A 506,070-nucleotide genomic window follows, 5' to 3' on the forward strand; every position below is an offset into this window, starting at 1 on the left:
AGAACTTTAGTGTCCAAATTTTATCACTGAACATTATTTGTGAGGTTTATCCTTCTTGTTCCATGTCTAGAAATTCATTATTTTCCCATGCCATATTGTATTCCACTGTATGAATACACCGCAGTTTAGTTATCAACTGTAATTTTGAAGGACATTGAGTCATTTCTAGTTCAGACCAGTTTAAATCATGCTGTCATGAATGTTTTTGAATGTTGGTGCAGATACGTATTCCTTTCTATTGAATATACATCTAGGAGTGGAAATGGTGAGTCATAGGATATATTTACCAGATGCTGCCAGACATTTTTTCACAAATGACTTTTAAAGCAGTGTATGAAATATCCAGATTCTCCACATTATTGCCAACACTTGGAATATATATATATATGTAAATTTTTACCATTCTGCTGGGCTTCTAGAGGTATCTCATAGGGTTTTTAAATTTTTCTTTTCTCTGATAAATAATGATGTTGAACCTCTTTTCACATATATATTTTATATATGGATTTTTGGGTGAGGTTTCTCTTCAGATTTTAGGCTCATTTACTTTATCTGTTATTTTGTTATTGATTTGTAGAATTGATATACATAAAGGAAATAAGTCTTGTTAAATATATTCACATATCTTCTCAACTCTATGACTTGCTGTTTTTTGCTCTCATTGGTGTCTTTTGATGAACTAAAGCAGTAATTTTGATGAAGTCCAATGGATTACTCTTTTCTTCATTGTTTAAACATACACTGTTTATGTACTATTTAAGAAGCCCCTGCCTACTCTTAAAGTTAGGATGATATTCTATATTAGCTACTAGAAGCTCTATTGTTTTACCTTTCATATTTTGATGTATGCTGTGAGGCATGTGATTGTTTTATTTTATGAATATACAATTAATTCAGTATCTTTTATTTTTTAAAAATCTTATCACTAAACAGTGCACTAGCACCTTAGTCATAAATCACGCTGTCATTCTGTCTGCTCCATTGCTCTTTATAATTATTATTGTCCCAATACCACACTGTCCTAATTGCCACAGCTTTAAAATGTCTTGATATCTAGTAATTCAAATTTTCAACTTTTATTCTTCATTTTCAAGATTGTCTTGACTATCATTGACTTTTTGCACTTCCACGTAAGTTTTAAAATCCCTTTTTTGAGAGACTTCCCTGGTGGTCCAGTGGTTAAGACTCCGTATTTCCACTGCAGAGGGTGCAGGTTCAATCCCTGGTCAGGAGCTGAGATCCCTCATGCCAAGTGGCATGGCCAAATGGAAAAAAAAATGACAGTAGAATCACCTTTTTGATTTCTCTCAAAACACCTTGCTGAAATTTTATTGAGATGGTACTGAATCTATTAATCTGTTTGGGGAAAATTGACATTTACACAATATTAACTCTTCCAATCTCCTCTGTATTGCTATGTACAAATCACCCCAAATCAGTGACTTAAAATAATAACAATCATTTCTTTTCCTTATGAATCTGGGAATAGACTGGGCTCAGCCAGAGTTCTCATGAAGTTACAGTCAAACAGTGACTGCAGCAAAGGTCAGTTCCTTGAAGGCTTCTTCACTCCATGTCTGGTGACTGAGCTGGAAGAACCCAAACAATTGAAGCCATGAACAGCTGGAGTCCCCCATGAATCCCTTTCCATCGCTCTGTATTTGTTTTCTATTTGAATTTCTGGCTTCATCCTTCTTGTTTTCTTTATTCTTCTTTCTTTGGCTTTAATTTGCTTTTCTTTTTCATACTGACATATAGGCTTATATAATTGATTTTTCAGTGTTTTTCTTTTCTAATATATACATTTAAGTCTATAAGTTCCACTGAATACTTTAGCTGCATTCCACAATTTTTGATATATCATATTCTCATTACTGTTTTTCCAATGTATTTTTTCTTGTTTTGTTTTATTTTATTTTTTTAAATTTTTATTAGAGTATAGTTGATTTACAATGTTGTATTACTTTCTGCTGTACAGCAAAGTGAATCAGTTATACATATACATATACCCAATCTTTTTTAGATTCTTTTCCCACATAGGTCATTACAGAGTATTGAACAGAGTTCCCTGTGCTATACAGTTGGTCTTTATTAGTTATCTATTTTATATATAATAGTGTGTATATGTCAATTCCAGTCTCCCAATTTATCTCTCTCCCTTTTCCCCCCTGGTAATGATAAGATTGTTTTCTACATCTGTGACTCTATTTCTGTTTTGTAAATAAGTTCATTTGTACCATTTTTTTTTAGATTCCACATATAAGTGATATTATATGATATTTGTCTTTCTCTGTCTGACTTACTTCACTCAGTCTGAAAATCTCTAGGTCCATTCATGTTGCTGCAAATGACATTATTTCATTCTTCTTTATGGCTGAGTAATATTCCATTATATATATGTACCACATCTTCTTTACCCATTCATCTGTCAGTGGACATTTAGGTTATTTCCATGTCTTGGCTACCGTGAATAGTGCTTCTATAAGCATATGGGAGCATGCATCTTTTTCAGTTATAGCTTTGTCTGAATATATGCCCTGGAGTGGGATTGCTGGATCATATGGTAACTCTATTTTTAGTTTTTTAAGGAACCTCCATACGGCTGCACCAATTTACATTCTTACCAACTGTGTTGGAGGGTTCCCTTTTCTCCATACTCTCTCCAGAACCTGTTATTTCCAGACTTTTTAATGATGGCCATTCTGACCAATTTGAGGTGGTACCTCATTGTAGTTTTGATTTGCATTTCTCTAATAATTAGCGATGTTGAGCATCTTTTCATGTGCCTATGGGCCATCTGTATATCTTCTTTGGAGAAATGTCTATTTAGGTCTTCTGCCCATTTTTTGATTGGTTTTTTTGTTTTTTTGTTATTCAGTTGTATGAGCTGTTTGTATGTTTTGGAAGTTAAGCCCTTGTGGGTCACATCATTTGCAAATATTTTCTTCCAGTCCCTAGGTCATCTTTTCGCTTTGTTTATGGTTTCCTTTGCTGTGCAAAAGCTTGTAAGTTTGATTAGGTGCCATTTGTTTATTTTTACTTTTACTTCTACTGCCTTGAGAGACTGACCTAAGAAAACATTGGTATGATTTATGTCAGAGAATGTTTTGCCAACGTTCTCTTCTAGGAGTTTTATGGTGTCATGTCTTATTTTTAAGCCTTTAAGCCATTTTTGAATTGATTTTTGTGTATGGTGTTAGGGTGTATTCTAACTTCATTGCTTTACATGTGGCTGTCCAACTTTCCCAACACCACTTGCTGAAGAGACTGTTTTTTCTCCATTGTATATTCTTGCCTCCTTTGTTGAAGATTAATCGACCATAGGTGGGTGGGTTTATTTCTGGGCTCTCTATTCTGTTCCATTGATCCATATGTCTGTTTTTGTGCCAATACCATGATGTTTTGATTACTGTAGCTTTGCAGTATTGTCTGAATATGAAATTGTTCTTTGCATATTGATCTTGTATCCTGCAACCTTGCTAAACTCACTTATTAACAAATGAACTGTTGATGCACACAAAATAGATGAGTGTCTCCAATCTGAGCTGAGTGAAAAAAGCAAGACAAAGGATTGTGCATGTTTCATGATTCCATTCATATCTACTTTGAAAGAATGCTAACTGCTCTTCAGTGATGGACATCAGATCAGTGATTGCCAGCAGATGGGAGTGGGGCACAAAGGAGCAGGAGGCAGGGAATGCAAAGGGGCACAAAGAAACTTTTCAGGACGACAGATATATTCATTATTGTGATTCCAGTGATGGTTTTATGAATTCATACAGTTGTGAAAATTTATCATGTGTATACTTTATATATGTACAATTTATTGTATGCCAACTGGACTTCAATAAAGCTGTTAAAAATATTTTTACATATAGACACTTTTTTTTACATGTTTATTGGAGTATAATTGCTTTACAACTGTGTGTTAGTTTCTGCTTTATAACAAAGTGGATCAGTTATACATATACATATATCCCCATATCTCTTCCCTCTTGCATCTCTCTTCCTCCCACCCTCCCTATCCCACCCCTCCAGGTGGTCACAAAGCACCGAGCTGATCTCCCTGTGCTATGTGGCTGCTTCCCACTAGCTATCTATTTTACATTTGGTAGTGTATATATGTCCATGCCACTCTCTCACTTTGTCACAGCTTACCCTTCCCCCTCCCCGTTTCCTCAAGTCCATTCTCTAGTAGGTCTGCGTCTTTATTCCCATCTTGCCCCTAGGTCCTGCATGACCGTTTTTTTTTTTTTTAGATTCCATATATATGTGTTAGTGTACGGTATTTGTTTTTCTCTTTCTGACTTACTTCACTCTGTATGACAGACTCTATGTCCATCTACCTCATTACAAATAACTCAATTTTGTTTCTTTTTATGGCTGAGTAATATTCCATTGTATATATGTGCCACATCTTCTTTATACTTTCATCTGTTGATGGACACTTAGGTTGCTTAGGTTCCTTGCTAGAACCAATAGCAAGGTTCTTGCTATTGTAAATAGAGCTGCAATGAACATTGCAGTACATGACTCTTGGAATTATGGTTTTCTCAGGGTATAGGCCCAGTAGTAGGACTTCTGGGTCGTATGGTAGTTCTATTTTTAGTTTTTTAAGGAACCTCCATACTGTTGTACATAGTGGCTGTATCAATTTACATTCCCACCAACAGTGCAAGAGGGTTCCCTTTTCTCCACACCATCTCCAGCATTTATTGTTTGTAGATTTGTTGATGATGGCCATTCTGACTGGTGTGAAATGATATCTCATTGTAGTTTTGATTTTCATTTCTCTAATGCTTAATGATGTTGAGCATTCTTTCACGTGTTTGTTGGCAATCTCTATATCTTCTTTGGAGAAATGTCTATTTAGGTCTTCTGCTCATTTTTTAATTGGGTTGTTTGTTTTTTTGATATTGAGCTGCATAAGCAGCTTGTAAATTTTGGAGATTAATCCTTTGTCAGTTGCTTCATTTGCAAATATTTCCTCCCATTCTGAGGGTTGTACAGACACTTTAAGCCATTTTTTCAGCTCTCTTCATTTTGACTGTCTTTCAAAACAGAACTCACATGAAGAAGGAAGCACCACTATTTACCAGCAGCAAGAATAAACAGAATGAGAGTGTATGGTGAGTATAAGATCAAACTATATGTAATATTTCAGTGTTCTGAACTTAAATACAGTCTCAAGTCTGGCAAGATAAAACCACAGTACTAACACAGACATCATAAAGCTTTTAAAACTTCTGGTATATAAAGTATTTCTCACAAAAGAATATTTTGATAAATCATTATATTTGTGTGTATACAAATACATATATACTAAAATATAAAGAATATATATGTATATGTATATATATAATATTATATATATATAAATATATATAATAAAGAAAATATAGAGGTTCTGTTTTCCTTAATATACACATGGGTTTTAAAAGAAGAGCATGAACTTTATTTCTTTTATGGAATGCTTCCTGGATACATAACACTGACAGACCCAAATACCAAGTTATACCAAAGGTGGCTCTCCACAACCAATTCAGCAAATGTAACATAATGGAAAGAAAATATTTACACTAACTCCTTTGAATAGAGAATGGGATATTGAAAAAGAAATAAAAGACAAAATTTCCAATTATAATTGTGCCAATTTTCAATCTTGGATTAAGTTATTCATGTGGCCTATATTAGTTTCATCTTCATTCAAATAAACTCTCAGACTTCAAATTTGCTTTGGTCCAGGAGAGGACAATGAACCACAACCTTCCCCTCATAGATCTCCCTAATACTTCTCAGTACCTCATGTATCACCATACTATCAGAAAATAAATACCCAATAAAATCTATATCTCAATACTAGCAGTGACCATGTCAAGAAAACTAGGTAATCTTTTTTTTTAAAGTATTTATGTTTACTGTTTTGTGATTGAGGTCAGTTCTGGTATGTAATTAGATCAGATAATTATCCATATATATCAGCTAGACAGCCCAAATGATTGATATCTCTCCACTAAGCTCCTAGTATATGTGACCATACAGTTATTAAAGAAGCCAAAGACAGTAGGAAGAAATTTAAACTTTGAGTCAGAGAATACAAAGTTGTTTTCTGATTCTTCTGGTTTTCTAATTTTGAGACGTTGAAAAAAAATCACAGTGTTTGTAAGTTTCAGTTTTTCTGCCCTAAGGAATGGGAGTGATATCATATCATAACTCATTGTGCATATTTAATGAGGAAATGTGCACGTAAAGTGGTTTTTAAACAACAAAGTACCATGCATACACATACACAAGGTATTGTTATCTGATTAGTAGGGGAAACAGAAGAGTGTGCATTCCTATTTTGGGTCTTTCTAATTTCCTTCCATTAGTAGGTTCATGAATTTTTATTTCTTACTGAGGATAACTCCTATATTCCTCTTAAAAAGTGGCTTCAGGGCCTGAGATGAATAGTTTTACTTCCCTATATAAATACAAATTTGAAGAGATAGTCAACATTTCCAGCCAACTTGAAAAATAAGTATTTACCATAAGATTATAGACTCAACAGTCTGTTACTTTATTGCCAGGATGACTTATGAAAGCATTTTGCATAACAGACATAAATGATGCTATGTTGACACGACTCCATGAAAGACAAGGTGAAGAAATTAAAGGTGCATGATGCAGTCACCTTGGCATCAGTTACACCATGAAATAAATCATGGATGGTTTAATTTGAACCATTAAACATCTGATGGCTTTTTTTCCCATTTGAAAATAATTAAGGAGCCATTTATTTTACTGTTTGATTAGTCTTTTATAATTTATTTCCCCAACAATTTGGTCATTAGGATAGCAATGACTTTCACACAAATGACAAGACATGTCAGCACAAATATAAAATTTCTGCAAATAGCATCCAGTAGTTAATCATATGCTGGATCCACAACTTCTATTCTGGATGTATGAAATAGAGTGAAGATGGTTTGTTAACAGGAATGAGCTCACTGGCAAAGATCACAGAAAATTCCAGGCAAAGACTGAAATAACGTATCATTACATAAAGCATCCTTTCCCAATCTTCAGTTGCATAGTGGAAAGGGAAAAGGGTGGGAGAGCAGAGGAAGGAGAGTGCTGTTTGGTCAGGGACAGAGCACTATGAAGTAATGTGAAAAGCAGTAACTAGAAACTGTTTTGAAATTATTCACCTTTTGACCCCATTTTATGTTTTTAAGATACTGTTCGAACCCAGCTTTAAATTTATGATAGACTTTATTTTAGGAGAACAGTTAGAAAAGAAATAAAGGAGTAAATCCTGTTGACTGGTGTTGCATCAATGTATGAGAAAAGGGAGACATGGTGACACAGACTTTAGGACACAATTTGGATACTGCAGCATGATTCCTATTCTGGCTTGCCATATCCGTATTCTAAAACCAGTGTCCATCAAGATCTTTGTGGTAGACTGCATGAGCTGACTATGATACATGTGGTCAACACGAATGGATCACTATGAATTGGGCATGGGAGTCACTTCTCTCTGTTTAACCCGTGCATTAGCCATTTTTAGATGGTATGAAATAAAATTTTTTCTCCTATAATAATTAGTGTTCTCTCTAATTGCATTAACCTCATAGGGAACAAAAATAATTCTTTAATGCTGTGACTTTACAGCAGTCATAGAAATTGAGAATGTTAAAATGTACATTTTAATTCTATATTTTGGGACCACTAAGCATAAAGATTCCATTTGCCTTTTCTCACTTCATTCAATTTTATCATCTTCTTTCAAGCTGCTTCATGCTCTCATCAAATAATCCCATTCTCAAACTGTATGAATTAAAAACCACATTTCTATAGGTAATCTATAGAATCCAATTATGATGGGAAAAGTTTAAAAATATTTTTTATTTATTTTTATTTTAAACTTGCTGTGCAAGTGCTGAAGATACAATTTCATTGTGATTTTTTGTAAATATTGATAAAACTATTACTGTTCAATGGACCAAAAAGTAAAATAATAGAAGGATGATAAACTATAACAATCATTTCAAATAATCAAAATGGGCAAAGCCAGAATAAATAAAGCAAAGGATTAATTCACTCACCCAACACGTATTTATCGATCAACTCACTATGCACCAGGGAAAGACAGAGTAAATTGATGAGCAGGAAGTCATTCTATGAAACTATCCTCCAAAGAAAATTGGACAAATTCCATTGTTTCTCTCAGTGAGGAGTTGTTCCTGTCCTTCAATAGAAGGCAGAAAGATGTGATCCTTGTACAAGTTTCTCAACCTCTCTAAGCCTTAGTTTTTCATCTAAAACATGGAGGTGGTAATAAGAGTACCTATCTCAAATTGTCCTGATAATTGCTTATGTAATACATGTAATACACTTAGAAAAGTGGCAAAAAGTATACAATAAATATATTAAAATAAATGCTAAAAAGTATATTGTATTCTCTAGGTTATAATTAAACATACTAATAAGTATGTTTAACTAGGTAAACATAGGTAAGCTTGGACCTTTAGTATCTTAGAAAAGAATCTATATCATTTTCCCCTTAAGTACTGGATATATAGCAACATCTTCATCTTGAGCTGCTCTCATTTTCTGTACTTTTGTCCTGATCTTTGTGATTTCTGTGCATGTTCTCGTTATGTTGATCCTGAGTACAAACCCTGTCTAAAAGAATGTGCTTCACCTGTTCTTGCTGAAATCTGCCAATAAAATGCTATTAGTGAATGTGGTTTCTAAGCAATGAGGGTGAAGGAAAATAAAATACATAGTCATCCTCCAGATGAGGGAGACCCTGCCTGAAATACAACTACTTGCAAGGATATTTTTCCTGTTAAAAATAACTTTTTAGATTAGACTCTTCCTTTGCTTCAGAAACAGTCTACACCCATAAGTGAAACCAGCAGAAATTCCATAACTGGACCTGTAAATCACTGGGAAAGGAAGGTATCTTTTCATGTACATATTGACAATTGCCAGTGATTGGCTGGAACTCGCAGGTACCAACTTGTGAGAAATGATTTTGTGCATCTCCTTCCCATTTTCACATTCAGTAACAGTAGTAGCTTAAAATCAGCCAGCTCACTGGTTCTTTAAGAACAGTGTCCTGGGGGTCTTACTTCAATCATCCAACTGTCCAACCATCCACCCATCTGCCCATCTTTCTTTCCATACATCATCCTTTCCACTCATCCATGCATTTGTGTACCCATCTGTACATCCATCTATTCACTTATGCATTTACTCACCCACCTACCATCCATCCATCAATTCAACTGCCCAGATGTACATCCATCTACATCTACATCCACCACCTACATCCTAAACTGCTAGCTTGAAATCACCCCATGGATATTGGCATACGCTAAAATTATGAACTTTGGGGTTTGTTTTTTTGGAGAACTATTTGTTAAACAGCTAGAGGTACTTAACACTAGCATAATATTGACAATAAACTAGTGACTAGTCCCTTCCTCTGAATTTTTTTTTCATATATTAAATGCCAGTTTATTTTTTTTTTTTTCAATTTTTAGTCAGTTTATTTGGTATAATATAGACAGTATTTTACTGTTTCTAAAAAAAAAAAAAAAAAAGGCATAATTCAGAACCACCGGCTCTCATACAGATATCTGTCCATTCACATGGAATAGGTCTTTCTTCAAACATATTTTTATTCAGCTCTGGGCAGTGGAGAATGAGTGGAAGCTCATGAAATGAAAATGACAAGACAGAGGAAGAAAAGAAGAATAGGAAAGAAGATACTGTCCCAAGGAAGAAAGACAGTGGAGCTAAAAGTGAGTTTTATCTCACGTGTACCATTACCATAACTACGTAATAGTAATGCAATGCCAGTTTATTTTAAACTGACCATAAGCATCATGGGATGGCTGAGCATCCTGCCATATCAGGCCAAGGGGTCTGTCTGAACTTTTCCTCCTATAGAGGAGCACACAGGGAGCCTGAGAAAATACTCAGCCAAGAGGACCTGCAGTGAGGAGAGGATATCAGGAGGCCAGGATGCCCAGTGTTCTAAGAGGTAGAATTTAGGGCGGGGGGGGCGGGCGGGTAGAGGAGGATGGGGAAATGGATACAAATTTCACTTCATAGATACTAGTGTGAAATAAATGAAGAAATTTACATTTTCCCCTATAACTGAATTTGTTTTTTCTTTTGAGACCTAGTCTACAAAATTCTGAAGACTTAATTTCAGTCTTCTCTCCCCTCCCCCTGGAGTTAGACCTAAATTTAAGTCCTTGGTATCACAGTGTGGATTGGAAGGGTTATATGGCTGGTCACTGGTGATATCAAATACTCATACTGACATCTCATCTGTTAAGGAATACACATTCCCATCTTTTTTCCCATACCTGATTTATTCAGGACACTGCTGGACATCTTTGCCACATGGGAACTATTCTACTGCCCCCATCAGCTCTGAGCCTTAGGAAACTGTGAGGCTAATTCAGAAAAATCTTCCCAGACACCCTCCAGAGGATTTACACTCTCCCAGGCTCTCCTTGAAATGCTTTGGGGAAGGTGATCACATAGGACTCTTCTGCTCTCAGGTACTTGAACTTATCTGAGGATTTGTGATACCTTTTTCCTCCTCCTGGAAATAGCAGAACCGTTTCTATGGGATCTGTCAGCAGAAAATGATTTATTCTCCCTAGTTCTCCCATCACTCCCCCTTGTCCTGGGAATGTTTCTCAGTGTAGATAAAAAAGAAGACTTTCTTTATAGCATCATGTATTTTATATTCTCTAAGGTTTTTTAGACCTAGTTTCACAATTCAAAGCTTAAGATTGGGAAGATTAAAAGGTCTTTTTTTCTTTCTGTTTTTCTGTTCCATGTTTCTCACCTTAAATGACCACTTCTGAGTACATGAAATGCTGAGAGGTGGAAGAAAAAATAAGTACAGAAAACTGCAAGTACATTTGATAAAACTTCAAATAATCATATCCCACCATACTTGCTTTAACATATTTTCTTATAAGACAAAGGGAGAAACGTCTCTTAAAATAATTACATGGCTTATATTTTATAGGTGGTTTTAGTGTCAAGTGAGGGGTTACAAGCAGAGTGTTTGGACAGGAAACGACCAAACTTTTAAGGATTAGGTCCAGGAAGAGCTAGTATAGAATGTGATTTGACACCTGTATTACAGGGGGGTAGTTAAGGAGACAAGTATAGCTGCATGCATTAGAAGGCAGAACACACACACACACACACACACACACACACACACACACACACACACACAGCCTTGTTTTACATATTCCACATGTAATCTTCTTACTTTTTTCTTCTAGATCTTTGAAAATCAGAGTGAGAGTTTAGGTCTCAGGGTACACATAAAAGTTGTTTTTTGACTTTCTACTTCAAACACTGGCATTGGAGGACTAGGTTAAAATCTAATGAGGAATGTGAGATATCATAAAAGTCCATTAAATGCTGAAATTCAGCAATGTTTTTGAGTGGTTAAAACATCTTAAATCATTTTACTCCCTAAAATCTCCTTTTTGTAAAGAATGTGAACTACTGATATCATATATTCACAATTTTTGGTGCCCTTTTCTAAGCTTTCTCAGTAATTCACCACTTCTAACTTCCATAACATTATAAGAGGATAATGAATCATTGTGAGTGTGAGCTCAATATAAGTTATTTCACTTCCCAAGGAGAGAAAGAAAATGTCACACAGAGCATTCTAAATGAAAGGGCTTATCCTGATCCTACACTATTCCAAAAGGAGGATTCATTCAAATACATCTGTTAATCTTTTTCACAAAGACAAATTTTGCAAGAGTTGGCCAAGGAAGGACAGATAATATAACATGGAAATCTTCTGCATGATTATAGTATTTCTCTAGAGCATGCTTATTATTAATTTATGACTTTGCACCTTCCACAAAGGCTACTGGGAATATATTCTTCTAGGCACTTTTATTCTTTTGAAGGTAAGTTCATAGGTAAGACAATTTATTGCAGGAAAAATTATAGGGCATTATGCGTTACTTAGATTAACCCTTGTGTTCTTACTGACTTCAGAAATGAAAAGCGTAAATGATGAGTAGAGCAAGAGTTGTTTAATCAGTTCTATACAACGCCCTGTTAAAATGCTACAGTGAAAAGACAGGAGACCCCAAATGACCAAACAGGAAGTCAAAGGAAGCTATATATACAAACGCTGAACAAGGGAATCCCTATGATGCTTAATATTCATTTCACTCAGTGCATATAACCTTTTACACATCAAAAGAGATATCTTTCACCCAGGATTAATCAGTATTAAAATAGCACGTAGTATAACATAAGGTGATTCCTCACCAGGGAAGAATACTAGAATTTTCTTTATTTTCTGCTTTGGAGATAACACCAAAACAACAACATCAAAAAATGACAAATAAGCCTACAGGTACTGCTGTTGTCATCTTGGAAAAAAAATACCTTTGTGGCAAATGCCAAGACAGTGTTGGCAAAGCTACACATTGAATCATAAATACACAGGTTTCGTGCATCAGTTATAGCAACCTGAGTTCATATTAGTTAAACTCTGTAACACTTAGCAAAAACTAACTCTTTTATAAAGACAGAGAGTAGCATTAAGTTCAAGCAGAGTGGCATCCAGAAGATAACCATGTTTGCCTTGTAAATTCTCCATAACTCGATAGATAAGATATATTATTTTGTCACATATTATTTATGCTTATAGACCATTTAAAATCATTTCTTGCACATCATATTCTATTACTAATTTAAACAGATTGACTGGTTAAAGAGAAGAACATGTGTTTTAGGAGGCAAATAAGTCACTTTCAATTCCAATGCTTTCACTTAATAGCTGTATGACGTAAACACATTGCATAAAACTTTTTGGGCATCAGTTTCCTCATTTGTAAAACAGGGATAAAAGTATCTAAGCTGTAAGACTGTTGTGAGTATATAAAATACATATATAAAACAACTAGCAGAGTAACTAACCCAGAGTCAGTACTGGCTAAACACTGGTTCTCTCTTGTCTTCCTTCTCTTCTCTGTTACTGAACACAAAAGACATGTTGAGAAAATAAGAAAAACACAAATCTTACTAATCTTTCAGCTCTAAAAATCTACTTTGGAGCATCCAGGTTGCCTAGAAAATAGAGCCTGAGGTACAGCTTGAGTACTGATGCTTTGTTGGGCAATGCCAGAGTAGCGAAAAGGAATAGAAGGCAAAGAAGAAAAAGAAATGAAGAGGTGTGAATTACCCAGAGGTCCTTGCTTCATGAAGAGATACAAACCTTCCCTCTGTTACTTACAACATCAACAATCAGGCTATAAAGAAACACCATGCCCCAAAATGGACAAAGAAGGGGAAATGGAGAGGGACTTTATCTGTCTGCTTCCACCATCTTCCATTGGTCAGTGTTTGCCAGTGGGGATTCCAGTTTGCATCTGACAGGTCAGATAGTGGAACTTCCCAGAGTGCATATGGAGGGTCTCCTCAGCAGCAGCCAGAGCAGAGTAAACGATCAAGGGCTCAGAGACAGGTAAACAGAATCTGAAGCAGCACCTAGGAGATGTCACCATGGTTCTCACCAACTTTTCTTCATTAGATTTGCTTGAGTGTCATGTGGCACAAGTTCCCTTTCTTGAATCCCTTAAGTTCTTACTGTTGGATTTTAAGCAGACATGAATGAGAGAGGTCTTTTGACGTGAGAAACATCTGTATAGAGGTATCACAGCACAATCTGAGGCATGAAGTGGCAGATAACTTTGAGCAATATCAAAATTAGATATTAGTCTTCCAGTCTTGTTGTTCACTCTTGAGACACGCCTCTGGATAATAGATTCCAGTGCTGCATACCAGGTAACACAGAGTTGTGGTATCATCCTGAATTTTTAAAAGAGGTTTATGGCTAGTAGAAATTGGAAATTTTAGCCCTAGAGGCATGCTGGAAGAATTCTTGACTCCCAGAAAAATAACAGATGTTTCAACCTCATTTTGTACCGAGTTCCAAGATGTTGCACTTGAGTGTCCAACAGTTGGGGTCTAAGTGCCTCTGGCATTGTATAGGTCAGCACAACTACAAAAATATGTACTCACTTGGACTCTGAAGTCAGTTACTATTTGACTTTTCTGCAAATATGTAATGTAGATAATTCTAATGCCTTAGAACAACTTCTACCAGTAAAGGATGGCAGAAGTTGGTAATAGTTACATTTTGAGAAAGGAAGAAAAAGAATAGGATGACTTGTGAAAAGTACTATTTTATTCTTGGTGCAGGTAGTTCAGTATTTTTAGGAACCTACTCTTCAGAGGTAAAGATAACATAAGCAGACTTTTAATAACATAAAGAAGTTATACTGTAAGTTTTAACTTCACATATTCAATGCATTCAACGTTATAAGAGTTCTATACATCTCTACATAAATTCACCTACTTCTTTTTGTAGAATAATTACTTAGTTGTTGTAGTAAAATATTATAAATGTTCATTTTAATGATATTTGGTCATCCTGGCTCTACTACTAACTAACTGTGGGACTCTAAGAAAATTACCTCACTTCTTTGTTCCTCAGTTTCCTCATTCATAAATAGAGATAATAACAGTTATTCTGATGACTGATAGAGTTAATTGTGTACTACTAAAAAAAGCACTGGGCATTTGTCAATTGCTCAAAAAAGTGGTTATTGTTTTTATTATTTAGTAGTATTAGTGGCAATATAGTCATATAATGCAGAAGAGTTCAAAAAAAGTCATAAATCACACCAAATCCACCTTACATAAATAATCATCCTTAATAATAACTGAACATTATTTTGGCATCTCTCTACACATGCATACAGATAGAAGACTACATGCATACAAAAAATACATAGACCACCAAAACAATCTTTGAAAATTAACACTTTATTTTCTATTCTAAAATTAAAATATCAAATTTAACTGTAAATGTAACAGAACTAAGAACTGAAGGGAAAATAAGGGGATTACTGAACATCAAATCTTCTCTAACCAATAGATAGTTATCGAAAGAGACGTCTGAGATAAGAAACAAAATTAAAAACCATTAAGAGACTGAAGTCATTAGGTTTTTTAAACTTTTTTTTTTTGCTTTGTGATATTATCAACAGCCTCCATATCTTAAAAGACAAAAAATAAATCCATAACTTGTTCCATCTTCCCTCTTCCATTCCTTTTTGAAATATATACCATTTATTTTATATTTTCAAGGTTTATAACTTATATTCTGATCTTAAACTATAATTCTCCATTTTCTAAACAAAAACGTGTTCTGTATTTAAAAGAGCTCAAGTCTTTCACCACTTTTGTGCTATTTTTTGTTTTGGTTTGTTATTTTTGTTGTTATTGTTAGTTGGTCTTTTGTTTTAAACCACTGCTTCTTTAAGTGTGGTTCTTTGTTTCAATTCACTTCATGATTGTCTGGATTTCATCAAGTGATTTTTTCAAGAAGAGCTCAAATGTGCTATCTTTGTGCCTGCCTGAGATGTTTGTCTCTTGTCTTTATCTTCAGAAGACAACTTGGCTTGGTAAAAAATTCTTGGGGCTGGTTCGCATTCTCCCATCACACCATTGTTTCACTGTCATCTAGCATTGAGTTTACACTAGTCAAACCATGACTTCTTCCATTCACCCTGGTTGCCTGGATTTTATCAGTATGTCTGTTTTCAAGAAGGTTTCTAAACACTCTGCTCCTTGAGCTTTTCCTGTTTAGGAATATCTGCCAATTACTTTTACACTTGCCTGACAACTTGGACCGTGTATATAATAGTCTTTAGAAATACTTTCCCATGTAACAATTGTAAATATATATGCACCCAACATAGGAGCACCTCAATATATAAGGCAAATGCTAACAGCCATAAAAGGAGAAATCAACAGTAACACAATGATAGTGGGGGACTTTAATAACCCACTTTCATCAATGGACAGATCATCCAGACAGAAAATCAATAAGGAAAGACAGGCCTTAAATGACACACTAGACCAGATGGACTTAATTGATATTTATAGAACATTCCATCCAAAAGCAGCCGAATACACTTTCTTCTCAAGTGCACATGGAACGTTCTCCAGGATAGATCACATCTTGGGCCAGAAATCAAGACATGGTAAATTTAAGAAAATTGAAATCATATCAAGAATCTTTTCTGACCACAATGCTATGGGATTAGAAATCAATTATAGGAAAAAAACTAAAAAACACAAACATGCAGGCTAAACAATGTTACTAAACAACCAGTGGATCACAGAAGAAATCAAAGAGGAAATAAAAAAATACCTAGAGACAAATGACAATCAAAACAAAATGGTCCAAAACCTTTGGGACACAGCAAAAGCAGTTCTAAGAGGGAACTATATAGCAATAAAATCTTACTTCAGGAAACAAGAAAAATATCAAATAAACAACCTAACCTTACACCTAAAGCAACTAGAGAAAGAAGAACAAACAAAACCCAACGTTAGTAGAAGGAATGAAATCATAAAGATCAGAGCAGAAATATATGAAAGGGAGATGAAGAAAAAATAGTAAAGATCAATGAAACTAAAAGTTGGCTCTTTAAGAGGATAAACAAAATAGATAAACCTTTAGGCGGCCTCATCAAGAAAAAAAGGGAGAGGGCTCAAATCAATAAAATTAGAAATGAAAAAGAAGTTACAATGGACACCACAGAAACACAAAGTACCATAAGAGATTACTATGAGCAACTATATGCCAATAAAATGGACAACTTAGAAGAAATGGACAAATTCTTAGAAAGGTACAATCTCTCATGACTGCAGTGGGAAGAAACAGAAAATACAAGTAGACCAATTATCAGTACTGAAATTGAAACAGTGATTTAAAACTTCCAACAAACAAAGGTCCAGGACCAGATGGCTTCACAGGAGAATTCTATCAAACATTTAGAGAAGAGTTAACACCTATCCTTCTGAAACTCTTCCAAAAAATTGCAGAAGGAACACTCCCAAGCTCATTCTATGAGGCCACCATCACTCTATACGAAAAACAAACAAAGATATCACACAAAAAAGAAAATTACAGGCCAATATCACTGATGAATATAGACGCAAAAATCCTCAACAAAATACTAGCAAACCGAATCCAACAATACATTAAAAGGATCATCCACCATGATCAAGTGGGATTTATCCCAGGGATGCAAGCATTCTTTAATACCTGAAAATCAATCAGTGTGATATATTGACCTGTACTCAGAAAAATATAAGACACTGATGAAAGAAATTGGAGATGACACAAACAAATGGAAGGATATACTATGTTCTTGGATTGGAAGAATCAATATTGTCAAAATGAATATACCACCCAAGGCAATCTACAGATTCATTGCAATCCCTATCAAATTACGAATGGCATTTTCCACAGAACTAGAACAAAAAATTCTAAAATTGATATGGAAACAGAAAAGACCCCAAATAACCAAAGAAATACTGAGAAAATAAAATGGAGCTGGAGGAATCAGACTCTGTGACTTCAAAGTTACGGTCATCAAAACAGTATGGTACTGGCACAAAAACAGTAATATAGATCAATGGAACAGGATAGAAAGCCCAGAAATAAATTCATGCACCTATGGTCAAATAATCTACAACAAAGGAGGTAAGAATATACAATGGAAAAAAAGATGGTCTCTTCAATAACTGGTTATGGGAAAACTGGGCAACTACATGTGAAAATATGAAATTAGAACAGTCTCTAACATCATACACAAAAATAAACTCAAAATGGATCAAAGACCTAAATGTAAGGCCAGACACTAGAAAACTCTTAGAGGAAAACATAGGCAGAACACTCTTTGACATAAATAGCAGCAATATCTTTTAGAATTCACCTCCTAGGGTAATGAAAAGAAAAACAAATATAAACAGATGAGCCCTAACTAAACTTAAAAGCTTCTGCACAGCAAAGGAAACCATAAACAAAATGAAAAGACAACCTACAAAATGGGAGAAAATATTTGCAAATGAAGCAACCAACAAGGGATTAATCTCCAAAATATACAAACAGCTCATGCAGCTCTATGTCAAAAAAACAAACAACCCAATCAAAAACTGGGCAGAAGATCTAAATAGACATTTCTCCAAAGAAGACATACAGTTGGCCAAAAAGCACATGAAAAGATGCTCAACATCACTAATTATTAGAGAAATGCAAATTAAAACTACAATGAGGTATTACCTCACCCCAGTCAGAATGGCCATCATCAAAAAGTCTACAAACAATAAATGCTGGAGAGGGTGTGGAGAAAAGGGAACCCTTCTACACTGTTGGTGGGAATGTAAATTGGTACAATTATGGAAAACAGCATGGAGGTTCTACAAATAGAACTACCATATGATCCAACAATCCCACTCCTGGGGATATATCCAGAGAAAACTCTAATTCAAAAAGATACATGGGGCTTCCCTGGTGGCGCAGTGGTTGAGAGTCCGCCTGCCGATGCAGGGGACACGGGTTCGTGCCCCGGTCTGGAAAGATCCCACATGCCGCGGAGCGGCTGGGCCCGTGAGCCATGGCTGCTGAGCCTGCGCGTCCGGAGCCTGTGCTCCGCAACGGGAGAGGCCACAACAGTGAGAGGCCCGTGTACCGCAAAAACAAAAACAAAAACAAACAAAAAAAGATACATGAACCCCAGTGTTCATAGCAGCACTATTTACAATAGCCAAGACAAGAAAGCAACCTAAACGTCCATTGACAGATGAATGGATAAAGAAGATGTGGTACATATATACAATGGAATATTAGCCATAAAAAAGAATGAAATAATGCCATTTGCAGTAACAGGGATGGTCCTAGAGATTATCATACTAAGTGAATTAAGTCAAACAGAGAAAGACAAATACCATATGATATTGCTTATATGTGGAATCTAAAAAAACGATACAAATGAACTTACTTACAAAACAGAAATATAGTCAGAGATGTAGAAAACAAATTTATGGTTACCGAGGGGAAAGGGGAGGGGAGGGATAAATTAGGAAATTAGGACTGACATTTACATACACTATACATAAAATAGATAACTAATAAGGACCTACTGTATAGCACAGGGAACTCTACTCAATACTCTGTAATGACCTATATGGGAAAAGAATTTTTAAAATAGTGGATATGTATGTACGTATAACTGATCCACTTTGCTGTACAGAAGAAACTGACAGAACATTGTAAATCAACTATACTCCAATAAAAATTAAAAAAAAGGAAATACCTTCCTGAAATACTTGATAGATAGGACTTTATTTTCTTTTGGTCTTTTTGTATTGACTATTGCTGTGGAGAAATTTAAACCCAGCCTTTAAATGTCACAATAACTAAGAAATCATTCCTTAGCCTTAGGACTCAATAATTTATATAAGATACATCAATAATTGTTCCCTGGAACATGATGTATCCTTACATCTGTAGATTTATTTTTTTCTTTGCTTTAGAGGAATTATCTTCAATTGTATCTTTATCTTTATTGTATCAATAAATATTCCATTTTATTGAATTACCTAATCAGGTACACCAATTTTCCTAACGTTGAACAGTTTTTGTCCTATTTCTCTTTTTTATCTTTTTCTAGTTGTTTTAATTTCTTTTTCATCTACATTTCCTTTGACTATATTGAAATTTTCTTCTATGTAACTATTTTAAGAGTCAGCTGTGTCATCTATTTCTGTGTTTCTTAATTATATACCAGTATTATTCTGAGTGCTAATTTTTCACCATCTTTTGACAATCTCCATTTTTATCCCAGTCTGTGTGTTTATCTTTAAGGTTTTGTTTTATCGAATCTGTGTTATTACATCCTTTGGTAAAAATGAAATACCTATAGGAAATGTTTTTCTATCTCATGTTTTTCAAACCTGGGTTCTTCTTTCCTTTTTTATGTTATACTTCTTTATTTCATTTCTGGTAATAGTGTGTTTTCACATCTGCCATTTCTTTTTATCTCACTGTGCTTAAGTCAGGCAGTTATAACCAAGCCTTCTATTTCCACTGAAAAAGCATTAATATTTACCCTTTGATTCTCTTTCCAGCTTATTTCAAGCCTGATTGTGCTCTATACAACAAAGTGGCAAGGAAACAGGAGAAGGAGAAGGGGGAAACTTTACTGAGGCTACTAACAAACTTTGTTGGATGATGTGGGCTCCACTGTCTCTTCAGAGATTTAGCTAAACACCATGTACCAGAATTCTTTACATTTGGTTGATGCATTCCATTCCTGTGGGGGAATATTCCCCCAATTCAATGAAGAGCCCATCAGAATTTCTGTATTGTAACTCCACCAATATCAATATCCTAGTTGTGATATTGGATTATAATTTCTCAAGATGCTACCACTTAAGAGACTGGATTACGGGTATATAGGATTTCTCTGTATAATTTCTTAGAACTGTTTGCAAATCTACAATTATATCAAAATTAAAAGTCTAATAAAATGTAAAGATATAATATTCCTCTCAAAATTATTAGTGACATTGAGCACTAAGATTAATCAATATAAATGTCTTAGAATAATATGGTTATGAAACTCAATGAAACATAAATTATTTATAAAAGCAGAGCAATAACATGAAACAATAATGTAATAATATTTCTATAAATATAAGATTCCAGAATTATTAACAGAGTATTAATTGTGGTAAGGATTGTGACAGAGGGATGACAGAATGCTCTGAATTCCTTATCTCACTTAGGTAAGACACAGTAGAAAACTCTCCCTCCCAAAATTTTGAGAATAAGATTTCAGAAACTAAATATAATATTGAAAATCTTAACAGTATTTGCTGGTTCAATGAAAAATAAGATATATGCATATTAAGAACAAAGTAATATAAAATCAGATAAAGCAAATCATATAGAAAAGTTGTAAACACTGTAAATAAGAATAAAAAAACAAAAATCATTAAAAAAATGCAGAGCCCATCAGAAAGAGTCAACCCCTATAATTCACATCCACTATTTCATTCATCCATTCATCCAGCAGCTCTTTCCATCTCCCCACCTCTCACCCTTTAGTAATACTTCACACCATGGGAAGGAAACTTTAGCTAGGATTCTCAATGAACCTTATCTGTCCAACTCCCACCCATCCTGACTGTGGTTTGTTTATTCTGCCTTCTTTCTCCTGACTTTCATTCAAATATGAACTTAATGTTAAACATAAAGCATTCTAAAGGCAACACTAATTCCAAACTGAATCTAGATTACCACTCTTTGGTAAATGACAACACATATATGCTCAGAGACGGAAGCTGGTTTATTCTGAGTCAGCCAGGACGAATAGGCAGAGAGGGCACAGATAATACTAATCAAACTCAACAGCAAAAGAAGTACTGGAGCCATTGACCATGTTTGTAGAGCTGGACTTGGCAATGCAGCTGGGCAAACAAGTAATAGTGTCTAAGGGTCCATCAGCCTCAGCTGAGGTTAAATTATTGATATTGAAAAGTCTAAGATATCAAAGATCTCACAAACTGAGCAGAAACAATGATAGTGAGATGTGAGCTAGGCACTGCATAGTAAAATAAGTAGATAAGTGTAATCTGTAGAAACTGGGAGAGGACCCAAATAATAAGTCAAGATTCAGGAACAGGATCCTAGGAAAGTAGAGTCAGAAAGAAAGCCAGAATTCATAAGGGTAACAGGGCAACTTGATTATGTGGTGAAAGAAGAACTCAGAAGACAGATCAAAGCCTACATCACTGAAATACTCACAGGCAGTGAGAAGTGGACCTGAGGAATGACAAGGATGCCAGTTAAGTACTAGGGTTCTGTATCTCAGGTTTAACTTTCTGTTAACTCCCATTCAATCCACCACTAGAACAACGTGATACTTCCTTTACTGCTCAGGATTGGCTCAGAAACCAAGCTGGGAAAGGGTCTTCAAGAACGAATATCATGACAGCTATGCATGTTTGAAACTGGAAATGGCAGAGGCAGAAGAAAGCCTCCTGGAAGCTAGTTGGTGGTAAGTTTGTACACAATCAGCTTCTACGAAGAAGTCTCCCCAGTTAGAAGGGCAAGGTTATTAGTCCACTAGTGGCCGTGGATATAGGTGCCATATAGGTTATTCCTAAAGTTTATCATTTTCACAAAGTCTCACCTTACTTTGAGGTTTTAGTTTAAGCACAATTGCAATAACCCAGTGACCTGTGCAATGTGTTTAAAGACATCTATTTGATTAAATATGATTAAGATACTCAGTTTCCCTTTAGGATTTCCCTGGCCACTGCTACCCCTGCCTCATCAGGAAAAGGTATATTCCCCAGGAATAGGTATATTTTCTCCAGGAAAAGGTATATTTTTAAATTGTTTATGTGAATTTTTACAATGGAATAGCATTCTTTTCTCTTGTAAACACTGAATTACTTGATAAATTGGCTAACCACTTCCTGAACCCAGGTCGTCTGATGGTGCCTAGTAAGGTAAAGCAGTCTTTTCCTAAGAAGTTTCAGAGCGGCCACTTACTCATGATGGCAGGTGGGAAGGCCTGTATTATATATTCCCAACACATTTTCCAAAAATAGCTTCTGTGTATTTATTGTAATCCAAAATCTTAAAAAAAAAAAACACTAATCTTTAGAAAACCCATGAAGTATTTTTTTGCATTTACCTTAATATACAATCCTAAATATTAACTATAAAATAGCAGTTAATTTAAGCTAAAAATGAAAAGAACTCTATGCCAGTAGCAAAGATGCACAGGTTATTTCCATTGCCTCCTACCCCCATCACTGTATAGCTTAGTTTACATAATTAAGAAGGTGATGAAAAAGTCATCATACTCACAATAATAAGGGATATGAATCCTCAGGTGGTGACACACAGGCACGGAGAAATTCAAGCAGAAATTCTGGGTGACCATCTATTAGGAATGCTGTGGAGCATGTTAAAATTTCTTTTAATTGAGAAAGGTTCTCACCAACTCTAACAGTCTATGATTATTTTCTATTCTAAACTTCATGAAGGTTGATTTAGAACAGGTAAGGGGAAAGGGAAAAAAATAGGATCTCACGGCTGTAGATTTTCAAAGAGAATATTGCTCAAAAAAGATGGGAGACTCCTAAAACTAATAATCTGTCTCTACATTCTCATATAATTACATTAAGGAATGGAGAGACAACATCTAAACCAGTGGTTCTCAAAGTGTGGTCCAGAACACTGAGGGGGTCCCTAAATTCCTTTCATGTAGCTGCAAAATCAAAACTACTTTTCCTAATAACCCTAAACATTATTTGTTTTATTTTTTACTTGCTCATAATGTATACAATGTCATTTTGAGAAACTAAACGTGTAATAATATCATCGCTGCGCTAGCTAATGAAATGAATGAAAAGAATGTGCATTCATTTTTTAAAAATTTTCTAAGACAGTGGCTTTCAAGTATAAACATGTGCATGTTCAGATATTAATTCAGTTGGCTCTCAGTACTTCTGTGCCCTTACTAGCTTGCATCACTTTATTTCTGCTATAATCTCTGTAACCTTATTATCATCCATAAGTCATTATTTTGAAATCTCAGAGTTTTCCTTTTGCCTACTGGTAAACACAAAAAGTTGGTGAATGTTATAGTCCTGTTTTGCAATAGTACTTTTAAATTTCTATTTTAATTTCTAATACACTAAAAGTCTTAGCCATCTTCAATAATGTTAAGAGTGTAAAGGGGTCCTGAGACGAAGAAGTTTGAGAAGCACTGATCTAAACAAACTTCTTTGCCTAAACATGGTGATCTCTTTTGTGTGATGAGCACACAAAATTATATAAAATCTATAAAAGGTGCCATTATGGCCAAAGATGAATCCAAAAAGCTACACAAAACTAGAGCTATTAGTTAGAAATTCTAAATTCAATATCAAATATTCTTAATCATTTCGGAAAAATAAAAATTATAAGTACTTTGCCTGGAGATGGTCTAAAGGTAAATGGGGACAAAGAAAAATGTTTCCGATATTATTTTTACAATTAAAAACAATGACTTCTGTGGTCAGTGGGCTTATTTTGGGCCACAGGAAAATATATTTATCTACTGCTCCCTTTCCATTGTTGCAGAAAGGTGCTGCTATGGAGTGTGTTATCCTCTTTCTTTGTTGGTGGGGCAGAGGAACAGAATCTTAAAAAGAAAGAAGGCAGACACAAGTTGTATATGCATAAATGTCTATTTTGTTTAATTGGTTCTACCACCTATAACATTTTTGGTAGCTCAGAATGCTGAAGAATATTACAGTAGCACTACTAAAAATCCACGTATTAATGTTAATTGCTTAGTAATCTCCCATGTTAGAAAAAGCTTATATGTTTTATAAATTTCTGTGTTAAGACTCTTTCAAAGTCAACACACCTTTATACCAAGAGTTCTTAACGCAGGTTTTATGGTTAGATTTCACAGGCTCTATGAACATTTCATTAAATTGCCTGAGAAGTGTTCATGTGAGAATATACGGGCATTTTTCTGGGAAGATGAACTGTAGCATTCATCAGATTCTCAAGGAAGTTTTAGTCCCAGAAAATATTCTTAAAATACTGCGTATGGCTAATGTTTAAAATAACATTTAACTGAAATGGCTAAGTAGTGCAGCAATTTTTTAAAAAATTCTTTGTCAGCAGGGTCATTTTAATGAGGTCCAAATTTAAGAAACGGTCCTTTTTTCTTATCTATAACTTACAAATGTATATCCATATAAGCCTATGGAAATATCATCAGAAATGCCCTACATAATTCATTTTAAAGAATGTTTGAATTTCTGAGAGCTGTCAAAGTTTTCAAAATAAACAAGGCAAATAAATGTATAGTATGTATTGTTTAATTGGGGATAATTCACATTCTTCTAATGTTTACCTTTAAGAAAATGTTTTAGGACAATATGGAAAGCAGCTGATTAAATGAATAAGATTTATGATAATGTGTATTTCATTAAGTCTTAGTATTCCTTTCTTAAACTTTGAATGTGTCCCCTAAGACCAAAATGGGGCACTTCCTGTCTATTTCAGCTTCAGACCTAGAATCAAACTTTCTTCTATTTTTTGTGCTAATGGAAAAAATAACTAAACTGAGAAGTTATTTCCCTCTCATATGAAAGAAAACCAGAGAGACAGTCAAACTAGGTCTAATGAAATGACTTAAAATAATTCAGCTCCTTCCAGCTTTCCCCTCCCATCCCTGGGGTGTGGTCCTTGCCTCAGGTTTCAAGGAGGCTGCTCCTGCCCCCTAGGCAGTAGGATGAGCATAGAATGAAAAAGTCATCTCTCCTCTCCTTTAAGGGAACTTCCATGAGTCCTATGCAACATCTCCAGTTCCATTCATTAGCCAGAACTCTGTCATCACCAACTGTGGTAGACGAAATGGCTCCCCAAAAGTGTCCGCCCCCAATCCCTGGAATTTGTGAATATGTTAAATTATATGGCAAATGGGACTTGGCCGACATAAATAAGGTTACAGACCTTAAAAGAGGGAGATTATTCAGGTGGGGCCAGTTTAATCCTATGAGCCCTTAAAAGCAGAGAACTTTCTCCAGCTGGAGGCAGAAGGAAGCCATGGCATAAGGGGAAATCAGAGACATTCCCAGCACGATTCAACTCACCACACCTCTGTTGGCCCTGAGATGTAGGAACCCACATGCAATGACCAGTGAGAGGCCTCGAGGTGCTAAGGGCAGCCTGAAGCTGACAGCTAGCAAGGAAACAGGGTTCTGATCCTACAAATTCAAGGAACTAGTTTCTGCCAACAACCTGAGTGAGTTTGGATGTGAATTCTTCCCTAGAGCCTTCCAATGAGAACACAGTCACTGACACCTTGATTTTTGCTTTGTAAAACCCAGAGTAGAGAAGCCAGCCAAGCTAACTCAGACTTCTGAACTGCAGAACCATGATATGACAAAATCTGTGTTATTCTAAGCTACTGAATTTGTGCTAATTTGTTACAGCAGCCATAGAAAACTAATATACCTGGCCACACCCAGCAGCAATAAAGGTTGGGAAATATGGTCTTTCTTCTAACTATGTGGTGGTATATGCAGCTGAAAACTTTGGGTCAGTTTGAAAAAGAACAGGGAGAATGTGTATTTGTTCAATAGCTAGTCTCCACCACAGAAGGAGAAGGGAGGTTTGAATTAATGAAAAAGAAAGGAATAAAGCGGGTGTAGTATTTTTAGCATTAAATGGAATAGAAGCAAAAGTAAATAATATAGCTCTCAAAGAGGTTCAAAATTTTTAGGTTCAAAATATCAAACTATTTACCTCTAATTTTGCCCCTGAACGTGCTATGCCTTTACAACTGAATACAAGGTGATACAATCAAAGCTCTCTCATCTCTCATGTATGAAACTGGCAACTGGTCAGTTAATAATTTTCTTAAAAGTCAGTTACATTGGGAATCATAATAAAAATTACATATCTTAAAGACTGGATTTTAGCTTAAAACATAAATGTACATTCAGAGGCTAATCTTTTTAGGTAGAGTCCGGGCCATTCTTTGAATGTATGGCAAATCATGGTTTTCTTGCACTATTTCTAACATTTCCAGTTTGAGTTTCTTTAAAATAAAGCAAAAACTTAAAGAAATTTTCAATTCCATCTGAGCACATAATCCTTCTAAAGTTTCTTTAGAAACCTATCTCTTCTACAATGAATTCATTATCATTCCTTTTATCTGCTTACCTGTATGCTTCTCAAACTACTATTCAACTTCAATGAACGTTTTCTAAAACTTTCATTTATTTTGCACACATTTCATGAGTGTATGTAATAGTCTATAAAAATACACAATCCTAATAATAAGTACTATTTGCGTGTACAGGTTTGGCTGCGGATGAATGAGAAAGAAGTGAGGGGGGGTGTACTGGATTCTACCTGGTGCTTGGACCTTTTTGGTGGAGTAGGTGTCAGGCAGTATTTGCAGAGGGAAGAGAGGGCAACTCTTAATTAGGTGGGTCAGTTAAAAAGAGGAGAATAAGAGGATTTGCAATTTTTCACCATCCCTACAGAAAAACAAATCAAAACAAAACAGAAAATTGTATTTCTACCTACACATTCAAATTCTAGCTTCACTGAGATCTTTGAACTCTATCTCCTTCAAACAAGTAGAACCATCAAGCAGTTCTCATACTCAAGAAACTGTTAAGCCTTGAAAAAAAATAAACTCACACCATTTCCCTCTTCCCTTGGAAAAAGCTCTTGTTCCTTTGTGAGCCTGAGAAGTCAAGTCGGGTTTCTCAGATAAAAGGTGTGGTGGAGGAGAACTCACCGAGAACGGAAGGTGCCTATTTGTCCAAATTCACCCTCATAAACTAAACTTTGTCTGCTAGAGACCTTCAATTATGTCCTGACCTCCCAAACTGATTTCATGTTTTAAAACAAGCTGTAATTTTCATTTGAGAATGATTCCTTTCCAGCACCAAGCTTTAAGTTTCTCTTATTGGATTAGTTTAATAGCTTTAACCTTTCTAATTTAATTTATAAAAATCCTAATGACAAAATTTCAACACTGTAAAAAATTTTTAAATAAAAAATTAACTATGACTCTTACCATTCCAAGAAAACTATTTTCCTTTTAAACTTCTCTACTAGGGTTTTGTCTTTATGCATACATAGTTTTGACATGACTGTAAATACCATGTATACTTTTATTATATTATTCTATTTACATTTGACATTATACGACAAAAATTCTTCCATGTTTGTTAAATAGTTTTCACAATTACCATTTGAGGAATTTCTTCCCAAACTAACGTATGCTTCGTGTGAGGAATACCATTCTCTGTAGCATAAACTTGACTGTCTTATTGCGATATGCAGATAATTGTTCATTAGCTATACGCTGACACTAACAGCATGGGTTAGAGTTTGGGCTTTGAAATCAGGCAGGTTTTTGCTTTAAGCCTGGACTCTGTCCTGGAGTAGCTAATGTGACTTTGGGTACTTGGAGTTGCCATTTGGGGGGAAAATAGTATTTAAGTCATAGAAAATTGCAAAGATTGAGTAAAATTATGCACATAAAGCACCTGACCACAATGCCTGACACATAGTATTTAACAAACGGTAGTTACTGTGAGATAATTAGTATCTGTTCTGCTTAAGCACTATATACACTTCAATTCTCACCTTTATAATATTTCCTAATTTAAAAATAAAAATTGAGAGAGGAAGACCTAAATTAAACTATACCCTCATAATCAGTTCCCAACCACATTAGCCCTTGATGTTGTACACCTGCTATCTACCCTGCTCACTGGCCCAGCACCTGCTACTTTGTATTCCCATTTATTTTCATCTGAACAGGGCATATCTCTTCAAACAAACTGTAAGCTACCCAAGGCCAGGATAATATTGTGCCTCTTTGTGGCTCAACAAGATGTCATCACTTTCCCTCTGTTACATCTCCAAAGCAGTGTCTTTGTCCAGTATTTCCACATCGCCCTGGGTACTGGCACTGCTTCCAATTTGGCTCATTTCTTTACAATTTCTAACTGGGTTTTATAGTTTTGTCTCATCTTCCTTGGCCTGGCTTTACACATCTTCTAAATTAATGTTAAGAACATTTGGATTTAAAAAGAAGAGATGGTGGTAGAAGAAAATGTAGCTTTGGGTGGAGACTAGAGTATTTCAAACACTAAAAGGATAAATAAATTTAAAACGTTTGTTTTAAACTAGTTTTCCTTTGTATTTATTTACTGTTACAAATCCTTTACTGAAGGAGTCTTAAACACAAGCATATTTGAAACGAGGTTATTTTAAACATATGTGTGGGCATTATCCAAATTTATGCAGTAAGCCCTACCCCAGAATCAGCCAATTTGGCAGGTTTGGCAGGTTTCAAAACTGATTTTTACAATAGGGCTCAGTGGAATCACAAACTTCGTTGTATTTGACACGTTTATCACTCAAGTCCCACACAGACCTACCTCCACTGACACAAAAATTGAAAGACACCCATTTTGACGACCATAGGAAAGTCAAATGAAATTCAGGCAGAATAGCTCCACTGTACATTCATATCTGTAACCTGAAAGTACCATCTGTCATATGTCAAACTTAATGTTGGCAATGGTTTCATTTTATTCTGCTGTTGCCAAATCAAAAGTTCTACTTTTTAACTTGCTGGGTCCTTAACATACCACAGCTTATAACAGGGAAATATCTAGCTGACCCACTATTCAGGAACTAGAGGCATAGAATATAAAATCACAAGTGTTGAGCAGGGATCGTATGAAATCTCAGCATCATTTAAACCTAATTACACTTATGAGTTATACATGGCTTCTAAAGTGGTGAAAGCTTTATTTGCGGTATTTAGAGTTTGCTTAGGACAAAAATAATATCTGATTAAAATTGAATTTGTAGAACTCAACCTCATAAACTTATGCTATGGTAAACCACAGACCGAAGAAATTCACTGAAATAAAGTCTCCTCATGTTTTTCAGGGCAGAGCAAAGGAGATACCCAACTGGGGCATTGTGAGGGAGGGACACGTCATGCTAGTTATACAATACCCATAACTTCCACCGTTAGTATTAATATTAGTAAAAAGTCTGACCAATGGATGAGAACAATTATAAACTAAGGAAAGGCTGATCACAAGGGAGAAATAAAAGAGATTATTTCAAAAAAGTGGAGGAACTTTCATGAGACTCTTCATGAGCCAGTGGAATTAAACTGTTTGGAGCAGTGTCCACTCAGAATTCCATTTTCACCATCTCTCCCTGTTGAACCCCCTACCTTTGCCTCCAACAAAAACTCTGGTCACCTTTTCTGCAAATCTTTTCCCGATACTCCTCATGGCAGTGGATCCCACCATCTCCTAGCTTTTCCATTAGGGCGAGACTTATCACAGCCTCCTAAGTGACGTCTCTGTCCCCTGTTAAATTCCCGGCTTCCTTAGGGTGGAGAACATAGTCTGCTATCTTTAGAGACCCCCAACCTAGCGCCTAGCATAATGCCTCCTAAGTGGGAGGGAGATAAGGAATTGTACTGACTCCGATAAGCATGGGGCTTTCCTACTCCCAGTCCAGCAGATGGCAGCAGTGCTGCCTTTAGCAGAGGCAGAGGATTTTTCTCAACATTTGGGCCTCCGCTCGTTAATAAAAGCACTGCTGCATTTCCATCTTTCTCCTGCATCCATGGCTGAGCCATCAACTCATGAACATTAATTCACAGCAGTGTGCATGCCAAAAACATATGAGTCCCTGATTTGCCAGTCTTTGTGTAATTACCTGAAAAATGGAGGTGGAAATTTTGAAATTTAATAATCCCCCTTCCTCTCTTCCCGCTAACACACATTTTGAAACACATGGGATAATTGCTTTTAACATAATAGATCACACATATGTGATGAGTAAAGTGTGCTGGGGTAGGGGCGGATATATCCTCCATTCCTCCTGTTCCCAGCTGGAGAGATTTTAGCTATAAACAAACCCTTCAGCCTTTCTTTCCACCCTGACCTATCCCTCCTTATGGTAGGAGAATCAGTTGGTCTAACGGGTGGATGTGGGAGAAGTCTCTGAGCAAGTTTACTCAGGCTTTTCCTCTTCTGGAGCCATCTATGCAAGAGCCCTGACTTCAGCTCTGCTCCATCTCATGTGGTAAACATCCTAATCCATGAGGGAGGTCTGCCGTTATCAAGTGTTGCTTATGCCAGATGAGTAAGTGTATCTAATAGTGGCAAAGTGTTAGGAAGGCTGTGGCGGCTGCATATCCAAGTGCTTTCTTCAGACCAGATTTTGATTAGTAATAAAGCTGGCATTTTTGATCTCCATCTATCTGATACCTTAGCCTACCCTTGTAAAGGAGAAGACAGTATTTTATTTGGGGTCCCCCAAACCCTAACAAATAGAATACAAACTGCCTTACTTTTTAAAGCTTAATAAAAAGAATAAGAAATTTCCCTCATTTTTTCATACCTAAATATCTCTCTTGTTTTACAGCCAACATTTAAACTAATATTCTTTTTTTAAAGCCAATATTCTTTAAGATTTCTTACTTTCAATCATTAGCTGCTTCATCAAATGCTGAAATTAAGTAACATCTTAAAAAATAAGCCCTCAAAGACTATTCTTTTTTACTACAAATAATTGGCAGCAAAATCAGTGGATATAAGCAACTACTCTTTGCAACAAAGTAATTTTATGTGGGCCTGACATCGGCTCAGTGCCACCCCACCCCCCACCCCCCATCCCCCACTCCCCGGGCCCCCAACTGGGGAAACTTTCATTCCTTCTGAAAGTAGTGTGCTATACTTGCAACATTTGGTTAACCAAATGGAACAAAGCATGCCCATTTACCTCACTGAATAAAATGCTCAAAAGCATTTTGCTTTCTTGACTAGCCAAGTCTTATAGCTTTGTATATGCTCTATTTCTTAATGAGGACTTGAGCAACTAATTATTTCAAGGCCCCTAGAGCAGTCTTCAATATTCTCAAAATAAATTTTGACATTTTTAGTTGCTAATCAGCTACAGCTGAAGGGAAATTTCAGCAGCATTAATGGGATGGGCTAATGATACATCATTTATATTTCAAAGCCAAAAATTCTCCCTTTTTATCCTAAAATTAGCATAACCCTTAACCACTCTGAAATCAAGATTCAAACAGCAACATTTGTAGCCTCTTCACTCCTCTCCCAAAATCTTTTAAAGAGTAGGAAATTTATAAACTAAAAACACTAAGTTTGCACTGTTTCCTTTTACCTCAATAGTCTTCCTTTTGGGGCTTCCCTGGTGGCGCAGTGGTTGAGAGTCCCCCTGCCGATGCAGGGGACACGGGTTTGTGCCCCGGTCCGGGAAGATCCCACATGCCGCGGAGCGGCTGGGCCCGTGAGCCATGGCCGCTGAGCCTGCGCGTCCGGAGCCTGCGCTCCACAACAGGAGAGGCCACAACAGTGAGACGCCCGCGTACAGCAAAAAAAAAAAAAAAAAAAAAAAAAATAGTCTTCCTTTCCACCCTGGTTCTTCTTTTTTACTTTTCTGAATCTCATATGCATAGAATTGGATTAACCGCAATCTTGTTTGTGACACATTCTCATCATTGGTGTATTCACAATTTGCTTTTATTATTCTATTTATAACTTTAATAATGGGATAATTACCCATAATTCTACCACTCACAACAAACAAAGATCCCCGTCCTCAAGGATATATTCAAGGATTATACTCTAGTGGGAGCAGAGAAACTAAACAAAAATTTATTTTTTAAGTAAATATGGTATGTTCAAAGATGATAAATACTATGAAACACATACACACACACAACACAAAGCAAAGTAGGATACCATAGATAGGAAATGCCAAAGGTGGGAGAGATAGGCTGTAGTAGTAAATAAGGTGGTCATGGTAGGCTTCATTTAGAAAACGAGATTTCGTCAAAGACTTGAAGGAGACAAAAGTGTTGTCCATGCAGATATCTTGGAGAAGAACATTCCAGGTAGAAGGAATATCCAAAGGAAAGATCTCAAGGTGGGAGAGCTCCTGGCATATGTGAGGAATAGCAAAGAGCCTGCTGTGATTGCAGGAGACTGAACAAGGGAGAGAGCAGTAGAAAAAATCAGAGAGGAAATGGAAGGTCCCAGCCTTGTAGCCATCACATAGATTATAGTTTTTACTTTGAGTACAACAGGGGGCTATTTCAGCATTTAAAGAAGAGAAGTACCACTGTATGATTCAAGTTTTAAAAAGCTCACTCTGGCTTATTTGTCGACAATAGACTCTGAGAAGACGAGAATAGTGGGAAACCTGATTAGGGATCCTAGTGACTCAGTGGAAGGGGTGAGAAATGAGCAGATTCTGAGTATATTTTGAAATCAGGGCTAAGATTTCCTGAAAGATTAGATGCGGGACGTGAAAGAACAAAAGTAGTCAAAGATGACTTTCTAGTTCTCATAAGCAACAATAGGGTTAGAGTTGCCAGAACTGAGATTAATGAAGCAGGATTGTGGACGGGTGAGGGAAGGCAGGAGTTCATTGCTGAACATGTTGAGTTTGAGTGGTACTGTCATTGAGTGGAAATATCACTGGATATATGAATGTTAAGTCTGGAAGACAGATGGCCCTAGAGGTGTGAATATGAGAGTAATTATCATATAGATGATTTTCCATTGCCATGACATTTTCAAGTTTCATGTCTGAGTATAATCCTATTGATGTGCAACTCAAAATTATAGTTTTAAAGTAGAACAAATAGATTTGGTGGAAATCTGAGATTTGGGGCATAACTAAAGGAGAAGAGAGTTCCAGTTATTAATTACAGTAAACAAATGTGTCTATCATGACAGAGTTTACAGTAAGGAAGCACATTTCTTCTTGTGAAAATAACTGATTGGCTGAAGACTTGCTGGTCCAATGAAATAGTATGTGGGCCTTAAGAGAGGTGTATCTGTATTACCTGAGGTGAAAACATTTCCAATATTTCCCTGGTGAAAAATGCTGGTTAAAATAACATGTCTGATATTATATCAACATAAAATTAGAGAAAAAGTCAGATGACATTCCTAAAGAATACTCAACAAAATATAAATGGCCCCCTTGTAGTGGTGAGAATTCAAGTGATTCTCTTATTCTATATACTTTTCTATATTGCTTAAATTATTACTATGATTTTTATAATTAGGAAAAAAGTATAATAAAGCCATTATTATTGTGAATAATAAAAGAGGCAACAATCAAGAATATAACAGATTCAGCACACAATTATGTAATGTTAATAAACAGTTCCAGCTATCATCACAGAACACAGAATGCTCAATTTTAACCTTAATTCTATCACTCTCTTATGTGTCTTCAAGCAAATGAAAAGGTCATCTGTATGAATACTGCCTCATTGCAAAAAATATAAAGAGTGATTACACCAGGGTGTGGTGGATTAACTAATCAGTGCCTGAAAGCAACTTCGGGAAAGTGATGTAAATCATTTTGAAGATTTCTTTTTTTTAATTAATAAAGTCTGGGCTTTCCCAAGAAAAAAAAAAAAATCAGAGCTCCAGAGATTTTCACCTCCAAAAGCCAAACCCTACCCTCAGTTATGTGTATGCAATTAGCTGCATGCACATAATTGAGGGCAGAATTTGGCACACAAAATTTGGAGTACTCTGGAAATTTTTAAATCTGGAAAAAATTAAAATCTGTTTGATAAAATAACTTATGATGTGACCCAAATTCAAATGGGCTTTGATGTGTTTAAGAAATGGTGTGTTCACTTACATGAGAAAATAAAAATTTCATTTAGCCCAATCTAGAACAGACAATTCTGGAGGATAGGAAGGAAGAAAATAACACCAGTGAAATTTTCCCCGGGTTACAAAGATCATGTATATCTATGATAAGAAGTGAGCTTGTGCCCCTTACTATTAATGGATGCCTCATACAACAAAAGAAAAAGAGGAGAGGTGAAGAAGGGAGGGGAGGGTCTGTGTGTGAATACTCTTGAACTCCCCATAGTATTCGTAACTGAGGCTTTCACATGCATCTGGTATACTTTTATTATTTACAAATCCCCCTGTTATGCACTCCTATTCACTATTAGAGTGAGCTCTTCTGCAAATAGATCCTTCCCCAAGACATCTATCAAGTATAATATCAGCCCAAGCAAAGCGAACTTTTTCTCAGCTTTTCTTCCCCCTTCAATTTTCTTTTCACATGTTATCTAAACGGGACTTACCAATGTTTTGCTTCTAATAGTTTCTGAAGCCACTTTCAGTTTTTCATTTTAAAATGGAAATTGAGAAAAATAAAGTTCTCTGCTTAGATCTTTATCATATTCTAAACTTTTTCATTCAGGGTCACATTTTAAATTCTGACATAGCCTTTTTAGCCCTGACATGTCACCGAGCGAGGGATCAGAACAGAGAAATAACAAAAACCACAGCTCCTCTCTCCCATTTCTGCCTTGAAAGAAAAAGAAAAGCTGTGCAATGTGCATAAAGTTCATTCTTCTGGCTGTGCGTGTTGAGTTATTTATCAACCCACAAAGTATGATCTGCTTCTCCTTTATGGTCCTTTCAACACACAAAAAAATATTGGCATTGCTTCTCCCTGCCCCTCAAGAGAGTCATCTGGATTATAACCACACTACCCATGGGATTAAACCACTTGTAAAGAAGTGGAGTCTTTTGCATTTGGATCTTGAAACTTTGAAAACAACCTTAAGCTATTCTCCTAAAATCATTCAAAGGAGCATTTTTGTGTGCTTTTCAGGCATCTTTACAAGTTCTTGTGAAAGGATAAATGTGGCTGGTTTGCATTTTATATGTTCATTATTTTTCAAAATAGCCTTGCCTATGGTTATAAAATCAGAAGAGAAAAGCCAAAGTCTTTCTAAATGGCCTTTTCTTCCTCTATGCACCAAAGGCAAGATATTTCATAATTAAATATTAATATGGGCTCTGACCACTGCTTCAATAATCAAAACTCATGTAATTGGTCAGAGACCTGGTACAGCCCATCTCCCCAACCCAATAAATCACAATAAATTTTAGCTCAACTTTTTCAAGAGGCTGATCTATTTTGTCAGAATCTAAATAATATTTGTTCACACTTTTAATCTAGAAATCCTCCCTCCTAACATGAGGATGAGTTTTACCCTCTTTGAACGCAAGTTCCTAGTCTCACAGTATATTAGTTTGCTAGGGACGCCATAACAAAATACCACAGATCAGGTGGCTTAAACAAAGAAATCAATTTTCTCACAGTTCTGGAGGCTGAAAGTCCAAGATGCCAGCAGTGTTGATTTCTCCCGAGGCCTTCTTAGCTTGTACTCATCCTGTGGTCGTCCCTCTGTGCATGAGTCCCTGGTTTCTCTTTTTCTTCTTACAAGGACACTAGTCATACTTGAATTTGGGTCTCACCCTTAGGGCCTCATTCCAACTTAACCACTTCTTTAAAGACCTTATCTCCAAATACAGTTAGCTTCTTAGGTACTGGGCTTTAGGGATTTTAACATATGAATTAGGGGTAGGGGCACAATTCAGCCCATAACCCATAATTTAACTTCTTTGTATTAAAATCACACAGACTCCATCCTAGGAATCGTGGCCAGGCAAACATTTGGGTAGGTATATCTTGAGGAAAATATTACATTTTAAAAATATGCAAGAGTTTTTATTAATAGCACTTTTGAAATATTACTTTTCATCAATATATACATTTCTTATCTTGAGCAGGGTATGAAATCAGTAAATAATTGATAAGTTAAAAAGTCATGAAGCAACCAATGAAATGGTAAATTAAATAAATGAATTTGTCACTGACGTGGCAATTTTCAAATTGGATCATCCCACCATGCCAGAAGTCATGATGTGATTTTATAAATAAATGTGCTTCTAATAATTCTACAGATGTAAAGGTTTCTTTACTATAAATTCATCTCTAATAATTTTAAATCCCAAGTAAATTTTTTCTGGGATTGAAAAAACCTTTTTTAAAATCCTCTACAGTATTCAGTGTAATTGATTCAGTGATTCGTAGACTAAATCACCAGAAATTCCCTAAGGAGTTGTGAATGTTCCACCTGGCCCTTCCATGTAGACACTCTCCAAGGTCCTCTCATCAGCTGTACTCTCAGCTCACTTTGCACACATTCTCTTGACTTCATCCATTCCCATCGTTTTATTCTCACCTTTCCACAGGTGGCTTCCAAATCTGTATCTCTTCCTAAGGACCCAAACCTACATTTCCAACTGTCTGCTGGTTTTCCTACAGTGTTGCAGGCACCTCACAGTGTGAACTGATGTCAGGCTCAGGGCTCCCTTCACCATCTCCTAATCTGAGGTAGATCTGTAAAGCCTCTGTTCTGTAACCATGAGACTGACCACTCGCTGGACTGATCTTTGAAAACTGATAAACATTGTTAGCATAGTGGTTATCTCCCCTCCCCTAAAATAGTTGATATTCCCTTTCCTGCTTTATATTTTCTTCATAGCACTTAGCAATAGCAAACTATGCATTTTTCTTATCTTATTTATAATCTGTCTCCCTTCCCTTAAATGTAAGCACAGTCAGAGCTGAAATTTTAACCACTTTTTTGCTTGTTAGTGTGAAGAAAACACCTAAAACTGTGCTGGACCCATGGTAGACAGCAAGTAAATATTTTTTGAATAATGAATAAGTGAATCTCAATTCATTTATATTGTCTCTTAGTTATTCGATGTGATGACTCTTGCATGTTCACTGCTTTAAGAATTTGGAATACTTCATTTTCCTTGAGTTTTACTATAGTTTTAGTGGAAAATTCAATATGTGAGGTAATTTAAAAACAACTCTGAAGTTTTTCAAGTTGGCTGTTTATAATTCCAGGTGTATTTTTCCCCTAATATATCAAAAAGGCGTTTAATGTGTGTTAAATTCAAAGTTCTCTTTCAAAACCATAGTTTGGATTCATCTGAGTATAACAAAAAACACAAATCTATTTTTAACGTAGAAAGCATGGTTTTAACTTACTAATATAAATCACAAATGATTGAGTGGAATCATTTCATATTTTCCAAAAAGAAAAAAATTTACCTTTGAACTGAAAAATGAGCATGAGAAGTTTCAGTCCAATGGAGATACGTATATGTACATGTGTGTTTATATATTGTCATATATTTTTAAAAATTTTTTAATGAGAAAATCTCAAGTACCTGTTTTCATATACTTAATTCAAATTCTTTCTTAACCACAATTATACCATGACACTGTAGTACTGTCAGCAATAAAACCAAATTTTCTAATCCCACATTTTAGTATGTTGGGAAAAGGCACAAAATCTTTTTCTTTATATCAATCAGTCTTTACTTTTCCTTTCAGGAAATTCAAACAGTGCAACTAAATAAAACACAAATCTGCCTTATGATGTTACCCACTACAGAGAAAAAGGAATTCAAATATATTTAAACATACATAAACTTTTGTATTTAAGTTTTTTGGCCATGTGTGCCTTAATAATTAAAAAAAAAGTTTCCATATGTTTTTTGTTCTTTCCTGTTTCCATATTGGCCAGTCAACTTTTTCGGGTTTTTTTCCTTCTATTTCCTGATTGTTTCATTGCAGCATTCATATACAGTTTTTATGTTTAGCTATAACTTCAACTTTTTCACAAAAGGACAATTTGGCTTTTTATGCCCTTTTTATTTCCCTCTTCCAGTGTTCTTGCCTGCACACACTTAAGAAGTAGAAACTTTGATCCTTCTGTAACTAATGAAAATCGAAGCTTGACCTTTTCTTCCATTGGCTTATCTCCCTCTCCTTCCCCCAAGAAGACTGACTTATTTGATAGGTGAAATTGAGAAGATGGTCAATGCACTTGCTTGGCTTAGGTACACCTCTCCCTCCCCTCTTTGAGATCTATCTGCTTTGAGGAGGTGTACTTTGCTTTGTTTTTTTTTCCCCCCAGGCTCCTTCACAGGGTAAGTGCCCCTGGTTTAGGGCCCGAGAGCCATATCTAAGATTTTGTTTCAATCCACACAAAGGCAATGAGGTTTATAATTTATAAACGTAAGATTAAATTTTAAAAATATATTTCACAAGGCTGATGAAAATTTATGAATACGGTTTTTGGCAGTTTAACACAGAAGGATAGGAATCATGGTTTGGTGTTTGCAGATAGAATATCACTTTCACTATATTGTAGTGGGTGTAGTGAATACACCCAATATAGTAAGATCGTTTGAAGGCAGTTTCGTATTCCTCATGATCCTTGCTCCTACAGACAGACTCAGGTCCCTACTCAAAAGAAATACATAGCCACCACGGGTAACACATTTGTTCTCAGATGCTGTGAGTCTAAAACTAGTGTCAATGAATGGCCACATGATCTAATAAAACCAATATTTTGACAATGACTTAATGTCTATTTGACTAAACATTTATCTGATCGCTGTATCTATTCTCAGTCAATTCAGCACATGGGGAGGAACACGGAGTTGCATGGAGTTGGGATGAATAATCATTGTCATATTAGAAAAGTGGGTAGAATTTTGGTTGGTGAATATAGGGAAGGAGATTCAGGGGGTGATGTGAGTAAAAGTATGCAGAGTGGTTGCCCACTTCTGCACTGTGGGTTTGTGAACGATAAATCTTTTATAGCTAGAGCATAGGATGCTTTTGGGAGCTTTCATGGAAAAGAATTTGGATAAAATAGGGTGGAAATAAATGTTAGTTGATATTCTATGGAATGAAGAGCCATGGAAAAGTTTTAACCGATATGGTCAGATACTAAGAGTATAAAAAAGGTATGAGCAGGGCTTCCCTGGTGGCGCAGTGGTTGAGAGTCCGCCTGCCGATGCAGGGGACGTGGGTTCGTGCCCCGGTCCGGGAGGATCCCACATGCCGCGGAGCAGCTGCGCCCGTGGGCCATGGCCACTAGGCCTGCGCGTCCGGAGCCTGTGCTCCGCAACGGGAGAGGCCGCGGCAGTGGGAGGCCCACGTACCGAAAAAAAAAAAAAAAAAAAGGTATGAGCAGTATGAAGGAAAGTTTAGGGGCAGTAATTGGAATAATGGGAGAAGGAGGGAAGGAAGAAAAATAAGAGAAAATTAGACAAGCTGTCTTATCCAGCTGAAGAGCAATAAAATTCAGAAGTGAAGCAGTCAGCATAGAAAAGAGTATATGTATTAGGGACACATTATAGAGGCAGATCAACGGATGTTAGCTATTGACTAGATGTGAAAGATGTGGAAATGAAACAAGCAGAATTTGACAGATTTTTAATCATATGAATTGGGAGAATGATATTTCATTAATCAAGTTAAAGAATAAATATATATACATATAATTTTTTTCAAGTTTTGGAGGATGTTTTAATAATATGGGAAAATGTGCAAAATATTTAAGTGAGGAATACAGGATACAAAACTATACATAATATGATTATGATACATTCACAAACACACATATACATATATATTTGTAGGACACAGATATTAGAAAATTACACCAGAATATGGAGAGAGGTTTCTTATGGGAATAAGATTATATGTACCTTTCCTTCTTCATATTTTCTAAGTTTTTTTACCATAAGAATGTATTACTTTATAATCAGAAAAATATAAGTATTACTTTAAAAAAGATAGGTACAAAATTGTACTTTTATGATACATCCCAAAATATCTTAGGAGTAGGGATTGGGAGAGAAAACTCTGACCAATTAGATATTAAGAAAGAAAAAAAAAAAGTGATATCCTGAAGATGGCAAGTACAGTCCAACAGGTATGATCGGTGTCTTTGTTCTCCTCTGTTTTTGGTCCAGCTTCCTGAACTGATGAATGGCCTACTTGTCTGGGGCATTGCTTTACAGAGATATTTGAGAGCCCTGTGAGTGTCAGGTTTCCCTTAAGCTTCTAATTAATGATTAACATTGAGTATAACATCAATTGCCTTAAAGCGTTTTTTTTACTCACTAGCATGCGGTTTGTTTTGGAGCTTGGTATTTCTGTAAACTAGCTACTGCACTGACAGAACATAAGAGTGCAGTATCTTCAGAACCCGGTTGAAACTCAGATCTGTGCTGTGAGCCAGTGAAGCACAGATTTTTATAGAAGGTGATACTTTAGCATCTTTTCTGGTTTGTAGCCCCTGCCCCTATGTCTGTTTAAAAGAAAAATTACTGTAGCCACCAGAAAATTTAATATTCTTATGTCCCTATGGAGTTTTATAAGTTAAAATATAAGTGATTTCCTTGTTCTATGAAATCTGATAGTATTATTTTGTCCACAGGAAATAGCACAAATATACATATAATATCTTAACCTTCCTTCTTACCTTTTCTTTCCTTTTAGTTCCCCTCTCTTCCTTCCTTTTTTCCTTCCCACTTTCCTTCCTCCCTCCCTTCCTTCCTTTTCTTAGTTCTGTAGTGCTCAAATATATTAAGCACCGGCTAAGTACATCCTTTTTTAATTTAAACTTTTCATTTAATCTTCATATTGATCCTACAAAGGAGTCAGAATTTAGTTAATTGGTTTATTGATTAATTAATTAACTCAAGGCTCAGGGAGCTTGAGTAACTTGTCCAAGGTCACCAGTTGGCATGTGTGGACACTTGGGTTGGAACCCAGATCAGTCCTGTTCTTTACCTTTAAAGGAAAACTGTCTCTCTACTCAGAACACTTCTGACACCAAACGTGTGTGTTTTCCACGAGAACTTCTCCAGTTCTCTGCGGACACCAACTGGGTGTCCTACAATTTAATTCATTCTAAAACTAACTACCCAGAGTTAGCATAGACCCCACAGGTTAAGGACTCAGTCCCACCAGACTGTCCCCCCACCTCAGATGCCGATCACAAGTAGTGGGTCTCCAGATTACTCATACTTCTCTCTGGCTTGGCTACAAATTTGGGGTTCCCATAACCCCTCCACCTTAGTTTCTACAATTTGCTATAATGGCTCACAGAACTTAGGGAAATACTTTACTTTCCATTACTGGTTTATTATAAAGAATATTATAAAGGATACAAATGAACAGTTTGTTGAAGAGGTACATATGGCAAGGTGTTGAAGGGTCCTGAGTGCAAGAGCTTCAGTTCCTGTGGTGTTTGGGATACACCACTCTCCTGGCACGTGGATGTATTCACCAACCTGGAAGCTCTTAAGAGTTTTTTATGGACATTCCATTACTCAGGCATGATTCATTAAATCATTGGCTATTGGTGATTAACCTAATCCCCAGCCTCATTCCCCTCTCTGGACATTTGGGATGGGCCTGAATGTAAGTTCCAATCCTCTAATAACATGGTTGGTTCCTTTGGCAGCCAGCAGCCCCCTACAAGAGTCACTTCATTAGCATAAACTCAGGTCTTCTTATGAATAATAAAGGACGCTCCTTTCACCCCTACCACTCAGGAAATTCCAAGGGTTTTAGAAGTTCTGTGCCATGAACCAGGGATGAAGACTCAATATATATTTCTTATTATGTCACAGTATTGCAACATTTATATGGTATTCATATTTTTAGGAGAAAAGAATCAATATGAGACAGTTTGGAAAGTCAAAAAACAAACTAGCTCTTCTTCACAGATAGTTTGAGAAGCATTGAACTAAAATACTGATCCAACTCAAAGTCATTCTAAAAACAACCACATATTAGGACGTATGCCTTTTATGTGCCAGGTACAGTGTTAGGGGCCACAGATTCAGAAACAGTCTATGCTTTCATGGAGCTTACAATAGAGTGAAACAATAAAAAAGCAAACAGACTCTGGGCATGAAGAGTTCAATGTGTTCCAGTAAATCTCATTGCCTCCAGTTTGTGTGGATTGAGACAAAATCTTAGATCATGTGGCCATTCATTGCCACTAGTTTTAGACTCACAGCATCTGAGAACACACGTGTTACCCGTGGTGGCTATGTATTTCTTTGGAGTAGGGACCTGAGTCTGTCTGTAGGAGCAAGGATCATGAGGAATACGAAACTGCCTTCAAACGATCTTACTATGTTTGGTGTATTCACTACACCCACTACAATATAGTGAAAGGGATATTCTATCTGCAAACACCAAACCATGATTCCTATCCTTCTGTGTTAGACTGCCAAAAACCGTACTCATAAATTTTCATCAGCCTTGTGAAATATATTTTTAAATTTTAATCTTGAGTTTATAATCTTTGAATTAAACACTACAATTAATAATTAGAATAAACAAATCCTTTAAGAGGTATACTTTAAAAAAAAGTTTGAGAGCCTACAAGTATTCTAGCCTTGAGTCTACCTTAGGTTTATGAAGAGGTTTAGCTTGAAGTGATGGTATTTATTTTGCTTTATTATTATAAATTTTATTCAGTGGTTTGTACACACAGCAATGATCAAAGGCTGAAATAAAAGAGATTGGGAGACATTTTGAGAGATTTTGAGAGATTTTGAAATGTCCATTCAGCGGTCTCTGTTTGGTAAAGAAGACTAAAATTCATCTAGCAATGAAAAATAAGTGCTAGTTGGTACCATCTAGAAAAATAGCAGAGCTGTTAAGGCAGTTTTAAGTTGATATTCGATAGTCAGGAAGGGGAAAAAGTAAAACTGTTCAACTGATTGAGGTGGGCAACAGATAGTGAAGGGTGTCCCAATATTTCTCAGGGCAAAATAGCATGAAAGACAGTCAGGAATAATACTTTTGGCTCAGCTTTCTATATCACTGTGAATAAAGGGACTAGACAAATTAATGAGCAGATCTAAAACATGTTACTGAGACCCTCTAGTCATCCGAGGGATGTTTCATTTCTTTAAAAGAAGAATGTTGATAAATGTGCAACTTGCATTGAAAATTTAATCTCTCAAAGAAAGAAAATTTAATCTCCAAAACAGTTGATGAAGCAATGAGAAAAAATTCCAACCCACAGGACTTGATTGTTTGTAAAGGGAAATCACAGCTATAAACATGTCAATTCCCAGCTCCGAAACCTTCAAAGACCACAAGTTGTTGGCTGAATGAAGTACTAATAGTAAGGCCCCTCTGCAGCTTGGCTCAAGTTTCCTTTCCAGACTGAACTCCCACTTCCAAAGTGACAGCAGGGCTAGGATTTTATGTGATTCACGAGTTCTTGTTCTTCCCACTATACCAACCTCTCTCCACCATGACACTTTATTCTTCAACTAAACTGGACTCTACTATTTCCCAAAATACATCACAAGTTTTTCCAACATTTTACCTTTGCACATGCTTTTGACCTCTCCTGTACCGTCCCTGCCTTCTGTCTTCTTCAAGTAGAGGATCAGGGGGAAATAACTGTTCATTTCACAGTCTCTCCGTTCCGTGCATTTGCCAACTGCCTGTACAATTTCCCTCAAGCACCAACACAACAAATGCAGTGACTAAAGTTAACCTGGCTTGTTTACTTTTTTTGCATTATGACCCTATTATTTCTGAATTTTTAACGCAAGGAAGACTCATATTTTCCCTTATTTTAAACTTATTTTAATCAATAATTATTGAATTCCTACCACATTCCAGACAATGGATATATATCAGAGTATAACATGTACAGGATGGAAAAAAGAGACATATACCCACAGGGCTTAATAAATACTAGATGACTAACTGTTCTATAAATATAGCTTTACAGAAGAGCAAGACGCGTCCCCAAAAATGTATAGAACAAACCTGTTTAGATTTGCGCTGCCATTAGCTCAGATGATAACTCAGTTATATTTCTAACATAATCCCCACATCCATCCTCATTTGGGACTGCCACATCCCTATACATCGCTGGACTGAATTTTTGTGTGCAACACTTGGGTCTTATTTTTACTTAGCCTTTAGACGTTCCCACACTCCACTCCCATAGTACCATTCCTTGGGGAAGAAATACAAAACCATCTCAATCTTGGAGGCTTGCAAAGTAACTTTTCTAGACTTGATAATAAGCTGCTCATACAAGGTCCATCAAACGTGTTTATCCCAGACAACACTGCTTCCTCAGAGACTAAGAGATTGAGCTGTTTATAAATTCCTGTTGGCATTCTGTCCTCACAAATGCTGATCATCCTTCCAATTCCTCAAAGTCAAGTGACATTTGATTAACTGGAAACTTGCATTGCTATTTCATTAATGTTCCTCCCTAGTTTGCATTACCTTGTGTTTTATAAGACCAAGGCTTTTTGACAGATAACTCATAGTTCATTTCTCTATCACACTGTGCCATTTGGACTTGCCTCCCTAACCAAAGACTATCTTCTTTGGGATGTTAAGTGTATTTGATCGCTTTCTGTGGCTCATTAAAGTGTCTCATTTTAAAAGGAAATTGTTTACCCATTTAATGAAAAGTGTTGAATGCCAATTGAGCCATTTGGGTTTATTTGGTGGGCTGTTTAAAAAAATTCTTTTTAAAAACTGGACATTTATTCCTAAGAGCATTCAAATAATTGGTTGAAACTTCCCTTAGAAAAATATGATCCCAGATTTTACAGTCACTCTGCCATAGTTCAAAGTTGTGATAAGAGTTTATTAAGGCCTGGGCTAGATTCTGGCAACCTGGCTCCTGTGAGTCAAGTGTGGGAATCTGCAGAGAGTGCTAGACTGGGACACGCAGCAGCTTTCCATAGGCTGTTGTGGCATCCCTTAAAAATGATGTTCTTCAATTATGCTACATTCAAACTCTCCACAGACTCCCTGTTGCCATGAGAATGAAATATAATCTCCCCACAACGCCTGAAGACATTGCACCTTCAGGCCCCTGGGAGCATCTCCAAACCCACCTCTCCTTTTCCCTCTACTCTCTAGTCACTTGTGCCTTCTTTCTGTTCTTAGCCTCTGCTCACTCCTATGTCAGCGTCACTGAACTTATCCTCCCTCGCCCTGGAATGTTCTTCCTTCAGATCCTCATGTGGCTCGCTCCTTCATATCCCTTAGGCCTTTGCTCTGATGAGGTATCTTCAGAGAAGCCCTTGCTAACGCTCTGTGGCTAAAGGCTCCACCCTGTTCCTGTCCGCCCCTCTCCTCTCTCCCAGTCTCTCTCTACCCCATCATCCAATTTTGTAGCACATCATCACTCTATTTCATAGCACATATCAATATCTTAAATATCATTTATTTTGTTTTACTTATAATCTGCCTCTCTCCACCAGAATATAAGCTCCACAAAAACAAGGACTTTTTCTCATCTGCAACTATATTCCCAGCACTCAGAATCTGCCAAGATAGGTGCTAAATAAATATTTGGTTAGTCAGTAGATACATATTTAATTATAAGAGAGACTGAGCATTGCATGTGATAAGATCAAAGAAAGAAGGCAGTTATGGCAGCTGTGGCCTCCACCCTGCTGTCTGAGTAATTAGGCAACGCCCTCCTCCGCAATCTGCAGCATTGTGGTTAACGCGGTCCCCCCTCCTTACAAGATGGTTTGGTGCTATTGAGCCACGGAGGGGTCTCCCTTTCTTCACCACCTCAGTGGCTTATCAACATTTTCATCTCACTCACTTACAGTACAATCTCTGAAAGGACTTATACGTAACATTCTCCATACTGATATATGTCCATTGATGTTTTAGCAGCTCATAAGTTTGTCCTGGTGACTGGACTTCCCCCCGGTTTGGAAGGCCTTCAGTATAGTACACAGAGACTTAATAATAACGCCATCCTCTTCCTATAGTTTGGAGGATGCACATTCATGAATTCATTCCACATGTACTTACGAAGCAGAGGATATTATGTTCCAGGCACCTTTCTAGATACTGGAGATAAAATAGTCAAAAAAAATGTTTTAAGAATTAAAAATCTCTGCTCTCCTGTAATTCACATTCTAGTAGAAGAATCAGACAATAAACAAAATAATTTGAAGTGAATTACATAATATGCTCAATGTATTAAATGCTACTGAGAAAAATGTAACAGGATGTGCGGACAGAAAATGAATCAAGTAAAGGATTATAATTTTAACAGGATGGTTACAGAAACTCTCACTAAGGCATGGAAATTTAAGGAAAGATTTGAAGGAAATAAGGAAGCAAATCATGTGAGTATCAGGAGCAAAGGTAAAGGAGTAGCAAAAAGGCTGACATGGCCAAGTGAGCAAGGCTGTAGTGGGGTTGGAGGTGGAGATAGGAGAGGCAGTCAGAGAGCTAAGAGGGGGCCAGGTCACAGGATGGTATGGACCATGATGGTAAAGACCATAGCTCTTACTCTGAGGCAGATGAGAGCCCCTCAGAAGGTTTTGAGCAAAGAAGTGACTTGATCGGCCATATGTTTAATAGGACCATGCTGGCTGCTGAGTAATAATAGACTGTAAGAGATGAAGGGCAGGAGAAGGACAGTGCAATAATCCAGGAAACAGATGATGGACCTTGGACGAGGGTGGTAATATATGCTGTTAGGAAATGTTTGGATTCCGGATAATCAATGTTTATTGACATACTGCTCAACTCTCATAAAAAAGAGAAGCAATGTAACACGGTGGATAAGAGCACAACCTCTAACATCAGATGATTTGGGTATAGCTCGTGACTCTGACATCTCCTTAATTGCTTGAATTTATACAAGTTACTTGTCCTCCCTAAATCTCAACATATTCTTCTGTTATAAGGGAGATAGGAGGAGGGCATTAGTTACTAATGCTAGATATTCTAACAGATCCAAAGCTGGGAAATTGCTCTAACAGGACAGTAATTTATTTCTAATTGATGTAAAGTCTCATGAAGGTATTTCTGATCAGTGGGGTCTCTCCCATAAAAAGTGATTCAGAGGCCCATGCTGCTTCCATCTTATGGCTCTGCCATTTTTCAACTTTTGCCTTCTGAGTTCCCCCTGGGCATGGATTTCCAACCAGCAGATGGGACAGAAACAGAAGTCTCATTTGTGGAAAAATTTTAATGGGCTGAGCCTGGAAGCAATACAATAGTTTCTGCTCCCATTTCGCTGACCAGTGAACTCAGCACTTGGTCTCACAGTCACTCCTAACTACAAGGACTCTGGGATACCTGTCCTCACTGTGTGCCCAGAAAAAAGAAATGGGTTTGGTGAGCAGCTGATCAGACTTCACCACCATCAGTCTCCATCAGGGAACTATTGAGGGCGTTGGATGAGACAACAGTTGGGAAGCACTTACCCGAAGCCCTGCTAAAACACCTGGTTGTTACTCAGGAATGCACAGGGGAAGGAGAAAGCCACACCCACAGGTGTTTCTCCTACCATCCAATTCAGAGTGCTTTCTGCCTGTTTGGTTAGAGGAGAGCTGGTCTTAGAAGAGTTCCCCAGTTATCTCCTTCTGTGAGTAGAAACCCAGACCCTTTCCACTCAGCTTCCTCAACATTTATTAAAACAGAATACTAACACTGATGTGAGAGCAGTAAATTTTAAAGAAGTATTTCCGTTCACATACAATCTTAGATGTCTTCCATGCTTAGTAATATAAAAAAGTAGGTATCAAAAATTCTCAAGCAGCCTTTAGTAGAACTATTCATTGAGCAGAGGAAATAGGGGCACCCACAATTCATCCCCCCTTTGCTAAAAATAAATTTCTAAACAACTTTATTGAGTTACAATTTATATACCATAAAATTTACTCATTTTAAGTGTATGATTCAATTATTTTTGGTAAAGTTACAGAGTTTTACAACCATCACCACAGTCCAATTTTAAAATATTTCCATCATCCTAAAAGGTTCCCTCATGCCCATTTGCGGTCAATTCCTTCCACTGTACCCAGTCCCAGGCAACCACTAATCCACCACTTTCTGCCTCAATAGATTTGCCTCTGGGGGCATTTTATATAAATGGAATCAAATAATGTGTGGCCTTTTGTGCCTGGCTTCTTTCCCTTATAACAATGTTTTAGAGGTTCATTCATGTTGCAGTATGTATCAGAAGTTCATTCATTTAAGTTGTTTAATGGTATTCTATTGTACTGATATGCCATATTTTGTTTATCCATTTATCAATGGATGATCATTTGAACTGTTTCCAGTACTTGGCTATTGTGAATAATTCTAGCAGGGCTCCCATCCTTGCAATGGTAGTCAGATGCTATCCTCTTAGAGGCTTTGTCCAGAGGTGGCGGTGACATCTACAGTAACAGAGTGGCATAGTGGAAAGACCATCAGATCTGACACCAAAATGACTTGGACTTAAACCTTACTTCTCTTTTTTCTGAGCTATCTGGCAGGGAATAACCTCAAACTTGCTGGTATTAAGAGCCTAGAATGGTTTCTGACACAGTAGATGCTCCACAAATGTAAACTCCCACTTTATTGCCCTCGCTCCATTGCGTCACATTCTCTGTAAGAAAACTCAGAGCCTCTTATCAGTGCCCGCACATGCTGAGCCAAAGTTTCTCATATTCACACACATTGTTTTACCAAGACAGTGAGTAAAATGAGAGTACTTTCCATGTGTGGTTTGGAGGAAGCCATTTTCTCTCCTCCACTCTTCCTAGAGGTCCATAAAATAAGAACTTCTGCTCTCTCAGATGTGTTGGCTAGAAGCATCCATCCTTCTTCTAGATCCCATTTATTCCTCTCTACAGGAGAACAGTGATTTATCTGTTTGACATGTTGAAGAGTCTGATATTCATTGATCCACATTTCTCCAGTGGTCAAGGTTAACATGGTAAGTCACTGCTCACACATAGGAGGCCTCCCTCTTGTGCCCCTGACCTGGGCTTCCTGGCTCAACATGATGAGGATAAGTTATTGCTCTGGAGGCCTTACTATTCAAGTAAATCCAAATATAACTCTGGAAAAGAATATTAGGAAGTCATATAGGCCACATTCCATTTTCATTTGCCAATCTAGATTTACCTTCAAAAAAGTTGACAAGGGCTTCCCTGGTGAGAGTCCGCCTGCCGATGCAGGGGACTCAGGTTCGTGCCCTGGTCCGGGAAGATTCCACGTGCCGCGGAGCGGCTGGGCCCGTGAGCCATGGCCGCTGAGCCTGCGTGTCCGGAGCCTGTGCTCCGCAACGGGACAGGTCACAACAGTGAGAGGCCCGCTTACCACACACACACAAAAAAAGTTGACAATATAATTTTCTGATTCCTCTGCCTAGTTCTCAATCAGCTGCCATTTTGAGGAGCAAAGGATCTGATTAATTCTCTCAAGCCCAACATATGGAGGCTGTTTGTCTCTTTCAGAAACACAGAGCTGGGAATATATTCAGGCAGACTAACAGTTGTAGTCTTATTTTCCTTCCATGTGTAGAAGACTGTTCTTAGGACTAACCACCCAGTAATGTAATATTAGTATCCTATCATTTAACACAAGTTTATCCAATCCCTCTTGGGTTTCCCAAAAGAATCTGTTAGCCTTCTTTCTCTGAAGTAACAAATTACAGTTTGAGTCTGCCTCATATACCACATCAATCACTCGTTCAGTTCCTGGGATTGCTAAATGGTTGACCCAGTTGTGTAATTTTAACTGTCCAATCATTTGGATTTGGGGTGTTAAAACAACTGAAGTGGTCTGACTACTTAGATTTAAAATGCCTGACAAACCATGATGAAGACTAAAACATCCAATTTAACTGGAAACCAAACAAAGTTGTGGAATCTTTTAGATGTGTTCGCATGTGTTCACAAGCACACAGTGTCTCTCAGGTTCTCATTCTCTCTTCCCTCCTTCCCTTCCCTTTTCCTTTTTTCTCCTTCTCTTCCTTCCACTTCTCTCTCCTTCTCATCTCTCATGTTTCTCTACTTCAATCTTTGTCTCTTTCTTTGTACACTTAACTCCCTTCTTGTCTGTATCTCTTTCTTAGAGGTAGCAAATATTCATAATGATAAAATAGGCATTTTTTATTAGTAGTGCTTCCTTCTCATTTCACCCAACATCAGAATCTAAGAAATACTAAAAAGAAATTGTTACACTTGTTTTCTGGAGGATTGAGATGAGTCAGTGAACTAGTTCATCCTGCACAAGAAGAAACAATGTGACATTGGCAGAAGGAGTTGAGATACAAGGAACACCCCACAGAACACAGCAGCTCACAGCATATTACTAAGATAGGGCAAGCCTCCCTGTAGCCCTTAGCACCATCTAAATATTTAGAATAACAACTTGAAGGTTGCCCTGTTTATTTACAATCCAATGTTATCCTCTTGGCGGCCATCCTTATCCTTTGCCTCTCTTCACCTTTTGGCCAGGGATGTTTGGCCAAGTCCCTCAGAGAACAGTAAATCACTAACTCTGTGAAGATTCAAGCCTCCAATCCCCAACAATGACCACTGAAGTAAGATAAAAGCTGAACAGTTAGGAAATAGCAGGAGACACATTAAATTTTTCGCAGAGGAAGGTCATCATCTCTGGGCTTCAAGTTAGCCTCCGATATCATAAGGTCATCCTTTAAGACTGGGAAATTAAAGGTGCAAGTGCCCCTCATGTGAATCAGCGCAGAATACACATCTGGGCACTCCCAAGAGGATCAATGCCCTGTCAGTGATGCGGCAACAATCAATTGCCCTTGTTAGGGAAATCCTATGAGCAGCTCTCCAAAGCTGATTGTTGGCCATCATTCAAGGTTAAAAATCCTCATTTTGAAGACAACTCTCAAGGACTCAGCTTTTGAGATTTTGACTCATCAAAGTATGTTACTCTCAGTCCTACAGAAAGTAACCGTATTCAAAACACAACAGAGCCCTGTCTAAGAGAGAATGAGAGGAATTAAAATTTTCTCTAATGTGTAAAGGAGAGAGCACAAAAAGCCTTAATTAAAAAAATGTGATATTTGGAAAGTACTTTCTATTATGCAACAGATTGCTCAGTACATCAAATGTTTGGGTTTGTTTCTCCCCCGCCTCGAAAAATGGGACAATTTAATCATAAGATACTTAATGCATTGCAAATTGATTTTTGTTTCAGTTCCTTCTGATGTCTTTTAAAATACACTGACAATTGTCCTGCTGTCAAGACTCACTCTAAGACACCATACGTTTTAAATATTTTATTCTGGATTTTACTTAGACCTGAAAAACTAAGTAGAGAGATGGGAAAACTTTTGTATTAATTTAATCGTATTGATTTATTAGATTTGGATGTCTAATGATTTTAGACATTTTAACGTCTAATGATACCAACCTATCAAGTATAGGAATCATGCATAATGTTAAGAGAATAACATAGTATAGAAAATTTAACATCTTTTTAAAAAAATATTTATTTATTTAGGCTGTGCCAGGTCTTAGTTGTGGCATGCGGGATCTTCATTGCTGCATGCAGGCTTTTTAGTTGCAGCATGTGGACTCCTTAGTTGCGGCATGCGGACTCCTTAGTTGCAGCATGCATGCAGGATCTAGTTCCCTGACCAAGGATTGAGCCTGGGCACCCTGCATCTTAAGGCACTCTATAAATATTCAGTAATGACAATTGGCCCCCATATTTATTCACGATCTTTAAGGATTCTGTATCTATAAATATCAAAATATTTGGGTTAATGTTTTCTTCCTTCATAATTCTATTGGAAACAAGTTTACTCATTACAATGAGGTCATATAATTATCTTCACAGTTTAACCCTGCCACAAAAATGCTCTTTTTGTTTAATAATTAAATGTGAAAAATCATATGGTGATGATGAGTTAAATAAACCACTACCCTGGGAACAGCATCTTCATTCTTGGTCCTAAACTGACTGACCACAGTAAGTAATTTTCTTCCTAAGAAAGATATCAGGGGAGGAAAACATTTGGCTGCCTACGATATAGTCTATAAAAATGTGCTGATAGTTCTCAGGCCAAGGAGAGCTCTCCACTCCACAGTTCACTTATAAATATAGGTTGATTCCTTATAATATATATTTTTTATTGCTCTTAAAATGGAAAACTACAGATAAAAAAATAACAAACACCCATGTATCTACCACATACAGTTAACAAATATTAACATTTGAATATGTTTACTTCAGCTCTGTTAACACAGGTCTTTTTGTTTATTGTTCATTTGTTTCTTACTGGGAAATAACCCATTATTGATAAAGTTGACATTGCCATTGTACACTTACCTTGTCATGTTTCCTTCTCTCTTTCCCCACAAGAAATCTCTATCTTATGTTTGGTTTACACCTTCCTGTTCATGTTTTTATTCCTTCTCTCTATGGAAATAGACATGATCAAAACAGAGATAACCAGGTCCAATATATAGGCTTTTTATTTATTTATTTATTTATTTTTGCGGTACGCGGGTCTCTCACTGCTGTGGCCTCTCCCGTTGCAGAGCACAGGCTCTGGACGCGCAGGCTCAGCGGCATGTGGGATCCTCCCGGACCGGGGCACGAACCCGTGTCCCCTGCATCGACAGGCGGACTCTCAACCACTGCGCCACAAGAGAAGCCCCTATAGGCTATTTTATCATAGTATATATGTTCTTACTGTTTGCTCATTGGTTTTGTTTTTTTGTTTTGTTTTGTTTTGTCAGTGTCAATACATGTAGATATAGCTCTTTTAATTACAATAATCTATTTCATTAGTTAAATATACTACAGTTTATTTACCCCTCTATTGATTGTATTTAGATTGTTTCCAGTCTTCACTATTAAAATTAATGTTCCTTGTAAATGTCTCTGTGTCTCCGTGTGCACATATGCCAAGAGTTTCTCTGGGATATATACCAAGAAGGGGAACGGCTAGATTTTCAGGTAAGTGCATTTTTAATAATAGTGTTGTCAAAATGCTTTCCAAAATTTACACTCCTACCATCACTGTATGAAAATACTATTTTCTGAAGTCCTTACTTGTTATTTTCAAACTTTAAAAATGTAGAATTTTCAGATTTTGAAATTGTTGCTAATCAATGGCTATGAAATTATATTTCATTATTATATTAAATGGCATCTTATTTACTACTAAACTTTTCAAAGTTGACTAGTCATTTGAGTTTCCTTTTTCCTGAACTGAATCTTCATATCCTTTGCCCATTGTTATGGGGTTGAGAAGTGAAGTATATGTGGAGAACAGGCTGGGACTATGGACCAAATGGCAGTGATTGGTTGTTATAAATAAGTTAATCATGCTCAGATGTACCTGTTAAATTCTAACATGCATGTTTTTAGGCTAAATGTGATAGAATGCTTCTTGTAACTTTGCTTAGCATCACCTGTGCTTCACACACCCAGAGAAGATCTAAAGGTTCCTGTACAGTCCAGAATAATGTCATTTAAGTTTCCTTCAAGGTGACTTTTCTGACTCTTCCAAAAACATAGATTTGTAGAATCCTGAGACTGGGATGAAAAAAGGCTATTTTAGATATGTAATATCCTTTCCACATCTTCTATTAATAGCTTCTATACCCATATTTTTAAGCAAGGTAAAACATTTACTTGTTCACAGTAATACATGAGCTTGATCAATTGCATTCAATCCAACAAAGTAAGCAGGTACCCATTCACAATTCTCTTTTTGTATTAGGTTGCCTTTTCTGTATTTATTTATAAAATGTCTATGTATATTCTAGATATTAATCCTTTGCTCTCTATGTCATAAACAACTTCTCTCATTCTTGCTTATTGCATCTTTTGTTGTTTGGAAATTTATAATTTCAATATAGTTAAATGTATCAATATATTCCTTTATGGTTTATTCTTTTTGTGTGACTTGTTTAAGATAGTTTCTTTGCCCCAATGCAATGAAGATATTCTTTATATTTTTCAGAAAGTTATACGGTCTTGAATCAAATGGAATTGAATATATGCATATCTTTTTTTCACATTTGGATATGCAGTTTGCATTTATCATAGTCTGACATATTGTAATGACACTTCTCTCATGAACTGATATCCCCTATATACAAGGTCTGAGTGATTTTTTTGTTTGTTTTTTCATTTCTGCTTTCTCTTTTGTCCTTTTGATGTAGTTGCCCTTTCCTGAGCCAACACCATAGTGGTTTACATCCTGTAAGTATATAAATAAGTCTTGGTAACTGGTATGAGAAGAGTGTCTTCCTCCTTCTTTCTCTTCAGAATTAACTCACTGTTTTTGGACTTATACCTTTTCATATTAATTTTGGAATAAATTTCTCAAATCCTGTGAAAAACACTGCTGAAATTTTAATTGAAGTCACATGGAATTTATAGATAAATTTGGATGAGTTGAAATCTTTATGATGCTGAATCTTCATAGCTATGAACATAGTACACATTTCCATTTAATCGAGTTCCCCTTTAAATGCTTCAAAACTATTTTATAATTTTATCCATGTAAAACTAGAATATCTGTTTGCAATTTATTTCTAGTTATCTTGTTGTTTTGTCATATTGTAAATGTTTTTAAAAGATACATTATTTTCAAAGAGTTTATTCCTATCATATATGAATACTATGGATTTCATATATAAATCTTATCCCCACCATCTAGCTGATGGATTCACTAGTTGTGTGATTATATGTGTGTATAATCTCTGTATATATATATATATATATCCTTGAGTATATATGAATATATATCATAGATACTCATATATATGTATCACCAAGCTTATTATTTGGGCTGCTCCATAATACTTGTAACTGTTCAGTTTTATGAAACATTTTAAGAATATAGTTATATCTTAAAACTCAGATTACTAAATACCAGAATTATTTAGTTTGCTAGAAAAAATGTCTTAAAAGCATGGTATTAATTACTAGGAAGAATATAGAAAACATCACATAAGTCCCTGCTATGACCAAATTTGTCTTCTCAGCAAGTCAAAATAACCTCAGGAAAAATAATATCAACAATAATGATAATGACTATGTTGTATTGAGCTCTTATTGAGCTTTCTGAGCTGAGAACAAGTACTGTTCTCAGCACTTTACTGCTCTAACTCATTTAATCCTCACAATAAGGTAAGAAAGCTAAGCAGAAGTTAGTTTGCTCAATCACGCTGCTGGCAAGTGGCAGCACTTTTGAGTTTCTCTGAACGGAAAAATGTGGGATATTAGTCTGTTGTTCTCAACTGCAGATGCTTAACCATAATTCTGAGACAACAGGACACCCCTTTGGGTTCCTGACACAACTCTGGTATGTATTTTGATTTACGTTGATCTTATCACAGTTGTGGTCTTCACTGGAAGTCATTGTAGCAAAAGATAAAAACTTTCTTTTGCCTTAAATCTGCACCATCTCCACATGCTCTGATATTAAAAAGCCGTCACAATTAAATTCACTTTTAAGCCTTTTTAAAACTTGATATGCTAGTTGATTCAAATTCATCTTAAATCATTGCTTTCTTTGAAAAACCCAAGAACTCTTAGTAGATTTTCTTGTAATTAATTTATTTATTTGGCTGTGCCAGGTCTTAGTTGCGGCACGTGGGATCTTTGTTGCTGCCTGCGAGATCTTCGTTGCAGCCTGCAATATAATTCCCTGACCAGGGATCGAACCCGGGCCCCCTGCATTGGGAGGGCAGAGTCTTAAACACTGGACCACCAGGGAAGTCTCCTTATTAACTTTTAAATGAACAGTATATATGATCGTATATGTTTATATTAGGAAACAAAGTCCTAGGAGACTGTATAAGTCCCACAGTTCAAAGTCTCATGGAGAGTCAGAGGCAGAATTGTACTTCACAGGATTCCTAGCTAAGCTCCTTGTTTGATCTTCCATAAAATGCAGATGGAGATCTGACACCTCAGTGATATTGAAAATTAGCTTAAATAAAGTTTATCAAGTGATATAGTAATATCATTGCTTCAAAGAGAAGTTAAAATAACACCCCTGCCCCCCACCCCAGAAATAGAGAGCTTCAATTTGGGAACTTGCAGAAATCCAGTGAAATAGAGCCTTAAATAAAGTAGGTTAAAATTTTATCTCCTTAAAATTTATAATCTTCTTAGTTGAAGTTTGATTTTGTTTCCATACATTTTCATGGGTTCTACTTTCAAACTGTGTTGTGGGGAGCCCTAGCCATGTAATGTAGGTACCCTTGGGGCTATCTGAGTGCACAGGTCAAAAGGAGACTCCACTCCTGGAGCTCTAGGCCCCCACCCCTTCCTTTCTTCCTCCAGAGCAGCTCTGCTTTTATCTGTGACATTGGGTGGAGGAATAAGATTGCATTAAAGTAATGGTTCTAAATCCACTGTTTCAGGGCATCTAATCAGCTAAAATGTCTACTTATCTAACTGCACACATTCTATTCTAAGCCTATATAGTACAAGTGAGTTGTAAAGCAGTAGACTACACTCTGAGGTCAAATGTAAAAGGCTGGCCTCCCTGAAAGAAAACCATTTCTCAGACAACACTGAATAAAGATTATGGAGTGCTACAGTTATTTATTTGATGCCTTATATAGAGTTTAGTGCCTTAAGAGCTGGATTGGAAACATCCTCTATAAATACCCCAGAGTGCCCTAAAGAACTGGTGTAATTCATTCTGAGCTTTTAGTTATTTCTGGCATCTTCAATTTACTTGGCTTTGGTCCTGATACTTAATACTTGATTCTATTTCTGGCCGACACAAACAATATATAAACAGCCATAAACACAAGAATTATTTTAAATCCACTTCAGACCTGTAATTCAGTTCAACAAAAGCAGGATTTTGTGGCATCCTGCCTTCAGATGTTTTTGTTGTGCTATGTGGTAAAAGTATTTAGCATTAATCTAAGATATGTGTTCAGAGTTGAACCTCTTTCTGGTAATGATGCTGAGGTCAGAATTAAACAAAAATCGTGGACATGAGCTCTGGAGTATGAACCTCTACTCCTCCACTTACTAGCTGTGAGACCCTGGGCAAATGATTTAACTTCCCTGTATCTTAGAGGCAATAATGATACCTATTCCATAGGCTGCTATAAGGATCAAATGCAAAAAATACATGTAAACCACATGGAAAAGCATCTATCATATACCTTGCATATAGTAAGTGCTCAATCAACAAGTTATAATACAAGACTAATGTTATAAACTGTGCTATATCATACTTCTAATTTTTAGTTTCTGTTTGCCAACAATGGAGCATGATTTGACCTGCCATACAACTGAATCTATGCTATAATGAGTTTTAGTTTACAGTCACAAATGGCCTAGATTATCCAATTAATATCAAAATTTGTAATTTAAGAAATATTAAGGAACGTCCATTAAAATTTCTATTTTTTGGAATTAACATTTTTGTTAATCTCTGGTTTTCAAAATCTCATAAAGTTATTTTTTCTCTACTATTTTCTGGGACTCAATCTCCCCATTAGGCATTTTCTCAATCTAACATTAGCAACATTTAAGCCTCTCCTTTGTCATCAGTTTTGTTTGTTTCTTCTTCTGTAGGTCATCTCTTATATTAGAAAGAAAATTTTAAAAAGAAGAAAATCTAGAAAAATAGGCATGCAGTTTGGCTCTGTTCAGCTAGACTTTACTTAGCAGAGAATGGCACGTTTTGGTTACGCATCCTTGATACATTTGCCAATTCTTCATTCAGTTCTGGGACTGTTGATTCCCTGCCTGTCTCATTATTATCTACCATCCTTGCTTCTGAGAGTGAACACATTTTGAGGAATTATGCCACCTAAGGAAAGGTTCTCTCCCTCTTCTGTCAAGTGCCAAGAAAGGGCCTGCAGTTAGATGAGACAGCTAGAGAGAAAGGAGAAATATTTGTTGTGACTGTGAAATAATTATCAGAATGAAGCATGCATAAATGACATCTGAGGTTGGACTACTCTGGAAGGAAACAATATTTATCAAGTGAAAGGTCAGATTGTTTGAGTCATCATTAGTACTTGATAGTTATAAAATAATTTGGGAGAAAGCATTACCATCCACGTAAAAGACAGCAAAGCCAAAATGCTTGGTAAATTGTTTGTCTCACACCTGCTTTGCTGTCATTAGTGGCTTTGATAACCGGCTGGTCCGTTAGAAATCTAATTTAACTAACTTCACCTTCAAATAAACTTCTCTAGGCCCTCATCCTCCATACATTGGAATATGTACCTATTTAAAGTGTGAAGAGATTTTCCTGTCCTCAATAAGCATTGTCTCTCAGATCTCAGATGAAGATTGACAATTCAATGTGTGCTCCTGTTGTTAGACCTGCGCGGTCTCCTAGGAGTTTCGACTCGCCCAGGAAACAACAAGAGTCGGAAGTCGATGCAAAACGCAAGAGGTTTATTGAAGGCCGGTGCACCGGGGTTCCTCGGTCCTCACGCAGGAGGTCGAAGAAGGAACCCTTTTGGGCGCGAATATGTCAGTTTTATAGGTTCCCACTTCCCCGTATGTAAATTATAGATTTGGTTGTGTTCTCCTGCTGATTGGTCCCGGCTTAGGCTCGGACCAGAGAGGGAACTTGTCCCCAGCTGCCTGATTGGTCTTTGACAGACACCTTTTTTACATTTTGTTATCTCCCTCCTTCTCCCCAGCTGCCTGATTGGTCTTTGACAGACACCTTTTTTACATTTTGTTATCTCCCTCCTTCTCGGAAGGGGGCCGGACATCCTGGAAATTCACCCATTGTCTAAGAAGCCCCTATTGTCTGGAGAGTTCTTAATCATTAGCTGGAACAATGTCCCTCGAGTCCCACACTGTGACCCAACTGAATGCATCTCTCTGCAGTCCTATCACACAAGGGTGTAATTTTATTTATTTTTAAATCATATTCTGAACTTTTATAAGGAAGCAAGTTTATATCAATGAATATGCCACCTGTAGAAGACCTGGTTTCTTGAAAACCTAAATTTGCTTTCAAGTAAAATTTAAAAATAATAATACCAAACACTTAGATTTATATTACACCTGTTGTCCTAGAATAATTATTTATAATTCCCCCTTTCATCTTCAAATGCATTCCACTTTGGGTGATCAATTAGATGGTCACTATATTTATATAACACTTACTAGGTGTTCTATGAAATTTATGTATATTAACTCATTTAATTTTCATAACATCTCAATAAGGTAGGTGCTGTTGTTATCCCATTTTATAGATGAGGAAATCACAGCATAGAGTCATTAAGAAAATTGCCCAAGGACAACAGAAATACTTCGAGAGGATGGAATTTGAACCCAAGCAGTCTGGTTCCATACATCTATGGTCCTACCCACCATGCTATTGTAGACTCCATAAAGTTTGATACTTGTTTTCCTTTTCCCCCTTTGTTACACTTTTAAATGACCCTGTGGTCATGAGGACAACCTTTGGGCCTTCCCTAGAAACAATTCACATATGAACTTAAGGCCCTCAAATGCTTTGATACCCTGGGGTGTTTTGATCCAAACTTTCTGGAATTGGTTGTCTGAATAAGGACTCTGGAGAATGGAAAAAAGGGAGAAGGAAGAAGGAAGGCCTAGGTACTATCACCAGCTACCTCTGTAGGAAACCAAGCATTTATTCTCCTGGGACCATGCTATAAAAAATGGAAATGAGAACAGAGGATGAGTTGACATTTGGAATTTAGAGATGACTGAATTGTAAAACAAAGAGAAAGATAATTTTTCATGTTTATGTAAAGATTGATATTTGAGCTAAGAGAGCATTCGCTGCAAGAAGATGCTTATAAAAGTCACTTTTAAAATAAAGGAGAAAATAAAAATGCAGAGAAAATATGAAAAATAAAATAAAGGAGAGAGAGCTCAGATCCCACTCCCAGCACTGGAAGCCAAGACTATATTTCTCAGCCACTGCCAAGATCCACCCAAATGTAGCAGGTCTGAGATCTTCAGTCACTTAAACCTGTGTAGAAAGACAGATTCACAACCAGGGACTTAATGTTAAGAGAACTCTTCGGTTTCTTTAAACTTGATCCAAAGACAGATGGCTGCTATCTGTTTCACTGAAATCCTTATCTTAGCCATTCCAACTCACATTTCCAGGCAGCTTTGGAAGTTTTTCTGAGAATACTCAAAAGTCCAAGAAGGGCATGGGGTCCTTTGTTTTTACCAGGTTATATCTTCCCTAATCCCAACATATAGTTGGGATTCAAAGTGTTCCTCAATTAATATCAGCAAAATCACAACAATTTTCTCTTAAACATTTTTAGACATAATTTATTCAGGAGTCCATAGCTTTTTAGTTTCATTTTAAACAATTTTATTTTTTATATTTTTTGAATAAATATTTTTCTGTCTGATTTTTTTTTTTTCTTCTTGACCAGATCCCTTACGATTACTAGCAATAATATGCAAGCATTTGGAAACTTATTTGGAATTCAAACTTATTTCTAAGCTTTTCACTTCATACTTCAATGTAATTATGAGGTCCCCAAGATCAACCCCAGGTTTGATGATTTACTAGAAGGGCTCACAGAACTCAGCATATAGTCTTACTCATCTTTATGATTTATTACAATAAAAGGATACAAAGAAGAATCAGCAAAAGGAAAGGGCATATGGGGTGAAGTCCAGTGGAAACCAGGCACAAGCTTCCAGAGTCATCTGCTGATATGCCTAGTTTCCCCAGATATGAGTTATGACAACAAATGAGTTATGACAACAAAATTTCGTCCACCAGGAAAGCTTGCTAGGCTCAGCACCAGGGTTTCTATTTGGGACTAGTCCTGTAGGCACCTTTTGCCTGGCATGTACACAAATTCCAGACTCCCAGAAAGAAAGCAGGTGTTCAGCATAAACCATATTGTACAAGCATTTTTGGTCCAGGGAGCCACTCTGATGAGGGAATGGAGGGAACTGTCCTGAAAACCAAGTTCCCAGATGCCTGTCCAAGGCCAAGCTTCTAAGCAGGCCTTACTAATGATAGCAGTCAAGCTTGCTCTTTTCTACACATATTTCATAGATTGATTTTCCACAAATAAAAATAACTTAAAGAAGTCAAATTATCTTCTCATAATCATGAGTCTCTAGTTGGGCCAAACCCCAATTATTCCAGTTCCCTATGCAATAGTCTTTCCAATAGACTACACAGCTGCTCAGAAAAGCATTTGATATCCAAGCAACTAAGACTGATTTAAACAAATTGAAGCTAATAATCAAGGATGCAGTTATAGCTTTTTGTCATTCATATATAAACTAGAAATAATAATAGTCTCTAGATTAGCACTGTCCATGATAACTTTCAGCTGTAATGAAGTCTATAATCTGTTCTGTCCAATTCAGTAGCCACTATTAACATGTGTCTATTGGGCTCTTGAAATGTGCCGAGTGTGACTAAGAAGTATTTAATTTTGTTTAATTTTAATTAATCTTATTTTAAATAGCCACATGTGGCTAGTTGCTACACACTGGAAGCACAGTTCCAGATAATTTAAGACTTACTTTGTTAAAGCAAATTACAGTAAATTCATAGATTAAATAGCCCCTGGAACACTAGAGTCTCCTTTTGATTTCCTGAGGGCCAAACCAATACCACCATATGGTCCCGAAATGTCTTGATTTCTTGTGGTCTTAATCCAAACTTAGGAGGTTTAACCAGAATAAAGAATACTCCAACACCACTGAATGGACTGTTTGTTTTTCTTGAGTCATTTAAAAAATAACCTACTGTCTGGAGATTGGTAGTAGCTCATCTGCACAAGTGGTGCTGACTGATAGCCCTCAAGAAAAGGAAGAACTGGCACAGACTGATACAAAATCAGTGAACCTCAGTGTTTAATATCGGTTCACAGGTTTTTAGAGTTTACTGGTAACTACGCTGGAAAAGAGAGAAGGGAAAAAGCAAGCACAATAGTTTTCCTTAAAAAGGTACTTAGGGGCTCCCCTGGTGGCGCAGTGGTTCAGAGTCCGCCTGCCGCTGCAGCGGATACGGGTTCGTGCCCCGGTCTGGGAGGATCCCATATGCCGCGGAGCGGCTGGGCCTGTGAGCCGCGGCCGCTGGGCCTGTGCGTCTGGAGCCTGTGCTCCGCAACAGGAGAGGCCAAAACAGTGAGAGGTCCTTGTACCGCAAAAAAAAAAAAAAAAAAAAAAAAAGTACCTAATGAAATAAATAATAAATTTTAACTTCAAGTACTATAATGTTTAGCATACATACTTTCATAATATTCTATCCCCAAAATCCAGTAGAACTTATTTTTGTGTACGTATAAAACATAATAAAAAATGATAGCATATAAAGTAAGCAAGGTCATTTTTGAAATACAGTGAAAGCTCTGTTTTTGTTTTCTATCCCAGTATAAAATCACAAATTTTTCATCATTAGAAACTAAAAACAAACGAGTGCCATCTTGTGGTGGCATCTACCATTCCTAGATGATAGTGAAAATTGCCCCCACCTTCCAAAAAAGGCTTCTTAGTCCCTGTTAGAAATGCTGTCACCTCAATCTCAGGCACTCTTTCTGACTTGGTCTCTGGTTCAGTTTCAGAATGTACAAAAGAAAAATAAAAACAAAATTGAAGAAGTGGATGTAGAGGAAAGGGCCCGAGGTTATTTACCTGAAGAGAAGTAAACACCAGAGTGAAAAAGATTTCTATGGAAAATAAAGAAATATTGGTAGTAGAAAAAGAACTTCAGAATTCATCAGGTGAAGCTGGCAGCCTAAGGAGAAAGTAAAAGTGTACATAATACAAGGTCTTTTTAAGGGAGAAGAAGGAAAAACTATATAAATTAATGTTTACCCTACTGATACTAGGGTTGCTGGTAAATGAAGAAGGGAGTAAGAATAAAAAGTGAAAATATGGCTAGATCTATTTTATTCTACCTATTTTTAAAATGCTACAAAACAATATTAGTAATATGAAAAGTGCTTTCTTACTAATAAATACAAAATATCTTTCAGCATAGAAAGTGGCATTCGAAACTAGGATGTTTGACTGCAGCGGGAGTCAAATGGGATTTGCCCACAGATGTATCACAGTGGTATATGGCACTAAAACACAGTGATCCATGACAAGTGTTAGGAAAGCTACGATAAAAACCAAAGATGTCTTTATGGCAGGATTATTTATAATCGTTAATATGTTCATATGTATCGTGAATACTCGAGACAGATTTGAGTTTCATCATTTTCTAAACTTTTATGAGTAAAGAACCATTTTTCCCCCTTTGGAGTATATCCAAACACTAGTGTTTTACAAGAACATTTTGTGAAATCTTGCTCTTATTCGATAGTTCCAAATCCTTGTCACTGAAGAAGCCTTTCAGCATCCTTTCTCATTTGCTCTACCTGGATATGTTGTCACAGAAGGAAAGTATACATATAACTAAGGAAACTGTTGTATCCCAAAATGAGAACTTGCCCTATTAGGTATGAGCTGGACATCACTTAATGCTGCCAACACAGCCAATGACTTCTTTTAAAACTTTTAGTTGTATCAGTAAACTAATAATCCCATTCATAGCCTTTAGGAGTGCTGACAAAGTCTTTCACCAAAACAACTTACAAAATCAAGGAATATGGAAATAATTGTTGATTAGATGACCACTGGTAATATAGGTGCACTATATAAAGAGGTACTGGTGGATAAATAATATGTAACACAGATTGGGTAGCTGTTCACCAAATTATTTCACTTTCCTCCTAGTCTACAAACTAAGGTACATTTTCTGGTCTCCTTTAGTTTTGAATGCTATCATCTGGCTAATATCTAACTAGTGAGATGTGGATGAAATAATGTACATAACTTCCAGGCTTGGCTCATAGACACCTTCTATGTGGTTATATACTCTCTCTCTCTTTCCCCCAATTCACCAACAGGAATTGATGCCTAGAAAGACTTGGAAGCCATAGATTGAAAATGAGTCTTGCTCAGTCTGGGTTCCTGAATAACTGCATGGAGCAGTGGCCATGCTCTACTACACACCTCTGACTGGACTTTACATGAACAAAAAAGAAATAACTGTTATAAGTTACCAAGATTTCAGGTTCCTTCTGCTTATAGCATCTAGCACTATTTTAATTATTGAAGGAGGACATAGAATTTCTGCAACCAAACAGAGGCTTTGCTAAATTTGGTTAAATTTATTTTAAATTTTGTGATAGTACTTTGGTTTTTTTTTTTTTTTTCTTTTTCATGAGGCTCCATATCTTGTTTATTTATTTTTCACATATTTGGAAAACTAGTGAGAAATAAACAATGCATGTAGAATCAGAAAGCCTGCCTTTTATTCTCAGCCACTTGCTAGTCATTGATTTTGAGTGTGTCACTTTCACTTAACTGTGTGGAACATCTTTGATTCTGTGATTCCCTTTTCTGAAACATGCTTAGCCTTCTCACCACCCCCACCCCAAGACACTCCCCCTAACGCTTCCCCTTTTGCCTTTTTGACCTAAGCTTATCTCTTCTTATTCAGCCTTTCTCTAGTGCAACTTTCTAGTTCTGAATTATAGCAACATAACTCTACTATGTAATTATGTTTTCTTACTCTAACTTACTGTTTCAAATCACTGGTTGATATGAAACTCCTCCATGGCGCTCCATCATCTACTCTCTCTGCTCCTTGTATGGTTCAGCCTCACCCAGGACAGGTCTCCTCAACCAGGTTGTGACCATGTACCTAGCACCCAGTTAGGATGCAACTTCAGGATATGACACCAGGACTCAAGTCCAGGCCATCTGTCACAAAGATAGACCATATCCTGGGCAATAAAACCAACCACAACAAATTTTAAAATAATTTAAATAACAGACAATCTGTTCCCTGACTGTTAAAGAATCAAACTAGAAATCAATAACTGAAGACCAACAGGAAAATCTCTAAACATGTGGAAATCAAGCAACACATCTAAATAATCCATGGGTCAAAGAGAAAGTGTCAAAGGAAAAAAAATTAAATTCATAGAACTGAATGAAAATAAAAATACAACATATAAAATTATTTGGGCTGTAGCTAAAGCTGCAGCACCAGGGAAGATATTTCTAGACTAAACACTTACATTAGAAATAAGCAAAGGTTGCATGTCAATAATCTACGTTCCTAACTCAAAATACTAGAAAAGAAAGAGCAAAATAAAGCTGAAACAAGCAGAAGGAAGAAAATATTAAAGAACAGAGATCAATGAAATTGAAAATAAGTTAAGCAATAGAAATCTTCAATAAAACAAAACACTGCCTTTTTTTAATCAAGAAAATTGCTAAACCTCTAGCAAGACTGACAAAATGAGAGAAGATATAAATTACCAATATCAAAAATCAAATGGGGAATATCACAACAAAGCCTGCAGTTATCAAAAGGATAATAAGGGACTACTATGAAATACTTTGTGCTCATAAATTTGACAACTTAGAAGAATTAGATCAATCCCTTGAAAACCCCATATGACCAAAACTCATCCAAGATGAAATATATAATCTGAATAGTTCTTCAATCAGTAGATAAATATACTTAATTTTTAATTTAAAACCTCTCAAGAAAGTAATCTCCAGCCCAGATGGTCTCACTGAAAAATTCTATCAAACATTTCAAAAACAATTACACAAATTTCACACAGTCTCTTCTAGAAAACAGGAGAAGAAAGAACACTTTCCAACTTGTTTTATGAGGACAGTATTACTATGATGCCAGAACCAAAACAAAACAAAACAAAATAAAAGTTATTGACCAATATATCATTATCTTATGAATTTAGACATAAACACTTTCAACAAAACATTAGAAAACTGCATCCAATAATGTACAGAAAGAATTATATACCATGGTATTTATTCCAGGCATTCAAGGCTGGTTCAACAATCAAAAATTAATCAATGAAATTCACCATTACAACTAGCTAAATTAAAAAGTCATATGATCATATCAATTGATAAACTGATGCTGAAAAAGCCTTTGACAAAACCTCAAATCCACTCATCACAACAACTCCCAGCAAATCAGTAATAAAGGAGAACTCCTTCAACTGACAAAGAGCATCTTAAAAACCTACAAAGTACTTAATGGTGAACGACTGAATGCTTTCCCCTAAAATCAGGAAGATAGTGAGGATGTCTATTTCACCACTTTTATTCAACATAACACTGCAAATTTTAGCCACTGAAGTTAGGCAATAAGATAAATAAAAGAAACATAGATTGAAAAGGAAGAGATGAAATATCCCTATCTGCACGTGGCATGATTGTCTACATAGGAAATTCCAAAAATGACACACACACACACACACACACACACACACACACACACACACACACACACAGAAAAAACTCATTAGCAAGGCTGCAGGTACAAGAACAACACACAAAAATCATTCACATTTTTTATACTAACAATGAGCATGAAGAAATAAAAATTAAAAACAGAACACCATTTACAATCATTCTAAAGAAAATGAAATATTAGGTATATACTTAACAAACACATACAGGAACTATATGCTGAAAATGATAAAATACTGATTAAAAGAAGTAAAGAAACTGAATAAATGGAGAGACATACCAAACTGAAAGACTCAACAGTAAAGATGTCAATTCTCCAGGGGAGGGATAGTTAGGGAGTTTGGGATTGACATGTACACACTGCTATATTTAAAATGGATAACCAACAAGGACCTACTGTATAGCACGGGGAACTCTGCTCTATATTATGTAACAACCTAAATGGGAAAAGAATTTGAAAAAAAATAGATACATGTATATATGTGTAACTGAATCACTTTGCTGTACACCTGAAACTAACACAATATTGTTAATCAACTGTACTTCAATATAAAATGTTTCCAAAAAATGTCAATTCTCCACAAATTTATCTACAGGTTTAATGCAATTCCCATCAAAATCTCAGAAAAGTTTTTCATAGATGTAGTCAAGCTTATTCTAAAATTTATATGAAAAGGCACAGGCCCTAGAACAGCTAAAACAATTTTGATGAAGAATGAAGTGGGATGAATCACTCTATCTTACATTAAGGCTTACTGTGTTGTAGTAATCATGACAGTGTGGTATTGGCGGAGGCATAAACACATGTAAACCAATGAAACAGAACAGATAACTCAGAAATAATCTCACACAAATATTTTCTACTCACTTGCAAACCACAATTTGAATGAATCCTCAGAGTTTATGCTGAGTGAAAAAAATTAATGCCCCCAAATTACTTACTGTATGATTCAAAACACACACACACACAAACACATATATGTATGCATATATATATTTTTTGAAATGATAAAATTTATGAAAATTTATTTCATAAAATTATATGTAAATCTACAAATTTTTCAGTAAAATTTCAATAAAAAAAAAAACCACAGTCTTGCTACCAATAGTTACTGTTCCTCCACCACCATCACCAGCAACACCTAGAGTGACCACCCATTCCAGTTTGCCCAGTACTGAGAAATTTCCCAGGATACAGTGCTTTCTGCATTAAAATTCAGACAGTCCCTATGTAGAAAACCCTAAAGATTCCAAAACAAAACAAGACAAACCCTAAAGAATTAATAAGCAAATTCAGCAAAGTTGCAGGATATAAAATCATTATATAAAAATCAGTTGCATTTCTATACACTAATAATGTACTATCCAAGAAAGAAATTAAGAAAACAATTCCATTTACAATAGCATCAAAGTAATAATATATTCAGGAATAAATCCTACCAAGAAAGTAAAAGACTTTTACACTAAAAACTACAAAATATTGCTGAAAGATATTAAATAAGACACAAGTAAGTGGAAAGAATTTGGTGTTAATGAATTGGAAGACAATACTATTAAGACACCCATTCTACTCAAAGTCATTTACAGATTTAACACAATCTCTTTCAAAATTCCAAAGGCAGTTTTTGCAGAAATAGAAAAAAAAATAAGGGAAAATCTTCATGACATTGGCCTTGGCAACTATTTCTTGGATATGGCAACAAAAGCAAAAATAGATAAATGGGACTACATCAAACTTTAAAACTTTTGTGCATCAAAGGACAAAATTAACAGAGTAAAAAGACAACCTATTTAATTAATAGAAAATATTTACAAATCATATATAGCTGATAAGGGGTTAATATCAAGAATATTGAAAGAACTACAACAATAAAAAATCAATAACCCAATTAAAAATTGGAAAAGAACTTGGCATTTCTTCAAAGATTATATATGAATGACCAATAAACATATGAAAAGATGTTTAACATCACAAAACATCAGAGAAGTGGAAACTACAATGAGATATCACTTTGTACCGACTGGGGTGACTACATTCAAAAAAGCAAACAATAACAAGATGAGGATGAGGAGAAATTAAAACACTTATACACTGTTGGTGGAATTATAAAACAGTGCAACTGCAATGGAAAGCAGTATGGAGGTCCTCAAAAATTAAAAATAGAACTACCATATGGGCCAGCAATCTCACTTTTGAGTATATATCCAAAAGAATTAAAAGCAAAATCATAAAGAAATATTTGCACATCCATGTTCATAGCACTATTCACAATAGTGAAGAGGTAGAACCAACCCAAATGTCCACTGAGGGATAAATGGATTAAATAAAATTTAGTATATATATATATATATATATATATATATATATATATATATATATACACACACAATGGAATATTATTTAGCCATAAATAGGAAAGAAATTCTGTCTCATGATGCAATGTGGGTGAACCTTGAGTATATTATGCTAAATGAAATAAACCAATTACAGTAAGACAAATACTGCATGATTCCACTTGTATGAGGTATCCAAACTAGTCAGATTCACAGAAACAGAAAGTAGAATGATGGCTACTAGGGGTTGAAGAGAGGGGGAGAAGGGGTGTTGTTTAATGGATATAGAGTTTCAGATTTGTGAGATGAAAAAGTTCTGGAGATCTATTTCACAACAATGTGAATATGCTAAATACTACTGAACTGTAAACTTAAGAATGGTTAAGATGGTAAATTTTATGTTATGTATTTTCTACCACAATTACAATAAAACTGAGACAGTCCCAGTCAAACTGGAGCAAGTTGGTCACCCTAGTACCTTCAGCAAAAGGAACATTGTGTTGTAACTCCGTATTAGTAATAATGAATCCTCCTGCTTCTTAGGCTCAGAGAAAACTGCTCTCCTACAAACTTGAACACAGCACACTTTCTTTAGTCCTCCAAGACAGGGGGACACAAGATTAAGAAATATTAAGGAAGACTTAATTGAAACTTAGAATCAAAAGAATGAGACTCTGCACATGCTCTCTCCCTGGAATACATAAGGATAGGACAGGCTGAGTGGTTTCCAAAGAGCGAGGTGTCTGATGAGACAGACTGTTTCATTTTTAATTGTTGGTTATGCCCTTATTTGAAAAGCCACTATCACTACATCTTTAGGAAAGCCTTAATTACTGCTGTCTGATGTCTGCAGGGATGTGAGGAATTAAGAGTTTGTTGGTGTGCCCACACTTGGGTCTGAGGGTTAAAAAGAGAAAAGTGTTCTCCTCAAGCCAGTGTTCAACAATTGCTCAATTTAAAGGTGAATCCTGGGGCCAAAACAGTGAGAGCCAGCCACCCCTTCCCATGTTGAGGTTCTCACTCCACAGCCACTCTTGGAGACTCAGTGATTAAGTTCTCTGCCTTATCTACTTGACAAATATTTGCTTGAATATTTAGCTGAGTGAAATTTTCTTCATTAAGTTTTCTTCACATCTACCTCTAGATGTAATGATTGTTATTAAATCCTCTCTTGCAGCTGCTATCACAGATAAGATTAGTTTCCGTGGACCTCAGGGCGCATTTTCCAATATGCATCGCATAGGACAGCCCATAGCTGGACACAGCAGAATAAACAAACTGGACTCTTCCCATCCCTCCCCTACAACATCCTGTGACAAAAACTGTAACGTTGTACCTTCTCTTTTGTCTACAGCTTCCTTCCACATATCTTAAAATAATTGGACCATGGTATGAATTAATCACTTTCCAAATTTCCTGTTCTTAAAAAAAACTTAAAATGTATGGTTTTAATTAGAAAGAATAAACAAAAAATTTTCTCATTCTTTTGGAGTTGAAAATGACTTAAGAATTCCTTATGATCAAATTCTACATGCAGAAAAATTATTCCTTCAGTGTTTGCATTCTATACCCTCTGAATCAGGTTAGGAATAATGGCTCATGTTTTTTCTTAACCCTATGGAATCATTCTTTTGAAAAAGAAATGCTATTAGAACCCTACTAGCAAGATCCCAGGTAGGGACTTTTGAAATTTCACGCTCTGGATTTATTTATCTACTATTATATTCCCACCATGTTGATCTCTTTAGCAGTTCCTAGAGCAAACCATACTTATTAAAATACTCCTTTGTCTTTGTACACATTATTCTCTTTGCTTAAAATATCCCTTCCTCCTTCCTTATCTTCCCACGTTTTCTGTTCTAGCAAAATTCTTCCGATCTTTCAAATAGCAGACTATGTGATATTTAATCCCAGCTTCCTTTTCTGACCATACCCTTTATGATGCCAAGACTGATTTGGATATCTATCTCAGGTGCTTTCATTGGACCAGGTGCATATATCTATTGTGGCACGATCCTTCTGGAACGTCAGTACCTGCTTACTATTGTTTTCAATTGTTGACAGACTCGAAGGCAGATATTGAGGCACAGTCTCCCTCGTGAGCTCAAGAGCTAGCATTCATTCAGTATTTGACATCATGGTCTTTAAGAGATCTTTACTGAGTGACATAAAAGAGTACCAACAGATTACAAAGAAAAAAATGAAGAAATTGCAGACAAATTGTAAAGAAAAAGTTCGAAAGAATTATTATGCTAGTTCAATAGCTTTTCCCTCCATAGAAGACTGATTGTGATTCTTGTATTGCATACAAATTGTATAATTATTTCCCACCTCTTTTGCTTGGAGAAAAATGTCTCCAAATTTAATTTAAAACACAATTTCCTGGAATTGAACCACATAAACGTGTTTTGAAAACCACGACCGCCTTTCATTTTATTTTGCCTCCATCATCAACTCTGTCCTGGGCACTTTTTTCTGACTTGAACTGCTTCTGTAACCTTTTAATATATAAAAAGTGACAGACACAATGAGACACTCTTAACCACGGAACTCTTACCTTCTCATAAGGAGACATATTCTAGTTCTCAGACTCAACTGCAAAGTCTTTAGAAAGAACAGGCTTCTAGGGTAAAATTAAGTATTGGAGTCATATGAGATCATCATCACAGGTGAATAATATGCCATCCTATCTTCTCTATGCCTCCAGAGAATAAATTAGCTCTCTACATGTTGAGGATTCATGTGGTAATACACCTTAAATAAAGGATAGCAGTGTATGTTATTGCTGTTGGTTCTTTTGGGGAAGGATTTATTTAAAATTCAGTTTTTCTGTGTGAGCCTGGAGAATTCTCTTTAGCCATTGTGAAAAAGGTTTTTATTAAGTGCCCCATTAGTTGAGATTAAATATAGCTACCAATATCACCCACTTACTGCATGCAAGAACTCTGACCCAAGGCATATATAGCCATTATGATGTCTCAAAAGATCTAGAAAAATTATTTCAGGAATGAGAATGGGAGTGTTGGTAGTAACGACGGTGGTGGTAGTGCTAGAAGTAGAAGCAGGGCTGATGGTGGTAGTAGTGGTGATGTTACTGGTGGTTGAGGTTACAGCAGTGATGGTGGTGATGGTAGTAGTGATGACAGTGTTACTGATTGTTGCTGGTGGCAGTGATAACGTGATAGTGGTAGTGGTTTCGGTGACAGTGGTAGTCATAGTAATAGTGATGGTGGTAGTGTTGGTAATGGTTTTAGTGGTTGTTTTAGATGATGATAGTAATAGTGATGCTGGTGGTATTTACAGTCAACGGTGGTGGTGGTGGTGGTGGTGATAGTAGCAATGGTATTTGTGGTTGTTTTAGTGGTGATTGTAATGGTAGTAGTAGTGATGGTAGTAGAACCCTTTCTGTTTAGTATTTTAGAGACTCAGCACAAGACTAAGAGGGGTGACTTTTTTTTGAAGTCGAAATTCAGTATTTTAATATATATTTAAATATCAGCTATGTGGTAGCTAAATGTGTTCATATATGAAGACATTTCTAGGATACATACTTTTATCTATTATTTATTTTTATTGAAGTATAGTTGCTATACAATATTATATGTTACAGGTGTACAATATAGTGATTCACAATTTCTAAAAGTTATACTCCATTTATAGTTATTATAAAATATTGGCTACATTCCCCATGTTGTACAATATATCCTGGTAACTTATTTTATACCTAATAATTTGTAACTCCCACTCCCCTACTCCTTTATTGCCCCTTCCCCCTTCCCTCTCCCCAGTGGTAACCACTAGTTTGTTCTCTATATCCGTGAGTCTGCTTAAGAGGGGGAACTTTGAACAAGCCTCTGACAACTCTTCTCTATGAATATACAAGAGAAAATGAATAATCATTTAATACTAGGAAAAAGTCTTCCATTTATATTTAAGTAATGTCATGCCCAGAAGTGTGTCTCAGGTCTTTTAAAGTCATTTCTTCCTGAATGCCATCTGGCATCTGCCCCTCCCTCCCAACCCTCAATCCACACATTCCACACTTTCCTTCACCCCTTTCATTATTTATGTAGAGAACTCAAACCAAATGTCATTTCCTCTGAAAAACCTCCCCTGACACCAACCCCACCACAGTTCCCGGGACTTTCCACTCACCAAGTATTTATTACAGTTTTAAACTATTTACTTATCTATCTCGCCAGTAAATAAAAAAGATCCTTGAAGACAGGCAAAAATGATTCCTTTTCATATCTGCAATCCCAACAACTAGCACAGGGTGTGAAATAAATGTTTGCTGAATACCTACATGAAAGAAAGAATGAATCTTTCCTATAAGCTGGTGGATTTCTTAGAAGGAATGGGTTTATATCTTTTTTATCTTAGAAGTTTTCTGCTGACTATTTCCCAATGTTTTCTACAGTTGGTTCTTTGCAATAGTGGAGGAAAATAAAATTTAAAAGATAGCTTTAATAACCATTTGATCCACAAAATAACACTGAAACAGGTAGAGATATTAGTACCCCAAGATCCCTTCCATTCCTAAGACTCAGTGGTGCTACGATACTAATGAGGTATAATTATATGTGAGAAGGAATACCGACAGCCAAAGATGTCTTATTTCAGTCAAACATGATTTCAAGAGCAAAGCCCAGACTGTGCCCAGGCCTTGTTATTCCCTTTCTAGTTCTCCTTCACAAAATCATGTTAACTTATTCCTCATTTCTTTCTCTTCTTATGGGTCTTTTTTATACGTTGTATTAAGTACTTACTAGAACAATCCTCCTCCAGTAAGCCACAGAATTAATAGTAGTAATACTATTTCTGTTTTTAGGACCCTACCTCCTCTCCAGTTAAAGCAAAGTCAGTCACCTCAGAAAATAACACCTGTGAAGATATAGACAGAAATGATTTGGTCCAGATGGTAATGTTTGGCAGTTGCCAAAAGACTCACATGACCAGAGCTTTAGGACAAATCAATTCCATCACACCTTTGCTTGGAGATGGGCTGAAAACAAAAACATGGTCAATTCCCAATGTCATTATAGTTCCTTTGATGTAGACTCTCACTCATTAGGGACATAGTTCTGGGACCAGAGATCAAAACAACTGGTCTTTATTACCCTTTGCTTGTTCCCTCTGACACTGCTTGCTGAAAGAAAATGAGGTGAATGATTTCCAACTTGGGTTCAGCTCTCCTGAGAAGTTTGCGGTTTCATGAGTTGGAAAACAGTACAGTCATTCCCAAGACTACTTTGTCCTATAGTGTTCATAGGATCCCCAGTTCCCAAAGCAGAGCTCTAAAAGCCATTCCTTCCAGTTCAACCAGCAGCCAAAAGTCAACCTTGATAAATACGATTTTAATAAGTGCTAGAAAATCAGGAAATTGCAGGCCCTTGGCTCTTGTGATTTTTATCATACCGAGTTCCCTACAGAGAGCTGAAGAAGAGCCAGTAATGTGTCATCCTTTCCATCAGAGTCCTGCAAAAAGTCTGTGTTGAAGAGACATTTTCCTGTCAGGTACTACTGTATATCAAATGTATCCACCTCCTGGAGAAAAAGATGAAATTAATTTGAAAACAAAGAGAAGAGTCTGTAGCAACACTGGCAGAGGACAAGGTTTATAAGCCGGCCCAAGAGTACTCCAAATCTACCATAAGGGAAACATCTGACAAAGAAAAATGTGTGCTGGCAACTCGTTTGATTGTAATTTCAATGAAAAATTGAAACCATACTTCCATGGGATTAAGCTTCCCTCATTCACCAGAAGGAGGTTCCTGTTAACAAATATGGACCATGTTAGCATCCTCCACACCTCTCCTCTCAGGCTGCTTGCCCATAAGTACACATCGTGAGCTGGAGATGGAAGAAATCTCCTCAATGTGCTCAGACATGGTAGAGTTGGATTTTAATACGCTGAGGACTAAAGTGGTTGCAATGGTGGGAAAAAGTAGACATATGCCTTGCAGATGCAATATTAATTAGGGCAATAAATAGGCCCAAAGTGGTTCCCTTCCACAGAGATAATAAGGCTCTCTTGATAGTACACAGAAGAGGCTCATAGTTTACCTATTACAGTGTAACGATGCTGAATGGAGGGAAGACTCTAATTTATTTTCCCCATGGGTATGTATCTTCATTGTTGTCATACTCAGGACAATGGTATAAGGAAAATGGTCATATTCATGGTTTGCAAAAGAACAAATTTTTGGTAAGGAAAAACAATGCACCAAAACCCAACGGATCCTTCACAGTATGTTTGCAAAGAATACCAGAACTGTTTACAATATGTAAATATCTCAAGGAGTTAGTCAAAGCAGTGATAATTAATATGTTTAAAGAGTGATGAACCTAAGACTGGTATATGGCAAATACAGCTGAGGGTTTAGCAAATGCAAGGGCTGGAAGAAGAAATTATTTTGCCTGCATTTTTATTTATTTATTTTAAGTAGGACAGCTGCTTGCCCTGCATTATGGTCCCTGCTTACCTCTTTCACCGTACTCTGACCATCTACAGAAACACACAGATATTGACCTCCTGTGACTAGGTGTTTCATAGAAAAAAAAATCAATCCTTGGGATGGAGAAAGGACTCTCTACTCCATTGCAGTTATTTCACTACATAAAGTATTGAATTATTTGGGAGTGTTTGTAAGAGAAATGCACATCTGGTGGGAGGAAGGAGAATGCATCTGAAGGTTAATCCCTTATGAAAGGGCCTCAGCCAAAGAATCTTCTATAGAGTGTGTGATGAAATACACTTTCCCTAGGTAGTTCTAATTATGCAGAAAAATGTCTAATGTTGCCCTGCCATGTCTACATTTTGTGTAAGTTCCCAAAGGCAGGAGTCGTGTCTTTTAAACATTGACTCTATTATCTGGCAGATGATTGATGCTGTTAGTAGAATCAAATAAAATACTCTTTATAGAAACTCTGCTTTTATACAATTCAAGAGAAAGCATGTTAAAATCAGAAGCCAGGGTCTTTTCAATACAAAAATCAGTAAGACTTGCTATAACCAAAGAAAAAACAGCTAGGTTTTTGGGCATTACTAACTCTAGTCCCACCAACATCAGTCCAAGCCTGATTTGTTTTACGCATTTCTTTCATTACTTTAATGGGCAGCCTAAGGCTTGAAATTATCCTAAGGCTAAATGACTATGAGTGTGCACACCAGGAGGAATCACTCCAATAATTTCAACACTTTTCTGCCTGCATAACACCTTGTCTGGCCATAGTGGAAACAAGAAGTGGTTTATCATGTATCTCAGGATGTACAAGGGTAAATGCCACGCAGGGCACCGAAGATCCTATACATTTCTGACTGTCTCACCAGATTTTGTTTAGAAACTGTTCTTTAAAGAAGGAAGAGCTGTTCTTCCATGTTTTTCTGGGTCCCAGAAGGCAGGGCACAAGTCTTGGTAAAAGGAAGTTTATATTATAAATGGCCCGAGGGAGAATCTCTTTCCTCTGTGAATAGCTATTACAGCTCTACTAGATCATGATGTTGCTTGGGGGCAAAAAGATGAAAGAAAACTCTGTTACCCTGGATAATTGAAAATGAGAGAAAAGAGTTGTTTTAGGAAGGTTCTGTCTTTCCAGTGTACCAAAAGGTAAACTGAAGAAATGTAAATCACCAGAAATACAGAATACATGATCACAAAATGTGGGCCCTGGATCTGCAGCATCAGCATTACCAGGGAACCAGCTCCAAATGCAAATTCTTGGGACTCTTCCAGACCTACTGAATTAGAAACTAGAGGTGGAGCCAAGCAACCTGGGTTTTATCAAGCCCTCTAGATGATTCTGAAACTTGCTAAAATTTGAGGACCACTGCCGTGGACTGAGGACAATTGCAGAGAAGGGGTAACTGGGAACCAAAATGCCTGTTAGATGGCAAAGATTTGAGAAAACGGCAATAGCCAAAAGTTGGCACAGTGTAGATGACAGCTGCAGACAGTGGACTGACTAACAAAATAATATTTTAAAATTGCAATCCTTAAGTATGTATCCAGCTTGATCTGTAAAACAATGCCCTTATTGCATTCAGTATTTTTTGAACTTCTACTTTAATATTGAATAAGGTCTAAAGTTTTGGAATTAAGGAGAAACATGACATTTTACTTTTTAAGAACTATATCTAAATAGATATCAAGTATTAGAAACAAAATAAAGATCAAGTAACCTGAAGGTCAGCATGAAGAAGATTCAATGAGGATTTTTGTTCTTAACAGATTCTGGTTTAGTAATCAATAATCATTCTTCACAGGTGAATAGTTCTAAATTATAACAAAGAATTTTAGTTGAGTAGAGTTGTTAAGCAATGGAATTGTTATGGTTGACACAAATAAGGTGCATAATCTATTTTTTTTTCTTTTTGGAGATCTTAAATCAATTCTTATCTTCTGGGATGGTTTACAAGCAATCCAATTGAATGGCAAAGATACGTTACTTTCAAGTTTATCTTTTGATCTCAGTCTTTGATTTCATAAATACAATTTTCATAAAAATATATATTTCCCAGCCCTATATAATTTGATAAACAGGTCTTTTTCTTCTGAAGGGAACCCCAAAAGCATTAGATGGTTGTTGAGGGATCAAGCATTTAAGAGAATATATGCTGGAATATATATTTTTAAATAGTTTTAATATCTTGAGTTCTTGCATGAGAACATTTGTCTTACCTTGTTTTTTCCTAGCTGTGTGTCTTGAGACAAGTCCCTTTATCTTTCTGAAATATATTCTTCATTTTTAATATGCATGTAATCATGCCTTTCTAGAAACAAAATGAGCTTTGATGGACTAATGCATGGTAAAGTTTATTTTATGTGGTATATGAACAAAAGATATGGCTTTTAAAATGTAGAATATTCATATGCTTTAAAATGTGTCCTTGTAGAAGCATTTAACATAAGAATCTTTGAAGTATATATTGCCAAGATATACAATATTCTCTGAGGAATCTTTAATTTTTTATCAGTAAATTAAAATTTTTACTCTCTAATACAGTGGCACTTAGATTCTTCTGAAACTTTATTTTTTACATATTAAGTTTATTGGATTGAAATTGGCATTCTTAAGACTAGTCAAAAATGACCCTGGTAAGCATTATTTTGGCTTGGGCTAATACAAGGAGCAATTGTAAAGGGAATCCTTGTCCTTCTATGTTCACTTAGCAATTTATTGCCCAAAGTAGAGATGCTCAAAGAGCTGTTTTGTAATATCTCTGTCCTTCCAATATGTCAAAAGGCCAGGATGATGTAGCCTCTGGGAAAAATAAGATGTTTTGGGAGCTATAAACAGAACAGCAGCCTAAATGCTCAGGTGACCTGGAACCACAGACAGATCATCACACAAGGATTTGCCAAACAAGAGTGAAGGTCTTAAGACACAAACACAGCTGAGAAATGAGTTGATCTGATGAACTTTTACATGATTCATGTTAAGAATACAATGAAATACAAGGAGACCTGAGAGATTCATTGAGATCCTATTAAACCTTTATCACTCTTTAGTCCCCAGAGAATCTAGTTATCTGAAAAATATGACATATAATCTGGTTCACTCAACCTTTCAATGCTATTTCAATTTCCAGGAGGAACACTGCCCCCTGTCCCATTTTGCTGGTGGCAATATTTGATGAAATATTCTATTTAAGAGTGATGTGTGGGAGTTGGGGGGCTAACTGTCTCCAAATCACCTACCACTTCTATGAAATCCTGGCTTTGTAGTCTATGCTGTTGAATTTTACAGGGAAGGATTTTTTTTTTTTTTTTTTTTTTTTTGCGGTACGCGGGCCTCTCACTGTTGCGGCCTCTCCTGTTACGGAGCACAGGCTCCGGACGCGCAGGCTCAGCGGCCACGGCTCACGGACCCAGCCGCTCCATAGCATGTGGGATCTTCCCGGACCGGGGCACGAACCCGTGTTCCCTGCATCGGCAGGCGGACTCTCAACCACTGCGCCACCAGGGAAGCCCGGATTTTTTTTTTTTTTACATTGGAAGAAAATCCAAAATAAAGAGACTTGGGAAATAGGACTCACTTCACTCTGCAGGGACAACAAAGGAGCTTTATACGTGCTGAGAGTGTACTTTCTTAAGTAGTTACATATTGTTTGCATCTGTTCATCTCTTGAGCACCTTCTATCTTTAGCATTTCTTTGGTTAGTGAAATTTCCATTAGCTTTAATTACATAAGAAAAACATGTTTCCAAAATTGTACCCATTTGAGTTGTCAGCCCTGTATACTTCACTAAGGTAAATTATTTTGTGGCTGTTTCATATAACAGGAACCTCCTGAGGAAAATGCTAATAATGTAATCCCATTCATTTCATTCAACAGATATTTATTGCACGCAGATTAGGCTAAATGCTGGATACTTCTTCTTAGTTCTCCTTCTGATTCTCACTGTTTATTACACATGCACTCTATGCACTGATGTCCCTTTGACTATTAATTGGAAATTTTCAAAAAGACCATCAATTTCTATTTAAAATAATACTATTTATTTATGTACCCTATGTGGAAATAAAACAGGATGAAGAGTATGAATCCTGGGTTCTAGTCACAGTTCTTTCACCAAATCTTGCATGATCTTAAAGCAGTCCCTTAACCTCTGTGGTCTTGTGCGTCCTCCTGAGTAAAGCAAGCAGTTGGACTAGAAAACCACTATGGTCTTTCTGGTTCTAGGACTTGTGGGTTCTCCATAGAATAGTGCACTGTCAAAATGTAATCTGAAATCTCTGTCTCCAAAGGCGGTTATGCTCCTGACAATTCCCACACAATATTTTGACCTCAGCATTCACTGACTGGGAGGAGGCACAGATCACTTGGGATGAACACTAGAGCCATAGACTCAGAAATTATTTTTATCATACCCTATGATAACTACTTCCTCCCCATTCGATGTCAACTCAATTTCTCACGTGAAAGTTAACTGTTCTATGGTCTAACTGTCAGCTGCACACAGTCTGGTCAAACCTCTGATGGCTGGCTCCGGCTGTCAGCTGAGAAGCCATTTAGAAAATATTTGGATCCTGGACATTGACTTTGGGGCTTTCTGATCCGGAGGGAGGTATCAAATATTATGTGGATCAGGGACTAAAGCCCTTCCCAGCATAGTCAGGTTTCTGCTGTAATTGCGATGCTATAAACTGGATAGTAGCTGCCTCAGTGCTATGTGCCTCAATCTAGAAGTCTAGAATGGTTTGAATGGTCCAGGGGGAGCAAACTTTTGAGGCCCTCCCAAACGTAGAGCTCACAGTGACCCCCACCCCCACCAAGGCTGCACACAGCTGCTTGCAGCCTGCCTAACCTGTGTTGAACATTTCCTGACATATACTTAAGTCAGCTGCTCTTATATTTGCGGGGCCAGAGGGAAATAGAGAAGGAGACAGAAAAGTGAGAGAGAAGGAAAGGGAGGTCTTCATGTCCTGTATCCTCAAGGGGTTATCATCTGGATAAGTCTGAAAGTTCCTTCATTGTACAGACTCACTGTATTTCTCAGGATTAGAGAAATGATCCTCAATATACTTAACAACAATATCTGAAGCATTTCTGAAATCAGGTCTGTTATGTGGTCTAGTCCCAAGAGAGGAGATTAATCAGTCTTCTCCCGGCCTTTCATAGCTCCTTCACAAGCCCTACGTCCCAGGGCCCTTTCCCATCCCTCAGCCTCCCCCCCAGAAGCCCCCAACTCTCATTTCCCTTCTGACTCATATAGTGTGTGTGTCTGTCTCTCTCTGATTCTGTATGTGCTTTTTTCTGTGTGCTTCTCTCTATGGCTCCATGTGTTTGTCTAAGTGTGTCACTTTTTGTCTATCTTTCTCTGTTTCTCTGTCTCTTTCAGACTTTCCTTCCACCTCTCTCGGTCTGTGACTATGTGTGTTTCTCTTTCTGTGTTTCTATTTCTCCCTCCCCGCTTCTTCCCCAAACCACTTCTGATCAAGTAGAAAATAAAACAAATTTAATGTTTCTAAAAGCATATCTGCCACTATTATTACTACCAATTATTCTCTTAAAAATTAGTGTCACCATTTTCCATTCCCCACGCACCTCACACTCACTGCACTTCAGACTGCTGTGCTTTTTTATTCTTTGTTCCCCAAATACCTTGAGCCCCTTGTCTTCAGGGAGGCAAATCTGAGACTGGGTCTCCTGTCACTTGGCTGCCTTATGAATAAGCCCTCTGTTTGCTGCAAACCTTGGAATCTCAGCATTCTTGTTGCTGCCCATCAGACAAAACCAAGTTGGTTCAGTAACACTAGGACGTCAGAGCTTCACAAATGAGCCTTGGTGCTCTGGCTGGGTGTCACAACTGAGACTCAGAGGTGGGAGAGCCGAGTTCAGAACATTGGACCACCAGAGACCTCCGGGTCCCATGTAATATCAATTGGTGACAGCTCTCCCAGAGAGCTCCATCTCAACGCTAAGACCCAGCTCCACTCAATGACCAGCAAGCTTCAGTGCTGGACACCCCATGCCAAACAACTAGCAAGACAGGAACACAACCCAACCCATTAGAAGAGAGGCTGCCTAAAATCATGACCAGTTCACAGACAACAAAAAGCATACCACCGGACGCGGTCCTGCCCACCAGAAAGACAGGATCCAGCTTCAACCACCAGAACACAGGCACCAGTCTCCTCCACCAGGAAGCCTACACAAGCTGCTGAACCAACCTTACCCACTGGGGGCAGACACCAAAAACAATGGGAACCATGAACATACAGCCTGCCAAAAGGAGACCCCAACACAGTAAGTTAAGCAAAATGAGAAGACAGAGAAATACGCAGCAGATGAAAAAGCAAGGTAAAAACCCACCAGACCAAGAAAATGAAGAAGAAATAGGCAGTCTACCTGAAAAAGAATTCAGAGTAATGATAGTAAAGATGACCCAAAACTTGGAAATAGAAATAGAGATTATACAGGAAACGTTTAACAAGGTCCTAGAAGAACTAAAGAGCAAACAAACAATGATGAACAACAAAATAAATGAAATTTAAAATTCTCTAGAAGGAATCAATAGTCAAATAACTGAGGCAGAAGAACGGATAAGTGACCTGGAAGATAAAATAGTGGAAATAACTATTGCAGAGCAGAATAAAGAAAAAAGAATGAAAAGAATTGAGGATATTCTCAGAGACCTCTGGGACAACACTATACACAACAATATTCGAATTATAGGGGTCCCAGAAGAAGAAGAGAAAACAAAAGAGACTGAGAAAATATTTGAAGAGATTATAGTTGAAAACTTCCCTAATATGGGAAAGGAAACAGCAAATCAAGTCTAGGAAGCACAGAGAGTCTCATACAGGATAAATCCAAGGAGAAACACGACAAGACACATATTAATCAAACTGTCAAAAATTAAATACAAAGAAAAAATATTAAAAGCAGCAAGGGAAAAGCAACAAATAACATACAAAGGAATCTCCATAAGGTTAACAGCTGATCTTTCAGCAGAAACTCTGCAAGCCAGAAGGGAGTGGCAGGACATATTTAAAGTGATGAAAAGGAAAAACCTACAACCATGATTACTCTGCCCAGCAAGGATCTCATTCAGATTTCATGGAGAAATTAAAACCTTTACAGACAAGCAAAAGCGAAGAGAATTCAGCACTACCAAACCAGCTCTACAACAAATGCTAAAGGAACTTCTCTAGGCAAGAAACACAAGAGAAGGAAAAGGCCGGCCATAACAAACCCAAAACAATTATGAAAATGGTAATAGGAACATACATATTGATCATTACGTTAAATGTAAATGAATTAAATGCTCCAACCAAAAGACACAGACTGGCTGAATGGATAGAAAAACAAGACCCATATATATGCTGTCTACAAGAGACCCACTTCAGACCTAGGGACACATACAGACTGAAAGTGAGGGGATGGAAAAAGATATTCCATGCAAATGGAAATCAAAAGAAAGCTGGAGTAGCAATTCTCACATCAGACAAAATAGACTGTAAAACAAAGACTATCACAAGAGACAAAGGACACTACATAATGACCAAGGGATCAATCCAAGAAGAAGATAAAACAATTGTAAATATTTATGCATTCAACATAGGAGCACCTCAATACATAAGGCAAATCCTAACAGCCATAAAAGGGAAAATTGACAGTAACACCATAATAGTAGGGGACTTTAACACCCCAATTTCACCAATGGACAGATCAACCAAAATGAAAATAAATAAGAAAACACAAGCTTTAAATGACACATTAAACAAGATGGACTTAACTGACATTTATAGGACATTCCATCCAAAAAAACAGAATACACTTTCTTCTCATGTGCTCATGGAAAATTCTCCAGGATAGATCATATCTTGGGTCGCAAATCAAGCCTTGGTAAATTTAAGAAAATTGAAATCATATCAAGTATCTTTTCTGACCACAACACTATAAGACTACATATTAATTACAGAAGAAATCTGTAAAAAATGCAAACACATGGAGGCTAAACAATACGCTACTAAATAACCAAGAGATCATGAGGAAATCAAAAAATACCTAGAAACAAATGACAATGAAAACATGACAGTCCAAAATATATGGGATGCAGCAAAAGCAGTTCTAAGAGGGAAGGTTATGGCAATACAATCCTACCTCAAGAAACAAGAAATCTCAAGTAAACAACCTAACGGTACACCTAAAGCAATTAGAGAAAGAAGAACAAAAAAACCCAAAGTTAGCAGAAGGAAAAAAATCATAAAGATCAGATCAGAAATAAATGAAAAAGAAATGAAGGAAACAATAGCAAAGATAAGTAAAACTAAAAGCTGTTTCTTTGAGAAGATAAACGAAATTGATAAACCACTAGGCAGACTCATTAAGAAAAGAAAGGAGAAGACTCAAATCAACAGAATTAGAAATGAAAAAGGAGAAGTAACAACTAACACTGCAGAAATACAAAGGATCATGAGAGATTATGACAAGCACTTATATGTCAAAAAAATGGACAACCTGGAAGAAATGGAGAAATTCTGAGAAAAGCACAACTTTCCAAGGCTGAATCAGGAAGAAATAGAAAATATAAACAGACCAATCACAAGCACTGAAATTGAAACTGTGATTAAAAATCTTCCAACAAAAAAAGCCCAGGACCAGATGGCTTCACCGGTGAATTCTATCAAACATTTAGAGAAGAGGTAATATCTATCCTTCTCAAACTCTTCCAAAATATAGCAGAGGGAGAAACACTCTCAAACTCATTCTACAAGGCCACCATCACCCTGATACCAAAACCAGACAAAGGTGTCACAAAAAAAGAAAACTATGGACCAATATCACTGATGAACATAGACAAAAATCCTCAACAAAATACTAGCACACAGAAACGGAAAGCACATTAAAAGGATCATATAGTATGATCAAATGGGGTTTATCCCAGGAATGCAAGGATTCTTCAATATACACAATTCAATCAATGTGATACATTATATTAACAAATTGAAGGATAAAAACCATATGATCATCTCAATAGATGCAGAAAAAGCTTTTGACCAAATTCAACACCATTTATGATAAAAACTCTACAGAAAGTAGGCATAGGGGGAACTTACTTCAACATAATAAAGGACATATATGACAAACCCACAGCCAACATCATTCTCAATGGTGAAAAACTGAAAGCATTTCCACTAAGATCAGGAACAAGACAAGGTTGCCCACTCTCACCACTATTATTCAACATAGCTTTGTAAGTTTTAGCCACAGCAATCAGAGATGAAAAGGAAATAAAGGGAATTTACATCAGAAAAGAAGAAAAACTGTCACTGTTTGCAGATGACATGATACTATACATAGAGAATCCTAAAGATGCTATGAGAAAATTACTAGAGCTAATCAATGAATTTGGTAAAGTTGCAGGATACAAAATTAATGCACAGAAATGTCTTGCATTCCTATACACTAATGATGAAAAATCTGAAAGAGCAATTAAGGAAACACTCCCATTTACCACTGCAACAAAAAGAATAAAATACCAAGGAATAAACCTATCTAAGGAGACAAAAGACCTGTATGCAGAAAATTATAAGACACTGATGAAAGAAATTAAAGATGATACAAACAGATAGAGAGATATACCATGTTCTTGGATTGGAAGAATCAACATTGTGAAAATGACTATACTAACAAAAGTAATCTACAGATTCAATGCAATCCCTATCAAACTACCAATGGCATTTTTCACAGAAGTAGAACAAAAAGTTTCACAATTTGTTTGGAAACACAAAAGACCCCGAATAGCCAAAGAAATCTTGAGAAAGAAATATGGAGCTGGAGGAATCAGGCTCCCTGACTTCAGACTATAGTACAAAGCTACAGTAATCAAGACAGTATGGTACTGGCACAAAAACAGAAATATAGCTCAATGGAATAGGATAGAAAGCCAAGAGATAAACCCATGTACATATGTTCACCTTATCTTTGATAAATGAGGCAAGAATATGCAATGGAGAAAAGACAGCCTCTTCAATAAGTGGTGCTGGGAAAACTGGACAGGTACATGTAAAAGAATGAAATTAGAACACTCTCTAACACCATACACAAAAATAAACTCAAAATGGATTAAAGACCTAAATGTAAGGCCAGACACTATAAAACTCTTAGAGGAAAACAAAGCAGAACACACTATAACATAAATCACAGCAAGATCCTTTTTGACCCACCTCCTAGAGAAATGGAAATTAAAACAAATGGGACGTAATGAAACTTAAAAGCTTTTGCACAGCAAAGGAAACCATAAACAAGATGAAAAGACAACCCTCAGAATGGGAGAAAATATTTGCAAACGAAGCAATAGATAAAGGATTAACCTCCGAAACATACAAGCTGCACATGCAGCTCAATTTCATAAAAACAAACAACCCAATCCAAAAATGGGCAGAAGACCTAAATAGACATTTCTCCAATGCAGATACAGATTGCCAACAAACACATGAAAGGATGCTCAACATCACTAATCATTAGAGAAATGCAAATCAAAACTGCAATGAGGTATCACCTCACATGATCAGAATGGCCATCACCAAAAAACCTACAAACAATAAATGCTGGAGAGGGTGTGGAGAAAAGGGAACCCTCTTGTAGTGTTGGTGGGAATGTAAATTGATACAGCCACTATGGAGAACAGTACACAGGAAGTTCCTTAAAAAACTAAAAACAGAACTACCATATGACCCAGCAATCCCACTCCTGGGCATATACCCTGAGAAAACCATAATTTAAAAAGAGTCATGTACCACAATGTTCATTGCAGCACTAGTTACAATAGCTAGGACATGGAAGCAGCCTAAGTGTCCATCGACAGTTAATGGATAAAGAAGATGTGGCACTTATATATGGTGGAATATTACTTGGCCATAAAAAGAAATGAAATTGAGTTATTTGTAGTGAGGTGGATGGACCTAGAGTTTGTCATAGAGAGTAAAGTAAGTCAGAAAGTGGAAAACAATTACGATATACTAGCACATATCTATGGAATCTAAAAAAAGAAAATGCTTCTGAAGAACCTAGGGGCACACAGGAATAAAGACGCAGATGTAGAGAATGGACTTGAGGACATGGGGAGGAGAAGGGTAAGCTGGGAAGAAGTGAGAGAGTGGCATGGACATATATATACTACCAAACGTAAAACAGATAGCTAGTGGGAAGCAGCCGCATAGCACAGGGAGATCAGCTCAGTGCTTTGTGACCACCTAGAGGGGTGGGATAGGGAGGGTGGGAGGGAGAAGCAAGAGGGAGGGGATATGGGGATATATGTGTAAGTATAGCTGATTCACTTTGTTGTACAGCAGAAACTAACACAACAATGTAAAGCAATTATACTCCAATAAAGATGTTAAAAAAAAAAGTGTGGGGCTTCCCTGGTGGCGCAGTGGTTGAGAGTCCTCCTGCCTATACAGGGGACACGGGTTCGTGCCCCGGTCCGGGAAGATCCCACATGCCGCAGAGCGGCTGGGCCCGTGAGCCATGGACGCTGAGCCTGCGCGTCCGGAGCCTGTGCTCCGCAACGGGAGAGGCCACTACAGTGAGAGGCCCGCGTACTGCAAAAAAATAAAAATAAAAATAAGTGTGAATACAAATGTTTATTGAAAAATTAAATAGAATTGCTTTCTTCTAGGTGTCTCCCATAAAAGAAGGGATTAGGGAAGACCTGGAAATTCTCTTCTCAGGCTTGGGAATGTGTTATTAGGAGGGCTCAGATGATGGCTACCGAGGATCCGCTGGACTCCCTAGCGGTGACACTTAGCCCTGGGGGTAATAGTGTGTGGCGTAGCTGCAGCCCACTCACCTCCTGGGGCCTTCGCTGTCTCCAGAGGCTGGTGCTCATTTCTACTCCGGAACCCTTCCAGTGGATGTTTTTCCTAAGGTAGCAAAATAGATTTGTGGAAACAGCACAAACTTTGGAATTAAAAGACCTAGATTCATTTTCTCACTCTGCTTCTTACTATATGGCATTAAAGTTACCACTTAAATTGTTCTCTTTCTTTTTCTTTATATATGAAATGGAGATGACAGTATCTGCTTTATGAGAATTTTAAGGTTCTTGGGACAATGAAATAATGTGTAGTGTAAGGGTAATTGCTTTTTGTTTTTGTTTTGTTTGATTTTTTTGTTTATTAATTCTGTTTTTGGGTTTTTTTTTTTTTTTTGCGGTACGCGGGCCTCCCACTGGTATGGCCTCTCCCGTTGCGGAGCAGAGGCTCCGGACGCGCAGGCTCAGCGACCATGGCTCACGGGCCCAGCCGCTCCGCGGCATGTGGGATCTTCCCGGACCGGGGCACGAACCCGTGTCCCCTGCATCGGCAGGCGGACTCTCAACCACTGCACCACCAGGGAAGCCCTGTTTATTAATTCTGAGGCACAGTGGTTCTCAACTGAGGCAGTTTTGATTCCCAAGGGACATTTGGCAATGTCTGGAGACAGTTCTGGTTGTAACAACTGCAGGGCATTACTGGAATTGACTGGGTAGAAGTCAAGGATGCTGCTAAATGTCCTACAATGCACAGGGCATTCTACCACAACAAAGAATTATCCTGTCCAAAGTAATGCCAATAATGTGGAGGTTGAGAAAACCTGGTTTAGAATGATAAACTTTTTAGAGTGGTCTTATTTATCTTATTATTGTATCATCATTTTATTTCCATTTTTTAAATTATTTTTAACATGGCTTTTCTATAAATGTTTTTTACACATTTTATCTCCTGGGCACATCTATGACGATACTTCATGCCTTAAGCAAGGGAAGTTGGCCACCTTCTGCTCTTTGGCCATCCAGTGTCTAATATCTGTTCCTTTGATGAACCCCTGGACAATAAATATAACATGCTATATTAAGTTATACAAAGATTCACAAGCCCAAATTCTACCTCCAGCTATAGTAATTACAAGTCCAGTAATAGCATAGATCAATTTATGCATTCAACCTTTGGAAAAAATGATAATTACCTTGGGCAAGGCACTGGGATAAGCTCTGGGAGACAGATTTAAAATAAATCCAGATATGATCTCTAACACCCATTTACAGTCAAAGTTTAAAAAAGGTAAACAAACAAAGATCACAATTAACTATGTAACTACAAACTACAATAAAGCAATAAATGGAAAGAAATAGATTCTAAGAATGAACACAACTGAAGGGATCCTAGCAAAAAGGTGGGAAAGGGTTGAGAAGGGACAAGGAAGTCTTCTCTGATTGACAGCTGAGCTGTGACCTGAGGGAATAGTAGGAGTAAGGCAGGCTAGGAAGCTTTCCAGGAAAGAAAATAGCATGTGGCAAGATTCTAAAGTCAGAAAAAGCTTAAGCCACTTAAACAGTTGAGATTTTCAAATATATTTGTCTCCTTGTCTTGAATCATCCAAATTATTTGGGAAAATAATTGGGCACAGGGCTACATTTCTAATTCTTTACAGTCTCATAAATTGATAAGGTTTTTTTTTTTTAGAAAATATATCATCAAGGGAAATGTATTAATGAGTGTGATATGATCATGAATAATAAACCCAAAATAAGGGAAGTTAAAGTCTATAAAAATTGTCTGTCTATAAGAGATGCCTAACTCCTTAATTTTACAGTTGAAAACAAATTAAGCGGCACATGAACATCATATGAGCATCACTCCTCAAGTTATCTGTAGGGCTAGGGCTAGAACCAAGGTCTCCTGACTCCTGACTCTTGTCTTTATTTGGGATGCAGCCCCCAAATATTGCAGTACCATCGTGAAATGCCACAATGTTTTTTTTACAAAACATCCCATGTTTCCAAAATCAGAGCCAGACATTGTTATGTACTGATTACCAGTCTGATGCACTGTGGAATTTTTGGGTCATTTTTATTCAGAGATTAATAAGTAAATTAAGCAGGAGATCCCCTTCAAATAAAATGGTCAAAATACGGCAGATTAATACAAATTGAATTTTACTTTTTAATAGACAAAATAATGTAGAGAATAAAAAATATTTTTAAAAATTTCTTATGTATGTTAGATATATTGCATTTGGACTTTCAGATCCACTCTTCACCCTTCTTAAACTTGCTTATGCACTGGCCTGATGGGGGTGGGAGGTAGAGCTAGTGGCAGAGGCTTGATCTATATACACTGTATCAACAGATTGCCCTCTGGCTTTTGGTCGAGTTTGACCAATTGGATAGCACTGGCAGGAAGGAGGGCGGGAAGATATCAGGATACTGATTAGCTCAGGCTGCCTCCATGCAGGGTATCGATGGGATGCCTGTATCCCCTGACCAGAGTCTCCTGTCAGGCTTCCAATTCAACGGTGTTTCTCTTTCTCTCTCCCCCTCTTCCTCTACTTCTCTCCCTCTCCCTTTCTCTCTCTCTGTTCCAATAACCACTTCCCCCATCAGGTCTACAGGTGATGGTAACAAAGCCCTATTTACTTACTAGTTCCAGACGACCATACCATCCTTTTGGTTTCCGTATACTCTTCCCACACCCTTTGGGATAGTCTTTTTTAAAACGTCTATTCAAATTATCTTAACTTAAATGTTCATCTGTTAGTCCTATGTATCCTCAATCTGCCATCCCCAGATGTGCGATCTGCCATCACACATACATGAAAGTCACCAAGTACAGAAGAGTTCTTTATTTCAGATTTGAGTTGTAGCTTTCAACCCCAAGAGATCCCACAATGAGATGAGGCTTCAGCATTGCCTTCTTTATTTATGACCCATTCCTCAATGGGCCTGGGTCTCTGACTAATGCTTTTGAAGGCTCCCCAGTGATTATTTGTCTTGGAACCATTTGAGAACAAACCTTTCCCCTTTGGACCCTGCTGTAAGCTGAAATGTGTCCCCTCAAAAGATGTTGAAGTCTTAACCCCCAGTACCTGCCAATGTGACCTTTTATGGAAATAGAATCTTTGCAGACACAATCAAGTTAAGATGAGGCCATATTCAATTAGAGTGGATTCTAATCCAATATGACTGTTACCCTTATAAGAAGAGGATGAGAGAGAGAGAGACAGACACAGGGGCAATACTGTGACAATGCAGGCAGAGAATGGGTGGTGTGTCAAGCCAAGGAGTGCCAAGGAGTGCCAGCAACACCAGAAGCTAAGAAACCGCATGGAACAGCTTCTCCCCTAGAGCCTTCAGAAAGGGCATGACCCGAACAACATCTTAATTTCAGACTTCTGGCCTCCTGAATTGAGACAATACATTTCTGTTGTTTTAAGCCATCCATCTTTGAAGCACTTTGTTACAGTAGCCCTAAGAAACTAATGTAGACCCTTTCCTCTTTTCTTTCCCTTTTGCAAGTCTCATCCATCTAGTGCATCTCATCCAGGGATGGGTGATTTTCTCCCACCCCAGCAGGGAGTGTGTGGAGGCATTTTGGTTGTCACAGTCATAGCAGGCTGCTGCTGGTGTCTAGTGGGTAGAAACCAGGGATGGTGCTAAACATCTACGTGGCACAGGACAGCCCCCTACAACAAAGGGTTATCTGGCCCAAAGTGTCCGCAGTGTCAAGGTTGAAAGCCCTGCTCTAGCACATGCCTTGAATATGTTCACTTCCATCTTGTCTATTGAAAGGGGGAAATGTGTTTGACTAAGCAGCAATGAGAAATAATTCACTAAGCAGCATGAAAATAGTTGTTTCATTACAGAGTGATGAAGTTCTTTAAGAATCACTACAAATATTTCAGAAAAAGAAAGATTATGTTTGCCTTTCAGTCAGTGGTACATTGTCCCTCTCATGCAAACTTCAATTTTCAGGTCAATACACATTTAGATTCTTTAATCTGGAACTAAACTCGCAAACTTTTGGTACAAAGCAGTGTCCTTTTTTGGTGTCCTGTCCTCGTTATGATATCTGCTAGCCTCTAAAGCTTACAGCTCAGACATGTGTTTCAGTTCTTCTACCCTCTCTCCTCTTTTTCCTGTCTCTACTCTCTTTACCCCTCCCAGTTACTGGTTTTACTAAATTTTGCAAACTCGTGGACTTTTAAAAAGATAAATCTGCCAAAATTCTGAAACATTTTAAGGAAACCATAACTAACATAAAACATGTAGGTGTTTTTTCTCCAGCCAAGACATAGGCTGAAACTGAGTCAAAATGAGTCCACTTTTACTAAATTTGAATAATTTGGGTTAATACTTCCTCTCTTCAATAAGTATTTTAAAGCATCCTCCCATGGTGTCATTTTCATCTTTTAAGTCAGAGACACTAGTTAAATGTCATCTCATCTGAGATTTCTTGATATATTTGAATTTTCACTTTTGTTCCTCTGTAACCATTTTGTTTGATCTTCCTAAAAGATTAGAGTTAATAGTGAGCATTGTAGGTGATCATATGAGTTCTACCTTAGATCTAAAAGAGACCCTGATTTGTAAGTTTGATTGATGAGCTGGGAGGAAGTAAAAAAAAATGATGGGTTACTGTTTTGTGCCTGGTTTGTTGTATAACTTTGGAAAATCTAATTCATCTTTCAATGAAATGATTTATCATCTCATGTTCAAAATAGAGATGATACAGGTGTCCAAAAAAGTATTTATCCCACCATTTATTATAACTGAACTGTGAATGTACCCTCAATACAGCTTGGTATGATTCATCTTCATCTTAGTTCTTAGTGCTGAAGAATGAAAGAGTTGGTCTGGGATAAAACATCTTTCCCCACACTTAGTCAAACCACATACGGACCCAGTAGTCATAATGGAATTCAGTTAGAATGTAGAAAAAGGGGAATATCCCACCCTGCTTTACCATAAAGTTTGAAATATTGGTTTTATTTATTTATTTAGGCTGCGTTGGGTCTTATTTGTGGCACGTGGGATCTTCACTGAGGCACGTGGGCTTCTCTTCACTTGTGGCATGCAGGTTTTCTCTCTCTAGTTGTGGTGCGGCTCCAGAGCACATGGGCTCTGTAGTTTGTGGCACTTGGGCTCTCTAGTTGAGGCGCCTGAGCTCAGTAGCTGTGGCGCGAGGGCTTAGTTGCCCCACAGCATGCGGGATCTTAGTTTCCTGACCAGGGATCGAACCCTCATCCCCTACATTGGAAAGCAGATTCTTTACCATTGGACCACCGGGAAAGTCCCTGAAATTTTGGTTTTAAATCTGTCTGAGTAATTTCAAATGTTTCAAACTCATTGAGAAGACTGCTATCCCTTTTTGTCACATCATCACATTGTCAAACACCAAAATAAGTTTTCTGGGAAACAACAGGCAATCTGTTTCTTTTTGGAGAAAAGAATTAAATGATCTGGTTGAGGACTTGAGTGAGATATTTTTTGAATAAATATGACAGATTTGGAAGCCAAAATGCCACCCTCCATACTAATGATACTATTTTAATAATCGCAGGAGTGGTTGCACTATTGTAGGAAAGACACTAGAACTTCAAATATGTAGAAGTCTGTTCCATGTTGAAACAACACATAATGTCAAAAATGTGGCTTGTACAAATTAGAAAAATTAAAAAATAGCTCAGCAAATTTTGTTCAATATGCAAATTTAAATGACAGGTTGTGGATCCACAAAATATGCAGTGATGACTATATTTCATCAAATCAAAGACATTGTCAATTGTAAGACAAACCATTATTTTAAGTACGACTAAGAAAGAAAACAACAAACTGTTAATTCATTGTAAGACCATTATTTTAAGTAAAAGTAAAAAAGATAAACTGGTGCCAAGTGAATTATGACGTAATGCTTTCTAACTATATTGAATATGTTAGGAGGCATCTCAGTTTCAGTTATGTTAAAATGTGAAAGACAGGCATCTTAGAATGAATGAAATACAGTAGGTTTTATCTCTTTCTTTTGGGTTCTATGGCATGAAAATGTCTTGAGAAACTTTTTTCTTCTCCTCTCCCATCCCTTCTTGTGAGGCTTGGAATATTTTGAAACTTGGAAAACAAAAGAGGGAATTTAACGATGTTCTTCAAAGTAGACGAAGAGACAGCAGAAACTCTCTTGATGTCGTCCTGAATGGAGTTTGTTTGTAAATGCTGGCTGGCGTCAGGGAGCCTTTGCTCCTGGTAGACTAGCAGGCCATCTGGGGAGATGATCTTTGCTAGAGCGCTTACTGCCAAGCAGATTGCTTGCTATTATACTATCTGGCCAACTGTTTGACTTTTTTTTTTTTTTGAAACCTTGTATACAAATATTTATAGAACAACACTATTCATTATAGTCAAAAGTAGAAACAACCCAACTGTTGTCACAAGTTTGGGGTGATGACAGAAACCTTAGAGAAAGGTGTTGGTAACAGTGGTAGTGAGGTCCCAATAATTAACTCTAAACCACAATGTTTTAAAGTTTATTTTTTAGGAGGTACTGGAAAACTGCATGGAGTCTATAGAAAGGATTTAATGTCAAATGGGTTAAGTTCTTGTACTTTGCTTTTACCATAGGAGAGATAAATATTAGGTGTGTATATCAGTCTCATATTTTTAAGGACTTCATATTGCACCAAAAATTTGGACTTTATTCTGAGACTAGGGAGCCAATATCTCAGGGGACAGACACAGTAACATTTTAACTTTTAAGATTTACCATTTAAACTAGTCAAGAGGAAGAGAAGATATGAGAAAGCAACTAGGTAGATTTAGTCTAGCTGATATCTGCTTAGACCACTCACAGAGATGCATTATCTCAAGCAACGGAAAAATTAAAGCATTCAAAATGGCTAACTATAAGTTGCCACAGACACCTGGTAAACAATCAGAACTGAGTCCAAAATTGCCTTTGGATGCTCTACACCTCTCTCTCTAATCTGACTTCAGAATCCACCACGCCTACCAGTTTACTACTGTAAAGATTATTGTATAGTTAATGTAGGTTCTGCGATACCCAACAGACCCAACATCCTAGCAGTTTAACACAATGGAAGTTGCTTGCTTATGCCACAACTCAGAGCAGGCATTACTGGCCAGAAGTCCTGAATCTCTCTCCTCCAGCGGCGCCCAAGGACCCAGGACCCTTCTATAGATCCTTAGAGCTCTCTTCACTCATTTGGAAGATGGGGAAGTAGAATCATATGTGGGAGAGTTCCACTGGACAGAACTTATTTACATGGCCATATATAACTGAAAGGGAAGCTGGGAAATGAAGTATACTTGTGTGTCTGGGAGGAAATAACAAAGCAGTTTCTGCCACAATTAGTAGTGCTTCCAGGTGGCCAAATATGTTTACATTACTTGAACTCTCAGCAGAATTCAAGGCAGTGACCAAACACATCTCATAGCACTCATTTCTTGGCTTCTGTAACACCGTACTTCACTAGCTCTCTTATCTCAGGGCTCACAACTGCTCAGTCTTCTTTGCTGACTCTTCTTCTGCACAATAACCACATACTGCTGTGACCCAGCACTCATTAGACACCTTCTTGTTGTCTTTTATACATCCTTCCTAGGTGATTTCTTTCAGTCTTATAGCTCCAAATTCACATACAAACGACTTCCAAAATTATATTTCTTGTCCTGAGTAACCACCTTGTGTGGATAAAATATTATATTCTTGGTTAAATAATTCAGGAATTCACGCGTGCGTGTGTGTGTGTATGAAAGAGAGAGACATTTACTTTTATCTGTAACTTATCAAAAAGACTCTATCACCCACCATGAATTAATAAATATAAAGACGATAGAATTTGTGGGAAGATTAAAACTACAAGAGCAACATTGGAAAATATCAGAAGAACACAGAGAAGGAGCTAAGAGTAGCCAAGTAAGTTAGAGATATGATATTAGTTAATGAGTATTATTAAAGACATATATTATTAAATACTTAACATGTTATTAAAATATATATTACACACAGCATAGATTACTTTAGGATATCACCCTAGTGAAGGCTGGATGGCCTGAGGGAGCAGCCTTGGCAGGCTAGGTAGAGCACCAGGCACTTTTCAATCTGCTGCCTCTGCAGAGGCAGAGTGACTGACTTAAACTGAAAGAACAGGAGATATCTATACTGAAGCACTAGAAAACAAAAGGATGGAAAATACAGAACACAAAGAGATATATGGAAAAATTTTAAGCCTAATGTATATATTTAATTGAAGTTTCAGGAAGGGAGATAAAGAATGGGATAGAATTAATATTTGAAAGATAATTGTCAGGAATTATCCAAAACTGATAAATGGATTATAAAATGTCGGTAAAACTGGTCATCTGAAGCAGAATAAACACACACATACAAAATCACAACTAGGTGCATTATAGAAAAAAAGGTCTAAAAACAAATACAAAGAGAAAAGAAATCTTTCAAAGAACCAGAAGAAAAAAGTGGATCCTGCCTTGTATATCTCCTTTTGGGTCTTCCAGTTCTCCAGGTATCAGTGTAAACTTGTGCCCTGTGTCAACAGCACTTTCCCCAGTAAAATGACCGTACATCCCTTTTGGGACAGACTTAGGAATGACTACCATACTCACTTGTCCCGATGTTATGTGATTCTTCCTAATGGAATGAATGTTCTCTTCAGTCAGTGGGTGAATTATGATACTTGGCTGAGGGCAAGAAACAAGCAAGGGATTGTGATTTTGAGTGGCTCTCCTAGCCTTATCCATACTCAACTTCATTTGACTGCATATATTGAGAAGTACCCTTGTTGGCTGCCCATCGATCTTGCCCCTAGATAGATGTTATTATTCTAGAAACCATCTTCACAGCTCTCTGTGGACCAGGTTCACTGGATGTGGCCACCTTTTATAATCATCCATACATTGCTTCTAGCAGTTAAATGCTGTCACATGGCCTCTCTTATTTTAGGACCCTATCACACCTTGGGTGTCTGGGAGCCCAGTTCTGTAACAGCATCTCCTACCATTAGCCGTGGCCTACAGAGGACAGCTACCACCTCACCAGCACAATCCTTGCCACTTCGCTATACGGAGTGTCTTCTGGGCTCTCTCACAGAACATAGACGGGGTGGTGGATTCGCCAGTCTTAAGTACTACATCCACTTCAAAATGTTCACTTTTCTAAGACTCTTAATCCTTTCTGTCGTCTACCATGGCATTCTATTTCTGCTTCGCTTAGGGTAGGCCATCATTTTTTCTAAGAACCATTCTCACTGCATGTTAACACAATCTCTTGGGACCCTAGCCAGGGTGATAAATATTTCATTGTGTGAGAGTACTCCCATATCAATAAACTCTCCCTTACTCAACTTTATGTTCCACACCCCTTGATCCAACATCTTCAAGATCTAGTACCATATATTTACTATAAAGTATATCTGTTGTCCTAAATCTAGTACCACTCTTCATTTCTCTTGCCAATACTTGTTGGCTTGGCCTGCATCTCATCCAGCATGTAACACTTTCATGGTAACTCCTCTTCCTGCTTTTTAATCTCTGAATATAAGGAATCCAATGTACCCTGGTGGGAGCCATAGCTTACAATTCAAAGAGACTCAAGCTGTGTTATATAAGAATGCAACCCCTTTGGGGACCAGGACTTTCTTCCTAGAGTTGCAGAGATGGAAAGCACAGAATACCCCAGTGGGTCGTGGGGAATGATAATTATGGGGTCACCCTGTTTCCACTGCTTTGGTTCTCAGATTCCTGTATTCTTATTGGTGAAAAAACATATAGAGCTCTCATGACTACTCCATATGTCCATCTGCCTTCCTCTTCATAATTCCAATCTCCCGTCATTTTCCTTCTAAGTTCTTGGCCAGCTGGCCAGGCCATTAGCCAAAGACCTCAGGACACTACCCCTTTCACACAAAGTGAATGACCCCACATACCACTCACAGTCTCACAAAATCAGGAAGATTTCTCCCCACTGTCTTTCAGGGCTACCTTCCCCGCACACTCTCTGCCCCCATGAATGTGGTTGTAATGCAGCCATTACTCATTTTCAGCTGGCCCCCATATATTGAGCTGACTCATTAACAAAGCTCAGGCTTTTTCCTCTTCTTTCAGTTGGTCTAAATGGACATGATCTGAAGGAGAAGCACTGGAGCAACTATTATAAGTTTATTGATATGAGTGTTTGGGATCTGGGCTTCCTGCTCATGCAGTGTGCTTGACCTCTGGTCCTACCTTGGCTTTATCCCAGATGTGCTATTTCCATCTTACAGTAGAATGCTGCTGGACACACTCAACTTTATGACTTTGTAGATCTAATACGACCCAGCTCATAATGGATAGCTCTGGACAAAAGGTCACTTTGCACTTCATAGTCAAGCATTCTATCTCTACCAGGGCCAAGAAACATGCCAGAAGCTATTTTTCAAAAGGCATTTGTGTGTGTGTGTGTGTGTGTGTGTGTGTGTGTGTGTGTGTGTGTGTGTCTATGACATGGCTTTGCTCCAGAATCCCAGCATTGTGATTCTCCAACTTAGGCTTGCCATAAACTCCACACTGCCTCTGTTTATAACACTAACACTTCCAACATCATAGAGTCCATCAGATCACATGTCCCAGGCAACAGGACTGACTGGATCATAGCTTAGGCTACTGCAGATTACTGTATTGTTCCTGGTCCCACTCAAAGCTGGCAACCTTCTATGTTACATGATAAACGGTCCAAACAATAGTTATATGTGTGAAATATGCTGCCTCCAGAATGCAAAGAGGTCCACTAGACATTTTTCTCCTTGTTGTAGGAGATGCAGGATGCAGCAATTTGTCTTTTACTTTGGAGAGGAAATTGATATGGTCTTGACCATTGGACACCTAAAATCTTCACTGAAGTGGCAGGTCCACTCACCCTTTGGAATATGTATATCTTTCCAAAACCTTTAACATACTATCTACCTCTTGCTTTTCCTATCAAACCAGCATGATATCATCAATGTAATAAATCAGTGTTCTGTGAGATATCAGGGCGATCCAGATCTCTTTGGAGTATTTTATGACTTTTTTTAAAAGGAAACTGTAAATAAATATTTTGTCAATTCCACATAAATTCAAACTTTTGATTCTGTATTCCAGTCAAAAAAGAAAACAATGCATGTGCCAAATCAATGGCCATATACCATGTACTTGAAGCCTTACTAATCTTTTCTAGCAACATATTATTCATTTCTGGTAAAACAGCTGCAATCGTGCTACTACTTGAATGAGTTTATAAAGTACACAGGGAGAAACGGGAAAGATCTTAGTGTTTTTATAAACTTATGGAAAGAGAAATAAATTAAAGATACAGATGGAGAGGGCCAAGTGTCTGAAATGTAGAAACTCATTCATTCTTTCATTCAGTGCATGGAGGTAACTGATGTGGGAAAAATAAAGAAGGTAAGTGGAATAGAGATTGACAAGGTAAAGAGGCTGCTATATTATATAAAGTTGTCAATAAAAAAACTCACAATTAAGATACCATTTAAGCAGAAACAAAAGGAATGGGGAAATAAATATTTGGATAGCTGTGAAAAAAAGCATAACTGATGAAATGATTGGCTTAGTATGTTTGAGGAAGAAGGCCTATGTGACTGAGCAGAATGAGCTAGCATAGAATGGAAAGAAATAAAGAAATAAGGTAGGGCTTCCCTGGTGGTGCAGTGGTTGAGAGTCCGCCTGCCGGTGCAGGGGACACGGGTTCGAGCCCTGGTCTCGGGGGATCCCACATGCCGCGGAGCGGCTGGGCCTGTGGGCCACAAGTACTGAGCCTGTGCGTCTGGAGCCTGTGCTCCGCAATGGGAGGCCGTGACGGTGAGAGGCCCGCGCACCGCGATGAAGAGTGGCCCCCGCTTGCCACAACTAGAGAAAGCCCTCGCACAGAAATGACCCAACACAGCAAAAATGAATGGATGAATAAATAAATTTAAAGTGGATAATAGAGTTAAAAAAAAAAAAAGAAAGATGATAAAGAGAGGACACATGGGGGACAGGGTAAGGAATTGTAAACCATTGTAAGGTCTAAGTTGTTTTGGTTTTGTTTTGGTTTTCTGGGTGAGGAGAAAGCCATTTAAAAATTTTGACCAGAGGGATGCTGTAATGCAGTTTATGTTTTAACTTAATCTCTGCTATGTTGAAAATGCACCATAGGAGAGCAATAGTGAAAGCAAGGAGACCAATTAGGTTTTGCTATTTAGCATAGCAATAATATGAGGTTACATAGTCTAAATCTCTAGTAGAATAACTTTTGCATAGGAGGAGATTCTCATGTTCTAATGACTTGGGAGGGGAAAAATTAAGCAAATGGAAACAAAACGTGGCTAGGGAGAAATATAAAGGAAATTTCACTTAATGTTCTTCCTTCTCTTAGGCACTGAAAATTTTACAGCCTACCATGTTTCCTTTTTGTCTTGACTATAAAGAAGTTCAGAGACAATTTTAGTGCTTAATGAAATCACTCATTAATGTAGTCATTCACTCATTTACTCATGCATTCAATCAATAACCATCTATTTCATGGCTAATATGTGCTAACACTGTTCAGCAAGACAGAGTCTCAGGTCTTGAAGATCTTGACAAAGACAATTGTGTAAAAAGAAATCACTGATTTTTTTTTTCAGAAGACAGATATAAGCTAGAAGAAATTTTTTATTTTGTTTTGTTTAAATTCTTAAAATTATATCACCAATGGACATTAAGCAACAAACTAAAATTTCAAAAGAATGCATGTATTATTTCAATACAAAGAATGGTTAACCTAACATAAATAACATAGAGCCAATTATTATTTCTCAGAATTGACTAATTGATGAACTCTAATTTTCTTTTGAATTAATGAATTTTAAATAAGATTTTATTTTGAACCATTTTTGAATAGTGGAAATAACTAAGCATTCCCAAAGTACATAAAATCACTGTTTTAGTAGAAACAACTATTATAATTTGTAGCAATGTTGCATAGAGAAAAACCATCTTGCTTACATAGTCTGACAAATTATATCATGAAATGAAACTGTAATGAGAGCTAGAACGTTTGAAGTGCTCTATTTTTACCACACCACATACCTTCAGTCTAGCTAATTTAGGAACTTTAATGGTAATCCATAAATACTCTTTTTATCTAGGATATGGTAAAATAATCAATGTTGTACCAATAAACCAAGCAACTCAACCAAGCATAATTAGATTGAAAGGACATAAGCAGAGTAATATCAATATTTAAGACCTTTTAAAGATATGAAAGTTGTTGTGGAAATTCCAGCTTTTGGAATGTAAAAAGTGAAATGGTATTAGGAAGAGAGTCACTCAATGAGAAGAATAACTTTGGGAGTTCAGATGTTACCAGACAGTGATTACACAGAGGGAACAAAAAAAGAGTGAAATTTCTCCACTTGTCACCTTGACAATTCTAGCAAAAAAGTTAATAGGAAACAAAATTAAATCTCCTCCATGCCACCAATGAAAATATTTAATTATCTATGAGTTTCACTTAGAGCCATTTCTCCAGTATTTGGGAATACATTGGTAGTTAATATCTTTATTTTCAAGCTTTTCTGGTAGAAGATGTATAAAAAGCTGCACTAAAACCCTAATTATTGGTACAGTAAAGCAACCAGAAAATATAACATTTGTTTTCTTAAAAACATTTTTGAATTATTTGACGATTTGTATTATGTATTTTTCAGTTATACTTGACTATAGAATTATCTTCTTGGTTTCTGATTAATCAATTTTTAAATAATGTTTCTGACTCCTCAACCTCTATGTGTTTTTACAAACCAAAATAAAAAGATAGTTTTTAAAATTATTTTTTCCTTTTGGCACGTTTTAATTTGTTTTGAGTGAGGATATCATATTCAAGGGGAAAAAAGTAGAAAATCCTTTTATTTAATATTTATCAAGCTAAATACTATTAGAAGACTTTGGGGTATAGTAGTGCATAATACTCCATAAAAACTCTCAATGCTATCAATTATCTCTGTGATGTTTAATTTAATTGTCAACTTGGCTAGGTTTGGTATTCAGTGGCTTGGTAAACAACAGTTTTTATGCAGATATTTACTGTGAAGATATTGCTGTGAAAATAATTTTAAAATGTGATTAAGTTTACATCAGTAGATTTTGAGTAAGGCAGATTACTCTCCATAATGTGGGTGGGCCTCACCCACCCAATCAATTGAAGGTCTTAAGAGAAAAGACTGAGTTCCCTTGAGGAAGGAATTCTGCCACTACACTGCTTGTGGACTCAACACTGCAACATCAACTCTTTCCTGGGTCTCTAGCTCGTTGGCCTACCCAGCAGATTTCAGACTTACAAGTTCCCACAACTGAGAAGGCCAATTTCCTAAAATAAATCTCTCAGTTAGATATAGTTAGATAGATAGATATAGAAAGATAGATAGATAGATAGATAGAGAGTTAGGGATACATCCTATTGGTTCTGTTCATCTGGAGAATCCTGACAACCTCCATGATTCTACATCCAATGGTCAGTGCTCATCCTCTTTTTTTTTCTCAGCAGCATTTAACTTAGTTGATTATACCTCTTCTTTAACATACTTTCTTCACTTCAATTCCAAAATACCATTCTCTTGATTTTCCTCCTACATTATTTATCTCTCCTATTCAACCCCCCTTGATGGTTGTTCTCTACTCTTAACTTCTAAATGTTGGAGTGGATTTGGGTTACTCTATGATCCCTTTCTCTTCTGTATCTATACCTCACCTTTGGTGATTTCACCTAGGTTCATAACTATAAAAGCCATCTATATGCCAATAACTCCCAAATTTAATTTTCCAATCCAAACTTTGCTCTGGAACTCTAGATTCATACACACAACTCAGTACTTAATGTTTCTACTTAGCTATCTAAAAGATATTCTCAAAATAACATGTTCATAACTGAACTCCAGCTATTTCCTCACCAACCCACTCCACCCCTAGCCTTACCATTTCATAATGAACAAACAATCTCTCAGGAGATGCTGTTGTTTCTGCCTTCAAAATATATTCAGAATCTGGTGATTTCTTATCACTTCTGCTACAACTCTGGTCTGAGTCACCATAATCTATCTCCTAGATTAGTTGATAACGTTTCAAATAATTTCCTTTTTTCCAGACTTGCTCACTGCTATGCCTTTTCTAAACACAATGATCATTTTTAAATGTAGGCCAAATCTTGTCACTTCTCAGCTCAAAATTGTTCAATGATTCCACATTTCCCTAAGCTATAAAAAACAGTGTGCTGGAAGTGGCCTAGATATAACATAAGACCATTTTATTCTATATGAATATGATGCAAAGGCCCTATAGCTCTAGGTAATCTTTCTTTCCCTCTCTATTAGCTCTCTGACCTTATCTCCTACTCTCCCCCTCTTTTATTCCACTGGTCTTCTTGCTATTTCTCCAACATTATAAACAAGCTCCTGACTTAGGGCCTTGGAAAGCAGTTCCCACAAATAACCAAATAAATCACTTTCTTCAAGTCTTTGCTCAAATGTCAACTTTTCAATGGGGCTCATCCTAATTACCCTACTTAAAATTGCAACCTGCTCCTCGAACCTTTAACATTATCCTCTTTACATATTTCTGTATTAAATGTCTTGTTTATTGACCTAAACTCCAGGATCATTTATCCCTGACTAGTGTGCAAGCTCTACTAGGGCAGAGGTTTTTGGCAATTTTGTGCACTATTAAATTCCCAAGTACCCAGAACAGTGCATAACAAATGATAAGTACTAATGCTTATATTTTAGTGATTTAAAATAAAATATTTTGGGCTTCCCTGGTGGCGCAGTGGTTGAGAGTCTGCCTCCGGATGCACGGGACACGGGTTCGTGCCCCAGTCCGGGAAGATTCCACATGCCACGGAGCGGCTGGGCCTGTGAGCCATGGCCGCTGACCCTGCGCATCCGGAGCCTGTGCTCCGCAATGGGAAAGGCCACAACAGTGAGAGGCCTGCGTACTGCAAAAAATAATAATAATAATAAAATAAAATAAAATATTTGAAATACATTTTTCTTTCGAAGATATGAAACTGAAGTTAACAATCTTATTTCAGAAAATCAATCCAGGGAATTCCCTGGTGGCGCAGTGGTTAAGAATCCACCTGCCAATGCAGGGGACAAGGGTTTGAGCCCTGGTCCGGAAAGATCCCACATGACACGGAGCAACTAAGCCTGTGTGCCACAACTACTGAGCCTGCGCTCTAGAGCCCACAAGCCACAACTACTGAAGCCTGCATGCCACAACTACTGAAGCCTGTGTGCCTACAGCCCGTGCTCTGCAACAGGAGAAGCCACCTCAATGAGAACGCACCACAACAAAGAGTAGCCCCTGCTCGCTGCAACTAGAGAAAGCCGGCATGTGGCAACGAAGACCCAATGCAGTCAAAAATAAATAAATTAATTAATTACTTTTAAAAAAAGAGAAAAGAAAATCAATCCAAACACCATTAAAGTCCAAACTCTTGCCAAATAAGCTTAACCTATATTCAGCGTCTCAGTTTGATGCCATTTTTTTGGAGAAAGTTTACTACAACTCTAAAATCCAAAAGGGCACCCAAGATGAACTAATTATAAGCACCCAAATAATCAAAGGCAGAGTGGATGGTAATGTTGCTCCCAATACTGGGAAAAGGTGAATGAGGAGAGATTGTACCTACTATTGCTCTCCTAACCACACCCAGTTCGTTACCCTAGGAATGTGTGTGTATAAATTGCAAAATGGAATAAGATCATGGAAACCAACCTACTTAGTTGTAGCTTCCATAATTGAATATGACAATCCATCATGGCCCTTTTAGAATAGAATTTGAATAAACCTATCTGTCCACATGCCTTGATTTGACTCAGGGCATAACTGTTTACTCTATATGATCATTGTAATGTATTCTAACTCATTGTCTTTGATATTTACTTCTGGATTGGAATACACTGTCATCTCATGAGCATTTGAGCAATCTAGGGCAAACTGCAGGTGAGAGTATGTTAAATAGAATGATAAAAGTATTCATTCTCTATTTGTTGTTGATTCATTTATCTAACATTTTAATTTTCAAAATGGTATCCTAGAAAGAATCAGTTATTAATACAAGTATATCATAGACACTCAGTGGTGCAACATATGTAGAATATAGTAATAGTGTTGTGAATTATATCACTACTCATATCCCAGAAAATATTCTTCAAAATATTAAAATCAATGGTGTATGTAGCTAGTTCAATTCTTAGGGTTCCTCATAATGATTAAATAATAGACACAAAAAACATTTAAAAATGAAAAACTTTTCTATATCAATATGGCAATTATACTAACCTTTACTTTTTCTAATAATAAAAGAAATATATGCTGGTGCAAAAACTCTTAAAAAAATTTGAGACGGATATCCAGGTTTCACAGTACACCAGAGTCACACATCAGCGTACATCAAGAGAAATTAGAAAAATAATAATAATAAAGACCAAAGAAAAAAAAGAAAAAGGGAAGGACCCAAGATAGCTCTTAACTTCAAATCAAGAAAATGCCAGTACCAATCCACTTTTAAGATCACGTTGATGAGTTGTCTAGATAATTTGCCACTAGTCCATACCTTTATTGTGTTTGTAATTAAGCTCAGAGCTGCATGTAGTAGGAAAGAGCATGTTAAACCTCTTAAAAAAACGACATATCTCCTTTCAGTTTGTCAGAGCAATCTTTAAGTCATATGGTCTGAAATAAATTCTCAGTATTTAGTTCATTTTGTAATTTAGCTTGAAGAAAAAAATAATTTTATAATCTCCTCTACTGCAGAAAAAACAACCCATGCTCCTTTTTGTAAAAGGGAGAGAAAAGACTATAATTGAGTTTTATGATTTCATGCACTGTCTACTTTAGTATGGTTACAGAACATTTGCAAAACCAGGTTTTATTTCTTTAATAAATTCTTTCTCTCAAAACACACAGTTAGGGCTTCCCTGGTGGCACAGTGGTTGAGAGTCTGCCTGCCGGTGCAGGGGACACGGGTTCGTGCCCCGGTCCGGGAGTGTCCCACATGCCGCGGAGCGGCTGGGCCCATGAGCCATGGCCGCTGAGCCTGCGCGTCCAGAGCCTGTGCTCCGCAATGGGAGAGGCCACAACAGTGAGAGGCCCACATACCGCAAAAAAAAAAAAAACAAAAAAAACCCCACACAGTTAAAATTAATAATAGAAACACAACATAACCTTAAATGAGAGCTTATATACTGCATTCCTTAGAACAGCTGCTTCTATTTCATTTTATTTATTTATTTGCTTGTTTATTTATTTACTTTTGGCTACTTTGGGTCTTCGTTGCTGCACATGGGCTTTCTCTAGTTGCGGCGAGGAAGGGCTACTCTTCGTTGTGGTGTGCGGGCTTCTCATTGTGGTGGCTTCTCTTGTTGTGGAGCATGGGCTCTAAGCGCACAGGCTGCAGTAGTTGTGGCACACAGGCTCAGTAGTTGTAGCTCGTAGGAGCACAGGCTCAGTAGTTGTGGTGCACGGGCTTAGTTGCTCCATGGCATGTGGGATCTTCCTGGACCAGGGCTCAAACCCGTGTCCCCTGCATTGGCAGGCGGATTCTTAACCACTGCACCACTAGGGAAGTCCCTTCTATTTCATTTTAAATTAACGAAGCTTTATGTAGTCTTTGGAGCTGACCTTATAGAACAGCAATACTATTAGCCCTAAAGCGCGTGTTTCTGATTTTGGGTATTTGAGATAACATTTCTTATAAAATTCAAGAAATAAAACTGTATTGTGCCTGAGAGGAAAAAAAAATCTATGTATTGTTTAAAATATCATTGATATCAATATGAAAGTTACCCACTGGGGGCACAGGGAACTATAGACCTTATTTCACTCTTACTTAATCCACTATTTCCACTTTCTAGAGAGCCCTAATCCAAAAAATAAAAACAGAGTCCACACTTTGACATCTAAAATTGACAGTGTAGGGAATTCCCTTACAGTCCAGAGGTTAGGACTCCAAGCTTCCACTGCAAGGGGCCCGGGTTTCATCCCTGGTAGGGGAACTAAGATCCCACAAGCCACGTGGCATGGCCAATAAATAAATAAATATTGAAAAAATAAAATTGACAGTGTAAGTATGGTAAAAAGAGACATTGAGACATTCTCTTCGTAATTTCTCTTCCTAGTGGAAATTTTATGTTTATGTGTAACAACTTTCTTCTGTGGAGCTTAAAGAATCTTATGTACACTAACTGATGAATCCTTTCAACATCCTTATGAAATAGGCAGGAAATTCCTGTTGCTCAAGACATGAATGAAAACAAAGTCATGCTCTATTATTTACCATGGAAAAGAACATCTAATCACTTGTTGCACAGGCACTGTTAATTAGCTATTCTCCTCTGTTGAGAACCAATCAAAAGGCAATTGGTTTAAAATGTCCTTAAATTACAATAGGAGTAATATAAGATAGCAATATGAGAGACTTTTTAAATGGAGAGTAAAAATGAGACTGGTTTAGGTTGATTAGCCTATAGCATGCCCATTAACAGTGGAACACAAGATGACAGGCAAGGGTTGGGATTATGAGGGGGTGCAAAACACACTATGACCTTCTGTTATATCTCCCCTCCCCATCTCATGACAGGGACTTGTATGTGAATTATTCTCCCAGCACAATCCCAGGTCTCAAAGAACTATTTCTCCTGTGTCAATGGGTTAACCTGGGCAGGCACTAGAGCTCCATGGTACAACAGCTTATTGTGACTCATCATTTCTCATTTTGGAAGAAGGTAAATACAGATTTCAGATGTTAATTTTACATGGTTTATACCAGGAGGAAGATAATTAATGTTTATTTCAAACTTTTCCAAGCTTACAAAGTTCTATATTAGTGAAAATTACATAGAAGCCGATTTTAAATCAGTGTAAGAAAAACAGAGCTATCAACACTCTTTTAAAGAATATTGTCAAAGTGATTACTGACCAAGTGGATAATCCAACTAGGCTTACTCTAAGGGGCTTTAGGAACCTATAAATCAAAATTTTTAACATTTTTATTGTCTCTCCTACACTCAGTGAGCACCTATGACTCTGAACCCCAGAAAATTTACTCATCCTTTTATGAATCTATCCATGGTCTCCCAAAATATGCTATAATTTGCATAAATTGTTCAGGATGCTATGCATTAGCATTCCCTCCACCAAAGCATAGCTTTACTGATTTAATACACTCCAGTAACATAACTTTTCACAACTGATTATTAAAATTTTTTCTTTAATTTAGAGACATTGGTCAAATAAATGAATTCAGAGCCTGGGGGAAAAGTGTCGATCTAATACCAATCTGCCTTTCAAAATTCCAAAAAGCATCAAAACAGCAGCCTGTGAACATTTTCAGTTTTAGGTTTCAGTCCTAAGAATAACAAATTTTGTGGAGATATATATATATTTATATATTCATAGATATCATCCCAAATGGCATAAATCATCAACATTACTAAACTGATTGCCTTAATTCAAAGAACTATTATCTTCAGAATTTCATGTATTATTCTCAAAAATATAACTTTGGATACAAACTTTAATTAGAAGTTCTTCCAGACATAATGTCTTGCTTTATTTTCTACACATTAGAGTTTGGCCTAATTTAAATTTTTTTTGGGTTTTTGTTTCTTTGTTTTGTTTTTTGGTTTTTTGGGGGGTATGTGGGCCTTTCACTGTTGTGGCCTCTCCCGTTGCAGAGCACAGACTCCGGACACGCAGGCTCAGCAGCCATGGCTCACGGGCCCAGCCACTCTGCGGCATGTGGTATCTTCCTGGACCGGGGCACGAACCAGTGTCCTCTGCTTCGGCAGGCGGACTCTCAACCACTGCGCCACCGGGGAAGCCCTTTAATTTAAATTTTATAAAATAAAATTTAGTAATGTACACTGAATTTTCATTTATATGTTCAGTTCATTGATTTATTCATTTCCTGTAAAGAATAAGAAATTTATACTTCTTGTTTGCAAAGTTATTCCCCAAAGATTCCACTACAAGCTCCAAGACAATAGAAACATTATTATTCTGATGTCTCAGTCATTGATGAGATGGCCTATTTCAAATTATTTGATGATTTTAAGTACTTCTATTAGTTCTATATTGTTTTGGCAAACCATATGTAAAAGTAAAGCCACTCATTAAATGCTCTTATGGAAAAATGAGGGTTCTTTTTTCTAAAACACCTTATAGTCACACTTGGATATTCTAGCTCTAACATGAAAAGGAAAGTATTTTTCTTTCTTTTTTTAAATATTTATTTCTTTATTTATATATTTGGCTGCGTCAGGTCTTAGTTGCAGCAAGAGGGATCTTCACTGTGGCATGTGAGATCTCTTGCTGCAGCGCGTGGACTCTTCACTGTGGAGTGGGGGCTTCTCTCTAGTTGCAGCATGTGGGCTCCAGAGCATGCGGGCTCAGTACTTGCAGTGTGTGGGCTTATTTGTCCCAAGGCATGTGGGATCTTAGTTCCCCGACCAGGGATTGAACCCTCATCTCCTGCACTGGAAGGTGTATTCTTAACCACTGGGTTACGAGGGAAGTCCCAGGAAAGTATTTTTCTCACAAAAGAATTTCTTAAAATAGTTTAAACAAACTTAGAGTACTTTTAGATACTTTAGTTTACAAAAGGTTAACTTGGTCTGTATTTAGTACATATAAAGAATATAAGCTATGCCATCTTTGAAAAGATATTGATTAGGAAATTAAGATTATATTTAATTGAAAAGGAAATACCAAAATTAGTCAATTCCTAATTTGTTTAGGTACATACCACGTGTAGTTTTCCAGATATATACATAAATCAGGATACCAAAAATCAGGTGCATTTACATGACAAAAATATTGCGATTTATGGGCAATGTGGTTCTAATATTAAATGTAGAGAATGCTGTCTTTTTTATTACATTCAATCTAATTTAATTTTCCATCTTTCTCAAGATCTCTCTCCTGGAAAGGAATACTAGAGGATAATATGAGAAAGTCAAGATAAATAGAGCCAGAAATGAGATCTACATGTTTGATTCACCCCGTTTGGGATAATAACACAGAATGACTCCATCTTTCATTTTGCTCAGGCTATCTTTTCTAGCACAAAAATGTCCTAATGTAACTACTTAATAATTTTGAGTGACCAAGACAAAGCCAAACTCCTTACCATGGTCTACAAGTCACATCATATTCTAGCTCCCACCTACCACTCCCATTGTTTCCATTCCTCTGCAACTTGAGTTTTAGTTTCCCAGTGGTTGCCTAATCCTATTGTTCTCCTTTATACATGTGTCCTGATCAAGCTTTGCTTGAACTGTAAAGTCCTTCCTAATTCCTTCTCACCAAGTGAATTCTTATGTTTAACATGTGTTGGACAAACTAGTAAAGTAGTCTTGTTCAGGCTTCAGAGGCAGAAGCAGGCCTCTGCCCGACCTCTGGCCCTGCCTGGACTGTGCACTTGCTTGCACACCTAACAACTGCTGCTGGACGATCGTCCATGCTTCAATGTCAAAATTATATTCTAGCTGATCAGGTCTCCACTTTCCAGTACATAGCCAAAAAAGCTGCTGTTAAAGTTGTCCAAGCCAAATATTGAAAGTGGTGGGGCAAAGTAAACAAAAAGAAAGTACATCTGGCTATAGCTAAAGCTGGGGTAGACTGGGACCCAGGATACCTGGGATGCAGATATCTGGGATGATAGCTCACAATCAGAATCTGACGAAAATGATGATTTGGGTTGGAAGTCAGCCCCACCTCAGTCGAAGGAAGAACTTAAACCACCTAACTTTAAGGCACAGCCTGCTTGGTGGCGAAAAATGGAAACTGACGCTCAGGGAAATGTAATAAGAAATCCTGGAGGATTATACTCAACATGAAATTAATGATATTTTAGGGCATTTAACTCAAAGATCAGGAGAACCTTTAGGTACTTGGGTAGTTCGTGTTTATGATGCCGGGGCCACCGGAATATTGACTGATGATGGAGATGCCCATAAATTCGGCACCAATAGTAATGACTCTTGTGCAACAGGCTTTCAAAGACAAAGCCAATCACCCAGGTGACTCCAATCTCCTGGAAATAGTCGCTGAACGGTGCCTTAAGAAATACCCTATAGAGTCTGCTTGGCCTGGAAGTGACCTTCCCTGGTACACTATTAAGGACTGTGTCCAGAGACTAAAGGAAGAGGCTATGAAACATGCTATTTTTATTGGACATCCAGATAACATGACTGACATTTCCCTGACTATTCAAATAAGAAATAAAGTTTTTAAGACTGCTCCTCTTTGTTACAGACATGTAATTTTGACCCTTCTGCTAAATAAGACAGGGAATCCGATCTCTGAAGTCCTTGATAAAGTACAACAATTAGGAGACTTGGAAGAATGGAACTTTGAAAAGAAAGAAGAGAAAGGGAAAGTGAGGCGAGCAGACAGAATGTCCCGGAAAGAAATGTTCTGAGCCCTCCTTAAGAGCGGAGTGACAAGAGAAAAGATTAATGGAATAACTACAAAGAAATTATGGGAAATATATTTTTTTAAAAAAAGGAAAGGGACCAAGAGACATTTTAAATCTCAAGCGGAAACTATGAGATCTCTGTCTGTCTGGGTATATGTGTATGTCTCAGTATGCTTTATCTTTGGATAACATTGCTAAGGTTAATTTATAAATGAGCTCTAATGCTTAAAGAAAAGTAAGTGTTTACAAATCAAACAATTCTAAATACAAGAGAAATTAAGCTAAATGAATTTCAGGCTCATGTGAACTGGGAAATATTCAATATTAAATTGATACCTGGTATTAATGTTTGTTAATCTAATTAATATAGACATGTCGTAGAAGTCATCATTAAGTGTAATACTTTTATTGTGCCTAGGCTCAATATAAGCTAAATAAGATCTTATTATATCTGTTGCAAATTTGTCAGCAAGGAAAGTAACTTAATGTGAAGAAACTTTTAAGGAAAGAAAATGCAAATGAGATAAGAGCTTTGGGTGATTTATGTTTACCAATCTACAGAGTGCTGATATAAAGGACCATTCATGGTTGCTTAAGAAAAGGAGGACATGTGTTTTTAGTAAAAAAAGGTATGAGGACTGGAATTACATTTTATTAAGGAAAAAGGAAGTAGGTCTGACTTACAGGTGGCTGTTTCTGAATGGGAAAATAAAATGATGAATACAGAAAGTGATTTAAAAAAAAAAAGTTTGTAGAAAGTGGACTCGGAGAAAAGAGTTTTATGCATGGTACAAGTTTTCTGGAGATGTTGAACTGCCTTTGATAACAGATTTTAAGTTTCTTTACCTCAAGTGCTCTGTTCTATATTTGCCTTTGAAATCTTGTATTGTTACTTTGGTAAAGTAAATATTATTTCACAATGATCTATGAAGATTAGGGCACACATAGATAAAGCTCATTCTGCTTCTACAAAACATTAACCCCTCATTGTCAGACTTTGCTATCCTGTTGTCCTCATAATATGGTAACAGTCTACTCCTAAGTCAGAACATTTTAAATGGGTAAACAATAGCTGTAAATCAAATGGTCAGGGCTATGGGAAATCCAAGACATCTGCTTGGATTTTCCCGGCTCCTTGACAAACCTCATTCTTTTTTCTTTTTTTTTCCCCTGGCTGCAGGGTTAATGCCCTCACAATGAAAAAAAAAGTTATGTTTCACTGAATATTCCATTCTAGTTTTGTTAATTGAGGCCTGTGTTTACCAAGATTCACTTCCCAGATAGTTCCTTGATGTTACATTTTATTGCTAAAAAGTTTAATTGAATTATTCTAAAGCTTATCTCAGTAGTCTATCTACCTTTGGATGGAGATCAGATGCCCCGTGACCAACCAACCAGGAGACATAGAATTACACGTGTCAATCAATGAACTGTATACTAATTCGAGCTTATGGCAGAAGCAACAGGGCAAAAGAGTACCTCTGGGCTTCTGGAGTAGAAAATTTCCAGATGCTGGGAAAAATTATACTACCTCTGAAAAACAGTTGTTGGCTTCTTATTGGGCTTTAATTGATACTGAACAAATAACCGTGGGTCATACTGTTACATTAAGGCCTCAAGCGCCAATTATGCAATGGATTTTAAGTTCACCAAAGACCAGTAGAATTGGGCATGCCTAGGAGTCTAGTATAATTAAATGGAAATGGTATATACAGGACTGGGCCAAAATGGGCCCACAGGGTGTCGCTGTTTTACATACTACCTAATGTAAAATAGATAGCTAATGTAAAATAGATAGCTACTATTTAATGAATGGATACCTAATAGATAGAAGCAGCCGCATAGCACAGGGACATCAGCTCAGTGCTTTGTGACCACCTAGAGGGGTGGGATAGGGAGGATGGGAGGGAGACACAAGAGGGAGGAGATATGGGGATATATGTAAATGTATAGCTGATTCACTATGTTATAAAGCAGAAACTAACACACCATTGTAAAGCAATTATACTCCAATAAAGTTGTTAAAAAAAAAAAGAAAAGATTTCTGAAATTTCAATTGAAAACCTTGCGCACGAAGTCATGATTAAACCCAAGATAACCAAGTTGCCTATAAAATGGGGAAAGCCCTTTGACTCTTTAACTGAGAAAGAAAAGAAACATGCCTGGTTTACAGATGGCTTGGCAAAATATATAGGATCTGTTCGTTACTGGAAAGCAGTAGCCTACAATCCAGTCACAACTAAACTGTTTACTACTGGAGAGGGAAAAAGCAGCCAATTTGATGAATTATATGCAGTATATCAAGTTTTGAAACAAGAAAACTTAACAGAATGTCATATTTACACTGATTCCTGATCTGTGGCCAATGGATTAGCAACCTGGCTTCCAATGTGAGTTAGAAAAATTCATTCAAAAGAGTTGTGGGGAAAAGAATTATGGGCAGATATTTGGGAAATTGTGCAGAAAACTAATGTTTCAGTTTTTCACGTAGATGCTCATAGTATTCCCAATTCCACGGAACGATGGTATCACTCAATTACAGACAAACAAACTCAGATCCAGATGGTGGAAGTCAATCCAAACTCCAATGAACTCAAAGGTTTGGCACTTTGGGCACACCAAAAATGTGGCCATCTGGGAGAAAAAGCCACATACAGATTGTTTTTGGAGTCTTGACAGTGATGTGGATCATCACCCATGCCTTAACCCCAGGATCTATGCTGCAGTCAAACAGAGAACCGAACTCCCATGCTCAACTCCAGGATATCTGCTATGGTTAAAAAAAAAGATGAAGGAAAACACTGGGGAATCTTCCACTGGAAAAATGTGAGCCAGACCCGAACCCAAGAAAACTTCACCTGCTCTGCAAACAAGGCCTTCCTTTTCTAATTATGACTTTCCATGGACAAAACCTATCTATCTGGTCCGGGGTAAACCCTGATAACCCGTGGGCTAGAAGTTTTATTCGATCTCCTAATTCCTCCTCTCTTACAATCGAATTAAGCCCAGGATATATTAATGTCTACTAATGAATATACATGGAGACAATTATTTAATGAATGGATACCTAAAAACCATTGAATACTTATTCCAGAGGGCATTACTAAATGCACAGACACCTGGTGCTCACGGACTTTATATCATTATAAGGTTGCTAACACAAGTTCTATGTGTCAATTTCATGTGTTGCCTATTGTTTTTGGAAATGAATATTGGTTGCCTCATTTTGCTGGAAATTACTTAGATTTTAAGAATCCCACCCACCTATTGACAAACCGTGAAAAGGCTACTCAAGAATTGCTTTGTCAGACTTCCCACATTTGGGAACCCTGCTTATTAGAAAATTCCATTAACTATTGTGAATGGAACATATTTCCTCGATCCTATAGCATGTTTTTTGAAGTTGCTCCCCAGTTTATATGTATTGTAACAGATGACATTAATACAACTTCTATTTATCAGCCAGGGAACCCTTTTTCAGGCTGTTTAGCACATGTAGACCATTTAGATTAGAAAGGGGCAATGTATTTCTTACCCCGTATACATACACAATTGTTACAAACATTACTTCCTACTTTACCTGCTCCTGATATTAGCCTGTCACTTGAACCTTTGAAATGGATATTACAAAAATCAAAGTTACTACAAAAATTTATAGATACACGTAATTGTACTTTGTTAGAACACTCTATTCTTACTACTATTACAGCTAACAAATTAATGGAGGTAGGAGTTAACGTACAGAAGCATACTGCTTATTCTTGGTGGGACTTTTTCTTTACTCAGTCACCCCCAAGCTAAACAATTGTTCTCTGCCTTGTTTAATCCATTGCCTATACTATTTTTAATTTTTTTGAATTTTATTTTATTTTTTTATACAGCAGGTTACTGTTAGTCATCCACTTTATACACATCAGTGTATACATGTCAATCCCGATCTCCCAATTCATCACACCACCACCACCACTACCTGCCGATGCTTTCCCACCTTGGTGTCCATACGTTTGTTCGCTACATCTGTGTCTCAGTTTCTGCCCTGCAAACCATTTCATCTGTACCATTTTTCTAGGTTCCACATATATGCATTAATAAATGATATTTGTTTTTCTTTTTCTGCCTTACTTCACTCTGTATGACAGTCTCAAGATCCACCCACGACTCTACAAATGAACCAATTTCGTTCCTTTTTAAGGCTGAGTAATATTCCATTCTATATATGTACCACACCTTCTTTATCCATTCATCTGTCGATGGGCATTAAGGATGCTTCCATGACCTGGCTATTGTAAACAGTGCTGCAATGAACATTGGGGTGCATGTGTCTTTTTGAATTATGGTTTTCCCTGGGTATATGCCCAGTATCAGGATTGCTGGGTCATATGGTAATTCTATTTTTAGTTTTTTAAGGAACCACCATACTGTTCCCCATAGTGGCTGTATCAATTTACATTCCCACCAACAGTGCAAGAGGGCTCCCTTTTCTCCACACCCTCTCCAGCATTTGTTGTTTGTAGACTTTCAGATAATGCCCATTATAATTGGTGTGAGGTGATACCTCATTGTAGTTTTGATTTGTATTTCTCTAATAATTAATGATGTTGAGCAGCTTTTCATGTGCTTCTTGGCCATCTGTATGTCTTCTTTGGAGAAATGTCTATTTAGGTCTTCTGCCTATTTTTGGATTGAGTTGTTTGTTTTTCTAATATTGAGCTGCATGAGCTGTTTATATATTTTGGAGATTAATCCTTTGTCTGTTGATTCATTTGCAAATATTTTCTCTCATTCTGAGGGTTGTCTATTCATTCTGTTTGTAATTTCCTTTGCTTTGTAAAAGCTTTTAAGTTTCATTAGGTCCCATTTGCTTATTTTTGTTTTTATTTCCACTACTCTAGGAGGTGGATCAAAAAAGATCTTGCTGTGATTTATGTCAAAGAGTTCTCTTCCTATGTTTTCCTCTGAGAATTTTATAATGTCTGGTATTACATTTAGGTCTCTAACCCATTTTGAGTTTATTTTTGTGTATGGTGTTAGGGAGTGTTCTAATTTCATTCTTTTATATGTTGTTGTCCAGTTTTCCCAGCACCACTTACTGAACAGACTGTCTTTTCTCCATTGTATACCCTTGCCTCTTTTGTCATAGATTAGTGGACCACAGGTGTGTGGGTTTATCTCTGGGCTTTCTATCCTTTTCCATTGATCTATATTTCTGTTTGTGTGCCACTGCCATATTGTCTTGATGATTGTAGCTTTGTAGTATAGTCTGAAGTCAGGGAGTCTGATTCCTCCAGCTCTGCTTTTTTCCCTTAAGACTGATTTGGCTATTAGGGGTATTTTGTGTCTCCATACAAATTTTAAGATTTTTTGTTCTAGTTCTGTAAAAAATGCCATTGGTAATTTGATAGGGATTGCATTGATTCTGTAGATTGCTTTGGGTAGTGTAGTCATTTTCACAATATTGATTCTTCCAATCCAAGAACATGGTATATCTCTCCATCTGTTGGTATCATCTTTAATTTCTTTCATCAGTGTCTTATAGTTTTCTGAATACAGGTCTTTTGTCTCCCCGAGTAGGTTTATTCCTAGGTACTTTATTCTTTTTGTTGCAATAGTAAATGGGAGTGTTTCCTTAATTTCTCATTCAGATGTTTCATCATTAGTGTATATGAATGCAAGGGATTTCTGTGCATTAACTTTGTATCCTGCAACTTTACCAAATTCATTGATTAGCTCTAGTAGTTTTCTGGTGGCATCTTTAGGATTCTCTATGTATAGTATCATGCCATCTGCAAACAGTGAAAGTTTTACTTCTTTTGCAGTTTGTATTCCTTTTATTTCTTTTTTTTTTCTCTGATTGCTGTGGCTAGGACTTCCAAGACTATGTTGAATAATAGTGGTGAGAGTGGACATCCTTGTCTTGTTCCTGATCTTAGAGGAAATGGTTTCAGTTTTTCACCATTGAGAATGATGTTTGCTGTGGGTTTGTCATATATGGCCTTTATTATGCAGAGGTAGGTTCCCTCTATGCCCACTTTCTGGAGAGTTTTTATTATAAATGGGTGTTGAATTTTGTCAAAAGCTTTTTCTGAATCTATTGAGATGATCATACGGTTTTTATTCTTCATTTTGTTAATATGGTGTATCACATTGATTGATTTACATATTATGAATAATCCTTGCATCCCTGGGATAAATCCCACTTGATCATGGTGTATGATCCTTTTAATGTGTTGCTGGATTCTGTTTGTTAGTATTTTGTTGAGGATTTTTGCATCTATATTCATCAGTGATATTGGTCTATAATTTTTGTTTGTGTAGTATCTTTTCTGGTTTCAGTATCAGGGTGATGGTGGCCTCACAGAATGAGTTTGGGAATGTTCCTTCCTCTGCAATTTTTGGAAGAGTTTGAGAAGGATGGGTGTTAGCTCTTCTCTAAATATTTGATAGAATTCACCTGTCAAGCCATCTGGTCCTGGACTTTTGTTTGTTGGAAGATTGTTTTTTTTGTTTGTTTGTTTTTTGTGTGTGTGTGGTACGCGGGCCTCTCACTGTTGTGGCCTCACCCGTTGCGGAGCACAGGCTACGGACGCGCAGGCTCAGTAGCCATGGCTTATGGGTCCAGCCGCTCCGCGGCATGTGGGATCCTCCCGGACCGGGGCACGAACCCGCATCCCCTGCATCAGCAGGCGGACTCTCAACCACTGCGCCACCAGGGAAGCCCTGTTGGAAGATTTTTAATCACAGTTTCAATTTCATTACTTGTGATTGGTCTGTTCATACTTCCTATTTCTTCCTGGTTCACACATTGAAAGTCATATCTTTCTAAGGATTTTTCCATTTCTTCCAGGCTGTCCATTTTATTGGCATAGAGTTCCTTGTAGTAGTCTTTTAGGATGCTTTGTATTTCTGCGGTGTCTGTTGTAACTTCTCCTTTTTCATTGCTAATTTTATTGATTTAAGTCCTCTCCCTCTTTTTCTTGATGAGTCTGGCTAATGGTTTATCAATTTTGTTTATCTTCTCAAAGAACCAGCTTTTAGTTTTATTGATCTTTGCTATTGTTTTCTTTATTTCTATTTCATTTATTTCTGCTCTCATCTTTATGATTTCTCTCCTTCTGCTAACTTTGGGTTTTGTTTGTTCTTCTTTATCTAGCTCCTTTAGGTGTAAGGTTAGATTGTTTATTTGAGATTCTTCTTGTTTTGTGAGGTAGGCTTGTATTGCTATAAACTTCTCTCTTAGAACTGATTTTGCTGCATCCCGTAGGTTTTGGATCATCATGTTTTCATTGTCATTTGTTTCTAGGTATTTTTTGATTTCCTCTTTGATTTCTTCAGTGATCTCTTGGTTATTTAGTAACGTATTTTTTGATTTCCTCTTTGATTTCTTCAGTGATCTCTTGGTTATTTAGTAACGTATTGTTTAGCCTCCATGTGTTTGTGTTTTTTTCCCTGTAACTGATTTCTAATCTCATAGTGTTGTGGTCAGAAAAGATGCTCAATATGATTTCAATTTTCTTAACTTTACTGAGGCTTGATTTGTGACCCAAGATGTGATCTACCCTGGAGAATGTTCCATGCACACTTGAGAAGAAAGTGTAATCTGCTGTTTTTGGATGGAATGTCCTATAAAAATCAAATAGATCTATCTGGTCTATTGTGTCATTTAAAGCTTGTGTTTCCTTATTAATTTTCTGTTTGGATGATCTGTCCATTGATGTAAGTGAGGTGTTAAATTCACGCACTATTACTGTGTTACTGTTGATTTCCTCTTTTATAGCTGTTAGCAGTTGCCTTATATATTGAGCTGCTCCTATGTTGGGTGCATAAATATATATAATTGTTATATCTTCTTCTTGGATTGATCCCTTGATCATTATGTAGTATACTTCCTTGCCTCTTGTAACATTCTTTATTTTAAAGTCTATTTTATCTGATATGAGTATTGCTACTCCAGCTTTCTTTTGATTTCCTTTTGCATGGAATATCTTATTCCATCCCCTCACTTTCAGTCTGTATGTGTCCCTAGTTCTGAAGTGGGTCTCTTGTAGACAGCATATAGATGGGTCTTGTTTTTGTATCCATTCAGTGAGCCTGTGTCTTTTGGTTGGAGCATTTAATCCATTCATGTTAAGGTAATTTTTCATATGTATGTTCCTATTACCATTTTCTTAATTGTTCTGGGTTTGTTTTTCTAGGTCCTTTTCTTCTCTTGTGTTTTCCACTTAGATAAATTCCTTTAGTATTTGTTGTAGAGCTGGTTTGGTGGTGCTGAATTCTCTTACCTTTTGCTTGTCTGTAAAGCTTTTGATTTCTCCATCAAATCTGAATGAGATCCTTGCCGGGTAGAGTAATCTTTGTTGTAGGTTCTTCCCTTTCATCACTTTAAGTATCATGCCACTCCCTTCTGGCTTGTAGAGTTTCTGCTGAGAAATCAGCTGTTAACCTTATGGGAGTTCCCTTGTATGTTATTTGTCATTTTTCCCTTGCTGCTTTCAATAATTTTTCTTTGGCTTTAATTTTTGCCAATTTGATTACTATGTGTCTCGTTGTGTTTCTCCTTGGGTTTATCTTGTATGGGACTCTCTGCATTTCCTGGACTTGGGTGGCTATTTCCTTTCCCATGTTAGAGAAGTTTTCGACTATAATCTCTTCAAATATTTTCTCAGGTCCTTTGTCTCTCTCTTCTCCTTCTGGGACCCCTATAATGCCAATGTTGTTGTGTTTAATGTTGTCCCAGAGGTCTCTTAGGCTGTCTTCATTTCTTTTCATTCTTTTTTCTTTATTCTGTTCCGCAGCAGTGAATTCCACCATTCTGCCTTCCAGGTCACTCATCCGCTCTTCTGCCTCAGTTATTCTGCTATTGATTCCTTCTAGTGTAGTTTTCATTTCAGTTATTGTATTGTTCATCTCTGTTTGTTTGTTCTTTAATTCTTCTAGGTCTTTGTTAAACATATGTTGCATCTTCTCGATCTTTGCCTCCATTCTTTTTCTGAGGTCCTGGATCATCTTCACTATGATTATTCTGAATTCTTTTTCTGGAAGGTTGCCTATCTCCACTTCATTTATTTGTTTTTCTGGGGTTTTATCTTGTTCCTTCATTTGGTACATACCCCTCTGCCATTCATCTTGTCTATCTTTCTGTGAAGATGGTTTTTGTTCCACGGGCTGTAGGACTGTAGTTCTTCTTGCTTCTGCTATCTGCCCTCTGGTGGATGAGGCTATCTAAGAGGCTTGTGTAAGTTTCCTGATGGGAGGGACTGGTGGTGGGTAGAGCTGGCTGTTGCTCTGGTGAGCAGAGCTCAGTAAAACTTTAATCCACTTGTCTGCTGATGGATGGGGCTGGGTTCCCTCCAGGTTGGTTGTTTGGCCTCAGGTGACCGAACACTGGAGCCTACCCAGGCTCTTCGGTGGGGCTAATGGCTGACTCTGGGAGGGCTCATGCCAAGGAGTACTTTCAGAACTTCCGATGCCAGTGTCCTTGTCCTCACGGTGAGCCACACCCACCTCCTGCCTCTGCAAGAGACCCTATAACACTAGCAGGTAGGTCTGGTTCAGTCTGCTATGGGGTCACTGCTCCTTCCTCTGGGTCCTGATGTGCACACTACTTTGCGTGTGCCCTCCAAGATTGGAGTCTCTGTTTCCCCCAGTCCTGTCAAAGTCCTGCAATCAAATCCCGCTAGCCTTCAAAGTCTGATTCCCTAGGAATTCCTACTCCCGTTGCCAGACCCTCAGGTTGGGAAGCCTTACGTGGGGCTCAGAACTTTCACTCCAGTGGTGGACTTTTGTGGTATATAAGTGTTCTCCAGTCTGTGAGTCACCCACCCAGCAGTTATGGGATTTGATTTTACTGTGATTGCGCCTCTCTTACTGTCTCACTGTGGTTTCTCCTTTGTCTTTGGATGTGGGGTATCTTTTTTGGTGATTTCCAGTGTCTTCCTGTCGATGATTGCTCTGCAGTTAGTTGTGATTCTGGTGCTCTCGCAAGTGGGACTGAGAGCACGTCCTTCTACTCCACCATCTTGAACCAATCTCCAATCTTTTTCCATTGCCTGTACTATTGATTGTACTCTTTTTCCTGACTGTTTGGAATTGTTACCTGTCTTACCGTATTCGAAAAACTTCTCATGTTATATTGCCTTATTCTTATGCTCTTCAGCCTAAACAATCTTAGAGGCTGAATTTTGGAAAAACTAGTAAAGTAGTCTTTTTCAGGCTTCAGAGGCAGAAGGAGGCCTCTGCCCAACCTGTGACCCTGCCTGGACTGTGCACTTGATCGCACACCTAACAACTGCTGCTAGCAAGTCAAGCGGCACCTACGATAACAAAGGGAGTGGGTTTTGGAATTTCTTGAGCCCTGGGGACCTGCCAGTCCCTCAGGGTCTGGAAAATCTTGTGACTCACATGTTGAAATCAGCAGCACTGTTAAAGTGAGTCCAGAGCTGCATTTTTGCACACAAACTGATGATATCAATTTGCAGCCTGGAATTATAAATGGAAGCCCCCAGAACTCCAATCTGAAGACTTACCTGTGGGGTGGATGCACTGCTGGGCCCCTTCCCAATTGTGGCTCCAGATTGCTGTCACTCGGGACTTCCCAGCTGCTGCTTGGATCTGGAAGTAGGTGTCGGCCCAACTCGGTGATGTATACCCTGTTATTTTCCTCTGATATTCTTATTCCTTTCCTTCTAATGACTGTATATTAAAATTAAGTTAAATCACCTTTCATTAAAGAGTTGATTAGAGCTGTTTATTTGTGTGAAATGAGTGGTTATTTTGTCAGCGAATCCAACAAACCATAAAACCGAAAGCAGGCTTTCGTCAAAACAAAATGTCTCTTGAACCCCAAAGCTTTCTCTCACACCACTTATCTTCTTCACAGGTAGAATTAGTTGCTCCCTCTTCTGTGATTTTCACAGATCTTTGTCAGTATTTCTACTACATCATGTCATTTCAAATATGTATAGAGTATGATATATTTTTAATAATATATTATATCATGAACTTTCTTCTCTATGTTTATGAGCCCCTTAACAAAAGATAGTTACTTATTGTTCATTTTCCCATAGGTCCATTGTTTATCACTCCTTTTTTTTAAAAAGAAAATATTATTTCCTAACTAACTTCTTTCAAATATATCCTTTATTAATGAACAGTGCCTGGCACAATGCCTAGTACTCAGAAGCACTCAGTAAATGTTTGCTAACTAAATTTTAAATTTCCGACTTATGGTTTGATGGGGCTGTAGGTGCTCCCTGTTCATGGCCTATAATTTATATAAAGTGAATTTTGGTGATACATATTGAGCTTCAGTAGAATAGCTGGATTAAGGCAAGAAAGCAGCACACAATGTATCTATAAGTCGGAAATTTTTCTATGACTTATTTTCCCCCATTTCAGGAGTACTAGCCAACCCAGTATTAGTTTGGGGCATAAGTAAACCTTGGAGTTAGGTAAGATAGAAATCAGCATTGAGGTATGAAAAATATTTAATTATAACTGAAAAATAACAATTTTATTCATATTGTTATTTGTGAGAAAACTATTTTTTAAGTTTTATTTGCTATGCAATGATTAAAAATATAAAAAGAATTTTCTTCACTGTTATATTCCAGGCTGATCTTATTAAATTACTGTTTTGATTTCCTTCTATCAAAAGACTGAAGAGCTAAAAAAAATGATGAAGACATGTAAAAATACACATGAACTACCAATAGCCAAAGCTGGAACAATTGGAGCAACAGAGCAAATACTGATAGTATTAGATTATAATGCATATTAATATGAATAATTAAATAAATTTTTAAAAGAGCTAAAGAAATAGCTATTCCTTACTATTCACTATAAAGTAAACACCACATGAATAATTGTTGCAGGTAGCCAGCTGTGTAGGGACCTGGCCCATCAGCAGGCTGGCAGTAGTTCCACATGCCCTGGGCTATGCAGTCAGCCTCAGGGGAACACGGCCCTGCATACCAGCAGTAGGCACTCCCATACTCCTCTCGGCCACACAGCCAACTGCTCAGGAAAATACCCCACCCTCCAGTGGGCCTACAGTCACCCCATTAGACAGGACCTTGTAGCCAGCCAGGCCAGAAACCAGTCACACCTACCAGCATACCCACAGCATGCCCAGCCATAATAGAAGGTGTGGATAGTGGATAGTGGGTATCCCTAGAGCACATAGCTCTGATGACAAGAGGGGAGCATGCTGCTGGACCCTATATGACATCTCCTACATAAGGCCACTTCTCTAAGACTGGGAAACATAGCTGACCTACCTAATACACTGAAATAAACACAGAGCATTGGAAAAAGTGGGAAGACAGAGGAATATATTACAAATGAAGGAACAAGACAAAATCTTAGAAAAAGAACTAAACAAAGAGGAGATAGGCAATCTATCCAATAAAGAGTTAAGGTAACGATCATACAGATGCTCAATGAACTTGGGAGAAGAATGGATGAACACAGTGAGAATCTCCACCACAAGTTAGAAAATATAAAGAAGAACTAAACAGAGCTGATGAATACAATAACTGAAATAAAAATTTTACTAGAAGAAATCAACAGTAGATTAGATGAGACAGAGGAATGAATTAGTGATCTGGAAGATAAAGTAGTGGAAATAATTCAAACTGAACAGAAAAAAGAATGAAAAGAAATCAGGATAGTTTAAGAGGCATCAGAGACAACATTAAGCATACTAATACCTGCATTATAGGGGTTCCAGAAGGAGAAAAGAGAAAGAAGCAGAGAACTTATTTGAAGAAATAATAGCAAAAATCTTCTCTTAACCTGGGGAAGGAAACAGACATCAAGATCCAGATAGCACAGACAATCCCAAACAAAATGAACCCAAAGAGGTCTACACCAAGACACATTACAATTTAAATGGCAAAAATTAAAGATAAAGAGAGACCCTTAAAAGCAGCAAGAGAAAAACCAGTAGTTACATACAAGGGAATTGCCATAAGACTTTCAGCAAACTTTCGAGAGAAATTTTGCAGGCCAGAATGGAGTGGCACAATATATTCAAAGTGATGAAAGGAAAAAAGTTACAACCAAGAATACTCTACCCAGCAAGGTTATCATTCAGATTTTAAGGAGAGATAAAGAGTTTTACAGACAAGCAAAAGCTTAAGAAGTTCAGCATCACTAAACTAGCCTTACAAGAAATAAAGGGACTTATCTAAGTGAAAAAGAAAAGGCCACAACTAGAAATATGAAAATTATGAAAGGAAAAAGGTCACTGACAACCACAGACAACCATACAGTAAAGGTGGTAGAATAATCACTCATAAAACTAGTAAGAAGGTAAAAAGACAAAGTAGTAAAATCATCTATATGCACAGTAAGTAGTTAAGAAATACAATAAACAAAAACATGCAAATTATGACATCAAAAACATTAAATGTATCTGTGGGGTAAAAAGATTGGGATGTTGGAATGCATTTGAACTTAAGAGTGTATAGGTTTTTATATATAAAACCTCATTGTAACTACAAACTGCAAGCTTAAAATAGATACACAGACAAAAAGAAAAAGGAATCCAAACATAACATTGAGAAAGTCATCAAATCACAAAAAAAAGAGAAAAAAGAAAGAAAGAAAAAAAAACTACAAAAACAATCAGAAAACATACTTATCAATAATTATTTTAAATGTAAATGGACTAAATCCTCCTATCAAAAGACATACAGCGGCTGAATAGATTAAAAAAAAAAAGACCCATATATATGCTGCTTACACAAGACTCTTCAGATCTAAAGACAAACAGACTGAAATTGAGGGTATGAAAAAAAGGTATCCCATGCAGATGGAAATGAAAATAAAGATGGGGGTAGGAATACTCACATCAGAAAAAATAGACTTTAAAACAAAGAGTGTAACAAGAGACAAAGGAGGACATTACATAATGACAAAGCAATAAATCCAACAAAAAGATATAGCAATTGTTAATATATATGAACCCACCATAAGAACACCTAAATGCATAAAGCAAATATTAACAAGGATAAAGGGAAAAATTGATGATAACACAATAAAAATAGGGAAGTTTAATACCACACTTCCATCAATTAACAGATCATCCAGACAAAAAATCAATAAGAAAACACTGACTTTAAATGGCACTTTAGATTAGATAAGATTAATAGATATTTACAGAATATTTTATTCAAAAACAGCAGAAAATCATTCTTTCAAGTGCACATGGAACATTCTCCAGGATAGATCACATGCTAGGCCACAAAACACATCTCAATAAATTTAAGAAAACTGAAATCATATCAGGCAACTTTTCTGACCACAACAGTATGACACTCGAAATCAATTTCATGAAAAAAACTGCAAAAAACACAAACAAATGGAGTCTAAACAACATGCTACTAAACAACCAACAGGTCAACAAAGAAATTTAAAAATACCTGGGGACAATTCAGAATGGAAACAAAATTATCCAAAATCTATGAGACAAAACAGAAGCATTTCTAAGAGGAAAATTTATAGTGATACAAGCCTACCTTAGGAAACAAGAAAAATCTCAAATAAACAATCTAAACTTACACTTAAAGGAACCAGGAAAAGAACAAACAAAACCCAAAGTTAGCAGAAGAAAATAAATAATAAAGATCAGAGCAGAAATAAATAAAATAGAGACAAAAAAAGAAAAAAATCAATAAAACTGAGTTGATTCATTGAAAAAAATGTTGATAAACATTTAGACAGTTCGATCAAGAAAAAAAGAGAGAGTGCTCAAATCAATAAAATCATAAATGAAAAAGAAGTTACAAGTGATACCTCAGAAATACAAAGAATCATAAGAGATTACTATAAACAACTATAGCCAATAAAGTGAACAACCTAGAAATGGATAAATTATTAGAAATGTACAATCTCCCAAGACTAAATCAGGAAGAAAAAGAATATACAAACAGACTGATTACTAGTAATTAAATTGAATCAGTAACTTAAAAACTCTCAGTAAACAGAAGTCCAAGACCAGATGGCTTCACAGGTGAATTCTACCAAACATTTAAAGAAGAGTTAACACCTACTCTTCTCAAACTATTCCAAAAAATTGCAGAGGAAGAAATGCTTCCAAACTCATTCTATGATTCCAAGATCACCCTGATACCAAAACCATAAAAAGACACACCACACACACAAAATTACATGCCAACATCCATGATGAACATAGATCCAAAATTCCTCAGCAAAATGTTGGCAAACTGAACTCAACAATACATTAAAAGGATCATACACCATGATCAAGTGGGATTTATCCCAGAGGTGCAAGGATGTTTCAATATCTGCAAATCAATCAATATGATACATCATATTAACAAAATCATATGACCATCTGAATAGATGTAGAAGAAGCATTTGATGAAAATCCATTTATGATCAAAAAAAATCAGTAAGACCATATATAACAAACCAACAGTCAACAACATATTTAACAGTGAAAATCTGAAAAGATTTCATCTAAGATCAGGAATAAGACAAGGATGTCCACTCTTTTTTTTTTTTTTTTTTTTTTTTGCGATACGTGGGCCTCTCACTGCTGTGGCCTCTCCCATTGCGGAGCATAGGCTCCGGACACACAGGCTCAGCGGCCATGGCTCACGGGTCCAGCGGCTCCACGGCATGTGGGATCCTCCCGGACCAGGGCACGAACCCGTGTCCCCTGCATCAGCAGGCGGACTCTCAACGACTGCGCCACCAGGGAAGCCCAGGAAGTCCACTCTTGCCACTTTTATTCAACATAGTATTTGAAGCCCTAGCCACACAATCAACAAGAAAATAAATAAATAAAAGGAATCCAAATTGGAAAGGAAGAAGTAAAACTGTCAGTTTCAGGTGACATAATACTATACATAGAAAATCCGAAGCATGCCACCAAAAACACTATCACAACTAATGACTCAGTAAGTTTGCAAGGTACAAAATTAATGGCTATAATCTGTTGTAAATTTATCCATTAATAATGAACTGTCAGAGAGAAATCAAGAAAACAATCCCATTACAATTGAATCAAAAAGAATAAAATATCTAGAAACTTAGCCAAGGAAAACATTGAAAACTATAAGACACTGAAGAAAGAAATTGCAGATGATACAAGCAAATGGAAAGATATACCATTCGTGTGGATTAGAAGAATTAATACTGCTAAAATGACCATACTACCCAAGGCAATTTACAGATTCAAAGCAATCCTTATCAAAATATCCTTGGCATTTTCACAACACTAGAACAAATAATTCTAAAATCTGTATGGAAACACAGAAGATCCCAAAAAGAAAAAACAAAACAAAAAAAGAACAAAGCTGAAGGTATCATGCTCCCTGATTTCAAACTATACTACAAAGCTACAGTAATCAAGATAGTGTGACACACTGAGAGTACAGCCATGTCTGTCCTCGTATCCTCAGTGCCTGGATGAGGGTGGATGCTCAATAAGTGTCTATGAATGAAAGGGGTTAATGAATGACTGAATATTAAGTTGTATAGGCTTTTGAGGTTGGTTACAACTTTCACAATTTCAACTTTTTGAGACAGAAGAATGGGAAGTAAAGCTAAGTTGTGAATCAAAATGCCTCTGATTTTGCTGGATTCAATTAATACCAAAAAGTATGCAGCACTGAGTTTGTTATCAGTGCTATTAAAGCTATTAAATACACAAAAATCAAATCAATATATTTCTATATATAGTTCCTATATTCCTGTAATCTCTCCTATACTTATACCCGAAGCTTATTTTAATCATTCCAGTTCAGAATTTATTAAGCATATTTTATGTGTCAAACACTACACTAGATACTGGGTACATAAGAAATAAAAAATGGGAAAAATAGAAACTGACATATAGGCCAATGAAACAGAATAGAGAGCCCAGAAATGAACCCACACTTGTGAGTCAAGTGATTTATGACAAAGGAGGCAAGAATATACAATGGGTGGGGAAAACACAGTGCCTTCAATAGATGGAGTTGGGAAAACTGGACAGTACATGCAAAAGTATCAAACTGGACTCTTTTCTCATACCATATACAAAAATCAACTCCAAATGGATTAAAGACTTAAATGTAAGACCTGAAACAATAAAGCTTCTAGAAGAACACATAGGCAGTACACTCTGTGATGCTGGTCTTAGCAATAATTTTTTTGACCTGTCCCTTCAGGCAAGGGAAACAAAAGCAACTATCAGCAACAAAACTATATCAAACTAAAAGGTTTTGCACAGTGATTGAAGCCATCAACAAAATGAAAAGGCAACCAATTGAATGAGAAAAGCTATTTGCAAATAATATATCTGATAAGGGTTAATATCCAAAATATACAAAGAACTCATACAACGCAACATCAATCTAATTTTAAAAAGTGCAGAGGACTTAAATAGACAATTTTTCCAAAGGAGACATACAGATGGTTAACAGACACAGAAAAAGATGCTCAATATTAGAGATCAAAGCAAAGAAATGCAAAGCAAAACCAAAATGAGATACCACCTCACACCTCTCAGAGTGGCTAAAAGACAAAAATAACAAGAGTTGGCAAGGATGTCGAGAAGTGGGAACTCTTGTGCATTGTTAGTGGGACTGTAGGTTGGTGAAGCCACTATGGAAAAGACTATGGAGGTTCCTCAGAAATTAAAAATAGAACTGCCATGTGATTCAGCAATTTCACTTCTAGATATTTACCCGAAGAAAACAATAACACTAATTATAAAAGATATATGCACATCAATGTTCATTGTAGCTATTTACAATAGCTAAGATATGGAAACAACCTAAGTGGCCAATGATAGAGGAATGGAAAAAGAAGATGTGGTATATATATGCAATTGAATATTATTCAGTCATAAAAAATAAGTGAAATCTTGTCACTTGCAGCAGCAGCAGGGATGGATCTAGAAAGATTTGTGCTAAGTGAAATAAGTCAGACAGAGAAAGATAAATATCATATGATCTCACTTTTATGTGGAATCTTAAAAACAAGAAACAAACAAAACAAAATGAAAACAGCCTCATAGGCACAGAGAAAAAATGAGTGGTTGCCAGAGGGCAGGGAGTTGGGGGACAGGTGAAGTAGGTGTAAGGGATTAAGAAGTACAAACCTCCAGTTACTAGTTAAATAAGCCATGGGGATGTACTACACAGCATAAGGAATATAGTCAGTAATATCGTAATAACTTTGTATGGGGACAAATTGTTACTAGACTTATTGTGGTGATCACATTCATAATATATGCAAATGTCAAATCACTAGGTAGTACACCTGAAACTAACATAATCTTTCATATCACCTATTGATATATTCAATAAACAAATAAACAAACAAATAAAATAATGGTTGCAGGCAGACAATAAATGAATGCCAAAATTAGTAAGCAAAATTATAGTGAATACCAGGATACTTGCAGTCTCAAAGTGTGTCTCCATTAGAAAGTATCTTTTGAGAGGGAAAAAAAAGAAATTTCACATTGAAAAAAACTGGTAAACACTATCTTTAACAAGTGCTCAAGATTGACATCAATCATTAAGAAGATATAGAACATTCTCTAACACCACATGAAAAAATAAACTCAAAATGGATTCAAGATCTAAATGTAAATCTGGAGTCAAAGTTGTTTGAGAAACAGTTACATCCCTAGATCATCTGCCTACCTTCAGGCTACTAGACAACTATATGATTTTAAGGTATACAGGGTCTCAAAAAATTTACCACCCTACCTGAGAAAGAACTTTCTGGAGAAACTGCTCATTGAGAGACCAGTAAAGACAAAGGGTGAGATACAAAATGCAGGAAATGGAACCAGGAGAGAGATGAAGCAAAAATAAACAAATGGGACCTAATTAAACATAAAAGCTTTTGTACAGCAAAAGAAATCATCAACAAAATGAAAAAACCTACTGAATGGGAGAAAATATTTGCAAATGATAGGACCGATAAAGGAGTAATATCCAAAATATATAAACAGCTCATACAACTCAACATCAAAAACAAAAACAAACAACTCGATTAAAAAATGGGCAGAAGAACTGAATGGATCTTTTTCCAAAGAGGAAACACAGATGGCCAATAGGCACATAAAAAGATGCTCAACATCACTAATCATCAGGGAAACACAAATCAAAACCACAATGAGACATCACCTCATACCTTTAAGAATGGTTATCATTGGCACAGTGGTTAAGAATCCACCTGCCAGTGCAGGGTACATGGGTTCAATACCTGGTCTGGGAAGATCCCACCTGCTGTGGAGCAAATAAGCCCATGCACAACAACTACTGAGCCTGTGCTCTAGAGCCTGTGAGCCACAACTACTGAGTCCACATGTCACAACTACTGAAGCCCACGCACCTAGAACCAATGCTCCACAACAAGAGAAGCCACCACAATGAGAAGCCCACGCACTGCAATGAAGAGTAGCCCCCGCTTGCCACAACTAGAGAAAGCCCGCGTGCAGCAACAAACACCCAACACAGCCAAAACTAAATAAAATTTAAAAAAAAAGACTTGATGGTGAACTCTGTCTCATTCTAATAAAAAAATATTCATCAAAATTTTTTTAAAAAAATGAATGGTTATCATCAAAAAGATCACAAATAACAAGTATCAGTGAGGATGTGGAGAAAATATACTCTTGTGGGGATGAAAACTGGTGCAGCCACTGCGGAAAACAGTATGGTCTTTCTCAAAAAACTAAAACCAGAACTACCATATGATCCAGCAATTCTACTCCTGGGTATATATCTGAAAAATGTTCATAGCAACATTATTTACAATTGCCAAGATATGGAAACAACCTAAGTCTCCATCAACAGACAAATGTGTAAAGAAGTTGTGGTACATATATACAATGGAATACTACTCGGCCATAAAAAAGAATGAAATTTTGCCCTTTGCAGTAGCATGGATGGACTTAGAAGGCATTATGCTAAGTGAAATAAATCAGAGAGAGAGACAAATACTGTATGACATCACTTATATGTGGAATCTAAAAATACAACAAACTACTGAATATAACATAAAAGAAGCATACTCACAAATATAGGGAACAAACTAATGGTTACCAGGTGGGAGGTGGGGAGAGACAATATAGGGGTGGGGGAGTGGGAGGTACAAACTCTTTGGTGTAAGATAGGCTCAAGGATATATTGTACAACATAGGAAATATAGCCAGTGTTTTGTAATAATTGTAAATGGAAAGTAACCTTTAAAAATTGTATAAATTTTTAAAAAAATTTAAAAAGAACTAATACTGAGAAAACATCAGGCAAACCTAAATTGAAAAACATTCTACAAAATAACTAACCTAAATTACTCATAAAAAGTGCCAAGGTCACAAAAGACAAAGACAGAGGAACTTTCACAGTTTGGAAGAGACTAAATAAATATTACAATTAAATGCAGAGTAGGAGCCTGGATTGGATTCTGGACCAGAAAATGATGTTATTGGGACAATTCATAAAATTTAAGTCAGGGCTCTGTCTGTAAAATAAATAAATAAATAAATAAATAAATAAATAAATAAATAAATAAATATATATGCAATAGTTAGTAGTATTGTACCAATGTTCATTTCCTTGCTTTGGTAAATGTGCTATGGTTATAGAAAATGTTAACATTAGTAGAAACTGAATGAAGGGTATAGAGGAATTCTCTGTACATTTTTGCAACTTTTCTGTTAGTCATAAAATTATTTCAAAATAAAAAAATTTAAATTTTTAAGTGAAATCTGTTTTTATTTCCTTGTTTAGACTCATCCAATTTTATGAAGTTCTCTCTGGTCATCCTGGCTGAAAATGAGTTGCGCTAGATTGCATGATTTTGAATCCCAAACCCACAATATCCTAGCTATACAACTTTGGACAAGTTACTTTACCTCTGTGTTCTTTAATTTTCTCACATGTAAAATGGGAGTAGTAATAGCACCTGCCTCATACGATTGTTTTAAGGACATAATAGTTTAAGATGGATAAGTGCTTAAAGGGTATCTGCCACATGGTAAACATTATATAAGTGTTAGCTGTTACTATTATCATTACTGAACCTACATTGCCCTATTCACACATTTTTTGCACTTCAATTCTTAGAATATAAATTCGTTCTCATATATAGATGATAAACAATGACAATGGTTGTAAGACTGTTTTAGAGTCAGTCCCCTACTTTCATATGTATTCATACATGTAAATACAAGAACTTAAATGTGAGAATGTTGAATACTGATTTGCATGTTTTGTAGGATTAGTTTATCAGTTTATACATCCAAATCCAAATTTGTTTTGAAATGTCTTGGGAATAGAACAAGTTAGAAAAGTGTAAGTTTTTCAAAAGTTTAATTTGGGAAAGAAAGGTTCACTTGTACTCAGTTTTATCTCGCACCACACACTCACTTACAGTGCCTTGTATAATACCTATCAGATAATAAGCATAAAATCACTTTGCTAAATGTAAGGATAAATGAATAAAAAAATAAATTGGTATTAAGCAATGCTTTGTCTTAATAAATGTGGGTACAACCATGATTTGATGCCTCTGCTTAAAATGCTATTGGCTAGGGTTAAAATTATTATTAAATTTTTTAATTTCAGAAATGCTTCATGTTTTATTTAATTCTGTAACATTGTAAGAGACAAGAAAGAGTCTGAGAAAATATTTGAAGAGATTATAGTAGAAAACTTCCCTAACATGGGACAGGAAATAGTAACCCAAGTCCAGGAAGCACAGAGAGACACATACAGGATAAACCCTAGGCAAAACACACCAAGACACATATTAATCAAACTAACAAAAATTAAATTCAAAGAAAAAAATATTAAAAGTAGCAAGGGAGAAGCAAAAAATGACATACAAAGGAATCCCCATAAGGTTATCAGCTGATTTTTCAGCAGAAACTCTGCAGGCCAGAAGGGAGTGGCAGGATATACTCCACTATGGAGAACAGTATGGAGGTTCCTTAAAAAAACTACAAATAGAACTAACATATGACCCAGAAATCCCACTACTGGGCATATACCCTGAGAAAACCATAATTCAAAAGAGTCATGTACCAAAATGTTCATTGCAGCTCTATTTACAATACCCTGGAGATGGAAACAACCTAAGTATCCATCATTGGATGAATGGATAAAGAGGTGGCACATATATACAATGGAATATTACTCAGCCATAAAAAGAAATGAAATTGAGCTATTTGTAATGAGGTGGTGGACCTAGAGTCTGTCATACAGAGTGAAGTAAGTCAGAAAGAGAAAGACAAATACCGTATGCTAACACATATATATGGAATTTAAGAAAAAAAAATGTCATGAAGAACCTAGGGCTAAGACAGGAATAAAGACACAGACCTACTAGAGAATGGACTTGAGGATATGGGGAAGGGGAAGGGTAAGCTGTGACAAAGCAAGAGAGTGGCATGGACATATATACACTACCAAACATAAAATAGATAGCTAGTGGGAAGCAGCCGCATAGCACAGGGAGATCAGCTCGGTGCTTTTTGACCACCTAGAGGGGTGGGATAGGGAGGGTGGGAGGAAGGGAGACACAAGAGGGAAGAGATATGGGAACATATGTATAACTGATTCACTTTGTTATAAAGCAGAAACTAACACATCACTGTAAACCAATTATACTCCAATAAAGATGTAAAAAAAAAAAAGACTATTAGAAGAGAAAAAGTAGGACACTGCATAATGATCAAGGGATCAATCCAAAAAGAAGATATAACAATTGTAAATATTTATGTGTTCAACATAGGAGCACCTTAATACATAAGGCAAATGCTAACAGTGAAAAAAGGGGAAATCGACAGTAACACAACGATAGTAGGGGACTTTAACACCCTACTTTTACCAATGGACAGATCATCCAAAATGAAAATAAATAAGGAAACACAAGCTTTAAATGATACATTAAAAATGATGGACTTAATTCATATTTATAGGACATTCCATCCAAAAACAGCAGATTACTCTTTCTTCTCAAGTGCTTATGGAACATTCTCCAGGATAGATCATATCTTGGGTCACAAATCAAACCTTGGTAAATTTAAGAAAATTGAAATCATATCAAGTAACTTTTCCAACTACAATGCTATGAGACTAGATATCAATTATAGGAAAAAATCTGTAAAAAATGAAAACACATGGAGGCTAAACAATACGCTACTAAATAACCAAGAGATCACTGAAGAAATCAAAAAGGAAATCAAAAAATACCTAGAAACAAATGACAATGAAAACACAATGACCCAAAACCTATGGGATACAGCAAAAATGGTTCTAAGAGGGAAGTTTACAGCAATAGAATCCTACCTCAAGAAACAAGAAACATCTCAAATAAATACCGTAACCTTACATCTAAAGCAATTAGAGAAAGAAGAACAAAAAAAAAAACCCAAAGTTAGCAGAAGGAAAAAAATCATAAAGATCAGATCAGAAATAAATGAAAAAGAAATGAAGGAAATGATAGCAAAGATCAACAAAACTAAAACCTGCTTCTTGAGAAGATAAAAAAAATTGATAAATCATTAGCCAGGCTCATCAAGAAAAAGAGGTAGAGGACTCAAATCAATAGAATTAGAAATGAAAAAGGAGGAGTAACAACTGACACTGCAGAAAGATAAAGGATCATAAGAGATTACTACAAGCAACTGTATGCCAATAAAATGGACAACCTGGAAGATAAGGACAATTCTTAGCAAAGCACAACCTTCTGAGACTGAACCACGAAGAAAGACAAAATATAAACAGACCAATCACAAGCACTGAAATTGAAACTGTGATTAAAAATCTTCCAACAAAAAGAAGCCCAGGACCAGATGGCTTCACAGGTGAATTCTATCAATAATTTAGAGAAGAGTTAACACCTATCCTTTTCAAACTCTTCCAAAATGTAGCAGAGGTAGGAACACTCTCAAAGTCATTCTCTGAGGCCACCATCACCTGATACCAAAACCACACAAAGGTACTACAAAAAAAGAAAATTACAGACCAATATCACTGATGAATATAGATGCAAAAATCCTCAACAAAATACTAGCAAACAGAATCCAACAACACACTAAAAGGATCATACACCATGATCAAGTGGGGTTTATCCCAGGAATGCAAGGATTCTTCAATATACACAAATCAATCAATGTGATAAACTATATAAACAAATTGAAGGAAAAAAGCCATACGATCATCTCAAGAGATGCAGAAAAATCTTTTGACAAAATTCAACACCAATTTATGATAAAAACTCTCCAGAAAGTGGGCATAGAGGGTACCTACCTCAACATAATAAAGGCCATATATGACAAACCCACAGCAAATACCATTCTCAATGGTGAAAATCTGAAACCATTTCCACTAAGATCAGGAACAAGACAAGGTTGTCCACTCTCACCACTATTATTCAACATTGTTTTGGAAGTTTTGCCACAGAAATCAGAGACGAAAAAGAAATAAAAGGAATCCAAATCGGAAAAGAACAGTAAAACTGTCACTGTTTGCAGATGACATGATACTATACCTAGAAAATCCTAAAGATGTTACCAGAAAACTACTAGAGGTAATCAATGAATTTGGTAAAGTAGCAGAATACAAAATTAATGCACAGAAATCTCTTGCATTCCTATACACTAACAATGAAAGATCAGAAAGGGAAATTAAGAAAATAATCCCATTTACCATTGGAACAAAAAGAATAAAATACCTCGGAATGAAATGTAAAATACATAGCTAGTGGGAAGCAGCCACATAGCACAGGGACATCAGCTCAGTGCTTTGTTTCCAAATAGGGAGGGTGAGAGGGAGAAACAAGAGGGAGGAGATATGGGGATATATGTATATGTATAGTTGATTCACTTTGTTATAAAGCAGAAACTAACACAGCATTGTAAAGCAATTATAGTCCAATAAAGATGTTAAAAAAGAAAAAAATACCTAGGAATATATCTACCTAAGGAGGCAAAAACTTGTACTCAGAAAACTATAAAACGCTGATGAAAGAAATCAAAGATTACATAAACATATGGAGAAATATACCAAGTTCTTGGATTGGAAGAATAAATATTGTGAAAATAACTATACTACCCAAAGCAATCTACAGATTTAATTAAATCCCTACCAAACTACCAATGGCATTCTTCACAGAACTATAACAAAAATTTTTACAATTTGTATGGAAACACAAAAGACCCTGAATAGCCAAAGCAATCTTGAGAAGAAAAACGGAGCTGGAGGAATCAGGGTCCCCAACTTCAAACTATACTACAAAGCTACAGTAATCAAGACAGTATGGTACTGGCACAAAAATAGAAATATAGATCAATGGTATCAAGGGATAGAAAGCCCAGCGATAAACCGACACACATATGGTCACCTAATTTACGACAAAGGAGGCAAGAACATACAGTGGAGAAAATACAGCCTCTTCAATAAGTGGTGCTGGGAAAACTGAACAGTTATATGTAAAAGAATGAAATTAGAACACTCCCTAACACCATACACAAAAATAAACTCCAAATGGATTAAAGACCTAAATGTAATACCGGACACAATAAAACTCTTAGAGGAAAACACAGGAAAAACATCTTTGACATAAACCACAGCAAGCTCTTTTTCACCCACCTCCTAGAGTAATGAAAATAAAAACAAAAATAAACAAATGGGACCTAATGAAACTTAAAGCTTTTGCACAGCAAAGGAAACCATAAACAAAACAAAAAGCCAACCCTCAGAATGGGAGAATGTATTTGCAAATGAATCAACAGACAAAGGATTAATCTCCAAAACAGACAAATATCTCATGGAGCTCAATATCAAAAAAACAAACAACCCAGTTAAAAAATGGGCAGAAGACCTAAATAGACATTTCTCCCAAGAAGACATACAGATGGCCAAGAAGCACATGAAAAGCTGCTCAACATCACTAATCATTAGAGAAATGCAAATCAAAACTACAATGAGGTATCACCTCACACTAGTCAGAATGGCCATCATCAAAAAAACTACAAACAATAAATGCTGGAGAGGGTGTGGAGAAAAGGGAACCCTTCTGCCATGTTTGTGGGAATGTAAATTAATACAGCCACTATGGAGAACAGTATGGAGGTTACTTAAGAAACTAAAAATAGAACTACCATATGACTCAGCAATCCCATTACTGGGCATATACCCTGAGAAAACCATAATTCAAAAGGACACATGTACCCCAGTGTTCATTGCAGCACTATTTACAATAGCCAGGACATGGAAACAACCCAAATGTCCAACAATAGATTAATTGATGAAGAAGATGTGGTTCATATATACAAAGGAATATTACTCAGCCATAAAAAGGAATGAAACTGGATCATTTGTAGAGATGTAGGTGGACCTAGAGTCTGTCATACAGAGTGAAGTAAGCCAGAAAGAGAAAAACAAATATTGTATGTTAATGCATATATGTCAAATCTAGAAAAATGGTACAGATGAACCTATTTTTAGGGCAGGAATAGAGACATAGATGTAGAGAAAGGACATGTGAACATGGGGAGAGGAAGAAGAGGGTGGGACGAATTGGAAGATTAGGTGTGACATAAATCTATTTCACCATGTGTAAAATAGATAGCTAGTGGGAACCTGCTGTACAGCTCAGGGTGCTCAGTTTGGTGCTCTGTGATGACCTAGATGGTTGGGATGGGGGGTTGAGAGGGAGGTACAAGAGGGAGGGGATATAGGTACACATATAGCTGATTCACTTCATTGTACAGCAGAAAGTAACACAACATTGTAAAGCAATTTTACTCAAAAAAAAAAAAAGACCATCAAAAAAAAAATGCTCAGAGAACTAAAGGAAGACATGAGAAAGTCAATAAAACACTATATGAACAAAATGGAAATAGCAATGAAGAGATATGACCTAAAAAAAATGATTCTAGAGTTGAGAAGTACAATAATTGAAATAAAAATTTCACTAGGGATTGAAAGGCAGATTTGAGCAGGCAGAAGAGAGGATCAGCAAATGAAGACTGGACAATTGAAATGATCAAGTCTGAAGAAATAAAAGATTGAAGAAAAGTGAAGAGTCTAAGAGATGGGACACGACCAATCAACATGTGCATTGTGGAAGAACCAGAAGGAGAAAAGAGAAAGGGGTAGAGAGATTAGTTGAAGAAATAAAGCCTCAAAACTTACCAAATTTGGTGAAAGACATGAATATAAACATGCAAAAATCTCAACAAATTTCAAATAGAATGAACTCAAACACTCCCACACCAAGACACATAATTAAACTTCCAAAAGACAAAGACAGAAAGTGAATTGTGAAAACAGCAAGAAAGAAGTAACTCATCACACATAAGCAATCATTAGCAAGATAATTAGCTGACTTCTCATCAGCAAGTTTGGAGGCTAGAAGGCTTTAAGTTGATATATTTAAAATGCTAAAAGAAAAAAACTGTCAACAAAGAATTCTCTATCCACCAAAACTGTTATTCAAAAGTGAGGTAGAAATCAAGATATTCCCAGATAAACAAAAGCTGAGGGAATTTGTTACAACTAGACCTGCTCTGCAAGAAATCCTAAACAGAGTTCTTCAGGTTGAAATGGAAGGACACTAGAAACCATATGAACAATTAAAGATCTCAGGAAAGGTAAATATGTGGACAGTTATAAAACGTGTATTATTGTGATAATTTTTTTTTTTTATTGCGGTACACGGGCCTCTCACTGTTGTGGCCTCTCCCGTTGCAGAGCACAGGCTCCGGACGTGTAGGCTCAGCAGCCATGGCTCACGGGCCTAGCCGCTCCGCGGCATGTAGGATCCTCCCAGACCTGGGCACGAACCCGCGTCCCCTGCATCGGCAGGCGGACTCTCAACCACTGCACCACCAGGGAAGCCCTGTAATAATGGTTTGTAATGCCACTTTTTGTTTTCTATGTGATTTAAGAGACTAATATGCTAAAAAATTAGTTTAAAAGCTAGAATTATTATCACTTTGGTTTGTAACTCCACATATTATTTTCTACATAACTTAAGAGACTAATGCATTAAAAATTATTAGTTTATATTTTTGGACACACAAAGTACAAAGATATAATTTTGTGACCTCAGTAACAGAAAGTGGTGAAGAAAGAGCTGCAAATGGTAGAGCTTTTGTATATTATTGAAGTTAAGCTGGTATAAATTCAAACTAGAATGTTGTAACTTTACGATGTAATCCCCAAGGTAATCCCAAAGAAAATAGTTATAGAGTGTAAACAAAAGGAAATGAAAAGAGAATTAAAACATTTCAGCCGCCCAAATAAACTAAATACAAAAAAGAAAGGAAAGTGCATCTCAAAGATATATACTGTACACTCATGTTCACGGCAGCATTATTAACAATAGCTAAGATGTGGAAGTAACTCAAGTGTCCATTGACAGCTGAATGGATAAGCAAAGTGTGGTATATAAATATACAATGAAATATTATTCATCCTGAAAAAAGAAGGAAATTCTGACATTGTTACATGGATGAATCTTGAGAACATTATGGTGAGTGAAATAAGCCAACCACAAAAAGACAAATACTGTATGATTCCACTTATATGAGGTACCTAGAGTAGTCAAAATCATAGAGACAGAAAGTAAATAGAATGGTAGTTACCAGGGCTGGGAAAGAGAGAATGGAGTGTTATTTTTTAATGGGTATAGAGTTTCAGTTTTACAAGATGAAAAGAATATTGATGATAGATGGTGGTGATTGTTATACAACAATACAAATATACTTAATATCACTGAAACTTAAAAATGGTTAAGATAGTAAATTTTACGTGTATTTTACTATAATAAAAAAATTAAAGAAAAATTTTTTCCTCAAGGATTTTGAACACCATGAATTTTTCTAAAAGCTTTTCTATGATTAATTAGCCTCTGAATTTAAGCAGGAATAAAACTCAAACCACAATAAAGCCTGTATCATTTAGTTTTACTAAAAATAGAACTACCGTATGATCCAGCAATCCCACTACTAGGCATATACCCTGAGAAAACCATAATTCAAAAAGAGTCATGTACCACAATGTTCATTGCAGCTCTATTTACAATAGCCAGTACATGGAAGCAACCTAAGTGTCATCAACAGATGAATGGATAAAGAAGATGTGGCACATATATACAATGGAATATTACTCAGCCATAAAAAGAAATGAAATTGAGTTATTTGTAGTGAGGTGGGTGGACCTAGAGTCTGTCATACAGAGTGAAGTAAGTCAGAAAGAGAAAAAGAAATACCGTATGCTAACACATATATATGGAATCTAAAAAAAGAAACAAAAAAATGGCTATGAAGAACCTAGGGGCAGGACAGGAATAAAGACATAGATGTAGACAATGGACTTGAGGACACAGAGTGGGGAAGGGTAAGCTGGGACGAAGTGAGATAGTGGCATGGACTTATATACACTACCAAATGTAAAACAGATAGCTAGTGGGAAGCAGCCACATAGCACAGGGAGATCAGCTTGGTGCTTTGTGACCACCTAAAGGGGTGGGATAGGGAGGGTGGGAGGGAGACGCAAGAGGGAAGGGATATGGGGATATATGTATATGTATAGCTGATTCGCTTTGTTATACAGCAGAAACTAACACACCATTGTACAGTAATTCTACTCCAATAAAGATGTTAAAAAACAAACAAAAAATAAAGCCTATATCATTTAGTTTTCATATGAGGGTGTAGTAAAAGGAAATCTAAAGAGTCATTTAAAATAATATTACATTAGATTACACTTATGGTTAAAATTCACATACTTATAGAATGCAAAATATAAATTAGCAATCTCATTATTTTTACTTCCTTTAGAGAAAACACGGGGAACTAAGAAAAAGTGTAAGCACATGTAAGTGATTTTGTGTGTGTGTTGGTTGGACTTTGGAAGTGCAATTTGTTTCAAATCTGAGCCCAATCAAGAAAAAACAAAAATGAGAACACCCCATGAACCATAGTAAATGTGAAACAAAACAAACAAATGACAACAACAAGAACAAAATTAAAACTAAAAGTGAGAACACATACAGAAAATTGTTTTTATATTTCTTCAGCATATGTTTTGCCTTTAAATATTCACATCACCCAACTAAGTAATTTCTAACGTAGACTCAAAATAAAATCATTTGTGAAGCAAAACTTTCATGGGGACAGTGATTAAAATATAGAGAGAAGACAATGTTTTGGGGTCTTCTGTGCTATTCTTATGGTTTTTCCATTCCATTTTTATGCAAATGATTTTAGAAAATGATTACCACTCAGAGCAAACAGCTTTCTTTGGAGTGGGAAAGTCAATGAGTACACAGAAATCTACCATATTCTGTCTGAGAAATTTTATCCCTGTGGGTTATGAAATTCTTGGTTTTGGCTTCTTGAATTTCTAACTAGAATTGTCTTCCTGTAAACTGTGTAAGTTTATCAGAACAGCATAAAGTTACTCATTGCATCCTCTCTGGAGAAAGAAAGGAATGATCTTTCCCAATGAAGACAAGAGTGATAATGAAAATCGAATGTGAAGTAATCAAACTCATGAGAGTGCATTTTTCTAGGGAAACATTTCATTATTTAAGTTAAAACATTAGCTAATGAACTGTCAGGGTCATAATGTAACACAGAATTTAGTCTTGGATACACTTTGGGTAACAAAATATCTGAGTTTTTCACTCTTTCACCTCTGAATCATTTTATTTATTCATTCATTCAAAAGCCATTTACTGAGTGCCTCTGTTATTGCCAAGTGCTACACTTCTGCCTTCAAGAAGCTCAGGATTTGGGAGAGAGGTGGAAAGAAAACCAATAGTAGTGGCACAAAGTAGTGAGTGCTTTGAGGGGTCTATTCCCAGAGTTTGTCGGGAGCACATAGGAGAGGAATTTAACGTGGCTTGGAGTAAGGGCAAAAAGGCACAAGAAAACTATTCTCAGTAGAGATTACTTGAAGGATAAGTGGTTTTATCAGACAGAGAAGAGAAAGGAAGGCTTTCAGGCTGCAGGAAGAAGCATGGACAGATCTGAGAGATATTAGAAGGTAAAACAGCACCTGCTAATCAGATGTGGGAGATGAGGGGGAAGAAGGCCAGATAAAGACAAACAAAGCAATCTCATTTTCCACATATGTGTAACTTCATTAGCACTCACTACCTACAGACCAAATATTAGAGGTAGGCCCTAAGGAAAATACAAATATGAAAAATATATGGTCGTTGTCCTTAAAAACTTCAAGTTGAGTTAGTGTAGGGTCTATGGGAAGGGAGTACAGGAAGACTTTCTAAAAGCAAGTGCAATTACCATATTGTGATTTATAATAAGAAATATATATTTGGTCTTCATTCTGTTTCTGGCACAGAGCTCCTAAAACACTTGTAATTTCCTGTGATGAGAGAGATAACTGGGTAATTTTTGTTATGTTAATGAGATAACCTTTGGACCTCATCTAAGGATGGGGGATGGTTGCTACTGGAGCCAACCAGGTGATTAGAGGGTTGGAACTTGCTGTCCCACACCCTGATCTCGAGGGAGGGGAGAGGGGCTGGAGTTTGAATCACTCACCAATGACCAAGGACTTAATCAATCATGCCTATGTAATGAAGCCTCCATAAAAACCCAAAAGGACAGGCTTCGGAGAGCTTCCAGGTTGGTGAACATGTTGAGATTCAAGGAGAGTGGCATGCTTGGAGAGACCATGGAAGCTCCGTGCCCTTTCCCCATGCTTTGCCCTATGCATCTCTTCCATCTGGCTGTTCCCATGTTAAATCCTTTTATAATAAATGAGGAATCTGGTAAGTAAAGTGTTTCTCTGAGTTTTGTGAGTTGCTCTAGCAAATTAATCAAATCCAAGAAGGGAGTAGTATGGAACCTCAGACCTATAGCTGGTCAGTCAGAAGCCCAAGATTGGTGTCTGAAGAGGGAGTAGCAGTCTTGCAGGACTGAGCCCTTAACCTGCAGGATCTGACACTTTTCCAGGTAGACTGTGTCAGAATTGAGTTGAATTGTAGGATACTCAGGTGGTGCCAGAGACTTGCTTGGTGCTGTGGGGACCCTCCTCCTGCAACGTTGAAATTGGGTCCCAGGATCCTTTAGCAATAACATGTTGTGTGTCAGAATTCTTAGAGTAAAGACTATACAAGGGAAGATGGGACCAATTTTATCCGGGTATGAAGTAAGGACTAATAAAGTTGTTCATTCAGGGTCCATCCCCCTCCCTTCCCACAGTTAATCTAAAGAGATCACAGCATTTTTCCCTGCTAAGCCCAAATTCAGTTCTCAAACAATACTCCAAGCACCCGGAGACAATCAGAATTGTACCCACCAGCTGAAAAATCTTTAAAGAAAAGGAAGAGAAAGTAATGTGGGAATTAAAGGTCACAAAGCAAATGGGGAGAATCCCTGAGATAATGACTGAAACTGGTTCTCTCTCCTAACTGGAAGGGCTGACTACATTGGCCTATGCCAGCCCCCTGTACAACGCGTCCTCTAGAAGAGAACAGGAAAGGGCTCCATGGCCCAGAAATATCTTTGATTCTACAGCAAAGACCAGAAATAGAGGGGAGAAAAGAGAAAGAAAGATATTTTGCAAACCAGAAAAAGGGGCCACAGGAAAAGGTTTATGCTGCCTAAGTGGGGATGAAGGAGAAAGTAAATTACAGAGTTCTTTTTATGAATGGCAGCAGGAACCAGTGAGACCTTATGGGGAGGAAACCAGGCTTCCTTGTTCCTCAATATAAAACAATCTCAGTATAGCACTGGAAAAAAAAAATGGAATGCTCATCAATTATATCACAAATAGATTGACTTATTAAAAATGCAGCAATGTTTGCCAAAAGCAGATGGGAAACAGAAATTCAAAACAAGATGAGGTCATTTGCAAAACCCCAGTCCTGCCGCTAACTCCCAGCTGCTGACAGCATGGTGCTGAGGGAGGTGGGTAGGAAACAGGAGGCCAAATGGAGGAGGCGGTGGGGGGGAATCCAAGAAATAGTTTATAGATCCTTTCCTCTCCATAATTTTCCAATATGGAGAAAGACATCTCCCTTTCCTCTTTTATTTAATAGGCATTGGTAGCAATTTAGAGTCAGTGAATTGTAAGTTACATACTTGTGGGAATCAGGATTTCCTCCATATACTGACTCTACATGCATGCTCATTAATCTTAGACACCGCAATTTAAAAACCAGCCAAACTCTGGTAACTTCTGAGCCTCAATGTGGATGATCACGCTCTTTCTATATATAATATTGGAATCGTAATTCTAAAGCTTGAAATAATCGCAAAATATCTAGTCCATCTTGCTCAAGTTCCCTATTGGGGAAAGTCAAATCCAGAAAAGTCAGCTGATTCGCCTTAGTTTACAGAGCATGTTAGTAGCAACACCAGGGCTAGAATCCAGGACTTCTGGCATCTGTTACTCTATAAAATTGATGAAAATGAACCCTTTGGCTTTGGATAATTAATTCAAGAAAAAGGCTTAGAATACTAGTTATTAAGTAGTGATGTAACTAAAATAGCAGGAATGATAAGCATACACAAACATTAATCATGATTCAAATGACTTTAGGGCACCAAACAAAGCTTTAAAAAAAATCCTCTAAGAACTCTTGCCATAATGAAGATTTACTTTACTTAAAACAAACAACAGAGAAATGGGTAGCAAAAGCTTTCCCACCTACTTCTAGGGGAATTAGAAAAAACTAGCATGATTGGCAGAGTTTGCAAAAGAGAGATTATATTACTTTACTTATCATCATGATGGAAATTCTTCTGACAATCCCTGTCAATTTGCACATTAAGTCACTATTCAATTATCTAAATTCGAAACAGAAAGTACTGTTTTCGTCTACAGAGGGATTAAAAATTGAGACATTACAAATTTGAGAAATTGACTATAATCAGTCACTCTCACTCTTTTCTTCTTTATGAATTCTTCAAATTCATACAAAACATGGTTTCCAGAAAGACATGTGGGTAGGTCTAAAAGCAAATAGAATGATATTTTTTTTCTCAAGAGAAAGAAGTACTATATTTTTAAAGTTAGAGAAAATGGCTAAATGATTTTAGATACTAGAATCCTCACTGATTTTAGAGAAAAGTGGGCTTTTGAAGATAGATAAAATTGATAGATATATGTAGAATGCCTAGAGGCAATGCATTAGAAATGTAATAAGGGGCTCTAGGGAGCCTAGCTTTAGGAATTTTTAAAGAAGTTCATTTCTTGCAGGGCACTGTGACTTCTGTGTTGCCAATCTCAGCATTACTCAATGTCTCAGCTTCTCCTGTTGGAAAATGGAAACTTCCCATGCACATCTCAGATTTTTGGGAGAGTGAATGACTGTACATTTTAAAAAGGAATTCCTGTGAAAAGTTTATGAGCTGCTTCACTTCACTCTTTAACTCTCAATGGCCCATACTTTTCAGTGTCTTGAAATCAAGGTAACCTAAATGAATAGATGGAGCAGGATAGAGTGAAGAGAAGGAATATTGAGCATGTATGGGATATAACATAGCCCTCAGTCCTCTGCTCTATCTTCTTTGTATTTTCACCGAGAGAACTATCTCCTTGGAATGCCAATATAATATTGTGGTTTAGACATAGGCTTTTGAGTCAGACAGAATATTGACACCCTAGTTCATTCCATTACCAGTCATGTAACTCTGGATAAGTTGCTTCATATCTCTGAGCCTCGGATTTTTTATTTATGCAGTGTGTGAGAGAATGATGAGTAGGTTTTTTGCTATTATCCTTGAGCTGCTGAGGCCCAAGGCTGATAATAAAGGCTCCAATTCCCCTTTGTCATATGCTTGCTTTCTCAAATACCACTGCAGTAGGGGTGTGACTATGACCTAATTCTGACAAATAAGATAAGCCTTCCTGGGGGTCCTGGGCAGGATTTTGCTTCATGCATAAGAAGACAAAGCTTCGTAAAGAGAAAACCTTTGCCTTTTTGCTCCCAACTTCCTATACAAACTTTTCTGTGACCTGGGCTGTGGCGGACACACTATAACCAAACAATGATAAACCACAAATAGGAAGAACCAACACAGTGGGATCTGCAGAGAAGAAAAGATGGAAATAGAGATGCTGTCCTTTATGACATCACTGAGCTGCTGAATCAGCCCTGGACTGCTGACATCCAGACTTCTTCAAATAAAAGATACTTAAATGTCTTCAATGCTTAAGCCACTGTTAGTTGAGTCTCCACTTATTTACATCTTTTTTAAAAAAATAAATCATATTAGGCTTTGTGGATCAGTTATTTTACCAGTATGAGAGTCCAAAGAAAGCACTTAGTGCCATCACCTAACACTATGTTATGAACAATGGGATACAGTGCTAAACAGTGTTTGCCCTCTAGATCTTCTGACCCTTCTACTCTATGCTTCTTCGTTTGCCAAAAGGCTGACCTTTACGAATTTCCTCAGTGGACCCCCTCAGCCAATGGGAGTCACCAGTAAGAGAGAAGAGGGTGGAAAGAGGGTGAGGATGGGTACTTCCTTCTCCTCTCTTTTCTTTGTGGGTCATTGTGGGTTAGCATTTTCTTCATCCTTCTGCTGGAGGCCACAGTTTGTGTCAGGTAAAGGCCACTTCCTTCCTTAACCCCTCTAGGGAGTAGCCTCACATTTACTCTCACCCCAGGGTACCATCCCATCTTTGTTGGTTTCTTTTATCAGTGCCCACCCCTTTATAAATAGTCCCCTTATTAATTCTCTTCAGTTACCCCATTTCTGTTTGTCATCTGTTTCCTGCTGCCATTCTGGCTTTATTATGTAGAAAGAGCATGGGATTTTGCAAGTAAACCAAGGGTACAAATACAAATGTATTAACTAAACTGACACCAAGTTACGAAAGAGTTTTAAACTTTTGTAAGTGGGACAAAAACACCTACTCCAAGGGGTTATTGTGAGATTAGCCTGAAGTGTCTTAACAGTGCCTGGTACATAAAAGATGCTTAATAAATGCAAATTCCTTTCCCAACCCCTCCACTCCATCTCTTCCGTGAATTATAGAATAAGATTCCAAAGGCACCAATTTTATATAGAAGAACTAAGGCCTACTGCTTAAGATGGAAAATAAAGAAATGGCTCAAGTACCTTTGCCCTCTCTTCACCACAGCCACCTGCAAACATCAGTAACTGATTAATGCACTTGTCCTCACTCAGCTCTGATGTGATCTCAGAATCCTTCTCAAAAAATCCTTCTAAAAAAGGCTTTTCCTCTCCCCTTCCTCAGACATCTTTGTTTTTAATCATTCCAGGAACATGAAAGTTCTAAACTAGACAGTGAGTTGTTTCAAGTGTAACGGACATGAGTCCACGTTTTTAGAATTATCTCTGACATCCTAGAGCAGCTAAGAATTAGGGCGTGTTTTTTGACTGGCTGAACAATGAATTGTATATTCAGCTCCTGGCATCATTCTTGGGTGAAACTTGAAATAAATAGACAAGCAAATAAGGGAACAAAACAAGGAGCCTGAGGAGCTATACCAGGTTAGTATATTCACAGAGTTGTGCAGTATCACCACGATCTAATTTCAGAATATTTTCATCATGCCAAAAGAAACTCTATATCCATTAGTAGTCACTCCCCATTGTCCATTCAGCCCACATCCTGGAAAGAAATTACTAATCTACTTTCTGTTTCTGTGGATTTGCTTATTCTGGACATGTCAGGTAAAGGGAATCATACAATATGTGGTCTCTTTCACTTAGCATGATGTTTTAAAAGCTCATCCATGCTGTTGTATCAGTACTTCATGTGTTTTTATTGCCAAATAGTATTCCATTGTATGAATCTACCACATTTTATCCATCCATTAATTAGTAGATGGACATTTGGGCTGTTTACACTTTTTGGCTATTATGAATAATATTACTATAGATAGCCATGTAAGTTTTTATTTTGAAATACAATATTTTATTTGTTCCAGGTTTCCGATGGGTTCAGAATATTTCCAAAAATATTTTTTAACCAACCCAGACAACGGAATTGCTGATTGGTTGTTGGAAGGGATCTTGCCTACATTCCCCAGCCACCTAGAGCCCAGAACAAAGATCTGGCCAAATCTTTGCCCAAAGGCATTACACCAGGGAACCTTGACCCCGTGTTTCTGTTTCAGTATGCCAGTTAAGAAAAATAGCATTGGAAATACCACTGATGAGAGCAGTAGTAGGATATCAACCTGCCAGCAGAAAACAAGACAGCAGGTTTAGTTACAATACAGCAACTATATTAATAGAGTTAGGATTCCAAAGAACACAGGTTATTTTTGTATGGACATATGTTTTTATCCCTTTTGAGTATGTATCTAGGAGTGGTTTTATGAACCTGTCAAATGAACACTTTATCTAGTGGAACACAGGGTGCCAGATGGTGAGTCACGGTTCAACAACAGATCATAAGAGAAAATGAAAGAGAGGTGTGTTAGTTACAGTTTCTGAAAAAAGTACTCGAAAGGCCACACAGAAGGGTCAGGGCAGAGAGAGATAGGACCTGGAGCACATGCTTTTATTAGGGTCTGCGGATGTAATGTTTCGCGGTTCTTAGGTTAAGGCCAGTTTTGCCAATTCAAACCAACAGAGTGGGATTTTGGCAAGTCCCACAGGGGTCTTATCTAAGGAAGCCCAAGGAGAAGGCACTGGGAGGCAGGGGAGACACAAGACTATTGGGGAAGACATAGCAGGTACTTACAATTGCTTGTGACTCTGTGGGCTGTTATCAAGTACACATAGGTGCATGAGGGGCTAGTGTCAGTTTAAGGTCCCTGCAGGCCACTTGGGCCAAACTAAGCGGATGTCAAGGGAGTAATATCATGGATTACCTTAGCTAAACTCCCAACAAGTGGAATTTCTGGTTTATATGGTAACTCTGTATGTTTAACATTTTGAAAAACTGCCAAAGTGGCTGCATCACCAGCAACGTAAGAGGGTTCTAATTTTTCCACATCCTCAGTAACACTTGTTATTGTCTATTTTTCTATTTTAGCCATCCTGGTGGGTGTGACGTGGTATCTGATTTTTGGATTTGGCTTGCATCTTCTTAATGACTAAATGATGCCAAGCATCTTTTCATGTGTTTATTGGCATTGGCATATCTTCTTTGGAGAAATGTTTATTCAAATCCTTTGCCCATTGTTCAGTTGGGTTGTCTTTTTATTATTGAGTTGTAAGAGTTTTTTTAATATACTCCAGATTGAAGTCCCATATCTGATATATGAACTGCAAATGTTTTCTCCCATTCTGTGGGTTGTCTTTCCACCTTCTTGATGATGTTATGCGAAGTGCTGAAGTTTTTAATTTTATGATATTAAATTCATCTATTTTTTGTCACTTATGCTTTGATGTCATATCTAAAAAAATAACATTGCCTAAGCCAAAGTCATAAAGATTTACTCCTGTGTTTTCTTCTAAGAGTTGTAGAACTTTAGTCATTTTATTTTGTCTATGATCCACTGAGTTAATTCTTGTATGTGATATGAGATAGGGATCCATTTTAATTTTCTACATGTGGATATCCAGTCCTCTGAGCATCATTTGTGGAAAACTCTATTCTTTCCCCTTTGAATTGTCTTAGCACTTTGTTGAGAATCACTTTACCATAAATGTAAGGATTTATTTCTGGACTCTCAATTCTATTCCATATTGTTGCATGTTTATTCTTATGCCAGAAATATTTTTTGAGTCTTGAAAGATAAATAGGTATTTGCCAGTCAGACAAAGTTTTGAGTAAGGTTGGAGTGAGGGGACAGAGGGTATTCCAGACAGATAATGGCATAAGTAGACATGTGGAGGGGGAACACCATGACCACATTGGTGGAGAACAAGGAGTGGGCTTTGGCTAAAGCATTAATAGCTGTGGATCAGAGTAGGGGTGGAGAGAAAGGTAAGATCTAGGACTAAGGAGTTTGGTTTTTACCATACAGAAATGTGGAGCTTGTGAAGCCTTCTACACATGATTACATTTGACTCTGGGAAGGTCTTTCTAGCAGCAATAGGCAGAATAAACTGGAAGACGGACAGAAAGGCAGAGACATCATTTTATAAATTATCTCATTATGTCCAAGCAATCACTCAGAAGGGCCTGAAGTAAGACAGTACAATGGGGGCAGAGAAGAGGGATGGATGCATTGGACAGAGGTTTATAGGGAAAAATCAGTGATATTTCTTCAGCAGGTGGATGAGTTAGGCTGAGATAAGGGAAAAATTATTCATGACTTCCAGATTTCTACAGAAGAGTACTAGAGGACACAAGAGGAGGACAGGGTTAACACAAATACAATCATTTCCATTTGGGACATCTGTCAGGCACTACACTAGTTGTTTTCCATGTAGTATTTCATTTAATTTATATGCATTGTAAAAACCTGATAAACAAAAACCTCAATTAAATAGAGCTGAGAGACTAAAAGGGGGAGCTCTCATATCCTGCCACACAGCAGAGCCCGAGAGGGAGAAGAAAACCTCCTCTTTTCTCCTGGCAACAACTCAACCAATGAAAGGCAAGGACTGTTTGTTTACTATAGCCCTCCTCACTTCCTTTCTCTACATAAAAGCATTCTCTTTCCCTGGCTGTTCAGTGACTTGCATGTGGTTTGCCATGGTTGCAGACCCCAAATTGCAATTCTCTGCTGATCTGGAATAAAATCATCTTTGCTGGAGAAATATCTGGCAGTCTATTTGTTTCAGATCAACAACATTATATCATTAGCCCCATGAGGTTTTATTGCTTCCATTTTATAGAAGAGAAAACTAGTCTAAGGGAAGATACAAAACTTATCCATTTCATATAGCAAGCTAGTAGTGGAGCAGATATTTAAACTCAGATCTATAGTTTATAAATACCTTTACCATTTAAGGTAACTTTCATAACTATATTTCATCCTAGAAGGCCACTATAAACTGTATAAGCACAAAACAGGAAATGTAACCCATTCTTTACTGCCTATAACTTATTATCTTTAATTTCCTCCACTGTCATATTTTTAAAGACACACAAAAATAGTTTGTAATGAGGTGCAGACTGGAAGAGAATTGTATTTAAAATCTGCCTTATTATAAAGACAAATTCAAATTCAAGTGCTATTTATTAAACATCTACTATAGTGAGACATTTTGTGGAACACATTTGTATAGATTATCTGTCTTAAACCCTACAATAACCCACTAAAGTAGGTCATTTTTTGTTTTGTAAAGAAGTGACCTACTCTTAAAGACTTTCTTGATTTTAAACCCAGTTCTTTATATTTTATTTAGTTTCTATTCTTTGGCAGTCACATAAAGATATTCATTCAACAATCACATATTTGGGTAATTATATCTGTTCTTTTCAGGTGTCAATAGAGGGTAGAAACAAGGCAATTGAGCCTTCTGATTTTATAAAAATGATCTGGAGCCTAGATGTGTTCAGGTTCTGAAAAGGTTTAACTTTTGAGTCTTTGAGCACCTCCCAATAATATGTTGGCCTCTCACTGCCGTGGCCTCTCCCGTTGCGGAGCAACAGGCTCCGGACGCGCAGGCTCAGCGGCTACGGCTCACTGGCCCAGCCGCTCCGCGGCATGAGGGATCTTCCCGGACCGGGGCACGAACCCGTATCCCCTGCAACAGCAAGCGGACTCTCAACCACTGCGCCACCAGGGAAGCCCAATAATATGTTTTGCATTTACTACTTAGTTAGCTATCTTTGGGTTCAATTTGAATAAGCTTTCAGATCTTCCTCAGTATCGACAGTGCTGGCATAAATTTTAATAAACTTAATAAACACATTTCCATGATATTTTACTTTTAAAAATAAAATTCTTTCAAAAATAACTATCTTTATCCTAAGTAATACATTTATTTCACTTATCTTTAATGCACAGGAGAAACAAGCATAGAATGAAATATATATTTTCATACTATGTTTCATACTATGGTGTGACAATACTTTATTGTCACACCAGGTTGTGATGCCATCTATGAATTTATTTCGCATAACATCTTCTCTAAATGTTATCTTTGGCCCTTTGATTATAATGTAAATTAGTGCACACGACAGACTTTAGAAATTGCTTCAAAGAATATCTGACTTAGCCCTTAAAAGCAAGTATTATGTAACAGGACTGAAAATAAAATTAGTATCACACAAAGGACCACCCTGGGCCATAAACCTGTTTTGCCACTTATGTATGCAAACTACTTCTTGCCATTTCTTTTGCCAAATTAAGCTTACTATTGGACTATGTAAACATGATCTTTATTCTGTTTGTAATATCCTGTATACCTTCCCAAACTGGCCAGAAGACCAAATTCAACTCTTCCACCACATCTAAGCTTACAACAATATGTTTCAGATAAATGTCTCCAAATACTGTGGGCCTACAGTTTGTTTTTTAGCCCAGCAATTTTATAGCAATACTATAAAGCAATGACTTCAATTTCATATAATCATGCTTGGCACAGATAGTGGCTCTTATCCAGACCTATTTAATTTCACCTTTTAGGAATTATGTAAATATCATATGTCTCTTCAAAATTTACCACTACAGTGTTACATTCCTGACCTCATCTCTCACAGACCACACAACATATCGACCTTAGCATTTGTCTTTTTTGCACTTAGCTCATGTGGTGAGCACCTGAAAACCATTCTTAAAACTTACCACCCACTCTCTTGCCTGCTCGGCCTCTGCCTTTTAAATCACGCTTCTTAATTTCTGTGTAGACTTGGCGGATAAGCAGGATGTGATGTACTATGCAGGACCACGATCACAGAGGTACAATACAGGTCAGTATAAGATTTTAACAACGTGGTTATTCATGATAATTATTGCGTCTGACCAGTATTAAGTGAACATAAGCAAAAGACTTGTGTGGAGCACTTAACATTTTGCTTTTGTATTTATATCCACGTCATGGCATAATGAATAAGCATATGGTCTCTGGACTCAGGTAGACCTTGGCTGGAGTTTCCTTCTTCTGAGGCTCAGTGTTCTCATCAGGAAAGTGACAATAATTGTGCCTACAACACAGACTTGTTATGGAAATTACATGAAAAAATTCTCATAAACACTTAGTACATGCCTGCCTGACAGCAATTGCCCATAAAGTACCGCTGTTATCATTATTACTATTTTTGCTGTTATTAGTTGGAGTTTTGGGGGGCATCTTAAATGGCCTGTATCAATAAGATTGGGCCTAAAACAGAAGCAAAGCACATTAACTAAATTTCAACTAACTTTGGACAACTTTAACTTTTTCCCTTAGAAAATCCATCATTTCTTGATTTTTATGTTTTTAAATGTTTTCCCAAACCATTTTTGGGAAAAGAAGCATAAAAATAAAATACCAGTTTATATATATCCCCATGTCCCTCTGCCTCCTTCCAGTGCACATTTTCCCTTTCTCTACACTCTGGCATACAACCCTACCATTCTGGCCAAGTGCTACAGCTGATATGAAAATAGTAACTAGTTGAGCAGATGTGTTTCAACTTTACTCTGAAAAAAAAAAAAAGCATAATCCCAACTCTGCCACTTATAAACTGTAAAATCATAAACAAATTATTTAACCTGTGCCTGAATGTCCTTTAAAATGTGATTAATAAAAACTAAATACTTCAGAGGGAGGGCTGTGTGAGTTAATATATTAAAGTGTCTAGAACAGTGCCTGGCACATGTGCTGCACAGGTCTTAGCTTTCCATTAAGGCTGAACTCGTATACAGCACTTCATGTACACATACACACAAATGAGGAACTGACATTTCCTTTTCCGCATCACTACTAACAACCTTTCTTTCTACACTGTGTCCTTAGGTAATCTGCACTGCATAGAAATCTACAAAAGATGACACTCGTTGGATTCCCTTCTCAGTAACTCAGTCACTCCTCAGTATTGTTAGGAATTTGGAGATCCCAATTTCCTATTTTAGGCCACAAAAGAACAGTTAGTGCTCTACTGTTGTTTTATCTTTTAAGGTTAAATGAAGGACTACGGTATAGTAAAGCTTTGCCATCCAATATTTTACCTCCTGAAAACACTCAAGACCTGAAGTTAATGCTAATAACTATAGCACTCATGTAGCTGACACTCTTTGATAGAATCATGATAAAAATGTCCTGTTGCCATGAATGATGTCTTTTGCATAGCTTAGCTGATGATTATAGTCCATCGTTCGGCAAGCACGAAACACCCACACCCTACCGAACCTCAATTTGGGATGGAAAGATACTAAGGGAGTTAGTTACAGGATTTTCTGACCTTTCTACAGTAATTAGCAGTATCTTTCACTGGTCCTAGTGTTTCAGACATTTTTATATCAGCAAATTTTAGTGACAGTATCTGGGAAGTTAGCTCCATACCACAGCTATTGTTAGGAAGAAAAAAAAAATGCATTTTTCTTGGAAAGGAAAAATTAGGTATCCTAGGAAGATTATAAATATATTAGATAAGTTACAGTTATTACTATGCAGGGCTATTTTTCTTGACTTGAGGTTCTCAATTATTTTGTAAAAAGAAAAAGAAAAGAAAAAAGCATTTTCCATAAAATGGGAGATTTTGTAGCATAAATCTAGGAAAAATCAAGTGTGGCATCTGATATCCATGGTTATAATTTTATTTGTAATTACTATCCATGGCATTCATGATGCTTTTTATCATGATAAGGGACATTTCTAGTGTTTCCCGGGACATTACTAGAAGCATTTATAACATACAAATGTTTGAAATTGAATAATAATAATAGAGTCTGTAAGAAGTTGAAGCTAGCCTAGTGTCTAGTCTCAAGGCCTAAGAGGTTAAAACCTTTATTAATTATTATAAGACCCTCTGCTTCAGAAGGTGAGTGCATGTTATTTCCTAGGTAGGAAGAATAAAGCATATAAAATCTTTGACATATACAATTATTTTCATATGAATATATTTTCAATGACACTCTGTATTATCCTATATCTTATTTCTCAAGAGTGAATAAGAAAAGTCCTTTAGCAAAGAGGATCTAAATTAGGGTAAAGAATTTAGCAGAAATTTTTCAAGAATAGGCTTGTGAGCTTTGAAATGATTTGAATTCAAACTCTACTGGTTGTTCTCTTGCTTTTGAAGTTGGGCTCGTTTCTTCAGTAATGACATATATTTGTATAATGACTCACTATATTGTAACTGAAAATGAGTGTACTTGTGATTCTCAATTTTCAACTAACTGGCTTGGAGCTGGTGATCAAAGTTTAGTTATTGTAGGCCAAATTATTCATTATATCCTAGAGGCATCAGATGATAAATTTCATTTATGTTCATGGAAATCCACTTCAAACAATAAAAGTACAAAAGTCAAATGCATACTCATATGTGCACACATACATGCACATATGTGCAAATATTTATTAAGTATATAAAGCCAAACCCAACAAAAAGCCATCACAGAACAAGAAAAGGGATCTAATGCTAGAAATGGAGATAATTATACCTTAAAAAAATGAAAATATGGGTAAAATATGTTTATTATGTAATAAATCACCAAAATTGACATAAGAAGAGTCAAATTACTATGACAGCAATTTTTTAAGTTGTTCTGGAATGACCTCCAGAAAGTTGCTGGGCCTAGCTGTTTTTGTGAAAGTTTCTTTGAACCTTCAAGGGATATGTAATTGCCAAGGTATCCAAATTATTGCAGAGTACCATAAAATAAAGAAATTTTCCTAATTCATTTTAAGAGGTTAGCACATTCCTGATCTGAAAACCTGACAAATATAAGATAAAAATGGAAAGCTATAAACCAATCTCACTATTAATAAAGTTGCTAAAACTATAAATATTAGAAAAATGAATGCAGTAAATAGCAAAAAAATACCATATCCTGATTAAGTAATTGCCAACAATTACTCTTGCCTCCATACACTTAACATGCTAAACATAATCCCATTATTAATGCCTCTCATTACAGTAGTGGATCTTAAAGAAGGGAGTAAAGACGGGGAGAACATGAGTAGTTTGGAAAAAGAAATGTATTTACTGTATCATTCTCCAAGAGAAGCAACTGGCCCATGGGCACCAGGAAATAAAGATTTTTAAATGATCCTATTTTTCCTCTGTGTTCTTTTACAAATTTCTTAGCTCCTTAAAAATATACATATTTCATTTATAATCCTAAAAAATTCATCAGAATTAGAAGGAAAACAAAAAGCAAACAAACAAAAAACGATAGCAACAACATCAAACAAAACCCAAAATATCATAAACATTCCCATGTGGGGATGAGACTGCTAGAGTCTTTAAAATGTGAAGCCAACCGAATCTGGACTGAAACCTCCTATTCCCAGCAATATTTCTGTCCAGATATGGGCATTCTTCATTGTTCCAAGAATTTTCAAACTGTATTCAAATTAGGACCATTTGGAAAATTTAAACTGCTGACCAGTGTTCTCTGAAATTTTCTGAAAGGTGAACTCTGACGTCTTACTCTAAGACCAGCTCAGACTGAATCAATCAAGTCACCACCAACTTCAGCCAGCTTGTCAGTGTTCCCTTTGACTTGGAGCAGTGCTGGCCGAGGTTAAGATCATTTAGACATCATAAATACAGATTCTGATTATCACACTAAGGGTCTTCTTTACTACGAAAAGACATAACATACGAGCAAGGGGTTCACAGTTCAAGTCAATGCAAACTGGAATTTGTCTAAAATTGTGAGAGTGCCTTTAAACCAAATTGCCAGAAGTCGAGAACTACTTATAGTAAATCAATTCTATGGAGTATAGAGACACAGTTTTACTGAGTATAGAGACATATAATTTACACAATTATGATGTATACATAATATATACACATACGTTAATACATGTGTGTATGTGAGACATAATTTACATAATTATATAAATATACGTGTATGTATATATACACACACATACACAGACATATTAACATTTGATATAAATGTGAGCGTGTGTATTACAGACTGAATTATGTTCCCCTACCACCAAATTCCTATGTTAAAGTCCTAACACCCAGTACCTCAGAATGTGACTGTATTTGGAGATAAGGCCTTTAAAGAGGTAATTATGTTAAAATGAAGTCATTATGGTGGGCCCTAATCCAGTATGACTGGTGTCCTTATAAAAAGAGGAAACTTGGACACAGACACACTGAGGAAAGACCACGTGAAGACATAGGGAGAAGACGGCCATTAACAAGCCAAGGAGCAAGGCCTCCGAAGAAACCAACCCCACTGACACCTGGATCTCAGACTTCCAGCTTTCAGAACTATGAGAAAATTAATTTCTGTTGTTTAAACCACTCAGTCTATGGCACTTTGTTATGGCAGCCCTAGCAAACTAATACAGTGTGTGTGTGCATGTGTGCCCACGTGTATGCATGTGTGTGTGCACGTGTGTGCATGTGTGTGTGTAATTTAAAATATAATTGTTACTATGTCATCTAGAGTCACCCTTACCACATAATATCTCATTTCATAGATTGTGGAAAGTTCAAGGTCCTCCCATAGATTTCTGCAAGTGCCTAGGGATTAGTGTCCTAGCTTCAACCTCCTTCCTCTCCTGATTCAGTTCAGATGTCATTTTACAGTCTCCAGTGTTGGTGGTCCTTGTCCTGTGCTAACCTAAGATGGACCTCAGGCCTTTCTATTAACTTCCATCAAAATAAAATAAGGTAAAAGGTTAAGAACAACCTAAAACAAAAATAAAAAGGTAATTGCGAACATGGGAATTGTGAACACGGCTGACTTTACATCCCAGAAATGTAAAAAGTTAAAATTGAACATTAGCTATCTCTGCTCTAACATAGTCACTTAGCCATTTCCGCAAGTGGGAGCTCTAGTTTCCTTTTATGTTCTAATGTTATAGTTCTTATTCTCTCCTCCTCCTCCTTCTCATTTCTCTTCTATCTCTCCCTCTTACCTTTCCTCTCTCCATCCCTCCCTCCCTCCCTTCCTTCCTCTCCCCTCCTCTATATATACCTTGATTATCTACTCTTTTTTTTTTGGCTCTTCCCTCATCCGCAGCAGTTTGACCATCATTGTTAGTGAATTCGGCTCATGCTCTCAGGATCCCCTTTTCTACCTCAAGTAGCTAATCAAACTATTTTCTCAAAGACAGTTCCCTTCCTCAGAGAAATCCTGGAGCCAGCTGTTAAAGTTATCCCTGCTATATTGTTTAGCCAAGTTACTGAAAAGAGTGAAGGTAATATTTCAAGTTTTCTTTTCACCCTGATTCAAAAAGAATGAACATCAATCATTAAACATCATCAAATACCAATACATTACCCTTCTATATGATCTCTAAATTGACACAGATCTTAAACCTCCATTAAATCTGTTGAAAATTATTTTTAAATTCTGCAGTCTCATTAGAACTTTTCACTACACATATGAACTCTGAACTTTATTTTTTAAGCCATCAACTGTTTCACTCAGCAAATGATTTAAACTATGATTTCAAAGAGGGCTCTTTGAAAACTAAAGACTTTCTATACTAGTCACTTTCTATAAGGGACATAGGAAAGAAGGCTTAGTTTTGCCTTTGTTCAAAAGATTTTCCACACAATTAATATGTGTTGATATAAATTGCCTAATTGAAGAATGTCAGTTTATGGTTTGTGGAAGAAAATGAAAATAAATTCTGGTTCGAAATCACTTCTTAGGAAACAGGCTGCTACTGCCACCTGGGGGAGGTTCTTTCTGCTTCATTCAAGAAAGCCAAATGTGCTTGTCAGAGGAATAAATCCCTTTTGTGTTTTCTTTGTCATATCCACACAGGAAGAAGACTTTTAAACTTTCTGCCCATGAAGTCATAAAGCATTCCAGATGTCTTCAAAATTCCTTCACACAGAAATACATACTTCACAGACTTTTTGAGAGGTACAGGAGAAGATGAACCAGAATATAATGATATGAAGGTTTCTACAACTTATAAACTAAGAAAGTATGTTGGAAAATATGGGTTATATACGAAAAAGTGGAAAAATCAAATTTAATCTTTTAATAACAAAATAAAACCCCAATTTTTAAGCAAAATTTATTTGGCCTTAAGTCATAGTTAAGTACTCATTTTCTGAAATATGTTATCATTAATTGATATGGAAACTGTATATGTTGATATAATCATGCTAGTGATCACATCAAATAATAAATTTCAATTGCATGGAAATAGCCAAGAGAGTTTTCCTAGAGAACTTTTGAATTTATGACCTAAATACTGTTATGAGGTCAATATCTCTTGCATGTATATTACATATTTTCATTAAGTAGTAAATAAGTCAATTACAATGGAAAAAATTGTGATCATTGCTTTTCAATGTCTACTTTCTATTTAACACTTGCCAATCCTGCATTTCTTTAGGCTGTAAGATAAATTGTTACCTATTAGCAATTCTCTTAAACAAAGAAGTTAATCCTGGAAATAAAAGTTTCAGGAAGTACCTATTGCAGTTACACATCTGTCAAGTGACATAAAAAACTCAGTGCTGATTAGAGGAAGACAACTAATCATTTATAGAAAGGATTCTGGTAATAGATTAACTAAATAAAATACATACAGTATCAGTCTCAGAGTGGTATAGTGACACTGCCAGAAGGTTGAAGTTCATAACTGTAACAGCTTGAGGGAAGTCTGTGGAGAAAACATTTTTAAGATTGGAAAAGGTAAGTGACATAGAGCAAATCGGTTGTGATTCCATAATTAATTCTTGAAAAAAATCACACATCTAATTCAGGAGTAAAAAGAAATCTGAGTGTCTATGGTGCAGCTGACACAGCTGAATGAGTTGGTGAGTTGGGGTCACCTTCAGGGACCCCTAAGGTGAGTGTCTTTTGTATGAGGGTGTGAGGTTCCTTCAACATGTTCATATTAGGGTCTGGAGTGAGTAGGGTGAAGGGCATCAGAGGACAAGAAAGGTCAGTGGTACATAAAACTTTATAGTTGAAGTACAAGTTATAAGCAAAAATAATAAATATGCAATATTAAATGTCTTTATTTCTGAATCAGCAGATTGAGTACATTTGGCAATTGGTCAGTAGCTCTGCCTTATCAATCTAATGAAAATGATGGATGACCTTAAAATGCTATAAGGGGCTTATATTCTGCACAAAAATAACTACATTTTAGGGGTGCTGTAAATGAAATAGATTCTCCCCAGGTTCTCCTCCCTCCTAACTGAACTGCACAATGTGTTGGCCTTTCTTTTCTTCATTGAAGAGCCAATACTTAACTATGATGAACCATGGAGTTGTTTAATTATTTCATAACAGATATTACAAGTAGTTCTCATTTTCATCAGAATGTTGCCTAGTTGTTAAAAAATTAGTAAACAGGAACAGAAGTCTTCCTTTAATATTATTCATGTTTCATAGGACCGAAGCATTCAGGAAGTCAGGAAGGATAATTTTTTGCAGATGCCACTTGTATATTCAAGGGGTGGGGAGGTAGGGAGTAGGGAGGTGCAGAACGTTGTTTAAAATGCAAGAAGGGCCATTTCTTCCACTGTACTGTTCCTTCTTCTCCTCCAAGGGTGAATAATTTTCAAATATTGCTGCTACCTTTGTTCCTGAAGTGAGAGACCTCAGGACCCCATTTCTAAACCAACTCACCTGTCACATTGATGAGTTAACATATTCCTCCTAAACGTGGTTTACACCATCTTCATGTAATATTTTTTCTAATTTTCCTGCAATTATTGTTTCCTCCTCCCTTCCTTATTTGTATTTGATTTCTCTCTCTTCTCCCACTGCAAACTACTAGTATTATTTCCATTTTCCCTTTGTCACTGAGGGGTCCCCACTTCAGTGGAGAGTTTCTCCATGCTTTAGACACTAAGAATAAGGGGAAAGCAAATCAAAGTCAATACTTGGGAGTGCTCTAGGCCAGGTAAGAAGCCTTACATTGGGGGAGTGTAGAAGCCTGACTGCTTATGCTGAGCCTTTGTTTACCCACAGCCATGATGGACTCCAATAAGATGACCATAAACTTGGCCCTCTTTGGCATGACTCAAAGTGGAAAAAGTTCTGCTGGGAACGTTCTTCTGGGAAGCACTGACTTCCACAGCAGCTTTGCTCCATGTTCTGTGACCAAAGATTGCAGTCTGGGCCGCAGTTGTCACTTCCACAGCTTCATGCGTCGAGGGGGGCAAGAGGTAACCCTGCAGGTCCAGGTGCTGGACACTCCAGGTTATCCGCACAGCAGGCTGAGCAAGAAGCATGTGAAGCAGGAGGTCAGGGAGGCCCTGGCACATCACTTCGGGCAAGAGGGTCTGCACCTTGCACTGCTGGTCCAGAGGGTAGATGTGCCTCTATGTGAACAGGAAGAATCTTCCCCAGTCCAGATGATCCAGGTAATAAAAAGGGGCAATTACACTAATGGCATTATTCCCATTTGAAGGACATTATCTTAATAGGAAAGAACTATGAAAAACTGGTTAAAAGAGTAGTTTTCAACCAAGTTTAAAGCAAGTAGTTTAAAACAAGTGCTGATCACATAAAAATAATTGGTAAAAATTACTTGATTTTCCCACCAAGAGTCATTTTTACAATTTCCTTTAGAGGAATTCAGTCATTTTGTAACTGGGTCATAGAAAACAAAACAAAACAAAACAAAAAATGAGATACTGAACTTCAGAGGTTAAGTAAGTCTCAAACCCCTAAGAACTGTGAATCTGATTGATTGTCAGTGTGGTCTGACTATCTGCATCAGAATCAACTAAGCTGTTTGTTAAAAATGCAGATTCATCCAAGCCCTACTGAAACAGAATGTCAGGAGTAGAGCTTGCCTATCTGTATTTGCATAAACTTCCCGTATAAACTTCTCTAAAACAGTGAAGTTTTAGAACCACTGAACTAAAATACTTACTTGCATCCATTCAACATCAAGGGACAACCTCTTACAGTTCACCATAAATGGGGCATTACTGTCTGATTCAGTCGCTGAACACTGTATTGAGCACCAGTACAGAGCTTAATGATTGGTGAGTAATATATGAGCCCTGGTCTCAAAAAGCTCACAGTCTAGAAGAGACAAATAGATAAACAAGTATAAACAAGTATAAGACAAGTATAAACAAGTATAAGACAATAGATAAACAAGTATAAGACAAATAGATAAACAAGTGCCAAAGTAGGGCAATGTACAACTCCTCAGTGAAGGAGGCATCACTGAGACCTACACCTCAGTAAGTAATCAGGGGAGATTTATACTTTATTAACAGGAAAAAAATCAGGAATTTCAGAAGCTTTGCTTGTTTCATCATCTGTAGGGTAACTGCTCCATGCCAGCCATGAGAAAATCACAGGGACCTCAGGGTGAACAAAAATAACATATGCCACTTTTGACTAGTGGTTCATCCCTGTTTGTTTGTTCATTTATTCAATTTCTTGATTCTCCAGTCTGGGGCCACCCAAATGTAACTGCTGGACTTGACTAGTATAATTCAGTAGCCTCATTAAGTCACTGAGCTCAGAGAACACATCTTCCCTAGAAGCTTCACAAGTAAACTACATGAAGAATAGAGAGTAGACATTTTTAATTCAAAATGAATTTGTATAAATGCTATTCTTCTTTTGGTCCCATCTCTGATTATGCTCATGCAGAATCTGTTACACTTAGAAAAACAGTATACTTTGCTTTAAAGAAAGATATCTTCCTTTAACTAATAAAGGCATAAGATTGTTCTAAATGACAGACACACGTTTTGTTTTTCAGTAACTGTGCATGTTTCTAAAAAAAAAAAAAAGCCATATGTGTAATCACAAGAAACTAGCGGAAAAAATTAGGGTGACAAGAGTATAAAAAATAATCCTCATCATCTAACTCCTGAAAAATCAAGGATATTCTGTACAAAAGCAAAGAAGAAGAAAAGAAGATGATTGCAATTAAGAAACAATGTGGAATCTAAGAAAGCCCATAAACCACCCCCCAACCAGTTAAAGCCTGCATTTCAAACAATATTTCTGGTAGAAATCAAGAGGGGGGGGGGCGGGGGGGAACTGCAGCCATACAGTCAGTGTAATTTTTAAACAGTTTTTAAAATTCATTTAAAGTTGCTATTAAATAGACATTTAGCTTAAGCTATAGATGGATGTAACCCACTAAATTCAGTAAATGCATAAATAGTTCTCAAAAACTAACCTGACCCTCTCCATATGTCTCCAGATTTTTCTTTCTGCTGGTCCAGACAGGATATTTTAAGAGACATACATTTTGAAAATAGATTTTTTTCCAGTTTTAGGATATAGAACAATATTGTAATTCCCTAATTGTTTTTTATGCAAGTGAATTTGATTCATAAATGTCTCTGATCCTTTTAAATGGTATTTGGCATATAGCCTTCTCCTCTTATAGCTGCCTTCCTTACATCAGTGGCCAATTCAGGAGTTGAAGGCACAGAGGAGATGGGCTAGGGAAAAACTCAGATCCAGAATATTTTTTTCGAGAATAAATAACTTCTGTCTCCCGGGAGAACTCAGCAGCCAAGATTTAGTAATCCTCAGAGGGGCCTCGACCCCTAGGAGGCACTGCAGTCCCATTCTGGGCTTACCACCTTGATCTTTGGTTGAAGATTGCCTAAGCACAGGCTGGCTGTTTATGACCTTCTTCCTGAAGGTGCCTCAGATACTAGTGGCAACCATCTGGATATGCTCACAGATTGGGAGGAGCTGCAGAATGTCTGAATATTCAACAGGACCAGCAGCTGTTAGGAAGGAGGTGTTGCTAAGGTCCTCTGGTTTCAGACACACCCTGGATTTCTCCTTCCTGGTTCATGCAAAATGGGGAAGAGAACATCTGCCTTCCCCTCTTCCTTTCCCCCTTTCTGGGGGCACTGATGCTTTCCATGGAAGTAGTCTCCAAGGCTAGTGTCAGAGAAGTGACCTCTTCTTTCCTGTACCTCTCTGCTGTCTCTTTAAATATCTCTCAGTTTGTGCTCTAATATTTTACAGAGGGGTTATAAGCTGCCAACTGTGACAATTGAAACAGTTCCTCAAATGATCCCTTTTTCTTTATTTATGTTAGGCCTTCATTAATTTACAGTAAAATGGTGGAGATGTCAGTGAGTCATCTCCCCAAAATTGGGAAATAAAGGGAATGATTCATCTGAATGTTACCTATCATTTTAATTTTTTAAAAAATCCCCCAATAATAGATCAGAGCATAAATAAAGTCACCTGAGGGAAAGTGCTAGCATGCAGCCAAAGTGCACCAGGAATTGAATCCAGGAATTGACTAAATTCTTTCCATGATCATGGTATCATGTACATATTATCACTGTATATATTCAGGCTTCAACCATGCATTTTAATTTCGAATGAACAACTCAACTGCTGATGTTACAGATGGGTGCACACAGGGAAGGTTCAGAAAGGCCAATGTAAGGCCTGAACATACTAAACAAAGATCATGGGCTTAGGTGTTCTATAGAATTCAGTTGACAAATAAGCCTGTTACAGTTCTAGGTATATGACTATAAATGTTACTAAGGCTTTCTTGGCTTCAGTTCCTTATTTATAAAATGGGGATAATTTACCTAATTGAAGAGTTCTGAGGGCTATATTTAATAAATGTAATGTGCTTGGCATTGTGCCTGAATTACAGCAGTTTCATAGTAGGTTTGCAGAAAATTGCCATTACTATTATTGTTTTTATTGCCATCAGCACTACCTAGATTGTGATGAGTACTTATTCAAATGAACTACTAGATATAAGCAACATATTACAGATGTTGTTCAAGTTCCTACTTAGCTACTCGCTTTGTAACCTTGGGTAAGTAACTTCTCTAAACTTCAATCTTTTCATTGGTAAATTGGGAAAGATAATAGTTTACTGGGTTACTTTTGGAATTAATGTCATATTAACATAATAGTAAATTCACTCAGACACTGGCACATGGCAAGTGCATAATAAATGTTACCTATGATCATTGTGACTTTATTGTTAGTATTTGTTTTACCCTAAAATTGGGACAAATTATTTGTAGCCTTCTTTGGGATTATTTTGATAGGCTTCAGAAGAAAATAAGAGTGAAATAAAACTTACACGGCCCTGATTTATAGGAACTTCCTTATTAATTTAGAAAAAAATCTGGGAAAAAAATTTACTGGCTTAGTAATGTTAAACTAAGAAGCCCCAATTTAGTGTGAAGGACAGGGGTCCCCTGCCATTCAAGGAACCTCTGTTACAGGCCCAAGTCTGCCAATAATCAGCTATGTGGCTTTGGCCAAGCCATTTAACATCACAAGGCCTTAATACCCTCAATCTGTAAAACAAGGCAGTTTTGACAGATGATCTGTAAGGCTGACTATTCTCTGAATCTGATCTAAGGAGGCTTACCATTCAGCTTTGGCTCTCTAAGAAGGCAAATGTGGTGCTCGAAGTGGGAAGAGAATAAGGGAATAGCATAAAATATAAAGAATGGTCCTTATTGTCCTCCTGATCCATGATAATTTTTTTCTCAGTTGATGTAATAGTTGGCTTTTTTTAAAGTTTCCCCCTAAAAGGTCCAGATGCTATGATTTCATCAACCACAAACAAGTGGGGCAGGGCTGGTGAGGTCCTGGGAAAATGAACGTAATTCCTGGAAAACAAAGTTTATATCCTAACTAGTTGTCCCAAAAGGACTAGATGGACTCATACCCATTAGCACTATGAAACCAAACAACTCATGATTGATTGTAAAATTTCCATCTAGCTTAGTACTATATTTAAATTATTAACACCAGAAACTTACATTATCTTTCTATTGGATTTTTTATGTGAGGTATCAATCAAATGTGATTATTCTTTCTCTGGATCCATAAAGAATGTTTGGCCACTAACATGATGACTATACACCAAGTGACACTACTTTCAAATATTCAACTATTTGCTGGCCAAAAATCAATCTAAAGAATATAAGCTAAATCAACCATTCTCTTCTATTTTTGGCAGTAATTCAAAAGTGCAATTTCTCTCACAGTTTAGGACATGAGCATCCTTTCATAAATAATTATCAACATGCAAAAACTTTGCAGTGGCTGAACACATGGACTTGTAAGTGGTGTCAAGCTTACAAATCTATTATCCTTAGGCGCTTTAACTCATTTTTCCTGAATGATATTATGGTTTAAAGTACGGAAGATGTCTGGTGGAGACAAAGAGGCAACATGTTAATGTTACAATACAGAAAGCCGGGAACTAAAAACACACTGTGAACGTTATGCCCTTTAATGCAATAGGTACTAACCTAGCAAGAGGAGAAGTCTATGTTATAATATATAACTCAGGAGAGAACCATTTGAGCCAAACAGTTTATTTAGCATGAATTTATATTATGGTGATGTTGTAAAAATAGTTAATAATAAATATAGCCCCTGCATCAGCCAATACCCAGGGAACAGGTCTGGGGGTAACACTCAAGGGGTTAAGGACAGTAGCTATTTATTCACGTGTATTAAACATTTCAATAACCTGACAATCAATATGAATACATCAATAATGTGCTGAGTGAATACCAGGTCTGATTCTAAACTTGAGAAACTTCTAGAGACAAGAGTGATGAAGGATCAATAGTTGTATAGAAATAAAATCCCAATACTATACAATTCCCAATAATGCTCAATCACTTTCTTTACTTGGTATGTCTTTACTGCCTGAGAACTCCTTTGTTAATTCCTATGCTCGAGGCATCATCACATGCCAGAACCTTTTTCTGACCCCCTCCCTTTACCCCCACTTTCCACCTCTCCCATCCAAAACTGGGCTAAATGTTTGCCTCTGTAGTGCCAATATATTTTCTATCATAACACTTGCGATTACAACAAACTGAAAGTATTTTTTTCCTGTCTGTCCCTCTTCCTTAGACCTAACTTCAGTTAGTAAACAAGAATCTCCACTAGATATAAGCAGGAAATGTACCTGTCTTTTACCACTCCTTGTCCCCAAAACAAAGTAGACCCTCAATAAGTATTTGCAGAAGGAATAAAGCCCCTAGAGTGCTTTTTAAAATTCACATTCCCAAGCTCCACCCCTAAAGATTTTGATGCATTTTTAGCAAGCATCCCAGGTGATTCTGATGTAAATGTCCCAGAAATCTCTATTCCCAGAACCTAAATCTGATATATTTAGCACTTCATTAATTTTTCAACCATTTGGATTAATTTGCTGGGGCTGTGATAAAAAGTATAATTAACTGGCTGGCTTAAGCAACAGAAATTTATTGTCTCTCAGTTCTGGATGCTGGAAGTCTGAAACAGGTATTAGCAGGGTTAATTCCTTCTGAGGGCTGTGAGTGAAGGATCTGTCCAAGGATTCTCTCCTTGGCTTATGGATGGCTGTCTTTATGCTCACCTGGTGTTCTCTCTGTATTCATGTCTTTGTCCAAATTTCTGTTTTATAAGGACACATTGGGTTAGAGTCCCACCCTAATGATCTTAATTAATTGCATCTGCAATAACCCTAGTTCCAAATAAAGACACTTCTGAGGTACTGGAGGTTAGGACTTCAAATATCAGTTTGGAGAAAGAGGTTACAATTCAACCCACAACATGGTTTATTTATTTTGCAATTCTCTGACCTCTCTCACAAGAGATGTGTTCTTAGAGTACATAGAATATACGACAAACTCTGAAGAGGTCTGGTAATTTTGCTATGTCACTATTAGCTAAAATGTGATGTTGATATTGCACATATACTTTGATTTATAAAAGAGCTATGTTCTTTAAAGTTTGGGTTAAAGTTTTGCTAATTTTGAGTTTTAAAGGCACATAAGCATATGCCAATTAAAGTACTTCTTTGAAAAATTCTTTTGTAAAGTTCAGAATCTTTCTGTTTAAATAATTATTCCCTAATGTACTGATCTGGAAATGTCTGAGGATTTTCTTGAAGCAGGGCATTTCAGAAGAACTAGAAATATACAATTATTCCATGGTATAAACAGACACATTTTGAACAGATATGAGGAAAAATTTTGGACCTATACCTTGAGAGAGTCCCTCTGAATACAAAATAGAAAGTGCAGATTACAGGCGAATTTGTGATAATGAACTAGAGTAGAAAAGTTTTACAGGAAAGTACAATTTTGTGTCCCAAAGATTAAATTTCAAAATTGAGGACTCAAAATTAATAAATAAAACCCTAAACCTTCTATTTGAGACGATGGTGAGGGTCTAAATTCCAAATTAATACAACATATTTATTGAGAGTTTACAACATATTAGAGGCTTTGATTGATATAGAAAGACATAGACTTTGCCTTCAAAGAGGTCATAGCCAAGTTATAGAAATAAATGTGAAAATGAATAGCTCTGATAAAGGTCAGACTGTGTTAGGAGTTATAATTGGTAACCAGTCTTGAGATGTTTCTAATTTAAATATATTGTCCCACAGTTCCTGTATTTTCATATTAGATTTACATGTCCTGATTCTTCCTTCCTCCCTCCTTCCCTTCCTCTTTCTTCCTGCCTTCCTTTTACTTTCTTTCCCGCTGTCTTTCCTTCTTCTTCCTTTCATCTTTTTTCAGTTGTTCAATATTATAAATATGAATCCTATATTCATTCAAAAGTTTCCCAAACTGCCATTCAAGTTTTTTAAGATTTTTATAAACTAGAGTTTGTGCTAATGCCTCTCTGTACTCAACCTCTTTATATATCAGTTTCTCTATATCATAATGGCATCTCTCACAAATCACCATGTTGAGCTTCAAAAGAGATAAAGTATGTAAAGCGCTTAGCATAATATCCAGCACTAAATATTAGTTGTTCTCCCGTCTTTCTTTCTTTTAATTATTAGATGTTCTGGATATTCCTTGTTATGTTTATTCCTAAGCATTTAATACTTCTCTTGCTATTATAAACTGGTAGCAGCTTTGGAAATATTTTTTTTATGCGAGTGTTTGGAATGGAAGGAATTTTACTGTCACATTGTCATGATTTCATATAACTTTGGAAATATTCAAAAAAGTTAAATGGTTATTTCTAGATGCCTTTCATATTGCGTGAGCAATCTGCCATGTGCTATTACTTCTGCTTTATATCAGCTCATTTGCACTAATCAAACAAGAATTTATTACATAACCAACTTCTACATATTACTAAACAAAGGAATACCGGTCTGCAGTGTTTTTCACCCACATTAGAGGAAGTCACCCGATAAACTGGGTTTGATTCCAGGTATGTGAAGAGGATGCGAGTCACAGTAATATTTTGTAGTTGCTCCAAATTACCAAATGTATTTTGATCTTAGCATTTCCATTACATGTCATCTGATTAATTGACAGATTGTAACCAGATTATGTAATTATAAATCCTTAGAAAATGTTTTCAGTGATGATGATAACACAACATTCCTACAGAAAGAGATATGACAATTCCCTTGGGCAAGGTGCTCTGACAAAGGAATTCAGTGGTTCTAAAAGATTCAGGTTGACAGGCAAGTATAAATGAATGCTGCAAATGTAATTAAATCATATGCAGCATTGATAATATGCAGTTTTAAGGTTGTATATACATAAATTATAACAACAAAATAAAATGGAGAACTAAAGCCTTTTTTTTATAGAACGCCCACCCATCTCTGTCCATGTGCTTACATTACTTGACCCTCATCATCATTTCCACTATATATTCCAGCTTTTAGAAACATAATGAGGTACAGATCTATTGACTGTGTTAACCCATAATAACTCCTCAGCTCTTCTTTGAGAAATATAGTCCAAGGCAAATAGCCATTTAACTTCTCTCTTTCAGGAACTTCTGGGACATGCTTGGAAGAATTACACTGCCATTCTTTTCACCCATGCAGAGAAAATAGAAGAGGCTGGGTTCAATGAAGATGAATACTTACATGAGGCCTCTGATACACTGCTAACTCTACTAAATTCTATTCAGCACAAATATATTTTCCAGTATAAAAAAGGAAACTCACTTAATGAACAAAGACTAAAAACCTTAGAAAGAATCATGGAATTTATAAAAGAAAATTGTTACCAAGTTCTTACCTTTAAATGAGATTTAGGTGAAAGGAAAAGGGCTTTGGGTTTTAGAGTCAGCAACCTGGTTTCAAAAGTGCCTTTATTAGCATGAATGTGGACCATCAGAATTTCCATGTGCTGCCAGTGAGAGTGTACATTTGTAAAACCACTTTGGAAAACTGGCAATTAAAAATAAGATTTCTGAAAAAAAATAAAAAATAAAAAAAATAAGATTTCTGGGCTTCCCTGGTAGCGCGGTGGTTGAGAGTCCGCCTGCCGATGCAGGGGACACGGATTCGTGCCCCCATCCGGGAAGATCCCACATACCGCGGAGCAGCTGGGCCCATGAGCCATGGCCACTGAGCCTGCGCATCTGGAGCCTGTGCTCCACAACGGGAGAGGCCACAACAGTGAGAGGCCCACGTACAGCAAAAAAAAAAAAACGATTTCTAAGGCAAATCCTATGACACAATAATTACACTCTTGAGTATATATATCCAACAGAAATGTATACATTTGTGCACTAAAAGACATGTATGTACAAGAATGTTCATAGCAGTACTATTCATAATAGCTAAAAACTGGAAATTATCCAAATGTCTACTAAGAGTAAAACGGATAAGCAAACTGCGGTATATTTAAACAATGAAATATTATACAGTAATGAGAATGAGCAAACTACAACTGCATGTAACAAGATCAATGAATTACCCAAACATAATGTTGAAAGAAAGAAGCCAGACATAAAAGAATACATACTCTATGATTCCATTTGTATAAATTTCAGAAACAGTCAAAACTAATGTAATTTTAACTATTTTGACGTGAGAAGTGTTGGAAGTCAAGTTACCCTTGGTGGGGTGGGGGGGATAATGAGTTAAAGCACACACCGGGGCAGCTTCTCAGATTCCAGTAATGTTCTATTTCTTGACCTGGAAGTTGGTTTCACAGAGTGTGTTCCCATTGGGAAAATTCGACAATTAAACACTTCTGACTTACGAACTGTTTACTATATATGTTATACTTAAATAAAAGTTAAAAATGAATAAATTATTATCCATATTTTCAAAACTTGCTCCACTGCTTACTTGATCCTAAAAAAATAAACTTGTGAAGGCCTGTTCCTCATGTGAGATACCTACTTCATATTTACTGTAATGATAAAACAACTTAGCACATATTAGATGCTCAGTAAATGTTAACTTCCGCTTCCACTTTCATATAACCCCTGGTTCCTATTAAGGCTTGGAAATACAGGTAAAAGCTCAGAGCCGAACCCTGCAGCAGAAATAACTGTTAACAATTGTAATAACCAAATATGAATAAAGCTTTGACTGAAAAAGAGGCTTCCAGTCTACCTTGGAAGGTCGGTCAATTTGGATTAGTAGAGAGATCCAGGATAATCTCAAAGGCAGCAGTGAGGATCAAAGGAAAATAATTCTAGTCAATCGTAACAGCCAAGTCCATCCACAAGTCAGTATCAGATCACCCTCAGGTTTAACATCTGCACATGAGCATTATCATTTATAAGATTCTTTCCTAAGGTAGTCCCCAATTTACAAACAGCTTGTTTTCATAAAGTTAATTTGTAAATTGCTTTTTTAGTGTGCATTATACTTTATTTTCCATTAAAAACGGGATTACAGCTCGTGGTTGTTCTCCCAGACTAATCCTCAAAAGTGTACCTAATGTTTTATATTACCTGAACTTCTAGTACAAATTTATAAAGTATTTCTAAGGGAAAGCATAATACAAATTCCAACTTGAAACAACATCTCTATTTCTCTGCATGGTCCCCAACTATCATTGTGGGTCCAGGATTGTAAAGTGGGAGCCTCAACAATTGGGTTGAGTTTTGGAAGTTAAGTAAAAATTGACCCTTCCCCAGGGGTTAGTGGCTTGGTGACAGAAAGTTGAAGTTGAGAAGTTGAAACTGCAGTGACTAGTGAAGAGTGGAAAATTCATGTTCTGAGTTCTTCATTCATGTCATGTCAGCTACCGCTTTACAGAACACAAATACTAGTTAGCTAAAGTAAAGATATGTTGTGCAGAATCATTAAGGATTCAAGATCTCTGAGGCTGGCCTAGTTTTAATGATTAACAGAGCAAAGGTACTTCTAGTTTCAAAGAGGAAGACTCCTGTGATGTTTTTCCCTGAATTATTTATTTTTAAATTTGTATATATATATATTTTACATAAATCTCTGAATGTGATCATATTACATATTTGACTTTTTAGTCATCTTATATTTTGCTTTTTTCAGTAACAATTTATGTAACTATTCCTCTATTGATATGCATTCCAGTTTTCTGCCAACAACTATTCTTGTACATATTTTTTAATATAATATTGATTTTTTTTCTGTTAAGTTATATTTCCAAGAGTGGGATTTCTCGGTTGAAGTATATATACACTTTAATTTTAATATATCTTACTCAATTTCTTTTCATACATGTTGCAACAAACTTAATTTTCAACAATGTTTGAGAACCCTTTTCCTATATTCTTGTCATCAGTGTTATCATCTTACACACCTATTGCTAACACCAGTCTGCTAAATGTAAAACTGTACCTTACTTACTGTTTACCTTAATTTGCATTTCCCAGACTACTCCCTAACTGGAGCATTTTTATAAGCATGTTGGTCATTTAGATTTACTCTTCTATGAACTGCCTCTTCACATTATTTATCTTTTTTTGTCATTTACTATTGGATCACTTCACACAAAGTTTCTTTGCTTGACAAAAACTTTAGTCAGGCTCCTGAACCTTCTCCTAGGCCCATCTGTGCTTAATTTAGTTTTGGCAAGAACCCTGCTAAGTCAGTTTACCAGAACCCTTTACCTTCAATATCTGATCAGGTTCCTTGTCTAACCACCCTGGCCTCTCTCCAGCAAAGATCCTGTAGGCGGGTTTACCCAGACTCCCTCTGACCCTTCCCTGTAGTTCCCTCTTGGTAATTTTCCATCCAATGATCCCCACCCTGCTCCCTGGCTATAAATTCTCACTTGCCCATGCTGTATTCAGAGTTGAGCCCAATCCTTCTCCCTCACAGTAAATTCCCATTTGAGTGGTCCCTCTACCTATCCTAATGGTCCTGAATAAAGTCTGCCTTATCATCTTTAACAAGTGTCACTGAGTATTTTTTCTTTAACACTTCCTGCTTGCTAAATCTGAAGAGCTCTACATACATTACAAATATTAGTCCTCTGCCTTTCAGGTTGCAAATTGTTTTCAATTCTGTTATTTGTCCTTCAGTTTTGGTTATGGTAACTTTTGCCAAAATAAATGTGAATTTCCTTACAGTTATATATTTTTATGTACAAAATTGGGATTTAGTTTCATTTCTTTTTAGATGGGCAACCAATTATATCTATTCTATTTATTAAATAATTAATAACTTTCCTACTGAGATAGGTAGATAGGTATATAAATATGTATCTTCTTTATTTCTGGATCTATTATGGATTCTTAATTCTTTTCCATTATCTGTTTGATTTATATCACTATCAATACCATAATGATTTAATTTGAATGGTTCTATATCCTTCCTTGATATCTAGAACGGCAAGCTTCCCTTGGTCTTCCTTTCTCAACATATTTTCTGGCTACTCCTAGTCATTCATTTATATACATTATTTCAGATCTAATTTTGTCTAATTTCAAAAGAAAGTTCTTTTGAATTTATGACAAAGGACATTTTGTAATATTAAAATCCTCCCATGCAAGCATACAGGATGTTTCTCCATCTTATGTTTATTATTTTTTATACTACTGTATTTCTTACATTTTTCTTTTCCTTAGTTTTGCCAATTTGATAAAGTTGCTATTCAGTTTTTCTTCTTGATAATTTGGACATTCTACTCTAATACCCATTAAGAATTATTTCCTTGTCCCTCAGAATGAAGTACATACTTCTCTACCATTGTTTGATAACAAAGTAGAACTCTTTCCCCATTGCATTACCCCCTCAACTATTTAAATAAGACCTTTAGAACACTTTAATTTCCTCCCTATCCTTTTCTCCTTACCCCATCTTCCCTATGGAAGAAGTCTTGGGAATGTTTTTCCTTTCTCCTTATTACTAGATTTTGCTAAGAGAGTTAATTATTTCCCCTTACAGATCGACCCTTATGTTTCAAAAGTCCCTTCTTATCATTTACATTGAGCATTCCTGGTAGTTTATCATTATCTCTTTTACTTAATATACAAATATTAGAAGGTCCATTCCTCACCATTGTTTTCTTTTCTCTTATCTTCCCCCATCTTTCTAGTTAGTGCATTTTCCTAATACACTCTGCGTTCTAGTGTAGTACCCCAGAGGCATTAATTCCAGACGTGGTCTTCCATGAACCACTATGCAATAGCAATTCTAGCTCCTCATAATAATCAGCATAGTGGATGTAGGGAAATAATTTGTTAGTTGGTAATGGGGTAGTTAAACCATAAGAATAGCAAGGCACTGAAGCGAACATCTACCTGAAGCTGGTTGTTCAGCTTTTTCTGGATGACATCACATGTATATCAAATTGAATAAACTCACCATTACTAGAGATAATTACAACTTGCAACAAAACAACCATGTGACCAGAATTAGCTCTAGGTAAAATAAATGATGTCCAGAAAGTTCATCTTTGGCATCCTGCCACCTTTCCTATTAGACCCTATAATTTGCACTCTTTCCTCACATCCCTCCAGGTGCCCTTCTGTATGCTATTCTCACCTGGAAGACAAAAATCTCTACTAAACTTTATATTTGAAAACACTTTGAACATTTTAGATGATTGGAAGACAGTATACATGATACTTTTGTGCAGCTGGGGTTGGAGCCTCATTAGTACATACTATCCTGGGAAATTAGTAATTCATCTCTAATACTAACTAGTTCTGACCCTTACTAGGTTGGTTCATCTAGATAACATTACCTCAATCAGCAATTTCAGACTTTTTTTTTGTAGTTATGTTTATCTACACTCTGCCTTTTTAAGTAAGAATTTGCTTAGGTTTTCTCTTCTACTGATTTTCAAGCATATCACAATTCTTTTACAAAAGGCTATTTTTAAGTGGCATTGCTATTTCCCATATTCTCACTGAAACTTCATTTAAAAAATAAGTTTCTTTTCACAAGCATCAGAAGTTTTTATTGTCAATTCATATGCTTTAAGAGAAAATGTTATCCTTTCACATGAAAACTGAAAGTTATGGAAAAAGTTATTTCTACCAAAATCATTCTCTTTTGCTAAACTTATTAAAAGTGACTTTCAATTTACATTTTTCATTAATCTTTTTCAAAGAGAAATCAAACTGTGGTGTTGATTTTGGATGACTCCTGCACTGTTCTTTCCAAATTCCCCAGGTGTGAAAAGCTGAGTGGGGTTTTAAATTAACAAGTATCAGCCAAATATCTTAGTTAAGTGGATGCATATATTGAAAGCATTTCTCTACTGGGATGTATGATATTCTAACGAGGCCATTTACAAAAACAAATGTAAAACTTTGTCAGAGCAGCCTTGATGTGAAGGCTCATCACGTGAATGCCACTGAAGAAATGAGCAGACATTAATAACTGCTATTTGAACAATTCTGTATGCATTATGTAGCAATAGGATAGTCAAGAAGAGTAGTTAGCCTTTTCATTTAAAAGGATTATTCTTTTTTCTTGCAATTATCGAGCCCCAGGTTTGTTTCTGCTGCTGTTGCTAAGGACAATAGCCTGCCAGATAGGAAATGATGCTGATAAAGACATAAAATAACACTTACACGCGTATTTTACTCAAAAATCCAGAGAACTGGGAATAGGGTATGTTAGGAAGGGGGTGGGAGTAACAAAGGGGAAGGGAAAAAACCAAACAAGGGAATACATAAGGGTGAAAAAATATAATATACAATAATTAATTCATACTCTGAAATTCCAGATGGCTCACTTTCAAACTAACAATTATTTCATTGTTCTGGGTCCTTTCTCTAATTTTTTTTACAGTTATACTCCTATGAATTATCTCTGCCAAAACTCATCCAAAGTCAGAACCGTACCCATAGAAGTACGATGAGCAACAATGTATATATAAATTACTAATTCTTTTCCATTCCAAAAAGTTGGTATCTGAAGAAGATCCAGTTTTGTACAGAGGTATATTAGCCATTAGCAACTATCCTTCTTTTCATTATTATTGTAAAACTTTGGGTTGTCACCGAAAAAGCACTGCAAATGTGTACAACTATAGAGGTGTTCCTGGTTTAAACACAAACTTTTTCTACCTATCTATCCATCTATTTACCTATCTAGAACTTAGTGACATCCTTCATAAGTAGACTTCTGGGATAGACTGTCATTACAGGATCAGTGCCCTCAAAGAATCAAGGCACATACATGGTTCTTTAGAAAGGCAACAGCTGCCAGCAGCGGTAGCCTAGTTTTGCCAAGTGATTCTTCCTAAGAATTTCCTCAGCAAAAAGAAAAAACTTGATAAATTCTCTTTGTAACCACTCCAAAGGAGGGTTTAATGACCTCCTCTCCCTTTAAAATCGCTTAAATACTCCACTAAAGGAGCTGCCTTAATCTCCTACATGAACTACTGAAGTTTAGGGTTTTTTAACTTATTATCTTTCCCTACAGTTTAGACAAAAGAGAAGTTAAACTTCTCATTCAAATAAAAGAAACCACATGACTATCTGAGAAAGCATACTGTAATAGAGAAAAGCAGAATATTAGTAAACTCTAGGTTTCAGCTAGTTATACCTTAGCACCAGCATTTATGTAAATTTCCTGTTGATTCTTTGGGGTAAAATAGCTGGCTTACCTCTAGGGAGTTAAATTGACAAGATGTGTTGAAACTACTTAGCTAGCTATAAAGCATTAAATATCTTACTAATAATTCTACAATAAAATCCATGACATGAGACAGATATTATTAATATATCCCCCTCACTTGGAAGGCAAAGCTCTCTCCACAAGACAGCAATTTGCAACATTATTTTTAGGTGTGTTACATTAATTTGCTTCACTAGATTTTATTTTGTATCTTGGCGATAAAGTTTTAGTCTACACACCATTGCACAGCACTTAGAACCAGGACTGTGTCACAATTTATGTAGCCAAAGTACAAAGCTAACACTGTACTCTTTGATATTTTTATATATATATATATATATTTTAACATCTTTATTGGAGTATAATTGCTTTACAATGGTGTGTTAGTTTCTGCTTTATAACAAAGTGAATCAGTTACACATATACGTATGTTCCCACATCTCTTCCCTCGTGTCTCCCTCCCTCCCACCCTTCCTATCCCACCCCTCTAGGTGGTCATAAAGCACCGAGCTGATCTCCCTATGCTATGCGGCTGCTTCCCAATAGCTATCTATTTTACGTGTGGTAGTGTATATATGTCCATGCCACTCTCTCACTTTGTCACAGCTTACCCTTCCCCCTCCCGATATCCTCATGTCCATTCTCTAGTAGGTCTGTGTCTGATATTTTTATATTTTTAAAGGTACAACATACAATTTTCCTAGAAAATTGAGTAAGTATACTCATGCCCCTTTAATGTCCTTGTCATAAGCAATAGTGAGGTGATCCTCCACCTGCCAAGAACTTAAAAATACAATTGCTTTTATTTGTTACATTAACACACAATAGTTAGAAGTATTGTCTTTCTAGTCTAAGAAAATTGCAATACTATTTGAAACTTTATCAATAATATTAAACCAGTGAAAGGGCATCAATGAACAGGACTGACCAGCATCTAAATATCTAAAACATGGATTTCAGTGGGAGTGCAGGGAGGGAAGAGAAAGTTTCAGTAAAAAACATCTCTAGCGACGGGAGAGATACTACATCTGGTATAGTGGGTCAGGTCTGTTGAAAGGCAGGGCCTGTGTGAAATATTCCTTAAGAAACTCTGTTCATTTCATATATACCAAGTAATCTTCTGAACAAAAATTCAACTTCTCAGGAAATGTGATACCATGAAAGGGGACAGAGAGATAGGATCACTAGTTTCAGGAAAGGAACATTCTTATCATAAACTGATATTAACATTGTATACCTCTATTATGTGTAACATAATATATACCCTCACAACTCAATGAGGTAAAGTACTATTATTATATCCATCTTACAGATGAGGAAAGTAAGGTATATGGAGGCTAAACAGTTGCCCAAGATCACACAGGCATTTAAGTTGTATAGATGGAATCAAAACTAGGTAACCTGGATTCAAAACCAATACTACTAAGCTCTACAGACTTCTTAGCATCTATAACAGTCATGTACAAATGCAAGTTTTTGGACCTGCAAAGACCCAGATTTTGGAACCTCATTAAACTAACATTCTCTGAGGCCCTATACACACCCTCCGTCTTGCTGACGTGCTCATTAAACTTCAGTGAGTTACTCTGAATATTTTGTAAATAGTGCAAATGAGAATTTACATATTTTTTAAAAAGCAACAACAAATTATCTGTTTGGTGGGCACTTAATATTCTTGTACTCGTAGAATACTTCATGTTCTTCATAGAAGGCAAAAAAAATTTCCAATTATATATTAAAATTAACATGTCCTGAAAATGATTCATCTCATAAGAATAATACACATGGAATTTCTATATATAAGAAAAGTTAGTACTACCAATAGTCACTATAAGATAGTGGGTCAACACCGCACAAGAAATTATCTTGGGGGAAGGTCAGCTTTTTTTTCTGGTTTACTTCGCAATACATAAATAGATGTCAAGAGGCACTAGCTGTTTAGTCTGTGACCTAACACCATCACCTACTGTTGAAATTCTTAACGGGCTGAATACCAGTCAGAAGCCAGGACTATGTCCAGTTCACTAACAATGTCATCATTTTTTGTTGATTCTGTAACAGTTCTCTCAACCCAGCAATACAAGTAAAACAGAATTAAGTTTTCTGTAAAAATAACGACTGAATGGGGCTAAGTGGATAACCTGATTGAGTAATGCTTTTATGTAACTTGAAAAACTGGGAATAAATAGTTCAACTATCTAAATAGTTGAAACATTCTTTAAATTATATTAGAATTATTTATAGAAATGTAATATAATTGGGAAAAATCAGAAAATACAGACTCACAAAAAGTCTTTATTCCCGAAAGAATAACATATCTCAAGTACAAAACTTTGGAAAGTCATTTGTGTTTAGTTATCAACAGATAGATATTAATGATGCTCTGTTAATATTCAGTTTTTCATAAAGAAGATAAAATTTCTATGATGATACCACATCTTGGCCTACCAGAGAACTCCACGGACTTAAATAAATGATACTTTTTATAACTTAGCATGTAGGGTTGTTTTAAAATTTTTTGTTTTGCCTCTCCTTCTTATTGTAGGTTATAAACAGCAACAGTGCTAGAATATTGGTATGTGTCATTTTTCTTTTAGAATAGATATTCCTACCTCCATAGATGCGTTTCTTTTTTGGTATCTCAGTCATCATCTCAAGGCTGGTGAATTTGAAGCTCATAGTGCCTAAGTTAATTTTCATTGTTCCTACAATATCTGTAAGATGAGTGAAAATACGCATTTGACAACTTTATACATATGTATGTTAAATTTTTGGCTACAATTTCTTTTAATATATTGACAGTATGATGGTACATGAAAAAATAAAAGATATCAATCTTAAATGCTCTTCTAAAGATAAAAGCTATAAATAATCTTTTATTAGGTATCCAAAGAATCTTTGAAGTCACCTGGAATAAAAAAGTGGACTGTGTTTACAGTCAATTTATTGGGAACTACATTGGTAACACTTTGCAATGTGTTTATTCTTTAGAATTAGTCAAAATTTACTACTAATTATTTTGTTAAATTGGAAAGAATAAGTTCACTACAGAGTTGGAAGTTTCAGTCTTTTAAAAAAGTCACCTTAAGTATGTAAGTCGGGGTTACTTTGGCAAGCAACAGCAATAATGTTCAAATGCCATGTCTCCTAGCTTTCACATTGTTCAGCTCTCTAGAATCAACAGTTGGTCATTTTCAATACCATTACAATATAGATTAGTTAATAAGCCTGACAAAAATTCTAACTTTTCTTTTTAAAGAGGAGAGGGTGTTTATAATACAGATACTAAAAATACAAGGGTTTCAAATTGCATGCAACATGTGCCTACAAAGAAACTAAATGTTAATCTAGTTCAAGTTACCTAAACATATAAAGAAAAAGCAATGTGCTAGCCAACATCCTCACTAAAAAATAAATCATCATGAAACACAGGCAAATTCCTCCCTGTATCATAAAGGATCAAAAACCATAGGTAAAAATGGAGTGTTTCTCTAATTAACTGAAAACAATATATGCCAGGTAAAAGACTACTCAAGTCTAGAAGAGAAATAACACAAAAACGAGCCAGTTATATTTTAGGTACAAGTGACAAATATATTTCTTTTTATTGTTAAGTTTTCTCTAATGTATTTCAGTAACTGAAGTGTTTTATTTTATTTTATTCCACTGTTGGCCATAGTTTGAGCCCTACAGACTCCCTTCCCTTTCACCTCAAAGCGAGCTCCTTTGTATGTAGCCACACACTCATCATTAGTGTAAAGATCAGGCTGGATCTGCTCCCAAATCTTCTTCTTAGGATTCAGCTCCTTGTCAGGCTCTCCTGTTGGGGGAGGAAAAAAAATACATAGCTAACATATTAATAAACTGTCCATAGAGATTTCTAGTGAATTGTCTTAGATACAATTTCTGATCTTTAGATCGGATCAGGATTTAAACGTTTACTTTTTAAAAAAAATTTATTTATTTATTTTTGCTGTGTTGGGTCTTCGTTTCTGTGTGAGGGCTTTCTCTAGTTGTGGCAAGTGGGGGCCACTCTTCATTGCGGTGCGCGGGCCTCTCACTATCGCGGCCTCTCTTGTTGCGGAGCACAGGCTCCAGACGCGCAGGCTCAGTAGTTGTGGCTCATGGGCCTAGTTGCTCCGCGGCATGTGGGATCCTCCCAGACCAGGGCTCGAACCCGTGTCCCCTGCATTAGCAGGCAGATTCTCAACCACTGTGCCACCAGGGAAGCCCCCAAACGTTTACTTTTAACACTTATTTTATTTTTACGATGTTGGCAATTTATATTCTTGATTGGTAAAATATTTTATCATTTCCTTACAAATGTTAAAGATATTATTTTTTACTCTTACAATAAACAGTTTTCCAGGTAAGATAGCTCAATGAATTGGAATGATTCATTCTAATTAGATTAGAATGAAATGATTAGAATGAAAATACAAATGATTAGAATGAAAATACAAGATACTCATTTTATCATTACATATAAAGAAAGATTTTGAACAGATGAGAGCATAATTTGATGTGTTATAATTTTACACATGGCAGAAGCAGCTTATGCTTTACTATTTGTTTCAACATAAAAAATAAATGACTAGATCGCTGCTATAGTACTTAAAGATTTCTTACAATACTGGAGAATGGCTTAAATGTTGGGGTTATCTAGCTAAATATAATAACTACTCTGGGTTTCATCTGCTGCCCATTCCACTTGGTGAGATGGAAAGAGAAAGGAAGAATAAGGAGACAGGACTAGCATTTTCTAACCACCAGGAATATATGTTGCTGCATGCAATTCACAGAAACACACTGACTCTAGTTTTAAATATAAAGAAACTGGGGCTCAGAGAAGATAAGCTGTTCAAAGTCACACAAGCAACAAGAAGAGTGAGATTTGACACCAAAGCCCTTACTCTGTTAGTACAGCACCTTGCCTCCTAATAAATTATCCTCTGAAAAGAAACAAACAACACTTTTACAAGTGGATAATATCCTATCCCCTCTCTTTACCATAACTCACACTATAAAGTTTACAATCAAGAAGAGACAAACACATTGTAGAAGGTACCTGGTCTAGGCTTAAAAACTACCAATATACCAAGCGATCCCTCTATTTAATGGATGATGAGGAAGAAGAGAGTAAAGTTGAATGTAACATGATTTTAGTAGCTGAAGATGTTCAATAACTTTTGAAATGAAGAATCAGTTTAAGAAACAATGAAGAGAAGTAACAAATCCCTTAAGTGTTAGTTTCAAATGGAAAATGATTTCCCTGGAGGAAACAACAAAAATACTGCTTAAGTATAACTAAGTAATAATAGAAATATAACTTTCTAGATCTTTTTATTAGCTCTTCAGCAACTAATTAGCTCCCTGAAACTGGCAAAAATATAGAAAACTGTCCTCTGATATGTAGCTTTTCAGAGATGACAGAATAGTTAATTGAATAATGTATCTACAGTAGAAGAACAGGCAGTGAAACTAAAAGTGAAGAGACTGTCTAGTATAAAAGATAAGGATTTTTCTTACTCCTTTAAGAGCATTTGATTATTTGATTGGACAACAGAGAAACTAATAAACAGAATAGAAAAAATTCCAATATATAAAGTATCTATAAAATTTCTGGTTTATTTTTCACCAAACCATTGGTTAGTCTAAGAGCATAATCGTACTTTGTTTATACACAGATCATGTGGGGAAGTGGGCATTCCAGAATTCTGTAAAAGCTGAGACCAGACACACTGTTCAGGGGGGCCTGAGTACCAACTCTGGATCCCCTCACCTTGAACCCCAAAAAAGATATTCCCAAACTGATAATGAATTCAAGAAGCAGACTGTCTCAGGTTTGTGTAAAAGCTTCTTATCAAGACCATAGATTGTGTGGGTAAATTTTTGCTGAATGCAGACATAAGCCCCAAGTACAACAAGCTGTGGTGCAGCACAAACTTAAGCTTGTCAGATCTAGGAAGTCACTGATACGTATAGAAAATAATCATCATTATAATACATAACACTACACTTACATAGTGCCTACTATGTGCCAGTCACTGCACTATGTGCTTTACATATATTTACTCATTTAATCCTCTCAGTATACTAAATAAATACTACTAATTACCCCCGCTTTACAGATGAGGAAATAGAGGCACAAAAGTAATAGCTAAGAGCTTAAAACACCAGGCAGGTAGCTAAGTGTTTCAAAAGATAAACCTCACAAAACTCACAAGAAATATATACCATTAAAAAGCTTTTCTTGGGCTTCCCGGGTGGCGCAGTGGTTGAGAGTCCGCCTGCCGATGCGGGGACACAGGTTCGTGCCCCGGTCCGGGAAGATCCCACATGCCGCGGAGCGGCTGGGCCCGTGAGCCATGGCCGCTGAGCCTGCGCGTCCGGAGCCTGTGCTCCGCAACGGGAGAGGCCACAACAGAGGCCCGCGTACCGCAAAAAAAAAAAAAAAAAAAAAGCCTTTCTGACAGATGAAAAAGCTGAGGCTCAGATAGGTTCCTAGGTCACCCAGCACTTGCAGAACAAGATCTGAAGGTTTTAAACTTCTTACATAAGACTGTAATAATTTTCAAGGGATAAAGATTTTAACTAAAAATGAACTAGAAACTATGAGAAGAATCTTCAACTCTTGATTGTTGCTTTTAACACATCAGGCTCAATACCTGAACATTCCAAATGTGGCTGTAAGACTTTGAGTCAGTAAACGAAATAATAATTCAGACAACTAAAATTTTGAGACTGTAATTAAAACTTGCCAAATTATGATCACTGAATATAAATCAGAGCTGAAAAGTCTTGGATGGAGTGTTAACCTTGTAGTTTATTCATGTTTCTCAATAATACACTATTTGGTAAGGTATAAAGCAAGTTTAAAAGGAAAGTTTAAATCACCTCCCACAAAAAAGCATACCTAATATCTTAAACAATTTTTAAAAATGAACTCTATTTCCAGAGAAGCCTTTCATCATTCCTGTGTTATATCCTTCTTCTAAATCTTATTTTCCTAATTTCCCCCCCCTTTCTTTTTTTGGCATGGCTATCCAAACAAAGTGATGAGATCAATAAAAGTTCTTAAAGCTGAAAACTGTAGAGTCTCTGTAATTGCTAAACACATGCCAATAATCACCATGTGGAAATGGTTACACATATTGTAAGAGAACTAATCATTCAGAGATTACTTTAAGATAACTCAATCTAAACAAAACACATAGGCAACATGAACTAGTTCAGAAAGGAGTCTGTACAGATGTAAAAAGCTATGACTACCATCTCAGCATTTAAAAACTACAAAAAGCAATAAACATAAATTCCAGAATCATCAGCTTCCGGGATATCTGTCAGGACCATGAAAAGCTTAGCACCAACTTAATTATTTTGTTTCATTAATTGAGTTTTTGAACTATAATAATTGTAACTATCACCTTTTGTGATGCAAAGACTAAAGTATAACTTTGCAAATAGGGGTCAATTAATTTTACAGAGCTAATCAACAGCGAAAAGTGGTTTGTTGATTTGATAGGAATGATCTTGGAAATAATGAAGATGGATCCTCAGGTCTGTTCTTCAAATACTGGAAAGTTTTGGGAGTTCTTTAAAACATGTTTTACTAGTATGTTTCTTTCTATTTATTCATTAACCAACTTACTGACCTCCTACTCTATGCCTGACATTTTTCTGGATGCTAGGAATATAGTAGTGAATAATAACAACAACAAAAGTCTTGATTTCATGATGCTTACATTTCCATGTGGGCAGATAATATATAATGTACAGTATATCTGATGATAAGTGTTATGGAGAAAAATAAAACAAGTAAGGAGACATTTGAAAGATATGAATAAGATGAGGAACCAAGCCGTGTAGCTACTTGGAGAAAGAGCCAGTGGCTCAACTAGGGTGACTGAGGAGGAGCTGAAGTACATGAGGTTAATGAAGTAATGAGAGGCCATTGTAAGGACCTGTATCTGTATTCTGGGTCAAATGGAAAGCTTTTTAATAGTTTTTTGCAGAGGACTAACATATCTGACCTACATCACTCTGTAGGCTATAGCTGAAAACAGACGGAAGAAGGGCAAGGGCAAAAGCAAAGTGATCAGTTAGAAAACTTTTGCAGTTACCCGGATAAGAGATGTTGGTGTGAGGACCAAAGTGGTAGAGGTAGAGATGATGAGAATCACGCTAGATATGTTCAGAAGGTACAGCCACTACGATTTTCTGAAGAAGATGTATGGAAAAGGGAAATCTAGGGAGAAGACTGGTATATACATTCTTCTCCCCTGGGACATGTTAGTGAAGAAATCTCGTAGGTAGCTGGACAAGTGACTGAATAAAATAGCCAAAGGAATGAACATGGAAAGAAAAAGAGGCCAAGCATGGAAAAAGAGGTCAAGGATCAAGGTCTGAAGGTACTCCAATTAAGAGGTCAGGGAGGTGAGGAAGAATCAGCAAAGGAGATAAGCAGAGCAGCCAATGAAGCATGAGGACCACCATGCAAGTGTGGTGTCAGAAGCCAAGTTAAAGTTAATTAAGAAAAGGACTGAGAACTAACTAGCCATGGATTTAGCTACAGGGAGTAAATTGGTGATCTTGACCAGAGCAATTCTGGTGGAACAGTGGAGAGAGAAGCCTGATTGAAATAGGTTTTAAGGAAGAGAATCAAATATAGACAGGCTTTTTTTTTAATTTAAAAAAGTATATTAGTTTCAGGTGTACAACACAGTGATTACATATTTTTATACATTATGAAATGACCACTGCAATAAGATCATTTACTGTCCGTCACCATACAAAGTTGTTACAATATTATTGACTGTACTCCCTATGTATACATTACATCCCCATGACTTACTTATTTTATAGCCGGAAGTTTGTACCTCTTAATCTCCTTCACCTATTTCATCCGTCCCCCAACCCTCCTCCCCTCTAGCAGCTATCAGTTTGTTCTCTGTATCTATGAATCTCTGATTTGTTTTGTTTGCTGTGGTTTCAGATTCCACATATAATTGAAATCATATGGTATTTGTCTTTCTCTGACTTATTTCACTAATAAGCATAATACCCTCAAAGTCCACAAAGATTTCATTCTTTTTAATGGTTGAGTAATATTCCATTGTGTATGTGTGTGCGGGCATACGCACACGTGCGCACACACACACACACCACACACAGACACCACATCTTCTTTATCCATTTATTTATCGATGGACACTTGGGCTGCTTCCATGTCTTGGCTATTGTAAATACTGCTACAATGAACACAGGGGTGTTTTCCAAGTTAGTGTTTTTATTTTTTTCAGATAAATAACCAGAAATGAAATTTCTGGACCATATGGTAATTCCACCTTTAGTTTTTTGAGGAACCTCCATACTGTTTTCCATAGTGGCTGCAACAATTTACATTCCCACCAACAGTGTAGAAAGGTTCCCTTTTCTCTACATCCTTGCCCCATTTACAACTGCATCAAAAAGAATAAAATATCTAGGACTAAATTTAACCAAGGAGTAGAAACACCTGACTCTGAAAACTCTTTGTCACTGAGGAAAGAAACTGAAGATGACACAAATAAATGGAAAGTTATACTGTGCTCACGGATTGGAAGAATCAATGTTGCTAAAAGGTCCATACTACCCTAAGCAATCTATGGATTCAATGCAATCTCTGTCAAAATACCTGCAGCATTTTTCATAGAAGTAGAACAAATAATCCTAAAATGTGTATGGAAACACAAAAGACCTCAAATAGCCAAAGCTATTTTGAGAAAGAACAGGGAGGGGTCACACCTGAAAATACACCGAACTTGAAACTTGTAGTAATCAAAACAGGATGGTACTGCCACAAAAACAGACACGTAGATGAATAGAAAAGAATTGAGAGCCCAGAAATAAACTGACACTCATAGCATCAATTAATCTATAACAAAAGAGGCAAGAATATACAATGGGGAAGAGATAGTCTCTTCTATAAATGGTGTTGGGAAAACTGGACAGCTACATGCCAAAGAATCAAACTTGACCACTTTCTTACACTATATACAATAATACACTCAAAATGGATTAAAGACTTAAATGTAAGTCCTGAAACCATAAAACACCTAGAAGAAAACACAGGCAGTAAACTCTTTGAGGTCAGTCTTAGCAATAGTTTTTTGAATGTCTGTCCTCAGGCAAGGGCAACAAAAGCAAAAACAAACAAATGGGACTACATCAAACTAAAGTTTTTGCAGAGCAAAGTAAACCATCAACAAAACAAAAAGGCAACCAACTGAATGAGAGATGTTTGCAAACTTACTGATAAGGGGCTGATATCCAAAATATATAAAAAACTCAAATCACTCAATACCAAAAAAAACCCAATTTATTTTTAAAGAATAAGTGGGTCCATAAGCTAAAGACCTTCACATATCATACATGCTTTGAGATTAACCATAAAATCATATTTACTAATAAGACCAAATATCAACAGAAATAAGCATGATCTTAGAAGTTAGAAGTCTGAATGCAAATTCTCATTTATTATTAGACCAAAACCAGTGCATTCTTAAAAAAAAAAAAAGATATCAATGCCTTTATCTCGTAATATTGTTTTCAGTTGCTTGATGCTTTAGGGACCAGTTACCATATTTAAATACTAAAATTTATGGCTTCACACATTTAAGATTTTAAAAAGTAGCGGGGAGAGTTTTTAGCCGTTGTTATAAAAATATTATTTGGCATCTTCTAAACTCTATGGAAGTGATGGTTTTGTAGTTGGAGAAAGCAGTTATTCAAAGCCAAATAGCAATTCAAAGGTTTGAGCCCCAGTTGCAATTTCTATACCACACTTAATATACATAACATAAAAGGTAAATCTCTAGACACTGAGCATATCAAGTGAACATCAAAATGTACCAGCAGACACCTTAAGCTTTAAAATGTAGAACATATGCTGAAAAATACAGTACTGATAAATCATGGCTCTCTCTGGGAAAAGGAAAACAAACAAACAAAAAATAAGACTAATGGTCTGTTGCATACATAGTATTAACTGTTATTTCCTTTTAGATTTACTGCTACAGAAGCAGTAAGCTATGTGGAAGCATAAGTAGGATGAGTACTAACAGACCTCATGTCCCCAAGTTTATCAATTATTCGATGCTGTTCAGCTTGGTTAAGCATTTTATAAGTTATAAGAGAATAATTCAAACAACCTCATAGGCTACTTTAATGTTAGGTTTTTCCCTTTCACTTTACAAATTTTTTTATATGTTAGCTACATATTCATGTGGTAAGGCACAAGGAGAAACTATGAATATGAAAGAAATATCAGACTTTGGAATGATGTAAACATAAACACACAAACAGCCAAACAGATTGGAAGATTCAAAAATATAGTAAAAGCAAGAAATCCACACTGGGCTATTAGCATCTCTAATGCTAAATCACTGAGTAACTTAAAAAAAAAAAATTTCAATATACGTTAACAGTAACATCCAGATAATAACTGATTCAAGTGCTGAAATATTTATCTGTTAACTCTAAACTGATTCAAGTGCTGAAATATTTATCTGTTAATTCTATAAGATAAGGGAATGAAAGCTCTCATAGAAATAAAAGAACTATAAGCCTTTTCTAATGAAATAGCCCATATGAATTCACAGCAAGCAACAATCAACAAAAATGCTGACAGTATTAGAGATTCAGGCACATCTACTGTTTGATCCTTCTACAAACTCTGTATAACCTTAAGCAAGTAATTTAAGTATTACTGGGTCTCAGTTTCCAAATTTGTAAAATAGTGGGTTAAAGTAGATGATTTCTTCCAGTTCTAAACATCTGACTCTACAATTTATATCAAATAATAAAACTTAAAATGTATTCATCTTAAATATTTAAATAAAAAGGAAGGCAAATTTTAATCTGAAAGGGTAAACCAAGATTTTTGGGTTTTTTCTTCAATGTGTGCTGAATCTTAAAAGAAAAAGTTTGCTTCTATTTTCATTCCATTCCAATTTGGTGAAATAGAATTTCAGGTTTGTCAGGTATACACATGACGGCCTACCCAAAAGCATGAGGTTTGACGAAGTGTTTTGATACCCTGGTAAGTAGAGTGGTGATCGTGTGCTCCTAGAACCAAAAGCTATTATGCTGCTTTGAGAAATGACTGAGACTGGGATTTTCACAAAACCTGCTTTACCAAAAAAAGTTCTCAGAGCACAGACCATCATGATCTTCAATCTACCAAGGTTCAAGACATACACGTGGATTCAAAGTCACACATACTTGTTAAACAACCCCATTTTTTTAGATTAGTATACTTTTTATTAGGAGTTGGGAGCTGAGTTTCCTGGGAGTTACCCATGCTTTCATCCATTTTTAAAAATCTTATTATTCCAATGTTAAAATTCTTCGTGTCTTAATATATCATCAAACACAGTTAACATAGGATTAAAAAAACAGGCCTAATAATCATATCAGCCTTGCTATTCCATTAGAACTCATTTGTTTTCATAAATACATCTCCAAATAAATTTTGACTTTTAAACCTAATTCTACTTGTTATCCTAATTTACTTCTGCTTTTCCTTACTCTAGGCAAATGAACATCCTCTGTAAATACAGTCTTTTAATTTCTAACTGTTTTTCCTCTTATGAGGTCTTCAACTTTTATGAAAGAAATATTTATTCTACATCTGCCAAGCATCCTTTCTTTACTGCTTCAAAGACCTATTTGAAGAAATGTTCTCATGCATTATGAAGTTTCATCCATCTCAGGAGCATTTTACTACAGAAAAGTAGCAATACGAAATGAACTTTCGTCTTAGATTATTAAAATAAATATGAATTTCTACTTAGAGATTTCCTCTAAATCCTCAAGTCTAGTAAAAGCATATGCAAGTATATTACGAGACCGACTTAGAGAATTATGCATTTCCCCCTCCCTCTTCATCTCTTCATCTTTCTGTGTTGCATTCTGAGATAATCTACAGCTTAAATGATTTTGTAGCACATTAACTGGTTCTCTATTCTTATGACACTTCTGCTATGGAGGTATCAAAATTAGTATTTCACTTAGGGTAAAATCTCTCTGGTGTTTTATGAAATTTGAGTGTTCATGGGGACGGAATAGTTAGACAGTTGTGCCATCTTGAGTCGATCTCAATAAACTCAATAATATCACTAATAATGATCATCTAATGTAAAGTCTTACAAGTCATTTACAGGATTGACTTTAAATTTAAACATTCCAAGCATAGCTTTGAGAACAATGATTCCCAAACTATTTTAAATAATGACTAACAAATACTTACCAGGGAAAGCATCAAAGGTAATTCTGTCTCCAGGAACAGACCCATTAGGAGGTGCCAAGATTTCAACTTTGTCTGGTGAACTAGCACACATCACCATTGCCTGAGATACTACTCCCCTCATCTTTGCAGGTTTCAGGTTACAAAGTAAAATCACCATCCGATTTTGCATCTGTGTGAAATATAAATTGATGATTAAAGATGTCTAGAGATTTAGAATAATCTTATCTAGAATACATTAAGGTACACCTAATATTCTAAATATCAAATGTCCTATTTTTGTGGCTGTTTTCATCCTTATCTGTGTCCAAAATCTTTTATGTTGTTAAGAAGTCTTATATCAACATGAAAAAAAAATTCTACAAATTGACAATGCATTAGAGATCAAACAGCAGAGGCAATAATATTTCACTTAAATATAAATAAAGAAATGGCTGAGTGAAACAGATTTGGTTTTGAATTTAATCTGCCATGTACTAGCAATGAGGCTGTATAAAGTTGATCTCCCTGTTTCCTCACAAAAGGAGGGAAATGATATTAAAGACTTGTCACAAGGATTAAATCACAACATGTAAATAAGTATTTAGCTTATCATTAGCACTAAAATAAATGCACATTTTTTCTCCTATATGTTTGATCATTTCCAATACTATGCAAGGTTCATTTCCTAAGTTAAAAAATACTGATCATTTAACAATTCAAGCATTGTGCACACTACAATGAACAATTATGGCTATTTCTATAATTTGTTAAAGAAGTACATAAAAATTTCTGTAAACTTCAAATTTACTACCAAATTCTATGATTAAAAAGAATTAGCCTAAGGCTGAAATTTAAAAGGTCCCCATTTTGGAGGTCTTCATGAATTCTTATTGTCTTCAAACAAATAACTGTAAAATGCCACATATATGGGAACTTCAAAAGAAAAGTTATAGCAAATATGTATAAGAAAAACAACAGGGTTAGCTAGATGCAATCTGTTAAGAATCAGATGAGAGCTGTGGACCTTTACCTTAGAAAAATAAACAAATGTACAAAATTTGGTATGCAGTTTTGGGGAGCTAAGTGCTATTACTTTATAGACTGCTTACTAGTACTGACTTGTTGGGTTAGATACAGATGTGTACATAAATAGCTTTGCTTATGGCTGTGAATGATAGCTTCTGGAAGAGAAGAAAAAGTCTGTAACTTATGAGAACAAAAACGTTGAAGCCCCAAGGAGGAGGAGTTTTTCCAATTTGAGCTGGCTCAAGATCAGTTGGTTCTTTTCTCCAGGGCTCCTTATGAACCTAACTTCATAAGTAGTTATAAAGGAGCCCTGGTCCTATACAAAACGGATGTTAAAAAGAAAAAGCACACACATGTGCCAAGTCTATCTTTTTTTCACAGATAAGAGAAATTTCTTCACTGATCTCCTTAATTCCATCTTTCTCCCCTCCACAAAGCAACCGGATGATACTACTAATATGTGACACAGAGCATATTACCCCTTAGCTCAAAAATCCTCCAATGGCTTTCATCTCACTCAGAATAAAAGCCCACATTTTTACAATGATCTCTAATACCCTATATCATTTGGCATCTTCATCTCTGATTTCATCTCCCATGACATTTCCCCTTATTTAGTCTGCTACAGTGACACTGGCCTCCTGCTGTTCTTTGAACATCCCAGGAATACTTCTGACTCAGGGCTGCCTGAAAATGCTCTCCCACCAGACAGAATGACTTGCTTTCTTCATTTTCTTAGACCTTTACTTAAATATCACTTTCTTTGGTCTTCCATGGCCCTTTATATAAATGACAACATCTTCCTAGTCTCAATACTTCCTAGATTCTTTCCCTACTTCATTTTTCTCCTGATATTTATCACCATTTAACACACTATATATTATGATTTTCTGACTCCCTCATAGGGATATAAGCTTCACAAAGGCAGGGCTTTTTGTTTTTTTAAGCAAATCTATCTATCTATCTTTCTATTTTAATTCACTTGCCTAGAATAGTTCCTGGCACAGTATAGGTGCTCAATAAATATTAGCATCAGAAATAGGAATGAATAAATGTAGGAATTTATGCAAGTTCACAAAGCCAATAAGCAACAAAGTTGGCAAAGGACTGAGAGGCAGAACTATTTTAATGTTGAAGTCTATGGTCTTTGCAATATCTCAAGCCCTATGGGGCAGAGGAGACAGGTAAATGATGCAAATTACTACAGAAGATGTATAGAAAGAGCAAATTAAAAACTATTACTGTCTTTGATTCGTTCCATGGTCATTGGAAATATAGATACATTTAAATATCTAAATAATAAAATACAAAACATCAATTTCTTTTTGCGGTACGCAGGCCTCTCACTGTTGTGGCCTCTCCTGTTGCGGAGCACAGGCTCCGGACACGCAGGCTCAGCGGCCATGGCTCACGGGCCCAGCCGCTCTGCAGCATGTGGGATCTTCCCGGACTGGGGCACGAACCCGTGTCCCCTGCATCGGCAGGCGGACTCTCAACCACTGTGCCACCAGGGAAGTCCCAAAACATCAAATTTTTAATGAATAAAGGAATACCATTAAAAATTGCAAGTTCAATCTTCATGATCCCCTCTCCTCTTTCCTCTCCAGGGATGAAAATATTTCTTGAGTTATAAAGAAATAAAACTTGCTTTCTTAATTTTAGTTTGGTACTTTCTGAGTTACATAACAATGATTTTAAAAATCAAGGAATAAAATTCCATGATGGAACAATGATGTTAAATATCAAACTAAAAACATTTTTAAAAATTGAGAAAAAAATAACATATCATTTCTTCTTTCTATGTTCCTGAATTTGATCGTAATTTACAGATGTTTTGCAAGTTTTTGCTAGTTTTATGCACTTTTTGGTGGAATTCATTACATTCAAACCAATCAACTGAATTAATCAATACCGGCTCATGTTGTGCAGTATGATACAAAAATTACATGAAAAAACATTAAGAAAGAGGGAATGAAGGTGAAATGTATATGTAGAAATAATTTTAGCTATACAGATTACCTGTTCAAGAGGAACATGATTCACCAGGCCACTGACAACTGTTCTTAAGGCTGTTTCTCCAACATCTACCTCTTCTACATACAAAGAATCTGCATCAGGGTGTTTTCTGGCAGTGATGATACAACCAATTCGAAGATCCAGACGGGATACATCAATAGGCTTAGAGTCAGCACTTCCTCCTGCTGGTTGTTGTTTTTTCTCCTTTTTCTCTCCTAAAAATATTTATAAATGGATAAACATCAGAAGTAAAAATACACTATGAGGGCTTCCCTGGTGGCGCAGTGGTTGAGAGTCCGCCTGCCAATGCGGGGACACGGGTTCGTGCCCCAGTCCGGGAAGATCCCACATGCCGGGAAGCGGCTGGGCCCGTGAGCCATGGCCGCTGAGCCTGCGTGTCCGGAGCCTGTGCTCCGCAATGGGAGAGGCCACAACAGTGAGAGGCCCGCGTACTGTAAAAAAAAAAAAACCAAAAAAACAAACAAACAAAAAAAAACACTATGAAAATCTCTATAGCATTGATGCTGTTGAGCTTAAAAGAAAAAAAATGAGTGTTTATCTCCTATCTTCATTTAAATAACAAAGGAAAGAATTACTCATGTCACAATATTTGAACCCTTTTTAAGCTATTTCTCTGTTGAATTAACTGTCTATATCTCTAGTTAAAGACACAGAGTAGACGTTGGTAATCTATAGCTCAAGGGCAAATCCAGCCCACTGCCTGTCAAAAAGTTTTATTAGAACAAAATCATGATCATTAATTTACATGTTGTCTGTGGATACTTTGGTACTACGGCAGAGTGTAGTAGTTGTAACAGAGACTTTATGGCCAGCAAATAACCTTTTAAAGAGAAAATTTGCCTTTCCCTGAAACAGAAGTGTAGAAAATCCTTTAAGATTTACTGTGACTCTAGAGAGTCACATTTTATTCTGATTATGTTTATAAAATTCTACTTTTATTTATATGCTGATAATATAACTCTTATTAGCATAAGATTACTTTAGCCATTGAGTCAAAATGCAACCTGTATAGAGTTCATATTCCTAAAGTTTACATTTAGCCTCTCTGGCAGAAAAAAAATGTAAAACAAAACAAAAACTTATTTACCTCCCAATCTTAAGAGATAAGTTATTATGGCTTGAAACATTGTTTTGTTTGTTTTTTTGTTTGTTTTTTGCAGTACGGGCCTCTCACTGTTGTGGCCTCTCCCGTTGCGGAGCACAGGCTCCGGATGCGCAGGCTCAGCGGCCATGGCTCAGGGGCCCAGCTGCTCTGCGGCATGTGGGATCTTCCTGGACCGGGTCACAAACCCGTGTCCCCTGCATCGGCAGGCGGACTCTCAACCACTGCGCCACCAGGGAAGCCCAAAAACACTGTTTCTTAACTATTTCTTTGTTTTATCTTTGAACAAATATTTACTCAGATCTATGGCACTGAAAAAAGTAAGATGAGTGACACATGCTAGCTAAGCACTAAAAATCTCTTTTAAGAAAGACAGATGTATACAGTGAACATGTGATAAATATTACATACACAAAGAAATATAGAAGCACAGAGAAGAATAATTCTGCCTGGAGTAGGAATAGATGATTTTGTGTAAAAAGCATGCACAATTTACACAAAGATAGTTTATAAAAGAGAAGGTAGAGCTAGTTTAAAATAATGGACAATTTTTACTTTCATTAGCAAATTTTTAAAAAATACTATTTTCCACGTAACATATTAGCAAAGATTTTTTTAAAGAGTAAAAGCCCAAATGATATAGAAATATATATATAAAATTACTACAAAAATCTTAATAGTAGTTATCTTTGAGTGATGAACTATATATTTATTTTAAAATGCTACATACATACTACTATAACATCATAATATAGCTATTTTCATATACATTTTTAAACTTTACTCTCTAGGCATTTGAAATACCTTTATCAGGAATCCACATTCCAGAGGTGATTGCAAATATCAAAATCTATACCAAGAACTTTGTTAGTCATCTTAAGGGATTTTAGAAATGTTTCATTAACAAATGAGTGATGCTTATAAGTGGCAGTATAGAAAGACTGTATGGGTGCCACAACCCTTGTGTGAGCAGAATTTTGGAATCTGGCAATCTTAGCAGCCAAACACCAATGGAACAGCCTTCTAATCCAGCACTGTCCAATATAGTAGTTGCCAACCCTACAGAGCTATTAACATTTAAATATAAAATAATTAAAAATTCTGTTCTTTAGTCATACTAGACACATTTCAAATAGCTGCATGTGGTTATTGTCTACTGTGTTGGATAATGCAGCTACACAGAACAGGAAGTTCTATTGAACAGAGGCATTCTAGACCTAGATCTCCATTTGGTTTTGTGTGCTCCCTCCTCCTCCAAAGGAAGACTTTGTTGTCTCATCTGACTAGAAGGTTGACTGACCCTGCAGCCACTGTAACGCATTCTCTTTGAGGATGGACTTCATCAAACTTATAAGAACAGGCTGCATGACTGTTCTGTGCCTACTTAATAAAATTCATAAAGTGAAAGAATTAGTCTGAACTGCTTTCTTTGTAACCATACCACCTAGTGGTGAAGTTATGTAGGAGAGGATGTACAGCCCCTAACTACTTCTAACAGAGGCTATTGATGCTTACCAAAAGAACTCAGAAGTGCTAAAATGGCTTAGGTTAGCTCACAGATCCCTGAGCCATTTTATATTTTCCAAAAAAATTTTAACTGAGTTTAAATACTATGAGAGGCATGTATAATGAATTATAAAAGCACATTTTTAGACATACCTGGGGAAATGAAGTCCAGAAAGGAATAAAGGAAAGTTAAATAAAAAAAGGAGTCAGATTTATGATTAGAAAAATAGCTTTAGCAGCAATGGAAGGACAGACTAGAAAAAATGAGGCTTGAACATTAATTTAGATGAGATCATGAGAACCTGAACTACCTGGTAGCACCTAACAAAACGGAGGAACAGAGCTGCGCTCCAGATACGTTGTGGTGGTAGGAATTACAGGCATACCTGATTTTATTGTGCTTCCCTTTACTGCACTTTGCAGATACTGCATTATTTACAAATTGAAGGTTTGTGGCAACCCTGCATCAAGCGTCTCTTGGCCCCATTCTTCCAACAGCATTTGCTCACTTCGTGTCTTTGTGTCACATTTTGGTAATCCCCACAGTATTTCAAACTTTTTCCTTATTACTATATTTGTTATGGTGATCTGTGGCTGTGATCTTTGATGTCACTACTGTAATTGTTTGGGGGTACCACAAGCCATGTCCATATAAAATGCTGAACTTAATAAATGTTGTGTGTGTTCTGACTGTCCACCAACAAGCCAACCCATCTCTCTCCCTCTCCTCGGGCCTCCCTACTCCCTGAAACACAATATTGAAATTAAGCCAATTAATTACCCTACAATGGTCTCTAAGTGTACAAGTGAAAGGAAGAGTCACACACTCTTCATGTTCAAAAGCTAGAAATGAGTAAGCTTAGTGAGGAAGGCATGTCAAAACCCAAGATAGGCCAAAAGCTGGATCTCTTCTGCCAAACAGCCAAGTTGTGAATGCAAAGAAGTTGAAGAAAACTAAAAGTGCTACTCCAGTGAAGACATGAATGATAAGAAAGCAAAACAGCCTTATTGTTAATATGGAGAAGTTTTAGTGGCCTGGACAGAAGAGCACACCAGCCATAACATTCCCTTAAGCCAAAGCCTAACCCAGAGCAAAGCCCTCTCTTCAATTCTGTAAAGGCTGAGAGAGATGAGAAATCTGCAAAAAGAAAAGTTTAAAGCTAGCAGTGCTTGGTTCATCAGCTTTAAGGAGAGAAGTTATCTCCATAACATAAAAATTCAAGGTGAAGCAGCAAGTGCTGATGTAGAAGCTACAGCAAGTTATCCAGAAGATCTAGCTAAGATAATTAATGAAGTGGCTACACTAGACAACAAATTTTCAATGCAGATGAAACAGCCTTCTATTTGTAGGAAGATGCCATCTAGGACTTTCACAGCAAGAGAGGAGAAGTCAATGCCTGGCTTCAAAGGACAAGCTGACTCCCTTGTTAGGGGCCAATGTAGCTGGTGACTTGAAGTTGAAGCCAATGCTCACTTACCATTCTGAAAATCCTAGGGCCTTTAAGAATGATGCTAAATCTATTCTGTTTGTGCTCTATAAATGGAACAACAAAGTCTGGATGACAGTATGTCTGTTTACAACATGGTTTACAAAATATTTTAAGCCCACTGTTGTGACTTTCAGCTCACAAGAATGATTCCTTTCAAGATGTTACTGCTCACTGACAATGCACCTGGTCACCCAAGAGCTCTCATAAAGATGTACAATGAGATTAAGGTTGTTTTCACACCTGTTAACACACATCCATGCTATAGCCCATGGATAAAGAAGTTTGACTTGCAAGTCTTATTCTTTAAGAAATATATTTTTTAAAGCTATAGCTGCCATAGTGATTCCTCTGATGGATTTAAGCAAACTAAATTGAAAACCTTCTGGAAAGGATTCACCATTCTAGATGCCATTAAGAATATTTGTGATTCATGGAAAGAGGTCAGATATCAACAGTAACAGGAGTCTGGAAGAAGCTGATTCTAATCCTCATATGTAACTTGTGGGGTTCAAGATTTCAGTGGAGGAAGGAACTGCAGATGTGGTGGAAATAGCAAGAGAATTAGAAGTGGAGCTTGAAGATGTGACTAAATTGCTGCAATCTCATGATAAAATTTTAATGGATAAGGAGTTGCTTCTAATGGATGAGAAAAGAAAGTGGTTTCTTGATATGAAATCAACTCCTGGTGAAGATGCTGTGAAGATTGTTGAGGATAACAAAGGATTTAGAATATTACATAAACTTAGTTGATAAAGCAATGACAAGGTTTGAGAAGACTGACTCCAATTTGGAAAGAAATTCTGCTGTGGGTAAAATGCTATCAAACAGCATGTGTGCTACAGAGAAATAGTTTGTGAGAGAAAGATTCAATCAGTACAGCAAACTTCACTGTTGTCTTATTTTAAGAAACTGCCACAGGCCCCCACCCTTCAGAAATCATGAGCCTGATCAGTTAGCAGCCCTCAACATTGAGAAAAGACTCTCCCCAAGCAAAAAGATGATGACTTGCTTAAGGTTCAGATGATGGTTAGCATGTCTTAGCAATAAAGTATTTTTAATTAAGTTATATACACTATTTTTTTTAGACACACTGCTATTGAACATTTAACAGACTACAGTATAGTATAAACATAACTTTCATATGTACTAGGAAACCAAAAAATTCTTGTGACTGGCTTTCTTGTGATATTTGCTTTATTGCAGTGGCCTGGAACTGAACCTGCAATATCTCTGAGGTATGCTTGTATAGGCTTTGGTTGCCAATTAAATATGAAATTGAGGGACAGGGACAAGTTAAGCTTGACTCTAAGATTTCTACTCTAGTTGCCTAAGTGGACTGTGATATACTTTGCACTTCAGATCTTAATGGGTTCCTGAAACTTCAACACCCCCATGCTAGTTCAGAAATTCTGGTTTGACTGGAATATCCCTTTCCTATCTTCACAACTGGTTCTAAGCTAACTTTCTACCTGTGATTTCTCTGAAACCATCCCCTATATATACACCTAAATTCAGTCATACAAAACTACACATGGGCCTCTATACTTAATCTCTCCTTTTTATTAGTTATGCTGGTCCCTCTACCTCAAATGCCACTCTTATCCTGTCATCCTTTAGAGCCCAGGTTCCATGTTCCATTATCCTATTGTTTCTAACTTTAGTTCATAAAAGTCTGAACTTTCTTCTTGACACCATTATTATCAAAAATGCTGACATGTGATAAACGAGTCAAGTGCCAAATAACTTCAACTGTTCAAAAATACCTTTCTTTTCAATTTTCTCTTTCATCTTTTCTTCTCCTCCTCCTCCTTTTATCTGCTCTTTGGCACCAGAAGATATGGTTGTTATTGGTATAGACTGTATCACATTTTCAGAAATCGCAGAATCAGCTTGCAGTGGAATACCAGATGGGAATGGTATCTGTTTTACTGAGAGAGAAAATGAAAATAATGTCGTTTATATTAAACAACAAACAAATGGAAAACTGTGAATAACAAATACGAACTCTTTATTTTTTTTAATTGAAATATAGTTGTACAATATTATGTTACAGGTGTACAATACAGTGATTCACAATTTTTAAATGTCATACTCCATTTATAGTTATTATAAAATATTGCCTATATTCCCCATAATGTACAATATATCCTTGTACAAACAATAGTTTGTACCTCTTAATCCCCAACTCCTATATTGCCCCTCCCCCTTCCCCTCTCCTGAGTGGTAACCACTGGTTTGTTTTCTAAATCTGTGTCAGCTTCTTTTTTATTATATTCACTAGGTTGTTATAATTTTTAGATTCCTCCTATAAGTGATACAGTATTTGCCTTTTTCTGTCTGACTTATTTCACTCAGCATAATACCCTCTGAGTCCACACATGTTGCTGCAAATGGCAAAATTTCACGCTTTTTTATGGCTGAGCAGTACTCCACTGTGTTTGTATGTATATACTACATCTTCTTTATCCATTCATCTGTTGATGGACATTTAAGTTGCTTCCATATCTTGGCAATCGTAAACAATGCTGCTATGAACATTGGGGTGCATGTATCTTTTTGAATTAGTGTTTTTGGTTTTTTGGATATATAACTAGGAGTAGAACTGCTGGGTCATATGGTAGAACATGAACTCTTCTTAAAAAGGAAATTCACTGTGTATGATTATCAAGTCTCTACTATCTGAGACTGTAGAAAGGCTGCCAAGAAATTAAGTTTATTTTAACCATAAAAGAATAAATGCATTATTCTCCTTCAATCACTAACGATTAAACTGAGAAAATTTTAGATGGCAACAATGTAAGCTAATATTTATTATAAACTTACTATGTCCCAGACACTTTTCAAAATGCTTTATCTGAATTAACTCTTGTAATTCTCATAAATACCCTAAGCAATAAGTTTTATTCATATCCACATTTACAGATGATCAACCCGAGCCATACAGAAGTTAAGAAACTGGCCCATCACACACATAGTGAGTAAGGGAAGTAAGAATTTATACCCAGGTTGTCTATCTCCAGAGATTACACCCCCTCATGGTTTGGCAAGATGGCATGTTTTTCACTCAGGTTTTCTCTTAAGTTGAACAATCAACTGAAAAGATGTTTTAGTAACAATCATCAGAAGTAATGGAGAGATAGCAGCATTATTTGCCCATAATTCTGTTTCAAAAAACATTTTAAAGAAGTAAAGAAAATTGCTCCAGCAATGTTAAAAACATACTCACTGCCTAGTGAACATGGAAGAATATAATCTTGTGAGGGATTTTGATGTGGCTTATATTCCAGCCAATATTCAAACCACTTTTCAGAGGTATTTTTAAGTTCTTTCAAGGCTTCTTTTAGTAATATGAAGCTCCATCTACCCCTATTTTATGTTTCAACAAGACAGAATTCAGTACTTTAATTCAAACTGTTTGTTTCAGCGTTTTATTAAGATCACAGCTTAAAAGTTTAATGTTTACAGGGAGATCTTTTAGAACTGGGAGAAATGAAAAGCAGTTTTACACTGCTAATATTTTACCGGTTTATTTAATTCTGCACATGTATTCCAAATCTCCTAATCTTGGAAAACATCAATTATTTTCAAGTGAAAATAATATTCTCTCCAGTTGATAGTTTTAAGCATACATTATTGGCTTTTTCCTCTTACTTTTATTTAGCTAGGGTAGAATGCACACTAGAGCATTCAGAATAACTTAGTGAGAGAATAAAGGTCAAAAGGGAGTAGTAAGACAGGGTTTCATTACACCTGGGCCTCCTTAATTCACCCAGGAAGGATTTTCTACAATATAATCAAATGTTTTTCCATGTGGTACTTTGAAATTATAATAGAACTATTCATAGTATTAATGTCATTTTATAATAATGTGAATTTATCTAGAAACCTTTAAAATAATTCAATAAAAATTTTCATTTTTTTTTCAACATAAATGTTGGAATGATAATTATATGCTGGCTTGGGTAACTTAAAAATAGTATTTGAGGGCTTCCCTGGTGGCGCAGTGGTTGAGTCCGCCTGCCAATGCAGGGGACACGGGTTCGTGCCCCGGTCTGGGAAGATCCCACATGCCGCAGAGCGGCTGGGCCCATGAGCCATGGTCGCTGAGCCTGCGCGTCCGGAGCCTGTGCTCCGCAACGGGAGAGGCCACAACAGTGAGAAGCCCGCGTACCGCAAAAAAAAAAAAAAAAAAAAAAAAAGTATTTGATTTCAGGCAAATGACTACACATCTCTAAGCTTCAATGTATAAAACAAGGATATTTGTATATATGTAATTTTAAGGATAAAATATATAATGTATATGAAGCACTTGGCACGTAGTGCCTGGCATAAAGCCAAACTTAGTAAATGTTAACTAAATATTATTATGGCTTATTTTCAACAACTATATAGTGACATAGTTGATGATGATCAAGGGAATGGTGATGATCAAGTTTAATAGGGAATAGTGATGATCACAGTACAGAGATTAGAAGTACAGCTTTCTGAACTCCAGCTTTGACACTTTTTGCATGATCTTAGGCAAGATTATTTATTTGCATTTTCTAAGTCTATATATTCTCTTCGGTATAAGAGGATAAATGTATGAATGCGTGAGTAACCAAGCATAAAACCTAACTTAATAAACAATATAATAATTATTATTATGAATAAAAACAACCTATCATTTCTGTAATTAATCACCTCCATTTTGAATTTCTGCCTTAATTAGCTCTTGTTTCAATTCTTCAATTTCTTTCTTCAATTTAGCATTTTCAACTCGAAGTTTCTTCTCTTCTCTCAAAGTTGCCTGCAAAACTGGGATCAAGAACCAGTTAAGATACAGCTGTTTTCTAAAAGGTTTCTTATGGATACTACTTAAAAAAAGCATAGCCAGTTTAAACAAAGCTAGTAACCAAATGTTTGGCCAGTTTCTTTATATCAGTTCAGTATTTATTAAAATAACATGATATTTAAAAGAGAGAAAAAGGGGGAAAAATCTGTGAAATAATAACAACATAAAAGGTTTTGTTTATCGATCATTTTCCTAGCTTTTATAAACATTCTTATGAACCTGGCTCAGAGTGTCAGTAACAGGTTAACTGTAAGAAAGAGAGACAAATATTAGACATATTAAACTTTTAAAAAAGTCTAAGATCTAATAATGATACCAAACAATAAAAAAAATTCTCATTTCTTCCTTTTTAGTGATTACCTTGTAAAAGGAACTGAATAATCTTTTACTCCTAATGTCTCAAAAGTTAAGCTGGTCAAACATTTAATGAATGAAATAACTTCAAAGATTTGCTCAACACATAATATTCGAGGTCAGCAATAAGGTATACAAAAATATAAAAGAAAAACAGTGATTCTTGGTGGGGTTGCTACTGCTCGCTAGGTGGGATTTTGAAAATCTGTGGGAGTATTTTTTGTTGTCACAAATAACGGGAGTCATTACTGGCATTTGTTAGGCAGGGGTCAGGGATGCCAGATGTCCTGAAATATGCTAGATATTCCAGTAAAATGAAGAACCGTCTTACATTCTGCAGGATTTTGCAGCGGCCCATTGTACATTTGTATAAGTGAAAATCCTGTTAATTATTTGAGCCTAGATCCTAATTACCTTTTATATATAAACATTCTTAAACATTTTCATTATACTCTGAATTTTCTAGGAATCAAGTACCACGTAAATCAAGAGTAGACTGTACTTTGTTTTGTTCAAGAGCTTTACATAAAGAATCATTCATCATTCTGAGTAAATCAAAAACATGACTGAAAGCTGCTTTTGGTATCTGAGTTGTCTATACAAAGGCACACTACTGTATCAATCTGTATTATACCTGTTGCATTTTTGGTGACATCATGTATGTGAACCATGTAGCATGTGACCCTCTCATATGTCAGGCAGTATAGTCCTGCCTAAGTATTTACTTACTGAAATACACATTTTTATTATTACTACTACTCACAAATTACTTCTTTTTTAATTCTCTTCTATATTACATATATCTCTAATCTCTTCATCTTACTAATGAAAATATTAAGAATTTTTAAAAATAAGAAATATCCTTTTAAAATTTTAAGAAAAACAATAACAATGTTTACAAAACATTATAAAAATAATTAAAACAGTATTTAAAATTAAGAAAAAATTGATAATGGGAAAAATTTTTGGAGAATGAATGTAGGATTCTATAAGCCATTCAGTTTTATGTAGCAAAGAAAAGCATTTATTTCTATAAGTGATGGTAAAGATTCTGGAATTTTCATAACATTAACATTGGCTATTGAGAAATAAAATATACTTAAACAAACAAAACAGAAAACAACCTAAATTTTAAAAGCAGAAATTCAGATTTGATGTTTTTTGTATGCACCATAGCAATTTCCATGTAAAACTTAAGCACTGGTAAAAATGTAAAAGTCATTTCAGAAAATACCCTAGCAGAGAGTAATGTGAAAGTATAATTTTCTTCTATACAAGGTTAGAGGAGATATTTGAGTTCATGTTTGACTCCACTCAATTTTATTCATTTTTAATCTCTAATTCTATACCAACTTATTTTAAGTATTTTCTTTTATCAGTCTTAAAATAATGTTGTTTTCTCTAAATATCACATATTCACTATACACCAATTCTAGCTTATCTTAACCCTATATTATTTCACTCATAATTGTAATATTAAAGGAATATAAAACTCATCATCAAGTTTGTGAAGTAATAATATATGTGGTAAACATATATATATTTTTTTGCTATGTCAATATATGAATTCATTTTAAGTTATCTCCCTAGAAAATTTAAATTTTCAAATTTCCTTACTTGCTTTCTCCTTAAGAAGAGCAACTTGCTGCTTAAGATATTCAATAATTTGATCTGCCTCGGCACCCTTCTGTTCCAGTCTCTTGAGAATGGCATCACTGGTTGCCATTTTTGCCAAGAAATGGCAGAAAATCCTAAGTGAAAAAATGAAAGTGATACATTATACTGTAGAATGAATAAATTTATTGTACAGGACACCATGAACAAGCAGTATGAGACGAAAAACATTTTCTACTGTAACAGAACAATGTTAGAAAAATACTCTTCCTCTGAAGAGCAACAAACCAAACAAGAGGCAGAAATGTTAATAGATTAATTCCTCATTCTGTTTGGAAAAGAAAATCAATTTTTTCCTAAAAGCATGAAAACATGCTATTTAATCATATTTTAGGTTGGAAAGTTTTAAAAAAAGCTTTAAAATACTACAGAATACTATGGCATAAGATAGGAACACTAAGGGACAGACTAACAACAACCTTAACTAAGGGATAACTGAGTACCACACCTGAGTTGCAAAGTAAAGACAACTGCTGAATTCCTTCTTTGTATGTTTCTTTCATATATTGGATATTTCTACTGTTTATTTAATTATGCACAAACTTACAAGTAAGGAAGAACATGTAAACTAGAAAAGACAAATATTAAAAGAAAAAGGTCGACAAATAGGAAAACACCAATATTAAACACATACCTACTCAGAAATAATTATCAATATATATATACCGTATCCTTTGTAAAAAAACTGAATTAGAATTTTAACTTTATAATAATGCACAGAAATTAGAAAACAAGATATCAGGAGGCAGAAAGATGCATATATAAGCAAAATTCTGAGATTAATTCATCACATTAAAGTTCTATGTGCCAAATGTTAAGACAAATAGTCACACTCAGAAAAGACACAGTTAATCATTAACAATACTATGAACTGCTCTTTGTCCCTAATTTAACGTCAATTTATAATCCAAAGTATGTCACAAGCATTGCTGAAATAATTCTAATTTTAAATAAATGATGCACACTCAATAAACAGTGAAATTTTTTGATTAAAAAATGGCTAGTAGTGGACAAGATTGCTTTAAATTTCAAATTATTAGGCAATAACCATCCTATATAAAGAACATTCTAAGATGTTTACTATTTTTATAAAAAGAAAACCAACGCTAAAACACTTTATGCTAAAGTTGACAATTTAAGATATGGAAGCAATTTTAAAAACCCTATAAAAATAAAGTTGCTAGTAATGAAGAAAATATAAATGGGGGGTGGGTGGTTAACCTGGAAAAGTCACAGTAAACTCCTCATCGACTATTATTTAATAGTTTAGAAAATGCAGAGGAAAAAAATTACAAAAATGAAAATGAATATATAACCTTTTAAATTCTGCCAATTTTTACCAAAAGTGAATACAGAATATCTTGTTGCTCCTCAAATGTCTGCAAAGCCAGAATCTTAGAGAAAACAATGTTAGTAACAGAGAAATCTTAGTGGAAAACACATCCACACATGTAAGCCATGAAGTCTTAAAAGAGAGAATATAGAAGGATCCTACACAACCATTTTTAGTTTTTTAAGGAACCACCATATTGTTCTCCATAGTGGCTGTATCAATTTACATTCCCACCAACAGTGCAAGAGGGTTCCCTTTTCTCCACACCCTCTCCAGCATTTGTTTGTACATTTTCTGATGATGCCCATTCTAACTGGTGTGAGGTGATACCTCACTGTAGTTTTGATTTGTATTTCTCTAATAATTAGTGATGGTGAGCAGCTTTTCATGTGCTTCTTGGCTCTCTGTATGTCTTCTTTACAGAAATGCCTATTTACTTCTTCTGCCCATTTTTGGATTGGGCTGTTTATTTCTTTAATATTGAGCTGCATGAGCTGTTCATATATTTTGGAGATTAATCCTTTGTCCATTGATTCGTTGGCAAATATTTTCTCCCATTCTGTGGGTTGTCTTTTCGTCTTGTTTATTGGTTTCCTTTGCTGTGCAAAAGCTTTGGTTTCATTAGGTCCCATTTGTTTATTTTTGTTTTTATTTCCACTGCTCTAGGAGGTGGATCAAAAAAGATCTTGCTGTGATTCATGTCAAAGAGTGTTCTTCCTATGTTTTCCTCTAAGAGTTTTATAGTGTCGGGGCTTACATTTAGGTTTCGAATCCATTTTGAGTTTACTTTTGTGTATGATGTTAGGGAGGGCTCTAATTTCATTCTTTTACATGTAGCTGTCCAGTTTTCCCAGCACCACTTACTGAACAGACTGTCTCTTCTCCATTGTATATCCTTGCCTCCTTTGTCATAGATTAGTTGACCATAGGTGCGAGGGTTTATCTCTAGGCTTTCTATCTTGTTCCATTGAACTATGTTTCTGTTTTTGTGCCAGTACCATACTGTCTTGATTACTGTAGCTTTGTAGTATAGTCTGAAGTCAGGGAGTCTGATTCCACCAGCTCCGTTATTTTCCCCCAAGACTGCTTTGGCTATTCGGTGTCTTTTGTGTCTCCATACAAATTTTAAGATTTTTTGTTCTAGTTCTGTAAAAACTAGAACAAATTACCATTGGTAATTTGATAGGGATAGCATTGAATCTGTAGATAGCTTTGGGTAGTATAGTCATTTTCACAATATTGATTCTTCCAATCCAAGAACATGGTATATCTCTCCATCTGCTGGTATCATCTTTAATTTCTTTCATCAGTGTCTTATAGTTTTCTCCATACAGGTCTTTTGTCTCCCCAGGTAGGTTTATTCCTAGGTATTTTATTCTTTTTGTTGCAATGGTAAATGGGAGTGTTTCCTTAATTTCTCATTCAGATATTTCATCATTAGTGTATAGGAATGCAAGGGATTTCTGTGCATTAATTTTGTATCCTGCAACTTTACCAAATTCATTGATTAGCTCTAGTAGTTTTCTGGTGGCATCAGGATTCTCTATGTATGGTATCATGTCATCTGCAAACAGTGACAGTTTTACTTCTTCTTTTCCAGTTTGTATTACTTTTATTTCTTTTTCTTCTCTGATTGCCGTGGATAGGACTTCCAAGACTATGTTGAATAATAGTGGTGAGAGTGGACATCCTTGTCTTGTTCCTGATCTTAGAGGAAATGCTTTCAGTTTTTCACCATTGAGAATGATGTTTGCTGTGGGTTTGTCATATATGGCCTTTATTATGTTGAGGTAGGTTCCCTCTATGCCCACCTTCTGGAGAGTTTTTATCATACATGGGTGTTGAATTTTGTCAAAAGCTTTTTCTGCATCTATTGAGATGATCATATGGTTTTTATTCTTCAATTTGTTAATATGGTGTATCACATTGATTGATTTACATATTATGAAGAATCCTTGCATCCCTGGGATAAATTCCACTTGATCATGGTGTATGATCCTTTTAATGTGTTGTTGGAATCTGTTTGTTAGTATTTTGTTGAGGATTTTTGCATCTATATTCATCAGTGATATTGGTCTATAATTTTTGTGTAGTATCTTTGTCTGGTTTTGGTATCAGGGTGATGGTGGCCTCATACAATGAGTTTGGGAATGTTCCTTCCTCTGCAATTTTTGGAAGAGTTTGAGAAAGATGGGTGTTAGCTCTTCTTTAAATGTTTGATAGAATTCACCTGTCAAGCCATCTGGTCCTGGACTTTTGTTTGTTGGAAGATTTTTAATCACAGTTTCAATTTCATTACTTGTGATTGGTCTGTTCATATTTTCTATTACTTCGTGGTTCAGTCTTGAAAGGTTACACCTTTCTAAGAATTTGTCCATTTCTTCCAGGTTGTCCATTTTATTGGCATAATGTTGCTTGTAGTAGTCTCTTAGGATGCTCTGTATTTCTGTGGTGTCTGTTGTAACTTCTCCTGTTTCATTTCTAATTTTATTGATTTGAGTTCTCTCCTTTTTCTTGATGAGTCTGGCTAATGGTTTACCAATTTTATTATCTCAAACAACCAGCTTTTAGTTTTATTGATCTTTGCCACTTTTTACCTTGTTTCTATTGCATTTATTTCTGCTCTGATCTTTATGATTTTTTTTCTTCTTCTAACCTTGGGTTTTGCTTGCTCTTCATTCTCTAGTTCCTCTAGGTGTAAGGTTAGATTGTTTATTTGAGATATATCTTGTTTCTTGAGGTAGACTTGTATAGCTATAAACTTCCCTTAGAACTGCTTTTGCTGCATCCATAGGTTTTGGATCGTCATGTGTTCATTGTTATTTGTCTCTAGGTATTTTTTGATTTCCTCTTTAATTTCTTCAGTGATCTCTTGGTTATTTAGTAATGTATTGTTTAGCCTCCATGTGTTTGTGTTTTTTATGTTGTTTTCCCTGTAATTCATTTCTAATCTCATAGTGTTGTGGTCAGAAAAGATGCTTGATATGATTTCAATTTTCTTAAATTTACTGTGGCTTGATTTGTGACCCAAGATGTTATCTATCCTGGAGAATGTTCCATGTGCACTTGAGAAAAAAGTGTTATCTGCTGTTTTGGGTTGGAATGTTCTATAAATATCAATTAAATCTATCTCGTCTATTGTGTCATTTAAAGCTTCTGTTTCCTTATTTTTTTTTTTTTTTTTTGTGTTACGCGGGCCTCTCACTGTTGTGGCCTCTCCCGTTGCGGCTCCGGACGCGCAGGCTCAGCGGCCATGGCTCACGGGGCCCAGCCGCTCCGCGGCATGTGGGATCTTCCCGGACCGGGGCACGAACCTGTGTCCCCTGCATCGGCAGGCAGACTCTCAACCACTGCGCCACCAGGGAAGCCCTGTTTCCTTATTTATTTTCATTTTGGATGTTGTGTCCATTGCTGTAAGTGAGGTGTTAACGTCCCCCACTATTACTGTGTTACTGTCAATTTCCTCTTTTATAGCTGTTAGCAGTTGCCTTAGGTATTGAGCTGCTCCTATGTTGGGTGCTTATATAATTGTTATATCTTCTTGGATTGATCCCTTGATCATTATGTAGTGTCCTTCCTTGTCTCTTGTAACATTGTTTATTTTGAAGTCTATTTTATCTGATATGAGTATAGATACTCCAGCTTTCTTTTCATTTCCATTTGCATGGAATATCTTTTTCCATCCCCTCACTTTCCGTCTGTATGTGTCCCTAGGTCTGAAGTGGGTCTCTTGTAGACAGCATATAGATGGGTCTTGTTTTTGTATCCATTCATCCATTATTTGTCTTTTGGTTGGGGCATTTAATCCATTTACATTCAAGGTTATTATCAATATGTATGCTCCTATTACCATTTTCTTAATTGTTTTGGGTTTGTCTTTTTCTTGTGTTTCTCACTGAGAGAAGTTTCTTAGCATTTGTTGTAAAGCTGCTTTGCGGTGCGGAATTCTCTTAGCTTTTGCTTGTCTGAAAAGCTTTTGACTTCTCCATCGAATGTGAATGGGATCCTTGCAGGGTGGAGTAATCTTGGTTGTAGGTTTTTCTCTTTCATCACTTTAAGTACATCCTGCCAGTCCCTTTTGGCCTGCAGTTTCTGCTGAAAAATGAGCTGATAACCTTACAGGGATTCCTTTGTATGTTATTTTCTGTTTTTCCCTTGCTGCTTTTAATATTTTTTCTTTGAATTTAATTTTTGTTAGCTTGATTAATATGTGTCTTGGTGTGTTTTTCCTAGGGTTTATCCTGTATGGGACTCTCTGTGCTTCCTGGAATTGGGTGACTATTTCCTTTCCCATCTTAGGGAAGTTTTCAACTATAATCTCTTCAAATATTACACCCTTTATTTTTCTCTTCTTCTGTGACCCCTATAATTCGAATGTGGTGTTGTCCCAGAGGTCTCTGAGATTGTCTTCAATTCTTTGCATTTTTTTCTTTATTCTGCCCCTCAGCAGTTATTTCCACCATTTTGTCTTCCAGCTCACTTATTCGTTATTCTGCCTCAGTTATTCTGATATTGATTCCTTCTAGTGTATTTTTCATTTCAGTTATTGTGTTCTTTCTGTTTGCTCTTTAGTTGTTCTAGATCTTTGTTAAACATTTCTTGTGTTTTCTCAATCCGTGCCTCCATTCTATTTCCAAGATTCTGGATCTTCTTTACTATTATTACTCTGAATTCTTTTCCAGGTAGATTGCCTGTTTCCTCTTCATTTATTTCATCTTCTGTAGGTTTTTATCTTGCTCCTTCATCTGTGACATATTTTTTGTCATCTCATCTGTTTTGCTGTTGTTTAATAAGTGGGAATATGTTCCTGTTTTACTGGTTGTTTGGCTTGAGACTTTTAATAGTGGGGTTTTTAGGCTATTGGGCAGAGCTGGGTCTTGGTGCTGAGATGAGGAATTCTGTGAGACCTCACTCTGACGAATATTCCCTGGGGTCTGAGGTTCTCTGTTAGTCCAGTGGTTTGGACTCAGAGCTCCCACCTCAGGAGCTTGAGCCCAGCCCTGGGCTCATGAACCAAGATCCTGCAAGCTGTCTGGTGTGGCAGAAAAAAAGAAACAAAAAACACAATAACAAAGTAAAAAATAAAATTAGACTAGGAAACTAATATGTTAGGAAGAATATAAAAAAAATGTAGATGAATCAAGAACTGGAAGGTTTATCAGTATCACAATACTAAAAAAGAGGAGGGAAAAGAAAAAAAAGAAATACAGGGGGCAAAGGCCTTGGCTGTGGACAGTGGGGCCTATGCAAGGGTGAGGTTTGGGTGGTAGGCGGGGCCAATTCTCAGGACCCACAGGGCTGGAAAAGGCTCTGGGGGCTGTGGGGGTTGGGCTTAGGCTCAAGGAACAGAAGGGGCCCAGATGTGCCCCCCGAACCCTGGTCTCAAGAGGGCAGGGGACCTCACCTCGGAGCCCAGCAGGCTTCATGGGCTCGAGTGAGTGGGGACAGTGCCCTCCTCTCCTCTCCTGCTCCTCCAGTCTGGGAGGACCCCTCCCACCTGCCTCTCCTGTTCTCCCCTAAGCCACCTTCCTATGCCCCCAAGGACCCACATGACCTGGAGGGGGCTTTGGAGGGCAGGGGATCACCCTGGGAGCTCAGCAGGCTCCTCAGGCTCGAGTGGGCAGGGCAATTGCCCTCTGCTCCTCTCCCACTCATCCTGGATGGCCCCTCCCGCCTGCCTCTCCTGATCTCCCTAGCCTCCCTCCTATGCCCCCAAGGACCCACGCGGCCTGGATGGGGGTTTGGCGGGCAGGGGCTGGCCTGGGAGCTCAGCAGGCTTCCCATGCCAGAGTGGATGGGGCAATCGCCCTCCACTCCTCCCAGAGGGCCCCTCCCACCTGCCTCTCCTGATCTCTCCGGCCTCAGGGATGCCGATTCTGTCTGGCCTCCAGGTCTCCTCCCCTCTCAGTCCCCCTACATCCTACCAGTTCACTTTGGGGTTCCTCCCATCTTCTTGGGCATCAGAGGTCCCCACCAGCGGCTGGCAGGCACCCTAGTTGTGGGAAGATGCTAACTCCGTGTCTTCCCACATAGCCATCTTGACTCTGCCTCTGGATTAATTTCTAATCAGGTCTATGTGTTGACAAACCTGTTCTCAAATATTAAGAACTATTTATTGATTTTCGAATTAGAAGCTCTGGAAACAGGTTTTCTAGTACTTGTTGATTAACTGTCATTAAAACTTTTCAAAAATACAAGTAGGATGCATAAGTTTATGTCAATGTTTTCTAGTAGTATGCAGATAATGATTGCTACCACAGGTAGGAGAGCATAGTTTTTTTTAAAAAAAAGCATTTACAGCCAACAAATCTTGGTTGAATCACATACTACCAGCTGTGTGACAAACTTGGTAAAGGTACTTAACTTCTCTATGCTTCATGTTCTTAATTTATAAAATGAGGATACTTTCCCCTGATTTCACCTACTTCCTCAGCATCTCCTTTTTCTTATCCCATTAATACTGATGTTCTCAACGGTTTGATCCTGAACTCTAGTCTCTTCTAGGGATTATAAATGGTCACCAAACAGATCAGTATTTGAAACAACTGAATGTGAATGCCTTTAAGCAAGGCAAAACAGACTTCACCCACCATTCCCTGTTTGCCATTTATGTTACTTGCCAGGTCCCTATAAATAACACATTCATGACCCAAATTTTACTTATGGTCCCTGATTTTGAGTATGCACCAGATTTACAGTAGGAAGCAAGATTAAACATGTTCCTTGTACTCACTACACTTTAGACAAATGGGAGACACACAGAAAACTGGAGAAAATTTTTTAAAAGAGGTTATGTTTAGGGCAACACTATTAGCTTAACAACATCATTGCTTAAAGCTCAAAAAAATGTTTTGCCATTCAATCCAGCGCTCATTTCACTACTCTGTGCCAACTGCTCCAGTGATTTTCAATTTTACATTGAGTACCTGCTGGATTTCAAAACTTCAGAAGTTTCCTTAGTCTCCTCCAAACTTTTTTTTTTGTGGGGGGGGTATGCGGGCCCCTCACTGTTGTGGCCTCTCCCATTGTGGAGAACAGGCTCCAGATGCGTAGGCTCAGTGGCCATGGCTCATGGGCCCAGTCGCTCCGCGGCATGTGGGATCTTCCCGGACCGGGGCACAAACCCGTGTCCCCTGCATCGGCAGGCAGACTCTCAACCACTGTGCCACCAGGGAACCCCGTCCTCCGAACTTTTAATATGCTAACACGTAAAGGGTTTCTCACAGATGATAAAGTTAATAATAATAGGTAACATTTGAAGAGCATTTATTGTGGGCTGGCTAAATGCTTTACACAGATCATCTACAAATACAGTAATTATCTCAATTATTAAGTAATTGACTTAAAATTAATTTGCCAATTAATGTGGCTAGTTAGTAAATAACTGAAACTTAGGTCTGTCTGATTCTGGAGTTATTTCTTTTAATGCCCAAGCTATAATTTCTGTAAAGGGTATACGTATGAAGCATTTCCCAAAGTATTTAGCCATGGAATACTAAGCAAGGAACACCTAATTAACATTTATTTGAACTAGTATTTTCTAAAACAGTCTGGGAATTCTGGCTTAGTCTGCATCAAAATTAAAAATAAAAAGATTATGTGATTAAAATAGATATAATACTTAATCGCATGAACAGTAATTACAAATCTAAAACATTGACAGGAAAATAGTACACTATGTTAACTGTAGTTGGATAGTAAGAGTCAAGACTTTTTTTCTTTTTCCTACACTAAATTTAAAAAAATAAACATTTTTTATGATAAAAAGCATTTGAAAAGTATTATCTAAATTATTCTGCCCTTTCACATTAATTCTGTTCTTCTCAACATAATCACCATATTTCATCAAACCTAAAAAGCTACTGTAAGATGCCACTAATCATAAAATCAGGTGAAGCTGGTTTTAGCAAATACATGAATTTAGACTACATCTGAATCATTAAAACACACACATAAAAGATTACTTCAGAGATTCCTATCATTTCTAAATGACTTCCCTTTACCTCAGCAATCTCTACAGTAGTTTTCCCCACTGATTTTGAAATTGCCAGTACTTTTAAAAAATTAACAAATCCCCTACCCTGGGCTCTCAATGTTAGGAATCAAACATAAACTATTGCTTTGAAATGGAAGTTTTAAGTGCAGACTTTCATTTTTACTTTATAGTATAGAGAACTCCACAACAATTTGGAAGTGATTCTCTTTCTCAAAATATCTGATTTCACCGTTTCATAATTGCAATTAGGTAAAAATTTATATTCTCCTTAGACACTCTAAGTATTGTATTTCATCATATATAAGATCCCATCAATTGTAAAATGACTCCAATCATAAGATGCTGCATTATTTTGGGTACCATTAAGGAAAAAAACCACGGCTGATTTAACTGACCTAATGTTCTCTTACACTTAGTCACATCCTGTATTATATATTGAAATAACTGTTTTGAATTTATCCTTATTTTTATCTTATATCACTCTTGTGTTTCCATGAATTTCTTTTTTGAAAACTGAAGTATAGTTAATTTACAATGTTGTGTTAGTTTCAAGTATATAGCAAAGTGATTGTTTTATATATATATTTCCTTTTTCAGAGTCTTTACAGTACAGGTTATTACAAGACACTGAGTATATTTCCCTGTGCTATATAGTAGGTCCTTATTTACATATTTTATATATATTAGTGTATATATGTTAATCCCAGACTCCTAATTTATTTCTTCCATGTATTTCTGCAAACACAGTAACTTTTTATTTAAGTGCTAAATGATCTTTTAAAGGATACTTAAGAGATTAAACTCAACAACTATGCACCAACAGTACACACAACTCAACTGAACTAATGACAATATTATCAGTTATAACCAAGTTTGCGTAAGTTGGGCAGTGACAACGATGTCACAGCTGCTATTTAGTCTGTAATGAGTTTAAAACTTTGAATACCCCACTATTTCAGAGCTATAAATATGAGAAAAATATGTCTCTCAGAACTAGTGAACTACAGTAATTTTAATCACTTTTTTCTCTCTTCTACCACCACCCCTATTCTTACCTTCCAAACTTCTTTCCTCCATTTGTTTTGTAATCTAATCATCAAGCTACCCCACTCTAAGAACACATTTATTACAGTTCTACACAATGCAGCTCTAGGTTAAAACTCCGGCTAGGATTTAAAACGTGTCAAAAGTCAGAATTTTTAAAAAGGTAAATTAAAAAATTAAACATTTTGAGAAATATTTGTCAAAACACAGAAAGATATAAAACTATGCTTTTTGTGAAAGTTCATTTTATTCTTTTTGTTTTTCTTCTAAGCATGTGATCAGGGAATGAATTCAAATGCTAGCTATGCCACTCATTAGCTGTGTGACTTTCTTTTTTTTTTATTATTGAAGTATAGTTAATTTACAATGTTGTGTTAGTTTCAGGTGTGCAGCAAAGTAATTCATATATACATACTTTTCCAGATTCTTTTCCCATATAAGTTGTTACAAAATATTGAGTATAGTTCCCCATGCTATACAGTAGGTCCTTGTTATTTATCTGTTTTATATATAGCAGTGTGTGTAAGTTACTCCCAAATTCCTAATTTACCCCCCCACATACTTTTCCCCTTTGGTAACCATAAGTTTGTTTTCTATGTCTGTGAGTCTGTTTCTGTTTTGTAAGTAAGTTCATTTTTAGATTCCACATATAAGTGATATCATATACTTGTCTTTGTCTGTCTGACTTCATTTCATATGATAATCTCTAGGTCCATCCATGTTACTACAAATGGCATTATTTCATTCTTTTTATGGCTGAGTAATATTCCATTGTGTGTGTGGGTATGTATATATATACACCACATTTTCTCTATCCATTCATCTCTTGATGGATATTTAAGTTGCTTCCATGTGTTGCCTATTGTAAATAATGCTTCAGTGAACACCGGGGTGCATATATCTTTTTGAATTATAGTTTTCTCCACATATATTCCCAGAAGTAGGACTGCAGGATCATACTGTAGCTCTATTTTTAGTTTTTTAAGGAATCTCCATACTGTTCTCCATAGCGGCTGTACCAATTTACATTCCCACCAACAGTGCAAGAGGGTTCCCTTTCATCCACACCCTCTCCAGCATTCATTATTTGTAGACTTTTTGATGATGGCCATTCGAACTAGTGTGAGGTGATACCTCACTGTAGTTTTTATTTGCATTTCTCTAATAATTAGCGACACTGAGCATCTTTTCATGTGTCTCTCAGCCATCTGCACGTCTTCTTTGGAGAAATGTCTATTTAGATCTTCTGCCCATTTTTTGATTGGGTTGCAAGATGAACACTACAATAGTCCAGTTAACATCCTTTACCATACATAGTTACAATTTTTTTCTTGTGATGAGAACCATCAAGATCCAGTCTCCTAGCTATTTTCTAATATGCAAAACAGTATTATTAACTATAGTCACCATGCTGTACATTACATCCCCATGGCTTATTCATTTTATAACTGGAAATTTGTATTTATGCTTGATTGTTTTTCTCTACTCACCAGAGAGCCTTCTTCCCATTTACTAATGAGGACACTGGGGATCCTGGAGGGCTTAAGGGATGGCTATGAGGGTATGGCTAAGAGAAGACAGTCCATGTGTTTCAGGTACTACAGACATTAACACAGAAAACCTTTTTGTCCAGTGACATATGCATAAAATTTTAAAAGGGGTATGTCTAGGTCTCCCATGGCCCACTAACCAAACAAGGTCATGTTTTAGCGGGCTCAGATTTTCCCCAATAGGATTTAACCAAACCTTTCCACCCACTGATGTACTCACCACTATCTTTCTTCCATTTCTTAACCAAAAACACAGTTAATAACAGTAGCCACTACTTTAATGGGCCTGGCACATTACATACATTGTCATTTAATCTTTATAACCTTGTGAGACAATAAGGTTATAGATAAACTCAGAGCAATTATGTGACTTGTCTAAATCCATTCAAATATTAAATGGTAAAGCCATGATTTTAACTCGTGTTTGTTACTCCTAACCTCACAATACAAGTCATTTAAAAAGTGTTTCCAAAACCTAATTAAAGAAAATTAACTGGCCATCCATTAAAATTCTTGCATACCTAAATTAAGAGCACTAAGAATCTGACTGGTCATTTCTTACCACCCCTAGTCAAGCCACTATCGTATCTCCTCTGGATTTATGTAAAAGCCTCCTAACCGGTGTTTCTTCCACCTTATTCCCTCCAGTCTATTTTTGAGAGCAGCCAGAGAGATTCTTTTAAAAAGGAAGTAAGTACTCCACTGCTCAAAACCCTCCAATGGGTTAGACGCCCTCAAGATCCTTCATGACCTGTTCCGGATCTCTGATTCTTTCTCCAGCTTTAGTTGCTTCACTCAACTCTGACCTACAGGCTTCCTTGCTGTTCACGAGAGTTCCTGCCTGATGGCTTTTGCAATGTCTGGTCCGTCTGCCTGACTGCACCTCCCCAAAACAGCCTAACGATTAACTCTCTTGCTTCTGTCAGCTCTTGACTGAAGAGTGATCTTTTCAGTGAGACCTTCCTTGGCCATACTAAAATTTCAACCTATATCCTCCTTCCCGGCTTCACTATTTTTGTTTTCAGCAGTCATTACGACCTAAGATACGGCATGCTTTTCTTAACTTTGTTTAGTATGTATGTTCAATAAAATGTGAACTGCAGGGACACAGGAATTTTTGTTTGTTTTGTTCATTGCTTTTTACCGATGCCTAAAACAGTGTTTAGAACATGGTGGGCGCTGAATAACTACTTGCGGAATAAACGAATTCCTGTCACCGCCTCCCGGTTCTTTCACACATGCAAAAATAAACATGTTTATGCATATATCTTTTCCAGTAACATCCTTCCCCTCGGCCCCGCATCCCATTTCTCAAACTTGGCTCCTTCAAAAGGTCCCAAGCTGTTCCCTACTTCCTCATGCCAAGATTGGCGCTGCTGTGGGCCGACTTCCCCGCAGGCCAGGTCCTATTATCCGAAGGCCACTAAGGGACAGGGGACTCTTATGTTCGCAATCCCCGTACCCCGGGACCCTATGCGGACGACACTCACATGTATCGGTGAACAGGCGGAACCTCGGCCGTCTCGGCCCGGAGCCGGTAAGGACAGCCTCCCGCTCACGAAGGCAGCAAGAAAGGACCCAATAAGGTGTCCTCGCTAAACGCCTGAGCGGTCCACAGATTCTTCTTCAAATTCAGTGGCCCCCTTCCCGTGCGCTGCCACACCACACTCGCCGTCGTCCATTCCTTCAGCCAATAACGCCAACCATTCCGCACCTCTTCCTCGGTCTCTGTATTTTGTCGCCAGGTTGGGCGAGAGGCAAGACGCCGGACGTCGGGGTCTTTCTTTAGAGTTCCGTCGCGGACGCTGTGAGGTCAGAGGAAAAGGCCGAGCTGAGGGTGGTCGAGGGGAGAGCTGGGAGCTGTCAGCGGAGAACGTTGGGGTCGCTCTCCTGGCCGGAGGCGAGGCAGTCAACTCCGGCTGACTTAAGCTGGCGGGCAAAGGGCAATCTCTGAGCTCCCGGCGCTCCAGGAGCAGCCTCTTGTAGAAGCACCTGAAATGCAGGGTCTGGTGCACTAAGCAATAGTGGCAACACCAGCTCCAGCGACAGCTTTGGGGCCCTGTGTAGGAGCTCCATCCCCTTATCTTTGTGTCCGCCTGCGTCCCCAGACCCAGAGGCAGGTATTTGGGTTTCCCAGTTTTCTGTGTCGTAGTGGTCGGGGCTGGTGGGAGGTAGAGGAAGGTCAGGTGCAGCGAGCGGCCTCGCATTTCCGCCGTGAGTGATAGAGACCACGGGTGCAGCTGCTGGCTGCTGAGTACCGTCTCCATCCCTACCTACAGCCCGCCTTCCCCCTAGACACCTGAGGCCTTTGAGGACTGCAGGCGGCTCTTAGAAAGGATCTTCCACCTGACTGTTTCAGAGAATTTGGAATCGGCTCTCCCGTTGCTCAACATAGATTAAACTCTTGCTTTGGTTTGTTTCTTGTTTTCAAAGGCTTAGTCAGTTGTCGAGATGTGGCATTCACTTGTGCAGTGAAAGAATGTGAACGAGTGGAAGTTTCTTTAGAATTGTTAGTGGTTGCTTTTCAAGGCGTCTTGTCCCTGTTTTTATTTGGGACAGAAAGACAACTTTTTGCGGGAAAGTACATAAAATAAATGAAACCCATTGAAGAAACGTGTAAACTGTTTTATTCGTAACGAAATATGCATCTTTTGCCCTATTTTTTTACCTTTTCCCCTTTGTGATGCATTTCCACTTAAAGTTCTTTGAGGGCGGATATTGTGTCCTGTTCACTGGTGGCCCCGAAGCTGGAAAAACACCTGACTTAAAACAGGAGCTTCAGGATATTTGTTGAATGAATGAATTTTCAAACCCAACTCCTTATGTTGTTTTTTTTTCCTCAACTAATCTCTCACCTCAGCTGTTTTTTCCACTGGCTTTCTTCCACTCACCAAGCGGGAAAAAATCTATGTCTGTGTATTTGTTATGTGTGAACCTTTTTATGTGCACCCATCTAAGAGGTAGTTGAAGCAGAACACTGATGAAATGTTTAACGCCAACTACTGTTCTGTCGTTTTGAATTATTTGCATTTTCTTCATTTGGTTATTTGATTTTTAGTTGTCTAAGTGACAGAAGTATCTAATGGAAGATCGAATAGCATAGTATAAAAGGACTGCCTAATAAAATTCAACAGCTCAGGCTCTTCCTTCCTACCCTCAGTTATGTTACTTCAGAGATAATCATTTTTAACCTTTTCTAATTTTAGGTCTGTATGTTGAACAAGTTAAACTGCTAATTCTTTTTATTTTAATTGACTTCTTAAGATAGGCCACAACATCCACAACCTCTCTACCGCAATTTTTTTTTGTTTTTTAATAATTTTTATTGAAATACAGTTGATTTACAATGTTGTGGGTTTTTTTTTTTTTTTTTTTTGGCTGCACTGGGTTTTCGTTGCTGTGCGTGGGCTTCTCATTGCCGTGGCTTCTCTTGTTGGGGAGCACGGGCTCTAGGCGCGTGGGCTCAGTAGTTGTGGCACACGGGCTCTAGAACGCAGGCTCAGTAGTTGTGGTGCACAGGCTTAGTTGCTCCGCGGCATGTGGGCTCTTCCCGAACCAGTGCTCCAACCCGTGTCCCCTGCACTGGCAGGTGGATTCTTAACCACTGTGCCACCAGGGAAGCCCTCTTCTACAAATTTTTGAATCGTTATCACAATTTTTAGTTTTCATATTGGTTAATTTTAGAATTCTGAGTAATATATTTAAACTTAATTTTTTTCATATGAACTTTTGAAAATACTTATATTTGGCTCCTTATTTTGTAAAATGAGGGAAGTAGAGACTCTACCTTCCTTTACCACCACAGAAACTGCATCCATTCCCACCTTCCCTTAGGTGGACCTTTACTTGTACGTTGTCAAGGTTATTAATAGTTACAGTATATTTCTTAACTGCAGTTGTTTTTTGCTTTGTTTATGTGTTTAAAAACTAGTAAAATGTTACAATATTATAGCTTTGTAAATAATCTTCAATGCTGAGCCAAGACGTATGCTATTATACATTTCCTTCCCAATGTTTTAATTTCATGACCTTTGTACCACTCTAACAAGAAGATTTGTAATATTAACGTCCAACTGATTACTCTTTCTTCCTCTCCAATAACAAAAATTATGCCATAGTTAAATGTGCTTAATTTTTTGGATTATATACTTCTTATGTAGCTTTTGGCTCTCCTCACTTTCACAGAGTACTTTGCACTTTCTTTAAGGGAAAAGATGCATGTGCTTTATTCACCACATCCTCTCATTCTTTGTATGAGAACCTCCCTTACTCTGCTTGAAGACATTCCCCTTGGAGCCCAATTACCCTTCTGTTTAATTGGAACAGATTACTTTCTAGTCCTTTGGTGCAGCTTCTATACTGGATTATATTCATTGAATTCTTGAGTAAGATACATTGTTTCTTAACTCCATGTCTTTTATTATTTGGTTTTCTCCTCTGTTTTGTTAGAATACATCCTAAAGAAACTTATTCATGAAGGTATGTGGATGGTGATTTTATTTTTTAATGTTTGCATAGTTGTAAATTATTATTTTGCTATTATGAATGATAGTTTGGCTAGGTAAAGAAACAAAATTATGTTTCTTCCAACTTTTCAAGGCTTCACCATCTTCTAACTTCTGTTGTTGCTCATGAGAATGAGTGTCTGATCTTGATTTGTTGATGCCTGAACTATTTGTTTTCTCTCTGAAATGATTTAAATTTTTAGTTATGCTTGATGCTTTGAAAATTTGTCATGGCATGTCTTGGTCTGAGTTTATTCTCCTTGCAGTTAACTCATTCGATGGAGCTAGGATAAATGTCTCCATTTGGGTCTTCTTTCATTTATTCTCCTTGAAATTAGAAGCCTTTTTAATTTGAAGGTACATATTTCCCTTCAATTGTGGGGAATTTTCTCCCATCTTTTGTAATTTATTCTCCTTTATTTTTCCCTGTTCCCTTTTTTTGACATGCCTACAAGGTGGTTGTTGAATTCTTGGGTTGATTCACTATGTGTGTTAACTTTTCTGTTATGCTTTTTTTATCTATTTGCCCATTTGCTTCATGTTCTGAGTAATTGTCTCAATTTTATTTTCTAACACTTCTATCTAGTTTGGTAATCATATGTTTAAGTACCAAGCACTAACTTTTAAAATTATTATTTTCTCATATTCTCTTAATTTTGTTTCATTTTCTTTTTCTAAATGAGATGAAATTTACATATATTAGAGTACACTGATTTTAAGTGATCCGTTTGAGGAGTTTTGATACATGTGAACAAAAGTGACAAACACCACCCTAATCAAGTTGTGAAACATTTGGACTACTCCAGAAAGTTCCTATGTTTCCCTCTCCAATCCTGTCCCCGCCCCCCCCACACCCACCCAGCCAAGGCACTACAATTCTCTTTTTTATCACTATAGTTTAGAACTGTAGTTCTAGAACTACATTTAAATGGAGCCATAGGATATACACTCTTATGTGTCTACTGCTTTCATCAACATAATATTTTTGAGATACATCCATATTTTGGCATGGTTGTTCCTTTTTTGTTGCTTTTGAATAGCATTTCATTGGATGAATATGCTACAACTTGTTTATCAGTTCACTTGTATGATGTTTACATTGCTTCCAGTTTGGGGCTGTTATGAGCAAAACTTCTGTGAACATTCTTGTACAAGTATTTTAATGGACAAATATTTTAAGTTTTCTCGGGTAAGTACCGAGTAGGAGTGGAATTTCTGAGTCATAAGGGGTATTTTTAACTTTAGGACAGTTTTCCAAACAGTTTTTCAAAGTTCTTGTGTCATTTTAACACTACCATCAGCAGCAGAGTATCAGCTCCAGTTCCACATTTTTCTCAACACTTGGTATTGCCAGTCATTCCAATTTTAGCCATTCTGGTAGGTGTGAAATGGTATATTGTTATGCTTTTAATTTGCACTTCCCTGTTGATTAATTATATTGAGAACTTTTTCATGTGCTTATTGTCTATTTGTGTTCCTTCTTTGTGAAAAATACATGTTTCAGACTTTTACCTATTTTTGTTTTTCTTTTTATTATTGAGTTGTAGGCATTCTTTATATATTCTAAGTCTATTATCATATATACAAACATACATATAATACATATACATCTATTTGATAAAAATGTTATATATAGATATAAGTAATATTTTTCTTAACTTTGGCTTGGATTTTTATTTTCTCAAATGTGATTTTTGACGTGCAATGTTTTTAATTTTGATGAAGCCCACTTTATAAAGTTAATTTTTTATGGCTTTTTTTTATCCTGCTTCAGAAATCTTTGCCTATCCTAAGGTTGCAAAAATATTCTGTGGTGTTTTTTTGGGGTTTTTTTTGGTAGAAGACTTACAGTTTTAGCTTTTACATTTAGGTCTATAATCCATATCAGATTTTTGTGGATGTAGCAGTAGGAGTTGAGGTTAATTTTTTCCCATGTGGATGTATTGTTTTAGCACCATTCGTTAAAAAGACTATCCTTTTCCTATTGAATTCATTGGCCTTTGTTGAAAATCAATTCATTGTATTTAAAAATATTTTTCATTTTAAAATTTAAAAATTTTTTTCAATTTTTATGAAATATATTGTATATAGCACATATATATAAATAGATAGAGATATAGAATATGGGAATTATGGAACATAATAATAATATGAACACCCTTAACCCACCAATTAAGAATAAGGATAACTCCAATAAAGATGTTAAAAAAAAAAAAAAAAAAGAATAAGGATATTACTCAAAATTTTTGAAGCTTCTTATGGGTTATTCCCTAATCTTATGACTGTTTTTCATATAGTGGTAACCCTAGCCTCGGGTTTTTTTTTTAATTCCTTTAAGTTTTGAATATATTCTTACCTCATATGTAAGTATTCCTGAATTATTTATTATTTAGCTTTTGTGGTTTTTGAATTTTATGAATATTGGCATAAGTTTTGTGTGACTTTTTTTCCTGCTCAACATTATATTTCTAGGATTCATCTATATTATTAAATGTTGCTATAGTTTGCTTGTTTTCCATCCTGTGTGTTCTTCCATCAAATGCATGTACCACAGTTTATTTAGCCATTCACTTGTGTGTGGACATTTAAGTTGTTTCCAGTTTAGAGATAATAGAAACAATACCACCCTGATCTTTCTTGGTTTCTGCTTGTGTATGTGTGTAGGAGTTTCTGCAGGAACAAAATAGTGTCAAACTGTCTTCCAAAGTCATTGTACCAATTTACACTCTGTTTCTCCATAATCTAACATTGTGTATTATCAGATTTCTTAATTTTTACTGTCTCACAGGTATAAATTCTCATGTGATTTTAATGAACAATTTCTTGAATATTAATGAGGTTTATCTTCTCATATGTTGGCAATTCCTTTTCATTCTTTCATAAAATATGTTTTTCCATACCTCCTTTTTTATATAATTGGTGTAATATCTTCTCAAAATTTTCTCAAAACTTTCTAAATTTATTAGAGTTAGTTTTGGTTTGGGGTTTTTTTCATAAATTATTTTGGTTGCATCCAGGGCAGATTTTTTTTTTTTTGATTTATTTTATTTTTTGCCCTTTATGCTATAGTCTTTCCTCAACTATCTGATGATTCCTGGACAGTTCCTCATTTAAGAGTTAAGGAAGACTGTCTGGGAGCATTTTGTACGTGGATAGGCTTGTTGACTGGAATACCCTGTTTTAGGATGGCTTGGTAGACAGCCAGATCTTAACTGGGGTCTTACAAATTCCAGAATTAAGAGGAGTTTGCTTTTGTCCACAGTGCTCATACCAACTATTTATTGTAATTCTCACACAGTTTATTTTATTCCTTTAGGGATGAACCATTTTGTTTTTTGTTTTTCTTTTGCTTAGAGGATAAATAACTGGCCAGGGGCTTCCCTGGTGGTGCAGTGGTTGAGAGTCCGCCTGCGATGCAGGGGACACGGGTTCATGCCCCGGTCCGGGAAGATCCCACATGCCGTGGAGCGGCTGGGCCCGTGAGCCATGGCCGCTGAGCCTGCGCGTCCGGAGCCTGTGCTCCGCAATGGGAGAGGCCACAACAGTGAGAGGCCCGCGTACAGCAAAAAAACAACAAGAAAAACCAAACAAACAAAAAAATAACTGGCCAGTACTGGGGGGCTGGTGGCAGAGTTGACTCTTCTGTTCTTCAGCCTTTCAAATTATCTTTCTCATTTCAAACCTTCTTATGACTGCTGCTGTTCACCATTGTTCCTGCCTTCTATGAATCTGAAGCCTCTGAACTGAAAAGGCTGAGCAAAACTTCTTGACTGTATCATAGGTTGTAGCTTCCTTCTTTCTGTTTCTTGTGACAATACTCTTCTATATGCAAAATGCTTTACAGGAGTTTCTTGAAGTCTTTCATCAGCTCAAGGCCTTTTTCTGTCCTCTTCCTTGTTATGAGTTTATACATTTTAAAACAGTTCTTTTTAATGTTTTAATGAGGTTTCTGGGCAGGCATATGAAAAGCAGTCTGTTAACTTGATTTAGAATTCCAGATTTTTATTGTAAAAGCTGAGAAGAGAAGAATGCAATGCTTGACCAATGGAATGTCTTTTTCATGAGACACGTGGGTGAGAGAGATATTTTTTGTTGGAGGACCTTTTTTGTTGTGGTTGTCATAATGTGATTCAGATTTTGGAGCAAGTTTTTTAATCTTCAGGCTGCTCCATGTTAGAACTCTGGGACACCATTTGCTTTGGAATCTATGCTGCTAGGACCCCTCAGGATCTACACATAGAACATCTATTTCTAACCTAGAGGCAATAACATCTGTCAAGATCATTGAGGGGATTAAAACATCACTTGTAAAGCACCTAGCACAGAAACAAAAATTGATTAGTTAAGTAAGATTATAGTGCTGTCTGTTATCTAGTTTAATTTTTATACTATTAATAGAGTCCTTGATTATTTAAAGTTTCTGGTTGGTATCCTTATTTCCTTTTTCCTGACTCCCCTCACTCTGAAAAAGGAAACTCTGTGGGTTATTCAAGCTTTAGGTAAAGAGAAGAGCCTTACTGATACGAATATGCAATAACAAACTTCCTCTAAACTCTTAGAACTGTCAGACATCCTTGTAGAGGGAATGTTCTGTCTTTCCTTTATATGCCATTGAAAATCTTTGATTTTGATTTAGAGCTGCAATATAAATTCATGATTGGGTGGTTTTTCCTCTTTGATATTGTCTTGAAATTTTTTAACTTTTTTTTTAACTGTAAAGTGTACAGATTGGCATTTTCCTCCAAGTTATATTAGTTATCATGTTTAAGGTCAGAAAACACTGGCTTAAGGTCTAGTTGATCTATCAAAAACTTCTCTCCTTTTCTAGGTTATCCTGGAAGATCTAGGACTCCAAAAATGTTTCCCTTGAAGGATGCCGAAATGGGTGCCTTTACCTTCTTTGCCTCTGCTCTGCCACATGATGTTTGTGGGAGCAACGGGCTTCCTCTCACACCAAATTCCATCAAAATTTTAGGGCGCTTTCAAATCCTTAAGACCATCACGCACCCCAGACTGTGCCAGTATGTGGATATTTCTCGGGGAAAGCATGGTAAGTTGCTGTTGTTGTCTCCTATTTTGTGTTCTCTACCCTGTTACCCTGGTTAGGTTATAATATACATTGTAAACATATAAAGTAATCAGTATGTGTGTGTACAAGTGCCTTCACCTTTCACTCTAGCCAGACTGCATCATTTGAGTTTTCCTTACTACATTTGAATGATTCATATTTCCTAGATCTGAGAATCAAGATTTTTAATTTTCCCTTTCAGGGAAGCCACCTATTCTCAAGCATTTCTTCACCTCTCTAAGAAGGAAATGAAAGTTTTAAAGTTAGAAACTTTAGAATTGTTTATGAGAGTGTATTTTATGATTGAAAGTAATAATTTGGGTTAAGTTTCTTCAAATGAAAAGAGAGTCACTAATTTTTTTACCTCTTTGGAGCTGCATTAGTCTTTTCATACAGGATTTCATTTGGAAAAGTTGAACTATATTAAAAAGTCAGTGTTTCACCAGGAAGATGTTTACTGCCTTTTTTTCTTCCGTAGCCTGTATCTTAGTCCATTCTGGCTGCTAAAATAAGACACTATAAACCGAGTGGCTTATAAACAAGAAAGGTTTATTTCTCACAGTTCTGGAGATTAAGGCACCAGCAGATTCCACGTCTGGTGAGGCCCGCTTCTTCATTGACAGCCATCTTCTCACTGTAACCTCACCTGGTGGGAGTGGGAAGGGTGTTCTCTCAGGCCTCTTTTGTAAGATCACACCTCCCAAAGCCCCACCCCCAAACACCATCACACTGAGGATTAGGTGTCAACATATGGATGTGGGGGGGGGCACACAAATGTTCAATCTGTAGCACCCCTTGAACGTGCTTATGTTAGCAATATTTTAATTATTTTAAAATTATTTTTGAAAGCTTAATTGCATGCTGAGGTTCCATTTCTTAGAATTATTTTAAATGCATCTCACTGAAATATATTTAATTTTTCTAACAAAATGATTTATGAAAGTTAACCCTATATACTTGCTGATATTACCCTGTTTTTATTCCTACAAAAATGGCATTTTCAGGTGTTTCAACCTAACATTAATAAAGACGCTCAAAAAATGCAAACTGTATTTCCTTTATTGTTTTGCTGAAAAACAGGCTAAATGATACTTTCAAGGTTATGCCTGTTAAAAAATAGTTGCTCTGAAAGTTTTCTAGACTGAGTAGAAAATGTTTTTTGTAATAAATATTATTGATGGCTAATATTTATTGAGTGTTTATTATATATTAGGCAGTATTCTAAGCTTTACATATTTTAATTAACTTAATGCTTACAACCTTACCATGAGGTAGAAACAGATAAGGAAATTGAGGCACAAAGCAATTAAGTAACTTCTGGCAAGTTTATTGTTTAAAAACAAGCTAACAAAAAACCTTTTGCTAACGTTTTTATTTGATAAATGGCTTCAATGACATTAACTAAATTATAGAACTCATTTGGGGCTTTTTATATAATCAAGTACTTGATAGATATGGTCAATCCCTGAATGCCTCAAACACCACCCCGCCAATCCAATTACAAATTCTAAAGAATTTCTGCTGTGGGGTTGACCTAGTTCCAAAATCACTCCAGACTTAGCAATATAGTGGACCCTCATTATCGTCTGTAGCAAGTAACCATAATTAGTATTGCTGTTTTACATCTGCAAATTTGGAGTATGCCTGTCTTCCCAAAGTCTTGCCACTTTACTCAGTTCTTAGGACTTCTTCATCCTTGTATCCTGAAGTGCCCTTTATTTCCTCCCACTGTGTCTGGAAGCCTGTTTGGAGCATCACTTCATATGACTGCGGTCTTGCCTCTGTCCAGTTTTCCCTAGGCTTTCTTTTCATGGGATAATTGACTCAGTAGTCCTAGATACTTCTTGAGCTCCTTCTTTTCATCCCACTGTCTAAATGAGGCCCTGTAAACACTAAACCAGGAAAAACCTTATGACATTATCCCTTTGGGGAATACAACTGCTAACTGCCCAGGAACCGTCTTTTTAGTTATAAATGTGAGATAGGAACTAATCTCCTTAGACACTGTTAGACTCTCTTAATGTAGAACCCAGCTCAACATCTAGGTAGTCTCTTTAGGCCCATCCACCATATTGCTGGTTACTCTGTTTCCCCTGCTTTCCCTGCTCCTGGATCTCAGCAGCCCTTTCTTCTAGGGACACACAGGTCATGGATGTGTGTAAAATTCATATATTTTAAGTTTGGCTGCCTGGAATGAAAATATCAGTAATTGTCAAAAGGTTAGGGAATTCGATTATTTTTTAACTATTGGCAATGTTCATTGTCCTGAAAAGTTGTATGCATCATAAGGTGTAAATAAATTAGAATAAGTGTCGATGTGAAGGTCTTTTTGTTCCAAAACATCCCAGTCATTTCAGTTGAATTTAGTTTGAAAAGTTTGAAAAGGCTCTACGCAACAGTCTCCTTAGTGAACAACACATATTTCTCGATGATTTAATACCACATGATTTTGGTTTGGACTCCACTTAATTGTCTCCTCAAAGAATTTTGATTTTGGTTCCTTTCCCCCCTTTATTCTGTTCTTACTATACAGATATCTCACAGTTTGTCATTGTTAGTCCCCCACCTCCCCACCTTTCGCTTTTTACTTGGAGTAATGTGTGACATGTGGTTTGTTTTACTAACATTATGTTTTTACATGTTAGGTTAGCTCAGAAGTCAGGCTCTCAGTGTTTCCTATGGATCATTCAAAACTGATTCAAGATGATGTTAGTTTCTTGCTAGCTCAGCAGAATAATGTATTTAAACTCAAGAATAGTGTACATTAGAATTTGTGCACTTGATTTAGTAAAGAGAAGTTGAGTAAAATATCTTTAAAAGAAAAAAGCCAATAAAGCATGAAAATACTTAAGTTAACAAACTTAATCTTTTTCTTTTGAACTTGAAATCTCAGCAGTTTTAGAAGCAGAATAAGGATTATAAATGGTAATACATTCCATTTTATTTGGTATTGGTTACCCAGAAATCTTTTGTTTATTGCTGGGAAAATCAAGAACAAAATTATTCTAACTAATAGATTTGACATTTAGGTAGAGAATAATAGAATTGTTAAGAACCTATAAAATAATGTATTCTATATCTCTAGCTGCATATATATTTCAACCTAAGTGTCTATATCAGTTTAGAGTCCCATCAAAGAAACAAAACCAGTAGGCGATAGATCGCTAGATAGCTACACAGATATAGATTAATTGCTTGGAATTGGTTTATGTGATTTTGGGGTTGGGTAGACTCATCTGAAATCCATAGGGCAGGTCATCAAGGACAAGCTGAAATTTTAGACAACAGCTGAAGTCACAGTCCAAGTGTGGAGTTTCTTCTCCAGAGAAGAGTCTATTCTGCTCTTAAGGCCTTTACAACTGATTGAATCAGGATCACCCAGATTATCTAGGATAATCTTCCTTACTTAAGGTAAACTAATTGTAGATTTCATTTATTAAATGCCTTCACAGTAACACCTAGATTAGTGTTTTAATAACTGGAGACTATAGCCTAGCCATGTTGACTCGTAAAACTGACAATCACAGTAACCTAGTAACAATACTGTTTTTTAAGCACAGAATTTTTCTTTATCAGTTTTACTGTATAAATATTTATTTAGAGATTCTCTTTAAAAGGTAATGAGCTAGTCTCAGTTTTTAATGTGAATAACAAAAGAATGATGCAGTAACTATATTCTAATAACCTTTCATGTTTTAACGCATTTACAATTTACCTCTTTCTTTAAGTTAAAAAAGTTTCTTTTAATCTTTCAGTCTGTTTTAGTCCCTCTTTTTATTCAACTACTTTATTATCTGTCTTGCTTAATACTGTACTCTCTTCCATTTCTTAGCATTGACTTAAAACATACAGTTCAAACTGTATGTACACTACAGTTATACTCGGCATTCATCAACTATTTGTTAGAAGAAAGATTATTTCACGGTTCTTGTATGTTCTACTCTTTAAAGTTCATCTTGGTGTCACATTTGTTTTTTATAAATAATGCCACTACATCGCTGACTTATATTTGGCACATTATGATTCTCAAATATTTCTGTCATATTTTATTCTGTGAAATATATTATTTTATAACAAACAGAAGTTATTTTCAAATAGTGGCCCTGAGTTTCAGAATGAAGACTCTCTAACGATATTTTGAAAAAACTGGTTCATATTGGAAACACTGTTTTGGTATACACTCTATTACCTCTGGGAGAATCTTTGATATTCTGCCAAGGATTATGGTTCTGCTGTCTTACAGTAATACTTTAAAGGTCCATAATATCCTAAAGCTTTGGCAGACTCTGGCTTATGATATTTTAAAGGAGTTTCCTGAAGAAGCCTGATAATTTTTTTTTCCCTAAATCATTTTAAGCCTGACAAATTTTAGGCTAATGCCAAACACTTTGAAAATCCTTCATAGATATGGAGACTTATGAATATATAATTAAAAATTATTCATTAATGGGGTATGCACATTTTAACATATTCTGATGGTTTTGTTTTACATTAAAATCAGTACTAATGTGGTGTTATTATGCCTAGTTTACAACATAGGCATATACTTTCCTATGCAGGACACACTTCTGTTTAGACAATGACTGTCATTATGTGAGACTCATTCATTTCTAATGGCTACATTGAGCCTTTGCTCAAGTTAACTCATTTAACAAGTATTTTTTAATTAGATGCTTATATGTTTGAGATATAATTCTAGACACTGGGGATGCATTTTAAACAAGACCAGTATCCTTCCTGCTATCATGAAATGCATTATCTAGTAGAGAACAAAGGCATTAGATAAAAATGTCTACAGATCTTTAGGAGTTGAAATAAGTGCTACAAAAGAAAAGTACATAGTAGAATAGATTATATGATAGGAGGAGTAAATTGATTTGGGGGGACCAGGAAAGTGTTCCTGGAGGAAATCATATTTAACTGAGTAATGAATAATAATAATAGCTAACTCTTAGGGCTTCTTATGTGCCAGGTTCTTATTATGTATTAACTCATTTCAACCTCACAACAGTTCTATGAGGTAGGTACTGTTGTTTTACGGAAGAGGAAACCTTGGCATAGAGAGGTTAGCAAACTCCCCCAAGGTCACATAACTAATGAGTATTAAACCTAAAATTTGAGCCCAGACAGAATAGTCTGTGCTCTTAACCACTATGTTTCATGATAGGAGTTAACTGGGAGGAGGAACAAGGAAGATCATTTTAGGCAATGGGAATCCATGTGCTAGTATTTTAAGGTAGGAAAGGGAAAGGAAGACCAGTGTAACTGGAAGTTGGTGAGTGACAGACAAAATAACAAAAAATTAAGCTAGACAGGGAGTTACGTATTCAGATTTATTAATTATTATATTATCACTTAGGTTTTAGTATGAAAATATGTCGGAGGGGGAATAAGAATTAATATGAGAAGATTAGTTAAGAGATTGTTGTAGTAATCTAACGAGGGATGATGTTGGATTGGACCCAGATTGTGGCAGATGGAGCAAACTTTACAGATTCTGGAAACATATGGGAAATAGAAATAGCAGGGCTTTTTCTTTGGATTTGAGAAAGGGAGATTACTCCTAAATTTGTAGCTGGAGCAGATGGCAGGATAGTGGTACCATTTACTGAAACAGTACTAAAGGGAAAGGCTTAAGGAGCAAAATATAAATTCAGTTTGAGTCCTGTTGTGTTTGAGGTAACTTTTATATTAAAGTGAGAAACTGGCTATAAAAGCCTGGAGTTCAGAAGAGAGTTCTGGGCTTGAGATAAAATTTAAGAGTCTTTCAACCTTGGAAGTAAATAAGGAGAAAACACAGTCTGAAGACCCAGAATCAAAGGTGGAGGTACTAGAAGCATTTAAATTTGGGTAGAAGAGGTGCCAGTCTACAGAGGAGACTGAGGAGAGGTAGCCAGATAGGTGTAAGGAAAATTGACAAAATGTGGTAAGAGGGAAAACAAAGGAATGCTGCTTCCCATTTTGGTTTTCTGACAATATTATTTACTTTTTCCTTCTAGAACTTCACAGTTGTGCTAAATTGCTTGGCATTCAACTTTGCATGCTCTTTTCTTTATTGAATTGAAGAACTAGAACTTTTATCTCAACTTTCTTTCCTATTTTTTTCCTTTGTTTCTCCTCATTAAATGTTCTTTCAAATTTAATTTTAAGTTTAGATCACTTGGAGTTTTTTTCTGAAAGTGATAGTTTTCATTTATAGTTCTAAAATTTTGTGTTTCAGATCATTCTATATAATGCCACCACCTCAGTTTGAGCTTCCAAGATGTGACCCATACAATATCCTGCCCCCACACCTCACATGATTGCCTGTGTACCATTGTCCTTCATCTCTCCTCCCAGCAGGCAAGACCATACCTTGAATCAGTCCTTCCCATCTTCTGCTTTCAGTTTTCTACCTTTGCTGTTTTTCATTTTCACCAAACCTCCTTGCAGTTATCACTATTTCTGGTCCCTTTTCACCTTTACTTCTTTATCTTGTCTTAGCTTGCCATCTGTATTATGTGTTTACCTTCTTCCTTATCTTAGAACTCATTTTGCATAGATATTCATAGTACCCCGGTTTCTTTCTCCTGAAATAACCTTATCAGATCTCTAGCCACTTGTGAGCCCAGTTGTGCTTTTCTCTCACTCCTCTTACATTCTTTCATCTAAAAAGGAAAAGAGTTTGTTGATCTGCTGCTGTGTCAGACAACGTGTTAGTCACTAGGTACCTGATGATTACATTAAAAATGTATAGACCTTCAAAACTGTGCTGTCTTATTCCTAAACAGTTGATCTGTTGGAAAATAAAAATTACATCATGATATAGATTGTGCCCACCAAAATTTTATATTATTACTAATCTCAGCAAGCCCCATGATGTTACAAGTAACCCCAAGTTGATTTTCTGTTCTTTCTCCATAGTCATGATTCAGAACGTTTCTACTTTTCTCAAATTTCTGAACTCAGTTTCTAAAACCTTATATTTGAACCAGACCATCAAGACAGTTTGTCCCTAGCTCCCAATTTCCCCTTCACTTCAAAATTTCTTTATATCTTCATCCAAGCTTTTTCTTCTCCTAGTCTGTGTCAGAAGAAGGATTACTTCTTTTTGCCAAAGGTAAACTTTTCCAGCTGTTTTTTCTGATGCATATGGGAGAAATTCTGGAGAAAAACACAAGATTAAAAGAAATTGTTATTTAATGTGTTGTTTTATTACACATTTATCCTGTTGTTCTACATATTTGATTTTTATGTAGTTAATGTAGACTTTGAAAAGCTCTTTTAAAATATCATTTGTACTGTATGTTAATAACTTTAGTGGGGTATATTATTTTGTTATTAAAACATTGTGTTAATCAAATATAAAGTGGAGTTGGTGTTTTTTTTTACTCAGAGAGACTGGTGGTGGTGGCTGAACACTGTGAACAGAGTCTAGAAGACTTGCTTCGAGAAGGGAAACCTGTGAGGTACTGTATAATATCAGGACAATTACATGAAAAGCAGAAATTGGCAAACAAAAGGCATTTTAACTAGAAACTACAGGATTTTAGTTTCTTCTGTTACTTGTTTAATGATAAAATCCAGGTGTAAATTTTCACTTTAGGAAATTTAATTCACAGGCCTCATAGAAATTCAACATTGACATTATCCAGTGTTCAGCTTTTGTGAGGTAAGCATTCTGCAAAGTACTTGACAAAAAATTAGTAAAGAGGATATACAGGAAAATTTGAAATCTTTTTAGTACAAAGCATTTCTCTAGCTGAGTTTTAAGAGTATTTCCTGAGAGAAGTACATGGTAACTTCTCACAGGGCACTGGTATTCTTAGGGACATAGGACATAGTGAGCTGTGTAGAAGGCTAGATTGAAGAATAGAGAGAAATAATAATCATGGCTTGGGTGGAATATAATCATACAGTTTAAATTCAGTTATTTCAGGGGCTTCCCTGGTAGTGCAGTGGTTGAGAGTCCACCTGCCGATGCAAAAAAAAAAAAAAAAAAAGTATAAATTCAGTTATTTCAATGACACATGAAATTTACTTTCTAAGGCATTTTTGGCAAGAAAAGTGGTCTAAACTTTCTTACAAATATACTTTTTTTTTTTTTTTTCGGTACGCGGGCCTCTCATTGTTGTGACCTCTCTCGTTGCGGAGCAGGCTCCGGACGCGCAGGCTCAGTGGCCATGGCTCACGGGCCCCCTGCTCCGCGGCATGTGGGATCTTCCCGGACCGGGGCACGAACCTGTGTCCCCTGCATTGGCAGGCAGACTCTCAACCACTGCGCCACCAGAGAAGCCCCAAATATACTATTAAATGAGCTTCTTCACAGATTTTCTGAAATTATCTTAAAATTATGAAAAATGTTTCTTTAATGAATTAAGTTGTACTAAACCAATGAAAAATATTTGCCATGAGCCTTTATAGGATTGTAATTATCCATCCTAGATTAAAGAAATATTCTTAGTCAATACTCTTTAATCATTGCTATATTATAGATGAAGATAAATCTTTTGCAAGGGAGGAAAAATGTGTATCTTACTAAATGGTAGTAATTTAATAGCAGCAAAACAAATAAATTGAATAAAAGTACTTTCCTTGCTACTTTAAATGGTTTGGTTTTAAGTGGTCGCTGGAATGAAAGATGCAGATATCAAGTATCCAGTTGCATCACTTGCTTTTTTAGAAAAGTCTAATCTGACCATGGTGATAAAAGTGACTTTTCTATATATTTAACCTAACTTAGTAAATATGTTTTTATAGGCATAATTTTTGCATGTCACAAATCTTTAATTGTATTTTTTTAAGAACATATTACTCTTTGCCCACCAGTTTAAATTTACACTTTAATTTATAGGCCACCAATGCAAAAAAACAAAAAAAGTTCTCTGTGAAAGCTAGTTGACATTAAAATTGAAAACCAATTGTAGTCATGTCTTTAGGAATTTTAACTGAGTTTGGGTTAAATTTGTATAAAGATTTACAATGCAATATGTATGATGAAAAAGCCACTAACTAGCTAGGCAGCCTTGGACCGGTCTCTTAATCATTTTTCATATCTGTAGAACAAGGAGTTTTACTTGAACTAGGGATCATTCTAGAGGAAGTTATTGTCAGCTTTATATTTTATTTAATATGAATTACATGTGATAATATATTAATCAATTGCCTTTATAAGCATATGTTTTCTAATACTAATATGTTATACTAATATATTAACCTGCTATTCCCCATTACTTAAATGGTAGATTTTTTTGACAGAAGAACCCATGACAAGTCTAAGTGTAAAATTCAGTGCTATAATATAAAAGGCAAGTTGTTTTAGAAACATCTATTTTATGATCCAGCAATCCTCCTCCTAGGTAGAGGATCTCCTTAAATTTGTGCCCAAGAGGTACATCATTTGCCTCCCTGTAGTCCCAGCCCTGCTTTGGCATTTAATCAAGAGAAAGAAAAAATGCATGCCCACCAAAATATTTGCACAAGAATGTTCCCAGAAACATTATTCATAGTAGCCCAAACTGGGAAGAACTCAAGTGTCCATCAATGGGAGAATGGGTAAGCAGATTGTGGTATATTAATCAACAATAAAATGGAATAAACTGCTGATACAACAACATGATGAACCTTAGAAATATTATGCTGAGCAAAAGAAGCCAGACACAAAAATCATATTCTTCCATTTATATGAAATTCTAGAGCAATCAAAACTCATCTACAGTGATAGATATAAAAATAGTGCTTGACTCTGGTTGGGAAGAGGGCAGTACAAGTACTGATTCAAAATAGCCTTGACTGAACTATCTGTGGAATGGAAATTTTTACATCTTGATTAGGGTATTACTTATGGTGCATGTTCTTGCAAAACTTGTCAAAATTCACTGACGTGTACACTTAAGAGTGTGCATTTTGCCTATGTAAGTTATACTTCAAAAAATTTTTAAAAGCCTGTTGAGTTATTTACTTGGCTTGAGTTGTGAATCTCTCATATAGCAACAATGTTATCTTGTTAATGAAGATGCTTCATCCAGTGGCATACTTGTTTGTATTTCTTTGTTTCTATAAGAAGAAATAGTATGAATTAGTTATTGCTGCTTAACAAATTACCTCAACACTTAGCAGCTTAAAACAATAATAAACATTTATCAATTTATACAATTTCCCTGGATCAGGAATTCAAGAACATTTAGCTGGGTGGTTTTAGCTCAGGATCTCATGACATTGCAGCATATCAGCTGGGGCTGTAGTCTTCTGAAAGCTTGACTGGGGATTCAGTCAACTGTTTCTAAGTTAGCTCACTCATTTGGTGCCAGTTGTCGACAGGGGGTTTATTTCCTCCCTATGTTGAGGGCTTTTCCATAGACCTCTTGGCTATTCTCACAATATGGTGGTTGGCTTCTCAGAGTGAGTGAGTGAGCAATCTAAGAGATGAGAGAAAGCAAGGTGGAAGCGGCAATGCCTTTTATGACCTCCCCTGAGGAGCCACACATTGCTATAGCTCATTGGATACAGAGGTCAGCCATTAATTCTATTCAGTGTGGGAGAGGACGACACAAGAATGTGAATCCCAGGAGTCAGGGGGCATTGGAGCATCTTAGAGTCTGGCTGTCACAGAAGTCTTGGAGATCATACAAGTACTAAAAAAAAAAAAAAAAAAGGGAAAAGGTAGGAATGAAATACTAAATCAACATTAACACTAACTGGAAAATAAAGTTCCTAAAATTATTCAATACTCATTAGGGGACTTGGGACAGAAAAAAGGAAGACGTTTACCCTATGAAGAGGACAGATTATTAAGGGAATATCCAGAAGTATCAGAGGACATAGCTATGCTATGATTGGAATTGCTCTACATTATGTAAATTGATGTTACCCATGGTCTTGTGCTCCTAGTCATTCCAGAGGACTCTATAAGCCACAAGTAGAGTAGTTCTTGTCATCAGGGTGGTAGTAACTGTAGGATGTTCCTTCTGATCTCCACATTTCCCTCTTTGCCCATATCTGTCCTTCCTTTACTTACTGAAAAGAACTAAAGGAGAGAGAAGCTGGTGACTCAGAAGACAAATTTCCATTTTCATCATTTTACCTAACTCTACCCTTTTACTTTATTTACTTTTGATTATACTATATAAGGATATAATTGCCATTGCTTTGTCAATAAGATTAAATCCATTAGCTCATGAAAAGTTTTACTTTTCTGTGCTTGTCATCATTTATCGTTGTTTTAGAGATAATAAATCTCATAGCAGTGGTTACCAGTAGCCTCAACAGTGTAAAGGTATAAAGAAGCCACCTTTCTTCAATACCCTTATATATGTCTTCATGAGGATAAAATGTTATAGATGGAAGCATATTCTTTGAGTAGGTAGCAGAACATCAATAGGATTAAATGCAGATTTCATACTGTCTTTCATGACATTTACATGGTCTTTTTCATTTATTTAAAATAGAACGTATGGTAGTCTTATGGGTCTTTGTAATTTCTTCAGGTGAGATATTTTTAAACGTTTTTGTAAAGTATTGTTTTTAATCATTCTGGTAATAGATTAAAATTCAATATTTTCCTTGTTCATTTTGGGATATAACATTCAGCACTTACTGCCTTTGAGTAGAAATGATTCTGTCAGGTTCAGTTCCAAGTTGTTATCTGATCCATCCATCTAAATTAGCTTTGTTGAAAACTATTTGACTTTCCACATATTTGGATTACATTAGTCTCCAATAACAGAGCAGGTTTCATGTGCAGAGCTGATGTGCTGCAGTTTTAATTAATTCTATAACCTATTTATGGAAAGTGAGAAGATGTTCGTACGGTTTATAAATCAGTTCTTTCCCCTACTGCCAAAAGTAAGCACCCTGCACCTGTAAGAAAGGCTGATGCAAAGTAAACAGGAAATCTATTTAGATGGGATTGCTATTTGAGATCCATGATTTTTACTTGTACATCTGTCTCTAACTGTTGCAAAACTGTAAGCTGCCAGTTGTCTGGTAGTTATTTGCTGTTCTTTGTCCAAACTTAAGCATCATTTAAGGCATATATCTTACTGGATTTATATTTTGAAGAAAATTTTGCGTTTTCTGTAAAATTGGTGGGATGGGGGATAGAGGAATGAAAACTAGAAACTTAGAGAAGAGTCTTGTATCAATTTACTCACTAACTTTTTTCATGATAAATTTAATATCACTTAACTAAGCAATATTGTACTAAAACATTATGGTAGTAATTCGTATTACAAATGTATTGTAACTTAAGACTATCTTGAGGTTTCAGATCTCACTAGAAAATTAAGTGTTCTTTCTTGTTATAATTTTAATAGCCATAAAACCCTTTTGAGAATTCATGTTATCCAAACCAAAAATAATAATTTTGTGCTATGACCTGAAGCTTATAATTGAGTCAGTCTTTTATGAAATAATGTTATTTGTGAGGGTAGTTTGCTAACCTGGTTTGAAAGAGAAAACTCATTTTCTTTAGAGTCTATTCAAGCTTGAATATGAGGAATTAATTTTGGAGAAAGCTTCTCTCTTTTCAGTGGTTTTTATATGTTACTTGTGCCAGAGTTCTCTCTTGCCAGTATCCTCTCCAGTTTCAGTTAAATGATCAAAATTATTTGCTGGAAACATAGAAGCATGGAATTCAATTAAACTCCTATAACCAGTACATTTCAAGAAAAAAAGTACAGCGTTTGAAAGATTTGTTTGAAATCATCTCATATTTGGTGCCTGTGAATCTTTTTAATTGCTACCCTAAAGCCAGATTCAAGGTACTGAAAAGTGGAGAAATTTAAATTTCATCTCATTTATAAAATATTTTCCAGAAAATGTTAAAAAAGAGGTATACCTTTTGTCACTCCTATTAAAACAAGCATGAGGGAAATGGTTTGTCTTTTAAGTCTAGGTGCTATTTGGAAAGCATTTCCTGTTTGTGTTATTCAGAGCATGTACTTTTTCTTAATCTATAAAAGTGCCAGCAAGTATAGTTCATAGACAGATATTCAGCAGAGTTTTGGCACTTGCAGTAAAGCTCCTGCATTGTCCTTACATTTGCAAGTGAAGGCAGGGTGAGTAGTGCAGGCAAGTTTCTTTAATAAAATGTAGTTTGTCATATGTTTTTAGGGTTATGATTTTGAAAATTTACCAGAGACCCATCAACATTGCAGAGGTTATACATGAGACTTTGATGGGAAGCAGGCTATGTCTGCAGCTGTTCACTAGCTTGATGGAAAACATGATATGACTTACTCGGATGAGTAAGTTTTATTTGCTCCTATTAAACGATTGCCTACTCACTGAATTAGATATGCCAAAGAATTTTGAACACATTCTAGAATATGCTCCACAGATGGCTAATGAGCCACAGGTCAGAGTCATCAGAAATAGGTAGTAGATACTCTTATTTTAGAATATAACCTGGTGGTAGTAGTTAAGGCTCTCATACATTTTTTGCCTTCAAGGGCCCTAGTTTCAAAATGCATTTGAAATTACCACAGTATAGTCAAGTAACTTAAAGGTTTATATAACTGATGTATATTTTTCTTCCAATTTTACTTGTCTTGTTTAAGGACAGAAAGTAATACCAAAAAAAGATGGTCTTCACCAGGCATGGAATCTTGCAGCCATCTTTTGCTTTCTCCCTCTCTTGTATCGTTTATTCTATTTGCCAGTCAAGTATTGTTAATACCACCGCCGTGATATTTCTCTTGTCTCTGCTGTCCTCTACATTGTTTAATTCGGGCTTCATTAACAAAGAGCTTGACTGTTGCATTGCAGCATTCTCCTAACTGGTCTTCCTGCTTTTAGTCTTTCCATACTCCAGTTACTCCTACTTTCTGCTGCTATATTAATATTGTTATAGATGAGTCCATTCCCTGCTCAAAAACATTTTGTGGTTCTCCATTTGTGTGTGTGTGTGTGTGTGTGTGTGTGTGTGTGTGTGTGAAGAAAATGCATTTTATAGGCATAGGACCTGACTTTAAACTCTGTAAATTACTTCCAGAGTATCTAAATTGTTCAAGTATTTTCATTGTTGCTAATATATGGTTGAAGAAATTGAGTGCCAGAGAATTGAAATATACCTTGTTGAAGACCAAGCTGTCTTTTTGCCCAATGTAGATAGCACAGTGTACATAACACTTCTTCAAGTAATTCACTTACCTCCGTCTGCCTCTATACCATACCACTGAACCAAAGCACAAATTGTATTTTTCTCCTCCAAATTCCTTTATTACATTGTATCTCTCTAGTTGTAAGGTACCTTTCCCCTCCTAAATTATAATTGTTTTCCTTGCAATTATTTAATTAAGGAAGGTATGGGTTACTTTCCCTTAATTAACCATACATTTTTAACATGCATACAGCATTTTTTACTTTTTCTGTCTCCCGAAATTGTTAGCATAACAGTTTGCATATAGTTAATGTGTTATAAATTAACTGTTAAATGAACTAATTATGTTTTTAGTTTAGTCATGCAGTTTGAATTCTATTTCCCTATTATCTTCATTTTAATCATGTGTCATAATTATATTTCCCAAACAAATGAGTTTTGGTGAAAGTATATTGCAAATATATCTTGGTAATTTGTTTATTATTTTCTTGGAAATATATTTATTTCTGAGATTTATTATTTTCTTTAAAAATGGAATGATTCGAGGAAACAAATTGTCGATTTCCTTTCTCATGACTCTGGGGAAGAATCCACTTCTAAGCTCATTCAGGTTGTTGGCAGAATCCAGTTCCTTGCAACTGTATGAATGAGGTCCCTGTTTCCTTGATTACTGTCAATGAGGGGCTGCTCTCAGCTCCTGGAAGCCATCTGCATTCCTTATCATGTGGCTTTCTCCATCTCCAAAGCCAGCAATGGATAATATCCCTTGTATCACATCTTGCTCATGCCTGGAATCTCTCTTATTTCCTGTCTCTAATGTCTAGATCCAGATTTCAAGGACTCACGTGATAAGGTCAGCTGCACCATAGAATATAATGTGATCATGAGGGTAAAATCCATCATATTCATAGTCTTGGGGATTATGCCAGGTGTACATCAGGGTACAGGGATTTGGGGAACCATCTTAGAATTCTGCCTACCTCAATTTGGTTAGTAAAGATTTGGGAAAATTTTTTAGTCTTATGGCAAGTGTCATATTTGGTGTTCTCTTTCGTATTAGTAAATCATTTTGGCTGAGATGGTGGGAACTGTGATGTGTCAGGGGTCACCAAGACTACTCCCAGCTTCAGTGATTCAATAGAAGCACTCACAGGACTCAGATGTTATTATACTCATGGTTACATTATACTCATTGCAGCAAAAGGATGCAAAGCAAAATCCAACAAAGAGAAAACAATGGGGCAAAATATGGCGGAAACCAGGCACAGGCTCTCCAGAGTTCTCTCCCAGGAGAGTTGTAAAAGATGTCCTTAATTTCTGCAGCACAAAAATTGTGACAACATGCACAAAGTATTGCCTATTAGAGAAGCTGGCCTGAGCCTAGGAGTGAGAATTTGTATTGGGGGTTGGTCACAAAGGTACATAATGCCTGTGTGACTGATTGCAGTTAATGATGCTCCAGACCACCCCCCCCCACACACACACAGAAGGAAGCAGGTGTTCAACATAAATCACATTGTTTGCACAAACTATCTGGACAAGCTAGAGTGATTCAAGCCTTCAAATGGGCAAAACACTTTTATCAGTTAGAGCATTCCAAGAGCATAATTCCCCAAAGCCCGCTAAGGGCCAGACAAGAAAGTAGGCGCTTTGGGGAGAATGCAAGATTTGAAACTGATGAGAGATTCCTTTTTGAGGAGGTATCAAGGTAGATTTTGTAGCTGCACCAATAATTTATGAAATATGTGTGACTTTATATAGACTAATGGTTGCTGGTCTTGTTCAGTTAAGGTTTGTGTAAAGCCTTTTTTTTCATTCATCAGCAAAGTATTAGCTCTCCATTGTTGCTGTAACATATTGCCACAAATTTAGCAGGTTAAAGCAACACAAATTTATTATCTCATAGTTCTATAAATCAAAAGCCTATTGGGCTTGGGTGGTTTCTATGCTTCAGGTCTAACAAAGCCAAAATCAAGGTGTTGGCGGGGCTACATTTCCCCTGGAGGCCCCAGGGGAGAATCCATTTCTAGGCTTATTCCCGGTGTTAGTAGAATTTAATTCCACGCAGTTGTAGGACTGAGATCCCTGTTTCCTTGCTGGCTGATGGCCAGGAGTTGTTCTTAGCTTCTAGAAGCCACCACCATTCCCTGGCTCATGGCCCCATTTCTTCATCTTCAAAGCTAGTAGCAGCAGACCTAGTCCTTCTGATACTTTGAATCTCTGACTCTTCTGCTTTGCTCTTCTACTTTAGGGGTTCACATGACTACGATGGCCCACCTGGATAATTTGGGGTACTCTCCCTACTTTAAGATTAACTGATTAGCAACCTAATTCCATCTACAAAGTCCCTGTACAGTAGTACCTAGACTAGTGATTGAATTAAAACCTAGGTGACAGGAATCTTGGGCGAATTCTGCCTACCACATTCTTTATACAGATAATTACCAAAGTTTTCCCTCCTCGCTAATATCTAAATTTCATATTATTAATTATGCCTCAATTTCTAAAAAGCTAAATGAGGGAATTCCCTGGTGGTCCAGTGGTTAGGACTCTGTGCTTTCACTGCTGTGAACCTAGGTTTGATCCCTGGTTGGGGAACTAAGATCCCACGAGCCGTGCAGCATGGCCAAAAAAAAAGATAAATGATTAATTAAGCAATAATCCTTTCAACAATTATAAGCATGTTTAACCTCTGTATTTTTTTTTTTTTTTTTTTTTGCAGTATGCGGGCCTCTCACCGCTGCGGCCCCTCCCGCTGCGGAGCACAGGCTCCCGACACGCAGGCCCAGCGGCCATGGCTCACAGGCCCAGCCGCTCTGCGGCACGCGGGATTCTCCCGGACTGGGGCACGAACCCGCGTCCCCTGCATCGGCAGGCGGACTCCCAACCACTGCGCCACCAGGGAAGCCCCTAACCTCTGTATTTTTGATGAAAGAAATTTTTCTGAGTCACTCGAGTTGCCAGTTATCTTCAGAAAAAAAAAAAAATCAGACTTTAATAAAGTTTAAATTCAAACTTTATTATATGCTATTTTCTAGAATTATAGTCAAGAGTAAAGTAAACCCTTTGTTTATTAATATAAAATTCTTATTGTGGAGAGGGAACTACTTCAGTGTCCATGTACAAAAAGGATGGCCAGAAACCATGTAAATATGTTGGTATAGAATGCTGACCTGTTATTTTCCATTAGAGACACTTTTTTTAAGCCAAATACATCCTCAGTTGAAATTTTTAGTGAAGTAATAGATGCATGTTATTTTGATAGAAAGAGAGCGTGAGTGAGTGCACAAGAGTAAGGACTAGAGTGAGGAAGGAGACTAAATTTGGGATGGGGAATATTTGTAATAGAGATTATAAACTCATTTGAGTCCAGGCAAGTAATTTGAGTGAAGTGTACTGAACTGAAACTGGGTTAAACTGGAAAGCAGGTAACACATCAAAAAGATGCAGCTAATATTCAGCTCCAGCTCCTGTGTTGCCATGTAAGAATGTGTCCCGGTGTTACTGTCTCTTTCAGATTTTCAAAAGAACTCAGAATCTGGATTCTTACGTGAAATCTCTGAATTTCTAAACATTTTCAAGTAGTTAAAAAGTTGTAAAAGACCATGATCCAAACAAAACAAAATAATGGGCCGAATTTGGCCAATGGGCAGCCAATTGGCAATATCTGGTCTAAGAAGTTAAGTTGTTGCTAGAGGAAGATACTCTATGCTTTGTCTGATTTAAACAGATGGGGTCATTGTGAGAAGAAGTGAAAAGTACTGGGTTTTTTAACTTCTAAGAATCATTCACTTATTTAACACTTTGGAGAGAAAAGGTGAAATATCTGCATTTTCTTATTTTACTAGTGAGGTGGGAATTAAAAAATTGTTTTTGTTTTAACAGCAGAATGATCTGAGAATGATAGGGCCCATCTGTGTTGGAAATTATTTTCACCTATGATAACTTTCTACTTTAAGAAAAGCATGTGTGTAGCCTCAGTAGTCAACTATCACAGCATTTTTTTAATTTACTCATTGTTTTGCCACCTATTAAACAAATTAATTCCTTCAGTGAGTGAGGACACTTTAGTAAACTAACTAAGGAGGTTTGTGTTAGGAGTTGCACTGACTTTAAGGGAACACCTTGTATTTTATTCTGTGGTATTGTCTATACCCATGAAAGGCAAAAGAAGGAGGAAATAGTAATGAAATTGAAATTAACCCGTACAGTTTCCTATTGGGAAATGTTTGAAAAGCAGAAACTCCTGAGTTGATAAATTATAAGGTGTCAACATGTAAAAGAACACAAATAAGTTCTTGAAATCAGTCTGTAAGAGGCTCAGAGGGTTTTTTTATTGTTTTATTTTTGTCTTCTTTTTAGCTATACTTTTTTTAAGTGCTTGTGGTAGCGATTACAATGTACATCCTTAATTTATCACAGTCTTCCATGATTAATATTATGCCAATTCATATATAATGTAGGAATCTTATAACAATATACTTCTGTCAGTATTTACTGTCCTCCCATCCTTTGGGTATGTTGTCATACATTTTACAATTTATATTTACTTTATATATATTATAAATCTGACCATACATTATTTTTTTGCTTTAAACAATTTCTTTAAAGACCTTGAGAAATTAGGAAAAAAAATTCTTTTGCATTTAACTACATATTTACCATTTCCTGAGCTCTTTATTCCTTTGTTTTGATCCAGGTTTCCATCTGGCCTCATTTTCCTTCAGCCTGAAAAACTTCCTTTAAAATTTCTTTTAGTGCAAGTCTGTTGTTGACAAATTCTTACAGATTTTGGTGATCTGAAAATGTCTTTATATTACCTAACTTATTTTTTTCTTGACTAGTATTTAATTATAAAAATTATAATATTTAGTTTTTTGCATTTCCAGATAAATTTTATAATAACTTTCTCAATTTCTAAAAATGTCTGTTGGTATTCTGATTGGGATTGCATTGCATCTACGGACAAATTTGGGAACAAGTAACATAGCAAACATAGCAAAGTTGAAGGAATTATACAATATACCTTTATCCTACAATTAACATTTTTGCCAACTTTTGCTTTATCATATATCTGTCCCTCCCACTACCTGCTCATTAACTCATTCTATTATTTTGATGCATTTCAAAGTCAGTTGCACATATGAGTACACTTTATCCCTAAATCTTTCAGCATGTATATCATTAAGTATAATTTAATATGCATGCTTATGATTTCTTTTTAGGTAAAATTTATATTCAGTGAAGTACAGAAGCCTGTGTATCATTTGATGGGTTTTGAAAAATGTATATACATCTCTGTAGCCCAAATACACATTAAGATTAGGTCTCTACCATCATCCTAGAAATTTTCCTAATGCCTTTTCCCAGTAAATCTTTGCCATTCACCCCACCCACAACTCCTAGAGGCAACCACTTTTCTGATTTTTCCACCTAAGATTAGTTTTGCTAATTCTAGTACTTTATATAATTAGAATTATACAGTAGATACCCTTTTCTGTAAGGATTCTTTCACTCACCCTCATGTTTCTGAGAGTCATCTATGTGGTTTCGTATATTATAACTCATTCCTCTTTATTGTTGAGGTGTATTACATTTTTTGAATATGCCATGGTTTATTTAGCAGTTATCTGTTTATGAACTCCTGGGATATTTCCAGGTTTTTGACTATCATAACAAGTTGCTGTGAGTGTTCTCATAAGTCTTTGTCTACTTATTTATTTATTTTTGGCTGCATTGGGTCTTCGTTGCTGTGTGCAGGCTCTCTCTAGTTGCGGAGAGCAGGGGCTACTCTTCGTTGCAGTGCGTATGCTTCTCATTGCGGTGGTTTCTCTTGTTGCGGAGCACAGGCTCTAGGCACACGGGCTTCAGTAGTTGTGGCACGCAGGCTCAGTAGTTGTGGCTCGCATGCTCCAGAGCACAGGCTCAGTAGTTGTGGTGCACAGGCTTAGTTGCTCCGCAGCATGTGGGATCTTCCTGGACCAGGGATTGAACCCATGTCCCCTGCATTGGCAGGCGGATTCTTAACCACTGTGCCACCAGGGAAGTCCCTCGTAAGTCTTTCTGTGGGCAAATGTTTTCATATCTCTGCGTATATATGTAGCAGTAGAAGTGATGGCTTATATATGTATAAGCATATGTGTCTGTGTATGTATACGTATAAGTATATAAGTATATGATTAATACTATTAGAAACCACCAGACCTTTTTCCAAAATGTTGTACCTTTTACATTTCCTACCAACAATGTGTGAGAGCTCTAGTTCCTCCACATCCTTGCCAGCAGTTGATGTTTTCATTCTTTGAGTCATAGTGAGTATAAAGTGGTATCTCACTGTAGATTTAATTTCCATTTCCATGATGACTCAAAATGTTGGGCACTTTCTGTGTACTAATTGGACATTCATATCGTGACATACATACCTGTTCAATTTGAGGGATCCCATTTTTAAGTGGGTTGTCTTTTTATTATTGAGTTATAGGCATTCTTTGTACATTCTCTATATTCTCCATATATAGACTTTGCTAGATATTTTTTGCAAGTATTTTCTGCCAGTATGGCTTGTCTATTCTTAAGGTGTACCTTGATGAACAGAAGTTATTATTTAGAATGAAGTCTAGTGTACCAATTTTTCCTTTTTTGGTTATTGCTTTTTGAGAAAACTTTGCCTTCTCCCAAGTCATGAAGATATTCTCATATGTTTTCTTCTAGAAGCATTATAGTTTTAGATTTTATGGTGGATCTTTGATCTTTCTCAATTTAATATTTGTATATGGTGTTCAAGTTCAGTTTTTGCCATATGGATATCCAGTTGTTCCAGCTCTATTTGTTTAAAAGATATTTCTTTTCCCATAGGATTGCTTTAGTGTTTTTATTGAAAATTAAATGGCCATGTAATTGTAGGTCTGTTTGACCTTTATTTTGTTTCATTTATCTCTTTTACTATCCTTATGCCTGTCTTAATTACTCTAACTTTATAGTAAATCTTGAAGTCAGGAAATATAAGGTTCCCAACTTTGTTCTTTTGTTTCAAGATTGCTTTAACTATCCTTGGTTTTTTGCATTTCCAGATAAATTTTATAGTAACTTTCTCAATTTCTAAAAATGTCTGTTGGTATTCTGGTTGGGATTGCATTGCATCTACGGACAAATTTGGGAACAACTAACATCTTAACAATATTGAGTCTTCCAATAAATGAACATGTTGTTTCTCTCCAAATTTTTTTTTAAATTTATTTATTTAATTTATTTTTGGCTGTATTGGGTCTTCATTCCTGTGCGTGGGCTTTCTCTAGTTTTGGCAAGTGGGGGCTACTCTTTGTTGCAGTGTGCGGGCTTCTCACTGCGGTGGCTTCTCTTGTTGCAGAGCACAGCCTCTAGGCACGGGCTTCACTAATTGTGGCACGCAGGCTCAGTAGTTGTGGCTTGCAGGCTCTAGAGCTCAGGCTTAGTAGTTGTGGTGTATGGGCTTAGTTGCTCCATGGCATGTGGGATCTTCCTGGACCAGGGCTTGAACCTGTGTCCCCTGCATTGGCAGGGGGATTCTTAATCACTGTGCCACCAGGGAAGCCCTCTCTCCAGATTTTTAAGTCTTCCTTATCTCAGCAATGTTTGATAGTTTACAGTGTAGAGTTCTTGTTCTTTTGTTAAATTCATTCCTAAGTATCTTATGTTTTGATATGACTATAGATAAATTTGTTTTATTTTCCAATTGTTTGTCGGCCAGTATGTAGAAATGCAAGCAGCATAGGCATGCAGTATATAAAAATACAAACATGAACTAGGTAAACAAAAATAAACATAAGACTTATAGATTGTAAGAAGAAGGAAGAGGAGAAAGGATAAAAAGGGGAGGAAGAGTTGGAAACATATTTCTATTTAATGATGATATGGTTGTTTATGTGGAAAATCCTAAGGAATCTAAAAAAGTACTCTTTGAGGGGCTTCCCTGGTGGCGCAGCGGTTGAGAGTCCGCCTGCCGATGCAGGGGACATGGGTTCGTGCCCCGGTCCGGGAAGATCCCACATGCCGCGGAGCGGCTGGGCCCGTGAGCCATGGCCACTGAGCCTGCGCGTCCGGAGCCTGTGCTCCACAACGGGAGAGGCCACAACAGTGAGAGGGCCGCGTACCACAAAAAAAACAAAAACAAAAACTACTCTTCGAATTAATAAGTGAGTTTATAGTAAGGTCACAGGAAACAAGGCCAGTATAAAAATATCAGCAATAAGTTGTTAGAATATGTTGCTTACTTAGCAGTAAATGGCCCAAACTGCTTAGCATCTAATTTTTTCTTAAGTGTATTAGATTAAATCTTCCTCTTGGAAGATCAAGTAATCCAGTGAGGTAGAAAGTGATTATTTAATGTAGTCTTTGAATAATATTAAGGCCTAGAGCAAATTCACTAGCTCATAGTCCCTAGAACTTAGATATGAAACTATTTTAGGTAGACAGGGTGCCAGAAATCACCAAACTGGGCGCTTGTGCTACAGCAAAGGTGACTTGACAATTTCTGTCTAGTGGTCATCTGAGATGAGATAGTTGGAAAACTGAGATAGCCTTTGTTTTTGATGTTAATAAATACTTCTTTAATGTTTTAATAAAAGATATTTTTGACTGAATGGAGGGTGATCCTATCTCTGTGTGGATATGGGTTGCAGTCATAATTGCTAGCAGGGTCAGGACTTTTCTCAGAGAGCAAGATTGGATCTGATCAATTTCTTGAACACATACTTGATTTTAGCCCCAGTGGACAGTAGAATAAAACATGGGAGAAATTGTCTTTGTTTGAAAACAGAATTGAGAGTGGAAGTTGTCAAATGTCCTTTTCTGTCATAGAATAAGCCCCCGTAAAATTTTAAAATTTGAGCAAGTCTGCAAGGGTAAGCTTGTCAAAATATAGCAAAACTAACCTCCAGATACCTAGAAGAGTTAACTTGTCCAAAGGCATTCTTTAAAATTATTCATCTGGATGGCACTATACTCTCCAAAACGATTTCAGTTTTGACATAATTAAAGGTTAGAAATTCTTTTAAGCAATAATTGGCCAAAATTTCTTGAAGCTATTTCTGGATGGAGGGTCACATCTTCAGTATGCAAAAGGACCTCTCTCTACAATGTCAGCAGGCAGACATCTAGTTCACCTAAAAGCTGTTCAAACTAAGGAGGGGAGGACTATCGCTCGCTCTTTGTATTTTTCTCTCAAAACAGATTTTTGCCCTGACAGAGTGAGCCATTTTTGCTTATTATAATCTTAAAATAGTATTTCCTTATAGGTTTTTTGAGTAATGTTAAAAAGCCTTGAGATAATATTTATGTTGTATAGTTTGGCACATAAGCAAATACTATCTGTGGTGTCAAAAGCAGATGACAGGGCTTCCCTGGTGGCGCAGTGGTTAAGAGGCTGCCATGCCGATGCAGGGGACACGGGTTCGTGTCCCGGTCCGGGAAGATCCCACATGCCGCAGAGCGGCTAGGCCCATGAGCCGTGGCCGCTGAGCCTGCGCGTCCGGAGCCTGTGCTCCGCAATGGGAGAGGCCACAACAGTGAGAGACCCGTGTACCGCAAAAAAAAAAAAAAGCAGATGACATATCAAAAAAATCAATCAAAAGATTTACCAACAGAAACTGACTGACTTTAATAGATACTAATTAAGGTGATGGTCAGTGGAAAGGTAGTTATAACTTTTCCTTTCCTCTTTTAAATGTTAGCCTTGAAAAATTATGTCAATAATTAATTGGCAAAAAATTTTAGGAGCTATCTAAATGAGCTTTCTCTACACTTTTTAATAGGATGTGTTACACATTACACCCTAACCCTTGGTATATACTGAGGGAATGATATATATGAGGTCTTAAATAAGTTAATGTTAGCAGCACTTTTAAGAGCTTTGGGACATTCTTTAAGTGGAGCACTTTTAAATTTAAAACATTTAATCATATCATTCATAAACAAGAGGGATAGAGAAAAGGAAGGGACACAGTATTTTTATTGAGCACATACTATATTGTAGTTACTTTGCTATATACTTTTCATAGGTAACTTTAAGGTTATTACTCCTAGTTAGTGAGTGATCTAAGGTTTACAGAATATCAAATATCTACTAAAGTCACAGTGTAGCATAAATAGTGAACTGTGCCTCTGAAAGGCCTGTTCTCACTGTAGCCTTTCTTAGAGCAACAGTACTCCAGAATCTGCCTTTATGACAGGTCCTGTTCAAACAGCACAGTCTTTTGAGAGAATGAGTTGCTTTAAATTTCCAAGTTCAATGAGTCCTATCCATTAATTATCAGACTATCTTGATGGCTCTGTGGGGATTTCTTTGTTTCCTGGCATTTTTATCCAACTAGAAACCAGAGAACCCAGTGCTTTCACTTGCTTCACAAAGAAGCAAGCAAAACTTGTTTCTTTATGACAGAAATCTATTGGTATACTCATGGCAAAATGGTTTCTGTTGTAAGATAGTTGGGGTGGAGAAATGATCACTATATATACTACAAAACAATACACATGGGGTTCATGAGTTCTTATTTTATTTTGGCTTCCTCAGCCACCTATTTCAATTATTTATGCAAATGCAAAGTTTAAATTAGAAATGATTTATTTATCCTAAATTATTCAGAACCTCAAAAGGGAAGGACTAGACAAAAATAATGATGATGATAGCAACAGCATAATTGCAGAATTTTGTGCAATACTTTGTGCTAAACATTGTCCTAAGCACTCTACAATGGTTATCTTATTTTTTTCTTATAGGAGCTCTATGATGTGGTTTACTAATATTACTTCCATTTGTTGGGTGAGGAAAGTTAGGCTCTTAGGAGGGATCCAAGAAGTAAAGTAATTTTTCCCTGGTCATACAATTAATGAGTTGTAAGAGTTCCAGGTTCTCCCCTAATGATGGCAAAATGATCATAACTCTAACTTCATATCCTCTCAGTCTTCCAGAAAGGAGCAAGCCATTTTTATTGGATGCTGTGTAAAACCTAAGATTTTCAATCAGAACAATTATTATAGCCAGGAGAAAACAATTGACAAAGGCCCGAGTCATGTTTCCACTCCTAAAGGCAGGACAAGTGAGCTGAGGAGTACAGGAGAGAGGTGGAACCTGAAATGAAAATTGTAAGTTATTATTGGAAGAGAGGGGCATGGATACCAGGAAGGGAAACAACAAATGTCTACTGCATTTTAAAGAATAAGTAACTGCTCTAAGCCTCAGTTACTATATCACTACCTGGAGCTTAAACTCTTTCTTTTGATTTCACCATCCATGCTGTTAAACACAGAAAAGCAGTGTAGTGTAGTGGTTAAGGACATGGACTCTAAGACCAACCTGCTGGCTTTGAATCAACTCATTTCCATGAGTGTCTCTGCTTCAATTTTTTTACCTTCTAGGATAGTGGGGAGAATTAATGAAGTAATAGATGTGAATTACTTATAACAGCACTTGATATAGTACAAGTTATCTGTTTCCTATTAGTAGCAGTAGTGGTAATAGTGTTGTTATTATAGCTACTATAGTGTACTAAATGATTATTGGATATTATTATCAATAAGCATTGCCTGTGCAACAGTTATAGCCTTTCTATGATGACCAATTATGATTAATCTACTCAAGCATCATTCCATACTTCTTCAAGTACATATATGTTTCAGATACTGGGCTAGGTGCTAGTGTGTCTGAAGATGAAAATATAAAATCCCAGCCTTTAAAGAAATTGCTAGCTAGTGAGTAGACAGAGCTGTAACAAACAATTATAAAATTGCATTTTTCGGGGGGGGGGGGATGTACTCACAAGAGGTATATGCAAGTTATCTTGGTAGACAGAGTACCTCACAACCAGGAGAATCCAGAAAAGTTTTTCTAAGAAAATAATGCTTGTGTTGAATCTTAAAGGATGGATAAGTATCATCTAAGTGGACCAACTAGAAGGGCAGAGAAAATAGCAAGTGCAAAAAAACATTGGTATGCAAGCATATGAATAAAGTAGAGGCAGAGGGTCTGTGGGAAGAGAAGTGGAGGAAATGAACTTGGAGAGCTAAGTACTAAAAGCATCCATCAGAAAGCAGTGAAAATGCTCTCCCTATTTTCCTTTCTAAAACAGTTTTGGAGGGTAGGAGAGGGCACTCTTGCTTAAGATGATGAGTCTTAATATGTGCTATTTTGGACAGTGACTTAAGATGAAAAAGTGGTGGTCATATGAAGAATGAGAGATTTCCTATTTATGAGCTCCTCCCACATTACCTAGAAGAAAGATTCTGATTTTTCTCTGCTCTAGTCATCTCAATAAATTAAAGTGTTAGCTCTCTGCTACAAGCAGTCTGGTCATTGCATTTGACCTGTGCATGCTGTTAGTATCTAATTGTACTTTCTCTGTTCATATGTTAGTTTATTCACTAGCTAGACATTTTGTCAGCTGTCAATGTTGTTTGTCTTGGTGATAGGCCATAAAACATCATTTGTTTTTTACACCATTTACCTCAGTTTCAAAGGTAGATAAGTACTTCAAAATCATCACGATAATGATGGAACATCCCCAGTTCTACCACATACGTATTAGACTAACCCCAGATCGTAATTTTCATGTTTTGTTAGTCTTCCTTATTAGTTTTTCCCCACAAATATTTATTTGTTCTCCCATAATGACAATTTTAAGAATGTGATACTCCTCAAAAATCTGGGACTCCGTATCGTTCTTTATTTTCTTGTGAAATTTTATGTTAAATGTGTCTACAGCTTTTCTGGTAAAATACTATACTGTGTTTAGCTGTTAAAAGTCTGAAAGAGAAAATGTCCTTCAGCATATGAATAGATAAACATTATGGCATATCCATTCAGTGAAATACAAAGAAATGAACTGGTAATACAGGCAACAACATGGATAAATCTTAAGAACGTCATGCTGGGAAAAAAAAAAGCTAGACATAAAATAGTGCTGTATCATTCCATTTATTTGAAACTCTTGAAAAGACATATTTAATCTATAGTGATAGAAAGCAGTTCAGTGTTTGCTTGGAGCCAGGGGTAGGATATGGGATTGGCTGGGAAAGGGAATAAGAGAACTTTTTTGAGATGATGGAAAGGTTCTGTTTCTTTTTTTTTTTGGTTCTGTTTCTTGATTGAGGCAGTACAGTTGTCAAAACTCTTCTGATGGTATATTTAAAATAAGTATATTTCATTGTACATAATTTGTATCTAAATAAAGATCATTTAAAGAAAGAATTACTCTGTTATAATCATGTCATGATGAAGATAAACTAGTTACCTTGATGTCATGTGTATCTTTATAGCCAACTATACTTGTTTCTATGGCTGCTGCTACAAATTGCCACAAATTGAGCGGCTTAAAACAACAGAAATTTATTATCTCACAGCTCTGAAGATCAGAAGTCAGAAGTCAAGGTGTTGGTAGGGCCTACTCCCTTTGGAGGTTCCTGGGAAGAATCCTTCCTTGACTCTTCTAGCTTTTGGTGTCAGTATTCCTTTGCTTCCTTTTGGCTTGTGGCCGCATCGCTCCAATATCTGCCTCCGTCTTTACATCTCCTTCTCCTCTGTGTGTCTCTCTCTTATAAGGGCACTTGACATTGGATTTGTTCCCAACTGGATAGTCCATGATGATCTCCTCATATGCAAAGACCCTTTTCCCAAATAAGGTAACATTCACAGTTTCCAGTGATTAGGATGTAGACATATTTTGGGGGAGGGGGCACCATTTAGGCTACATCAACTAACATTATTCATTAACATAATACTTTTCTGTGACTTGGTAAAAAGTAACTGTCCTCCAATTTTTAAACAGTATTCTGGGGTCATTATGGGATTCTATGGGTAAAAGCTTTTTTCACTCTCTCTTCTAAAAGCATGCTGAAATGAGTCTGATCTTTCTTGCATCATAGTGTTAAGACCTGTGACTCTAGTTGAAGGTTAGGAAAAATAGACAAAACGGATTCATTCAGGTGATCTGACTTAGGAAAAAGGAGCTATGTAGGTAAACAAAGCTCTCTAGAGTTCTACATTAGGTTTGAGAACAAAGCCCTGGCTATTAAATTGTTACCTTGCCTTCTCTATGGATCATAGGAACCTTAGTTTTAGATTCTTTGATCAAAATATGATTACTGTATCACCTCAACTTCTGATAAATAGAATAGGAAATTTTCATCAGTCATATTTCTTATAATTTTCTTGACACAGACTAACACAGCATTGAACTGAACATTTCAGTTTGATAAATTTTGTTTGCAGCAGACGTTATATTAAGCAAGTGCATAAAATTCAGGCCCTCTCGTGTTCACTGTTATGATGGATTGCCTAAAAAGTGTGAACTGTTCCACTTAAAGAATGTAAGTTGGCCTCAAGTAAAAATTCTGAGCAGTAATAGTAATATGTTCATTCTTTGTTCACACAGTAATATGTAAATAAATTTAAGTTTAATTTAAAAAAAAACTTAGGAATGAACTAGGGTACAGATTCAACCAAATATGAACCATCATAGTTCTGTCTTAGAGAAAAGTTATAGCTTTATGTCATCCCAAATGCTGCCAGGGCTTGGCAAGTGGAACTTATTACCCAGTGCATTTGCACTGCCAGTGTCAGTAACTCTGGTGGGGAAAAAAAAAAATGGTTTTCGAGTTTTCTGTGCCAGGATAGTAAAGCTGCTTGGGAGAAGAAAAACATTGATGAGGCAGAAATATACCCAGCTCACCCTGGGATCCTCCAATTCTGCTTATCAAGTGGTGATTTTATTCTCACAGAGAAATTAGAAAATCATTCTTCAGATTTTGTTGTGTCATGGAAATAATTGAAGAGCCCAGTTTACAATCTTTGTTAATTTATGGAAATATATATACAGATGTGTTGTAACAAAATGGTATTATATTGTTTATTATAAAACCCCTAGTTTTTTTTGAGGGGGACTTGGACTTTTTGTTTCGTTTTGCTTTTAAGATGATCAGTGTTCTATGTAGGGCCAATAATAGCTCATTGATCTCTGTTTAGCCCCTGTTTGGTGTTCCATTTCCCACTTTATAAAACTGCAAACTGAGGCAGAATAAAGTTGGAACACTTTCCAAGCATAGCAAATCAGTGACAGAGTTTCTGGCTTTATGTCTGAACCTCAAACCACTAGACTATGCTTTCCATATGTATTTTGATCTTATCAAATTAATTTTCTTCTGAGAAAGGAAAGGTATCTAGTATTCAGGTTGGAAAGTTAATTTCCCAATTTATTGTATCCCATTGAGAATTAGTCACATTCCAGACTTAGAGCTTTCAAATGGTTTTTTTGGAGTGAGAATTGAATTATAAAATATGCCCAGTCTCACAACTTATGGACAGATGGACTGTTTGGTGTTTTTTTTAGACATATTACAAAATAATCTTTCGGTAAGCAGTTAATCAATGCAACTTCCTTTTCAAAACATCTGAATCTGAAGCAAATTAATTTTTTAAAATAAATTTATTTATTTTTGGCTGCATTGGGTCTTTGTTGCTGTGCACGGGCTTTCTCTAGTCGCGGTGAGCAGGGGCTACTCTTCGCTGCGGTGCTTGGGCTTCTCATTGGGGTGGCTTCTCTTGTTGCGGAGCATGGGCTCTAGGCATGCGGGCTTCATAAGTTGTGGCACATGGCCTCAGTAGTTGTGGCTTGCGGGCTCTAGAGCGCAGGCCCAGTGGTTGTGGCACATGGGCTTAATTGCTCCGTGGCATGTGGGATCTTCCTGGACCAGGGCTCAAACCCGTGTCCCCTGCATTGGCAGCTGGATTCTTAACCACTGTGCCACCAGGGAAGTCCCTGAAGCAAATTAATGTTTAAATTTAGTATGGGTGGGTTTCCTTTTAGGTTCAAACATGTATGCTGGTAGCGAAATGAGTTATTTCCTTTTTCAATTCCAAAATCTTTCTTGTTTTCTTTTTCCTTTAGAAGAAAATTGCTCTGTTAAGTATTGTGATATTTTTTAAAAAGTGTCAAAATTTAGTAAGTGATAAGAGGCAAATTAAGAGCATCAAAGACATTAACTCATCACTGAAAATACCCCTCTCCAAATTCTGAAATTATAAACCAGTGAATCATTAAAAGTTCTACACTAGTTTATTTCTTTTGCCTTGAAATTATAGGACAGTTTAGGTTAAAGATAACACAGGGTTATACAGTTGTTTTATTATCTGAACATTAATCACTAGTATTTTATTTTTCCTTTCCATTTCTTAAATCACACAGTAGCTAACTATATTTCATCTGTGTTTCCTCGTTTCTTAACATTTTACCTCAGGCTAATACCAAGTAAAGAAAGTTTTAGACCAAAAGGAAAATTTCTGTGGGAATGATCAGGTTTTATAAGGTGAAAGAACATCTTGAACTCATAGAATCCAGAAATGTGTTTCCTCCTTTGGTTTGCTGACTGTATGGGTATTTTGGCTTATGGAATGGCCCTTAAATATCATGGGATTATGGGTCTGAAGAAATAGCATGTGTGGCTTTAGTTACCACCTATCTATGAATGACTTCCAAAGCTGTCTCCGCAATCCTGACCTCTCATTCTCTTTCTTGGCCTCTATTTCTTGCAATCTGAATAACATCTCTTCTTGGAAACTTTGCAGATACTGAAAAGAACTGATGGTTTGAGGCTGATAGGAATTTCTCCTCATTTTAGTTTATTTTTCAGCATTTTTATTGGGGTATAATTAATATACAAGAAAACTGCAAGTATTTAATATAAACATTTGGTGAGTTTGGACATAAGCAAGGTACCCATGAAACCATCACCACAATCAAGGTACATAATAGACATATCCATCACCTCCAAAAGTTTCCTTGAGTCCTATTTATTTGTGTGTGATCTCACTTAAGGTGAGATCTACCCTCTTAACAAATTTTTAAGAGTTCAATACAGTATTGTTAACTGTAGGCACAATGTTGTACAACAGGTCTCTAGAACTTAATGATCTTGCATAACTGAAACTTTACACCAATTGAACAGCTCCCATTTTCTTGTCTCCCTAGCTCCTGGTAACTGCTGTTCTTCTCTGCTTCCATAAGTTTGACTGTTTTAGATACCTCATATAAGTGGAATCATGCAGTACTTGTCCTTCTGTGTCTGGCTTATTTCACTTAGCATAATGTCCTCCAGGTTCATCCATATTGTTGTCACAAATGGCAGGATTTTCTTTCTTTCTTTCTTCCTTCCTTCCTTCCTTCCTTCCTTCCTTCCTTCCTTCCTTCCTTCCTTCCTTCCTCCCTTCCTCCCTCCCTCCCTCCCTCCCTCCCTCCCTCCCTTCCTCCCTTTCTTTCCTTCTTTCTTTCTTTCTTTTCTCGGTACGTGGGCCTCTCACTGCTGTGGCCTCTACCGTTGCGGAGCACAGGCTCCGGACGCGCAGACTCAGCGGCCATGGCTCACGGGCCCAGCCGCTACGCGGCATGTGGGATCTTCCCGGACTGGGGCACGAACCCATGTCCCCTGCATCGGCAGGCAGACTCTCAACCACTGCGCCACCAGGGAAGCCCCTTTCTTTTTTTAAGACTGAATAATATTCTATTGTATGTATATACCACATTTTCTTTAACCATCTATTGATGGACATTTGGGTTGTATAAGAGAATCTTTATGGTATGTTTTAAATCTGACAGAATTAGTCCCCCTCATTGATTTTTTTCCCCAGTGTTTTCTCATATATTTTTGTATATTTATTATTCTTACCATACACACACAAAAAGGGGCACAAGGAAACTTTTGAAGGTGATGGATATGTCTGTTACCTTGATTGTGGTGATGGTTTCATGAGCGTATGCATATGTCCAAACCCATCAAATATGTTAAATATGTGCAGTTTTTTGTATATCAATTATACTTCAATAAACCTGTTTTTAAAAAATAATAAAAACTCTGAAAGACATAAAAGTAGACTTGAACAAATAGAAACACATCCTTTTTTTGGATAGAATAACTCAAATTCGTAAAGATGTTAAGCCTCCCCTAATATATGCAGATTTAATGTGAACTTAACTCAAATACCAAATACTAACAAGTATTTTTTTTCTGAGCTAGAAAAATTGTAGGAATCTATCTTAACAACTTAGTCTAATTTGCAGTTTTAGCCAGATATTAACAAGATTATCATATTACCCACCATACAGTGGCTCATTATTCTTTCAGTAAATAAAAGACTAGAAGGAGAGGTGTGTTTTCAGCAAACTAGTACTTTCTTTTTTGGATAGCCATTGTGTGAACTTAAGCAATTTATGTTTTCTTGACTTACTGAAGAATTATACACTCATAAATGAAGTTAACACCATTGATCTAGTCTAATATAGTCTAGTCTAATACACTTTTTTTGAGCTGTTATTTCCTTAGCGGTGATGAACTTAATCTTGTTATCTCCACCCTCTTGCACCATCATGGATGTGGTTGTATACATTTATTGAACACCTATTATTTGATACCCATTTATTGAGCACCTACCTTATAGGCACTATGGTAGGCATAGGGATTCCAAGTTGAATAAGCTTCAAGGTATTCAAGCTACCACTGCCTCAAGGTACAGTGAGAGAGACAAACCTATACAGAAATTATTACCATAGAATTAATAAACCTTGCAACTATGTACTGTCAGAAAATAGAGACGTACAATTCTACCAGGGGTAGAGCCATTTGATGAGAAGCCATTAAGGATCCTGGCAAAAAAAAAAAAAAAAAATATATATATATATAAAAATGACAGAATAGATCTAGAATAAAGAAGGATGTCAAAAAAAAAGGACTGGTTGAGATAACAGGGGTCTCAAGGTCTTTAATGAGTTTAGAGAGCAGGTCCTCAGGAATAGGGAACAGAGAAGTATAGGAGATTGTAGTTGAAAATCAAGATGTTTTGAGTAAGTAGCAGTTGAGCAATGTCTCATGACAAACTGTATTTCAGGATATTGGCTGGAGTTTGATGAAAATCTGTGGCTATGAACCTGGGAAGCTAACTAATCCTTATAGATATTAAACCCATGATCTTGGCCTCAGTATGTTTTAACCAACTAAGCTAAACAGCTGCAGATAATTTACAGATGATTGAATCAGAAGCACACAGTGTAAATTTCCTTTGAAATACATCTGGAAAGGGCTAAACAAAACATACTTGGTATTGTACTAAATTAATAGATTTGAAATTCATTAAGCCATATTTAATATCCAAATACAGCCAAGTTGAGTCATGCCTAGAAATTATCGACATTTGTTCTTGGTGGTGGTAGTCATGTTTTTTTTCTCTTTTAGTTATTAATCTTATTACTTTCTAAGATTTATGATTTTTGTAGGTCTGCTTTGTTCTCACCAATGTAATAAATAAATTTTCATGTTTTCTTTTACTCTCAAGACAGAGAAAAAAGATGATTATCATCTCCTAACTTAATTATTGAATTATAATTGTATCAAAATTCTATTGAATTCAACTGTATTAAAATTGTCAGTTTATAAATCTGTGTTTTCTTTTTTTTTTTCAAAATTCAAGAATTTTTTAATAACCCAAATGCTTTTCTCAAAAATAAAATATATGTTAACTCACTAGAGAAGAAACACAAATATGAACTCAGGAATGGATAAATTACGGAATCCAAAGTGACTATTAATACCAGATAATCACAGTGTTTTATACCAAAAAAAAGTGTCAAATACAGTTACCCAAATGAATTAAATGCTACAAGTTGTTGCAAATGGGTATATATATATATTTTTAACATCTTTATTGGAGTATAATTGCTTTACAATGGTGTGTTAGTTTCTGCTTTACAACAAAATGAATCAGTTATATATATACATATGTTCCCATATCTCTTCCCTCTACAACTATGCTGTAGGCTTTTTAATTGTGGAAATCAATTTTTCTTCCGTGGAACCTAAAAATGCAGAGGCCTAAAAACATAGTACCAAGCAGTTAAAAACAAAAACGTATACAAAATTCCACAAATACTGATTTCTTTTTCCTGTTATAGAAAATAGCATTAGCTTTTTCTTCTCTTTATACCTATATTTTACCTTTTGGGAGGTCTGAGATCTTCTGCCAGAGTTCAGTAGGTGTTCTGTAGGAGTTGTTCCACGTGTAGATGTATTTCTGATGTACCTGTGTGGAGGAAGGTGATCTCTGCATCTTACTCTTCCACCATCTTCCCCCTCTCCTATACCTATATTTTAAAATAAATTTAAAAATTAAATCCCAAGAGCACAAATGGGCAGAAAAGCAAATCTGATTTCCTGTCTGATTTAAACTGAAGAATACTGAGTTCATTAACTGTAATTCATATATAATCTCAAGTAATAGCTAAGAAAAGATGTATCATGAGCTCAGCTTTATACGTTCATATTTTTAAAAATTTTTTCAGTGTAAATGCTCATCAGCTCAATAATAACATGAATGTGCTTTTTGACATGCAAGTGTTTTCCAATTATATCTTAAAATCAGCTAACAAAAGCAGGTCGAGAAAGTAGAAGATGCAGTCTTCTGTTTTCAGCTGTTTCAGAACTGGTTTAATGAAAAAATCACTTTAAAGATTTGGTTTTAATTTCATGAGAAAGACATCTGTATTGAAATAGTGTGCAGCTGAGGTCCTCTAGTGTTGCAGTTGAATATGGCATCAACTTTTAAGATTTTGTGAAGTGTGTGTGTGTGTGTGTGTGTGTGTGTGTGTGTGTGTGTGTGTGAGAGAGGGAGAGAGAGAGAGAGAGAGAGAGAGAGAGACAGAGACAGAGACAGAGACAGAGACAGAGACAGAAACAGAAACAGAGATACAGAGAGAAGAACAAGGACAAGAGAGATTACTACCTTAAAGCTGACTCAGCAAATGACCTCAGAAAACTAGGTTATGTTTTATTTGTTAATCAATCTTAATGAAAGGTTTTCTTTGTTTTTAAGAGGGGAGGGGTTTGCATTCTTTCATGTGCACATAGTTTTCAATGTAATTGTAGTTGTTTTAAAGTTTGGAATCTTTTCCTTTACATAGTTGGTTTATTTTTTTGCAGATGTTAATGAAAACTATTAATTCTTAATTGTTCTCATCTCATTTGCTTAATACTGGCTGTTGTGACACTTTAATATGGGAGAAACTATTTGATAAAGTAGAATAGTTTATAGATCAGTTTAATAAGAATTCTTTATAAATAGTAACTTTTTTTTTTTTATATATATACTTCATGGGGAATATCAACTTATTGCTTTATTTTAAAATATGGCTGACAATCAGGAAGTACCAGATATATGAGGGAAGAAATAGTTTGAGAGAGTCAAGGGAGGAAAAAAAATTAAAAAAACTTACCCCAGAGGAAATGAAGATAACATACTTTTCCCCCCCCCAAATTAAAAGAATTCTAATAACTATCCTCAGAGAGACTCAAAGAATAATGTATCCATAGCCAAAGAACAGGATGTATTGAAACGGAACAACTGGAGACCAGAAGAGAGATCTTGGAAATTAAATAATAGGCCATGCTCATAGGAATATAAGTCTAAGAATAAAGTATAAAAGAATCCTGAAAGCTTCCACAGAGGAATAGCATGGTATCTACATGCTATGAAAAATTTTCTCATGACTATATTCTAGCTAAATAAAAAGGAAACACAAAAAGAATCATATGAGGTATAAAAAATGATAGTAGCTGATGATAAAATTCATGAATACAGTTATAATTATAAAATTATAGTATCCATTAAATCCTGATGCCTGAGATATTTTCTCTGGAGAGCTAGGGGTTAAGTGGCTTAGGTTTTTATTTCTTTCTCTGCTTAGTTCCATGGTAAATTTTTACTATACGTAGTGCAGCAGTGTACCAAAACACTTCCCATCTGTCTCAGAGTAAAAGCCAAGGCCTAAATGGCCTCACATGATCTAGCCCTCTGACTTGCTACCTCTCTGCCCTCATCTCCCAGTTTCACCTTTTGCTCATTCTACTGCATACACAGTAGCTTCATTGTGTTTTTTGGTGGTTTTTTTAAAATTTGTTTTTCTTTTTTGAACTGCTGTGTATTCTTCCAGTTAAGACTTGCTTACTGTGCCCTCTGCCTGAATTACACATTTCCCAGGGAGCTGCATGTCTTTTTCATTTCCTTTAGATTTCGGCACAAACGTCACTTCAGTGAAGCCTTCCTTGATCACATTGTATATATAAAATGGCAACCCACATTCTCTCTTCTCTTCTCTACTTTTTCTCCTTAGCACTTAATCGCTATATATCATGTTATATATTTACTTGTTTATCTGTTTAGCCTTCAAGAAAGGAGCAAAGGCATCGTTTATCTGTCTTATAAAATTTGATAATGTAAAATAATATAAACAATAAAAAAAAAAGAGACTTCCTTGGTGGCACAGTAGTTAAGAATCCACCTGCCAATGCAGGGGACACAGGTTCCAGCCCTGGTCCAGGAAGATGCCACATGCCGCGGAGCAACTAAGCCCATGCACCACAACTACTGAGCCTGCGCTCTAGAGCCCATGAGCCACAACTACTGAGCCTGCATGCCACAACTACTGAAGCCCGTGCGCCTAGAGCCTGTGCTCTGCAACAAGAGAAGCCACCGCAATGAGAAGCCTGCACACTGCAACGAAGAGTAGCCCCCACTCACCGCAACTAGAGAAAGCCCGCGCACAGCAACGAAGACCCAACACAGCCAAAAATAAGTAAATAAACTAATTAATTTAAAAAATCAGGAGTTAGAAAAGGAAAATGGAGAAGTATGTTAATTATATCATCTTGCATAGTGAAGAGTTAATTATAATTACGTAAAAGTCTAACCACCAGAAGAGTTGAAAACACAAACTGCTAGAGATGGTTACTTCTGGAAAGTCAGACAAGGATGAGAAGAGAGAGAGATTTTAACTTTTCATCTCTTGTTCTTTCTTATGGTTTTAATTTAGAGGAGGGAGTCATAGTGAAATTATTCTTTTTTTAAATTGTATTTGGCCTTCTTTTTATGTCAAGTTTATTGCGATTAATTTACATACCTTACAATTTACCCTTTTTAGTGTGCAGTTAAATCAGATTGACCAACTCAGTCCTATAACCATCATCAAAATTTGAAATAGAACAATTCCATCATGTAAAATTTTCTCATACTCCTTTGTATCAACCCATTCCCTCCACCCAAGCCCATGACAATCAGTGATCTTTTAACTTAACACTTTTTATTTAATGTGGGTTCCTTGTAACCTGAATATAATCAAGTGTGAATTGGTGAGTTTGGAGCAGTTACATATAATGTAATGGTTGATATATCTGAATTAAAATCTGTTAATTGGGCTTCCCTGGTGGCGCAGTGGTTGAGAGTCCGCCTGCCGATGCAGGGGACGCGGGTTCATGCCCCGGTCCGGGAGGATCCCACATGGCGCGGAGTGGCTGGGCCCGTGAGCCATGACTGCTGAGCCTGTACGTCCGGAGCCTGTGCTCCGCAGTGGGAGAGGTCACAACAGTGAGAGGCCCGCGTACCGCAAAAAAAAAAAGAAAAAAAAATCTGTTAATTGTTTTCTAATTGTTCCATTTGTTCTTTGTTCTTTTTTCCTTTTATTTGCCCTGCTTTTAGGTTGACTTTTTTTTAATATAATTTCATTGTATCTCTATTATTAGCTTGTTGTTTATACCTTTTAAAGAATTAATTTAGTTGTTACCCTCATATTTATTTAGTTTTTTAAAGTCTGATTTAAAGTGTAAAAAAAAAAAAAGGGGGGGAAGAAAAGAGATCTGGACCCAAATGTTAATATTAGTGGTTTGAGGATTAAGTTTGAATTATTCTCCCCTACTTTTCTGTATATTCTTCCTAACTTCCTATATGAATGATGTTTTATTTAAAAAAAAAAAAAAAAAGGAGAGAGAGAGGGAGAGGAAGAGAGAGAGCAAGACAAAGAAACTGGGCATCCCTGTGGAAGTTGGCTTAAGACAGAATAGGATAAGAAAGAAATGTTTGATAAATTACTGGAGGTTGCTTTGTGGCTTGATCTGGAAAGTAAGCTCAGGTCTATCTGCTATAAAATATATTATAGCTATTTTTCAGGGACATAGGTGTTATGTCTTGAGCAAGATAGGTGGTTTTCATTGACTTAGTTCTGCCATATATCTGCAAGTGTCCTGATAATTTGGCAAAGTCCAACCTGCTGAAGGTCAAGGTCATTTGTATACCACCAATATTAAACTACCTTCGTGGAAGAATTATACTTCAATTAGAGTAGCCTTTAGAAAACTACGTTCTTTGTCAGATCAATTCTGTTGTAAGTGGAAAATCAAAAATATGTCGAAGTAAATAGTTTAGAAAATGTGTAGAGTCTATTTTCTCTGAATAGGGGAGGTACAATAAAAATATAGCTCTTTGGGGAATTCCCTGGTGGTTCCAGTGGTTAGGACTCTGCACTTTCACTGCTGAAAGTCTGGGTTCAATCCCTGGTCAGGGAACTAAAATCTCACAAGGCACATGGCCCAAAAAATAAATAAATAAATAAATAAATAAATAAATAAATAAATACACACACACACACACACACACATATATATATACACACACATATATATATACACACATATATATATATCTCTTTGAATTTTATCACTGAACCTCATTTTATTTCTTAAAACAGATTCTATATCTGCTTTGTAATTGACCTATTGATCTGTGACTCTTTTGTTTTCTTTGTAGATATTCAAAGGTTTTGTGCATAGCATTTGAGATACTTCAGGGCTTGCAGTATATGAACAAACATGGTATAGTACACCGGGCACTGTCTCCTCATAATATCCTTTTGGATCGAAAGGTAATCATCAAATAGTATATTAAATATTTGCTTTTTATTTCACATTGGAAGCTACTGAAATCAGGCCCACTTAGTTAATCAGAGGGACTGTAGAATTAGAATATGTCTTAAGAGTATTCATAGTGAAAAGATTATACAAATGTAATATACTTGTGGTTAAAAAAAAAGTATCTCTAAATTATTTGAATCCGTGTGTCTTTCACATTCATTATTCTTTTTTCCCCAGACCCATTTTCTAACTTGTTTTGTTTTTCCTTCCATTCATTTTCTAAAAGATACATACACATTGTGTCTTCCCAATCCACTCCTTCTCTGAATTTGCTTTCATCTTAAGAAAGATTCTCTGACTATTTACATAGAATATTTTTCTCATAGCACAACTGAATTGTGTTTTTTCCACTTTATTCTTCTTTCCTACTTCCTCTTTTCACTTTATTCCTCATTTATTTTCTTTGTTTACCAGCTGTTCATACCTAGCTTCTTTTTTTAATTGGAGTGCTGATTCTCTACTTGGAAATCTTATGGGGGATTTCTAAGAAGCTAGTCAACCTCTAAGAGAATTATGGGTAGCAAGGTGGTATTTTTTCAGGACTAATCATAATTTCATTCTTTTTCATAAGCATATAAAATTCTTTTGAGGAAATATTTTCTGGGGAATTATTTTTTGTATTAGTAGGATTATTCTTTTTCTCTGACTTTCTTCCAGACTTTCAGTATATATACCCTATGATATTAAAAATAAAGATAAAATGGTGCTCATTTATTTCATACTTATGGTAGTAGAGTATCTAACTGTCTGAATTGTTTTAAAATATAAATGTTTTGTAATTCTGGGAAATAGAGTTCTTGAGAAAAAGAAAACAACTTTTAAATTGACTATGGTTTTATAAAGTCTTAAACATCTAAAGGGGGAAAACCTTAAGGGACTTCTAAATTTGTTTTGCCTTTTAAGAATCTTGCTTTTGTGATCATTATGCTTATTCTCAAACAGTATAAAAAATTGTTGGGAATCAAGCAGATTCACTAATATCTTGATTTGTGAACTGACCTTTCCAAGTTAAAAATGTCCATGTCAAGTTTAAATTATAACATTGTGAGTGGACTTGCAACTCCCTGAAAAAATTTTCTTTTGTGAAAATTACCACAATATATTCTAATTGAGGATTCGAGACAACTAAGAACATTTTTGCTATTTAGAGAAGCCCAGAAAATAATAAGCAGCAAAAATTTTTAAATGTTGTCATTTTGATATATAAAATATGTATGTGTGTATATATATGTTTGTAATGAATATAAAGCAGACTTCAAACACTGACAAATAGTTTTTAATAAAATTATGGCAAATTAAAATATAATATTTTCTTAATGTATCTGACTATATGATAGTGTCCTTATTTATAAAATGTATAATCATAATTTTCCCTGTCAGTGATATTAAAATATTTTATAATGATTTTTTTTCTTCCTTTATTATTATAGGGACATGTTAAATTGGCTAAATTTGGACTTTATCACATGACAGCATATGGTGATGATGTTGATTTCCCAATTGGGTAAGAATTTTTTTTTTCTGAGTTCCAGCTTAAACTTTCTAATCTTTAATGAAGTGTGTATTTTGTTAATTTATTATTTTTGACATAAAACTACCTTTTTAAAATTAAAAATATCTTAATTTTCCAAATACTTCTAAGAGTAGACAATGAGTTTTTCCCAGTATACAAAAGGTCCCTGATGTTGATCTTTCATTGAATTGGTAGTGAGGCTAGCAGATTATTGATTTTCTTCACCTTATAATGCTTACTAAAATTAATTTTATTTCATTCAGAATTAGGTAAATTTAAGGCAAGAAGGCTGACAAGATTCTCACTTAATGATAATGTATGTTCCTCAAAAAACAGAAAAATCACTCTCATATTATCTTCTAATATTTCTAAGTTTAATTCCCTGTTCTTTAAGATGTAGTTGTACATTAAGCTTCAAGTCGAGACACTGTAGCTGTCAGAGGTAATGGGATGGATTCTCTAACTGAAAGTCTGTGTTTAAGTTTGGAGAGGTTCTGACATGGAATTCCAGATTTACGTTAGCCTCCAAAAAAGGAATGAAAGTTTATTTCATCCTGGACTCAATTGAATGCTTTGATATAGATGTTTGTATTATATTTATTGTTTGGTTGCTTTTTAAACATGTTAATAATATAATTCTTTTATAAGTGTTTAATTTTAGATACATAGAAGTTACAAAATAGTACAAAAATTTCCTGTATAGCCTTAACTCAGACTCCCCAAATGTTAACATTTCACTACATTTTTTTCTCTTTCTTTTATCTTACACATATATATGTATTTGTGTATATTTTTTTCTGAATTATTTAAGAATTATTAGTGTATATAATGGCCTTTTACCCCTCAATACTTCAGTTTGTATTTCCTAAAGTAAGGAATTTTCTTACATAACCACAAAACAATTATCAAAATCAGCAAATTAAAATGATATAATACAATTTTCTAGAGACCTTAAGCATATTTCTTAATTGCTGTGAGATTCTGTTTAATAGTATCAATTTGTGTTTTGCTTTTTGGGCTCCCTAAAGTCAGTTCTGTCACTCCATTATTGGGAATTATGGTTTGGAGTCATGGAGTATGTTTCTGCAGGAAAACATTGCCTAAAAACTTAACTAGATGTTTTTAAAAAAAGATCTCATTTATAAATTACCTTTTATCTTTGGAAGTTAGCTTATAGTTTTGTCACTTAAAATTTTCATTAGCTTGGCCGTAGCTATAATCTTAAAATAAATTGTTTAGTCGTTCCTTCCTTTATTAAGAAAATATTTATCAAATACATTTTCTTATGGCTGCTGGATATACAAACATGGATAAGATAGGTTCCCATTCTTCAAGAAGCTCATTATTTAATGGGAAATTTTCTGTTTTGATGGCCTACTTATTAATGTGCATAAATTCATAGTCTTACAGTTTTACATACCAAAACTTGTGGTTGTAGGCAACAAACAATTGTTTTCACAAGCACAAAAACAATATTTTATAAAAATAGCCTACGCTCTATTTGTTTTAAAAAAAACCTTTTGAAATAATAAAATTCAGTTCATAATAAAGCTCTGGTATCTTCATCATATGTAATAATTGCCTTTTAAAATAGCTTTTAGGCAGCTGTAGTTAATGTGCGTCTTCATTTTGTCTAAATTTGTATGAGAGAGAACTCCAAAAACCATACAAACAAAAATTAACTTTTTGCCTTTTACTTAAAGGTTCTTTAGGTTATAGTGATGAATAGAAGAAAGGAAGTGATTTTTCTTAAAGCACATCAAGGATTTTGAAGAGTTGTGTTTGAATTTAAAATGCTTGGATAGAATTGGTCTCATGTGCCATTTGGTTTGGCTTACTTTGAAGTCTTTGACCCAAAAGGTCTGACCAGAAAGTATCAAAGAGCAAAATGTGAAACATTAGCCAGGAAAAATAAAGTGATCAAACAGCTAAGTCATGAAAGAAAATATTTACACCAGAAGAAGCTTGCAGTTGATTCAAAAGACAAATATTAAAGAACAACAAAGTAAAATGTTAACATCTGTTTCAAAATATTGTAAAGAGTTAGAAATCGGACATTCATTTTATTTGGCCAGTAGCTTAATACCTTGTTAAAGCATCAGACAGATGGTGAAAGCCACTTACATTTATCTCACCAGTCATACTCACGGCAGAGTTCTGGTAAGAGGGTTAAAATGCTATGCTAAAGAAGAGACACTTGTTGAAAGGAGATCATTTACATTTAAAAATCCTAAGTTTTATTATTTTTATTAATTAACAAGACCTTGATAGAAAGGAAATTAGAATTTTGGGAGCAAAAGTCACCTCTATACTTCCAGAGATCACCAGTCAGAAGTTTTAGATATAACAATTTACCCATAGTATTGCTTGACTTTTCACTACCCATGCTGTTATTTTGGGGTTAGATGTGCTGGAAATCAGGATTAAAAATGAACAGTTTACCTTCTGGATGTATCATGCTAATGATGACAAAGCTAAAACATTGCATATGTGTCATATTTTTCATTTTTAGAAAACTTCTTTATGTATTCACTAATATTTATAACAGTTTTGTGAGGTAGGCATTATTATTCCTATTTTATAGATTAAGAAACCCAAATCATATATAGAATATGTGATAGGACTGAAGTTAGAATACAGGTATTATAATATTAAGTTCATTGCTTTTCTACTAGACTCCACTTGTCTCCAGAGGTTTCACACATTCATTTAGAAGATCGATATGATCACCTTAGGGTAAAATGACATCATAGTACAAATTTATGTGTATGAAAATGTGCCTCAGCCTCTTTAGTTATCAAGGAAATACAAATTAAAACTACAACGGTGTGTAGGTCCCACCCACCAGATGGCCAAACATTAGAAAGTCTGTCACTGCTGTCTAACAAGTGTTGGAGAAGTAAGCAATAGGATCTGTTGTACACTGCTCGTGGGAGTATAAATTGATACAATCCCTTTCAAAAAACATTTGGCATGATATTATAAAGTTGAAAGTGCACATGTCTTATGGCCTAGAAATTCAATCCTAGGTTTATACCCTTGGGTAAACTTTTGCAGATGTACACATAGTATTTCTAGGAACATTGTTTATAATATAAAAAGACAGGAAATAACTTAAATGCCTATTGACATTAGAGTGAATAAATTATGATATATTCATAAAATAGAAGTAAAAACTAATGACTTAAATCTACATGCAACTATATAGATGGCTCTTTTAAATAACATTGATTAAAAAAGCAAATCACAGAGGAATACCATCAGCATAATTCCAATACTATAAAGTTCAGAAATGTGCTTGACTAAACAATATACTTTTTAGGGTTACAAACATATGGTAAAGCTATAAAGAAATGGAAGAGAATTATAAACACAAAAATTCCAGTTGTCTGTTCCTTTTGGGGGATACCAGGGAGGTATAATTAGGGAGAAGCAGAGAGGGACCTTTAGTGATAATTTCATATTCTTTACTTAAACTTCTTGATAGGTACATGGGTGTTCTTTTAAACTTTATTCTTTATACCTTATTCATTTAATCTGTCTTTTGTATTTACTAAAGCAATTTTCAAAAAATTTGTGTTGGTGAAGGTAAGGGGAAATAGGCACTCATATTGCTTATGAGAATATAAATAGCCATAACCTGAAAGGGCAACTTGGCAACATGAATCAAAATTTAAAATGCATCTACCTTATGACTTTGTAGTGCCATGTCTAGGAATTTGTCTTTCGTCTACACATACATATTCATGGGAAAGGGAATATTTGTAATATATCCACGTCAGCATTGTTTGTAATAGCAAAAGAGTGGAACTTCCAACATATCCTTCTTCAGAGTTGCATTAAGTAAATTAAATGCATCAATGCAATGAAATTATTGGCAGTTTTCAAAAAGAATGAGGCAAATCTATACTTATTTTTTTAGAATGATCTCTAAAATATATTTTGAGTGAGAAAGGGTACAGAATAGTGCATATAGTGTGCTTCCCTATGGGGCAATGATGATGGGTGATAAAGTTTATTTATACATACATATGTGTGGGTGACTGGAGTACAGAGATGGGAGAAAGTCTTACCTTTCAATTTATATATTTTTACAGATTTTGACATTGCTACTATTCAAAAGAATAAATACTATTTTCAAAGATAATATATGCTTTAAATAAGAGTTAAGTATAAAGAGAAGATAGGCAGTAAGGAAGAAGGAAAAACGCCTGGAAACCTGGAAAGCTGCAAGAAGGCAATATGTTAACACAGAGGAGAGCAAAGAAAGGAACTAATATTGCAGACACACGATAGGTTTTAAATTATTTGAGACTCATGTATTTGCTCTTGATTCCTAGACATAGAAGCCTGTATTATGTTTAGTTTAGAATTCTTCCTAGAAAGAGTTGTTCGTCTAATTGCATTGAGCTTTTACATAGGTCGTACTGTACTGATAGTAAAAATGTACCACTACATACTTCTTTTCCCCTTTCTAGCTCATAGTAATTTTTCATTTCTAAAATATACCATTTTAGGTATCCATCATACTTGGCACCTGAGGTAATTGCACAAGGAATTTTCAAAACCAATGATCATGTGCCAAGTGAGAAACCGTTGCCTTCTGGCCCCAAATCAGATGTCTGGTCTCTTGGAATCATTTTATTTGAGCTTTGTGTGGTATGTATAAAGAAATAGTAAACTCATAAAAATAAATTGTATGTTTCTTAGAAAAGTATTTTTGGATACGAAGGCTATTTAGTAATATCAATAGCATGTTTTTGCTTTGCAAATTGACTAGATAACAGAGAAAAAAATCTCAATTTGACTTCGTAAAAAATCCTGTTTGACAATTTATTTGTATATTATTTTGTTATATCTAGAAATATTGACGCTTTTATTAAGTATTAAAAATATACACTGTACTGGGCTTCCCTGGCGGCGCAGTGGTTGAGAGTCCGCCTGCCGATGCAGGGGACACGGGTTCGTGCCCCAGTCTGGGACGATCCCACATGCCGCGGAGTGGCTGGGCCCGTGAGCCATGGCCGCTGAGCCTGCACGTCTGGAGCCTGTGCTCCACAACGGGAGAGGCCACAACAGTGAGAGGCCCGCGTACCGCAAAAAAAAAAAAAAAATATATATATATATATATACACTGTACTAAGTGTAAAAAATTAAGCATATTTAGAAACATTTACACTAAAACTGCTTACATGCTTTGGTATGTTCATTCTCTCTCTCCCTTCTGTGGTATTCTTTCTTCCTTAAATCCCTTCTCCTCTGTTATTCTGTCTCCTGTAAGACTGACTTTGTAACTGAGTTGGCTTTTTATGAGGCCTTCCTGAAATATCCTCTATATTTATTAGGGTAATAAAGACTATACAGCTATTAAAAACAAATGAATTAAAACTGCAGTAGCTTAAAAAACACAGATGTTTTTCTCCCTCATGTAACAGTCCACAGAAAGTTAGGGTGGGCTCTGTTCCACAGCATCATGAAAAAACTTAGGCTATCAGGAATGGCTCCACCATTCTCACCACCTGATTTCCAAAGATGCTCTCTTTATCCTCTTTTTTAGCTATAAGGAAAGAAGAGGAGTGAATTCATGGTAACTGTCTTTAAAAAGATGTTATAAAAGTTGCAGATATCAACTCTGTTCTTTTCACTAGTGGCACTTTACTCATGTAGGTTCAACAGAATACAAATGCCTAAATATTCAGAAAGAAGATCAGGATGGATTTGGAGAGACAACTAATATTTTGTCAATCCTCCCTCCAAATACCTGCCAGGGTTAGTTCCTGTCTTCTTTTCTCTCCTTTTCTATTTTAGCATTTGTCATGTTTGTCTACATGGACAATAAGGTCGTTAAAGGCACACATTTTTATTATTCATCTGTTGTTCTGTCTTCCAAGAGATGTTTTTTTAACATCTTTATTGGAGTATAATTGCTTTACAATGGTGTGTTAGTTTCTGCTTTATAACAAAGTGAATCAGCTATACGTATACATATGTTCCCATATCTGTTACCTCTTGCGTCTCCCTCCCACCCTCCCTATCCCACCCCTCTAGGTGGTCACAAAGCACCGAGCTGATCTCTCTGTGCTATGCAGCTGCTTCCCACTAGCTATCTGTTTTACATTTGATAGTATATATAAGTCCACTCTCTTACTTCGTCCCAGCTTACCCTTCCCCCTCCCCATGTCCTCAAATCCATTCTCTACGTCTTTGTTCCTGTCCTGCCCCTAGGTTCTTCATAACCATTTTTTTTTCTTTTTAGAATCCATATGTATGTGTTAGCATACAGTATTTCTTTTTCTCTTTCTGACTTACTTCACTCTGTATGTCAGAATCTAGGTCCATCACTACAAATAACTCAATTTCATTTCGTTTTATGGCTGAGTAATATGCCATTGTATATATGTACCACATCTTCTTTATCCATTCATCTGTTGATGGACACTTAGGTTGCTACCATGTCCTGGTTACTGTAAATAAAGCTGCAATGAACATTTTGGTACATGACTCTTTTTGAATTATGGTTTTCTCAGGGTATATGCCCAGTAGTGCACATGCTGGGTCATACGGTAGTTCTATTTTTAGTTTTTTAGGGAACCTCCATACTGTTCTCCATAGTGGCTGTATCAATTTACATTCCCACCAACAGTGCAAGAGGGTTCCCTTTTCTCCACACCCTCTCCAGGATTTATTGTTTGTACATTTTTTGATGATGGCCATTCTGAACAGTGTGAGTTGTTACCTCATTGTAGTTTTGATTTGCATTTCTCTAATGATTAGTGATGTTGAGCGTTCTTTCATGTGTTTTTTGGCAATCTGTATATCTTCTTTGGAGAAATGTCTATTTAGGTCTTCTGCCCATTATTGGATTGGGTTGTTTGTTTTTTTGATATTGAGCTGCATGAGCTACTTGTAAATTTTGGAGATTAATCCTTTGTCAGTTGCTTCATTTGCAAATATTCTCTCCCATTCTGAGGCTTGTCCTTTTGTCTTGTTTATGGTTTCCTTTGCTGTGCAAAAGCTTTGAAGTTTCATTCGGTCCCATTTGTTTATTTTTGTTTTTATTTCCATTTCTCTAGGAAGTGGGTCAAAAAGGATCTTGCTGTGATTTATGTCATAGAGTGTTCTGCCTATGTTTTCCTCTAAGAGTCTTACAGTGTCTGGCCTTACATTTCGGTCTTTAATCTATTTTTAGTTTATTTTTGTGTATGGTGTTAGGGAGTGTTCTAATTTCATTGTTTGACATGTAGCTGTCCAGTCTTCCCAGCACCACTTATTGAAGAGGCTGTCTTTTCTCCATTGTATATTCTTGTCTCCTTTATCAAAAATAACATGACCATATTTGTGTGGGTTTATCGCTGGGCTTTCTATCCTGTTCCATTGATCTATATTTCTGTTTTTGTGCCAGTACCATACTGTCTTGATTACTGTAACTTTGTAGTAAGGTCTGAAGTCAAGGAGCCTGATTCCTCCAGCTCCGTTTTCCTTTCTCAAGATTGCATTGGCTATTCAGGGTCTTTTGTGTTTCCATACAAATTGTGCAATTTTTTGTTCTAGTCCTGTGAAAAATGCCATTGGTAGTTTCATAGGGATTGCATTGAATCTGTAGATTGCTTTGGGTAGTATAGCCATTTTCACAATGTTGATTCTTCCAATCCAAGAACATGATATATCTCTCCATGTGTTTGTATCATCTTTAATTTCTTTCATCAGTGTCTTATAGTTTTCTACATACAAGTCTTTGGCCTCCTTAGGTAGGTTTATTCCTAGGTATTTTGTTCTTTTTGTTGCATTGGTAAATGGGAGTGTTTCCTTAATTTCCATTTCAGATATTTCATCATTAGTGTTTAAGGATGCAAGTTATTTCTGTGCATTAATTTTGTATCCTGCTACTTTACCAAATTCATTCATTTGCTTTAGCAGTTTTCTGATAGAGTCTTTAGGACGCTCTGTGTGTAGTGTCATGTCACCTGCAAACAGTGACAGCTTTACTTCTTCTTTTCCGATTTGGATTCTTTTTATTTCTTTTTCTTCTCTGATTGCTGTGGATAAAACTTCCAAAGCAATGATGAATAATAGTGGTGAAAGTAGGCAACCTTGTCTTTTTTCTGACCTTAGTGGAAATGCTTTCAGTTTTTCACCATTTAGAACAATGTTGGCTGTGGGTTTGTCATATATGACCTTTATTATGTGGAGGTAAGTTCCCTCTTTGCCTACTTTCTGGAGGGTTTTTATCATTAATGGATGTTGAATTTTGTCAAAAGCTTTTTCTGCATCTATTGAGATGATCATATGGTTTTTCTCCTTCAATTTCTTAATATGGTGTATCACAATGATTGATTTGCATATACTGAAGAATCCTTGCATTCCTGGGAAGAAACCTACTTGATCATGGTGTATGATCCTTTTAATGTGCTGCTGGATTCTGTTTGCTAGTATTTTGTTGAGGATTTTTGCACCTATGTTCATCAGTGATATTGGCCTGTAGTTTTCTGTCTTTGTGACATCTTTGTCTGTTTTTGGTATCATAGTGATGGTGGCCTCATAGAATGAGTTTGGGAGTGTTCCTTCCTCTGCAATTTTTTTGAAGAGTTTGAGAAGGTTGAGTTAGCTCTTCTCTAAATGTTTGATAGAATTCGCCTGTGAAGCCATCTCGTCCTGGGCTTTTGTTTGTTGGAAGATTTTTAATCACAGTCTCAATTTCAGTGCTAGTGATTGGTCTGTTTATTTTTTCTATTCTTCCCGGTTTAGTCTCGGAAGGTTGTGCTTTTCTAAGAATGTGTCCATTTCTTACAGGTTGTCCATTTTATTGGCATATAGTTGCTTGTAGTAATCTCTCATGATCCTTTGTATTTCTGCAGTGTCAGTTGTTATTTCTCCTTTTTCATTTCTAATTCTGTTGATTTGAGTCTTCTCCATGTTTTACTTGATGAGTCTGGCTAATGGTTTATCAATTTTGTTTATCTTCTCAAGGAACCAGCTTTTAGTTTTATTGATCTTTGCTATCCTTTCCTTCATTTCATTTTCATTTATTTCTAATCTGATCTTTACGATTTCTTTCCTTCTGCTAACTTTGGGGTGTTTTTGTTCTTCTTTCTCTAATTGCTTTAGGTATATGGTTAGGTTGTTTATTTGAGATGTTTCTTGTTTCTTAAACTTTGCTATAAACTTCCCTCTTAGAACTGCTTTTGCTGCATCCCACAGGTTTTGGGTCATCGTCTTTTCATTGTCATTTGTTTCTAGGTATTTTTTGATTTCCTCTTTGATTTCTTCAGTGATCTCTTGGTTATTTAGTAGTGTATTGTTTAGCCTCCATGTGTTTGTATTTTTTACAGATTTTTTCCTGTAATTGATACCTAGTCCCATAGTGTTGTGGTCAGAAAAGACCCTTGATACACTTTCAATTTTCTTAAATTTACCAAGGCTTGATTTGTGACCCAAGGTATGATGTATCCTGGAGAATGTTCCATGAGCACTTGAGAAGAAAGTGTATTCTGTTGTTTTTAGATGGAATGTCCTGTAAATATCAATTAAGTCCATCTTGCTTAATGTATCATTTAAAGCTTGTGTTTCCTTATTTATTTTCATTTTGAATGATCTGCCCACTGGTGAAAGTCGGGTGTTAAAGTCCCCTACTATGATTGTGTTACTGTCAATTTCCCTATTTATGGCTGTTAGCATTTGCCTTATGTACTGAGGTGCTCCTATGTTGGGTGCATAAATATTTATAATTGTTATATCTTCTTCTTGGATTGATCCCTTGATCATTATGTAGTGTCCTTCTTTGTCTCTTGTAATTGTCTTTGTTTTAAAGTCTATTTTGTCTGATATGAGAATTGCTACTCCACCTTTCTTTTGATTTCCATTTGCATGGAATATCTTTTTCCTTCCCCTCACTTTCAGTCTGTATGTGTCCCTAGGTCTGAAGTGGGTCTCTTGTAGACTGCATATGCACGGGTCTTGTTTTTGTATCCATTCAGCCAGTGTATGTCTTTTGGTTGGAGCATGTAATCCATTTACATTAGAGGTAATTATCAATATGTATGTTCCTATTACCATTCTCTTAACTCTTTTGGGTTTGTTATTGTAGGTCTTTTCCTTCACTTGTGTTTCCTGCCTAGAGAAGTTCCTTAAGCATTTGTTGTAAAGCTGGTTTGGTGGTGCTGAATTCTCTTAGCTTTTGCTTGTCTGTAAAGGTTTTAATTTCTCCATCGATCTGAATGAGATCCTTGCTGGGTAGAGTAATCTTGGTTGTAGGTTTTTCCCTTTCATCACTTTAAATATGTCCAGCCACTCCCTTCTGGCTTGCAGAGTTTCTGCTGAAAGATCAGCTGTTAACCTTATGGGGATTTCCTTGTATGTTATTTGTTGTTTTTCCTTTGCTGCTTTTATTATTTTTTCTTTGTATTTAATTTTTGATAGTTTGATTGATATGTGTATTGACGTGTTCCTCCTTGGATTTTTCCTGTATGAGACTCTTTGCGCTTCCTGGACTTGATTAACTATTTCCTTTCCCATATTAGGGACGTTTTCTATTATAATCTCTTCAAGTATTTTCCCAGTCCCTTTCTTTTTCTCTTCTTCTTCTGGGACCCCTATAATTCAAATATTGGTGTGTTTAATGTTGTCACAGAGGTCTCTGAGAGTCTCCTCAATTCTTTTCATTCTTTTTTCTTTATTCTGCTCTGCAGTAGTTACTTGCACTCTTTTACCTTCCAGGTCACTTATCCATTCTTCTGTATCAGTTTTTCTGCTATTGATTCCTTCTAGAGAATTTTTAATTTCATTTATTGTGTCCTTCATCATTTTTTGTTTGCTCTTTAGTTCTTCTAGGTCCTTGTAAAACGTTTCTTGTATTTTCTCCATTCTATTTCCAAGATTTGCATCCACTTTTTTTATCATTACTCTGAATTCTTTTTCAGGTAGCCTGCCTATTTCCTCTTCATTTGTTTGGTGTGGTGGGTTTTTACCTTGCTCCTTCATCTGCTGTGTGTTTCTCTGTCTTCTCATTTTGCTTAACTTACTGTGCTTGGGGGTCTCCTTTTTGCAGGCTGCAGGTTCATAGTTCCCATCATTTTTGGTGTCTGTCCCCAGAGGCTAAGGTTGGTTTAGTGGGTGTGTAGGCGTCTTGGTGGAGGGGACTAGTGCCTGTGTTCTGGTGGATGTGGCTGGATGTTGTCTTTCTTGTGGGCAGAACCACGTCTGGTGGTGTGTTTTGGGGTATCTGTGACCTTATGATTTTAGGCAGCCTCTCTGGTAATGGGTGGGGTTGTTTTCTTGTCTTGCTAATTGTTTGTTGTAGGGTGTCCAGCACTGTAACTTGCTGGTCATTGAGTGGATCTGGGTTTTAGCATTGAGACGGAGATCTCTGGGAAAGCTTTTGCCATTTGATATTATGTGGGGCCAGTAGGTCTCCGGTGTATCAATATCCTGCACTCGGCTCTCCCACCTTAGAGCTATAGGCCTGATACCCAGCCGGAGCACCAAGACCCTGTCAGCCACAAGGCTCAGAAGTAAAGGGAGAAAAAAAGAAAGAATTAAAGAAAGAATAAAATAAAATCAAGTTAAAAAATTAAAATAAAAAATTATTAAAAGTAAAAAAATTAATAAGTAATTTCAAAAAGGAAAAATAAACGAAAGAAAGAAGAGAGCAACCAAACCAAAAAACAAATCCACCAGTGATAAGAAGCGCTAAAATCTATACTAAAAACAACAACAACAAAAAACGGACAGACAGAACCCTCGGACAAATGGTAAAAGCAAAGCTATACAGACAAAAAAATGACACAGAGAAGCATACACATACACACTCACAAAAAGAGAAAAAGGAAAAAAATATATATACCGTTGCTCCCAAAGTCCACCTCCTCAATTTTGGGTTGATTCGTTGTCCATTCAGGTATTCCACAGATGCAGGGTACATCATGTTGATTTTGGAGATTTAATCTGTTGCTCCTGAGGCTGCTGGGAGAGATTTCCCTTTCTCTTCTTTGTTCACAGATGCTGGGGTTCAGCTTTGGATTTGGCCCTGCCTGTGCACGTAGGTCGCCTGAGGGCATCTGTTCTTTGCTCAGACCCGACAGGGTTAAAGGAGGGGCTGATTAGGGGGCTCTGGCTTGCTCAGGCTGGGGAAGGGAGGGGTACGGGATGCGGGGGGAGCCTTAGGTGGCAGAGGCTGGCGTGATGTTGCAATAGCCTGAGGTGCGCTATGTCTTCTCCCGGGGAAGTTGTCCATGGATCATGGGACCCTGGCAGTGGTGGGCTGCCCAGACTCCTGGGATGGGAGGTGTGGCTAGTGATCTGTGCTTGCACACAGGCTTAACATTTCATGCCTGTCTCTGGTGTCCGCACTGATATCTGCGGCTTGCACCCATCTCTGGAGCTTATTTAGGCGGTGCTCTGAATCCCCTCTCCTTGCACACCCCAAAACAATGGTCTCTTGCCTCTTAGGCAGGTCCAGACTTTTTCCTGGACTCCCTCCCGGCTAGCTGTGGTGCACCAGCCCCCTTCAGGTTGTGTTCACGCAGCCAACCCCAGTCCTCTCCCGGGGATCTGACCTCCGAAGCCTGAGCCTCAGCTCCCAGCCCCAACCTGTCCCGGCGGGTGAGTGGACAAGCCTCTCAGGCTGGTGAGTGCTGGTCGTCACCGATCCTCTGTGCGGAATCTCTCTGCTTTTCCCTCTGCATCCCTGTTGCTGCACTCTCCTCTGTGGCTCCAAAGCTTCCCCCCCGCCACCCCTATCTCTGCCAGTAAAAGGGCTTCCTAGTGTGTGGAAACCTTTCCTCCTTCACAGCTCCCTCCCAGAGGTGCAGGTCCTGTCCCTATTCTTTTGTCTCTGTTTTTTCTTTTTTCTTTTGCCCTACCCAGGTACTTGGGAAGTTTCTTGCCTTTAGGGACGTCTGAGGTCTTCTGCCAGCGTTCAGTAGGTGTTCTGTAGAAGTTGTTCCACATGTAGTTGTATTTCTGATGTATTTCTGGAGAGGAAGGTGATCTCCACGTCTTGCTCCTCCGCCATCTTGAAGGTTTCTCTTTTCCAAGAGATTTTTAAAGTATTTTGGAAGTATTAACTCATTGATCTTTACCATATCTAAGATTTAGGCTGACATTATGTTCTTCATTTTGTGTGTTTTCAGAACTAATTCAACAGTGGAGGAGGTAAAGCATAATAGTTAAGAGACAGCCTTTTGTAGTCAGAGAGAACGGGGTTTGAAATCTAATGCAGCAAAATATAGTTGTATGACTTAGGGTAACTAACTTCTTAAGGCTTTGGTTCTACTTCCATAAATAATAATAGTATCTATATTGTAAAGCTGTTGGAAAAATTAAATGAAATAACGTATATAAAGTACTTAGTGTAGGGTGTTGCTTTGCAAACAGTCCATAAATGGTAGCTTTAGTTATTAATATTTAAATATTCACAAAAACATGGTAGCTTACAGATTGGCACTGCTTTTTCTAAGGGAAAATGCCAGATTTTCTGATTCTTTGCTATACTTTGTCTAGACCATCTTTCTTTTTGTTGGTATGAAATGATAGTGAATCTCATTTTTGTTTAAAATCATAGCCTAAATGAAGAATTTATTGGAATGTGAAGTATACATAAGTGTAAATGTGAAGTATGTAGCTTTTCCTTTTTATTACCATCATTTATATTTAAACTCTTTACTAATGATCTATGTATGTCTCATATGAGTAATTCGATTCAGCAAATGTTGGTGAATCTTTACTGTGTGTATTAGCAATGCAGTAGGAATAAACTGTGATTAAGGTGCATTGTCAAAGAGTTTATAATTTAATGCAAATTCATTAACTTTGAACATAAACACAGAGAGCTGTGTGAATTCCAAGAAAGGAAATATTAATTCCATGATAGGGGCTTCATGACATATTTTTTTCATGACATTTTAAGTGGTGCTCAAAGTTTAGAGTCCAGTTTTAAGATGGATTAAATCTTCTACCTCATTAAACCTTTAGATTTGATATAAAACATTAAGCTATTAATTGATAACACACCAACAATTAACAAAGGGAACTTTTGGCAGGTTAGAAATTTTAAGGAAATAGACGAAAAGCTATAGCACTTTGCTAGGAAGATCTTGCCATATTACCAGAAAGTCAGTACAGCTGCTCTGTCACCCAGAAGTTTCCATAGTCCAAAACATGTATAGGAGAATTCTGTATTAAAAAATGAGTACATATCTAAGAAACACCAAGCATCTAAAGTTGGCCTCTACTATAAAAAAGGAACAACGAATAGAGTTTACATTTTATTACAAATAGAAAGGACTTTATAATAAATGTATGTGTTCTTTAAGAGATAAAGGAAACAATTCAATTTATGAAACAATTACAGAAACTAGGAATCAAGAACATTTACTGAAAAAAAGCAAGAATCAGCTAAGAGTTTTAAGAAAAAAAAATGTAATTATTAAAATAAAGAACTAAATAAATGGATCATAGGAAATTGGACACACTGAACACTGAGTTAATCTCCCAGGATATGACACAAATAGATGAAAAGATTGAAAATATAAAAGAAATTTTAAAAGACAGACAAGATAGATTCAGATGTTCTAATATCGTATAGTAGTATCAAAAGTAGAGAGTAAAGTTCTCCATTTGAAAGAACATACTAATTACCTTGCAAGGCAAAAGAAAAAAAAATCACAACATACAAACAACAACAACAAATAGCTAGAAATCTTATACTAAACTTTTAGGAGATGACTAATGATGAAATAGTGAGTAACATTTATTGAGCACTTCGTAAGAGCCAGGTACTTTTCTAACGTATTTACATCTATTATCTCAATCCGTACTCTTGCCAGTCTTATAAAGTTTATCTAATTACTATCTTTACAGATTAGGAAATTGAGGTACAGAGAGGTTAAACAACCTGTCCTAGTTACATAGTAGTAACTAATTCAGCAGATTTGTGTCCATCAATCTGTGTCCAAAGCTTTATGTACCCTTAACCAACGTGCTAAGCTGCCTTTACTAAGCTCTGATGTCTTTATCAGTGTTGAGAAAATCTTAAAATGTGCCAGAGAAAAGACATATTACCTACAAAGAATAACAATTAGATTGGTATTAAACTTCTTAGCAGTGTGAATGCAAGAAAACAGTGGGACAGTGCCATCAAAATGCTGAGAGAAATGATTTTGAATTCTTTAAGTCACAAAACTAACAGTTGGGAGTAAGAATTAAACAAAGGATATAGTTGGCCCTCTGTATTTGTGGATTCTGCATCTACAGCTTCAACCAACCATGGATTGAAAATATTTGAAAAAAAATTCCAGAAAGTTCCAAAAAGCAAAACTTAAATTTGCCATGCAACAGTACTGTTTACATAGCATTTACATTTTATTTATAACTATTTACATAGCATTTGCATTGTATTAGGTATTATAAGTAATCTAGAAATGATTTAAAGTATAAGGGAGGACGTGTGTAGGTTATATGCAAATACTATGCCACTTTAAATAAGGGACTTGAGCATCAGTGGATTTTGGTATCCAAGTAGGTCCTGGAACCAGTCCCCCCCTGGATAGTGAGGGATAACTATACAGAATTTTGATAGACACGAAGAAAAAATTAGTAGTAGAGAAATAACATGAGTCTGCATAGTAGAGTGTGTTCACTGTATTGCAAGTAATCAAATTTAACTGGTTCGTGTGTGTGTGTGTGTATGTGTTTTCATCACAGGATAGATAAATAGTAAGCATTTAAACTGAAAAGTTATTTTGGAGCCGTATCCTAGGAGACTTTGAATGCTGTATTGAGAGATTTATATTTAGTTATGTAAGGTATGGAGGACCATTTAAAGTTTTTAAGTAAACTGAAATCAATTATTATTTATTATTTTTTTTTGCGGTACGCGGGCCTCTCACTGTTGTGGCCTCTCCCATTGCGGAGCACAGCCTCCGGACACGCAGACTCAGCGGCCATGGCTCACGGGCCTAGCCGCTCCGCGACATGTGGGATCTTTCCGGACCGGGGCACGAACCTGTGTCCCCTGCATCGGCAGGCGGACTCTAAACCACTGCACCACCAGGGAAGCCCTGAAATCAGTTAATTTTTTAAGGTGGTTCTTTTTTAAAAATTTTTATTGGAGTATAGTTGTTTACAATGTTGTGTTAGTTTCAGGTGTACAGCAAAGTGAATCAGTTATGCATATATCAACTCTTCTTTAGATTCTTTTTTTTTAGGTCGTTACAGAGTATTGTGTAGAGTTCCCTGTGCTATACAGTAGGTCCTTATTAGTTATCTATTTTATATATTGTAGTGTGTATATGTCAATCCCAATCTCCCAATTTATCCCTTTCCCCCTGGTAACCCTAAGATTGTTTTCTACATCTGTGACTCTATTTCTGTTTTGTAGATAAGTTCATTTGTACTATTAGTTTAGATTCCACGTATAAGCAATATCATATGATATTTGTCCTTCTCTGTCTGACTTACATCACTCAGTAGGACAATTTCTAGGTCCATCCATTGTTGCTGCAAATGGCATTATTTTGTTCTGTTTTATGGCTGAGTGATATTTCATTTTGTATATGTACCACATCTTCTTTATTCATTCCTCTGTCAATGGACATTTAGGTTGCTTCCATGTCCTGGCTATTGTAAATAGTGCTGCAAATGAACATTGGGGTGCATGTATCTTTGCGAATTATGGTTTTCTCAGAGTATGTGCCCAGAAGTAGGATTGCTGGATCATATGGTAGCTCTTAGTTTAGTTTGTTTTTAAGAAACCTCCATACTGTTCTCCATAGAAGCTGTACCAATTTATATTCCTACCAACAGTGTAGAAGGGATCCCTCTTCTCCACACCCTCTCCAGCATTTATTGTTCGTAGATTTTTTTGATGGTGACCGTTCTAACTAGTGTGAGGTGATCCCTCATTGTAGTTTTGATTTGTACTTTTCTAATAATTAGTGATGTTGAACATCTTTTCATGTGCTTTTTGGCCATCTGTATGTCTTCTTTGGATAAATGTCTGTTTAGATCTTCTGCCCATTATTTTGATTGGGTTTTTTATTTGTTTGTTTTGTTATTGAGCTGCATGAGCTGTTTGTATATTTTGGAGATTAATCCCTTGTCAGTTGCTTCATTTGCAAATACTTTCTCCCATTCTGTGGGTTGTCTTTTCGTTTTGTTTATGGTTTCCTTTGCTGCGCAAAAGCTTTTAAGTTTAATTAGGTCCCATTTGTTTATTTTTGTTTTTATTTTCATTACTCTAGGAGGTGGATCAAAAAAGGATCTTGCTTCGATTTATGTCAGAGAGTGTTCTGCCTGTGTTTTCCTCTACGAGTTTTATAGTATCTGGCCTTCAGGTCTACAAGATTAATGTTGATAGTAGTGTAAGTGATTGAGAAGAGAGAGAGGAATGGCAACTTGTTTTCAATGATCTCTCCACCTGTAGTTCTAATTTCATAAGTCTTCAAGAGGTTTTTTTCCTCTGTATTAAAAAAACAAAAAAACAGAAAATCAGAGCCTCTTTTTCTCTAAAGACCAAGCTATCTTCTTAAGCCTTTTCCTTCTAAGTCTATTTAAATGATCATATAAGTTTAATTTGTTAATAATTAGAGAAACATAATAATAGCCAATATTTATGAAGCATTTTCTTTATTCAGAAAATGCTAAGCACTTTTTTATACATCATATAACTTTCACTGTACCCTGTGTGGCATGTATAGTTAATATTCCAATTTATAAATGAGAATAGTGAGGCTTAAGGTGGTTAAGTAATTTGCCCAAGTTATATAATTGGTGGTAGAAAGTCCAACTTGGCACTCGGTAGTTGCTCAACACATGATCATTAGTTAAAGTTGTAAGTGTTTGATTTAAGACTCCATTCCAAGGAGCCCCCTGAAGCCAACTATTAAGGAAACAACTAAAATACAATGTATGTGTCTTATAAAGAAATATACCAGGTGCTATGGGAACACAAAAATGGTTGTCTTAAGTCACTTTGGGAAGAGGAAGGAGTGTCATGGAATGTTTCTTAATGGAGATAACAGACTACCTGGATCATGCTATATAAGTAAGAATTAATTGGGTAGATGAAAGGGTAATATGGCATCTTGGTCTTTTAATCAAATAAGACTCCAGGAGTTCCTCTAGACCACCAGGTATATGTAGGTCTCAAAAATGAAGAATGCTTGAGATCAAACTAAAATGTAATGATCCTTAGATATATGAAATGCTTAAGTGTTAAATATTATGCAACATTTAAAAAAATGTTACATCACCAATGATTTTTCTTTAGTGGAGCCAACTCAAAAAATCTAATAAAACCTCTGAAGAGAAATAGAGGTAACTGATAAAATCATTTTCAGCGCTGAAAAAACAAGACCTCCCTGTGAAGAATGATGTAAATGTTAACAAGAATTTCTTTTCTCATTTTATTTAGGGAAGAAAACTATTTCAGAGTTTGGATATTTCTGAAAGACTAAAATTTTTGCTTACACTGGGTAAGTGTCTCACAACTGATTATCTTTCAACTATAAATATAATCTTTAGTGACAGTAGTTATGCATATTGAGAACGTGTTCTTCAAAATAATGGATACACTGAAATATCCTCACTTTCTTTAATTTTCTAATGATCAGTGGTAAGCATTAACAGGACAGTTTAAGAAGTGTCTTTGAAGTATTATAAGACAGCTTTCCTCATTCACTAAGGAATTATAATGTACATGGATATAATCTTAGCATGATCTAGCCAAGTAAACTAACTTGTGAAATCAAAATATGAGATTATAAAATTGTACTTCACTGTCGCAGTTGCCTTCAGGCAATGTATTGTAACTTTTCAGCTTTCTACTTGGTGAATTGTGTGAATAATGACTGAGGAAGAATGTTTATTTTTCCTTACAACAAGCTCATGTATTTTACGTGTATATAATGCAAATATTTGTCATTCACATTTATAAAAATTTGTGTAATCCACTTTAGAGTGGAATAATTTAAGCACGTGTGGTAAAAAACGAGAGACAAACAGTGATAGAGCACTTTGTGTAAAAGAGTGACAGATTGGTGTCCAGGTTAATAGAGTCTACAAATAAGGATTTGTATAGAATAATATTAGTAAATATTAAATGACAATGAATTGTAAATAAAATTTTATAATATTTACCTCTTTAATGTCAAAGATGGATAATATAGCTATTAAGGAGTCTTAGAGATCTATAAATGTTGTCTACAGATTAGAACTTATACTTTTTTTAAAAATTTTATTTATTTTTTTATACAGCAGGTTCTTATTAGTCATCCATTTTATACCCATCAGTGTATACATGTCAGTCCCAATCCCCCAATTCATCACACCACCACCACCACCCTCCGCTGCTTTCCCCTCTTGCTGTCCATACGTTTGTAGAACTTATACTTTAAATCCCAAAGAAACGTGTGTACATTCTTCAAATTGTATTTAATAAAAATAAATTAGTCTTATAATTGTAAAAATATACTAAAGCCTTTTTAAATAGTAATATGTGTATATACATATAGAGAGAGAGGGGGGAAGAGAGAAGGAGAGAATCTTTACCTCCTTGAATTACTGCTTTAACTCACTATTTAAGGTGCTTTCAGTATCTATGATACAATTAATACTAAGTGTTTGAAGTATTTATTTTTATCAAAGCATGTAAGGAAAGTTGAAAAAGTCTCAAGCTTTTTAATATTCCAAGTTCTAAAACTGAATTACATAATTTAAAAAAATTTTATTAGAGTTCAATTCCCAGTTAGTATAAGTTAGAAAAGCAGCTTTAATTCATATAATTTTTCTGTTTTATAGACTGCATAGATGACACTATAATAGTTCTGGCTGAAGAGCATGGTTGTCTGGACATTATAAAGGTTTGTCGTTAATCTGTTATTGAAAATTTATTTATTCTGCATACTTGGGATTCAATAGCAAACTATTTTAAAGCTATGTTTATTTCTGTTTAGATATCTGCTTTTTGACAGAGTGACAAACTAATATGAATTTCTTTAAAATCCAAATAAAAACTTTCAAAAAAAGTCAAAACATTGTAAAGTAGCAAACATTTAAGTAATATAAATTTTTAAATGGATTTTTTAAAATAATTCTTTTCTCTCTCTATTTACCAGGAGCTTCCTGAAAATGTGATAGATCTTTTGAAGAAGTGCCTCACCTTCCACCCTTCTAAAAGGTTGTTATCAAAAGTTTGGGATTATTACTGAGATCTTAACATATAAGTAGTTAAGTTTTTAATACTAAAGGGTTAAATAAGAATTTTAACATATATAGTAGTACATGATTGATATTGGTATCATAATTGTTAGTTATGCCTTTAATGTATGGTAATAAAAGAAGAAAAAATAATTAACCATGGTTAGAAAACTGGCATATACCAAAAGCAGTTACTAGTTCATTTCCTAGCCTCCAATTAGAAAATCAGCTAAACTGTGGAATATAGATATGCCTAGATACAAATGATATGAGAAAAATGAAAACAAAAGTTTATTGGCAAATATGTATTATAGAAAAGAACTTAGATAAATGGTGAGGTAAGTTAATAATTGTTGATAATGTAAAAGGATTTCTTAGAAGTTTTATTATTTATTTTCATTTGATGATGTCATTGTTAGCCATCCAGTTGTCCCTAAACTCAGTAAGTATATAATATTTGAAAATAATATATTCTAATTTGTCTTTAGGAAAACATTTCCTAAAGAGAGGAATGGTATTAAAAGCATAGTTTTGGGTAAATATACCACATAAACTAAGAGAGTAGAAGAAAATCAGAAGATTTTATCAGTTTACAATTTTATTATTTAATTAAGGTATTCAGTAAAGCAGGTATATGATGGTCAAGCTAAAAGTAAAAAATGGGGCTTCCCTGGTGGCGCAGTGGTTGAGAGTCCACCTGCCGATGCAGGGGACACGGGTTCGTGCCCCGGTCCGGGAAGATCCCACATGCTGCAGAGTGGCTGGGCCTGTGAGCCATGGCCGCTGAGCCTGCGTGTCCGGAGCCTGTGCTCTGCAACGGGAGAGGCCACAACAGTGAGAGGCCCGCGTACCACAAAAAAAAAAAAAAAAAAGTAAAAAATGGAGATGCTCATATGTAATAATTTTTTATCATAAATTACAAAAAGCACAACAAAGGTAAAAAAGTCAGCATTTATTTACAGTCACTTGATTCTCTTTTTAAAGGTATATATCTAGACTCTAATAAGGAGAGCTTTATTATTTTCTATACTAATGAGGTAGTTTTGACTTTTAACTATCCCTTGAAGTGTGCCATTATTCTAGGAAAATTTTAATGACTTTCATTCATGTTCCGTATTTTAAATATTTCTTAAGGCCAACCCCAGATGAATTAATGCAGGACAATGTGTTCAGTGAAGTGTCACCTTTATACACTCCCTTTACCAAACCTACCAGCCTGTTTTCTTCTTCTCTGAGATGTGCCGATTTAACTCTGCCTGAGGATATCAGTCAGCTATGTAAAGGTAATGATAAATACAACAAAGGATAGAAGTAATTCTGGAAGTGATTAAAATATAACCTAACATTTTAGTCCTTTAAATTTAATTTCTTTGGAGCAAGAAATTTAAGAATCAAGGAAAGGAAGTAGCACCAAACAAAAATTTTTTTATTATGTAAACCAAGGTCTTATTTTCATCTCAAATCTTAATGCTAAAATCAGATCTTCTAATTTCCAATGGAATTTCTACTACAACAATATTTGTATATCATATTTCATAAAATTTATTATAAATGATCTCAAAAAATCATATTATTGATAGGAAGTCCATATCATTATATTCCATGTTTGTAACAGAGTATCACCTTTTCTCTTTTAATTCCTCTCTGAAGATTACAACTCTCAGAATGTGTGTTTTAGGGACACCAGTATGTTACCTTTATACTGAAAAATTATCGCTACATAAGTTGTGGCAGGAAATACTTACTGAACATTGGTTCAATCAAATATTTATTGAGTTTCTACTATGTTCCATACACTGTATTTGCAAGTATCATTTTTGCCAAATGGGGAGGCAGACAGACGTTCAGTCGCACAATTATTGTTATAAATGAAGGTTAGTACGCACGTAGTAAGTGGAAGCAAAGCCTCCCTGAGATATAAAGAAGGACTTCTCAAAAGAGGCAGAAATTGCCTCAAGACATAAAGATGGGACAGTGTGTGTTGGTTGCCTACCCAAGTGCTTTTTTCTGCCCTTCTTTCTTTCCTGCAGAGCTTGATATATCTGATATGTATATCCCATATTCTCTGATACAGAGGGTAAAAATTACACTTTTTTCTCAAAGAAACTGAATACGCAAGCAATATGTATATCTGCATTTAATCCTCTGCATTTTGTAGTATGACTATTTTTTTTTATTTTTTAAATAAGCAAGAGAATTTGCTTATGAAGCTAGACTTGGATTACCACCAAATGAGCAGATTTCCTCCCCTCCCCTCCAGAATCTTAAAAATTTATGTATAGAGGCCTTAGTTGGGTTCAATTGTGTATGCAGTGCAGACAGTCTCAACACCACACATCTATCTCAAGGCTGTATTCTTGGAGCAGCTTCTGGGAGTGGGGAAGGCAAGCTGAACGCACTTTCCAAGGACAGGGGAAGGGGTGGGAGCCTCCATTTGCCAGGGTCCAGCTTGACATCAACTGGCTTTCATGTCTTTTTGATGACCTCCTTCAATAGGAGGAATACATAATGATGGGGTTCCAGGAAGGCCTCCCCAAGAAGTGCTACTCTGGCACACAGATTATTTTGAGCTAAAAATAAGCAAAGCCCAAAAGACTCATAAAGAACTTTTGGACTTTCCCCTAACTGTTTAAAAGAATTGAAGATGGAAGACCTGTTCCAGGAAAGAGTTATCACCCACAGATAATTACAGAAAATATGAACTCAGTGTGGTAAACAGGGAGGAACGTAGCAAGGCCCCTTTGATCAAAGTCCTCTCTGTGTAGTATGACTATTCTAAAGGGAATCTTATTATGTTCTTCAGTTTTTACTTTTTTATAATGTCAGCTATTATTGCCTGTTGCCTTTTAATAAAAACAGAAGGTGTGATAGCTTTTTAATTTTCCATTAATAGATTTAAGCAGTGATTACCTGGCAGAAAGATCTATTGAAGAAGTGTATTACCTTTGGTGTTTAGCTGGAGGTGACTTGGAAAAAGAGCTTGTGAACAAGGAAATCATTCGATCCAAACCACCTATCTGCACACTCCCCAAGTAAGGAAAGAAAACTTCTCTTGGAAATGAGAAAAATCTAGTAATAACTTCTTTTTAATTTGATATTTTTTTTCTTTTGGTAGACATTCCAAGTCAGTGATTATGAAAGCAATTGGGAGTCAATACCTTGTTTTCTTGGCAGGAGTTCCTAATTGCAGAGTTCCCATCAGTGTTTTTATTATTTTAATAAATATGGTTTTTTAATAAATAATTTGTTTTATGATCTATTTGAAGTAATATTGAAGTTAATATTATGGAACATCTCACAATCGTTGGTGATCAATAAAAGAAAAAATGTACAAATCAGAAAGAACAGTAATGTTTAAGAGAGTTAATAAACTAGGCTAGTGTTCCCATTATGAGGAACTATTTTTTTTACTTCTAATGATATTTTAAAATGTACTCAGTGACCTCAATGCTTGTGCTAGAGATCATCATGGTGCTAAATCACTGTTGAGAAAAATCTGCAGAACTACATAAGGTCTTGGACACCATCCTGTAAATTATCTAGAAGTTAAATAACAATACAACCCTAAGGGCCAAAATTGTCACTGTTCCATTGCTCTTCATATTTATTCATAAAGAAGAGAACCTGAATCTCTTTCCACCAGTGCCTTAAAGTTTTAATTTTGGATTTTAGAACTAGATTTGATCTTTGTAGGTAACTGTAGAATTCATCTGCTGATCATTTTTTTCTTCACATGTAAATTTTAGGTTAATTATTTGAACACACCACTAACTCTCTACATTTTTCCCCTCTTAAGCTGATTTTTAAATATTACTTTAATTATACTGTTCACACAATGAATTAAGTAGAAAATTAGGAAATAAGATGATGGAAATAATAAGAATAAATGGTTTGAAGGATATAAAAATTCTCAAAAGTAATTCTCTAAAATTCTAAATGCATTTATTATTCAGTATTCTTTCTCCTGAGGAGTTATCATCATTAGCATCTTTCTTTCTTGTTCCCTTTATCATTTTTCACTCATATAAACTTCCTCAGGAACACATTTACATACTGTCAGGAGAGTAATTTAATCATTGCACCTGCATGAGCAGAGAGTATAAATCATACTCTTGTATTACTAAAATGCTTTATATTTATATACTGTATTTATACCAACTCAACATATATTTAAAAATGAAAATTTTTTCGAGAATTTCAACCAACAATTACTTTTTTATTAACCCATTCAGTTTAAAATTTCTTTTTTTCTTTTGTTGAAGAGATTGATAATTTAGAATAAATTTTCTACAAGAAACAATAAATCAGATTTCTGTGCTCACTAAAATAATTTTTTTAATCTCCTTTTAGTTTTCTCTTTGAAGATGGTGAAAGCTTTGGACAAGGTCGAGATAGAAGCTCACTATTAGATGACACCACTGTGACATTGTCATTATGCCAGCTAAGAAATGTAAGAATGGTATTTTGGCAAATTTGCTTCAGAACTTTCTCCCTTCCTTCCTTCTGTTTTTTTTTTAATAAAACCTTACAGATACACATGAATCCTTAAATTTCTGCCGGGTACTATAAAATATGTGAGAGTTTCTTTAAGGTATGTGCCCAGGAGTGGCATTGTTGGAAAATAGGATCTGTACATCATCAGCTTAGTATATGTTGTTATATTGTCTGTTCATACAAGTGGCCTTATCACTTTATCTTTTTACTATCGTTGGATAAGGGTTCTCATTTGTCCACATATGTGATAGCACATGGTCTTATCAAATTAAAAAAAATTATTGTTCTGAAAGGCGTAGAATGGTATTTTACTATAATACTAATTTTCAATTTCCTGATTTTAGTACAGTTATGAGCCTTTTCATATTTTTTGCCATTTGCTTACCTCTCTGTACATTACTAGTTCATATCTCTTGCCAGTTTTTTTGTGTGATTTCTTACTGATTTGAGGACTTTTAAAAATGTATTCATTTATACAACCTTTGTTGGGTATACAGGCATACCTCAGTTATCACACTTAGCTTTATTGCACTTCAGAGATATTGCATTTTTTACAAATTGAAGGTTTGTGGCAACCATGCATCAGGCAAGTCTCTTGGCACCATTTTCCCAACAGCATTTGCTCACTTTGTGTCTCTGTGTCACATTTTGGTAATTCTTGTAGTATTTCAAACTTTTTCATTATTATTATATTTGTTATGGTAATCTGTGATTAGTGATTTTTATGTTACTGCTGTAATCATTTTGGGACACCACGAGCTATGCCCACATAAGATGGTGAACTTAATCTGTAAATGTATGTTCTGACCATTCCACCAACTGACTGTTCCATCTCTCTCCCTCTTCCCTGGCCTCCCTATTCTCTGAGATACAACAGTGTTGAAACTAGGCCAGTTAATAACCCTACAGTGGCCTCTAAGTGTTAAAGTGAAAGGAATGAGTTTCTCATCTCTCACTTTAAATCAAAAGTTAGAAATGATTAAGCTTATTATTGATGAAGGTGTGTCAAAATGTGAGACAGTCCAAAAGCTAGGCCTTTTGCACCAAACAGCCAAGTTGTGAATGCAAAGAAAAAATACTTAAAGGAAATTAAAAGTGCTACTCCAGTGAACAGTGATCTTGATAGAAGATGAAACCAGCCACAACATTCCCTTAAGCCAAAGCCTAATCCAGAGCAAGGTCCTAACTCTCTTCAATTCTGTGAAGACTGAGAAGGGTGAGGAAGCTGCAGAAGAAAAATTTGAAGCTAACAGCGCTTGATTCATGAGTTATAAGAAAAGAAGCCATCTCTAGAACATAACAGTGCAAGATGAAGTCAGCAAGTACTGATGTAGAAGCTGCAGGAAGTTATCCAGAAGATGTAACTAACATAAGTAATGAATGTGGCTACACCAAACAACAGATTTTCCATGTAGATAAAACAGCCTTCTATTGGAAGAAGATGCCATCTAGACTTTCTAGAGAGGAGAAGTCAATGCCTGGCTTCAAAGTACAGACTGAGTCTCTTGTTTGGGGCTAATGCTGCAGCTGGTGACTTTAAGTTGAAGCCAATGCTAATTTACCATTTTGAAAATTTTAAGACCTTTAAGAGTGATGCTCAGTCTATTCTGCGTATGCTCTATCAGTGGAACAATAAAGCCTGTATGACAGTACATCTGTTTACAGCATAGTTTATTGAATATTTTAAGCCCACTATTGAGACCCACTGCTCAGAAAAATGATTCCTTTCAAAATGTTACTGCTCACTGACAATGCACCAGGTTACCCAAGAGCTCTGATGGAGATGTACAACAAGACTGATGTTGTTTTCATGCCTGCTAACATCCATTCTGCTGCCCTCAGATCAAGTCATTTTGACTTTCAAGTTTTATCCTTTAAGAAATCAGTAAGGCTATAACTGCCATAGATAGCAGTTTATCTGATGGATCTGAGAAAAGTCAACTGAAAACCTTCTGGAAAGGATTCACCATTCTAGATGTCATTAAGAACATTCATGATTCATGGGAAGAAGTCAAAATATCAACATTAACAGGAATTTAGAAGAAGTTGATTCCCCAACCCTCATGGAAGATTTTGAGAGGTTCAAAAATTCAGGGCAGGAAGGAACTGCAGATGTGTTGGAAATTGCAAGAGAACCAAAATTAGAAGTGGAGCCTGAAGATGTGATGGAACTGCTGCAATCTCATGATCAAACTTTAAATGACGGGTAAGGATTTGCTTGCTATGGATGAGCAAAGAGAGTGGTTTCTTCAGTTGGAATCTACTCCTGGTGATGATGCCGTGAAGATGTGGTAATGACAACAGAGGATTTAGAATATTACTTAAACTTAGTTGATAAAGCAAGCAGCAGGTTTTGAGAGGCTTGACTCCAATTTTGAAAGAAATTCTGCTGTGGGTAAAATGTTATCAAACAGCGTTGTCTGCTACAGAGAAAACATTCATCAGAGGATGTGTCAACTGATGGGGCTGTCTTCATTGCTGTCCTATTTTAAGGAGTTGCCAGGGCCACCCAACCTTCTGCAACCACGAGCCTGGTCAGTCAGCAAGCCCTCAGCATCGAGGCAAGACTCCCCCCAGCAAAAAGGTTATGACTTGCTGTAAGCTCAGGTGCCAGTTAGCAGGTTTTTTTAGCAATAAAGTATTTTTAATTAAGGTATGTGTATGGTCTCTTTTTTTTCTACATAATGCTATTGCACACTTAATAGACTACAGTATAGTATAAATAGCTTTCATATATACTGGAAAACCAAATAATTTGTGTGACTCGCTTTATTGTGATATTTGCTTTATTATGGTCGTCTGGAACCAAGCCCATGGTATCTTTGAGGTATGCCTGTATGTGGTGCGTTTATGTTCTCATCTGTGGCTTTTCCTTCAACTTTTTGATGGTGTCTTTTAATGAATAGAGTTCTTAATTTTATCAATGCTTTTCTTTATAGTCAAATATGTTTTGATATATTTTGCTTATTGTAACATTTAAATTTAATGTTAACATTTACCAAGGTTACAAATATATTTTTATGAAGTTCTTCTGTATTTTCTTCTAAAAGATTTAGACCTTTTTTCCACATTTTGTCCATTAATTCACCTGTATTTTTTTTTTTTTTTTAGTAAGATGTGAGGTAGGTATCCAAAATCACATTTCATTCATAAGAAATAATCCCTTGTCTCAGCACTACATATTGAATAATTCACTCTTTGGTTTTTTGATCTGTAATATCAGCTCTTTCATGTATGTGTGGATATGTTTCTGAGCTTTCTATTCTGATCTTTGACCTATTGGTATAACCTTAGCCAATAACACACTATATTAATACATGGTTTTATATGAGGTATTGATGCCTAGCAGGGGAGATGCCCAGTTTGTTCTTTAACGTGAACTCTCTAACATGGAGCTCTTCTATTTGATTTTTATAATCATCTTGTCATTTCATTTTAAAAGTATAGGATTTTGATTAGAATTGCATTGAATTTGTAGAGAATTGATATCTTCAACATATGAGTCCTATTTCTTGAACATGGTGTAGATATACCATTTATTTAAGTCCTATTTTATATCAAAATTTCCTTTTTAGTGTCTATATATGTTATCAGATTTATTCCTAAGATATTAAATTGTTGGTCTTATAAATAGGATGTGTGTATGTGTATATATGATGTTTCTTACTCTGAAGTTTGTTTTGTTTGAAATTAATATAGCTATTCCAGTTCTCTTTTAATTAGTGTTTCCATGGTATATCTTTATCCCTTTACTTTTAATGTATCTATGTCTTTATATTTAAAGTGGGTTTCTTGTAGACAACGTAGAGTTGGATCTTTCTTTACTTTTTTTTAAAGTAAATTTATTTATTTATTTATTTTTGGCTACATTGGGTCTTCATTCTGCACACAAGCTTTCTCTAGTTGCGGCTAGCAGGGGCTACTCTTTGTTGCGGTGCGCGAGCTTCTCGTCGCGGCAGCTTGTATTGTTGCGGAGGCTTTTCTTGTTGCGGAGCATGGGCTCTAGGCACACAGGCTTCAGTAGTTGTGGCGCACGGGCTTAGTTGCTCCGTGGCATGTGGGATTCTTAACCCCTGCACCACCATCTTCTTTACTTTGAGGTGTAATTTTGCTGGATACAGAATTCTAGTTTGGTTGTTTTTATCTTTCAGTACTTTAGACATTTCACCCCACTCTCTTTTTTGCTTATGTGCTTTCTGGAGACCCGTCTGATGTAATTTTTATCCTTTTTAATCATAGTTATTTATATAAAATTCCTGGTCTGATAATTCCAAAATGTCTACCATATGTGAATCTGGTCCTGAATGTCTTTCTTTTACATTTTAGCAGGCCTTAACAATTTTTTTTTGAAAACCCAACATGATATATTAGTAAGAAGAACAATCATAAATAGACCTTTAGTGCAAGATTTCATGTTTATCTAGTTGTTGTGTAGCTTTTTTGTCAGAGGGTAAAGTTTTCTCAAGTGTCCTTGTTCTTATCTTCCTTACTGCCTTTGGGTTTCCCTGGAGACTCTTTTATATAGGGTCTGAGGCTTGCAGTTCTTTCAGCTGGAATCCCCTGTATTATACAGGAACTCTATATATGGAGATAAGATAGGGGAGGGAGATAAGGTTGGAGGGATAATCCTATCATTAGGTCTCAGTGTTTTAGTGAGCCTTTGTCTCTGGGCCTGAGCTTCTCAGCTTCCCTCCCCATTTCTTTAGGTGAGACAGGAAGGCTAGTGAGAGCTGGAATTGGGTATTTCTTATCCCCACATCAAAGACTAGAGGGGCCTAGAATCTCCTATTTCCCTTACCCCAGGTCATTTAGACTCTGGTAAAATAGTTTCCCTTGAGGGCAGGCCTTTACTTTTGACAACAGGGTACTCTGGGAGCAGTTTAAAAGTGGTTACTTTGCCCCTCCTCCTGCAAGAGACAAGAGGGGATTTTTCTTAGACTTTCACCCTGAGAACCTGTTGGGATTTATGGAGGTAAAACTCAAGGAAGTGTGGAGTTTCCCCTAGGGCTGGGCCTCCAGAAGTTTTTATCTCTCAGGTTAGTCCTTGCTAAATCTGCAACGATTAGTCAGTTACCCTTCAAATGTTCTTACCAGGCTCCAACAGTAGCTTCTGCTCCACCTTAGCTGTGATTGTCTATATTTGCCTGTCTCTCCAGTTTACCAGGGAGCATTTTTGCCCTGATCCTGATGGCTCTAAAAAGAGCTGTTGATTTTCAGTTTCTTCCATTTTTTTCTTGCTGTTAGGGCAGGAGGGATAACTTCCAAGCTTTTGAATGTTGGACTGGAAGCTAAAACTCCTAGCCTTTTTATTGTTGTCTATAGCCAAAGATAAAATAGATAATTTCCCTTGTTGTCTGTCTCTAGGCTAGCAGTTCAGAGCCCTCTCCCCACCCCACCGCCAGCACATACACACAGTTCTGTCTTTACTGGGGTGTAGCAGGGTCTCCTCCAATTTGGCTGCCCCTTTAATCAGGTGCCTGAGCCTATGTCCCATTGTGCTCTAAAACCCTAGGCCACAGTTATCAGTAAGTATACTTTAGTGCTAGCTTACCTCCTTTCTCTGTAAACCCAGCTTTGTGTCTTACGTCATTGCATTTTTGTTACTCTTTTAGGTTTTTCCTGTCATTTAATATTTTACACATTATACAATAGGGAGATATTAGAATCTCTTATCTGCTATAATGCCAGGAACAGAAAATTAAAATATATGATGATTACACCTGATACCCTAAACTTACCATCTCTTTGAAGAGAAAGAATGTGTACAGTGGACAAAATAAGTAGCAATACAAGGTGGTAAACAATAGAGTATATCCAAAACATGTGGTTTCAACTGATTGTATTTAACTCTTAATTTGTTTCTTTAATTTAAATATAATCCAAATTATATGAATACAAGTTGAATGTAGGCTTCCATTTTATTTACTTCCTCAGTTCCCTTACATTTCCACTTCTGAAATTTAAAATACTTTTTTCTATAATTATTCAGAAAAAATATTAACGTTGATTTTTAAAATAATGTAGAAAACAAATAATAATTTTTATCTTATACTTTTCTGTATAAGTATTTTTGCCTTTTTTAAACCCTTAATATGCTAAATTTTTAACTAGAAAAAAAGCAGACAAGTTACTAATAATATTTATGACTTTCAGGGCAGTAAAACCTAAGCTTTAAAAAAGTATGTACGTTAATAATGCAGTAAAAATTGGGTAAAATCTTATTTTTCAACTTAGAATTTTAATAAGTGAAATACCTCAAGGTTTAAGGGCAAAATGGGATAAACGCATGTCAAATTTTAGAGAAAAGTTAGGCATAAATCCAATGTTTGCCAGATTCTCTGTGCTGGGTTTTCTTTGGCTTTTAAAAATTCTGGGAATAACTCACATGGATGAGTGCACAGTGACTCTAATCAGCAGAAGGTCGATGCTGGCTACACAGACTTCGATCTTCTGTGTCGGTCCCCAGAGGAGCAGACACGCTGCCCTCTAGTTGGAAGTTGAACTGAACAGCAGGACAGCAGGCAGGGTGGCATTCACTTTAATCACCCTGCTTAGCATTTGTCTAAGATTTTACTTTACTACTGCCTACCTTCTTATGTTTTTGGAGAATATCTGTAATTCTGGCAGTGTCATCATTTGGTGTAACATTTATTATAATGACTTTGTGAAAAAAATAAAAGAATTGAATTTTGTCAGTTGATTTATCAGCCATTTGAATCATCTATGTTCAAAGTATGATGTGAGAAATTCTTTTGAATCCTTTTTATTAGCACCTTACTTTTGTCTTAGTTTGTATTAATGTCAAAACAAAAATAAATCTGACTTTGAGGGATATGTATGCAAAAGTACATTTTAAAATAATATTCATATAATTTTAAAATATCCATTTATTAAATTTCATACTAATTTTAGTATTTCTGAATTGTGTTTGGAAAACAATTATTATAGGTGTCTAACCTTTACAAGAGATACCTGGAGGTTAAAAAATCAAAAACCAAAAAAACGGTTCTTCACAGCCAGATTTAATCACTGGAGGCATGGTATATTTGCATATTTATGTTAGGAATGAATTTTAGATTCTATCTTATACTTTTCTTGGTACTTTTATAAATTCATAATTTTAATGTTATTTTTCCTTTTAAATATGGATCAGCGTTTCTGTCTCAGATCCTAAATATCACAAATACTTTCTCTCTAAATTCACAGAGATTAAAAGATGTTGATGGAGAAGCATTTTACCCACTACTTGAAGATGAGTAAGTATATCGTCTCCTTTTACACTTATTTTTCCTTTCTGTTTATATTATACTGGTAAGAAGCTTGTACATTTTCTTTGAAAAGTATTTCCTAAAAATAACACAAAAATATGGTGTTTTTAATTTAAAAAATTTTTATACCTATTGTCAATTTTTCTGCTTTTGTTCCTTTTTTACAGTCAGTCTAATTTACCTCATTCAAACAGCAATAATGAGCTGTCTGCAGCTGCCACTCTCCCTTTAATCATCCGAGAGAGGGACACAGAGTACCAGCTAAACAGAATCATTCTCTTTGACAGGCTGCTAAAGGTAGAGATTCTAAACTGTAAAGTCTTATAAAGAGCCCACATACAATCCTTATTTTTTATTTCATTGGTAATTCTTAGGGAATCTTGATGTCATGAGAACACTAATTCTTATGACCTATCTTTTCTGATTAACTTTAATTATAAAAATGATACCTGTTCATAGTACATAAAATTAAAACGTAAACAAGATGCAGAAATCTATGCAAAATCATATTGGACAAAATATTACTATCTGTACTATTTAAAGAACACCTAAGGGGAGTTCCCTGGTGGTCCAGTTGGTAAGAATCCACCTTCCAATGCAGGTGACATGGGTTCAATTCCTGGTCAAGGAGCTAAGATCCCACATGCTGCAGGGCAACTAAGCCTGCGCACTCGAGAGCCCACGCACCACAACTCGAGAGCCTGCGTGCCACAGCTGCTGAGCCTGTGCGCTGTGGAGCCCGTGCCCAGCAACTGCTGAGCCCACGTGCTCTAGAGCGCGTGCACCACAACTAGGGAGAAGCCCATGTGTCACAACGAAAGATCCCTGCATGCCGCAATGAAGATCCAGCGTGCCGCAGCTAAGACCAAGTGCAGCCAAATAAGTAAATGAACACCTAAAAACCAAAAGAAAAAGCACTATTATCGAAACAGAGAAATGGATAAAGAACGCAACAGGACTACAACTAGTCAGTAAATCAATTCAAAATGTGTATCCTTACTAGGAATGAAAAAAAATCAAAATAACTTTTTCTTGCATACTGAATTAGCACAGTGAATAAAGGTATATTGAGATTGGAACTCTCATTCTTTTTTTTTTTTTTTTTTTGCGGTACGCGGGCCTCTCACTGTTGTGGCCTCTCCCGTTGTGGAGCACAGGCTCTAGACACGCAGGCTCAGTGGCCATGGCCCACGGGCCCAGCCGCTCTGCGGCATGTGGGATCTTCCCGGACCGGGGCACAAACCCGTGTCCCCTGCATCAGCAGGTGGACTCTCAACCACTGCGCCACCAGGGAAGCCCCCAGAACTCTCACTCTTTTAGAGTAAGTGTAAGGTGTTAGAAACATTCTGTAAAACAATTGAAAATATGTATCAAGAGGGTTAACAACATCCATACCCTTTGTCCTAGTAATTCTCTTCTAGAAATCTCTCCTAACATACAAATTTACAGAATGACAAATTTATGTGCAAAGATATAGAAGAAACCATAATAATAACATATTTGTTTAATACTTTCTATATCACCAGATATTTTACAAAGTGCCTTGCATACATTAGTTTACCCATATGAGACTGGTAATATTATTCTCATTATGAGTCTTTCTTAATTCTCCCAGAGCATATAATAGAGAGGAATGATTAAAAACAGTAGAATCAGCTCCTCTCTTTGATTGTGTAATAGGAGATTTACAGAAGATAGGGAACCATTGCACTGCTAATTTATATGTATTAATAACATCAAAGTAATTTCAGGTACTTAGAAATGTATTACAGTTCACCTTCAACTTTTTCACTGGTATATTGAGATCTGTCTAGACTAAAAAGATGACACTGGTAATTTGAGATATTTTTCATATCTTTTTTTATCTGTAGGCTTATCCATATAAAAAAAATCAAATCTGGAAAGAAGCAAGAGTCGATATTCCTCCTCTTATGAGAGGTTTCACCTGGGCTGCTCTTCTGGGAGTTGAGGTAAAAAAGAAAAGAGAAGGTTGGAAGCTGATTAATAGTGGTAGGAAAAAAGAATGAAAGTGCTTTCTGAATGTGTACTTTTCAAGTTGCTAGAAAATTATGTAGTAAAATATGAACATTAAGAATATTTGGCAATTTTAAGTGAACGGAGTAGAGGAAAAGAATATAGACTAGATAGAATAGAAGAACATAATTGATGGTTTGTTAGATTTATTCTATTTAATGTATTTAATGGACTCACAGAAATTATCTTATTAATTTTAAAATCAAAATATTTTAAGAATATATGTATATCATTTATAAGTCTATAGTCCTGATTATAAAGTATGTTCATCTTTAATTGGATTGCCTATTTATAACTAATGCTATCTAAATTTGGAAAAAATCTTCCATACTAATTTGAACCTTGTCAGAAATCATTAACATAATGATTTAGTGCCTTTTGGCACATCTGTCTTACCAGAAGCATGCTGCTAAGAGAAATAGCTACTTTATCTTCTACAACACCTTATCTGTGGCAGTGAGGAAAGGAAAAGTGTCACAAAATTAGTGGGGTGACTTGCAGTGCTATCAGAGAACAGCAGTCATGATAATGGGCCAAATCCTGCCAGATTATTTCATTTTCTGTAATTTCTTTGTCATTTTGCCTTCATGTATTTTCTTATAGATATCTTATGGATGTCCATCACCTATTTTTGTGTGTGTGAATTTCCCCAAATATTTTTAATCCTTTTAACTCTCTGTTGAAAGATTTCCTTCCTTCATTCCTGATTCCCTTGATGAGAGTCTCTAAACATCTTTGACTTTGGTTGGTTGCTTTACAAGAATGTCTAGTGTTCTATCATACGGTAATAGTTAGAATTGTAGAACCATATAATGCTTAAAATTCAAGAGGACTTCCAAGGTCAGGTTGTCCAAATCTTTCATTAAATAGATGTGCCAGAGAAGTTGGCACAGCACAGAGTATGAACCCCAAATTCCTGGCTGTTTCTCTACCATTACGGTTAACCAGACTAATAAGAAGTGTTCCATGCTTGGGACACTGACCAAACATTTGAAGTGGTTTATTCAGTTATTCTTTCTGTAATGGTATAACTGAAAAATGTAAATGATCCCTTTAGTCCCTTAATGATTTTATAACTACATGATATTCCACTCTTTAATTCATCCCAAATTTCTGCTTCCTGGTGCTGAACTACCACTGTTTTAAACAGTTTCACTTTACTTTTGCTTTCATTACCAACTTTAACAGGGAAATTTCTTGTGGATGAACCCTACTCCCCTCCCCGGAATTTAAAAAAACTTTCTTCATGAAATTTACTATGCGTGAGATAACAGTGAATAGAGAACAGCAAGGCTGTGTTTTGTGTTGCTGTGGAGGCTGGGAGATTGGCTAAGCATAGTCGTTAGCCACATGACTCATTCAACACATTTGTCTTCCAGTGTGTCTGATTCAAATGTCTGCCTTAGCAAAATGGTAAATTGTCTCAGACTTTCATCACAGACTGTCAAAGATGTAGAAAATTTTTCTAAGGAGTATACTTTGGGTTTGAGTGTGCCTGTCTATAATTGGGTATGTTTTCAAAGATAGATATTTATAAATAGATTTTTCCTAAATTTATAATTTATTAAGGGTATGATAAAGTAATATATCTTCTCTTATTTTTTGCAGGGGGCTATTCATGCCAAGTATGATGCAATTGATAAAGATACTCCAATTCCTACGGATAGACAAGTATGATTTAGATTTTCTTAAACAACCTAAGATAAGTCTGCCCAGTCTTTAAATTTTAAAAAGGCATGAGGAATTTTCTTCCTTTCATTATGAATACTGAGCAGCGATCATATGCATATGGTGTTAGAGAAGCATAACTCTTACCTCTTTAAGATCTACTCTAACTCATTAGTGAGTTAGAACTGTTCCTTTTAGGAGTTTAGGCCAAGCAACTTTTCCTAATAAAGTACTTTTTTGTCTGAAGAATTTGTCCTTTATTTAGACCAGATTGTAAAGGAAGGTTTTTTTAAAACTAAATTAATACATACCTTTTCAAAAGAAGTAGTCTGCTTTCCTTGTTTAAGTATACTTACAACTTTTTGGTGTTTCCAGTGGATTAGTATAAAATTCGAAAACTTCAGACACCACAATTATGGAGGTTGCCTATTCAGAATTTCATAATACAATTTCTCCTTTTCCTTATCTTGGGATTTATTGGCAATCAGTCCATTATAGTTTTACCTTATTGTTTGGCTGTTTTACAGATTGAAGTGGATATTCCTCGTTGTCATCAGTATGATGAACTGCTGTCATCACCAGAAGGTCATGCAAAATTTAGGCGTGTATTAAAAGCCTGGGTTGTGTCTCATCCTGATCTTGTATATTGGCAAGGTAACTTTTTTTCCCTATTACTAAGACACTTTTTGAAGTGTTAGGAACATGTTGCATGACTGACAGTTTTTAAAATCAAAACAAAATATCAAAATATCCTTGGCTTTGAGAAAAGTCAATACTAAAGCTATGCTCTATCTTTTGAGAGGTTTACATGAGAACTTTTTTTTAACTTTGTCTAAATGTCTAATGAATATCATTTAAATGCAAGACATTTAATGAGACAACTTGCTGTCATGTTGATTAGGAAAGTATAAAGAATATTTTGTGCTATTGTAATCTTTGTGAATACACTTTTTCAATACTTATGCAAATAATAAAATAATTTTGTACCATAAATAATTTGGGGCAAGTTTACATTCTTGGCATTTAATGATCTACAACTTATGCTTATCAGGGTTACTGGGAATTGCGGAATAGGATATCACCCTGAACTTCTCATTTTTTCTCTCTCTTTTTTAAAAAATATCTTTAATGCTCCATATCCTTGATTTGTAGCTTTCCTCATTACTGTTTTTGTGGTCATTGATAAATTCATGAATGAGAAATCCATTCCACATAGTCTTATTTTTGAATTTGTTATAATAGTGCTTATATTTCAATTCTGTGTCTATTTCTGGCCAAACCTGAAAATGAAGCTATTATTTTTCCTGGCTCTGTTCATTTTAGAGTTCTGACAGTTAGAGATAAATTTATATACATTCTTTTAACATGATAGTGTATGAATAGCATTATTATTAATAAAAGAAATATGTCATGTATTTGTATTTTACTTCACAATTTTTTTTTTTTGTGGTACGCGGGCCTGTCACTGTTGTGGCCTCTCCCATTGCGGAGCACAGGCTCCAGATGCACAGGCTCAGCGGCCATGGCTCACGGGCCCAGCCGCTCCGCAGCATGTGGAATCTTCCCAGACTGGGGCACGAACCCGCGTCCCCTGCCTCGGCAGGTGAACTCTCAACCACTGCGCCCAGGGAAGCCCTACAATTTTTTAAAGAATTTTTTTTCATCATCCCAGAGAAACATGTAAGAAAAATTTTCATCTCCTAGATAAGGAAACCTGTCTGGAGTTAAGTGATTGACAAGATCACACAGTCAGGTACTATATGCAAACCTTCTATCATTTTTACATTTTTCTATTACTATATTTCTCTCTTCAACTCATAATAACCTTGATAATAATAATGGTTGGTTTATTTTGGACATTTACTATATGCCAGTCACCATCAGTTATTCCTCACAATAACCCATGACGTAATATATTTCTGAATGGGTAATAACGTACAATGCTTAATCTATATAGAAGTAATGCAGAGAACTCAATAAGGTATATATCTACAATTCTCTTGGATTAAGTTTATTTGAATTCTTTCCCCAACCTCTCTCCATCAGGTCTTGACTCACTTTGTGCTCCATTTCTCTATTTAAATTTCAATAATGAAGGTAAGCCTATTTATCATTTAAATAATTATTGTGCATATTATTTTAAAATATTTTAATCAAACGTGAAAGTTTTTTATTTTCATTGTAAGGTTCTTGCTCTCTTCCTAGTAGATATTGTACATTTCTGTGAAATAATCTATTAGACTCATTTTAGAGGATGTGAAGGATTAGTTTATTACTGGAGAGTTTCAGCTGTGACTAGAGATTTAGGGAGAACCTGATAGATTATTCTAAATGCATTCATCTACTTTGGTGACTATTTTTATGAAACTTTGGAGAAAATTCTGACTTTTTTAGAGATTAGTTTTAGTCTATATATACTTTCTGAACAATTTGTAAAGAAAACAATATTGATACTCTATCCTCCAGAGACTTTTATTTCAACCACTACCTCCTTTTATTTTTTAAGCCACCACCTCCTTAATGAAGACTTTTCTTACCCTCTTGAATCCATATAGCACTTTGTATTTCCAGAAATTTATCTTCTGTATGTTTTGTATTATAGTTATTTATATACTAATATAGTAACCCTTTTTTTGTTTAGCAGCTTTTTTAAATGACAAGGGTTTTTTTTGTTTTGTTTTCTGTTCCCTCATATAATGCCTTTTATAGTAGGTTTTTCAATAAATATTTGAATATTTATTGCGAATATCTCTAATGATATCACATATAGAGAGTGTTACCATATATAGCATAAATCCTTAGAAGCCTCAATCTCAGAATCTCCATTTCTTCAAATTCTATTTCATATCAGAATTTTCATAGATTTTGGGAATTTGAGTAGCAATAGCATAATCCCAGAGAACTAAAATTTTACTATTTGACTACATTTTTAAATGCCTGTTCTCTGATATTAGTCTTTAGACTAGGTTTTGTTGTGTTTAGTTAAGCATAGCTCATTATCACACATACTGATCCAAAAATAGTAAAGGATCTGTGTTTGAAAGAACAATTTATTGCTAGTGTTTCTAAATCCAAAGTTCTCAGGCTCTTTGCATCAACAAAAATTAGCGATCTTGAGGTTTATATAGCTCATTAATAATGATTATGTTTAGAGATTTTAAAAATGCATAAAGTTCTGATAAAAAAGGTTTTTATTCTTGTAGGATAATGATTGCTGCGGTAGTTTGCTTTTTTGTTTGTTGTTTATTTTTGTTTTTTGGGTTTTTTGTTTGTTTTGGGTTTTTTTTTTTTTTTTTTTTTTTTTGCTGCTGCAGTAGTTTGAAACTGAAAAGTTTGTAAGGTGGTTATCTTCTGTTGTCCAAAACATTTTCTGTTTTAAATGGTACAGGGTTTTTCCCCTTAAATTTTGTGCTTCCATCAGTTATTAACATAACTCTTGTTTAAAAATAGATTCAAGGAATGTGTGCTAAGTGAGTGAATGACAGCTGATCTTTTACCTCATTAACTAATTTGTTATATTTGCCTTACTCTTTCTTAGCCTTGGCTTATGCCTGTATGTCTGCTTTTATCCCCAAATACCTGTATAACTTCTTCTTGAAAGACAACTCGCATGTAATACAAGGTAAGAAAGTGTGTTTCTTTGCCTTTTTATAGGGAAAGCACTTATGTCAAAAGTGACCAATACTCAGTTAAATTTATGATTTTGACCCAATAAAATATGGTGACAGGGCTTCCCTGGTGCACAGTGGTTGAGAGTCCGCCTGCCAATGCGGGGGACGCGGGGTCGTGCTCCGGTCCGGGCAGATCCCACATGCCGCGGAACGGCTGGGGCCGTGAGCCATGGCCGCTGGGCCTGCGTGCCCAGAGCCTGTGCTCCGCAATGGGAGAGGCCACAACAGTGAGAGGCCCGTGTACAGAAAAAATATATATATATATGGTTACAGTGTGTCACTAAAACACGTGAAAAGATCATTAAGTTTAGTCTCTTCTTCAAGTCCACAAAGAATTATGGTATTTTGCTAATGACTGTTAAATATCTAATCTCAGTTTGGTTCAAATTCAGTCATGCCAGTTTAAGAAAATAAAAGTCCAGCTGTTTGTTTCTCTCACTATTAACATTGCCCACAAAAAGCTTCACCATGGAGCAAGCCTATCATGAATTAGTAAAAAGTTTAAACAGTGTTTAATTGTGTAAGTAAATAGAATATTAAAAACACTTCTCATTCATCTTATTCATGCTCGATCACCCAAAATATCCTCCCACTTTCTTTTCTTTCCTAAAAGACACCTCCTCCTTCAGAGTTCAAGACGTAGCATAACCCATCTGTGAATTCTTTCAGGACTACTTCAGCCACATTCAAACTTTTATATAAGTTTTTGAGCTCATTTTTTAAAGTAGTGTAACAGAAGTTTAATAATAAACACTTGTGAATCAGACAAACTGTTTCAAATTTAAGTTTCATTACTTATTGTGAGTCTTAAACAAATAACTTAAGTTGGCTAGGTATAATGTTCCTCATATCTGAAATAAAAATTGTTGTAAAGGTTAAGCATTATAAGATATGTAAATACCTAGCACATAAAAACATTCATTTCAATAACAATAATTATTACTATATTATTTTTACTACTATTACTATTTTCATTATTACAATTTTTTGATAATATAATTATTGTCATGGTATTATATATCATTTTATGTCTTATATTTTCAAGAAGATTTTAATGTTTTAAGGACAGGGAATTTTCTTATAGTTTCGTATTTCTTTTGGAACAGACTACAAAGTTGGTTGCAGTCTCCCCATTTACCATTTTTATGAAACTTATCCAACACCCCCTTCATTTAGACCTTTTTACTTATATGTATATCCTATTAATTCTATTAAACTTTAAACAACTTAAAACTGATGCTGTTTATTTATACCTGTGTCATTATGGTTTCATATAATTCACTCAATTTGAATAGATAAAGCAGGAAAACTACAAGCTGTGTCTGATTTATCAAAAATTCTGAGTAAGTGGGGTCTCAATTAGCAATATTTTTACTTAGTTAGAAATGAGTATAAAACTAGAGTGCCAGAGGTCAATATAATGAAAAAAATAATTAGAAAGGAAGCAGAAAAGGAAATGTAAATTAAAAAGATAAAGAGACTGAAAATAAGAGGAAAAGAATATGGATAAATAGCGCAACACATACAATTTTTCCATCATCATTTACATTAGTATATAGAGAAAAATATTAAAATTCTTTTTAAAAACTTAGTGTTTGTGTTTACAAACACATCGAGGCATGTGAGCATTCACGGTTCTCTGTGTCTACCACATAGATGGGTGCTAGAAATTGAAGTAATGATCCATTGTCTCTATGTTAGTTTTGAAATGTAATTTCTATTGATTTGTATTTGTATATTGAAATGATTTGGCCTAAAATGGATATATCCAAGTCCCTGTACATTCCTAGGATGTGGACTTATATATAGTTGGGATTAACTTAAGAATGTTTTTTTTAGAGGGCAACAACTTTTTGTTTTGATTTCTTATAATTAAGAACAAGTATATTTTATAGGAAGGAACTTACCTTTTGCTTGTAGGTTAATTTAGTAAAGGCATCCAACTTCAAGAGTCATGTAATATCATCTTCCAGGAATTTATGAATTGGTGTTCTGTAAATGTATACCTTGTATCTTAATAAGGATATGTTCCATACTTATTCATAGATTTCTTACTATCCTTTATCAGTAATGTTTATTATAGAGTTGACAGTATACTCTAAGATTCCATAATACCAAAAGGAGCAGATTTAATAATACCTTGGATGATACCAGGAGATTTCAGGGGCTATTCATTGTAAAATATGTCAAACAGTCACCAAAGACAAACTGACAAAATTAAACGTAGAAAATAGTCAGGTTAGTATTTGTGCAACACAAAAGGTGATTCCTTTATCCTGAGTTAAACATAAGACAGCAGTATAATGCTGTTATTTTTAAAGCTAACATGAGGAGAGGAACCAAGATGGTGGAGTAGAAGGACATGCTCTCACTCCCTCTTGTGAGAACACCAGAATCACAACTAGCTGCCGGGCAGTCATTAACAGGAAGACACTGGAACTCACCAAAAAAGATCCCCCACATCCAAAGACAAAGGAGAAGCCACAATGAGACGGTAGGAGGGGCACAGTCACAGTAAAATCAAATCTTATAACTGCTGGGTGAGTGACTCACAGACTGGAGAACACTTATACTACAAAAGTCCACCCACTGGAGTGAAGGTTCGGAGCCCCACGTCAGGCTTCCCAACCTGGGGGTCTGGCAACTGGAGGAGGAATTCCTAGAGAATCAGACTTTGAAGGCTAGTGGTATTTGATTGCAGGACTTGGACAGGACTGGGGGAAACAGAGACTCCACTCTTGGAGGGCACACACAAAGTAGTGTGTGCATTGGGACCCAGGGGAATGAGTGGTGACCCCAGGGGAGACAGAGCCAGGCCTACCTGCTAGTGTTGGAGGGTCTCATGCAGAGGCAGGTTGTGCCTGTGGCTAACCTTGGGGACAAGGACACTGGCAGCAGAAGTTCTGGGAAGTACTTCTTGGCGTGAGCCCTCCCAGAGTCTGTCATTAGCCCCCCCAAAGAGCCCAGGTAGGCTCCAGGGTTGGGTTGCCTCAGGCCAAACAACCAACTGGGAGGGAACCCAGCCCCACCCATCAACAGTTAAGCAGATTAAAGTTTTGCTGAGCTCTGCCCACCAGAGCAGCAGTCAGCTCTACCCACCACCAGTCCCTCCCATCAGGAAACTTACACAAGCCTCTTAGCCTCATCCACCAGAGGGCAGATAGCAGAAGCAAGAAGAAATACAATCCTGCAGCCTGTGGAACAAAAACCACATTCATAGAAAGATAGACAAGATGAAAAGGCAGAGCGTTATGTACCAGATGAAGGAACAAGATAAAACCCCAGAAAAACAACTAAATGAAGTGGAGATAGGCAACCTTCCAGAAGAAAAATTCAGAATAATGATAGTGAAGATGATCCAGGACCTCGGAAAAAGAATGGAGGCAAAGATTGAGAAGATGCAAGAAATGTTTAACAAAAACCTAGAAGAATTAAAGAACAAACAAACAGATGAACAAAACAATAACTGAAATGAAAACTACACTACAAGGAATCAATAGCAGAATAACTGAGGCAGAAGAGCGGATAAGTTACCTGGAAGACAGAACGGTGGAATTCACTGCTGTGGAATAGAATGAAGAAAAAAGAATGAAAAGAAATAAAGACAGCCTAAGAGACCTCTGGAACAACATTAAATGCAACAGCATTCGCATTATAGGGGTCCCAGAAGGAAAAGAGAGAGAGAAAGGACCCGAGAAAATATTTGAAGCGATTAGAGTCAAAAACTTCCCTAACATGGGAAAGGAAATAGCGACGCAAGTCCAGGAAGCACAGAGAGTCCCATACAGGATAAACCCAAACAGAAACATAACGAGACACATAGTAATCAAATTAGCAAAAATTAAAGCAAAAGAAAAATTATTGAAAGCAGCAAGGGAAAATGACAAATAACATACAAGGGAACTCCCATAAGGTTAACAGCTGATTTCTCAGCAGAAACTCTACCAGCCAGAAGGGAGTGGCATGATATACTTAAAAGTGATGCAAGGGAAGAACCTACAACCAGATTACTCTACCCTGCAAGGATCTCATTCAGCTTTGATGGAGAAATCAAAAGCTTTACAGACAAGCAAAAGCTAAGAGAATTCAGCACCACCAAACCAGCTCTACAACAATACTAAAGAAACTTCTCTAAGTGGGAAACACAAGAGAAGAAAAGGACCTACAAAAACAAAACAGTTAAGAAAATGGTCATAGGAACATACATATCGATAATTACCTTAAACATGAATGGATTAAACGCTCCAACCAAAAGACACAGGCTCACTGAATGGATACAAAAACAAGACCCATCTATATGCTGTCTACAAGAGACCCACTTCAGACCTAGGGACACATACAGATGAAAGTGAAGGGATGGAAAAAGATATTCCATGCAAAAGGAAATCAAAAGAAGGGGGAGTAGCCTTACTCATAACAGATAAAATAGACTTTGAAATGAAGACTGTTACAAGACATAAGGAAGGACACTACATAATGATCAAGGGATCAATCAAAGAAGAAGATATAACAATTATAAATATATATGCACCCAACATAGGAGCACCTCAATACATAGGCAAATGCTAACAGCTATAAAACAGGAAATTGACAGTAACACAATAATAGTGGGGGACTTTAACACCTCACTTACACCAATGGACAGATTATGCAGACAGAAGGTAAAAAGGAAACACAATCTTTAAATGACACAGTTGACCACATAGATTTAATTGATATTTATAGGACATTCCATCCAAAAACAGCAGATTACACTTTCTTCTCAAGTGCACACGGAACATTCTCCAGGATAGATCACATCTTGGGTCACAGATCAAGCCTCAGTAAATTTAATAAAATTGAAATCATACCAAGCACCTTTTCTGACCACAACACTATGAGATTAGAAATGAATTACAGGGAAAAAAACATAAAAAACACAAACACATGGAAGCTAAACAATACGTTACTAAATAACCAAGAGATCACTGAAGAAATCAAAGAGAAAATAAAAAAATACCTAGAGACAAATGACAATGAAAACACAACTATCCAAAACCTATGGGATGCAGCAAAAGCAGTTTTAAGAGGGATGTTTATAACTATGCAAGCCTACCTCAAGAAACAAGAAAAATCTCAAATAAACAATCTAACCTTGCACCTAAAGGAACTAGAGAAAGAAGAACAAACAAAACCCAAAGTTAGCAGAAGGAAAGAAATCATAAAGATCAGAGCAGAAATAAATGAAATAGAAACAAGGTAAACAGTGCCAAAGATCAATAAAACTAAAAGCTGGTTCTTCGAGAACATAAACAAACTTGATAAACCATTAGCCAGACTCATCAAGAAAAAGAGGGAGACAACTCAAATCAATAAAATTAGAAATGAAAAAGGAGAAGTTACAACAGACACTGCAGAAATACAACGCATCCTAAGAGACTACTACAAGCAACTCTATGCCAATAAAATGGACAACCTAGAAGAAATGGACAAATTCTTAGAAAGGTATAATCTTCTAAGACTGAACCAGGAAGAAATAGGAAATATGAACAGACCAATCACAAGTATTGAAATTGAAACTGTGATTGAAAATCTTCCAACAAACAAAAGTCCAGGACCAGATGGCTTGACAGGTGAATTCTATCAAACATTTAGAGAAGAGTTAACACCCATCCTTCTCAAAGTCTTCCAAAAATTGCAGAGGAAGGAACACTCCCAAACTCATTCTATGAGGCCACCATCACCCTGATACAAAAATCAGACGAAGATACTACAAAGAAAAGAAAGTTAGAGACCAATATCACTGATGAATATAGGTGCAAAAATCCTCAGCAAAATACTAGCAAACAGAATCCAACAGCACATTAAAAGGATCATACACTCAAGTGGGACTTATCCCAGGGATACAAGGATTCTTCAATATATGCAAATCAATCAATGTGATACACCATATTAACAAATTGAAGTATTAAAACCATATGATCATATCAATAGATGTAGAGAAAGCTTTTGACAGAATTCAATACCGATTTATCATAAAAACTCTCCAGAAAGTGGGCATAGAGGGGCCCTACCTCAACATAATAAAGGCCATATGTGACAAACCCACAGCAAACATCATTCCCAATGGTGAAAAACTGAAAGCATTTCCTCTAAGATCAGGAACAAGACAAGGATGTCCACTCTCACCACTATTATTCAACATAGTCTTGGAAGTCCTAGCCACAGCAACCAGAGAAGAAAAAGAAATAAAAGGAATCCAAATTGGAAAAGAAGAAGTAAAACTGTCACTGTTTGCAGATGACATGATACTATACATAGAGAATCCTAAAGATGCCACCAGAAAACTCCTAGAGCTAATCAATGAATTTGGTAAAGTTGCAATATACAAAATTAATGCACAGAAATCCCTTGCATTCCTATACACTAATGATGAAATATCTGAATGAGGAATTAAGTAAACACTCCCATTTACCATTGCAACAAAAAGAATAAAATACCTAGGAATAAACCTACCTAGGGGAACAAAAGAACTGTATGCAGCAAACTATAAGACACTGATGAAAGAAATTAAAGATGATAGCAACAGATGGAGAGATATATCATGTTCTTGGATTAGAAGAATCAATATTGTGAAAATGACTCTACTACCCAAAGCAATCTACAGATTAAATACAATCCCTATCAAATTACCAGTGGCATTTTTTACGGAACTAGAACAAAAAGTCTTAAAATTTGTATGGAGACACAAAAGACCCCGAATAGCCAAATCAGTCTTGAGGGAAAAAAACAGAGCTGGCGGAATCAGACTCCCTGACTTCAGACTATGCTACAAAGCTACAGTAATGAAGACAATATGGTACTGGCACAAAAACAGAAACATAGATCAATGGAACAAGATAGAAAGCCCAGAGATAAACCCACACACCTATGGTCAACTAATCTATGAGAAAGGAGGCAAGGGTATACAATGGAGAAAAGACAGTCTCTTCGATAAGTGGTGCTGGGAAAACTGGACAACGACATGTAAAAGAATGAAATTAGAACACTCCCTAACACCATACACAAAAGTAAACTCAGAATGGATTCGAGACCTAAATGTAAGCCTGGACACTATAAAACTCTTACCTGAAAACATAGGAAGAACACTCTTTGACATAAATCACAGCAAGATCTTTTTTGATCCACCTCCTAGAGTAATGGAAATAAAAACAAAAATAAACAAATGGGACCTAATGAAACTTCAAAGCTTTTACACAGCAAAAGAAACCAATAAACAAGATGAAAAGACAGCCCACAGAATGGGAGAAAATATTTGCCAACGAATCAATGGACAAAGGATTAATCTCCAAAATATATAAACAGCTCATGCAGCTCAATATTAAAGAAATAAACAGCCCAATCCAAACATGGGCAGAAGACCTAAATAGGCATTTCTGTAAAGAAGACATACAGAGAGCCAAGAAGTACATGAAAAGCTGCTCAACATCCCTAATTATTAGAGAAATGCAAATCAAAACTACAACAAGGTATCACCTCACACCAGTTAGAATGGGCATCATCAGAAAATCTACAAACAACGAATGCTGGAGAGGGTCTGGAGAAAAGGGAACCCTCTTGCACTGTTGGTGGGAATGTAAATTGATACAGCCACTATGGAGAACAGCATAGAGGTTCCTTAAAAAACTAAAAATAGAATTACCATATGATCCAACAATCCCACTACTGGGCATATACCCAGAGAAAACCATAATTCAAATAGACACACGCACCCCAACGTTCAGTAGAGCACTATTTACAAAGCCAGGTCATGGAAGCAACCTAAATGCCCATCGACAGATGAATGGATAAAGAAGAGGTGGTACATATATACAATGGAATATTACTCAGCCATTAAAAGGAACGAAATTGAGTCATTTGTTGAGACATGGATGGATCTAGCAACTGTCTCACAGAGTGAAGTAAGTCAGAAAGAGAAAAGCCAATATCGTATATTAACACATGTATGTGGAACCTAGAAAAATGGTACAGATGAACCGGTTTACAGGGCAGAAATTGAGACACAGATGTAGAGAACAAACGTATGGACACCAAGGGTTGAAAGCCATGGGGGTGGTGGTGGTGGTGGTGTGATGACTTGGGCGATTGGGATTGACATGTATACATTGATGTGTGTAAAATTGATGACTAATAAGAACCTGCTGCATTAAAAAAATAAAATTAAATTTAAAAATTAAAAAAAAAGGGATTAAACAGCACTTTTATTTTCTCCGTAAGAGTTGAATAAATCAAATTCTCTTCCCAGTTGCTGTGATTCAGAGTTAATATTTTTAGTTTGTAGGTTAAATGTATGGAGTCAATGAAATGTCACTAGAAATTTTAAGACTCATAATACATAAAAAAGACATTTTTAGCAAGATAGTTTTTAGAATAATACTGTTATCTTTTTATTAAATATATTCTTCAATTTTTATAGAAAGAACAGTCAAAATTTTAAACTCAAGTTTGTTTTTTTAAAAAAATGCCATAGGGCTTATTTGTATTTTTCTCAATAATACAGTTTATAGTGTTTATTTATAATATATACCACATTATAAAATATTCCATATAACTTTTACAAGGATCATGTTTACAGTGAAATGTCTGTAATGTATTAAATGTGCTTTTCAAATAATTTTGACTATAATAAAACATTTGAGCAAAACACTCCTAAGCATATCTTACCAGAATCCACTTTCTATGTCTCACCTTAAATTACTTTGAAATAAAGAGTAATAGCATGCTATATGATACATAGCCACAGTTCTAATGTATAAAAGATACATTTAAAAGGAAAAATATATGCACCCTTTTTGTCTCATGGAATCATTGCCTTTAATATAGATCACAATAAATAAAATGGTCTTAACTTTTTTTTTTTTCCTTTGGAACCTGTAGTGTTAACTGAACTTTCATATGTGAAAGCCTGGAAATAATCTTTTTCCAAATTTGTCAGGCCTCTACAAGCATAGTGCTTAGCTAGATGCCTGTGCTTTAAGAAAGATGAAGATATTTGGAGAATTCTCAGAAAAACAGTTAAAATAGGACTTATAAAATGAGTTGGTTATGTTATTTATGAGATGGCTGGATGGTGCCTCACTAGATGGCCAGCTCTTACAGGGCCATATTAGATAGCTTCCATTACATTAACTTCTATATTGGTTCTGTAGAGATTCCTATTTTTAACCTCTAAAAAGTTTCATTTCTCCACAAATTGTTTCATATTTCAACTAGATATATGTTGAAAAAGAGGAGTTTTCATACTTTTTAACTATGAACTTCTTTAATACACTTTGAAAAGGCTTATTATACAAATAAGCAAGACCATATCTGTTTCATATATGGAAATACAAGAGAAACCACAGTGTACACAGCACAGATTTGGAGAGATTGGTCAGAAAGGCCAAAAAGACTCATATTTAGTTTGATTGATTAACCAGTAATGTACTTTAATATTCAGTCTTTTTCCAAGGGATTTCATAGCCAAATATAGGAAATAAATGTGAAAATAACTAATTATAAGTCAATGAAATAAGTATACATGTTACTATATTAGCGCAGAGGAAGAAGTGGGGTGAGGTTATTTTGATTTTTTAACTTTGTTTTTGGTGGCAAAGGAAAGGAACGGCATGTCTGGAAAGGTTTCTTAAGAGACAGAATACGTATTGACGAACTTGAAATTTGAGTAGGAATTTGCTTGGTGAAAGGGAGAAAGACATTCTGAAGACAGAGGACAAGGAAAAGAACTGAGGTAAAAAAAAAGTGCAAAATGGATTGATAAAACAGCCAGTAGTCAAATCTGGTCCATGGAGCCAGAGAAAGAGGGATGGAGAGCTAAAGAATGAGCTGAAACAGTACAGTGATTATTGGTTGCCAAAGTTTATGGAAGAGCAATGATTTATTCTTCAAAATGTGTATTTTAGGCTTGGAATTAGAAATACTCAGTTTTCATTTTCTTGGTTTCCCTCTTTGATTGTCCTCCCGTCCCCCTGTGTTTTATGGTGTTTTAAGCTTTAAACTTCAAAATAACATTGATTTTGATTAGCATAAATATCACGTACACACTTTGTTTCCCATAGTTTTGGAAAACTCCTGTGTCATATGAAACCAATCAATTCAACAGCTAATTGTAATACTGCGTATTCATTTAGTCGTTTAATTGTCTCTACTGAGATGAAAAGTTTCTATATTCAATAGCAACATTAAATCTTCTTTGAAAACATGTGTTTTTATATGTTTTTATTTTTTATAAATTTATTTATTATTTGTTTTTGGGTGTGTTGGTCTTTGTTACTGCCCACAGGCTTTCTCTAGTTGAGGCAAGCAGGGGCTACTCTTCGATGCAGTGTGCAGGCTTCTCATTGCGGTGGCTTCTCTTGTTGCAGAGCACGGGCTCTAGGCGCTTGGACTTCAGTAGTTGTGGCATGCGGGCTCAGTAGTTGTGGCTCACGGGCTCTAGAGTGCAGGCTCACTAGTTGTGGTACATGGGCTTAGTTGCTCCACAGCATGTGGGATCTTCCTGGACCAGGGCTCGAACCCATGTCCCCTGCATTGGCAGGTGGATTCTTAACCACTGTGCCACCAGGGAAGTCCCAAAATGTGTTTTTATAATTATACTCTAATAGAACTTTAAACTTCTTTATTTTAAAGTTTTTCATAAAACAGAGTATTTATATGCTTATAAGACTCAATGCTTTGCCTCTTACAGAAGAGAGAAAAATTATCTATTTAGTCAAGATGTCCTGTTCTGTTTTGTTTTTTAATCATGGTTCTATTAACTTATTACCTGCAGACATTTTTAAGAAGATAATAAATTTAATTACTTCTGCTGAAATGAATATTCATAATCATTTTTGGCACTATCAAATTGTCCCCAGCAAATTTACCATCGAGTTGATAAAGTACCAACACATAGGAACTTTAAAAAATAATATACTGATTAAACAATTCAGGGTTGTCCCCCTAAGATTATCTGTGATTATTAAAATTACTCTTAGATTCAGAACCTTAGAGTGCCAGTTGGATTGAAGAAAATGGAGGGATTTGAAAGGGATAGATTGATTAGAGTTTCAGTGATATTGGAAAACAGGGTTATAACTTGCAAGACAGACATACTTTAAGGTATTGAAGAGAAAAAAAGGCAGGTTCAGGCTGGTGAGGAGAGGCAGCCACTTAGTTACTAAGGATGGAAACTAATCCTTCATGGAAAATCCAACTATACCTTAATGTCATCTTGCACTTAAGAAAGAAACAACCCAGAAAACTGGCCTATAAAACATTTAAACTGTTGTTTGAAGTCACTGTACTATGTGTGTGTTCACCAAAACGGCCACTGGAATTTCACCGCAACATTCAGCATATTGTTACACTGTTTATAAAACCAAGGCATAGTTACACTTGAACCATTAGAAGATGTGGAAGTCAGAAAGGGAAAGATAGAGGGACGTACCATATAAACTTGGGAAATAAAATTGGGAAAATTTCTCCAATTTTTTGTTTACTTGTATATGTTTATAAATCCTTTGAAGGCAAGGGAACTATCTTCTTCGCTGTAATGTCCCTAGCATTTAATGTAGTGCCACACATAGCTAGGATGAATATATAACTAACTAGTGATATTTTTGAGGGTTGAAGGGGCACTAAATGCACCAGACACTGAGTCTACCATTGGCAACTGGGACTCTTCCAGGTAAACTAGGATGTATGGTCCCACTACACATAGACATTCAGCAAGTCTTTTAGGGGGAGAAAGGAAGACAGGCATCAAAGTCTGAAGTCCAGTTGTCAAATGGGAATATAATATAAATCTCCTTTCTCATCCAACAGTAGCAAAGAGAGAAGGAGAGTATGCAACTTCACTCTAAGGGTTATATATTTGGAAAAACAGTACATTGCATATTTCCAGTTTAATGCACATCTTTGTCATGGATGACTTTAATGATAGGATATTGAAAGGTAGTAGGAAATACATTGAGCATTTTCAAAAATGTCTTGCATCATGTGACTAAGGAGATATTTCCTGAGACAGAAAATGTTCTACCATTACTAGAAATATTCCAAGATCTATTAAGTAAGCTGCTTGTAGATTTTTTTTTTACTAGAGCAGGGTATGTGAGCAAAACATAAAATGATTCACAAATATAGCCCTAAAAATTACCTTTCTCTTTCCTTTCTCTTCTTTTGAAACCCCCTCTTCCCATTTAGACATAAAGGTTGGTGCTTATTCTTGTGGCTTTAGACAGTAAGCCAAATTTTATAGCTGGCAAACTTCATAATGGAAAATAATCTAATTTGGGTTCATTTGCAGTAAAATAACTTCGACTTCTTTTGAGTGCCGTGAGTCTAATGTCACCAAATGATTTAGTTTGGGCACATTTTAGTTGACAAGAGATTTATGACTCTCTGCATATTTATCTATAGTTCCATCTTCAGAATAAACTAGCAGCCTGATGGAAAATTACAAATAGTTACGGAATTGAGAATGCCATTTTTGGTTTGTGAGCAGAGGACACCTTTTGCTTTAAATCTGTTGCCCATTATCCTTCATCTTCTCCTTACCCCTGCTAAGAGAATGAAAGCAGAAAGACTGGTCGAAAAGGAAAAAATAAGGATATCCATGTGTGGGACTTAATAAAATGTCATCTCTATATCTCTTTTATGAAAAATTTTTTGAAAACAAGTAGATATCTTATTTATAAACAGCTGCACAGAAATATGATAGTGTCGTATAAAATCCTTACACTGAATTCTTTGAGAATTGTCATTTAAAAGTATATGATAAATTTAAAAAATCCTATTCTATAGGAGAGGAATAAGAATTTTTAATATGGTGGCATTAGAAGGGAAAAAGACTATTTTCATTTAATATCTCATTGCAAAAACTTAAAAAGTATAAAGTTTCAGTAAAACAGAAATTTATATAAGACATGGTTGTGTGCCAAAGTACAACATTAAACCTCACTTGAAGTTTAAGAGGAAATTTCATAAATACCTTGGTTTTTTTTTAAGAATAACATTTACCCTTACATAGGTCACCTATCAGTTAGAAAATACTGTTTTGGGGGTTATTATAGCTCTAGATGCAAATCTTCATTATTATAAATCACAATTAGAGTATTTTATGAATATTTTAAAAGAGTCAGCAGTAATATCCATGGGATCTTTTGTTTTATTTTGCCTACCAGTCTGTTTTTCTGTAGCTCCTCTTAAATTCTCAGGTTGGTTTATACATCAAAGGACATATGCATTTCAGTTTTTTTTTATTTGCTCTAAGGAACTTTTAAATTCATTTTTGAAATAACTTGAAATTTGACATAGTGCTGATATCATCAGTTCTGTCATATCTCTCCCTTAAAGAAATTTTTCTGAATGTAACAAACCATACTGTATCTCATTCCAGAGCTTATCCTGAGCAACCAAAACTTTTGCCAGCCTTATAATTTATATTTACATATATGGTATACAATAATATACAAAATAAGTGTATACACATATTTATGTGTGTATTTTATATATATACACACATATATATTTGTGTGTTTTATATGTGTATGTGTGTGTGTATATATGTATGTATGCAGTTATAACACATGTATAAATCCCACCATAAGTGTTTGGCAGAATACAAGGAAAATGTTTTCATGATGGATTAGGTTTCTTCAGTAGATCCTTAATTAGCCATGTAATCCTACATAGTAATTATCTTTTATCAGGCTCAGATAAGAAAGATATTTAATAAACTGGAGCATAGCTGTGGACAATTGCCGGAGGCATGATTTTCTAGTTTAAAATGAAGTGTGCTTTTTAAAGTTAATAACTATATGCTTTCATCAACGTAAAGTTGAATACTTATGATTGTTGATGTTGCATACCTCTGGCTTCTAGGTAAATTAGGACTATAAATATACCATTGCTAATTGGAAGGAGAAAAAAAGAAGTTAAAGAAAAGTTAATTAAACCCAGAAGTTCCCTGGGCCTTAGGATCTATCCTGGATCTTCACTTTACTGGAACAAATGCATATATCTGTATATGTAAACAAATTTGAGGTGTAATTATTCTATTTGTGACTGTGTTGTTCCTTATTTAAGTATCTGTTACACTTTCTGAACAATTAATAAATGCAAGACAGATTTAATATCACTAGACAAAATGATTTTGTTGAATTTAATAGGAAAAAATCATTCATCATGTGAATAATTTGTGATTCAGGAAATGAAGTGACAGCTCTGAAGGTAGAAAATAAGTTGTGGCATAGCTTTTAATGAAAAGCTTTGTTTGTTTAATAATTAGCCATGTTTGAAGTAGTAACAAAACAGAAAATTAATAAAGTATGTTCTCTTCATGGAGAAACCAAATCTCATTCAAAATGTAAATAAAACTAATTTATGTGGATTTAATGTCTTTATTTGAAGTACTATGTAAAAAAAAATGATTGTCTTAAACTTTATTGTCATTTCAGAGTATCTGACTGTATTCTCTCAGATGATTGCATTCCATGATCCAGAGCTAAGCAATCATCTCAATGAAATTGGATTTATTCCAGATGTAAGTACTTGTTGCATTAATAGAAATGAGGTAAAAAAAAATAAAGCAGAAATCGGCAGCACAACAAAGTACTGTTTTTAAAGTTTTGTTGTCCTAAGAAGTCCATGTATCTAAACAAGTTCCTGCTACTAATTATAGTCTTTTGTTATAAAGTTTGTGTGGTTACCTTCCATATTCTCACTTTAAGTAAAGGGGAAGTATCTTATTTTTCTTGATACTATCAAATTATTTTTAAAAACCCAGTAGTGTGAGTGTTGTAGTAAACTGTGATGTTAGCAGTTTTCACTTGGATTTTTTGATATTCAGGCCTGTTTTTGAAGAAGTAGGAAATCTGAACTTAGTAAATTCTTAAGTAGCTGCTTCTGTGTTTTGCTTGATACATTACCTTGGAAACTTTGCCAGATTTTTACTTCACTAGCTTCTTGGGTTCCTTATCAAACCAAAAGTCAGAGTTGACTGTCAAAGGTTAGCCAAGGTATAGCTTAGCCTATTACTCACATGTAGTATGTGACACGGACTCAAACCTCTTTTAAAAGACAGTTGGAGTACAGTATCACAGGACTTTGTAAAACAAAACAAAACAAAAAAGAACCTTTTTGAGATAGCAGTCTCCTTATTCTATCTTAACCTTCTTTGTTTCCTGATCATACCTTTCCTCTTAAGGCTTATATCCAGAAACGCATATGTTGATGGTAAGACTAGGGGTGAAAAATGTTTATATTAACACTATACTAATGCATTTAAAGTGTTAACAGTAACACAGTATAAATACTTGCAGGGTGCTTTGAAGTTTAAAAATACTTTCACAAACATTTCATTTGATTCTCAAGACAAATCTGTAAGGTGTATGAAGCAAGTAATTTCAGCATTAGTAGATAAGAAATTTATTGTTTGAGAAGGTAACAAAACTAAATAGTCTCAGAACATAAAACTTTAACTTATGTCATTTGACAGCCCTCTGCCCCTAGTCTGGTTCATCTTCCAGTGGGAGAACAGAGACTAAAACATAGGTGTACTAATTCTAGTTCATTGCTCTGTGTGTTGCACTGTAATTCTGTGATGTCATCGTCAGGCCTAAAGTAGCCATCCTTCATATATACAGTGGTATTTGCTTCTAGGCCTGTGGAGAAATACCTTTCATTTGAGTACATGGCTTGCTCAATGAGGGCTCCAAAAAATATATATACATATTATAAAACAAATAAAATAAGATCAAACCCTATAATTATGTATAGAGATAGAAAACTTTGTAAAAATTTAACCAGTATATATATTATCATATTAAGTATTCATTTTTACATAACCCTACCTTTCCTGCTTCACATTATAAATGTGAGATATGGCATAAGACAATACTAGATTAAATCTTATGGCTAGAGTTGAAGAAATTATAAAGGAACTGATTGCCGAGTTGGTAATTGTTTTAGGTTTCTGAGGGAAAAACTACTATGATATAGACTTAAAAAAAAGGATAATTCTTTTTTAAAAATTCCCTTGAAAGCACCTAATTGTGCTCGGTGACTAAACAGAAAACTACACTGCTTTAGTCAGAGTTTTAGATTGAGAAGAATCATTTATGTAGAAAAATATGTATGGAATTATAAAGATAGTCTGATAAAATCCTTAGACATATTCATGAACATAGTATTAAAAAATCACATATGGAAAAATAACTTATCTTTGCTTAATCAGAAAAATTAAACTCTGAAAGTGTACGGTATATGAGAAGAGGCAAGCAAAAAACATTGTTAAAAAATAATGTGGACATATATTAAGCGCTTACTGTGCACTAAGCACTGCTCTAACCCTCTTTAAGCACTCCTCTAATCCTCACAAGTTTGCAATCTAATTAAACAATGACTATTAAATATTTATACGTAAAATCAATTGGGGAAAGGCTAATAGCATGATGGAAGTAAAATTCTAGGTAACAATAACATGAAAGGTAACAGTCAGTGGGATTTCAACTTAAAAGTGTTCTAATTTTGTATCATTTGAGGGGAAAGTAAATATGTTCTTTATATTTAGACATCAAGTCAGGCATCCTTTCAGATCTGGGATTTGATTTTACCATACTCAAAAGCTAATAAATGAGCCTGTTACTGTTTCATGGATATTGGCAGAAAATCCAAGACTCCTGTGTCAGAGACAAAGGACTTTCTCACTCACAGCACAGCAAGCAGCATGAGCATTAGCATATTTGTCTTGATTTCCCTTGCTTCCAAATCCCATAGAGACGACACAGAGGGTCCAAATGATACCTGCATAATGCAGTGGATTGTGTTATAGGAGAGGAACTCCGAGTTTAGGGAACTTGATTTTTTTTTTAATGGATATTGAACATATCTTCATTTACTCTGGAGAGAGAAAGAGAGAGAGAGAGAGAGAGGCTATCGTTTTCTTCTGAGGCTATAAGAAAACCTGTCTGTTGCTGCAAAAACAGACTCTATCTCTGTTTACCACGGCTATTTTTGTACAAACATCATTGAGACTATACTGCAGAACAAAGGGCAGTTAGCATCTCTGCTCACAAGAAATGTAGAAGTACAGGAATGCATATTAAAATTTGAATGGTACTCACTAAAAGAATAGAAAGAAAATGTATAACTTTTAAATGGAATGGGGGAGTGTGGAACAAAGGAAAGTCATCCACCCCTTTAAAAACATAGAGAAAACACAGAAAGAGGGTAACCTGATTACCTAATAAAGGAAATTATTAGATATTTTAAAAAATCCATCTGTATACTGTTTATAAGAGACAAATGTAAAAATTTAAGGATATTGGTCAAAAAGGAGATTTAAAAAATATGAGGCAAATATTAACCAAAAGAAAACTAATGCAGTGATATTAATATAAACTAGTGAAACAGAAAGCACAAAATAAACCCATCCAGGTATGGAATTTGGTATATGACAGAAATGGCTCTATAAGTCAATTTGAAAAGATTATTCAATAAATGGCCCTGATGCAATTGCGTAACTGTATGGAGGGAGGTGGGAATCAAAGCCAACCTCACACCATACATAAAAATAAGTTCTAGCTTGCCTAGAAGACATACATATGGAATGTCAGATTTATAATTTCCATCTAGGAAGGAATTCTTACAGAAGTTATAGAAAGTACAAAACATAATATTTAAAGAAGAGAGAATTAGAATTGAGGAATGGTAGAAAGGGGCTTTCCATTATATTGGAATCTATAATGTACTATTTTGCTTTAAAAGTTTTTCAAAGCATTTGTGACAAAATGTTAGTTAATGTTTGTTAAATCTGAGTGGAGGGTACTTTAGTGTTTGTTAAATGTGCTGCTATATAAGGTGAGTTAATTATTTAATAATTCAATAATTTTGATATAATATCTTTATTCTATTTAGCTTCCCTCTCCATTATGACCCTCTCCTATAATTACTGGGGTATTTTTGTATAACTTCTTGTAAAAGCTTCAATACTAGTAATGCGAAAGTAATATTGATTCATATATATAGTGTGATTAGTTTTATGAGACATTCATAAGTCGCATGGGGTGGGGGACAGTTCCTTGTGGGTTGAGAATGTCCAGTATGTGGCAAATACTGAGCATTCCTGGCCCCCAGCCACTGATTGTCTATAATAATCCCCTAATCATTGTGACAATAAAACGCCTACACGTTATTTCTGAAAAATGTCTCTACATGTATTTCCAAACATCCTCTAGGGAACACGTCTATCACTATTGAGAGTCCTAGAGTTAACAAAAGAGAAGTTAGGGGAAAGAGAATATATCTTAACCTGGAGGAAATTCCCTTTTCTCTGACTATTCTTTTGTCACGGAGAAAGGGCAAAAGGAGAGATATTTAACACAGTTAAAGTGTTAATAGGAAGATTATTTTGGGGGGTTTTTGTTGTTGTTGTTGTTGTTGTTGTTTTTGTGTTACGTGGGCCTCTCACTGTTGTGGCCTCTCACGCTGCGGAGCGCAGGCTCAGCGGCCATGGCTCACGGGCCCAGCCGCTCCGCGGCATGTGGGATCTTCCCGGACCGGGGCACGAACCCGTGTCCCCTGCATCAGCAGGCAGACTCCCAACCACTGCACCACCAGGGAAGCCCTGTTTTTAGTTTTTTGAAATCTTGATTTTTTTGTGTGTGTTTTGTTGGGCTGTTTCTCAAGTTTGGAGATAACATGAAAATGTTGAGACTATTTTTAAATTTAATTTAACAAAAAGATTTGATGTTTTTAACGTAGAGATTATTGACAATGAATAGTGGTGGGAGAGGTATGATGAAATGGAGAATTTTTCTAACATTTTTCTTATTCTATTAATAATCACTTATTTTTAGTTACATGTCATTAGTTTTTATGTGCAGTCTTGCTTTCTTTTTTTTTTCCCGAATTATTGCCTTCAGTGTTCTACCTTTAAGATGATTGCTTATGTTATACAGCAGAAACTAACACACCATTGTAAAGCAATTATACTCCAATAAAGATGTTAAAAAAAAAAAAAAAAGATGATTGCTTAGGTGACTTTCTGCACCTCCAACAATACAGGCTAGGATTCATCAAGGGCAAATGTGGACACTTTGGTAATGAGATCCCAAACTGAGTTTCCTGCTCAATAACTAATCCTATCAAAGTAAGCCCTCATTAATCTTCCATCATTAAAATGCAGACTCCTATTGCAGGAAAGATTGTGATTTCTGGCTCCTTTCCATTTGCCGTGGGTCACAGAACTCTGAATACTGAGTACTGCTGAAGCTTGAATAGTTAGGAATGTTGTGCACTGATGTGATGCTTAGATTATATATATCATGGTAGTTATGTGATTTACATATAAATAGGGTGAATAATGTGTATTTGGCAAAATTGGGGCCAGAGTGATTTTTATCATTTCTGTCTTGGTGTATGTTCTGCTTCTGAAAACATACCAGGCCTTTGAAATGAGAACAGGAAAGTATGTTTCTTCATTCTTAAGGAAACTATTTTTCTGAAATGCTATAAATAGCATTCAACCTGCAAATTATGAAAAGTTGTCCAGTGGCCAGTAAGAGAAATGATAAGGGCTATATCTCAGTACTATATGTGCCTCTTGAACCTAACTGTCTGCTAAAGATAAAGCTAACAAATTCAGTCATAAGCAAGTATGCTGGCAAAACCGTTGTCATTTAACTACAGTCTTAATGGATGCTTATACTACTACCGATTTTCTCCCTCCCTAAAAGTTTATCACTGTCATTTTCAAATTTTATATTGAGCTGAGTTTGTACTAGCCAAAAATGTGAAAGGATTTCTCAGAAATATTTATGTATTTGTTTGTTTTGTTTGTTCATTTGTTCCTTCATTCATTCCTGGCCTTCATGTTGTTATTGTTACATAAAGAAATTTTAGGTTTTAATCTAAAGAGATTAGTGACAATGAGCTTTTTAGATTTTTATCAAGTGTGGTTACAGGGTAAATTAGGAAGTTGCACCCTGTTTAGAGTCTCCCATAACAAGAGTCCCCACTAACCTGTTCTAATCCATCTGTGGAGTGCCAGGATATGTCCTTTGTCTTGCTATTGCTGTTTTCCCTGACTTTAGTCCTAACCCCATTCTACTGACCTTGGGTTCTTGAAAGCCCTTAAATACAAAAGGCTTACTGAGCTCTCTTTCTTATGATAAAGCTTAATTACCTTTCAGAAAGGACTCATATCTCAGAAGCCAAAGACTTATTAATTCCATAGGCCAGGTATCTTCTTGCTAAGAACACATACATACAAGTTAAGTATCCAGCAAGTTTCCCTCTTTAGTAAATCCTCACTCTGTTTTCAATCTAATGTATCCTTATACTGGTTGAGAGACAAGTAAAAGGAAGTATATGCTTAGTGAAATAAGTCAGACAAAGACAAATACTATATGATACAACTTATATGTGGAATCTAAAAAATAATATAAATGAATCTATATGCAGAACAGAAGTAGACTCGCAGACATAGAAAACAAATTTATGGTTGCCAAAGGAGAGAGGGAGCAGGGGAGGGACAAATTAAGGGTATGGAATTAACAGAAACAAACTACTATACATAAAATAGATAAGCAACAGAATTTACTGCATAGCACAGGGGATTACACCCAATATCTTATAATAACCTATAATGGAATGTACTCTACAGAAGACAAACCTGAATCACTGTCCTGTACATCTAAAACTAACACAATGTTGTAAATCATCTATACTTCAATTTTTTTTTTTTTTTTTTTTTTTGCGGTACGCGGGCCTCTCACTGTTGTGTACTCTCCCATTGCGGAGCACAGGCTCTGGACGCTCAGGCTCAGCGGCCATGGCTTACGGGCCCAGCCACTCCGCGGCATGTGGGATCTTCCCGGACCGGGGCATGAACCCATGTCCCCTGCATCGGCAGGCGGACTCTCAACCATAGCGTCACCAGGGAAGCTCTATACTTCAATTTTTTTTTAAAAAAAAAAGGATGTATGGTATGATGCAGCAGTTCTCAAACTTTTTGATCGGTCTTAGGACCCATTCACGTTTTTAAAAATTATCAGATATCCCAGAGTTTTTATGTGGGTTTATATCTCTTAGTATTTACTGAGACATTTAAAAAATTATGTAGTTATTCATTTAAAAATGACAATAACGAAACCATTGCATGTTAACAAAATAACATTTTTCTGAAAAATAATTGTTTTCCAAAACAAACAAAAAATAATGGAGGAGTGGTATTGTTTTATATTTTTGCAATTTCTACTTAATAGAGGAAAGTTAGATTCTCATACCTGCTTCTAAATTCAATCTGGTTGCAATACCTTGTTTTAGTTGAAGTACATGAAGAAACTCTGGTGGCCCTACATGGGCATGTAATGGCAAAGGACCTTTTCAGACAGTGGTAGTTTCTTAAAGCTTAATTGCAATGTACAATCTAAAACTATATCAATGAACTTTTCAGATTCTTTTATTTTCAAGTCCATCAATCTATCTTGCACTATGAATGGCTCTTTTACCCGTACATGATTTTGTAATGTTGTGCATTGGTCATTTAGAAAATGCTGGTGCACTGAACTATGCAGATCTTTCAACTATGAGACATTTTATTATACAATATCAAAAAAATCACATTCGTTAATATCACCACTGATCTCATCCAAAAAGTCATTAAGTATTGAGAAGCTGCCAAGCTAACAGTGGCAGATTCAAGTTTTCCAAAATTCTAATCTTCACCTGACAGCTATTGTTGTTTCTTGAAGTGAAAGGTTCACTTCATTTTTGAGAAATATCTGCCAAATATCCAAGCCTGAAAAAAATTATTGTTTTTATGTCATTCTTACAAGTAAAAAATGGCATTTCTTGAAAAAAACACCTACATTCACTCATAGCTGAAATGATTGCCCAAGTGCTTTTTTCTCAAGACAATCTTTTTTTTTTCTTTTACACTAAGCAACAGATTTTTTTTTAAACATCTTTATTGGAGTATAATTGCTTTACAATGGTGTGTTAGTTTCTGCTGTATAACAAAGTGAATCAGCTATGCATATACATATATCCCCATATCCCCTCCCTCTTGCGTCTCCCCCCCACCCTCCCTATCCCACCCCTCTAGGTGGTCACAAAGCACCGAGCTGATCTCCCCGTGCTATGCTGCTGCTTCCCACTAGCTATCTATTTTAAGTTTAGTAGTGTATATATGTCCCTGCCACTCTCTCACTTTGTCCCAGCTTACCCCTCCCCCTCCCCATATGCTCAAGTCCATTCTCTAGTAGGTCTGTGTCTTTTTTCCCATCTTGCCCCTAGATTCTTCATGACCATTTTTTTGTTTGTTTTTAAGATTCCATATATATGTGTTAGTATACGGTATTTGTTTTTCTCTTTCTGACTTACGTCACTCTGTATGACAAACTCTAGGTCCATCTACCTCAATACAGATAACTAAATTTCGTTTCTTTTTATGGCTGAGTAGTATTCCATTGTGTATATGTGCCACATCTTCTTTATCTATTCATCTGTTGATGGACATTTAGGTTGCTTCCATGTCCTGGCTATTGTAAATAGAGCTGCAATGAACATTGTGTTACATGACTCTTTTTGAATTATGGTTTTCTCAGGATATATGCCCAGTAGTGGGATTGATGGGTCATATGGTAGTTCTATTTGTAGTTTTTTAAGGAACCTCCATACTGTTCTCCATAGTGGCTGTATCAATTTACATTGCCACCAACAGTGTAAGAGTGTTCCCTTTTGTCCACACGCTCTCCAGCATTTATTGTTTGTAGATTTTTTGATGATGGCCATTCTCACTGGTGTGAGATGATATCGCATTGTAGTTTTGATTTGCATTTCTCTAAAGATTAATGATGTTGAGCAGTCTTTCATGTGTTTGATGGCAATCTGTATATCTTCTTTGGAGAAATGTCTATTTAGGTCTTCTGCCCATTTTTGGATTGGGTTGTTTGTTTTCTTGATATTGAGCTGCATGAGCTACTTGTAAATTTTGGAGATTAATCCTTTGTCAGTTGCTTCATTTTCAAATATTGTCTCCCATTCTGTGGGCTGTCTTTTGGTCTTGTTTATGGTTTCCTTTGCTGTGCAAAAGCTTTGAAGTTTCATTAGGTCCCATTTGTTTATTTTTGTTTTTATTTCCATTTCTCTAGGAGGGGGGGTCAAAAAGGATCTTGCTGTGATTTATGTCATAGAGTGTTCTGCCTATGTTTTCCTCTAAGAGTCTTATAGTGTCTGGCCTTACATTTAGGTCTTTAACCCATTTTGAGTTTATTTTTGTGTATGGTGTTAGGGAGTGTCCTAATTTCATACTTTCACATGTACCTGTCCAGTTTTCCCAGCACCACTTATTGAAGAGGCTGTCTTTTCTCCACTGTATATTCTTTCCTCCTTTATCAAAGATAAGGTGGCCATATGTGCATGGGGTTATCTCTGGGCTTTCTATCCTGTTCCATTGATCTATATTTCTATTTTTGTGCCAGTACCATACTGTCTTGGTTACTGTAGCTTTGTAGTATAGTCTGAAGTCAGGGAGCCTGATTCCTCTAGCTCCATTTTTCATTCTCAAGATTGCTTTGGCTATTCGGGGTCTTTTATGTTTCCATACAAATTGTGCAATTTTTTGTTCTAGTTCTGTGAAAAATGCCAGTGGTAGTTTGATAGGGATTGCATTGCATCTGTAGATTGCTTTGGGTAGTATAGTCATTTTCACAATGTGGTTTTTCCAATCCAAAAATATGGTATATCTCTCCATCTATTTGTATCACCTTTAATTTCTTTCATCAGTGTCTTATAATTTTCTGCATACAGGTCTTTTGTCTGCTTAGGTAGGTTTATTCCTAGATATTTTATTCTTTTTGTTGCAGTGGTAAATGGGAGTGTTTTCTTAATTTCACTTTCAGATTTTTCATCACTAGTGTATAAGAATGCCAGAGATTTCTGTGCATTAATTTTGTATCCTTCTACTTTACCAAATTCATTGATTAGCTCTAGTAGTTTTCTAGTAGCATGTTTACTATTCTCTATGTGTAGTATCATGTCACCTGCAAACAGTGACAGCTTTACTTTTTCTTTTCCAATTTGGATTCCTTTTATTTCTTTTTCTTCTCTGATTGCTGTGGCTAAAACTTCCAAAACTATTTTGAATAAGAGTGGTGAGAGTGGGCAACCTTGTCTTGTTCCTGATCTTAGTAGGAGTGGTTTCGGTTTTTCACCATCGAGGACGATGTTGGCTGTGGGTTTGTCATATATGGCCTTTATTATGTTGAGGAAAGTTCCCTCTCTGCCTACTTTCTGCAGGGTTTTTATCATAAATTGGTATGGAATTTTGTCGAAAGCTTCTCTGCATCTATTGAGATGACCATATGGTTTTTCTCCTTCAAATTGTTCATATGGTATATCACGTTGATTGATTTGCGTGTATTGAAGAATCCTTGCATTCCTGGAATAAACCCCACTTAAATCATTGTGTATGATCCTTTTAATGTGCTGTTGAATTCTGTTTGCTTGTATTTTGTTGAGGATTTTTGCATCTATGTTCATCAGTGATATTGGCCTGTAATTTTCTTTCTTTGTGACATCTTTGTCTGGTTTTGGTATCAGGGTGATGGTGGCCTTGTAGAGTGAGTTTCGGAGTGTTCCTCCCTCTGCTATATTTTGGAAGAGTTTGAGAAGGATAGGTGTTAGCTCTTCTCTAAATGTTTGATAGACTTCGCCTGTGAAGCCATCCAGTCCTTGGCTTTTGTTTGTTGGAAATTTTTTTTTTTTTTTTTTTTTTGTGGTACACGGGCCTCTCACTGTTGTGGCCTCTCCTGTTGCTGAGCACAGGCTCCAGACACGCAGGCTCAGCGGCCATGGCTCACAGGCTCAGCCACTCCGCGGCATGTGGGATCTTCCCGGACTGGGGCACAAACCCGTGTCCCCTGCATCAGCAGGCGACTCTCAACGACTGCGCCACCAGGGAAGCCCGGAAGATTTTTAATCACAGTTTCAATTCAGTACTTGTGATTGGTCTATTCATATTTTCTATTTCTTCCTGGTTCAGTCTCAGAAGGTTGTGCATTTCTAAGAATGTGTCCATTTCTTCCAGGTTGTCCATTTTATTGGCATATAGTTGCTTGTAGTAATCTCTCATGATCCTTTGTATTTCTGCAGTGTCAGTTGTTACTTCTTTTTCATTTCTATTTCTATTGATTTGAGTCTTCTCCCTTTTTTTCTTGGTGAGTCTGGCTAATGGTTTATCACTTTTGTTTATCTTCTCAAGGAACCAGCTTTTAGTTTTATTGATCTTTGCTATCATTTCCTTCATTTCATTTTCATTTATTTCTGCTCTGATCTTTATGATTTCTTTCCATCTGCTAACTTTGGGGTTTTTTTTTGTTCCTCTTTCTCTATTTGCTTTAGGTGTAAGGTTAGGTTGTTTATTTGAGATGTTTCTTGTTTCTCAAGGTAGGATTGTATTGCTATAAACTTCCCTCTTAGAACTGGTTTTGCTGCATCCCATAGGTTTTGGGTCATCGTGTTTTCATTGTCATTTGTTTCTAGGTATTTTTTGATTCCCTCTTTTATTTCTTCAGTGATCTCTTAGTATTAAGTAGTGTATTGTTTAGCCTCCATGTGTTTGTATTTTTTACAGATTTTTTCCTGTAATTGATATCTAGTCTCATATCATTGTGGTCAGAAAAGATGCTTGATACGCTTTCAGTTTTCCTAAATTTACCAAGCCTTGATTTGTGACCCAAGATATGATCTATCCTGGACAATGTTCCATGAGCACTTGAGAAGAAAGTGTATTCTGTTGCTTTTGGATAGAATGTCCTACAAATATCAATTAAGTCCATCTTGTTTAATGTATCATTTAAAGCTTGTGTTTCCTTATTTATTTTCATTTTGAATGATCTGCCCACTGGTGAAAGTGGGGTGTTAAAGTCCCCTCCTATGATTGTGTTACTGTCGATTTCCCCCTTTATGGCTGTTAGCCATTGCCTTATGTTTTGAGGTGCTCCTGTGTTGGGTACATAAATATTTACAGTTGTTATATCTTCTTGGATTGATCCCTTGATCATTATGTAGTGTCCTTCTTTGTCTCTTGTGATAGGCTTTGTTTTAAAGTCTGTTTTGTCTGATGTGAGAATTGCTACTCCAGGTTTCCTTTAATTTCCATTTCCATGGAATATCTTTTTCCATCCCCTCACTTTCAGTCTGTATGTGTCACTAGGTCTGAAGTGGGTGTGTTGTAGACAGCATATGTACTGGTCTTGTTTTCATTTCCATTCAGCCAGTCTGTGTCTTTTGGTGGGAGCATTTAATCCCTTTATATTTAAGATATTATCGAAAAAAAAATAAAAAAAAAATAAAAAGATATTATCGATATGTATGTTCCTATTACCATTTTTTTAATTGTTTTGGGTTTGTTACTGTAGGTCTTTTCCTTCTCTTGTGTATCCTGCTTAGAGAAGTTCCTTTAGCATTTGTTGTAAAGCTGGTTTGGTGGTGCTGAATTCTCTTAGCCTTTGCTTGTCTGTAAAGGTTTTAATTTCTCCGTCAAGTCTGAATGAGATCCTTGCTGGGTAGAGTAGTCTTGTTTGTAGGTTTTTCTCCTTCATCTCTTTAAATATGTCCTGGCACTCCCTTCTGGCTTGCAGAGTTTCTGCTGAAAGATAAGCTGTTAACATTATGGGGATTCCCTTGTGTGTTATTTGTTGTTTTTCCCTTGCTGCTTTTAATGTTTTTTCTTTTTGTTTAATTTTTAAGTTTGATTAATATGTGTCTTGGCATGTTTCTCCTTGGATTTATCCTGTATGGGATTCTCTGTGCTTCCTGGACTTGATTAACTATTTCCTTTTCCATATTAGGGAAGTTTTGAACTATAATCCCTTGAAATATTTTCTCAGTCCCTTTCTTTTTCTGTTCTTCTGGGACCCCTATAATTCGAATGTTGCTGCATTTAATGTTTTCCCAGAGGTCTCTGAGAATATCCTCAATTCTTTTCATTCTTTTTTCTTTATTCTGCTCTGCAATAGTTATTTCCACTATCTTATCTTCCACATCACTTATCCGTTCTTCTGCCTCAGTTATTCTGCTATTGATCCCTCTAGAGAATTTTTAATTTCATTTATTGTGTTGTTCATCACTGTTTGTTTGCTCTTTAGTTCTTCTAAGTTCTTGTTAAACGTTTCTTGTATTTTTTCCATTCTATTTCCAGGATTTTGGATCATCTTTACTATCATTATTCTGAATTCTTTTTCAGGTAAACTGCTTGTTTCCTCTTCATTTGTTAGGTCTGGTGTTTTTTGCCTTGCTCCTTCATCTGCTGTGTGTTTCTCTGTCTTCTCATTTTGCTTAACTTACTGTGTTTGGGGTCTCCTTTTCACAGGCTACAGGTTCGTAGTTCCCGTTTTTGGTGTCTGTCCCCAGTGGCTAACGTTGGTTCAGCGGGTTGCGTAGGCTTCCTGGTGGAGGGGACTAGTGCCTTTGTTCTGGTGGATGAGGCTGAATCTTGTCTTTCTGGTGGGCAGGTCCACCTCTGTTGTTATGTTTTGGGGTGTTTGTGGCCTTATGATTTTAGGCAGCCTCTCTGCTAATGGATGGGGTTGTGTTCCTGTCTTTCTAGTTGTTTGGCATAGCGTGTCCAGCACTGTATCTTGCTCGTCGTTGAGTGGAGCTGTGTGTTGGGATTGAGATGGAGATCTCTGGGAGATTTTTGCCATTTGATATTACGTGGAGCTGGGACGTCTCTTGTGGGCCAGTGTCCTGAACTTGGCTCTCCTACCTCAGAGGCACAGCCCTGATGCCTGGCTCGAGCACCAAGAGCCTGTCATCCACACAGCACAGAATAAAAGGGAGGGAAAAAAAGAAAGAAAGAAGAAGATAAAATAAAGTTATTAAAATAAAAAATAATTATTAAAAAAAAATTTTTAAGTAATAAAAAAAGGACAGACAGAACCCTAGGACAAATGGTAAAAGCAAAGCTATACAGACAAAATCACACACAGAAGCATACACATACACACACAAAAAGAGAAAAAGGGAAATATATATATATATATCGTTGCTCCCAAAGTCCACCTCCTCAATTTGGGAAGATTCGTTGTCTATTCAGGTATTCCACAGATGCAGGGTACATCAAGTTGATTGTGGAGATTTTGTCTGCTGCTCCTGAGGCTGCTGGGGGAGATTTCCCTTTCTCTGTTCACACAGCTCCCGGGGTTCAGTTTTGGATTTGGCCCCGCTTCTGCGTGCAGGTCGCCTGAGGGCTTCTGTGTCTGCCCAGACAGGATGGGGTTAGAGAAGCAGCTGATTCGGGGGCTCTGGCTCACTCAGGCCGGGGGGATGGAGGGATATGGAGTGCGGGGCGAACCTGTGGCAGCAGAGGCCAGCGTGACGTTGCACCAGCCTGAGGCGCGCCGTGCATTCTCCCTGGGAAGTTGTCCCTGGATTACGGGACCCTGGCACTGGCAGGCTGCCCAGGCTCCCGGGAGGGGAGGTGTGGATAGCGACCTCTGCTTGCACACAGGCTCCTTGGTGGCAGCAGCAGCAGCCTTAGTGTCTCCTGCCCGTCTCTGGGGTCCGTGCTTTTAGCCGCGGCTCGTGGCCGCCTCTGGAGCTCCTTTAAGCAGCGCTCTTAATCCCCTCTCCTCACGCGCCAGGAAACAAAGAGGCAAGAAAAAGTCTCTTGCCTCTTCGGCAGCTCCAGACTTTTTCCTGGACTCCCTCCCAGCTAGCTGTGGCACACTAGCCCCCTTCAGGCTGTGTTCATGCAGCCAACCCCAGTCCTCTCCCAGGGATCTGACCTCTGAAGCCCGAGCCTCAGCTTCCAGCCCCCACCCGCCCCGATGGGTGAGCAGACAAGCCTCCCGGACTGGTTAGTGCTGGTCAGCACCGATCCTCTGTGTGGGAATCTCTCCGCTTTGCCCTCTGCACCCCTGTTATTGCGCTCTCCTCTGTGGCCCCCGAAGCTCCCCCCTCCGCCACCTGCAGTCTCTGCCCGCAAAGGGGCTTCTAGTGTGTGGAAACCTTTCTTCCTTCACAGCTCCCTCCCAGTGGTGCATGTCCCGTCCCTATTGTTTTGTCTCTGTTTTTTCTTTTTTCTTTTGCCCTACCCAGGTACGTGGGGAGTTTCTTGCCTTTTGGGAGGTCTGAGGTCTTCTGCCAGCGTTCAGTAGGTGTTCTGTAGGAGTTGTTCCACATGTAGATACATTTCAGATGTATTTGTGGGGAGGAAGGTGATCTCCACGTATTACTCTTCCGCCATCTTGAAGCTCCCTCTCAAGACAATCTTTTTCTTCGGTACACAGTGCAAGTACTTTATGCATACTTCCGATTTTGTCTCATGGAACATTTTAAAAGATATTTAACAAAATTAATAATTTTTACTCCTTCACAAGAATATGACTTCTATAATAGTGCCACTACCTTGATTTGTGATGAGGTGCCAGTAGTTTTATTCACCAGTGGGTTTTTTTGCACCATTAGCGCAAATGTTAACATAGTAAAAAAGAGCAAAAACGTTTCAGTATTGTTATAAAAATACCTTTGAAGTTTGGGGCCCCTGAAGGGTCTTGAAGGTCCCCAGAAGTCTGTGAGCACAATTTGGGTAAGCACTCAGACACTGGTGTCAAATGGGGCAGGGTTCTCATCTGGACGCTTCAACTTACTAGCTAAACACTTGTTAGTTTTTCTTATCCACAGTTCTCTTAATGTTGATTATAATAAATCTTACCTCTTAGGATTATTGTGATGATTAAATGAGATAATACATTTAAACCGTTTAACACAGTTCCAGGTACATAGTTAGTATTAAGGGCTTAACCATTATCGGTGTTCTTGTTTTACTTATTAGAATCTGTTCATGTTGCACTGTTTCTTTGGTTATGTTAATATGATTTACATTTTAAAAAGCATTATATTACAAGCTATAATGGATATATTATTTTGCTGCATTAGTTAACAAACACTTTGCTGGAGGAAATATGATACTAACAACAATAAAGACTTCCTTGTTTGTCCGAGTTGGTGAGATTGCTACTTCATTTTAAATTTTAACCTTTTTTATTGCTTGATTTTTAAGGTACTTTTCCGTCTCCCAGAAGGTGTTACATAGCGTGTCTTATAGATTCAATACAGTCATTAATGTGCCAGGCACTGTGTTCCATACTACTTTGTTTTATCTATAAGAATGCAGTATTTATTGGCTGCTTTATTAAGATAAAGATTAGAAACAGATAATCTTTTATTTCAGGGTTACTGGTTCACAAAAATATCAGAATATAATTGTTTTCTATTTAAAATATTCTAAAGAGTTGCTCTGTAAATCACTGTTATCATATAGATTTGTAATTCTCACCTCCTGACTTTTGTCCCCTTGTTGCTGGTTATGAAGGCAGGTTTTGTACTTGCAAATGTTTCCCCAAGATTCTAAGAAGATAGGAGTACTGTTAAATAAGGAGAGCTATTTATTACTGCTTTTGCCTGTATTATGTAGTTTTTTTAATTTACGTGAAACCCTTTCCCATTCCATCGAATTTATCCTGGTTTAACGTAAGCCATCATCTTTGTTCATTGTTGAAAAAGCTAACAGTCTTTTGAATATGAGTAACACAATGGAACAATACAAATGTTTTATGGGCCATATTCTTGATTTTCAAGAATTTTCCTTCATATCAAGTCATGTTATTTTATATGTGGTTAAGAAGGCAATAGTGAGTCAGATATAGACAAAATAAAGGATCTTGTCGAATTTGAAAAGTTGAGGGAAAAGATTTTATGTAAGAATTTTTGAAATTTTGTGAACTCAGAGTAGTTGACATGGGATTGAGGAATATTGACTCTCAGAGCCAGCAGGACTAGAAATACTTTAGCCTTCTTCGTCTGTGCCTTGCATTAATTGAGTCTACCTCGACCTCTGAAACATCATGTACAGTTCCCAGTGCTCAGGATTCTCTTCTCTTTACCTTCCACTCCTATCTCCTGGTTCCAAAACATGTGTAGCTTTTGTTAGATGGCTTCATGAGGTTAACTCAGAATTTTGGGTTGTTGAAATACTTTCCGACTGTAGAAGCTTCTGGGCTGTTATTAAGAATGATAATTGTACTTCTTATGCTGATATCTGATATATGCCACATCTTCTGCCAGGTGTTTTAGAGCCATTAACTAATCTTCACAATAATCCTAAAGGTTCAAAGAGATATGTAGCTACCAGATGACAAAACCAGAGTTTCAAAATTTCAAGAAAACATATGAAAATCTACTGCTTTGAAAACCTGCTGTTTTCAAGCATCCTTTACTTGAATGGCTAGATGTACATTTTTCTAAGGCAGAGAATCATTGCAAGGCATCCATCTAATGGTCAACATGCATTTTACAGAGGTGGCTTATGGTAACTTAAATATAAAAATGCTTTTGACTTGAGGTAAACAGAAAATATGCTCATTAAAAAAATAGATTAAGAAAGTCAATTAGAAGGGACTCCCTTTTGTATTAATTTTTATTATTACTATGTATATTAGAGAGAGAGAACACATAATATGTTTGTAAATAAATCCATTTGACAAAAGATTCACCTAGAGTTTATATTATAAGAAATATTTCCTTTTTTAATCTTTTTCATTTTTATATATTTGTAAGTTTTTGAGCCTTAATTTTCTGCTCTTGAAAATCAAGTTAATGAGCCCCTGCCTTTGTTTTTCCTATTGATGTTTCTAACTTTGACATTACCAGACGATATAGAAAGGCTTCATGAAATGGTTAATAACACTATACTTTCTTGATTATTGCTAGGGGGCAGTATTTACTCAGCTGACTCTTTCAGCAGACTAGCACTAGGCTAATTCAGGAACATAATTTCATGATCTGGAGAAAACAGAATGTGTGAATGTATGATTTCTTTTCACTGGGTTTGTTTCCACCTTTAAATTGGGAAGTAGCTAATAATATCTCTAACTTAATAAGACTAATTTTATATATTTTTCATATTTGTAAGAAAATATTTCATTATTTGTTATTTTTTTTAATTAAAACCTAAACTACCCTAGTATTCAAAATTATCTTATTTTGCTGTCTTTTTTGTATCAGACTGTATTATGAAGATATAGCAATATGCTAAGAAATTATTTAAGATGAAAATATCAGTTAAAATTTTAATAGGGAGAAATAATAGAAGGAATAAATAACAGGCATTACAGTCTCACAGAGTATATTACATATTTATTTACTTGACTTTAGTTGGTAAGCAGTGACTGGGGCTGATGAGAACCTAGGAGTTGTTATATATTAAAGAAATTTATTCAACTTGAATTATTACTTTTCACATATTTATTAGAATATGCTTCATTTTGCTTATTTCTAATAACTGTTTTCATAATTGTTGTCAAAGTATAGGTATATAGTTCAGCATTTCAAGTTTAATGTTTTTTCCATACTTGCCAGTATTTAATATGATGGATACACACACACACATACACACCCCAAGGAAGATTAACTGATTTTCTCTTTATTTCATATGTATTGAAAACTTCTAAATAAATTGTGTAATCTTGTGACTATCTAATCTTTTAATCTGTCCCTTTCAAATATCTTTATTATATATATTTCATTCTTTCAACAAATATTTCAGTGCCTATTATGTACCAGACATTTTCCTAGGCCCTGGTTACATAAATGGAAAAAAAAAACGACACAAATCTCTGCCCTCATTCAACTTATATTTTAGTCGGGGGCAGACAATAAAGATAAATATACTTTGTGGTATGTTAGGTAGTGATAAGTAGTGAACAAAAAACAGCTAAATCAGGGACATGGAGGTTAAGTGCTCAGGTGAAGGAGGGATTGAATATTTCAGTAAGGTAAAGCCTCACAGAAAAGGTGACTTCTGAATAAATGCCTTAATGAATTGAGGGAAAGAGCAATCCAAACAGAAGCAACAGCAAGAGCAGCAAGAGCTACAGCCCTGAGGTGTAAGCATTCCAGGGATGTCAGAGGAGCAGCCAGGAGACAAGAGACCAGTGTGACTGGAGCACAGTGAACAAGGAGATGAAGGTCAAAGAGGTAATTGAAGGGCCAGATTACACAGTCTTATAGATCAGGAGTCCCCACCCCGCTGGCCAGGGACCTGTCCCGGTCCCGGCCTGTTCGGAACAGGGCCGCACAGCAGGAGGTGAGCGGCGGGCGGGCAAGCAAGCCAGAAGCTGCGTTCTGCCACTCCCCATCGTGGCTCCTGTTACCGCCTGAACCATTCCTCCCCTCCCGCCGCCATCCGTGGAAAAATTGTCTTCCATGAAACTGGTCCCTGGTGCCAAGAGGGTTGGGGACCGCTGTTATAGATCATAGTTAGGACTTTAGCTTTTACTGTCGGTAGTGGAAAGCCACTGAAAGCTACATCTTCTTATCTAAACATTTTAACAAGATCATTCTGCCTGCTGTGGTAAGAAAAATCCAAGGAGGGGCAAGATGGAATCTAGAAGACTAGTCATGGGCTATTGTAATAATCTAGGCAAGAGATGATGGTAGCTTGAATCAGGAAATTAGCAGTAGAAGTGGTGAGCAGTTTTCATATTCTGGATATATTTTGAAGGTAGAGCTGGCAGGACTGCTGGTGACAAATGTACAATGTGGAAGAAAGAGGAGATAAGAATGATTCCACAGTTTTGTTTACCTGAGCAACTGGAAGAATAGGATCGCTCTTAACGAAGATTTGAAAGACTGTACTTGGAGGCACAGATTTTGGAAGCAGTGTCAGGAGCTTAGTTTGGGACATGATATGCATATCTATCAGATATACAAGTGGAAATGTCAAGTAGGCATTTGTACATACCAGTTTGGATTTCAGGAGAGAGGTCTGGGATAGAGCTGTAGATATAAGTCCTCACATCATTTGGAGAAAATAGAAGAGAAAAAATTCTAAGCACTGAATATAGGGCATGCCAATATTTAAGTCAGGGAGATAAATAGGAACCAACAAAAGAGATGGAGAAGGAGCAGTCAGAAAACTAGATGAATGTGGTTTCTTGGAAGCCAAGTTAAGGTGGGGGGCAGGTGGTTAGAGGAGGTGAGAATAGTAAATTATGTCAAAGCCTGCTGATTGGTAAAGACTGAGAATGAGAATTGACCATTAGATTTAGAAACATGGAGACCTTTGATGACCAAGAGAAGAGCAGTTCTGGTTGTGAGGTGAAGGCTACAACCTAATTGGAGTGGATTGAGAGAATATTTAATGAATAGCTACTGCTCTTAATGAACTGTAAGATCCTTAGAAGCTAGAGCTATGCTTTCTTCACTGCTTATCCTATCAGGCATAGAGTGAATTCTCCCTAACTCTACCTTCTGTTCTATTCAGACCTCCAACAAATTCCATGAGGCCCACTCACATTAGGGAGGGCAGTCTGCCTTATGAAATCTACTGATTTTCATGTTGATCTCATCCAGAAACACCCTTAAAGACACATCCGGAATAATGTTTAACTAAGTGTCTGGGCACCTGTGTCAGTAAAGTTTACACATAAAATTAACCATCACAAGAACCATTGACTTCTGTTGTGGTTATTGCTACGGCTGCCTTTAAACCTACCAATTTGTTATTTTTATTCTATTTGTCCTATCAGTTCTTTGTTCTCTTTTTCCTTTTTATCTGCCTTCTTCGGATTTGTTGGATATATTTTTTGTGATTCTATTTTATCTCCTTTGTTAAGACCCTAGCTATAACTCTTTGTTGTTTTCTTATTGGTTTCTTTAAGATTTACACAGTGGTCCTCAACCAGGGGCAGTTTTGCCTCCCACGGGATTTTTTGGCAAAGTCTGAGACACTTTTGACAAAACTGAACAAGTGCTACTGGCATCTAGTACAGAGACTGGGTTGCTACAAAAATCTTAAAACGCAAACTACACCTCCCCCTTGAAAGAGTTGTCCAACGCAAAATGTGAATAGTTCCGAGGTTAAGAAATTCTGGTTTATACTATAATTCTTTAACTTATTATAATCTGCTTTTAAGTAGTATTATACCACTTCACATATAGTATAAATACTTTACAACATATACCTCCATTTTACCCTCCTGGCATTTGTATTATTGTTGTCCTACCTTTTATTTCTACATATATTATAAGCTCCACATAAATTATTAGTTTTGCTTTAGAGAGTCACTTTTTTTCTGGTTGTGCCACGCAGCTTGTGGGATCTTCGTTCCCCGGCCAGGGACTGAACCCAGGCCCTTGGCAGTGAAAGCGTAGCGTCCTAATCACTGGACTGCCAGGGAACTCCCGAGAGTCACTTATTTTTAAAGATTTTTTTTAAATAAAAGTTTTTTATATTTAACTACATTTTTATAATCCTGAGTCTCTTCATTCTTCTGTATAGGTCCAGATTTCCATGTGGTATCATTTTCCTTCTGCCTGAAAGACTGACTTCAGCATTTCTTATAGTGCAGGATTGCTGCTGATGAATTCTTTCAGTTTCTGTTTGTGTGAGAGTCTTTATTTTACCTTTCTCTTTGAAAGATATTTTTGCTGGACATACAATTCTAAGTTGATAGGTTTTTTTTTTTAATTACTTGAAAAATGTCGCTCCACTGTCATTTTTTGTGCCCTGTTTTTGACAAGAAAACATTCCTCTCACTGATGCTTTTACATATTGTACATATTGTGCCTTTTTTCTCTGGCTGTGGTGTAAGATTTTTTGAGAAATCTGATTATGATGTACCTTGGTATAGTTTTCTTCATGTTTCACGTGCTTCAGGTTCTTGAGATTATTTACTCTATCAGATTATAGTTTTCATCACTTTTGAAAAATGTTCAGCTATTATTTCTTCAAATATTTTTTTCTGTCCCCTCTCATCTTCTCTCTGTCTTTTGCAGTCTCCAATAACATATTCAGCTGGTTGAAGTTGCTCACTGATGCATAGGACATGTTTTGTTTTTCTTTATTCCCCCTGTCCGTGTTTCATTTTGGGTAGTTTCTATTGCTGTATTTTCAGGCTTACTTATCTCTTCTTCTGCAGTGTCTGATCTGCTCTTAATCCTATTCAGTGTATTTTTTAACTCAAACATTGTATTTTTCATATCTAGAGAGGTTTTTTGGTTCTTTTTTATATCTACTGTGTCTCTACTTAACGTGTTCAATCATTTGTTAGATTTTTGAACATATGTATACAGATATAAAAAGCATTTTGAGGGCTTTCCTGGTGGCGCAGTGGTTGAGAGTCCGCCTGCTGATGCAGGGGACATGGGTTCGTGCCTTGGTCCGGGAAGATCCCACTTGCCACGGAGCGGCTGGGCCCGTGAGCCATGGCCGCTGAACCTGCGCGTCCAGAGCCTGTGCTCCGCAATGGGAGAGGCCACAACAGTGAGAGGCCCACATACCACAAAAAAAAAAAAAAAGCATTTTGACATCCTTGCCTGCTATTACAAACATTTATGTTAGTTCTTTGTCCATTTTGATTGAATGATTTTTCTCCTCATTATGATCATTTTTTTTCTGCTACTTTGCACTACTGATTTTTTTACTGAATTTCAGTCATTGTGAATTTTACCTTGCTGGTTATTGGATATTTTTATGTTCTTGTAAATATTCTTGAGCTTTTTTTTGAGATGCAGCTAGGTAACATTGAAACAGTTTGATCTTTTCAAGGCTTGCTTTTAAGGTTTGTTAAGTGAGACCTGGGCAGCATAATTTGGGAGCATAATTTTGCCCCATTACTAAGGCAATATCCTTTTGAGTACTCTACCTTATGCTTTGTTTATTTCAGGGTTTTAAAAAAAATTGTAGCTAGTGGTAAGGTGAACCATGCCTGCCTTTGTGTGAGCCTGGCATGTTTTCCCCCTGATCCTTTCAGGTGGTTCCTCCCCACTTTGTGTTCTTCCTCATACACATGCTCTCTTCAATAAAAGGGATTGTTAGTTTTGTTGCTGAAGTAACTCAGGTAAGATTCCTAATGACAAACAATTGGCTTTGATCAGAAGGGTAGAGCATAATATAATTTATGTTATATCCTTAAAAGCAAGAAAAGTTAAATAATACTGATGGAACTTACATATACAGACTGTATGTTTAAATTTAAATTAGGCTGAAAATTCAGAGTTTATTATATTTTATTGTTTTCTACAACCAATACTCTATAGTGAAGTCACATACCTCTGTACTCCTCAGTTTCCCCATTTGTAATGGCTGTGTCAGTGCATATAAGTGATAATCTTGTAGGGAGCAATGGGTTTATTTCACATACAGTACTTAGATTTTAAGGTAGTCTATAACTGTACTTACGGTTCTTGACTGGCATTTAATAGCATAGATACTCAATTGTGTATAATGCAAAGAAATATTCAACTCTACTTATAAATTCACAATTGATAGGTGCTGAAAAACTATTTATTTAAACGCTATAGGTAGTACAAAAATCTTTGTCTAATAGGAGCATGCACTGACATAAAACATAAAAGTAGAGCTTTTTCAGATTTTTCTATAAATTATTATTGGTTTTTGATACTTGTTATTAACAAAGGAGATTTTACTCTACTTTTAGAAATTAAGAATGATTTCTCACTTTCAAAATCTCACAAAATTAATTGGTGTGTGTGTGTGTGTGTGTGTTTCATTTCTAGAGAGTAAACTTAGGAAAATAAATTTGTCACTCATCTAAAGAACCAAATTATTTCATTCCTGGATCTCATTACTTTTATGAAGCTTCCTGTTAATTTAGAAAGTGGTAATAGGCATAAGCTTCATAAAAATTTTTTAATGAGACATTTTGGACATTTTTCAAATATCATCTCATCATGTTTCAAAAAATACTCAGTAAGGGTAACTCAACACTGATGAGGACTCTTCAAATCTTAGGAATATTTTATTCCTAAGAACAAAGTTCTCCTTTGAAAAGTAGACCTTTGAAATTAGCATGCTAGTATTGTGTTTGGATTAGGCATTGTCTTGAGTGTAGTCTTTGATGAAATGAAAATACTCTGTGGAATAAGCCTTGGCCAAAGGATCATCTGCAGCATTTGTAATAGATGTCATTATTTAATAGAATATTTGTGATAATAATTATAATTATCTAGATTCTCTTTTATTTTTTTAAATTTTTATTGAAGTATAATTGATTTACAATGTTGTGTTAGTTTCTAGTGTATAGCAAAGTGATTCAGTTATATATATATATATATATATATATATATTCTTTTTTAGATTCTTTTCCATTATAGGTTATTACAAGATATTGAGTATAGTTCCCTGTGCTATACAGTAGGTCCTTGTTGGTTATCTATTTTATATACAGTAGTGTGTATATGTTAATCCCAAGCTCATAATTTATCCCCCCTCCTTTCCCCTTTGGTAACTGTAAGTTTGTTTTCTATGTCTGTGAGTCTATTTCTGTTTTGTAAATAAGTTCATTTGTATCAATTTTTTAGATTCCACATCTAAGCAATATCATATATTTGTTGTTCTCTGTCTGCCTTACTTCACTTAGAATGATCATCTCTAGACCCATCCATGTTGCTGCATATGGCATTATTTCTTTCTTTTTTATGGCTGAGTAATATTCCATTGTATGTATATACCACATCTTCTTCATCCATTCATCTGTCATTGTACACTTAGGTTGCTTCCATGTCTTGGCTATTGTAAATAGTGCTGCAATGAACATTTGGGTGCACGTATCTTTTTGAATTAGAGTTTTCTTCAGATATATGCCCAGGAGTGAGATTGATGGATCATATGGTAACTCTGTTTTTAGTTTTTTAAGGAACCTTCATACTGTTCTCCATAGTGGCTGTACCAATTTACATTTCCATCAACAGTGTAGGAGGGTTCCTTTTTCTCCACACCCCCTCCAGCATTTATTATTTGTAGACTTTTTGATGATGGCTATTCTGACCAGTGTGAGGTGATACCTCATTGTAGTTTTGATTTGCGTTTCTCTAATAATTAGTGATGTTGAACATCTTTTTATGTGCCTCTTAGCCATCTGTATGTCTTCTTTGGAGAAACGTCTATTTAGAACTTCTGCCCATTTTTTGATTTTTTTTTTATATAGAGCTGTGTGAGCTGTTTATATATTTTGGAAATTAATCGCTTGTCAGTCGCATCATTTTCAAATATTTTCTCCCATTCCATAGTTTATCTTTTCATTTTGTTTATGGTTTCTTTTGCTGTGCAAAAAAAGCTTTTCAGTTTAATTATGTCCCATTTGTTTATTTTTTTTTATTTCCATTACTCTAGGAGGTGGGTCCAAAAAAATATTGCTGTGATTTATGTCAGAGAGTGTTCTGCCTATGTTTTCCTCTAGGATTTTTATAGTATCCAACCTTACATTTAGGTCTTTAATCCACTTTGAGTTTATTTCTGCATATGGTGTTAAAGAATGTTTTTAATCAGTGGAGTAGACCAAAACATAGAGCTTTTTTTACCATTCAGTTTACTGGAAGTCATTCTAATTATCTCTTTTATTTCCTCTTTATCCATCCCCTGCATCCCTATCTTTTTCCACTCATAGCTCTATGCCATCCCTTGGTTTCTCACCATGTTTACTCGTAAGTATCATTTTCCCTTTTCTTTCAATATTGTATTAGCAAAAGAACAGCTTCATTCTTTCCCAGTATATTATAGTTACAGTAATACTAAGCAGATTTAATTACATGAGCATCCTTATGTAATTCTAAGGTAATATAGTTGTGTAGAAATTTTTTTCAATTGTTCTGACTACTAAATATCAAAAAGGTAGTTCTATAAGATGAAAACCTATCTGATATATCATGACATTCATAAAATCTCTGACCTCTATTGAAAAATAAATTAATATTAACTATAGTATTTACATAGAGTTTTGGAAGGCAACTGTTACAACCAAATCAGACTCAATTTTTAGAGATTGTCTAATAACTAATACTTCTGTTATTTCCTATCCTAGAATTCCTCTAGAAATAAACAGTTTATGTGAATATATAATACTTTAATCAGTTACAGATATTAATACAGTGGATATTCTGCTTAAACATGTACGTTTGATTAATGGAATACAATATTTGAAGTAGATCTGTATGCACTGGACTGGAAAGATGTTCAGAGTATTCATAAATGAAAAAAAGACAGTTTCCAAAAATAAAAAATTGCTAATCAGATTTTTTTATGGGAATTACAAAAAGCAGTTTTTAGAGTGTATAATAGAAATATAATGATACTGAATCTATAACAATACTAAAATTCTTCTAAGTATATAAACTTGTGAGAATAATATGACCTGAAAATTCTAGGAAGAAACAGAATGAATGTAACAGCTATACCAAGATTGATAGTGGTGGCTAGAAAATGTCATCTATTTGATCAATCTGATTATCAGTTTTTTAAGATGCCTTAGGAAGCAGTAAATCTACAAAGCCAAATACGCATTTTATAAAAAACAGTTTGCCAGTATTTGTTCTGTAATAGTTTTGACCATAAGGGAATTACCATGTCTAGTAAAGTAGCTTGTTGTTGTTTTAATTTTTTATTTTTAATCTCAATTAATTTATTTATATTTGTCATTTTACAGATGTATTTCCACTGCACAAAATTTTCCACCTCTGGGATACCCTACTGCTTGGGAATTCCTCCTTCCCATTCTGTATCGGAGTAGCAATTCTTCAGCAGCTGCGTGACCGGCTTTTGTCTAATGGCTTTAATGAGTGCATTCTTCTCTTCTCTGATTTACCAGGTATAGATATATATAAATGGAATTACTAAGTGAAATTTAATTATAGGATAATGAGACATTCTTATAACAATTTGCAAAAATAATCATACAAGCCTTCAGAATCTCTTCTGCTTGAGCCTCATCATCCGTCTCTGAATTGGCTCCCTTGTATAGTACCTGTTCTTCTGGCCCAGCATTGTAGATATAAAACTGGGTCATAATAGTTCACTATCATTTACTTTCATGTCAGTGATGCCATCAAAAAGGTAAAGAGGAAAAAAAAAAAAAAAAAAAAAAAAAGGTAAAGAGGGCAGGGCAGTGGGGGCGGGTGGGGTGACACATTTGCCTTGCTTAGGATAGGCCTATTTATCTCCAACTGATAGAGAGTAAATAAAGGCCACTTGGGAAGGGGTTTGAGAATCAGTAAGTTTATACAGAGATGTAATTCACGTGGAACTTTGCTCTCTCCTATCCATAGCTGCTTGCTAACAGTTTAACAGTTTGAGGAAAGGAGAAACCCTGTCCTCTTGGGAGAGCAAGTCACACTCCAGGGAAATTCCATTTATACAATGCAGGATAGTAAGTCAAGCTATATATTGTATTCATAAGTGAGGAGCTTGTAAATTTAGGAGTTGAATGCTTAAGTGTAGAAATATTGAATGTAACTATGGTTTAAGCTTTGATACTTTCGCTGAAAAGATGAAAGTAATATGGTTACATAGGATATAACAATCTGTGGAAGAAAAAACTGAACTACATTTTTGTGGAAACCAAAATGTTTTTCAAGTAGAAAAATTCTGCTTTCTTCAAATAGCATTTCATTGGCTCCAGCCCTTCTATGTGTTTATTGCTGTTCTCCATATTTTCAGGCAGCCACAAGTGATTGCTGAAAATAAACACACTTAAAATTATCCAAGAGATAAATTTGTCTAAAAATCAAAGAATAAAAGAAAGGTACCTTAACGCTATATATTTAATAAGTACTCTACAAAGAAATAAGAAAACTGCTGCCTAGAAATAGAGACACAGATGTAGAGAACAAACATATGGACACCAAGGGGGAAAAGTGGCAGGGGGTGGTGGTGGTGGTGGTATGAATTGGGAGATTGGGATTGACATGTATACACTAATATGTATAAAATAGGTAACTAATAAGAACCTGCTGTATAAAAACTAAATAAAATAAAATTCAAAAAAAAAAGCTAACTGTGAGGACTTACACTACAATAAACCTTCAAAGGGATACAAGCTTTCAGTTATAAGATGAATAAGTTCTGAGGATCTAAAAGACAACATGGTGATAGTAGTTAATAATACTGTATTGTATGCTTGAAATTTGCTAAGATAGTAAATCTTAAGCATTCTCACCACAAAACAAAAATAGTAACTATGTGAGGTGATAGCTGTGTTAGTTAATGTGATTGTGATACTAATTCCACAAAGTATATGCATATCAAATCATCCTGTTGTACACTTTAAATATGTACAATTCTTTATGTCAATTATACCTCAATAACGCTGGAGGAAAAAGAAAAAAAAAAAAAGAAAAGAAACCTGCTGCCTACCCCAATTTTTATTTTTAGTGGATGATCTGTAGCTGGTAGTTTATCATCTTTCTGTTGTTGAAAATCTTCATCCTTTTTGGGAAAATAATAGCAAAAATTATTGGATTTATTTTAAAACTTCTACTTCCCCTTTCCCCTCAAATTAAAAGTATTCACCATCAGCTTTCTAACTTATCAAACTTTAATTAAAGTTAATTATTTCTTGTATCAACAAATAGTTGTTTAGTTCTTTTTTTTTTTTTTCTGGGAGATTCTTTATGAAAATCAAGCTCTCTTTTTTTCCTATTGGTGTTGAACAGTTACAGAAAAGCTAGTTTTGCAAACTACAAATACTGTCTGTACCGTGCAGATATTTTCCTGTTGTTTCTAAATTGCCAAAGTAAGCAGAGGATGATTGATTAGAATTAAAAGAATTTTTCTGGTCAGGTCTAAAAAATATATGTTAGGAATGATGATTGTGCATTTTCAAGTAAAGTAAATTTAATACCTTTCCAATTTTGTGCATAAATATTCCAGTTATACACTGGTGAAGGAATCTGTTTTCATATTGTATAGGCAGATTAGTGGTAATTCTGCTTGTACATTAGAATAGTCATTATTTCTGAAATCAGAAAGTAAGAGTATATGTTTGTTAGAACTGACTCATTGAAAAGGTAAACACTACTTACTTTTGAAAGTAGGGTGCCTCTATTGATGTGAATTGCATTGATCCTCAGTGCCATTATTCTGGCTCATCATTTACTTGGTCACTATATGATTCCAGTTGGGGAAGAAAAAAGTTTATAAGAAAAATGTGACTTAAGAAAAAAGAAGGGTGGAGGGGTTAAATGTAAACTTTGCCTTTAAGTACACCTCTGTTTCCTTTTATGTTTAATCACAGTGCACTTATTTGGGATGTCTTTCCTAATTAGATCTAATAGATGTCTTTTTTCATCATGTTGAGCCCACTAACTGTACTTGATGCTTGAAGGAACTGGGAAGTGGTCATGGGAAGTCCTAAAAAGTGAATCCAGATTAATATACACACAAACACACTGAATGCGCCTTTTCTAAGCAAAATATTATGTGACATAAGCTTGGAACATGTTTGAAAGAAAGAAAAAAACATTTTTTAAGTCTACAAAATGAGAAGAGATAGGCTAACTCCATATTTCACCTTAATTCTTGAGATAGACTTTGTAGGTAAAGATAGGTTAGGATTAAACATTAATTTGAATTTATTAAATATATTGTGCTTTACCGAAATCCCCACTTAACTGAGTTTAAAAGCATAAGTAATCAATCAGAACAAATTTAACTAAATTCTTTGCTGAAGCAGATTAGCAAATTCACTGTTCAGAACATCTGTTGACAGTAATATGATGGAATCACCATCCAGTTGGTAACCTTGTAAACAAAATAACCTCGCATTTTTTTTTTAAGTTGTCCCTTTCTAGTTGTTTCTTTCTACAAAGAGGGGCCCAACAGCCTAGTGGTTAAGAGCATGGAATGTGGAGCCAGATAACCTGGGTTTTAGGTCCTAGCTCTACCCCTTACAGTTGTGTGACCTTAGGGACATGACTTAACCTCTTTGTATCTGTTTCCTTAACCCTGCTTATATGAAAATGATAATTGTACCTACCTAATAGGATTGTTGTGCTAAATAAATCAGGACAACTAAACAACTCAGAGCAGTGCCTGGCAAAGAGCAAGTGCTATGTAAGTGATTATTATTATTAATGTTATTACCATCATCATCATTATTATGATTTTCCTCACTTTTTCCTTTCTATCATGACTGCTTTCCTATTGGTAAAATAAATGAAGCAATCACCCCATTTGGCTTTTTCTATGTATTATTGAGGTAGATATCAATCATATAGATTTCCTTATTAGCAGAAGCAATGGAGAATTACCTAAGAAGTCAAGTAAGCCTTCAGTATATATATATATATATATATATATATATATATATATATATATGTATATTATGACTAAGAAGAACGTCTCTTTTCATTGCTCAGAGACAACATTGTATAGTAGATAGCACAGTCTTTGGAGTCAAGGCATACGGGTTTGAGTCCTAATTGCACCACTCACTACCTGTGTGAATTGGGAAACTTTCAGTATGGTTCTGCCACTGAAAAGAGTGATCTGTAGAGTGAAATAGATATGAGTTTACCTCCCAGCTCTGGCATATAGTAGCTGTGTGAACCTGGACAAGTTGTTAACCTCACTGGAAAGAGAATCCTATACATTATGAAAGTTTCAGTGAAATGGAGATAAAAATATCTGCTTTAGTGTTAGGGTGAGCATGAAAGATAATATGCATAATGTACCTGACGCAAAACCTGGTACCAAATATGCATAACTATTTTTTAAAGTACATGTGGCACATAATATTTTAAACATGCAAAGAATGTGTAACATTCAATCTTTGTAAGTTCCCTCTCCTTTCTTCCTCCTTTTCTTAACTTCATACTAACCCTTTAGTTCATGAAGAGAGAACACAGCAGAAAGGCATTATTATTTTTGCCAAAAACTGCTTCCAACTTCAGTTCCCTTTAGTAAATGGTATAGTGTGATGTCACATTACAAAGAAGTACAAGTGGTGCTAGAAAATGTTGCTGAAAGTTCTTGACATGTATTGGTTTGTGTGTCATTTCAGTACTAAAGGAAATAACCATGAGAGCAGTCTATTTGGCATTTCTCGTACAATCTCAAAATAGTGGTAAGGTATTTTGGAAGAAATACTGGGTTTTTCATAGCGCCATCCAACACTGGATATTGGCTACAGTTTCCAAGGTTACCACCCTGTAAGCCCAGCTATAGGATGAGGTCCGTCATCCTTCAGCCTGTTCTCTGATATGATTCTGCTATAGTGTCCATCTGGCTGACTTAAAAAAATTTTTTTTTTGAGGATACACCCAAACAGTATTCAAGATGAGTATGATAATCTGAATAAAACCAAAATGGTAATAATTTTAGAGTGGATTTGTAATGGCTGAGATGTTTAAATGCTTTTTTGTTTTGTTGGTGTATTTCCTTTGTACAGTTGAAAATTAATTCAATATATTTATGTCATTATGGTTGAAATAAATACTTAGAATGCATATCTTTATACCTCTGAACATCTTCAAAGATAGGAATTTTTCAAAGTAGGAAAGAAGTTTTTCTTAGAGAACCTATACAAAGAAATTGGGAAATCTGTGTGGAAGAACGCTTAATTTATTCTCAGATATTAAAATAGTTACTTTACCATTAAAAGAAAAAAATACGTACATATAAACTATTTTTGAAGGAAATACTGAGTATATTGAAGGGACTTGAGCATAGGAAAAGTAAATCCTTTTTGCAGGAAGAAATCAACAGTTGGCTGAAACATCTTAGTTGTGTGATGTATGTTTTATTACAGAAGCTTAATTAAAAGAAAACGTTTTAAATAAAATTTTAAGGTGTTATCTCAATATTACCTACATACTTTACAATAGAATTCATTTTCAACACATACATGAAAAATACCAGTAGTATCTATTATGTAGCACTTCACTAATTCCTCAAAAATGTTGTATTAATATCTTAAGTAGCTAGGAAAGGGTACTTATCTTTTCTGACTTAAAACAATTTTGTAATGCAGTCTTTATCATTATTTAGCATAGCATGGAATATTTCATGAAAACCATCCTTTTTTTCTTTTTTTTGCGGTACGTGGGCCTCTCACTGTTGTGGCCTCTCCCATTGCGGAGTATAGGCTCTGAACGCGCAGGCTCAGTGGCCATTGCTCACGGGCCCAGCCGGTCCGCGGCATGTGGGATCTTCCCGGACCGGGGCACGAACCCGTGTCCCCTGCATCGGCAGGCGGACTCTCAACCACTGCCCCACCAGGGAAGCCCAAAACCATACATTTTTTGAGCCACACAGTTATGTACCAGATTGCGTAGATCTATAATAAGAAATACAAGCCATTTTTTTGGAAATCGATGAGAATGAGAGAGTGAGGAGGAAATTCAATTTAGTTTATGAAATCATAGATTTTTAAGGTACTTTTGACAATCCCTGTGGTAGGAGAGTGGGAAAGAAGGTCAATGAGAAGTGATCTGGGTTTTCTGTTTTCCATTCTTTTTCTTTCCTTTTTTTTTTTGAATGGGGGTGGGGTTCAATGAATAGTTTCTTGCTTACATTTAGGGATAAATATAAATTAAATAGGGTTTTCATAATATAATGTAATCTGCCAATTGTAAACAGTGGCCCACATTTTTAAAAACTGTAACACTTGAGCCAAGTATAACTGATTGTAGCCAGTAGGCTACTAATGACTCCTTTATTAAATTAATAGTTATAATGGTGATAAGTGCTACAGAAAGCAATAGGAATTTATAACAGGACACTACCAAGTCTGAGGGAGGTAAAAAACCTTCTCTAAGAGAGTGATGTTAAAGGTAATATCTGAAATTAATCGACATTAGAATGTGAGAAGTGGAGAGAGGGGAGAATCTTCTAGATGGCAGGAAAAAAATGCTTGAAACCCCCCAAATAACTGAAGGAATTGGAGTGGTATACTTAGTGCAAAAGGGAAAGTGATTAGAAAAGAGAATGGAGAGGTGGACAAAGAGGTCATGGAGGATCTTATAAGCCACGTTAGGGATATTTAAAAATAAATTTGTAAAAGTATTTTCTTTCTTTTCAGTGTTTTTGAAAGAATGAAAAAGTATCCCTGAAAAGAACATCAGGTCCCAAAATCGAATGCCATATTGATATTTGTGGAGCATTCTGGTCTCTGAACATTCCTTTCAAGGAGCTCTATCATGAGCAAAAAGCAAAGGATTCTTAACATAAGTGCCCCCAGTAGGTATCCATAATTCCTTTTTTCTGGCTTGTGGAGAGCTGACCAGGTGAAAAAGTAGAGCAATGGTAGTACCCAGTTATTCAGTGAAGGTTTTGTATTGTCAGCCCTCTAAGATTTGATACCATTTTACTTGAAGCTGAGAATCCATAATTATTCACATTTTCTGCTTATAGCTACGTAATGTTAATGCACATATATTTCTAAGCACATCTTCCTGGAATTACAAAAGGACAATCATAATGGAAATTAAATATGGAGATTTTAGCTATGGTCCTCCTCTTCCCACCACACCCATAAAAATTACGTGTTAAGATTTAGATGGAATATTAAATTCTTCTGAGTTTAAAAAAGGTCAGGGATAGATGAAAGAGTAGTTAATGTGTTTTTATTAACATGATCGTATAGTCAGTGAAATAAAATCATGAAAATTTATTTTTAAAATCTCATTAGGTTATTATCACCTTGTTGGGGGGGGGGGAAATACCGAATTATTTTTGGGAAAAGGAGAAAATTTGAAAGCAGATGTTAGAATACATGACTTCCAAGCTGAAAATAAATGTTTATGAAAAACACAAAGCCAGTAGAATGAGTCGTAAAGATTCAAATTGTGAGCTGAATCTCAGAAGCCAGAAAAAGTCTTTTAACACTGAACTAGTTGTTGCTCTTGAAGCATACCACTAATTTTGCAGTATGTAAATAGTTTATAAAGTTAAAGGTCTGTCATGTGTTGGGAACTATAATGAAAAATAAGGTCAGGGTTGATCAGAATTTTCTACTTACCTTGAAAGCTGACAGTAGATTAGAGTACTAACACATCTTAAACCTGGTCCGGAGGTTTCAAGGCTCTTCTCCGTAGGAAAGCAGTTTGTTTTATGATTGACAGGGATTCTGCTTTCTGAATTTTTTTGAGTAGTACAGAAATTATCTTATAGTTTCAATCAGTGATTAAACATACTTTGTTTCAAGATATCAATGATGGAATTTGTTTATATTTGTTTTATTGTTGAGTGTTTATATGTGCCTTAGGTTTGCAAGACAAAAAAATAAACAGAACATTTTACACTTTCAAAGTATCTTAAAAGTAATCAACCTCAAAATCTTGGAAAGTTAGAAGTTATGTTTAAAATTTCCCCGTATATACTGCTGATGGATAATGCAAATAATAATGTAAGGACCAGAATGTGTATATATGTCATACCTAAAATGACATTTAACATACATTGTTCCATATGTGATTTTTATTTTAATAATATAATAATACTCATGGGTCCCATTTCTTCTCCCTCCTCTACCTAGCCTTATATTTCTGTACAAAAGTGAAAGTACAGTTGACCCCTGAACGATGTGGGGGTAGGCGCACCTTTCCTCCCCACAGTTGAAAATCTAGGTCTAATTTACAGTCAGCCCTCTGTATACCAGTTCCTCTGTATTTGAGGTTCCTCCATACCCACTGTTGCTTCAGTATCTGCGGTTCTGCATTCACAGATTCACCCGACCGTGGATTGTGTAGTACTGTGATATTTACTGTTGAAAAATATCCATGTATAAGTGGACCTGTGCAATTCAAAGCCCATGTTGCTCAGGGGTCAGCTGTAATCTGACATGCTGCCTATCTTAAATGGTGATCTTCAACAGAATAGAAAATAACTTCTTACCACATGTCTCCTCCAAGTGTGAGTGTGCTGAGTCAAAACAAATAAAATAAAAAACAAGCTAATAAACTAGATTAGAGAAAAAGAAGAGAGATAGTATGCCAATGTGTTTATAGGCTAGTTAGTCAGTGTTATGTAACGTAGAGGAAATAACTAGAGTTTTATTTTAAGAAACTACATTGAATTACCTTGAAAAATGTAAACCATTTCAATCCTTCAGTACAAGCATATATCAGTCATAAGAAAAATGCTTATTGAACTTGAACACAAGGTTCTGTTGCCCAAAAAAATCAGATTTCCAGTTTTGTTTTGGATTCACTATTAAGTGTAAAAGAAAAAGAGAAAAAGATTTTTACTGCTGATCTGGTGCTAAATCTTGCAAGCTGCTGCATTGTTCTTTTTTCTGAAGTGAGCTGTGTGCCATTATCAACACCAGCTGTTTTGCATCATAGTATCTACCTACTCAACTGCTAAATGATAAAGACAATTATGTTAAAAATAGAAAACAGTTTAAGTATCCATATATCAGTAATGCTGATTGCATGTCCAACTTTTTGTCACTTCATTGTAGGCATTAAGTATCAGAGATGATAAATGCTTAGTAAAATGTGCCAGTAAGTGCATGCACATATCATGGATTTGAAAGGCTGAGTGAATTAAAGTAGTAGCCCAGTAACATTGTACCATCCTTTCCCCTTAGATTGCATAACCAAGATTGTGTTTATAAAATATATTTAGTCATTCATTCAACAAATATTTAGGTGTGTGTGTATATAATGTGTATATGTATGTATGTGTATAATTAATAATCTTACTACTGGTTTATCATTCCTGTACTGACCCAGAGCATTCATGCCTAATTATTTAAAGGTGATCCAATGGTACCCTGTAACGATGACAAACACACCTAATTTGAATTATATTAATTACATATAGTATTACCTCCTGGTTCCATTAAGTCACCTGACTAGCTTGTGCATTAGTTCTTCAACTTTTCAGTGAGGAAATTCAACTTCCCTCTCAGAATTGCTCTGTAAAATCAATAGGATTTAGAATCCAGTGAAATGTTAGGTGTGTGAATGTGTTCATACATCTTAACTGAGGTGGGAAGTGGGGGCAAGATAGCGATGAGTGAGTGGGCCTGGTACTGGGAAAGACAGTAACGTTCTAGCTGTGTGCTTAAGATGTTTATGGGGCACCTAGATTAAAAACTGAGGCACTGATAGGGATTTTGAGTGACAAAAAGACAAGTATAATTTAAGATTAGTCAGAGACTAAAATTTCCTCTGATATCCTTTTTTTGCCTCCCCTATTATCTTTGGGTTTTCCTAAAGTCTCCTTAAATAAGGTCTGAGACATGCAGTTCCCCTGTTATTATACAGGAGCCCTATTGATGTGTAGGGAAGGGGAAGTGTTCTGTATTCCTATAATTAGGTCTCAGTCTTTCATTGAGCCTGTGCCCCAGGCTGTGACCTTCACAAGTGCTTCCTCTTGCTGGGGAGAAGGGGAGAAAGGGACCCTTAGGTGAGTCAGGAAGGCTGGAGGGGCTGGAGTTAGGTATTTTCCTTCCCCCAGGTCACTTAGGCTCTGGTGAAATAGTTTCCTCTGAGGGCAGGCCTTCTAATATGCCCAAAATTATCTGGGCATATTTTCCATGGCTGCTTTGCCCTGCTCCCTGCCAGAAGCACAGGGAGATTTTTTGTGATCCTCATGATGTTTAAAGCATGAATTGAACTAAGAATTTGAAAAGGAGCACATAACAGGGATATATCATCCAAAAATATTATATAGATTAATAATAGTGTCAGTAAGGCTAAACCCCAATATATGTGGGTTTATGAAAAATACCACATTTAGAACAAAAGGCAAGACAAGGGTAGACTTGGGAAACATTCAATAATATTTATCAGTGAGACTCATCATCTTTGCTTTAGTAGTTTTGAACTGAGAAGCACCTAAAGTGGATAAATTGGTTGTCAGGAAATTTTGACCACTTTCTGTGAGACCTTAGGATAGGTAAGCTTATTCATTCAACACTTGTTTAATAAACACAATTATATGGCAGACACAGTACTGTGCAGTAGAGCCATAAAGATAAGACATAGTACCAGCCCTGTAGGAGGATGGGAAGAAGGCATTGGAGGCTTAGAAAATAGCATAAGGATGACACAGATGTGTGTGACTGCATGACCATCATAATTTAAGTAGGATGCTAATAGAGTGACTAGAGGGTAGGATGAGAGATAGCTAGAGTGGGTGGGCTGGGGAAATACTGTTGGTGGTGATAGTAATCGGTGAAAAGGCAGAGTCCTGATTTTGAGGACCTTGCATGACATGCTGAGGAATTTGGGTTTTATTCTATATGCAGTTAGAAAGTGTTAAACAGAAAAATGACATGATCAGATTTATATTTTAGAAAAAATAATTCTAGGTGTAATGTGAAAAATGGATTGAACACTTCTAAAATGCTATAATTCTAAGTAACGGAAAGAGAGCCGCTGACCAGGGATAAGTTCAAGAATATGGTAAAGTAGTATCTATTGAAATTTAGATCTTTACCAAAATAATTTACATGACAAAGTCCCAAGAGAACTTTCAGATGCTATCTCTCTTTAGCACCTGTGAAGTCGTAGTAAGTTAGTCTCCCACTGCAGATTTCTTCTGTTTGAGAATCCTCTTTATCTAGTAATAACATTCTATCCGTATGTTCCTTGAACTGAACTTGATACTCATTGCAAATAATCTTAAAATGTGGATAGTGAGTTATTCAAGATTATTGGGTGTTTCTTTAGAAGGCTGTAATATACTTCATCTCAGTACATTAAATGGTGATAGAGGTGCTATCAACCTGAGGATGTCTTGGGATACTGTCCTTACAATTTACCTTTTGGAGAATGCTTCATAATGTATATAGTTTATTCCATTAACCTTGTTTTCTATTAGTAAGATAAGCACTCTTATAGTTTTCTGTCTTTTCAACAGTGAACATTCTATTGTATTATTGTTGGCATGTTTTCATGTCATAGACTGTGAATACCTAGAATGATTCTCACCTTTTTATAAATACTCTTTGTGTCAAAAAAAAAAGGAGTCATTGTTGAGACAGGTAGATTAACTGGTTGCGATCACCCTTATTGTCTTGGATGTTAAAGAAATTATTCAAATGTTCTAAAATTTTTAATAGTATAATAAATGATTCTGTGTAGTTGAACAATTAATATATAACTCCAAATCTAGCCTCTATATTCTGATCCAACTGAAAATTTCACATACGCAGACACACACACACACACACACACACACACAACTTTATACGAAAAGAAGATGCACAGACCTTGTGCTTTCTTTTTTTGTATGTTTCTCTCAATATTTAAACATGTCTTTAATTAAAATAAGATTTACAGATGAACATACAGGGCTTAATTAACAATTCAATACATCTTTGACAGTTATAAACATCCATGTAACCAACACTCCCAGTCAAGATATAGAATATTTGCATTGCCCCAGACAGTTCTCTCATGTCACCACCCTCCTAGTCAATGACCACTCCCCCATTACCAGCCATTGTTCTGACTGTAAAAGCAACAGCTTTTAGAGACTACAGTGCATTGGCTGTGTACCAAGTCTGGTGTGGGGAGGGCAGCATTCCCTCATGAGGCCTGCTAGGTAAAGGCTTTGAAATTGTCCATGGTTGAGCCTGAAAAATCATGTATAGATTTTTGTCTAGGAGGCAGACTCCTCAGATAATGTATCCTCTCTAAGATATGTTTGCCTACTTCAATTTCATTAAGATACTCTATTATGTTCTCTTCTGGAAGCTTTATTATTATAATTTTTATGTTTTGGTCTATGATCCCATTGATTTCATTATATGGTATGAGTTTGAATTTCATTTTTTGTGCCATTTATTTATTCAATTATTTCAGCCCCTTTTGTTGATAAGGCTCTCCTTTTCATATTAAAGTGCCCTGCTCTGAATTTTTGTCAAAAAATCTACAATAAAACTTAATGGTAGTTTGATTGGAATTGCTTCAAACTATAGATCAGATTTAGGCAGAATTAGTTTTATCAATATTGAATCTTCCAATCCATGAACATGGTATATCTCCATTTATTTAGGTATTCTTTAATTTCCCTCAGCAATGTTTGTAGTTTTCAGTGTAATATTTTGCTTATTCTTTGTTAAATTTATTCTTAGATATTTTGTGTTTTTGATTCTACTTTACATCAAATAAAAAAATTTATTTTCCAATTATTTGTCAATAGTACACAGAAATTCAGTTGATTTTTCTACCGTTGTATCATTCAACCTGCACTTACTAGTTCTTATAGTTCTGTAGATTCCTTAGGTTTTTTTTCCTAAATATAAACAACCAATTGAGAATAAAGACAGTTTATTTCTTCCTTTCTAATTCTTATGCCTTTCTGTTATTTTTCTTATTTTATTGCACTGACTAGACCTTCAATACGTGTTGAATAACATTGGTGGAAACAGACATTCTTACCTTACTCCCACTCTTAGGAGAAAAAAAAATGATATTTCACTAATAAGTTTGATGTTAGCTGTAGATTTTTCATAATACCCTTATCATATAGAGGAAGTTCACTTCTTTTCCTTGTTTGCTAAGAGTGTTTATAATGAATGAGTATTGAATTATGTCAAGTTTCTTCAGCATCTATCATGATAATCATATGGTGTTTCTCCTTAATTATGTTAAGTTGGAAAATTACATTAATTGATATTCAGCTGTTAAACCAATCTTGGATTCCTGAGTGTGACATAATAAGAACTATATATCTGGGGGTGTTTTTTTTTTAATTTTTGAATTTTATTTATTTTTTTATACAGCAGGTTCTTATTAGTTATCTATTTTATACATATTAGTGTATATATGTCAATCCCAATCTCCCAGTGCATCCCACCACCACCCCTGCCCACTTTCCCCCCTTGGTGTCTGTACCTTTGTTCTCTACATCTGTGTCTCTGTTTCTGCCTTGCAAACCGGTTCATCCCTACCATTTTTCTACATTCCACATATATGCATTAATATATGATATTTGCTTTTCTCTTTCTGACTTGCTTCAGTCTGTATGACAGCCTCTAGGTCCATCCGTGTCTCTACAAATGATCCACTTTCGTTCCTTTTTATGGCTGAATAGTATTCCATTGTATATATGTACCACATCTTCTTGATCCATTCGTCTCTTGATGGGCATTTAGGTTGCTCCCATGACCTGGCTATTGGAAATAGTACTGCAGTAAAATTGGTGTGCATGTGTCTTTTTGAATTATGGTTTTCTCAGAGTATATGCCCAAAAGGGGGATTACAAGGTCATATGATAGTTCTATTTTTAGTTTTTCAAGGAACCTCCGTACTATTCTCCATAGTGGGTGTATCAATTTATATTCCCACCAACAGTGCAAGAGGGTTCCCTTTTCTCCACACCCTCTCCAGCATTTGTTGTTTTTAGGTTTTCTAATGATGCCCATTCTAACCGGTGTGAGGTGATACCTCATTGTAGTTTTGATTTGCATTTCTCTAATAATTAGTGATGTTGAGCAGCTTTTCATGTGCCTCTTGGCCATCTGTATGTCTTCTTTGGAGAAATGTTTATTTAGGTCTTCTGCCCATTTTCTGATTCGGTTGTTTGTTTTATTAATATTGAGCTGCATGAGCTGTTTATATTTTTGGAGGTCAATCCTTTGTCTGTTGATTCATTTGCAAATATTTTCTCCCATTCTGAGGGTTGTCTTTTCATCTTGCTTATAGTTTCCTTTGCTGTGCAAAAGCTTTTAAGTTTCATTACGTCCCATTTGTTTATTTTTGTTTTTATTTCCATTTCTCTAGGAAGTGGGTCAGAAAAGATCTTGCTGTGATTTATGTCAAAGAGTATTCTTCCTATGTTTTCCTCTAAGAGTTTAATAGTGTCCGGTCTTACATTTAAGTCTTTAATCCATTTTGAGTTTACTTTTGTGTATGGTGTTAGGGAGTATTCTAATTGCATTCTTGTACATGTAGCTGTCCATTTTTCCCAGCACCACTTATTGAAGAGACTGTCTTTTCTCCATTGTACATCCTTGCCTCCTTTGTCATAGATTAGTTGACCATAGGTGTGTGGGTTTACCTCTGGGCTTTCTATCCTGTTCCACTGATGTATATTTCTGTTTTTATGCCAGTACCATATTGTCTTGATTACGATAGCTTTGTAGTATAGTCTGAAGTCCAGGAGTCTTATTCCTCCAGCTCCATTTTTTCCCACAAGATTGCTATGGCTATTCAGGGTCTTTTGTGTCTCCACACAAATTTTAAAATTTTTTTGTTCTACTTCTCTAAAAAATGCCATTGGTAATTTGATAAGGATTTCATTGAATCTGCAGATTGCTTTACGTAGTATAGAAATTTTCACAATGTTGATTCTTCCAATCCAAGAACATGGTATATCTCTCCATCTGTTTGTGTCATCTTTGATTTCTTTCACCTGTTTCTTATAGTTTTCTGAGTACAGGTCTTTTACCTCCTTAGGTAGGTTTATTCCTAGGTATTTTATTCTTTTTGTTGCAATGGTGAATGGGATTGTTCACTTAATTTCTCTTTCTGATCTTTTGTTGTTAGTGTATAGGAATGCAAGAGATTTCTGTGTGTTAATTTTGTATCCTGAAACTTTACCAAATTCATTGATTAGCTCCAGTAGTTTTCTGGTGGCATCTCTAGGATTCTCTATCTGTAGTATCATGTCATCTGCAAAAGTGACAGTTTTACTTCTTTTCCAATTTGTATTTTATTTCTTTATCTTCTCTGATTGCCATGGATAGGACTTCCAAAACTATGTTGAATAATAGTGGTGAGAGTGGACATCCTTGTCTTGTTCCTGATCTTAGAGGAAATGCTTTCAGTTTTACACCATTAAGAATGATGTTTGCTGTGGGTTTGTCATATATGGCCTTTATTATGTTGAGGTAGGTTCCCTCTTTGCCCACTTTCTGGAGAGTTTTTATCATAAATGGGTGTTGAATTTTGTCAAAACTTTTTCTGTATCTGTTGAGATGATCATTTGGTTTTTATTCTTCAATTTGTTAGTATGGTGTATCACATTGGTTGATTTGAGTATATTGAAGAATCTGTGCATCACTGAGATAAATCCCACTTGATCATGGTGTATGATCCTTTTAATATGTTGTTAGATTCTGTTTGTTAGTATTATGTTGAGGATTTTTGCACCTATATTCATTAGTGATATTGGTCTGTAATTTTCTTTTTTGTATCTCTTTCTGGTTTTGATATCAGGGTGATGGTGGCCTCATAGAATGAGTTTGGGGTGTTCCTCCCTCTGCAGTTTTTTTGAAGAGTTTGAGAAGGATGGGTGCTAGCTCTTCTGTAAATGTTTGATAGAATTCACCTGTCAAGCCATCTGGTCCTGGACTTTTGTTCTTTGGAAAATTTTTAATCACATTTTCAATTTCATTACTTGTGATCTGTCTGTCCATGTTATCTATTTCTTCCTGGTTCAGTCTTGGAAGGTTATACCTTTCTAAAAATTTGTCCATTTCTTCCAGGTTGTCCATTTTATTGGCATAGGTTGTTTGTAGTAGTCTCTTAGGATGCTTTGTCTTTCTGCAGTGTCCATTGTAACTTTTCCTTTCTCATTTATAATTTTATTGATTTGAGTCCTCTCCTTTTTTTTTCTTGATGAGTCTGGTTAAAGGTTTATCAATTTTGTTTGTCTTCTCAAAGAACCAGCTTTTAGTTTTATTGATCTTTGCTATTGTTTTCTTTGTTTCTATTTCATTTATTTCTGCTCTGATCTCTATGTTCTCTTTCCTTCTACTAACTTTGGGTTTTGTTTGTTCTTCTTTCTCTAGTTCCTTTAGGTGTAAGTTTATTTGATATTTTTCTTTTTTCTTGAGGTAGGATTGTATTGCTATAAACTTCCCTCTTAGAACTGCTTTTGCTGCATCCCATAGGTTTTGGATCATTGTGTTTTCATTGTCATTTGTCTCTAGGTATTTTTTGATTTCATCTTTGATTTCTTTAGTGATCTCTTGATTATTTAGTAACGTATTGTTTAGCCTACACATGTTTGTGTTTTCACGTGTTTTTCCCTGAAATTGATTTCTAATCTAGTAGTATTGTGGTCAGAAAAGATGCTTGATATGATTTCAATTTTCTTAAATTTACCGAGGCTTGATTTGTGACCCAAGATGTGATCTATCCTGGGGAATGTTCCATGTGCACTTGAGAAGAAAGTGTAATCTGCTGTTTTTGGATGGAGTGTTCTATAAATATCAATTAAATCTGTTTGGTCTATTGTGTCATTTAAAGCTTCTGTTTCCATATTACTTTTCAGTCTGGATGATCTGTCCATTCGTGTAAGTGAGGTGTTAAAGTCCCCCACTATTACTGTGTTACTGTCGATTTCATCCTTTATAGCTGTTAGCATTTGCCTTATGTAATGTGGTGCTCCTATGTTGGGTGCATATATATTTATAATTGATATATCTTCTTCTTGGATTGATCCCTTGATCATTATGTAGTGTCCTTCCTTATCTCTTGTGACAGTCTTCATTTTAAAGTCTATTTTATCTGTTATGAGTATTGCTACTCTCCCTTTCTTTTGATTTCCTTTTGCATGGAGTATCTTTTTCCATCCCTTTACTTTCATCTGTATGTGTCCCTAAGTCTGAAGTGTCTCTTGTAGACAGCATATAGATGGGTCTTGTTTTTGTATCCATTCAGTGAGCCTGTGTCTTTTGGTTGGAGCGTTTAATCCATTCATGTTTAAGGTAATTATCGCTATGTATGTTCCTATTACCACTTTCTTAATTGTATGGGTTTGTTTTTGTAGGTCCTTTTCTTCTCTTGTGTTTCCCATTTAGAGAAGTTCCTTTAGCATTTGTTGTAGAGCTGGTTTGGTGGTGCTGCATTTTCTCAGCTTTTGCTTGTCTGTAAAGCTTTTGATTTCTCCATCGAATCTGAATGAGATCCTTGCCGGGTAATGAAATCTTGGTTGTAGGTTCTTCCCTTTCATCACTTTAAATCTATCATACCACTCCCTGTGGCTTGTAGAGCTTCTGCTGAGAAATCAGCTGTTAACCTTATGGGAGTTCCCTTGTATGTTATTTGTCGTTTTTCCCTTGTTGCTTTTAATAATTTTTCTTTGTCTTTAATTTTTGTCAGTGTGTCTCAGCGTGTTTCTCCTAGGGTTTATCCTGCTTGGGACACTCTGCGCTTTCTCGACTTGGGTGGCTATTTTGTTTCCCATGTTAGGGAAGTTTTCGACTATAATGTCTTCAAATATTTTCTCAGGTTCTTCCTCTCTCTCTTCTCCTTCTGGACCCCTATATTGTGAATGTTGGTGCATTTAATGTCCCAGAGGTCTCTTAGGCTGTCTTCATTCCTTTTCATTCTTTTTCCTTTATTCTGTTCTGTGAGAATGAATTCCACTATTCTGTCTTCCAAATCACTTATCTGTTCTTCTGCCTCAATTATTCTGCTTTTGATTCCTTCTAGTGTATTTTTCATTTCAGTTATTGTTCATCTCTGTTTTTTTGTTCTTTAATTCTTCTAGATGTTTGTTCTTTAATTCTTCTAGGTCTTTGGTAAACATTTCTTGCATCTTTTTGATCTTTGCCTCCATTCTTTTTCCGAGGTCCTGGAGCATTTTCACTATCATTATTTTGAATTCTTTTTCTGGATGGTTGCCTATCTCCACTTCATTTAGTTGTTTTTCTTGCTTTTTATCTTGTTCCTTCATCTTGTGCATAGTCCTCTGCGTTTTCATTTTGTCTGCCTTTCTGTGAATATGATTTTCATTCCACAGGCTGCAGAATTATAGTTCTTCTTGCTTCTGCTGTCTGCCCTCTGGTAGATGAGGCTATCTAAGAGGCTTCTGTATCTGGTTTTATATATCTCTTTTCTGCCCTTGTTTCTGACACAAATCTCCTAAATCCCTTAGAATTTCCTGGGTGATAGGAGCACCTTTTGTTTTAATGAGATGACTCTTGATGGGCTCCCTGAGAGCTTCAGTATGAGGATGGGTAATAAATCAAAGTTTGGAACTTTCAGTTCCACACCCTATCCTCCTGGGAGGGGAGAGAGGCTGGAGATTGAGTTAATAATTACTCATGGGTATGTGATGAAGCCTCTATAAAAATAAAACTAAGCTAAAAGGTTTAGAGAGCTTCTGGTTTGGTAAACACATCCACATGCTGAGAGGTTTGCCTCATCCCTGAGGATAGAAGCTCCTGCCCTCAGGATCTTTCTGAACATTGCCCTCTGTACCTCTTCATTTAGTTGTTTATTTGTATCCTTTATAATAAACTCATAAGAGTAAGTAAAGTGTTTCCCTGAGTTCTGTGCGTTGTCATAGCAAATTATCAAACCTGAGAAGGGGATTGTCAACTCTCAATTTATAAACAATTGATCAGAAGTACAGATGACATCCTTGGAGTTGTTACTGGCATCTGAAATGGAGGCAGTCTTGTGAGACTGAGCCCTTAACCTGCAGGGTCTGTGCTAATTCCAAGTAGTTGGTGTCAGAACTGAATTGAATTGTAGCATGCTCATTTGGTATCCAGAGAGTTGGAGAATTGGTTGTTTGGTGTGAGGAAACACCCTACACATTTGATGTCAGAAGTATTGTGAATAGAAAAACAGTTTACCTTGCTGGGTTAATCCCTAGGATATACCTTTGTGTATTAGTTTTCTATTGCTGCTGTAACAAATCACCACAAAGTGGCTTAAAACAAGACATATTTATTATCTTATACTTCGGGAGATCAGAAGTCCAAAGTCATCCTTACTGGGCTAAAGTCAAGGTGTCACCAGGGCTGGTTGCTTCTAGAGGCTCTGAAGGGAAAATCCATTTCCGTTTTTGCCAACTTCTAGGGACCACCTGCATTCTTTTGTCTGTGCCCCTCCTCCATCTTTAAAGCCAGCTACATAGTATTGTCACATCTCTTTCTGCTCTCTCTGAACTCCTGCTCCTTCTTATACAATTACTTATAATTACATCAGGTCCAGCTGGATAATTCAGCATGATCTCCCCATCTCACGATCCTTAACTTAATCACATTTTCAAGGTTCTTTTGCCATATGAGGTAACATCCATAGGTTTTGAGGCTTAAGATATTTATGTCTTTGGGGGGGGGCATTTTTCAGCCTACCACACTTAACTAATATTTTATTAAGGATTTTATGTCTGTGTGCATGAGATACTGGTTTTTAATTTCCTTATAATATCTTTCTCAGATTTTGGTATCAGGATTATACTGGGTTGTATGAGGATTATTTAAGGTTATACTCTTAAAACAAGTTGGGAGTATTCACTTTTCTTCTCTCTTCATAATAAATCTGTGTAAGATTGTTGGAAATTCTTCTTTAAATATTTGATAAACTTTACCAATGAAACCATATCGACCTGGAGTTTTCTTTGTGGGAATGTTTTAATTAAGAATTAATTTCTGTAAAGATATGTGACTACACAGATTACCTATTTCTTCTTGTGTCAAATTGTGGTTCTGGTAAATTGAATTTTCCAAGGAGTTTGTATACTTTATCTACTTTCAGATTTATTTGCATAGAGTTGTTCATAATATTGCTTGGTATCCTTTTAATGTTTGATGCATCTGTAGTGATATCTCCTTTGTTTCCTGATATTGCTAATTTGCTTTTTTCTAGTCTTGATCATTCTTGCTAGGGTTTATCAATTTCACTAATATTTCTGTTTTTCTTTCTCTTCTTTTTTTTCTTTTATTTCCTTTCATCTACTCTTTGGATTTAGTGTACTCTCTTTTTCTTGCTGCTTAAGGACCAAACTTAGATCATTGAATTATAACTTACATCTTTTCTAATATAAGTGCCTCTGAGCACTTCTTTAGCTACATTTGACAAATTTTGTTATGCTGTATTTTCAGTATTATTGTTTCAAAAATATTTACTAATTTCCCTTGTGACTTTTTTGGTCAAAATTTTCATTTTAAAAACTTGTTGAAGCTTACTTTATGTAAGCTGATTATTTATCTTATTAAATGTTCCACATGCACATTAAAATAATGTAGTTTTTAAGTGTAGTGCTATATAAATGTCAAATAGGTCAACAGTAATGTTTCAGTCTTCTTACTGGGTTTTTCCCCTCTTTGTCCTGTAAATTATAGGAGGGAGATATTAAACTCCTCAACTATGACTGTGGGTTTGTCTATTTCAACCTTAATGCTATCAGCTTTTGCTTTTATACTTTGAAGCTCTCTTAAGGAATGCCTATAACTTAGCATTGTTATGTCATCTTGAATTGAGTCTATTATCATTATGCAATGAGCTTCTTTATCTCAGTAATACTCCTCATCTTGGACTCTGCTTTTTCTGATATTAGTATAATCACATGAGCTTTCTTATGCTTAGTCCTTATATGGTATCTTTTCTATATTTTCAACCTATAATTTTAAAACTTTATATATATATATGTATATATATACACACACACACATATACTGTGGCTTTAAATTTAAATATTGTATATTTAAAAATTATCATGTTCAGACTTATAATTGTCTAGACATATGTTAGACATAATTTAGGCATATAATGTTTCTTGCTCTGTTTACTCGGTCTGATATTTATTTCCTTTTAAATAGAATATTCAGTCCATTTGCTTTTGATATGTTTATTCATATGGTTGGGTTTACTTCTAGTTGTTGCGTCTGCTCTGTGTTTCTCTTCTTCCTTTTCTGACTTCTTTGGGTTGATTAAATAGTTTGAACATTTCATCTTAATACCTTTATTGACTTTTAGTTTTGCCTTTTGAATTATCTTTTAGTTATTGCTCTACCGTCTATGATCTATGTCTTAACTTATCACACTTTACATAGAGTCCATATTGTACAACTTTACGGAAAACGTAAGAACTTTGCAACTGTGTTATTCCATTTACTTGCCATATATTTTACTGTTTTTGCTATATATTTTACATCTCCATTTGTAATAAACTCTACAATGTAATATTGTTATTTGAGCTTTAAATAGCTAATTGCCTTTTAAACATCTTAAGAGAAGCAAAAAGATAGATTTTTATATCAATATTTACCACCATATTTCCCATTATCATTGCTCTTCATTCCTTCCTTTAGACTTGTGTTTCCTCTCTAGTTTTGGTTTTTAGCAGGTTGACTGTGTTGTACTACAGTACAGGGCTCTCTGTATTTATCTTGATTTTAAGACCTATCAGTAGATTTCAGATAATGTACTTTTCTGTTCTAGTATTTCAGTTTGGCTCTTTTGTGTTGTTTGCATTTCCCTGTCCATTCCCTTTGAGTGTATTCTCCTTTAAGAACTTGAACATATTTATAGTAATTATTTAAAGTCCTTGTCTGCTAATTCCAATTCTGGATCATCTTGTAGGTCTGTTTCTATGGGCTCTGTTTCTCTTGATAATAGGTGACATTTTTCTGCTTTGCATATCTAGTTATTTATTATATAGTGGATATTGATAAAGGTACATTTTAAGGAGTCTGGATTTTATCATCTTCCTGTAAAGAGTGCTGAGATTTGTTCTGCTAGACAGTTAAATAACTGGTGGGCTCTTTTGTTCATATTAATTTGGTTGTATTTGTAAAGTACGTCTCTTTTAATGTTTTATTTAGTCTAAGAATATGGCATGTCTAGGTCCTTAACTAAATACCCAAGGTGCTCAATAGGAACTCTCACTCTGACTGGACCAAACTCCAAAATCTCTCAGCAATTACTCATCTTTATGATCCCTCAGGACTTAATACCATACCTTGAATACACTAAGAATTCAATTTTAGTTCAGTTCAATTAAATAAACAGTAGGGTAGCCTTTATGGACACATTGGCATGGAGAAATATTTATACCTGAACTTAAGTTTGTACATCATTAATTCTCATATAGTAAGGTTTATTTCAAAAGATAAATTGTGAATAGAAAATTTGGGCAATGTAGATCATCGCTAGTTACAAGAACATTGAATCACTTTTAAAGTTTATAAAGCTGTTTAAATTTTTTTACCTTGTATAATTATTACAACAGTATTAAGTAGTTTTTATCTCCATTATTCTCTTGAACTAATTGAAACACAGTGAGGTTATAGATTACTCATTATTATTTAAGTTAGCAACTGGCATTTGGAGTCCAAATCCAGTACTTTTTACTATACAGGAGAACATGTTATTTGCTTACAAAAGTAGGTTTTTGTAGGTCAAAATTGTTCCGTATCAGCAGCTTCAAATGGTCCAATCTAGTAACTTCAGAAAGTCAATTCTGACATCTTAGGAAGCTCATTTTATTTGTAATAATAAAAATACTTACTGTTAGAGAAAACCTTCATGTAGAATACTAGCGCTTTTTTTTTGCCGTGTGGCTTGCTTTATCTTAGTTCCCTGACCAGGGATTTAACCTTGTCCCCTGCAGTGGAAACGTGGAGTCCTAACCACTGGACTGCCAGGGAACTCCCTAGCGATTTCATTGTTTTTTCTTTAACATCTTTATTGGAGTATAATTGCTTTACAATAGTGTGTTACTTTCTGCTGTATAACAGTGTGAATCAGCTATACATATACCTATATCCCCATATCTCCTCCCTCTTGCAGCTCCCTCCAGCCCTCCCTATTCCACCCCTCTAGGTGGTCACAAAGCACTGAGCTTATCTCCCTGTGCTATGCGACTCCTTCCCACCAGCTATCTATTTTACAATTGGTTGTATATAAAAATCCATGCCACACTCTCACTTCATCCCACCTTACCCTTCCACCTCCCTGTGTCCTCACGTCCATTCTCTACATCTGCGTCTTTATTCCTGTCCTGCCCCTAGGTTCTTCAGAACCATTTTATTTTTATTTATTTATTTTTTTAGATTCCATATATATGTGTTAGCCTACGGTATTTGTTTTTCTGACTGCACTCTGTATGACAGACTCTAGGTCCATCCACCTCACTACAAATAACTCAATTTCATTTCTTTTTATGGCTGAGTAATAATCCATTGGATATATGTGCTACATCTTCTTTATCCATTCATATGTCAGTAGACACTTAGGTTGCCTACATGTCCTGGCTATTGTAAATAGAGCTGCAATGAACATTGTGGTACATGACTCTTTTTGAATTATGGTTTTCTCAGGGTATATGCCCATTAGTGGGATGGCTGGGTCATATGGTAGTTCTATGTTTAGTTTTTTAAGGAACCTCCATACTGTAATCCATAGTGGCTGTATCAATTTATATTCCCACCAACAGTGCAAGAGGGTTCCCTTTTCTCCACATCCTCTCCAGCATTTATTGTTTGTAGACTTTTTGATAATAGCCATTCTGAATGGTATGAGGTGATACCTCATTATAGTTTTGATTTGCATTTCTCTAATAATTAGTGATGTTGAGCATTCTTTCATGTGTTTGTTGGCAATCTGTATATATTCTTTGGAGAAATGTCTATTTAGGTCTTTGGCCCATTTTTCAATTGGGTTGTTTGTTTTTCTGATATTGAGCTGCTTGTAAATTTTTGAGATTAATCCTTTGTAAGTTGCTCCATTTGCAAATATTTTCTCCCATTCTGAGGGTTGTCTTTTCATCTTGTTCATGGTTTCTTTTGCTCTGCAAAAACTTTTAAGTTTCATTAGGTCCCATTTGTTTATTTTTGTTTTAATTTCCATTTCTCTAGGAGGTGGGTCAAAAAGGATCTTACTGTGATTTATGTCAGAGTGTTCTGCCTATGTTTTCCTCTAAGAGTTTTATAGTATCTGGCCTTACATTTAGGTCTCTAATCCATTTTGAGTTTATTTTGTGTATGTTGTTACGGAGTGTTCTAATTTCATTCTTTTACATGTAGCTGTCCAGTTTTCCCAGCACCACTTATTGAAGAGGCTGTCTTTTCTCCATTGTATACCCTTGCCTCCTTTGTCAAAGACAAGGTGACCGTATGTGCATGGGTTTATCTCTGGGCTTTCTATCCTGTTCCATTGATTTATATTTCTGGTTTTTTGCCAGTACCATACTGTCTTGATTACTGGAGCTTTGTAGTATACTCTGAAGTCCAGAAGCCTGATTCCTCCAGCTCCGTTTTTCTTTCTCAAGATTGCTTTGGCTATTTGGGGTCTTTTGTGTTTCCATACAAATTGTGCAATTTTTTTTTCTAATTCTGTGAAAAATGCCATTGGTAGTTTGATAGGGATTGCATTGAATCTGTAGATTGCTTTGGGTAGTAGAGTCATTTGCACAATGTTGATTCTTCCAATGCAAGAACATGGTATATCTCTCCATCTGTTTGTATCATCTTTAATTTCATTCATCAGTGTCTTATAGTTTTCTGCATACAGGTCTTTTGCCTCCTTAGGTAGGTTTGTTACTAGGTATTTTATTCTTTTTTGTTGCAGTGGTAAATGGGAGTGTTTCCTTAAATTCTCTTTCAGATTTTTCATCATTAGTGTATAGAAATGCAAGAGATTTCTGTGGATTAATTTTGTATCTTGCCACTTTACCAAATTCATTGCTTAGCTCTAGTAGTTTTCTGGTAGCATCTTTAGTATTCTCTATGTATAGTATCATGTCATCTGAAACAATGGCTGCATTACTTCTTCTTTTCCAATTTGGATTCCTTTTTTTTCTTTTTCTTCTCTGATTGCTGTGGCTAAAACTTCCAAAACTATGTTGAAAAATAGTGGTGAGAGTGGACAACCTTGTCTTTTTCCTGATCTTAGAGGAAATGGTTTCAGTTTTTCACCATAGAGAACGATATTGGCTGTGGGTTTGTCATATATGGCCTTTATTATGTTGAGGTAAGTTCCCTCTATGCCTACAGTTTCTGGAGGTTTTTTTTTTATCATAAACGGGTGCTGAATTTTGTTGAAAGCTTTTTCTACATCTATTGAGATGATCATATGGTTTTTCACCTTCAGATTGTTAATATGGTTTATCACATTGATTGATTTGCATATACTGAAGAATATTTGCATTCCTGGGATAAACCTCCCTTGATTATGGTGTATGATCCTTTTAATGTGCTGTTGGATTCTGTTTGCTAGTATTTTGTTGAGAATTTTTGCATCTATGTTCATCAGTGATATTGGCCTGTAGTTTTCTTTCTTTGTCACTTCTTTGTCTGGTTTTGGTATCTGGATGATGTTTGACTCGTAGAATGGATTTGGGAGTGTTCCTCCCTCAGCTATATTTTGGAAGACTTTGAGAAGGATAGGTGTTAGCTCCTCTCTAAATGTTCGATAGAATTTGCCTGTGAAGCCATCTGGTCCTGGGCTTTTGTTTGTTGGAAGATTTTTAATCACAGTTTCAATTTCAGTGCTTGTGATTGCTCTGTTTATTTTTTCTATTTCTTCTTGGTTCAGGTTCAGAAGGTTGTGCTTTTCTAAGAATGTGTTCATTTCTTCAAGGTTGTCCATTTTATTGGCGTATACTTGCTTTTAGTAATCTCTCATGATCCTTTGCATTTCTGCAGTATTAGTTGTTACTTCTCCTTTTTCATTTCTTATTCTTTTGAGTTGAGTATTCTCCCTTTTTTTCTTGATGAGTCTGGCTAGTGCTTTATCAATTTTGTTTATCTTCTCAAAGAACCAGCCTTTAGTTTTATTGATCTTTGCTATTGTTTCCTTCATTTCTTTTTCATTTATTACTGATCTGATCTTTATGATTTCTTTCCTTCTGCTAACTTTGGGGTTTTTTTGTTCTTCTTTCTCTGATTGCTTTAGAGTGTAAGGTATAAGGTTAGGTTTTTTATTTGAGATGTTTCTTGTTTCTTGAGGTAGGAGTGTATTGCTATAAACTTCTCTGTTAGAACTGCTTTTGCTGCATCCCATAGGTTTTCAGTTGTAGAGTTTTCATTGTCATTTGTTTCTATGTATTTTTTTATTTCCTCTTTCATTTCTTCAGTTATCTCTTGTTTATTAAGTAGTGTATTATTTATCCTCCATGTGTTTGTATTTTTTACAGATTTTTTCCTGTAATTGATATCTAGTCTCATAGCATTGTGGTTGGAAAAGGTACTTGATATGATTTCAGTTTTCTTAAATTTACCAAGGCTTGATTTGTGACCTAAGATGTGATCTGTCCTGGAGAATATTCCATGCGCACTTGAGAAGAAAGTGTAATCTGCTGTTTTTGGATGGAATGTCCTATAAATATCAATTAAGTCCATCTTGTTTAATGTGTCATTTGTTTCCTTATTTATTTTCATTTTGGATGGTCTGTCCATTTGTGAAAGTAGGGTGTTAAAGTCCCCTACTCTGATTGTGTTACTGTTGATTCCCCTTTTATGGCTGTTAGCATCTGCCTTATGTATTGAGGTGCTCCTATGTTGGGTGCATAAATATTTACAATTGTTATATATTCTTCTTGGATTGATCCCTTGATCGTTATGTAGTGTCCTTCTTTGTCTCTTGTAATAGTCTTTATTTTAAAGTCTGTTTTTTCTGATATGAGTTTTGCTACTCCAGCTTTCTTTTGATTTCCATTTGCATGGAATATCTTTTTCCATCCCCTCACTTTCAGTCTGTATGTTTCCCTAGGTCTGAAGTGGGTGTGTTGTAGACAGCATATGTACTGGTCTTGTTTTCGTATCCATTCAGCCAGTCTATGTCTTTTGATGGGAGCATTTAATCCCTTTACATTTAAGATAATTATCGATATGTATGTTCCTATTACCATTTTCGTAATTATTTTGGGTTTTTTATTGTAGGTCTTTTCCTTCTCTTTTGTTTCCTGCCTAAAGAAGTTCTTTTTGCATTTGTTGTAAAGCTGGTTTGGTAGTGCTGAATTCTGTTACCTTTTGCTTGTCTGTAAAGGTTTTAATTTCTCCGTCAAATCTGAATGAGATCCTTGCTGGGTAGAGTAATCTTGGTTGTAGGTTTTTTTCCTTCATCACTTTAAATATGTCTTGCCACTCCCTCTGGCTTGCAGAGTTTCTGCTGAAAGATCAGCTGTTAACCTTATGGAGATTTCCTTTTGTGTTATTTGTTGTTTTTCCCTTGGTGCTTTTAATATTTTTTCTTTGTATTTAATTTTTCATACTTTGATTAATACATGTCTTGGTGTGTTTCTCCTTGGATTTTTCCTGTATGGGACTCTCTGCGCTTCCTGCACTTGACTATTTCCTTTCCCATATTAGGGAAGTTTTCAACTATAATCCCTTCAAATATTTTCTCAGTCCCTTTCTTTTTCTCTTCTTCTTCTGGGACCCCTATAATTCAAATGTTGGTGCATTTAATGTTATCCCAGAGGTCTCTGAGACTGTCCTCAATTTTTTTCATTCTTTTTTCATTATTCTGCTCTGCAGTAGTTATTTCCACTATTTTATCTTCCAGGTCACTCTTCCATTCTGCTGCCTCAGGTATTCTGCTATTGATTCCTTCTAGAGAATTTTTAATTTCATTTATTGTGTTGTTCATCATTGTTTCTTTGCTCTTTATTTCTTCTAGGTCCTTGTTAAACGTTTCTTGTATTTTCTCCTTTCTGTTTCCAAGATTTTGGATCATGTTTACTATCATTACTCTGAATTCCTTTTCAGGTGGACTGCCTACTTCTTCTTCATTTGTTTGGTCTGGTGGGTTTTTACCTTGCTCCTTCATCTGCTATGTGTTTTTCTGTCTTCTCATTTTGCTTAACTTACTGTGTTTGGGGTCCCCTTTGCTCAGGCTGCAGATTCATAGTTCCTGTTGTTTTTGGTGTCTTCCCCCAGTGCTTAGGTTGGTTCAGTAGGTTATGTAAGCTTTCTGGTGGAGGGGATTAGTGCCTGTATTCTGGTGGATGTGACTGTATCTTGTCTTTCTGGTGGGCAGGGCCACGTCTGGTGGTGTGTTTTGGGGTGTCTTTGACCTTATTATTATGTTAGGCAGCCTTTCTGCTAATGGGTGGGGTTGTGTTCCTGTTGTTTGGCATAGAGTGTCCAGCAGTGTAGCTTACTGGTCTTTGAGTGGAGCTGGGTCTTAGCGTTGAGATGGAGATCTCTGAGAGAGCCTTCACCATTTGATATTACATGGAGCCAGGTTGTCTCTAGTGGAGCACTGTCCCGTACTTGGTTCTCCTACCTCAGAGGCACAGGCCTGACACCTGGCTGGAGCACCAAGACCCTGTCAGCCACATGGCTTAGAAGAAAAAAGAAAAAAAGAAAGGAGGAAAAAAAAAAATGAAATAAAGTAAAATAAAATAATTAAAATTAAAAATATTTTAAAATTATTAAAAAATTTTTAAAAATTTATAGTAAAAAAAAAAGAAAGAAAGAAGAGAGCAACCAAACCAAAAAACAAATCCACCAATGATAACGAGCGCTAAAAACTATACTTAAAAAAAAAAATGGACAGACAGAACCCTAGGATAAACGGTCAAAGCAAAGCTAAACAGACAAAGTCATACAAGGAAGCATACACATACACACTCACAAAAAGAAAAAAAGGAAAAATATAAGTATATCTATATTTAAAAACAGAAGGAGGAAGAGAGCAACCAAACCAATAAACAAATCCACCTATGATGATAAGCTGTAAAAGCTATGCTAAGATAAACATAAAAATCAAAAACAAATTAGATGCAGACAACAAACCCCAAGTCTACAGTTGCTCGCAAAGTCCACCACCTCAATTTTGGGATGATTCGTTGTCTACTCAGGTATTCCAGAGATGCAGGGTACATCAAGTTGACTGTGGAGATTTAATCTGCTGCTCCTGAGGCTGCTTGGGGAGATTTCCCTTTCTTTTCTTTGTTTACACAGTTCCTGGGGTTCAGCTTTGGATTTGGCCCTGCCTCTATGTGTAGGTCGCCTGAGGGCGTCTGTTCCCACCCAGACAGGACAGGGTTAAAGGAGCAGCTGATTAGGGGGCTCTGGCTCACTCAGGCCGGGCGTGGGGGGAGGGAGGAGTACGGAATGCGGGGCAAGCCTGCAGCTGCAGAGACCCACACGAAGTTGCAACAGCCTGAGGTGCTCTGTGTGTTCTCCCAGGGAAGTTGTCCCTGGATCACGGGACCCTGGCATTGGCGGGCTGCACAGGCTCCCAGGAGGGGAGATGTGGATAGTGACCTGTGCTTGCACACGGGCTTCTTGGTGGCTGCAGCAGCAGCCTTAGCATTTCATGTTGGTCTCTGGTATCCGCGCTGATAGCCATGGCTCATGCCTGTCTCTGGAGCTCATTTAGACGGTGCTCTGAATCCCCTCTCCTCGCGCACCCTGAAACAATGGTCTCTTGCCTCTTCGGCAACTCCAGACCTTTTCCAGGACTCCCTCCCAGCTAGCTGTGGCACACTAGCCCCCTTCAGACTGTGTTCATGCAACCAACCCCAGTCCTCTCCCTGGGGTCTGACCTCTGAAGCCCGAGCCTCAGCTCCCAGCCCCCACCCGCCCCTGTGGGTGAGCAGACAAGCCTCTCGGGCTGGTGAGTGCTGGTCGGCACCGATCCCCTTTGCGGGAATCTCTCTGATTTGCCCTCCACGCCCCTGTTGCTGCGCTCTCCTCCATGGCTCCGAAGCCCCCCTGCCACCCCCCGTCTCTGCCTGTGAAGGGGCTTCCATTGTGTGGAAACCTTTCTTCCTTCACAGCTCCCTCCCAGAGGTGCAGGTACCGTCTGTCCCATCCGTATTCTTTTGTCTCTGTTTTTTTCTTTTTTTTTGCCCTACCCCAGTGTGTGGGGATTTTCTTGGCTTTGGGGAAGTCTGAGGTCTTCTGCCAGTGTTCAGTAGATGTTCTGTAGGAGTTGTTCCACATGTAGATGTATTTATGGTGTATTTGTGGGGAGCAAGGTGATCTTCATGTCTTACTCCTCTGCCATCTTGAAGGTTTCCATAGCCATTTCTTTTCTTTCTGCCTGTGTTAGTCGTTTGTCAGTGAACAGCATATAGAAACTTGACTTTTAACAAATTTTAACCCATTTTAAATGTAAAACATTATCTCTACAACTTATCTTCCTTCATTTAAGCAAGCCATGTTTTATGGTTGTTGTTTGGATATACAAAATCATTTATTTTCTATCCTTAGCAGTTCTCCTGTCTACTTATTCCCTACCTGCCTCACAAAGACAACCATGGGCTTATTATCTCAAAGTGTGGTATGGAGCAATAATCATACTATTGTTAAGTACAGATGAGAATTTTAGAGTGGGGAAGGAAATGTTTCTGTCAAATTGCCCAATATGTTAAATGTCTTATGTAAGCCAAGTTATTCCGAAATGGCTTCAGTGACTCCTTTTGTCATGTGATTACAGAATTAGGATAAATTATTAATACTCTAATTCTTGCAAATCCATAATGTCTGGTAAATGTCCAGTATAATGCACAGAGTTTTTTTTTTAAGTGGTAGTATTTTTTTGTCAATGAAGTTTATTTTGCATTTGAATGAAAAGTCATAATTTGTTACCCTAGTCAAGAGATAAATCAACTATAATACAAGGATGTTGACATGATTACAGAATTTTAACTTCTTTCAGTAGTTCTTTAAAAAAAAAAAAAAAACTTATTTAAAAAGTAGTGCCCTTGGAGACATCTACTGTGCCATTTTTACTGATGTCACTCCTGTGTCCCTGTTTTTTGTTTTTTTTAATTAATAGACTATACTTTTTTTAGAGCAGTTTACAGAAAAGTTGAGCAGGTAGTACAGAGTTCCTGTATTTCTCTTCTTCCCTGCTCATTATTTCTCCTATTTTTAACATCTTGCCTTAGTATCTTACATTATTGTTAATTGAATTCTATAGTACACATTAAGGTTATATTGTAGAGTTCTGTAGGTTTCAATAAATGCATAATGTCATGTATTCACCATTGCAGTATTATACAGAACAGTTTCACCACCCTAAAAATTCCCTGTGCTTCAACTATTCATTCCTCCTCTCCTGCTCCCCTCACCCACCGAAACCTTGACAACCAGTGATCTTTTTACTGTCCTTATAAAGTTTTGCCTTTTCCAGAATGTCATGTAATAGGAATCATAGAGGATACAGCCTATTCATACTTTTTCCTCCACGTCTGCTTGTAGCTTGATAGCTCATTTCTTTTTAACACTGAATGATATCCTAAGTCTTTGGATTTTGAAAAGTAGAAAAGACTACTGTTTAAAAGGCAATCTCTTTCTAAAGAGAAATCTACCAGTTGCAAAGTGGAAAACTAGCCTATTTTTCTTTCTTTCCTTTTTTTTTTTTACCCATGCCCCTGCAATGGAAGCACAGAGTCCTAACCACTGGACCAGCAGGGAAGTCCCTTCCTTATTTTTCAACTGGGTTTAAAACAAGAAGGCAGACTTAGTGGGATCTAAGGCTTATACTTTTTTTAATTTTAGTTGAAGTGCTAAAATTTTTTATGTTTTTTATGTATCTAAAAATTTGTCTGTAAAATACTTAAGTTCCTACTGTGTGCTGGAATAATCTTATTTATACCTCGTAACAGTCCTCGTAACAATTAAGTATTATCATTCCTATTTTACGATTAAGAAAAGAGATGCAGAAAAATGAGTTGACCAAAGATGTACAACTTGTAAATAATTGAATTGATTCAAACGCAGATCATGCTGCCTCCTGAGTTAATCTTAGCAGTGTGGCATTGTTATTATACTGCTTTCTGAGCAAATATCTTAACTGCTAATTTGCAGACCTGGAGCTAGACCAAGGGGGTGAAACGTCAAGCTCACCATGCCCGTCTCCTAACTTCATTCCCACCCCTTTTGAACCACAGCCTTTAAAATTTGAAACTTTTCCAATTAAGAATGACAGACTGTATACATGGTTGTCTCTGCTACCTTCTGAAACATCACTAAAGTGACAGTAAGGGAATGAAGAAAGAGTAATTTTAAAAACAAAGAGAGTGTAAAAAGAGCACTAGTAGACAAGAAATGTCAACAAATATTTGGAAGATAGAAAGCAATTACATCAGTAGTAACTCACTTAATAAATCAGAGAATATTAAACCTTCCTGCAAAGGAGGATACCAAAAAGAAGCAAGCCAGTTCTTGATGCAGAGCACCAAAAGGTCTCAGAAATTGAAAGTGAAAGAAAAGATGAGGCAGAAAACCAGAGAAGGAACAGTTGAATGTATGTCTGCATAAGGAACAGTTTCATTTCATTCACCCCTACAAATCTTTGCTCCCACCCTCTTAGCCAAGAGTCTGTTCCTCTGCCACCTAGCAGAAGACTGGAAGATAGGGGCAGATCTAGATTTTGTGGCCTGAAGCTTATGTAGTGTGGGGAGATGCCCCTCTTTAAGGAGAGGTTATAAATTACAATACAAAATTCGGCTATTAAAAGAATATTTAGCATGAGCAAAGAGATCACAACAAATTACAAAACAGAAAAATAGCATAATGTTTGTATTCATTAAATGTCTGACATACCTCTATATTTTTCCTCCTCTTTTGCTTCATATTCATTGATCATCTCTTCATATAACAATAATTATGCAATATTTTCTATAGAAAAAATAGATAATCTGTCTTTTCACTGACAGGGTTGGTTGAAATTTGTTTTTTATTATTTATAGTAGTAATGCATAAAACATGACTTAGCACAGATGTCACTTCTGTTTGTTTTAGTGCTACAAGTTTGTTTTCTATAAATACAGAAATGCTATTTTTTGTGAGGTTCCTATCAAAAAAAGAAAAAAAAGTTAATGGTACACTTATAACTGTATATGTAGCATTATTGAAGTATATTTCTAGAAGGAGAATATTTCTCTTTTAATCAGGCATCAATGAGAACCTAATTCTCTGCTTACAGTTTCACATGTTTAATATTTGGAAGAATTTTTCAGTCTGGTTTTAGCTATGTACATGTCAACTATGTTTCGCCTGCCCATAAACTTCTACTGCTAGAACACATTCACACTGCATTACGACCTCTACTCCTGTATAGTGGGTGGTGGGAGTATTCCAGAAAGTCATTCCTAGAGCTAGCAATAATTTTACTATACTGTCAAAGAAAACCAAGCCAGACACTCATTAAAGTGGTAAGCACAGGTTTTAGTCAGTAATACACTGTTGCAATAATAGTCCAGCATGAATTGAGCTCAACTTCAATTTGTACAGAGGTGCCTGGGCATTTTAAAGGGAGAATGAGGGAATAGGGAGGGAGGAGACTAGAAGATTCAGGGAAGTGAAAAATTATAAAAAGTGTGAAGGGGGGCATTGGTCCATGTGAAATATATCTGTGTTTGCTAACTGACACTTACCAAAGTTAGGCTCCTACCTTCCTACAGAGGCTAGAAGACAGGGACCCTGTCTTCAGGTATTGACTGGAACAAATGCTAAATTCTTCTGGCAGCCTTGTTTTTTCTCAGGCAGGCCTTTATAGGGTGTTAGGGTAATCTGAGAGATGTGACATTGAATTGCTATAAACTATGTTAAGAGTTTTGTTCAAGTCTTTATAGGCCAAGGTTGAGGCATAGTCAAGAAAAGGCTTAGAGGAGCCTGACTAGACTCTGGTCAAGGAGAAAAATCTATGTCAATACCCCAGAGTGACTTCAAATAACAGTAGAATACCCATTAAACCATAATAAATATATCTTGAATTTAGCTTAGTTATATCAAAGTATCCACAGCCACTATGTTGCCTAACACAAGAGGAAGTGTAATGGAGGGGAAATTGGTGTAAAGACAACAGTTTTCACTGATTGTGGTTTAGATATTTTTACTTTTGCAAATTTTACAAAACATGACCATAGATACAGTAAATTTGGAGGTACATTTTTGGAGTAGTAGAATCATAGAGACTTGAGACACAGAGTCAGTAGCATAGCAGAGAGCCAGAGTGAGGAAATGTTCATAGTTACAATCCCCAGGCTCATCCATGGTCAATTCCCAGAATGCTGGCAAAGATTAGTTTAGACAGATTAAAGAATTATCCTCTGGAGAGATGGAAAGTTCCCAAAAAGAGAAATACCTTACTTATAAGGGTCCTCTAACAAATGACCATGTCCCCAGGTTACCTATAGTGAAGCCCTACCCACATATACAAAACTTCCAATCTGATTTTTAGTGCTATTCTTTTAAATATGCAGTCGTCGATCACCAAACCTCTAGGGAAAGCCTCCAGCTAAAAAACACAGAACAGCACCAACTGAATAAAGGACTATCCTCAGAAAAACAATTATGAGAAGATATGATAACTATGAAAAATCAGAAATTTTTAAGTGACAACAAAAAAGATTTACTGGAAATTAAAAATGATGTGGAAATGCAATAAGCTTTATATGAAAGAGGTATATGATAAAGCTTAGGAAATCTCTCAGAGAATAGAACCAAAATATAGATGGAAAGTAAGAGGAAAAGGCAAAATTATTAGGAAATTTATACAGGATGTTCAGGACTCTTCTTATGAAAGAAAAGAGAAGAGGAAAAACAGTGAGAAAGAAATTATTACAGACATCAAACAATAACTTTTTCTATAACTGAAGGATTACAAAAAGACCATCAATTAAGTGATACACAATTACATGTATCATTATGAAATTTCAGAACACCAGGGATCCTAAAAGTTTACAGATAGGTGGAAAATCACGTACAAGTGATCTCAAATCAAGATTGCATCAAATTTCTCAGAAGAAAGACAATGGAACCCTTGCCTTACATAACTCTGTAGAAAAATAAATCAATCCTAGAATGTTTTGCCTAGCCTAACTATCAGTCAAAGGCAGAATAAATATATTAATAGACAATTCCAAAGTAATTTGCCTTCTGTGCATCCTTTACTAGAAAATGTGTTCCACCAAAATAATGCAGTAAATCTAGAGAGAGAAAATAATATCTTAGCCCCCAAATTAGGGATGAACCAAAGGGAATTAGATGATGGTAAAGAGAAGTGCCATGTCAACAGCTGTTCACTATATCTAGGAAGCATTTCATAGTCATTAAAGCAAGACAATGAAGGGCTTCAGGCGAGCTGTCTTTTCTACCTACCCTTGCCCAAATGAATCATGAGTTGCGTTTTATCATTTTGAAAATAGTTCCGTATTTATGAGAGAAAACAATAGTAATGGATGAGGATAAAGAAAATGAGATTTAGAGAAATTATTTCTCTGAGTCACAAAGTACCTCGTGGAGCTTGGAATCAAACCTGAGAAACCATATCCAGGGTACATACTTCTTCACAAACGCATTGTATCAAAATGCAAATGCAAGATAGAAAGTAGTAGTGCTTTAGGATGAGAGATTATTTTTAAAAGAATAATTACATATTTTAATGTACAGTTTATAAAGTACTTTTCATAATATTTTGGTTATGGTAAAGTACTTTGGAAGGATTTTGAGATGGAGAAGGTGACATGGGTCAAGTGAATGGAGAATGGGATATCTGCCAGTAGTAATCAAGCTCAAATCGGGGTGGATGCCAGTAAATTCTCAAGATTCACTGTAAACCTTTTATGGTATTGGTAGGGTGTTCTGGAACCAGATACAAACGACTCTTCCATTGCCAGTGATTTAAGGACTGAACTACAAGCTCTGATCTGCATCATTAACTTGACTTTCAGGCTTTTAATGGGTGACAGATATGTCAAACTGATTTGAGTACTGCAGATGCAAAATTTATGGTCCAAAATTCTTTTCCTTTGGAGATTAAACAGTGTGAGGTGGATAAACTTTTTTAAGGTGACGAAGTTTTCTCTCTTTAGCTGCAAATTTTTATCTTAACCGTATTAATTGGAAGTGTTCTAAAATGAATTGAGCACATCTCTTCCATCTTAAGTGGAGTAGAGGAACGTATCTTGAACTTTTATTTTTCTTCTCATTGGTGTCTGTATTCTTCTCTTTGTGGAATATCAAGTTGACAATGTTACAGAACTTTTTAAAAGAATGCATTTCACTGTATTGACAATTTCTCAAATAAATAGGTCCATTCCTCAAAACATGTTTAACTCTGTTTCATAGATTTTATGTTAGGAATAACATATGGGGGTGATGAAATCTGACCTTTTTGTGCAGCCATGGAAGTAACCAACTGTGAAGTTGGCAAACATCACTAATAGCAGATAAAGGAATGTTTAATTGAGTAACTGGTCTTTCTAGACCTGCTGGCTGTTGTTTCTCAAATCTAAATAAATTGGGAAATGAAAGATGCCTTATAACCCTTTAGTAACTTCAGATATTCTACTCGTAATAAAAACACTTAACACATTCAGTCACTTAGCTTGTTTATGTCTTAGTTTCTTCATCTTCAGCAGAAATGAGGGGAGTGCAGTACCTGTCTATAATAATCACTGTAAGAATTAAATGGGCTATGTGAAAGTATACGACACCTGTCACACAGTAGATGCTCATTAAGTGTCCATTTCCCTGCCCTTCTCTAAGGGTTTTCCACCTTATAAAAGCAGATAATTCTATAAGTGCCTGATTCATGCACCATTCACAGGATCAACTTAAATGTCTATTTCCTTTTCCCCTTATATATAAGCTCTTCATTTCAAAAAGAGAAATAGGGACCTTACCCCTTTGTAAGGGATGTAATATATTTTTCTTCATTGCTTATCTGAACTGACACACTTGGACTTTTGCAGAGGAAATGATAATGTCTGCCATTTACTAATAATACGAATATAGAAATGGAAAAGCTAGTCCATGCTAATAAACTCCTTCATCCTAGTAAACTTCTTGAATTTCTACTGCTTTTCTATGATAGCTCCACTTTCCCTGTAGAGTAACAGCTTACTCTCCATCAGGAGTATTAACCTCCTAAAGAGTTACAGTCCTATCAAAACACACAAACAATAATTTGGCATTGTAATAACTTTCCTGTGTATATTACCTCTGTATCAAAGATGTTTAAATTTCTTTCAAATCTGAGAAAGAAGGGGAAATCTTCTATGGAAGTATTTTTTATTATTTTAATTGAGTACATTTAATTTCTGTCTATATGAAACCTCACATACTTTTTTTGTGTGTGCTATGCGGGCCTCTCACTGTCGTGGCCCCTCCCGTTGTGGAGCACAGGCTCGGGACGCGCAGGCTCAGCGGCCATGGCTCACGGGCCCAGCCGCTCTGCGGCATGTGGGATCTTCCTGGACTGGGGCACGAACCCGTGTCCCCTGCATCGGCAGGCGGACTCTCAACCACTGCGCCGCTAGGGAAGCCCCACTTATACTTTTTTGCAGTTAAATCAAGAAATTCTTTTTTAAAAAGGGGAGTAATGCTGAACTGAGATTTTAATTAATTTTGCCCTGATTATTTTATATCATCTTTAATATATGGAAATGAAACTTTCATTACACTTTACTTCAAGTATGTCTGTTAACTTCTGAATCTTTTGTTTGCCCACTCCCAAATTCTAGCCTTCCTTCTACCCAACCTTTAATTTGAGAAAGTGAAAATATTATCAGTTAAGATTCTCTAATAAGGAGATGTGTTATAATGTTTAAATAATGATATACTGAAATATATAAACACATATACTATATGTATGTATATCTATATATAGATAATAATACCCAAAAATCACACATAAAAATGTATGTATATATTTACAAATGTAAATATATGTGTATATGTATCTACATAGTAATACCAGATACCCTCTACCATTCCAATCATAAATATGCTGATTAGTATCTAGATTACTTTTTTACTGCCATCTTTTCTAATTAGTTATCATCTTAGCCATATTTGTGTATATGTATTTAGGAAAAATTGTGGTTTTTACATAAATAGAGCAATCCAAATTCTATGTTTGCTTTTTTTTTTAATTTTTCTATCTAGAAATTGACATTGAACGTTGTGTGAGAGAATCAATCAACCTGTTTTGTTGGACTCCTAAAAGTGCTACTTACAGACAGCATGCTCAACCTCCAAAGCCAACTTCTGATAGCAGTGGAGTCAGAAGTTCAACACCTTATTTCTCCACTGAGTGTCCAGATCCTCCAAAAACAGATCTGGTACGTAATTGCTGATTTAATTCATAAACTCTAAAAGAAGATGGATATTATATTAGTATACTTAAGTATCAGTATTGTTCATATACTATTATCACTTATGTCTTTTTTTTTTTTCTTTTACGGTATGCGGGCCTCTCACTGTTGTGGCCTCTCCCGTTGCGGAGCACAGGCTCCGGACGCGCAGGCTCAGCGGCCGTGGCGCATGGGCCCAGCCGCTCCGCGGCATGCGGGATCCTCCCGGACTGGGGCACAAACCCGCGTCCCCTGCATCGGCAGGAGGACTCTCAACCACTGTGCCACCAGGGAAGCCCCACTTATGTCTTTTTAACATAGCTATCTTCTAATATGTGATTGTATTCATACAACTATTTCAGGTCTTGAGGTCAACCAAAGGTGAGAGCTTAAGGCCTTCTCAGGTCTTTCCTGTGCATCCAAACATCCTATGTTTGCATTGACAGAGTTCTAGATACCCAGGATTCTGTTAGCACTTTCACATACCCCTATGGACATTGCGTTCCCCAGCTTTTAATTTTAGTTTTTAATTTTTATTGTCAGCTTCTTCTTTGCTCCAACTGTTATGGCCACCTCAGACAGCTACAATATTAAACAATTGCTGCTGACTCTTTTTGACAGATACCTCCAGAGAAAAGTCTCTTTGAACAGAGAGGGTTCTGAGTCAGGTCCAATAAAGGCAAACACTGTGAGGAGAGGTTTCTAAGGAACTGGAAGACATGTCAAGTAATCATAATTCCCTGAAATGATACTTTTTGGGAGCTCTAAAACCACTCTGTCCTGTCCAGTGGTTGCTAGACTTCTGGTTTGTGAGACTGTTGGTTTTTAAGGTGGAGCTGAGGAGAAGGAAATGAGAGTAGGGCAAACTAAAGCACCACAGAACTCACATTCTTACTGAAATAGAGGTATTTCTTTTGACTGTACTCCATACATTGCTGCAGACCTTTGTTTAATTTTCAGAATTCTAAAAGGTTCATTTTGATAATCTTTGCCAGTATTCTCATTATGTTTTGGAGGAGCAGCTTTTCTGAGATCCCTACTCTGCCATTCTCACTGATGTCACTCATATTCTATGCTATTTGTCCACTACATTTTAACTCCTGAGTGAAACAAAAAGATTGAGTAGTTGATTTTAAAAGCTCAAAATAGGAATATTGACAACTCAAGTAATGTGAGACTTTCATTTTGTGATAAAGTAAAATTTTACTAGGAAAAGTCACTGTTCATTTTAAATTTAAGTGGTTTTAAATCTTTTCCCTTACACCCTCGTCTAAAATGAGATTTTTGTTTAAAATGTCACTAAATTTTTGTTTGAATGTCACTAAACCCCAAGTCACTTTATGTATTCCTAATTATGGTAAGTCTCAGAGTTCTGGGTCAATTTGCTAAAACTTTGTGATATAAACCTAACTTTTCATAAATATAAAATAGATAACTAATAAGAACTTGCTGTATAATAAATAAATAAATAATTTTTTAAAACAACTAACTTTTCTGTGTACTCATAAGTCAGATATATTATCCCCATCAACAACAATACTAAGAATGGAAGAGAAGAATATACTACACTATTTATGTGAAATGTTGCTATCTGAAGGATATTCAAGTTTTAGTTTACTTTTCTTTAGAATTTATTTCATTTTTTTATGATATATTTCAACCATAAAGAAAAATATACTGAATAGTATAAAAACCAATGCATTATTTTTCAACAATATGTCTGAATACATACGGTAAAACAGATACCATTCTAGTTACTGGGGCTAAAGCAGTGAAAAAAGAGTACCTGTCCTCATAGAATTTGCATTTAGTGGAGGATATACAGACAATAAGCAAAAAAGGTAAACAATTAGTGTGTTTTTTAGATTCCACATATAAGTGAGATCATGTGGTACTTGTCTTTCTCTGTCCTACTTATTTCACTTAGCATAATATTCTCTGGATCAAATGGCAAGATTTCTTTTTTTCTTAATGGCTGAGTAATATTCCGTTGTATACATATACACCACACTTTTTTTATCCATTCATGTATTGTTGGACATTTAGTGGCCTTTAGGTGCCATAGAGGAAAGTAAAGAAGAATAAGGATAAACAAATGGGACTACATCAAGCTTAAAAGCTTTTGTACAGCAAAGAAAACTATCAACAGGACAAAAAGACAACCTAATAAATGGGAGAAGATATTTGCAAACCATATATTCAGTAAGAGGTTAATATCCAAAATATACAAAGAACTCATACAACTCAACATCAAAAAAACAAACAACCCAATTAAGAAATGGGCAGGGGACCTGAGTAGACATTTTTCCAAAGAAGACATACAGATGGCCAACAGATACATATCCACATGACTAATCATCAGGGAAATGCAAATTAAAACCACAATTCAATACCCACTCACACCTGTTAGAATTGCTGTCGTCAGAAAGACAACAGATAATTGTTGGCAAGGATGTGGAGAAAAGGGGACCTGCACACACAGTTGGTGGGATTGTAAATTGGTTCAGCCACTATGTAAAACCATATAAATGTTCCTCAAAAAATTAAAAATATAACTGCCATATGATTTAGCAGTTTCACTTCTGGGTATTTACCCAAAGAAAACAAAATTAATTTGAAAAGATATCTACACACCATTGTTCATAACAGCAATATTTACAATAGCCAAGATATGGAAGCAACCTAAGTGTCCCATCAATAGATAAATCAATAAAGACAATGTGGTATATACTTAAACACACACATAGAGTACTATTCAGCCATAAAAAAGAATGAAATCTTGCCATTTGCAGCAACATGGATGAAGCTTGAGGTTATTTTGGTAAGTGAAATAAGTCAGACAGAGAAAGACAGATATCACATGATCTCGCTTGTATGTTGACTCTAAAAGACAAAACAAACAAATAACAAAACAAAATGAAACCAGACTCATAAATATAGAGAACAAACAGGTGGTTGCCTGAGGAGAAGGAGATGGCAGAGGGGTGTGTGTGAAATAGGTGAAGAAGATTAAAAGATACAGACCTCCAGTTATAAAATAAGTAAGCCATGGGATGTAATACACAGCATAAGTAATATGGTCAATAATATTGTTATCACTTTGTATAGGGATAGATGGTTAGTAGACTTATGGTGGTGATCATTTCATAATGTCTGCAAATGTCAGATCACTGTCTAGTACACATAAATCTAATATAATATTGTATGCCAGCTATATTTCAATTTTTAAAAGGAGAAGATGAAGAAGAAGGGCAATAGAGAATGCCAAGGAGGAGGATTCTGGAGAGCATTAGAGAAGAGTTACTATTTTATGTGGGGGACTCAAAGAAAATCTAGCTGATAAGGAAACATTTGAGAAGAGAACTTAAAGGAAGTGAGAGAGTGAGTTATATACATTTCTTGAGAAAAAAATATTCCATCTTGCAAGTGCAAGGTAGTAACATACTTTGTAAGCAGAACAGTAAGGATACTATATATAGAATGGAATGAGTGAAGAGGAGTGTGGAAGCCATAAATTTACAGAGATCAGTGGTTCAGATCTTGTGTAACCTTAATACTTTGGCTTTATACCAAATGAGATGAGAAACCATTGGAAAATTTTAAGCAGAGTGGTGACAGGATCAGACTTACATGTAAAAGGATTACTTCGGCTACTATACATGAAATAGACAATAGGAGGGACAGAGGTAAAAGAGGAGACCAAGGACGAAGCTATGATAGCTTAGAACCAAGGGGTAGCAGTAGAGGTGATGAGAAGTAGTGTTACTGAGTGCAAGCTCATACTGCTCCCGTACAACAGGCCAATAAATCGAGAGACAAGTTGTTGGAACAAGGGATAGTGGCTTTATGCAGAAAACCAGCTGACCAAGAAGATGGTGGACTAATGTCCCAAAGAACCATCTTACCCAAGTTAGAATTCAGGCTTCTTTTATATTAAAAAGGGAGGTAATGTTGTTGGTTGTTGCAAACTTCTTGATGTCGGAATCCTTTGTTCTTACCGCTGTCCACATAGGTCAGGTCATGATGTTCCTGTAAACCTCCAACAAGACAAATGTTATTCTCTGTTCTGCAACTTTTTATCTCTATGTGAATGGAAAAAGTGTTACACCTTTAAAGATCAGAGCCTTGAAAATGGGCTATCCTGTTTATTTCAGGCTATAGGCAACATTCTTAACTTGCAGCAAAAGCAATAGAATACAAAGGTTAAAGTAAAAGAAACAGATCCAATATGGAGTCAGATTTGTTCTTCCCTATTACAGTAGTAAGTATATTTTGAAAACAGAACCAACAGATTTTGCTGACTCATTGAATGTGAGGTACGAAAGAGAGAGTAATCGCGGATGAATCCAAAGTTTTTGACTGAGGCTAGAAGGATGGTGTTTTGGCTGTTCTCATTTGCTGATGTAAGGAAGACCATAGGAGGAGCAGGTTGGAAGGTAAAAATCAAGTGCTCACTTTTGAACACGTGGATTTAGAGATTTCTATTAGATGTCCATAAGAAGAATAAATACATTATTTTGTTAGTTTTATGAATAATATCTTTTAAGCTATTATGTTTCCTGGTTGATTATTCCTGCTTGATTTTAGTTTATTTTACATTCATTTTATAGTTAGCAAACTCATTTGATTTTTTTAAAATAGACTTTATTTTTTAAAGCAATTTTAAGTTTATAGCAAAATTGAGTGGAAGTGCAGAGATTTCCCATATACTCCCTGCCCCACACATGCATAGCCTCCCCATTATCTACATCCCCCACAGAGTGGAACATTTGTTACAGTTGATGAACCTACATTAACACAGTATCATCACCCAAAGTCCAAGGTTTACATTAGGGTTCACTCTTGGTATTGTACATTCTGTGGGGTTGAACAAATATATAAATGACATGTATGCATCATTATAGTATAAATGCCCTAAAATTCCACTATGCTCTACCTATTCATCCCCCTTCACCCTCAACCACTAGGCTACAAACACTGATCTTTTTATTATCTCCATAGTTTTGCCTTTTCCAGAATGTCATATAGTTGTTTCCTCCATGTCTTGATAGCTCATTTTAGTGCTGAATGATAGTCCATTGGTTGCACCACAGTTTATTTAATGATTCACCTACTGAATGACATCTTGGTTGCTTCTAAGTTTTAGTTATTATAAATAATGCTGCTATTAACATCTATGTGTAATTTTTGTGTGGACATAAGTTATCAGTTCCTTTGGGTAAATACCAAGTGTTTTGGAATTGATTCGCTTTTTAAATCTAGTAGATTGTAGAGTCTCTTGGATGTTTATGCGGCTAATTCAATCAACTATACATATGAATACATTTATCTCTTGCTAGTTACTACTTTTATTATTATATCTCTGATTTTATGTGTATGTGTGTCTTATTGCATTGCATAGGACCTCTAGTAAAGTAAAATAAAAGTGATGAGAGCAGGTAGATTTCTTTGTACCTGAATTTAATGAAAATTCTTCTAATTGCACCATTAAGTTTGATTTTTTTTTTTTTTTTTTTTTTTTGCGGTACACGGGCCTCTCACTGTTGTGGCCTCTCCCGTTGCGGAGCACAGGCTCCGGACGTGCAGGCTCAGTGGCCATGGCTCACAGGCCTAGCCGCTCTGCGGCATGCGGGATCCTCCTGGACCGGGGCACAAACCCGTGTCCCCTGCATCGGCAGGCGGACTCTCAACCACTGCGCCACCAGGGAAGCCCTGATATTTTTTTTAACTTAATACTCTGAGTAATGAATTTCCCTTCTTCTTCAATATTATTAAGAGTACTTGAATGAGTGTTGAATTTTATCAAATTCATATTCTATTAAGGATTGATTAGGATCATCTTTTTTCCTCCTTTAATCTGATAATGTTTACATTATTAAAATTTTTGATATTGCATGGTCCTTGCATTTTTTGAGATAAAGTCTACTAGGTCTCTACAAAAAAGTAATACTGACTATATTCAATTTGCTAGTATTTGCTAGTATTGACTTTCTGCATCTATGCTCATAGGTGAGATAAATCTATAATTTTCTTTTCCTGTCTGTCCTTGTTAGTATTTGATCTTAAGATTTTATTTCTCTTTCCCTTTATTGACTGTTTAATCAGTTTGTATAAGAGGAATTATCTGTTTCTTATAGATTGAGTTAAACTTGTCTATAAAACCACCTGAGTCTGATGCCTTTTAACCAGGGAGATATTTGATTATCCATTCTTCTGAGTCACTTTTTATAAGTTCATGTTTGAAAATGATCTATTATCTATGCTGATTTTATTACAATCCTTTTTAAAGTATCTATGTTGTCTAAGTTTTTATACCCATTCTTTATATAAAATATTTTTACCTGTTTTAACATTTTACCTCAAATTTTGTCCCTCTTTTCCATCCTAGTATTGTTTATTTGAAGTCTTCTTTGTTCAGATTTAAATGTTAGAATAATAGAAAGTAGATACAAAAAATTATGTATGTATGCCTTACAAAAGCATATTCATTAAGTTTAGGATAATCACAGTTCAGATTTACGTACTGTATATTCTATGTTAGATTCTATAACAGATTAAAAAATCCCTTTTGTAAATTTAAACATAAACTGCACTCTGTGACTTGTAGAATCAAAGCTTGAAAACAGCTCTGAGAAGAAAATTACACTTAACTTTTAATTTATCCATGTGTCTATCATATTTATTCCCAGAAGCAGACGACTGTAGTAGAAAAAGCATGAGCTTTGCTATTAGATGAACTTAGTTTCAAATTTCAACCCTGTTCCTTTTTGGTTTTATAATCTTGCATAGTTCACATAACCTCTCTAGTTTCCTGTTTGTAAAAGTGAGCATAATTATAATAATTCCTACTTTGCAGCATTGTTAAGCACCTAATTCAGTATCTGATACATAATAATATTAGCACTCAAACAAATGGTAACAATCATTATCACACATTTAATAACTAAAGGTTAAATGTTTCAACTTTGAAACTATGCAAAAATTTTCTGAAAGTTTTCTGTATCTAAGTAATTTGTACAAAAGAAGAGATGTTCTGGTATTCTTCTATTTCCCCTCAGCTATGTCAACTTTATTACTATCACTTTACATTTAGAAGTCACTACAAACAGTAAGGGTAGTAAAGGAGAGGGAGGCTGGCTTGCCAAAAAAGGAATCTTTCAAGCATTTTTTCCTCAGTAATTTCAGTTTAAGATTTCACTTTGACCTTTACCTCTTAGTTTCAATACTATTTTGATCCCCAAACTTGCCAAAAGAATTATTTTATCTAGTGCCAATGTCTTTCACATCTACTTTTCCTTAAATAGCTAAGACTCTGCTTGACGATTATAACCACAGCTAATTGAGGGGCTGGGTAATATATATATATATAAAGGTATGTAACTGATGAATAGAATAAAATGGGTTTTTTGAAAACTGAATATATTTTAGAGAAAGACTGGCCAGCACTGGATTTTTTTTACCCAATTTCTTTGTTAAATTTTAATTACCATATTAATTTATTGATGACTGGTATAAGTTAATTGCATGTGCACTGTGACTAAGCAGGAATTATTATTCTTGTTTATAAACACAAATGCTAGTCTGGGATTTTATTAAGTAAATTAAATTTTGTTTTGTTTATATAATGTTAACTGTTTACATTTACTATTGTCGTAAAGTAAGCAAAACATTCATTGAATTATCCTCAATTTACAGGTATGCTTTAAGTATAGATTAAATGAGTTTAGTGTACATGAAAACTTAAAAACACATTTATATTCTTTAAGTTGGAGTAGCTTCTGAAAGTCTGTTATAAATACTAGTCTACAAAGTTTCATCTTGATAATAACACCACTGTTTTTTATAGTTTGAACAATTTAAAAATAACACAACAATGATTTATAGTTTTTAGGTACTCAGGTACAGTATTTTATTTGTTCCTAAACAAATCTCTGAAGTAAGTATTTTTATCCCTATTTTAGAGTTGAGGAAACTCAGAAGATAACTTAAAGCAAGTTAACTTTATCAGTAGTGTGTTGTGTTTTTCTCTCTTATTCACTGAAATGTATATATTAATATACAACATATCTTACTCTATAGTCATTGAGCACTTTTGTAATTTTCTTTTCTTTCCCTAGTGCATGTTTATATACACTCATGCAATCACCTATATACCTGCTCTTAAATTAGTTGAAATGTTTTTACAGTAAGGTAGAAGGAAAAGCAGTTATGTGACCTCTTTTTTTTTTTAAAAGGTATTTAATGTATTGCTGGTGGTTTTCCAGAAAAAGAATTTTAAACCAGTTAAACCTTCAACAACAGTAAATGAAAATGCATAGTTCCCTATATCCTCCACAACACTGGACATTATAATTAAACTTCTTTTGCTGACTTGATAAGTTTTTAAAATCTCATTTACATATGCATTTCTTTTATTACTAACAAGTTTAAATTTTTTCTTATGTTTATTAACCAATTATACTTTTTCTCTGAATTGTCTTCAGATAATTCTTTGTCCATTTTTCTACTGGAAGGCATTTTTATTGATTTGTAGTGTAGTGTTAGAATACTAACATTTTGATACCTTTGGTACATACTTTTCCAGCTTGTTGCTTGCTTTTAAATACATTTTTTAAAAAATTTTAACACAGGTTTAAATTTTTTGTGAATGTGATTCCTTCCAAGACATTTTTTTAAATAACATTGGTTTATAACATTATGTAAGTTTCATGTATACAACATTGTATTTCAGCTTCTGTATATACTACAGTGTGCTCACCATCAAAAGTTTAATTTCCATCTGTCACCATACAGTTGATCCCCTTTACTCATCTTGCTCTCCCCTATCCCTTTCCTCTGGTAACCTCACTTCACTGTGTATTCCACTTTCTCCATTCCCCTGACAAAAGTCACAAATTACTCTTTTCAGTCCCTGATCTCACTTGATCTCTCTTTTTTTTCAAACATAATCCTTCATGGATTTTTGGTACACCCCAATCTCCTCGTTTTCATCTTTCCTCTCTGTTACCTTCACTCAGTATCTTTCACTGTCTTCACCTGCCCTTGCATGTCATTAAATATAGCGTTCCTCAAGGATCTTTGTGAGCTTCCTTCTGTTCCTTCACAAGATGGATATTAGACAGTCTTGAATACTTCCATCAAACAGTGACCATGGCTTCCAGTTATTAGCTCCTGCTCAAGCTTCTCTTATTAGCTCTAGGCGACCAACATCCGATGCCTGCTCTGCACTCCACTTGGATGTTTCACAGGTAACCTCTAATTCAGCATGTCTAAGACTGAATTTATTTTTTTTTTCCCCTTAAAGCTGCTCCTCCTCCAGCATTCCCTATATCAGTAATCACCATTTTCGTTCCCTGACTTGTTCAGGTCAGTATGCAGATTCATCTTTGATTCCTGCCTCTCCTTCCAAATTCAATTAATCAGAAAAACCTGTTCACAAGTCTATTCACTTCTATTTCTGATACCATCATTTTAGTCAAGTTTTCCATTATCTCTTATCTGCTTTCCTGCAATTTCCTGCATCCGTTCTTCTTCCTCTTTCTTCAGACTTCAGCTAGCATTATCTTTTTAATTCTTTTTTTAACTTAAAACAACAGTAATCTATTGTCTCACACTTCTAGAAGCTAAAAATCCAAAATCAAGGTGTTGGCAGGGCCAAGCTCTCTCTGTTGGCTGAAGGAGAGAATCCTTTATCTCTTCTAATTTCTGGTGTTTGCCAAAAGTCCAGTGTTCCTTGGCTTATAAATACATCATTCCAGTCACATGGCCATCTTCCCTTTATATGTCTTCACATCATCTTCCCTCTGTGCATGTTTGTCTCTATGTCTAAATTTCCCCTTTTTATAAGGACACCAGTCATATTGGATTTGGGCCCACCCTCAGCATAATCTTTTTTAACTAAAAATCTTGACAAGACTCTTCCCATTATCCTTACAATAAAATTTAAAATTCTAAACATGGTCTACAAGGCCCTGCACAAATCTTTCCATTGCCTACCTTATCAACTTCTTCTATCAGTGTATCTTTCCTTCTTATTCTTCTGTGCTTTAGATTTCTCCCAGTTTTAGGAATACTCTTTACATAATTCCATAATAAGGTCTCTATCGCTGCCTACATTTCCTTTATTAAAGTAAATTTCTGAAGAGTAAGAACTGCATCTTACTGATTTTTGTGTTCTTGTTGCTTAGTATAATTCCTGATGCATCACAGCCTCTTAATAAATAAAATAATAACATACATTCTTTTCTGATAGTTTGTGGGTACGTTAAGGACCCCCAGGGCCTAATTCAATGCCGGAGAAATAGTGTGCTCTCAATATATATGTATTTAGTTGAAGTAATTACCACAAATTAGGTTTTACTGGTTTACTCTCAGTTGAATAAAGCATTAAGCCACAACTCTTTATTCATCAGGCATGCTAGCTTTACCTACTTTTCCTTCATAGCATACGTTATATTGATAATTATATACTTACATCTTTTATACTTATCTTTTGTTCTCCACTGTATCCCCAAAACCTATCACTGTGCCTGGCTTATCAATAAATAAATAACACCTAGTAATCAATAAATATTTTTGAATGAATTAATGAAAAGTTAATTCCAGTTAATCAGAGTTTTACTCTATTTCCTATGAGGCAATGTATCTAAAAAATGGTCTTCAAAGTATTCTATAATACTTGTTGAAAATGCATATTAAAGGCTCCACAAACATCCCATATCTACTAAATCAATCTCTGAGGGTTGGCGCCTGGGATCTATGTTTTTACTCAGGTCCTTGGGTGATTCTTAATGTGATATGTGCATATAGTTTTCTCATGACTCATTTTTGAAGCTAAACAGAAATGTTTCTTCATGAGGGAGGGGCGGGAACCACAATAAGACCTTCATATTTATGGTTATAGTGTTATCTTATTTTCTGCGTTTTTTGTTTGTATTTTTTATACTAATTACTTGTTTTATAGTTATTTATGTCTGACCTTTTTGACCAGTTAACTTTCCTTTCATGAACCAAAATCACCACCTGTTTCACTACTCAGCAATCTCAGCCTTCTCACTCTCTGAGTCTCTTCTCTTGTCTTTACTGCCAACAGCCAGCCCTCTTATAAGTCTCTCTCTCCCTGGCTATCCCTCCCCTGCTTGTTCCACTTTGTGAGAGCAGTTTTTAATCAGTGGTACTAACATACAGCACTGGAATTTCAAAGGCCTTTCATGTAGAAATAAAGTAGAGAAATTCATCTAGGACTCAAAAAACTTATGTTTCCTACTGATACTTTATGTTTTCTCTCTTGAAATCAGTAAAAAGTAACCCTATTGAATCAACTCAGAATTTATGTAGTGATTCAAGTAATAATTACAGGGTATTAATATATGAGTCGGTATGATATAAACATAATTGTCATATAACATGGAAAGCATCAGGAATTGAAAGTGACACACTGTTCTCCTTGCTGATAACTTGAAAATATGAACAATTTTGCTTCAAGAGAATAAATGTAAAGAAGCGAAATGTTGGTAGGGATTAGGGAAAAATCAAGAGAAGACAATGATTTAAAAAAAAACATTTAATTTTACTTTTCCTTTTTTCCTCATCATTTTAAGAGAATTTTGACTGTTTTATTCATTCAGCAAACATTTGTTTTGAGCACCTACTAAATGCCAAGCACTTGATAATTGAATTTGTTAAGGGCTTTACAGTTGTAGAGAGGTTTTTACAGTCCTTATTTCATAGTAGTATGGACTGCATCTTTTCAAAGTATCTTGCTAACTGAGGGTACATGAGGAAAGGTGGCTGGGAATGTATCTTCAGTTCAGATGAAAGAGATGATCAGCAGTGCCCCAGCCTTGCCCCCATTGCAACCATGCTGTTCATTTTCCATTCTCAACTGTTGTTTAAAACAGAGTCCCTCAAGTCCAGAGTTAGCATATAAACTTCCTTTCCTACAGTCTATCAGTTCCAAGTTGGGGGTGTACTTTAATTCAATGCACCAGAAAACTGTTTTGGCAGATGGAAATAATGTATCAGGAAGGGATAAAAACATGTATTGAAATTGTTTGGAAAGGTAGGCTGAACCAAAATCTCAAATCCTTTGCTAAATGAAAGAGTATAAATAAATAAATGTAACAAAATAACTCAAGGGTAATTCTTTATTTCCAGGTCAGGAATATGTAAATTAATGGTGTGCGTTTATTGCTTTTTCTCATTGACCCTTCATGTTTTTTCTCATTTAAAAAATCTAATTGTTTCACTGCAGCAGTCTGAAGCTTGAAACATTTACATATTACATATCTTGTTATATTTTTAAACATTTACTACTATCCTTTTTTTGTGAAGTATGAGAAATCAAAATTCACAGTTGCATATTAAAGATCTGTCTTCCTCTGAGTGTTAGAAATCCCTGGGTCTTATGCTAAATCATCAAATTAGTAAATGCCACTTTTCTGAATGTAGATACTTCAGTGTGCATCATCTGTTCTGAATGGAGCAGTGCCTTCTTAATACAGCAAGTGAAACAAGGGCAGAAAAAATGCAGAGCCAGACAAGAATCAAATAACGACTGAATGAGCACTAGCTTTCTAGAGTGTAATGTATTGAGAACAATTTTGTGGGGCGGAGGTAGGGGCTAGATCTTGGGAAGGAAAAGTCATGTTTAGAAGTTTGGGGTAGGAGGGTATTGGGGATGGAGTTCTTGATGGAAAACAAAAAAGAAGAAAATAAATAAGAATTCTTGTCATCTTTGGTGAAAATAATAATTGTCATGATTTAGGGTAGAGAATCCTACTTAGAATTGGCCCAAGCCAGCAGCTGGACTGTTCTGAGACATGGCACACTTCCCTACAGACATCAGGGCGAGGCTTTGACACACATTAGCATATCTGCATTGCAGTCGATAGGAAGGTTATGCTGGTGACAGTTTTTATTCCTTTGCAGGCTGATTTAGTTCAGTATTGATTTGAGACAGCTCCAATAGCAGTGTTTTTTCATGGGTACGTCTATAGAATATATTTTCATCATGAAGAGTAATAGGCACAGATAGCACAATTCCAACCTGCTAATGAATATCTGGGGTCTTCCACTGAGATCTTTCTTATGCAACCTCAAAGTTCAGGGATGTCATTTCAGGTATCAATGACATTCCATGGCATTTAAAGAGAAATGGATTCTGGCACAATTCTGCAGAAGGGCTAGCAACAACAGACACACATGTTATATACAGGATTCAGTGAATCTAATGATTTTCACAATCCCAGGCTATAAATGTCCTGTTTTTTTCAGCCATTCTCCCAGGATATCCTATAAAATATGCAAAATAAATAAACAAGCCTTGTTATATGAGAAATAAATCTACTACTAAAAATTCAGTTTGTTAACCCAATTTGTACAGGTGCTAACACAGAACTTAACAAATAAAGATACATAATGAAAAAAGAAAAGGCAGCTTTTATCTGCAGCATTCTCACATCTCCTAGAGAATCATGGCTAAAGGTTATTTCTTTCTTCATTTCCCACAAAAGCCAAAATGAGCAACTAAACTGGAATTATTTCAAAATATGTCTATCTGAATTATAGATTATTATTAAATTCTACAGAAATTAAATAAAACAAACACTAGCAATGAATAGATAAGAGTCCTGATAGGCTTGATTTAATTAATATATTTTAAACTTTTACACTTATCAAATAGATATTTGAATTAGTTTAAGATTAATAAAGTGTTTTCTTGAACAAACTAAATGGTTTCCACTGATTCATATACTCTCTTATGGAAAACTAGATTCCCACGTGTACTTATATCCATTTCCAAATCCTGTTTTCAGTTATATTCATCTGTTTCAGTTTCTTTTCTAGTACCAAGAGGTTATTAAAATTATAATTATATGTCATACATTTGGCACTATGTTTCTATGTGAATTGTAGAATTGGCTTGTCTTTTTCCTTCCTCCCCTGAAAAAAAAAGCCATTTTGGTATTTATATTGTGATTAAATTAAATGTATAAATAAGTAGAAAAAATTGATATACAATATGGAGAGTTTATTTTTTCCAAAAGCAGTGTATGCGTTTCTGTTTATCCATATCTTTTAGTTCTTCTGTGGCATTTTAAAGGTTTCTCACGTATTTCTTATTAACATTATTACTATTTTAACCTTTCTGTTGCCATTATTAGTGCGATATTTTATTTCATTATATTTTTCAGCTGGTTATATATACAGAAAGACTGTTGGCTTTACAAACAGTTTGATATAGTGGCAAAGAACACGGACTAGAATTTTTGAACCCCAGCTCTGCCACACCAGCTACGTGACCTGTTTCCTTGTCCATAAAATAGAGATAATAATATTATATACTTCATAGGATTATCGTATTAGTTAATATATTCAGAACACTGCAGCACATAGTAAACACTAAGTTTTCACAGTTGTCATCATTATCACCATCATTTATCTGAGAAGCTAGTACCAGCTTCTGACTTTTTAATCTATTAGTCATTTGTTGGTTAATTCTTGATTATATATAGTATTCTTACCATTTATAGCATTATTATCATTTCAATTAAAGTAGCTTCATGTGTTTTAACCAATAGATTTATCATCTGGTTTTACAACAGAATATCTATTTTATTTTTTTCTATAAAAAATACTTTTGGATACATTGAAATGTCTGTCAATGTGGCAAGAAATGCCAAAGAAAATTTTTAAAATTTTATTACAGTATATAATTGTTGAAATATATCTGTACATTTTATAGTTACTATAATATTTTAAAGGTTTACTATACCACAAGAAATATTGCCTGTAACTCCTTTATCAAATATTTTTCCTTTTCTTCAATTACTTTTTTATTGCATATTAAGTTGTATTAAGCCTTTGAAATACTTTCATTTTCAATAAGAAAATTTTTTTAAGAAATGGGTACTAACCAATTTAACATCATGGAAATGATCCATTAGATTTATCAGTTTATATTCTATAAATTGTGTGTTATAAACCTAAAGTACATCTTGATGATCTCTGGCTTTAGCCTGGTTGTGACATATACATAGCCTTTCTGATCTCATTAAAATCAGAATCTCTTGATTTATGTGAGAGAAGTTTGAAATACAGCTGAGTATATTATTAACATTGAAACTTCTGTATCTATATTCTTATAAGACAATTCTTATAAGAATTGTCTGGAATGGTTTGTTGTTTGTTACAATAAATGATTAGAGATTAGAGACAAGTGAGTATCCTTCAATTTTAAAGTCTTTCTTCACAACTAAAATTTTGAATTTCCCTTTGCTTTAGGTATCTCGATTATATATCGGATAACAGTGGTTGGCTGATACATGATATTAGCTGATCATTCCACCAGATATTAGTCATGGTAATAACAGTTAATACCACAAGCACATTAGAGATCTCACCAGCCTTGTCCTTTGTACAGCGATAAGGACGAGAGAGGTAGATCTCTAGACTTTCTCCCATCAGGATTTACTGAAGCTTCCAGCCAGAGAGTATTTTGGTTGTTTACTTGACTTTGGTTATATAGTGAGGGGAGTGATGGGGGAATTTCCCAAGTGACAAGGAACACATGAACAAAAATTTCCTATTATGTATAAGGAAGAGAATAAGAGTGAGAGAGAAGGGTGATGAAGTCAGTAACCCAGTTCAATTAAAGGCTGTACCTTGGAAAGGTAGAATTTGAGATGAGAATATCAGTTTGACTAAAATACCTCGTAGTCACCAGCTGGTTCTACTTCCTGCATTTCTGCTGCCATTGAAAGCTGACCGTAAAGTTCTATGTGAAATAGCAGCTCTGTCGCATTCCAGAAGGAAGGTATCGCAAGTTCTACCTTTTGGGAGCTCAGCTGAATGGAGCCGCTCTCATGTTTAACATTTCCATCTTGTTTACCTCAAACCAGGAAATCTGTCAGGTTCTGGTTTTATATGGAAAATTATTTCCAGAATCTTTTAGAAAATCGTATAGAGTAGCACCAGCACCACCACTCCCCCCAACACGTTGCCATGTTGACCCTGTTTTTGATCCTTAAATCACTATGAGAATTCTTCACTTACCGCCTCCATTTCTTCCACCCTCACTTCAAACCACTTTAAACTATGAAATGTTTCCCAGCTACTTGTCTTTGAAAGGCATAAGTTCTTATTGATCCAAGTTTATATAAGCATGTCATGCTTTATGAATAATACTTTACTAAGCCTCACAATTAGAATCATTCCTGAATCTCTTTAAGTAGAAACTCCTGTGGTGTCATTAAATATTATGTGTAGGTTTCTAACTTTTGTCCTAAGAGGTAAGCAAGAGTTTTGTAACCTATTAACAGTTGAAAATCAATCAGAAAAAAATGTCATAGAATTCTAAAGCTAAAACAAACGTAAGATATCTGATCCTGCCCCTTCACTTTATACGTGAGAAAACTGAGGCCCAGAGAGATGAAATATCTTAAAATATCCATATTTTATATCAAAGAGAAAATTACTTTCTTTACAGAAATTTAGCTTACACACAATTTTTCAGGAGCACGTCTGTGAAAATTTTAGCATAAAATCCCTAATCACTGAAAAAATTCTATCTCCATTCCTCTTTGTGTTTCATATTCATGTACAGTATCTCTTTTATTTGAGGGAGAAAAATATTCTGTCTAGTATGACAGCTGTATTACACAGCTTCCAGAGCATGACAGTTTTATTTCAGACTCCATTTCAGATGCTATATTTCTATATCTTAGAAATAGTAACCTTTCCTATTTTCCCTAAAAACAAGGAGAAATGAAAATACTATAATGCCATTTAAACAATTTATTGTTTTAAATATAGGGATAAAAATAGCTTTGCAGATTGATAAAGTTTTTGACGATAGTTTTTTTTTGTTAAAATTCCTTTGAGAATGGTAGTTAATGTCTGCCTGTGCCATCTGCAAAAGCCTGTCCCTCCTCATACGTGAGCTAGAAATATCTAGCACTGAGAAAGCAGAGCCTATTGTAGACATGGGGGAAAACAAGAATTCATATTGCTCTAAAAAATCTCAACTTTATGTATTCTAAGCCTTGTTAATAGTTTACATAGTTTAAGATTTTCTCAGCAGTGTATATCTGTGCCTAACAAAATTAACATTTTTTCTTCAAAAATTGTTGATTATTTCTCATCACTTAAACTGCAGTTTTTATGTGGATAATTCCAAAAATATGATCCTCTAGCCATGACTTCTCCCAAACACCAGTTTATGTCTCCAACTGCATTTCAACACTTCAACTTGGTAGACCCTAGGCACCCTCAATTTTATACATCTAAATCAGAACTTGTCTTCGCCTTATCTACTGTCTGTCACTGTTACTACCTTCTTTTCTCCCTTAATCACCCATGTTCAAAACATAAAAGCCATCATTTACTCATCCCTGTCCTTTATCTTCCATATATTTTCTTACAATGCCTCTCATATATTCTTCCCCTTTATCAATACACCCAATTTTACTGAATAGCTACTGAGTTCCAGGCTCTCTGCTAGGTAGTAGAAGTATAAAAACAAACAACTCCTAGTCCCTGCTTTCAAGGAGCTCATGGTGTATTTATTGGAAGAGACCAGTATCAGTATGGAACAGGGGTTGTAAACCTGAGACACTCTGGTTACATACTTGTAAACTAAACTTTTAAAAATTCTTTCAAAATGAAAATAGCAACCTGACTGAAATTTCTGCCTTGTTCGTAGCAGGATGAATTGAAACAAATGTGGAAAGGATTTTAAATGAGAAAGGCTTTATTCAGCATACCTCCTAGAGGTAGAACCGAAGCCCTAGAAGTAGAATCAGAACACCTTCCCCGTGTGTTTGATAGAGTTGCTTCACACAAAATATGCATGCACAGCCCCACTTCTTTACTTGGCAAACTCCTCTTCATCCTTTTATTTTATTTTATTTTATTTTTTTTGCGGTACGCGGGCTTCTCACTGTTATGGCCTCTCCCACTGCAGAGCACAGGCTCGGGACGCGCAGGCCCAGCAGCCATGGCTCACGGGCCCAGCCGCTCCGCAGCATGTGGGATCCTCCCAGACCGGGGCACGAACCCGTGTCCCTTGCATCGGCAGGCGGACTGTCAACCACTGCGCCACCAGGGAAGCCCCTCTTCATCCTTTTAATCTCAACTCAAATGTTACCTTTTTAAAGAAGTGTTCCCAAACTGTACACTTTCTCCTGGCAGATGAACCACTCCTTCTTCTGTATCATGACAGAAACCAAGTTGCAGTGAGTTCCGGAGTGAATGAAAAGAGAGTGGAGATGAGAAAGTAGAGGGCTAGTAGCTAGGGAAGTACTTGCCCCTTGGAGAGTAGTTTTATTATTTAGTTTTCATTCTTTATGTTTATCTTTGACTATGAATGGGAGAGAATTGGATGTATTTGTAGGCCTAGGAAAAATATGTAGGCCAATACAAAACTGTATTTGTAGGCCAGGGGAATGACTGAAGGAAAAAAGAAGGTAATGAGTAGAGCAAAGCTCTCGATTTCCAGTATCATCACTTAATCTAAATCTTCATAAAATTCACTTTCTAACAAGTCTTTCTGCCTATCATTTTTCCCATCTCTAATTCATCCTTCAAGATATGGCCAAATTAATCTTAAGATACTGCTGTTAACATGTGACACATTCCTCCAAAAATCTTATATCCTTGAGCTTCTCTGTCTTTCAGAGCCCTCATGATCTGTCCCCTACCTACTTCATTCAATACTGTTTCCCTCTAATTCCCAGGATGATGCTCAGCTCAGTAAGACTAGTCTCTTCATTGTCTTTTTCATACCCATTGACTCTAAGTTCTATAAGAACAAGTATCTTTGTTTTGTTCATTAATGTATCCCAAGCACATTGCATGGTACCTAGTAGGTGCTCAGTAATTATTTATGGACCATTTCCATGCTCATTCACACTTCAGAACTCTTACAATTACCTACTTGTGCAACACTCTTCTTCCTCTTTTCTTTTATTTATTTATTTATTTATTTATTTATGGCTGTCTTGGGTCTTCGGCTGCGCATGGGCTTTCTCTAGTTGCAGCTAACGGGCTACTCTTCATTGCAGTGTGTGGGCTTCTCATTGCAGTGGCTTCTGTTGTTGTGGAGCACGGGCTCTAGGAACGCAGGCTTCAGTAGTTGCAGCACGTGGGCTCAGTAGTTGTGGCTCACGGGCTCTAGAGCACAGGCTCAGTGGTTGTGGCACATGGGCTTAGTTGCTCCGCGGCATGTGAGATCTTCCAGACCAGGGATAGAACCCGTGTCCCCTGCATTGGCAGGTGGATTCTTAACCACTGCGCCACCAGGGAAGTCCCCTTCCTTTCTATTTTTCTAAACCTTACTGATATTTCCTGACTGAAATACTAGTTCCTCCACCTATATTTTGCTAACTACTTCTCCCCATATTGTGTTTATTCCTTTCCCTGTATTCTTATAGTATGTAGCTGTGATTCCATACATGGAATCTTATAAGAGAAGCAGTGTAATGATGTGGTTAAGAGCTCAGACTCCAGAGCCAGACTAAATTTGAATCCTGGCTCTGTTACTTACTGATTATATGGCCTTTGTTAAGTTATTTAACCTTTCTCTGCCCTAATTTCCTCCTCTATAAAATGATCAAAATAATAAAACCTACCTCATAGAATTGTTGCAACACTGAAATAAGCTCATATATGTCAAGTGCTTGTCATAGTGACCAGCACATAGTTAGTACCATATAAGTGTTCTCTGTTATTATTGTATAGTTTTATTATTGCATTTTTTTGTATTTGATATCATTTATTACCTTAATACTTTGAAAACTCAAGGCCCACATACACACACACACATATATATATTATTGCTTTTATGTTAGTCTTTTCTTTCCAACCAAGTTAGGGACTCTTTGAGGTGGAAATGATATTTTGTCTCTCTCAAGATGGCCAGCACAAAGCTGCTGGATTAAATATTTGTTGATTGGTGATTTATTAAAAATTTAGACTATAATAAGACTACTTTACCATGAAATTCAAGCTGCTTCATTTGGGATGTGATTTTTAATAACAACTTATTTTATATAAAGATCTACAGTCTACCAAACATTTTTACACGTATTATATCAATTGATCCTCACAGTAACTTTGTGAGGTAAGTGTCATCATTCTCGCAATACAGCTTAGAAATGTAAGGTCAGAGAAGGTAAGCATCTTACCACCCTCTCTCTCAGCACTGCCAGAGGTATAGGACAGATTATTAAGTCTCCTTACTTCTTGCCTGCTCAGATAGGTATAGGACAGATTATTAAGTCTTCTGTGTAAACAGGCATTCTACTACAAAATAGAATGTCAGCCACCCCTTCTTTCAGGTATGCCCGAATCTCTACAAATGATTGTCTTGGGCACTCCCCATCACTTGCCTTATGCGGGGGGGGGAGTGATTTGAGTGTCCAGAAACACCCACTCCTCTACCCTGCAGGATGAGAACAGAAGGGCATTTTATCTTGAACAAAGGGGATGCTGGGATGTTAGTTGGAAGTAGTAGAATAATTTCTGTCCCTTCTCAGCCCTGGGGAAGACATTGGTGGCTTTTGTTGGCAGTTTCTATTATTTGGTAGCACATTAGAACCTCTTTGTTTCAACCTAGGGACAACATCATTCAGCATCCTGTTACACATGCATGCATTTATTTATCAAACATTTCAGCACCTTCTCTGGGCAAGACCCTCTCATCTCTTGCTATGAGAGATACAAAAGAAATCTAAGAAATTTAAGCTATTGATATACCTGGCTCTTTGTTGTCATCAGCATGTTTATATTGATCCAGTCTCTCTCCTAGAAACATGATATGTCACTTGAAAAGATCTTTGAGTAGAGTTTTGCTTTTATAAGTTGTCCTAAAGAGTGTTTATTTTCATCGTGTTGAAACATACATTATTTAATACATGATTAGTCCTGTGATGCTTCCTGCCTTATAAACATGCCTACTTTTGCTTTTCATGCTTTCTGATTTATATTTCCACCTTTCTTTTAGAAGATTATCTTTAGTATTATGGGTGGTGTTCCAATTCCAATTACTCGGTGAAATTTAATAGTCTTTCTAAGTGTTTTTGCCCAAAATTAAGGTAGATCTCTCTATATATGAAATGTATGCAATGTGTGTCACTTCCTGTGCTGCCTTATTTTAGGTTCTAGAATTATAAAGTAGATATTTAATAAACGTTACTTTGCTTCCAAAGTGAAGAGATTTTAAAATGACTCAAAGAACCAGTACTGTAGACATTATGAGGTCATCCTGTCCCTGAGAAAATCCCTCAAAAGCTTTAAGAAACGATCAAATCTACCATGTATCTTCTGAAAGCAGCACTCCTGGCCTCATTTATACCCAGGTACTATAAATATCTTTTGGAATCCTTAATTTCCAAGTGGCTTTAGAGAGGGTAATTATTTATATTAAGATTTTATCCCTCTTTCTCACCCTCCCCCTAAACACACACACACACACTCACAAACACACACACACAAAATAGCATAATATATGACAGTTGCTTCCTTCCATAATGAAGGGTGTTTGTTGTTTTGTTTTTAACCTTCTAATATACATTATGAGTATGATCACATATAGAGCTGTTTCTGAGTGCAGGATCAAAATATATTACTCTTAAAGGAAACACAATTCTTGCTAAGAAAAATATCAGCCATTTAAGGCAGTAATCTGCTAAGTAATTTCTACTATCTTATGTTAAACAAGGAAAACTTTATAATTATTTAGTGATGATAATGTAATTTACATTTGTGTTGGTAGAAGTTTGGAAAAGTATATTAAATATTCTTCCACATAGCCAACAGGCCCTTTTCTCTAAATTCTTCATACATCTGATGAAGAGGTAGATAAACATCAGTTTATTCAAATATTTCTTCATGCAAAAAACAGAGTAGTCCTTACCAATGAAACATTCCAGTGAGCTTCAAATTTTTTATTCAATTGTCTATATTAGCTTTTGTGTGTCTCTTTTCTGAACTTGAATGCATGAAAGCCTGCCCTACTTGCTGATCCTTTTTTTTTAATCATTTTAAAACTTATCAAAATTTAAGAATAATAGTGATTTTATTGTTTTTCTTTAACATCTCTATATGTTTTCTAGTGCCAGATCTGATTACCTGCAATGGTGAATATAGCCATGAGTTCTTATTTGTGAAGCCTTTTTATATTGCTGTAAATATTTGAAAAGAATTGTCTTCAGACAGATTAGATTCATAGTTATGAAGTATTTAAGAGAAGTATATAATAGTGCTGGTTGAAAGCAATCATATTTTTATAAACGTTTAAATTTTTAAAAACAGCTCATGCTTAATTATTAAAATTTAAGAACAGAAAATCACTAAGAAAAAAAACCACATTAATTCCACTGACTCAAAGATTACCACTTTTACCATTTCTATGCATCATTCTTATATATATGAAAATATATGTATACACACATGCATGTGCTTACACACACACTCACATAGTCACTATGATATACATCACCAAGCTGGTATCTTGGTGAATTTATTGTTTTATAGGGTCTTCTTCCCCTTGATAATATATCCTGAATATTTCCTCTACTAAGTAGTATTTTTCTAAAATATGATTTTAATGGGTGAATGATATTTCTTTATATGAATTCATTGTTACTTATCCTATCACCTTTTATCATGCATTGACATTATTTCCAGTTTTTCATAATTTAAGAAAAACTATGTTTGATAAATATTTTTCCATACTACTTTGTACAATCTGTGATTATGTCCATGGAACAAATTTCCTAAAAGAAATTTCTATTGCATGCATATTTGAAAGTTTTTAATGCATATTACTGATTTTTTCTCCAGAAAGTTTATGTTGATTCACACATCTAAAACATGTGTATTTTATTTTACTTATTGATTTTTACTGAAGTATAGTTGATTTACAATGTTTTGTTAATTACTAGGTACAGCAAAGTGATTCAGTTATACATATATATACATTCTTTTTTTTAATATTCTTTTCCATTATGGTTTATCATAGGATATTGAATATAGTTCTCTGTGCTATACAGTAGGACCTTGTTGTTTATCCATTCTATATATAAAAGCTTACATCTACTAATTCCAACCTCCCAATCCATCCGTCTCCCAAACCCCTCCCCCTTGGCAACCACCAGTCTGTTCTCCATGTCTGTGATTCTGTTTCTGTTTCATCGATAGGTTCATTTGTGTCATAGTTTAGATTCCACATATAAGTGATATCATATGGTCTTTGTCTTTCTCCTTCTGACTTCACTTAGTATGAGAACCTCTAGTTGTTTGTATGTTGCTGCAAATGGCATTATTTTGTTCTTTTTTATGGCTGAGAAGTATTCCATTGTATATATATACCACATCTTCTTTATCCATTCATCTGTTGATGGACATTTAGGTTGTTTCCATGTCTTGGCTATTGCGAATAGTGCTGCTATGAACATAGGGGTGCATGTATCTTTTTGAATTATAGTTTTGTCCAGATATATGCCCAGGAGTGGGATTGCTGGATCATATGGTAGCTCTGTTTTTAGTTTTTTGAGGAACCTCCATACCGTTTTCCACAGTGGCTGTACCAACTTACATTCCCACCAACAGTGTAGAAGGGTTCCCTTTTCTCCACACCCTCTCCAACGTTTGTTATTTGTAGACTTTTTAATGATGGCCATTCTGACCAATGTGAGGTGGTGCCTTATCGTAGTTTTGATTTGCATTTCTCAAATAATTAACAATGTTGAGCATCTTTTCATGTGCCTTAAAATGCATGTTTTATAGTTCTTCCCTACACGCTTACTGTCAGAGTTTAACCAACAGCAAAAGATTGTAACCTCAAATTAGGATAATTCAAGAATGGTTATAATAATTACAGAGATAATAATTACAAAGGTATAATAGTTACAAAGATAATCGTGGAATGTTGGTGAAAACATAAGAGATAATGCAGTAAATTATGAACATTAGCGACAGCCCTGTTACCACCTAAAGGCCAAAAGGAATCAGGGAGAAAGAGGTTATCAGAACATGAAAAAGGAGAAGCAGGTAGAGAAAGCCATCTTGAGAGGAACAGTGACCTTTGGTCAACAAACATAGCCAGGCCAAGGTGACTTTTCGAGTAGGGAACCAGGGGAATATATATCCTGACCTTACTCTCCCTATTGTCTGTACCACCTTAAAAACCAGAGGACCGAGGGTCCCTCTTGTAGTTGCAAATAGAATCTTCCGCCCAGCAGAGAACGAGGCAGGAGCCAATGGAGAGTGAATCTGGAGGGACAAAGAAAAGATATCACAGAACACTTACCTACTTTTTCTATTTCTATGATTGTATATACGTTTTTCTAATATTTCTATGATTGAGGTAAAAAAGTTTTCTTTACCTATGTGTGTTTATTTTGCCAAGTATATGTATACATCTCCCCTCGCTTCATTTTAACTAAGCAGATTTTTTTTCTTATTGGTTTGTCTTATTGATTAAAATAGTTCTTTATATAATAAGGGCATCTTAAAAATTTTTTCATGTATATTTCTCTTCTTTAAGAGTTCAGCTTTTTCCGTATGCTTAAAAATAATTTTAGTCATCAATACTTATTCTTTTGTGAGTCCAGATTTTACACATAATTTTTTGTTCCACTTATAAATCATTTTGCTTTGTAGTATAAGATAGAAACGTGATTTTATTTTATTCTAGGTAATAAATGATGCCAACACTATATCCTAAATAATATACCCTTTCCCCCAGTGATTTGATATGGAATCCTATTGTTTTACCAAATATTTATATGTATTGGAGTCTGTTTCTGTGCATCCCATTATGTCCTGTTTGTCTTCTAGTCTATTCTGGTGCAATATCATGTGGTATTATTTTATACAGTTTTAACATATTACAATGTATTTTATTATTTTTCAACATTTTCTTGACATTCTCACCTATTTAGTCAAATGAACTTTAGAACTTATGTTTCAAAATCAAAAAGAAAGATCCTTTTAGAGTTTTGATTAAATTGTAATATATTAATACATTGTTCTGAGGAAAAATAAAGATATTGTAATACTGAATCTTTCTTTCCAGATAGCATTTTATGTCTCTCAAGTTTTTCAAATGCCCATCACAAAACTCTTTCATTTTCTTCAAATTCTCTTATTTCTAAGTATTTTGTTTTGGAGGAATATTTTGATATTGTGATTGAAAGCTTTTGCTCCTTGTGTTTTCTTACTGGCTGCTGCTGCTGTAGAGAAAAGCTAATGATTTTGTTGTATGTATGTTGTAACTAAAACCGTACCAAATTCTTACCAGTTTTATTGGATTTTCCTCTGATTATTCTAGATTTTCTAAGAAGACTATTGTCTAAGAAATATATATTTTTTCCAATATTTACACTCAGTATTTAATTTTCTTATTATCTCCACAGCAACTTTCATAACAATAAAAATAATAATGCTGATAGCTACAATATTATTTCTCCATTTTTATTTTAATAAGTCTGCCTCTGTGGTTCATCATTAATTAGAATGTCAAATATTTGAGATAAAGAACATCTGCCTTAATGAAATCTTTCATCGTTCTAATTAACTTGCCTTCTGATATGTGTTTACCATGAGTTTTTCTAAAATTGGGAATAAATGTGAAGTTTTATCACATATGGCTTTGTGTCACTTACAGTGATGATTACATACTTCATATCCTTTGACTAAAGGTGATGAATTATTTTTAAAATTGTCCTAATATTGAACCGTCCTTCATTCCTGGAATATGCCCTACTTTGTCATAGTATGCCATTCTTTTAAATTGCTACTGCATTCAGTTTTCTAGTTTTGAGATTTTTTTAACAATCTATATTCTTAAGGAATATTGGGGGGTGGTGTTTAATGCTATCTTTGTTAGATTTAAGAATTAGGTTATGGTCACTTCATAAAATAACCTTTCAATGTTTTCTTTGCCTTGGAACAGTTACAAGATAGAATTGCTTCAGGAAAAAAATGTGTTTGGCACCTTTCTTTAAAGTAATCATTTAAAAACTTAAAAATTTTACCTGTATTTGCAAAGTCTATTCAGTTTTTCTGTGACTTTTGAATACACACACACACATATCAGTTCTCTTCAGCTCTACTTAGGCCTATGGATATTTAGGTCTATTCAGATTTTATATTCTTTTGGGAATATTTGGAATCAATTTTTTTTATTTTTTTAAATATTTTTACATGCTTATATTCTTTCTCATTTATAGATAATTAGAAAGGAAGGAAGGAAGGAAGGAAAGAAGGAAGGAAGGAAGGAAGGACGATATATAAAGAAAATATATAGAGAAAGGAAAAATATAAAAATATGTTTGTTTATATTTTTCTCATTTCTTATCATGCACACATTTCACATACAGGTTTTCCAATTTTATTGATATTCCCCAAAGTTTCAACTCTATTTTTTTTATCTATTTTTTCCTTCATTCATATTTTTATTATCACTAAATTATTTTGCCTACTTTCCTAGGGATAGTTTTTTGTGTGTGTTTATTTTTTTGCCATCTTTATGTACACCTAACTTCTTTCAATTAATTAGAGTACATTTTGTAAGCTTCTATGGTAGCAACTGTCATCTTCAATTTTTCAGTTGAGGAAAGGAGAGATGGCTGTGAGAAATTATTGAGGCAGATATAGATTTCAGTGTTCTTGATTAACCATTACAGTGCCCAGAGGCTAGAGAGAATCTTATGATTTGCCATCCCTGAAGAGTCTGTCTAGTAATCCAGACATAACAATAGACTCTGTAATGTTATTTAATCATATTTTTATTCACTCATTCATTCATTAAATATCTATTAAGTTTTTTTGGTTCCAGATCTTGTGCTATCTTTTGGAGATACAAATATGAAAAGACACAGAACCTGCATTCAAGGATGTTGTAAGTCAAGGGGAGAAACAGATAATGTATTACAAGTATAGTAATTACTATGATGGAGGTATATACATGTTGTTTGGGAAACATATACATAGCACAAAGTTACTCAGGAAAAGTAATAGAAGACTTAGAAAAACCATTTTATTCATTTATATTCAGCAAATATATTTTAATATCTTTTATGTGTCAGATAATTTGCTGAGACCTGGGGAAGACATAGGCATAAAAGTCATTTTCCTTATCCTTGAGGAGCTCTCAGTCTAGTGGGAAGTAAATAATCCTATTATAATAAAGATGTATACCTGATACCTATGCAGACACAGAAGAAAAACTAGGTAAGACTGCCAGGAGTCAAAAAGACTTTCTTTACAGAGAAAATAGTATTTGAGCTGATACTTGTAAGGTGAGCAGGGATTTATTAGATGGACAAAGTGCGGCATTCTAAGCAGAGGGAACAATGTGGGCAAAGGTGACGCAGTGGTATAAAAAGGCAAATAGTCTGCTAATGCCAAAGTACGTGGTACAAGGTGGTAAGGGATGAGAAAACAAGGTGAAAGATAACAAACATTGGGCTTCCCTGGTGGCGCAGTGGTTGAGAGTCCGCCTGCCGATGCAGGGGACGCGGGTTCGTGCCCTGGTCCAGGAGGATCCCACATGCCACGGAGCGGCTGGGCCCATGAGCCATGGCCACTGAGCCTATGCGTCCGGAGCCTGTGCTCCGCAACGGGAGAGGCCACGACAGTAAGAGGCCTGCGTACCGCAAAAAAAAAAAAAAAAAAAAAAGATAACAAACATTTATTGAACTCTGACAGTGTGTCAGACACTATTCTAAATATTTTATATAGATTAACATTTAATTCTTACAGCAGCCTAGGCGGATTCAGATAAATGCTGTTATCCCACTTTATAGATGAAGAAATTGGGCAGAGCAGTTAAATATCATGTCCAAAGTCACACACTGATGAGTGGGCAGCCAAGATTTGAGTCCTGGTAGTCTGACTCCAAAGCCTATGGTCTCCTGCCTATTATAGACAGAGACCAATTTGTAAAAGGCTTTATATTCTATACCAAGGAATTTGGATTTCACTCCATCAGTGTCTAGAAGCTATGGAGGTGTATTTAATTATAAAATTTACATGATGAGATTTTTATTTTAATTCATGGCATTTGACATATGGATTAGAAGGGATAACTTTAAATGAAGAGCGAAGCAGAGAAAAAAGGAGGCAGCAAGAGGGGCAAACAGCTTCTACAGTCCATGTAAGGGATGATGAAAGCCCTGAGATAGAGCAGTGAATCAGGCAACAGATTCAAGTGTTATTCTGGTGGAATTTGGGGATATGTTTGATGGAAATGAGGAATAAGGAAGAATGAAGAATCTACGATGATTTTCAGATTTCTGTCCTGGGTAACTAGATTGAAGTTAGTGCCAGGACCCATGACAGAAAATATGGGAAGAGTTTTCTAGATACTGGCTCTGTATTCTCATAGTTAATATGCCAGGCATGCAAGGATTTTTAAGTACCCGCAAATCAGTCAGTGTGATATACCACATTAACAAATTAAAGAATAAAAACCATATGATTATCTCAGTAGATGCAGAAAAAGCTTTTGAAGCATAAAAAAGTTTCCATTTATGATAAAAACTCTCCAGAAAGCAGGCATAGAGGGAAAATACCTCAGCATAATAGAGGCCATATATGACAAGCCCACAACTAACATCATACTCAATGGTAAAAAGCTAAAAGCATTTCCTCTAAGACCAGGAATGAGACAAGGATGCCCACTCTCACCACTTTTATTCAACATAGTATTGGAAGTCCTAGTCACAGAATCAGACAAAAAGAGATGAAAGGAATCAAAATTAGAAAGGAAGAAGTAAAGCTGTCACTGTTTGCAGATGACATGATGCTATACGTAGAAAATCCTAAAGACACCACCAGAAAACTAGTAGAGCTCATGATGAATTAGGTAAAGTTGCAGGATACAAAATTAATATATAAAAATCTATTGCATTTCTATATACTAACAATGAACTATCAGAAAGAGAAATTAAGGAAACAATCCCATTTACCATCGAATCAAAAAGAATAAAATACCTAGGAATAAACCTACCTAAGGAGGTAAAAGACCTGTACTTGGAAAACTATAAGACACTGATGAAAGAAATTGAAGATGACACAAACAGATGGAAAGATATACCATGTTCTTGGATTGGAAGAATTACTATTGTTTAAACAATCATATTACCCAAGGCAATACACAGATTCAATGCAATCGCTATCAAAATACCAATGACATTTTTCACAGAGCTAGAATAAATTTTAAAATTTGTATGAAAACACAAAAGACCCCAAATAACCAAAACAATCTTGAGAAAGAAAAACAGAACTGGAGGAATCATGCTCCCTAACTTGAGATTATACTGCAAAGCTACAGTAATCAAAACTGGTGCTTGCACAAAAACAGACACATAGATCAATGGAACAGAATAGAGAGCCCAGAAATATACCCGCACACCTATAGTCAGTAAATCTACTACAAAGGAGGCAAGAATGTACTATGGACAAAAAGTCTCTTCAATAAGTGGTGCTGGGAAAACTGGACAGCTACATGTAAAAAAATGAAATTAGAACATTTTCTAATACCATATACCAAAAAAAAGTCTACCATTTCAGACTCCAGGTACCATGACAAAGTCATTCTCCCAGTAGTTTAATGAACACAGTAAAATACCTGTCTTGTTACCAGGTTTGGATTTTTGCTTGCTTGGTTAGCATTATCAGTAACACATCCAGATAGCCCTTTCAGAAAGCTCACTCTACTGAAAGATAATTTTTATCAGTAATGTTGCTAAATAAATTCTGACTCTAGGTTAAAAATAGAATATTAATTTTTTTAAAAAGTCATTCTCATACCAATTGGTTTCTGATGTTTGGATATCTAAGTTTAATATAATTGTATGTACAGGTTCTTGGGCAGAAATGATAAATGATAATTATATGTACAGCTTCTTGGGCAGACATTTTCAGAGCTGTTCTATAGTTATTCTAAATTCTTGTCCATTGTCAATAAACAAAGTTCCATGAATTTGAAACCCGAGTCACACAGGAAAATACTGATGTCAGTGATACTAAATAAGACGTAAATTGTATAGAGGAAGTTTTACTTTTATGCCCCTAAGTGGATATTGTATAATGAATAGTAAAATTGCATATAAAACTGTCTAATAAAAGGAAAGCTAGATTCTGTATTTTTATAATTTTTTTTTAAAAAAGCAAAGTGGTATAATTTGTCCAAAATATAACTTACTAATCTACTGAAGTTAATTTGCAGAGGAACATGCTTGCAACATATTAAAGTTCTTTGCTGATACACACAAAAAATTTCAGAAAGTTATGAATTTGTCAGTGACTCCTCTCTCCTTCTGTTCTTACCATTTCACAAGGCAATCGGTCTTTCCTTTGAAAAAACTCCTCACATATGATGCATTTGATTAGAACCAACACCAAGGTCAAATCTTTCTTAAATCAGTCAGTTCTGCCTCATCTCTTTCTATCACATTTGAGCCAGGAACTTGTAATGAAGCAAAAGAATAATGCTTTCCTATATGTGTGACTAATAAAAAAGTAAACATCAGTGGTAGGGAATACAGTTACACAGTACACTGCTAAAATGAGATACAGTTTCCTGTTCTCCCATATGCTATAGTAATTGATATAAAAAACCTGAAGATATTCTGTACTGGCTATAGTTTGTCTCTCTATAATGTTCTCAATGTTTGTGTTATTTGTGCATTTTTTTTCAGTCAAGAGAATCCATTCCATTAAATGACCTAAAGTCAGAAGTATCACCCCGGATTTCAGCAGAGGACCTGATTGACTTGTGTGAGCTTACAGTGACAGGCCACTTCAAAACACCCACCAAGAAGACAAAGTCCAGTAAACCAAAGCTCCTGGTAGTTGACATCCGGAATAGTGAAGAGTATCCTTTACGCCTGAGGTTTTAAAGGGTGGTACTGCTTCATTCACATTGCTTCCTTTTAACTTAAAGGGCATGTGATAGGAAAAATGAACATAGTTGGGATTCCTCTGAATTCAGATAGCTAAATAACTCTCAAACTGGTTGCCAGAACAGACTTGCATAATGTTTCATAAGATAACATTACATACCAGAAACCTTAAAATATTTCCCAGACAACACCAGAATAGTGGGCTGTTTTCTTGGTTTTTGTGTTTCACTGCTGTATATTGCTGTTCTTGTGGGAATCCTTCCTGGTATAGATAAAACTTTAGCAAAGATGAAGCGTAAGTATTTACTTTGTCTACCTCATAGCCTAGAGAGGAAAGTGAGCCAGATCTCAACACTGAACTTTTATTTATTATAATTTTCAAAATATTGGCTTATAGAGAACATGTTAAAGTATTTTCCACTGACATTTTAATATTAAGTGTACCATAACTTCTGGTGGTTTTGCTTGGCATTAAAGTATGAAAAGTTACAAAATAGTAATAGTTCAGTCTTTCTCCTTATATTTTCATCATCTGTCAGATTTTTGTAAAGCATGCCTTGGTGCTCTATACTCTAGAATCTAGGTAAATGATTTTCAGATATTTTTTGAACCAGGTAACTCCCTTTTAAAATAAAATCTTTCTTAAAAACTCAATATATAAAATATAAATGTAGAAATTTTTTACAATTAATTTTCTTCATAAGTTGGTGGGAAGTGAGACTAAAGTAGGCAAAGGCAGCTTATAGAGAATGTTGCATAACATGCTAAGAAGTTTGGGTTTTATTCCATAGGCTGTGAGAATATTAGAGAATTTTCATCAGGTAAGTGGCATGCTCAGATTTGTGTTTTAGAGAGATTAATGCAGTGGGAAGAAGGATGAGAATGGAGGTAATGGTGCAGGCAAGACTAGAAGGATTGAATCGCCCAAAGATTTGATGTGCATAAATATTCCTTCATATTTGCAGTCACAGAGAGTGAGATCTCTAGCTTCACACTGAAATAACCTAGTTTTACTAGGCCCTTTGGGTTGGTCTCTGTGCTGGAGAAAATCCAGGAAAATGACTTCTGTTGCTGTTTCTTTCGTTTTTTCTCATACTGTATTTTGACAAAAGAGAATTCTATATCATGGCACTTACAAGTATTGATAAGTAGTGGTGCCACTAGCTAGGAAGGCCAGGAGGCATTTAGCGTATTTGCAGCTGCCACTAGTTACTCTAGGTTTGGCTCAATTCTGAAATCTGTTTACTCAACAAATATGTTAGATGTATTCTAGATACTGTATTAAGCATTGTAAGAGTTTCATAGATGAGATAAATAGAGATCCTTCCTATAAATTATTTAAAGTCTTGGTGGAAGTCAGGTACATTAGTATGTTTTATTTAAAATCAAATTGCTGTCATGAGAGATATACAGATACTGTGGGAAGGGAAAATTTCATGGGGAAAACTCTCAAAACATGGGTAATACTTGAACACTCAAAAATATGGAGAAAAGCTATTTAGGCAGAGAAAAAGACAGGAGCTAGGCAGAACATGTACTGGAAACAGCATGTAATTCAGTTTGGCTGGGATTGAAGTAAATAGTTTAGTTCTATTCATAAGGGCTGAACTGAGAAATTTGGGCTTTGTCTTATAGGCAGCCATGGAAGGTTTCTCAGCATGGATGTGATAATCAGAGCTGTGTTTCAAAATTTTTAATGTAACATCGTGAATAAAATGGATTTCCAAGGGAAAAGGTGAGAGTTGGAGAAAACAGCTACTGCGATAGTCTAAGCTCAAGGTAGTGAGTGTCTGAAATAGGCAAGTGAAAATGGGACTAGAGATAGGAGAATGCTATTTATTAGTACACTACAGTTGAATATTGCCACTATTGAGATGACAAAAATGAGGTTTTAGACTGACTGGGGACGGTGGTGCTGTTCAAGGAAAGCAACAATAGATTTAGCAAGAAAAAATGATATCTAAAGATATAATTTTTATAACAGTTAATGCTATTTAGTTATATAATAGGAAACTTTTGGCTTTTGATATATTAATATTAAAGGTATAACATTTACTTTGAGCTCTTTAACACTAATTATAATTAGCTAACATAGCAAACAGACAAGACAACATAAAAGTACGCATACCTTCAGAAGTGGTCTGGTAAGATACTAGTATGCTTTGTATAGAGGTATGATGTCACTAAATGAGAAATGCTGTGCTCTTTTTTTTTTTTTTTTTTTTTTTTTACGGTATGCGGGCCTCTCACTGTTGTGGCCTCTCCCATTGCGGAGCACAGGCTCCGGACGCGCAGGCTCAGCGACCATGGCTCACGGGCCCAGCCGCTCCGCGGCATGTGGGATCCTCCCGGACCGGGGCACGAACCCATGTCCCCTGCATCGGCAGGCGTCCGCCTGCCTCTCAACCACTGCGCCACCAGGAAAGCCCAGCTGTGCTCTTTTAGGATTTAAAAAACATGAGATTATTTCTGTGTTGAATTTTGAGCCATTAAATATTTTAAAGGAATTTTAAAATCTTTTAGTAAAGTGAAGAATTTTTTCTGGAATATGAACATTTACCTATGTAATTTACCTATATGGTGTACCTATGTTGTTCTTAGAACTGATATATTTTTCTATCTGCTTGATTAAAGTATGATGCATCTACTTGTCATACTTTTATATAGACTGACTTATGAATACAGGAAAGTCTTCGTATCTTAGAAACCTACAAGATAATGCATATCATCCTTACCTGTTAATATTGTTCTAATAAACCAACTCTTTTTATCACAAAAAAAAATTAAGGTACAAACACCTGACTTGGTGACTCTTATAATAACTAGATGCTTTTTTGGTTTTTTTATAGCTACTATTATTCCATGGAAGAGATTTCATTGTAATTACTGCTGACTTCTTTAATCATGTCTTGTATCTTTTAATTCCTTCAAAGACATCATCAAAAATCCTAATAGCAAAAATGTCTTATAAACATTGAAAGGTAAAAAGCTAGTGTGTGTGCCATTGTTTTTTATTGTGGTTTTTGCCAAAACCAATCTGAAAATTATGGTGGACATTTTTATAAGTACACTGTCAAGATGTATATATGATTGAGACTAATTACCACATAAATACTTGGGCTTCTATTGCCTTAATACTCTCTAAACTGGGTATTTTGAAGCTGAAGCTTTTTAAGTTTACAGTATAGTGTCTGTCTGTTGGGTAGTGCACTCACTATAGAACCTCTTTAAGTGTGGGTATTGTTTACCCCATGCCTGTGTTTATGCTGGCAAGCGCTGGCTTTTCTAAATGCAAAAGGCAAATGCAAAGAGTCCAAATTTTTGTCTAGAATATGAGGAAAGCAATGAAGTAACAGTCGTAATCCTAAAATATATATTGTTGCATGTTCGTCTCTAATACTACCTTATTATTAAGAACATATACATACTTGTCTTCCACTGCAGTACAAGGAAGTAAAACTTCCGTCCTTAGAACATGGAGAAAGTGCTTATCTCAGTGTATTCTGTATCATTTTGCTCTTCTTGCCATGTTTTGCCCAGGATTAATCAGAGTCACTATATGTCAGAAATCAACTTCTGTTTTACTTTACGTATTCTGTCCAATTAACACAAAATGTACAGAATATATTCTGTGCTCATTTTTCAAACACCTAATATTTTATTATGATTATGAAAGACTCAGAAAGTTAAAAATAGTATTCATCTGCCTACCTTTACAGTATAATCTGACAGCCTCTCATGTGTTTAGAAATTGCCTTCTGCTTCATCATATGATGTTTGTGTCACATGAGAATTTCTAATGTAGGCAGTGAAATGTAAATAATCACCAAGGAAACAAGATCCTTAAATAACTGAAATTGTCTTCATTGTCCAACTTACTTAAAAAGAAAATGTTCATTGTAAATATATTAATGTGTAACTAGGCCAGTCTCGTTCTCCTCTGCTATTTGCCAGTCTCACAGTTAAGGATAGCTATTTACAGGTTTGACCACCCTGTCTACAAGCATTTGTGCTTACCCAATCTTATTTGCACTAGAATTTTTATGACAAGAGTGTTCTTGGATGAGTGCTTTTATATGTCTTCCAGGATTTTTTTGCTTGAACTAAACTAAGAATAGGGGAAGTATGGTTTAAGACATTTTTTTCTTTTGTGTCTTATCTTCCAAAGTGTTAAAATAGCCTGAAAAATGTTTGAAAAAGTTTTGCATTTTGGATTATAACTTTTCTCTTACCCAAAAGACTCTGTTGCAATCTTACTTTGTCAAGCATTTTAACATTTAATCTAGTGGTTTTTTAAAAAACACCAAACCCTAAAGCACAAAAGAAAATTCTAGGATAAGTTTATGACATACTTGTATGACATACTAAAGTGTTCTTTAAAAGCACATAATAAATTCGTGATATTGAACCCACAAAATCATCTAGATGTTTATCTATGATTTTAGATACAGATATTAGATATCGGGTATTTGGATACAGATGGGTACTATTTTTAAACCAAATATTTATAGAATTTATCTTGTAAAATAAATAATTTTATTTCTAGAGTCATTAATTTTTTAACATCTGGCTGAATAAAATATATATAGAAGGCACTCAAATGCGATTTTACATTGTTAAGCTTAACACAGTCTGAGCATTGTCTTTTATCTTTTATTTTGATTTTGAAGGGAGAGAATCTAACTGGCTCAGCCTATCTGACACAGGATATCAGCCTGTGTCAGATGTCCACCTTCACTCATCCCCTCCCTCCTATCCTGTCAGTCCTGATCGTGGCAGGATCACCTGATACAAACATGACAGCCTAGGGTCACCCTTTCATCAGGGTCAGTAGTTGAGCTCCTTTCAAACAAGAAGGTGGGAGGTGGGCAGGCAGTGCAGACATGTCTGCTAGAGCATTTGACTAGTATAGATTTGTATTGCTTTTGGTATTCAAAAAGCACTAGAAAGGAAAAATGTTCATGGTTGATACTGGCTGTTTGATAAACACAGAAAGTCTCTCTGCCAGTTGATTCAGACTAGCAGATGTAGATATATTTGCTGAGAATAATTGAGTTGTTAGGTTCAGAGTTTCTGAAAAATCAATTATTTTTATTTTAAGATATGTCCTTATTGAAGATTAAAGTGCTGTCGGAGTAATTATATGGTGAGTACAAAGTCATTTCTGTTCATGAAAACTGCAGTTGATATTTTGAGTATTGAGTAATTATAAATGTTTGAAAAACTAGTGCTGTTGAAATTCAAGGGCGATCTCCTTATGATCATAAATTCTCTGTTCATTCTAGAAGACTCTAATTAAACAGTATACACTGGAATGATAATATTTATTCTACCTCTCATTTCATTTTTCAGAACTTTTTATGTCCTTTCCCTCATTATTAATGCCAGATGCCTTCTTTAAAGAAGAAAGGATGAAGCAACAGCTGACTAGAAATTTAAGATACATGTTCAACCTCCACCATCATTCTTGAGAGTAGGAGCCTCAAATTTCTCCTCTCTCCATTAATGAGGGAAAAAGAAAGACAGAAAAACAAGAGAAGTAGTATTCTAAAGGTGAACCTACAAACTGGGGCAACTGAGAAACTGTCATGTCAATAAATAATTATAATTTTCCCCCTTCTACAGGAATGACAAATGAGTCTTTTTGGGGGGTTGGGGGAATATTCGTTGCTTGTGACATAACTTTTTAAAACTCTACGACTTTTCCATTTTGTAAAGAACACATCTAAAGTGGAAGTTTAGGGGAAAATGCTTCTATTGAACACAAACATCTCTTCATGGTCGTTATCAGTGATTGTTAGGGAAGAGATGAGATACTGCCTACATGTCTTACAAACTAATCTTTACATTCACTCCCCTTCTAACCTTTCTCCACATTGTTGCCAAAGTGCAAATGTGATCTGTTACTTGTCTGCTTAAAATACTTTCTGATTTTCATTGCTCTAGGATAAAGACCAATATTAACAACATGATCTGCAAGGCCCTGTATGATCTGGCCTCTGCATCCATTTCCAGGCTCATCTTATCTCATGCTGTCTTTGTTCTCTACACCAGTACTGGCCTTCCTTCCTTTCTCCTGGTTGGTCATGTTCCTCCCCAATATATGCCTGACATTTCTGCCTGAAAATGTTTGTCCTTTCCGCCACCCTATACCACCTCCATTCCATCCTGTTGCCTAATTAACTTTTATTAATTATTCATATTTTACCTCGGCCATCACTCAGTTCCTTAGTGGAAACCTTCCCTGTCCTCCCCAAATTGATATATCCTACCAAAGCATCATATACATCTCTTTCAGAGCAGTTTTCGCAGTTTTTATTTTATGCTTTTTTGAAAAGTTATTTGATTAATAATAATATTTCAGAATCTTCCTCTACAGACTCTATATGAAGAATCATCTTTTTAATTTCACTTTTTAAAATTGTACTTTTTAATTACTTTTGAAGGAATATTTTTTTCTTTAAGATCTTATGATATTTCTAAATATTTTAAGCTTAAGCTTTTAATTCCAAAATTACAAGTAATAGTCAATGAAATCATTAAAACCCTTCTAAAGTACAAATATAGTAAAACATCACCCCCTTTAGAGAACATAAAATTGGAAAGAATGGAAATAGCTAAGTTTACTTGAGAAATAAACCAACAACAGAAATGTTTCCAGCCAGTGCTAATGACCTCTAACAATTCTAAATAGAGTCCCATTTAGCAGTTGCTTGCCCAGAGTAGATAAGCTTTTGCATTATCAAGTTACATCTGAGAATATCCATTTGGCTATATTTCAGATCTTTAAAATAATCATAATAATAGTAATGAACTGAAAACCATGAATATTGTACAAGCTGTGTGACTGCCATTTATTTGTTGCATTCTGATCACTTTCACAATACTTCATTTAATCAGGAAAGTCTTCTTTATATCTTTGGCTAGTCTTCTTCCTTTCACTTGTTCATTGCATTTTCACATTTAACTTTTTTTTCTGCAGAGGTGCCTTACGTTGTTTAAATAAAATACTCGTGAGCATGGAAGATGTTTAGAACTGTCAAATGTTCAGAAAAAAAAAAGAAAAAAGTAAAACTGATGAATAACTGAAGTAGTAATTAGTAAAAGTTTATTGTGCACACACCAAAAGACAGTTTGCAAACCAGGAGCGGTGGAACCAAAACATGGAGTGAGGCTCCGAGGTATATTGTTAAAAAGCAGCAGTGACTATTTTTCAGCAATTGGTTACAATATTAGAATTTTCTTAAAGGGAATTGGTTAGTGATCATCTCATATCAATTTAGGGGAACAATTTAAGTTTCACTTATGATTTTCAGAGATATAAATAAGTGACCCAGGTCAAGTTAGCCTCACTTGTCTTGCAAAATAAGCTAAATCTTCACTTGTATGATTAAACTGGTTTCGTCTGCTCAGACTTTTCAAGTCTGGTCTCCATTTGTGTTTGATTTTAATGGTACTGTCTTCTGAGAATCAATTACCTCTGTGAGCTTCTGTCACACATTCAAGTCTGCACACAAATAAATGTTTTCCTTAACTTTTTTTCTCAGTTTTATTCGGGGTCACATTTCAGGCAGCATCAACATTCCATTCAGCACCGCGTTTACTGCGGAAGGGGAGCTTACCCAAGGACCTTACACTGCCATGCTCCAGAGCTTCAAAGGGAAGGTCATTGTCATCGTGGGGAATGTGGCAAAGCACACAGCAGAGGTAAGTGTACGCAGAAATGTCATATGACATCATGATGAGCTTTTTACCTGCCCACTGTAACAGATTGTCTAAAAGTGTTTCTTCAGAAGCTGGTTGCATATCAAATGAGCTTTGAAGATCTGTCTATAGTCTTATATAAAAGAGATTGTCTACCTTTTCCCAGTAAAAGAATTCAAGCTTTTTTCCTCATTGTGCAGCATCAGGGTCAATACTAAGCTTAGGAAACTTTTCAATTCCTTCCATTGTAGAAAAACACTGGGGCTTGATTAGAGGTTGTGAAAGCTGACCATGATAGAATTTGTTGTATTTGGGGGTTTTGTTTACTATAGGCTCAAAGCTTTATGATGATAGAGAATTCAGGAAGGATATCAACTTTCAAATATGAGGACTATGAAACAATAAAATGACCTCGCTCTCTTCTGGCTATGTTCTTAAACATTTTGAAAAATAAAACAAAGAGTAGCTTTTGGAGGTCAAAAACATCACCTTTATTTTTTATAAAAGGCAAGTTAGAGAATAGGGAGTATGAGAACCAAAGGGGCTTGTTTACAAATCCCCCTGTCAAACTTATCAAAATGTACATTTTGAATATGCATGTTGTTATATGTCGATCATAGCTCAGTAAAGTTGTTTTAAAAAAACGTATCTAGATGTAGGCAACATTAATAAACCAGAACAGGCCCTTTTTCTAAAAGGACGGAAGAATCTGCCCCTGGCAAAGTAACAGAGATAGTTTCCTCCCTGCAGATAGCTTATGCAAATAAACTGAGTAATCCAGAATGGTGATCAATGGAAATATAGTCAAGTAAGAACTTTAAGACTTTTGGTCCTAGACCATTTTAAGCATCCAATAATCCTTGTCTCAGAAGTACAGAGCTAATGGTAGTATTGGCTTTTGTTTGTTTGGTTGGTTTTGGTTTTGGTTTTTTTTTTTTTTTGCGGTAAACGGGCCTCTCACTGTTGCGGCCTCTCCCATTGCGGAGCACAGGCTCCGGATGCGCAGGCTCAGCGGCCATGGCTCACAGGCCCAGCCACTCCACGGCATGTGGGATCTTCCTGGACCGGGGCACGAACCTGTGTCCCCTGCATCAGCAGGCGGACTCTCAACCACTGCGCCACCAGGGAAGCCCGGTAGTATTGGCTTTTGACACTAAATTAAAGCCATCCTTGATGAAGAAGCTTAATTGACCAAACTAAAGCATATCTGAGTGGATATTAGCTATAAATCTTAAATCACTCCCCTTCTTTTACATAACTGTATCTGGTGTCTGACAGGGAATAATCTAAATATACCTGTTTCAGAGAAAGTATAGTAAATGACTAATATGCAATTTTAATAAGTAAATGAGGACATTTTAGAACTAAAGCCATGGTATCTGAATTACTTTGATGTAAGTTTATTATCATTATTATTATTTTACTACCACCACAGTACTGCTGCTGCTACATTAATCTGTATTGTCATATCATTCCAATGAAAAATATCCATTTTCAATTACAATGCATATCAATACATTCAACCCATAGAAATACTGTTGAGAATCACATATTTCCGGATTCCCCATAATATATAGCCTTAGGAAGAAATCTTTACGGTGATAATAATCCCAGTTATTGACTGGTGTTTGTGTGCTAAGCACCGTGATAAGTACTTTCATATGTAATCTCTTCTTATTCTTCATAACAATTCTATGAGGGAGGCATTATTGATTCATATTTTATGTATGAGGAAAACTGAGACTCAGAGTTTATCTAATTTGTTTATGTCAGAGCCAGGGCTGCAACATGAGTCTATATGACTCTAAGCCATACCCTTAACTCAGTGAGCAAGTAAGGCTTTTGAGTCTGAATGCTGCCGTTTGTCCTGTTTTTTAAAAATAGACTTGTTCTGATTTTTCACAGATCACAATAGTTACTCCCAGGGTATGAACCCAAGGCCTGAAATAAACATTTATGCTCTAAGTGCTAACAGGCTTAAGCCTCTACTTTCATGAAGCATTCACCATTTGGAAGATGTATCTAATAAGTGGACCTGTATAACTGAATCTTCTTAAATATGTCAAATGTTTCCAAACATCCCACTCATTGTATTAATCTCCAGATTTATGTTTATTCTGATTTTACTTTATCATAAAGGTCAAAACACATATACAAATAAAAGGATAACTCATTTCTTTCATTAAATAACAAATTATAAACCGTTTGTCATGTTGTGAAATGCTAGTCTATCACAGTGTGAATAAATTTAAAAGTTCAACATATGAAGGAAATCTGGAAGCAAGACTATTTAGATGAAGTAATAACAGTATTTGAAAATAATGGTAATAAGTGAAGACCCATCACATTCTGAATAAATTAGCCAACGTCTTGCTTGTCAGAAACCAGATGCTATCATGAACAGTTCCTTCTTCCTCAAACTCTCCATGATTATTCATGCTTGTAGACAAGTGACTGAGCAAATTGTATGCTCAGTTATTAATGCTTCAATCCAACATCAGGAAGTAATTTTTGAGAAACAGTTTTAAATATCTGTATAGAGATGTGTCAACTGAAAAAAATGTACAGTCTAAAATTTGAGAATTATCTTTTATTCAGTGGACTTACTGAGGACTTAAGCTGGGGATATAGCCTCTCGGATAGCTCTAAGGGACTGTTCCAAAGAGATAAGGGAGGAGCCAGGGTATATAGGACTTTTTGCTAAGAAAAAAAATGTAGTTGAACATCAAAAGATTATTGCTAATCACAAAAACAGACATCTCAAGTTAATGATTTTAGTGCTTTTCTGTGTATGGGAAGATGCAAGAGTCTGGGCTTATTGAAATTATTCCTTTGATATGCATCTTAACTGCCTTGGGCCACTATTCTGTTTTTCTCCATCCTGAATTCCCCTCAGGGTGCATCATCAGAGGCTGCTGCAGTGGCTAATGGCTTTATGGCTGCAACATTCTTTGTTTACTGAAATGGCTGGTGACATTCTTTATCCACAGATGTACATTTTTTTTAATATAAATTTTATTTATTTATTTTTGGCTGTGTTGGGTCTCCCTTGCTGTGGGTGGGCTTTCTCTAGTTGCGGCAAGGGGGGGCTACTTTTCGTTAGGGTGCACTGGCTTCTCACTGCAGTGGCTTCTCTTGTTGCAGAGCACAGGCTCTAGGCACTTGGGCTTCAATAGTTGTGGCCCGGTGGCTCAGTAGTTGTGGCTTGTGGGTTCTAGAGCACAGGCTCAGTAGTTGTGGTGCACGGGCTTAGTTGCTCCGCAGCATGTGGGATCTTCCTGGACCAGGGATTGAACCTGTGTCCCCTGCACTGGCAGGCAGACTCTTAACCACTGCACCACCAGGAAAGTCACACAGATGTACTTTTAATAATTTTTCTCATCATGGGGCTAAAGAGAACTTTAGATATTCATTTGCTTATATTGTTCCATCATCTTTTTGTCTGCTGTACAGATCTGTATGACTTTACTAATGCTTCTTCCCCTCCTCACCCTCCCTTTAAGTTGGAAGCATCTAACTTAAAGCATATTTACTGAATTCTACTGTGTGTCCATGGTTGTACTGGATATCCTCCATTTGCCCCACCTCCCATCATAGATCCATTCTCCACACTTCTTCACCCTGCTCTCTGCCCTAGATGGCTGACCTTCATGTCTTCTGGCTTCCAGTTGTTGAGCTTATGGGGAGCTCTGACAAGTTATGGGAAGGAGGGAGGTCAGGATATTTATCCCCCTGGATCCTTCCCTCAAAATTTTCTCGGTTTTGCTGTGTTCCTCTACTAAAGGTTAACACTGCTCTCCAGTAAGCCTTCTCTACACCACTCTCTTTCCAGCCCCCGGTCCCTTTAGCTCTAGGGGTGGCAACAGCTCTGCTTTTTGGTAGTGCAGGTTTACTACACCATCCCTTATGGTTCTCTTACATCCCACCCATACCCTTGTAATTAATCTCATTGTAAGTAAAACCCCCTCAATTTATCCTCAGGGCTTGTTGGAACCCTGACTGTTACAAGGATACTATTTAAATGTATGATTTTTTAGTCAGACTACATTATCTGCTCTGTTCTGTTTCTTACTAGCTGTTAATTTGTGCAAATTGCTTAACTTCTCCAAGTCACCACTGATTCCTTTATAAGATGGGGAAAATAATACTTACCTCTTGGCATTGATGTGAAGATTTCAGATTTGGCAATAAGGTTCAGAACAAAGCCTGATAGTTATAGGCACTCAGTTGATTTCACCTATTAATTTTATTTTCCAGCACTATAATTTGCATATATGTGAATTTAATAAGTACTGCTTTATGTATGACGATAGTATAAAAGTTCTGGAGTTTGGGAGTAACATCAGCAATATGGCAGAGTGGGCAGCTCTAATCTCCCATTCCTCCACAGAAACACTGAAAACAAGTAGAATCTGTACTTTGTTGAATAGAAGTGGCAAAAGCAGGCATCCTTGTCTTCTTTCTGACCTCAGGGGAAAAACTTTCAATCTTTCACCATTGAATATGATGTTAGTTGGATTTTTTTCATATATAGCTTTTGCCACATTAAGGAAATTCTCTTCTACTTCTAGTTCATTGAGTGTTTTTATCATGGAATGGTGTTGAATTTTATTAAATGTTTTTTCTGCATCAATGGAGATGATTATAATTATGATTTTCCCTCCCTTCTATGAATGCGGTATATTATGTTGATTGATTTTCTCAAATGTTTAACTATCCTTGCATTCCTAGTGTAAATTCCATTTAGTCATGGTGCATAATCCTTTCAATAGGCTCCTAAATTCAGTTTGCTAGTATTTTGTTGAAGTTTTTACATCACTACTCATCAGTGGTATTTGTAGTTTTCTTTTCTTGCAGTGTCTTGGTCTGGCTTTGGTAGAAGAGTAATGCTGATTTGTAGCATGAGTTAAGAAGTGTTCTCTCCTCTTCAGTTTGTTGGAAGGGTTTGAGAAGAATTGGTGTTACTTCTAGCCAGAGCAATTAGGCAAGAAAAAAAAATAAAAGGTATCAAAATTGAACATGTGTTAGTTTCCTAGGGCTGCCATTAAAAATAACACAAACTGGGTGGCTTAATGCAACATGGATCTAGACGCTAGAAGTCTGAAATCAAGGTGTCAGCCATGTTCCTTCTGAGGCTCTGGGTGGAATCTTTCTTTGCCTTTTCCAGCTTCTGGTGGTGGCCAGCAATCCTTACCACCCACAAAATGGTAGAAAATATTTGTAAATTATATATCTAATAAGGATTATTATCAGAATACAAAATCAACAGACAAACATTAGTTATATTTCTATTCATTAACAACTCCTATAACTCAACAACAAAAAGACAACCAAATTTTTAAGTGGGCAAATATTTAGACATTTTAGACATTTCTCTGAAGAAGGTATACAAATGTCCAATAAGCACATGAAAAATACCTGACATCATTAGTCATTAGGGAAACACAGATCAAAGCCACAGTGAGCTACCACTTCACACCCAAGTGTTGGCAAGAATGTGGAGAAATTGGAACCCTGGTGCATGACTAGGGGAATGTAAAGTGATGCAACTTATGTAGGAAACAGTTTAATAGTTTAGCTATTCCTTCAAAATGTAAACATAGAATTATCATATTACCAGCAATTCCACTCCTAGGTAAATACCCAAAAGAATTGAAAACATGGGCTCAAACAGAGACTTGTATGCCAGTGTTCATAGCAGCATTATTTACAATGGCCAAAGGTGGAAACAACCCAAGTGTCCCCCAACAGATGAATGAACAAAATGTGGTATATACATATAATGTGATATTTTTCAGCCGTAAAAAAGGAGTGAAGTTCTGATACAAGCTACAACATGGATGAACCTTGAAAACAGTTTAAATAAGCCAGACACAAAAGGACAAATATTCTATGATTCCCCTTGTGTAAAATATCTAAAATAGGCAAATTCATGGAGACAGAAAGTAAATTAGTGCTATTAGGGGCTGGCTGGGGGATGGGAGAATGGGAGTTTTTGCTTAATGGGTACGGAGTTTCTGTTTGGAATGATAAAGAAATTTGGAAATGACCAGTGGTAATGGTTATATAACATTGTGAATTTACTTAATGCCACTGAATTGTACACCTAAAAATGGTTTAAATGGAAAATTTCATGTTATAAATTTTTATTTTGACTTTTTTTAAGTTCTAGGGTTTGATGTCTTCAGGATACCCCACTGTCCCTAATTCATCTAAGCCCTACAATTTTTAGTCAAACAGTAGTGGAGGATCTTTCATGAGAGCTGTTCTGATCAGGTCTCATCTTTTTCCTCTGTGGGTATTAAAAACAAAAACAAAACAGTGATTTCCAAGCAAGTAGCAGCTTTTCTTCTAAGCTGAAATCAGTGCACTGCAACTGGCACAGTCCTATTTTGAAAAGATTAAGAAAGCCATAGTTGAATACTGTGAGAAGAAAGCAGAGATGCCAATTCTAGTCGGTATGGTTACAGATTATCTTTACAAATTTTTATGATTTTTATGTCAAACCCATATTTGGACTTGGGAATTTTCTGTTTGCAAAATGGTAGGCACTGATTGTAATTTTTCTAGTTTTACATCTTCTCTTAAAACCTAGTAATAAAGTTAGACTGAAAATTCAACAAATGAAAATATTAAATGAAATCAAGTATAGTTCAATAAAAGGAAAAGCTCTCAATATTGGATTTACAAGTAGCAAAATATTGAACAACTTGAGAATAAACGAACCACTTGTCTAGAATATGATAGTATTAAAATCACTCATTTGACATACAAATTAGATCTAGAGTATTTTTGTAATACAAATATGAAGGAAGTACTCTACAATGACCAGATGTATTGAATGTATTATCTAAAATCACATAGAAGACAGAACAAATCTGAGAAATACTGCTTATTCATGTACCTGAAAAACTATATATAATCGGAAGATATACTATACTCTTTTAATTATGTATTCATTAACTATTTTTCCTGTAATTACAACGGATTAGCAACTTTTTGCTATGAGATGCCTTCTTTACAATTACCACTTCATAAGACTTTTGTTTGGGGCCTAGCTCCCACATTAAGTACATCAAAAACTTTTAGAATCTGCCATTTCTTATCTGGATAAAACATTGCTCCCCCCCAGAATAGGGCAAAAAAAGGAGGACTACCAAGATTTTAGTTTAATTAGGATTCCACGTAGAGGCGTCTTCATACCAGACTTAAGTCCTGCTAAATCTCACTTGTCAGTTAATCTTTAATTCACCTTACCCTTCAGGTTGAACAAAGCAGTGAGGCATTATAGAATCAAGCATATCCAGATATTTTGTGAACAAAGTTATGTCAGCGTCAAGGAAATTTAGATAGTCTCAGGTGAGTGGAATCCCTAGTCTCTGAAATGTATACTGTTGTTCCAAGGGTGGGTCAGATTTTGTGCTGATCCTTGCTGCTGTATAGTCAAGTGTAGTTTGACAAGCCAAACTAATACAGATTGCATCTGTTGCTAGGGTTTACGGGAGTAGGAAGACCTCTGCCTCAAAACAAGGATAAAGTCAATTCAGGCTTTGTGTCACATTTAAATGAAAAACATGGCAAGGTCTCACTCTTGTCTTCTTGCAGAGATAATCGTCTTTTTTGAAACTCACATGAGAAACTGCATCTTCAATTGCTAAACTAGAATTAGACTCCCTGGGCATACAAGGGAAACTTGCTGAATTCATCTCAGAGAGCAAGTGTATAAATCTAAGAATTAAGGTTATAACTATTCAGATCAATAGGGAGAGGCAGAGGTAGTCTACCATCCATATCATGGATTAAATGAACCCAGAGGACAGTTCATTGTTATCTCCTTGAGCAGATTACTCAGATTTAAAGGAAATTTTGATCTTTAGCATTAATCAAATATTATTTATGGGCAAACGTATGACTTGTTTTGATACTCCTAGCAACCGTTACTCACACTGCCCTACTACCAACCTAAGATCAAAGTTACATATATCTCGGCTTGACAAAACATGATGGTGAATCCACCTCTTTCCTAGAAGTAAATTATATTTAGCGAGAATGATGATTTAGCACAACAGCATGCTTTAAAGTGTTATTGGGTTATACTATTTTCTCCGCTGTGGAAAAGTAATGTAGTAGGATCCAACTCTTGAGCTAGTGATGGGTCTCAGACAGGAAAATGACCAACAACATTCACCAGAGCAAAATGAAACTCCAAATGGTGTTTACTTTCAGTGAGTCCTTTCAGCAGTACATCATAATGCTATGTTAGTCACTGAAACACATGAGACTTTAAAAATAATTACTTTCTATCTAGATTATATTTAGTGGTTATGAGACCACAAGCATTTCATCACTGATAGTGTATCGCATCAAAAGATTATCTAAGAAAGAAATTGAAGGAATCTTTGCATTTCACTTTGACTTGTCAACAACCCCTTGGAAAATATTAGGAACAGCTCATCTTACTCTTAAAATGTTATATTCTTGGCATGAAATCAGTGCTTTTCTTTTGTCATTGGAAGAAATCTGAGAACATAAGAGCCAGTTGCAGTAATAAGCCATGTGTGTTATTATTCTTTTCTTTAAAACAAAACAAAGCAAAACTGAAAAAACAAAAGAGCAGAACATAAATACTTCTGAATAACATTTGAGTCAGAAGCCTACACAAGAGATGATATTTGTGGCAATTTTATAACTAAACATTGTGAGTAGCTGATGCTTTCTACCCTTGGCATGTAAGGATTAAATTTAAAATATGACATCTGTTTTCAAATGAAAATAATCAGGTTTATAATAAGCAAGGCATAACATTGCGGCTATTTTAAAAAATAAGATAATACTCCATTTGTGTTCATTTACATTTCCCTGGAGGCCAAGGTTATTTGGCTTTCGGATGTTAGGTTGGAAGTTAATTTGTACTGCGGTAAGAGAAGGCTTCCGCCCTCTAGTCCCGCCTCATTACTTCCTGGATCCCTTAACCAAGCTAAACCAAATTTTGTGATACTGTGATGATCACTCGTAGCCCTTACCTTTTGCCAGTCCCTTTTTCTCTCTCTAGCTGTCTTCTTCCTCTTTTTGCTCAAGCTTTTCCCCTAGTTTTTGGCCTCAGGCATCTGAGGTTATCCTACGCCAGGTGTGTGCTCAAAGGGGACCAAATGACTCTGAAAACACTTTAAACCAATTCAGCACATGTGTTATCCCTATAGTAAATTTCTCTAGCTCCAGATAGTATCTGCCTAGCTTGTCAGATTAATATAATACTTTTAACTACTTTGTATGAGATCGTCTACCTGTCAGAAAACATTAGTCCTCTTTATAGTTGTATCTTAAGCATGTTGATAAAGAATAGGAAGTGAATCTCCTTTATAAGTTCCAAATATGCAAAGAATTCTTTCTTGGTCTTGTTATACCTGTAAGTACTGGGTATGGTTAAACTTGGCTTTTTTCCTGACTTTTTCCTTGCCTTCTTGTCAGCAAATGTTTTGGTCTGTGGTTTTATATCAGATTATAAGGAAACATTTTAGATATTAATGCAACTTGAACACAGTAGACATCATATGAGGCTTAAAAGTTACAGTGAGGGCTTCCCTGGTGGCGCAGTGGTTGAGAGTCCGCCTGCCGATGCAGGGGACACGGGTTCGTGCCCCGGCACGGGAGGATCCCGCATGCCGCGGTGCGGCTGGGCCCGTGAGCCATGGCCGCTGAGCCTGCACGTCCGGAGCCTGTGCTCCACAACGGCAGAGGCCACAGCGGTGAGAGGCCCGCGTACTGCAAAAAAAAAAAAAAAAAAAAGTTACAGTGAAAACTCTCCTATATAACTCTACATTTGTTAAGTGATGGAGGAGAACTTACTTTAAAAGGTCCATGACCTAAAACCTGTCCTGTAGATTCCCTATTCTCATAACCTTTCAAAAGTTGTGGGAATTAAAAAGCAGTGTAGGAGTTGTGGTAAAGGGAGCCTTAAAACACCTAATCCAGGCTTTGGTTTTTTAACATGTTTATTGGGTGTATTTTATGTATAAGCAATTTTTTAAAAGGCAGAGGGAGCTCATTTCCAATTTTCAGGAAAAACTGCCAAGACATCATCTGAATCTTGTGAGCTCTGGCACCTATATTCATGAACTGTCACAGGATAAAACTTATTTGTCTTAATACATGTTATTCTGTATACCTATCCTGCCCTCCACAGCCCACCATTTAATTCATTACTCCTTACCACAGGAATGTTTGTGACTGAATAAGAAACTAACCATAGTAACTCTCCCTCTTGACCTACAAAGTTTGGGCCTTGGCTGTGATCCATCACAGCCCTAACTGTTTTGAATCTGAATTTTTATTATATACATCCTTTTTAGAGCACAGTATACTGTGTGTAATTTGACCAGTGGCTTGGACACAGTTCTCAATTGTCTAATGTAAACAGAAGTGGATAAATGATTGTTGCTGAAATTCTGGTCGCAAATATCGCAGATCATAGGAAAATGTACCACAAGGCTCATTAGAGCTCCTGATACATGATACTATTAGATGATGGCATTTTAGCAGAAGAGGCTTATCCTCTAATATTGATCTTGGGTGGCCTCGGCCTGCAGCGGCTTGAAGCAGGGTTTCGGTTCCCAGCCAGTGATTGAGGTCAGGTCACGGCAGTGAGCGCACCGAATCCTAGCCACAGTGGTCAGTGACAGGGCCCTGGCCTTACGGCTTTGCAGAAAAAGAATTCCCACAAAGATGGAAAGTAGTGAAACAAGTAAAATATTTATTAGGAAAAAAAGAAGTACAGTACATGTGGATAGACACACGGGCAGACTCAGAGAGAGAGTCACACCCTCGTGGCAGTTTGAATCACTTTTATGTGGGTTTCCTTTGGCCAATTATTTGATTTGCCTGGTTCAAAGTCCATATTTGGTATATCTCAGGATTTTCGCATGTGTGCCTGCACATCTCTTAGCTAAGATGGATTCTACCAAAGAGGCCTATGGGTAGATTTGGCCACTTGACATCACTCCTCTTTTGACCTCCAAGGAGGCTTTCTGCGCATGTATAGTTGGGGAGGCCTCCTGACTTTGAGAATGAGGAATTTATGGTCTCGTTATTTGCTATCTGGGCAGGGCCCAGCCTTCTCTCTCAATTGTCCTGTTATTCCCATCTCGGAGCATCTGTCCACAGGGAACGAACTCAAACCGTTTGCCCTGAGGGCCCATCTACCTCCTGCCTCAATATGAGCCAGTATGTTTTTATGTCATAAAAACAAACTTTTATGTCCTAGCTAAAATGTTTTCTCCTATTTCTTTAACGTCAACTTTTCAGAAAACATCCACATAGCCATTCTTAAGAGAACTTATTTGAAAGTATAAGCTATTGTTAAACACTAAACTGTATATCTACAGAAATATCCCAGTTTGCCATATGCATAAATACTAAGTCACTATCAACTATCATAAATTTTAAAATTAAATGAATTAGCATAAAGGAAAATGTTTAATAGAGCTCATCACGAATTTTAGAAGGTCTTTGAATTAATTAAAATTATATGTAAAGTGTTGTACATATGTGCTATATATACATTTTTAGAGAATAGGTTCATAAGCTTTCTTCTGATTGCCAAAAGTATATAGGACTCAGTAAACTGTAAAAGTCACAAGTATAAATTACTGCTCCAACGTAAAGAGTTCACCATTAATACTGTAAAGCATTAGTTAAAGAGTTCGCCATAAAGAGTTCACCATTAACACTGAAAAGCCCTACCTTACATACCATTTGGGGACAACTCTGCTTTTTTAAGTTTGTATCTATACAATTTCAGGGTGTTGTAAATGGCTCTCCTATTAAAGGATCAATTGGGGAAAGGAAAGAGGAGGAAAGGAGGAAACTAGCTTTATAGTATTTACTATGAATCAAGCACTTACAGATATAATATCTAATTTAAAACTCTCAACAACACTTTAAGTGTACTATTCAAGTGTGTTGTTTCAGATTTAACAAGTGAAGAAAGTAATGTCAAAAAGGCTGAGTGACTTACCCAAGGTCCCACGGCTAACCAGTGGTAGAACCCTGATTTAAACTCTGTATTGTCTAACTACGAAGTTCCCACACTATCATCCATACCACCCAGGCTGTTTGATTGAAATAGTGGATTTTCTCACCATCTTGACTGGTGGAAAAAACTTTATGGAAAATTATTGTTTGTCTTTGCTGTTAAGTAGGTCTGAAATTCTCTCATCTCCACTTCCCAACTGTCTTCACTCAGATCACCAGTATCTCGTGCCTGACCTCCTGCAACTTCCCACTGTCCTTGCCTACAGCCTCCTTCCCCCAGTTCTACCCTACAACCAGTGAGGTTTTTTTTTTTTTTTTTTTTTTTTTTTTTTTTTTTTGCGGTACGCGGGCCTCTCACTGCTGTGGCCTCTCCCGCTGCGGAGCACAGGCTCCGGCTGTGCAGGCTCAGCGGCCATGGCTCACGGGCCCAGCCGCTCCGCGGCATGTGGGATCCTCCCGGACCGGGGCACGAACCCGTGTCCCCTGCATCGGCAGGCAGACTCTCAACCACTGCACCACCAGGGAAGCCCCAGTGAGGTTTTTGAAATGTCAGTCTGGTCATTGTCAGAATGCTTCTATGACTTCCCATTGCCTTCAGAATAAAATACAAACCTTCACCATGGTTTTTGAGGCCCTTCATGATCTGGACTCTGCTTTGTTTTCCAAGCTCACCCTCACTGCTCTTAGATTCCAGCCATAATTAACTACTTGTAGTTCCTTAAATGCTGTCTCTTTGTATTTGTCTCTATTTGAAGCATTCTTCTCATTTCTGTTCACCTGGGTAACTCCCATTTGTCTTGAAAAGCTGTTTATATAGCATTTCTTCATGGAACTCATTCTTAACTCCTCAAGTTTGGGACTAAGTACCCTTCCCAAGTGCTCATAGAAAATCTTTTACTTACTCTTATAGTGGCATTGGGACCGCTATCATATACAGAGTCTCTGTGTGCATTAGATAAAAATCCATCCTTCGTTTAGGGATACACAGCACCATGTAAGTGCGCAAAGCTTGGAAAGGAGAGGATGGGGCTACATTTCATGCTCCACTTACCTCTTTTTTGGGTTCTCTCATATAAGGCACAATTTGTACAACCTTAAATGATGGCTCTGTGTAGCATTTATCAAATGGCATTGTAATCGCCTATCCACTTACCTGCATCTCCTACTAAACTCCAAGCTCACTGAGGACAGGGATTATATTGTATTCATTGTACCCACAGCCCCTAGCATTGTGCCTTTCAAGTAACAAGCATTCAATAAATATCTGATGGTTGAATTAATGACTAAGTTAAGAATGAACACCTGAAAAATAATAGTTTGCAGTAGACAATGCACTTATAGAAATTGGTAAAAAGAAGAAGAAAATAAAAGAAAAAATGCTAATATCAACTACTAGTTTAAGACAAACATTGAGTGCCTACATGATGGAAACTATTATGAGGAAACAGAAATGAGAAAGACAGTCCCTTGCCCTTATAAATCTTGCAATCTAGTTAAGAATATAAGACTGATACAACCAATTAAAATTCAAAGTGGAATGTGTCATGTGCTCTGAGATTTATAGTTAAAGTTTTAGAAAATCAATGAGAAGGAAGGAGTTTCTTCCAGTTAACAGAAGGATTCCTAAAGCTTCACGGAGAAGGTAATAGTAGACCTAGACCTTGTATTATTGGTAGGATTTCAGTAAGAAAAAGTGTTGGGAGGAGGGCCATAGTCAGGAGGCAGCATTCCCAGCAAAGGAAATAACACAGGCTGATTGGAAAGCACAAGGCTTTCCTGTGCTTTTTAGCTACAGATAAAGCTGGAAAGATAGGGGGAGCTTTTGGTTATAGAGGGCCTTAAATGCTATGCTAGGGAGTTTACATTTTAGGAGTGGGGAGCCCTTAAAGGTTTTAAAGAAGGAAAGTGACACTATCAGCTGTATTTTAGAAAGTCATTTGGAAAATTACTTTTAAAGTGTCTCCCATCTCTTTTGCAGTTGATCCCAATGAAATCGAAGTTTTAAAACACCAAGAACCAGAGACCAGTTAAAGAATTTTACTCTCCCTATATTCCCAATCTATTTCAGTGCCAGATTCTTTCCAGATTCTACCTTTAGTTGACCTTCTGTCTCAAGCTTGCAATCTCCCACTGTCTAGTTTCTAAGCCCCCAGTGTCAGCAAAGCTTATGCGGCTGCTGGGAGAAGATGACACCTAGGGGTTTGTCTGAGACTGATAGCCAAAGCTCTGCAACTTTCAAAAGGAGACTCAAGAAATGGCCTCACTGCTTTTATTATATGATTCAAGGCATCTGGTAACATCCTGTCACTATCTTCTCTTACCTTTATTTGGGATACTAAAGGACAGCCTTCTTTCTCATTAACCTTTAACTTAAATATAAATAAATATATGTATTTATGTAAAGAATAGGCAAGTGTAAGTCTAAATTGAAGAATTTCTTTTGTCGTTCTCAAAATTCGAAGAAACTTTAGACTTAATATTATCAAGATGAAACTTTGAATAAGAGCTTTCAGGTACATACTACAAATTGTTCTTACTGACTATGGATAAACAAGCTATTCCTTGTAAGGGATCCACAGATCTTGGCTCATCTTGCTTAAGGGCAATAGCCCTAGCAAAGAAAATATCTCTACACAGCAGTTACTGGAGTCTCAGGATTTCCTAAGGGTCTTCCATAATGTTACTATGTAGGCTGCAGAGTGCTAGGTAAAAGGGAAAGGGAAAAACTAAAAATGCAAGAACCACTTAGGAACGAATTCAAGAGTAATTGGGGTCTAAAATGGAGTAGGAGCAGAGGAATGGAAAAAGAGGAAATGGATCCAAGACAAATCACAGAACTAACACAGCTTTGTGCCTAACTGAATAATATAGAGCCAAAGGACTTTTTTTTTTTTTTTAACTCAAAGATCACCTTAAAGTTTCCAGCTTTGGTTTTGGGGGGAGGTTGCTGATACCTTTAACAGAGATAAGAAAGAGAAAAATAAAGTAAATTTGGAGAGAATGTAATGAATTTTGGACATACTGTGTTTGAGGTGCTAATGGGACATCAGTATAAAAAATGTCAGTCAAGCATTGAGAAGTTCAGACTGGAATTCAAAGGGGATTTAAAACTAGATGGGTATCTATAGAATCTTTCCACTTATAAACAGTTAGTATTCTACAATACAGAACAAAAAGATGTAGGGTTTTTCTTAAACGTATGGATACTAAGGGAGGAAGGAGGGGGTGGGATGAATTGGGAGATAGGAATTGGCATATATACACTACTATGTATAAAATAGATAACTAATGAAAACCTACTGCATAGCACAGGGAACTCTACTCAATGCTCTGTGGTGACCTAAATGGGAAGGAAATCCAAAAAAGAGGGGGATATATGTATACGTATAGCTGATTCACTTCGCTGTACAGCAGAAACTAACACAACATTGTAAAGCAACTATACTCCAGTAAAAATTAATTTTAAAAAAAGATGGAGGGTTTTTCTTTACCATAACTAAATTTAAAAACTTATAAATGTATTATTTTAGGAAAGGAAACAAATTCCAGGTGATAACCTGAACAAGAGATTGTCGAAAGACCATTAAAAGATACAACTTACATTTGTTTCAAAAAATTGTAAAAATCCATTGTCTCCATTACAAAATAGCTTATAAATAAGAAAAATTTGCTTTAGTGCCAGTGATTGGTAGAGGAGATCAACAAAGAAAACAAGAGATCAAAGGAAAATGGAAGAGAAAGGAAAGGAAAATGGAAGAGAAAGGAAAGGAAAATATCATTTGGACATGTGAGGAAAAAAATATCTGTTATTGAGATGTAAACAAAGCAAACAATGGAGCAGAAGTTGCATTGACTTATGCTGACATCATGTGACCTTGGGAAATATTTATTTTCCTTGCCGTTTCTATTTAAAGTGTATACTTTAAAACATTAAAATTATTTTCCTTTCCTTTACTCCTCATAGGATTTTGTTAGAATTGTATATAAGACGGTAAAATAGAAGAGACAAAGAAGAGAAGTTTATAATTGCACATGAAAATATTAACTTCTCTTTTTCTCATATACCCCTTGAGTGGCCCACATACCACTAAAAATTACCGAACTCATTGAGAGAATAGCACTGCAACTTACTAAGAAACAAGCATGGAGGCCAAGAATAGAAAGTGAAACTTTCACTGCGTTATCTTCATATTCTTCATCTACTTCAGTTCCTTAACTGTGGAAATGGACTGAGGACATGGTCTCTGATCTGACGACTCTGTGGCCTTCTATATTAAAATTATCACACAAAGTTTATTATTTCTATATTTATAAACTTCATCATTACTTTTTTGTATAAATGTTTTTTATATTGATAACTTTCAAAGACTTTTTTAAAATGTCTTTTAAATTTTAAACACATTGAGTTAGTGCGCTACAATTATGTATATGTCCCCTTATAGAACACAAACTATAAAAAATGTTTTTTAAGATGAAATCTTTACACTATCCCATTTCCTAATCCCCAAAGATTAGTTCCAAGAATAGAAGACTAATATACACCATAGCATGGATTCTGAATATCCCAGACACCATTAGGACAGTTACCTCTCAAATAAACATGGACCAGAACGCTTAGACCATATAATGTCTGTTTTTGTAAACTCTCCCATTTTTTTTCTTACTGCATAATTAACCATATTCCAGTATATAACATGCTAGAGTAATACCCTGGAATTACCTGTTTTGCTCCTTGTCACAAGTGCCTTTGGTGAGGTGTAAGATGATTACTGGCCTTGTGTTCACCTTCTTGGTTTTGCCTTCCAGCTGATTTTACTTCTGTGAGTGAAATAAGAAAGTAAGGTAGCCACTGCCTAATTGTTATTAGATGTTAATACTGTGAAAACTGATTTCACACCTTTTATAGCACTCCTTTTTTTTCACTGTTAATGAGGTATAATTGATACAGAAGAATTGTATATATTAAAAGTATACATCTTGATGTTTTTATATATGTATACATTATGAAATGATCACCAAAATCAAGCCAATTAACATATCCATCACTTCACCATTTTTTTTCTTTTTTTTTTCTTAGCAAATTTCAAGTATACAATGAGGCATTGTTATACTTGCTATATATAGTAACTAGTCACCATGCTGTACATTAGATCTCCGGAACTTATTCATCTTGCACAACTGAAACTTTGTACCCTTTGACCAACATCTGCTCATGTCCTCCCATTGACCCCTTCACCCCTGGCAACCACCATTCTACCTCTGCTTCTATGAACTTGACTATTTTTGATTCCACATGTAAGTGAAATCATACATATTTGTTTTTATGTCTGTGGCTTATTTCACTTAGCATATGTCCTCCAGGTTCACCCATGTATAACAAATGGCAGGATTTCCTTTTTTAAGGTTGACTAATAATCCATTGTATATATACACAACATTTTCTTCATCCATTACCTGTCAGTGCACATTTAGGTTGTTTCTTTTTTTTTTAATTGAAGTATAGTTGATTTACAATGTTGTGTTAATTACTGCTGTACAGCAAAGTGATTCAGTTAAACATATATATACATTCTTTTTTTTTTTTTTTTTTTGCTGTACGCGGGCCTCTCACTGTTGTGGCCTCTCCCATTGCAGAGCACAGGAGCCGGACGCGCAGGCTCAGCGGCCATGGCTCACAGGCCTAGCCGCTCCGCGGCATATGGGATCTTCCCAGAACGGGCACGAACCCGTGTCCCCTGCATCGGCAGGTAGACTCTCAACCACTGCACCACCAGGGAAACCCTACATTCTTTTTTTTTAATATTTTTTTCCATTATGGTTTATCATAGGATATTGAGTATAGTTCTCTATGCTATACAGTAGGACCTTGTTGTTTATCCATTCTATGTAGAAAAGCTTACATCTACTAACGCCAACCTCCCAGTCCATCCCTGTCCCAAACCCCTCCCCCTTGGCAACCACCAGTCTGTTTTCTATGTTCATGATTCTGTTTCATAGATAGGTTCATTTGTGTCATATTTTAGATTCCACATATAAGTGATATCATATGATATTTTTCTTTCTCTTTCTGAGTTCACTTAGTATGATAATCTCTAGTTGCTTCTATGTTGCTGCAAATGGCGTTATTTTGTTCCTTTTTATGGCTGAGTAGTATTCCATTGTATATATGTACCACATCTTCTTTATCTGTTCATCCATTGGTGGACATTTAGGTTGTTTCCATGTCTTGGCTATTGTGAATAGTGCTGCCATGAACACAGGGGTACATGTAGGTTGTTTCTATATCTTGGCTATTGTAAATAGTGCTGCAATGAACATGAGAATGCAGATGCCTCTTCAAGATCCAGATTTCATTTCCTTTGGATACATTCCCAGAAGTGGGATTTCTGGGTCACATGGTAATTCTGTTTTTCGTTTTTGGAGGAATGTCCATACTGTTTTCCATAATGGCTGCAGCAATTTACATTCCCACCAACAAAGTGCAAGGGTTTTCTTATGTAGTTTATTTATAAAAATAAACGTATGTAGTACTCTTAAGAAAATAAATGTCAGTGTGTTAATTATAAAATATCTGGGTGCAGAAAACTAGCAGGAGACAGAATACTTTTCTCAGTTATGGGAGGAACATAATAAGGAACAAAACAAAAAATGACATTTTAAAATTATTGTATAATTGAGGGAAGAGATCAGTGGAGTATTAGTTAAATCATTTCTACCTCTTTCCTGCGAATCCTTGTCACAGCTCTTATGTTTCTAACTGGGATCACTGAGTTGGGCAGTTAAAATTATCAAGACATTTATTAATGACTCCAGAAATCTCTTAAGTAATCAGGGCAAGACAGGCCTTGAGTTATATTTAAGGCCACACTGTACTACTCCAGATGGAGAAATCACCCCATATCTTACTTCTCATCTCAAATATGTTTATCTGAGTTGTCCAGCCAAACTCTTAGACATAGGTACATAATATGCATAAAGTGTCAGCCTAGCTCCAACCACACGGTGCCAGAAATATTAAATGTGCACCATATTTTCAGCATTCCAGAGGATCAAGAGGACACATAAAACTAGCACAGCATCAGTTTCACATCCATAAAACCAAGAAAATGAAATTGCTACAGTTGCTCATTACAGGTTAATTGCCAGTTCCCTTATTCAGTTTCATACCCAACCAAAAGTGATATTTCACTTTTGAAATATTACCCCAAATTTAGCATTATTTGTCAGGGAAAGGAATGGACAAATAAATGGAAGAGAGAGACTTCTCAGCTTGAGCTTCACCAGGGAGTTGGTCAATTCATGCCCATTGTCCAGTCCCCAATATGAACTTAAAACTCACAAGGCCAATTAATTGTTTGCAATGTGCTTAATTGTCTGCAATGTGCTCCTTGCAGAATCTTGAGGAGCCCAGTTTTCTTAGCTTCCTGCTGCTACTATACGTTCCACCCAAAACTGTATCCTAGGATACCCAGTGAGAAGCAACATGATCCTGGTCTGTGCCCCTCACAAATCTTACCTGTTCTCAGCTTTAATTTCTTGACCTTAGTTAACATGCACTGCTCTGTGGCAGTTCAAAAATCCCTTTCCTCCACTCATTCTCCTGCTGCAGTAGAACTTGACTTCCTCTAAACAAACATGCCAGCCTCTGAGTCCAAGCTCAGATGCAAGATAAAGAGAGAAAACAAGATGGAGTGGCACCCACAAGAGCCTGCCACTTTCAGACAGTGATGACTTGAGGTGTGCCTACCCAAGCCCTAGAAACGAGTACCACCACCAGATCCCACTAACCAGAGGAATGGCAAAAATGCCAGAGCTTTGCCCTCTCCAAATGGGAGTACTTCCCACAAGAAATGCAGCTGCCCCTGCAGTCTGTGATTCCCAAAATTCTATCCCAGCAAATAACAGATTCTGCCAACTCCATGTAGGATGTTGCCTGCTAGATCTTAACTGGTTGTGCAGTTTGAGGAGCCCCATTGTCTCCAGGCAGGACTTGGTCTTACAAATTCCAGCCCCACAACATGGCAGCCTCTTCTGGTGCAAAGTGACTTGCTCTCCACACAGTACTATACTTATAAAAATTACAGTTTGAAGTCCCAGACAAACCTGACCAGCAAATGAATCTCATTATGTAATAAAGCAATCCTCAATCTGGCTACACAATAGAATCACCTAGAATTATAGGTGAAAAAAACCAAAAATGTTGCTGGAGCTTCATCCCAAGAAACTCTACTTCTTACTGGTGTGGAGTGGGCCTGGGTATCAGTGTTTTACTGAAAGCACCTAGATGATTCTGATGGCTTCATAACACTGGTCCAGTATGATATCTTGCCACTTCCACCAAGGATGTCATTCAGTAAGTCTAGGTTTATGATTTCTGTTTGAAGTCAGGCCTCTCCCAAAGCTGCAGCTGTAGTCTACACCAGACGCTTCATCACCAAAGTCCAGTACCCTGTCTATTCACTCAGTAAAGCTGCCAATTCCAGATGGAAAGTAAAAGATGGATGAAACCCTGAACTCTGTGTGCCTGGTTCTCCTCTGTTCCACCATATATCTTCTCCATAAGTGACATGGCTTTTTTCACACAGTGGATTCATAGCCCTTTCTTTCCTCCCTAACCTGTCAAGCTATAGACTCAGAGAGCGCTACCTGATCAGTGTAACGACAGTGACCATCACTTCTGGGTTCTCATTCCCTCCAGGTATTACTAATGAAAGAGGAATGGGGAGAGGGCAGCAGCCCCCTAACCCCTGTTAAATTCAGGAGTACCTTGAACTTTTGTTTTTGTAATAGCCATACTGCTTAATATTGCTTGCTGCTGTCTCCTCCACTGAACTGTAAGCACTGCAAAAACTGAAACAGTGCCTGGGACTTAGTAGGAATTCAGTGAAATGTTCGATTGATAAGTGAATGAACAAATGAATGAATAGATGGAGAAGAGCTCTTTCCATGGTAGGAGTGGAAAGATGCTGTCGTGGCTTCACTGTTAGGGGCCGATATGTAACATGGATAATTGGAACCACAAGCAGAGGATTGGAGGAGCAGAACTCATAATCTTAACCTGAAAATTCAACACTTGCTCTTTTTCTTTACTTAAGCACAGGCTTGCTTCATTTCAAGGTACCTGAACACTTGCCATCTCCTTGTACTCCATTTCTGCTTTTCTTCTTAGACTTCCCACATCGCAGCAGCCTGATTGTTCTAAAATGCTCTGTTCTGCCTGCTTTGCCTTCACCATTTTCCAGCTCAGTAGCAGCCTACTTGTTATGTCCCTCCTTACAATAACAGTGGGAGCTCTTTCCAACTCTACAGCATAGTTTAAGAGAGATTAGGTAAATGTACAGTAAGTCCTTTCTTACTCATTTTCTGACTTCTGTAGTGTTTTGAAAGTACTGAACGCTAAGACTGCTTATCCACAAGCCCTTTTGAGTAATGATATGTTTATCTTAGAATTTCGACCTAAATGGTAATTGTATTGCTGCATGTGGGAGAATGAAGCCACGATGTTTTAGTAATCATATAGTACCAGAGACTGTGCTGCCTGCACATGTGACTTGGGACAGGTGAATCTGGTGCCTCTGTTCTTAAGGACTGGTTGAAAGAGAAATAAGCAAGAAGCACAGGATGAAGATCAGCTCACTTTGCACTCTAGCTCACTTGATACTTTTTGAAATACAGTACACTATTTCTCTTCAACATTAATTACTATTAAGGATATCCTCAGTGGTTCTAAAAGAGCTTATGCTCTAAAACATGAACAGCATTTGAATCTCTCTTAAGGCATTGCAGAGAATTGTGGAAAAGTTAAGTGGGGTCAGCAGTACTGAGTTCGTTTTCTGTTAGTTGTTTTGAAAATTGCTAAGATCTGAGTCCAACAACATCTATGGCTTGGCCAAAAAGTTCCTTCGGTTTATACGTAAAAATAAAAGAAAAATTTTTCATTTTCACCAAGAACTTTATTGAACAATGTATTCACCATTTTGTTCCACTACCTTCTGCCATTTTTCAGGCAACTTCCATCGTCCCAAAACTTTTCATCTTTTTGAGCAAAGAACTGGTCCAGGTGCCTTTTACAGTCTTCCAGGGAATCGAAATTTTTTCCGTTAAGAGAATTTTGTAAAGACCGAAATAAATGTAGCAGTAGGCTGCTGCTGAGCTGGAAAATGGTGAAGGCAAATAAAAGAAACGCAGTCTTGCATTATCCTGATGGAAGATTATGCGTTTTCTGTTGACTAGTTCTGGATGCTTTTCGTTGAGTGCTGCTTTCAGTTGGTCTAATTGAGAGCAGTACTTGTTGGAATTAATCGTTTGGTTTTCTGGAAGGAGCTCATAATAGAGGACTCCCTTCCAATCCCACCATATATACAACATCACCTTCTTTGGATGAAGACCGGCCTTTGGTGTGGTTGGTGGTGGTTCATTTCGCTTGCCCCACGATCTCTTCCATTCCACGTTATTGTGCAGTATCCACTTTTCATCGCCCATCACAATTTGTTTTAAAAACAGAACATTTTCATTACATTTCAGCAGAGAATCGCATGCGGAAATATGGTCAAGAAGGTTTTTTTCACTTAACTTATGTAGAACCTAAACATCAAAGCGATTCATATAACCAAGCTGGTGCAGATGATTTTCAGCGCTTGATTTGGATATTTTGAGTATGTCGGCTATCTCCCTCATGGTATAATGCTCAGTGTTCTCAATTAATGTCTCGATTTGATCGCTATCAACATCAACCTGTCTACCCAACCGTGGAGCATTATCCAGTGAGAAATCTCCAGCATGAAACTTCGCAAACCACTTTTGACACATTCCATCAGTCACAGCATCTTCTCCATATGCTGCACAAATCTTTTTTTGCGTTTCAGTTGCGTTTTTAACCTTTCTTGAAATAATAAAGCATAATATGCCGAAAATGTTGCTTTTTTCTTCCATCTTCAATATTTAAATGGCTACACAAAAATTCACCAGTTTTGATAAGCTTTTTTTTAAATGCACGCTTCTATGAAAGCTGTCACAGAACAGTCTAACAAAATTGTTTCAAGTGACATTAAAAGCAACTAAGTTCTACTAGAGCCATCTTACGGAAAAAGACCAAATGAACTTTTTGGCCAACCCAATATTTCACCTACTTACTGATATCTTTATCCTTGGGCTTAAGATAGTATTTTTCAAAATATTGTCCACAGACCTGCGTTAGAATCATCTAATGGTGTTTGTTGAAAAATAAAAACAAAAACAAAAAACACATTCCTGAGCCGCAGATCAATAAACAGAATCTCTGAGTGACGCCTTGAAGTTATCCTGACCAAACAACTCAGCTAATTCTTTTGAACCTGTAAAGTCTAGACTGCTCGCTTGAGACTTCACCAATATTAAGCTTCAAATACTTCCAAGAGGCAGTAGCACTGTGAGCAGGTATTAGTCATTTTTCTTGAAGGATCTGAGATCAGGTTATGATAAAGTAAATGAGAAAAACGTGAGGACACAAACATCCAAGGGGGAGGAATAGGACACCACCTATAGACAGAGAATGGCCAGAGAGCTAAAGAAAACTTTCTTTACTTTACCTCTACTTCTTACCCTTTTGCCCTTGGGTATTTGTCCTTTACCATAGTTTAGTTGAGACCAATAGGCATATATTGAGCCCCTGCCATGTGCCGGGCACTAGGGACTCTACTACCCAAAGCAATCTACAGATTCTATGCAATCCCTATCAAACTACAAATGGCATTTTTCACAGAACTAGAAAAAAGATTGCACAATTTGTATGGAAACACAAAAGACCCCAAATAGCCAAAGCAATCTTGAGGAAGAAAAATGGAGCTGGAGGAATCAGGCTCCCTGACTTCAGACTATACTACAGAGCTACAGTAATCAAGACAGTATGGTACTGGCACAAAAACAGAAATATAGATCAATGGAGCAGGATAGAAAGCCTAGAGATAAACCCATGCACATATGGTCACCTTATCTTTGATAAAGGAGGCAAGGGTATACAATGGAGGAAAGACAGCCTCTTCAATAAGTGGTGCTGGGAAAACTGGACAGCTACATGGAAAAGAATGAAATTAGAACACTTCCTAACACCATATACAAAAATAAACTCAAAATGGATTAAAGACCTAAATGTAAGGCCAGACACTATCAAACGCTTAGAGGAAAACATAGGCAGAACACTCTATGACATAAATCACAGCAAGATCCTCTTTGACCCACCTCCTAGAGAAATGGAAATTAAAACAAAAATAAACAGATGGGACCTAATGACACTTAAAAGCTTTTGCACAGTGAAAGAAACCATGAACAAGACGAAAAGACAACCCTCAGAATGGGAGAAAATATTTGCAAATGGAGCAACTGACAAAGGATTAATCTCCAAAATATATAAGCAGCTCATGAAGCTCAATCTCAAAAAAACAAACAACCCAGCCCAAAAATGGGCAGAAGACCTAAATAGACATTTCTCCAAAGAAGATATACAGATTGCCAACAAACACATGAAAAGATGCTGAACATCACTAATCATTAGAGGAATGCAAATCAAAACTACAATGAGGTATCACTTCACACCAGTCAGAATGGCCATCATCAAAAAATCTACAAACAGGGCTTCCCTGGTGGCGCAGTGGTTGAGAGTCCGCCTGCCGATGCAGGGGACACGGGTTCGTGCCCCGGTCCGGGAAGATCCCATATGCCGCGGAGCGGCTGGACCCGTGAGCCATGGCCGCTGAGCCTGCGCGTCCGGAGCCTGTGCTCCGCAACGGGAGAGGCCACAACAGTGAGAGGCCCGCGTACCACCAAAAAAAAAAAAAAAAAAATCTACAAACAATAAAAGCTGGAGAGGGTGTGGAGAAAAGGGAACCCTCTTGCACTGTTGGTGGGAATATAAATTGATACAGCCACTATGGAGAACATTATGGAGGTTCCTTAAAAAACTAAAAATAGAACTACCATATGACCCAGCAATCCCACTGCTGGGCATATACCCTGAGAAAACCATAATTCAAAAGAGTCATGTACCACAATGTTCACTGCAGCACTATTTACAATAGCCAGGACATGGAAGCAACCTAAGTGTCCATTGACAGATGACTGGATAAAGAAGATGTGGCACATTTATACAATGCAATATTACTCAGCCATAAGAAGAAATGAAATTGAGTTATTTATAGTAAGGTGGATGGACCTAGAGTCTGTCATACAGAGTGAAGTAAGTCAGAAAGAGAAAAGCAGATACGGTATGCTAACACATATATATGGAATCTAAAAAAAAAAAAAAATGATTCTGATGAACCTAGGGGCAGGGCAGGAATAAAGATGCAGACGTAGAGAATGGAGTTGAGGACACAGGGAGGGGGAAGGGTAAGCTGGGACAAAGTGAGAGAGTGGCATGGACATATATGCACTACCAAATGTAAAATAGATAGCTAGTGGGAAGCAGCCGCATAGCACAGGGAGATCAGCTCGGTGCTTTGTGACCACCTAGAAGGGTGGGATAGGGAGGGTGGGAGGGAGACGCAAGAGGGAGGGGATATGGGGATATACGTATGCATATAGCTGATTCACTTTGTTATACAGCAGAAACTAACACAACATTGTAAAGCAATTATACTCCAATAAAGATGTTAAAAAGAAAAAAAGAAACAACACTCTCACGTCCTAGAGGAGTTTACAGTTTGCTAGAGGAAGCAGGCTCTTAAATGGGCAATTTAAATAAATGTGGTAAACCAAAGGTAGAGATTTGCACAAAAAATCTGGGGGCCTGAAAAGAGGGCCCCCTAATGGAAACTTAGCTCCTAAACAAGGAATTGCCTGAGTAAGGAAGTAAGTAGAAATTAGGGAGGTCGGGGTTGGGGGTTGTTTGTGAAGAGAAACTAAAACAGGGGACCAGGAGTTGGTGGGAAATGGAGCATGTTTCCAACAGACAGTGCACAACCAAAAAAGACTCTGAATCCTAAAGTGATCCCATCTGTCAGGCGATTGATTACAGTCCAGGGCTGCTTCATCGTAAAGGTGTAGAGAAAGATAATCAATGATCCTGGATAGGTAGACATGGGCAAGTCAGAAAGAAATGTGTATGTCTTGATAATTATTCAAAGCCCTGCTTTGCTAGGCATCTAGAAGACATCTTGGAGCAGTCCTTCAAATTTATTCCAAATTTATGGTCTCAAACTGTTCATTGCAGTTGCTCCAAAAACATGTTAGAACCAGTTCATGGGCCTTCTCTGGGATATTGTGCATGTAATTGCAATAACTAATATGTTGAAAATACTGTAAAAATTGTTCAAAATATAGATTTGAGAATGTTTTGACTCTCACTGGAAGGATATATGAAAAATAGGAATATTACTGTTCTCTGGAGAGGGAGACTGAGAACAGAGGTAGGAGGAATTTACCTGCATAGTCTCATGGTATACCCTTTTATATTGTTTGAATTGTTTACCAAGTATATTTATTGCCTATTCAAACAAGTTTACAAGAGAATTAAAAAGAGACATTTATCCCATAGCATAAATATGTTTGAAAAGAGGAATTTAATTTATATTAAAAACTAAATTAATGATTCGTTGATAGAACAGTGACAGCAGTAATAACATTATCATCATTTGTCTATCACAGCTTGAGAAAAAAACGGGATTGGAGATATATCAATTTTATGTATCCTTTATAAATTTGTCCCTTTTTTTTTTCAGTTTGCGGCTCATCTTGTGAAGATGAAATATCCGAGAATCTGTATTCTAGATGGTGGCATTAATAAGCTCAAGCCAACAGGCCTCCTCACTGTCCCATCTCCTCAAATATGAAGAACAAGAGTCTGGCTGTCAAAAGGACAGAGTGGCATCACCCCCGGCAGCACAGCTCTTCACAGCCTTGCCACTCTAAGGCAGAACTAGACTTCCAGATGGTTACATTTCCATTTCAAGTTTTGTCATGAGACATTTTTTTTTAATCTCATGACCGAAATGTTCAGCTATCCAGGCAACAAACTTGACTGTACATGTATTGCTGAAAGAATTTTCTTAACAATGAAATCCAATCATGTATTTTTACCACACCAACGCAAAGCCAGAAGAATTCAACTGACGAGGCACATTTAGCATTATCAAGAAGTCTCAGTTACACTGAAAAGTCTGTCTCCCATTGCATTGAACAGACAGCCCTAACAAAGGTATTCTTTAGAAGTATAGACTGAATGTGATCTGAAATCATCCTTCCGTGATAATGAAAACTGAAAAGCTATTCACAATACATTCCTTATAAGTAAATGCTATATTTGGTAACTCATTTTGGGCCCAGATATATGTGTGTGTGTGTGTGTGTGTGTGTGTGTGTTTAGAAGGAGCAGAATTTAACCCTTTGGAGAAAGTAATAACAGTTTACTTCAAGAAAAATGAAAGTCAGAAACCATTCATATTATATAGAATATTTTTCAGCTCCTGTAGCTGAGACACCCAAAATAAGAGTGACTTAGACAGGCTAGAACTTTATTTGTCTCTCACATAAAAGTCTGCATAGTCAGTCTAGGGCTAGTGTATTGGTTTCATTAGCATTAAGTACTCAGGTGTCTGTTCTCATTCTTTACCACCCTCAACACTTAGTTTCTATCTCATAGATCAAGATGGCTGTTAGCTCCCACCATCATATCTACAATTTAGAAGGAAAGGAATGAAGGAGGAGGGAGGGGAAAAAAAGAGAGAGAGAAGGAAAAAGGAGGGAGGGAGGAAAAAAAGAAGAGAAGGAGAGAAGGGAGGGCACACTCCTTCTCTTTAAGGGCACAAACCAGAAGGTGCATGTATTACTTCTGTGTACATACCACTCACCAGAACTTACACATGTGGCCACAACTAGCTATCAAGACAATCTGGAATACAGTTTTGGCTGGGGAGCCATTTACCCAGTTAAAAAATTTTATTACTGTGTGAGAAGAGGAGAAAACATTGAGGGACAACTGGCAGCCTCTGTCACATTATTCAAAAAATTAAGCATTTCACTGAAGCTAAGATATATCACAATTTTATGTACCATGAAGAAAGAAAAAAAAGCAGCCAAATAAACTGTGACACACCAGCAATTATAAGATTCATTTCCATTTCAGAAATGTGAAAAAAATATGCATCTTAGCATTATTAAAATACAGTACATCTTTTTTACTATTTTCAATTTTGTTTTAACTAAAACATTTTCTTTCATCTTTAACTTATATTCTTCTTCAATGTCAGGACTACCTAGGTAGAACATTTCAATGACAGCCTTAATGAAACTTTCTTAACTATGGTTTTATTGTTGCTGTTTGTTTTGGATGTTTTGGGCATCTATTTTTTTATTCAGATACAATGATATACCTTAAAATTCACCCTTTTAAAATGTACAATTCATGTTTTTTAGTAGATTCACAACACTGTGCAATCATCACTACTATCTAATTTCAGAACATTTTCAAAACCCAAAAAAGAAATCCTGTACCTATTAGCAGTCATTCCCCATTGACCCCTCCCAAGGTCTTTAATTTAATTTTTGTATATGGAGTGAGGTAAGTATCCAACTTCGTTCTTGCATGTGGCTATCAAGTTATCCCAGCAGCCGTGTTATTTTGTTTGTTTTGCTCAATTAAGTTATATTCAGTCATTCACCAAATACATTTTGAATACCTACTACTTACAAGACTCTGACATAATCAGTGGTTACATAATTCTGTGATCTTTACATAATATACAAAGTAAAAATGTGAGAATTAATGAGAAAAGAAAATTTTACCATGATTTCTCTAACATCATTTTTGGGCCATTATCTACCCTGGTTAGGAAAATAAGTCCTCCTGCCCTTTCCTTCAATCTTTGATGACTTATTTGACTTCATAATCATAGCGCAGCACTGATGATCTTTTGGAAGGAATGGTTCTGAGTCTTAACTTTGCCTTCCTGAGAAAGCAGAGAAAGATGGAGCAGCAGAGATTTGAACTGAATGGAGTGGTAGGTAATGAGAGAGGGTGAAGACCTGAGTGTTGTGAGGAGAGCTGTGGGAGCAGATAACAGTAGCCAACCTCCATCACAATTTTGCAATTGGTCTTTCTTAAAACTTGATACGTTTAGGCTTATTTTGAAAAAAAATGGAAGCTTTTTTAAACATTGAAATTACGAATAATATGTAATATTCTCAACAGTAAAATAAGAAAGAGCATACAGTCACTGCCATGTCTACATGAAGGGCATGTTATTCAATGGCAGATGATTTCAACAAAGTTGACCTCAATACCTATTTGTTGAATTAAACCTTTGTAGAGGTCCTTTTTAATATATTATTGACTCCTACACCGTCACTGTCAACACTGTTTGTTTCAGCAGTCTCTTCCCTCTGCCTGGAATGCCCTTGCTACCACCACCAGCCCCATAGACACACACACACACACACACACACATTTATAAATGCTTCATAATCCAGCACCAGTAGCATATTCTGCAGTCTTCTCTGACTTCCCCGTACTGCATTAAGAGCCTCAAGTCTATCAAAGCATTCCATTCATACTTCCAATAACAGACTTATTGCATCATTTTGCAATTATCTGTTCACATTTGGAACCCCTATTTTTAAAATATGAGCTCCCTTTAAAGTCAGAGTCCATAATTTATACCTCTTGTTATCTTCAGCAACCCAGTACACTGGAGATGCTTGATAAACGTAAAACTGAATTGAATCTCTAGCTTAGATATTTTATATGAATAGAAAAAACCCAGGTAATTTTTCAAGTGCCAAACTTATCTGGTACCTGATGATACATAAATAAATGGAAATCTCAATTCATGCAGTGAAGAAAGGATCTCGAATATTCTACCCAACTCTGAAATTCTATAATCCTAAAAATTGGAGCAAATAACTTCCAACAACAGAATAAGCTAAGCTAGTTGCATCCCTTTCCCAAAACATAGAAATGCTAAATTTAAAAAGAATAGTAAAATAGGTCTAATAGACATTCTTTGATATCCTTTCTCATCCCTTTCAGAGGACTCATTTTTAGTTTGCATTGTTTGCAGCATTTCAGTAATACCATTCTGTTCTAATGCTCATGGTGACCAATAAGCAATGCATGAATGGGTACCAAGGTACAGTATTGCCAGCATTCCTTGATATATTAATCCTCTGTGTGGTGGAGATGTAAACACTGTCCTGTCTTGGCTTAAGACTAATCTTGGAGCTATAGCAAGAGCACTTAAAGCATTAGATCAGATTCTAAATACTGCTTCCTGCCATTCTAAAAGATTCAACTTTTGAAACTAATACTGTCTTTACATGTATCTGTGACTTTTTGTAAATTTATTTTTTATTATAAATTTATTTTATTTATTTATTTTTGGCTGCATTGGGTCTTCACTGCTGCACGTGGCTTTATCTAGTTGCAGTGAGTGGAGGCTGCTCTTCGTTGTGGTGCACGGGCTTCTCATTGAAGTGGTTTTTCTTGTTGCAGAGCACAGGCTCTAGGCGCGCGGGCTTCAGTAGCTGTGGCACGCGAGCTCAGTAGTTGTGGCTCTAGAGTACAGGCTCAGTAGTTGTGGCGCACGGGCTTAGTTGTTCCGCGGTATGTGGGATCTTCCCGGACCAGGGCTCGAACCCGTGACCCCTGCATTGGCAGGTGGATTGTTAGCCACTGCGCCACCAGGGAAACCCTGTATCTGTGACTTTTTGAAAAACATTACATGGCCTACCATTCTTTTTAAAAACTGTTACAGGGCTTCCCTGGTGGCGCAGTGGTTGAGAGTCCGCCTGCTGATGTGGGCAGACATTGTTTCTGTCTACAGTCAAGTCCTTGGTATATTGGGTCAAAGTTGGCCTTTAACCTTTGTCTTCTATGTCTTTGCCAGGCACCAGGCTCGAAGAATTGGAAAAAAGTCCTTGTATCAGCCTCCCAGTCAAGTGTGGAAAGCCGAAGAGGGGGACTAACAAGGAGATGAGGTGGTTAGCTAGTTTCTAGGTCTATTAATCATACAAGAGAAGAAATAGAGGTCAGTTAGGTCACTTGCTAACCTAAAAAGAAATTACTTTTATGCCTAAGATAAACAATCCTGATAATTTATTACTTGTTAGATATCATATCTTTTCTAAAATTATCTTTAAGATCATTAATAATCCCATGTACCTTGCATTCATCACCATGGACTCCATATAGGGTCATTAAGGACCTGAATGGCATGTGAAGAATATGACCACTGGATTGAGGCCAAATGACACGGTGGGGGAGGGGGAATTTGCATACTAATGCACAACCAAGAAAGAGAATCTTTTTTTCAATGGGTAATGAGGATTAAAAACAATCTCTGCACTCACAAATCATCGTTAATTATGTATACAAGGTTACAGGATGAAGCATCTAATGCAGTGCTCAGTGTGACCATTTTAACTCCTTATTCAGAGCCTGATTCCTGTTTACAAAGGAGGTTCTTGTCCCAGAAGTGTTATCCACCCCTGTCCATCTGCCCTAGCATGACTGCTCTGCAGAGGACTTCCTGAGATTTGCCTTGGCATGAAGGCCCACCCTGAGCAACTAGTGGAAACAGGAAGAATCCATTTCCACTGATCTATCCATTTACCTCGGTGTAGAAAAAAAGAGTTATAAAATATTGATTCAGAGCTAGGAGGTTAGTTTGAGTTATGTACTTTCTTGAATTAATCTGATAGAGGCTGATCAGTGTTAAAAAGTTTTTCAACCCTACTTTGGGGCTACTACAACAATGACCGTATAGTCCCCCTAAATTGTGGTTTATGTATGTTTAGTTTGTAACAAGAATTTTTTTTCATATCAACATGCCTTATTGTTGATGTCAGGTAGTCTTGATTTATGCCAACATTTGATGCCTAAAAAGAGGCATGAGATGAGTGTTTTCCTGGTAACAAGGTAATTTTTAAAAATAGCCCTCCCACTTTTTATATTAAATGAACTAATATGAATCCTAATGGGATTAAGTCGAACAGCATCCCAGGTAATAGAGGACTGGTTCAGAAGAACTAGTTCAGGAATAAATATACCTATAGATATTTATCTGGTTGCTGGTTAACTAATGTTTTACAAAACTTATTGGGCATGAAATGTGCTGATTAGGCATTTAAGCACATATTCCAAAATATGTTTACTTGTAAATCACATATTTTTTTAAAGTGTTTATGTGTAAATGAATGAAATAATTTACAGGAGGTGATTTTAATAAATAATTTACATGTTAACCCACTCATTTCAGCATAAATTCTGGAAATGTCATTTTAACATGAATCTTATGCAGCAATATAACAGCTATTTTAAAATTTCAGTGGTGACTTATATAACTTACATAAAGCAAGATTTTACATACTTGTACAGAAACTATCCCGTAAGATGACAATAGCTCAAGCAGAAGCTGACTATAGTAAGTGCCTTATAAATAATTAATTGTATGACACTCAAGTGAATTTAAAAAAACTGCCCATTTTGATTAAGTGAAATAATATAAAAATTCATATTGAAGTTCATTATTGTCAGCTAAATTAATTCTATTAAATCAAAAAGAATAAATTAATGAGGAAATTAATTGTTGCAATTATTTAGCCCTCTTCATTACCTTGTCCTGCCCAGGACATTAACTGAGCCTTTTAAAAAGGTGCTAGGCATTTATTGTAAAGCCTGAATGAAATTTTATTAGGATATTATTACTTACCAGCTAGAATAAAAAGATGATTTTTAGGATCTAAACAAAATGCTAAATTAAATTTTTATACAAATTAGTTGTATAAAAATTACCAAAGGGTCCCACTGGCAGCTCTAAAGGCTGTCATTCCCAACATAGACCCTTGACCTGATAAACCTTGGCTCCGGGTCATGTTTTTGTTGCCCCATGAGAGCACATGAGTGATTCAGTTATCTCAAAGGCAGGTAAAACCTTAACTCCTCCATGATGCCCTGCCCCTCACGCAGCATGTGTATTTTTGTTTAAACCAGATCTTGGAAGGCTGGAATGAGGAAGAACTGTGGGCTGGGCTTTCAGGTTGGCTGCCAATTGTTTAGTGCTCATGGTTGAGAGAAGGGTTGAACTTTCTCAAGGATCTTTCCTTTCACAACACTAAGTACCCTTAAGCCCACCAGAATCATGGTAAATCCCGCTTCCTGCAGCACTATTTAGGAAGCTCAACCTCCAACCTCCGTAGCCATCCTCAGAGCAGGGCCTCCCAATCTCCCCTGTCAGGATTTAACCTCCAGACACCTTGAAAATAAGAAATATGTCTCAAGATCTCAACACTATCACATGAAGAGTAAATTGTCAAAAGACCACCCAGAGAAAAACTATGCATGTTTCAGAAAGAGGAGAAAGAAGAGAGTTTTCCTCTCCCTTAAGAAACCACAGATTAGAAGGAGCATAGAAGAGGAGACCAAGAGTAAGAAAACCTGGAAACTTCTGGCCTCTCCAGTGGCCCTCAGTGTGTCCCTGTGCGATTCACTTAGGCTCTCTAAGGCTCTAGTTCCTCATGTATGAAACACGGATAATAGCAGGGATCCAGCCTGTCTCCCAGGCTTATGCTGAAGCTCATGGAAAAGCATTTTGTAAAAGGAGAAGTGTTTTTAAAAAGTCCTAATTGTTCTGTAAAACTATCAAGCCAAAATTTTTATCTACCATGTTGTTTTCAAATAAGAAATTTTGACACAAATAATAATTACTCTTACAATCCATATATGTGGTCCTGTTATACAATATACACGAAAGGGAAGACTATGAACAGTGGTCAGATTGTACACTACACACTTGCTACCGTTTGATTAAAAGCAACCATTTCTGCTAAGTTAAGTTTTATCCAAGATCCTTTCAGATTTCTCTTTGTTTTCTATACTACCCTTCCCCTAACCCAGTTTTACCAACTTAAAATACCCTCTTTTAAGAAGAATCTAAATTCTCTCTTGATAAAATCTGGCAGTTTCAGCTTTGCCAATAGCCATCTACACTTAGATGACAGAGATTAAGTTTATTTCAAATCCACTCTTCCCTTCAGTTTTATCTCCCTTCTCTCCTGGACTTCAAAGCAGCTTTGTGGTTTGCCTTGCAGAAAATCAATGGTTGGGAGATGAAAAGCAGCTCTTGTTTATCTCTGCTTGCTGAAGGTCATTCTACTCGGTAGCATCTGTGTGAGATCCACAGCCATTTTTCCTTACAGAGGAAAGAAGAAAATTGAATACATGCCCGAAAACCATTATAAGGAGAGAGTAGTACCCATTTTAAATGGGTAGGATCACATCAAAACAAGAATATATTAACATGAATAAGTAGAAGAATGGAGTACTGGTGTTAGGATTATAAATTTAGACTGTTATTAAATATGACCATGATTTTTTAAAAAAGCAAACTGTCTGGACTTAGTTATGGGGTATAAAACTATATAGTTTATCACATTCTCTAATAGGCACCTAAGAAGTTATTTGAATTTAGTGGGCTTTGAGGATTATGATTAAGAAAGGGCGTAAGTGAATGAGTGTGGGTGGGCATCTATTTCTACATAGATACGTAAAAGCATTGTTTTCCTTGGTTTCCTTCTCTGTTAAACAGGATTGATCAGTGCCTGCTTTGCAAGCTTGGTGCGAGGAGTAAAGACAAAAATGATTGTAAGGCATACAGAACTTAGCACGTAGAGCACATAAAAATAGACGTAGCCATTTGTATACCTTTTATTGTTAACCTACCACAGGAAAGCTTTTTACCTCATCATTAGTTCACCCTTAAAAGCACAATTTCATGATGTCTCCATACTTGAAGTCTTTTTCCACTCATTATGTGGGAATTAACTAGCCAAAACAGAAGAGGTGTTAAGGCTTCCAGTGGGCACGATGAGGGCCAGAGAAAAAGAAGGAAATAGGGCCCACCCTTTTGAAAGCTTACCCTAAAACGAGGGCCATTGGGAGGCCGTGAGTGTTAAACAGCCATGAGCTGGACACTGTCGAATTCTGTGCAATTCTTGCTGATCTTTGGGGAAATAGCACCTGTTTGCTGGGGTTATTTGTCAGGCATCCTGAGAGCCGTCAGGCATTTGCCTGCTGGAAGAAAGACACAGCAGTAGCCAGCTGCTGCTGCTACCGGACAGAACCTCTGCAGAACCTCTACCCTGCAAGTGTGAGAAGCTGTGCAATTCTGCCTTGGTAAGCTTTCCCACTAGCTCTGACTTCCTAGCTTCAGAGATGCTATTTTGAGTCAGTTGAGTGGAGCAGCAAGCTGAAATTCCCTTTTGGCCCCGGCCTATTGCCAACATATTCTCTTGCCTTTATCCTTAACATGCATGCATTTCCTAAAAGCACAGCAAGTTAACTCTACTGCAGGTGGTGATGGCACGCCTTCCCGGGCACCTCAGCGGGGGAATTTTATCTTGATGCGCAGGTTAGCACATGATTCTGACGCCAGTGGGCAACATAAGTGCCGTGATAAATCTTCCCTCTGCTGCTTAATTACTGATATTTGTAATGAATTCGTATTTTGACTATCTGAGAATTCATGGGCTCAGGTAAGAGGACAGTAATTTTAATTCACAACACTGTTGCTCCCTTTCTGTTTCTGTTCTAGAAGCAGTCTAATTGCTTAATCTAAAAAAAAACAAAAAGAAATACACACACAATAATCCCTTGGAACAAGTTTTCTATTGGGACTCAAGTTTAAAAACTACCTAAAATGTGTCTCTTATTACAAACACTCTTACTAAATAAAATTGGAGCTAAAAGTTAGCAGGTTAATTGTTTATTTTTATTGTTGCTCTATATCTTTTCTCAAGGAAAAGTACTGGCAGATCATCTAGGAATTTATTCCCTAAGAATACTTTGATATGTTTAAATGCATTTGTAATGGGTGAAGAGCGACCGCTCATTTTGCGCTGACAGGGTGCTCTAATGCGGCGTGCGGAACAGCATGACGCAATACAGCAGAATGTGTGCATGAGAGTCATTAGATGGGAACCTGACTTTCCCCTTCCTGGCTGTGTGACCTGGGACATTTAACGTTGTTGAGCTTCTGTTTCTGTATCTGTGAGGCAGCTTTAATAACCATATGTGCTTCACAGGGCTATAGTAAAGATAAATATGATCATGTATGTAAAGCCCTTATCAAAGTGCCTAGCACACAGGAAAAGACTCAGTACATGGGGCAGCTAATATTATTAATAATATAAGACACCATGTGCCCATGCTGGTGTGTGCTTTTTCCAAATTCTCTTGCTATTGAATGTAAGCAGTGGTGAAATTGGGCAAGCAAGATGCATTTCTTGGCTACTAGAAGTAGCTTCCTTTATTCATGGCGTCTACAGACCCAGGAGGGGCTAGAAATACAAAGAAAAGGAGCAGCTGCCAGCAATGCCTTCAGAGGAGTTAGAAGACGGCCACGGGGAGGTGGGTCACTGTGGAGCCAGAACGCAGAAAGCAGCCTGGGTTTGCTGGGGGTGGCGGGGAGACCATGTTGCTGAAACCTAGTGAAGAGTAGGAGTTTTACTCTCTCAGGCAGACAAGGAGGGCAGTGTCAGCAGAGGAAAAAGAATGCCCAGCTCTAGGAGATGAGGGGAGCAGTGGGGAATGGATGAGGGGGCACACTGCCTGCCCTGAATACTTACTGGGCCTGTGTAAGGACACAAACGGAGGCCCTTCTGCACTGTGTGCAGCAGGAACCCCAGGGTTCTGGATTTCTGGATTGGGGGCAAAGTGGGAGGTGGGGTGAGGGCACAAGCTCAAGTTGTGCACATCCCTCGGGGAGGGGGATTTGGGGGGATGGGCCTGGACTAAAGCATGGAGCAGGACCCAGAGCGGAGGCCATTGATGAATTCTGAACAGCAGCACGATCTGATCGATTGTAAATGTTAGACATGTCAGCCTCTCTTATAGCAGAGAAGAGGGTTGATTGGAGGAAAGACCTGGGGGCAAGGAGTCCAGTGAGGCTTCTGTCCATGTGGGGACAGGGGGAGAGGAGGGGATGGGGATTTAACGGGAACCAAGTGTCTGAAGAAGAAGAGGAACAGTGGGCATGGAAATGGAAGCATAGAGACAGAAGAGAGAAAGGATATGGAGTCTACAGGACTTAGTAATTTTTTTAAATGTCTGTGGGTGTGGGTGAGGGACCAGAAAGGAAGATAGAGCAATCCATGCTGGTTGCCTGGTTTTAGGCTTCTTCAAGAAGCAGTGCTGGGCTACCCTGGTGGCGCAGTGGTTGGGAGTCCGCCTGCCGATGCAGGGGACGCAGGTTCGTGCCCCGGTCCGGGAAGATCCCACATGCCGTGGAGCAGCTGGGCCCGTGAGCCATGGCCGCTGGGCCTGCGCGTCCGGAGCCTGTGCTCCGCAACGGGAGAGGCCACAACAGTGAGAGGCCCGCGTACCACAAAAAAAAAAAAAAAAGAATCAGTGCTCACCAAGACATGGCATGGTAGGAGGAGAAGACTGGGTTCAGCTCTGGATTTGAACTGCCGGGTGAAAACCCAACTGGAGTTGCTGGGAAGGAAGTTGGATAAATGAGCCAAGGGCTCGGGGCAGCAACCTGGGCTGGACAGACAGGTTTGGGAGCTTCAGCACATTGGCAGTAGTTGTAGACATGGATGTGGATGAAACCGGCTGGGGAAGATGTTAGTGAGACTAGAAGGCTGAGGGTGGGACCTGGAACAATACCTAACAAATGATGGGCAGAGAAAGAGGGGAAACGACTGGATGGATTGGAGAAAGGGATCAGCATAACAAGTGTGTGGAGTTTACTTGAAGAAGAAAAGAATAGTTAGGAGTGTCAAATGCTTTGAAAGGAATTTTAAAAAGTTACCTTATCAGTTTAAGTGTCACCCACTGGCTCTAGAGACCATCCTTAACCATTCTATTCAAGAATATCCCCCTCCCATTTTCTTTCAAACACTTACCCCAATTTGTAATTGTATCTCTATTTCTAAGTTAATTTGCTTAAAATCTGTCCCCCCCACAACTAGACTGCAGGCTGAAGAGAGCAGGGCCCTGCCTCTCTTGTTCACTCTATATCTTCAGAGCTTAGCTCAGTGTCTGGCACACAGTAGGTGCTCAATAAATGTACAGTGACTTAGCTGAGAGTAATTTCAGTGGCACAGAAGCTGGTTCCAGGAGTTGGGGGGTAAACCGAAAGTGAGAAAATGGAGAAAGAGTGAGAAAACTGCAATTTCTAGAAACTTGATTGTGAAGGAAAAAAAAGAAAGGGCAGAAGCTAGAGGGAGAATATAAGGTTAAAGAGGAGCTTTTTATTAACATTTAGAATAGAAGAGACTTGAATCTGTTTATATAATGAAAGAATGGAACTCACGGAGCAGAAACAACTGGAGACACAGTGAGAGGAAGGCGGGGATCCAGAGCAGGTGGACAGACTGCCAGGGACAAGAGATGGGATGGTTCCTCATGGGCAGCCGTGGAGGAGGCCGCCGTGAAAAGCAGAGGAGAGGGTGTAAATCTGGGTGAATATATATTGCTGCGAAAAAATGAGGTTGGAAGAATTCATACCCAGTAGTTTCCAATTTCTCTGTAAAATAAGAACGGGGGATGGTGGCCTGGAGAAAATAAGGAAGATTTGAACTACGTGCTTAGGGGAAGGAGAAAGCTAGAAGGTAGGCTTTGTGAGGACAGGGACTTTTTCTGTCTTTTTACACCTGGACCCTCAGCACCTAGGATAGTGCTTAGCTATGAATCTGCTGAATAAATAGATGAACGCTGTTTAGGTTATCAACTGCTGCAAGACAACCTCTCTCTTTACCCTCAAGTGGAAGGAATAAAACTTCGTCGCTTAAAACAACAGCATATTAATATTTATCCCAGTTCTATGAATCAACCAGGCAGTTCTTCAGCCTTACGTGGTGATGGCTGGGGTGCTGGAAGGTGCTGGCTGAAAATAGCCCCACTTGCCGGCTGGCACCAGATGACGCTGCTGGCCGGCAGCTCCGCTGGGGCGCTTTGCTGGGGTCCTTGGTTCCCTCTGTGTAGACATCTTCCTACGGCTGCTTGGCGTCCTCAGAACGGCGGCTGGCTTCAAAAAAGGGGCGGTCCGAGTGGCAGAGTCCTCCCAGCAGCCATCCTGATGATGAAGACGAGGACCACGTGAAGGGCAGAGCAGAGACCCGGAAGGATGAAGCCTCCCAACCCCAAACTGCCTACCTCTGAACGTCTTTTGTGTGAAACAGAAATAAGGATCCATATGATTAAGCCACTGTTTTGCTTTGTTTTATTTTTCTGTTATAGGCAGCCAAACCTAATTCTAACTAGTACAACCAATGAACAAGAAGCAAGCGGAACCCGTACCTTTACTATAGTCAAGAAAGGCAGTGCGGCTGAGTTTTTTCTATCAAACCGTCCCTCTTTATTATGAATATTTTGCACCACCTATTTTACTTACCTGTAATGACATAGAGAATATTACCTTCTGGCATCAATAATTAAACACACACATATTGCCTTAACTGTAGAAAAAGGATAAATGAAAGGAACTCATAATATAATAACATATTTCATCACATAAATGCTAGAGTAGGACCACCCTAGGAGACATAAAGAAGCTTGTCCAGTGCTGACACCTGCATGTGATGAATAAGCTTGAATTTAAGGGAGGTAAGAATAATTACTCATATGAATATTAGGTAGGACACTCAAAAAGTATGTGAGGTGGAGAACTATGGACTCTCTGACACATTCCAGGACATCTGACATTTCTTCCAATTGTCACAACCAAAACTGCCCCACAGATTTCCAAAATAGAGGCAGTATCCACTCATATTTGAGAGCCTTTGGTCTAAGCAGGTTAGGAGCACCTGGGCTCTTTCCTCGGCACAGAGAGCTCAGGGGCTGGTACCTTCCCCTATGCTCGCTGCTTCCTGAAGCAGAGGGCTGGCCTGCCTGTCATTGAAGGTTCTTACTCTCCTCCCTTCCTCTCATCTCCAGAGCAGCTCTACTCAGGGCTCTCCCAGTTAGGAATGCCAGATTAGCAAATAAAAATATAGGATTCCCCGTTAAATCTGAATTTCAAATAATGATGAATTTTTTTTTAGTAAAAGTATGTACCAAATATTGCATGAGACATGCTTACACTAAATACTTATTTGTTGTTCCCCTGAAAATAGAATTTAACTGGGTATTCTGTACTTTATCCAACAAGCTTACTCCCAGTACACCTTGCTCCCCTCAGGATCTTGGGCAAATCTGGGGTTTTTTGTTTGTTTATTTAATACATTTATTTATTTTACTTATTTATTTTTAGCTGCGTTGGGTGTTCATTGCTGTGCGCAGGCTTTCTCTAGTTGTGGCAAGCGGGGGCTTCTCTTGTTGCGGAGCATGGGCTCTAGGTGCATGGGCTTCAGTAGCTGTGGCACGAGGGCTCAGCAGTTGTGGCTCACGGGCTCCAGAGTGCAGGCTCAGTAGTTGTGGTGCACGGGATTAGATGCTCCACAGCATGTGGGACCTTCCCGGACCAGGGCTCAAACCCATGTCCCCTGCATTGGCAGGCAGATTCTTTTGTGTGTGTGTGTGTGTGTGTGTGAATTTTTTAATTTAATTAATTTTTTAATTTTATACAGCAGGTTCTTATTAGTTAGCCATTTTATACATATTAGTGTAGGCAGATTCTTAACCACTGAGCCACCAGGGAAGTCTGGCAAATCTGTTCTAAATGGCATGGATCCAGTGGTGAGTCTTTAAGATCTATGTACATAATGCAGCATTTCCCAAAGGGAATTCCATGGAGTATTCCTTCTACACAATGCTCTGAGAGAAAAAATAGGCTGTCTACCATAACCTCTCCTGGAGATTCATAATATATATCTCATAGTAAAGCTTAAAAGGACTCTACCAAAAAGATATTCATTTAATGATTAACCTAGCATTTCCTAAACTGATCTCACCTAGCACGTGCTAACTTCTTCAAGTACCGGTGGGCCACTGAACACTCTGCAGGAGGCTGGCTTGAGGCAGCTCCAATGCTGGAGCCCCAAACTAGTCCCAGGTGGCCACACTCAGGCTATGTAGTTATTGATTCTCTGGGCCTCAGGTTCTCATCTGTAGAATAAAGGAGTTAAATGAGATTAACTTGAAGATCCCTGGAGTTCATGACATTGGGGAGATTCAGCTTTCACACACTTCCTTTCCCAGAGGTCTGTTCCTGTCCCATTGTTGCCAAGAGCCACCTTAAGTCAAACTGCAAAGTTGGAACAAACCAAAAGATCCAACCTCACACTCCATGAGCTGTCTCCAGGAGCCTGGCTTCTCCATCCTAACTTTTGCTTTGATCCATCACAGGCCCAGTAGATGCCATAGTGATGAGCTCTTTAATTGCATGGGAAAGACATGGAAAACCCAATCATAACAGCAATAATTCAAGAGCCTAGCAAATGCCAGATTTAATTTGTGCTTCCCCCATAGCATGACAGATGATAAATATATGAGCGCAAAAGAATGTTCATCTCTGACAAAAGAACTTCAACACATTTACTGGAATCTCTAGTTTGCAGCAAGTTGAGTTCCAGCTGGTAGGTAAGTTAGTGTGTGTCTTTGCATAATACAGAAATATTTGAGATGGTTTAGACTCCCAGGAAAGTCCTTTTCTCAAAGCCCATTTAATCCATGATGAAACTATAGCTCTGAGAATATTCCTCAAAGGCTGGACATGGGAAGGCATCCATTTAGTCCTCTTTCCCCCATTTCCTCTCCCTGGCTTTACAACTCCTCTTATTTCACCATTCAGACTTATCACACGTCACTAACTTTACCAATTCACCAAGGGAAAACCATTGCTATCCCCCAAATTAATGCATTCTGTAGTCAGGAGGAGAAGGCCACACAAATGGTCATCGTCAACGTTTAAGCGAGCTCCACCCACCCCAACCACTCATGCATAAGCCACATGCACGTCTGAAGTTCCTAAGTCAAATCCTAATTTGCCAGAATGCAGGCAAGTAATGTCTGCTTTAAAAGCAAAACATGGAAGGGTCAGCTTTGTCTCATCTTCTATGCTGGTAGTAGTGGCGCCAGCTCGAACCTAAATTGGGCCCTCTGCTAAGAACCGCATATGTCTAGGCATGTCTGTCCTGTTGGTGGGCAGGAGCTACCGGCAAGGTAGTTGTTGGGATGGGGTCCTGGGTCAGCCCAGTGCTGACCTAGAACAGTGGTTCTCAAAATGTGTTCATCGGACCAGCAGCATCAGCGCCATCGGAGAATTCATTAGAAATGTAAAATCGTGAGTCCCACTCCAGACTTACTAAATCAGAAAGTCTGGGGTTAAAACCCAGCAGGGCTTAACGAAGCCTTCAGGTGACTCTAATAAATGCTAAAATTTGAGAAGGCCGATCCTCCTACCTAGCCTCCTGACTTCTTATCTGCACTGCATGGAAAGAGACAGCTACAGGCAGAAGCTGAAAGAGATGTTCTCGCATGGTCATGTGTGACCTGGTAGCTTGATCGTTGCTACCTAGGAGGTAAAAGTGACAGAATGGGGGAGATGGGTGGCCTCACCCACTGAGAACTCCGGAAAGTGCAGCAGTGCCTCAGCATCCTGATTTGGGCCACGAGGAAAGGGAAACCTTCCTGGCCCGGGCATCTAGACTGTTGAGAAGAACACTGGAGCCGTGAAGAGGTAAGGAGAGGCACAGCCAGCCTCAGGTGGCTTCTTGGTCCCCAGCCAGGGAACCCTGAACAGAAGAGCGTAAAAGGGCTGTTCCTGAGGTCACGGGAGACCCCACTGAGGAGTATCTGAAACTGGATGGGACTTTAATGGAGCTGCAGTTTCTGGGCCATGAAGCCGGGGGGGAAATCTTGTGATATTCAGGCTTTTAACCATTAATCTAATCCTGTTAGAGTGGGGAGGTCTGGGGAAGCTTGAGTTACAGGAGGAACGGAAATTCATCTGTAGTGTAGGGTTTAGTACATAGAAAACTTTGATGCCTTCACCTCTCTCTGATGACTCTGTGATGTAAACACCAAACCAAGAAAATTCTTGGCTTGGATTTAAAAGCACAGAGGGGCCAGTCTTCCCCCTATGCCCCACCTCCAACACGTGCACACACATACACATGGGTCTGCAAGGCATCTTGTGGTGAGTAATTACTGAGGGCTTCCTGGCTGACAATGAAAGCCTGCTTGCCCAAGCCTCAATCTGATCCACAGCTTTTCCTGACAATTACCCCACCAGCTTCAGCCCTGGTCAAATAAATGAGCCATTTAGAGGTTGCTGGAAGCTCCAGAACAAGCAGTGCCTCCTCAGATACAGTGGTTTGGCAATTTGGGGTGTCCCTGGGCTCTCACGAAAAGGGTATCACGTTTCTGACCACTTTCCCTGTGGTTGGAGTTATTCCTCCTCTTCTGAAGGTCATAATTTCTGAAACAGAGTCTCCCTTTTCTTTCCTACTTGTTTACCCTCTGGTAACTTGAAGGCAATGAAACCCAAGTCATGGAAATTGTTAATTGCACCCTTCAGTTTCATTGAACAAAAGAACTGGTGAGGGCTTTGGCTGGGGCTGCCAGGAAGTTCAAGGCCTGTTTATTTGGCCCAGGGTGACTGGAGACCACACTAAATGTCTTCTCATCTTATGGAGTTGCCTCCTTCCCAAGATGTCAGCTTAGCACTCATATTGTTACAAATGTTTAAGTTACTGAGTATCTGGGCATTTCATTCTCCAGAAGGTATTTTTTAGAAAATTAACTTTGGCAGAAAGGGGGGGGCGGGGGGGGGTGTTCGTGTGTTATAGTAATTCACCCCAGACACCATCAGCTTGGAAGTGAAATCTCCAGGCATTAGTCAGCACTGGTTCCTAGTGAGTGTATCACTTCTCCCAGGGCATCAAGAGATCAGACCCAGGAGACAAGCACACTAAAATTCCTGTCAATGGCTCCATGCCCACTACTTTTTGTCCCCTGTGGCTTTGTGCCACTGGGTTATGTAATACAAACCTCGTCTTGCTTGCTATCTTTCCTTCCCAACTTGCAACTGAATTTCCTATACTAAGTAGCGGAAAGTCAAAGAATACAAACCTTTTTCAATGCCAGGATCTGTTTGGAGCTCAGTCCCCAGGGAACTCGGCCTGAAGAACCTTTCCAACTGCCCACCTGCCAGAGAACCCAAAGCAAAAAATCTTCCTGTCATCTACCTTTCAGTCATTTTGATGACGGGGCCTTAATGCTGGAAAAATGACAAAATAAAATGGATCCAGAGGGAGAGACTAAGTGAGCTACCACATCACAAACTCACCATTTTGAAGTAGAGACCAAGAGTTGTAGGAACCAGTGAAGGCCACCCTGACAGGGGCAGCCCCTACCATGTGTGATGGAGAGTCACCAGAGCCCACGTCCCAGCAGGGGCTGGCCGGGGCGTGTGTGATCTCCAGGCTCCCTGCGTCAGGATGCCCTACTTAGTTCTGTGGTGGAAATAAGCCTCTAAACTGAGATCAGGTGTCTCCTGTAGAGGTTAAAACAGAGTTGGTAACAATGGCTTCTTTGGTGTTCCGGAAGGGGACAGCTGTTGGCACGGCTCACGCATCTCCCTTTGTGAGGGGCATTGCTCCATCTTCCCTGTTTCCCTTCCTTCCTCTCCTCATGCTGTGTGATAAACAAACCAAACAGTATCATCCATTTCACCTTGAATGAGCTCTCTTATCCTCCCATATCGATGTCACGGACATTTGATTCCGAGGTATTGCGACAGATGATAAACAACTTTACCTTTTACAGAGGACCTAAGAAAAAAGGATAGTGAGAATAAGCAGGTTCATTGTTGACAAAGAGGCAGCCTATTCACCAGGATTCTTTTCCTTCCTTAGAAATGGCTTTGCTAATCTAGCAGAGCACAGTGATAGAGGTGGGGGGTGGAGGAGGTAGGGAGGTATCTGAGAGTTTGAGAGACTTTATTTAAATTGGCTGTGTTGCCCCTAAGTTGAAAGGTTTTCTGGCCTGATGTCAGTAGTGGTAATGCTAACTAATGGGCTGGGTTCCCATTCTGTGTTTCTCTTCCTAATCAATCCTAATCACATTTTGCTCATTCATGATTTCATATAACCTAGTGGTGAGATACAACATCCTTCGTTCTCAGACGAATAGTGGAAATAGTTATCAAGAAATCGATACTCCCAGTTATGGCTTCCCTTGCCCATTTCATGGAAACCAGTCTAGACCTTTCCCTGAGACAGAAAGCTTGACCTCATAAATAAAGAAGTGAGTCCTGAGCCCAGAAGATGTGATGATTCTTACCCTTTAAACTAATTGACGGGGAAGCCTTATAGGGTCATAGGAAGGACCTGGGCTCCAGAGTTAGCCAGACTGGGCTTCAATTCCCAGCTCTACAACTTACTGACTCGGTGACATTGGGCGAGTCACTTGACCTCTTTGAAAGTCAGTTTCCAAATCCATAAAATACTCATCTTGTGAGGATTTGATAATCTAATTTAGGCTAAATTCCAGACACTTTCTCACCGACCATTGCACTTCCTAGACCTTAATTCTGTTCTGTTCTTAGCTCCATGAAGGCAAGGATATTTTGCTTAATCCTATGACCCATCACATATTAAGCATGCAGTAAAAAATGTTTAAACAAATTATTTAGAGAACAAAATCCCTGGGATTTCTCTCTTCCCCACTCTATACTCCTTTTTCTTATCCCATTCTCTACTTCTCCACTAGACTGCTGCTTCTGGCCATAATGGAATAACAGGGGCCCAATTTACTCTTACAGCTTGTAATAGGTTGAATAATGTCCACCCAAAGATATCAAGTCCTAATTCCTAGACTAGTAAATGTTACCTCACTTGGGAAAAAGAAAAGATGCATAAACTGAGGATTTTAAGAGGAGATTAACCTGGATTATCTAGGTGGGCCCTAAATGTCACAACTGTCCTCATAAGAGAAACAAAGGGAGTTAACACAGACACACAGAGGAAAGGTGATGTGAAGACAGAGGCAGAGCAGGAGGTGATACAGCCACATTCTAGGAACGCCAGGACAGCCATCAGAAGCTGCAAGAGGATTCTCCCCTCGAACCTTAGAAGGAGTGTCCTGTGACACCTTGACTTCAGATTTCGGGCCTCCAGAATTGTGAGAAAGTAAATTGCTGTTGTTTTCAGCCACCCAGTTTGTAATTTTTTACAACAGCCCTAGGAAATGAAAACATACCACAAACAGCTAAAAAACTGGATAAAATATGCAAAGAGGGGCTTCCCTTGTGGCGCAGTGGTTGAGAGTCCGCCTGCCGATGCAGGGGACACGGGTTCGTGCCCCGGTCCAGGAGGATCCCACGTGCTGTGGAGCAGCTAGGCCCGTGAGCCATGGCCGCTGAGCCTGCGCGTCCGGAGCCTGTGCTCCGCAACGGGAGAGGCCACAACAGTGAAAGCCCCGAGTACCGCAAACAAAAAAAACCAAAAACAAAAAAAAGCAAAAAAATGAATTTCAGATATTGGTCAACAGACAGTGTAAGACATTGATCGCTAAGAGAAGGGAAACAACTGCCTCAGCTTACCTCCTAGAGAGTTTCCAGGCTGCAACACAGGGAGAAGGTCGTGGCTCTCAGAATCTGGCCATTTGGATAGGCATTCATGTGGAAGGGCTGGGTTGCTTTCCCAGCATTGGTCTGATAAGTTGTTTATTGTATGATCTCCTAAAAGAGTCCCTTTTTTTTTGCTTGGATAGTTTTTGATTTAAAAAAAAAAAAACAAAAACCTTTAGTTAGCTTTTTCATAGATTGCGAATCTCATTTAACTTAAATTTGTGTTAAATTTAGCAATTTTTAAAAGGGGAAGGGAAAAGGTTTCTTCCTGTAGGTTATGTTCTTGATTAACATGTCCATAAAGCTGTTCACGAGTTGTTCCTTTAACGGAATGGAAAGAAATTTGAAACCTCTAGTTTGCAATATGACTTGCTTTGGGGCACCGAAGTCCCCTCACCTGTGCTGTTTTCCTACTTCTCCACTAGGATATAAATGTCCTAAGGACAGGATGTCGTCTCATTCTCTGCCATATCCCCAGAGTCTAGACTTATTCCTGGCACATAGTGAGTTCTCATATTTGTTTACTGGATTAAGGGATCAGCATCATTTAACTTAAGGAAATAAACCCTGTACAGTGCGTGGGACACAAGCACCAAAAATAGAATGTGGAAGATGGTGGCTTCTTGAAGAGGACTGCACAGTGCACTAGTCTGCTCACACTGCCATGATGAAATGTCACAGGCTGGGCCACTTACCCAACAGAAATTTATTTTCTCATAGTCCTGGAGACAATAAGTCCAAGATCAAGGTGCCAAAAATATTCAGTTTCTGGGGAGGCCTCTCTGCCTGGCTTGCAGACGGCTGCCTCCTCATTATGTCCTTAGGCAACCTTTTCTCTGTGTGCACTTGGGCAAAGAGAGCTCTGGTGTCTCTTCCTCTTCCTTTTAAGGTGCCAGTCTATCAGATGGGGACCCCACACTTATGATCTCATTTAACTTTAATTACCTCCCTACAGGCGCTATTTCCAAGTGCAGTCACACTGGGTGTTAGGGCTCCGGCACACATTTGTGGGGGATACAATTCAACCTATAACACACAGGTTTGTTTGTGTGTTTTTTTTCTTCCTAGTAAATATCTAAACCAATGTGAATCTGGTCTACAGGTTTGGAGAAAGGAAACTATTTTTATACAAAATTAATCATAGTTGTTTAATATCATCAAATATTCAGGCAGTATTCAAATTTCCCTGATCCTCTTGTTAAGTTCTTTAATGTCTGTTTTATTTTATAGTTGATCCATCCAAATTAGGATACAAACAAATAAGTTTCCTAAACTGCATGCATTTGTTTGATATGCTCTAAAGTCTCTTGTTTTTTCTTTTTCCTTTCCTTACAATTTGCTTATTGAGGAGACCAAGTTGTTTGTTCTGTTGTTTCCCACATTCTGGACTTTGCCGATGGCTTTCCCATGGAAAAGCATATTTAACATGTTTCTCTATTCTCCTTATTTCCTGAATACTGTTGCTTTGACTGGAGGCTTGAGGGAAATGGAACATTTAACTCCTAAAATAATGAAGAGGACACTAAATTAGAATTAATTAAGTATTTATAAAGAGAGTGAGGGTCAGAGGTTATTTTCCAGGAGCCACAGAGGCTCTGAGGTGGTGGAGGGCAGCTGAGGGGCTGCTCCAGCCTGCGCGGAGCACACGACCCCAGCACCATGGAGACCCACACCCTGGCGCCCTGTGTGCTATGTGCGGCTCCACTCAGTGAGTGCCTGGCAGAGACCCACCATCTGCAGGGCGGCATAGTAAATCCACCTGTAAGGAAAGATTTGAAAACTTGGGATATTCTACTGTTGTCCCCTTGAAGGATGACCTAGAAGCCAGGATGGACCCTTTTCTCTTGTAAAACTGCACTTTGGGGCTCCCCTGGTGGCGCAGTGGTTGAGAGTCCGCCTGCCGATGCAGGGGACGCGGGTTCGTGCCCCGTTCTGGGAAGATCCCACATGCCGCGGAGCAGCTGGGCCCGTGAGCCATGGCCGCTGAGCCTGCGCGTCCGGAGCCTGTGCTCCGCAATGGGAGAGGCCACAATAGTGAGAGGCCCGTGTACCGCAAAAAGAGAAAAAAAATAAATAAAAAACTGCACTTTGTAAAAATGCGTGAGGACAGGAAACAAATAAATGGAGCAATTCCCTATGGGACTGAATGAGACTCGAAAAAACTTCAGAGGATATGGCAAGACCTTCAGGCATACACGTGGCTGTCCTGATGCCCTTAGAGCTTCGTTATGATCACACATTTATCCAAGAGGCAGTAAGAGCCCTGCAGAACACAGGAACCTTCAAGGAAAGGAAAATGGAAAGCTCCAGGCACAGCCAGAAGTTGTCAAATAAGACCATTACCTTGTCAAGTAATCTGCATGGTCAGACATTGGATAATCAAAGGCTGCCCTGACATGACTGCTGGACCCAGCAGCAGCCATCTGACCCAACAGAATCCCAGAGCTGACTCTTATATCAAAGGTTTCTTTTCAGCCTAAAAAAACCAAACTCAAACTGGAGAATGAACTTTATGACAGGAGCACTGAACCAGTTTTGAAATCACAGAACATGGGAACCCAAATTGACATTCCATTTGCAGACACCTCTACTCAGTCCTACAGTTATAGAGGAAATTCTAACTTCCTGGGCCTAGAAAGGTTTGAAATGCAGCCCCAGATAGACCTAAACCTCTGGTTAGACAATAGCCCTTAGCTGCCTCTGGGATGTATTCTGAAAACACTCCAGCTTTTCCATGAGTCTTGATTCATCTGACTCAGAAACTCAACCAGAGGGAATCTTTACTACTAAAGATATACCTGCTCTAGAAAACAAGGTCCAACTGATAGAAACACAGACAATGAGTACTGGTTTTGAAAACTTAGGGAGTCTGTTCCTCACCAGCAATGAAACTTCAGCAATGGACGATTTTCTTTTGGCCAACTTGATCTGTTACATGTTGGTATCTCAGTTATGCAGAAACTCAGATTCGTGCGGAACTACACACAGTCTCTAGCTTTGAAGAGTCGAGTCTACCTATGTTATAACATTTACAATTTTCTTTTAAAATTACAAAAATAGAGAACAGGTACAACAGTATTATTTATAGTGAATGTAGTCCATTAGGGTTGCTTTGATTCTTTGTAATTCTTTGCCTTTTGCACTTGTAAACATGAAATTTGTATATCAATGTGACTGTGTTATAAAGTGTAAGATGCTGATCAATATATATTTTAAAAGGTTTCCAGCTGGAATAATTCTGGTATTTGATAGCCTGTGCCTGGAAATTTCTATCCACTTAGAGTAATGAAGCCATGAGGTCCTTAGTGAGAGCAATAAAAAATGTACAACACATGTTCATTTATTTTAGTTTGTTATATTGCTTTGTTTAACAGATTTTGAAATGTAGAAGAGAGTGAAAGGCATATCTCCAGTTTTATTCCTAATCTGCACAAGTAAAGAAGCAAAAATATAATCTGTCAGGCAGCCCTCCCCTGAGGACTCTGGTTAATGTTTCCAAGTTTCTCTAGAAACAATTACCCTCATTTCAGAAATACTGACTTTCTAGTCTATACCAGATCCCACCAGCTTGTTTTGTTTGCAAGAAACAGGTCATCAAAAAGGAAAGATCTTCCCTCCAGCCTTCCAACCTGCTTTTCAAAGAATTAGAGCCAGATTATCTGATGTATCTGGAAGGAAGCCTTTCCTGGTTATAGCAAAACCAGTTGTGTTCAAAGGTCTTGAATTTAGAGATAAATTAAGCACTTAACAGAGGCTCTTTGAGAAAGATTTTCTCCCTGGAAGTTCATTAGAGAATGATTTTATTAATGATTTGCTCAACAGGCCACCATTTGTTCAGAAGGTCATAGAATTTATTTTTACATTTTTTATATATAGAAAAGTAGATAAAACATAAATGTACAATTAAAAACTAATTATAAAATGAACACTTACATCACAGGTCAAGCAATAGGACACCGTTAGACTCCAGAATTTTCCAGCGTGTCCCTTCCCAGTCATAATATCCTCCCTCCCCACTCTCCTGACTTTTGTTATAGTTACTTCCTTGGGAACTTCTCCTGTGCATATACTTTCCTTTGTTCATATCTCTCTTAAGATGTTATTCCCAGAACTGAATATTGTCTTTCCCTAATAATCCAGTGGGTGTGAATAAGATTCAAGGAGAAAGAAATTATTCTGAAGCATCATGAAGAGGTGTCAAGATGCAGGCTACTTGCCAAGAGAGCAGAAGCAGAAGCAAGACAAGGCACCACTAGACTTTGTCTGCAAGGTGAATGTGATCTGACCACTTAACTATTACAAAATTCTATGTTTTCCCTTCTTCTCAGATGAACTGAAAAGTAATGGAACCGCGGGTGAAGGGAGCTATGGATGTGTTTCTCCAACCCAGCAACTGGCCAAGCTTCGGTGCCTTCACTTAATGAGGCTTTGCTCTCCCTGCCACATACTGTCTGTGAGGAAGGGGACAAGGGCGTCCTTTCTACTGCTGCTTGAAGACTTCAGAGTATGGTCATGCCTCTTTAGAAGAGCATATATAAAATAATGCTGGTGAGATTCAGAAAACCACTTGAGAGTTAATGGAGAACATTCATTCTGAAGCTAGAAATGTGAATAGAGAAATACATGTATTTCAAGGGTTCTGAAATAAGGAAATTACTACCATTTACAGAGCAGAGACAAATTGCTGGCGCTACATTCACAATTCACATGCACTGTCATATTTTACTTTCCCAACCACTGAGACCTGAGTTCTCTTTCCCCTCCCTGTTTCCCTGTGCCTACTTCAACCTGGATTCCTCCTACTCATGGTTTAGTGCTCACCTTAAAATCCAATCTTCCAGGGAGCCACCCCTGACACTCCAAGCCCAGGTTGCATCTAACTCCCATGCATTTCCATTGAACCCCTGAACTTCTCCATCTTCATGTACCATGTTGCTATCTCCATTTTTTGTCTCTGTTTCTCTGCCGGATTATAATTTCCAAGATAATGGAGACTATTATCTGTGTAGAGTATTAACTCACTGTTATCTCAGTTTATGGTCCAGAATGGAGACAAAATATATATACATAATGGGTGATTATTTTCATTTTAGGGAGAAAGTAGGAAACTAAGGCAAGACTGGAGTCCTGGTCAGCCTGAACTCCCAAGCCTGTGTTCCTAACCAGCACAGGACTGTGTTTTCCAGGAGGTACTTTCTTCTCTGTGACTGGTTAGGCTCTAACTAGCTAGACTCAGTGCTGAGTGCTTTATACACTGTATGAATTTCTCTTAACTCACACACGAATTCTGGGAGATGGGTCTCCCCCCCACACCCCTATTACAGATGATGAAATTGAGGCTCGAGGAATTTGACACCTTGCCCAAGAGCTAAGAGTTGAACTTCCTTAGGCTGCCCCCTCCCACCACCATTCACCTCCTTTCCCCTCCCGCACAGCGTCTCTCTCTGAACAAACTAGTTGCACGGAGTATAGCTTTTGCAGAGGACACCAGAGTGCATGAAGGGGAGAATGTGCTTTGGCACTGTGGCTCAATTCTTTCTTTTCACTTACTAATAACTCTTGGAAAAAGTACATCAACTGAGCAATGTACATGTTACCTAATTATACATGAGAAACGTGAATGGAACCACTGTGAGAGGCTCAGATGGGGACTCTCAAGTCAGGCAGTCCGTGTTCAAACACAGACCAGCCTCTCCACAGTTGTGTAACCTGGGCGGGTTGCTAAACCTCCCCAGGCGGCTCTTCCTTGTTTTCCAGCAGAGGCTGACAATGTTGGGGTTGTGTGAGGATTGAATGAAGTAATACACACGAAGCTGAGACACAATGCCTGGCACACAAGTGCTGGTTAAGTGTGGGTAGATTCATTAGGAGGCTTCTGTTGCCAGTATAAGGGAAACCCATGACTCTACTAGTTTAAACAACGACAGACAGTACTATGTCAAATAACAAGGCCAAAGCTCAGGTGGTGCTGTCGTTAATGCAGGGTTAATTCCTCAAGGGCTCAGGGGCTCCTGCCCACTGAGGGCTTGACTTTACCAGGCCAAAGACATGACTCCACTTACACCAACTTCACGGACACTTAACACTAGCTCAGACCAATTGCTGAGATAGACTGTGGGTTCATCTTCTATCCATCCGGTCATCCTCCCTCCCGTCACCAAGAGCGGGTGCACTCCTGTTCCTGCTTCCCTTTCTCACCTCCTTTTACCTCCTTCTAAGATCAGGATTCTATGCTTCTCAGGCTCTACCCGAGAAGCTCTGTCTTCCCTGAGAGCAGCACCCCCTCTACGCGGTGCAAATGTGAATCTCCTGCAACGCCTGCTCCAGGTTTTTCTAAATGGGAGTTGGCTCATCTTTCTCTAAGCTGTGGGGATGTGAGAGTAGAAATTAGTGGCACTGCCCCAGGAATTCATGTCTTTTGAAATAGTTCTCATCCAGAAAGTGATAATGGTAGAAATTCCAGACACTGAGATAAATCAGTAGGGTGGACATTTTAGTACAGGTAAACTCCTAACTTATCCTGTAGAATTTGTCTTTTTCATTCTCGCTTTTTTGTTTTGTTTTCATTTTTAATTCTTATTTCAAAAGCAAAATCTCAAACCAGAAAAATTTAAGAATACAAAAAAACAGAAACAGGTAAGCACAAAAACACCCACAATTCCACATTACTAGTGATCCTTTGATATATATGTGTATGTCATTGGTTTTTGTTTTGTTTTTGCTGTGCAAATATTTTTTTATTTTCAAACAGAGAATTTTACCCCATATCCAATTTGGTAGCTGCTTTTCTAACTCGGCAATATAGCATGAAAATCTTTTTATGTTAATAGACATAGGTCCTCATAATAGATTTTAATGCAGAGTATTCTACTGTTTAGGTGTACTGTAATTTATTTCAGAAAGCCACAGCGTGGAACAATGTTTGGTCATTACAAGCTGTGTCTTGGTACATGGTTAGGCAAGTGCACCCTTGGGTCTGTTCTTAAATATCGTTATAAAAATGGGTACTAGTCCTTCCAGCTGTGCAACTTTGAATACGGAATTTCTTTTCTCTGTCACCTGTTTTGTTCATCTTAAAATGGAGATGAGGCCTACCTTTCAGGGCCGTAGACTTGATGTCAGTGAAGGAATATAAACCATAGGGCATTTTAGAAAGGAAGCTGATATTATAATAAGTACTCCTGGATACAGTTCTCTTAGAATATAAATTAAGATGATGAGTCCTTGAGGAGCTCTCTGTTTACTTGTGTTAACCTTAAAAATGATTGTGGGCGGTGTTCCACTTTATCTCGGTGAGTGGGTTTGCAGTGTTTTGAAGGCGTCTGACTCACATGGTCTCTCCCTCCGCTTTCTATTGCTTCATGTCCAAGTGATCTCATTTTAGGAGTTCAGGCTGTGTTCACAGACCAGGCTCATGGCTGATGTGCTTTTCCTCCAGAAATCTCAGGGTGTGAGCTGACTTGGGCACCCTTGACTAATATTGAACCTAGCAGTATAAGCCGTAACATTGTCCAAGGCTGGATGGATTGATCTGGAATGTAAAGGTTTATTTATTTACTGGCTTCTTAATGTGTGGGTGATGTTACCGATGGCGTTGTCTTGCTATGCAGGAAATGTGCATACTCTGAGACCGAGGCTTAAGTCAGGGCCATAATATTCCTCCCCCAGTGAGTGATGATTTTCCATAGCAGTAAAAAGAGCTTTAAAGATATAGTAGCTGCAAGAGTCCCAGCTGACTGAACCAGAAGCCAAGGCAGAGCAGAGACTCAAACATTAGATTTTATCTTAACTCCCTGAGCCTTCTTCCTACACACACACACACACACACACACACACACACACACACACACAGAGGCACGCACGTGCCAAATCCTTCTTTTTGAGCATCATCTCAAGTCCTTTATCTTCTGTAAATCTCCCCTGACCTTTTCTACCCCCTCAGTATCCCAGCCCTCTAAATTCTTGCAGCTCTTCACAGTAGACATTGGCACTTAGTTGTGAACTGTCATCTCTGTTACTGTTTCATGCATGTTGGGTTTGTCTCTGCAAACAGATAAGCAATCTGAGGTGAGGGCCAGATACACTGTTGCCTCTACCCTTGCCCAGAGGTGGTGCTCAAGCAATTCTTTGGATAGACTGATTCGAGCAGAACTGGTACTTCCCTTCTTGTTGAAATTTCCTTCCACCAACATTTCTGAAGGGCCCACGTGCTCCAGGCCCCAGACAAGGCACCTCATGGATGAGGGCAATTCCAATCACTTCTGAGTCCCTTGAGGAAAACACCATTGAATATTCAAAATGCCAACTGTGTATAGTAAACAGCTAAATAATATTAAAACAGAAAGCTTTTCCTGAGACCCACTCGTGTATCTTACAGAGGAAGATCTGGCCCAAAGAAGTTAGAACACCCACTCAAGGTGACACAGGTATTTTTCAGGCATCAAAATCACAGGCTTTATGGAAAAAGTTATAAAAACTTTTGTATTCCTCAGAGATGGACACTAAAAAAATATATACGTCGTTCAGTAAAATAGTTGTATGTCAAGATTCCACCATAGCGATAGACTCTGAGAATTTAATTCCTTTAGTTGTGTAGAAAATTCTAATTAATTCGAAGTTTCCAAAGGAATTCTTTTTAATGTGACCAATTCCATATAGGGTAAAGAATCCATCAAATAAATAAAAACTCACAGCTTTCTCTGAAAGGCCCCAGTAGTGCTTGATGGGCCAAAATCATTCCTGTTTAGGGTAACACGCTACAGCTCACCAATCTCAGTTTCTTTATGTGCTCGCTACCTGCAGCATTCAGTGTGTGTTAGAGAACTATAAATATTTTCAGTCTCATCGTAGCAGATTAGTGCACAGGTCCAGCTATGAAAAACGTTTGTGCATCAAGGAGAGTGATAAGCACCACAGGCTGGTTTCACAGATGCACTGAGGGATGAATAATGAAGTACTTTTACTTTGCAAAAGTATGTTTGCATACCTAGTCTGAGCAAAGCACCATATTAGCAGACGTAGAGGAAGCGCAGACAAATAGGTCACGGAAGCAGCCTTCAAGGACAGGTGCATAGCTCTCTGTGTTACAGGGAGAGAAAGCTGGCTTAGACCACAGAGAGAGTTGCCTGGCTCACATAACTCAAAGGCCGGCAGAGAATTCTGCCTTCAAGTGAGGCTTGATCCAGCGGCGCAGTCATGTCTCCAATGACCCAGGCTCTCTCTGTCTTTCTCTCTGTTTTCCACAAGCTCAAGTTTATCTTCAGACCCCAAGGTTCTTGTGGCAGCTCGGAGGTTCCCCTGATGGTGGCAAGGAGCTGCCACTCCCACAAGACTGTCACCCTCGCACCACATTGTCTAGGGAAGGGAGTCGCTGTGTTCGTTTTCTCAGCGGTAACTGGGAGATCGACTTAGTGTGGACCAGCTTGGGTGGAGGGCTCACGTTTGAACCCGTCACTAGAGGAAGGTCACTACGCTGGTCGGCCCGGGTCTGTGGGACAGGCCAGTGCCTGAACCACTTCCTGCTAATGGATCAGCATAAGCGAGCAGGTCTATCCTGGAGCTCGAGTCGGGTCAGGCCTCCCCAAAGCACTTGTCACAAGTGGGGGAAGAGTGTTTTCACCTAATTAGCATCAGGCTTCTGTCTTCTAGAGAAGGGGGAAGTGGCGCTTTCGCAGCCACTGTGCAGACCATCAGCGATGCCACGTGAGCTACGGTGAAGTTACTCACTTGCGAGAAGGCTGTGTTATCTTTCAGCTGGAGGATTCATTTTGCAGGAAGGTTGGTCGTGCTACAAAAGACGTGTTTCAGGGACTTCCCTGGTGGTCCAGTGGTTAAGACTCCACGCTCCCAGTGCAGGGGGCCTGGGTTCCATCCCTGGTCAGGGAACCAGATCCCGCATGCCGCAACTCAGACCCGGCGCAGCCAAATAAATATATTTTTTTAAAGAGACATGTTTCACTCTAACTGAAGTGGTAGCAGTTAGGCACTGAAAAGCAAGTACTGTCAGAGCCATCTGAAGAAAACCAGATTTGGGGCTGTTACCAGGGCCAGCGCCCAATGGTTCTATGTCCACAACACCTCCCTCGGCAGCTACATCTTCAACACACGTTAATAACACACTCACAACGTTGGCACTGAGGCATGTTAGGAAAAGGTGACATAATGTTCAGTTCATCTCGGGGAGGAAAGCAGTGTAATGACTGGAAAGGGCTTTGAAATGGATGCAGAAATGCTATGCTTCTAGTCTGGTCTGTGCCCCTAACGGACTCAAAGCAATGTCAACACGTGGGCTCTGGAGTCAGTCAGTCAGTCGGCACAGTTCCTAACTGTGTGCCCTTGGGCGAATTACTTAACCTCTCTGATCCCAAATTTTCTCCTCTATAAAATACGGATAATAATAATCCTTATTGTTACTGTGGAATCTTGCTACGTCTCAGTTTGCTCCCATGTAAACAAATGAAGGAATGTTTTACATGGCAGTTATGAACTGCCTGGTGGATATAAGGGAGTTAGTGTGTCTGTGGAATGGAAAAACATTGGGAAATGAGCGGAGTTAATTGAAGCTCACACAGAGGGGAAGACTTGGAGGTGAACGCAAACTTTCTTGTGCCATGTGTAAGTGACCTGACTGCTCTGCTATTGCCCGGAGGACAGGACAGGATGTGGCACGTGGCCACGCACCTGCCAGACAGGATCCAGGGCTGGCAGGGTAAACCCAGGGGATCTCCTTACTGTCATTGGAAGATTTCCTGCTTCACTATTAGCCACTGCTTCTACTCTAAGAGCGTGAAAGTCAGACGCATCAGCCCCCGTGCAAAGTGAAGCCTTTTCAAACAATTACCAGCAGAAATGCTTCCAGGCCCCCATCTCTTTCTCCTGCAGGTTCCTGCCCCACCCAGGAACATACCTGCACCTTCGTAACAAAGTCCAGCAGTGTGGACAGCACTGTAGAGCCCGCGGTTTGGATTTGATTTCTGGTTCCACCCTGTGACTTTGGACAAGTTATTAAAACTCTCTGATCATCAGTTTGTTTCCTCATCTGTAGAAGAGGGTGTGGGTAGCAGTTTCTTGCAGGGTGGCTGTAGGGGTCACTTCAATGGAAGGTACTTTTCTCCATTCTTGGCGCACAGGGTCAGGGAGCGGGGCTTTACTTGCTGAAGCCCTGAGAGGTGAGGTATTTAAGTGGAGATATTTCAGACATATGGAATCATTGCTGTATTTTAGAATGCGGACTCTGAAAATTACACTATCTTTGAAATAAGAAATCTATTGAAAATGGAAAGTACAATTGGCCCTCTGTGTCTGTGAGTTCCATATCCATGGATTTAGCCAACAATGGATTGAAAAAAAATTTTTTTACATTCCAGAATGTTCCAAAAAGCAAAACTTGAATTTGCTGCACAGTGACCACTATTTATATAGCATTTACATTGTATTAGGTATTATAAGTAATCTAGGGATGATATAAAGTATACGGAAGGATGTGTGTAGGTTATATGCAAGTATCGTGCTGTTTTATATAAGGGATTTGAGCATCCTTGGATTTTGGTAGCTGCAAGGCTCCTGCAACCAATGCCCCTCAGATACTGAGGGACGACTGTATTTAGTGTTGTTGTGTCAGCTTGTCAAAGTGCCCAGGTATTATTTTGAAACATAGCTGATGGGTTGGGCTGACATATATGCTAATGGAAAGCATGGTTCTGGAACCCATCGCGGGATTTCTAAGAGGAGAGAATCCCAAGGGCTCATTTGAATGCCCTGTCCATGTGCCCCCACCTCCACCCCTCCCATTCTACACTGCCTCAATTACTGTACTTTAAAGTGGTGCTGTCTGTATACAGTACAACTGACTAGAGCAGTAATGGTGCTAATACAATAGAAACCACAGCGCATATGGTTTATTTGAAAGAGTGTAAACTTCAGAGCCCCACTGCCACATAAAAACTAGTGTGACTCTGGGAGAGTTGTTTAAACTCCCTAGGCCTCAGTTTCCTCATCTATAGAATGGGGACAATAATATTTCTTTAAAAGTTGTTGTGAAGTTTAAATAAAGCAATACATCTCAGCAACAATAAATAAAGAGTTTTTATTCTTTTTTTGTGGTTTTGAGGCTTTCTGATTTTTCTCTGGTTCTTTGCCAGTTGTTGGGTGCATTCACTTTATCTCTATATTATCTTTTCTAGATTCACACATGAGAAATGTGTAACTCATTTCTAACACCATGTCTTGTCCTGTTGGTTAATTAATGATTTTCGTTAGTTTGGATGCCAAAGGTTTATGCTCTTCAGGAATCTGAGCCTGTTGGTCCAGATGGGATTTGAATTCCACATGCCTTTTGGCTCATGGGTATTCTAAGGTGACTGAATATTCAAAATTAAACAGTCATGGTCTCGTAACCACTAGCCAGTGAGGTGTTGTTTTTTTTTTTCCCCTAGATCTGTTTCCTGAAGAGAATGTATCACATAATGCTATTTCCACTTATGTTACTTTCTGCATCTTGGAAAATATCCAAATCCTTTGCTGGACTGATCTGTTTCTAGGTTAGAGACAGCTAAACATGCCTGTCGTGGACTGAATTATGTCCCACCCAAAAGCCATATGTTGAAACCCTAACCCGCCCCCCCTGCCCCCCATTTTGATGGTATTTGGAGGTAATTAGGTTTAGATGAGGTCATGAGGGTGGGACCTTCATGATGGGATTTGTGCCATTGTAAGAAGAGATACCAGAGAGCTTTGCCATGTGAGGACACAGTGAGAAGGTGGTAGTCCGCAAGCCAGGAAGCAGGACCTTTTTAGGGAACCCATTTGGCTGGCACCTTGATCTTGGACTTCCCAACCTCTATAACTGTGAGAAATAAATTACTTTTGCTTAAGCCATGCAGTCTATGGTATTTTGTTACAGCAGCCTGGTTAGCCTGAGACAATGGCCATCCTGCTCCCCAAATCTACTGCATGGTGACAATGGGAAATAAAACTCAAATACTGCTCTTGTATCCCAAAACTAGCTGTAGAAATAAAATTTCATTGTATGTTGATCCTGTTGCCCTGAAAATAACAGATATGTTCTATACGTAAATTATATGTGCTATGCCTCATAATACAAGTGCCGGTCATTCAAAGATCTAAGTGTTTGGATGCAGAAACTAGTATGTGTGTATGTGAATATAGTTGACGCTTGAACAATGAGGGTTTAGGGGCACTGACTCTCCATGCGTTCAAAAGTCCAAATATAACTTCACAGTTGGCCTTCCTTATCTGTGATTCCACAACTGTGGGTTCAACCAACAAGGGATCATGCCATACTGTGGTATGTATTTAGTGAAAAAATCTGTGTGTAAGTGGACTCATGCAGCTCAAACCCAAGTTGTTCAAGGGTCCACTGTATATACATAGCAAACAAATTAGCATAGGCAATCTAAGCCACCAGTAACAACAACAATAACAGTGTTAATGATAACACTGGTAATAATAATAACAGTAATAATAATGACTTCTTACTTATTGAATGCCTCTTATGGCCAGATGTTGTGTTAAATGCTACACAAATATTATACTATTCAAATTAATCTGCTCATAAATCCTGAAAGAAGTATTATATCTCTTACTTTAAGATAAGGAAACTGAGGATCAGAGAGGTTGACTAATTTGCCCAAGGTCACACAGCTGGTAGAGAGCAGAGTTGCACATTACTGGATCGTGAAAAAAGGCTGTGACAATGATAATAACAAGAAGCCTCCTGGGCTCATGAGCCAGGAGGACCTGGGCTGCAGGACGAGGACAATTCACCATCAGATAGATAGAGGTGAATGAGCACAGAGTTAGTGCCAAGAGGGGCAGGCAGCCCTGCAGCCCCTTCTTGCCCACTCCATTTGCCCCACACCCCCTGAGGCAAGCACAGACCTACAGGAGAAATGAGGGGGCTTCAGAGAGAGAGTCAAAACCGTGGGTCCTATGGAGCTGCAGCTGCTGCTCTTGGTGACATTGTCGTGGTGACAGGGTCTACCATTTCTCTGGGGGCTTATGGAGGCCTCCCTGAAGCATCCAGGGTCAGACACTGCATTTCCTTTGGTTCTGAGGCATCTCATTCAATAAACTTGCTCCCATCACCAAAGAGGGAATAATAAAGGCCTTCCTTCCCCTTCCTGCCTGCCCAAGACACTTATCTTCACTGGCCCAAAATCTCAGCCAGTGCTAGCAGGGGCTGGGGGAATTCTTTATGATGTGCACCTGGGTGAAGCAGAGCATTTTTTTTTTTTTTTTTTTTCTTTTAGCTTCTGTGTGGATAGTCTGTTCTCTACATCCTGCTATGGCCAGACCACTTTCCTAGTCATATAGGGCCCCCTCCCCTCTTTTTAATGGAAGCCTTGTGTTCATCTCACTGAAGTCTGGGTTGGCCAAAGTCATGATTCTTAATTTGGAGGATGGCAATCTGAGGACACACTGTTGCTTCTGCCTCAAATACACTGGACATCACTACATAGAAGCTGTGAGTGAGTCTGCTTCCCTCAGGGCTGTGGCCAGCTTGTCCTTTTCTGTCATCATGACTCACTGAGGATGTCCACCTTTTGGGTCCCTGAGCTGTGCCCTGGGCACTCGCCAGGCGTGTTTTTAGCAGGTTTCTCAAGCCTGGCTTCCTGCCCAGAATCTCCACGGAAACCTTGGTATCCTGCCTGTGATTTGGCTGGAATCAGAAAGAACTAAATTTGGCTTGGTGGCCCACATCCCAAATGCCCTCATTTCACAGGACATCCGGCTTTTTTTCTGCTTTCCTGAGCAGGACCCGTGAAGTTGCTCTCAAGCTCTGCTGCCCACAAGACTCCCGTTGCCTTCCTCACAGTCTCTCTCCCTGGCGGCAGATCCAGGTTGATAGCACTTTATTGGTATTAGAGGATATTAATTCATAGCACCTGCCTCTCCTCTAGATGAGCACTAAATGAAAAAGACTCGGTTGTCAAAGACCAAAACACTAGCTGTAGCACTGCTAAACAAGACTCGAGAAGGCAGCTTGGACCTGCAACCTAAATGGCTTCCTCCCCATTCATCTAAGAGTAGTTTTCAGCCAGAGCAGCTGGACTACAGGACTGAACCCCATCCTGTTCCAGAGGCAAGATCTTCCCTTGGTGGGCGGGGGGCTCACAAGATTGAGAAAAACATGTGGAGACTACAGGGAGGCAAAGAGAGACAGAAGTGAGGCCCCACTAGCCCCTCCCAACCAGGAACCAGGGACCAAGAGTCTAACCTGATACCATTCACTACTCCTGGGAAGACAGAGGGGAAGAAGGGAAAAGGCAGTGACTTCCTTGCTACTTCAGAAAAGGAAGAGTTCCTAAATTTGTGGGCTGGTGGGAACCCAGGGAAGGGAGAACAGCAAGCACCACCCACCCCACTCTGAACGCCCATGCCTACACACATCCCAGAGTTGTATGGGCAAGCAACAGAAAGGAAGACTCTGGAGGGAAATAAGAATGGCAAGGAAGAAAAAAGTGGCTGCCCAAAAAGTGTAAGGATAGAAGGAAATATTAAAAATATGAAACATCCTGAAGAATGATTCAAGGATCTAAATATCTACTATCTTGTAGCCAGTTTTAAAGTTACTGAATATTATGCACTGAGGTGTAGACACACTAAGGTTACAGAGGAAAGAGTGAAGGAGAAGAATGGTTGACATGCTCAGGTCACAACCCCTACACTCAAAAATATACCTTTCATGAGTTTTGCTGAGACTGAAATTTTTTAAATGAACGATACTTTTTGTTAAAGCAGTTAAGAAGTAAGATCATATCTTCATTATTCAATGAGTTCAGGATTTTAAAATTACTAAAATAACCAGATTAACCCATTTTTCAATATGGCACTGTTCATCTCCTCTGAAAATGCTGTGAGTTTAGAAATGGCATTGCCAGGTCAAAGGGAAATGTTGCACCTTGGATAAAATAGCCAGTGATCTCACATCAGGAGCTGCCAACAACTCCCACCAATGGGAGGATTTCCTTCATGCCCAAAGAAATCACAGATTTTGTATAGTAGGAGATCAGGAGGGTGGGAATTGAGCCAGTATTTAACAGTGAGGACTGCTAGTAGGCCTCTCCGGGGGTGTTCTAATAAGGCCACACAAACTTGGAAGTAAAAAAAAACTTGTTTAGGACAGCTGGCTACTCTTGGATGAGTCAGGTTGCAACCAACTTGAAAATATATAGACTTGGTAAGAAGAGCAGTGCACACTTGACAGAATTCTCCATTAATACTATTTTTAAAAATACCTAGCAACTTAACATTTTTTAAAAAATAACTTGGTATTCTTTGCATACAAGTGTGAGCCATTAGAGGAGAAATTTATGGCAGCTCCATTCCTCAGTGAGCTCATAAAAATATGAATAGAGAAACACTTGCTTTTACATGTAGGGTTAAAGCTAGCACATCAAAATGGAAACAATGTTTTGCAAAGTTTTCCTCTCACGATTAGCGTAGCTCTTTGAAAGTTGGTTGTATACAAAGGAACTTTCTTCTGATTTTGGAGGAGATAAATAATTCAAGCCTTTTGATTTCCATGCAGGAACACAGCAGACAAATCACATTTAAGCATATTATAGGGCAGGACTTAGGATAATCTTTCTGTATTACAAATCAGATGTATTTAAATGGACCATTGGATTATTACATGTACATGCTTATGTGATTACATTGTAAAATATTTTAGTACTCATTTGCTGGTGTCTCTGTCTCCTTTGCTGGCTTTGAAGAAGCAAGCAGTCATCTTGGGGAGCCCCATGTGGGAGGAAACTATGGGATACCTCAAGGAGTTAAGGGTAGTGTACAGCCTTCATCCAGTAAGGAAATGAAACAGATGTAAGGATCTGAATGCTGCCAACAACTACATGAGCTTGGAAGTGGATCCTTCCACAGGCGAGTCTTGAATGAGACCACATCCCTGGCTGACATCTTGATTGAAGCCTTGTAAGACCCTGAAGCAGAGAACCCACTTACACCTAGAATCCTAACTCACAGCCTCTGTGAGATAATAAATGTGTGTTGCTTTAAGCTGCTAAGTTTGTGGAAATATTGTTAGACAGTAATAAAAAACTAATATAATCTATTTCCTACAGTGGAATGACAGTCAGTCGTTGGTGTTGGGATATTTTTAGGGAAGTCCATGAAAAAGTCAAATGGACAGTTAGTGGTATAAACATGTCAAGTTACAGTTAAAATGATGCCAAGTGTCTAACTCAAACAAGGACCTATTCACCACGTAGGCTGTAGGAGGGTTGGGCATTTAGAAGGTCTTCATACTCTTGCAGCAATGCATACACACCTTGGAGATACAGAACTCTATACTCCATGAAAGACCAGACAATTGACTCTCTGCAATATGTTCTCATGAAGCTTTGAAAGAACACAAGAAAGGCTCCATTTCCCACATAGTTCTTATTAGATCGAAAAGACACCTTTAAAAATTAACCATAATGCAAATGCAGAATCAGTAGGTACATCTTTCTCATTCCTTAAAACGAAGAACAGACTTCTTCAAAACAGAGGTTCAAAGGTCACTATTTTTCTTCTTTGTTAGCAACATAACATGATGTGGAGTGAAGAAACTATAGAAGAAAAAACTGCTTAAAGCAAATTCTCTTCACCCTATTTTGTTTTCTGCATCTGGAGCATGACTTCTCCAGGTTAATGGTGCTGCCGGATCAAGAGGTCCTTGGGAGCAACCCAATACAGCTGCAAACAGCTCTCACTGCCTCCCGTGACCATGAGAGAGAGAGGCCCACAGAGACCCTAATCTCACATTCCCCTGTGGGAGAGCAGACAGCCAAGCTTTTTTCCTAACCTGAGGGTAGGTATATTACAAAGCTTGACTGAATTCAACTTTCAAATGGGAACCAGGACCTTTGATTTGTCGAGACATCTACCCTGCTTGGAGAAGATCAAACTGTGTGTAAATGAGGGAAAATTGTGTGAACTGGCCAGGATAACCCTGAATCTAAAGTAATGCTGGAGGGTGGGATGAGGTCCCCTAGCTCTCTGAAAGCCACAGAACCAGTTTAGAGCATTGTTTGGAAATCAAAGTACAAACTAGCTCTAGAATGGTTCGTGGGTCTCAGTGTTTAATCCTAGCTTGAACTGATTGGAAAGGCTGGTCTGATTATGGCCTAGAGAAGGAACTTGAAGGTGAATCCACTGGGATGGAAGAGTGATACAGGTCACGTGTGCTTGGAAGCCCAAGGACAGTGAGTGAGCCAGTGGCGGGGAGGTGTGACTGTCTCCAAGTATGCACAGGACAGCCCTACAGGAAGGGAACAGACTGCCTTCCAAACAATTTTAACCTCTGTTGAAAAAACACTTCTTTTGTTTGACCAGCACAGTCAAGGCTAAAAATTAACACCTTTCTAAGCAGAATAAGGCAAAGTGTAATCTGGTTTTGTGTTTGTTAGTTATTTTGCTGGCTTTGTTTTCACGTATCACCCAGAAGCCTCTGGGCTTGTGGGCTTTTATGAAGAATTCTCGCAACATTTAATCCCAAGCAACGCAGTTTTGGCTAACATCCAGCAGTTTAAGTAGCTGTTGAAGAAAAATGCCATTTTAAAGCAAACCAGTGTAGAAAATCATTTACTGTATTTTGCTTATCAGAAGAGCTCCACAGTCATTTAGACATATGATTGCAAGTTATTCTTCCCACATCGGCACTGGTCTGGCCACAGATTCACCAGATTTTCCATCTTCAGTGTGGCCCCCAGGCATTTTGCCCTCTGTGGCAGTCTTCCAGGACGAACCTGAGTTATCCACAAAGGCATCTAAACTTTGACTTTAGCTTCACTATTATAATACTTTAATTACCAAAGCCTTAGAGAAAGAACCCACTGAGCTCAACTGCAAAACTTTCAAATCTACAAATTTCCATTACTGCCCATTGCTAATTCCTCTGCAGGTGGCCCACAGAGCAGCTGGGAGGGAGCAACAGATTTTGCTGCCCTTTTTCTTATGCTGTTTTTCAATGAAACTTTTTGGATCTAAAAAACAAGCTTCCTACTGGCCCGTGTCTTCCCCATTTCTATTTCTAAAGGATTACCAACTACTTAGGCCTGTCTTTTCTAAGAATCTAACCTTCTTGCACTACATCCCAGGCCTCCAGGGAACGTTTCCGTGGTTCACTGGAGCAAGTGAAGGGAAGGAAAGAGGCCAGCAATCACAAGCAGATTGTGACTCACTTCCTGCAGCATAACTGGGCTCCTGGAGTCCCCAGGGGGTCCGTCCACAGAAGCAATCCAAAGTCCTGGAGAAACACATGTTTATGGTTTATCCATTCAATAGAATATTATGCAGCCATTCAAATGAGTTGGCAGAGGCATGTCCAACTTCAGGGAAAGCTGTCCACAGAGTGTTGTTAATAAGCCTCTACCTGGAGGTTTGGAGAGCATAGGTTCAAATAAAACAAAAAAGGTAGAGGTACAATGTCTTCCTTTCTTCCTTCTCTCCCTTCCTCCTTCCTTCTTTCCTTTCTCCCTTCATTCTGAATTTTCTCAATATTCTCCAATAAGCATTTCTGACTTTAGGCATTTTCAAAAATGTTCATTGGGTTCTCTGGGTACCACTGAATGGATGTTCAGACCCTAAAGCCTCTTCCTGTTCTGACCTTGCCCTGCAGCCCGGTATGGCCTCTGGGACTTGCTACTTTGGCTCTGCAGTAAAATCAGACCTGGTACCTACTGTCCAAGTGACCTTGGGAAATTTGGTTACTCAATGGCCCTCGTCTTTCTTGTCTATGAATAAGGAACTTAACACTCAAGCACTGCTGTCAAACGAGGGAATCGTATATTATCCAATGAGGCCAAATGAGACAGTAAATGGAAAAGTGTTTGTCAGCTGTAACCCATGTGCAATTAGCTCTCATCATAGTTTCCTTGCTGTCCACACAGGAATAGGAGGGGTTGAGAGGACCCAAGCCCAGCATGGCAGGACTGCTCCTTACAAGTGGCTTAGGGGTGTGTGGTGGTGTAATCATTCATTTTTGACAGAAATGCTGTTACTGAAATCAAATTTCCCTAGTTGTCTCAGCAATGTTTTTCTAGTCATTTTTTCCCAATTGAGTGTTTAATGATAAAGGCTTGTAGAAACACTAGCTGTGAAGCATGAGGAAAGTGGTCTACAAGTAGAAGAACAGCTTATGAAAAGTCCTGAGATGTAGCCGAATGTGGGTCCTGGCTACAAGGAGAATTGTAGTACCAGGGCGGCAACACATTCAAAAGCCAGATTCTCTGAAGATGCCCCAGGAGTCTCAGTGTGAGACTGGTCTTATGCCTGGGGTTAGACTGAAAACAACCATATTAATAAAAACTGCAACTTAGAATCGCCCCTTTGGCAGTGAATTATTGACCCTGTGAAGAATATTAGCATAAACGAATGAGCTTCACTGCAAAAGAAAAAAATGTAAATAAATCTTGCTTGTTACTCATATGTCTATACCCGGCTTCCTTACAATGTAGCCATAGATAAATTCATTTATACTTAGAAGCTTTCTGACAGAAGTCCTAAAAGCATATGCAATGATAGGTAAGAAGTATAGTGTCTCATCTACTTCAGCACACAGACACACGTTAAAGCCCTGTGGACTTTATTTTTCAAAGAAAAGTTGCTGAAGTTGTGCAATGAAAACTCAGAAATCTTTCCTCTAGATTCACCAAGTGTTAACATCTTGCCTCATTTGCTTTATCTCTTTCTCTGTCTCTATTCATAGTTTTGCTGTTGTAGTTGAACCTTCAGAAAGAAAGTTGTGAATTTTATTTCTTATGGGTCTTTCTTCATTAATCTCAATGCTGGAAATTTGTTTCCCCAAAGTTAAAAACATTTTGGCGTTTTCAGCTTCCTTTGAAACTCTGCCTCCATTTAACTTTTCAAACAGCTGGTAGAAGGTCTCTTTGCGATTGTGTTCTTCGGTTCCGAGCCTACCCTTGCCCCTTCACGTCCATGTGCCCTTTAAAAGGCCACTGAACCTTTCTCAAGCTTAGTTTTCATATCTGTTGGGGATGCAATTATATCTATGTCCTTGTACTGCAGTGAGGATTAAATTAAATAGCACGGAAAGCACTTTGTAAGCTACAAGTTTTCTGTAGCTTGTAACATTTCGGAAATGTTATTCACAGTGCCAATGAACTCACACTGACTTAGGTTCTCCAGCTTATGAATTAGCCCTAAACCACGTTTTAGGCATTTGCTGGTGCCTGCAGGAGAGCAGGCGTTTGCAGGTGCTCAAGAAGCCACCAGGGAAGGCAGGGAGCTTCTCTGGGCATCTATGATGCAGAACTGTCGTCCCTAAGGTGGTGGTTCTCTAACATTAGCGTCAGAATCACTGCAGGGCTGTTAAAAGCCAGACTGCTGGGCCTCTGCCCTTAGCTTTTGATTCAGGAGGGCTGGGGTGGGCCTGAGAATCGCATTTCTGACTCATTCTCTAGTGATGCTGACCCTGCTGGTTCCAGGATGACACTGTGAGAACCCACTGCTCTAAAACATGGTAAGGCTGGGTAGATTTGCTTCACACATGCTTATATGTAGGAAAAGCGAAGGTCTATAGAAACGCTTCACACTCTAAAAGTGGTGCTTTGCAAACCCTAATGGGCGTGCAAGTCACCTACACACTCTTTCTATTTGTGGATTTTGCTTCATTAGGTTTAAGGCGCGCTCCTGAGTCTTGTTTCTAAAAGCGCACAGGTGATGCTTATGGTGCTGGTCTGCTGACCATACTTTGACTAACAAGGTTGAAAGGTACAGCTCATGCCCACGCATTTGATTTCTATTAAAGAAGAAAGAGAAGAGGCTGCTCCCTATTTATTCCTAAAAACCCCAAGCTTCCTACTCTCAGCCAGTAGCCTGCGCCAACTTTCGGCTAGCATGGACCTCACGTCCAGCCCTGCAGGAGCCAAGGTATGTCCTGCTGTTTTGTTTTACTTACCTTACGGAATAATACGTTAGAAAGAGCTTATATAAGAACATACAATACAAAAAGATAACTGAAAAAATTCCACTGTGCATCCATGGCTCTTGCCTGCCAAAGAGACAAAACTAGTTCGTGAGAGGGGACCAAGCGGCATTACTAACCCATCATTTAAAATGCCTTCTGAATTCAATCATCATTCTCTCGCTTAACTTAAAATTTTAAAATGTCATCTCAAATATTTTGCATTGTGTGTGTGTGTGTGTGACAGTCAGAAGAACTGTTCAGAGGCAGAACAATTAGAATTTGTCAGTGATTTGAATAAATAGAAATAAGAATATATAAATTAAAAAACAAACAGTGGCAGATATCAAGAATTGGTGACCTTGAAAAGATACTGCTTTTATTCAGAGAAGGTGGGAATTAGCAAGGGGGAGCAGGTTTGGGGGAAATGAAAAGGGAGAGGAATAATAATAAACTATAATTCATACAGTTTGGGACTTGGTAAGTTTGGGGCTCCTTGGATTTTTTCAGTAATTGGTTGGAAATGTAGGGGTGTAGTTTGTGGAGGCTGAGGGACGAGAATTTAAGGAAAGTAGGTGTGGCGATCACCACTGCCAAATGCTGCTGGTGTGATGATGCATGTGAGTTGAACAGTGCAACCCTGTACATGATGACGAGCAGGCTTTGAAAAGGCAGTTTTGATAGAACGGTTCTGCTAAAGTTCAGAGTTGAGTAGTGGTCGTAAGGCGCTGGAAGGTGGATCTCATGTAAGTCACTCTTCCCTGTAGTCGGTGGAAAGGAGTAAGGAAATTTAATCTCAAACCAACGCTTATGTGAATCAGCTGGGGAGCTTGTTATATCACAGATTGCTGGGCTCCACCCAGAGTTTCTGACTGTACGGGTCAGATGTGAAGCCTGAGAATGTGCAATTCTAATACATTCCCAGTACTGGTGCTGCAAGGTTGGGGACAACGCTTTGGAAATCATTGATTTAGATCAGGCTTTTGCAACCTTGGCACTATTGCCATTTTAGACCAGGTAATTCTTTATCGTGCAGAGCTGTCCCATGCTTTAAAGGATGTGTAACAACATATCTGGCCTCTACCCACTAGATGCCAGTGGTACCCCCATGATGCTACAACTAAAAATATTTATAGGCATTACCAAATGTGCCCTGAGGGTCAAAATTGCCCCCAGTTGGGAACCACAACTCTAGATAATTCAACACATCTGAAAAGACTGTCTGTGATCAAATCCAGAACCCCTGAGGGGGCTTGGTCTGAAAAATGAAGATACACGTGAAACAATGAAACAGAGCAGTAATCCGTGCTCTTCGAAATTAAATGACCAAATTATGATGAGGGCTCAATTTTTGGCTTTTAGTGTATTAACCCCAAATAATCAGCTTGGAACTAACCTGCACTGTAATTCCAAGTTGCTTTCAGGTTTCTGCATCCTGGAGCCCTGAAAATCATTTCTAGTAAATTACCCCCCGGTTCATGAATGTCCCTTTGTCTTCTAAAATGTGGGCTTCCGGCTCGCTACCTCACTTACATTTAAGTGTCTTTAATCATGACTTTCTTCTTCGGAAGGCCCTGCCATTTATTAGACAAAGCAATGTTCTGCACCAAGTTAGTTTAAATATTCCATGCTCCAAAGTTTTGTTTAATGTCTTTTTGTGTGTGACTTCTAGGCAGCATATAGTTGAGTCTTGCTTTTTTGTTTAATCCTATCTGACAGTTTTTAAATGGGGTGTTTAGATCCATTAGTCCCATTTATACATAATATTATTACTATTAGAGTTTGGTTTAAATCTACCCACTTGCTCTTTGCTTTCCATTTGTTTCATTTGTTTATTGTCTTTTTCCTTTTCTCTGATACATTATTTGAAAATTTAAAAAGTATTTTATAAGATGACACCACCTGACATAAAATTACCCATTTTGAAGTGAACAGTTCAGTGGCATTTATTACACTCAAAGCGTTTTGCAACCATGACCTCTAGTTAGTTCTGAAACATTTTAATTACCCAAAATAAATCCCCTACCTATTAAACAGTTACTCTCCATTCCCCCCTGGCAACCGCCAATTTACTTTCTGTTTCCGTTGATTTATCTATTCTCGATATTTCACATACATGGAATAATAGAACATGTGACTTTGTGTCTGTCTCCTTTCACTTAGCGTACTATTTTTGAGTTCATCCACACTGCAGCACGTAGCAGCACTTTATTCCATTTTGTGGCTGATTAATAGTCTATGAATTGATGTACCATAATTTGCTTATCTATTCGTCTGTTAATGAACATGTTATTTCCACCTTTTGCCTATTGTGAATAATGCTGCTATGAAAATTTGCATACAAGTATTTGTTTAAGTACCTGTTTTCAAAACTTTGTGTAGAGACCTAAGAGTGAAACTTCTGGGTTGTAGGGTAACCGTTTAACTTTGTGGAAAAACAGCTTGGCAATTTCTCAAAGTGTTTACACCATTTTATATTCCCACCAGCAATATTCAATTCCTCTATATTTTCACCGACACTTGTTACTTTCCATTTTCTTGATTATCACCTATTTAGCGGGTGTAAAGTGATATCACATTGTGGTTTTAATTTGTATTTCCCTAATGACTAATTGTGATATATATTAAGAAATATATATTCAGTCTTTGTCCCATTTCTGGCACAGAGCTTCTGAACCCTCAATTTCCTAACTGAGGTGAGCAATAAAGGTTCTTTTGTTACGAGGTGAATTTTGGACCTCATCTAAGGATGGGGACTGGTTGCCAGGGGAACCAACCAAGTGATTAGAAGGTTGGAACTTTCAGTCCCACCTCCTGACCTCAGGAGAGGGGAAAGGGCTGGAGGTTCAAGCAATTGCCAATTGCCAATAATTTCGTCAATCACGCCATGTAAGGAAGCCTCCATAAAACCCCAAAAGGTCAGGGTTTGAAGAGAGTCTTTGTTAATGAACACGTGTAGGTGCTGGGACAGTGCAGTCTGGAGAGGGCATGGAAGCTCCCTGCCCGCCCCATACCTTGCCCTGTGCATTTCTTCCATCCTTCTGTTCTTGAGTTATATCCTTCTATAACAAATAGTAATCTAATAAGTAAAATGTTTCTCTGAATTCAATGAGCCACTCTAGCAAATTAATTGAACCCAAGGAGGCGGTTGTAGGAATCTCCAGTCTGTAGCTGATCAGTCAGAAGCACAGAGCTTGCAACTGGGATCAGAAGTGGGGCTATGGGGGACAGTCCTGTAACACTGAATCCTTAACCTGTGGAATCTGTTGCTACCTCCAGGTAAATAATGTGGATAGGTAATGTCAGAATTGAGTTGAATTCTTGGATACGCTGCTGGTGTCCAAGAACTGTTTCTCAGTGTGTGGGGAAAGCCCCCCACCCAACACACACACACACACACACACACACACACACACACACACACACACACACACACACACACACACACATTGGAATTTGAGTCTCAGAATGCCAAAAGACTAATTATGATGAGCCTTTTTTATGTGCTTATTGACCATTTGTGTACATCTTTTTTTGAGAAATGTTTTTTCAAATGTTTTACCAATTTTAAATTGGGTTGTTTGTTTTGGTGAGTTGTAAAAGATTTTACATATTCTATTTACCAGACCCTTATGAGATATACAATTTGCAGATTTTTCTCCCATTCAGTGGGTTATATTTTCACTCTCTTTATTGTGCCCTTTGATGCACAAGATGTTTTAATTGTCATAAAATCCATTTTACCTATCCTTTTCTTTTTTGTTTTCATTTATTTATTATTTTTTTTTACATCCTTATTGGAGTATAATTACTTTACAATGGTGTGTTAGTTTCTGCTTTATAAAAAAGTGAATCAGTTATACATAACATATGTTCCCATATCTCTTCTCTTTTGCGTCTCTCTCCCTCCCACCCTTCCTATCCCACCCCTCTAGGTGGTCACAAACCACCGAGCTGATCTCCCTGTGGTATGCAGCTGCTTCCCACTAGCTATCTATATTACGTTTTGTAGTGTATATATGTCCATGCCACTCTTTCAGTTTGTCACACTTACCCTTCCCCCTCCCCATCTCCTCAAGTCCATTCTCTAGTAGATTTGTGTCTTTATTCCTATCTTACGCCTAGGTTCTTCATGACTTTTTTTTTCTTAAATTCCATATATAATATGTGTTAGCATATGGTATTTGTCTTTCTCTTTCTGACTTACTTCACTCTGTACGACAGACTCTGGGTCCATCCACCTCATTACAAATAGCTCAATTTCGTTTCCTTTTATGGCTGAGTAATACTCCATTGTATATATGTGTCACATCTTCTTTATCCATTCATCCAATGATGGACACTTAGGTTGTTTCCATCTCCTGGCTATTGTAAATAGAGCTGCAATGAACATTTTGGTACATGACTCTTTTTGAATTATGGTTTTCTCAGGGTATGTGCCCAGTAGTGGGATTGCTGGGTCATATGGTAGTTCTATTTCTAGTTTTTTAAGGATCCTCCATACTGTTCTCCATAGTGGCTGTACCAATTCACATTCCCACCAGCAGTGCAAGAGTGTTCGCTTTTCTCCACACCCTCTCCAGCATTTATTGTTTCTAGATTTTTTTTTTTTTACTTTAAAAGTAGGGGTTTTATTAAGCACAAGACTTGCACAGAGTTTTTTATGGATGTAGATGTGTAGGATATAAGGAAATATAATGCATCTCTCCTGCTCCTTTGGATATTAAAAATTTGGAAGCAAGATTATGTTGAGTAAGTAGCTAATAAAACCACTCTCACAAATTCATGAATAATGACATATGTGTTTGTGTGTATATTTATATATATATGTATATACATATACACTTATACACCTATAGATATACACACACATATGCATGACCATGACTATAATCCTTAAACTTTTCTGGATCACAGAATTCTTTGAAAATTACATTAAACTCAATTAAGAAAAAATAACCTATTTTAATTTTGTATTGTAAATTATTTTCTTGAGATACACTATTTTATACTATACTTTATAATGATGTATGCTTTCATTCAATTCAACAAAATTGCATTGCATGTATTCTTTTTTTTTTTTAACATCTTTATTGGGGTATAATTGCTTTACAATGGTGTGTTAGTTTCTGCTTTATAACAAAGTGAATCAGTTATACATTTACATATGTTCCCATATCTCTTCCCTCTTGCGTCTCCCTCCCTCCCACCCCCACATCCCTCCAGGTGGTCACAAAGCACCGAGCTGATCTCCCTGTGCTATGCGGCTGCTTCCCACTAGCTATCTACCTTACGTTTGGTAGTGTATATATGTCCATGGCTTTCTCTCGCTTTGTCAGAGCTTATCCTTCCCCCTCCCCATATCCTCAAGTCCATTCTCTAGTAGGTCTGTGTCTTTATTCCTGTCTTACCCCTAGGTTCTTCATGACATTTTTTTTTCTTAAATTCCATATATATGTGTTAGCATACAGTATTTGTCTTTCTCTTTCTGACTTACTTCACTCTGTATGACAGACTCTAGGTCTATCCACCTCATTACAAATAGCTCAATTTCATTTCTATTTAATGGCTGAGTAATTTCCATTGTATATATGTGCCACATCTTTATCCATTCATCCGATGATGGGCACTTAGGTTGTTTCCATCTCCAGGCTATTGTAAATAGAGCTGCAAGGAACATTTTGGTACATGACTCTTTTTGAATTATGGTTTTCTCAGGGTATATGCCCAGTAGTGGGATTGCTGGGACATATGGTAGTTCTATTTCTAGTTTTTCAAGGAATCTCCATACTGTTCTCCATACTGGCTGTACCAATTCACATTCCCACCAGCAGTGCAAGAGGGTTCTCCACACCCTCTCCAGCATTTATTGTTTCTAGATCTTTTGATGATGGCCATTCTGACTGGTGTGAGATAATATCTCATTGTACTTTTGATTTGCATTTCTCTAATGATTAATGATGTTGAGCATTCTTTCATGTGTTTGTTGGCAATCTGTATATCTTCTTTGGAGAAATGTCTATTTAGGTCTTCTGCCCATTTTGTTTTTTTGCTATTGAGCTGCATGAGCTGCTTATAAATTGTGGAGATTAATCCTTTGTCAGTTGCTTCATTTGCAAATATTTTCTCCCATTCTGAGGGTTGTCTTTTGGTCTTGTTCATGATTTCCTTTGCTGTGCAAAAGCTTTGAAGTTTCCTTAGGTCCCATTTGTTTATTTTTGTTTTTATTTCCATTTCTCTAGGAGGTGGGTCAAAAAGGATCTTGCTGTGATTTATGTCATAGAGTGTTCTGTCTGTGTTTTCCTCTAAGAGTTTGATAGTTTCTGGCCTTATATTTAGGTCTTTAATCCATTTTGAGCTTATTTTTGTGTATGGTGTTAGGGAGTGATCTAATCTTATACTTTTACATGTACCTGTCCAGTTTTCCCAGCACCACTTATTGAAGAGGCTGTCCTTTCTCCACTGTACGTTCCTGCCTCCTTTATCAAAGCTAAGGTGACCATATGTGCGTGGGTTTATCTCTGGGCTTTCTATCCTGTTCCATTGATCTTTCTGTTTTTGTGCCAGTACCATACTGTCTTGATTACTGTAGCTTTGTAGTATAGTCTGAAGTCAGGGAGCCTGATTCCTCCAGCTCCGTTTTTCTTTCTCAAGATTGCTTTGGCTATTCTGGGTCTTTTGTGTTTCCATACAAATTGTGAAATTTTTTGTCCTAGTTCTGTGAAAAATGCCAGTGGTAGTTTGATAGGGATTGCATTGAATCTGTAGATTGCTTTGGGTAGTAGAGTCATTTGCACAATGTTGATTCTTCCAATCCAAGAACATGGTATATCTCTCCATCTATTTGTATCATCTTTAATTTCTTTCATCAGTGTCTTATAATTCTCTGCATACAGGTCTTTTGTCTCCGTAGGTAGGTTTATTCCTAGATATTTTATTCTTTTTGTTGCAATGGTAAATGGGAGTGTTTTCTTGATTTCACTTTCAGATTTTTCATCATTAGTGTATAGGAATGCCAGAGATTTCTGTGCATTAATTTTGTATCCTGCTACTTTATCATATTCATTGATTAGCTCTAGTAGTTTTCTGGTAGCATCTTTAGGATTCTCTATATATTAGTATCATGTCATCTGCAAACAGTGACAGCTTTACTTCTTCTTTTCCGATTTGGATTCCTTTTATTTCCTTTTCTTCTCTGATTGCTGTGGCTAAAACTTCCAAAACTATGTTGAATAAGAGTGGTGAGAGTGGGCAACTTTGTTTTGCTCCTGATCTTAGTGGAAATGCTTTCAGTTTTTCACCATTGAGGACAATGTTGGCTGTGGGTTTGTCATATATGGCCTTTATTATGTTGAGGAAAGTTCCCTCTCTGCCTACTTTCTGCAGGGTTTTTATCATAAATGGGTGTTGAATTTTGTCGAAAGCTTTCTCTGCATCTATTGAGATGATCATATGGTTTTTCTCCTTCAGTTTGTTAATATGCTTTATCACATTGATTGATTTGTGTATATTGAAGAATCCTTGCATTCCTGGAATAAACCCCACTTGATCATGGTGTATGATCTTTTTAATATGCTGTTGGATTCTGTTTGCTAGTATTTTGTTGAGGATTTTTGCATCTATGTTCATCAGTGATATTGGCCTGTAGTTTTCTTTCTTTGTGACATCCTTGTCTGGTTTTGGTATCAAGGTGATGGTGGCCTTGTAGAATGAGTTTGGGAGTGTTCCTCCCTCTGCTATATTTTGGAAGAGTTTGAGAAGGATAGGTGTTAGCTCTTCTCTAAATGTTTGATAGAATTTGCCTCTGAAGCCATCTGGTCCTGGGCTTTTGTTTGTTGGAAGATTTTTAATCACAGTTTCAATTTCAGTGCTTGTGATTGGTCTGTTCATATTTCTGTTTCTTCCTGATTCAGCCTTGGCAGGTTGTGCATTTCTAAGTATTTGTGCGTTTCTTCCAGGTTGTCTATTTTATTGGCATAGAGTTGCTTGTAGTAATCTCTCATGACCTTTTGTATTTCTGCAGTGTCAGTTGTTACTTCTCCTTTCTCATTTCTAATTCTATTGATTTGAGTCTTCTCCCTTTTTTTCATGATGGGTCTGGCTAGTGGTTTATCAATTGTGTTTATCTTCTCAAAGAACCAGCTTTTAGTTTTATTGATCCTTGCTATCGTTTCCTTCATTTCTTTTTCATTTATTTCTGATCTGATTTTTATGATTTCTTTCCTTCTGATAACTTTGGGGATTTTTGTTCTTCTTTCTCTAATTGCTTTAGGTGCAAGGTTAGGTTGTTTATTCGAGATGTTTCCTGTTTCTTAAGGTAGGATTGTATTGCTATATACTTCCCTCTTACAACTGTTTTTGCTGCATCCCATAGGTTTGGGGTCGTCATGTCTCCATTGTCATTTGTTTCTAGGTATTTTTTATTTCTTCTTTGATTTCTTCAGTGATAACTTCGTTATTAAGTAGTGCATTGTTTAGCCTCCATGTGTTTGTATTTTTTACAGATCTTTTCCTGTAATTGATATCTAGTCTCATAGCATTGTGGTTGGAAAAGATACTTGATACAATTTCAATTTTCTTAAATTTGCCAAGGCTTGATTTGTGTCCCAAGATACGATCTGTCCTGGAGAATGTTCCATGAGCACTTGAGAAAAATGTGTATTCTGTTGTTTTGGGATGGAATGTCCTATAAATATCAAGTCCATCTTGTTTAATGTATCATTTAAAGGTTGTGTTTCCTTATTTATTTTCATTTTGGATGATCTGTCCATTGGTGAAAATGGGGTGTTAAAGTCCCCTACTATGAATGTGTTACTGTCGATTTCCCCTTTTATGGCTGTTAGTATTTGCCTTACGTATTGAGGTGCTCCTATGTTGGGTGCATAAATATTTACAATTGTTATATCTTCTTCTTGGATCGATCCCTTGATTATTATATAGTGTCCTTCTTTGTCTCTTCTAATAGTCTTTATTTTAAAGTCTATTTTGTCTGATATGAGAATTGCTACTCCAGCTTTCTTTTGGTTTCCATTTGCATGGAATATCTTTTTCCATCCCCTTACTTTCAGTCTGTATGTGTCTCTAGGTCTGAAGTGGGTCTCTTGTAGATAGCATATATATGGGTCTTGTTTTTGTATCCATTCAGCCAATCTGTGTCTTTTGGTGGGAGGATTTAGTCCATTTACATTTAAGGTAATTATCGATATGTATGTTCCTATTACCATTTTCTTAATTGTTTTGGGTTCATTATTGTAGGTCTTTTCCTTCTCTTGTGTTTCTTGCCTAGAGAAGTTCCTTTAGCATTTTTGTAAAGCTGGTTTGATGGTGCTGAACTCTCTCAACTTTTGCTTGTCTGTAAAGGTTTTAATTTCTCCATCAAATCTGAATGAGATCTTTGCTGGGTAGAGTAATCTTCGTTGCAGGTTTTTCTCCTTCATCACTTTCAATATGTCCTGCTACTCCCTTCTGGCTTGCAGAGTTTCTGCTGAAAGATCAGCTGCTAACCTTATGGGGATTCCCTTGTGTGTTATTTGTTGTTTTTCCCTTGCTGCTTTTAATATGCTTTCTTTGTATTTAATTTTTGACAGTTTGTTTAATATGTGTCTTGCTGTATTTCTCCTTGGATTTATCCTGTATGGGACTCTCTGTGCTTCCTGGACTTGATTAACTATTTCCTCTCCCATATTAGGGAAGTTTTCAACTATAATCTCTTCAAATATTTTCTCAGTCCCTTTCTTTTTCTCTTCTTCTTCTGGAGACCCGATAATTCGAATGTTGGTGTGTTTAATGTTGTCCCAGAGGTCTCTGAGACTGTCCGCAGTTATTTTCATTCTTTTTTTCTTTATTCTGCTCTGTAGTAGTTATTTCCACTATTTTATCTTCCAGGTCACTTATCCGTTCTCCTGCCTCAGTTATTCTGCTATTGATCCCATCTAGAGTATTTTTAATTTCATTTATTGTGTTGTTCATCATTGCTTGTTTCATCTTTAGTTCTTCTAGGTCCTTTTTAAATGTTTCTTGCGTTTTGTCTATTCTATTTCCAAGATTTTGGCTCATCTTTACTATCATTAGTCTGAATTCTTTTTCAAGTAGACTGCCTATTTCCTCTTCATTTCTTAGTTCTGGTGGTTTTCTTGCTCCTTCATCTGCTGTGTGTTTTTCTGTCTTCTCATTTTGCTTATCTTACTGTGTTTGGGGTCTCCTTTTTGCAGGCTGCAGGTTCGTAGTTCCTTTTGTTTTTGGTGTCTGTCCCCAGTGGCTAAGGTTGGTTCAGTGGGTTGTGTAGGCTTCCTGGTGGAGGGGACTAGTGCCTGTGTTCTGGTGGATGAGGCTGGATCTTGTCTTTCTGGTGGGCAGGTCCATGTCTGGTTTTGTGTTTTGGGGTGTCTGTGGATTTATTATGATTTTAGGCAGCCTCTGTGCTAATGGGTGGGGTTGTGTTCCTGTCTTGCTAGTTGTTTGGCATAGGGTTTCCAGCACTGTAGCTTGCTGGTCGTTGAGTGAAGCTGGGTGCTGGTGTTGAGATGTAGGTCTCTGGGAGATTTTTGCCATTTGATACTTGGAGCTGGGAGGTCTCTTGTGGACCAGTGTCCTGAAGTTGGCTCTCCCAACTCAGAGGCACAACACTGACCGCTGGCTGCAGCACCAAGAGCCTTTCATCCACACGGCTCAGAATAAAAGGGAGAAAAAGTAGAAAGAAAGAAAGAGGATAAAAGAAAATAAAATAAAGGTAAAATAATTAAAATCAGAAAATCATTATTAAGAAAAAAATTGTTTTAAAAAGTAAAAAAAAAAAAAAAAAGGATGGATAGAACCCTAGGACAAATGGTGAAAGCAAAGCTATACAGACAAAATCTCACACAGAAGCATACACATACACACTCACAAAAAGAGGAAAAGGGGAAAAAATAATAAATCTTGCTCTCGAAGTCCACCTCCTCAATTTTGGAGGATTCTTTGTCTATTCATGTATTCCACAGATGCAGGCTACATCAAGTTGATTGTGGAGATTTAATCCGCTGCTTCTGAGGCTGCTGGGAGAGATTTCCCTTTCTCTTCTTTGTTCGCAGAGCTCCTGGGGTTCAGCTTTGGATTTGGCCCCGTCTCTGCGTGTAGGTCACCGGAGGGCATTTGTTCTTCGCTCAGACTGGACGGGGTTAAAGGAGCCACTGATTCGGGGGCTCTGGCTCACTCAGGCCGGGGTGAGGGAGGGGTACGGAGTGCAGGGTGAGCCTGCGGTGGCAGAGGCCGGCGTGACGTTGCACCAGCCTGAGGCGCGCCGTGCGTTCTCCCGGGGAAGTTGTCCGTGGATCCCGGGACCCTGGCAGTGGCAGGCTGCACAGGCTCCCCAGAAGAGAGGTGTGGAGAGTGACCTGTGCTCGCACACAGGCTTCTTGGTGGTGGCAGCAGCAGCCTTAGAGTCTCATGCCCGTCTCTGGGGTCCGCGCTTTTAGCCGCGGCTCGCGCCTGTCTCTGGAGCTCTTTTAAGCAGCGCTCTTAATCCCCTCTCCTCACGCCGCAGGAAACAAAGAGGGTAGAAAAAGTCTCTTGCCTCTTTGGCAGGTCCAGAGTTTTCCCCGGACTCCCTCCCGGCTAGCCGTGGTGCCCTAACCCCCTGTAGGCTGTGTTCACGCTGCCAGTCCTCTCCCTGAGCTCCGACCAAAGCCTGAGCCTCAGCTCCCACCCCCTCCCGCCCCGGCGGGGGAGCAGAGAAGTCTCTCGGGCTGGTGAGTGCCGGTAGGCACCGATCCTCTGTGCGGGAATCTCTCCACTTTGCCCTCTGCACCCCTGTTGCTGCACTCTCCTCCGTGGCTCTGAAGCTCCCCCACTCTGCCACCCACAGTCTCCGCCAGCGAAGGGGCTTCTAGTGTGTGGAAACCTTTCCTCCTTCACAGCTCCCTCCCACTGGTGCAGGTCCCGTTCCTATTCTTTTGTCTCTGTTTATCCTTTTTTCTTTTGCCCTACCCAGGTACGTGGAGAGTTTCTTGCCTTTTGGGAGGTCTGAGGTCTTCTGTCAGCGTTCAGTAGGTGTTCTGTAGGAGTTGTTCCACATGTAGATGTATTTCTGATGTATAGTTTATGCTGACTGTTGGTCAGCTTTGGCTCTGCTCCCTTTGTCTTCTTTGCCTTTTTTTCCTTTATTACTCATGCTTTTGCTGTCATAGCTAAGAATCCAGTGCCAAATCTGAAGGTCATGAAAATTTACATGTATATTTTCTTCTCTAAGTTTCATAGTATTAGCTCTTACATTTAGGTCATTGATCAATTTTGAGTTAATTTTTGTATGTAGTGTTATATCCAGTTGTCCCAGCACCATTTGTTGAAGAGGCTATCCTTTCCCCAGTGAATGTTCTTGGAAACCTGGTCAAAAAACAACTGACCATAAGTATGGGTTTATTTATGAAATCTTAATTTTATACTATTTGTCCATATGTCTGTTCTTATGCCACTACCACACTGCTTTGATTACTGTAGCTTTGCAGTAAGTTTTGAAAATGGGAACTGTGAATCCTCCAACTTTGTCCTTTTTATTCAAGATTATTTTGCCTATTTGGGGTTCCTTGAAATTCCATGTCAGTTTGAACATTGGTGTTACAATTTTCTCAAAAAATGTCATTGGAATTTTGAAAGGGATTTTTCTAAATATGTAGATGACTTTTGGTAGTATTAAGATCTTAATAATATTATGTCTTTTAATCCATAAATACAGAATTCTTTCAATTTATTTAGGTCTTCTTACACTGGTAGACCAAAAAAATTAATCAAGAGTTGATCTAAGAAAGAGATGGAAAATTTTATTCAGGCCAACCTCGGGATTATAACCCAGGAGATGGTCTTTCAGAAAGTTCGGAGGACTGTTCTGCCTGTTCGAGGTCAAAGCACAATTATATAAGTGTTTGAGACAACGGGTTATTTGTCAAATGAGGTATTACTGACAGTTTACATCCAGATAAACATGTACAGAACGAGTAGTGGATCATAGGTCATCGTGGCCCCTTACAAGATTAAGAAGGAAGGTTATTTCCTAAGGAGGTCTGGTTAATGCAAATGCACACTACATACTAAAGGGAAAGGAGAGGCCCAGATGGGCAGAGACAAATTTTATGATTAAACTTTTCTTGTCTTGACATAAAATATGAATTTTATTTCATCACATTATTTCAGCAATGTTTTTAGTTTTCTGTATACAAGTCTTTCATCTCTTTGGCTAAATATATTCTTAGTTATTCTATTCTTTTGGATGTTATCATAAATGAAATTGTTTTAATTTCCTTTTCATATTGCTCATTGCTGGTGCAAAGAAAAACTGAGTTTTTAGTGTTAATTTTGTAGCTCACAACTTTGCTGAATTTGTTTACTAACTCTACTAGCTTTTCTGTGGATTCATTGGAATTTTCTATATGTAGGATCATGTCATCTGCAAATAGAGATAGTTTTACTTTTTACTTTCCAATATATTTCTTCTTCTTGTCTAATTGCATTAACTAGAACACCAAGTAAAATGTTGAATGATGGATTTTCTTATTTTGAACCACTTTTGCCTTCCTTGCATAAATCCTTGCCTTTCTGGCATAAATCCTGTCATGATATATAATCTTCTTAATGTGCTATTGGAGTCAGTTTGCTAGTATTTTGTTGAGGATATTTGCACCCGTATTCATAAAGGATATTGATCTGTACAGTTGACCCTTGAACAATGCAGGGATTAATGGCACATTAATACCACCCAGGGAAATTGAAAATCTGCATATAACTTTATAGTTGGCCCTCTGTATCTGTGGTTCTGTATCCATGGATTCAGCCAACCTCAGATAATGTAGTATTATAGTATGTATTCATTGGAACAATAATCCACATATAATCAGACCCCAACAGTTCAAACCCGAGTTGTTTAAGGGTCAACTGTATTTTCTTTTCTTGTTATATCTTTATCTAGCTTTGGTATCAGTAATGCTGGCCTCATAGAATAAATTAGGAGGTGTCCCTCATCCTCTATTTCTTTGTAGAGTTTGAGAAGAATTGTTGTTAATTCTTCTTTAAATTTTGGTAGAATTCACCAGTGAAGACATCTGGGTGGTCCTGGAGTTTTGTTTGTTGGGTGGTTTTGATTACTGCTTCATTCTCTTTACTTGTCATAGGCCTGTTGAGATTTTGTCTTCTTGAGTTTTTTTTTTTTTTTTTAAATTTGTAGAAATTTGACCTTTTCATCTGGAATATCTAATTTGTCAGCATACAATTGTTCATTGTTGGCATATAATTGTTCATAGCATTCTCTTATTTTTATTTCTGTAAGGTTAGTAGTTTCAGTTTCATTTCTGATTTTAATTATTTAGGGGTTTTTTGGTTGTTAGTCTAGCTAATGGTTTTAAAACTTTGTTGATCCTTTCAAAGAACCAAATTTTCCTTTTGTTGATTCTGTGTTTTTCTTTTCTCTATTTCATTACCTTCATTCATGTCTTTATTATTTTCTTCCTCCTGCTATTTTTGGGCTTAATTTGCATCTTTTTTCTAGTTCCTTAATATCAATTTAGGGTATTGATTTGAGATCTTCTTTTTCACTATTTATTGGTGTTTACTGCAGTCCCTGAGCACTGCCTTTGCTGCATCCCATGTTCATGAAATGAAAGACTTAATATTGTTAAGATGGCAGTAATCTCCAAACTCTTCTATTTGCTGGTCTCATAGAATGAGTTGGAAAGTGTATCCTCCTCCATATAGTTAAAGAGTTGATGAAGACTTGGTACTAATTCTTAAATAGTCAGTTTACTTCATTGCTTCATTGAAGCTCTTTGGGAATTGGCTTTCTGTTGTGGAAAGCTTTTGATTATTAGCTCAATCTATTTACTTGCAATTGGTCTCTTCAGGTTTCTATTCTTCTCGATGCAGTTTCAATAGTTTGTGTCTAAGACTCTGTCCATGTCATCTAGGTTATCTTATTTTGTTGACATAAAGTTGTTCATAGTGTTCCCTTAAAATCCTTTGTATTTCTGTAAGGTCAGTGATGATGTCCCCTCTTTTATTCCTGATTTTGTTCATTTAAGTCTTTTTTTCTCTTTTTTTGGTCTAGCTAAATGTTCATAAATTTTGTTCATCTTTTCAAAGAACCAACTTTTAGTTTCATTGATTTTCTATATTGTTTTTGTTACTTCATTTTTCTTTTTGCTCTAATCTTTATTTCCTTCCTCTGCTTACTGTGATTTAATTTTTTCTTTGTTTTATAAGGTTGAAGTTTAGATTGATTTTGAGATTTTTTAAATATAGGCATTTGTAAATATAATTTATAGGCATTCATAAATATAATTTATATAGGCATTTATAAACAAAGCTTTAGCTTATCCCATAAGTTTGGGTATGTTTTCATTTGTATTAACCTCAAAATATTTCTTAATTTCCCTGTGATTTCTTCTTTCAGCCAGTGGTTAGAAGCATGTTATTTAATTTCCACATATTTGTAAATTTCTCAAATTTCCCTTTGTTACTGATTTCTAATTTCATCCACTGTGGTGGAAGGACTTATTTTATATAATTTCAATTCTTTTAAATTTGAGGTAGTGTCTTATGGCCTAATTTATGTCTGTCAACATCTCTATGCACTTGAGAAAAATGTATATTCTTGTGTTCAGTGGCGTGTTCTACAGATGTTAGGTCTGGTTGGCTTATAGAATTTTTCAACTCTTCTGTTGTTGATCTCAAGTCTAGTTGTTTATCCTTACTGAAGCTTTATTCTTCCCTCA

General features: G+C 36.7%; 3 protein-coding genes across 6 annotated transcripts; 2 read left to right on the forward strand and 1 right to left on the reverse strand.

Moving 5' to 3' along the window:
* Window positions 1-158,961: 158,961 nt before the first annotated feature.
* Window positions 158,962-203,521, reverse strand: AIMP1 (aminoacyl tRNA synthetase complex interacting multifunctional protein 1; the record flags this gene model as incomplete). 3 transcript variants are annotated; one of them, XR_014326166.1, is made up of 8 exons in its annotated part: window positions 158,962-159,028; window positions 178,771-178,872; window positions 179,869-179,978; window positions 189,450-189,618; window positions 192,474-192,685; window positions 198,353-198,517; window positions 201,273-201,386; window positions 203,395-203,503. XR_014326166.1 is itself a non-coding variant. In XM_082838106.1 (7 exons), 7 exons carry the CDS (start codon window positions 203,501-203,503, stop codon window positions 178,864-178,866), a joined length of 888 nt encoding a protein of 295 aa, XP_082694232.1. In that variant the 3' UTR covers window positions 178,514-178,863. The 3 variants fall into 3 exon arrangements, 2 of the variants coding, with proteins under 2 accessions (XP_082694232.1, XP_082694233.1); XM_082838106.1 differs by lacking the exon at window positions 158,962-159,028 and having other exon boundaries at window positions 178,514-178,872; XM_082838107.1 differs by lacking the exons at window positions 158,962-159,028; window positions 178,771-178,872 and having other exon boundaries at window positions 179,555-179,978; window positions 203,395-203,521.
* GIMD1 (GIMAP family P-loop NTPase domain containing 1) lies at window positions 160,326-169,383 on the forward strand (the record flags this gene model as incomplete). The annotated part of the gene is made up of 2 exons (XM_082837977.1): window positions 160,326-160,745; window positions 169,123-169,383. 2 exons carry the CDS (start codon window positions 160,326-160,328, stop codon window positions 169,381-169,383), a joined length of 681 nt encoding a protein of 226 aa, XP_082694103.1.
* A 13,695-nt stretch (window positions 203,522-217,216) lies between the features above and the next one.
* TBCK (TBC1 domain containing kinase) lies at window positions 217,217-449,157 on the forward strand. Of its 2 annotated transcripts, XM_082838412.1 has the most exons (26): window positions 217,217-217,494; window positions 224,708-224,929; window positions 232,323-232,395; window positions 263,671-263,785; window positions 265,265-265,338; window positions 269,865-270,006; window positions 283,757-283,817; window positions 285,142-285,203; window positions 285,459-285,520; window positions 286,675-286,823; window positions 288,434-288,572; window positions 289,891-289,990; window positions 297,241-297,290; window positions 297,470-297,599; window positions 299,174-299,272; window positions 300,945-301,007; window positions 301,532-301,658; window positions 303,051-303,101; window positions 304,543-304,626; window positions 319,153-319,238; window positions 344,179-344,215; window positions 345,214-345,375; window positions 383,068-383,243; window positions 413,969-414,144; window positions 421,720-421,879; window positions 448,600-449,157. In XM_082838412.1, exons 2-26 carry the CDS (start codon window positions 224,737-224,739, stop codon window positions 448,708-448,710), a joined length of 2,682 nt encoding a protein of 893 aa, XP_082694538.1. In that variant the 5' UTR covers window positions 217,217-217,494; window positions 224,708-224,736; the 3' UTR covers window positions 448,711-449,157. The 2 variants fall into 2 exon arrangements, with proteins under 2 accessions (XP_082694538.1, XP_082694537.1); XM_082838411.1 differs by lacking the exon at window positions 217,217-217,494 and having other exon boundaries at window positions 224,385-224,929.
* The last annotated feature ends 56,913 nt before the right edge of the window (window positions 449,158-506,070 follow it).

This window comes from Leucopleurus acutus (genome assembly GCF_964270905.1).
Source record: "Leucopleurus acutus genome assembly, chromosome: 4".
In the NCBI taxonomy this organism is placed as follows: domain Eukaryota; kingdom Metazoa; phylum Chordata; class Mammalia; order Artiodactyla; family Delphinidae; genus Leucopleurus; species Leucopleurus acutus.

Excerpts from the sequence above, each read along its gene's own strand:
- TBCK (XM_082838412.1), top strand. The coding sequence starts at position 224,737 with ATGTTTCCCTTGAAGGATGCCGAAATGGGTGCCTTTACCTTCTTTGCC. Across the intron at positions 297,291-297,469 it reads TACCCACTACTTGAAGATGA|TCAGTCTAATTTACCTCATT; the intron begins GTAAGTATATCG and ends CCTTTTTTACAG. Across the intron at positions 345,376-383,067 it reads TCTCTTCTCTGATTTACCAG|AAATTGACATTGAACGTTGT; the intron begins GTATAGATATAT and ends TTTTCTATCTAG.